The sequence below is a fragment of the Schistocerca serialis genome, chromosome 1 (assembly GCF_023864345.2).
Source record: "Schistocerca serialis cubense isolate TAMUIC-IGC-003099 chromosome 1, iqSchSeri2.2, whole genome shotgun sequence".
In the NCBI taxonomy this organism is placed as follows: domain Eukaryota; kingdom Metazoa; phylum Arthropoda; class Insecta; order Orthoptera; family Acrididae; genus Schistocerca; species Schistocerca serialis.
This window is the reverse complement of record NC_064638.1, coordinates 639,213,673-639,790,388: the sequence shown is the minus strand read 5'-3', so window position 1 is coordinate 639,790,388 and position 576,716 is coordinate 639,213,673. Positions and strand designations below refer to the sequence as shown.

At 40.1% G+C, this 576,716-nt stretch overlaps 3 protein-coding genes, 1 long non-coding RNA gene and 1 other non-coding gene across 6 annotated transcripts; 2 read left to right on the top strand and 3 right to left on the bottom strand.

Moving 5' to 3' along the window:
- The first annotated feature begins 7,751 nt into the window (after positions 1 to 7,751).
- LOC126478751 (zinc metalloproteinase nas-14) lies at positions 7,752 to 100,654 on the top strand. Its single transcript, XM_050103726.1, has 6 exons — positions 7,752 to 7,885; positions 9,839 to 9,966; positions 54,060 to 54,236; positions 70,219 to 70,521; positions 80,236 to 80,369; positions 100,519 to 100,654. Exons 1-6 carry the CDS (start codon positions 7,869 to 7,871, stop codon positions 100,636 to 100,638), a joined length of 879 nt encoding a protein of 292 aa, XP_049959683.1. The 5' UTR covers positions 7,752 to 7,868; the 3' UTR covers positions 100,639 to 100,654.
- Positions 100,655 to 131,271: 30,617 nt separating this feature from the next.
- On the bottom strand, positions 131,272 to 341,120 carry LOC126478698 (serine/threonine-protein kinase fused). Of its 2 annotated transcripts, none has more exons than XM_050103723.1 (12): positions 340,754 to 341,120; positions 340,526 to 340,639; positions 301,675 to 301,820; positions 239,171 to 239,350; positions 214,123 to 214,267; positions 208,484 to 208,580; positions 205,713 to 205,812; positions 188,249 to 188,492; positions 181,600 to 181,725; positions 165,953 to 166,187; positions 165,006 to 165,181; positions 131,272 to 131,464 (listed from the first exon to the last, which is right to left on the bottom strand). In XM_050103723.1, exons 1-12 carry the CDS (start codon positions 340,862 to 340,864, stop codon positions 131,411 to 131,413), a joined length of 1,728 nt encoding a protein of 575 aa, XP_049959680.1. In that variant the 5' UTR covers positions 340,865 to 341,120; the 3' UTR covers positions 131,272 to 131,410. The 2 variants fall into 2 exon arrangements, with proteins under 2 accessions (XP_049959680.1, XP_049959679.1); XM_050103722.1 differs by having other exon boundaries at positions 187,823 to 188,492; positions 340,754 to 341,119.
- Positions 341,121 to 341,183: 63 nt separating this feature from the next.
- Positions 341,184 to 554,693, top strand: LOC126478724 (multiple inositol polyphosphate phosphatase 1). Its single transcript, XM_050103725.1, is given in 11 exon segments — positions 341,184 to 341,433; positions 403,555 to 403,740; positions 404,006 to 404,140; positions 404,249 to 404,436; positions 445,274 to 445,399; positions 445,481 to 445,631; positions 521,419 to 521,467; positions 521,469 to 521,517; positions 522,997 to 523,106; positions 536,555 to 536,764; positions 554,349 to 554,693. Coding segments are annotated over 10 exon segments (1,353 nt in total). The 5' UTR covers positions 341,184 to 341,433; positions 403,555 to 403,562; the 3' UTR covers positions 554,506 to 554,693.
- On the bottom strand, positions 472,966 to 473,039 carry Trnan-guu (transfer RNA asparagine (anticodon GUU)). The gene has a single exon. It is a non-coding gene; the product is annotated as a tRNA-Asn (tRNA).
- LOC126478740 (uncharacterized) lies at positions 477,861 to 479,365 on the bottom strand. Its single transcript, XR_007587444.1, has 2 exons — positions 478,866 to 479,365; positions 477,861 to 477,987 (listed from the first exon to the last, which is right to left on the bottom strand). It is a non-coding gene; the product is annotated as an uncharacterized LOC126478740 (long non-coding RNA).
- Positions 554,694 to 576,716: the final 22,023 nt, after the last annotated feature.

The following is a 576,716-nucleotide window of genomic DNA, read 5'->3' as shown; positions in this document are numbered from 1 at the left end:
CACACAAATTACAATCTTTGGAATATTAACTGCTCTGACGAGCCACCATGTTTAATCCAGTCTGCCTTTGTACTTCATGCAGCGTTCATGTGTATCAGTCTTTATGGTAAAATATGTGTGTATATGGAAAACTTGGGAACTGTTTATTACGTATATTATGATCCGTATCCAGGATCCGATAAATTGTTGGCTTTATCCATACAGCTTTGTTGTCTGACAGACAGTCAATGTTACACATCATAGTTCTAGTTTGAGGTCACTTTTATGCAGGGTGGTCAGAAACAATCTGAAAAGCTTGTAAGGGTGTTGCAGGGGACATTGTGCTAGAAAATAACTGTTAAGAAAAAAGTTTGATACACTGTACCATTTCAGGGCTATCAGGTCATTATGTGTAAAAATTCAAGCAACCAGCAAGGGAAAGTGTCATCAAACTTGTTCTTCATTGGTTTTCTCAAACCAAACAAACACAGCTTTTGCTCCCCTAGCTTAAATTTTTCACTTTCTAAAAAGGTATAGTTTAATTGATAACAAGCATTTGAACAAATGGTAGCTCACAGATAACAGATGTCTGACATTACTGCATTTTAGTGCATGCAAGTGCTTGAAGTTGCATACATAATGACCTGATTAGGTAACTTTGATGCTAAATAACTCAGAAATTGTGCAACATATCAATTTTTTTCACAATTATTTCTCAGCACAAATTCCCGTGCAACACCATTACAAGCTTTTTGGCTTGTTTCTGACCACCCTTATACACTTGTAATAAAATAACCAAGATGCCTTGTACAGTTGTAACTGATGCAGAAGAGATTATGAGATTTTAACATATTAAGCAAATTAACATTGCTGGATGTTTTATTTCTTGTATCAGACTTTAAAATTAATGTTTTGTATTTAGCTTGAAAACTGGATTTTTTTTAAGCACTCTATAAATTGTTCAGCATCACTATCACAAGAACGGTATGTAGAATCAGTCCTGAGCTTTAGTGAGGTAGCATGGCAGCTACTTCAAATACACTTTCAACACTTGAATCTCTGACACCATGCACAATATAGTTTAAGCCAAGATCAGTACTGACATATATTGACAAACTCAGTGGTTGGGAAAGAAGTGAGACAGGGTTGTAGCCTATCCCCGATGTTAATCAATCAGTATATTGAGCAAGCAGTAAAAGAAAGAAAAGAAAAAATTGGAGTAGGAATTAAAATCCATGGAGAAGAAATAAAAACTTTGAGGTTTGGCGATGACATTGTACTTCTGTCAGAGACAGCAAAGGACCTGGAAGAGTAGTTAAACAGAATGGACAGTGTCTTGAAAGGAGAATATAAGATGAACATCAACAAAAGTAAAACAAGAATCATTTGATGCTGAGGGGATTAGATTAGGAAATGAGATGCTTAAGGTAGTAAATGAGTTTTGCTATTTGGAGAGCAAAATAACTGATGATGGTTGAAGTAGAGAGGATATAAAATGTAGACTGGTAATGGCAAGAAAAGCATTTCTGAAGAAGAGAAATTTGTTAACATCAAATATAGATAGTATCAGGAAGTCTTTTCTGAAAGTATCTATATGGAGTGTAACCATGTATGGAAGTGAAATATGGACGATAAATAGTTTAGACAAGAAGAGAATAGAAGCTTTTGAAATGTGGTGCTACAGAAGAATGCTGAAGATTAGATGGGTAGATCACATAATTAATGAACAGAATTGGTGAGAGGAGGAATTTGTGACACAACTTGACTAGAAGAAGGGATCAGTTGGTAGAGCATGCTCTGAGGCATCAAGGGACCTCCAATTTAGGACTGGAGAGTAGCATGGAGGGTAAAAGTCATAGAGGGAGACCAAGAGATGAATACACTAAGCAGATTCAGAAGGAGGTAGATTGCAGTAGTTACTTGGAGATGAAGAAGCTTGCACAGGATAGAGTAGCATGGAGAGCTGCATCAAACCAGTCTCTGGACTGAAGATCAAAACAACAACAACAATTTGTTCTTATGTAGCTAAATGTAAGTTAGTAAATTAACAAGCTAGCTAGAACTTTGAAAAGCGCTGCTGGTTACTCAGTTTGATTAATAAATCATTTTGCCTCTCACTGTTAGGTTAATATGTACTTGACATAATGTTAATTTTCCGAGAAATTGATGCATTTCACCAGGGGCAGCCAGGTGACAATAATCAAGAATTTTGTGTGTCCATCTAGCCAGGCAACAATGAAAAAAATGTATTCTTCTAGCATATCAATATACAATCTCTAAAAAAAATTAACTCAAAGATCTGGAATACTGATTGGACAAATTAAATTGTGATGTTTTGCTAGTAAATGAACACTGGTTAATTCATAGTGAACTTGAATTAAGTGCACCTTATCAATACCAATTAGTAACATGTTATTGTAGAACAAATCTTAAGCATGGTAGTGTTTAAGTCTTTATCAAAGAAACAAATAATTTAGAATATGAAGTGATAGATGAAAGTTTTCTATGAATAGAAGTAGTTTTTGAAGTCTCAGCTATAAGGATACCAAGTCAAGAAAAATAGCTATATCAGTGTACCACTCTCCCAGTAACAACACAGAATTATTCACAGAAAATTCTGAAAAATTGATAATAATGCTCTTTAAATATGAAAACTGCAGAGTTATGATATTTGGTGATATAGATATTAGGTATAAAACCAAACATGTTCAGCACCTATTAGATATATTCTTCTTCTTCTTTTCCTTCAGCGTTTGTCCCACGTGCCTGTGGGGTCCACTAAGTGGGTCTGTTGTCTCCATTTCACTCTATCACGGGCTGCATCTGGGTGGATGTTCATGCATTTAAGATCTTTTGTATCAGCCCAACATTGCTTAGGTCGTAGTGAGGGTCTACTGCCGACGACTTCAAGTGTGTAACCCACCTCGGCAATAGAGTCATCATCGGCCCGTACAACATGCCAAAACCATCGAAGATGACTCTCATGCATCTTGTCTTGGATCGGTGCAACACCAAATTATTTCCTAATGCTGTGAGTGAGGCCCGATGTCCACCTTAGCACCTTCGTTTCCATTACACTTAGGCAGTGTTCTGTATCAACTGTAGTTGGCCAGCACTGACAACCATACAAGGCGACTGGTCAGATGACAGTGTGATAGACTTTTTATTTTAAATTATCTTTCATCCTGCGGTCACAAGTGACTCCGGTTGTTGTTCGCCACTTCATCCAGGCTGCCTGAGTTCTGGTGTTGACTTCTTCGGTGAGTTGGCCGTCAATGGTGATCGTGGAACCAAGGTACTTAAACTAACTCACACATGTTAGATCTTCACTATTAATCGTGATGGTTCCTATTTCATGTCTCTCTGTTCTCATGTACTCGGTTTTCTTCAAACTTCTACAGGACAAACTTCTACAGGTCACAAGCATTGTGAAACCTAGTGCTAAGCTTAGCCAGGTTACAGAAAACCTAGGAGCCTTATGCAAAGCTTTTGATGGTGAGGACCATGTTCTTATCATAGGAGGAGTGGAGGAGTGGGAAACAGCCTGGCTAGCAATTCAGACTATAGTATTAGTTGTGGCCTGGATGTATTAGGAGCAGCAACAGCTCACACTCGTGTGGGGTTTGTGGATGTTTTGCAGCACCATGACCAGCCCTGGGTTAATACGGCTGTCAACCATGTTAACAGAGAGCCGGGTGTGTGTGTGTGTGTGTGGGGAGGGGGGGGGGGGGGAGGAGGGGGGGGGGTTACTGTTGGCAGAAACTAAATCTCATATCTGTGCTGTGCCTGTTGATGTAATTGGGATGTCATGTTACACTAGTCATGGCTTGCACCTGAATAGGAGGGGGAAGGATAGATTAGTTGATCTTCTTCCAGAAAATGTAGGGGGGGGGGGGGGGCACATGCACACAAGACAAAATACCTGTGATTACTGGAGTCAGAGGGACATGTTATTTAGGTTAGACTCAGGTTACAAACAGACAGTATTGAAAGAGATTAAAACAGAACAGTGCCATAATATCTGTAGCAGTATCCAAAGAAATAAAATTCATGTGTTTCATCAGAACATTAGAGGATTGAAAAATAAGATATATGAGCTTCTTGTATGCCTAGAAAATGGGGTAAATACTGAAGGTATAGATGTTTTGTGTCTCTCTGAACACTATGTAACCACAGGGATGGAGAAGTTAAATTTAAGGGATTACAGATAAGCATCTTATTCATGTAGAGTCAACTTGGAAAAAGGAGGAATTGCTACTCATATAAAAACTGGACACAAAGTCAAAAATATTGAAACAAATAGTTTTTGTGCAGATCAGATCCTTGAAGCATGTGCTTGTGAGTTGCTACTGCAATATACTTCTATAGTAATTGTAACAATCTACGGATCCCCTCAAGGTAACTTTCAGCTATTCATGAAAAATCTAGAGGCGTTATTGAGCTAACTGTCAGACAAAAAAGAAACAGTTAGTGGTTTGTGGTGATTTTAGTGTAGATTTCTTAAAAGATACGGATAGGAAAAATGAGCTAGAAGCTTTGCTTGGTTGTTTCAATCTAGTATCTGTATTAAATTTTCCAACTCGTGTGCAGCAGGGTAGTAGGTCACTTATCGATAACATTTTCATAGACAGTGCTCAGGCAGAAACAATTAATGTGTACCCAGTTGTTAATGGGCTATCTGATCATGATGCACAGATAATGGAAATAAAAACATATATCACCTTACAGGCTTGAGGCAGGTTCATACAAGGCAGAGGGGCTTATTGATGTGAACAGAGTACAGAGTTTTAAGAGCAGCCTAGAAGAGGTAGAATGGGACGAAGTATACACAGAAAATGATACTCAGTTCAATAAATAAGTGTAAAGCAGCATGGAAAGTTATCGAAACAGAGATAAGCTCTGAAAATAAACACATCATTCCAATTCAACCAAACGCCTTAAATGCACACTTTAACACTTCTGGCTCAACTAAAAATCTCACTGAAGATGCAAATAAAGTTGCAGTTTTGCTTCTAGCTCTCTATAGTAAGCATCTTGACAAATTCTGCTGGACATGTATCCTACAGTCAGGTTAGCAAAGCAATTGCAAAACTTAGCAATTCAAAAGCTGAAGACTCCTAAGGACTTTCAAATTATCCAGTCAAAAATATAAAGAAAGAAGTTCTACTGCTATTACTAACCAAAATCATCAACCAAATGCTAAGTGAAGGAATCTTCCCAGATTGCCTAAAAATTACTATTATAATATCTGTCCATAAGAAAGGTGATAAAGCATCTCCTAATAACTATCATCCAATCTCACTCATGCCAATCATATCAAAAATTATAGAATATTGTATGCACAAATGGGTGAACCAGCACTTCAGGCAAAATAATCTGCTTAGCTTCTCACAATATGGTTTCAGACCTAATCTTTCCACTGTCAAAGCAGTTGAGACTATCACCAGAAAAATATATGTATCTCCTGAGACTAAGAAAACAACCTGTGCAACTCTTCTAGATTTGAGGAAAGTTTTTGACACTGTCTCCCATAGTATACTTATAAAAAACCTTCCGGGCTACAGAGTTGGAGAGCATGCTCTTCACCTTACTGCGTCATACGTAAACAACAAAAAGCAGATGGTAACTATAAACAGCCAAAGATCAGAGTCACTACCTGTTACAAAAGGTGTTCCACAGGGCCCAGTACTGGGTCCATTCCTGTTCTTTTTAAATATGTAAATGACTTACCCTCATTTTTGCCTTGTCAGGCATTACTGTACACAGATGATACAACTATAATGTCAGAAGTTGATGATGCTGAGGAGCTGCAACATAATATAAATGTGGCAATGAACCGATGCACTAATTGGTTCCAGGAAAATTATTTATAGATTAACAACAATAAAACTGAAGATATAGTTTTCAATTTAAGTGTCTCTAATGAACATAAAAAATAATCAAACTCTTAGGTTTTCACATAGATCACAATCTCAGCTGGGTGAGTAATACAGAAAAAAATGTGCTCAAAACTTTATCATCTGGTTTATCTGTTGTACAAACTAGGGAATAATGTAAGCAAAACCCTACTAGTACATGCATATTTTCATTTTTCCACTCACGCCTTACCTGTGGAACTCTTCTACAGGGTAATTAACCCAGCTCAAAAACTGTATTCAAGGGACAAAAAGACTATCAGATGTATAGTAGCACTGACTTCAAGAGAATCCTGTAAAAATCATTTCAAAGAGCTCAATATTTTGATAGTCCCAAGCCTCTATATGTACAGTTGCCTTCTTGCTGTTAAAGAGAATTTAAATAATTTTAACCTTAAGGTGTCTGTACATGATCACAACACAAGAACTGGACAATCAATAGGTCAGGTTAGGTTAGTGTTGTTTAGCGTCCCGTCGACAACAAGGTCATTAGAGACGGAGTGCTAGCTCGGGTTAGGGAAGGATGGGGAAGGAAATCGGCCGTGCCCTTTGAAAGGAACCATCCTGGCATTTGCCTGAAACGATTTAGGGAAATCACGGAAAACCTAAATCAGGATGGCTGGAGACGGGATTGAACCGTCGTCCTCCCGAATGCGAGTGCAGTGTGCTAACCACTGCGCCACCACGCTCGGTGGGACAATCAATATATATACCCCACAGTAGTGTGGCTAAGTTTCACAACAGCCACAAACATATAGGCCCAGATTTTTTAATAGATTCCTAAAAGCTGCCCATTATGTTCCCTATAATACATTTATGAATGTTGTAGCAGAGTGGTTTAAGAAGGAAGGATACTACTCCATAAAAGAGTGTGAGGAATCAGATGTATGTGACATAAAATTCTGATTACTGTGATAATTACTGGTTAAAAGTTTCTGACATATATAATTTTCACATTGTATGTAACAATGTGTCAGTGATGTAGATATCATGAAATTTTTATGCGCTTTATGTATCGTAGCATGATGTGTAAGTAACTACACCAATAACATGTTAAATTTTTGAAGGTGAATAAATTCAAATTCAAATTCAAATTGCCTACATCTGTAACAACATAGGCCTGCTTACAACACACTATTACTAGACATGTTGTTTTACAATGAAGATTACTATTTGTCATACAGCAAATAGGAATTTTTCAACCTTTGAATCTAGATGATCAGATAACTTACTGCAGGAGCGGCTAATTAGGTATGTTTTTAATTTTCTTTTTAATTTTTATGGACTCCCAATATCTTGGTTTATGTTAGATGGGAAGGAAGAAGGAGTAGTTACCTTATGTGTCATAGAAGACTACATGACAAAAAGCTTTCTAAGGATGTACTATTACCAATTATAGAACTATGGAATTAGGAGGTGGCATAGGTTGATCAAAAACATAGATTGTAAATGCGTCTCCTTTTCAGCAAAACCAACATTAACATTTGAAATTATTTTAAATATTAATGAAGAACTAAAGTTAATAAAAATACATATCAGAGAAGTTTCATTACATGCTGTGATAACGACAACAGATGAAAAAACACTATGGGAACTTCTTCACACAGCAGTTCAGTGAACATTACCAACTGAAACCATGACAAAATTGATAACCTCATTTGTAACACCAGTGTATCTGCTGCTACTTGTGCATTCCAGTGTGAACCCACTGATAACATTATCTTCACTTTCTCTCCCTGCAGAAAAGTCATATTTTTAGATAAATGCATCATGAACAAAGCACACAAAAATAAAGCATAAACATTATTTAGAATTCTACCAACAGGCAGGAGGCAAGAGATAAATGCATAATTTTACGGAATGGCAAAACTATAAATATCACGAGGCTTCTATTACCATAAGTCCCAGTAGACAAGAAGCATCTGATTGTTCACAACTTATATTTGATTCCTTGATTTTTTCGTTCTCAGTGACATGGATGAGATTTACAGGTATTTATTTGCAATCAGTAATGGCATTTCTAATAAAGCACTATTTCTATTCTGTCAGAGAATTTCTGAATACATAACAAAATTAATTGTAATAGGTACCTATTTTTAATTTGCCTACTATTTTGCTAATACTATGTATTATTATCTTTGACCTGTCCAATATCAACTGTACAATTTGTGCTGTATGATAAAACTGGACCAATAAAAAATCAAATCAGATCTTGTAGCAAAATTAACTTCCTGGTAAATAAACTAAAGTATTTGTATTAGGAATAAAAACGACATTCTACACTGCTGGGTGCCAAATAGTGGCATATCATCAAAAGATAATATGAAAGCATATTATTTCTGTCACATGTAATTTACAGAAAAAAACTGAATTTTGTGACACCAGGACAAAGTATACATAATGGCGTGGTTATGCTTTTGAAAGCTTACCTGTAAGCTACTTACATTCAAAACATTGTGGGTAGCTGTCAGTGCTAAATAGAGGGCCAGGTTTTGAGATGTTAATTCACACACATTTCATGTAGTAGCAATTCGTTCTATAAATTTTCTATATATTAGTACACACACATGTTCATGTAGTAGCAATTCCTTCTATAAATTTTCTATATATTAGTACTGAACATGGCATAACAAGTAATACTGCTCATTGTATAAAGGCTCCCATGTTTGTAGCATGTAGAAAGCAGTAATCCTGAGACCGTTATCACTGTGCTCTTGTAAATACCATACTAAATAAGTTGTGATAGGAACAATGATTACTTACTACAACTGGGTAAATGGCATCTTTATTCAGAGTAGTGACTTTCATACAAGTTGTATTATGTTTATTTAAAGCCATTCTAAACACTGACAGAGTAGAAAAACAATAACATTTTACAGTTAACAGTGCCAAAAATAATAATCATTGACAAATATTTCCATGTGTTAACTATTTCTCCATCTCTTCTACATCTCTGAATGTTCACCATTGTTTTTTTACTTTTATTTGTGAAGTCTAATGTATGGATGAAGATTTTTAATATTCTACATTGTCTACATTACTTGACACATTAGCTTTACAAACATCAGGCGTTTTTGATCAACACTCTGCAAACTATTGTGGCACATATGGCAGAGAATACTCCACACTCCTACCACAGTCTTAAGTCATATTTCTGTGCATAATATTTTGTACAATAATGTCTACATGGTCTCTGAGGATGTCTCAAGCAACAGGGGTGAAACATGCCTTATACTGAAACATGCCTTATACTGAAACCTAATTCCTGTAAAACCAATGTCACCAATAAATGCAGTAGAAGAGATTAGTTTCACAATATTGAACATGAAGAGGTGCTCATAGGTCTTAAGGTATGCAATTTAGAGCCAATGTTTACTAGGCTATTTTTCTCCTTGGTAAATGACGAATCTTGAAGTGTTGCTTTCGAGTTTTGAGAAACCCTGTATGTATATCACCACGAATATCTCACAAAGGGGAAGTATGAACGTTTCTGTCTTTCTTTTCAAACAGTGGAAAATCCGAAATTAAATAGTAATGTGAAAACTAGGGCAGATTTCTACTCGCAACATAGAAGATATGTTCAACATTAGATAGGAATATTAACAGCAGACTATTATTATTAAATGTAACTCTCTGCCATTCAGAACCTCAGGCCTGAAGATGACAGTGGCCATTTGTGTGAGTGAATGGGCTTGTGAGTGTCTACATCTGATGAAGGACTTAATCCAATAGCTTAGTATATCCCACAGTCTACTTTTAAATGTGCCTGTCTGCTGTTCAACAAGTCCTCTATGTGGCGAGTGTCACTCCGTCCTAATTCATACTGCTGTTGCTTCTTCCTGGATTTCTTAATCTTTCTTTTGATCAATATATCTAAATGATTTCAAGATAACTTGGCGCTGAAGATCTTCAAAAATGAATGAAAAACTTGTCTTGCTTTCCAGCAGGATGCCGTCAATAACAATCTTCTTACTAACAGTGGCAGTAACATCAGTGATAGCTAATAGAGTTAAACCACCAGAACCTGCTCATAAGGGACAATTCTCTGATGCAGATGAGATGAAGAAAATCGGTATGTTATAATGTTATAAAGAAACTTAAAACATTTTACTTTACGCAACTTTGACTGCAAAGGCAACTCAAGGAAGCTTATGATAATCAAATGACCACATGCTTTCATTACTTTCTGAGATATAGTTTTATGAACTGAAGAGTAGCTGAACTGAGGGAATGTGAGAAAATTTTAAAATCCTTCTGGGCTTCTATTCTTGAAACAGATTTTCATTGGTTGGGGTGTAAGTGTCCTTCTTAGTAATTTAATGGATCTGCTTTTTTTTGTTCTTATGCATTCTACCAAATTCAAGGGAAACTAATTGAATTTGGTAATATTATATGTCATCTTTGTAGGAAAGCAGTGCTGGTATGTGTGTATATGGAATAATGTACACTGGTACTGACTAGACAATTCCATACATTACTAACAGAGTAGACAGTACAACATCAAGAATGAAATTTTCACTCTATGGTGGAGGGTGCACTGATATGAAACTTCCTGGCAGATTAAAACTGTGTCCCGGACCGAGACTCGAAATCGGGACCTTTGCCTTTCGCGGGCAAATGCTCTACCAACTGAGCTACCCAAGCATGACTCACGCCCCGTCCTCACAGCTTTACTTCTGCCAGTACCTCGTCTCCTACCTTCCAAACTTTACAGAAGCTCTCCTGCGAACCTTGCAGAACTAGCACTCCTGAAAGAAAGGATATGGCGGAGACATGGCTTAGCCACAGCCTGGGGGATGTTTCTAGAATGAAATTTTCACTCTACAGTGGACGGTAGGAGACGAGGTACTGGCAGAAGTAAAGCTGTGAGGACGGGCGTGAGTCATGCTTGGGTAGCTCAGTTGGTAGAGCACTTGCCCGCGAAAGGCAAAGGTCCCGAGTTCGAGTCTTGGTCCGGCACACAGTTTTAATCTGCCAGGAAGTTTCAATACAACATCACACTCAAGTCAGACGTACATAACAAACTGAAACTGGTGTCAAAGACATTACTGTTGCCTGCTGCTCAGAGCAGTGACATCGACATTTACAGTGAGAGATAATAAATAGTCACTTTGTTGGCACTTCTTCATCTCTGCTAGAGCTGTTTCATATGTGGGCCTCATATGCATTACCATTTCATTTTACTTCTGTTTGATTATAGTTCACACTGTCATTGCTTTATTTTATGAGTTTATTATGCTTTGAGCATAGAAATTATGACTGATTTTTTCTTACAGATAGAGTTCCTGTTTTTACATTGTTTTTTTGTAGTGTAGCTACAGTTTATTCATAACAGCTAGTTGTCTGAACTAAATAAATCTGACACACACTATTTTGAACTTCATGAATGAGTGAGCTTTCTTTAAATTTATCCATAACCATCTTCATAGGATATAATAGATTTAAAGTGATGTGGGAATATTTTTGAGAATGAATTATCTTTCTTCTACACAATTCTGTTTTGTATACACCTTTCACATTATTACTATAAATTACCAGTACCAGTAAAGATTCTGCATGTGTCATTTCATATGATTTTATTATATTGCTTTATTGTTGAAGATGATTTATTATCATCACAGTTCATCAGTTGTAGTAACAGTGATTACCAAAGTACAAAGGTCAATCAAACAGATAGACACATGTGCATGGTCAATAAATTTGTTTATTTGTTATTTACTGTCCATATAACAATCAGTTTTTGGACATTGTCATAGATTTTAATTCACATATACAAAGGCTTAGTCAACTTAGTAAGTGCACCCATTGATACAAATAGAGAAGGTTAGAAATTATCATTTTGTTGTTGCAAAAACAAACCTACGCTGTATACACTGTTTTACAGAGACAATTTCAAAAATAAATCCGATGCTGTACACAATGTTTTACTACGGGAGATTACAGCTTGAAATCTTCTACTGAATAACAGCTTTTTTCTATTAATGAATGCTTAACTTTATTCTTTGAAGTGTTTAAATTAGCTCTCTTGAAGTCAGATGGAATTCTGTTACAAAAAATGGTTCCTATTGTTTGTATACTATGGTCTGTAGCCCTCTTTTACTTGCAGTTCTGTGAAAATTTTCCCATCCCCATGTACTGTACCTCCGTACATTACTGTTTGTTAATTATATTCTGGATGTTGTTTCACAGCCATTAACTTATTGCCTGCAGGATATACCTAGAGTAGATGGTTAGTATTTTATATTTTCTGAAGATTTCTCTACAAGTCTCCTGTTTACCTTGGCTACCACTCCTATTACCTTTTTTTGTAGTCTTAAGAACCAGTCTGTATAGACATTTGATGCCCCACCCTATACTTTGATACCATACTGAAGATCGGATGTATCACTCCGAAATATATCTGTCTCAAGCTATCATGGTCCAGGGAGGCTGAGATACTTTTCAGTAGATAGACATTTGCACTGATTTTCTTACAAATATGGTCTACATGTTCTTTCCATGACAGGTGTTTGTCAACAATTATGCCCAGAAATTCTTGTTTGTTTGTGTAGCTAACGGCCAATGGAGGTGTAGGTAGAGCCCAGTTTATATTCTGACCACAGCTAAGCATAAATTGCACTGTCACTATCTTCTCTTTATTTATGAGTAGCTTATTTGCAGTAAGCAGTGACAGAACACACACATAAAAGAAGGTTATAATAAACAATCTTTTGGAGCCAATGGCTCCTTCTACATGCAGAATGGTTAAAGGGGAAGGAAGAGGGGTGAAGGAAAACGACTGGAGAGATCTAGGAAAAGGGGTAAATTTCAGGAAAGTCACCCAGAACCATGGGTCAGGGGAGACTTACTGGACAGGATGAGAAGGAAAGACTGATTGTTGAGGACTGCCAATTTTTTATTCATCCAACTAAATTATTTTGTCAAAAATGGATTGTTCTCATTGTTTTATTTGCAGTAAGATAACTTCACAGAAAAGTATAATTGATTTCACAATTGTTTGTAGTAGTTTGCATGTCATGCCCCAGCTGACAAAAGACGTGTCACCAGCATAGCCTCCAACCTTGCTTTTTTGCAGTTTGATTAAATCATTTGCATACACAAGAAACAGAAAAGGCCCCAGTATACTTCCTTGGGGCACACTATATTGAAGTATCCTGTGGGTTAATTTGGTTTTTACTAACTGTTCATTGCTTTTATAAGTTAGCTTGACACATTGTTTCCTGTCTTTCAAATAGGAGATAAGTAGTTGCATCCCATATGCTTCTAATTTATGCAATAGAATTGTATGATTTACAGTATCAAAAGCTTTCCTCATATCCAGAAAGGCGTCTTATCTCATCTAGTTTCTTTAATATTTCATGTATAAAAATTGCTACTGCTGTTACAGTAGATCTTCCTTTTCTAAAAATGTGCATATTGTTAAATACATTATGTATTATGAAATATGCCTCAGACTGATTTAATATTACTTTCTCTAAAATTGACCAATCTCTGAAGTTAATCATATTGGCCTATAGTTTTTCATGTCTGTTTTTATTCCCTTCTTATATACCAATAGGATTTCAGTGGTCCTCAAAAGATCAGGGAAATCTCCATTGTAGAGGGAGATATTTATTAGATGTGTCAGAGGCTTCACTGATTCTCCTCTGCATTCCTCTAGCAGCATAGGTGAAATGTCATCCCAACCACGAGACATTTTAGTTTGAGGTTTTGAAATGATTGCAAGGAGATCCTTCTCAGTAATGCCATGGATGAAAAAAGATTGGCTGCTTTTTGTAACATTTAAATTGGGTGCCCAGTCTTGTGTTTCATTTGTGCCAACTGAGTTAAACTTCTGTATGAATTTCTTACACACTTCTTTTGTGTCATTTGTTTCATTGTCATTGTCTTTTAATGTTATGCTGATGTGTTTATGAGACTGCTTTTTCTCGCTTCTTTATACATTATTTTCTAGGCTCTTTTACTAACACAGGTTGAGTTGCTATGTGATGGGCATTTTTATGAGCTTTAAGGTTAGTCAAGAAATCTCTGTATTTTTTTCTGGGCAGTTTGCATTTTGTTAAATAATATTGTAATTTAGTATCTCTAAAGAGTATGTAACAGTCTTTCATGTTCTCTCTCACTTCAATGATTTCTGCAGGGAAATTCTCAGATTTGTGATTAATAGCTTTATTTACTTGTTTTACTAAAGGACATGTTTCATTTAAATTTTATTGAATAGTTAATAGAAATTTTCCTATTTATCATTTGCATTTGTTGCATTGTAAACTGGCTCACAGTTTTCATTGCTTAATGCCCTCGTAAGTGTATTATAATTAAATTTTCTTTTACACGTAAATGTACCACTTTTAGTTATACCTACATTTCCTACATCAATTTCCATAATAAGGGCTCTGTGATCAGATATGTTGTTTTCTAGAGGGGTTATGATTATGTTTTCCTTTGTTATATTTGTGAGTATGTGGTCAATGCATGGCTCTGTTTCTGCAGTAATTCTTGTAGGTTCTGTGTTTATATGCTAGTAGTTATAACACTGAAGTAAATTAACATAACAAAAATAATTATTGCTATTATTTAAAGAGTCTGTGTTGATGTCTCCAACAAACAGCACTTTTTTAAATGCTGATGTCTTCTCCAGCAGGTCCTCCAGATGAAAAATTCTTCACTATTATTTCAAGGTGATGTAGTAGAGCTGCTACAATCAGGCTTTTGTTCCGTAGTTTTAAATTTATTGCTACAACCTTAAGTACCATTTCTTCACTCAGATCATCAATCCCATGCCATCTTATTTCTGCTATAAATGCCTACACCTCGGCCTTTATGTGTTACTCTACAATACAAGTTTATGAGTTCATAATTTCTTAGCCTGTATCCATGTGCTTCCACTTCCTTGCAACCTAATTGACACACTATGAAGAAATGTGGTTTTCATTCATTAAGTATATGTCCAAGTGCTCTGTTGTATTCATTATATACTGAACATATTGGTATATAAGGGTTAAATTGCTATGCTTCACTCTAAAACAGAATCTCTATCACCTCTGTAATTGATAATTTTGTTTAAGTCCTTTTTCTCTGCTATAATTTTGCTTATTTTTTCACATAAAAGTTTCTTTCCTTTGAAATTTAGAAATAGTTACAATTTGGTATGTAGGTATTTGTCCATTTTGCTTACATCCACTATTCTACATTTTCCAAATGAAGCACACCTCCAAGGGTATCTGAATATAGGCCTGATTGAGATCTAAGATGGTGAAGACCTGCACTCCCTTATATCATTTGAAGCACAAAAGCAAATCCGGCAATGGCACTGACCTTATTATTTAATTAGTAGCAATCCACTATCAGGTAGTGCTTATCTCTAGGATTAGGAACTACGAACACTGAAGCAGCATAAGGAGATTTTGATAGTCAAATTGCTACTTGTTCAAACATCTTTTCTACCTATTTCCTTAATATTTTCATTGTAGGTGGTGACAATCTAAAGGGTGACTTTTTGAATGGCACCTACTCTCTGTGACCTTAATACCAATCTTCCAAGTAAAATCAGCAGTTTTGACAGCCAAAAACCCAATTACAATCGATCTTGATTTATTTGCTATTAAATATTGCTCCACATCTAATACCAGCTTTACCCAAGCACAGACCCCTTGGTGTTTGACAAATCATTTGTAATCGACAGATTGACTGAGTGATTCACTTGTTGAACAATATGCATTGTATGAGTTTCATTAAATGTTTGTACAATATTTCTCATTAAAATAAACATGCTCCTTATAGTATTTGTAGCTCCTATACTTAGTCCTACTTTTCTAACTCTATTGTAAATTGTTATATAGTACGGCATTCATGAACATTAAGTTACTATCAATAGTTATTTTAAGTATTCATTTACAGTATAGCAGCTATTATTTGGTAAATATTTTTTAGCCTTTTGCTAAAGATCTGGGGATCATTTACATTGTTTACTTCTTGTGGCAGCCCATTGTACATTTTCCTTCCATGGTATAATATACTATTTTCAGTTTTTGACTTGTGTCTTCTGTTTGCATGCAGTGTCTGGATTCAGTTCCATGGTCAAGTACTGTGAAGTTTGTGAAGTACAGATGAAGATTTTTTTCTTCTATGAATTATGCTGTGATAAACGTATTCAACATAACTATGGAACTGTCCCAATTTCTAACTTTTTGAATAATTCTTTACATTGTGCCCAATTACTACCATTCATTGCTATTTAGACAGCTCTTTTCTGTGTCTTGAAAATAGTCTGTATATTCCCAGAATTCATTCCCCAAAACATTATCCCATAACTGAAGATTGAATGCATTTATTAAAGTAGATTACTATGAGGCATGAAATATTGCATACTGCTTCAAGGATTCACAGGGCATAATATGGTGAAGATAGCCTCTTTTCCAAAATTCTCACATGTTCCCCCCATTGCAGTTGACTGTCTATAATCATCCACAAGAAATCAATATCAGTTACATAATCTAGTACATCGTTGTTTACATTCAATGTAGTATCATTGAGTTTTTTATATAGTCAGAAGATTACACAGTTTGTCTTTTTTCATATTTAAAGTTACTGTGATCTGTAATGACCAGTTCAGGTGCCTCTGAAAGTTTCATTGGATTTTTCTGTTAACTGTGTTGAGTTTTTCCTGTGATCACTATGGTGCTCTCAAGAGCAAATAGTATTTTTTCTCCATACCTGGTGACTCTATAGGGAATTATTTATATACCGGGTGTTCATTTTAACTGAAGACATTGAAATATCCCAAAAACTACACATTGGATCAAAACAAGTTATAATTCCAATTTGTTTGTCTTGAATGAGGGGGGGAGGGGGGAGGGGAATCCAGCAATATCTCACTTAACCCCTCCTTCCCCCAACCCAGCCCGACCTGTCCACGAGTGGTGTGGGACAACTTTGAAATCTTCAGTGGGAACCCCATTTTTTATTGCAGATTATGACTCTCCAGCAAAATATATACATATATTGTCAGAAGCATTTTCTTCAAGTCACAACAGATGGCACCATAATCAGAGGAATGGAAATGGGTATGCAATTGTGATTTATAACATTCTCAATGGCCCATGAATATCCAATGGCAAACAGTACCCCACCTCCATGCTGCAAGGGTAGGATAGGACAGTATTTCACAACTTCTAATTGGATTCATAACATTGTATTCCTAACATATAAAACAGGAAACTTTTTGCCTGCTTCAGTTACTGTATTCTTATATTTTCTCCTTTCATCAATTAAATTCAATATTTCTTCTGTTACCCAAGGATTTCTACCAGCCCTCGTCTTTTTATCTACTTGATCCTCTGCTGCCTTCACTACTTCATCTCTCAAAGCTACCCATTCTACTTCTACTGTATTTCTTTCCCCCATTCCTGTCAATTCTTCCCTTATACTCTCCGTGAAACTCTGTACAACCTCTGGTTTAGTCAGTTTATCTGGGGCCCATCTCCTTAAATTCCCACCTTTTTGCAGTTTCTTCAGTTTTAATCTACAGTTCATAACCAATAGATTGTGGTCAGAGTCCACATCTGCCCCTGTAAATGTCTTACAATTTAAAACCTGGTTCCTAAATCTCTGTCTTACCATTATATAATTTATCTGAACCCTGTCAGTATCCCCAGGCTTCTTCCATGTATGCAACCTTCTTTTATGATTCTTGAACCAAGTGTTAGCTGTGATTAAGTTGTGCTCTGTGCAAAATTCTACCAGGTGGCTTCCTCTTTCATTTCTTACCCCCAATCCATATTCACCTACTATGTTTCCTTCTCTCCCTTTTCCTACTACCGAATTCCAGTCACCCATGACTATTAAATTTTCGTCTCCCTTCACTATCTGAATAATTTCTTTTATTTTATCATACATTTCTTCAATTTCTTTGTCATCTGCAGAGCTTGTTGGCATATAAACTTGTACTACTGTAGTAGGCGTGGGCTTCGTGTCTATCTTGGCCACAATAATGCGTTCACTATGCTGTTTGTAGTCGCTTACCCGCACTGCGATTTTGTTATTCATTATTAAACTGACTCCGGCATTACCCCTATTTGATTTTGTATTTATAACCCTATAACCCTGTATTCGCTGACCAAAAATCTTGTTCCTCCTGCCAGCAAACTTCACTAATTCCTACTATATCTAACTTTAACCTATCCATTTCCCTTTTTAAATTTTCTAACCTACCTGCTCGATTAAGGGATCTGACATTCCACACTCTGACCTGTAGAATGCCAGATTTCTTTCTCCTGATAACGACGTCCTCCTGAGTAGTCCCTGCCTGGAGATTCGAATGGGGGACTATTTTACCTCCGGAATATTTTATCCAAGAGGATGCCATCATTATTTAACCATACAGTAAAGCTGCATGCCCTCGGGAAAAATTACAGCTGTAGTTTCCCCCTTGCTTTCAGCCGTTCGCAGTACCAGCACAGCACGGCTGTTTTGGTTAGTGTTACAAGGCCAGGTCAGTCAATCATCCAGACTGTTGCCCCTGCAACTACTGAAAAGGGTGCTGCCCCTCTTCAGGAACCACATGTTTGTCTGTCCTCTCAACAGATACCCCTCCGATGTGGTTGCACTTACGGTATGGCTATCTGTATCCCTGAGGCACGCAAGCCTCCCCACCAATGGCAAGGTCCATGGTTCATTATTATTATTATTATTACATTAAGCGAATAAAGTGTGAGGGGGGGGGGGGGGTTGGGGAAGGGGGGTGCGCATGTGGATGAGGAAGGGGGATTGAGAGAGAAAGAGAGGGGCAGCACATTTTAACAATGACAGATGTGTTGGTTTTGAACATGTGACCTTTTGTGACTACTAGGCTCATGACACACTCTACATTCACTAGTGAGCTAAAACATTGTGACTACCACACACCGTAAGACTGAATGCCACCTGGTAGAATAGTGTAATGTGTTGTGGTAAGGAAAGTCTGTAAGTGAAGTGGAAATGTATATGGAATCATTCTGGTGACAATCAAGGACACACATGGGAAACTTCAATGATATAAGCAACTTTGAGATATGACAGTATGTTGTGCCCTAGTACCTATGGATGAGCATCTTCAAAATGGTGAAGCTATTGCATGCTACTGTAATGAGCAAGTATGGAAAGTGGTTGGATAGTGGAACTACAACTACAAGTAGTCAACAAGGTGGTGGATGTCCTCATCTCATCACAGAATGAAGAGACTGGAGTTGTGTCCAATCTGTAAAGTAGTACAGGCAGCTATCAATGGCGGATTGAACTATAGACTGCAGTGCTGGTGTAGGTAAAACTGTTTCAGAGTACACCATTCAGCACACATTGTTGAACATGGAGCTTCTCCATAGATGCCTCCTATGTGTTCCTGTGTTGACACAACAATATCTTCAATTATAATTGCAGCTTGGGGTCATTGAGACTGGACCATGGATCAAAGGGGACATGTCACCTAAACACATTGTGTGTACTGTTGACAAAGGCCAATGACTGAAAGCTTTAATTGTGAGAATCTTTTTGTAGTGTCCACCTGCTTAGCTGGATGGTAACGTGCTGGCCTCCCATGCGACAGACGTGGGTTCGATTCCCGACCAGGTTGGAGATTTTCTCTGCTTGTGGACTGGGTGTTGTGTTGTCTTCATCATCATTTCATTTTCATCACTGATGTGCGAGTTGCCCAATGTGGTGTCAACTGCAATAAGCCTCACAATCAGTGGCCGAACTTGCCCGGTTGGGGCCTCCTGGCCAGCAGTGCCATGCAATCATTCCTTTTTTTTTGTTGTGCCCACCTGCAACTCAGCATCTCCAGTATATGTTGAGTAGCAACTTTCCTTCTCATAATACTGAAACATGTCATCTGTTGTTTCAAACATACTGGTGTGTGTAAAGACATAAAGCTTTTATTAGACTGATGCTTACAAACCATCAGGTAAACCAAGGTGTGTGTGTGTGTGTGTGTGTGTGTGTGTGTGTGTGTGTGTGTGAGAGAGAGAGAGAGAGAGAGAGAGAGAGGTGTGTCCAGACAGCAAAAGTGTTTCAGTAGCATGTAATAACAACACTGATGCTAACTTATTGAACTTAATATGGTGGCCACAATTTGTAATTCATTAGAGAGCAAAATGCTATAACATTATTTTTTTTTTTTTTTTTTACCGTGCCAGAAGGCTATGTACGAAAATATGAACAAAACTAGTAGCAACCTAACAAAATTTCTGACAACATATGATAGTTTAACTATGTAAATGTGTCTTTCATTACTTACTTATCCGATATTGTAATTTATTAGAACATTCCAGATGTGTGTAATTAGGAGCACTTTCTGGTGAGGCAGATGGCTCAGCTCCATCTGAAATGTTGTGTATGCTCAATAAACATGCATTCACTTTCAAGTGTTAGTTCTTGTTGACAACCCTCATCTGATAACTAGTATTCAGCTTAAGACCCTCTGTGACATAGTTTTATGGAGAGACCAGGTATCTCACACACTGAATCTCCATGGCTCCAACAAGGCTCCACAAAAATTGTCACCCTCAAGGGCAAGAACCTAAATACAGTTAGTACGTTCCCCCTATGGCCCATGTTGTAAGATACCAATGGATACATCGCATAACATACCTGAATATGATGGAAACTGAAAACATTTCATACCTAGTAAGGGATGTGGCAGAGGATGTCTATCAAGTGCTGCTTTTTAAGAATGTCAATGCAATTCAGGGCATCATCTAGTGGTGCAGCATATTGAGTCAGTGTATAAGAGTATGCTGAAAGATAATTGACAGACTCTTGGGAGTCATATTGATGGTAGTCATGGAAGACAATCACCACCTCACATTGCTAATATGGTAATATAAGAAAGGAGCTACAAGCCTTTGTGATGACTGCTACTGTAAGACCCAGATACCTGGAAACAATAGCAATGACTATTCAAACCAGGCAGGAGGAGATAACATTGTTAGTGCAATCATTGGCACGAATCTCTACAATGGAGACCAACACTAAGAAGTAGAGCTGTACACCCTGGACAAATTTTGCAACCATTTGACAACATCCAAGGTTCTTGACAACAAAGATACAACTGCCTGCCTTGCCAGTTTGATCACCATGTAGAAAAAGAAACATTTGCTAAATGGAGGACAATACATCAGCATATTTCCATTGTGAACTCCTTAGGTGCTCTGAAACAGTGGGCTGCTATTTTGCAATTAGGATATGCAATGTCTGCATGGTATACAATGTATGCTGTTGTGTACAGGCTATAATTGATTGCTGGCTGGCTGTATGTGAATAACAAGTTCAACTTCCACCTCCTTAAATTATTTATGAGTTAACATTTATGTTTTATGGAAGGTCCTGGGACATACTATCAAATATTATAATTTTCTATATAAATACTACCAGGAGCACTGTTTACATATCTCCAGCATGCCAGAGATGAACATGCAAAGTACGCTATACGTGGTGCTGTATTTTATGCTGTTACTGTTTTCAGTGAGCTTGGGTTGGTTGCCACCAACATGGGTTGAAATATGTCTAAATTATCAGTACATTATTTGTGATGATGATATTGCAGTATTAGAACTGTTTAGTAAATAATAAACATTTTGTCCTATGCTCACACTGCTACTGGCATTCTCTGGCACTGGCACTTGGAAGTTACTAGTGGGCTCTGGTATTAGTTCTCTTTTGACAGCTCACTGTATCTTGTCTACTGTACACTATAGTATCTGTATTATCATTTGGATTATTTGCTATGGTTGTTTCAAGCACACATACATATCTTATTCAGTCACTTATAAAGATGGTATGCAACCTTATTTGAATAGAATAGAATAGAATATTTTTATTAGCCTTTCAGTATTTTTCATACAGTTGGCTTCGTCAAAGTTTACAGAGGGTTTTAGTTTCAGTACGATATTCAAATAGTTACAGAAAGGGGAGAAAAGGAACTAAAGACCTTTTCTTCAGCATTATGTAAAACAATGTTTTATACGGTAATAAAATACACACATAAGAAAAGAATCACAGTAAATAACTAGCTTATATAATATCAAAACATTTTCTTCATAACTTAGGTAAAACATATATTTTGATGATTAGTTTCTAAGAATTCTTCAGTTGTATACAATTCATTGTTTTTTAACCAGGTTTGCAATGTATTCTTATATTTATTTAGTGGTACTGTACGAGCTGAGCATGGTAACTTATTGAAAAATTTTATGCTTAAGTACTAATAGTTATTATGGAATATAGCAAGTCTTGTGGAAGGCAAGTCCAGCAGGTGACTGTTTCTTGTACTGTGTGCATGCACATCACATCTCATGTTCTGGGATATATTAAACAGTTATATATGTACATGCTTGGCACTGTCATTATGCCAAGAGATTTAAAATAATTTCTGCAGGACTCTCTGGGTGCTAACCCTTCCATGCACCTGATTGCTTTCTTCTGCCATCTGAAAATACATTCAGCTCCTGGGGAGTTACCCCAAAGCAATATTCCATATTGCAGTTGGGAATGGCAAAAAGCATAGTATGAGTGGAGTAGCAATTGCTTGCTCACACTGTTTCTTAATTTATACAATAAGAAAAGTACTCATGCTAGTTTACAACATAGATAAGTGGTGTGTCCTTCCCATGAGAGCTTTTGGTCTATGATTAGTCCAAGTAATTGGCTCTGAGCACTATGCGACTTAACTTCTGAGGTCATCAGTCGCCTAGAACTTAGAACTAATTAAACCTAAGGACATCACACACATCCATGCCCGAGGCAGGATTCGAACCTGCGACCGTAGTGGTCACGCGGTTCCAGACTGAAGCGCCTTTAACCGCACGGCCACACCGGCCGGCAGTCCAAGTAATTCCACTGTTTTGTTTTCATTTTTACTTACTTTGAGATTAAATATTATTCTCCTGTTTTTGTTTGATTTATGCACAGCTGGTTAGCCTGACACCAGTAATTAGCCATTTGCATCATTTCTCTATTTTTGTCCAGTACACTCTGTAAGTTCTCTCCTGTACTTATTAATGTCATATCATCATCTTATAGTATGTTCTTATACGGTATGTAATTCGAGAAATCATTAACATAGACAATGAACAGAAAAGGTCCAAGAACAGAGCCGTAGGGTATTCCTCTTTCTATAGGGAGTATTTCTGACCTCTGCTTATTTGCATATACAAGTTGTAACCTATTGCTTAGATAAGATTTGAATAGGTGGAGTGTATCATCTTTAATGCCATAGTATTTTAACTTTTTGATAAGTATGTCATATGACACCGAGTCAAATGCTTTACTTAGGTCAATAAGTGTTCCAGACATTGATACCCTTTTTTCATACCCTTCATAAACATTGCTCACCAAAGCTTCTACTGCTTTTACAGTTGATAGGTGTGACCTGAAGCCAAGCTGTCGTTCATTTAAAATTTTGTTGGTTTCAAAATACCTGTATATCTGCTTATGCACACAATTTTCTACTAACTTGGATATTATTGGTACTATTGAAATGGGTCTGTAGTTATTTGGGAGGTTTCTTTCACCTTTTTTATACACAGGCAATGTAACTGTGAGCTTAAGACAGTCGGGGAATATTCCTTCATCAAGAACTCTGTTTGATAGTGAGAGAAGTGGTATTTCAATTTCTTTTGCTATACATTTAATGATGAGATTACTGAGTCCATAATAGTCTTCCGTTTTGGAATTACTTAATTTGTTTATTGACTTATGAATATCATTTAATGTGATTCAGGTCCAAGTGAACTTCTCACTTCTTGTCTGCTTTGCACAAGTGAGCAATGCTTCTGCATCAGAGGCAGAATTGATGGGCGGGGTGATGACGCTATTTACAAAATATTCATTGAGAATATTGCAGTCAATAGAGATACTCCTTTCTTTATTGGTATTATTAATTTCCCTTTTAATGACAGTCCAGGCAGCTTTACATTTTTTTTAGAATTTAAAATATATTCATCATTTGCACAGCATTAGCATTTTTTATTTCTAATCTGTAAAGGTTTCTCATTTTAGTGTAATTTTCCTTGTCCCTATCACTGTTATGAGATTTGTCTTTCATAAACATCAATAGTATTCTGAGTTTGTTAAGTTGTGGGGTGTACCACTTGTTAGTATTTTGTTGCTTATGAGTAATATTACTCTGGTACCTTTTGGTTACCAAGGGGCATGTCATTTCTACTATATGCTTGATCTCTGTCAGGAAAATGGAAAAACATTTATTAATCGTTTTCTTGTTATCCATTACATGAGTCCAATCCTTTTCTTTTCACTGGTTTATCGTTTTGTTTACATTGGATTCGCCTAGAATTCTATATGTCACTTCTCTCTCTGTAGAACTGAAGGCTGACTTTTCTATTTGAAGCCATAGCCCTGTGTGATCTGATATTCCTAATTCTATTACATCACATTGTATGCAGTCTCTTTGTACATTGCTAATTATGTTATCAAGGCATGCGTTCAGTTTAGTGGGTTTTTCATTGAGACAGTAATAGTTTAATGACTTCAGAGTGTTAATCATATGAATTACATTTTTCTCTTTGCCCTTATATCTATGTTAATATCACCTACAATTACAATTCTATGCTGTTTATATTTTGACAACAGCAATATTAAAGTATTAATTCTTTCTATAAATACTATCTCATCAGAGCCTGGGATTCGATAGATTGAGACAATTGCAGTTTTCTGTTTGTGCATTACCACACCAGCTACTTCTCTTGTAGCTTCAAGGCATATTCTACTAAGGTCTATAACTGAGTAATGCAATTCAAGGTTACTTTTGACATATACTGAGACCCCACCATGTGTAATACTTTTTCTGCAGTAGCTTGTAACTAACGAATATCCAAGAGGAACACTATCATGTTGTGACATGAATTATCGTCCCCATGCTGTCTGGTATTACTATTATTACAACTGCTGTAATTCTGTTCCCTACAATGATTTGAGAATGGAAGCAAAGTGAAAACTGTCACCATCAATAAATAAAGAAGACTTCCTAATGCAACTTATGATGGTACTCAAATCATTTCATCCATTAGGAACACTATTTGGTGAGGCAGGATGATCACCTTGCACTTTTGTGCGTGCTCTGCACCCGTACTTTCAGAATGAAGTGTTACTTCTTGTTGAAAACCCTGCTCTCATGATTCATACTTGATTCTGGATTCCATTTGACAGTATTATGAATTTGTAATTTATTGTGCAAGATGTGATGTAGACTCAATATCAAAATAATAATGTTAAATATCACAAACAATGGTCAGTCAATTTTGGATTGCAATTTGGCACTCAATTAAACCCAAAATTATATGCAATGTATTCACAGACCAACTGGAACATTATTTACGTACTTAGTGGGGCACCATATCTTTTCTGAAGAAGTCATGGAATATAATTAAACTGCTTCATATTAATAGATCGGAAAATGTCAGTACTGAATTATGAGATTAATGAATACATGAGGGTAAGTTAATTATTATCTGCTATTTAGTTATATTTCTGTTTATTTTGGTAGTACTGTTGTTTTACATTGACTACACATGCTTTGTTTATTTGTTGTTATGTCTTTGCAGTTTTCAAGCTGCCAGGTTAGTTTCATTATCACTACCGTGCTGTTAATCATAGCTGCTCCACTGTCTATTTGCACCAAAGAAGAGCAACATCCAGTGATCTGTTTTCTGTTGTTGGAAGGCATATCAGGGGCCAAAATTCATTGAAGACTTTTGCCACAACAGAGTGTCTACGAATGGATTGAAAAATTCCAAAATGGTCACACAAGTGTGACGTATGATGAAGTAGCCAGATGACCATTTACTGCCACAAATGAAGAGACCATTGAGCGTTCACGTGAAATGATTCTCTTAGACAGACAGTTAACTACTGATGAAGTGGCACATTGTCTGCAAATTAGTCATGGTTCTGCCTACAAAATCATTCACAACAGACTTGGGTTTCATAAAGTTTGTGCAAGATGGGTCCCAAAACAACTCGCACAGTTGCATAAACAAACATGCTTGGACATCTGCAAAAAACATTTGGATCACTATGGTAATGAAGGGGACAACTTCTTAGACAGGATCATTACTGGTGACGAAACATGGTCCATCATTATGAGCCAGAGAGTAAACGGCAGAGTATGGAATGGAAACATCCAAATTTGCCATGCAAGAAAAAGTTCAAGACCCAACCGTCCACAGGAAAACTGATGCTTACAGTGTTTCGGGACACACAAGGTCCAGTACTAGAACATTATGGTGAAAGGGGCACAACAATAAACAGTGTATGTTATGGTGAGATGCTTACTGCCAGGTTAAAGCCTGCAATTCGAAGCAAACACTGAGGATTGCTGTCAAAAGGTGTTGTGTTGTTGCACGATAATGCCCGTCTGCATACTGCTGCCCACACAGCTGAAATGCTCCAGAAACTCAAATTTGAAGTACTGGATCATCCTCCATATAGTCCCGATCTTGGCTCTTCTGACTATCACTTGTTTGGTCCACTCAAACAGGCATTAAGGGACTGTTGATTTGCCTCAGATGAAGCAGTGAAAGAAGCGGTGCATTCCTGGCTCGCAACTCAACTGAGAACCTTCTTTTATGAGGCCATCAGGAAGCTTGTACAACAATGGACCAAATGTGTTGAAACGCAAGGAGACTATGTTGAAAAATGATGTTCTTTTCTATTTGATTACAATAAAATTTTGTAACTGCTTTGCGGATAATAATTGACTTACCCTCATATAATGCAGCCAGTGCTTGGTCAGGACTGGCACAGTTGTACAATGTTCATGGAGACCCACCTATATCCAGATATAGGCTATTATTGTGATGGGATTGTTACTCCCAAAGGCATAAGCTACTGCCAGCACCCTAATGTCATTAATCCATACAGTGGATTCAGTCTGGGGTTGTTGCATCTCATTTTGTCCAAGAAGCAAGCACTATAAAATGCTCGATTATGTGGATATGTTTATGTGACTCCTGTTTACACTATACTGAGTGGTCAGAAACAGTCTGAAAAGCTTGCTTGTGCATTGAAAGTAGATTATGCTTCCTAAAACTGAACAAGAGAGTGACACATAAACTGGACTTGGTATGGTAGCAAGGATCAAACCCAAACCAAAGGCTGAGCAGTCTTGTGTGCTATCATCTAGAGTATGAGAACAACTGACACTAAATGTGTCTGGTGGGTTTCTTGAATTTATGTTCACAATGGCTTGACTGGCTAACTTGGCTTCAATATTAATTGAATTGGAAATGGCACAATTCTTAACAATTATTTCTCAGCACAGCCTACAATGCAACACCATTACAAGCTTTTCAGACTATTTCTGGCCACCCTCTACATTGCGCTACTGTTAATTGCATAGTTATTGTAGCAATTATTTGGCTGTTATTAACAGACATAATTGTAAGCTGTCACCTTTAAGAGATGTTTCTTTTATGAAATGATAGGTTGTCAGATTTTTTTCAATCATTGTCTGACTTTGACAAAGTAATACCTAAGGTGTTAGATGTAAGCATTTTTGTGAGAAAGAGGTGGACATAATAAGAATATACAGAATGCAAAAAGAAAAATATGATGAAGGCATAGTTAACATTGTTGGATTGTGGTTGACATGAATAATAGGCATGAAATACAGGGTGATTATAATTAATGTTAAATTTTCAAACCACTATAGAAATAACACCACTGGTTAGAATGATGTCAAATTGCAACAGAATATTATCAGAAAAGGAGCAAAATGTATAGCAGAAGAAAAATAATTAGTTACAAAATGTAGCAATAGATAGCGCTGTAAGCATCATAATTTAATGGTGGTCGACTACAAATGACAAATGAATCATACAACAATGTCTAAGGTGTGTGTTTGATGTTAAACAAATTGCACTACTCAATGTGCATGGGTGAACAGGTGTGATAATGTTAGTTATGTAAGCCCTTCCACCACGCAAGTTCATATCACATCAGATGGAAAAATCAGTTCGTAATTGTCCTGAGGCCAAAAACCACATGAAAAGCATCAGTCACATCGGGTTTTATTTGTCTCAGGGCCAAAAACTGCATAAAAAGCATGAATTAAAATCAAATTGTATTATTAATTTCCATGTGACTGGTGCAAAACATGTTCAATATACTGTCCACTGTTTCCTGTAACAAGTTGAAATTGAGAAACAGCATGTTCCACAAATGATCGAAGTGTTTCCAGGGTCACGTTCAGAATGTGATGCACAATGCATGCCTTCAATGCAGCTAAGTTTGCAATCGGAATACTGAACACAACATCTTTTAGATAGCTCCACTGCCAGAAGTCACACGGATTAAGATCAAGTGATCAGGATGGCCTAGCTGTAGGGAAATGGCGGCTGATAATTCTAGCATTTCCAAAATGGTGCTTCAGCAGCTGCTTAACTGGATTTGCAATGTGCAGAGGTGCGCCATCTTGCATGAAAATGATCCCATCCACACTGTCGGAAAGCTGAAATGAGGTTGTTGTGCAAAACACACTCATAGCACTTACTAGTGATGGTACAGATAACAGGACCTAAAGCACCTGTCTCTTCTAAAAAATATGGCCCTATGATAAATGATGCTGAAAACTCACACCACGCAGTGATCTTTTCATCATGAAGTGGTACTGGTTGATTTGTGTGTGGATTTTCCGTTGCCCGTATTCGACAATTCTGTGTATTGACATATCCTGTAGGTGGAAGTTCACAAAATCTTTCATGGCGAATCATTATCCACTTTCATGTGAGCAAAAAACTCTAAAGCAAAGGTCTCTCTTGCTGGCAGGTCAAAAGGAAGCAACTCGTGCTCATGGGTAATTTTGGACAAATAGCAAAGAATGGTTTTGTAGGATTTTACACACCGTGCTCATGAGTATGTCCAATGTTCAGGCAATTCTCCATGCACAACACGTTTGAACACCACCACTCAACTCCTCCTGCATTGCTGTGACCCTCCCTCCACCAGGTTGCACACCAAAAGAACTTATCTTTTCGAATTTCCACATCATTTTCTCCAGACCCACGGCAGCCATCAGACCAATGCCTTTTTTCAAACCCTTCAGTGTCTGGAACTTCTGCAGAGTGAAATAATCACAGCAATTATGTGTGCACAGTAATCATTCTTGTAATACAGCTTTACAAGCAGAGCGCAATCCTGCATACAGACAGTCATGTTGAACATCGCAGACATGAAAGGAGGAAAAGCCATGTACCTAGCATCTTTATACCAACTTCAGTGGGTCTTGTGCATGACAGGTGTTTTCATTTGCATATTCTGACACATACAGCGCCATCTACTGATCACTTTTCACACTATTTTTTTTCTTCTGCCATACATTTCCCCCTTCTCAGATAATATTCCACTGCAATTTGACATCATTCTGATGAGTGGTGTTATTTCTACAGTGTTTTGAAAGTTCAGCTTTAATAGTAATCACTCTGTACTTGTGGAGGAACCAAAATTACTTGGAGACCATTGGAAAGGAAAAGTTTGGACACACCAGGTGTAGAAGTATGAAGCTGGAATTTCTCTACAGATTGTGCTAGCCATCAGTGTAGGGCTCATGAGACCACATCTGCAGTGCCATTTGTTTCCTGTAATGGATCACAACGAATGTCAACACACAGTAAGCAAAGTTCCATACATCAGTATCTGTTTCAAACCAGTAAACATGTCGCATTTTGTGTCTACAAACTACGATTTGTGGACAGCATTGGTTTTCTGTTATCATTTGAAGAAAACTGCTGCAGAATCACATCGAATGCTTGTCAAAGCTTTAGGTGAACATGCTCTTGGGAAAACACAGTGTTTTGAGTGTTAAAAAAATTCAAAAGCGGTGACATTGATGTGAGAAACAATGAGCATGGGAAACCATTGAAAAAGTTCGAAGACAATGAATTGGAGGCCTTCTTGGATGAAGATGACACTCAAACTCAACAGCAACACAAGTAACAATTAAATGTTATGCAGAAAGCTGTTTCTCTTCAGTTGAAAGCTAGGGGTGAGGTGCAGAAAGTGGGAAAATGGGTTCTGCATGAACTGAATGAAAGACAGCAAGCAAATCAAAAGACCACTTGTGAAATGCTGCTTGCCAGATACAAAAGAAAGTCATTTCTCCATTGAATAGTGATAGGTAAGGAAAAATTGATATATTTTGAAAATCATAAGCCTCGTAAATCATGGGTGAATCCAAGCAAACCATCGACATCCACCGCAAGATCAAATCACTTTGGAAAGAAGACAATGCTCTGTTTTTGGTGGGATCAGAAGGATGTCATTTATTATGAGCTTACTAAAATCTGGTGAAATTGTTAATATTGATAGCTACCAACAGAAAATGATCAATTTAAATCAAGCATTACATAAAAAATGACTGGAATATGGAAAAAGGCAACACAGTGTCATATTGCTCCATGATAACACCTCATCACACACAGCAAAACGGGTTGCATTCATTTGGGAAATACTAGGGTACATGGCTTATTCTCCAGGCTTGGCTCTGTCCGATTATCATCTATTTGCATCCCTGGGACACGCTCTTGCTGAACAATGCTTCAATTTGTATGAAAATGAATGAAAATGACTCGTTGACCAGTTCACTTAAAAAAAGAATTGTTTGTTTGGTGTGGCATTCATAGCTTGCTAGAGAGGTGGAAGAAAAGAATAAATAGCAATGGAGATTATTTTGAATAAAATATTGTTTTCCAGTTTCAGATGACAGACTTGCTAATTATTGCAACCAAATTCCATTTTCAAACTTCTACACCTGGTAGAGAGGATCAGTTTGCAGCAAATAAATTAAACTTCTATGATCAATTTTAGCAACATGTTATAAAATAATGCACATTGTTGAAAGCATAAGTGACCTTGAGATAGTTGCGTGCAAGCAAAAAGAAAATATGAAATAATAGTCACAGATTACCAAAATGTAAATGTGGGCTGGATGAATGCAATCAAAGATGTTAACACTCTGGCTCAGAACGTATACAGATTATATGGAAATATGAAGCTAAGCTTGTACCACAAAAAGTAATCTCTAAAACTTCAGAGTTATTTTATTACATTAGATCAACAAGGAGAATAGAAAGGGAAGTTAGAAGGCAAAAGAATAAGATTTTTTTGAATGTACGAAATCAGTAAGACAGAAAGGAGTGCAGAGGACAACAGCAAGCATTTAAATAGTAAACAGATTAATATGAAGACATATAGAAAAGCAGAACTATTAACCTTAAATGTTGTAAAATATGGGGGATGGGTGGGAAAATGCGTGAAGAAGAAATTAAGGGAAAAGAGAAGAATATCATTGATATACATGAGCTCACACATAATAACAGGCAAGTGTACATTCCAATAAATGTGGTACCGGTAAGTGCAAAGAAGGCAGCAGGAGTGGCAAGGATAAGTTGAGTGTTTCTGAAAGTCAGGCAGTGGAGCAATGTGCCTTACCAAAAATTTCTACTTCTGTGCAAATAATGGTGTGCCCCAAGATTAATGAAAAAGTTGTGATAATACCTGTAAATAAGTGAGGATAGAATAAATCATAGACTCCTTAACTTTGTCTATGTCATAATTAAGCAAAAGTAGACATATAAGACAGTGTTTCCTGAAAATAGTGCAGTGATGTTGTATCCAGAATTAATTTAGAGTAGCTTTTACATGTGCATCATGGCTGGGTGGTTTCCAATGGGATATATAAGACGTGATTGACAAGAAAAAGTAACTTGACTCATATATTGTAATGTAAGTAGTGTAGATCTATGACACCTTAAGTGCAACAGACTAAGCTGCAGAGGCATTTGGGCACCTCTGCAGCCTCTGTAACCTCCCAGAAGTCCCAATGTTGCTGAGTTTTCACATGCATACAGTCCTGCTGGTTTACTCTTACTCAGCATAGAGTAACTGCTACAATATGCTACTCAGTCTTGACAGTACGTCTGAGCTCATTTGGGTTCAGGTTTGTCAGTGACTTTCCTATCAATTTCAGATAAGCACAGAGAATGGGTATGTTAGACATTGTGAGCTTGAACATTAGGAACAGAATGGAGTCCCAGAGAGAAACAGTAGAGAGGATAGGAAGGAAAGCCAGCATGCACTTGGTATGTTTGCCTAACATCTCATTTGAGATGTGGGAGATGCTCTTGTGTCAGCTATTGAATGGGCCTTGTGAAATTGGCTGCAGATCATAGTTCATTTGAGCACAAATGGTGCCTGCTGACATTTCTTCAATGTAAAAGATTTTAACCATTTCACACTCACATCTAGTCTGCGGGCTGGAGGTTATGTGGTTGGCTGGTACAGGAATATAAATTTTTATTTAAACTGATATGATGCAAGAATTATTTATAAGGAATTAAAGAAATCTTGAAGCACTGTTGACAATATAGTTTTATTATGTATAAAACATATAAGCTCACTTAAAATAAACATCCTGTGTTGTATACTTTGAAGCAATATTCAACACAAACTCCTACACTGCAATCTCTTCTGAATTTCCAGCAGTTTTGCTATGAGACACAGCTAGAAATTTATAGTGTATCTTCCTTTATTTTCTCAATGGCTTGATAAGTAATATATACACTGTGCGCTGAAATGTTAAGTAGCCTTCTAAATATTTTCATGTACCACTTAACATATTTTTTCTTTCCACAAAGACAGTTTGTGGTTCCCAATTTCTTCTGTCTTACCCACTCCTTGAAAAGGATATTAACAGTACATCAACACAAAAGTCACTACACATGGGTGATAGAGCAGCGTTGCCTACCATCTGCAGAGCAATAAAGATTTATTTTTCTTCTTTACAGTCAGCAGTATAATATATGTCATATAATGTCATTATTATTAAACAGGTATACCAGAATAGCTGCTTATAATAATTAGTCTTTATTAATGACAGACTCTTTTGGCATTTATCACCACTGTCAAGTACCTGCGAATACAAATTTGATGAGACCGTGTGTAAATGTTTTTACCCTATGATTTTACCCTATAACAAAAGATATTAACTACAAACAGTCAAAATAAATTAAAAAATTGATGACATACACAAAACTAAGCACAAAACTAGATCTGGTGCTATACTCTTTAAAACTGAGGGCCAACCTTTCTCTATTACGAAACTGCAGATTATACTGATGTATGTTAATGGTAATTAGTTAAAAGTGAAAAAACGAATTTAGGGAGGCGGATGGCAAAACAAGAGGGAAAGTAAAAATATCCCAGCTTGCTTCATCACATCACCTCCTCACTGGACTGACCAGATAGATAGTGAAAAAATTCAATGACTTCAAGTGGCTCCAGACATCGGGTTTAACAATCTACATACCAAAAAAATATTACATATGAAATCTTATCAAAGCTACTGTACATATCTTTTTAAAATTTCTACTTATATGAACTGGCCAAACGAAAATCCCAATACAACATATTTACATACAGTGTATTGTACAATGGTACAGATTATCCACAAGTTATACTTTTAATAAAACTTAGCCATCTTCATCATAAGTGACGTCCTTTTTGGGTAAACAAGGATCACATTCTAAGATATGTATCATTTTATACAAATCCTATCTTGCTTAAGAAAAATAAATCTTCATGGGTTGCAAAAAGTTAAATTACACTGCACATTGCAGTTCACTTTTTAGATGGAAAATTTCACTTGCTCAATGTTTAGTGCTTTCACACTTTTAATGAGCTTTTACACATTTTCTCATCAAGTTATTCATACGTTCAACAGGTCCAAGTGGCAGTTAGAAAGGAAATGCAATGCTGTCAGTTCCCTTGAAGGAGGTTCTCCTCCACCACAGTACATGAAAAAATTAGACAAAATGTCATACTTTAGTACACTCACCTTTACTTCTAAATATAAGGAAAACATGTTTTACACTAAGAATGATAGTCATTACTTCATAAATAGATACATTACACAGTTTTCATAATCTCACAATAATCAGCACTAAAATTGACTGTAGTATGAAAGGTGGTGACTAGAAAAAGTTTTAAAATCAAGTACACATTACACTACAAAACATTATTCTAAGTCATAACTGTCTGAAACTTGTTGAACTTGGAAAGATCTGGGTCTCTTTCCCATTTGCAAAACAGCAAAATTTCAAGATATTCAGTAGCATAGATTTACTTATCATTACTTTACCAAAAAAGTATAGAGACATCATCACATAACTTATTACTACTCAGATCAAAATTAAGGGGATGGAAGTTGTACCAAATCATTGCCCTGCTTCTCTACTCAACTCTGAGCACTACTCTCAATCTAAGAGAAAGTTAAATCCTCACAAAATCATAAAATGTTACCAAATAGTTGACCTGTCAGAATATTCAGATCAGTCTAGCACCACAGTTATCAGTTAATCAGCAAAATTACTTTGCTTCATTCCAGTATTACCACTTTAAGCTCATAATTCCTCAGAACACAAATAGAAGTTTTCAGATACCGGTAACCTATAGATCCAATGATGCAGCATTATATGACTTGTACCTCTCTACAATATTGCTCTTTCTGTTAGCTCTCATTCTCTGTTTCAGTTACATGAATTTCACAATATACACAGTGCCCAATGTTGCCTAGTCCAAAATTTAGATCCTCAATACACTTACTCCACATTTTTTTGTATACATTTATCTTTTGCATTAATCATGTCTGTCATCTCCATTATTTTACTTACATTTCTTACCTCGTTAGCTAGTGGAGTGCATTCTAAAAAAATATCCCTACTGCAGAGACAACGCAGAGCTGGACTGCAACCTTCCAACTTCTCATATACGAGTCAACTTACTTGGTGTATACAGCCGATCTTCTTCTCTAGATAGCCGGCTTCTGGACTCTCTATAAATTTCTTCCCGTAAGAATGATGCTAGTTACAGGAACCTTAAAGACTCTCTCACCACTTGTTAAATAATTTGGTACTCGAAGAATACTTTCCAGTGACTATTGGTATATTTGAGCTTCATAAGAACAAAATTCACACTTCACACATAAACATTTAACTTCTCGTAAGTAACTTATATCGTGTCACATTAGAAACAGATTTAAGTCCATTTAGAAAAGAGTTGGCTTAACAACCATGTCTCTACTACAAACATATCGTAAAATGTGTCTCGCCTCCAGCAAGTCCAAGATAAGAGATTTTTCGCAGTTCAGAGTCTCAAATGTTCATGTTATTTATAACAATGGTCACTGATACGATTAACACAGAATAACCTACAAGTTCCATAGTTCTTCCTTGCTCCTTCACTACAACTTCCATGGATCGACCGACAAGTACTTGCCAGTGCTTTTCGACCACCATGTCTACAGTGTTCTCACGACAAACTTCAACCTGCACACACAAACATGCAGTAGGTAGGATTCTATCATCCCACTCTCACATCTAAAATACTGTGTGTTCGATACGGTAGAAGGCCAAGTGGTTCTAGAATTTATGCCAAAATTCTTGAAACACTACATATCCCCCCCCCCCAAGATTGAACACATGATATTTTATACAAAATCATTATGTACATAATATCACACATGACAAGATTTTACATTTCATAACCATATAATTTTCTTCTACATTTTTATACACATTTTTTTTTAACTCCGATTCTTTGTACTCTCTTAAACAGGCTTTCTACTGTTTTCTTACTCTACTTTGTTTAGACACGAGCATTTGCTCATAATTTAGTAAGCTTGACTAGTATTTAGGAATTGTGAGACTTTTTCTGTATTTCCAATCATAAACTTCAGATGTTCATGATACTTGAGTATTCTATTTTCTGTTCTCATTGTTTGTACTAGTTTGTAGCTTGCAGTTTGGAGGAACTCTGGGAGAAATGAAAGTGTTCTTTTGACACTCATTTATTTATATGAAACATAATAATGCTAGTTTTGAATAGAATTCATACTTTCCAAAATTATTCCTATAAAATGCGTGACTTCTGTCATGATACTGTCCCTTTCCCCTAAGATCAGTACCTATACCTTGCGTGTGGGTTGACCTTATGAGAGCACTTCCTCTTTTCATTTTGGTAGGTACGCCCTTTATAGAATATGCCCAATTTTTAGGCCACGGGTCATCCTATCTCCATGTAGGTACGCCTGCCCTTTATACTTAGTAAATGCCAGGTATGCCCCCCATATCCTTTCTGAGTAGGTCTCACAGTTCATTACCCTAGTATACGTTTCTATGTATACAATAATTAAGTATTTTCTGGTAAAGCTACAAATTACTGTACACTTCACATTCACTTCTTAATATATCATTTAACCCTAGAGACCTACTGTACTTCTCAACTTCTATACCCTTAGTATATACTATGTTTACCTATAATTCAAGTCTCACTATCCTACTATTCATAAAAAACTAGGAAGAACCTCTGTGATAGAAGTAGGTGAATGTGGAAGGAGGGAAAAAATAGACAGGTCCTCAGATGAGAAGTAAGGAAGGAAATAAATAGAAATGCTTGCTCAGATTGAAGAAGAGAAAGAAGATAGCCCCAAAGACAGGAAACCCTTCCCAACCCCCTTCCACAGGATCCCTATCTTGCAGGTACTTGAGTGAGATGCTGGAGGAGGTTTGGTGTTAAGTCGTCTCCTACAGAACAGACATTCCCACCTTCACCCTTGAGGACCTTGAAGGAAATCTTAGCAACCCTATAGAAACAGCAAGTGATGAAGAATCAGGCACACTTGTTTGCGAGGGCTGTTTGAAAAGTGTGGTGTGTGTTTTATGTTATTCATGATTTATGTGTTCTCGTAAATCCTGCTGTTATCCACAATACCCACCCCTTTCAAAACTGATATAAACCCTCTTGCCTATATCACATCTCACAAAAGGTATAAAATATTCTATAAAAATATGAAAATTATACACTATAATATATTAGTTGTTCATCTAGTCACATAGTATTATATTTTCTATGAACATAATATTCTATTCAGTTCACTTTATTTAAATATCACGTTTTACCTGTGATTTTCTAGGATTGTTTTTTATTTGACTGTCATATTCAGTTTCCTAAGATTTAAGATTACAGGATAAGATTTTAAAGGAATTTGGCGCAGGAAAACTATTTTGGAAGAAACACCGAAAAGAACTCGGGATCCGACGGTCATCCTTTGCCCGTTAACTCAGAATGTTAACGTTCCTCGGGGATAGATGACTTCACCCAGATCCCATGGATCTGATACTAACTTCACTTGAGCAAGTGCAGACCAGTACTTCTTGTTAAATTTAGTTTTAAAGTCTCTCCAATGCAAAAATCACCACTTCACTAGGTAACACAACATGAGGTGAAGTTATTTGTTTTTCTACTTGTTCCTGGATAAGTCCGACTTCTCTCCAGAGTTCGTCTATGCTCTTTCTGGTACCAGTAAATTTGAAAGAAGCTATAAGCGATGCATTCCCAGATGTTATTCTCTCAGTGACTTTCCAATCTATAATTTCCTCTACCTGCCCTCCAGACTACTTACATTTATGAAATCAGAGCTTGCTATCTTCTCTTGGAACCTTCTTTCTACATTATCAACTCACGTACTTACACCTGTAATTTGCGACTAGATGACAGGCATTAATTCGCTATGCTTATCGATGCTCTCTTTTAAAATATTGAATCCCTGCTTTACTGCATCAAACTTAACATTACATACATTTTCAAATGATCCTAGCTTTTCATTGATTTCTGATTCTACAGTATTTTATTTTTCCTCAATATCAAATTACAACTTTTTTGCTAAATCTTGTAATTGATCATTCTGTTTCTGACTAAAGTCAGTGAACAGTTGATTTACATGAATATCCAATGAATTGGTTAATTATTTCTTTAAGTCTAATTTCAAATCCTCTACTTTACTATTTAAGGTGTCAAATTCAGTCTTCAGTATCCATGCACACCTTTGCAGAGAATACCAAATTCTTTGCTCTGTGAGTTCACTTTGGCATTTAACAAACCTAGATTTGTTGCTTGACTATTCAAGGTTTCACTCTGGTTATTTAGAACTTCACTCTGAGCATTTAAACCAGAATGTATCAAACCTATTTCTTTTCTTAGAGTTTCATTCTGAGCATTTGACTGCTGACTCTGGTCATCTAACTTAGCATTTAAAGTTTTGATTAGATTTACTAACTCAGACCAGTCTGGCCCTTCTTTACCAATTCTCATTGCCATGGCTGGTTCTGAATTTTCTCCAACTAACTGTGTATTTTCCATCAGCTTTAGCCCTTGTGAGCATCTAAAAATTAAATTTAAGTATAATAACTACACTAAAAATGTTCATCCAATGGTTTTCACCATGTTGTATTAAAACAATAAAGTTCTGTTTTATGCTCACCCAGCATAGAATCAGGGCTGTGTCAATGAGTGGATGTGTGATTAGCACTGGTGAACAGCAACTGATGCTGGTGGCGTCGGTTGTTGGTTTCTGCAGCTGTGTACCCATGATATGTGAGAACTGTATACTCCCCACAACAGATCATCTTAATCTTATTGTTCTAGGGATATCTCTTCTTAGTCTAATATGTCGAGATCTCCTCTCTGGTTTTTCTCATTGTGGCTGTTTCAGTTCTTCTCACTTATTTACACTTACAAATTTTCTCCATTGGATACTTAAGCAAAATCCAATTCCATGAAATGGTTCTTTTGTCTTGTTATACTCGGTTGCTATGGCAACAATTAATAGCTTTTCTCTTGTATTCATCTCAAATTTCCTTTTTTTCTTTGGTCCTTTCACACCGGTCACCACGTTCTAACATTTTATGATGTGTGTGGCAAAAAAAAATATTTTCTTATTTCCGTAATTTGATGATCACATATACAAAGTTTACTGTCAACATACTAATCAATTAACAATGTAGTTGACTCGAAACAATAAGTTTCCTTGTGTTCACTTAAATATATAACTTCCAGAGACCAGTTAAATAACATTTATGAGAGAGTTGGTTTAATAACCATTCCTCTTCTCACAAAATTGGAACCATGTGTCTTGCCTCCAGCAAGACCAAGATAAGAGTTTTTTCTGAATTCCGAATCTGAAATGTTCATGTTATTTATAACAATGGTCACTGATATGATTAACACAGAATAACCTAGAAGTTCCACAGGTCTTCCTTGCTCTCTCGCTATGACTTCCATGGATCAACCGACAAGTACTTGTCAGTGCCATTCGACCGCTGTGTTTACAGTCTTCTCATGACATACTTCAAACCTGCACACATAAACATGCGACACACAATAGGTAGGATTCTATCATCTCTCTCTCTCTCTCTCTCTCTCTCTCTCTCTCACACACATCTAAAATATTGTGTGTTCGAGACAGTAGAAGGCCGAGTGGTTCTAGAATTTACACCGAAATTCTTAAAACACTACAATGTACATACATTTTACACATTTGTGTTTAAATAACTTTAGACTAAAACTTGGCCACTTCCCATGCATTTTCTGTTGACTGTTGAGGAAGCATGTGCTGAACTGTCTCTTCTTCTCTACAGTCACACCAAATATAATTTGGACCAGTGTATCTTGCCAAGTTAACTTTTGATCTTCTAACTCCGGATCTCAGTCTATTCAGGGACTTCCAGGTCGCCCATTCCCCATCATGGCCTGGAGGTAAAGCTTCAACAACTCTTTTCCAATCAGGGGGAAGGTACATCGTAGCCTTCCATAGTCGTAACCTAGCTTTTTCAGCAGTGGTTCTAAGTTCCTTTGATGTCCTAAGGAAACTGTTCCTTGACTTCAGTCATTGCCTATGTGGTTCATGCCCATACAGAGGATGGGTAATTTCCTGTTCCACTGCCTTTCTTTCCTCGTTTGCAGCTATCTCTCTTCAAATAGGTGGTGGTGCTATTCCTGCAATGTGGGAAAGCCATTCGACTGGAGGGGATTTCAAGCAACCTGTTATAATTCTGCAGGTTTCATTGAGAGCTACATCCTCCTGTTTGGTATGAGTTAAATTATACCAAACAGGACAGGCATAGTCTGTCACGGAACACCATAGTTCCATTGCAGATGTTTGGATTGTTTCAAGCTGACTACCATGTGTACTAACACAACATAATATAAATAGATAACACGGAAGAAACATTTTCTAAAATATTCCTATACTAAAGTATCCTGCCTTACAAAATCACATAAAATTCAAAGACAGAATGTTTGTGATTCACTTATAAACTACAGATAGAATAGGAGAACAGTTTGACTGCCTCAGGAAACATGAAAAATGAGACAGACAGCTGGGGTAAGCATTATCACCACATAATGAATCCAACACAGAATGTTGAACCCCCTACTTCCTTGTAGGTCTTGCTTCTGGTTCAATGCAAATTATAGTAAGTTCCTCTTCTCCTTTTATGGGATAAACATTGCTACCCACACCATCATTCAACATCTCACTAGAATTATTCCGTGCCCATTCTGGCTATCCTCCACCCAACCATTCCTTGAATTTCTATTGTAATTAGTCCTGCTCATCCTATTTACCTGAAATTCTCTCCCTGATTGATTATTGTTATCAAAGTTTGTCCTATGATCTGCCACTGAAGACTTCACCCTCTTCATTTTATCAACATAATTCAAGAAATCACTAATATTACCCCTAGGGGCAGGTACAAGCAATTCTCTAACTTTCTGAGGCAATTTAGTTTCTAAACCTATAATTATTGATTCACTATGAAGCTCTTTGTCCAAATATTTGAGTTTGTTTATCCAAAGCTGACAGAAACCTTTCACAGTACCTTTCCTAGAGTCAAATCTCTCTCCTCCCCAAAATTCACTCAAAATTCTCTGCTGCTTCTCTTTGGACCACTAGGCATCTAAAAATGCTTTCTCAAAGCTTTGCCACGAAGTACAGCTATCAGCTACCTGAGCTGCCCATTTCAAAAAACCTCTCACACATGACATTTTCTCTTTGTCATTCCATGTTTCAAGGCAAATCATTAAATTCCTTAATGAAATCCAGTGGATGCAGTTTCCCATATGATTCAAAATTATTAAACTTCTTACAACTAATAAATTAAGGGCTGTTTGGAACACTACATACTGTATGCTTTAGATTTTGTACCTCTTCCATCTTTTTCTCTATTTCAGCCAATTTTGAATCTACATTTTTATTTTATTTTACCAGTTTTTCCTCTATCACTACTGCATGCATGGTTTCTACCTCAGTTTCAAAATCACTTTTAATTTGAACGATTTGGTTCTCAAGTTTAACCCTGTTTGGAGCACAAAATTTCCTGGCCGCTTTGACTTCATGTTTACACTGTTCTTCAGAAGCCTCTACTCTCCTACTATAGTCACCACAAAGCTTCTTTCTCTCTTCTTCACATTTACTACTAATTAATATTAATTTCTCATTATTATTATGTTCTACTTTCTTTATCATTTTGTCACAATCTTTAGCTATGCCTCAACATTGTTATTTAATTCTGAAAGATTAGAGCTGACTTCCTGAATCTCCTTTTTAATTTCTTTCTTCAGTTCAGCCTTTAAGCTAGCCATGTCAGTTCTAATGCTATCACTTTTCTTCTCCACCTTACTAAAGTCTTCTTTCATACTATTTTCCACCCTACTAATGTCTTCTTTCATACACATACCACTCAGACTATTCATTATTTGCCTTAACATCGCTTTCACTTTTTTGTCTGCCATTAACTTTTGCCCTTGCTGACTTCTGCTACTATATTCCTACTCCTTAACCTTAACGATCTCACCAACTTCAGTACTGTTTTCGTCCATTTCACTCACATTACCACATAATGTTGATGATGCTTTAATCATTTTATCTACAATTAGACTTTTGGCCCATCATTAAAAGTTACATTCATGTCTGATTTACAACCACCATCATCTACAGAACCAGTCTCCTGTTGTCCCTTGTCTCCCATCACAATGTCTTTTTTTATGGCCAATCATTATGTATCACTTAATATCAATCAGCTCCTGCTATGAAATTACCTTATTTTCATTCATTCATCTCCTGCTGCCCTGCTGCAGTTGTAATCTCAGTTTGTAGTCTGCACGTCTGCTGCAAGTTGTAATTCTCTCAGCTCTTGTTTATCCCGGTCAGCTGTCTCCACCTGCGCATGATTGGCTGCTCCTCTACTCAGTAGCTGCTTCCATAGAACCTATTCGCTGATCAGCTACTGTCATACTGTGGCCATGAAACCCAAGTGTTGATTGGCTGTTGCATCACTGTTCAAAGTTCATGAGTCCTAGTTTATTGTGCCCACATGCAATATTCCTCACCCACAAGGGCTCCATTTGTGATGTTCGCCTGCTTTATATCCTCGTTGATGGTCCTTGGTGTCGACGTTTGCTACACTGGCTGAAAATTAGGGGGTGGCGATTGGGGGTGGGGTGGGGTGGGGGTGGGGGGGGGGGTGGGGGGGGGTGGAAGTTTAAACACTGACTACTTTAAATGACAACAGGTGTACATTTGCATTTCACAGTTCCCTACTTTCGCTGTTCACAACACCCCAATAAGACACAGTTATATGGCCAGTGCACTATTGTTTAACTTTCGATAAGCCTCATTAATAGTTTGCAGGCAAACATCCACATACTGCTACAATAGTTTACTGTTGAACACCTACAAGCAGTAAAAACATAACCACACATTTTGCAGTCTTTCAAATAAATTGAACAGACACCGTCATTGCTTTAACACGTGGCCTATTGGTGTAACAATTATTTCACAGTTAAGTTGATGCATTGTTGTTGTTCTAACCAACACAGGTTTCTTGTCTGAAACTCGGCCATGGACTGCCTGTCTCAGAACCAAAAATCGGGCCCTTATATATCATCACACTAATAGGCACTGAAACTACACATTGTTTTAGGTTTAATTTACAGAAATTACAATTAAAACTTAGCTTATCAAATTAACTGAATACAATCAAAAAATTCCGTCTTTTTAACAGTTTCTTCTACTACAAGAGTTAGGGCGAATTATTTGTTTAAATCATGAAATTAAAAGATATAGTTATGCAAACAATACATTTGACAAACCTGGTAATTACTTTGGAATTAATTTAGGGCTGGGTTTGCCAACATGTTTTCGAATAAAGCCAAATAAATACTTAAAGAATGCCAGTGTTTCATCTTCCAAATGTTTATAATTAGTACAGAATTTATATTTGTTTGTAAGTCAACCACAGAATTTAAGTTACATAACAATTACTTCTAATTTTACCATATAACAAAAAATATTAACTATGAACAGTCAAAGTAAATTAGAAAATTGATGACATAGACAAAACTAAGAACAAAACTAGATCTGGTGCTATACTATTTAAAACTGAGGGCCAACCTTTCTCTTCTACGAAACTGCAGATTATATCCATGCACAGTATGTTAATGGTAATTAGTTAAAAGTGAAAAAATGAATTTAAAGAGGCAGATGGCAAAACAAGAGGGGAAGTAAAAATATCCCAGCTTGCTTCGTTACAAATTCAAGGAAACTTGGGCTCTAAAATGCATACCTTGATCTTCAATACTGTGAAACAAATCTCTTCTACTGCAAGCTCTTTGATTTCTATCTTTTGGGAAGTGTTGGACCAAACAAGAAAACATGTCCAGAAAACATGTGCTCTAAAACACATACCTTAAAAGTTATGAGCACTTGCTCATTAGAAGAGTTATGTTTCAAAGTAGCAGAGCTGAACAAGTGTTCATAGCTCTTAAGGTAAGCATTGTAGAGCACATGTTTACTGGACATTTTTCTGGTTTTGGTCCATACTACCACTTCCAAGCAAATGAAAAGCAAAGATATTGCAGTAGAAGAGATTTGTTTCACAGTACTGAAGATCAAGAATTGCTCATAGCTCTTAAGGTATGCATTTTACAGCCCACATTTACTTAACTTCTTTGTTTCGAATGATCATTCCTGTCATATCCCTGAATATTGACCATCACTTCTGAAACACCCTGTATATGGAAAAGTAAAATGAAATGTGTGCAAAAATCATATTAAACAAATCTGAAAACAAAACAAAGAAATAACTACAACCATAAAAAACATGTCACGCCACAGTCAGTGAACTACATTAATCTCTAGCTCAGTTTGTTACATTTCACATAGAACAAAAACAAACTAAACTCACAGTACTTTATGGTGCATTCATGAAGTGCAACAGTCTCAGTTTAATCTTTATGACAAACATTTGCCCCATCATAAAGTGTGCAATGCAGAATACCAGCGTCATGTCCAAAAGAACAGATACCATCTTCATATAGTTAAGGCTAACCGGCCATTGACTTTCTTCTTCTGTGCTGGATACACACGCATTGTCCGAACTCGTACGGGACTCGGTAAAATTGTCTGCCGCGAGTAATGAGTGTAATGCACAGGGGCACTACAAATGTAGTGTGTGGACATTAAGTTGGGAATGTGGGTCACACGGGGAGCATGCAAGGGATAAATCCCTGCAGTTGCACTATCCTCTGTGTCTTCGGTGGCTCAGACAGATAAGAGCGTCTGCCATGTAAGCAGGAAATCCCGGGTTCGAGTCCTGGTCAGGGCATACATTTTTAACTGTCCCCATTGATGTATATCAGTGCCTGTTGACAGCTTAGGGTCTTGATTTAATTATCATTTCATTCTTATCTAAAGATAACATTTAGGTTTTTAGTAACCATGGAAATAACGAAGGACTTCAGCGATAGAAGTTTGTGAATATATAAAGAGGGAAAAAATAGACAGGAACCTCAAATGAGAAGTAAGAAAGGAAAGAATAGATATGGATGCTAGGATCGAAGAAGAGAAAGAAGATAGCCCCAAAGACAGGAAACCCTTCCCTCCCCCCCCCCCCCCTTTCCCTTGGATCCCTACCCCTCAGGTACTTGTGTGAGATGCCAGAGGAGGTCTGGTGTTAAATCATCCCCTACAGAACGTACTTGTCCCACTTTCACCCTTTGATGTTCCCAAAGGAAATCCTAGCAACCCTATGGAAATGCAAATGATGAAAAATCAGGCACACTTGTTTGTGAGGGTTGTTTGAAAGGTGTGATGTGTGTTTTGTGTTAATCATGATTTAACTGTTCTTGTAAATCATGCTTTTAGCTACAATACCCACCCCTTTCAAAATTTATACAAACCCTCCTATCTACATCACATCTCATAAAAGGTATAAAATACTCTATACAAAATTAAAAATCTATACACTATGGTACAGTTGTTCAGCTAGTCACATCTTATTATATTTTCCACAAATATAATATTCTATTTAGTTTATTTCATCTAGATATCATTTTTTCTGTAATTCTCTTACGTTGTTCTCTATTTCATAGCCATATCCAGTTTTCTAAGCAATGAGATTACAAAATAGTTCTAGATTTTAAAGGAATTCAGTGCAAAAAAAACTATTTTGGAAGAAACACCAAAAACAACTTGGAATCCTACAGTCGTTACTCCGCCCCATTAACTCAGAATGTTAACGTCCCTGGGGGCTATACAATTTTACATCCTTTACATTGTACTCCCCGCACCCCCCTTTTTATTTATTTTTTGCTTATGTTAAATGCCAATCAAAATATTTCCTTATAGACAGCAAGTATTATTATAATATTTTGGTTCCCACGGATCTGATATTAACTTTTCTTGAGCACTGGCAAACCAGTACTTCTCTTTAAATTTCATTTGAAAGTCTTCCCAAGAGGAAAAATTTTCATTATTTACTGTTCCCATTCTGAGGCTTCCCCTGGAAGGTACCCCACAGCAAATTCAATCTCCATGGAATCTTCTCAATTTTTTGGCAAAGCTTGGTTAGATCTTTTTAAGAAATGGGTCGGATGTACATCTCCATCTGACTTAAATTTAGGGAGCTATCCATATAACCCTGAATTAGCTCCTGACTGAAAATCACTCACCGCTTCACTAGTGAACGCAACATTAGGTGAAGTTACCCTTTTTTCTACTTTGTCTTGGATAAGCTTAATTTCTCTCCACAGGTTGTCCATACCCTTCCTGGTTATCATTAAGTTCAGAAGAAGGAATAGTTGACACATTCCTGGATGTTATTCTCTCAGTAACCTATTGATCTATAATTTCTCCTAATTGTTCCTCCAAACTAATCACATTTATAATATCAGAGTTAGCTATTTTCTCTTTGAAATTCCTTTCTACATTATCTACCCGTATATTGACACCTGTAATTTGTGATTGAATGATTGGCACTATTTCATTATGCTTATCTACACTCTCTATCAAAGGATTCATTCCCTGTCATACATCATTATATTTAATATTGTACACATTTTCAAAAGATCTTAACTTTTCAGTAAGTTCTGATTCTACATTATTTCATTTTTTCTCAATGTCAAGTTCTAACATTTTCGATAAATCTTGAAAAGTATCATTCTGTTTCTGACTAAGGTTAGTAAACATACGATTTATATGAGTGGTCAAAGAATTTGCCATCTTGTTCTTTGAATCTACTTTTAAATTCTTTACTTTATTACTTATAGCATCGAACTCAGTCTTCAGAGCACCCATGCCTTCACATAGATTACTAAATTCTTTGCTTTGATAGTTGACTTTGGCATTTAACAAACCTAAATTTGTCGTTTGAATATTTAGAGTTTCACTCTGAGCATTTAATTGAGAATTTACTAAGTCTAGTTCTTTACTTAGAGTCGCACTCTGTGCATTTAAAGCTTCACTCTGGGTATTTAATTGAGAACCTAATGAGTTTAACTTAAGACTCTCAGCTTTGATTAAATTTATCATCTCTGCCCGGTCAGGCACTTCTTTGCCAATTTTCATGGCCATAGCGGGGTCTTGAGTTTCCCCAACCTGTTGTATATTTTCTATACTTTTATATGCCTTATCTCTTGTAAGCATTTAAAACTAACTTTAAATATGGTAATTACACAATAAACGTTCACTCAACGGTATCTTGTACCACTTCGTACTAAAGTAATCAACTTTCGTTTCACGAACACCCGACGTAGAATTTGCGTTGTGCAGGTGAGTGGAAGTGGAGAAACGTCAGCACCCATGAACAGCAACTGGTGTTGGCGGCATTGGGTGTATGTTGGTTTCTGCATCTGCGTCCCCATGACGAATGTGAGAGTTGTATATTCCCCGCACTGGATTTTCCTGGTTGAAGCGTTCTATGCGTACTTCTTCTTAGACAAATATATTGAAATCTTCTTTACTATTTTCATCATTGTGAATTTTTCATTTCTTCTCCATTTTTCCATTTAAATTTTGATTCATTGGATACCTGAACATATTCCAATTTATCAGAGTAATTTCCTTGTCGTTTTATGTTTGGTTGCTATTGCAAAATGTAACAGCTTCTTCTCTCATTTTTGACTTAAAATTGCTTTTTTGTTGGTCCTTTCACACTGGTCACCATGTTCTAATGTTCTGATGACTTAAAGTGTGAATGTGGATCTGGATTATATCAGCTTATTCCCCCAAACCCCCTTCCACTTCTTTACGAGGTGACTTACTTGGAATTTTCAGCCACTCTTCTTTACTGAATATCCAGCTGCTGGAAATCCTCTTCACTTCTTCTCCATCAAATAATACTATGTACAGGAATTTTTAGACTCTTTCTACTTATGAAATAAGTAGACATACAAACTTTACTTTTCGTCAACTAATTATGTATTTGACCTCCATACACAATAAAAATCTCACTTTCCACATGAATATGTAACTTCCTGCAAGTCTCTCGTACGGTCGGACATTAGAAACAAGTTGAGTTACAGTTAAAAGAAAGTTGGCTTGGATACCATGACCTTTCTTAACATGAATCATAAGACTGGTTTTGCCTCTAACAAGGTTGTGTCAAGAGTCCACAAGAGCACTTTTTCAATTATTCTTATTTTAATAACAATAGTCAATGATGTAAAATGCACAAAGCTGTATATAAACTCCATGGTTCTTCCTTACACACTCACTAAAACATTGGATTGCCTGATAGGTACTGGCCAGTGTCGTTCGACCGCCACTCTCCTTTCTTCCTGCGACTGATTTTAAACCTGCACACACAAATATGTGATGTGCAGTAGGTAGGATTCTCCTCTTGATTTTTTACTAATTTATTTTTCTCCCAGTAACTCCTCTTATTTTCACTCTAATTATTGGCATTTCCACAAAGTCTTTCCCATTCCTGATTTTATCCTCAAATTTCTCTGAAATCCCACAAATATGTCTTCTTGTATCTATTAAACATTCATGTTCCCACTGATCTATTCTGACTTTAATGTTAGGACAACCTAATTCTCCTTCATCTTCCCTCCATTCAGAAACTTCATATAACAAATCATTTTCATCATCTTTAAAATATCCTTCAACACCATCCCTTTCAGTTTTCATTAAATTATCAAGAGTGGCAGAATCTGCATTACTGGTATGAATTTTAGGCATTGCCTGAACACAAAACAAAACACTATTAGCTGTACATTCTTCACCCAGTTACATTTTCACTTTCTTCCACCTGCTTGGGTATAAGGCTCTACTAATCTTTGCTCATTGGTTCCAAAATAATTCTCTGTCATCATAATTTCCAAACTGATCCCATAAAAACATTATAAAAATCTCCCCTTCACCTTCAAAACTGACACATTTCAAAGGGCGCAACATGTCTCTATTTCTACGACAACATTCTTCAGTGACTATGCATTGAACAGCACGGCTTGCCATCAACCGATTTTCAGATACAACTTAAAATACTCTCTTTATTTTCATGGAATTCACTAATAAAAACATTATCATCACTTAGCTTCAATGTCATTTATTTCAATAAATTAATAAAAAAAGATGACGATGTTGCAAGAAAACCAATTGCCATGCAACCAGTTTCGACCAAGGAAATGGAAAAACGGGAAAACAATTTCAAAATTACACACAGTCACAGCACCAGCTCAAACAGGAACATCATGTCCAGAAGATGAGACAGTGCCAGAACCAGCCTCAGAAGAGATTGAAATTATTGTCAAGAAAACTGTACCTACTCATCATCCAAATGCTCACACACAGGGAAACTGATGAAAGGGGACAATTCTTTCCGAATTTGGCCCAATACAATGAATCCAGAACAAGCAGTCAACACTCAGGTGGACGTTCCATTACTTTATAGTCAAATTAGTTTTAAAGACCCTCTACCTAATAATATATGCAGTAGTAATTTCATTATGCACTTAAACATCAGAGGTCTGTCTGAAGGAATGATCAGGAAGCTTTATGATATAGAAATTTTGCTAGAAAGTGTGAAACAATCTGTGAAAGTAATATGCCTTAATGAACATTGGCTAAATCTGAAAATATCAGTCTCCTGAATAAACTTACAGGTTATAAACTGGCTACCAGGACCAATGGGTATGGAGGCTCTTGCATACTAGTTCATTCCACAGTAGACTATGATATCAGACAGAATTTTAGCCATCTGAATGAAGAAGGTACATTTGAAAGTTGTTGTATAGAACTTAAAGAGTATAACAAATTAATTATCAGCATATATCGCACCCCTCTGTACCATATAAGCTCTGTATTTTTAGATAAGTTTGATACATTGCTACATAAATTAAAAAGTGAGAAACTGTACAAGAAAGTGCTTATATGTGCTGACTTCAACATAGATGTAAGGACTGATGACAAATTTTCTTCACACTTAAAGAACCTGGTAGCCACAAATGGGCTAAATCTCAATTTTGATCAGTATACAAGAATTACAGCAACCTCCACAACATGTATTGACAATACTGTAAGTAGTTATAATTATTATGTAAAAGAAAAGTTTCTTCTAGATTTAGGAGTATCAGACCATAAAGTGCTATTTGTATCACTACCGAAGCAAAATTCAGTCTGCACAACAAAAAGGTGTAGGAATTTCAGTCAAGAAAATGTGGAAGTATTTTGCAAAAAACTAAGCCAAACCAAGTTGACAGTCAGCAAACACACTTCCACAAGTGACAATTACAATAACTTTTTAACTGAATTCTTGGGCATATTCAATGAATGCTTCCCTTTTGTAACAGTGAGGACCAGGTCCGAAAGAAGTAGATCCTGGGTAACAAAAGGAATTAGAGTGTCTAGTGCATCTAAGAGGAAACTGCATATGGAGGCAAAAGTAAATCGAAGCCCTCAATTTCTTAAGTATGTAAGCACATACAAAAAAACATTCGACAAAATAGTTAAACTAGCAAAATGTACTGTGAATAATAACTTCATTTCAAATGCAAAAAACAAATCAAAAGCTGCTTGGTCTGTTATAAGAAGCGAAGTTGGCAGTGAGGCAGAAAGAAAATGCCCTTCTAAAATAGTGATAAATGGTAGAGCTGTTACAGAACCCAGTGCCATTTGTGAATCATTCAATGACTTTTTCATTAACTGTAATGAATTTGGTGACTGTTCACCACCAAAAACAAAGCCCAATACGACAGACAGCAATTGCCCATGTTTTAAGTTTTCTCATGTTTCCATCTCAGATGTCATCAAAGTCATAATGTCCCTAAAAAATTCAAACTCGGTGGGGTGGGATGAGGTCCCCACTGAAATAATAAAAATAGTCCGTCACAGTATTGCTTATCCACTCTCTTTCATAATCAACCACTCTTTTGATGAGGGATGTTTCCCAGATTGATTAAAATATGCAGAAGTTTGGCCGATACATAAAAAAGGCAAACAAGATGAATTGGGCAACTATAGGCCAATCTCACTATTACCAATTTTCTCAAAAATATTTGAAAGAGCTGCATGTGATCAGATTGAAAATCACAATTCATCTAACAGCATTATCTTAGGCAATCAATATGGTTTCAGAAAAGGCTGCAGCACAATCCATGCAATAAATGAATTAGTCACAAAAGTCAGCAGATGTCTTGATGATAGAATGTGTGTGTCAGGCATCTTTTGTGACCTGTCCAAAGCCTTTGACACAGTAAATCATGACCTGCTTCTCCAAAAATTGGCACGCTATGGTTTTCAAGGCAAATCTCTTAGCTGGCAAGAAATTTCTCTCTGGCTGGAAACACACTCAATTAGGTGTTCCACAAGGTTCAATACTAGGGCCACTACTTTTACTGTATTATATTAATGATATGTCATGTCAGGTCCAGTCTGATACTATCCTCTATGCAGATGACTCAACAACTGTAGTCTGTTGTAAAAATGAGGTAGACCTAATTCGTAATATTGAACTAAATTGTTCATTTCACCACAAAACAATCTGCACAGTCTATAAGTGAAATAAGGTATATGGAAAAAAAATTAGAGACTGCAGAGAGTGTCAAATTCCTTGGCGTATTAGTCAATAAAAACCTGTTATGGAGTCACCATGTGGCCAACATACTGGGTCGACTGAATAGCCTTGTATATATTATGAATATCTTGTACAGTATTACTAATTTAGCTGCAAGAAAAACTGTATACAATGCATATTTTGTTTCAGTCATTAGGTATAGTATAATTTTCTGGGGGTCTGAAAAAACAAATTTACTTAGAACTTTTAGACTACGAAAAAGAATCATCTGAGCAATGGTGGGAGCAAAACCAAAGCAACATTGTAAACCTTTATTTGTAAAACTAGATCTAATGAGCATTCCAAGCATATACATCTACGAAACTCTCACTTTCACGAAAAGAAACCCACATCTTTTTGAGGGCAACTTCTTCTTGCATCAGTATTATACTAGATATAGAATGAGCTGTATGTTACCTACCCACCGTTTAAAATCATGTGAAAAAAAACCCATACTATATGGGCATGAAATTTGTAAAAAAAATATGGAAAGATATGCATGACCCAAATGTAAAAGGTACCAAAAGAGACCTGGAAAAATATCTGAAAGATAAATGTTACTACAGTGTAGAAGATTTCGTGAATGGCAACAATGCATTATAATTGTAATTAAAATACCTCTTTGAAGATGTTACACCATATATATTACTAGTTTATTGTCTATTTTTAGTATTATTATATGTAGTGTAAAACTGACAAGTCACCTATGTCACAATCTTTGATTGTATAAGGCATGTTATGTGATAATAAAAATTGAATTGAATTGAATAAATATTCTGTACTCACCCCCAGAATCCTGAACTCTTTTCTCCTCTAAAATGATATTTTTAACATTGTCACCTTCATGCAAGTCGCCTTCAACATCATTATTTTCACCTTGTGCTGCCCCCCCCCCCCCCTTGCATCATTACAACTTCTTGTGACACAGTACCAATATTAAACAAATCATTGTTATCCTCTTTTCCAAAAGATCCCCCATGCAGAACAACATATCTCACAAACTTAGTTGAAAGAAAAGGTATAAGTCATATAGAACCAGCAAATCTAACAAAAGAAAGCATACTCTCCTCGTAATTATTATGTACCTCACTTTCAGCACAGTTGTAAAAATTGCTTGTAGCCTCCACACCCAAATTGGATTTTCTACTTGTTTTTCAACACACTTATTTTGTAATGGATTACTGTTCCATATAGTATCCCAAAACTTTTTATCAAAACTCATGTGATTTATCTGATGCTCACTATGTTTGATCTGACTCTGTTTAACACAATTATTCTGCTTATTTGATTTAAAGTAAACATTAAAGGTCCTATTATAATTTGATCTGTTCACCCAAAAACTGTGGACTCTCACTGGGGTGATAGTGAGTTTTCCAGGTGGATTCCACTGTTATCCTGTTTTCAATCTGTTTGCATTTTGTGTCCCCCATTGCTTTTTCCATTTCTGTAATCATTATTTCTTTTCTAGCCACCATTCTCTCATTACCATTATATCCTCTTACCCTGTCATCCTGATTTTCATTCCACAAAGTTCCCATTATCCCTTCCTCCAAAATTCTCCCTGTTGCAGCCTGAATTACAACCCCCATTGTGATGATTCTCATCACCAGAGCTGTGTGAAAGATTTCTTTGCCTAACCCTATCTAATGTCTATGTACTTAAGAAACTGGTCCATGAATCAGATCCCACTGTATTTTTTCTGCAACCTTCTTTTAAATGCATGTGTTTGAGTCATTTCATCAAAGGGTTTCTCTAAGTGTACTAATTTCTTTAACTGGTTCCCAGAAAAATACTTCATTTGTCATTCATACCTCTGAAAATGGGTCCATTTAAGAATTCACTCTTGATTCTAACTTGTTCAGGCTCAGATTAAAACTTATTCAAAAAATTTTCTTAAAATCATTAAAGATTTCCCACAGTTCAAAAGGCTGACTAGCCCAAGACAGCACCTCTCCTTCAAGAAACTTCTCAAAAAATTCAATCTTTAAGTTATCTGGCATATCCAGTACAAAGAATGCTGCGAGAAATCAACAGGATGTAAATTATTACAAAGAAAGCACTTCACAGATACATTAGATGAAATAGTGCCACTATTCATAAATAGATCTTTTGTTACTAAATTTTCCTGAATTTCATTAACCTTTTTCTCTAATAAATTTACTTCATTTGTTACAGTGTCATGTACTTCATTTACTTTTGAATCTAACTAAATTATTTTTCCCACTGTTTTAGAACTGAAATTGTTAACCTTTTCCTCTACTGTTTGATGTGAACTTATTTTGACCAACTCATTTTCTAAAAAATTATATGTTAGTTCTTGGCTTCTTCTAATATGGAATTAACATTTTGCATACTTCCCACTAACTGATTTTTTAACTCTGAAATTTCTGTTTTCAGACAGTCATTGATGGCTGTTATTTCATTTTTCACATTTGTTTCTAAATATTCACTGTTGGATTTTGTAGCTGATTCTAAGTTGCTGATTTGAGAAGTTAGATTCCCTATTTGTCCTACTGCTGTTTGGCTGTATGTTAGCATACATATTAAATGTGCTTTCAGTCCTAAGCACTGTACTTCATTCATGACCCTGCTCTCAGATTTACTTGAGTCTGGTTACAACAAATTAGAAATTTTTGTTATAAACTATGTTCATAACAACACTGCACAAGTCCCTTTGAACTTCAGTAACACTTCTTTCAACAAGCATTCTTTCATGGTGAGACATAGTTTATGCTATCATTGTTCAAATCTGTAGATCTCATACCTTTGTCAACATTGTAGAGTGTCTCCCATTGCATGTAAGAGATAGTTTCAGAATGTATTTGCTGAAGCAAACTGAATAATGCTTTATTAATGTGATGAGACATTAACCATCAGCTCTCCTTTCCAGCAACAAAAGTTTCATCATGGTCACCAAATGATGAAGTAAATGTCTGGGAGATGAGTGGCCTATTTGAAGGTGACATAATGATGGCTGAAGACAATAACATAAAAAATATTATTCTGGATGAAGATAAATACTGGCCCGGTGGAGTTCTTCCATATTATATAGTTGAAGAAGACTTCTGTAAGCAAAAAAAAGTTTCCAACTCTTCTAAGCTATATAAGTAAATATGAAAGCTCTGATTTGGAATAAAATGGCTAACATTTTTCATAAGCTTTAAACCAGTATTACAATTACAGAACTGACTTTTCTAAGTTTGATAATGGTCTTTCTTCAGTGTATCTGTCTGCTGCACAATGCCTCCTCTATGTGATGAGTAACAATCTATCCTATTTTAAATTGTTACTGTACAATCCAAGATTTTCCATTGCTTGTTTTACAGGTTTATTAAATTTAGTGTTTCAATATCAAATTCTAAAACATGTAACGAAAATAATTTTCTGGGTGGAATGGAGTTACTATTCAGTAAGCCTTTGCTTGGAAAGGTCAATCTTTCTTCAAAATTTTAAGTTAAACTTCTCATTTGCTATGCTACCTAGATAATGAAATACTTTTACAATTGTTGTGCAGATAAGGAAAACAGTGAATACCACACGTAATCACTTCTGAAACTAGAATAATTTGTTTTGTGTATATAAAAAATGATTTCAATTTGATAATCTGAGAACAGAGTAAAGGTCATACAGTCAACCTGCACAGTCTACAGTGTCTACAGTCTATGGCTAGTGAGGGCAAGTATTCACTTATTGGAAGGCAGCACCTCTACTATTTCTCACATTCAAATTCCCATAGATCAGTGGTTGTCAAAGTTTTTGGTCAAGAACCAATACAGTTATTGTGTGGCAGCATCTTGGGCTACAATGTACATATGTCTTGTTATTAATCGATAACCTACATATATTAGTATGTTATAAGCCCCTGATACATTAGGTATAGTGAAGGCATGTTAAGTTGGCTGCCAGCCCCAAGTACTGATCATTAAAAGTTAACGCCATTCAGTGCACTTCATGTCAACTGTTCTGAGTTTCAGGTTGCTGGCACCCTCAGCAAAACCATAATTGTGACACCGCAACTGCCTGATGAAGTATTGTTGTGTTGTCTGTGTCAGCAGATGGTTAAATGATTAACTATTGACAGTTTTCCTCTACTCATCATGTTGTATTATAACAGCCTTAATTAATTTAATGTTCCTTGCCACAAATACATACTACATTTGAAGATAACCTTCTCTGTAGTGTGCATTAATGAATCCATGTTGCTCCCACGTCAAAATTTATGCCATAGCAAATGATCGGTTCACATCATTTATGCCTGTGAGACAGTGGCGGATACAGAAAAACCTCAAGGAGGGGGCGCTTAAGATATCTTGAGCTACCCTTACTTTTACTGTAATAAAAAATAAGCAAGTCACATGCAAAGTTTAAGAAAGTATCGAGATCACTAGAATGGCTGTGACTTTTCTCATAGATATGTGTTAGCTATCTATATTCCAGACAGAAACATATAAAATATGATGATATGGATGCATGTGCTACATAGGAAAGTAAAACTACTCGATAACTCAATTCAGTTGAGTCGACTAACGAAAGAAACAAATGAACAGGGGCTGACTTGTGTGGGTAGCGCAGGTGGCAATGCAGGTGGCCCCGCAAGGGGGGAGGGGGGGGGGGGGGTGCCCACCCACAATATGTATCTGCCACTGCTGTGAGATGGCAGAATAGGAAGACAAACAATAAAACATTCCCCCTTTCACACATCCTCTAACCCCACAGTGGCTGCACTACTTATTCCTACACTCCAGTGGTAAGTGGCCAACTTTACTTAGTTCATGGTCCAGTACACCAACATCAATTAAAATTAAGCAATTCTTAAAATATTACTATCTCTGTAAGTATTTTTATTTTTTACTGGGCAGTAAAACTACACCTTCAAGAAGGTCTTAACTATAGTTCACTGTTTCGGAGTTAGCTGTTAGCTGCTAGATGCATATTATTATAAAAACAGCTGAGAACCACAGGTCGCATGAATACTTGTTTTGGCCACATGACGATCACTGTCATAGATCATGCTGTCACATAACTCCACCTGAATCATCAAATAGGTTATTGATGTGGCTATGATTGTGAAATGTCAATAAAGTGAATAGAGAGGGAAATAGAGTCAGGATATACCTTGACTTAATATAGTAGTGGTCTACCATATGCTCGAAAATAAATCTATCAAGTACGAACATGTGCTTCAACTGCATCTACATTTTCAGAACACATTTAATTGTAGGACAACTGAGATTCTAAATGGGCCCAGAAGAAAAAGTCTGTGGCTTTTGGTTTGAAGGATTAAGTGGCTAGACATACACATCACACCCACCTACCAGGCTGCACAGCAGTTAAAAATGAGTACACCTTCCCACATTATGGAAGCGTAATGATTCGTTGATAACTCATGTTCATTCACAGGTTGAGAACACCTTCCCACACCATGGGAGCATAATTATCAGCTGATAACTAATGTTCATTCACAGGTTTATACATGTTTTCCAATGACTCTGAAAGCATAGGTTCCAAAAGAAAAACACAAAAACACAAACACAGCATCCAGAGATGGGCAATACTGGCTCTACAAATGCCAAGTAATTAACATTGATCAGTCATTTTCCTAAATAAAAGATCACGTATATGCACAAAGGTGTGTTTCATTGTAGTGATAGTTCCTCTTATTCGCCTTGATTTCCAGAGAAAGATATCTTTGTCTGCCCACGACACTCAACACAGAACATTTTGATGATTTTGTGTCAATAACAAGTTACGAGCCTGCATTTTGTGATTTCTATCATTATAACTTAATTCTTGTACAATGATTTTGTGAAAAGAGTGGAACATATATCCTGGAGTATTCAGTGTACCAATAAAATGCTCATTTTCTGTTATTGTAACATGTGGCACATTGATTATGTTAATGGATTAACTGTGTCACAGACAACATAACCTTTTTTTTTGTTGGGAGTGATAAAGCTCTGAGTTCAAGCACGAAGCAAAAATCTGATAAACTTGGACACAGCAACAACACATTCCTGTAGCTATCAAGAGTGTTCTCGGGTGCCACACCAGCTAAAGTGCAGCATTCTCTTTCACAGAAAATATAGATACATTGTAATCACTCGATAGTTCACAATTCCAGTCTGGATCAGGTTGTAGAATGCACCACAAGAATAATGATGATAGACCAGGAACAATCAGCTCACAAGTAATATATACAACAGCTTTCCCAAATGTAATTGAAGTCCAGCAAACAGCCAGGTCATGAAAGTACAGGGCAGGTGAGGTAAAGACTTTAGCACAGCTTGATGCAAAGTGTCTTGCACCCACCCAGCACCCAGAACTTGTCTTCAGCTTGACATCAGTGGCCAAACCCATTTGATGGCCTGCTGATGCTCTTTCCAGCCAACTGAAGAATCATTGATAGCAGACATTACAAGATACTGACTTCGCTATTGGGTGACAGCTTCCCCTTCACTCAGTGTGTAGGATCAAAAGTGTCCATTTTGGTATCATGATTATCATATCAGTAGGGGAATATGGAGGAGAGTAAGCCAAACTAAAGGTTAACTGTCTGTGTTGACGTCTGCCATGATCTCAGAGATGAGATGCTGGGAATGAAGGCTGCAGCAACTCAGCTTGAATCCCAGCAATTGTGTTGAACTCTTGTAGTCACAATGGGACATGATATTCATAATGTTGCCAGTGAGTGTAATTGGAAGCAACAGTACAGCAACTGGATGTGGCCCAGGTTACTATACTAGGCTGATGGCATCTTATGCAGCTCTGCGTCAGGCACGACTTGTAGTGGAAGTGGCATCCTCACTATCAGAGCCACTGCTCAAGGCAACACAGCATTATAGCTACCACATTACAGAGCATGACCGTTTGTGAGTAGGGGCAGCACAAGTGGCACCAATCCTTGGACTCCTATGTCTCATGGCCCTTGACATATTAGAGGTGGTCAATGAGTGGCTGCCCAGTGGATACCAAACAATTATTTTCTGGTTGGCTGGGTACATATGACCAGTCCATTTGTGATGGGTTGTTCTGCTGTTGTTAGTAGTGGTGTTACATAGTGCTGGTTACTGCAATGCTGATTCAGCAAACTGGACAGCCAACACCTGATGGCTACTGTGAAACAAGCATAATGTTGGTAGCAGCTAGAATGCTGGTGATGATGTCAGCTGTGTGGCATCTTCTGCAACAGGTACAGAACGTGTGCCATGTTTTTGTGCCACAACAGCATGGAATATACTGTAGAATTAATGCATCTTAATTGATGCTGTTTAAAATATTGGGTAGAGAATTATGTTCAGATATGGGATAGTACACAAGCAACAAAATTTACTCATTTTTGGTAACTGCCTTATCCAGCTGACGCTGCTATTGACATTGGGGAAGGGAAGGGGGGAGGAAATTAAAAAAAAAAAAACATTTGTTTAGTACTTCTACAATCTACTTTAACGAAAAGATTTTCTCAATTTGCAATGTTTACTTACAATGAATTGCGTTACTGCAATGAAGCTGACCAATCAGGTATTACACAGCATTCCTGTTATGTGGTGTTGGCTAGTTCATAGTAACATCACGCAGGAGTTAATAAGAGTGTAAACGTAGATGCACTGTGTGTGGTAGAAGAGGGGGTCGGGGCAAATTTGACAGGTCAGAAAATAAAAGATATGGAAAACTAATAGGCAGTAGAGAAAGGAATAATTATTGACATGAAATGTTGAGACTGTAAAAATGAATGTACATTAAAGCCAGGTGGGTGATAAGAAATGTAGTAAAACCACTTCCCAACTGCGGACTTCTGAGAAACTGGTGTGTGGAGGAAGAATCCAGAATTGCATATGTGGTGAAACAGGCTCTGTCACTATCATGTTACAGAGCACACTTTGTAATAGGATATGATGGGTTGCAAATATACAGCCCCTATCTACGCCCATTCATTCTAACTGATAGCTTGGTGGTAGTCATGCCAATGTAAAATGCCAAACAATATTTATGTGACAGCTGGTACATGACGTGTTGTTTCACAGGTGGATCTCCCTTGATAGTATGTATAAATTTTGCCAGTTACAGTGATGGTACTGGTGATGGTAGAAGGTTGCATAGGGCAAATCTTACAGAGGGGACAGTCACAGGGGTAGGAGCCAATGGGTATGGAAATGGTTGTAGTAGCAGCACAGGGTCTGACAAGAATATAGCTGAATCAGAAGGCCAATAAAAAGCTATTCTATATAAGGTGGGTAAAATGTCATAGCATGATTTTAGGAAGCCATAGCCTTGTCAAAATAGCTGCCTAATACATTCAAGAACAGGATAATACTGACAAGAGGTGTAGACCCAGGCTGGTTTAGTTTATTTTTTTATTTATTTTTTATTTTTTTGGGGGAAAAATCTGCAGTACCAGGATTGGATGTGATGGCCCAGGAAATCTGAACTACATAGTGGGGTAGTTACATCCAGCGAAGGCTGAGATGAGACTGATGGTGTATACCAGTAAAGAGTCCACATATGAACAAATACATTTGCCTTATATGCCAAGGGTGTATGGGAGGGAACATTTGACATGGAAAGCATGGCACCTGTTAACAAGTAAACACTATTGTTTGTTAGTAGCTTTTGTGTTAACAGGAGTATATAGATGATCCTCACTGAGGATGGGGTCAACATCAAGGAAAGTGGCACAGGATTCATAATGGGACAAATTACATTTAATTGGAAGAATGTATTTAGAGATTACAAGAATTTTAACAGGTCAGACTCACCATGAATCCATGTGGCAAAAGTGTCATCTATGTATCTAAACAAAACAAGGGGCTAAAGGCTTGTGGATCCCAGGAAAGTCCCCTCCAGGTGACCTATGAAGAGGCTGGCATAGGAAGGAGCCATCCTGGTTCCCATGGCTGTGCCCCTGATCTGTTTGTATGTCTGGCCTTCAAAGATAAAGTAGATGTTGGTAGGTATAAAGTTGATAAAAAAGAGCAGGAAAGATGACATAGGTCAGGAATCAGGGGGACACTTATTGAGGAAATGTTCAGTAGCAGATGAACCATGTACATAGTGATGTAGGTATACAGGAAGGTGTCATCAACAGTGACAAGCAAGGTGTGCAGTGGGAGTGGGATGGGCACAGACTTAAGTCAATCTATGAAATGGTTGGTGTCTTTAATATAGGAGGGATGTCTTTGTAATGTAGGTTGCAGGTGTTGCTCAAGTATGGCTGATATTCATTTGGTGGGTGCTTCAAAGCCAGCTGTTATGGGACAGCCAGGGTGGTTGGGTTTGTGGATCTCAGTTGCTGTCTTCAGAGCACCCACTGGATATATATCTGCCTTAGTTGATCAACACCTTCAACCTGTACTACAATTACTTCCTTTCTATATTAAAGATACCAGCCATTTTGTAGATTGTTTGAAATCTGTGTCTGTTCCACTCCCACCTTGTACTTTGCTTGTCACCATTGATGGTCTGTACCAACAGCCTCTATGTGCATGGTCTGTCTGCTGCTGAATATTTCCTCAACCAGCATCCACCTGATTCCAAACCTATGATGTCCATCCTGCTCACCTTAAGTAACTCCATTGTTACCAACAACAACTATACCTTTAAGGGCAGACATACAAAGAGGCCATAGGCACAGTCATGGGAACCAGGATGTTGACCTCACCTCATCCTCACCACGGGTCTGCTACACATGTTTGTTTACATGATACCTACTAACAAACAACAGTACTTACATTGTGCCATTTGCCATCCTTTCCATGTCAAACGTTCCCTTCCATACAGCCTTGGTATTCAAGCAAATGTATTTGTTCACATGTGGACTCCTTATATCAATATACCACCAGTCTCACATCAGCCTTCATTAGATGAATTACCCCACCAGCCTAGTTCAAAAGCAGATTTCCCATGCCACCCCATTCAGTTCTGATACTACTGATCCCTCCAAAAACAACTTAGGAGTACACCTCTTGTCACTCAGTATTATCCTGGTCTAGAATGTATTAACCAGCTACTTTGACATCGCTTTGGCTTCCTAAGATCGTGCCATTAAATGAGGTCTGTTCTGTCTGATATTTTGCCCACCACACCTAGAATAGCCCTTTGTCACCCTCCCAGTATCTGCAATATCCTTGTCAGACAATTGTGCACCCTTTTCCCCATCAAATGGCTTCTATCCCTGTGACTATCCCCACTGCGAGACTTGCACTACGCATCCTCCTACCACCAACTATACCATCACTGGAACTGGCAAAACAGTGCACCTAGGTGCCTGTTTCACCACACTTACCAACTGGATTCTTCCCTCACACACCAGTTTCTCAGAACTCTGAAGATGGGAAGTAGTGTTACTACACATCCTTGGTTCTTACCACCTGCCTGGTCTGAATTTGCATTAATTTTTATGGTCTCAGCATTTCTTCGCAGTAACTTCTACACTCCCTTTTAATATTCTATATCTTTTATTTTCTGACCGGTCTCTTTTTCCCTCCCCCTCCTCCCCCCACCCCCACCTTACCAAATACAATGCACTTAGCTTCCCATTCTTGTTAACTCATGCATGATATTTTGTCCATAATTGATCTTGCATACTACCCTATTTTCCACCTTTAAGCTCTCAGGTTTTCAAATCTCATTCAGTCAAGGCCCCAACAATCAGTCTTTCCTTCGCATCCCATCCAGAAAGTCTCTCCTTACATGAGGTTCTAGGTGGCTTTTCTGAACTCTCCATACTTCCTAAACCTCACCAGACTTTTTCCTTCATCCCTCTTCTTTCCCCTTCAATGATTCTACCAGAAAGCAGAGCCATGAGCTCTGAAAGGTTGCAAATTCCAGTACATTTACATGTGTATTCTCCTGTTGCTGCTCAGTGAGTAGATTTTTTTAAATTCATTACTTTCAATAATTTGTATTACATGTTTTTGGGTCAAAAAACTTTAGCCTTGTTTTATGAGCTATCCTGAAATATGATACAGTATGACATTATGAAAAGAAAGTAAGCCAAGCGTATCAACTTTTTTCTTTCTACATCAGTTATGTCTGTCAATATTTGCATTGCAAACAAAGATTTGCTGAGAAATCTCAGCATTTCTATTGTAAGATTCTCCCAAATGAATTTACAAATACATCAATCCAAAACTGTAACAGTTTCAATCCCTTCTATCTGCTTCTCTTCATATTAGAAACCTCTGTCAGCTTTCAAATTGTTTATAGTAAGTTTTTGCAACGTTTAGTGACAGTTAAGTGGCTTGAAACCTTTTATTAATGTCCATAAAAGTTTCATCAATTGCTATTTCTAAAACTGCATTTGATACGCTATTTATCAAAATATTTATATCATCTACAAACAAAACAATCTTATCATTCATTAATGCTACTGTTGAGAGGTCATTGGTACACTCAAGAAAAGGAATCTAAGATAGAACATCATGGCACATCAGACATAATTAATTCCAGTTCCGATGAAGATTCATAGCTTAGATCTCTTTCCTATTCACATCATTTATTTCCTGATGAGAATCATTTCACAAAATTTCCTGCAACTTTGTAATATTTTAATTTACTTATAAGGGTGTTGTGAATGACATAGTCAAATGCCTTTCTCAGATCACAGAAATAACTGGTAGCTCATAACTTATAGTAATTTCATGCACTCTCACTAAATATGTAAGTTGTTGTTGTGGTCTTCAGTTCTGAGACTGGTTTGATGCTACTCTATCCTGTGCAAGCTTCTTAATCTCCCAGTACCTACTGAAACCTACATCCTTCTGAATCTGCTTAGTGTATTCATCTCTTTGTCTCCCTCTACGATTTTTACCCTCCACGCTGCCCTCCAATACTAAATTGGTGATCCCTTGATGCCTTAGAACATGTCCTACCAACCAATCCCTTCTTCTGGTCAAGTTGTGCCACAAACTTCTCTTCTCCCCAATCCTATTCAATACCTCCTCATTAGTTATGTGATCTACCCATCTAATCTTCAGCATTCTTCTGTAGCACCACATTTCAAAAGCTTCTATTCTCTTCTTGTCCAAACTATTTATGTAAGTAGCCTTCTCAATATCAACACTCTTTAGAAAGCCCAAACTGTCCTTTCAACATTATATAATTTGTACCCAGATGATTAATGATATATATTAGTTTTTGTAAAACTCTTGGGAATGCTTGTAAAAGTGAAACTGACCAGAAGTTTGATGGTATTTCTCTTTCCCCTCTTGTATACAGTGACTTAGTGGCTACAAATACTGCCCCAATTCTAGGCCCACACCATTATCAATATAAGTAATGCAGATATTATCAGTGGCCTTAGGAAACAGCGGAAATTTGTAAAATTTAGCAAAGTCTCAGGGGCCAATGGAGTCCTTATCAGATTCTATGCAGAATTTGTGGCTGCTCTTTTAACCATAATATACCATAGCCCCCTTTAACAAGAAACTGTATCCAGTAGTAGGAAGAAAGAACAGGTTGCATCAATAAGGATAGCAGAAGTGGTCCACAAAATGTCTATCCAATATTGTTGACATTGAACTGCTGTAAAATCATAGAATATATTCTGAGATCAAATATAATGAGATATCTCTAACAGAATGATCTCATCCATATTAATCAGCATGGTTTCCAAAATATCAGTCATGTGAAACTGAATTTGCACTTTTCTCATGTGGCATTTGAAAGTTAGGAAATCAAACAGATGAAGTACCTCTCAACTTCTAAAAAGAATCTGGTTCAGAACTACACCAATATTTATTAATGAAAATACAATCATATGGAGTATGGTATAAAACAAAATTTGTGAAAGGACTGAGGATTTCTTGGCAGACAGGATGCAGCATGTTATCCTGGATGGACGATCATCAACAGTTGTAGAAGTAGCTTCAGGCATACTCAAGGGATGTTTGTTGGGATCCTTGCTGCTCACATTATTAGTTAATGACCTGGTAGATAATAATAGTAGTAATACCAGACTTTTGCAAATGATGCAGTTATCTACCACGAAGTACTGTCTGAGAAGACTTCAGAAATATTCAGTCAGATCTTGATAAGATTTCGAAGTGGTAAAAAGACAGGCAACTTGCACGTTCATACAAGTAAAATTGTGAACATTACAAAATGTAAAGAAATTAATATCCTATGACTACAGTATCAGTGAAAGACAATTGAAGAACTCAGTTGCAAACATTGGTGAGGGGCAGTTGATGAGAAACAGAGGTACTGTATGTAAAACAAATGTGGGAATGAGATGGGTTACTACCCTGAAATTGAACACTTCCACTTTATATTTCGATACAGATGTATATTTAAGTACAAGTACAGGTATATACAACAAGTCACATAAACAGGCTGAATCATAATAAACTTTTTGTAGCTGAGATTCACAGTCATAAAGAATTTTTTGAAGGACATCATCTTTCCACCAGTGACTGTTATAAGTTTTTATTACACTGTTGCAATTTTGGCATTAGGCCATTATCAAGTGATGTTATGGCTTTAAGTCATGTCAATGTAATGTAAGCTGACACATTTGTATGTCGTCGTCATTACTGTTAAATACACTCATGATGTTACACAGTGCAAGCACAGATATTCAAATATTGTAAAACAACATAATCTGTAAGTGTACATGTTTGTTAAACCACCACTAGTCACAAATTCATTAGACCACAGCTGTAGACTACTGTTTGCAGTAGTCTGCAGTCTATGTTTTACATCCTCTCTACTTCAGCCATCATCAGTTATTTTGCTCCCCAAATAGCACAATTCATCTATTACTTTTAGTGTTCCATTTTCTAATCTAATTCCTTCAGCACTGCCTGATTTAATTCGACTGCATTCCATTACCCTTGTTTTGCTCTTGTAGATGTTCATCTTATATATTCCTTTCAAGAGACTGTCCATTTCATTCAGCTGCTCTTCCAAGTTCTTTGACATCTCTGACAGAATTGCAATGTCATCAGCAAAGCTCAAAGTTTTTATTTTTTCTCCCTGAACCTTAATTCCTACTTCACATTTTTCTTTGCTTTCCTTTATTGCTTCTCAATGTACAGATTGAATATCAGGGATAGGCTATAATTGTGTCTCATTCCCTTCTCAACTGCTGCCTCCCTTTCATGCTCCTTGATTCTTACAACAGCTGTCTGGATTCTGTACAAGTTGTAAATAGCCTTTTGCTCCCTGTATTTTACCCCTGCTAACTTCACAATTTCAAAGAGAGTATTCCAGTCAACATTGTCAAAAGCTTTCTCTAAGTCTGCAAACGCTATAAACAAAGATTTGCCTTTCCTTAACACATGTTCTAAGATAAGTTGTATTGTCAGTATTGCCTCGTGTGTTTCTACATTTCTCCAGAATCCAAACTGTTCTTCCCCAAGGTCAGCTTCTACAAGTTTTTCTATTCCTCTGTAAAGAATTTGTGTTATTAAATTGACAGTTCAGTAATTTTCACACCTGTCAACAGCTGCTTTTTTGGGAGTTGGAATTCTTACATTCTTCTTGAAGTCTGAGGGTAGTTTGCCTCTCCCATATACCTTTTTACCTGTCTCATATAGCTTTGAAGTGGTTATACTTCATTATTTTAAAAATTGGTAATGCAGATCTTAGCTTTATAAACTGACAATTCAATTTGTATTTTTGAGAGGTTTCACAGCACTGTATCATTAACTGGCCCTGCAAGCAGTCAGTGGTAAGTCAATGGCAACTCATGTTAAGTGCGCTGAGTTTGCAAGAAGTACTCATTGACATACTTTTAAGAATAAAATTTTGGATAGAATGTATGGTTTTATAGAGATGATGATACCCTAGAAATATTTGAAAACAATCACTTGTCTGAATTGGAATCAGTGTATGTGAAACAACTTACTTATGAGATGTTATTGAAATGTTACTTTGAAGTTTCTTACAACAAGAAGTTCATACCTTATCACTATTACAGCCAAGATCTGTCCATCAAGTCATACAGATACCAGATACCAGATACCAATTTATGGAAACATGAAATCAAATGATCACATGTATGAAAAGCAGATGGCAGACTTTAGTTCATTGGTAGGATATTGGGAAAGTCCAATGAGTCTACGAACAGGTTGCATACGGAACATTGTGTGACCCAGGCTATAATACCGGTTAAGTGTGTGGGACCCATACCACATAGGACAAGCAGGTGATACTGAATGTATACAAAGTAAGGCAGTTTGCTGGACCCATAGGAGAATGTCATGGAAATATTAAAAATCCTGAGCAGGCAGATCCTTGTAGATACACACAACTGGCCCATGAAAGCCCACTTACAAATTTCCAAGAACTTATATGATATTATGAATCTATGAACACACTACTGTCCCCTACATATAATTCCAATATGAACTAAGAAAATGAGATTAGACTAGTTACAGCATGAAGAGGCATTTAAGCACCCACTCTTACCACATTCCATATGTGAATGGAATAAGAAATCCCGTTAGATGGTTCAAGGGGAAGAATTCTCTGACATGCACTTTACAGTGGTTTGTTGAGTATGGTGTAGATGTACATTTAGATGTATTTCAATCAATTGGGAAATGTTCCAATGACAAATGATAGGTTACACAAATAGTCTAAAATGTTATTCTGCAGTATACAGTGGAACCTTGCATAGCGAGCATAATTTGTTCCAGAATCTTACTTGTAACACGAGACACTCATTAAGTGAAACCATTTATCCCATATAAATTAATGAAAGATTTGATAATGCACCCCATGCAGGATAAGTACTAAAAGTTTTATGTTATACATTATTATGTACTTTATTATTCATGATACATAACTAATTCTTTTTTCCTAGGAAGCTATCTATCGTCATTTGTTTCTGCCGATGCTTCAACACTTGGCAAAAATGCAACACAGCATTATCGTGAAATAAATTTGCAGTGCGTGTAGCCACTGCTTTATTGGGATGATAATTTTCAGTGTACAATGCAACCATTCCCATGCTTTCAGCATTTCTCATATTGTGCCAGAAGAGTGCTGCTTTGCTGTCAATAGGATGTACCCTTTGCCATACACTTCACAATGGTTTGCAGAGTATACATGTAGATGCAGATGTAGAATGTCATAATGCATTCATAGCTCATGTTCTTTTCAACCTCAATTGCTCTGCTTGCTTTCTATGTCACTTCTCATTTCCTTCATTAATTTTTACTCCTTTTCCATTTTATTCAGCCTGAGGAGCTATTTATTGTATTTTATTGTTTTGGTCTTTTCTACCACTTCTTTTCCAAGCATTTCACAATTTCCAATCATCTGGGTATTCTTCTCCTTCCTACACTTCTCTCAATTCCTAACCGTCTTGCCTGCATTCTGAATTCTTCAGTTTCAGGGAGTACTTGATTAGTTATCATCTCAGTGCCAAAATCTTCATTCATTCATTCATTCATTATTGTCCATAAATTTCGTCAAGATGAATAACCTTCAGGTATGTGGAATGAGTCAAGGTAAATCTTAAAAAAAGGCAAGAAACTTAAAAAACATAATTTGTTAGCTGTATAAAACAATTCTGAGGCAGAAATGTTGGTCATTAGGACAGACCTACCTTCAGGAGGCCAAATATTAGTACTACTGATAGACACATATGAAATCATACACATTATCCTTGCTTTTGGTACCAATGCAGGTAGTTCGTCTTTAGAAACATATAAATGATAGGTTGGGGACGCCAATTTTGCCTCAAAATTGCTTTGATTTTCTTGAGTGAAATTTTCTTCTGATGATCCTATTAACAATAAATTATCACTGTGCTGCTTACTTGCAATACTATTTGTGTTTATGTCAATTAAAAGTCAACTAGTAAAAGTTTTGCTTTGTTAATCATATTAAATAGCTACTGTTTATCTCCTACTGGCACCTTAGTGTTTCCTTGATTAACTTACTGTTTTTCAAAGAAAGTGGTTGTCTACATCTGTAATAACAGAAGCTTCTTTATAATCTGCTACAACATGCCACACGGCTTTACAGCAATTTTCAATTCTTAATTCTAATTTTCAGTTCTCAATTCTGTATGAAACACATCAATTAAATTTTTATAGGCATCAACATAAAACAACATGTTTTGGAGAAATTGTTTATATTAAACCTAAATCAAGCAACTGAGAAGTTTGTTAGTGAGAGGGAGAGAGAGAGAGAGAGAGAGAGAGAGAGAGAGAGAGAGAGAGAGAGAGAGAGAGAGAGAGAGAGAGAATTTTGACACATAACACAGTAGCCACATATTGTTTGGTAGCAAATTAAAAAAAAAAGTTCTTGAAATACAGACACCCACATTATTAAGCAAAATAGATCAACTGAACAGATTTATGTCTTCTATGCACAGTATTACAACAACAAATTTGTACTAAAAGTATATGAAGCATGCACTTTCAATATTTTTTTCTGGATTGCAGTGCAATACAAGTTTTTCTAGTTATTATTTGTGGCATATTACTTTCATAAATCGGATTTAATTCATAGACAATAAGAAATATACTACACTAGGAGTATCTGTGAAAAAGCATCAGTTGAATTTTTAGGAATTAGTACACACATCAAAAAAAGTTTTGCATCACCCCGGTTCCCAGAACTCCTGAAGATAGACGTTGACTGTGGATATTGTATCACAGACACAGTCCCTTTGAATGTTCAGAGATGTCGCTAAACGTGCCCAAAGATGTAAACAACCATGCATGAGTAGCACCTATTAGAAGGAGGGGGTCCAACAGCCGATCAGTTCCAGGCATTTCACCAGGAAGGAGGTACACAGCTTGTGTTGTCTGCAGTTTAACAATGCCTAGACAGTCAATACCATGGTTCAATCATGTCTGCATTTTACTTTGTGCCAGGAAGGGCTCTCAACAAGGGAAGTGTCCAGCCATTTCGGAGTGAACCAAAGCGATGTTGTTCGGACATGGAGGAGATACAGAGAGACAGGACTGTCGATGACATGCCTCGCTCAGGCCGCCCAAGAGCTACTACTGTAGTGGATGACTGCTACCTACGGATTATGGCTCGGAGGAACACCACCAGTTGACTAATGCTTTTCATGGAGCCGTTGGACATCGTGTTGCGACTCAAACTGTGTGCAATAGGCTACCTGACGCGCAACTTCACTCCCATCATCCATGACGAGGTCCTTCTTTGCAATCATGACACCCTGCACCACAGTACAGATAGGCTCAACAACATGTCGAATGGACAGCTCAGGATTGGCATCATGTTCTCTTCACTGATGAGTGTCACATATGCTTCCAACCAGACAATCATCAAAGACGTGTTTGGAGGCAACCAAGTCAGGCTGAATGCCTTAGACATACTGTCCAACGAGTGCAGCAAGGTGGAGGTTCCCTGATATTTTGGGGTGACATTATGTGGGGTCGACGTACGCCTCTGGTGGTCATTGAAGGCACCGTAATGGCTGTATGATATGTGAATGCCTTCCTCCGACTGATAGTGCTACCGTATCGGCAGCATATTGGTGAGGCATTCGTCTTTATGGATGACAATTTGTGTCCCCCATCATGAAATGCACATCTTGTGAATGACTTCCTCCAGGATAACAACATCGCTCGACTAGAGTGGCCAGCATGTTCTCCAGACATGAACCCTATCGAACATGACTGGGATAGATTGAAAAGGGCTGTTTATGGACGACGTGACCCACCAACTGTTCTGATGGATCTATGCTGAATTGCTGTTGAGGAGTGGGAAAATCTGGACCAACAGTGCCTTGATGAACTTGTGCATAGTATGCCACAACGAATATAGGCATGCATCAACGCAAGAGGATGTGCTACTGGGTATTAGAGGACCAGTATGTACAGCAATCTGGACCACCATCTCTGAAGTTCTTGCTGTATGGTGGTACAACATGCAATGTGTGGTTTTCATGAGCAATAAAAAGGTTGGAAATGATGTTTATGTTGGATCTCTGTCCCAATTTTCTGTACTGGTTCTGGAACTCTCGGGACTGAGGTGATGCAAAACTTTTTTTTTATGTGTATGTTAAATTATTAAACAAATTATTAACTGAATGAAAACAGATAATTAACTTTTTGACTCAGCTGAAGAAGAAGTTGAAATCATTCACAAAGCCATCAAAGATTATAAGAAAAAGACCTGTGTATCAATTCGACCATACAGAAAGGGTGATGAAGACTTTGTCATGGTACAAGGGAACAACACAGGCTGCTGGTCATACGTGGGAAGAAAAAATGGTGGCCAGGTACTTAATCTACAGACTCCTGGATGTGTACATCATGGGATTGTTATTCATGAGTTTTTGCATGCTCTAGGATTCTACCACCAACAGAGTGCTCATAACCGTGATGATTATGTCAAGATACTTTGGGAAAATATCAAAGAAGGTGAGAAATTTTTTCATGGACATATATTTAAGGTATAACAAAGAAACTAATTCAAAATAAAATATAATGCTTCATTACATTATCTCACACATGAATTTTAAAAATCATGTGTATGAACTGCTTTAAACAGGTTTCCAGGTAAAACATTATATCGAAATTAAGATAATGAATTTGCTGCAGATATTTCAGTAAAATTATAAAACACAGGTCAAATTTCTGCTAACAAGACCATTGCTTAATGACAATAAGAACTGAAGGAGTAGTTGTAATCTCATGTTTCACAAAATTATCCTGCTGGACTGTACTCACTGCCACAGGAAGTGGGCCTGGGAGGACAGTGATGTATTTGGGAATTACTTCAAGTGACATACATCTCTCAAATTTAGTATTCTATTTTTCATAAGTGCTGAGTAGAGTAAAAGATCTTCGTAAGACCTTTTAAAGATCATTTTGCATGATATGAGTTCGTTTATCAGTTTCCTTCCAAAGCAGAACGGATCAGGATGTTGCCCGGATCAGGATGTTGCCCTCATCACCAGACACATGCTTTTCTTGTTCAAGCTATAGAATACAGTGATAGCACAATATGCCCACGGGGGAAAGAGCTACTGTTAAAACTAAGTTTGTACCACTGCTAAAAATCACAATCAGTATTTTTTATTGACCCATATCTCTCAATTCAAGAATAGCATAGTCAGATACTTTAAAGTAGTTGACCTATTACATTGCAAATATCAGAGATTGTACAGTGGGGGCAATGTCACAAACTTTTTCAAGCCAAGTGCAGGTCTTAGCCAGGTGGTAGAGGATATAGGTTCCTTGTGCAAGGGATTCACAAAGCAGGATCATGTGATGGTAGTGGGTGGAGTGGGAAACAGTATTGATAGGGATCAGGGCTACAACATTGAGTGTGACCTGGTGAAAATAGCCTCAGCAATGACCCACACCAATGTTGGGCTAGTGCCTGCTTTCGTGCGGCATGATCAGCCCCAGTTGAACCGCTCTGTCACAAGGGTAAATATGGAGTTCGATCAGTTGTGTAGGGCGGCCACTCTGTCAGACATTGGATTGGTTCCTGTCGAGGCTATTGATAGGGGAGATTTCACAAAATGGCCTACATCTCAATAGGAAAGGGAAGGGTAAACTGGCAGGGTTGTTAGTGAAATCCATAAGGGGGGACATTAGTACTCATGGATGTACCTCTTTTTTAGGCTAATATCAGTGTCCAATGAGAAGTTCAGGCAGGCAGGTGCTAAAGAGATCCAAAACTCACAAAAGTCTCACAACAGGAAAGTAAATAATAATGTTACCATATTTAACCAAAATATTGGTGGATTAAAGAAAAAAGTAGATTCTCAGAAAAGTAAAGTAAAAAATAATGTTACCATTTTTTACCAAAATATTCTGGGATTGAAGAATAAAGTAGATGAGCTCCTGGTTTGTTTAGATGACATTGAATCTAATAATGTAATAGATATACTATGCCTGTCTGAGTATCACATTGTGTCTGATATGGAAAAGGTAAATATCTGTGTTTATAAACTAGCTGCACATAATGAGTAGAGAGAATAAGGTGGGAGGAGGAGTTGCCACATATGTCAAAAGTTATCACTGTGTAGAAAGCTTAGATACAAAAAAGTTTTGTCTAGAGCAACATATAGAAGCATGTGCCTGTCAACTTAAACTGAAGGAGGGCTCTTTTATAATTGTAACAGTATATGGGTCCCAGTCAGGAAACTTTCATTTATTCCTGGAAAACTTGGATGCCTTGTTGTGCTATCTGTTAGATAGGGGAAAGCAAATTATTATTTGTGGGGACTTCATTGTTGATTCATTGAAAGACTGTAATAGGAAGAATGACCTGGAAGCCTTGCTCGGTTCTTTCAATTTGACATCTGTCATTAATTTTCCAACTAGGGTAGTAATGGACAGCAGCACATTGATAGATAACGTTTTTATAGACCGAGATAGGTTTAAAAACATAAATTCTTGTTCTGTTGAGAATGGGCTTTCTGATCATGATGTTCAGCTAGTTACAGTATATGACATAGCTCCATTCAGTAATTCAAAGCTACCCTCCAAAGTTGTGCATTCAATTAATGACTCAACAATTAGAAATTTCAGAGATAATCTTCAGCAGTTAGACTGGGATGAGGTGTACAAGGAAACCGATGCTAATTTAAAATATAACTTATTTCATGATACACTGGTAAGAGAATTTAAAAACTGTTTCCCCAAGAAAGTAGTTAGATCTAATTATAAGAAACTATGCAAAAAACCTTGGCTTACTAAAGGAATAAAAATATCTTGTAACCACAAAAGGGAACTGTATCTAACAACAAGAAAGAGTAATGACCCAGAAACAGCAAAATATTATAAAAACTACTGTGCTACATTAAGAAACGTTATTAAAAAGTCCAGAAGCATGTGCATCATGTCTGAGATTAATACCTCTGATAACAAAATCAAAACAATTTGGAATATTATTACAAGGGAGGCAGGACAACCAAGAGTACAGGATGACGGCATCACCATCAAAGCGAATGGAAACTCGATAAACAACAAGCCGGAAGTTGAAAACATTCTGAATAATCATTTTTTAAATGATGTAGAGAAAACAGGATCTAAATGTTCATTAGAAGAAGCAAGGCAGTTAATGGAAGAGGCCTTACCCACACCATTTGATACAATTGAAATTCCACCCACCTCTCCATCTGAAATGAGGATGTTAATAAAATCTCTCAAGAATAAAAGCTCACATGGGATTGATGGCATTTTCAGCAGGATAATAAAAGCTTGTTCCCAAGAAATAAGTGGGATTCTTAGCCACATATGTAACAGCTCTCTGAAGCAGGATATTTTCCCAGATAGACTGAAGTATGCCATTGTTATACCACTGCATAAAAAAGGGGATACATCTGATGTCAACAACTACCGCTCAATCTCTCTTCTGACTGCCTTATCCAAAATTCTTGAAAAAGTAATATATTGTAGAATAACTTCACACCTTTGTAAATTTAAGTTTTAATAAAATGTCAGTTTGGTTTCCAGAAGGGTTCTTCAACGGAAAATGCTATATATACTTTCACTAATGAAATATTAAATGCTCTGAGTAACTAGAAGTCACCTGTTGGGATTTTTTGTGATTTATCAAAGGCTTTTGATTGTGTAAATCATGGAATACTTCTAGATAAGCTCAAGTACTGTGGTATGAATGGGACAGTGCTAAGATGGTTTAAATCATACCTAACTGGAAGAGTGCAGAAAGTTGAAATAAACAGCTCACATAATATACGAAAAACTGGTGATTTCTCAAACTGGGGAACAATCAAGAATGAGGTGCCGCAAGGTTCGGTCTTGGGTCCTCTGCTGTTCTTAATATATATTAATGACTTGCCATTCTATATTCATGAAGATGCAAAGCTGGTACTTTTTGCCGATGATACAAGTATAGCTATCACACCCGACAGACGAGAATTAACTGATGAAATTGTAAACAATGTTTTTCAGAAAATCATTAAGTGGTTCTCTGCAAATGGGCTCTCATTAAACTTTGACAAAACACAGTATATACAGTTCCACACAGTAAATGGAATGACCCCATTAATAAATATAGACTTCGATCAGAAATCAGTAGCTAAGGTAGAATATTAAAAATTTCTAGGTGTATGCATTGATGAGGGGTTGAACTGGAAAAAACACACTGAGGATCTGCTGAAACGTTTGAGTTCAGCTACTTTGCTATTAGGGTCCTTGTAAATTTTGGCGATATACATCTGAGTAAATTAGCTTACCACGCCTATTTTCATTCTCTGCTTTCGTATGGCATCATATTCTGGGGTAACTCATCATTGAGTAAAAGAGTGTTCATTGCACAAAAGAGTGTAATCAGAATAATTGCTGGAGCTCATCCAAGATCACCCTGCAGACACTTATTTAAAGAGCTAGAAATCTTCACTGTAGCCTCACAATATATATATTCACTTATGAAATTTGTTATTAGCAATTCGAATGAATTCAAAAGTAATAGCAGTGTACATGGCTACAACACTAGGAGAATGGATGATCTTCACTACTCAAGGTTAAATCTAACTTTGGCTCAGAAGGGGGTAAATTATGCTGCCACAAAAGTCTTTGGTCACTTACCTAATAGCATCAAAAGTCTGACAGATAGCCATATAGCATTTAAAAGGAAATTAAAAGAATTTCTTAATGGCAACTCCTTCTACTCATTAGATGAATTTTTAGATATAGTAAGTGGGTAATTTACCAACCTCCACACACACACACACACACACACACACACACACACACACACACACACACACAAAATAAATAAATAAAAAAAATTAGTGTCTTGTAATAATTTGTCTAATGTAATATCTTGTATAGACACCTTTTATTAACGTGACACGCTCCACATCATTACGAAGTGTCGTATTCATGATCTATGGAACAAGTACTAATCTAATCTAATCTGTCTCTATGTATAATACTATCAGAATAATGGATACTCCAGAATGGAAATAATAAACCTACGAACAGAACTCACAGTATCTCGGTAACTGTACAAAATAATCTTTTATACGGAAACACCATAGAACAGAAACATTTCTGCCTTACAAGCTAATCACTTTCTTTCTTAAGCGCGCGCGCGCACACACACACACACACACACACACACACACACACACACACACACACACACACACACACACACACACACGAGAGAGAGAGAGAGAGAGAGAGAGAGAGAGAGAGCAAAACACATCCACCTAAGGTCACAGCGACACTGTTTGTGTATGATGTCTGTATGGTTGTTTCTGAGAATGTGTACATAAACTAGAAAAAGGAATTTCACTTCAAAAGCTAATAGCATCTTTGTGCTGTTACACATTTCTTTGTGTCCCACTTGGATCAGTGATAGGTGAGAGAGAGGTTTTACTCACTGTTGTTCAATTTATACTTGAAAAACACCATTAATCAGTTCCAAACCAATCAATAGTTCATACAGATATCAACCAAATTACAAATTTTTAAAGGCATTAAAGTGAAATGAATTTCTGACTTAAAATGTGAAACAGTGTGTAATAATACTATCCCCAGTAATGAAGCATTGTGAATCAATGAAATGAAATTAATTAACAATAAGTCTTATGAATATTTGGAATAAGTGACTTTATACAGTGAGAAAAATATGACATAATACAGAAGGAGAATTATCAGACTGAAAATTTATTTCTTTTAGGGAAATAAAACAAGAAGAGGAGACGGAATAAATGATGATATGTGAAGATGTCTGGCTTTACAGATCAGATTTGCAGTTTCAGATATTATTTCAGAATTTAAAGGGGGTCAATATTCTACCCAAATTTTACCTCACATTAATGCTACAATTTATTTGATAACAGTTGAATTTTTCAAATAATGACTTTTGACATAATCGTTTATTGTTCAATTTTTATCCATTACATACAATGGATGTAGGACAAGTCAAGGAATCATAATTTATGAATAAATGGTTCAAGTGTATTGCACAAGTCTCAAGTATTAGATAGTTATTTCTGAAAATAGTGCGTTGTAAGTCCACTTATATACAAGGGAACTTAAAAGAAATTTGAAACTATTTTCTAAAATAGAAGCAAAATAAAGTATTTCTGGCATTTTACATCAAAGTAGTTGAACTACACATGTGAAAATGCCAGTTTTGAAATAGAGTGAGTAAATAGCAACAATAAATAAAATTAGGTGTGGTGTCAATAATTAGCTGTAGATTTCTAATAAAGGTAAGCTCACAGACACTGACTTCAGTATATCTTCTCTAACTTTCATGAAAATGAAGTTTCTGTTTTAAAGTGTGAAGCACATGCCATAATATCTTATAACTTTGCATGAGGGTCACAGTCATATGAAGCTTTACCTTGGATAGTTGAAATTACAGTTTATTTGGAGATACTTCAAGTGCTTCATGTTTTCTGCATAACATGCTGTGAGGGTTTTTTATTTTGTTTATTTTTTTTATTGTATGAATGGAGAGAGAAATCCTAAAAAAAATTGCATGTCAACATGCTAAGTAAAAGAAAGCAAATACATAAAGAAAATGTCAGTAGTTGAATGCATCAGTCACAAATCAAGATAAAGAGAGGTAGCTTCAGAAGATAGGGACACATGGAAGATTATATAAACTGGGCTACAGGTAGGAAGAAAATTAATTAGTGCATTGGATTAGTGACAGTACCTAAAATGCAAAAGCAATGAAATAAAAGAAACTGCTCAGTAGAAATCAAAAAATGTCAAAGCTTAAAATGGAGACATGAAAAAGAATACATTTGCAGCAAAGGAATGAGTAAGTCAATGTGCAGATATGACAAACATTAAATCAAAAGTATTGGCTGAAATCTAATAATAATGTTGTGAAAAGAATAGACTGTCATTCACCATATAGTGGAGACACTGAGTAGGAGACAGGCCCAACAAAAACATTGATATGTATTTGAGATTTTGGCCAAAAGTCTTTCTTTTAAAGTAGAAAACATGTTTTCACTATTTTCACACAAGCACAGCTCACACGCACATGATCACCATCTCTAACCACTCAGGCTGGACTGCATACAGTAATGGCATATGATGGAAGAAACAGTTTTTGGGTGGTGGAGGTAAGAAGGAGGCTGGAGTGGGGAAGGGGAGAGATGGCAGGATAGGGGTGGGGAAAGAAGTAGTGGTGCCTGTGAGAACCTGTTGGGATGTGGTGGAGCAGGATAGGGCTGCTAGGTGTTGTTTGCCGGGAGGCTTGAATAGATGGGTGAAAGACAGGGGTGATCCATTATGGCCAGTTACTGCACCCTCACTGAGAGAATCTCTGTGCCCCACTGAGAGAATCTCTGCTCTAATGAACCAACACCTTCAGTCTTTTATGTGTAACCTGTTCTTCTATATGTAGAAGACACCAACTATTTCCTCCACTGACTCTCCACAGCTCCTGTTCCTTTACCACAGTGGCATATGCTCATCACAGCTGATACCACCTCCCTCTACATTAACATCACTAATGCCCTTGGTCTTGCTGTGCTATTGAACACTATCTTCCCCAATTCTCAACTGGCTCCAAACCTACAACCTCATTCCTCGTCACCATAACTAACTATATCCTCCCTCCCAATTACTTCTCCTTTGAAGGCATCAATTACAAATAAATTCATGATACAGCAATGGGCACCCACATACCACCATCCTATGCCACTCTATTCATGTGCCATCTAGAGGAATGCTTCCTAATGATCCAGAGTCCCAGACCATTCATCTGGATCAGATTCATTGATATGCACCTCCATAAGCTCAACACCTTCTCCTACATTTTCCTCACCTGGTCCTCCTCAACCTGAAAGCCACATCCTTGATGTTGAGACTGAGTCCTTCACAGTCTGAAATTACCCTCCCTACAGTGTAAGGAAACAGATATTCCACGCCTTGTCTCTCCAGTCAGCTACCACATCTCACATTCCCACCATCCAACCACAAAGGAGCACTCCCATCATGATCCAGTACCACCCAGGACTAGGGTAATGGAATCATATTCGTTGCCAGGGTTTTGACTACCTTTTGTTGTGCCCTGAAAAGAAGAATTCCTACCTACTATCCTTCCCACCCTCCCAACAGTAGTTTTCTGCCACTCATCAAACCTACACAATCCTTGTCCATCCCTACTCTACCATTGCTCCCAATCCCTTTCCTCATGGCTCACATCCCTGCAGAAGATATAAATTCAAGACCTGTCCCATACAACCTCCTACCACCACCTACTCCACTACAGTCATAGGCATCACCTATTGCATCAAATGCAAGGCTGCCTCTGAAAGCAGTCATCTTATTTACAAGCTAAGCTGCAATCACTGTGCTGCTTCCTACATGGGCATGCCAACCAGTAAGTTGTCTGTCCGCATGAATGGCCAAGAAACAGCTGGACTACTCAGTTGCTGACATGCTGCCCAACACAACATGTTTCAATTCAAATACTGCTTCACAGCTTGCATCATCTTTATCCTTCCTACCAGTACAAGGTTTTCTGAATTGTGCAGGTGTAAATACCCCATGCAATATATCCTATGTTCCCATAACCCCCTGGTCTCAGCATTCACTAGTCCTTACCCTATCACCCACCTATCTCCTACCCTGTTCCCACTCCAGCACTATACTGCGTTCTATTCCACCAACACACCCAATAGTCTTTTTCCCCCTCCTCTACTTCTTTCCTTTTCGACTCCCCTTCAACCCCCCCCCTCCACCCTCCTCAAACCTCTTGACTGCACCTGGCGGGCTTGCCCTATTCTCACCATGTCCCTCCATCCCCACCCAAGCAGCACTACATCTTCCACCACCCCTGCCCTGCTATCCATCCTTCTCCCTGACCCAGCCCCCTCCCATCCCCTACCACCCACAGATTGCTTCTCACAAGAGGTACAATAGCTGTATGCAACCAATCCTCAGCAACCAGGGACAGTGGTAATTTGGGAGTTGTCCCCTTGTGTGAATGTGTGTGTGTTTTCCACTTTAAAAGAAGGCCTTTTAGCCAAAAGCCCATGTGATTGCAGTACTTTTGTTGTGCCTGTCTGCAACGCATCACTTCCTCTATATGGTCAGTAGCAGTCTATCCTTTTCATAACATTGTCATTATTCCGTCCTCGATTTTCCATTGTTTAATCAATAATGTCAGAGATTAGTATCCATAAACATGAGACAGAAGACGGGTATCTAATTGCCAGGTAAATATTATATCATGACAGAATATGCTAAACTACACAAAACTATTCAGAAATGTTTTCATGAAGATGTAGAAGGTTCAATGAAAATGTAATATTAGAAACAACTGAATAAAGTGAGTATGAAGAAAATAAAACAGAAAAACTTATGTTAGGCAGACACCAAATTTCATCCATTCAGGTGGCAAAAAGCACAGTAATAAACAACAGAGATAATATTCAAATAGCTCAACAGATTAATCATAAATACAGACATTAATAATAAGGGCATTTACATTATGTAAGTAATAATGGATTAGATCCATAAAAGTATTCAGACTATGAAGAAAGGAAATATGCTTGATGAATACAGTGTTTTAATACAGAGGGTTCAGAGTAATATAATATACAAGACATTTTCAAAATTGTTAACAGTATGTCTGCAAGGACAGCATTATTTTAATTTCAATTTAATCAAGTACCATACATTGTCATGATGTCCATGATTCTTCACACCTCCCCCCCCCCCCCCCTCTCTCTTTTTCTCTTTCTCTTTCTCTCTATCCCTAATAGAAGAGAGGCATTGCGCTTTTTGGTTTAAGTACACACACACATGCCACAGAGAGGGGGGAGGGGGAGGGAGGCAGGGAGAGAGAGAGAGAGAGAGAGAGAGAGAGAGAGAGAGAGAGAGAGAGAGAGAGAGGAGTCCTGTCAGCACAGAACTTCCAGACTGAAAAGTCTCTGCATATATGTGTTACCATACCTGGGACATTGGTACATAACATAAGTAATCAGAAAATATTACTGTTATTAAACTAATACTTATTGTAATCAAAATATCAATAAGTATTTTTATTATTGCAGATATTTACACTACTGGGTAAGACTTTCAATGCATAAGTAAAAATGAAGTATTAATGTTAATTCCAGTATGCATTGCATATTATAATGTAAAATCTGCACTGGCTTATTTCAACAGGCAAAGAAGGCAACTTTCGGAAATATAATGAGACACTTGTAACAGATTATGGAATTGGTTATGACTATGGAAGCATAATGCACTACAGCAAAAAAGCATTTTCAAAAAATGGAGAACCTACAATAGTACCTTTAGTAAGTATACCAAATTAACATTCATATAATACTTTGCACATATTCATCATATTTAATTTAATTTAAATGTCACACACACTGGTATTTGAATAACTACAAAAGTGGAAACATTAATTTGCTAAAAATGTAGTCTGATTTAGTATAAAAGGAGACAAATCCTTCTGAAACATATTTCTAAGGTCATAAGTGACCCCTATTCCATATTATTTGTGATTGCATCTACATCTATACTACACAAACCATCTTAGGGTGTGTGGGAGAGAGTACCTTTGGTATTACTATCATTTCCCTCTTTTCCTGTTCCATTTGCAAATGCTGTGTGGCAAGAACAACATATGATAAACATCCATATCAGCTCTAATTTCACTAGTTTTTCTCACCACTTTTATTTTTTTAGACGTGCACTGTAAGACAAAAGAGAAAAAAGATGTACCGTGAAGAAATTATCCAAATGGGAAAGGAATGATAGATGTGATGTACAAATGATTACAATTTCAGAAAAAGTGGGTGATTTATTCAAGAGAAAGAGCTTCACAAATTGAGCACATCAATAACAAGTTGACCTACTTCTGGCCCCAATGCAAGCAGGTATTCAGCTTGACACTGATTGTTGGAGTTGTTGGATATCCTTGTGACAGATATGGTGCCAAATACTGTCCAATTGACTTGTTGGATTGTCAAAATCCCAAGCTGATTTGGGGATCCTGCCAATAACATTCGAAACATTCTCAACTATGAAGAGGTCTGGCTACTGTACTGGACAATCAGGGCTTGGTGAACTTGAAGATAAACAGCAGAAACACGTGCCATGTGTGGGCAGGCATTATCTTGCTGAAATGTAAGCCCAAGAAACAAAACAAGGCTTAGAATAATGTCAACTTAGCAATGCGCAGTAAAATGCCATGGATAACAACCAAAGGGGTCCTCCTATGAAATGAAATGACAGTCCAAACTATAACTCCTGGTTGTTAGTCTTATGGCAGGCAATAGTCAGATTGGTGTCCCACTGCTGTCTTGAGCATCTCCAGGCACACCTATTCTGGCCATTGAGGCTCAATTTGAATTTGGACTCATCACTGAAGACTGTTCTACTCCAGCAAATGAGATTCCAGGCCAAATACATGTCTGGAGATGCCCCAGCTAGTGGTGGGTTACCAACCTGACTGTCGCCCACCATATGACCCAGCAACCTGGAGTAATGGTTGAGGGTCCATTTCATTTCACAGAAGAGTCCCTTTGGTTGCCATCTGCAGCACCTTAACAGCACAATGATGTGCCAATGGGTGCCCTGTTTTGTTGCTGTAGATGACAAGCCATTCTGGGCTTACATTTCAGCAAGATGATGCCCACCTGCAAATGGCCAGAGTTTCAAGTGCTTGTCTTCATACTTGTCAAACCCTACTTGGGTCACCAAGGTCACCGGATCTCTCCCCAACTGAAACATTTGGAACATTATGGGCAGGGACTTCCAACCATCTTAGGATTCTGATGATGTAATGTGCCAATAGTACAAAATTATATATCTCTCAGGAGGACATTCAATAATTCTCTCAATCAATGCCACGCCAAATAATGGCTTGTATAAGGACCAGAGATGGACTAATAGATTATTTGACTTGCTCAGTTTGTGAAACTCTTTCTCTTGAATAAATTGCCCAATTGTTATTTGTCTGTACATGTACATCACATCTATCGATTTCCATCACATTTGGATAATACCTCCTTGGTATGTCCTTTCTTTATTTACTCAAATCAAACAATGGAGATTCCAGGTAGGTATGTCAACAACGTACGAGGAGACAGATTGCTACTTATCACAAAAAAGACCCATTCAGTTGCAGACAGGCATAATTAAAAGAGACTTCCATAAAGCTTTAGGCCAAGGTGTTCACCAGCAAAAGAGAAACACACACCATTCATACACACAAGCAAGCACACCTCATGCAGACTTGACTGCCAACTCCAGCATCTCAGGCCAGAATGCACTATCACATGGGATGCAAGCAGCAATCTGAAAGGTGTGGGGAAGGGAAAGGAACAGTAATGTATGGGCAGGGAGGGAGACGAATGCTGTCTGGTGGAATGAGCAGGGACTAGAATACCAACAAGCACATCATTAGGAGGTTGTGAGGCAGGTAGGTAGGAGTGGAAAAGGAGAGCAGTGGAGAAAGACTGTGGGTGCATTGACAGAGGGCTGCAAATAAACAGGGTGGGAGATGAGAATGAGGAAAGAGAGTGTGGGAACTGTCGGGTGGAGGGTGTAGGGACAGTATTTTACCATTGGTCAAGGCCAGGACAATTACAGATGCAGAGAATGCATTGTAAGGATAACTCCCATGTGTGCAGTTCAGAAAAGCAGGTGGTGGAGGGAAGGATCCAGATAACCCAGGTAGGGAAGCAGCCTTTGAAATCGAGTGTGTTATTATTCAGCTGCATGTTGTGCCACAGGGTGGTCTACTGTGCTCTTTGTCACAATTTGGCAGTGGCCGTTCATCCTGGCAGGCAGCTGGTTGGTAGTCATACCAATTTATAAATAGCTGTGCAATGATTGCAGCAGGGCTGGTAAATGACGTAGCTGGTTTCACAGGCAGCCTAGCCCCTGAGGGGGTGGGATAAACCTGTGGCAGGACTGGAATAAGAAGTGCTGCATAGGTGGCTTGGGCAGGTTTTCCACCTGGGTCTTCCAGAGGGATATGATCCTTGTGGCAAGGGGTTGGGCTTGGGAGTGGCATAGGGATGGACTAGGATGGGGGGGAAGTTGGGTGGGTGACAGAACACCACTTTAGGAGGGAAGTGTCTGAGTTAGGATGTTCCTCATTTCAGGGCATGATGATGGGTAATCAAAACCCTGTAGAAGGATGTGAATCAAATGTTCCATTTGTAATCTTACCCTCCCACACATCACTATTATAATTATCTGTCTTTGCACAAATTTTGAAATTTTTGGGAAGTGTAAGATATACAAATGAATAGCTTTTTACTTATCTTTATTATCTTATTGTTGTTGTTGATGGCTCAAAGTTTCGTCGTGTCTAGGAGTACATTCTTGCTGCTGAAAATTTTGATTTAATGTTGTGGGCTCTTGTTGCACTAAATAACAGATGAAGATTTACCTGTTGCAACAAATATCTTTTTATTTTATCCCATCCTTCCAAATCACACCAACTTTATAATTCCCACATTTTAAAAAAAAAAAAAAAAAAAAAAAAAAAAAAAAAAAAAAAAAAAAAAAAAACCAATAATTTCATTGTTGGTGACAAACTTAAAATGTCTACGTCTATCTGAGGCATGTCAACTACTACTTACATTCTGTGAAACTCACAATTTCCAAAGACTTTACAAAGCAAAAGATTTTACAAACTTTCTCATCAGGAGAAGAATCTTTACTAAATTATATCATTATTTCATAAATAAATCCAGAAACAAATTTAATAATTAGCATTAGATTGCACAATTAATAATATGAATTTTAAGTATGCCAGAAATTTTGTGATTTCAGTTATTCTTAAAAGAACAGTAATTTTCACTGTTAGTACATATGTATTGTAACACATTAATTTCTTTTTTGTACACTTAAGCCTGAAATATAATACATCAATACAAAATCATATGAATTCCTTTTGTGAAACAGCTGACATAATTTTAACCTATGCAACAATTGATAGTATACATGGCATCGGTTATTTCTATATAAAAGAAGGTAATGTTAGAGGATGATGATTCATTATACAGCCCAGGGTGGTACAGGGTGATGAAGCAGACACTCCTTTGTGGCTGGTTCTTGGCAGTGGTGGGAGTATTGGGGGTGTGAGGAGAAATGGCACAAGAGATCTGTTTGCTGACTAGGTCTGGGAGATAGTGCCTGTCTGTGAAGGCCTTGATGAGACCCTCAGCATACTGAGCAAGGCAATTCTTGTAACTGCAGATACATCATGTATGGGCGGCTATGCTGTATGTGAGGGATTTTTTGATGAAAAAAGGATGACAGCTGTTGAAATGCAGAAAAGGGATGACAGCTGTTGAAATGCAGGTGCTCTTAGTGATTGTTGGGTTTAATGTGGACAGAGGTGTGGGTAGAGTCATCAGAGAGAAGGAGTCAACGTCTAGGAAGTTGGCACACTGGGTTGAGGAGGACTACGTGAAGCAGATGGCAGAGCAAGTGTTGAGGTTGTGAAGAAATAAAGGTAGATTGTCTTGGTCCCAAGTGCAGATCATGAAGATATCATCTGTGAACCTGAATCAGACTAGAGTTTTGGCATTTTAGGAGGCTCGAAGGTCTTCTCTTCATGACCCATAAACAGACTGGCATAGGAGCGTGCCATGTGAGTACCCATGGCTGTCCTGTGGATTTGTTTGTATACCTTCCCTTCAGAGGAAAAGTATTTGTGAATTAGGATAAAGTTAGTAAGGTGTATTAGGAACAGGTAGTGGGTTTGGAATCTGAAGGACATCAGGAAAGATGGTGTTCAACAACAGTAAGACCATGGGCATGAGGGATGTTGGTGTATAGGGAAGTGGAGTCAACAGTGTCGAATAGGGATTCAGGAGATAAAGGGGAGGGGATGGTGAAGAGTTGGTGTAGGAAGTGGTTGGTGTTTTTGATGTGGGAGGCTAGATTACGGGCCGTTGATTGGAGGTGTTGGTCAATGATGGCTGAAATTCTTTCAGTCGGGGCACAGTAACCAGCCACAATGGAGCATCCAAGACTGTTGGGTTTGTGGATTTTGGGGAGTGTGTAGGTGGGTGTGTGGGGTGTCATAGGGATGAGGGAAGAAATGGATTTAGGGGAGAGGTTCTGGGAAGAGCCTATGGCTTTAAGCAGGGATTGGATGTTGTGTTGAACTTCTGGGATGGGATCACTCTGACAGAGTTTATAGCTAGAGGAGTCAGACAATTGGTGGAGGCCTTCTGCCAGGTAGTCACTGCGATTCATAATAACAGTGGTGGAACCTTTGTTTGCAGGTAGGGATGATTAGGTCGGGATTTGTTTTGAGGCTGTGTAGAGCTCTTCTTTCTTCTACTGAAAGGTTGGTATTCTGTGGAAGGGACCTGGAGTAGGATGGTGAGGCTAAGGTGAAGTTAAGGAATTTGTGGAAGGTGACCAGTGGGTGGTTAGGTGGGAGGGAGGGAGGATCATGATTGAATGGTGGTATGAACTGGAAGAGATGGTTCAATGTTTGAATTAGGGTGGTTTTTCGTTGGAGGGATTGACAGCAAAGAAGTGCTTACATTGTAGGGATCAGAAGGGGAATAGGTCTTTCACAAGTCCAGCATGATTAAATTTGGGCATAAGGGTAAAGGTGGAGCCTTTGGATAGACTGAAACTTTACAGGAATGTTCTGGCTCTGGATTTGGTGGACAGTTGGTTGGGAGTTTAGAAGCATGTGGCAAGTTGGAAAGGTCAACTAGGCAGGGTTTAGCTACTACGAGAGGTCGACGAGGAGGAACACTGTGGGTGCAATAGGAGATAGTGGTGCCCTGAGGCGGCAGAAGGATGTCAGCAGGTTGGATAACTTATGGAGGTAGTGTCTGAAATGCCCCTCCAGTTGCTGGAGAGCAAGGGATTAGATTTCAGTGAGGTGCATTTGGAGTGGGGATTGCACAGTAGTAGTATTTTGCAGAGAAAGCAGAGAATATTCTGGGATGCCTCAGCCATGGAGATGTGTTTTTTTCAGTACCTGGTTCGTGAGGGTCAGGGATTGGCAGAATCTGAAAAGGTGTAGGTCATTGTGAAAGGAGAGTAGGGATCCAGAGGAAGGAATCTATAGCACTCCATGGTTTAGGCATCATTTGAAAAACAGGGTGTGGGACTAGGTTTTAGCCAGGGAAAGAGATACTTTTCTGAATTGATGCAGAAAGGTGGAGCAGGGGTTCATTGTGGCAGGATGGTGAACAGAATCAGGAATCATGCAAAAATGTGCAAAATAGATGTTGATGGTTGGGAGAGGAGCTGGATAAGGAAAAAAATCACATAAAAATGCATAAAATATCCATAGAGATACACAGAAACATGTACAGATACGCAAAAGTATGCACAGATATGTAAAAATATGCACAAATATGTAAACATAAGCAAACCCGAAACTGTGTACAAATTTGCACAAATATGTTAAAAAAATAGAAGAAAAGGTACAATGAGGTATAGGTGTGTGTGTGTGTGTGTGTGTGTGTGTGTGTGTGTGTGTGTGTGTGTGTGTGTGTGTGTGTGTGTGTGTACATGTGTTTTGCAATAAGCAAAGAGAGAGGGTGGGGCGATTGCTTCGGTCCAGGAGGGAAAGTTCATGTGGCATGCACAGGTGTGGAAAATAAAATGATAAAACACACCAGGATGAGGAAGGAGGTGGGATCAATAGGAATAAATATAATTATAACTATTGGAGGAAAGAATCTGGAGGGTCAGATGCTGCATCTACAATCTGCACAGTCATGAAGTCTGTGTTGTGTGTGGACAATCGTTGATACAATGTGACTTGGAAGTAGATGCGGTTTGGTAGGCAGTGAATAAACACAGGAAAGTAGAGAAAGAACAGACACTGAGAAGAGTAATGCTCCACCAGACAGCATTCATCTTTCTCCCCATCCTTACATTAGTATCCCTCTCCAGATTGCTGCTTGCATCCCACGTGATAGTTCTGGCTCAAGATGCTGGAGTAGGTGGTCATGTGACATGAGTTGTGCTTGATTGTATGTATGAATGGTGTGTGTTTCTCTTTTGCTGATGAAGGCTGTGGCCGAAAGCTTTATGTAAGTATTTTAATTGTGCCTGTCTGCAACTGAATGTATGTGTTTTCATTTATTTATTTTTGTCTTAGAGGAAGCACTATGTTTCCTGACTCTGCTTTCAGTATATACTCTCACAATTTCAATAGTATACTGCCGTGGAAATTCCTGAATGGAATAATATGCAAAATAAAGGAGAGGCAACGACTCACCTATAGCTGACTGATGTGTGGGACATAGAAACTTGCATTAGAAAACTATTTATACTAGCTTTTGAGTTCTTTCTTTTTCTCTAGTAGAAGTATATACATTCACATACACAACCACACAGACACCCAAACATACACACCCATGGCTACAGCAAGACTGATGTTGATTATCGCTTGTGTCTGTGTCACGGGAGGGCATAAAATTGTAACTGGATCCTTCTATCAACCACTAGACTCACCTCTTGGTGTAACTGAAAACCTTAGAGAGAACCTCAGTTCCATAGTGCATAAGTTCCCCAGTCATACGGTAATCATCGGTCAATACTTTGGAACTCAGAGGTATTGCCCCAGTTTAATTCTTGTACCACTAAAAAGACAAGTGAAGCAGATATTAGTGTCACTGGCATTGAGAATCAGGGGAAATCATTGAAATTGAAAAAAAAAATCTCCAGGGTCCAGAGAAACTGCTGTCAGATTCCACACTGAATTTGTGGCTGAGTTTGCTTCTCTTTTAAATATCATGTATTGTAGATTCCTCAAGCAAAAAACAGCAGCCAGTAGTTGGAAGAAAGCACAGGTCACACCTGTGTGCAAAAAGGATTGCACAAGTGATCCACAAACCTACCATGCAATATCCTAGACCTCAGTATATTGTAGAATCTTAGAACCTATTCTGAGCTCAAACATTATACGATATCTTGAACAGAATGACCTCCTCCATTCCAACCAGCATGGATTCTGAAAATGTAGATCATGTGGAACAGAAGCTCACATTTTTCTCACATGACATACTGAAAGCTTTTGATCAAGACAGTGAGGCACATGCAGTTCTTGTCAATTTCTGAAAAGCATTTGAATCAATACTATATCTGCATTTAGTAGCAGAAGTACAATTGTATGGAGAATCAAGCTATATTTCTGACTGGATTGAGGATTTTCTGGTAGGGAGTACATAGCAAGTTATCTCAGATGGGGAAACATCAACAGCGTAGAAGTAGCTCCACCTGTTCCCCAGTGAAGTGTGTTGGAATCCTAGCTGTTCATGCTTTGTGTTAATGACCTTGTGGGCAATTTTAATAATAGACTCAGATATTTGCATAAATGATGGAGTTTATATAATGAAAGAAGCTGCATAAATATTCAGCCAGATCCTGATAACATTTCAAAGTGGTGCAGACAATGACAACTTGCTTTAAATGTTCAGAAATGTAAAACTGTGCACTTCACAAACTGAAAAAAATTTGGTATCTTATGACTGTGTTATCAGTCCGTCCAGTTAGAATCAGCCAACTCATACAAATACCTGAGTGTAGCAACATGTAAGTGTATGAAATGAGATGATTGCACAGACATGCAACTTTACCTAATGGATATTTTGCTGAGTAATATTTACTCTAAGCAACATTCCATACAAACAATCCAACTGTAACTTTACCTTATGTGATCACACATTAGGTAACTGGACTGTGCACTGCTCTGTTTAAAGTGAATCACTCAATAATGTCATAAGGCCAAGCTGCAAATGTCTGCTTTTATGCCCAGCAGCTAACTCATTACAAATAATAATGTGTAGCTGTGATCGTGCAGTCAAACAGTCTGTGCATTGGCTAGAATTGTGAATTAACAAAACAAATAGAAATACTAACTAAAAGACAAATCAAGAATTAATAAAAAAAGGGTTCTATTCTAACATCAATAACTGATGTAGATGACATCAAGTCAAGGAACATGGCATAAACCTGGGTACCTTTGTCTCTGGCACTCTGGATATCATGGACAAACATTGAAATTCAAGTTGGTTTCTGTAGATGAGATTCTTTCTCCAGAGATGACACAATGCATAAGTCTAGAACATGTTCCACAATTCTACAAAACAAATGTGGTTAAAATGTTATAAAAAATGTAACAGTCAATCTTTGGAAACAAAGGCCACACTGTTCAAAGAGAATATGATAACTTCTTGTAATTTATGTTATTTTTCATAGAGCCACTTTTTCTGACACAGTTTTTATGACACAATTATTGTCCACAGTAGCCTCTTAAGGTACTACTAAGGAAAAATAAAATGCTTAAGTTAAGGTCTTAAAACAATTAAAAATTTTTTCAACGGGTCTACTTGGGAGTTAACTAAATTACTATTAAAATACATGTAGATCATACCTATGGTCAGCATTTGGGCAACACACTGTCATGTGCTGTCAAACTAAATGCAATATTGAAATATTGCGAATTATATAGATAAAACCAAGCATATTTCCCATTTCGTACTTTTTATGCTATATGCTTGTGTCCTCTATAACACAATATTTACTTGTACAATCCATAAAATATGACAAAATTATGATCATATTTCAGTCAGTTATTCATAAACTACAAAAAAATATGAAAATGAGAGTACAGGTACTTAAATCAGTAAAACCACATTTAAAACAGAGTTAAGGTCTTTACAATAACAGAAAAAAGAAGGTTTACTTATGGTGCATATTTCTGATGGCTGTTGGTGCTGAACTTTGGACTGCTTGATGTTTATGTCACTGCCCACAAGCTTAGAAGAGGTGACACGTAATGGATGAAAAGGGAAGCACCTCTTTCTTTGAGAACTCTTGGATGTCGTAAGGGTATGTGAAGCAGGTTGTTAAATCTCACAAGACACTATCCAGGAAATTCTGCCAAGTTTGGGCAGCATTCCTAAGGCCAAATGTCGTAAACATGCTCTCAAAGATTCCACAAGGGTTGGTAATTGTTGTTTTTTCTACCCTCAGGTGACATGGGGATCTGCATGTATGTCTTTGCGCAGTCAGTTTTGTTAATATAGTCACACCTGTCTGGCACTGTCCTTGAGTTTAGCACCTGGTAACCTCACATGGGTGCCATGAATTGTCCTTTTTAGGCACCAAATGCAAGATGGAAGACCATGGGCTGCTCAATGGTCGGACGACACCTTATCACAACATTACCTCGAACTCTGCCTTTTCTTTCGCAAGCCTCTCGAGTACAACGTTGACATGGGGAGCATGAGATGGGAGGACCAGGGGAGGTAACAATATGGTGGAGCGTCGAGTGCTTGATGTCCTGCAGCGCCCCAGTTGGGCAAGTTAGCTTCGGAAAGTTGTTCAGAACATATGTGAGTGGTCTGGGGCATGCCACAGATTTAATGATGTGGAAGGTGGCCTGCTGTTGCTGCCCTCCTATCTTCAGACTTGTCGTAGAGTCAATCAACTGGGCATTTGTAATATACACCAGCAACTTGTAGTGTTCAAGGAAATCTGCACCCAGGATCAGCTCATTTACATTGGCCAAGGTCAACCTACACATGAATGTGTGGCGCAGTGCAACATCCACAGTCCAATGTTGGGTGCCATACATTTTTATGGCAGAATCATTTGTCACCATGAGACAGTTTTTCAGCCTTCCTGCAATCTCTTAGCATGGATCCACAAAAAGCTGATAAATCAGACCCAGTGTCTACAAGGTACCTCATGTCCCCACCCCATTCAGCCACAGATTCTTTGTATAGTACTGAAGTTGGATGCATCTAGGTCTGATAGCAGCTGGTGTTCAGGTGGGAGCAAGGGGCATAGCACTTGGCCATGTCATTTCTGAAGCGGGCATGATACCAGCAGATGCCACTTGGAGCCTGCTCTGTCATCAGTGGGGTACTGTGAGAGCAGCAGCTGCCGCTGCTGGTGCTTTGCTAGTAGTGTAAGCTGTGCCACCTGTCGCTTTGCCTGCTGCCACTGCGATGCCTGCAGCTCTCTTGCTGTGAGGGTGCAAACCTGTCAATCTGTGTACTGTGCACTGCCACCTGTGTGGCCAAATTCTGCATAAGGTGCTGCAGATCAGTGTCCATTGCTAGGGCTGTGGGAGGCATGTGTTGCGACAGAGCAAAGGTGTTTGGTGGGGGTAAGGGTTTGTTAACAGCTGCAGATGCCGTGCTTGTAGTCATTGCCATCATATCGTGCACCCTGCCCACCATGTCCCCTCAGGTGTCCAGCTGCATGTCAGTCTGCACAACTGTGACTGCTTGCACCTGAGTGGGGAGACTGTATGCTCAGATAGCACACAATGGCAAATCCAGAACCATATCTGACTCTGTGAGGCTCCACAGGTGAGGCTAGATCCGCAAAGGCCTCCAGTCACCACATTCTTCTTGGTGTGGTAGTTGCTGTACTTGCTGCTCCCTGGATGCAGAAATCCACTGTATCATTCCTTAAGCCACTTGTAGGAGGAATACATCATTGGGGTGCTTCCTATGCCCCATACTTGAGATGTGTAATTCTGGTCCAGATGGCTCAGGATGTGTTCAAATTTTGTGAGAGTGCATGTCATATTATTATTCAGGAAAACTGCCTCCACTTGGCTGAGCCGCATGAATGGGTTGGGGGGCTGAAAGGAGAGTAGTCTGACCACCACACATCTGGGCAGGTTGCTGCTCCAGCGGCAGTGGAGGATGGCAGTGTGACACTGTTTTGGGAGCATGAATTTTCATGGGCTGGCCCTGGGTGGGCGGAGTCTGTGTGCATGGGCCATGCCTCCTGCACCTTGCTTTCCAGAAAACAATTACATGCCAACTGCTTCTCTAGTTGCCTTTGGAGATAATCCATAGTTACCACTGTCTTATTGCACTAAGTTCTCATGCAAAAGAGGACGCACAAAAAGTACGAAGACACACACACAAGAAAAATACATACAAAAGGAATAAATGTGCAAGGCCCAAATGTTGCCTGTGTGAGGCTACTGAGCACAGAAACATTCAAAAGTTAGTCCAGTTGTGATTCACGGTCACTAACACTGATCAAGTCCATCATCATGAGTCTTTTTCTACCATTGATCATGTCGAGGTCACCAGTGAAGCATGCAATGAGTGGTTCTTGCTGCTTTAAAAACTGTCATACTGTGAGCTGGCTTACTGCACATGAAGTCCAAGCTGTAGACACAGGTGACAGTAATTAATGCAGCAACTTATTTGTTTAACAGCAATGTATACACACTGAAGAACTCATAATATTCACACTCAAAATGACTGTGAGGGTGATCGAATTACTGCAGTGGACAGCTTGACCATTGATCCTAGAGGGTGCACACTCCTCAGTGATTGAGCATGCAGTGCAGTCTTGTGGCCGCAGAAGTACAATGGACATGTGACTGGCCAGGCATGCAAATTTTCTCTTGTCTTGCGGATACTGTTTAATTCGTAAGCATGAGAAATGTAGTGAACAAATGGGAACTGCCCTGTTTGTGGACGCGATGGTGGGGAATGTGCATTGAGTTTGACCCATGTGGACCGTGGCTCATTACATTGAAGAATGATGTAGACATCTGTGGAGTATCAGCTACTAGCTGGCACTGCTCTCTCTCCGAGGCATGTGCCCATGGGCACCACACCATTGTCAAGCTTTGGCCTAATGGTTCTTCTACATGGAGGCACACAGAGGCAAATGTCGGCCTGTTGGCTGTGCCGTCTACAATTGCTATGTTGCAGTCGTGGCTGTGGTAACAGCTGCCACAACATCTAGCTGCCAGAGGTACAGTGCCACCGGCCACTGGAAATTTGTGCTATAAGGATTGTTCCTCTCTTTCTTTTATAGTTAAGTCTTTACTGTATTTTAGATATGGTTTTCCTGATTTAATGACCTGTATTCTGTTTTTATATTTTAGAATAAGTGACTGAAACATGATTGTAATATTTGTTGTATTTTATGTTTTCTACAAGTAAATATTGTCTTACAGAGGACACATGCATGTAGCACTAAGAGTAGAAAAAGAGAAGTCCCCTTGGTTTTATTTATATAGTTCTCTATATTTTGACATTACATTTAGTTTGTCATCACATGACCATGTGTTCACCAAATGCTGCCCGCAGGTATGATCAATATTTATTTTAACGGTACTTCAATTATCTCTCAAGTAGTCCTGGTGAAAATATTTTTAATTGTTTTAAGATCTTAATGTAAGCATTTTATTTTTCCTATTGTAGCACCTAAAGATGGTCACTGTAGGCTGAAAACATTTATAATTTTTTCATAAAAAGTACTGTGTTAAAAATAAACATATCTTTATAAGAGTCTTGATAGGGATGGGGAGTATGATGTACGTGGTGACCTGGTAAAGATAGCTACTCAAACTGGTGGCACTAATATGCACTTCATGCAACTGTTTCAGTACCATGATCAACCTCAGCCTAATGCTGCTGTTAGGTATGTTAACGTGGGGCTGGAGAAGGCACTGGTGGTGGAAGGCATGGCTCACATTGCAGTGGTGCCAGTTGAGTCTATCAATAGATGGGGTTTCATTAAGCATGGCCTGCACCGTAGTATGGGAAGGGGAGGCTGGAAAAGCTTAGGTGACAGTGTAGTGGGATCATCATGGAAAAATTCCTTGGTGTTAGAGCTGCACCTTTTTTAAATTGAAGTCAGCTGATAGGAACCCCTGCTTAAAGGAAGTCCCTCTAACAAAGGAATCACATTCAAAGGTGGTCAGGTTTCCAAGTAGTGAAGAAATTAGCATATTTCATCAGAAAATAAGAGGTATTAGAGATAAAGTTAGTGAACTGCTTGCAGATGCTGACTCTGACATTATTGGTGTATCAGAGCACCACTTAAATAATTTGACAATTCAGAAGCTTCCTTTACCAGGATATTGATTAGCTGGCTTCCTTTCAAGGAGTTCTTTGGGGAGTGGCCACATACCTAAACAACAGTATCCCATTTGACTATGTAGATGTATCACACAACTGCACTGAACAGGTATTTGAACGTTGAGCAGGGGCAGTTGAAATTAGGGAAGCTGAACTTCTATTTGTTGTTGTTTATAAGTCCCCTAACTCTGACTTCAGAGCATTTCTGCTCAAGCTGGTTCACTTTCTAGGAAGTACCATAAATTATTTATGTGTGGTGACGTCAATATTAATTTTGTGTGTGATTGTGCAAGAAAGAGGATGTTGGAAGATCTCCTAAATTCATATGATCTGATGCAGACTGTGTTTCTTCCAACAAGGGTGCAGGAGAACAGTAGCATAGTCATAGACAATATTTTTATTCATTCTTCATTACTAGATGGGCATCCTGTTAGTAAAAGGTTGAATGGCCTTTCAGACCATGAGGCACAAATTTTAACACTAAAAGGTTTTTGTACTCAAACAAATGTTTATATAATCACAAACTATGTAGAAAAGCTAATAAAATGGCAATAGAGAGTTTTTGTAAACCTCATTAAGGAACAAGAATGACAGGATGTTTATAGTGCTGATAACATAGATGACAAATGTAATGCTTTCCATAACACATTTCTCATGCTCTTTGAAAGTTGCTTTCCATTACATTGTTCTAAACAGGGTACTAGTAGTAAAAAGCAGTCTGGGTGGCTGACTAGGATATCATGTAGAAGAAAGTGGGAATTATATCAAAATGTTAGAAGTAGCCATAATCGAGCTCCAGTAGCCCATTATAAACAGCATTGTAAGGTGCTTTAAAATGTTATTAGGAAGGAAAAGAGTATGTGGTATACAAACAGAATAGCTAGTTGACAGGATAAAAATAAATCATATGCACAGTCATGAAAAAGTAAGGTTGATGATATAAAGTCAGTGCATAGTAAAAATATTTCTGTTACTGATAAGTCAGATGCATGTTCAGTATTTAATAATCACCTTCTGGGCATTGCTGGTGAATTACATAAAAACTTACTTCCTACAGGGAACTGTATAACTTTATTGGAAAATACCTTTTCAAGATTGATGTCTGAAATACTCCTTTGTGATACTGTAAAGGGGGAGATTGAGTCAATAATTAAATCACTGAAGACTACGGACTCTCATGGATATGATGGAGTGCCTAGTAGAATGTTAAAGTACTGTGCTGGACATGTTAGCCCTGTTTTACCCATATTTGAAATTTTTTCCTTCAAGAATGATCAGTTTCCTGAATGATTAAAGTAATCAGTAGTAAAGCCACTTTATAAAAGGGAGAAAGGGATAATCTAGCCAATTTTAGACCTATTTTTATGCCATTGCCATTTGCTAAAGTTATGAAAAGGCTTTGTATGTTCGGACAATTGATCATTTTATTTCACATAATTTGCTATTAAATGTACAGTTCGGTAGTAGAAGTGGTTTAACAACTGATAATGCTATATTCTCTTTTCTCTGTGAGGTACTGGATGGATTAAACGAAAGGTTTCAAACACTAGGTGTCTTTTTTTATTTAACTAAGGTGTTTCATTGTGTTGATCACAAAATATTGCTCCAGAAGTTGGACCATTATTGAATATGGGGAGTAGCTCACAACTGGTACACCTCTTACTTTAACAATAGGCAGCAAAAGGTCATTATGCACAGTGCTGAGAATGACTATGATGTGGGGTCTGAGTGGCGCGCAGTCAAATGGAGAGTGCCTCAGGGATCAGTGCTGGGGCCACTCCTGTTCCTTATTTATATACATTATATGCCCTCTAGTATTACAAGTGATTATAAAATATTTCTGTATGTTGATGGCACTAGCTTGGTAGAAGGATGTTGTGTGCAGCATTGGCACTGTTTCAAATAGTGCAGTTCATGACATAAGTTCATGGCTTGTAGAAAATAAACTAACATCAAATCACAGTAAGACTCCATTTTTACAGTTTCTGACACACAATTCAACAAAATCTGACGTTTTAATTTTACAGAATGGGAATATTATTAGTGGAACTGAACAGTTCACATTTCTAGGCGTTCAAATAGATAGTAAACAGCTGTGGAAAGCTCATGTTCAGGATCCTGTTCAGACTTAATGCTGCCATTTTTACTATTCAAACAGTATCTGAAGTAAGTGGTATTTCAACACGAAAAGTAGACTACTTTGCTTGTTTTCATTCACTTATGATGTATGGTATTATATTTTGGGGTAACTCTTCCCAGTCTCAAAGGATAATTTTGGCTCAGGAATTGGCAGTTAGGGCAATAAGTGATGAAAGTTCGTGAACCTCTTGTTGACCCCTGTTCATTAGTCTGGGTATTCTGACATTAGCCTCTCAATATATGTATTCTTTACTGTCATTTATTGTTAACAATATCAGTTTGTTCCCAAGAATTAACAGCTTTCACTCAGTTAATACTAGACAGAAATCCAATCTGCAATTGGTTTACACTTACTTGACGCTTGTGCAGAAAGATGTGTGGTATGCCGCTGCATCCATTTCCAAAAAGTTACCACAAGAATTCCAAAATCTTAGCACTAATCTATGTGCTTTCAAATCAAAACTGAAGAGTTTCCTCATGGGCCACTCCCTCTATTCGGTAGAGGAGTTCCTTGAAATATTAAGCTGATTCCTGTGTCATATTGTTGATTGCTTTTATTTAAACTTATAGCTTGTCTTTTTTTTTGTTCATAAACATTTTGTTTTATCTGTTATTACTTTTACATTGTAATTTTATATACTGACATGTTCTGTGACATTAGTAAGTTATACATATAAACAGCTTACCAGAAAGCTCTCTGCTGGCACATTAACACAGTTATTTACTTAATTCAGGTATGGAGTGTACATTTTGCTAGCTAGATAGTGATTGTGTACAAGATATTCAACTTAATGACTGCTGAACACAAACTGCTAATTATATGACATTTATGAAATTAGTGATAGCCTCCATCTGACTTATAACGTAATGTTTACATTTTGGCAGCTAAACAACCCTGTCTAGTTTGTTAACGTATTTTAAAAACTGATATTTTGTATCTTCTGGATCACATAGTAGTTTTGATGGTAATCTGTCAGGCAATCTTCTTTCTAAGCGTCAACTTTGGTAAGTTCAAGAGAGAGCTTATTCAAGTGTATTAAAAATTTTAACCGATGTTTACAAAATTCCTTTGTACTCCCAGCCCTTATCTTTGGCTTGGTCTATTTGGAAACTCATTGTTTATTCTGGCTTGTTCTGACTCAGACCAAAATTTACTTAGAAAGCTTCATCAAATTCAAAAAAATTCATCACTTAACTTGAATTCTGATTTATCCAAGACAACACTTCCTCTTAAAGAATCTTCTTCATGAGATTTGAAGACAGTGTCATGTTTGCTACAAAGTTGTCTTTGTAAAGCATAGAGGTTTCAAGTAATCAAATAACACCACTGTTAGTTAATAAGTTTCTTGCTACTATACATTCATGAATTTGTACTAAATTCTTTTCTACATTAGCTAATTCACCTTCTAATACTGAAATAATATTTTTGCAAGTAAACATCACTAGTCACATTATTTTAATCATCATTAAATTTTGAGTCCAAATGGATTTTCTCTCTGTATCATTAGTAAATGTGCACATTTTGATATGCACAGCTACTTTCACATTACACAATTCTACCTCACCTTATCATGTTCATATCTGATCATATTTCGAAGTTCACCAAAGTTCTTCTCATTCTTATTTGTTTCCTTCACAAACTCATCTTATAAACTAGCTGTTTTGCTCTCAGTTACACACATTCTGGAACCCATGTCCTTTAGGTCAGTCTCAACATAAGCCTTACGTACCTGTAACTGTTTACTGAATGAACAAGAACCAAGTGCTTGGATAAAAAAGACAGAAAGACAGGGATGTAGTGATTCACCTCCTACTGTTCTATCTATACATCAAAGAAGCGGTGACGGAAATGAAAAAAAAGTTGAAGAGTGGGATTGAAGTCCAGGGTGAAAGGATATCAATGATAAGATTTGCTGATGACATTGCTATCCTCAGTCAAAATGAAGAAGAATTACAGAGTCTTGTTGAGTGGAATGAACAGTCTAATGACTACAGAATATGGATTGAGAGCTAATTGAAGAAAGACAAAAGTAATAAGAACTAGCAGAAATGAGAACAGCGGGAAATTTAACGTCAAAATAGGGGATCACAAAGCAGGTGAAGTTACAGAATTCTGCTACCTAGGCAGCAAAATAACTCAAGATGGATGGATTAAGGATGACATAAAAAGCAGAGTAGCACCATCAAAAAGGGTATTCCTGGCCAAGAAAAGGATACTAGTATCAAATATAGGCCTTAATTTCAGGAAGAAATTTCTTAAAATGTATGTGTGAAGCACAGCATTGTACGGTACTGTAACATGAACTATGGGAAATTCATAACGGAAGAGAATTGAAACATTTTAGATGTAGTGTTACAGGATAATGTTGGAAATTAGGTGGACTGTCAAAGTAATAAATGAGGAGAATCTCTTTAGAATCAGTGACAAAAGGAAAGGAATATTTGGAAAACACTGACAAGAAGAAAGGATGGGATTATAGGTCATCTGCAAAGACATTAGGTATAGCTTCCATGGTACTAGAAGGAGCTGTAGAGGATAAAAACTGTACAGGAAGAGACAGATTGGAATACATCCACCAAATAATTAAGGATATAGGTTGCAGTTGCTACTCTGAGATGAAATGGCTGGCACAGGAGAGAAATTCATGGTGAGCTGCATTAAACCAATCAGAAGACTGATATCTCAAAAAAAGAGCTGTTTACTATTAATCTGCAGACTGAATTTGAGCTTTGATAGTATATAATTGTTTTTTGCTCTGATGCTCTGTAACTGTTCACTGTTTTCTGCTCTGAAATTTTACAACTGTTCACCTTTCTTTTCCTACATTAACCACAGTTTGGTCCACCTCCGTTGATCCCCCTACTGCCTCATTATCCATGTGTTTTACTTCTCATCTGTGATTGTCATTTAAGAACCCTTTTTAACAGTTTTTATCAAGAAAAACAAAGTCAAAACAAACAAGTTCTTTTTTTGTATACTTATCTTTCTTCTTTCCGTTCCACCCCCCCCCCCCCCCCCTTTTATTTACATTTACATTTTATTTAGGTTTTTAGACATATCTTCAAAATTTACTCCACATAACTTCCTTCTCAAATAAGCAGTGATATTAAAATATTGCATATCAAACACGCAACATGTTTGTAATGAACTCACACAATTCCAATGTTCATTTTACTTACCTCAATCACTGAAGTGTACTTCTAGTACTATAAACACAATACTAATTTGTTAATTTATAAATTCAATTATGAAGGAAGATTTGTATTATTAAATGTGTTTACTTAGCTGTTCATGCAATCTGGAGTCAATTAATGGCATCATCTCCCAACAGGGTGAGTCTGTTGCACATTTGATTGAAGCACAATATCTCCTGTTTCGTGTTTTTTATTTATTTTTATTTTTCCTGAAAAACATTTCATACAAAATGCACTTGAATTTTCATGTCACAGAGTGCAGTCTTTTACAAAGTTTATTTTTACAAAGGTTCATATGAAACAACTGCAGTTCTGAATGTGTCACATGGCCTAATCTTTGAAATGACTACTGATCATACAGTTTTCATGTATATGTAATTTTGCTAACCATGCCAGAAACTTCTAGAAGCCCGGAACTTTTAATTACAGTAATTTTCAATTAAGATCTTAGTTACAAACACGTATTGCATCTTTGGAATCAATAATTTTAATATTTCAGAATTTTTTTTATTAATTAATTAATTACAAAATTATTGATTAATTACAAAACTGAGATCAAATTTCTGGATAGCATAGATTTGTTAACATTATAACTTTTCAATAATTTTGCTTAATCATATACCACTTATCTATGCTTTGAGTAACAAATCTCAAAAAAATTTTTGGACCTTCATATATCTGCTGGCTGATTATTATGTATTTAATAGACTGTATGAAAGAAAACCCAGCTGTTAACTGAATTAACATCTCCTACTTTTGTTTTGAATTATTTTTCTTATTTCAAAATAAATGAGAAACCTTTTCTGGGAAATACTTTAGTTGTGCAAAACAATATTCCCAAAAGAAATGCTTCTACACAGTCTCAATCACCTAAGCTACTTGTTCAGTGCTCAAAATTTAACTGTTCAATATATTCACACTACTAATTAAAAAATGGTGAAACTAATCTCTAAATTTGTGATAAGCAGGCCTACTCCTGATCCAGTGATATCTCTACAAACATTTGAACCACAATCATTTGTTAGAGCTGCTCTTGTACAACTGAAGCTAAAGACTGTTGTCATATTTCCTGTACAAAAAACATGAGACAAAAATGACTAGCAAATTTAACTACTGCTTTACATAAGTAAATATTATTACCACTTATAAAATATTATATTAAAATTTATATGATCATTTTTCACATACTATGTACTGTATTTATTTTCATTTAACTGAAAATATGTAAAGCTCTTTTACTTGTTAACAGGAGGAAGACGCTGTAATTGGTCAACGGGATGGACTCAGTGAAAAGGATATTAAAAAGATTAAAAAGACATACAAATGCAATGAAAAAGATTCTCTCTTCAGCATTTTTTCATTTGAATAGATCTAATAGCTATGAATAAAATTCTGTCATTTAAAAGAAGTTGTATTCATTTGAGAACACACTAAAATATTTGATGAATCTAAAGTGACAATTGAAAATTTGTGCCAGACAGACTCAAATGAAGATTTTCTGTATCTTATGAGCAATGACCTAAACAATTAGGCTATATGAGTATATCTCCACATCCAAGTAAAACTTTCATTGTCACTGTCAGAGATAAGCAGGAAATCAAATTTCAAATCCCGATCCAGACCAAATTTTCACTTGTCATTATAGGATGCTACACATAAAAATTGACTGAAAGAGGAACAAATGAATCCATTATTGAACAACTCAGTATCTCCAGATGCCTTTCTTCTTGAGTCACCAAAAAATTTCTCCAGTTCTTTGCCATATTGTAAGAAGAGATGGAGAAAATCTAGAGAAAATAATCTTGCAACGAAAGGTCGAGGGCACAAGACCAAGAGGAACAGCAATGAGCAGATGGATAGATCAGATCGAGAAGATCACCAGTCTACCTCTTCAGCAAGCACTAAGAGAAGCAGGCAACCATCCAGGATGGAAATGCTTGGTTCATGGGGTCACAATGCTTATCAATGAGCACAACTTATGATGATGATGAATGTTGTTCATATCTAAATGATTTCCACTGATATCATTTCATGTCACTGGATATGTATTTATTTTCTGAGTTCACCCCCACCATTGCATATTTATTTATTTTCTGTATTCATCTCCATCAATCCAGCCATTTCACAAAAATAGTTTAGCATGACAAAATGGCAGCATAGGTTTTTATGCGCCTGTGGGGGCCAGCATATTTATGATTGCCTGCACCTTCTCCAGGAGTGACACAGATCTGCTCTGGGTGATCAAATGCCTAAGAAACGAAATTATAGTTACCCTGAATATGCATTTCAAAGGGTTAGTAATGATACTCGCTTCTCTCCTATGCTGATATATGATCATCAGGTGGTGGTGGTGGTGGTGGTGGTGGAGTCCAGGTGATGTCAAATCACCAGGATGCCATTGAAGTATGCAAACCAGGTATGGGCTGCATTCTGAGGACTGAATATCATAAATGTACTCCCAAAGAGCCCAAAGGGCTTGATCATGGCAATTTTGTGAATGTGCTTAGGTGCCACAGGAATCTGCTTCAACACCTTCATGCAGTCAATTTTGCTGTATGCAACTGATCACATCAAGGCATGGGAAAAATCCTGGAGGAGTGCTGCCTACGGTGAGCATCATTTGATCATGGTTTTAAGGGAGATGACCAACATCTGACCATGATTTTGAGGGAGATTTAGTTGCAATAAATTTCAACTGCACAACTACACCACATTTTCTTGGAATGGGTGACAATGAAGATGAAAGAATAATTTTCTCTATTACATCATATGGTATCATATTTTTGGTTAATTCCACAAACCGAGATAAAGTTTTTGTAATACAAAAGAGCGTAACAAAACATTTGCAGTGTAAATTCAAGAACAGCAGGCTTATTGTTTCATGAAGTTTTGACATCTTCATTTTCACTGTGATAGCACATGATGAAAATTGATTCACTTTAGAAGCAAACAAAGACACATGTGAATGATGAATGGTGCAGTAGGTACTATTACAGAAGGAGGACTACATAAATCACAACATTTTGTGTTGACTATCTTCTGCTTTCAATTGCTGTCAACATGAACAGCTCTTTTGAAGCACTGTGAAATTTTGTTGTGTTATGTGAGTTATAACTAATGTAATGAGTGTGTTTAAACTAGAATGTATCTATAATCTGCTTCACTGAGTTCTTGTTATATTCATGTCTTATTTAAGGAAGGAAACAAGATTAGAGTTTAACATCTCATTGACAGTATGATCATTTAAGATGGGTGTCTTATTTATAGCATAGCTGCTGATCAGTGTGAGGTGAGTGGATCTGTGGATTGGCAGTAATGACTGAGAAAAAAGTAAACATTATTCCCATTCTCACAACTCCTGTACACGGGTAGCTATGCTATTCTTTCATTGCTCCTCGCATTTCCTTGACTCAAATTGTCTTCTTTCCATAGAAGCTTGAACAGTAAACAGGGTATGTCAACAATAGTAGTACTGATTATTACACAAAACTTTCCTAGATCTGTCTGTCAGAATTTGATCTTTGCAGGATCAATACACAGACAGAAAAAAATCACAACAATAAAAAATAATTAATGAAGAGTAGTGCAATTGATTACATTTGTCTAGGCAACATAACTAAGTGAGTAATATTGCAATATCACAGGTCAATGTAAGCACAAGGTAAGCCATTGCAAATGTGAAATGCTGGTTCATTAATAACTGGTGTAACCTCAAGAATGTTGAATGCAAACATGCATGCCTTGTGTTGTATAGGTGCCAGATGTCAGTTTGTGGGATGGAGTTCCATGCCTGTTGTACTTGGTCGGTTAATACAGGGACGGTTAATGCTGGTTGCCGATGATGCTGATGTTGCCATCCAATGATGTCACATATGTGCTTGATTGGAGATAGATCTGTTGATCGAGCAGATCAAGGAAACATGTCGACACACTGTACACCATGTCGGGTTACAACAGCAGTATGTGAGCTTGTGTTATCCTTTTGGAAAACACCCCCTGGAATGCTGGTCCTGAATGGCACCACAACGGGTCGTTTCACCAGACCGATGTACAGTTTTGCAGTCAGGTTACATGGGATAATGATGAGAGTAATCCTGCAGTCATACGAAATTTCACACCAGACCATAACTCCAGCTGTAGGTCCAGTATGCTTAGCACGCAAATGGGTTGATTGTAGGCCCTCAACTGGACTCCTCCTTACCAACACACAGCCATCATGGGCACTGAGACAGAATGAGCTCTCATAAGAAAACACAACAAATCTCCACCCTGCCCTCCAGTAAGCTCTTGCTTGACACTATGGAAGTTGCAAATGGTGGTGGTTTGGGGTCGGTGGAATGAACGCTACAGGGTGTCTGACTCAGAGCTGTTCTGAAGTATTCGATTTGCAGCAGTATGTTAAATCAAACATCTTTTGAACTGTCTAATTTCCCAACTGTTATTTTATTTAGCTATCAGTTTTGGCTATTTACTATGCCATCTTCAGGCCCCTGTGTACAGACAACAATGGTGACAGTATGAAATAGATAACAAAAAGGAGGTGGTGCAAGTCTTATTGACAGTGGTAGTATTTAATAACATAACAATACCAAACCGTACAGGAAGTTACATTAAAGTTACAGATAAATTAAGGAATAACTTAAACTAGGGAGCAATGTACATACATCATATAATCGTAAAAAAGAACCTACTAAATTGAGGTCAATATTGCATGTTATGCATAGATAATCAGAAGAGTCTCTCCTTCTCTTCTCGTGTCGTGAGTCTTCCCTGAGCCGCGGTTCCGAGTAACGTTCCCGAAATCTTCCGCTTTTCCTAGACCTCACCAATCCTTTTTTCTCACCTGTTTTCCTTCCCCTTCTGCCTGAAGAAGGAGCCACTGGCTATGAAAGTTTGCCTAATTACAACTTCTTTTATGTGTGTCGTCTGCCGCCACTTGGTGAGTAGATTTTTTAGCTATCCAATTAAATTATTCTGTCAAATATTGATTGTTTTCATTGTTAACAAATAAACAGATATCTATGATTTTTTCAATGAAGGAAAGCAAGGAAAATCATCTAGAGGAAATCTAACTTTGATAAACTGGAATACTATCTGGAGGAATTTGCACACCAATGTTCTATCATCCAGTGTTAAAGCCATGGGGGACATTACCCCCAGCAAGAAAACAGTAACCAACAAAAAAAATTATACAACATTCGACATAATTTCCGCATGACATACATGGCCTCATTGATACATTAACTCACATGTTCAGCTGTGGAACCAAATCTGAGATCTGGTCTTATATCCAAAGAAAACTTGCAATCATAGATCACACAACCCAAAATTTCATTGACATAATGTAAATGATAAGGGTACAAAAGCTGTGATACTTACAATCCAAAAACAATTTGGATGATAGGAGACATGTCTACTTAGATAATTCAGAACCGATTTACATCTGCTCTGCATACATAACCAGCAAGTTACCATATGGTGTGTAGCAAAGGTACCTTCCACTTGCAAATAGAGAGAAAAATGACTGTCCATATGTCTCTTACAAGCCATAATTTCTCTTATCTTGGTCATCTTTATGCAAAATGTGCATTGACAGTAGTAGAATCGTTCCACAGACAACTTCAAATGCCAGTTCTCTACATTTTCTCAATAGTGTTTTGTAAAAGAACAGTGTCTTTGCTCCAGCGATTCCCATTTGAATTCATGAAGCATCTCCATAATACCTGTGTGTTGATTGATCCTTCTGGTGAATATATGGTAGCTTGCCTATGAAATGTTGTGATGTCTTCCTTTAGTCCAAGCATTACTCGAGAATGGATCACTCTAGTGTTCCAAATGGAGCCAACTTTACATACGAACCACACTTTCCAAAAATTTTCCCAAGAAGCAGAAGCCAACCGTACACTTTCTTTATTATTATTATTATTATTAGTATTAGTAGTAGTTTATTCATCCGGCAACAATGTATTACCATCCTTAAGTGTATAACGTTCCCTGGCAAACTCACGCTAATTAATGCACAAGAGTTTATTTGTACCATATACGCCGCTCTGAGCAAGTTGTATATACCGTAATTATTGAACAAAAAATATTATTCTATTTTGTGTAAAAGACATTTGTTATTATCGTAATATTTTTGTAGTAATATTCTCTCTGTATTTAGGATAGTAATTTTTCTATATTTATTATGTGATTGTGAAATGTATCAGTATCTGCGATAACAGTGAGCCAAAAGAGAATAATATTGTCAAATTACAAAGAAATGTTAATAGTCAGCAGTAGTATAAAAGAACCATGTACAGCGTATTCTTTGGTCTTCTCTGTGTAAAGCTGAATGCGAGAGGAAGCTGTGTTGAAGCGATTTATGAATGCATAGACTTCTTTTGTCTCTGTCTTGGTTTAGCCGCCATTAGAGCAGAAGTTACAAATTAATGTGAGTTGAATTATTGTTTGATCTAAATATATCAGAATTTATCAAAAGTGTGTATTATTAATGTAAATTAGCTTGCCCATGTCATCTATAAAATTTCTTTAAAGAATTTTCAGCATTTTTAGCGGTGTTGCTGGGCTGTGCCGCGACCGATCGATTTGCAGCGGCGGCACATTTAAAAAATTGTTCCGCTAAAGGAAAATCAACCAAACCCGTAAATCGGGAACAGATAGATAAAAATTAACAGTGAACTAAGAAATTGTTCTTCTTTTACAGTGATCCTGATTTTAAACTAATTATACGTTTGTGCATTCGTAGGCGGATAGTTAATGTTAGTTAACATTGAAATTTAACAATTTTGGTTCTTTCAAATAACTTAAATGTATAGCGAAGTAGGTTTGATCAGTGATAATTAAATGTCGGCTTGGCAATAATTAACCATTTTCTGCTAATAGAGATAATCTTGTGTTCCATAGTTAATGCCGGGATAGAATTCAGTAAATATTTAACAAAAAATCCACTGCATTTAGAAAATGTGTGCCTCTCAACTGAATATTCTTAATGTACGTAATTCTTTTGAAAGTGAATTTTTTATTACCACACGTAAATAAGAGAGAGGTTCTACAACAAAGTTCGTACTTACAGAAGAAAGTTAAAGAAAGGCAAATTAAGTAACTAAAAGCAATAACAATTAATAATTATTCTTTAACGAAAATAAAAGCAATTTCGTTAAAAGTGCTTGTTCCATTTTGTATCACTTTCCAGTGTTGTACATAGATATTTAACCGATGTACTGTCTCAAGCAGAACACTGCTAAAGCTGATTTTGAAAATTAGGGATTGTTTTTCGTACTTATATGCAATAACTTACATTTTTCTACAGTTAAAGCAAGCTGCCATTCATCAAACAAACTAGAGAATTCATGTAAGTCATCTTGTATCCTCCTACAGTCTCTCAACAATGACACCCCATGCACCACACCATCATCAGCAAACAGCCACAAGTTGCTACTTTTAACAACCTCCTTTGTTAAGCACATTGGATGACTGTTAATTGTAATCTTTGTTCATGGAGTTAAAGTATTGTTGGCCGGGTGTAGTGACAGTTTTAAAGAAAAAATACTCGTCTTGTTTCATGAGGATCTCCTTAAATCCGTTGCTTGAATTTCTCGTCTGGAAGCCAGGTTCTCTTGTAGGTCCAGAAGCTCTGTTGATGTGTTTGTAGAATAACATAGACAACAAAACTGATTCTTGCGTAATTTTCGTATTTAATAGTCCTAGATGCCTTGCTGCCATAAACTTATAATGTTCACTCAGTGAAATACATTCCATTTATATGCAACTCCGGAAAACTTTACATTTCTCCTTCCTTCCTTCCTGCCACACATACAACATGCAAGCAAAATCACACCCAGTTAACACTGTTCCAATGTACATCAGTAAAGACATATTCTTACTAAGATCAAAACATAGAACTTAGAACATTAAATCAAAAATAATTTACAAAAAATGAAATTCATTCACCCGCACAATAGAACAAATTATGATAACATATATTCACATAAAAAATATATCTTTTTGTGGTACAGTAATTTTATGAAATTTCTTTTTTAATCACAGGGGTTAATTGTGTTAGCTCAACATACACTATGTATAGTTGAAGTTTAAAAAATTTCAAATAAGATTGAAAAAAGGGTAAGGTCGTAAATTTGAGAATATACATGGCCCAGATGGCTTATTGCACGTTACATACTCACCCTGTCCGCCACATCAATTATGTATATAGAGAACAAGAGCAGTCCTATGACACTTGACTGGGGCACTTGTGATGGTTCCCTTGTCCCTGATGAACACCTGCTGATGAAGGCACTCACATATTTGGGAGTTTCTTCTGTATGCTTGTTCCTCTGTTAATCCTCTGAGCTCACAGCCTACTTTCTGATATGGAAACCAACTGTGTGTTCATTGTGGTCCTATCAGTAGCAATCTGTAGTGACTGTTCAAGCACATGATCTACAATATTTATGGCACAATTAAATCTAATGGTCAACAGAGTACTGCTGCCTTTTGGCCAAAATAATTAAGAATTAAGCATTGATTTGGCTTAGCATATTAGCTAGTGAAATTTTTAGAATTAAACATATGTTTTCACACATAAATCAGAATTGCTAACAAACAAAATGAGGTATAATACCATGAAGGATAATGAGATAGCCTAATGCACTGATCTAAATTAAGCTTGTAAATTTACTTGCAAGCAAAGAATCAAAGATAGACACGTATGAAAAGGTGACTATACATTATTAATGGACTTTCAGCAGATGCTTAACTGAATAAGTCTATAGAGCACAGCAAAGTGAGCAGAGCATAAAACAAAAAGTTCCGAACACTAACAAATCTGAGTTCTTAGCACACCGAACACAATTTCAACTCTTTCCATTGTCCTCAAAGTTAAATTAAAAAATGTTAAAGATCAGATTAACTCCAACAATGATATTAGTGCTGTTGCTCAATATGTATTTTAATGTCACAGTATGGTCAACTCTAACAATGTCCCAGTATGGTCAACTCTAACTGCATAAAATGCATACCACCACTATCTCATATAGTTTATCACTTGTGGTTCACTGAGCACCCAGTCTTCCTGACAAAAGCCTACACTCTTCCAATGATGAAAGGACCATCTTCACTTCACAAACAACTGTAACAAAAATCTATGAGGTTCCTCTGCTTGCCTATTCCATATCGCATAACTAAATGTATGCCTTATTGCATAACTAGATGTATATGCTTTATCCTTTTAATTTATTGCTTAACTTTTGTTCAGAAAGGAAATCACAGAAGCCAGTCAAAAACATGTCTGTATTCTAACTGCAGTTGTGGCAATACATGACTCAAGGTATATTTTGTAAATCTTATCTACATAACAAATCACATTTACATAAATTATTGTATCATAGTTTAAACAGAAATGTTAACATGCTGAAGCTAAATAACATTGTTCATGTGCAGAATTCTCCATTTTATTGTAGCTTAATTAAAATTACAAATAATTTCTTTTAGGGTTTACTTTCATGGATATTACACAACAAGCTCGCTCATCATGAACTGAGGTCAGAGCCAATTCATTGGTGTGTCTTACATATTAATATAATAAACAAACATTTAAACAAGATGTTGTATAAATATGATAATAATTCTGTTGTGTTCTAGGACTTCCACTGATCCCAGAAACATGTATGCAGAATTGGCTCTTTTAGTAAATATAGAGTACTTTTAATGTAGCACACTCAGTTGCCAGGCCACCTTGGGGTTCACCTCCTTTGTCGCCAGGCACATTAGACCTGGCTTTTCCCCAGTGCCATACTCTGTTTGCAAACAAGCCAGTCCTCAGCCATTTCACTCAAGCTGCATCTCTGTCAATCATTTACATTTCAGCTAGCCCAGCCGTACACAACAACAAACCAGCTTTCCATCACTCACCACCATACAGCACCCAACAGATAGGCCAAACTACTCATTTCATCACATACTTCTTCTGTGTCAATTTTGCCTGTTACAGTTTCACAAAAAAGCACCAAGAGCACACTCCACTGTTAAAATTACAAATGATTATACTTATTAATTTGCCCAAAAAGGTGTGCACTAGTTGTATGAGGCATACGATTCACCAGAGTCCATCAGCACACTGGCAGTCATGTGCACCAATCGCCAGCCAAGCCATCTATCAAAACAAAGAAATTACTACAAAATTTTGCCTATAAACTTGCAGATCTATGACTCCCAGTGATTATGGTGTCCAAACATTACCTGGAACATCCTGTGTCGACTGTGATTATCTCACATGATGGTTATGGCATGCTGTAGGTGAAAACGACAACCATCTATAGAGCTACGAAGAGACATGGCCATAGAGACATTTACAAAATCATGTTGTAGACACAAGAAACAGCTGTGTCCAGTGTATAGAAACTGAACAAGATTGTGTGTCTTAGTCTGGATACTGTACTTATACATTTGTACATTATGCATATTTCTTTGTATGACTGTTCCATAATTTCAAAGGTGTTTTCAGGAATATATGTGAATAATATTTTTCAATACATCCCTACAAACATGATTCACTTTTTGTTGGCAAAATGAATAACCAAGAAATGGCAGGTTTTTCCTATAAATTATTTCAGTTGTTTTCTATTTGTTGGCACTTTGCAGTCTGCAATAGCCTTGAATTTCTCTTTACGCGGTAAAATACCCTCAGGAGTCAGCTGATGACCTCAAAATAATAACGCTGAACAAATTCACATTTACTCAATTTAACCCTTGAGTGGATGCGCCATTTTTCATAACATGAGTGGACGTGCGGCACACTTTGTACACATGAATAGAATAGCTTTCCTTATGTTACCGAGGTAAGTCATGTATGATCAAATTCACAGTTTAATCTTACTTTATTTAAACAAGAAGAAAATAAACATACATAATATGAGCTAAAATACTGTTTTATTAAACAATAATGAAATAAATGTTCACTATTACACTCTGTTGCCAAGGACAGGTGTTAAAGAGACAGTAACAACCCACTTGAAGCATTAAGCAGTGCAGTTGCATCAGATCCCAGTCAGCTGCTTATTTGATCACTAATCATCTCATAGACAACTGCCTCAATGTGGGATTATGTTGCTAGTTTGTAATGGGAGTCATTTTTTTGAATGGATCGTAAATTTTTCTCGCCTTAGCTCACTTTGTATTTTATATTACTGCTGCTCACTTGGACATATGACAACACCATTTATCGCTGTGTTACCTGAAGCAATAATGAAGGAATAGGTATGGGTTTGCAGTTGTGAAACAACAATGAAACCATGCAAAATCATTTTATTTTTGGTTGGCGTACTTCATACATAGGCGCGCCCGATTGAGGGTTGAGTGACATTTCCCCTTTATATACAGCCTTGAATACATCCTCCAGCAACTGATTGGGCTCTTTCCAAGTGCTAATAGTGATCAAAATGTCATCTATGTACACTGTCAACCTCCTCATAGTTCCATTACCAAGTACATGACTTAAGACTCACAAAAAATGCTTCAGATATTGATAACACAAATGACACAACTTTAAATGTGTAAGTCCTCCCTTCAATTATGAAAGCCATGTACTTTCTGCTCTCCTCAGCCAACTGCACCTGCCAAAACCTTGGATACAATGTTAAAATTACAAAAGTTCTGCAACAGCTTAATCATATTCTCTCGGTGATCATTTTCTTAAACTGTTATTGTATTTAGCTTTCTTGCACCCAATAGTATTCTTACAGAACCATCTCTCTTTTTCACCACTGCTACTGGAATGCAATACTCACTTCTCCCCACCTCTGCTATTCCGCAATTCCACATCAACTGTATTCAGGCCCTCACTGTTTCCCTATCAGCTATTGCATATGGTAAGATCGAACTCTTATGACTACCCTCAAAACATAATTAAAGTCCATAACTTCTACTGGTCTGTCAGAGAATACATGCTTGTATTTACATGACAAACCTTTTAGCTGCATCCTCTGTTCCTCATTTAAACAACCCATTCCATTGACTCTATCACAAATTTGTTGTCCAGTTCTCATTTCATTGCTAATCTCATCTATCCTTTGCAAATGAGTCATTGTCTCTTCCCCTTTCAACTCTCCTTTAACTTTTATCTTCTTCCTGTTTCCCTCCAGGATAAAATTCTACCATTCTGTTCGCTACAAAAATTCTGCAATCACATTTGTACAAGTAATAAATGTCCAAAAATGTACTCATGGCAAAACCCTGTATCACAAAGCAACTTAAACTAAAATAATAATCAAAAGCCTTAATTCCAATGATACTTCTTTCCTAATGGGCTTACTACACATCCCAGTTGCCATCTTAATTTTAACCCCTGTGATTGGTAGCCCTCCAACTCATAAACATCTGATTTATTGCCAGAAAGATTCATAAATTGCAGACAAACTTGAGCCATAATCTAATAATGCCACACTTGTAATTCCAATGACATTGATAACAGCTATTGGCTGCACATCATCACAACTTAAGCTCTGTTCAATTCTGATTCCTCTAATAAATCACCCTGTATTTCTTTTCTACTATCTTCCAGCATAATACATATATTTTTAAGCTTCTCTCCAAAATCTACACCAGTATCCCCTTCAAACAGATACTAAATAGCATTTATAACATTCTCTTTTCTAGTTAACTCCTCGTTTTGTAACCAACTACAAATGGCATTATTCAGACCTGCATGCTCACCATTTCATGAAATGTATATTTCAATTTTATCCCCAGGACAACTTTTTATACCAACGTTCTCTACACCATAGAACATTTCCATAATTTCCATATTCACATTTAATGCATTACAGCTACAACATTCATCATAACCTGAAGTCACAGACACATCAATATTATCAATAATTGACACACCAGCATATGCCACATTACTACAGACGTCACTCACATAACTCTCTACATCACATTGAACAAGTCTCTCCTCACTTTCTACAAAATTGTCCACACTATTTGCTAGTACCATTACCTCTCACCTTCTACCTTATCTCATCCACTGCTACAGTCAACCCTGCCCCTTGGTTCCATTTCCACTTCTGTTTCTACCCTTAATGAAACTATAACATATGTTTCTGATATTCAACAAACTTTGCTGCACACAATCCAATATTACCCTCATCATCATTTGCCTCTGACGTCTCTTCCCTGTTAACCATTTTGTCAATGTTAAAATCATACTGCTCATAGTTAATGTTAATTTTATTCCACTTTCTCCTGTTATTTCCATTCCTGTAATTGTTGAATCCTCACCAAAAGGTTTCATTATCTATGAAAGTATCCATATGATTATTTCCAATTTCCCTACTTTTCTCACTATTTTTATTCTTCATCCTAGCATCTCCTTATCTGGCCCTGTTCAGCCAAACCTAAGTGAGGCATCAAACAGTTTTTTCTGCCTATTCTGTCCATATGCGTGTGTCACTTCTATTCTGACACCCTGCCTATCACGCCTTCTCTGATCAAAATTGTTTCTTTTTCCCCCAAATTTATGTTGCCTCCTTGTAGCCTGCTTCTCCAAACTCTATCCTGATTACTCGGAGCACTTCTCTCCTCTCTCCACCCGTTGTTATTGCCATATTCCGCATAATTATTACTGTTTACCCTTTCCTGATGCCTTCCACACTCCCTCTGTTCCATATACTCAGGTCTACAACACAACGGCTAATACATGTGTTCTGTAAAATTTAACAATTCCTCCACAGAATGTGTTGCACAATGAATCAAATCCAATTGCAAATGCTCTGCTAACCTCCTCTTTAGTATTGAAATTTCTATAAACACAGCTAATGATCTATCAAGGTGATTCAATTTATTTAATTCTCTAACACAAAACTCTCTCATGCTTTGGTTTCCACACTTTTAACTAGGTCCATTCAAAAAATCATTTTGCAATCTTAGTTGTTTTGTCTAACCTAAGTATTTACTCAAGCACAAAGTTCAAGAGGTTTTAAAATCTTAAAATTTGTCATCTTTTTGGTTTGCCCATGTTCGAGTTCCCCAGCCAGCTGTCTCTTAACAAATTTTATTTTAACCACATCTGCCAGAAAGTTACCATTGCTTGCAGCCAAAAATTCAACTGCATAATCATTATTTTCCCCACTAAACAGTTTTGACTGATATCCATATCCCATTTTCATTCACTGATGCCACACTGTTATTTCCCTCAGTACATTCATTTCCCCTTCTAGTTCCCTTTTATAATTGCTGATACCCTTCTAATAATCAGAAATGCCTACTTTGATTGATTTGATTTCTGCCTCTGCATGTCTTTCTGGTGCTGTGAATTTTAATTCTTGTTCCCGAATTTTCAAAACAAGATTATTTTGCACAGCTTCCATTTTCTCTTATAATGTCTTTTCTGACTTCTTTAACACTTTTAACAAAATTTTCAAGCTTATTTTCTACTTTTGAAAATTCATTTTCCAGCTGATCAATCTTATTACACATAGAAGACCTACTGATTTTATTCTCCAGCTCCTCACCATTCTTGCCAGTTTCAGATTTTATCTCTTCAAATTCATCACTGAAACAGATTTTATTTCCCCAATAAATTTCTAGCTTAATGTCTTTAAGAATGAATTGAGTTCACTTCCTGGAACCAATCCTACTTCTTTGTTTTGTATGCTAGAATTGCTTACATGACTTACACCATCAGACCCACACTCACTCACAGATTTCTCAATTTCATTGGCCATTTTAATGACCTCCTTTGTTATGCACAATTGGAAGACTGTCAATTATAATAACTGTTCATGGAGTAATTAAATATTGTTGGCTGGGTCTAGTGGTAGTTTTAATGAAAATATACTCATCTTGTTTTTTTAAGGATCTCCTTCAATCCATTGCTTGAAATTCTTCTGTCTGGAAGCCAGGTTCTCTTGTGGGTCCGTAAACCTCACAGGTTGACATGTTTACTGAATAATATAGATGACAAAACTGATCCATACGTAACTTTAATTTTTTATAGTCCTAGATGCCTTGTTGCCATCAATTTACAATGTTCACTCAGTGAAATACATTCCCTTTGTACGCAACTCCAGAAAACTTTGTATTTCTCCTTCCTTACTTCCTGCCAGACAACATAAAACCCACTGGTGCCCTGTTAACTTTGTTCCAAAGTACTTCAGTAACAATGTAGCCATACAAAGATTGAAACACAGAACATTAAATCGAAAGTAACTTACAGAACATGAAATTTACTCAACATCGCAATAGAACAATTATGATATCATACATTCACATAAATAAAAATGTATCTTTCTGTAGAACAGTAATTTTATGAAATTTGTTTTTTTAATCACAGTGGTTAATTTTGTAAGCACATCATATACTATTTTACAGTTGGAGTTTAAAACATTTCAGATAAGATTGAAAAAAGGTTAAGATCATAAATTTGAGAATATACATGGTCCAGATGGCTTATTGCGTGTTACAACCCCCCTTGCCACAATAGTTCTTTCTCTTAAATCACAAAAATAAAATTATCAGCCGGCCGCGGTGGCCGTGCGGTTCTAGGCGCTGCAGTCCGGAACCGCGGGACTGCTACAGTTGCAGGTTCGAATCCTGGCTCGGGCATGGATGTGTGTGATGTCCTTAGGTTAGTTAGGTTTAAGTAGTTCTAAGTTCTAGGGGACTGATGACCTAAGATGTTAAGTCCCATAGTGCTCAGAGCCATTTGAACCAAAATTAAATTCTGTAAAAGTGGGCAACTTTGTGACTGATGTATTACTTTGTAACAACAGCACTCTCCAGCTCTTAAATATTAAATACTGTAGTTTGGGTCAGCATTCAATATATAGCTCTCCTGCAATGTGTTCTTGCACAGTCCAGCCTTTCATAATGGAGGCTGCAAGAATGTGCATTACACAAGCAAGTCATGATTCAATTTTGTTGGTAAGTAGAAAAACATGATTGTAGCTTTATTGAAACTTTCTACTACTGCCTATCACTTTGAAGAGTGGACTAACTACTGCAAAATGATTATACGTATATATAAAGTTATACATGAAGATCATTCTGCATAAGAGTTGAATTTTACAAAGCTTTCTCTAGCCTTTGGAATGCAAAAAAGATATTTTCAAATAACATAGAGGTAACTTTGTGACAGCACACACATGTGCAGAAAAAAAGTGTAACAACTGAATTTGTAGAAAACAAGTCTCATTAATGAAATTAGAGATTTGAAAATGGTTTAGTAAAAAAGGCAAAGTTTTATTTCACATTTATCATGACTGTTTTTTCTCATGCCACTGAACTTGTGAGTAAGTGCCTCCACAGTTTGAACTACTTCTCTTGCTTAGAGGATACTGAGTTACCCATTGTGAGGTCCCCCCCCATATGGTTCCACTTAATATTTCTATAAATAAGTGCGTCAAGATTTTGCTTAGTTACATTATTTAATGCCATTCACTTTCTTTCATTCTTATTTTGTTTCAGTGAGAAAAAGCTACAATTATTTGGATTTCAAGAAAAGTAGAAAAATAAACCTCACAAAATAGGCAAACATTGTAACAAATGTTTTTCCATACATGGGTAAAACAAAACTCACAAAACTAGGCAGATCTGTTACAAAGTTACAATTGTGTGCCAGAGGAATTTAACTCTACTTTCCCTGTCTTACACTTCATGTTACAATGTTGTACTCCGCTTGGAGTTAACCCTGTGACAATTAATATTCCATATTTTGAATAACTCTCGGCACATAAAAATTTTATTTCTATCAAAATAGAAGGATAAAGGCTACAAATTTCCATTTATGTAAAAATTAAATGTCACAGTACATATTTGTATAAGGTTATAGTGCTAAAAGTGTCACAAAGTTGCCCACTTTTATGGGATAGTTAACTGATCATAATTCTAATAAGACATCAAAAAATTTAATTTCAGTGAGTCGCTTATAAAAAAGGGGGGAGCACCTCCAACAGGGTAAAGAGACTTTGTTGTGCAATTCAATCCCCAGCCCAACAAAGAAGCTTACATTAAGAAATATGTATGTTAACTCCGTGTCTGGCTTTTATTCAAAAGCATTAATAGTTCCCACATATCAGGTTTTTCTTCTCGAGTTTTGTTAACCTACATTTTGAATTGAAGTGAGGCATTTATTACAGTTTTCCCTTTTCATTATTGGAAAAAAGACTATTTATGAGAAAGTTTAGATCTACCGTCCTGCAAAGGGCACAATTAAGTATGTAATATTTCAGTTCAATCTGTTAAAAAGAAAAAGTAGGCACCCAAAAATTATGAAGTTCCTTTCACAAGAAATTAATTAATGGTGAACAAACTATCGTAGATACTTTTTTGGGACTGAACTGAGAAATTCAGTTAGAAACTTTTAGCACAACACTGTGTGCACATGCACACACACATGCACACGCACACGCACAGGCATACGCACACATTCACAAAAAGAATAACTAAAATGCATTTTATTAATCTGGTAAGAGGATAACATAAACACAAATAAAGTTTTTAATTTCAAGGCAAGTTCGACGGTTTACCAAAGTAAGAAATATGAAATATGCTGAATTTTTTATGTGAAAACTCTTAAAGATTTGTAAATAAAACGAAGTTTATTAACAAAAAAATGGCTCTGAGCACTATGGGACTTAACTTCTGAGGTCATCAGTCCCCTAGAACTTAGAACTACTTAAACCTAACTAACCTACGGACAGCACACACATCCATGTCCGAGGCCGGATTCGAACCTGCGACCGTAGCGGTCACGCGGTTCCAGACTGTAGCGCCTAGAACTGCTCGGCCACTCCGGCCGGTGTTTATTAACATTCCACACCTTTATTCTTCACGTCAATATGTTTATTTCTCAACATAGTTACCTTGGTGATGAATGCATTTCTCCCAATGAGAGAGCAGTCTGTTTGATACCAACAGCGTTGAATGTTTGAGGAGGAGGAGAAAGAGGAGGAGGTGACTAGTGTTTAACATCCTGTTGACAACAAGGTGAACAGAGAACAAGCTCGGATTATGGAAAGATGGAGAAAGAAAGCGGCTGTATCCTTTCAACGGAACCATCTCAGCATTTGCCTTAACCTATTTAGAGAAATCATGGAAATGCTACATAAGGATGGCAGATGCAGATTGAATTGTCATCCTCCCAAATGCGAATCCAGTGCGGTAACCACTGTGTCATTTAACTGTGTTGATGGAGCCAGTATCCCACCTCTGCTTGCATCACTTCACCACTATCAAAGTGAAGTCCTCGAAGGTGTTCTTTAAGTTTTGTAAACAGATGAAAATTGGATGGGGCAATTCAAGACTGTATGGAAGATGTTCCCATGCTCATGCATGGTATGGCATTGTCATGCTGAAGCAAAGGGTGCTTTACGTTTGGTGTTTGGATGAACTCTTCTAATTTGAATCTGTTTCTCACACACTGACATAGTTAAGTTACACACTGCCATGTTACATGCTACAATTCAGAGCAATTATGGTTTTTCTTACTGCACATGTGCCAACCTGGTGACAGAGGTCGGCTGGGAATATATCATGAACCAACAACTCAACAACTACGAGGAGGATAAGGTTTCAGTTGTGCCACTCTATTTCAATACACACTGCAGCAGGATGATCACTATGGAAGTGGTCAGAAATGGGAGTGTAAAACAAAGAGTAGTTACTATGCTAAGATCAATAACAGTGAGTAAATATACTCAGGCCACATTTTGCAATGAATACAAAAATTATTTTATTTATTTTTTTCCATGGTAACACATACTTCGCGGATGGGACCTATAGGTATTATATTACAACAGAATTTGAGTTGTTTCATATTTGCCTTCATAATTGTCTGTTATGTATCCAGAAGTGCTTATTAATTGTAACATATAATGCAACTTTTGAAATTTACAGTATAGCAATGTGACAAAGATTTACAAGGTGACCCATCTTTAGCTCTGTGAATGTAATACAGTGCTATCTGGTGTCGAAATTGTTTTTAAATGGGACATAGTTTGCCCAGTCCTCTGAGTTTATACAAGATACCTTGTATCAATATATACAGCTGGGTTAAAAAAAAAAACACCCTTTTAGAGGTTTACAATTCTCTCAAGATTTATTGTTGCAACAGTGCACATGTATCACATGAAATGATTACATTTATAGATCAATATCAGAAGCAGTTCTGAATTACCAGGTATCGACCCATGCTGAAACACCCATATTAACATGTGGTGTAGCCTCCACAAGCGGCAATAAAGGTGCTGCATCTGGCATCCAGTCCATTTGATTGCACAGATGGTGTATACTGTCATGGGATACGTTATTCCATGCCTGCTCAAATGGTTCACATAGTTTTGTCAAATGGTTCACATAGTTTTGTCAGAACGGTTGGCCAACAAGTAGCATAAGTCACTTCTCATACCATCATATCTCACATGTCCTCAACTGGAGACAAGTCCGGACATTGTGGACAGGGAAGTTGCTGCACGTCTTGCAGAGCATTTTCAGTTTCATGAGGAGTGTGTGGGCAAGCATTATCTTGTCAGAACAACTGATCACCTTCCTACAGCAAGAATGGCAAAAGAATGGGTCTAATGACTGAACACCATGGTATGCCATTTCATCCTCCAACTGATATTCTGATGGCATTATCTTGTCAGAACAACTGATCACCTTCCTACTGCAAGAACAGCAAAAGAATGGGTCTAACAACTGAACACCATGGCATGCCATTTCATCCTTTGAGTGACAGATATTCTGATGGCATCACTCGAATCATGCATGTCGATGCTGTGACTCGAGTGGAAGATAGGCAGAGGCGTGCATGCCCATGGTCCCACTGCTAATAACCAGTCCGCAACAGTTTATGTTGACACATCTGCACTCACAAGTCCTCTTATCTGTGCTGTGGTAGATGTATGATCCACCACAGCTCCTCTTACAATAGAATGATCCCAGTGGGTGTCTGTCTATGGGTATGAGAATGTTCACATTACCACTGATACTTGCACGGCAGTTCTCCAAAAGGACCATCCTGCCTCTCAGAAGGCCATGATTTGACCCCTTTCAAACTTGATCAACTGGCTGTAGGAAGCACGATTGCATCTCGATGCCATGGCCGCCTGCTCATTTCACATGCTTCCACCACACTGAGCCTTCTGGCTATGAGCATTTCCTATTGAAGGGTAGAAACAGATGGCACTCGGGTAGCTATGCCACTATTCTATCTGTTAGTGGATAGTGTTGATTCAATATCAGTACATCTACTATCTGCTAGGTGGGATACAAAGTTATTGGATCAAAACCAACGTCATATTTCCAACGGTACTAATTTTTTTCGCAGAATTGTACTTCATGGTATGTCAGAACTTGTAACTGCTTAGGTTATCTTACATCACACACTTTACTACTGTTTATACTGTCTTGTGAAGGTGTTTATATAATAGGAGCTTCAATTAATTCTCACTGTTGATGAAGAGAGGGCAGTAGTTGTACTAGCGCAGTACAGCAAACTGTGACATGAGACCTATTTAACTATAGAAACATTAGGTTTTCAGATCTGTGTGTACCTTTCGAATGGACCGAAAGGAGTATACTTATTTAGTGCCTTGAACATGTCAGGTTTGGGTCCCCAAAACAGCATTTGTGGGAGGTGTCACACTTCTGCTTTCATCTCAAGAAAACTGATACGGAAAGTCATCATTTGCTAGTGGAAGTGTATGGAAAACATGCTCTGCTGGAAACAGTGTGTACAGATTGGTTTCAACAACCGAAGGACAATAATTCTGACTCGAGTGACAAAATACATCCTGCATGAAACTTGCCACATCCCCCAAAACTCCCTATTAACAAAACACTACACCCACAGCCAAAACAGTCATGGAAAATGTTGTTAACCTTTCGCCACAATTCTCAGGCCCACAGAAGTTTCAGTTCTGTCCAAAGGCATCATCTCCTGCACTACTCCCAAATTTAACAATATCTGACCCGTCAAAGACCTACACTCCTTCTCACAATCCCTGCAATGGAAACACTTCTTTGCCAACAGTCCCTTCAGCCAGAGCCAACATCTACCATCCCACATCATAGATACCAGCTACTTCCTTCATTCACTGTCCACCCAACATCCCCACCCCTTTGCCCTACTGGTTCTCCGCTCATCACGTGTGTGTGAAGGCTTTGGCTGAAATCCCAGTGTGTATTAGTCTCCTTGTTGAGTCTGTCTGGAACTCACTGTGTCATCTACATGGTGAGCAGCAGTCTATCTGTTTCATAATTGTTGATATTCCAATCTGGATCTCCCATTGTTTGATTTTGTCTAACAGCTTTTCTTCTATAAAACAACCCTGAGATGCTTTCCTTTGTTACTATTCTGTAAAGCATTACTCTACCATTGTCTGTCCATTCTCTTCTTTCATGTGTTTTTTCATCTCCTTCCAAACTGCACCTGCTCTGACATCTGAGCCACACTTCATCAATGGTCTGAACCACACACAACAAATGGTTGTGATGACCATGTGGATTGCTGGTGCAGTTTCCCATGTCCCAAATTGTTATCACTGATTATTATAATTATTCCTATTCACCCCATTTCCTCCTTCATCCTTGTGTATTTTCGTGCATCATCTTCCACATCTACCTGTGCCGTATGAACTTGAGAGCCTCAACCTATCCAATCCCCTCTCTCTCCCCTTATCCCAACACACACATATTCTCAAACCACATCCATTCCATCCTTTCTTTCCCACATTTTTGTATGTTTTTACATATTTTGTCGCGAGTATTTTATGTGTTTTCGTTTTTGTAATGTATTTTCATTTATATGTGCTTATTTTTGCATATATCTGCATGTTTTCTTTTATCAAAACATCACCAGAAACACATAACACCTTTGTATGCTCATTTCCTACACCATTTCCTGTTTCCTCAACCCACCCCCGCCATATGGATCGCTTCTCCATTTCTCTACACCAGCTCAGAAAAGAATCTCTTTCCTTGGCAAAACCCAGTTCCACATTCTTTTCCTTAAACCACAGAATCATCACAAACAACCTTACCAAAAAAGTCTTTTTCTGGTTCCCATCCTTCCTTCCACAATGATCTTCAACTTTTCAGATTATGTCAGTCTCTGTCCCTTACAAACCTCGTACTACAAAAACACATCTCCATAGCACAGGCATTCCAGAACCACCTCTACTCCCTCCGCAAGATACTGCTATTGTGTAATCCGTCCTACATACATCTCATCCGTGAAATTGAATCCCTTGCTGTCCAGCTCCTGGAAGAGCATTCCAGACACCACCTTCATGAGTTATCCAACCTACTGACACCCTACTGCCATCCTGGGGCACCACTATCTAATCACTACCCGGCTCACAGTGATCCTCCTCCTTAACCCCTCATAATGCCCAGACTCTGCCTACCCGACCTACTCAACTTGCCACATCCCCAAAAACTCCCTACCAAGACTCCACTAAATCAGAGCTGCAACAATCACAGAAGTTTCAGTATCATTCAAAGGCCTCACCTTAAGCCCTGCACCTAAATTTAACCAGGTTGGACTTGTCAAAGATGTACTCTCCTTCTCACAATCCCTGCAATGGAAACATTTTTTTGCTATCCAGTCCCTCTAGCCAGAGCCAACCTAATCCCAACACTGAACCTTGTCTCTGCCAGTTCTGCCACCATGCAACAATGATCCTTCTCACCTCCCACCTAAAAACCCCTGGTCACCTTCCAGGAATTCCTGACCTCCAATCTGACCTCAACATTCTTTCCTGAGTCCCTTCCTATGGTCACCAACCTTTCAGCAGAGAAAAGCACAGCCACACAAAGCCTCAAAACAGATCCTCACCTAACCATCCAACCAGCAGACATAGGTTCCGCCACTGTCATTATGAATTGCACTGACCACCTGGCACAATGCCTCTGCCAATTGTCTGACTCCTTCACCTATAAATTCTGACAGTGATCCCATCCCACAGGTCCAACATAACCTCCAATCCCTGCTTAAAGCCTTAGGCCCTTCCCACAACATCTCCCCTGAATCCATTTACCACCTCATACCTATGACACCCTACACAAGCCTTCTACATAAACTCAATAATTATGGACATCCCATTGTAGCTGGTAATTGTGCCTCTACTGAAAGAATTTTGGCCCTCACTGATGAATATCTCCAATCAATTGCCCAGAATCTAGTCTCCCACATCAAAAATACCTACTTCTCCTTTGAAAGGATGACACACAAACCAATGTGCAGCACAGCCATGGGAACCCACAGGGCACCCTCCTTACCAACCTGTTTATCGGCTACCTAGTGGAAACATTCCCAGCCCCCCAAAACTCCAAACCCCTGGACCTGAATTTTGACAGTTACCATGCTTTCATATCAAAACATCCCCACCATACAGCTGGCCACCTCGAGACACATATCTGCGGTGACAAGAACACCCTTGCCCAGTATACTGAAGGTCTCACAAAGTTCTTCACAGACAGGCACTAACCTCCAGACCTAGTCTGCAAACAGGTTTCTTGTGGCTTATCCCCAACCACTCTCAGTCTCCCATCTCCCCCAGCAACCAGCGACAAAGGAGAACCTCCTTCATCACTTAGTACCACCCTGGTCTGGAACAACCGAACCACACCCTTTCACAAGGCTTTGATTATATATCATCATGCACTGGAATGAGAGACATCCTACCCAAGATCATTCCCGCCCCTAATAAAGTGGTGTTGCATCACCCACCCTACGTCCATAGCACCCTAGTCCATACCTATGCCACTCCCAATCCCAGCCCTTTGCCACAGAGATCACATCCCTGTGGAAAACCCAAGTGCAAGACCTGTTCAATTCACCGACACAGCACTTCCTATTCCATTTCTGTCATAGGATTATCCTATGCCTTCAGAGGCCAGGGCACACATGAAAGCAGCCACGGGTATACCAGATCTGCTGCAAGGATGACTGTCCGCTGCCAAACTGTGACCAAAAGCAAAGCGGGCCACACTGTGGTGCTACATGCAGCTGAAGATAACATGCTCAGTTTCAATGGTTACTTCACACCCTGGGCCATCTGGATTCACCCCTCTACCACTAACTGTTCTGAACTGTGCAGATAGGAGTTATCTTTACAACACATTCTCTGCTCCTGAAATTATCCTGGCCTCAATGTATGATAGCCTATTACCTTCACATCCCCCGCCCCCCCCCCCCCCCCACACACACACACACAACAGTTTCCACCCCCTCTGTCCCATCTCCTCACCCTCATTGCATATCTGTCTGCATATCTGTCTCTGCTGACACACTCTTCAATGTTTTATCCACTCTGCTCCTCTGCTTTTGCACTTCCTGTTTTTGATCCCCCTCCCCCCTCCTCCAAAATTGTCTTCCCCACAACCTCCCAACACTGCATCTGGCACACTTGTCCTGCCACCTTTTAATTTCGGCATGCTCTGCCAGGCAGCACTCTTCTCTTCCCCCACCCATATCTTGCTATCCTTCTCACTCCCCTGCTCCATTTGAGATTGCAGCTATAGCCTTGAACAAAAGTAGCAATCTGGCCAGAGCGTCTGATGATAGCGGTCATATGTGCATGAGGTGTGCCTGCTTGTGTGAAGGTATAACAGTGTGTGTGTGTGAGTGTGTGTGTGTGTGTGTGTGTGTGTGTGTGTGTGTGTGTGTGTGTGTGTGTGCGCGCGCGCACGCGTGCTCTTTGGCCAAAAGCTCAGTTCCTAACAGTCTTTTCATTGTCCCTAAAGACAAAGGCCCACAGTATGATCAGAGACATGACACAGTCACTCTGCTTCATGACAATGCCAAACCAAATGTTGCAAACTGAGTGAAGGAAACCTTAAAGAGACTTCAACAGGATGACTTAGCCCACCTGCCATATTCAACAGACATTTCCCCTTCTGATTATCATTTGTTTCAGTCCATTCTGAACAACACTTGACACTTTTTAATGATCTTGAAAACTAGTTCAAAGTGCAGTTCACCTCAAAAGAAATTGAATTTTTAATTGTGGAATCAATTTGTTCCCCAAGAAGTGGGAGAAGGTCAAAGCTGCCAAAGGAGAGTACTTTCAGTAAATTGTCTTGTACTATTCCATTACAATAAACATGTGTTTTCTGTCCAACAAACAATGAGAATTAACTCAAGTATCCAATACACAACTGTTTCTCTGACATTTATTGTTATATTTATATAAGGCAAGAGGCCAAAGTCCATTAAGAAATTGATAGAATAACTGGGGTCCAGAAAAATGCATTGCTTTCTACATAAGAGAATTCTCTCACTTCATCCGTTACTGTGTCATTCCAACTGTGATGTTGCTTAACATAAAATCAGGAAGAGCAATATTTAAATTCCAAGTTCCATAATTATTTGTTCTTGTATGAAAGGTACATCACTGAATTTCTTGAGTATGGAATTGTTACATCTACCATTACATACATACTCCACAAACCACTGTATGGTGCATACTGGAGGGTAGCTTGTACCACTAGTAGTCATTTTCTGTTCTATTCCACTCGTGAGAGAAAAACTAATGTCTGTATGTCTAAGTATGAGTCTTAATCTCCTTAATCTTTATCTTTGTGATCCTTATACAAAATGTATGTTGGTGGCAGTAGACTTGGCTCTGAGCACCATGGGACTTAACATCTGAGGTCATCAGTCCCCTACAACTTAGAACTACTTAAACCTAAGGACATCACACACATCCATGCTCGAGGCAGGATTCGAACCTGCAGCCGTAACAGTTGCGCAATTCCAGCCTGAAGTGCCTAGAACCACTCGACCACATCGGCCGGTGGCAGTAGACTTGTTCTGCAGTCAAATTCAAATGACAGTTCCACATTTTCTCAATTGTGTTTTCACAAAAGTCATCTTCTCTCCAGATATTCCCATTTGAGTAATGAAGTATTTACGTAATACTTATGTGCTGATCTTGCCTACCGGTAACAAATCTAGCAGCCCCTTTCTGAATTTCTTTAACACCTACTTTTAATCCAATCCCACACACTCAAGCAGTACTTAAGAATGGGTCACACTAGTGTTTTAAATGCAGTCAACTTCACAGCTGAACCACACTTTCCTAAAATTATCCCAATAAACTGAAGTTGACCATTTACCTTCCCTATTACCATCCAACCGTGCTTGTTCCATTTCATATCACTTTACAATGTTAATTCACATGACTGTGTCAAGAAGTACACTACTAATGCTATATTCAAACATTAGGGGATTGTTTTTCCCACTCATCTGCATTAACTTAACATTTTTCTACATTTCAGGCAAGCTGCCATTCATCCCACCAAGTAGAAAATTTTTAAGTCACCATGTATCCTCCTACAGCCTTTCAGTGACAACATCTTCCTCTACACCACAGCATCATCAGAGAACAGCCACATATTTTGCTCACACTGTCCGCCAGATCATTTATGTATATAAAGAATAGGATTGGTCTTATCACACTTCCCCAGAGCACTCCTGAAGATATTCTTGTCTCTGAATGAACACTCACCATTGAGGACAAAAAAATTGGTTTTATTACTTACGAAATCTTCGAGCTACTCATATGCTTTGGAAGTTAATCCATGTGATCATATTTTTGTTAACAGCCTGCTGTGGAGAACCTTGTCAAACGATTTCCAGAAATCTAGGAATATGGACCATGCCTGTTACCCTTGAGGGGTAACATACATCTATCTATAAAGTGATATGTTACTCCTTCTGTCTCTGTAATCAACTAAGGATAGTCATGGCCTTGCATAAGCTTGACATTTTAGTAAGTAGGTTTTGTTTTTGCACAACATACATACCTACATAGCTTCTTTTCTGTGTTTACTTCGTAGATTCTTACTTAAATTGCATGTGAGTTTCGTATAGGAGGTGTAATTTCGAGTTTTAGTTACTGTAATCGTAAATTCAGGCAGATTGTAGCGCAGTCGTTAGGAATTTGTACAGGTCAGTTCATACATTCTGTGCGTGTTTCCCTTGCATTATCTAGGCACGGACTCGTGTTTCAGTAACTGCTGTTCAACATCGATTAGAATGGACAGGGACTGTGATTGCTGTGTTTGGATGAGGGCTGAGTTGGCATCCCTTCGCTCACAGCTGCAGGCGGTGCTGACTTCGGTCGTGCAGCTTGAGGCTGTTGCCAATGGGCACCACTGTGGGGAGCCGGACTTGGGTATCACGGGGATGTCAACCTCGTCCCATCTGTCCCCAGATCGGTCTACCACTGTGGTTGCCCCAGTTGCTGCCTGCAGTGGGGCTGAGCCCTCGCCTGTGGTTGATTGGGAGTTCGTTCCAAGGCATGGCAGGCAGCAAAAGACGTCCCCGGAGGCTGATCAGAAAGCCTCCCCGGTGCGTCTGACAAACAGGTTTCAGGTACTGTCTCTGGCTGAGCCAGATGCAGCTGCCTGCCCTGTTTCACCTCAGAGGATGGTTCTCAGCCTTCAAGGTCCGGGCAATCGCAGAGGGTGGGCTTATTGGTAGTTGGGAGCTCCAATGTTAGGCGTGTAATGGGGTCCCTTAGGGATATGGAGGCTAAGGAGGGGAAGAAATCCAGTGTGCACTCTGTGAGCATTCCGGGTGCAGTCATTCCTGATGTGGAAAGGGTTCTTCCGGATGCCATGAGGAGCACAGAGTGCAGCCAGCTGCAGGTGGTGGCACATGTCAGCACTAATGACGTATGTCACTTTGGATCTGAGGAAATTCTCTCTGGATTCCAGCGGCTATCTGATTTGGTGAAGGCTGCTGGTCTTGCTTACGAGATGAAGGCAGAGCTCACCATCTGCAGCATTGTTGACAGAACAGACTGCGGACCTTTGGTGCAGAGCCGGGTGGAGGGTCTGAATCAGAGGCTCAGACGGTTTTGCGACCGTGTTGGCTGCAGATTCCTTGACTTGCGCCATAGGGTGGTGGGGTTTCAGGTTCCGCTGAATAGGTCAGGAGTTCACTACACTCAGATGGCGGCTACACGGGTAGCAGAGGCTGTGTGGCGTGGACTGGGCGGTTTTTTAGGTTAGAAGACCTTAGGAAAGTACGGGGTGCGCTGCAATCTCAAAGGGTGCATGGCGAATACAGGACGTGCTTGGTTCAAGGAACAGTCGGAATTGTAGTCGTAAATTGTTGTAGTTGTGCTGGGAAAGTCCCTGAGCTTCAAGTGCTAATAGAAAGCACAGAAGCTGATATCGTTATAGGTACAGAAAGCTGGTTAAAGCCTGAAATAAGTTCTGCAGAAATTTTTACGAAGTCTCGGACGGTGTTCAGGAAAGATAGATTAGGCAGAATTGGTGGTGGAGTGCTTGTGTCTGTCAGTAGTGGTTTATCTTATAGTGAAGTCGAAGTAGATACTCCGTGCGAATTGGTATGGGTGGAGGTTATACTTAACAGCCGAACTAAGTTAATAATTGGCTCCTTCTACCGACCCCCAGACTCCAATGATATAGTTGCTGAACAGTTCAGAGAAAATTTGAGTCTCGTAACAAATAAATACCCCACTCATACGGTTATAGTTGGTGGGGACTTCAACCTTTCCTCGATATGTTGGCAAAAATACTTGTTCAAAACTGGTGGTAGGCAGAAAACATCTTCCGAGATTGTCCTAAATGCTTCCTCCGAAAATTATTTCGAGCAGTTAGTCCATGAACGCACGTGAATTGTAAATGGTTGTGAAAACACACTTGACCTCTTAGCCACAAACAATCCAGAGCTAATAGAGAACATCATGACTGATATAGGGATTAGTGATCACAAGGTCGTTGTAGCTAGGCTCAATACAGTTTCTGCCAAATTCACCAGAAACAAATGCAAAATAATTTTATTTAAAAAAGTGGATAAAGTGTCACTAGAAGCCTTCCTAAGAGACAATCTCCATTCCTTCCGAACTGACTATGCAAATGTAGACGAGATGTGGCTCAAATTCAAAGATATAGTAGCAACAGCAATTGAGAGATTCATAACTCATAAATTGGTAAGAGATGGAACTGATCCCCCATGGTACACAAAACAGGTCTGAACGCTGTTGCAGAGGAAACGGAAAAAGCATGCGAAGTTCAGAAGAACGCGAAATCCCGAAGATTGGCTAAAATTTACAGACGCGCGAAATTTGGCACGGACTTCAATGCGAGATGCCTTTAATATGTTCCACAATGAAACATTGTCTCGAAATTTGGTAGAAAATCCGAAGAAATTCTGGTCGTGTGTAAAGTACACAAGCGGCAAGAGGCAGTCAATACCTTCACTGTGCAGTACCGAAGGTACTGTTACTGACGACTGTGCTGCTAAAGTGGAGTTATTGAACACAGTTTTCCAAAATCCCTTCACCAGGGAAGACGAATGGAATATTCCAGAATTTGAAACACGAACAGCTGCTAGCATGAGTTTCTTAGAAGTAGATACCTTAGAGGTTGCGAAGCAAGTCAAATCGCTTGATATAGGCAAGTATTCAGGTCCAGATTGTATACCGATTAGGTTCCTTTCAGATTACGCTGATACAATAGCTCCCTACTAAGCAATCATATAAAACCACTCGCTCACCAATAGATCTGTACCTACAGATTGGAAAATTGCGCAGGTCGCACCAGTGTTTAAGAAGGGTAGTAGGAGTAATCCATCGAACTACAGACCTATATCATTGACGTCGGTTTGCAGTAGGGTTTTGGAGCATATACTGTATTCAAACATTATGAATCACCTCGAAGGGAACAATCTAATGATACGTAATCTGCATGGTTTCGGAAAACATTGTTCTTGTGCAACGCAGCTAGCTCTTTATTCGCACGAAGTAATGGCTGCTATCGACAGGGGATCTCAAGTTGATTCTATATTTCTACATTTCCGGAAAGCTTTTGACACTGTTCCTCACAAGCGACTTCTAATCAAGCTGCGGGCCTATGGGGTATCGTCTCAGTTGTGCGACTGGATTCGTGATTTCCTGTCAGGAAGGTCGCAGTTCGTAGTAATAGACAGCAAATTATCGAGTAAAACTGAAATGATATCAGGTGTTCCCCAGGGAAGTGTCCTGGGACCTCTGCTGTTCCTGATCTATATAAATGACTTGGGTGACAATCTGAGCAGTTCTCTTAGGTTGTTTGCAGATGATGCTGTAATTTACCGTCTAGTAAGGTCATCCGAAGATCAGTATCAGTTGCAAAGCGATTTAGAAAAGATTGCTGTATGGTGTGGCAGGTGGCAGTTGACGCTAAATAACGAAAAGTGTGAGGTGATCCACATGAGTTCCAAAAGAAATCCGTTGGAATTCGATTACTCGATAAATAGTACAATTCTTAAGGCTGTCAATTCAACTAAGTACCTGGGTGTTAAAATTATGAACAACTTCAGTTGGAAAGACCACATAGATAATATTGTGGGGAAGGTGAGCCAAAGGTTACGTTTCATTGGCAGGACACTTAGAAGATGCAACAAGTCCACTAAAGAGAGAGCTTACACTACACTGGTTCGTCCTCTGTTAGAATATTGCTGTGCGGTGTGGGATCCTTACCAGGTGGGATTGACGGAGGACATCGAAAGGGTGCAAAAAAGGGCAGCTCGTTTTGTATTATCACGTAATAGGGGACAGAGTGTGGCAGATATTATACGCGAGTTGGGATGGAAGTCATTAAGGCAAAGATGTTCTTCGTCGCGGCGAGATCTATTTATGAAATTTCAGTCACCAACTTTCTCTTCCGAATGCGAAAATATTTTGTTGAGCCCAACCTACATAGGTAGGAATGATCATCAAAATAAAATAAGAGAAATCAGAGCTCGAACAGAAAGGTTTAGGTGTTTGTTTTTCCCGCACACTGTTAGGGAGTGGAATGGTAGAGAGATAGTATGACTGTGGTTCGAAGAATCCTCTGCCAAGCACTTAAATGTGAATTGCAGAGTAATCATGCAGATGTGATTGTATGGGAAATTTTCTGTTTCTTTTGAACGTGTCATAATGGCATTTAGTAAGCAAGTGTTTGTTTTTGGACTGCATATTGTTTGGGAAATTTTCTGTTTCTTTTGGTCATGTCATGAGAGCAAAAGTCAATGCAGCATATCCGCAAGGGAAGGGTGATGGGCTCCTGGATTCCTGTGCATGGAGATGCCTTCGGGCTGTGGCAGTTATTCCATGAAAACGTCACCCCACCTCATAGATTCACTGCAGGCAGAAGCAGTACAGTGCACTAATGACAAAGGGTAATACGTATCGTGAACTATGTTAAAGTTGTATGCTGTAGTAAAATCATGGAATGTACCTGTATATTATGGAGGTGAAATACATGCAAGATAAAGAATCAGCAAATGAATTTATTTAGTAGTAACTAGTGTTTGAGATTCGAGCTGGTACGGACTTGGCATCATTGAGAAAGGAGTCTGCTGTCTCAGGATAGAGCAACACAGTCAAGTCAAACAGTTAACACAGATAAATAAAGGCATTCACAAAAAACTTTCACGTAGTTCACCTCACACGATGCCTGAACAATGATAGGTGCATTATGTTCCATCCTACAACCATATCATGTGAAAAAAGGGCAAACTGAGTTTCAAATGAGCAATGCTTTCTAAATATGTACTGACTTGTCGACAGTAGCTCTTCTGTCTCTAGGAAAATTTAAAAATACTTAGGCTGTAGAAGTGGCTCAATAATGGGAACTCAACAGACAGTTATAAAGAAATTAACCATTTCAGTATTCCATTTATTTACAATTAAGACATAATTTAATGCTCTCTTAATGATGTCATCTCTTTTTTATATTCAAGTCATTTCTTTGAAATGACCACAGTTGTTTGAAAGGAAAAAATGAAAGATTAGGTTTGTACAGGCCATTAATGATGAGGTCATCAGAATCAGGGCACAAATTCAGATTACGATAATACAGGGAAGGAAATTGGCTGTGTCTGTTTCAAAGGATCCCTCATGGCATTTAAGTAATTTAGAGAAACAACAGAAAACCACAATCCAGACAGTCAGTTGAGGATTTGAAGTGCCATCATCTTGAATTGACATCCAGGGTGTTAATAGCTACATCACCTCACTCAGTTTATTTTCAAAGGACAGTGCAATATAGGTACCCTTAATGTAATCATTAGAGTAGATAGCTGATTTAACAGGACTAGATTACAGGCAGGTAAAAAAGTACTCTCATATACCATCTCAGGAAGTGCAGAATGACAGCTTCTGTAGTTCATGTGTAGTAGCTTTTGCAGCCTGGAACAAAGATTGTGACAAAGTGAAATGCATTAGACGTTATTACAAATATTACAAGACAGATTTAATTGCAAAACTAACTAGAGTTAAATGATTTACACATAATCAATACACTGCATTACACTGACTGTATTCCAAGGATCCCATAAAAAGAGAGATCTGGAGAATTTTCTGATCAGGGCAACAACTGAGAGCCCTCTGTATTGATGAAGGTCAGGACAGCGTGGGCAACATGCCATCCTGTGGTATTTAGTTGAAAGATACCATCGTGGCGACCTCAAGGGTAGGGCACAACCACTCACCTTAATATGTCAGAAACAGAACATCTCTATCTTGTCAAACACTGACGTGCTGAGAGATGTGGCTTTAGTATGTAATACCTACCGCCCAAATTACTGATTATGTGAATGAGAGATGATTGTTTTATATACAAAGTGAAACACTACACAATCGTGCCATGTGCCGGGCCTGTTATGATGATGACAAATTCAATATGGCATTTTGTGACAATACAACATTTGTTGAAAGCCATGTTGTAACTTAATGGCCAGCAGTGTACAAAATATAAATGACAAAATATTGCCAACTAGTATTTTGTGCAACTTGTCAAATGCATTAGATAGTATAGCTCATGAGATATGGCAGGCAATTGGGTTTCATTTACATAACTATTAAGAATCTGACGCTTCACATCACTGAACTGTGCACGTTCAGGATAGAGAATAATCACTACAGATGTACCACAAGATCTATATTTTGCCAGCTCTTGTTCTGGTTATATATAAATCATATGATGGAACCAAGATAAATACGGGGTGAGATTGGTCCATTTTCATGGATTTATTTGTCTTTTAATTCTGTATAGGTTAGTTAAATTTAAATAAAAAGTAACATCCAGTACTATGTTTTCAAAGAATGTAGATATGACCATTACTATTATAAGCAAAATATGTTTCATAATTTTTTATATATACAGCCTGAAATTTGTGGAACAATTTAGCTTGAACTTAGCATGATTTTGATCCATAACGTGAATACTGTATTTATAGGTGACGGTCCTGCTGTGGAATAATGTTATAAAAGACCCAGGTGTAGTTGGATGTAAATTAGATTACACTATATTAGTTACATGTCACGCAGAGAGAGGGCTTAGGGTTGTGAAAAGAAGTCAAAGCCATACATTTAAGTACAATGAAACAGAATGACTTAACATTATGGTATTACAGTGCTAATACTGATGCAAAATAATATTAAACATTACTTTTAAGAGTTTCTATTAAAATCCTCTTCTTCAAGATGGAAGGAGTTCTCTACCTCTTCCATACCTCATTGTTCCTTTTCACCCATGTCTATGTATGTTTTCAACATATTTGTGGATACTTTTACATGGTTTCACGTGTTTTTACAAATTTTTGTGCGTATTTTTATGCATCTGTGCATGTTTCAACAAGTGTTTGGGTTACCAATTTTTTACGCATCTTTATGCCTCTTTTCGCTTATCCAGCTATTCTCACAACCATCAACACCTATTTCGCCCACTTCTGCATCATTCCAGCTTTATTTACACCATTCCTGCCACAATGGATCCTTGCTCCATCTTTCTGTACCAGTCCAGAAAAGTATCTCTTTCCCCAGCTAAAACACGGTCCCACATCCTGTGGTTCAAATGCTGCCTCAACCATGGAATCCTTCCAAACCACCTAACTGTAAAGATTCATTTCTCTGAATCCCATCCATACTTTCACAATGATCTGCAGTTTTTTCAGATTTCACCAGTCCCTGGCCCTCACAAAACTGGTACCACAAAAACACATCTCCATCGCACAGGCATCCCAGAACCACCTTTGCTCCCTCAGCAAGATACTACTACTCTGCAATCCCTACTCCATACATCACATCTCTGAAACTGAATCTCTTGCTTTCCAGCACCTGGAGGAGCATTCCAGACATCACCTCCACAAGTTATCCAACCTGCTAACACCCTACTGCCACCTTGGGCACCACTATCCCACCCCTACTTTATCCACAATGCTCCTCCTTGTCCACTCCTCACAGCAGCTAAACCCTGCCTAGCTGACCTATTCAGCTTGCCACATCCCCCAAAACTCCCTACCAACTCTCCACTAAATTGAGAGCCAAAACATTCCTGTAACACTGTTGTTAACCTTTACACCAAAACCCTCAGCTCGACAGAAGTTTCAGTCCTATCCAAAGGCCTCAGCTTTAGCCCTACACCAAAATTTAACCACAGTGGACTTGCCAAAGACCTACTCTCCTTCTCCCAATCCCTTCAATGGAAGCCCTTCTTTGCCCCACAAATCCCTCCTACCAAAACCACCCTAATTCCAACATTGAACCCTTCCTCTTCCAGTTCATACCATCATCCAACCATGATCCTCATCCCCTGCCACTTAACCACCCGTTGGTCACCTCCCAGGAAGTCCTTACCTCCAACATAGCTTCAGCACCCTTTCCTAAGTCCCTTCCTCAGAACAACATCTTTTCAGTAGAAGAAAGAACAGTCATACACAACCTCAAAACAAACCCTGACCTAATCATCCAACCTGCAGACAAAGGTTCCACTACTGTTGTTATGAAGCACAGTGACTACCTGGCAGAAGGCCTCTGCCAATTATCTGATTCCTCCACCTATAAACTCTGCTGGAGTGATCCCATCCCATAAGTCCGACACAAACTCCAGTCCCTGTTAGAGCCAAAGGCGCTTCCAGAACATCTCTCCTGAATCAATTTCCCTCCTCACCCCTATGATACCTTCTAAATGCTACCAAAAATCCATAAATCTAACAATCCTGGATGCCCATTGTACCTGGTTATTGTGCTCCCACTGAAAGAATTTCAGCATTTCAGCCCTCATTGACCAACAACTCCAACCAATTGCCCCTGATCTAGCCTCCCATGTCAAAGGCACCAACCAATTCCTATGCCAACACTCCAACACCCCAACCCTTTACCGACTGGATCCCTACTCATCATGGTTATCGCCACCTCCCTGTACATCAACATCCCTCATGCCCAGGGTCTTACCGGTATTGAACACTACCTTTCTCAATGTTCTTCAGACTCCAAACCCAATACTTCGTTTCTCATACACCTTACTAACTTTATCCTAACCCACAAAATCATCTCATTTGAAGGGAAGGTATATAAACTAATATGCAGCACACCCTTGCTCACGCATGTGGCACCCTTCTATGCCAACCTTTTTATGGGCCACCTAGAGGAAACCTTCCTAGCCCTCCCTATAATCCCAAAACACCAAATCCCTAGTCTGTTTCAGGTTCATTAACGATATCTTCATAATCTGGGCTCAGGAACCAGATCAACACCTTCTCTTCCCTCTGTTTCATATGGTCCTGCTCAACCCAGAATGCCACCTTCCCAGATGCTGACCTCCTCGCCTGTGATGGCTCCAACACCACCTCTGCCCACATTAAGCCCATCAACCATCGACAGTACCTGCATTTTGACAGTTATCATCTCTTTCACATCAATAAATCCCTTCCATACAGCTTGGATACCCAGGGATGGTGTATCTGCAGTAACAAAAACCCCCTTGCTCAGTATGCTGAGGGTCTCACCAAGGCCTTAGCAGGCAGGCACTATCCCTTAGACCTAGTCCACAAACAGATCTCCCGTGTCACTTCCCCTCACAACCTCAATCCTCCCACCATCCCCAATTTAGCTTCCGCAAGGGAAGAAATACCACCACTGCTGTTCTTTCAATTGTGAATGAAGTAATAACAGCCTTCGAGAATAAAAATAAAGCCTCACTTCTTTTATGTGATTTAAGTAAGGCATTTGACTGCATTTCTCATGATATCTTACTTGCTAATCTCAAATTCTATGGTGTACAAGACTCTGCTTTGGCAGTAATTGAATCATACTTAAACAATAGGAAGCAGTTTGCCTTTGTCAGAAACCAAGGCTCACAATTGCTAGAAGTTAAGACAGGAGTACCACAAGGTTCTGTCCTTGGGCCCTTCTTTTTTATAATTGCAGTCAATGATTTACCCCATTGTATCCCAAATACTGTTATTTGTTATGCTGATGACACAACTTTGCTTGCTCAGCATGAGAACATATCAGTTCTGCAAGATATAATGCAAGATGGCCTGGAAGCAGCACTAAATTGGTTCTCATCAAATACATTGCTTTGCAATCCTGATAAAAACCAACAGATTATACTAGGATTGTCAAAAGAAGTAGAGGTGAAAGCAGTTAAAATTCTAGAAATTCATGTAGACTCTAAGTTAACGTGGGAGACATACATCAACCATACCTGCACAAAATTGTCTCGAGTTACGAATTTAATGTGGAAGCTGAGAAGCCTGGTGACAAAAGAATATTTAAGGGTTATTTATTTTGGACTCTTTCAGTCACATATAGAGTATGGACTGCTGATATGGGGACACTCTCTTCACATCACTGAAGTTCTAAAAATTCAGAAGAAAGTGATACGGGCAATGAGCAATTCTGGTAGATCAGAGCACTGATGGCCACTGTTCATTCAGCTGAAAATATTAACAGTTATTAATCTTTGTATATACGCCTCAGCATTGTAGGCAAAAAAACAATGTAGCAGATTTTCAAACGAGGGAAAACATACACCACCATAATACCAGAGGCAAAACAAAATTAGACATACCTACGCACAGGCTGATAAGAACAGGAAATTCCCATCTAATCAATAGTCTAAAAATATTTAATAAATTTTCTTCTCAGTCGGCTCACATAAGTAGCTTCAGGAGCAGGCTACTTAACTGGTTACTAATCAGTCCTTTTTACAATATAACAGAATTTATGAATATAAAATCAATTGATATTAATTTTTAAGGATTTCATTATGTGATGTCGCTGAATGTATTTATCTTATTTATGGTGTATGTTATCATTTATGGGCATTATTTGCAATGCTCATTTAGCTTTAAGGTACTATTCAAGGAAAATGTTATATGATATCCATGTAAATTGCCTGTTCCACCTCAGGTGGTCAATGGTGAATAAAGAATCTGAATCTGAAGAACCAGCCACAAAGGGGTGTCCCTCTATCACCCAGTACCATCCAGGACTGGAACAACTGAACTGCATGCTTTGCCTGGGTTTTGATTACCCACCATCACACACGAAAAGAAGTGATATCCTACCTGACATACTTCCTACCCCTCCTAAAGTGGTGTTCTGTCGCCCACCCAACCTCCACAATAATCTAGTCCATACCCATGCCACTCCTAATCCCAACCCCTTGCCACTAGAATCACATCTCTGTCGAAGACCCAGGTGCAAAATCTGCCCAATCCACCCACCAAACACTTCCCATTCCAGTCCTGTCACAGGTTTATCCCACCCCATCAAGGGCTGGGCCACCCATGAAAGCAGCTACATTATTTACCAGCTCTGTTGCAATCACAGTAAAGCTTTTTTATATTGGTATGACTATCAACCACTTGTCCACCAGTCCACCAGTATGAGTGGCCACCACCAAACTGTGGCTGAGAGCAAAGTAGACCACCCTGTGGTACAAAATGCAGCTGAACATAACACACTTGGTTTCAATGGCTGCTTCACTGCCTAAGCAATGTTGATCCTTCCCTCCACCACCGGATTTTCTGAATTGTGCAGATGGGAGTTATCATTACAACACATTCTCCGCTCCTGTAATTATCCCAGCCTCAAACTATGGTAACATACACATCCTCAACACAACAGTTTCCACCCTCTCTGTCCTATCATCTCCTCCCCATTCTCATCTTCCACCCCTCTGCCATTGCATCTGCCACCTTTCCCCTCTCCTCTCCTTTTTTACTCCTTTTTTCTCCACCTCCCTGCCCAACAACCTCCTGATGCTGCGTCTGTAGGCAGTCTAGTCCCTGCACACTCCACTAGACAGCATTCGTCTCTTTCCCCACCCATACACTACCATGCCTTCCCCTTCCTCGCTCCCTCCAGATTGCTGCTTGCATCCCACATTATAGTTGCATTCAAGCCTGAAATGCTGAAATTGGCGACCGTGTGTATGTGAAGTGTGCTGGCTTGTATGTGTGAAAGGTGTGGGTCTCTCTTTTGCTGATGAATGCTGTGGCTTTATGTAAGGGTGTTTTAATGGAGCCTGACTGCAGCTTGATGTGTCATCTTTACGGTAAGTAGGAATCCGTCTTTTCTTAACTTGTTGATATTCCTATATTGAGTTTACATTGATTACACAAAGAATGTGCTCGTATGTGCACTATGAGTACCTGTGGAAAAAACTAGCATCTTTGACCAATGACGGCAACGGCCTTGCCGCAGTGGATACACCGGTTCCCATGAGATCACCGAAGTTAAGCGCTGTTGGGTGTGGCCGGCACTTGGATGGGTGACCATCCAGCCGTCATGCACTGTTGCCATTTTTCGGGGTGCACTCAGCCTCGTGATGCCAATTGAGGAGCTACTCGACCGAATAGTAGCGGCTCCGGTCAAAGAAAACCATCATTACGACTGGGAGAGTGGTGTGCTGACCACACACCCCTCCTATCAGCATCCTCAACTGAGGATGACACTGCGGTCGGATGATCCTGATGGGCCACTTGTGGCCTGAGGACGGAGTGCTTTGACCAATGATAATTTATGGGGCTATAGTATGGTAGAATACAATAGAAAAGAAGACGGCTACTATGGAGCCCGAAAAGGTGCACAGATTGGCCTGGCTAGCCATAAGAGGCAAAATTAATGGCACACACATTGCTTGGATGAAGATCATGCTGGACATTCCATCATTACTTCTTTGGCTTACAATGGAGGAACCAGCATAGAAATAAAGGTTGAAAACTGGAAAAAACTGGAAATCTGTAGGATATTAAGAATACCACACAAACATAATGAATGTGGTAAATATAGGAATGGTTGGGGAAATGGTGGCTGACTACACGACAACGTACAGCAGCTTCAATAAATCTTTCTGTGCACAATAGGAAGTAGAGAGCAGTGGAAGAAAGAACCGCACTATCATTCAGATGACATAGTCTGGTTTACTGACGGGTTGAAAAGATGATGGAGATGGGGCAGGGGTATACAGGTACAGCCTAGACTAGGGAGTGCAATTTCTCTAGGGAAGTTAGCTAAGATATTCCAGGTAGCGATATTTGCTATCAGAGTATACACGGAGGAGAATTTAAGTCATACTGTCTGCAAGTATTCAGATAGCCAAGTAACTCTGAAATCTCTATCAGCTCCTGAAATGAGATCAAAGATTGTTCCAGAATACCATGAAACTCTTGTGAAGCTTTGGAAAAATAACAGGATAAACCTGCTTTGCACCCTTAATCATTCAAGTATTAATAGTAACAAACAAGCTGAAAGGCTAGCCACGGCATAGGCAATAACCATTTGTTGGAATGGAACTTATCGTATCACTAACAAAAAGGATAAATGTGTCAGGGGGCGAAAAACAAAACTATGACAAGTTAATGATGACAAAACCATGTTTTAAGAGAAGTTCTGCAATCCTAGACTTGAACAAGAGGCATATTAACGTCATGGCAGGTCTGATGACTGGTCATGCGAACTTCAGGAAACACCTGCACACAATGAGTCTGTAGAAAGAAGCTCCCAAGTGCTGACTATGTGATATGGGGGATGAAATCACACCGCATTTAAGCTTCCAATGGGAAGCAGTGTAGGTCAAAAGACACAAAACATCTGGGTCAGTAATTTCTAAATAAACTGTGGCCAACAGTGAACTAGCAAAGAGACTCTTTAAGGATACTAACTGGCATTTGGCCTACTTGAATGACTGGAATAGATATACACAATCAAATTAGGTTTGGTGCAGGCAACAGGGGGCTGAAACCACTGTTATTTATTTCTACATGTTTAAATAAAAGAATCATGCTCTTTGAACCATCACAGCACAATTCTGTCTTTGTAAGACGGGCTATTATTCTGCTGGAATACACCATCACTGTCTGAGATACTAAGCATGAAGGGATGCAGGTTGTCTTCAATTATGTTGACATAGTTCACAGCTGTCATGGTGTCTTGACTACTATTACAGTCCCATGGAAACTCAATGAATGTCACCTACAGCACACTATTGTCTTGACTAGCCTGCATGCCGGCTGGTGTGGCCGTGCGGTTCTAGGCGCTTCAGTCTGGAACCGCGTGACTGCTACGGTCGCAGGTTCGAATCCTGCCTCGGGCATGGATGTGTGTGGTGTCCTTAGGTTAGTTAGGTTTAATTAGTTCTAAGTTCTAGGTGACTGATGACCTCAGAAGTTAAGTCGCATAGTGCTCAGAGCCATTTGAACCATTTGAACTAGCCTGCATCTGTGGGGTGCTGCACATTTCAAGCAATCATTCACTCGGATGGCAGCATATCCAGACATAACCGTCAACCTGCTGTAATGAAGAACATGATTCACCTGACTAGGCTACACTCTTATACTGATTTATGGCCCACTCTCAATGGCGCTGAGCCCAAAGCAACCACAACTATGTTATTCGGTTAACATGGCAACAAACAGGGGTTATCTGCTGGGGAGCCCCAAGTTCGAGACCGTGTGCTGAAAGGTGTGCTCTAAAATAGTTGTATCTGTTCCAGCATTGTATTCTGTCATCAGATCTGCCACAGATTACCACCTATCCCACTTTACAGCGCAGATAAGCCTCTGACCACTATGTCCTCTAATGGGGTAGGGATGTCCCTTACCTTGTTGCCTACTCGTAGTGCCACCATTCTTCAACCACTTTCCACAGATGTTCACAACAGTACATGAACAACTGACCAGCTTCACTGTTTATGAGATGCCCTACTGCCAAGTACCGGGTGTGATGAAATAGGCTGTGTACTGGATTCTACAATACTGTTTTGCATGCTCAAATGCCAGCAAATAAAATCGGCAGATGAAAAAATCCATATCAGATTTCTAGCCGTGATATTTATGTTCATGGAATTTTATAATGTTCTCCTTATATTCTTGCATTGTGACAAAAGTAAGAAAGGTTTCTGAGATTTAGTAATTGAAATCATGATTGCGAGCACCTAAACTTCTAAAGAAAATATATTGAGGAGAGTTCGGTTTGGCTAATACCTGATCTACTCTGACAATGACCACATTGTGAGTAAAAAACCAAAACAGTCAACCAAAGTTCTAAGGAATGTGAATCCATATCTAATTTGATGAAATACTTAGCTTCAGAATTTATATCTCAATGAAAGCTTACAGGATAGTGTAAAAAACATGAATCTAAAAATTATGTCAAAATTGTTGACCTGGAATAAAATTCAAGTCTTAATTATGTAAACTGCATCTCAAATCCAATTTTAGGACCATGCCTGATCCACACAAATATTGGTACTAAAGTGCGCGTCATTTATGTTGGCGGCCGAGTTTAGGTTCGTTCTGCGCATCTAACGTCACAAAACACAGTCAGCCAATGAACAGAGAACGACGTTGCCAGATCTCGACTGCAGTGCATAGCATGGACGAGTGTCTTCAGTTTTAGAAACGTTCAGTCATAAATAAAGTAATAGAACAAAAGCAATGTCTTGATAGCAGACTTTCTTTTATAGAAAGTTTGGAAAAAGCGTTCTTTATACCAATTGCTTCATATTCTATTAATTAATTAAACCAAACAAGCAATAAGACTCCTAATTCAGGTGATAGCAAGGAAAGGTGTTTGCATCAATCTCACGAACCGCTTTTTCGCACTAAAGAAGAGCGGTAATTGTTTATTTCCTATTGTATTTCGACGAAGTGCGAGTAATTCATAGTCATACCGAAAGTGTTTGTCAGTATTTTGTGTGACATGTTAGAGTCCTCACTGCATTCTTTTGGCAGATGATCTGCGTTAGCGTAATGGTTAAGGTGTTGGGCTTCTACGCGAAAGGTTATGAGTTCAAACCTCGTGCGGTGCTTACTATTTTAATTATTTAAAAACAATATCGAAGTGCCTTACTTCATGAATTATATTCATTTGAATGCAATTTTTTGAACTTTCTAGTGCTTTCTCTCTTCATTAACCCTTTTGCTGCTGCAGACACGTGCTCCCCGCATTCCGCGCTGTGCGCGATTTTGTCATCACTGCACTGCTCGCCTGTGCAGACACATGGTGTTCCCACTGCTTTGACACACTTATCATTCGATTTCACAAAAACTATTTGGCCCAAAAATTTGATTTTTACACGTCTTCTTGACTGATACCTGACCCCATAAATGACTTAATTTTGTTTCGATGTTCAACGCAGTTATTATGCAGCATTAAATGTAGTAAACCATTGCACGAAATTTTGAAGAGTTTGCAGAGGTAGAAGTCCATAGCGTATACTTTCCGTATGGTCGATTTTAGATGCCACAATCTTGAGAATGAAATGTGGACAAGATACCTAAATTTCATATAAAATTTACTGTATAACAATATATCATTTAATTTAAGTACCACATAGGTGTCGTATGTAATATTGAGAAATATTCTGTCTTTCGCAACTGTAATAAAAGTTTTATTTACACCAGATGCGTTTGGCTTTATTTTAAAGCACTTCAACCAATGAAAGGTATGGCACATACACATTGCCAAGTCACCTTTCGTAGTTTTGTGCTGCGGTAACACAATATTCAATGTTTGTGTTGGCTGATCAGTGTGTTAGCAAATAAATGATGTTTGTGTGTGCCACATACAAAAATTATATTTGACATAGCTGAGAGCACTTCACTGATAGACGGTATATTCAAGTCCTAATGTTTTTGTAAGTCCACAGTTTTGTTTAATGTATTTTGTCTACTTCCTTTTGATTAATTGAAGTGCTTTAAAATAAAGCCAAACGTGCTCAGTGTAAATAAAACTTTTGTTACAGTCGCGAAAGACGGAATATTTCTCAATATTACATACAACACCTATGTGGTACTTAAATGAGATATTGTTATACAGTAAATTTTATATGAAATTTAGGTATCTTGTCCACATTTCATTCTCAAGATTGTGGCAACTAAAATCAACCATATGGGAATATACGCTATGGACTTCTACCTCTGCAAACTCTTCAAAATTTCGTGCAATGGTTTACTACATTTAATGCTGCATAATAACTGCGTTGAACATTGGAACAAAATTAAGTCATTTATGGGGCGAAGGTATCAGTCAAGAAGACATGTAAAAAATCTAATTTTTGGGCCAAATAGTTTTTCTGGAATCGAATGATAAGTGTGTCAAAGCAGTGGGAACACCATGTGTCTGCACAGGCGAGCAGTGCAGTGACAAAATCGCGCACAGCGCGGAATGCAGGGAGCACGTCTTTGTAACAGCAAGGGTTAATGCGGCCGTGGTGGCTTTACTTCATGAACTGCGCACTCCCCCCCTAAACGTAAGCTTGCGGACTAGCTATACTATGGCGCTGCTTCTATTGAAGCGTGCGTCGTGTGCAACTGGCAACGCAGCAGTCTCCCGCGTCTGGGCGGGCATGCGCGAGCCGCCAAGATAAAAGAATTGAACTATAGTCATGTTTGGAATTTTGTAACATTAGAACAATATTTAAAACTCAAATCAAAGTCATATTCAGAAAAAAAGACAACATTAAATCATAATATTTTCTTTAAAGGCATCAACAACAACTACCATGATCAAATCACTTGGGCTATTGGAAATAGAAATGCTAAACTTTATTTATATAGGATAGGATCATGAAACAGAAGAGAGGTATTAGGTTGAAGTTGCCAATATCTGTTTGATATATGAATAATCATGAGTGTCCTTCATAAATAAGTCTATACATAAAAATTGTGTTGTCTTTGGAATGGTGAAAGTTTGGCATAGAAAAATTAAGTTGGGAGTTTTTTGGCAGGTGTGTTATATGAAAGATATATACGTAATTTTGATGTATGTTAAAATATTACTCATTGTTAATGCCCATGTTTACACTTTAACGTGTATGGTACAGGGCTATTACAAATGATCGAAGCGATTTCATAAATTCACTGTAGCTCCATTCATTGACATATGGTCACGACACACTACAGATACGTAGAAAAACTCATAAAGTTTTGTTCGGCTGAAGCCGCACTTCAGGTTTCTGCCGCCAGAGCGCTCGAGAGCGCAGTGAGACAAAATGGTGACAGGAGCCGAGAAAGCGTATGTCGTGCTTGAAATGCACTCACATCAGTCAGTCATAACAGTGGAATGACACTTCAGGACGAAGTTCAACAAAGATCCACAAACTGCTAACTCCAGTCAGTGATGGTATGCGCAGTTTAAAGTTTCTGGATGCCTCTGTAAGGGGAAATCAACGGGTCGGCCTGCAGTGAGCGAAGAAACGGTTGAACGCGTGCGGGCAAGTTTCACGCATAGCCCGTGGAAGTCGACGAATAAAGCAAGCAGGGAGCTAATCGTACCACAGCCGAAGGTTTGGAAAATCTTACGGAAAAGGCTGAAGCAGAAGCATTACCGTTTACAATTGCTACAAGCCCTGACACCCGATGACAAAGTCAAATGCTTTGAATTTTCGGCGCGGTTGCAACAGCTCATGGAAGAGGATGCGTTCAGTGCGAAACTTGTTTTCAGTGATGAAGCAACATTTTTTCTTAATGGTGAAGTGAACAGACACACTGTGTGAATCTGGGCGGTAGAGAATCCTCACGCATTCGTGCAGCAAATTCGCAATTCACCAAAAGTTAACGTGTTTTGTGGAATCTCACGGTTTAAAGTTTACGGCCCCTTTTTCTTCTGCGAAAAAAACGTTACAGGACACGTGTATCTGGACATGCTGGAAAATTGGCTCATGCCACAACTGGAGACCGACAGCACCGACTTCATCTTTCAACAGGATGGTGCTCCACCGCATTTCCATCATGATGTTCGGCATTTCTTAAACAGGAGATTGGAAAACCGATGGATCGGTCGTGGTGGAGATCATGATCAGCAATTCATGTCATGGCCTCCATGCTCTCCCGACTTAACCCCATGCGATTTCTTTCTGTGGGGTTATGTGAAAGATTCAGTGTTTAAACCTCTTCTACCAAGAAATGTACCAGAACTGCGAGCTCGCATCAACGATGCTTTCGAACTCATTGATGGGGACATGCTGCGCCGAGTGTGGGAGGAACTTGATTATCGGCTTGATGTCTGCCGAATCACTAAAGGGGCACATATCGAACATTTGTGAATGCCTAAAAAAACTTTTTGAGTTTTTGTATGTGTGCATTGTGAAAATATCTCAAATAATAAAGTTATTGTAGAGCTGTGAAATTGCTTCAATCATTTGTAATAACCCTGTACATACGTGGGGCCAGAGCCAATAGTAAACCACGAAGATTACTAAAACTTAGGGTCTTTCTTTAACTTGCTTTGATTAATTTCACAAAATCCATTATGTAAATTTTCTGCAGAGCTGATATTTCCAACCTGGAGGTACTACATATGCGTTTTCAGCTTATAAGAGATCATGAAGAACAAAGCTTAGTATGTTGTGCCCCTTAGTTTTCTCATGCATAAAGAAACCTATAGTGCTGAACTCACATCAGATGTGATGGGACAAGCAAATTCTACTGAGATTTCGAGAAGAGGTCACATAGGTCATAACAATTTGTCACTTGTTAGAGCTGCTTCTCTCAGCAGATTTCTCCGTTTGTGGTTCATGCCCTCACTGGAATGATTCCTCATGTGTCTCTGCTCTGCTTGTATACACGGTGTATATGACCCGGGACAACCGGGAGATCCGAGAAAAACCTGGGAATTTTTTCATCTGGGAGAAAACCGGGAAAAACCCAGGAATTGTTTAGAGTTCCAGGAAAGTTTCATTGGTTTGGTTTTCAGTTAAATTTTTGTGATTTTTGACTGGTAAGAACCAATACTCTAACTAAGGATATTACTGTATCCCGCTACCGCAGAATAATACTGCAGCAACAAAACATGAACGAGAGAAAAAAAAAACGAAAATAAAACTTTAGTTGCAAAGGAAATGCTCCTTATACAACAACAAAACACAGTGCTCATACAAGTGTCTGCCAACAGCACAGTGTTGTCAAAGGCTTAGGAAGACTATGCAATGCTTCATAACAACAAATTGCCTCCGATGGACATGATGTGACAACAATTAGACTCGTTTGAGCAGTTGCGGGCGGGCTCTTGCGCATGCTCAGTTTAGTCGCATATGGGTAGTACCTTCTCCCCCTTCTGGTTACCGAAGTGTGGCTGGGCGCCACTACCTAATATCGCCCCGGTACGGGAATATAGTAAATCTGGGGCTGATGCACAGAGCAGTCAGAATTGTGGTGGGGAGGGGGGTCGTCTCCACGTGACCCATCTTTCGTTCAGTGATTTTGTTGTTTTGTCTTCGTTTATTGCTCTCACGTTAAATGATGATGAAACGGATTTTTGTCGCCAGGAGCTATCAAGTGAATTAAAATACGTTCGCTTAGTAACATCATCATCATCATCATCATCTTGGACAGTTTCCAGCCACTGGCTGGGTCTGTCGGGAACACAAGCCTCTCCATCGTGTTCTGTCTTTCCACCATTCCCCCTCTTCCACCTTCGTCCAGTTCTCTCCTCTTCTCGTCACACATTCCTTCACTCCCTTCACCCATATATCTCTTGGTCTTCCCCTGGGCCTCTTCCCCTCCAGTTGCAGATCAAACATCCTCTTTGGAATTCTTCCCTCATCCATTCTCTTCATGTGTCCATACCACTGCAGTCTTGATTTTTCTATCCTGTCCTGTATTGGTTTCTCCTTTAGTCTTTCCCTCACATACACATTTCGCAACCTGTCTCGTCTTGTTACACTCAACCTGCTCCTCTGGACCTTCATTTCACTAGCTTGTATTCTACTTTTGTCGCTTTTGTGCATTACCCATGTCTCACTTCCGTATGCCAATATGGGGACAAAGTAGGTTCGGTATATAATTCCCTTGGATTTCTGTGGCACCTCCTTGCTCCAAATAAGCCCCCTAATGCATTTGAAGAACTGCCCTGCTTTTCTGCACCTTTCATTTATTTCCATTGCGTTTCCCCCCTTACTTTCAATCATGCTTCCCAGGTACTTGAAGTTCTCTACCACTTGTAGTTTTTCCCCTCCACAAGTTATATCCACATTTGGCCTATTCTTCTTCCTTGTTGTGACAATTATTTCACTTTTCTTTGCAGAGAAATGCATTCCATATTGTGCTGCCGTTGCCTCCCATACATCTAACTGCTCTTGCACCTCCTTCTCGCAATTTCTCCATAACATCAGGTCATCGGCAAAAAGCACTGCTTTCATTTTATGATCTCCAATTGCATCTGATACTTGCTGTAGGATTTCATCCATAACAATAATAAACAATAAAGGCGAAAGTGCATTTCCCTGTCGCAGCCCATTTTCCAGCTTGAACCATGCAGTACGTTCCCTCCCCACTTTCACACAACTCTCACTTCCCTCATACATTTTTCTGACTTTTTGTGTTATCTCTTCATCTATGCCTTTTGCGTTCAGCGCATCCCAGAGCTTGTCCCTATAGATACTGTCATACGCCTTCTCAATATCTAAAAAGGCCATGATTAAGTCCTTCCCGTACTCATAGTGCCTTTCCTGCAGTTGCCTTACCGCAAATATGAGGTCCGTTGTTGATCTTCCCGGTCTGAAACCATACTGCTCCTCTTGCAGTCTACTTTCAATACTGCTTCTTATTCTCTTCTCCAGGATCTTTTCATAGATTTTTCCACAGTGGCATAGCAGGGTGATTCCTCTGTAGTTCTCACATCTCCTTTTATCCCCTTTCTTGAAGATCGGGACTATAATTCCTTTCTTCCAATCCTCAGGAATTCTGTTCTCCTTCCACACCACCCTCAGCACTCTGTATAGCCACTGGGTTCCTACTTCTCCTGCTGCTCGTATCATATCCACTGTTACTTCGTCCCAACCTGGTGCCTTGCCCCCTTTCATCCTCTTTATGGCTTCTTCCACTTCATTGCAAGTTAGATCATCAATTTCCCCACTATTATAATCGTCTGCTGCCTTAGGCTCTCCATCGCTGTTAGTTACCCGCTTGACGGCATTCAACAGATCTTCAAAGTACTCCTTCCAAATCTTTTTGAGCTCATGCATTTCCTCCACAACTCTTCCATTATTATCCATGATCCTCAGGCACTCGCTTCTGTCGTTCCTCTTATTTCTTATCATGGTGTAAAGTACTTTTTTGTTCCCTTCACTGTCCTCTTCTAACATTCTTGTCCATTTTTCCATCCACTTCTTCTTCTCTGCCCCTACTATGGTCTGTGCCGCTTTCTTGCTTTCCTTATATTTTACCCTAGCTTCCTCTGTTCGGGTCTGGAACCATTCTCTGAAGGCTTTGTTCTTTCGAAGTACTGCTTTGGCAGCTTCCTTTGGCAGCTTCTTCCTGATCAGTGTCTGGTACTGGGTCCTCCGTTCATCCTCTTTCAGCATCCATGTCTTCAACCTTTTCTCCTGTATGTCTGTTGCCCTCCTATCTTTTTTCTCTCTCAGGGTGGCTACCAACAGACGATGGTCACTGTCTAAGGCCTCAGATGGAATGACCTTAACATCTGTGAGGCTGCTCATCATCTGCCTATCCACTAGTACATAGTCTACTACTGAAGTTTGGGACCAGTCTCCACTGTACCAAGTTATTTTGTGGCTACTTCTCTTCTTGTACCAGGAATTTGCGATCGCCAGCCCATTCCTCTTGCAGAATTCCAGCAACAATTTTCCTTCTCTATTTCGGTTCCTCCAGCCCTCTGGTCTCATTATCTCCTCGAATCCTTTCCTGTCTGTGCCAACATGTGCATTGAGGTCCTCTATTATAATCTGATTACCTCCATTTAGCTGCTTTTGCATGTCATCTTCAAATTCCTCCTTCTCCTTTTTTGTACACCCCACCTGTGGGGCACATGCTTGGATGATTTCAATGCTTTTTCCTTTCACTCGTACTCTGGCTTTTATCATTCGATCATTGATACCTTCCACCTCCTCCTGCAGACCCTCTCTGACCACTATTGCCACTCCATTTCTTCCCCTCTCATTCCCTATCCAGTACAGTTTACATCCTTTACTTAGTGGTTTTTCACCAACTCCTCTCCACCTAGTCTCAGCAAGTCCCAAGATGTCCAATTTCCTCCTTTCCATCATTTCTACAATTTCTTCTAACTTCCCAGTTAGAGTCCTTACGTTTAAGGTGCCCAGTCGTAAACCATCTCGTAATCCTTTTCCATTGCTTGGTCGGTTTCCTTTAAATCCATTCCATGATCCGAGGCATGTTCCCTTTTTGAAAGCAGTTGATTTATCCACTGCTAGCTTGCTAGGCCTATCGCAGCTTCACCAGAGCCCCGTTAGCCGTCACGTTTCAGGGTTCCCATAGGGCCTTCCCAGCTACCGTAGTGGTCCTGGGGCACACGAAGTCCCCGCTGTACATCGCCCCTATAGGCAGTCCCCTACTTTGTGCCGTTGCCCATCTCCCATGATTTGGACGAGGGGTTGGACTTATGGGAGACGTTCGCTTAGTAACGGAAGGCAAAAATATATTATTACTTTCATATTTTATTTCCACTTTTCTGACAGTCAAGCATTAATTGCCTTGCAGAATAATGAAGTTATTTTTGTCGGTTTGCTAAAGAGATTTGACTTTTATCTTTTCTGCTGAGGCAGTCAATTTATTTGAAACTAATAGTTTAATTTCACACTCTTGGTTGGTTTCAACTGTTCACTGCATTTCAAGTGCATGTGTGGCACTATACCATAGTAAAGAACCAAACATGAGATAATACAGCACTGGAACTCCAAGAAAATATACATCCGAATATGGACATACGAATGTGCACTTTAAGCCGAATTATTCATTTTAGTGTGGTTCACGAAATTCCGATGCTCTTGAAGTATCCTCCGATGTCTTGTTTCTTTTATGATATAATATAAGATCTTTTAATGTTTTACACGTACAAACATATGGGCTTCCTGTGTCATCGTAGCTGCGCAAGCGCGGTAACGCCTGTGCTCTCTTGCAACTGCTGAAACGAACCAATAAGTAACAGGTTGTGGGAAAATATTGAGGATGGTGGTTTGAAAAGCTTTACATTCAAAGTAAATTTCCTTTTGCGCAAGATGAACTGTGTGCGACAATGTACAATGACTTTCTTAAATCACAAAGCGTTTGACTCTCATTTAAAAATCAACTCTTTGAGGACAACCATTTAGAAGAATTTCGAGCCCAGATCAGACATTTATGTCGTTATTAAGAATTTTATTGGCACATTTGTGTGATGTATCTTAATTTACACCATGCACTTTTCTTATTTGCGTGTTCGCGCTACTTAAGAGTGGTCTTGCTATTGACTGACTACATCACGTGTCCTATGCTGTCATCAGCGGGCGAGATCAAGTGACATAAGCTATGACTGGCTTACAACAGCGCATCGCAATCTCGATTTCAATGCTTTGGAAAGTGACATGCGGTGTTTGGTGGAATTCAAATTTATTCCTTTGTAATACGAAAATAATACTCCTTCCCAGGAGTTTTGTTTTCTGAAGTGCCTGGAAATTCTACACCGGTATATAAAACCATAAACATTCAAAGCATTGATGAGTTTTACAGTGCTGATGAAGAGTGTACTGTCACTTAACATGGAAAAAGTGTCTTTTCACCCGGGAGAACGTGTAATTTTTACCGGGAAATCCGGGATTTTTTTTTCTTTGTCCACGTATACACCCTGGTATATTTTTGTTACTGCATCAGTTGCTGGTATTTCACCATGTGGCATTCAGTCTCATGTCAGGCAATGGTTATAATGTTTCGATTCATCTGTGTTTAAATGCAACTGTGCAGAGCTAACCTAATTTAACCTGAGAATATCTCGCTTTCTATATATAGCACTATCTTACATTTGCTGTGGTCCACTGTGATTTCGTCAGAATGCTGGAAAAAATTTTGGCACTATGGCTGCCCACAGGGTGTAAACGTGGACGAGGAAAAAAAATTCCCGGATTTTTACCAGATTTCCCGGTTAAAAATACACTTTCTCCCGGATGAAAATACACTTTTTCCGTGGTAAGTAACAATATACTTTTAAAACATATCAATCCTTTAAATGGTTGTGGTTTTATACACCAGCGTAGAATTTCCAGGCACTTTAGAAAACGAAACTCAGAGGAAAAAACTCATTTTGGAAAGATGTCTGATGTGCAGCAACATGTACACTGTATATTTTCGTATTGCACAAAAGTATAAATTCGAATTCCACCAAACACCGCATGTTAGTTTCCAAAGGATTGAAATCGAGACTGCGATGCGCTTCTGTAAGCCAGTCGTAGCTCATGTCAAGAGATCTTGCCAGCCAATGACAGAGGATATTCAGAGCATACGATACGTTATGTAGTCAGCCAATAGCAACTCACTGTTAAGTAGCACAAACATACAAATAGGAAAAGGTAATGTTTTAAATTAATATACATAGTGTTGCTACAAGAAGAGAAAAGCTTACACGTATAATATTGGTCTCTAAGATTAATAAGCTGCAAGAGAAGCTAAGCTATCACTCATAATGTTGATCTTTTTTGCGCGTGTTACACTTTAAGATACATCACACAAATGAGCCAGTAAAATTTTTAACAATGACATAAATGTCTGATCTTCTGGGCTCGAAAATATTCTAAACGGTCGTCCTCAAAGATTTGATTTTTGAACGAGAGTCAAACACTCTGCAATTTAAGAAATTCATTGGACATTCGCGCACAGAGATCATCTTGCATAAAAGGAAATTTTCTTTGAACGTAACACTTTTCAAACAATCATTCAGAATATTTTCCCGCAACCTGTTAGAAATAATTCATTTCAGCAGTTTCCAGAGAGCGCCAGATAACATGCGACACCGCGGTTGCGCAGCTACGATGAGGCAGGAAGCCCGTACATTCTTATGTGCAAAACATTAAAAGAAGACATTAGAGGATACTCCAGGACCATGGGAATTTTGTAAGCCATACTAAAATGCATAATTCGGCTTAAAGTGCACATTCGTATGTCCAGATTCAGATGCACATTTTTTGGAGTACCAGTACTGTATTATTTCATGTTTGGTTCCTTACTGTGGCATAATGCCATAGGTGCTAGAAGATGAAAACGTGAACTTTAAATGCAGCGAACAGTTCAAACTAGCCAATAGTGTGTAATTAAACATGTTATAACCTTTAATCACCAATAACTGCGTGGATATTCAAACACACTCACTTAGAAACAATAGCTCGTTACATGATAACAACTCAGTATCTCTTATTCGACTGCCATGCCGTGACATGCGGCCGGCACCGTTCGTAGCTAGGTGGCGCTCCTGCGCTCAGCCGAGTTGCGGAGCGCCTCTATCGCCATTTGCGCATACTGTCTTGGCGGCACTGTTAAATGTCGTGGCACAAAACCACACACTCACTTCCTTGGAGACATGGACAGTACGGAGACTTCCATGGCCTCTTGTGAGGCCCCGAGAAGATCCTACGGAGAGACACGAGAGTATGGTTGAAAATGTCCAGGACGGAAGCTCGTGCGTGGAACGTGCCTCCTGGACGAGATGATGGGTGAAAACTCCGGAGAAGCATCCATAGGTGTCGTGGACCTGGGGGTGTGCTCCAGCGAGATGGGTCCCGGAAAAGGCGGCATCGCGACTGGGGCCGGTTCCGGCGTACTCGGAAGCAGTAGCGACGTCGGCTGCATCAACACGTATGGTAGATCGGCAGCAGCGACAGGACTGGCTTCTCGGGCTGGTGGAGGCGAAGGAACGGGCGGTGGCACCGGCGTGGCCACCACTCGTGGGCACATCTGGTCGTAATGGCGAACAACCATGCCGTCGTCCGTACGTATTTCACAAAGCCGGCGGCCGCGAAGAGCCTTGACCACCCCTGGAATCCATTTAGGGCGAGATCCATACCCTCGTGCCCACAAGTCGGCGCCCACCGAGTATTTTCCCGCACTAGGGGACGCGGCACAAGGCCTGACAGGGTGAAGCAGGTGCAGTAGAGTGCGCGGTTGGCAGCCATGCAAGAGTTCAGCAGGCCTGCGATCAGCCAGAGGCGTGAAGCGATAAGAACTCAGAAATTGCAGCAGAGCCTCATCTGTGGAAAAATCACTAAGGAAGTTTTTCATCTGGCTTTTGAAAGTGCGGACAAGGCGCTCGACCTCCTCATTCGACTGCGGATGGAAGGGCGGTGCTGTAACATGATGAATCCCTTGTCCAGTACAAAAATTACGGAAGGCCTGCGAAGAGAACTGAGGGCCATTGTCCGTGACGATCATAGATGGAAGACCTTCTAGCGCAAAGATTTTGGACAAAGCCAGCGTCGTCGCTGCAGTGGTGGGCGACGGACATCGAACAACAAACGGAAACTTCGAGAAGGTGTCAATCAACAGTAGCCAATAAGTACCGAGGAAGGGGCCGACAAAGTCAGCGTGCACCCGTTCCCTTGGCTGCACCGGATCAGGCCACGGAGAGGGCATTGTAGGAGGTGCAGCCAGTTGTTGAGCACACTGACCACTCGCAGCAACCATGTGGGCGATGTCCGAATCAATACCGGGCCAATAAACGTGCGTGCGGGCCAGGGACTTAGTCCAAGAAATACCCCAATGGCCTTCATGCAACAGTTTGAGAACATCTTTGCAAAGAGAGGCTGGCACCACGACCCGTGGAGATGCGCCATCCATGGCCAGAAGAACAACACCATCACGAACAGACAGACGAAGGCATGGTAGTTGCGAAGGGGATCTGATGCCCTGCCCTTGGTCCTGTCCGGCCAACCCCGTTGAACAAAACCGATCACCTGACGCAGGACCAGGTCCCGCGCAGTAGCCGACGCAACCTGCGAACCTGTAAGTGGAAAACCCTCGACCGCACGACGTTCTTCCTCATCAATGTGGAAACAGAGTAGTTCATCACGATCAAAAACCGGGTCGGGGCCCATCTGCAATCGCGACAATGCGTCAGCGTTGGCGTGCTGGGCCGTGGGGCGATAGTGAATCTCATAGTGAAAACGAGACAAGGCCCAACGTTGCAGGCGGTGAGCTGCCTTATCCGGAAGCGACGCCGATGGGCTGAACGGAGAGACCAGCGGCTTGTGGTCGGTGATGAGGTGATACTTAGAACCATACAAAAAAACGCTGAACTTTCTTAGAGCATAAATGATAGCGAGCGCCTCCTTTTCGATTTGAGAGTAATGGCGTTGCGCATCGTTGAGGGTCTTGGAAGAATAGGCGATGGGTCGTTCCGACCCAGCCTCACACCGATGGGCGAGAACAGCCCCTAGGCCATACTGTGACACGTCAGTCGCCAGAACCAAGTGCTGACCCGGACGGAATGTGGCAAGACAAGGCACCGACTGCAAATGAGCCTTCAGGCGGACAAAAGCCTGCTCACACTCGTCGGACCAACAGAAAGGGGCGTTTTTGCATAACAGCTGATGCAGAGGATGAGCTACCGCTGCCGCGGATGGAATGATTTTGTGACAATAAGCAATCTTGCCTAGAAACGCCTGAAGTTCTTTGACCGTAGACGGCCGGGGTAGAGCGTTAATGGCCGCAATGTGCTGACGTAGAGGACGTATACCCTCACGGGACAATTGGAAACCAAGATACACAATGGAGGGTTGGAAGAACTGTGATTTGTCCAGATTGCACCTCAACCCAGCCGAGTGCAAAACCCGAAACAGTGGACGCAAATTGCGAAGGTGCTCCTCAGTGGAGGCCCCCGTGACAACAATGTCATCCAGATAGTTTATGCAGCCGGGAATGGAAGCCGTGAGCTGTTCCAAAAACTGCTGAAAAATGGCCGGCGCGCTAGTGACGCCAAATGGTAACTGCTGGTACTGATACAACCCACAAGGAGTGTTGATGACGAGAAATTCCTTGGAAGAAGCATCCAATGGCAACTGATGGTATGCCTCCAATAAGTCAAGTTTGGAAAAGAACTGGCCCCCAACGAGCTTGGTAAATAACTCCACAGGATGGGGAAGAGGATAAGTGTCAATGAGGCTCTGAGCGTTGACAGTGGCTTTAAAATCACCACACAATCGCAGACTCCCGTTTGGTTTAGAAACCACCACGATTGGCGATGCCCATTTGCTGGAGGTAACAGGAAGGAGAATCCCTGAAGCTGTTAACCTGTCTATCTCAGCCTTGACAGGTGCACGCAACGCCACCAGAATAGGGTGTGCCCGGAAAAACTTTGGGCGAGCTGTAGGTGTAAGAGTAATGTGGGCTTCAAAATCCTTGACACGACCCAGATCAGCAGAGAAAACAGATGAAAATTCACAACACAATCCATCCAGCTGTTGATACGGAATATCCTCAGATATGAGGTGCACATCATCATCAATGGAGTACCCGAACAACTGGAAAGCATCATAACCGAACAGGTTTTCAGTGCCCGCATGATCCACCACATAAAACGTGAGGGGCCTAACAACAGACTTGTAGACAATGGAAGCATCAAACTGGCCAATGATAGGAATTTTCTGTTTATTATAAGTTCTCAGATTTCGCGTAACTGGAGGCAAGGGAGGGGAGCCCAACTCCAAATACGTGCGAGAATTAATGAGAGTTACTGCAGAACCAGTGTCCACTTGCATGCGAATGTCTTTATCCAGAACACGAACAGTAACAAACAACTTGCTTGTTTGAGAAAGCACACAGTTAACATCCATGTCCGATGCCTCATCCTCGTCGACAGGAACTTTAGGGGACTGACACACAGAAGCAATGTGGCCTTTTTTCCTACATGAATTACACGTGGTCCAACATTTTGGACACGCGGCCCTGTCAAGCTGTACGAAACAACGTGACAAGAAGGAAGTGCGGAACGAACCTGCTTCTGTGGTTGCTGTTTTCGCTGCGAGTGTTGCGGCCCAATGCGACATTATTTACGCGAGTGAACCACCGCCACATCTTCGTTCTCCTGTAAAACACGCAAATTGTCCGTGTCGAAAGTTGACTGTACAGCGCCTACATCACACCACACGTCTATTTGCGCGCCAGCAGCGTGAGACACTTCAAAGGATTGAGTGATGCTTAGAACTTCCGACAATGACGGGTTTGGCAGTTGCAGGGCACGTTGCCGAACTTCTTTATCAGGAGCAAGCCGTAGAATAGCATCCCTAACCATTGAATCAGCATACGACTCATGATAAGTGTCCGTGACAAACTGACATTTCCTACTCAGACCGTTTAGTTCCGCCGCCCAAGCCCGGTAAGATTGATGGGGCTGTTTACGACACTGATAGAACGCCACGCGGGCGGCAACGATGTGGGTGTTTTTTCGGTAATAGTTAGACAATAAGTCACATATTTCTTGGAAGGACAGAGAGGCAGGTTCCCGCAGAGGGGCTAACTGAGATAGCAGCTGATAGATCCGTGGGGAAATCCAAGATAGAAATAACGACTTACACATAGGAGCGTCGACAACGCCGAAAGCCAAGAAGTGTTGCCGCAAACACTTCTCATAATCCTCCCGATCTTCAGCGGCCTCGTTGTAAGGAGGGAATGGAGGCAGAGAAGAGGAAGACAGATGATGAGTAAGCGACGTCGACAACGCCTGAATAGCAGCCGTCAGCTGTGTTTGTTGTTCAATGAGCGCTTGCATAAGCTGTTCCATGTCTGCCCCGTCACGAACACACAAATCCACAACGCAGTGAAAATATCCGACATCGTCGCCAAAAAGTGTTATAACCTTTAATCACCAATAATTGCGTGGATATTCAAACACGCTCACTTAGAAACAATAGCTTGTTACATGATAGCAAATCAGTATCTCTTATTCGACTGCCGTGCCATGACATGCGGCCAGCGCCGTTCGTAGCTAGGTGGCACTCCCGCGCTCAGCCGAGTTGCGGAGCGCCTCTATCGCCATTTGCGCGTACTGTTGTAGCGGCACTGTTAAATGTCGTGGCACTGTCACAACAAAACAATTCGTTTCAAATAAATTGACTGCCCCAGCAGAAATGATTAATAAAAGTCAAATTTCTTTAACAAACCGACAACAATAACTTCATTGTTCTGCAAGGCGATTAACACTTGACTGTCAGAAAGGTGGCAACAAAATAAAATCTGAAATTAATAACATGTTTCAGCCTTCCGTAATTATGTGAATGTATTTTAATTCACTTGATAGCTCCCGGCCACAGAAATCCGTTTTGTTTACATTTAACCTGAGAGCAATAAACGAAGAGAAAACAGCAATATCACTTAACGTAAACATGGGTCACGTGGAGACTACCACCTTCCCACTACAACTCAGACCAGTGTTGTCGTTATAACGACAATGTCGCTAGAACTAGAGGATTTTATGAATTTTTAGCGGGCAAAATTGTGGCTTTTGCGGAAAAAAGTTTTAGCGACTTTTTAGGCAGTCAAGACTAAGTTACCTTTTAAATCTTTTGCATATGAGTCAGTCTTAAAACTCAGTCACTTTTGGCTATGGACCACCACTACATCCTCAGTGTTGTGCTAATTTTCTCTTCCTAATAAATGTCAACATTCCTTTACTTCCCTAATTCCCCTTGTGGGGAGGGAAAAAAAAGATTACTCTATGGAGAAAAACTCAATGCATCCATAAAATACTTTTACACCACCAGTATCTGCTACAGATTTTAATTAAATCTTCATTTATACTCGCATAATGTAGTCAATTGCGATTCAAAACGCTTCCTTGCTATCATGAACTTTCTTACGACCTGCTAATTTTAACAATTTTCTTCGAGACTTATAGATGGCTATCTTAATTATGTACAAAAAGATCCATATTTTTCCTTAATCTAGTACAAAAATGCACAGCTGTGTTTACTTTTCTTTTTTAATGAAACTGAAGTATGAAACCAAATACTAGTATATTAATAGGAACAGATTAGAAAAGCTTATTTGTATCCGAGAAATGGTCAGGCATTTACACAGTAGTAACATCATGAAAAGATGATAAAGAAATTTTTACCAGTCTTGTTAAGTGTCAAAGTTCTGATGCCAAATGAGTGAATAGAAAATGTAAATATTTTCTTGCAAGCCTAAAAGTATGAGTACGTTAAAATGGGCATTTTTTTAAAATTCCTATAATAATTATTCACATTCCTCACAGCATTCTTTGGAAATTGAAAAAAGTGATAGTTTTGAAAGCTGCTGCAATTTATAGTGCCATAATAAGTCCAAAATACGACCACATTTTTATTTTGAATGTGCTTTTGCACTTTATTTACAAAATGCACAATTGTTTCGCAGCGTTTATACAGAACCGCCGCTTGGCGGCACTGCAGTAGCAAACTTGCAGAAAAACTGTAGGAGCTCCATGACTCAACAATGAGTGAGAACAAGAATACTGTACTGGAACTGGACTGTTTGGAATGTCATATTCATTTTAGTTGTATCGATCATGGAATAGCAGTTGGCAGAAATAATTGTCATTCTAAGAGTCCGATAATTTCCATTATTCTTAATAATAAGAGACTGTAAAAGAAAAAACAATCAAAGCAGACACTCAGGTGTAAAAAGTCTCCGAAGAAAAGTTTCAATATATAAGATAGATTCTTTTACACTGCTTTGCAAAAACCATCTTTAGAGACATAATGTATTACAAGATTATATTTCCTCAATTTCACAAAGGTTAAGCTGTTCTGAGAACTTAGCTCAACTTTTACCAACCCCTCTGAGGCCAAATATAACTATAATTACATCCCCATAAATAAATAGCAAACTCCTTTCCTATATATTTATTTTAGTTTATTTCATTTTGTCTTTCCTTTTCCAATACAACTGTATCAAGGATTTTGCTACAAATGCATAATATACTACTTCAGCTACTATTATTATTATTATTATTATTATTATTATTATTATTAATATTACCTGACCTGCATTTCTGGGTGACTTTCCCGAAATCTACCCCTTTCCCTAGACCTCTCCAGTCGTTTTCCTTCACCCTTCTTCCTTCCCCTTCAACTCTTCTACCTGAACAAGGAGCCACTGGCTCCGAAAGCTTGCCAATTACAACCATCTTTTATGTGCGCTTTCTGCCGCTACTTGGTGAGACAATTTTTCATCTATCCAAAAAGAATGGAAAATCCAGGATGGAGTGTAAGAAGATTATGAAAAGGGTAGTTGCTACTCACCCAATAGTGGAGATACTGAGTTGCAGATAGGCACAATAAAAAGGCTGTCAGAAAATGAGTTTTTAGCCAACAAGATCTTCGTTGGAAATAGACAAAACACAAAACACACACACACACACACACACACACACACACACACACACACACTCTCTCTCACTCAAACACAACTCAACACACATGATCACAGTCTCTGGCTTGAGGTCTCAGCAGATAGGTGTGTGTGTGTGTATATGTGTGTGTGTGTGTGTGTGTGTGTGTGTGTGTGTGTGTGTGTTTTGTCTATTTCCAACAGAATCCTTACTGGCTGAAAGCTTACTTTCTGACAGTCTTTTTGTTGTGCCTATCGGCAATTCAGCATCTCCGCTACATGGTGAGTAGCAACTTGGCCTTGCCCAGACCACTATGCTGGATTGTACATTAGGTGACAAAAAGGATACAGTGGTACTGCTTGATGAAGAGGGAAAGAAGTTTCAATTATATGTTGATTTATTGAAATATTATCAAGATCTTACACCTAGTAAGACAATCTGTGCCAGGCAAGGACAGAACAATTGTTTCCATGCCTGTGTTTTTGTGAAACCAAGGCCTGTGGACTTCGATTTCACTGAAAATGTTTCTAAAAGTGGAATGGGAGTAAAATACATGCATGTGAATACCATTCTGCCTCAAATGAGTTTACGTTCAAAAGCTGAGCAGCTCATGAAGCTCATACCTATTGTTACCAACAAACAGTGTAACACAAGATAGTGAAATCATCACAATGCACAGGACTATATGCCTCTACTAGATGAGATTCCCGCATTGCTAGAATATTTATTTATAGTTGTGTCCGAGACTGTGTGAGGCGAGATCAGTAAATCTATATCTCAGCCATGTAAATACAATGGTAGGTTGTATTTGTAAAGATTAGATTGTGACACTTAATTCTGTCACTGAAGCAAACATCCAAAAATACTTCTGAAGTAAAAGAACTTTCCTAGGAAAGAAGCCAAATAAAAATAAAACCTATCAATAGGAGCAAAGCAATACCATTAAGTTTTTAATAGACAAAACTGAATCAGTAAATTTGAATAGATAAGATTACAGCACCTAATTCTGTCACTGGCATAAACTTCTAAAAGTAAATCTGCCACTGAGTAAAAAAAAAAAAAAAAAAAAAAAACTAACAGTTCCATCTATCCATTCTTTGGTGCACTATGGAACAAACAATGCCATCTATTGGCTCTTTGGAGTCCTGTGGTGCGAAACATCCGAACTATAAGCTGTGAAGAAGATTTTAGGTAAAACTCTAAATTATGACTTTTTTCCGTTTTCCGATTTTGATGAAATGAAGCTTACACATTTGCCCAAGCTGTGTTCAAGTTGTATGTGAAAACTCCATGAAAATTCGTCTAATAGTTTTGAAGATTTATTTGTTCGAACAGACAGACAGACAGAGACAATGGTTTTACAGTTTTAGTATTAGTACAGACAAGCTGTTAGTCACTGCTACACTTGCATATAACATCAGCTGCCCTCATGTGTCTGCCTGCTTGGTCAAGCATAACATGTGATGTGCAACCTCCCCCCCCCCCCCCCCCTCTCCCTCCCCTCCAAAGCACAATTCATCACCATGAGCAGTATGTCTGCCGAGCAGCGCATACTGAAGGGTACAGGTAGGAGCACGCATCGATGCATCGTGCTGCTGAAGTAGTTATATGTTACATGATGTTACAGCATGCAACAAACACCCACCAAGGTAGCCGAGACCACTAGTGCGCTGCTTCCTGGGTTCAGGTAGGCGCGCTGGCCACAGATCAAATCCGCCCGGTGGATTAAAGACGAGGGCCAGTATGCCAGCCAGCCTGCATGTGTTTTTAGGCGGTTTTCCACATCCCGCTAGGTGACTACCGGGCTAATCCCCACATTCTGCCTCAATTACACAACTCAAAGATATTTGTACATGTTCACACTATTTCATGGCTTACACTAGATGCAGTTAGCTGGGGTACACTACTTACATCCCAGGGGGTTCGGGGAGGCAGTAGGAAGAGCATCTGGCCATCCTCTGCATCTAACACTGCCAAAACCGTAATAACAAGGCCGACCCCGCGTTGGTGCGGGACAAGGCCCAAAGAAAGAAAGAAACAGCATGCAACAAACTGTCTGGAAGTATGGATTAAATACACTGAAGACTGACTGAGAATTATTTTCATTACTTTGAATCATATTGCATAGGAAATATCAAGCAATAAAAATATTTTGACAAATATGATAAAGATCAAAAGTTGGAGAGGAAACAGCTTTTTCGAAGAGTAAATATTTTTCCCTAATTCACATAATATTCTTCAAATCAATAAGTATCTTGTACTACAAACTTTCTACAGCAGCCAATGTTCTTTGTCAGGGTTCAAGCTATCTTCATACTAAATATCACTAAAATTGGTTTGGCGGGTTAGTTGTGAAAAAGTAACACACAGTGATACTGTTGCATTTGTAATACTAGTATGGATAAAACTTTCAATTAGAACATAGTTTTTCTGAGATCTGACTGTTTAAACAAAAGCTATACAGTGCCCCAAGCTATGGTCAAATTACCTGTAAAACTCCATGAAGTTTGTTTAGTAGTTTTGGAAATAAGCATGTTTAAACAGAGCAACAAACAATAGGACGGCTTTAGATGAAACTCTGAACAACAATACCTTTTTTCGAAGAGGCAATTTTGATGAAATAAACCCTATATGGTTCCCCAAGCTATACTAATGTTACCAGCAAAAACCCTAAGAAAATTTGTTTTGTGTTCCCCAAGCTATGCTCAAGCTACAAAAACCCCATGAAAATTTGTCTAGTAATTTTGGAGAAGTGTGTTCAAACAGACAGACATGAAAATTTTACAGATTTATTATTAGTATTGATTGCTTACGTCAAATCTATTGCAGAACTTATATTTGCATTTTATAACATTCATTGAGACCAAAAATCTTCTCTGTAGGAATAAGCATTGATGCCTGAAACAATAATCTTGTGAAACTTAGCTGACTCTGCCCATCCTCAAGGTAGAAGGTAGCACTGGTTGACACTATGTTACTTGACTCATGGAAAAAGTGTGATACAGTTCCTCACTGTCACCTAAAATACCATGGGTATGTAATATTAGACCAGCATTGAGTTGAATTGAAAAAGTTCCTAGCAAATAGAACATAGAATATACTTTTCTACGGCAAGAAAACTTCAGGTGGAAAAGTAGCTTCAGAAGTATCTCAAGGGAGTGTTACTGGGAAAAGATATAAATGATGCTTTGACTAATGTCAGAAGCACCATAAAAATATTCATGGATGATGTTGTCTTTAGAAAAGTCTCAAAGCTGGAAAATAGTAGTAAAATATTGGATGACTAGTAGAGATTTTGCACTTGGTGCAAGGATTGGTAGTTGGCCCTCAGTGTACACACAAGTAATGTATTACACATAAATAGATGGAAACACGCATTATTGTTGATTACGAGGATGTTGAGCAATCACTGGAAACAGTCACATTCATTAAATATCTGGGAGGATGCATCAGGAGTAATTTAAAGTGGACCTAATTCTAAGTCCGCTTCAAGGTCACACGCCTTACACACCAGCATAAGGCAAATTCACACAGCTATATATATATATATATATATATATATATATATATATATATATATATATATATATATATATGTGTGTGTGTGTGTGTGTGTGTGTGTGTGTGTGTGTGTGTGTGCGTGTGTGTGTGTGTGTGTGTCTGCTTGTGTCTGTATATGTGTGGATGGATATGTGTGTGTGTGTGCACGAGTGTATACCCGTCCTTTTTTCCCCCTAAGGTAAGTCTTTCCGCTCCCGGGATTGGAATGACTCCTTACCCTCTCCCTTAAAACCCACATCCTTTCGCCTTTCCCTCTCCTTCCTTCTTTCCTGATGAGGCAACAGTTTGTTGCGAAAGCTTGAATTTTGTGTGTATGTTTGTGTTTGTTTGTGTGTCTGTCGACCTGCCAGCACTTTCATTTGGTACAAAAAACTAATAATGAAAAAAAGTTGCATGGCCCGGGATTCGATCCGGCGACCTTCGGATTACGAACCCGAGCGCTTACCGATGCACCACGATGCTGTAGAAAATTATTAATCGTAGAGAGTATTTCACCGCAACGATTTCTTTTAACTGTCGATTTTCTCAACAACAGCTGAGAAGTGCATCTTGGTGCTTTGCCACGTTACGCCTCTGGCCATGAGCTTTTATTATTCGCAGTATGAATCGAATCTGAATTTCACAATTGGCGGCCTCCCCTTGTGAGAAGGAAATTCCGAGTGTGTACCTCTCACACAGAGCTTTGTACTGAAATGTGAACCATGGGAAATTTAAAAAACAACAATATGGAAACATTTGAAATAGGGTGTTATAAGAGGAAAATAGTAAGACGACAGGAAAATTATTAAATAAAGAGGTAACAAAAAAACACACGAGGAAAGAAGTTTAAGGAAAAAGCTTAACAGAAGAATTGATAAGTTATTGGTACATTTTCTACAGTACGCAGAAACAGTTAATTTGTGACTGAAAAGGGTAACAGAAGGGAAAAACTAGAGAGGCAGAAAAACCTGCTGTAAGGGCTGCTGGGTGTAGTAGTAATGTAAAAATGAAAAAATCAGCACAAGAAGAGATTCAGAACAGCAGCAAAATAATTAATAGACTGATAATTTCTTTTTAAAAGTGCAAAGTATAAGTTCTATATGGTAGGGGAAAGTCCTTCATGATCTGGATCCGGGTCCAGCACTCCAAGACACTCTTCTGCAGATCCTCAATGTCCTCTCTTCCATCCACTTCATCTCACCCTCCTCAGTGCTGCGAGCTGTATGTTGACCTCCACCTTTCTAACTGCTCCATCCAAACCTCTGCCCAAATCCAGCCTACTAATGGTCATGGCATCTGCATTCTGAATGCTGCCATCCCTTCCACACCAAAAATTCATACCCCCTGATGGCAAATGTGCACTTACAAACAATTCCTTGTCCAGTATTTTGAAGACCTACACATAGCACAGACAGGTACTACATCCCCTCCTCTCCCCCGAAACCTAGTCTGCAAACAGATTTCCTGGCCTGTATTTGCACATGCCGCTAATCCTATGAAAATCCCCAGGAACATGCTGTAAAAAAGGATAAGCATCATCATCCAGTATCATATCGCACTGGAGCAACTGGATCATATATTTTGCTAAGGCTTTTACTACTCACCAATTATGGAAATGAGAAACATCCTCTCCACAATCCTTCCCACCCCTCTCAAAGTGCTGTTCCACTGTCCACCCAAACTACACTATATTCTAGTGCACTTTATGCCAGCTCACTTCCATCCCCTTGCCGCATGGACCATACTCCTGTGGAAGATGGTGCAAAGTCTGTCTGATGCACCACTCAGCATTTATACTCCAGTCCTGCCACAGGCTTATCACATCCTATCAGTGGCAGAGCCATTTGTGAAAGCAGTCATGTCATATACCACCTCTGCTACAAATTCTGCACATTTTATGTCAGGATGACCAACAACCAGCCGTCCACCCAGTTTTATGGCCAGTACCATGCCATGGCCAAGATCAGAGTTGAACATCCACTGGCAGAACTTGCCGCTGAGCACATCATGCTAGATTTCGACAGCTGTTTCACACCCCATGCCAACTGGATCCTCCTCGTGAAAACCAGGTTTTCTGAATTAAGCAGATGCAAAATATTCCTCAATCCTATAATCAATCATCTTAGCTTCAATCCCTGATGCCCTATTCCGCACCCACATCAGCCCCACTCCATGATTCTAATTTTCTTGATCCTGTCCCAACGTCGTCTGTTCCACAGTCCCCCTCATCCTCCATTTCATTTCTTCCTCCAAATCCACTCTCTCATGTCATTGTGCATTGCACACGTCCCCTCTTGGCTGTAGAAAGAATGAGATCACTGGTGCTGAATTCCCATTGCCTTCTCCTGCCCAAAGAATGAATGGGCTCACTGATGCTACATTCTATCCCGTTCATCTGTCAACTAACTCTCCCATCCATCAGCCACCATTTCTCAAGCCTTCCTTCTATTCCTCACTCCCCCCCCCCCCCCCCCCCCCAATTCCACTTGCCTAGCACATCTGACACAACTCCTCCCCCCTAAAGTTGCAGTACCGGCAAGATGTAGTCAGTCATGACAATGTAGCTGTAAGGTGTGAGTGCGTGCATGTATGTGTGTGTGTTTACGTACACTCTGGCTCTGAAGAGTGAACTATCCAAAGCCAGCATAATTCTCTGAACCATTTATGTGTCTATTGGAGTCTTAACTATTTGGTGCTTTGTTATCTTTACTTTTTAAATTATACAGAACATAAGTTCTGCATTTTACACAGTCAATTTGAATGACAAACAACTGATGATATTTTCACTTAAAGTTAGACATTTGAAACTAACCTGGCTGACAGTTTCATCAGCATCAGAAACCAGTTGTTCCAAAGCACAACGAAGACCTTGATTCCACTGACACTGTAATGTGTTAGGGTCATGATTGCCAAGAAGTTGTATCAAGAGGCAAGAGTGACAGCGAATGGTCGGACTGTTGTGTGTTAGCAGGCTTGAGAGGTTGACACCTGTAAATAAATGAGAATGAAAAATTAAGGTGGAATTGAAATTCTAATTTTTTTTACAATAATTTATTTTATTTGCTCCTTATAGTATGAAACTGTTGTCAATCAATGAATAGATCACTTTCGTGCAAAACTGAGAACTAAACTTGCCCTGTCCAAGATTTTTCCTGTCCATTTCTGTGAAAGCACTCAAAAACTGCTGACAACAGTGATGTTCACCCTGACATATGAAACAGGGTGAAATATGAACTTCTAAGCTGTTTTCAAGCATTTCAGTTTGGATTTGTTTTGAATGAAATGTGTCAATTATGCATATACCAGGGTCAATGTTTCATTTTCTGTGATACTGTGCAAAAAATTAATATTTTTGTAGTGCTTTTACACTATTACCCAACCAAATCATAAAAACTACAAATCAATTCATATTAAACAACAGCTATATTGAAATAAACAATAGATGGCCTATGGAGATGTTCTACAAATCTGGACAGTAGAGAAAATAGATTGATGGCTTATAATCTGGGCAGATGCAATAAATCTACAGAGCAATATGAAGTATGTGTGATCTTAAGCTTTCCCAGCAAATCAACTGTTTGTATTGCTTTCAGTTGACAGTTGACTACAATCATTTACTTAATACTGTTATGTACCATGACTGCACCAGGCCAGGAACCCAACAGCAATACCAATAATATGAATAATGTTAACAATTAATATCTAACAAAATCCTCAACATTTATGTCCATTCCATAATGGATTTGTTTGCATACTTACCATGTAGTACATCAGCAACAACAGCAGGTGCATGTAGGGGAAGTTGTGCAAGAAGTCGAACAAGTATAGCAATGAGGTCTGCAACAAGTCGTACCTTTCGGCGACTTAGTTGCAGTAGATGCTGTAGCAATGGTACTGCACCCAATAAGGCAATCGCATCACACAGCTGTGATTCCAACTCAGTTTTGCCTGCATATGCCAAGCGACAAAGCAGCGTCATGACAACTTCCAAGGCCTGTCGAATATATGTTTAACTTATTAAACTATTATTTGTCACGAAGGATCTGACAAAAGTAGCTACATGAGGTGTACCCAAAAGTTCCCAGGATACACCAATAAATAAGATTACACTTTACCTAGATATTTTTTACTACTGTCATCTTCAAACTAGTCCCCTGGGAGTGTATGCAATGTTCCCGGCAGTTTTTACTGAAATCTCATGCGTTTTTCATCAGCATTTTTCATGAGCCTATTCAGTACCACTTGCGATTCTATTTGAATTTCCTCAACTGTGTGGAAGCTTCAGCTTTTTAACTGGAATTTAATTCTAGCAAATAAGAAAAGAGTCACTTGGTGTCAGGTTGGGTGAATATCATGGACGTGGAACAACTGTCATTTTGTTTTCCATTAGAAACTCATGAGTGATGAATACAATGTGTGACCTTGCACTGTCATGATGGAGGAACCAATCACCTGTGTGCCACTTTCATTGGACATCATCCTCTACACACCCTGTAATACAGCCCCATGACATTGCATATGTCCTGGATGGTCTGACTACCATCTTCCACCACTGTATTCTGAACAACAGACACATTTACAGGAGTAATGCCGGTCGACAGCTGCTCTGAATGTGGATCATTGTCAAACAATGTTCTGCCAGTTTGGAAACATGTAAAAACAGTTGTAAGTTTGACTGTGGCCTAAGGTGTCTTCCCCACATGCTTGCTTGAAAACATCATGTGGTTTTTCCAAGTCTGAAACAGAAGTTTATGCACAAACGTTGTACTCAGACACATGTCATCGTTAATTTCGCAAGACATGCGACACATAAAAATGGTAAAATGTGCGTAAAAACTAAATGTGACTACCTAGCACAAAGTTGCTTGACCCATTAACTCTCAAAGAATGTATGAGGTACCTCCTGGCAGCTTTTCACCGTACTAGCTGTACTTCAGCAGCTACACATACATTCTGGGAACTTTCGGGTAGCATCTCTTAGTATTTAATGAACCTAGCAGTATAGTATTAAAACAAGTTGAATGGTTAACAGAAGGTATTTATCAGCAGTTACCGTTCCTCATACAAATACAACCAGTGATAGGCTAGGTGATTGGATGGCCAAGTGAAGAGTAGTATCTATTTTGCTAATAAGGCTTGAACATGACAGACAAATATTATAGACTGTTGTTCGATACCAACAAAAGAATTGTGGAGGAAGATAGGAAGTCAGCCGCATGCCACTTTTCATTTTTCTTCTTAATTTTCAAATGCATACAATAACTTATTTCTAGCAATGCTGGTAGCGGTCCTTCACATTAATATATCAACTGTTTTCCCATAATGGTCATTTAACATGTTCATAAAACTACAAAAATGGGGGGTGGGGATAGAGAGAAAGAAAACAGGAGGGAAGTAAAACATCTAGCTGTACATGTTCCATCTAGTCACAGATGTTACCAATATCACAGATGCATCAGTGAATATTAGTTTTGTGGAAACATGCATGAAGTTCAAACACAGCTTAATTCATAAATAAATACATACTAAGTAAGGTAAAAAAGAAGTTGAAAAAGTTTTACCTTAGTTTAATGGCAGCATTCTAAAGTGGATAAAAAGGACTTTCTCTCAAAGAACCAACACAGATTCAGGAAAATATAATGATGAGAAAAGCTTACTGGGCAAAGTATTACTCACTTCTTTAAAAGGATTCACAGATCACTTTGAAGCACTGTAGAAGATTAGAACGAGTTCTAGTCAGTCATGTGACACTCCAACACTATTAAAATTCAGGGTAGTGAAATGATATGTGTGTGTGTGTGTGTGTTGTGTGTGTGTGTGTGTGTGTGTGTGTGTGTGTGTGTGTGTGTATGTGTGTGTGCGCCCGTGTATGTGGGTGCACGCGCCAGTTGGTTATATGGACTCAGCCCAGTAAAATAGGTTGACATGCAGACATGTCAAAATGCCAGAAAGGAGTTATCATGTTTGGGCATTCCCATGACAGAGGATAGAGTAGCATGGAGAGCTGCATCAAACCAGTCTCAGTACTGAAGACCACAACAACAACAATGACCACATTGTAAATGGAGTTGCCTGGTTTGTTGGTGTATTAACACAGACTGTTCAACATGTCTACCTGCAAAAGTGTACTACATTAGACTCTCGCTAATCTGGCCCTCAGTAGTCCGGCCTCTCAGTAATCCGGCTCACATCCAAAAACACGTGCGCAATGAATTATCATGCACAACAATGCTTAGTTAAACAATGATTTATATACTGTATTTGAAATCGTAGCCTTCTTTCCAGTTGAGAATATTGTCTTCTAAAAGGAAATGTGTTATGCTAGACCTCAAGGAGAAACTCAAAATTTTAGATAAGTTAAATCGAGATCCTCTGCAGAAAGCCATTGCTGCTGAGTTCAATGATGGATGAGAAACTATTTATGACATCAAAAAGAAAGATGATGTTATTCGATAGTCATCATCAGTTATCTGCTATATTAGCAGGTCCTTTGCCTCTCCATTTTCTGCGATCCATTGCTTCCTTCTTAAGGCTGCTGTATGTTGTACCGTCCATCATGTCATCCAGTATCTGGAATCTCTTCCTTCCTCGCTTCCTTTTCCCTTCTACATAACCTTCTAAAACTGTTTTTATCAGTCCGTCATTCTTTCTTAATATATGCCCAATCCAATTTCTTTTTCTTCTCTTTATTACATCTAGTAACTGCCTTTTCTCTCCCACTCTTCTCAGTACCTCTTCATTTTTTACTTTGTCCATCCAACTTATTCCTTCCATCTTCCGCCATGTCCAGATCTCAAAAGTCTCCAGCCTTTCTCTGTCTTTTTTCCTCATAGTCCATGTTTCAGCGCCATATAGAAGAACACTCCATACGAGACATTTTATGAGTCTCTTTCTGAGTTCTCTGTCCATACCGCTGCAGAAGATTCTCCTTTTCTTATAAAACGCCTCTTTTGCCATTGCTATCCTTGTTTTAATTTCTGTGGTGCACTTCCAGTCGGTGTCTATCCTGCTTCCAAGATACTTAAAATTTTGCACCTGTTCTAGTGTTTCTCCATTCAGCACAATTTTTATTTCCTTATTTCCTCCTATTGCCAATACTTTTGTTTTATTTGTGTTAATTTTCATTCCATATTTTTTTCCGTTAGTTGCAATGGTGTCCACCAAATCCTGTAATTCTTTTTCCCATGTGGCTAGAAGGACCATGTCATCAGCAAATCTCAAGCACCCTACTCTTCTTCCTCCAATTTCTACTCCTTTGTCATCTAATGAGCATTGGTCAATCATATTTTCCAAGTACAGGTTGAAAAGAGTAGGTGATAAACAGCATCCTTGTCTTACTCCTTTCCCTAGTCTGATCCAGTTTGTACTTTCTCCTCTCACTTTAACTGAAACTTTTTGATTAAGGTACAATGAGTTTATAAGTCTTCTGGTTTTCCAGTCCACTCTCTTTTCCCTCATAATAGTCGCCAGCTTGTCCCAAACCACATTGTCAAATGCCTTTTCTAAATCGATGAAGCACATATATAGGTCTCTTCCTTTTTCAATAAACCTTTCTCCCAAGATTCGTAGGAGCCCTATTGCATCTCTGGTGCCCATATTCCGTCTAAAGCCAAACTGCTCCTCGCCGAGATTCTCCTCTATTACTTTTCCAAGTCTTTTATTAATTATTCTTAACATCACTTTGGCTGCATGTGAAATGAGGCTGATTGTCCTGTGCTCGCTGCATTTCTTGGTTCCTTGTTTTTTCGGCAATGGAATCATTACTGTTGTCAAAAAGTCCTCAGGCCATTCACCACTGTCATATATTTTATTACATAACCTCAATATTTCTCTTATTCCATTGTGGTTCAAGCATTTTAGTATTTCTCCCGGTATTGTATCTGTACCTACTGCTTTGCCATTTTTCATTGCAGCAATGGCAGACTTTACTTCTTCCATTATGATGGTCGGTCCTTTCTCTTCATCACTTACACTGTTGTGTGATTCAAGTTCCAGAGTTTCTGGTTTGCTATTTGTGTCATATAGCTCTTTTATATATTCTTCCCATCTCTGGAGGACATCGTCACGATCTTTATACACTACCTCTTCGTCTTTACTCAAAATTTCCATAGTAGCACTTCCTGCTCTGTTTTGTTCCCATGTCATAGTCTTTACTCTATTGTATAGTAAGTCGTATCTTCCTTTCCTGTCCAGTTCTTCAATTTCATCACATTCCTCTTTTAGCCATTTTTTCCTAGCCTGCTCTGTTTCTCTTCGCAGTTCGTTATTTAACCTTCGGTATATCTTTCTTGCATCTTCAGTGTTCTTGTTTTTCAATTTTCTTCTCTCCTCCATCTTGGAAATCATTTCTTGTGTGACCCATGGTTTTTTTGACTTTTTCCCTTTTACATATCCGATATTTTGCTGTCCTGCTTTAATGATTCCTTCTTTCAGCATATTCCAGTACTCGTTGGCATTATCAGGTGCTTCTTTGTCTCGTAATGTGTTTAGAAAGTCCCGAGACAGCATTTCTGTAATTTGTTCTTTGTTGGACCTTATCTTCTCTAGATCCCATTTCTTCACCATTGTCGCCTTTTTCAGTTTTTTCATTCTTATTTCTATTTCTGCCATAAGTAAGTTGTGGTCACTATTAATATCTGCACCTGGTAATGTGTGCACCTTCTTGATTCCATTCCTGTATCTTTCTTCTACCAGTATAAAATCGATTTGGTTTCTATATTTATCCCCTGGTGATTTCCAAGTGTAGAGCCTCCTCTTATGGTTCTTGAACCATGTGTTTGCCACTATCAGCTGCCTTTCCCTGCAGAAGTCAATTAACCATTCACCTCTGTCATTTCTCTTTCCAAGACCATGACTGCCTACTATGTTTCCCTCTTTACCTTCTCCAACAATGGCGTTCCAGTCTCCCATTACTATTTTGCAGCATTTTTTATTTTCGTCCATTATTCTCTCTATTACATTGTACGTTTCCTCTACAATTTGGTCATCATGTTCTGAAGTTGGCATATACAGCTGGACAATCAGTAAATCTTTTTGTGCTCCTTTCAGCCTTACACCAATAACCTGGTCATTTGCATAGTCTACATATTCCACACATTTAGCCAATTCCTTTGTCATAATCATTCCTACTCCATTAATTCCTTTTACTTCTCCTCCTGAGTAGTAGAATACATATTCATCTGACTGCAACTCTCCATGTCCATTCCATCTTACTTCAGCAACTCCTACGAGGTCCATATGATTCTTTTCCATCTCTCTTTTAAGGTTTTCTAGTTTTCCTGCTTGTAGCAGAGTTCTGACATTCCAGGTACCAATTCTCGTTTTGATTTTTTGCCTCCTTTCAAGTTGTCCCCCCCGGAGATCCGAATGGGGGACTATTTTACCTCCGGACACTGATTTAACATGAGAGGAAGCCATTTTTTGTGCATAAAATGGAGACTGCATTATGCAGGGAAGATAATCTGCGATGGTATTCCATTGCCTTCCACAGTTCTGGAGGCCGCCCCTAACATGGGATACAGACGCCTTTTGCAGCCGCCCGCTCCGGGTCAGACGCTGCATGAGAAGTATAGGTTGGAAAATGAAAGACCCCTAGCCCTCGAAACCTAATAGCATCAGGGTCGGAAAAGAACAAGAGCTAGCCGAGGGTGGCCAGATAGGAAAGATAAGAGTGAGGAGCCTGGCATAAGTAAGTGGAAGCAATGCCAGGACTCAGCTCGGGGCCCCGTGGTCGCCAGCCACGTATCACTAGGTGTGACTCCCTGAGGTGTATTCGATAGTACTGAACTTTACTATGTCGTTGTATGAGCCATCTATAAACAGATATGTCCAGTTCTTGATTCTCACTATGTCACATAACCTTCGGTTCTCCCAACTCACTATTCGATAGTACTGAACCCAAATGGATAGTGAGTTGGGAGAACCGAAGGTTATGTGACATAGTGAGAATCAAGAACTGGACATATCTGTTTATAGATGGCTCATACAACGACATAGTAAAGGAATTCCAGTTAGTGGCCTGATTATAAAGTAAAAAGCACCTGCATTTAACAAACAACTCGTTGGTAGAAACTTTTTTGCAGTGAGCAAAGGTTGGCTACCAAACTGGAAAAAACGACATAGCATTCGGAGGCAGACAGTCACCGGGAAAAGCTGCTCAGCTAACGATAAGGATGCTGATGAGTTTGTAAGCAAGAAACAGAAGATAATAGAGGAAGAAGATTTAACTGCTAATGCCTCTTATAATGCTGATGAAACAAGACTCTTCCTTCAAAAACATTAGCTGCCAAGAACGAGAAGGAAGCTCGTGGTTACAAGCAACAGAAACCGTGCATAACATTAATGGCGTGTTGTAATGCAAAATGGGAGTCATAAACTACCGCTTTTGATGATTGGAAAATCCCAATATCCATGTTGTTTTCAACAAACTGACATAAATACTCTACCAGTGCAATATTGCGCTCAGAAGAAAGTGTGGATGGGCAGACAAATATTCTCTTGGTGGTTCCATGAAACATTTGTACCTGCTGTGAGAAAACAGCTAAAGAAGAAAAATCTTCCACTGAAAGCTATCCTTATAACTGACAATGCTCCCAATCATCCTTAGATATTTCTCTAAAGTCCGATGGTATACAAGCACTCTTTCTCCGAACCAATGTGACAGCCCTAATTCAGCCCATGGACCAGGGAATTATTCAATCAATTAAACATCATTATTGACATTCACTTCTCACCTCCTTGCTTAACAAAAGTGAAAACAACTCTTTCGTGACTATGCTGAAGGCATGGAAAGCAATTAACATATGTGATGATGTTTTCCAAGAAGCCGAAGCATTAAAATGGAGAGCGTTACCATAATGAAGAGCTGGAGAAAATTGTGGCCATACATTGATGCCGAGTTGGATTCAGTAGTGAGTGACAGCAATGAGCCAGTCAATTTGGAATTATCAATTACTTTGTACACTGACATGTTCCATAACCTTCCAGGAGTAGAAGAAATTGATGATGAAGGTGTTACTGAGTGGCTGAATGAGGAAAACTGAGATACAGACCAAAATTTAACAGATGAAGAAATAATCAAAAGTGTGCAAGAAAATAATGATGAAAGTGATGAAAAAGAGGGCACAGGAGGAGAGAGTATGAAGATTTCTCACACTGCTGGTGTTGAAGTCGCCGAGGTCTTCCTGGAGTACATTATGCAACAACCAGATACATGCAGTATCGATGTAATGCTTGTAAAGCAGTTGCGCGGTAAAGAATGCCACCATCGCATATCATCATTGCAACAGTTAAAAATTAGGGACATATTTCAGAGTGAGTGATACAACTGTGTAATTGTGTACAGTGTTAACTCAAGAACTATTTTTCCTTTGAAAATTAATGTATTCTTGGATTTAATAAAGTATATCTTCTATGTTTTAAAATTGTATCTTTCAGTTTAATAAAGTACAGTGCACTATATCCCCTATATTTTCAAAATAAATAAAAAACAAAATAAATGAATAACATAAATTTCAGACACTCAATAATCCAGCACTTCCGCTAATCCGGCACCCATATGTGCCAGGAATGGCCAGATGTTGTTCTGCTCTGGCTGAAGATTTGTGTGTGTGGTGTGTTAATTTTTCTACTGTTTGCATGTTTTTTGATTTAACTTGTCTACAATATGGGTAGTATAACCATTTTCTACTGCTATTTGTTTTATTGTGTTTAGTTCTTGTGTGTAGTTCTGTTTGTTCATGGGTGTTCTGTTTAATCTGTGGAGCATGAATCTGAAATTTGCATGCTTATGTGTCAACGGTTGGTTCGATAGGTTGTGAATGGTGGTGCTTGTGGTTGCCGGTTTCCTGAATATTGTGAAGGTGTGTGCGTTGTTTGTTTTTTGTATTGTGAGATCTAGAAAGTGTATTGTGTTGTTAGTTTCTGTTTCTAATGTGAAGTTAATTTTTGGGTGTAAGTGGTTTATTTCATTGTGTAGCTGTTCTATGCGTGTATGTGGTTCATCAATCAGGCATATTATGTCATCAACATAATGGTACCAGTATATAACTTTGTAGTTCTTTTATTTTATTATGTGTCTGAAGATCATGTTCTCCAGGTTGTTCATGAATATGTTAGCTAGGAGGCCACTGATTGATGATTCCATTGGCAGTCCTTCGTCTTGAGAATAAAATTCTTTGTTGAATACAAAATAATTTTGTGATGCTATGGTCTTGAGTACGGTTGTTATTTCATTGATGTGTGTGTATGGTATGTTTCCTTGTTGTTTTAATCTTTGTGTGATGATGTTGATTGTTTCATTTATTGGAATGCAAGTGTACATGGATGTGACATCGAATGACATGAGGGTTGCTGTGTCTGGTATGTGTATGTTCTTGATTCTGTCTATTAACTCCTTTGAGTTTTCCAGATTCCTGTTGTTATGAAACGTGTACAGTTTTTTCAGTAGTGTGTGTGTTTGTTGGGCTAGGTGTTAGGATGGAGCATTTTGGAAGTTAATGACGGGTCTTAATGGGATATTATCCTTATGAACCTTTGGTAAGGCATTTAGGGTGGATGCTTTTGGATTTTTCTGTGTCATCCTCTTTACCTGGCCTTTTGAGAATGTATTATTGATGTTTTTCAGTGTCTGCTGAATGTTTTTCTGGTATCTTGCTGTTGGGTCACTGATCAGTTTTGTGATGTTGTTGTCTTTGAGAAAATCTAGTGTTTTCTCTATGTATTCCTTTTCATCCATAATTACAGTAACATTCCCTTTGTCTGCTCTTGTTACTATGGCATTGTTTTAATTTTTGTTTAAGTTTGCTGGCTGTGATTTTCTCTGGTGTTTTATGATTAGAAATAATTGTGGATTTGTGTGTTCTGATTATCTGTGTTATTTCTGCAGCTACTAATTCTCTTGTCAAGTTCGCATTAAAATTTGGTGTGCTCAGTCTTTCTTGTTCCTGTATAATGTGCTCTGATTCCGTTATGAGGTTTTCTATTGTTTTGTGTGATATGTTTGTGCTAATGCTGTGTTTTGGCCCTTTTTGTAATACGCTCTTTTCTTGATTGGTAAGATTTATGTCAGTTAGGTTAACGATTCTCTCATGGAACTGATATTGTTGGTTGAGATTGTTTTTAGTGGGTGTGTTTGTGCTGTTGATTATTCTGTTGAGTTTTCTGTTTTGTTTCTCTCAGTTTTCCTGCATTACTTTCTGAATATATGTCTTTTCTCTCTCTGATATTTCCTCAAAGTGAGCTGGTATTGTAAATTTGTTGGCCAAATCTAAATGTGTTTGGTAAAGTTCACTGTTGAGTGACTGCTTTTTTAGCATATAATTTCCTAATTTCTTGCTTTAGCCACAAAATCTCCACTTTCTTTGGTGCAGATGACATGCTTCACAATTATGTTAGTCCATATTATATCAAACACTCTGTGAATCTCACAGTGGGCATTAGTCCTAATGTTTCAGCACATCAGTGTGTGTGGGGGGGGAGGGGGGGGAGGAGAGAGAGAGAGAGAGAGAGAGAGAGAGAGAGAGAGAGAGAGAGAGAGAGAGGGAGGGAAGGAGGGAGGGAGGGAGGGAGGGAGGGAGGGAGGGAGGGGGAGGGGGAGGGAGAGGGAGGGGGGGGGGGGAGAGAGAGAGAGAGAGAGAGAGAGAGAGAGAGAGAAGGGGGGGAAGGGGGGGTGAAGTTAATGATGTCACTTGATCTGTTGTAAGGAGCATACATGCCTTTCCTCAGAGAAGCAATTTCTGCTCCATCCACATAAAATACTTATACGTAAAAAAGCACTATACACTCCATCCACTGTTGGTTAAATGTCTCATTAGGTAGTTGGCGCTTTCAATGTCTCTCACCAATTTAAAGGAGCAAAATTATTTCACTCTCCACAGTGCCTGCTTGGAAAATTAATATGAATAATTTAAGAAAATTAATTAGAAGTTTGATTTAAAATGGCATGCTGCTGCTGGATTGTTTCACTAAAAGGTTTAGAAGGATTTGGAGCAAGTATATATATTTGTCACTAATCTGTAGATTTCTGGTGAGTTACGATTAAGACAAAAAAACAGGGGTGGGGGGTGAGGAAACAAAAAAAGAAAAAAGAAAGTGTAACATCTCATTTGATACAATATTGGAGCACCTATTCTGATGGTGATGCATTGTGGTGACCACAGCCATTACGAAACACATCACTTGAATTCACAATTGTGAATAATGACTACCATCAGCTGTTAAATGAATTGATGACAATGTAAATTTGTATCGGACCACAACTTGAACCCAGATTTCCCACTTATCTCAAGCGGTCGCTTTACCATTTAGCTATCTGTGCACGACTCAAGGCCAGACCCAAACTTCCTTATGTCATCAACCATACGTCTACGATCTGTACTCATACATCTATTATGTGTATTCCCGTACACATCAGACGTTGTGCTTCAAAGTCGTATGCCCAGTATCAGCAGATAAATACGACATTGCAGTGCCCGTGTTATTCTGATGATGATGAACTGTGGTGACCACAGCCATTATGAAACACATCAGATGAATTTGCAATTGCGAATAATGACTACCATCAGCTGTAGAAAGGAATGACAACAATGAAAATTTGTGCCGTACTGGGACTTGAACCCAGATTTCCCACTTATGGTGTGTAGTCATCTTACCATTTGGCTATCCGTGCATGACTCATGGCCAAACCCAAACTTCCATATGTCGTCAACCATGTGTCTATAACACATACTCGTACATCCATTATGTATAGTCTCATACAGATCGGATGTTGTGCTTGAAAGTCGCATCTGCCAATGCAACTTTCAAGCACGTCTGATCGCAGATGTATGGTTGACAACATATGGAAGTTTGGGTTTGGCCAAGAGTTGTGCATGGTTAGCCAAATGATAAGCTGACCACTCACAATAAGCAGGGAATCCAGGTTCTGGCACAAATTTTCGCTGTTGTCATTCCATTCTACAGCTGATGTGGACATTATTTGCAAATGCGAATTTATCTGATGTAATTTGATATTCCCCCAACTACTATGCCATAGATGTTTTTCCAGCAGAAAAAAGTGTTACTTACCAGAAACAATTCACAATGCTTGAAAATGATATATTCATATGCATATGCAACTTAAACATCTAAATAAATTTCATTTTGTTATTTTTCCCTAAGTGACACACTGTTATTATATACACTCCTGGAAATTGAAATAAGAACACCGTGAATTCATTGTCCCAGGAAGGGGAAACTTTATTGACACATTCCTGGGGTCAGATACATCACATGATCACACTGACAGAACCACAGGCACATAGACACAGGCAACAGAGCATGCACAATGTCGGCACTAGTACAGTGTATATCCACCTTTCGCAGCAATGCAGGCTGCTATTCTCCCATGGAGATGATCGTAGAGATGCTGGATGTAGTCCTGTGGAACGGCTTGCCATGCCATTTCCACCTGGCGCCTCAGTTGGACCAGCATTCGTGCTGGACGTGCAGACCGCGTGAGACGACGCTTCATCCAGTCCCAAACATGCTCAATGGGGGACAGATCCGGAGATCTTGCTGGCCAGGGTAGTTGACTTACACCTTCTAGAGCACGTTGGGTGGCACGGGATACATGCGGACGTGCATTGTCCTGTTGGAACAGCAAGTTCCCTTGCCGGTCTAGGAATGGTAGAACGATGGGTTCGATGACGGTTTGGATGTACCGTGCACTATTCAGTGTCCCCTCGACGATCACCAGTGGTGTACGGCCAGTGTAGGAGATCGCTCCCCACACCATGATGCCGGGTGTTGGCCCTGTGTGCCTCGGTCGTATGCAGTCCTGATTGTGGCGCTCACCTGCACGGCGCCAAACACGCATACGACCATCATTGGCACCAAGGCAGAAGCGACTCTCATCGCTGAAGACGACACGTCTCCATTCGTCCCTCCATTCACGCCTGTCGCGACACCACTGGAGGCGGGCTGCACGATGTTGGGGCGTGAGCGGAAGACGGCCTAACGGTGTGCGGGACCGTAGCCCAGCTTCATGGAGACGGTTGCGAATGGTCCTCGCCGATACCCCAGGAGCAACAGTGTCCCTAATTTGCTGGGAAGTGGCGGTGCGGTCCCCTACGGCACTGCGTAGGATCCTACGGTCTTGGCGTGCATCCGTGCGTCGCTGCGGTCCGGTCCCAGGTCGACGGGCACGTGCACCTTCCGCCGACCACTGGCGACAACATCGATGTACTGTGGAGACCTCACGCCCCACGTGTTGAGCAATACGGCGGTACGTCCACCCGGCCTCCCGCATGCCCACTATATGCCCTCGCTCAAAGTCCGTCAACTGCACATACGGTTCACGTCCACGCTGTCGCGGCATGCTACCAGTGTTAAAGACTGCGATGGAGCTCCGTATGCCACGGCAAACTGGCTGACACTGACGGCGGCGGTGCACAAATGCTGCGCAGCTAGCGCCATTCGACGGCCAACACCGCGGTTCCTGGTGTGTCCGCTGTGCTGTGCGTGTGATCATTGCTTGTACAGCCCTTTCGCAGTGTCCGGAGCAAGTATGGTGGGTCTGACACACCGGTGTCAATGTGTTCTTTTTTCCATTTCCAGGAGTGTACATTCAGTGTGTTCTGTGTCAATTCTTTGTTTAAGAAAATTAATATGGTGCATTCTATTAAGTGACACTCTACATGGTATTGTCTGACAGAGTAATTAAACAAAATAAACAGGTGTAAACACTGTATAAAATGTACTCATTTTATGTAGTAAGTGAAAGGTAGAATTACACTAAGTCCACTGTGCTTGAAGTTTCAAACAAGAATATTGATAAGAAAATAAGAATACTAGCAGTTCATGTTTTCTGAAAACATAGCTGTTATCTTTGCTGACACTCCAATATAGCATTTGTCTGAAAGTGATAAGAAGTCCAAGATATAGCAATGTAGAAAACTTCTTAGATGAGAAAGTAATATGAAAATATCTTCAATTTTAAAACAATGGAAAATCTGGAAAGGAATAACAGAATAATGATCTGAATTAGAACAGAAATTTATCACACAGAGGAGGTGCTGAGTGGCAAACATACACATTCAAAACTAGAAAGGCTTTTGTACAAAGTCCTCCATCTCTCTCTCTCTCTCTCTCTCTCTCTCTCTCTCTCTCTCTCACACACACACACACACACACACACACACACACACACACAAACTTAATGACATTTATGTCAAAAGATAATTTATCAAGTATGCCACAGTTGCGTTTAATATACCAATGAAAATAATCAATTACTGACAATATAATGTATACAGACAGATAATAAATCTACTCACCAAGCAGTGGCAGAAGAACACACATGAAAAGGTTTAACTTTTGGAAGCTTTTGGAGCCAGTGGCGCTTTCTTCTGGCAGAAGAATTGAAGGGGAAGGAAGAGGAGTGAAGAAAAAGGGGAGATGAGATAGAAAGACGGATTGTTGGGGACTGCAACAGATGAGATTTGAAAAGCTGAGAGCTTGAAGTTCGAAGACAAGGTTATATGCACGACAGAGATTACTACTAAAACATTGTGCATGGGTTAATAAGAGTGGAAAGCTAGTTCATTGTACGTAACAGAGATGGGAGGGGGACAGTGAAAAATAGACACGTCAGAAAATGAAAATCTAGAAAACTAAAATGGAGTGAAGAAAAGAGTAGTTACTGTGAAAAAATGCTGAGACGGAAGAAATTAAAGTAAATTGAGGCCAGGTGGGTGGCAAGAACCAAGTACATGTTGTAGTGCAAGTTCCTACCTGCAGAGTTCTGCGAAACTGGTGTCTGGGGGAGGAATCCACATGGCGCATGTGGTGAAAAATGCACCGAGATCATGACTGTCATGTTGCAGAGCATGCTCTGGAAAAGGATATTGCGTGTTGCCAGTATACACCCTCTGCCTATTTCCATTCACCCTGACTGATAACTGGGTGGTAGCCATGCCGATGTAAAAGGCCGGACAGTGCTTACATAACAACTGGTATATGATGTGGCATTTCACAGATGGCACTCCCTTTCTGCCAGTTAAAGGGCTGGAATGGGTGGTGGTAGGAGGGTGCATAGGGCAAGTCTTGCAGTGGGGACGGTCGCAGGGGTAGGAGCCATAGGGTAGGGAGATGGGTGCAGAAGGAGTATACTGTCTGACACGGATATTGTGGGAGGGTGATGAAAAGCTATTCTAGGTGCAGTAGGCAAAATCTCAGACAGAATGGACCAAATTTTAGGGCATGCTTTTAGGAAGTCATGGCCCTTTTTTTTTTTTTTTTTTTTTTTTTTTTTTTTTTTTTTTTTTTTTTTTTTTTGAGGAATCAGCAGATGGCACTGGAAATATGTTTTTGAACTGTTGGGGTAATTACATCCAGTGAAGGCTGAGGTGAGAATGGTACTGTTACAAAGAGTCTGCATCCAAACAAATACCTTTGTCTCGAATGCCATGGCAGTATGGAAGGGAACGTTTGACATGGATTCCAGCCTTTAACGGGCAAAACATATACTATCAAAGGGAGAGCCGCCTGTGAAACGACACTTCATGCACCAGTTGTTATGTAAGCACTGTTTCGCTTTTTACGTCGGCATGACTACCACCCAGTTATCTGTCGGGATGAATGGGAATAGGGGGCGAGGGTGTATTGGGCAACACACAATATCCTGCTGCAGAGCATGCTCAACAACATTACAGTCACAACTCGTTGTGTGTTTCAACACATGTGCCACCTGGATTCTTCTCCATAACACCAGTTTCTCTGAACTCTGCAGCTGGGAACTAGAACAAAAACATGTCCTTCGTTCTCGTCACCCAACTGCCCATATTTGCTTTGATTACTTTTGTTTCTGCATTTCCTCATAGTAACTACTCTTTTCTTCACTCCATTTTAGTTTTCTACACATTTCATTTTCTGACTGTCTATTTTTCACCATGCCCCCTCCCACCTCTGTTACATACAGTGCACTTAGCTTTTCACTCTTATTAACTCATGCACTATGTTTTAGTAGAAATTGCTATCATGCATATTACCCTGCCTTCCACCTTTAAGTTCACAGGGTGACTTTTCTGGACTGTACCCCTTTTTCTAAACCTCTCCAGGCCTTTATCTTCACCCCTCTTCTGCCAGAAAAAGGAGCCATTGGCTCCTGCCACTGCTTGGTGAGTAGATTTTTTATCTATCCATCTATGTTATATTGTTAACAGATGCTGTTTAAATAATTTGAACTAATAAATAAAGCACTGTTGACTGAAACCAGCTTCAACCATTTAATAAGACCTCAAGTGACGACTGCAGCTTTCAAGAGAGTAGCGGTTTGCTGTTTTTTTATAATTTTGAAACTTCACAGCTCATGGATTAAATTCAACACAAATCCATTACACACTTATTTATAGAGACAATGTTCTTACCTGAAGTTCATCAGCACTTAGTTCCAGAATCTCATCTGCGCAGTCAACAGTTTCAGAACGCCGGTGTCTTGCTAAGAGTACTGAAGCAAGCACAAAATTAGGTATGACACGAACATCTGCATAAATCTGGGGGGGGAAAAAAACCTCAAAATAATTTATGGTATGTAGTCACTTAGCTACAGGCATATGCATATTAATGACTTGTGTAAAAGCATTCTCATTTTATCATTGTTAGAAATTTGCTGTAGCAATGTAGAAATAAGAATTACACTCGTAATATATCAGTCATAACCAAAGCAGTGAGTTCTATATGTTAATAAAATGCAGCATTAAAGCAAAGTGGGATACATAACATGACAGTACCAACTACAAAGGCCCACTTCATCATTACTACTCTGCAACAGATGGAAGCGATGAAACACAGGTTAACAGTATCCAGTAATTACAAATGAGATGTTCATAGGAGAGAACACTCAGTAGAACATTGTGTCGCAAAGTTTGCAAATTTCGAGATGGCAGAGTTAAAGGTGCAATGTGTCTGCATTACATTTTGCCTGAAACTCAAGAAAACTTTTACAGACACACACCAAAAGGTGCAGGGACCCTACGGTGATGAGGGCTTAAGCCATACTTGGTGTTACGAATGGTCAAGGATGACCATTCAGGATGTTCTGTGAGGTATACTTACAAGGCTTATGTCACAAACGTCTATGAAACTGTATGTGACAATCGAAGACTGGATGTCCAAGAATGTAACATTTCATCTGGATCATGTCATGAAATCCCGACACGGCATCTTGGTATGTATTGTGTTGCCGCCAAGTTTGTCCCATGGCTCATGAGCCAAGTCCAGAAAGACATTTGCCTCACAATCCGTGAAGAGCTTTCCTATTGCACAAATGAGAACGAGATGTTCCTTAAGAGAATCATGACTGCTGAAAATGGGTGGGTCTACGGTTATGATGTTGAGACCAAGATTTGATCTTCACAATGGGTCAGGAAAGGTTCTCCAAGACCAAAAAATGCTCATCAGGTCAGGTCAAATGTCAATGCCATGCTGTTAGTTTTTTTTTTTTTTTACTTTGAAGGATTAGTTCATTATAAATTTGTGCCACAGAGACAAACTGTTAATCAATGGTACTATTGGGACATGCTGCAATATCTGTGAGAAAATGTGAGAAGGAAATAGCCTGAAATGTGGTGACACAATTCAAGGCTCGTGCCTCACAATAATGCACCCACACATTCATCGTTGTTGGTGCATGACTATTGCACAAAATACAAAATAATTGTGCTACCTCATCTTCTGTACTCTCCTGACCTGGCCCCTGTAGACTTTCTTCTGTTTCCAAAGTTGAAAATCCCATTCAAAAGGATGATATTTGCAATGAAAGGTGAGATAAAAGAAAATCTGCAAATGGCTCTTCATGCTATCCAGCAAGATGCATACCAAGACTGCTCCTAGAAGTGGAAATGGCATTGGGAGCGGTGTATCAATTGTAGAGGAGAGTATTTCAAAGGAGACCGGACACAATAAGTAAATGGCAAGCATAAAAAAGAATTTGTGGAAAAGTTTCCGAATTTTTTGAACAGACCTCATATATTGATGTTTGTGAAATGGTCTGATATTTTCGACCTGTGCAAAGGCACTGTTTTATGCACTTGACGATTGCCTAAGTGACAAAAGTGCAAGTGTGTATTGAAAAAGAAAAAAATCAGTCCCTGGCAGAAAAATGACTCCCTTCATGAATAAAATTCGAGATACTAGTATGTATCCTTTAAAATTACACCAAGATATTATTGTTTCTCAAGGCGTAAGGAGGAAGATCCAAAGAATAAACAATTGTTAGAGAATGATACAAAGAGTACATTTTGTTAAATATGTTATGTACTATGTTTGTTGGTGCTTCTATGAAGTGGGCTTATCAGGATTACATGACACACATAAAAGATTAATCAAGAGTCTTCAAATGTTGTAAAATCTGTTACAAAAAAAGTAAGTGTTAAAGCTGGAGAACGACAATTTAAGTAATAGAACTTGTTGCTAATTGCACAAACCTACTAAGCTGCCATAGCAGGAGAAGAGATAATAATCCTACATAGTGCATCCCAGGCAGCAGATAGGGTGGTAGTGGGGGGGGGTGTCCAATCAAGCTTATTGGCGGAGTGGGGTGGAATAAGATAGCTCTTGTGGACCAAACACACCCTCTGCGGCTAACAACTGTGGCTGTAAATTGGAGCTTGCTCCACCTAAGATTAATTAGCTTTGAAAGACAAATGTGGAAAGGCCTCTTAGGGGGGGTGAATCATTCCTGCCCAAAAGGGTAGGTAAAGGCTACAATGGATTCAGGGGGTAGCCAATTAGAAGAAAGCAATGAAGTGGAGCATTTGCTATCACCCAAATGCATACTGATACACAAAAAGAAGATTCAACATAAGCATATACATTACATAACAATGTAAGACATAAAATTGCTACTTAAGACCAGAAAACTCAAGAATTTCAAAGACGAATTAAATTTTAAAGCAAATTAACAGCAGGGCTCCAAGAAATGAGAAAAACGATAGAGGATCCATTTGAATCACAAGGCTACAGAATTTATAATGGGAAACCAGGACAGAGCATAACGAAGAAATGTCCCCAGTTTGGAACACAAGTTATAGTGAACATCAGAATAATAGAGCCAATAACTGATTTTCAAGCAGTATCACCAAGAACTGAAACTCTGACTTTTAAAACAATGGACAAAACCTACGCAATTATAAATGCTCATGTCACCACAAATGGGGGGCAAAAAAATTTCTAACAAAAACGAAGGAAGAGGTAGACAAATTTTTGAATCTTCTCAAATGAACTGTGAACGGAACAAATAAAAGGAATGTACAAATCTTACAGGGAGACTTCAATACCCAGCAGGGAAAAGAAAGGAGATATAAAGATATAATCAGAAAATGGAGTCCGCATAACTCTACAAATAAGAACTCTGCAGAGAATGCCACCTTATCTAAATCAACATACGCCAAGAAGAAGCCAAATTAATTAAAACACAGAAACACCCTGACTGGAGGAAGGGGGAGTGGCAGCTAGACCATGTATGTATAGACAAAAATTTTCATAAGGAAATATAAAATGTTAAAGTATTGAGAGGGATAAACACAGGCTCAGATTACTACTTAGTTAAAATTAAAATCAAATTCACTTCATTAAAGAAAAAGAATGAAAAAATTAATACAACAAGGAGGAGGTATGACCCACGTCAGCTAATTAAAAAATGACACAGACCCACAAATAACGCAAACCCTTAAAGTAAGAAATGATCTAGAAGAACTGGTACTAAGTCTCAAGAAACAAGCAAAGAATCTAGCTCCCTTGAACCCATGAAGAAAACATGCATGGTGGACTTCAGAATGTGACAAATTTCATGAAGAAAAACACCAAGCATGGTTAAAGTTTGAAACAAACAAAAGAAAAGCCATCAACCTCAAAATGGAAGGAAAAACTGTCCGACATCAATACCTCTCCTCAGTGCAGCACTATGTGAAGAATGGGCTGCAACTCCCCAAGAAACCTTCCAGCACCTGATTGAATATATGCCTGCAAGATGGAAGCTGTCATTAAGGCTAAGGGTGGGCCAACACCAAATTGATTTCCGGCTTTACCGATGGAGGGCACCGTGAACTTGCCAGGTGTCTGGATACTTTTCATCGCATAGTGTACATCACAATTTTTTGAGTGAGCTTTGTTGTTGGGAGCCTGTGATACTCCCATAAAATTTCAATCTTCGTTCCCTTATGTCTGTTGCATGATTCAATAGTTTCTAGTAAGTCTGCATCCATCTTCTTTTAGGGCCAAGTACCTCCCTTAGAGTTTTGTGTTTTTCTTTTAGGATATCTTCAATGTCACCTTTTCCATTTGTGTAAGTATTTCACTAGCGAACAAGACTTCAGTCTTGATAACTGTGTAACAGCGACTGTTTTTTGTGTGTATGGACATACATTTTTGTTTAAGATATTACCGTAAGCTCTCCTAAGTTTTTGCTTCCAAATTATTAGTGCTATTTTCTTCCCCCTGTCTAGGTTCAACAATACTGTAAACGCATGAAGTATAGAACTCTCTCAATTCGTCTGTATTTTGTAACTAGCTTTTGATTGGAAGCTTTGAGCATATGTAGATTGTTTTTCTGGAAGATTCTCTGGGGGGCAACTCCTTCAGTGCGTCCTTGGGAGTGTCTATATGTTTATTCGCTGCTGTCTCATCATCTGCTTGTATTTACAGATCATCTGCAAAAGCTAGGCAATAGATCTGGTTTTCATTTTTAGGACTTCCAAGTCATGTGGGTTTCCAATAGTGTTGGTTTTTAAGTTATTTTTCCCACTCTCAGAGTAGATCAAAATCAGATGAAAGAGGATGGAACAGATCGTCACCCTGCTGAACACAAATTTTGATCAGAACTGGTTCTGACACATCACCCATGAACTTTATATGTTGATGGTTGTATTGGTGAGTGTTAGATGAGATTTGTAGTTTTTGAGGTAAGTCCTTGTTCTTCGAGGATAACAAAAAGGGAGTGGGAGTGGCAATCCACAAAATCATACCCCTTCTTCAAGTTCACAAAGGACTGTTTCGTATTTTAATAATGTTTTTAAATTGAATATTTGCTCCATAGAATTTTGACCACTGTGGAGCCAGCTTGATATCCACCAATTTTGTGATCAAGTTGCTCCTGAACTCTTTGGAGGAGGCTTGATGACAAAATTTTGTATGTACCTTGCAAGAGGTAGATTTCTTGATAGTTATTTAAATCAGTTTTGTCACTTTTTTGTGTAGTGGCTGAATTAGGGTACATTTCAAATCTCCTGGAAGTTTTTTTGTCTGCCAAATCTCTGTTATGATTTATGAGAGTTCTCTGAGAAATTTGGTCCAAGATTTTTCAGAAGTTTTGCAGGGATACCATTTTATCTAACAACTTTGCTATTTTTGAGTCTGAGGGTTTCTTCTTGTGAAGGGCGAAGCGTGGGTATAAGTCGCAAGTTGCTTAGGGAATCCTGAGGGGGGTTCGGGGCAATTGAAGAACTCCCAAAAATATAGTGCCATTTCCAGAGTTTTCCTGATAGGTCAAAGTGAGTCTTCCATCTGATTTTCTGAAACATAAATTTTGAGGGATATACCCTTGAATTATTCCTGCCAAAGTCCTACAAAAATCTCATGTGTTTTATTTGTGAAAGTTTTCACTGACTGAGTCTAGTTGTTCCTTCATGTACTTCCTCTTTGTTTGTCAAAAGATTTTCATCACTTGTTTCCTGCTTTCATTATTATGTTGTTAATTTTCTGTTGTTATCTTACTGTTATGTGTAAGGATATGATTGATAAACATGAGCCCAAAGTGAAACATCAACATCATCATGAAATAGCACAGGAGACAATGCGCAGTTTGAAAAACAATACATGGTCCAAAGTCAATATAAGAAATGTTTATTTGTAGAAGAATCAGTCAAATTCTTTTCCACATTGTAGATATTTGGTCCCAGAGAGTATATCAGTGAGAGGAGGCACAAATGCTGTAACTCTCTCCCTAATACCCAGTGAATTTTGGAATGCGCATAGGTCCATGAAAGGTAGGCCTACTCATCTAAACCACAGCACTAAGATATAGCCTGTATCAAGATAAACACAGAGGCTAAACTTACAATGAAAATTTAAGATGGAAACAATACACAAAAATGAAGACTTACTAACAATCACCTGCAGACGAATAGTGGGTGGCACATAGGAACACAGAAATATGAGACAATCACAAAGGTTTTCTAGCATTTGCTTTTCTTCTGCCTTCTACACTGCTTCTGAACCTACCATCTTACAAAAATAAACAACAAAATACGTATTATCCTGAATGCAAGAAAACTTGCGAGTGATTATTAAAGTAGACAGGTTAAAGTGGAGGAAGCAAACAAGTGTAACAGCCGGAAGAAGTAATGACATATACAGTAAGGAGGCAGGAGGTAAATTTTGTGAGGCAGCATTGTTTTTTTTTTTTTTTTTTTAAAAAAAACCAGCGGCAGCAATTGCAAAATGAGGATTAATCAAAAGCCTCTGAAAGCTACTGCAGTTAATTGCTCTATAAATGCACCAATGTGGCATCTACCATTCACCTGCAGGTGTCTCCCTGATTTCAAGTTTTATTTAAAGGTGAAACTGAAACATTAATACAATAAGAGTACACACCTGTTCTAGCGTATCTATTTCATCATCACCTATCTCATCCAGGGAAAATGGAAGACTCAAGAGACATGCTACATATTCCACAACACGGCAGCTTGCTAGAGGATTCCGCAGTGGTGCCATAACCATACCAAGAAAGCTTTCAAGTAAGAGTGACTCCAGATCACCATCCATGACTTCTTCCATGCTGTGCTGCAAGAAAACTAGCCATTCCTCATTCTCTATAGGGACACGTTCCTCATGGAGAGTAAAAACTGATGTTGTTCTGCTTTTGTCAGGAACCGAGCTGCTCTCTCTTTTTCCGTTACCTGTGTATATGGCTTTGAAATCAGAATTTGCTTCAAAACATTCATTAGCCTCTTTACAGTCCAAAACATTGTGGAAAGGAGTCTCCTTTGTTGTTTTATCTTCAACTTGAGTGATACTCACTTTCCCTAACCAGTTAGTAAGAGTGGCACACATCTGTTCTTCAATGCAAGCAGCACCATATAACATGGGAACACCTGGGTCACTCAGATTTCTGACGTGACTAGGTCCATGTTTATTATTTGCAGCTATGTAGCTACGATTACACAGTTTTGTATTTTTCACTCCACCAACTTCTGCCAGCAGAGATGTAGTAGTCATCTGGCAATCATCTTCTCCTGCTTTCTGCAGCATCCTTGACATTAACCTTGATGAGAGAGAGAAAAAAAGGAAATCATGTGAAATTGTATTTTCTTATCTTTAAGAGCTCTATACAACACAAAAGGGTTATTTATTTATTTTAATTTTTTTAATTTTTAGACAATGATCTTAGTCCATTAAGAACATTCATATTTCACTAATTTCTTTTAGTCACGTTTTCTTAAATTAAAAATTTATCAGCAACTTTGTACCACTTCTGCTACTGCCTTTCATGACCATTCACATATAACATTGTCAAGTGAATTCTACCTTCATTACTGCACTTAAATTGTATCTTCTCTCCATCTTTTATAATTAAATAAAAAATAATTTCTGACTCCTATTTTACTTAATAAATTTTTAGTTTTTGTGAACATGATGAACAAGTGTTGAAGGCATTAATAATATCTTATCATAATCTCATAATAAACAAAATATAAAACAAAACACACACATGTCAGTTTCATGTCACTTAGATTTTCATATTACAATACTCTATGAATTAAAATGCTAAGTACCTTAAAAATGAACATGTTCCTTTACAGGAAGAAAGAAAATTGAACTATTAAAATGATAAGCGAAGAAGAATTCAATGCAAGACTTCATTAGTGAGGCACTGAAAATTACAGGTATATGTTAATAAAGGAATGATATCAATATAATAGAAGGAAACATTCCACGTGGGAAAAATTATATATAAAAACAAAGATGAGGTGACTTACCGAATGAAAGCGCTGTCAGGTCGATAGACACACAAACAAACACAAACATACACACAAAATTCAAGCTTTTGCAACAAACTGTTGCCTCATCAGGAAAGAGGGAAGGAGAGGGGAAGATGAAAGGAAGTGGGTTTTAAGGGAGAGGGTAAGGAGTCATTCCAATCCCGGGAGCGGAAAGACTTACCTTAGGGGGAAAAAAGGACAGGTATACACTCGCACACACGCACATATCCATCCACACATACGGACACAAGCAGACATATTTATGAGTATACGGAATATGTTGCCAGATATGTAAGTGGCTCAAAGACTTCTTAAGTAATAGAACATATTAAGTTGTCCTTGAAAGTGAGGGTTCATCTGAGACAAGTGTTTCATCAGGAGGGCCTCGGGGAAGTGTGATAGGACCACTATTATTCTCTATGCGCATAAATGATCAGATGGACAGGGTGAGCAGAAATCTGTGGCTATTTGCTGATGACACTGAGGTGTGAAGGAGGGTGTTGTTGTCAAGTGTAGAAGTATACAACATGATTTAGATAAAATTTCTAGTTGATGTGAGGAATGGCAGCTAGCTCTAAATGTAGAAAAATGTCAGTTAATGCAGACGAAAATGGAAAACAAAATGGTCAATTCCACAATGTTGAAAAACAGAATTAGTAGTATACTGCTTAACAGTCATGTCAATTAAATATCTAGACATAATGTAACAAAGTGATATGAAATGGAATAAGCATGTAAGGATTGTAGTGGGGAAAGCAAATGGTTCACCTCATTTTATTGGGAGAAGTTTGAGAAAGTAGCTCATTTGTATAGGAGACTGTGCGCAGAACACAAATGTGATCCATTCTCGAGTATTGCTTGAGTTTTGGGGTATCCCACCAGGTAGATTAATGGAAGACATCCAAGCAATTTAGTGGCATGCTGCTAGATTTGTTACTGGTAGATTCAATCAACACCCAAGTATTAAGGAGACGCTTTGTGAACTCAAACAGGAATCTCTGAAGGGAAGGTGAAGTTCTTTTTAAGAAACACTGCTAACAAAATTCGGAGAACCAGTGTTTGAAGCTGACTGCAAAATGATTCTACTGCCATCAACATACATTTCATGCAAGGACCTTGAAGATACGAAAAATTAGGACTTGTATGAAGGCATACAGAGAGCCATTTTTCATTCACTCTATAGGTGAGAGGGACAGGAAAGGAAATAAGGAGTAGGGGTACAAGGTACCTTCACCACACACCACATGGTGGCTTGCGGGGTATGTATGTACATGTGAACATATTAATGCCTGATGGTTCGCAATTATTTTAGAGTTCTTTACTTCATAAGTAAGTAAAAAAAATGAACATATCTTGCCTGACTTTAATTCAGAATGTGTAATCTGTAAAGACCGACAAGTTGATTATTTGATTTGCACAGTGCAGTAAAAACTTACTTTTAAATTTTAGTAGGAGTAAGTATAATGTGTCATTCATTTTATGAATATTTACGAAGCACGCCACAGGGGGAGAGAAATGAGTGCACTCAGCCTTGATTTCATAACCTGATGACCAATGAATAACTAGGCTTGTTACAGCACATAAAACACTAATGTTCATTAAGGAAAGGTTTTGAGTAGAGAAGCAGTTCCAGCGATGAAAATAACAATGTTGTCTGCCACGAACATACTTATGTGCAGTTACCATTAAGTATCTAAATTGAAGACAGACTTTCTTAACACACATTCTGAAGCCACAACAATGACCAGAGAGTCTACGAGCTCCAAAAATACCATGCAATGATTCAGGGACTGGTTGCGAAGATTCCACACAAACCTTGCTAAGAGAGTGTACATCAGACAATGCATCAACAACTTCAGAACAACCTCTGTATGTAGGCCCTATGTATCTATTATGGAGCTACGATAATTAAAGAAATATGCAAAGGCAATACACTTTTTAAGATAGGCTTCATGTACAATTGGTATTAAAGCTATCTTGCTACATTTTATGAAGAAGGAGCTAAGAAACTGAAAGTTAAATACAAAATATCAAATGCTGACTCCTAGCATTAAGGCAATCTTGCTTTGCTACTAAAACTTCATCATTGTCTCATTTTGGACTTTTCTCTTCTTACAGACATCCCAAAATGTTACTAACTTCACACGCACACACACACACACACACACACACACACACACACACACACACACACCATTTTACAGTAAACTTCAGTTATCAGCGAGCAAGTGAATAATAGCATGAATCAAGGCATGCCATATTGGTTTCCTGCACAGTCCCTGAATTGAAATAAATAGAACACAGCTGCTAATCAGCTATTCTTCTTGCTGCTTGTTTTGTAGTACTGTGAGCAAAATTAGAAATCATTGTGCTATTGCTGAATGTAAAAACACTTTGTATAAAACTGAGGATGATGTTTATCATCAATTTCAAAAAGATAAGAGAACTAGAGTGCAAATGTATGTCACTCCGTAAGAGAACTGATCCTGTTAATGTGAATAATGGAAGGATTTGTTGACATCATTTCCTTCCAGAATGTTATGAATGGGACTTAAAAAATGAGGTTCTGGGGTTTCCTTTGAAAAGATAATTAAAGGATGACTTTATTCCATTACAAAACATCCCAAATTGGCATGGGGGTGCATCCGAGGTTGTCACAAGCACCAGCAAGGGCAACATACATATAAATACTAGACAGTTATCATCTTTAGAAACACATTTCTATGTATTATCAGCCTGGTATTATTCAGGGATTATTATTACTTTTTTTTTACAGCATTTACAAACGTTTTATTTCTACAACTGCAGGAACAAGTGCCGTTCGAAAATAGATTTTCTTTTATTAATAAGTAACAGTGGAATGTCAGGTCTTAAATGGCTACACAGGATAATTGAAATGGCCTGGGAGTTGGGACAGGTTCCATCAGACTGGACAAAAGCAGTAATCACACCCATCTTTAAACATGGAAATAGAAAAGATTGTAACAACTACAGAGGTATCAGCGTTGTGGGTAAAATCTTCTCAGGTATCGTTGAAAGGAAAGGGCGAGTATTAGTTGAGGACCAATTGGATGAAAATCAGTGTGGGTTTAGGCCTCTTAGAGGTTGTCAGGACCAGATCTTTAGCTTACGGCAAATAATGGAGAAGTGTTATGAGTGGAACAGGGAATTGTATCTATGCTTTATAGATCTAGAAAAGGCATATGACCGGGTTCCTAGGAGGAAGTTATTGTCTGTTCTACAAGATTATGGAATAGGAGGCAAACTTTTGCAAGCAATTAAAGGTCTTTACATGGATAGTCAGGCAGCAGTCAGAGTTGACGGTAAATTGAGTTCATGGTTCAGAGTAGTTTCAGGGGTAAGACAAGGCTGCAACCTGTCTCCACTGTTGTTCATCTTATTTATGGATCATATGTTGAAAACAATAGACTGGCTGGGTGAGATTAAGATATGTGAACACAAAATAAGCAGTCTTGCATATGCGGATGACTTAGTTGTGATGGCAGATTCGATTGAAAGTTTGCAAAGTAATATTTCAGAGCTAGATCAGAAATGTAAGGACTATGGTATGAAGATTAGCATCTCCAAAACGAAAGTAATGTCAGTGGGAAAGAAATATAAACGGATTGAGTGCCAAATAGGAGGAACAAAGTTAGAACAGGTGGACGGTTTCAAGTACTTAGGATGCATATTCTCACAGGATGGCAACGTAGTGAAAGAACTGGAAGCGAGGTGTAGCAAAGCTAATGCAGTGAGCGCTCAGCTACGATCTACTCTCTTCTGCAAGAAGGAAGTCAGTACCGAGACTAAGTTATCTGTGCACCGTTCAATCTTTCGACCAACTTTGTTGTATGGGAGCGAAAGCTGGGTGGATTCAGGTTACCTTATCAATAAGGTTGAGGTTACGGATATGAAAGTAGCTAGGATGATTGCAGGTACTAGTAGATGGGAACAATGGCAGGAGGGTGTCCACAATGAGGAAATCAAAGAGAAACTGGGAATGAACTCTACAGATGTAGCAGTCAGGGCGAACAGGCTTAGATGGTGGGGTCATGTTACACGCATGGGAGAAGCAAGGTTACCCAAGAGACTCATGGATTCAGCAGTAGAGGGTAGGAGGAGTCGGTGCAGACCGAGGAGAAGGTACCTGGATTCGGTTAAGAATGATTTTGAAGTAACAGGTTTAACATCAGAAGAGGCACCAATGTTAGCACTGAATAGGGGATCATGGAGGAACTGTATAAGGGGGGCTATGCTCCAGACTGAACGCTGAAAGGCATAATCAGTCTTAAATGATGATGATGATGATGATGATGAATAAGTAAGATATCGCCAGTGTCGAAAGAGAAGAGTTCCACTGGGACTTAAAAAATGAGATTCTGGGTTCAAAATGGTTCAAATGGCTCTGAGTACAATGGGACTTAACTTCTAAGGTCATCAGTCTCCTAGAACTTAGAACTACTTAAACCTAACTAACCTAAGGACATCACACACATCCATGCCCGAGGCAGGATTCGAACCTGCGACCGTAGCGGTCACGCGGTTCCAGACTGTAGCGCCTTTAACCACTTGGCCACACCGGCCGGCGAGATTCTGGGGTTTCCTTTGAAAAGATAATTAAAGGATGACATTATTCCATTACAAAAAATCCCAAATTGGCATGGGGGTGCATCCGAGGTTGTCACAAGCACCAGAAAGGGCAACGTACATACAAATACTAGACAATCATCATCTTTAGAAACACATTTCTATGTATTATCAGCCTGGCATTATTATTGTTTTTTTTTTTACAGCATTTACAAACGTTTTATTTCTACAACTGCAGGAACTAGTGCCATTCGAAAATAGATTTTCTTTTATTAATAAGTAACATGAGTAAGATATCACCAGTGTCGAAAGAGAAGAGTTCCACTAGACAGACTTTAGAACGTTTATCTCCAAAGAAAATTAAGTTAGATAAAATTAAATTATCCATCAATCGACCAGTACAGAGATATTTCTTGGCCTAATTGTTACTGCTAAACAGAAAATAGACATACAATGTAGGCTTTCACGGCCAATGTTGTCTTCAGTTGAAACTTTCGGGCTGAGACGCTGTGGTCGATGTATAACATTTCCACCTAACGTTTAGTCTCCATCTGAGGGCGACATCTACTGAGGTCATCCGGCTAATGCCACTGAGGCTCCAGGTACTCTCGCATTTTATAGAGCGCATAGAAGGTACCACCATTCGTCACATGATGCCGATGATATGCCTATCAATGGAAGATGTCATCATTCTCGATTAAGAGTAATGGATTGTAATTCTGCTGGCGCAACGTCGACATCCATATTTTGTCTAACTTTAAAACTTCCTCTTTTCTATTAAAATTGTTATGGTGTTTGTCAATCTCTATTGCTTCTCTATGCATGGGCGCATGATATTGGGATGTTCGTGCCAGAACGCTTGTCTCATTAAATTTAATTTCGTGGTTACCATCGCGAAAAACGTGCTCAGCTATGGCTGATTTATCGATGTGTCCTAAGCAACAGTTTCTTTTATGTTTGGCTAAGCAGGTGTTTACACTTCTTTTCGTTGTTCCAATACATACTTGCCCACAGCTGCATGGAATTTTGTATCCCCCAGGTGTTGCTAGGGGGTGTCGGGCATCTTTTTCAGTTCTTAAATATTCCTTAATCTTCTTGGTGGGTCTGAAGATTGTATAGATCCCATACTTGGCCAGAACTTTCCCAATACGGTCTGTGACTTTAGTAATGAACGGTATGATGTAGCTCTGGACTTCTGACTTCTTTTCTTCTTTGATGGAGGGCTCGATCAATTTCCTTGCTGGTATATCCATTTTTCGTGAAGGCTGACCGTACGTGATTTAGTTCATCTTGTAAGTAAGCCGGCTCGCAGATTTTGTTGGCTCTGTCCACCAAGGTTTTCATAACACCTCTTTTTTGCCTAGGATGATGGTTGGATTCCTTGTGGAGGTATCGATCGTGTGAGTGTTCTCTCTATATACCGCGTGGCCCAGCGTCCCATCCACCTGTTTAATTACTGACATATCCAGGAAATTGAGTTGACCGTTGCTCTCTTTCTCCATCATAAACTGTATCTTCGGGTTAATATTTTTCAGATGCACCAAGAAGACATCCAACTCTTCTTCACCATGAGTCCACACTACAAATGTGTCATCAACACAGCGGTACCATTTAGCTGGCTTTTTACTGGCAGTCTGCAGCACTCACTGTTCAAAGATCTCCATAAATAAATTGGCAACAGCTGGGCTGAGAGGGCTTCCCATCGCTACCACATTGATGTGTTTGTAAAACTCGTTGTTATACTGGAAATAAGTTGTCTTCCAGCAGTGTTTAAATAAAGCCACTACGTCAGTCATAAAAATATCTGCTATATATGAAATAGCTTCATTTATAAGCTATGTATTCCGGAGGTAAAATAGTCCCCCATTCGTACCTCCGGGCAGGAACTACTCAAGAGGACATCGTTATCAGGAGAAAGAAAATTGGCGTTCTACGGATCGGAGTGTGGAATGTCAGATCCCTTAATTGGGCAGGTAGGTTAGAAAATTTAAAAACGGAAATGGATAGGTTAAAGTTAGATATAGTGGGAATTAGTGAAGTTCGGTGGCAGGAGGAACAAGACTTTTGGTTAGGCGAATACAGGGTTATAAATACAAAGTCAAATAGGGGTAATGCAGGAGTAGGTTTAATAATGAATAAAAAAATAGGAATGTGGGTAAGCTACTACAAACAGCATAGTGAACACATTATTGTCGCCAAGATAGACACAAAGCCCACGCCTATTACAGTAGTACAAGTTTATATGCCAACTAGCTCTGCAGATGATGAAGAAATTGAAGAAATGTATGATGAAATAAAAGAAATTATTCAGATAGTGAAGGGAGACGAAAATTTATTAGTCATGGATGACTGGAATTCGATAGTAGGAAAAGGGAGACAAGGAAACGTAGTAGGTGAATATGGATTGGGGCTAAGAAATGAAAGAGGAAGCCGCCTGGTAGAATTTTGTACAGAGCACAACTTAATCATAGCTAACACTTGGTTCAAGAATCATAAAAGAAGATTATATACATGGAAGAAGCCTGGAGATACTGACAGATTTCAGATAGATTATATAATGATAAGACAGAGATTTAGGAACCAGGTTTTAAATTGTAAGACATTTTCAGGGGCAGATGTGGACTCTGACCACAATCTATTGGTTATGAAATGTAGATTAAAACTGAAGAAACTGCAAAAAAGGTGGGAATTTAAGGAGATGGGACCTGGCTAAACTGACTAAACCAGAGGTTGTACAGAGTTTCAGGGAGAGCGTAAGGGAACAAATGGAAGGAATGGGGGAAAGAAATACAGTAGAAGAAGAATGGGTAGCTTTGAGGGATGAATTAGTGAAGACAGCAGAGGATCAAGTAGGTGAAAACATGAGGGCTAGTAGAAATCCTCGGGTAACAGAAGAAATATTGAATTTAATTGATGAAAGGAGAAAATATAAAAATGCAGTAAATGAAGCAGGCAAAAAGGAATACCAACGTCTCCAAAATGAGATCGACAGGAAGGGCAAAATGGCTAAGCAGGCATGGCTAGAGGATAAATGTAAGGATGTAGAGGCTTATCTCACTAGGGGTAAGATAGATACTGCCTACAGGAAAATTAAAGAGACCTTTGGAGAAAGGAGAACCACTTGTATGAATATCAAGAGCTTAGATGGAAACCCATTTTAAGCAAAGAAGGGAGAGCAGAAAGATGGAAGGAGTATATAGAGGGTCTATACAAGGGCGATGTACTTGAGGACAATATTATGGAAATGGAAAAGGAAGTAGATGAAATGGGAGATATGATACTGCGGGAAGAGTTTGACAGAGCACTGAAAGACCTGAGTCGAAACAAGGCCCCAGGAGTAGACAACATTCCATTAGAACTACTGATGGCCTTGGGAGAGCCAGTCCTGACAAAACTCTACAATCTGGTGAGCAAGATGTATGAGACAGGTGAAATTCCCTCAAACTTCAAGAAGAATATAATAATACCAATCCCAAAGAAAGCAGGTTTTGACAGATGTGAAAATTACTGAACTATCAGTTTAATAAGTCTCGGCTGCAAAATACTAACGCAAATCCTTTACAGACGAATGGAAAAACTAGTAGAAGCCGACCGTGGGGAAGATCAGTTTGGATTACGTAGAAATATTGGAACACGTGAGACAATACTGACCCTACAATTTATCTTAGAAGCTAGATTAAGGGAAGGCAAACCTACGTTTCTAGCATTTGTAGACTTAGAGAAAGCTTTTGACAATGTTGACTGGAATACTCTCTTTCTAATTCTGAAGGTGGCAGGGGTAAAATATAGGGAGCGAAAGGCTATTTACAATTTGTATAGAAACCAAATGGCGGTTATAAGAGTTGAGGGGCCTGAAAGGGAAGCAGTGGTTGGGAAGGGAGTGAGACAGGGTTGTAGCCTCTCCCCGATGTTATTCAATCTGTATATTGAGCAAGCAGTGAAGCAAACAAAAGAAAAATTCAGAGTAGGTATTAAAATTCATGGAGAAGAAATAAAAACTTTGAGGTTTGCCGATGACATTGTAATTCTGTCAGAGACAGCAAAGGACTTGGAAGAGCTGCTGAACAGAATGGATAGTGTCTTGAAAGGAGGATATAAGATGAACATCAACAAAAGCAAAACGAGGATAATGGAATGTAGTCAAATTAAGTCGGGTGATGCTGAGGGTATTAGATTAGGAAATGAGACACTTAAAGTAGTAAACGAATTTTTCTATTTGGGGAGCAAAATAACTGATGATGGTCGAAGTAGAGAGGATATAAAATGTAGACTGGCAATGGGAAGGAAAGCGTTTTTGAAGAAGAGAAATTTGTTAACATCGAGTATAGATTTAAGTGTCAAGAAGTCGTTTCTGAAAGTATTTGTATGGAGTGTAGCCATGTATGGAAGTGAAACATGGATGATAAATAGTTTAGACAAGAAGAGAATAGAAGCTTTCGAAATGAGGTGCTACAGAAGAATGCTGAAGATTAGATGGGTAGATCACATAACTAATGAGGAGGTATTGAATAGAATTGGAGAGAAGAGAAGTTTGTGGCACAACTTGACTAGAAGAAGGGATCGGTTGGTAGGACATGTCCTGAGGCATCAAGGGATCACCAATTTAGTATTGGAGGGCAGCGTGGAGGGTAAAAATCGTAGAGGGAGACCAAGAGATGAATACACTAAGCAGATTCAGAAGGATGTAGGTTGCAGTAGGTACTGGGAGATGAAGAAGCTTGCACAGGATAGAGTAGCATGGAGAGCTGCATCAAACCAGTCTCAGGACTGAAGACCACAACGACAACCACCAACAACAACAACATAGGCACCATGGTAAACAATGACACTACATCAAAGATCACAAGAATGTCACTGGGGCTGACGTTAATCTCCCTCAGTTTTTCAATACAATTCACAAAGTTTTTAATGTAACTGTCCGTTCTGCCAATGTATGGTTGCAGCAAGCAGGCAGGACATCTGGCCACCTCTTGTGTTGGAGATCCTATGGCACTCACAATCGGTCTCAAAGGGAGCTGTGGTTTATGTATCTTAGGGAGTCCATAAAGTCTGGAAGGATAAGCTTCCATGTTGCAGAGTTGTTTTTTATCATCTGAAGAAAGAGAAGATTGTTTTACCATTTGATTAGTATTTCTCAAAATTTTGGCTGTAGGATCCTTCTGAAGCTTTTTATACTTATTGGTATCCAAAAGGTCACTAATCTTCTTGTGACAATCTTAGGTGTTCAGCAAAACTGTAGCATTTCCTTTATCAGCTGCAACTCAGTGCCCCCCTTTCTGCTTGAGACAAATTGCTGGTAGGTGGTTTCGCTTGGCGTAACATTTTGGTTGTTTCAGTCCTGATTTCATCTGCGGAATGCCATGATAACAAACGGATTCCCGCCTCCATGTTCGCTATGATGACCTCTGTAGGAACCTTTAGTGGTGTGACTGCAAAGTTGCCTCCTTTCAATACAACTGAGTGTTCCTCTTTTCTTAATTCTGTCCCAGCCATGTTAATCACAGTTCGAGAGCTGCCAACAATTTGTCTCAAGTGGAAAGGAGGGCACAGAGAGAGAGCAATGCGGATAAGAGCATTATTGTACTTGTAGCTGATAAAGGAAATGCTATGGTTTTGCTGAACACCGAAGATTATAACAGGAAGATTAGTGACCTTTTGGATCCCAACAAGTATAAAAAGCTTCAGAAGAATCCTACAGCCAAAATTTTGGGGAATACCAATCCAATGGTAAAACAATCTTCTCTTTCTTTGGATGATAAAAAACAACCCTGCAACATGGAAGCTTGCCCTCCCAGACTTTATGGACTCCCAAAGGTACATAAACCACAGGTCCCATTTAGACCGATCGTGAGTGCCATGGGATCTCCAACACACGAGGTGGCCAGATCTCTCGCCTGCTTGCTGCAACTATACAATGGCAGAACGGACAGTTACATGAAAAACTCGGCACATTTTATTGAAAAACTGAGGGAGATTAACGTCAGCACAAGTGATATTCTTGTGAGCTTCAATGTAGTGTAATTGTTTACCATGGTGCCTGTAAACGAAGCTATTTCATATATAGCAGATATTTTTATGACTGACCTAGTTGCTTTATTTAAGCACTGCCTGACAACAACTTATTTCCAGTACAACAACGAGTTTTACGAACAGATCGACGGTGTGGTGATGGGAAGCCCTCTCAGCCTAGCTGTTGCCAATTTATTTATGGAGATCTTCAAACAGCGAGCACTGCAGACTGCCAGTAAAAAGCCAGCTAAATGGTACCACTATGTTGATGCCCATTTGTAGTGTGGACTCATGGTGAAGAAGAGTTGGGTGTCTTATTGGTGCATCTGAAAATTATTAACCCGAAGATACAGTTTATGATGGAGAAAGAGAGCAACGGTCAACTCATTTTCCTGGATGTGTCAGTAATTAAATGGATGGATGGGACACTGAGCCACGCGGTATATAGAGAGAACACTCATACAGATCGATACCTCCACAAGGAATCTAACCATCATCCGAGGCAAAAAAGAGGTGTCATGAAAACCTTGGTGGACAGAGCCAACAAAATCTGCAAGCCAGCTTACTTACAAGATGAACTAAATCACTTATGGTCAGCCTTCACGAAAAATCGATATACCAGCAAGGAACTTGATCGAGCCCTCCATCAAAGAAGAAAAGAAGCCAGAAGTCCAGAGCAACAACGGTCACCTACTGGAAAAGTTTTCCAACCATTCATTAATAAAGTCATGGACTGTGTTGGGAAAGTTCTGACCAAGTATGGGATCAAAAAAATCTACAGACCCACCAAGAAGATTAAGGAATATTTGAGAACTGCAAAAGACGCCCAACACCCCCTAGCAACACCTGGCGTGTAAAAAATCCCATGCAATTGTGGGCAAGTATGTATTGGAACAAGGAAAAGAAGTGTAAACACCCGCTTAGCCGAACATAAAAGAAACTGTCGCTTAGGACACATCGTTAAACATTCTGTAGCTGAGCATGTTTTTCGCGATGGGAACCACGAAATTAAATTTAATGAGACAGGCGTTCTGGCACGAACATCCCAATATCAATAGATAGGCATATCATCGGCATCATGTGACGAATGGTGGTACCTTCTATGCGCTCTATAAAATGCGAGAGTACCTGGAGCCTCAGTGGCAGTAGCCGGATGACCTCAGAAGATGTCGCCCTCAGATGGAGACTAAACGTTAGGTAGAAATTTTATACATCGACCACAGCGTCTCAGCCCGGAAGTTTCAACTGAAGAGAAAATAGACAGATTAAAAATCTGAAATATAACTGCTGAGAAGAGGAAACTATGCTTTGTAAAAAATACGTAACAAGGTCCTGCAAGCCAAGTATTTGAAGTATGTTGTGGAAGTAAGTAGATGTGCTTCTTCTACATCTACATGACTACTCTACATTTCGCAATAAGCTAGTTGGCAGAGAGTTCATCGAACTACCTTCAAGCTATTTCTCTACCATTCCATTCTCAAAAAGCGCATGGGAAAAATGAACACTTAAATCTTTCAATGTGAGCTCTGTTCCCTCTTATTTTATTATGATGACCATTTCTTCCTAAGTCAGGGGGTGCCAACAAAATATTTGTATTCAGAGGACAAAGTTGCTGTTTGAAATTTCACGAGAAGATCCTGCGGTAACAAAAAATGCCAATGTTTACATTATTGACATCACAATTTGTGTTTCATACCCATGACACTTTCTCCTCTATTTCATGATAATACAAAATAAGCTGCCTTTCTCTGAATTTTTTCGACAGCCTCCACTGATCTCATCTATGCAGTTCCCACATTGCACAGTAGTACTCCATAAGTGGACACAAGTGTAGTGTAAGCAGTCTCTTTAGTAGATTTTTGGGTAAGTGTCCTGCTAATAAATTGCTGTTTTTGGTTTGCTTTCCCCACAACATTACCTATGTGATCGTTCCAGTTTAAGTTATTCGTAACTGCAATATATAAGTATTTAGTTGAATTTACAGTGTTTAGATTTGTGTAACTGAAATTTAGAGGATGCCTTTTAGTCCACATGTGGTTGACTTCACACTTTTCATTATTTAGAGCCAAGTGATAGTTTTCTTCTGTAATAAAGCAACAAATTAGACAGTGTTTCACATCAGGCTAGATTTGACTTACATTGGCAGTTCCTTGGGTTCAGTCCCAGAGAAACTTCTACCACGTTCAGACTGCATCACCAGTAATGACTGGATCTCCGTTATCTAGAGAGGTGGGCTCACTTCTTCAACTGACTGGTTCAATAAAATAAACGAGTCTGAAATGACATTTTGCAGTTTTCGTGGGCGACTGTTGCTAAGTGTGACACAGTGATGCAAAAGATAATTTCTACAATAATGTGAAAGTTTCCTGAAATGTATCACAAGTGGTTTGTCTCAACATAAGTCCAAGAACCTTCATTATAATAAGGCATCTGAGCACACAAACTAAAACAAGAAACATAAAAAAAAATTTGCATCGTGATCTACCTGAGGTACAGTGAGTATTTATGAACACAGTAAGTTCATCTTCTTCTTACTATTAAAGTCTTTAAAGGTAGTTGTTTTTATAATGCAGAAGTGTTTATTCTAAGTTTAGGTCTAAGCAATGCATCAGCACTAACAACACACAATTCTGAGGCTTGTGTTACAACTCTCGTGGAGCTTCTTGGAACAGAATTCCTGGTGGCATCATACGCTTAAGCCAATAGCAGTGCGACCCCAGAAGGTCCAACCCAATTGTTTCTAAATCAATGGGTGAGTGGTTTGTAAGCATAGTTACATCTAGTTTTCTATTATGCCACACATGTATGTTGTCATGGTTTCAGTTCCTAATTACATATAATTTTACAGATAATATGCTGTGAAATGCTTCATCTAATGAAGAATGAATATTGTAGATAATGTTGTTCCACAAAGTATCTAAAAAATGTTAGCAGCTGAGATAATACAAATTATTTCCATTGACAATGCACATGTAGGATGATTACTGGGAATCTGCAACACGACGAAAACAGTTCATGCAAACATTTGAATGTAATAGGTGTATTGTCATCCATTTTGGGTTGATTTTTACAGTTAGAGTTTCCTGAGGTTGTGAATATTTATTTCAGTTATATAATAATTGAAGATGAAGTTCTGGCTGATTGTGTACTGAACTGCTGGGAAGCGGTTACAGAGGAACAAGCAGAAGATTCAGAATTTGGAGGAGTCTTTGATGTAATTACTATTTCTAGTTTCAAACACTACTACAGTAACTGAGTAATGCAGTGTCAAATGGACCAGTGAGGAAAGCATCTAGTACACATGCAGCAGGTAAGAACAGTATTTGCCTGTGGTTGAGGAAACATTTCATGAAAGCCTTGAAACTGGTTTTGATAATGAAATGGTTGTAAATGTAGATTTATACGCATGATGTAAAGTTGGGTGTGAACTCCAGCCCTTCAATGTCTCCCTCCTGAGGGCATATGTTTACTAACTATTGTGCACATTTTGTGCTGCAACTTCATTGGTATGATTATTTATCACCCCATAAAATACAGGGTGATTCAAAAAGAATACCACAACTTTAAAAATGTGTATTTAATGAAAGAAACATAATATAACCTTCTGTTATACATCATTACAAAGAGTATTTAAAAAGGTTTTTTTCACTCAAAAACAAGTTCAGAGATGTTCAATATGGCCCCCTCCAGACACACGAGCAATATCAACCCGATACTCCAACTCGTTCCACACTCTCTGTAGGATATCGGGCGTAACAGTTTGGATAGCTGCTGTTATTTCTCGTTTCAAATAATCAATGGTGGCTGGGAGAGGTGGCCGAAACACCATATCCTTAACATACCCCCATAAGAAAAAATCGCAGGGGGTAAGGTCAGGGCTTCTTGGAGGCCAGTGATGAAGTGCTCTGTCACGGGCTGCCTGGCGGCCGATCCATCGCCTCGGGTAGTTGACGTTCAGGTTTCATAAGTAACTTTTTTCGTAGGACTCTCCATACAGTTGATTGTGGAATTTGCAGCTCTCTGCTAGCTCTGCGAGTCGATTTTCCTGGGCTGCGAACAAATGCTTGCTGGATGCGTGCTACATTTTCATCACTCGTTCTCGGCCGTCCAGAACTTTTCCCTTTGCACAAACACCCATTCTCTGTAAACTGTTTATACCAACGTTTAATACACCACCTATCAGGAGGTTTAACACCATACTTCGTTCGAAATGCACGCTGAACAACTGCCGTCGATTCACTTCTGCCGTACTCAATAACACAAAAAGCTTTCTGTTGAGCGGTCGCCATCTTAGCATCAACTGACGCTGACGCCTAGTCAACAACGCCTCAAGCGAACAAATGTACAACTAAATGAAACTTTATAGCTCCCTTAATTCGCCGACAGATAGTGCTTAGCTCTGCCTTTTGTCATTGCAGAGTTTTAAATTCCTAAAGTTGTGGTATTCTTTTTGAATCACCCTGTATGATGGACTTGGAAATGCACAATAAATTAAGCAGTATTATTGATTACCATTCCCAAAGAGTACATACTGTCATGAATTTCATTTTTATGCTGGATAAAATGTTTTGTTACTTAAGGGGTTAATATCTATTGCCATCACTAACTTTGTTATGTACTTATTGGTCACAGATCAAACAATATATTGGAAATGAGTAATGGCTAGTATATCATCTAGGATTTATGAACACTATCACTGGAGGTTCTCTCATGAGGTGTGTCGGAACAACACCACTGTGGGAACAGAGGTGATGAGCCGTGACTTACCCCGTCAGAGGAGATGTTCCAACAGCACAACATGAAATGAATGGATCAATAAGAATGAATTCAGTGAAGGTGTGGTGACATGAAATGATATCAGTGACACTGAACATAAAATAAAGAAAAGGCAGCCACCCACCTACAGTAGACTGATGTGTGGAGTGCAGAGCAACATAGCAGTAAACAGCGTTCACACTGTTTTTTGAATGCTTACTCTTTTTCTGTTACAAGTACATACATTCATACACATAGCCACACAGACACCCAAACACATGTCTGTGTAGTTGAGTATGTGAATGTGTGTACTTTTTCTAGGGAAAGAGCAAGAGTGTGAAAGCTAGAGGGAGTGCTGTTTGTTGTTGTGTGTCTCAGTGCTCCACCGTAAGTATGCTAATATGGGAGTGGTTCTCTTTGCTTTATATTGCATATTGATTCTTCCAGGAATATCCATTATTGTTAACAGTGGGGCTGTTTAGATGTATTGAACCTGCAGTGTAATGAATGTGTTATGATTGATGAAAATCTATGTCAGATAGAGACTTCAATCCGGACTTCCTGCATTTCACGAGCTGTCACCTTCTGTATTAGGTTATCTGAGCACACCTCCAAGTTTGAATTAAACTTTCATTGTCACTGATGTTTCACTTATACATGGGTGTGTGCTCAACTAGGCTAATAATCGAGCAAACTGCTTGTGAAACGCCGGAATGTGGGGTCAGGTCCCAGTCTGGCAAAAAATTTCAGTTTTCACAACATACTCATACTGCAAGTTCAGCATATTCTGAATGGTTTGTACTGATATCATTTCATAACACATCTCTACTAATTTCACTCTCATCAATCCATTTAATTAATTTGAATGCATTTAAAAATTTATTTTTAAGTTTGATTATAAAAGGTGGATATCATTAAAATAAACTAAAATTACAAAGAGCAACACAGCTCTAATCTTAATTATTAACGATGTTTTTAAGAAAGGTTGCTGACGGGCAATCCGTTGTAATCACTTATGTCACTTGTACTAATTTTTCCATCATGATGACAAGTACTCACATATTTCTTTGACAATTATAAAAACTACAAGACACTACAAAAATTATGATAGTCTAATAAAATGACACATAGCTTTTGCATATGATACTAACTCTGAATGACCAGTCCCACGAGTTGCAAGGTCCATTCTTTGTATTTCTTTAGCAGCTTCTTGTGATTCTGTCAGAGGATCTGTGAGTGGAGCAGTCATATCTAAAACAGGTGACCAAATATATATTATCACAAACATTCAATAGAAACACTAAACAACTGATGCACGACAATATTCATTCTTATCACAAAGAACATGATTTGTCACAATAGCAATCAAGATCAGCAGAACCGGAATGTTTAGTCACGTTTTTAAAAATTGTAGCCTGCTATCTGGGAAGTTCATAACAAAAACTACTTAAAGATTAAACTAAGATAACTTCTAATTACCAAGCAGTAGCAAATATAAATATCAATTCCTGACAGAGTATAGAAATTGTGCCAAACTGGTATATCTAATTTTACGTAATCTAATAGTTATTGTTACTTTTTAATCAAACTCTTCATGTATTTAGTTTCCATGTACATAAACCAAAATATGATATTATAATTTTAAATTAGTACTCTCATGAAGAGAACCATATTAGTAACCAAAGTTGAGACTTCTAGCAATTATTTAGTGACCTCTTTCATCATCCAATACATGATGTCATGTCAAGGAAACAAATGGCTGATATGGGAAAGTTAGCACCTTGGAGCCATTTTTTGAAGGTCCTAGATGAAGGGATATAACAGAAGAGAACCATTCTGCATAGTTTCTGTACCACCAACACCCCCAGCCCCCACTGCTAGCACACTTTAACACAGTATCAAATAATCTGAAATACAAAACAGAAAAGAATGTAAATGCAGAAAAGGTCAAGTGGGGCTATATAACCTGAACAACAGAGGACAGGATGAAGTGGAGGACCAGCGAAAGGAGTTACCTGTGTCATGCCTCCACTACTCGTACACCCTTACAGAAGAAGTGGGCACAGCAAACAGCTGGTGTCTGTTGCAGCTACAAACATCACTAATAAAGGGGTTCCAATAATAGCTTAATGGCCAAGTGGTTAAGATCAGGGGCCCTGAATTGCATGTGTATATGGGTGTATTCCAGCCAAAGGCTGCATTTCCTATGTTTTCTGGTGAAATTAACTAAATCTGCATGACAGCAACTAAATAAGAGGAATTCTCTACTTTATAATCAGGGTGGTGTGAGCTCTCATTTCAGCAACCTTTATACCACTAGACTGTTGGAACCATACATAAAGGACTAAAGGACATAGTACTTAGGTTCAGGGAAAATCTGTTCAATTATATCAAACAGATGAATTTTCACACACTACCTGAACTTTTAAAACATTTATCTCCTCTTTGAGCTCTCTCTTCTAGATAGTTTTAAGTATTAGGAGACACAGATACAGCTACAATCTTCTGCCATTGCCTAACGAAACCAGAAGTGTAAGTCAAGTGCAGCGTCAATATGCAGTACAATTAATACTGTATTTCTTACAGATCTGGACTGATACAGTACCAATTTCATAGGTACCCAAGGCCACCAGAGGTTAGTAAGTGCAGGTGTACACCGCAACAGGTACATGGATATTGCTCTAAGGTGTCTGTAATGTACACTCCTTAACTATTTTGACATAGGTATCACACTAATACCTCTGCAAATTGCACGAAAATGAGATGTAGGCAGTTAAGAAAATTAAGAGCTCTACTGCAGAAAATATAAAACTGGGGCTTCTGTGTTGAAGAAAAATACAGCTATGTGAGTGAAGTAGGTTTTATGAAAATATGAATATGACATTATTACTGGTGGTTTATGATAATGTCACAGAATGCCAATCGATATTAGTTTCTTAAGCAACATTGCACATGCAGATTAATATTTCAATCTTCATTCTAGTAATAACCGCCCCTCACACACACACACACACACACACACACACACACACACACACACGTACGTACATGACCACAGTCTGTGGCAGCTGAAGCCACATGCAGCCACTGAGTGTGGCTTCAGCTGCCACAGACTGTGGTCATGTGCGTGTGTGAGTTGCACTTTGTGTGTGTGTGTGTGTGTGTGTGTGTGTGTGTGTGTGTGTGAAATGAACTTTAAGTGTGGTATACTTTAAATCAATCATCAGAACAGTGTGAAATGAACTTTAAGTGTGGTATACTTTAAATTAATCATCAGAACAAAATCCTACATTACAATTTCTTCCCTTGAATTTCCAGCAGTTCTGTTACAGGACATATCCTGAAATCTATAAGTGCACCTTCCTTTGTCCTTCAATGGCTTGATAAAGGATAAATGTATTGTTCACTGAGTATTTAGTGGGCTTCCGAGTGCGCCACTTCACACAATTTTTCTTTGCATGAGAACAGTTTGTAGTCTTGATTTCTTATGGTTTACTAATTTCCCAACAAAGATCTCAGCATCGGCACAGATATACCTATAATCAACTGATAACACAGTGTTGCCTATCACCAACAGTTGACAGAAGAATACTGTTGTATCTGCAGCACTGCAACTGGTGATTATGTTATCAGGTTACCACTGCTGGGTGAACACTTGAAGGCTAACACTTACTTAATCAAATTTCCTTCAACCTTCCCCCACCCCCTTCTTCTGTTTCTCTCTCTCCTCATAACCAAAAAACACAATGGATCACACAAAAACTAACAAAGAACTGAGAAAATGAACTGAGAGTATGAAGGTCAAAACATACAGCTGCTGTAAACCATAATAAAGTATTTCTTCCTTTGCTCCACACAAAAGTGGGAATTAAAGTGCCTCAAGACCACCATTATGTGACATTGAGAATAATGTAAAATTTACCTTCTTTATTTTTTATATGAACACCATCTTTGACAAATGGATGATACAGCAACTGCGGCCATGTTAGTCTCTTGTTTGGATCTTTTTCTAATAGTCCCTAAGGAAAAAAAAAAAGAAAAAACAACATTATAACTTAATAATTACCAAAACTATTTATAAAATTCATGCCAAGAGTCATATTTAATTAATGAGGCAGTGCAAACGTATTTTGTGGCATTTTAGATTTTTAATAGCCAGGAATGTTACTAACAAAAAACCTGTCACATAGCAACCACCTTGCCAAGACAACTATATGGACACTGTTACTCCGCAATGCAAAGCATGTGTTTTATGTTAAGCAGATAGACTGTGGAGAATTTTGGGTGAAAGTGAATTAAAACAATAAATTACTTATATTGTATTTCACTACAGAAGATTTTTCATTTCAGCTTCATACATAATTAATAGACAATTACACAACACTATATTTACTGAGTACTATGACAAGATGTGTAGACGTCAGAGTTTCAATGGTTTTCCCCCCATTTACTCACTGTACAGTGTCATATTGTATGTAGATGAATATATGCCCAACCACAGTCTTTAAATACAGGCAAATATATCCATTAATTTGCAAAATACACATGTACACATGGTATTGGATGTAAAAACCATACTTATGTATATAAAATATTAGTTTTCAACCTGCCATGTGATGAATATCATTTTAGAGATATTGCTGACCTGCTACAGATTTATTTTCATGGGGGGACATAAAGAATTTGGTGTATGAAATAACAATAGTAGCTCCAGAAGAGCTGGTTGCTCATTTGGCTGAAACTGCAATCATTATCCATGAAACAGGTTGTTGAGAGGGAACAACAGCCAATGATTAACTGAAAGAGGGAAAAGGAAGACAATAGAAGATAATAGGGTACCACTGAGAAATGAAACAGGGTAGGCAGCAGAGGATCACATATATAAAAAGACAAGGAGTATTAGAAATCCATGGATAATACACAAGCTATTGAATTTAATTGACAAAAGGAGAAAATGCAAAAATGTGCCAAATCAAGCAGTCAAAAGAAAATACAGACATCTAAAAACTGAGATTGATAGAAAGTGTACAATGGCAAAGCAGTAACAGTTAGAAGACAAACACAACATTGTGGAATCATGTATAAAGATACCTTTTGAGAAAAGAGAAGCAGCTGTATGAATATCAAGAACTCAGGTGGCAAACCAGTACCAACCAAGGAAGAGAACAGTGGTTGGTGGAAGGACAACATAATGGGTCTAAGGGAAACAAACTGATGAACATTGTTATAGAACGAGAAAAGAAACTAGGTGAAGATAAATTGGAAGATACAATACTGCAAGCATATTTTGACAGACCACTGAAAGAAAGAAATGGAGAAGGTCACAGGAGTAGATGACAATCCCTCATAATTATTAAGATCCATGGTTCAGCCAGTCATAACAAAATTATTCTATCTGATGTACAATAAATATATATGAGAAAACTGCAATACTCTTAGGCATCAGGACTAATGCAATAGTACCAGTTCCAAAGAAGGCAGTCCATGGTTGCAAAATATTGATATCAATTATTTGCAGAGAAATGGAATTGCAAAATGTTGATATCAATTATTTACAGAAGAATGGAAAAACTGGTGGAACGCTATCTCTGTGAAGGTCAGTTTGAGATCCAGAGAAATGTAGGCTGTAAGGTAACATTGACCCAGCAACTTCTCGCAAAAGGCAAGCTGAGGAAAGGCACACCTATGTTTATAGCATTTATATATTTAGTGAAAGGTTTTAATAGCACCAAATGGGCTAAAGTCTTTGAAATTTTGAAGGTGGCGAGGATAAAATACAGGGAGTGAAAGTTTTTTTTATAATTTGTATGAAAACCAGACTGCAGTTATAACAGTCAAAGGACATGAAAGAGAAGCCATAGTTGAGTGGGGAGTGAGACAGAATTGTGGTCTCTCCCTGATTTTATTCCATCTTTACATTGAATGAGCTGTGAAGGAAACCAATGAGAAATTTGGAAAGGGAGCTGGTGTTCAAGAAGTGGAAATAAAAACTTTTATGTTCGCTAATGACATTGTAATTCTGTTAAGACATGGCAAAGGACTTGGAAGAGCAGCTGAATGGAATGGATAGTATCTTGAAAAAAGGATGTAATATGAACATCAACAGAAGTATAACAAGGCTGTACTTGAATTAAATAAGTGTGCTGAGGGAATTAAATTAGAAGATGAGACACTAAAAATAAATACCAGTTGGATTTTGCTACTTGGGCAGTAAAATGAGTGATGAAGATAAAAAATACAGAGTGGCAATTACAAGAAAAGTATGTCTCAAAAACAGGAATTTGTTAACATTAAATATCAATATAATTTTTAGGAAGTATTTTCTACAGATATTAGTCTGGAGTTGTCTAGAATTGAAATGTGGGCAATACGTAGTTCAGAAAAGAAAATAACAAAAACTTACGCAATGTGATGCCATCAAAGAATGTTGGATATTATATGGGTAGATCAAATAACAAAATTGTTGTTGATTTTTATTAATAATGTACCTTTATTAATAAAGTACCTTTCTACTACTATCACTTAAATTTTTCAGTTCTGTTTAATGAAAAATTTAAAACATTAATGGAATCTGGTAGACAAGTTCATTAAAAACCATAATTTTTTTCCACATCTTAAAATACAATGTACAGACCTTGATTACAATATTTTCAAAAGGTGGGTTTAAAGTATGGTATTGCTAGGGTTAACAGAGCTCTGGAAGACTTATGATCAAAGGAGGAAGGCATAAATAACATGCCCTTCGTTTTTCTAAAATCATTAAGGCATGTGAGAAACAAACGATTATTCAAGTTGGTTTTTAGAATCTACGAGTCTTGAAATGTACCATCAGACTGTCCATGAAGACGAATGCCTTGCCAATATGCTGCTGATATGGTTGCACTATTGGTCGGAGGATGGCATTCGCGTATCGTATGGTCGTTATGGCGCCTTCCATGACCACCAGCGGTGTACATTGGCCCCACATAATGCCACCCCAAATCAGCAGGGAACCTCCACCTTGCTGCATTCACTGGACAGTGTGTCTTAGGCATTCACAGCCTGACCGGGTTGCCTCCAAACACTCATCAGTGAAGAGAACGTGATGCCAATCCTCAGCGATCCATTCTGCATGTAGCTGGGTCCATCTGTATGGCGCTGCATGGTGTCGTGGTTGCAGAGATGGACCTTGCCATGGACGTTGGGAGTGAAGTTGTGCATCAAGCAGCCTATTGCACACAGTTTGAGTCATAACATGACATCCTGTGGCTGCACAAAAAACATTATTCAACATGGTGGTGTTGCTGTCAGGGTTCCTCTGAGCAATAATCCGTAGGTAGCAATCATCCACTCCCGTAGTAGCCCTTGGGCGGCGTGAGCGAGGCATGTCATTGACAGTTCCTGCCTCTGTCTCCTCCATGTCCGAACAACATTGCTTTGGGTCACTTCGAGACGCCTGGACACTTCGCTTGTTGAGAGCACCTCCTGGCACAAAGTAATGATGTGGACACAATCGAACTGCGGTACTGACCACCTAGGCATGGTTGAACTACACACAACACGATCTGTGTACCTCCTTCCTGGTGGAATGACTGGAACTGATCGGCTGTCTGACCCCCTCCATCTAATAGGTGCTGCTCGTGCATGGTTGTTTACATCTTTGGGCAGGTTTAGTGACATCTCTGAACAGTCAAATGGACTGTTTCTGTGATTCAATATCCGCAATCAATGCCTATCTTCAGGAGTTCTGGGAACCAGGGTGATGCAAAACTTTTTTTTATGTGTTTAGGTCTACTAGTATCTACTGCAGGACGATGCTGAAAATCAGATGGATGGATAAGACAAGGCATGAGAATGCTCTCTGCACAATCAGCAAGAAGAGAAACCTGTGGAAAACACTGAGAAGAAGGAGTTACAAGAGGATGATGGGACATGGGTTTAGACATCAGGGAATGATTTTCATGTCACTGGAGGGAGCTGTAAAGGGTAAAAACTGTAGGGGAAGACAGAGACTGGAATACATCCAGCAAATAACTGAGGATGTATGTTGCAAGTGCTACTCTGATATGAAGAGGTTGGCACCAGAAATTTGTGTCTGGCTACATCAAGCCAATCAGCAGACTAATGACACCTCCCACAAAAAGATAACATAACACAGAAGAGGAAACCATGGAATCCAGATGGCACAGTTGAACAATGCACGTTATTGTTATTGGTGCATCATATGGGCCACAGCTGCTGTGACCTGGTCAGAGTACAGGATGTAGTGGAGAATAGGCACTGTCTAGTTGTAGTAACTTATGTGCAATATTCATTGTTCTGTTGGAACTCTATTGAAGGACCTCATACTAAATAGGCTTTCTATAAGGACACTTGTTTGGATAGTATTAGCACTGTTAACATGTTAATATCATAATGTGATGCCATTTACATTCTCTTCTGGCATCACTACAACAAGTGTTGTATACATCTATGCAATCACTGTAGTGCATCTAGTAAACTACGGATATAAGTACTGGTCATTGTACAGCCATTTGAGAGTGTCAAATAAACATCTGCAGACCTGAACATGTATTGAGCCACATTCAAATGAGACATTTCACAGACAATTATTTGTTATTCTGTCTATGTGATGACGCCATTGCAGCATCAGGCATGTGTAGTATTCTGCCCAAAGTAATATGTGCATCTATACTAAAAGATCTTAGGAGCGGGCATTCACCACCCCCACCCGAATCCACTATTCTCTACTGCTCTACAACACTTTATGTACAAGCAAATGTTGCCTTCAGCCATTTATGCATTTACAATCTGTTTCCCAACACACGTTTCCTTCTCATTTCATCCAGTAAGTCTCCCCTGACATGTAGTTCTGGATGATTTTCCCAAACTCTCTCCACTTCCTGAACCTGGTCAGCCCTTTTTCTTCATTCGTCTTCCTTCCTCTTCAACCTTTCTGCCAGAAGATGGAGCCACTGGCTCAAAAAGCTTGAAATTTTCCGTAACCTTTATGTGTGTGTGTTCTCTTTCCACTGCTTGGCAAGAAGATCTTCTCGTCTATAAAGTTGCATTATATTTTCAAGGCTCCCTTCATAGTGTTATAATTTTCATAAACTTCAGCAATAATTAGATGTAACATGTAATGTGAAATTACAGGACAAAAATGTATTTCAGCAGAAGGGAAAAATAGGCAAGTAAGAACAGTTCTTAAAATAGAATTTTTAGGAATTGCTTCCATTTTGCAGACTTTCATTGTAGGCTCTCTCTGAACAATGTTGAAATTTTTTCATGGTACCTATTAATAAAGAACCCATTTCAGTCATCCTCAATTAATGACTGAGATTTACACTTTCAACCTTCAGATGTCGAATTTTAGAATTAAAACCTTGAATATAAAAGAAACAGTTAAATAATATTAACAATTTGATTCCATCATTCATAATTTAGTTATGACTGTGGTAAATGTATTTGAAGTTGTGTATGAACTTCGTAACTGACATTTAGAAATACTGTTGTGTATTTCCAGTTTTCTGTAACAATATAAAAACCACAAATGAGATAATCTACATATATTTCAAATACCTGCAGGAAACTTTGACACTCAGGAGTCACAAAGCCTGGCCAACACACAGCTTCATATCGAATAAGACGAATCAAGTGTAATATGGATGTTGTACAAAAGGGTGGGGCACCAGCGACCAGCTCGTACACAATGCATCCCAATGACCTTGAAAAAATAAAAAATAAAAACAATGGAAAAATCAAGCATTTTTTCAGAGTACTGAGATGTATATCCATCAGTCACAATACAAAAATTATTATATTTTATTGAAGTAAAGCACCCAACACAATTTACAATATGCCCTTGATTAAAAGTTTCCAAAGCCTGAAGTGTGTGTAGAACACTGACGAAAAAGTGGGTGAAATTTTGTGTTTTATGTTGGTTAAATGTGTATATAGAAATAATAAGCTGAGATTTATTTAAATATCTGCTTACTCCTGAATTAGATAAGATTAGATTAATACTAGTTCCATGGATCATGAATACGATATTTCGTAATGATGTGGAATAAGTCAAATTTTCCAATAAATGACATAATTAAGTTAATTTAACAACATAATTAAGTTAATATAACAACTTTTTTAATTTTTGTTTTTTATTTATTTTTTTATAATATTTTTTTGTTTTTTTTTCTTTTTTTCTTAATTTATATCTAAAAATTCCTCTATTGAGTAGAAGGAGTTGTCATCCAGAAATTCTTTTAATTTCTTCTTAAATACTTGTTGGTTATCTGTCAGACTTTTGATACTATTTGGTAAGTGACCAAAGATTTTAGTGGCAGTATAATTCACCCCTTTCTGTGCCAAAGTTAGATTTAATCTCGAATAGTGAAGATCATCCTTTCTCCTAGTATTGTAGTTATGCACACTGCTATTACTTTTGAATTGGGTTTGGTTGTCAATAACAAATTTCATAAGAGAGTATATATACTGAGAAGCTACTGTGAATATCCCTAGATTCTTAAATAAATGTCTGCAGGATGATCTTGGGTGAACTCCAGCTATTATTCTGATTACACGTTTTTGTGCAATAAATACTTTATTCCTCAGTGATGAATTACCCCAAAATATGATGCCATATGCAAGCAATGAGTGAAAATAGTCGTAGTAAGCTAATTTACTACGATGTTTATCACCAAAATTTGCAGTGACCCTTATTGCATAAGTAGCTGAACTCAAACGTTTCAGCAGATCATCAATGTGTTTCTTCCAATTTAATCTCTCATCAATGGACACACCTAAAATTTTTGAATATTCTACCTTAGCTATATGCTTCTGATTAAGGTCTATATTTATTAATGGTGTCATAGCCTCGTGATGACTGAGTGTTGTGTGATGTCCTTAGGTTAGTTAGTTAGGTTTAAGTAGTTCTAAGTTCTAGGGGACTGCTGACCATTGATGCTAAGTCCCATAGTGCTCAGAACCATTTGAACCAATGGTGTCATACCATTTACTGTACGGATCTGTATGTACTGTGTCTTATCAAAATTCAGTGAGAGTCCGTTTACAAGGAACCACTTAGTAATTTTCTGAAAGACATTATTGACAATTTTATCAGTTAATTCTTGTTTGTCAGGTGTGATTACTATACTTGTATCATCAGCAAAGAGAACTAACTTTGCCTCTTCATGAATATAGAATGGCAAGTCATTAATATATATTAAGAACAACAAAGGACCCAAGACTGACCCTTGTGGAACCCCATTCTTGATAGTTCCCCAGTTTGAGGAATGTGCTGATCTTTGCATATTATGAGAACTGCTTATTTCAACTTTCTGCACTCTTCCAGTTAGGTACGAATTAAACCATTTGTGCACTGTCCCACTCATGCCACAATACTTGAGCTTGTCTAGCAGAATTTCATGATTTACACAATCAAAAGCCTTTGAGAGATCACAAAAAATCCCAATGGGTGGTGTTCGGTTATTCAGATCATTCAAAATTTCATTGGTGAAAGCATATATGGCATTTTCTGTTGAAAAACCTTTCTGGAAACCAAACTGACATTTTGTTAGTACTTCATTTTTACAGATACGTGAAGCTACTCTTGAATACATTACTTTCTCAAAAATTTTGGATAAAGCTGTTAGAAGGGAGATTGGACGGTAATTGTTGACATCAGATCTATCCCCTTTTTTATGCAAAGGTATAATAATAGCATATTTCAGTCTATCAGGGAAAATGCCCTGTTCCAGAGAGCTATTACACAGGTGGCTGAGAATCTTACTTATCTGTTGAGAACAAGCTTTTAGTATTTTGCTGGAAATGCCATCAATTCCATGTGAGTTTTTGCTTTTAAGCAAGTTTATTGTTTTCCTAATTTCAGAGGGAGAAGTGGGTGAGATTTCAATTGTATCAAATTGCATAGGTATGGCTTCTTCCATTAACTGCCTAGCACCTTCTAATGAACACCTGGACCCTACTATATTCACAATATTTAGAAAATGATTATTAAAAATATTTTCAACTTCTGACTTTTTGTTCGTAAAGTTTTGATTCAATTTGATGGTAATACTGTCTTCCTATGCTCTTGGTTGACCTGTTTCTCTTTTAATATTCCAAATTGTTTTAATTTTATTATCAGAGTTGCTGATTTCAGACATGATACACATACTTCTGGATTTTTTAATAACTTTTCTTAATATAGCACAGTAGTTTTTATAATGTTTGATAGTTTCTGGGTCACTACTCTTTCTTGCTGTCAGATACATTTCCCTTTTCCAGTTACAAGATATTTTTATGCCCTTAGTAAGCCATGGTTTGTTACATGGTTTCTTACGAGTATATTTAACTATTTTCTTGGGGAAGCAGTTTTCAAATGCATTTACAAAAGTGTCACAAAATAAATTATATTTTAAATTGGTATCAGGTTCACGGTACACCTCATCCCAGTCTAACTGCTGTAGGCTTTCCCTGAAATTTGCAATTGTTAAATCGTTGACTGAATGTACTACTTTGGAGGATTGTTTAGTACTGCTGAATGGAGCTATGTCATATATTATAACTAGCTGTGCACCATGATCAGAAAGACCATTGTCAACAGGCTGAGCATTTATCTGGTTAAACTTACCTTGGTCTATAAAGAAGTTATCTATCAGTGAGCTGCTATCCTTTACCACCCGAGTAGGAAAATCAATAACGGGTGTCAAATTGAAAGAACCGAGTAATAGTTCAAGGTCATTTTTCCTATTACCCTCTTTCAGAGAATCTACATTGAAATCCCCACAAATAATAATTTGCTTCCCCCTGTCTGACAGATAGCACAACAAGGAGTCCAAATTTTTCAGAAATAGATGAAAATTTTCCGATGGGGACCTATATACAGTTACAATTATAAATGTGCCTTTATTTAATTTAAGCTCACAGGCACATGCTTCTATATGTTTCTCTACACAAAACTTTTTTGTTTCTATACTTTTTGCACAATGATAACTTTTGACATATATGGCAACTCCTCCTTTCTGCATATTTTCTCTAATTACATGTGCAGAGAGCTTATATCCACTTACATTTACCTTATCCATATCAGTAACAATGTGATGCTCAGACAGGCATAGTATATCTATTTCATCCTCAGCCTCTAAATCTTCTAAACAAACCAGAAGCTCATCTATTTTATTCTTTAAACTCCCAATATTTTGATGAAGTATACTTACATTATTTTTAATTACACTTTTATGAGAACCTTTCCTTATTCTAACATTTGCAGTACTCTCCTGAGTTTCTCATTGTGCTTAGGCCTAGTTCCTATACCAGTGGTCACATGGTGTTCAGAGAGGGAGATTATGTCAACTGGGTTGGGTGACTTTAATTCATCAATGCAATTACCTAGGACTGAGATACAACTTGGTGGAGATAAAATTTCTGGTGATTGGTGAAAATTTATAATTGACAACTGTGATTGGTGATCCAATGTGCTAGAATTGTGCTGTTTAATTTCTTTCCTAAACTGAAGATTTGTTTCAATCCTGACCTCTCGTAGAACTTGACATCTTTCTGTCTTACCTATTCTAAAAAAGGTGCTTCTCCAACACCTGTAACCACCGGTATTTTACCATTCATGGCAGTGCCTCCCCCCCTTAAATTTCCTGCTATTACCCCAGCCAGTTTATCCTTCCCTTTCCTGTTGAGATGTAGGCTGTGCCTGGTATAGTCCCACCTACTGAGCGAATCCACAGGAACCACATCAATACGAGGCCCCGCACCCGACCCAAGCAGCCGTTCCAACTCCAAATTAACTCTCCCAACAGAAGAGTTCAAATGAGGCCGGTCATGGCGTCTCAGGACAGATACAAATTCAACATTGGTGTGTCTCGATGCCGACGCAATCTTTACCAGGTCACACTTTATACTGTACCCAGGATCTCTGTCAATACTGTTCCCTGGCCCTCCCACAATAACCACGGTGTCTTCCCTGGTAAATCCTTTACAGAGTGAACCTAAATCCTCTGTCACCTGATCCAGACTAGCACTTGGTTTGAAAAAATTTGTGACCTGGTATTCTGGTCCTAATTCCTCATGCAGAAGTTGGCCTACACCTCTGGCATGAGAACTGCCTAACAACAAAACTTTCTTCCTTTTCGATGACTTTCCTACATTATTTTTCAATTTCCTATTGAAAGTTTGTTGTGTCCTGTCTACACCTACCTCTGCTTGAGGCTCATCAGTTTCTAACTGAAGCAACAGGTCAAACTTATTTTTGACATTCACCACAAAATTGTCAGACTTAGTTCTAGGCCTGTTCCTTCTGTTACCTGTTGCCACTTCCCACCTCTCTTTGCCCTTCTCCGTCCTTAACCTGTCCAGATCTTCCCTAGCCTGATCTAGCTCAGCCTGAAGGGCAGCAATTTTCCCCTCCTGTTCCACTATCTTCCTATCTCTGCTGCAAATCCTACATAACCACTGATGAGCCTGATCCACTTTCCCGACACCCACGCCACTGCAGTCCCCCCAATGAAAAAAAACTACTGCATCCATCACACCAAACTCCGGAACTGACAATTCTACGGCAAGTCAGGCACTTCTCACTCATGTTTTGAAACATCAAAATTGAGTTGAAACTGCCTAAAATGTAATGACAAATGAGCAATATAACCATGTTACACGCGTGATACACCAGCTGGTGTACACAGCCAGTGTATAATAACAAATGTGTAAATTTTCACAACCAGACAGAATGACCAGTATGAGTCCAAACTTCGATGACACACTGAACAGTGTACAAGCAATAAGTAACTAAGATTGTTCAAGGATTACTCACACATGGACACAGCAGGATCACCTCTCATGTGTCTAGGGATGTCAGTGTTAAGCAACGCTTAGTCAGGTGCTAGTATACCTTGTTGACAAGTGGCATAACAGAATATGATCTCCTATCATGTCATTTCAGCTCAGAAAAGGCATGCTGTTGCTATAGCTGTTGTATGGGTGGACCAGTGGCCAGAAGTGAATTTACTGACCAATAGCATAGAGTGACAGTCATACTGTCTGCATGAGAATAGCAGAGAGTACAGGTACAGTCATCACAGTATTGAGTTACCATTGGAGCACTTACACAGGTCTAAACTTCACTGCATACGTGTCATATGCTTCATGTTAGACTGGTAGCATGCATATCAGTGGCTTCCATTATCCAGGAACAACAAATACTTCAGTCTATAGTGGGCATATTAACACCATCATTGGCATACAGTGTGGTAAAATGTAGAATGTTTGGACATGACCCATTTCAAGATGTCCTACAATTACTGCCAACTTCAAAGATGCTACCATAGTGATTATAGTCTGAAAGCATCCATTGTTCATTGGTACAGCAGGCTAATCCCATGTCTGATTTTCTGGGGTGTCACTGGGTACAACATGTGATCTGAAATATTATGATTTATGTCAGTTTGAAAAATACATGCCACTTTTGGAAAGCCTTGGATCCTGAAGTACTGCTCCTCACCCAGCCAACTTCATACACTATGGTTCAACAGGATAATGCCTAATCACATGTTGTTAAGAGTATGCAATAATTCTTTGGGTAATGTCAGTTACCACTGCTTCCCTCCTATCTTGACACCCCTGGACCATGCAGGGATGTGGTGTGTCAGCAATCTGTCCATCACACTCTTCTAGTAACAATAGTTAGTGTTTTGTAGATTTGAAAACAAAATGTGTTGAGGGTGATCCACCATGAACATATCCAAGCTCTTTATTATTCCACGCCACAATACAATACTATGTACCAGAAGGTTATAAACATGGAAACAGTTTTTGCAGATCTCAGTACCGTAATGGTGGTACTGTTATCTATTTTTCAAATGAAATAGAGTGTAGAGCACTAGATCTTAGTTGGGCATGTGTAGAGAAACACTTTGAAATTACCGGGATCATATGTGACATAATGAAACTTATCATAGTATCTATCTACCATACCCCTGATTCAGATGATAAAACTTTTTTAGATAATTTAGACAGTGTACTCTGCTACATAATGAAATGGAAACAGTATGTAACTGTAATTGGGGGAGACTTTAATTCAAGCTTTGATGTAACATGTAACAAACCCAATGTAAATAAGTTACTGAATATGCTAAGGCAGCACAACTTCCGTCATGTAAATTCAGAACCAACAAGACTACAAGCGTGCTTGGATAATGCTTTTGTCAACTGTGCTCGTGATATGTACTCCACCAAGGTAAAGGAATTTGTTTTCTCAGACCACACCATGTTAGCAGTAGAGTTAAGACATTTTGTAAAAGGGGATGAGAGCAAGGCTGCACAAAAGTTAATCTAATACCTTAATATTAACAAAACACAATCTCATAAAACTAACACACCAGCTGAGCATAACAAACTGGGACAAATTATTTCAAAACTGTGATTCCAGTGCCCAAACAGTTTATGAAACATTCCACAATTAATTAACAGGTACTTTAAAAGCCCATCTCGTTCAAAAGAAATATCATAAAACAAGAAAGGACAAATTTTGGTACACCAAAGAACTGGAGAATCTAAAAATAAGCTACTACTGTTGAAGAGCCTTGCCAAAGTAAAAAATTCTAATGAAATTAAGGATCTCGAAAAAATCACTAAGAAACTGTATAAGAAAGAGTTACAATTGGCGAAACAAAGATACAACACAAATCTCATAAAAAATAGTAAAAACCAATGCAAAACAGCCTGGTCAGTAATTAATACTGTTAAAAGTGAAGTCAGAAACTTTGACAAGACAGTCCCAATACCAGCAGATACATTCAATGAATATTTTGTAAGCTGTGCTGTTGACATCAAAAAGTTGATCAGTAAACCCAATGTAACACGTATAGATTATCTTAAGAGAGCAAACCTAAATAATAATAGGGCCAGGTCATCATTGAAACACTTTAAAGAGGTATGCCAGCATGAAGTTCTTAAAATAGTCAAAGAAATGAAAAATTCATACAGTACAGATATTTTTAATAAGTCAAACAATCTATTGAAAGAAATCATACATTACATTGCAGCACCATTAACATATTCTATAAACCTGTGTCTCATAGAAGGGTTTTTTCCTGATCCTCTCAAACTATCCAAGGTAACTCCAGTCTTTAAGAAGGGTGTCAAACCAGATCCTGCAAACTACAGACCAATCTCACTAATTCCAGTACTACGAAAACTCTTTGAAGGCATAATATATCAGCAGATGTATGAGTACCTAGAACTAAATGGTATGTTAAGTGCATCACAGTTTGGTTACAGAAAAGGAAGGTCAGCTATACATGCCATTGAGCTCTTGGTCAGAGACATTCTAGCAACATTTGAGGACCATGCGCACACACAGGTAACCTTATGTGATCTGAGAAAAGCTTTTGACTGTGTTGACCACTCACTTTTGCTCTCTAAACTTGAGTACTATGGAATATGTGATAAAAGTTTAAAACTCATCAAATCATACCTCAATAAAAGGAAACAGGTGGCGAGTTCAGGAAGTCATTTGTCAAACATACTCGAGGTTCAACACGGAGTGCCACAGGGATCTAAATTGGGACCACTTCTTTTCCTTGTACACATAAATGACTTACCAGGAAATATAGATGTAAAGACATATATGTACTCAGATTATACAAATTTTCTATCTGTAAACCATGTACTTGATAACCTTGTAAGTGATATGAAATTGGCAAAAGAAAATGCAACATCATGGTTTAATGCCAATGGTCTGCTATTAAATGAGGAAAAGACCCAGAATATGTGATTCAGTCTATCAAGGACTACAAAAATAGAAAAACAAAAGGCAAAGTTTTTAGATATCATACTTGACAACAGTCTAACATGGAACTCTCATGTTAATCACATAGTGGTTAGGTTGTCAAGAGTTATATATTTGTTGAAGAGACTGATTTGTTGCGTGACATTTGATTACGTAAGGACAGCGTACTTTGCCTTTTTTCAATCTGTTTTAAGGTATGGGTTAATACTCTGGGGAAACAGCAGAAAAATACATGAAATTATGGTGATCCAGAAGTAAGCAATCAGAGTAATGGCTAAGGTAGATAATAGAACACATTGTAAACCATTGTTCATTAAATACAGAATTTTAACAGTTATTGATTTATATATTCTTGACAGTGTTAACTACATACTTGCTGAACTACCTAATTTAAGTGTAACAAATCAAAGGCATGATTACTATACAAGAACCTGTACTTCTCTGCTGTTGCTACAAAATAGATTAGCTAAAGCTAACAATAGTCATAAGTATATGGCAATTAAAATATATAACAAATTGTCTAAAAATGCATCAATCAAGCCTGACAAATTATTTACAGAAAATGTTCATAACTTCTTGTTAACTAATCCATTCTATTCATCAGAAGAATTTTTAGAAATGCCCAATATAAACTTAAATATGTAAAAATTTATTTTGTAAAATTAATAGGTTAAGTGAACTGATGAAGTCTATTGCACGTAATAATGCTGAATGACCAATAAAGAATCTGAATCTGTTTAAAGACTGCAATTACAGCAAGCTGGGTCTTCACTTTGTACTCAACTCTAAGTCACAGGTTGTTAATAGTTTGTTCTCCCAATCATTATTAGTCATAACATTTTTGGTATTCACTAACATTAGCGTACTTTAGAAAACAATTTCCATGAATATTTTGTGGAAAGTAATTTATCATATTTGCACTGTAGTCTTCTCGTGCACTCTGTACCACATTTATCTGATTATTAACTAATGTTTCTCACAGTTAAGTTACTAAAAAGTTGTCAGTGAATTCTAGCAATATAATAATTAGTTTCTTCAGTATGATCACCGTCATTATTTACAACCTACCTGTATATAACGTGAGTTAACACCATTTTTATTTTACACATTGATTAAAACAAAATCAAACATTGGGAACTTCAGGTTGAGATATAAAAACGTAGGAAAGTGTATATTGCTACTCACCCTAAACAAGAAGCACTAAGTTGCAGACAGGCAAAATTAAAAGACACTTACACATAAGCATTTGGCCACAATATTTGATAGAAAAAGAAAGAGAAACACACGTCATTCATTCATACAAGTAAGCACGCCTTATGCACACATGGCCACAAATTCTGGCAGCTCAGAACAGAATGCATCTGTCACATGGAATGGAAGCAGCAATCTGGAGAGGTGAGGAAAGGGAAGATTATGGGGTATCAGTGATGGGTAGGGGGGGAGAGAGGAGCGCTGTCTGGTGGAGTGTTCAGAGTGCAGCAATGGGGAGGGTGGGAGGCAGAGAGGCGGAGAAAATAGAGCAAGAAAGGAGAGGAGAGTGTGTGTTGGCAGATGGTGGCAACAAAGAGGGTGGGTGATGAGAATGGGGAAGACATGATACTGCAGGGGTGGTGGAAACTGCTGGGTGGAGGGTGTGGGGACAGTATGTTACTGTCGGTTGAGGTGATGATAATTATGAGAGCAGAGAATGTGTTGTAAGGATTACTCCCATCAGTTCAGAGAAGCTGGTGGTGGAGGGGAGGATCCAGATGGCTCAGGAAGAGAAGCAGCCATTTAAATCAAGTATGTTATGTTCAGCGTTTTGTGCCACAAGGTGGTCCACTTTGCTCTTGGCCACAGTTTGGTGGTAGCCATTCATACTGGTGGAAAGCTGGTTGGTCGTCATACCAATACAAAAAACTGTGCAATGATTGCACCAGAGGTGCTGTGTGACATGGCTGCTTTCAAAGATGGTCTGTCTCTGATGGGGTAAGATAAGCCTGTGACAGGACTGGAATAGGAAGTTGCTGTGTGGATGGACTGGGCAGGTCTTGCACCTGGGTCTTCCACAGGGATATGATCCTTGTGGCAAGGGGCTGCAATTGGGAGTGGCATAGGAATAGACTACGATATTTTGAAGGTTATGTGGGTTGCAGAATGCCACTTTAGGAGAGGTAGGAAGGATCTCGGGTGGGATGTCCTTCATTTCAGGGACTGATGATACGACAAAGCCCTGGTGAAGAATGTGGTTCAGTTATTGCAGTACAGGTTGGTATTGTGTGACCCTGGGAAAGGATGTGGTCCAGTTGTTCCAGTCCAGGTTGGTAGGGTTCACTCATTTGTAGCTGGTCCTTGGGGTGGTGGGAGGAGTGCAGATGTGGGAAATGGCACAGACATCTGTTTGTGGACTAGGTCTGGGAACAATGCCTGCCCCAAAAGGCCTCGATGAGACACTCAGCATACTGGGCAATGGAGTTTTTGTCATTGCAGATAAGCCATCCCCTAGTGGCCACGTTTTATGGGAGGGATTTTTTGGTGTGAAAGGGATGGCAGTTGTCGAAATGCAGGCACTATTGGTGGTTGGTGGGTTTTAATGCAGAAGAGGTGCAGATGGAGCCATGAGAGAGAAGGAGGTCAATATCTAGGAAGGTGGTATGCTGGGTTGAGAAGGACTATGTGAAGTGGATGGGAGGGAAGGTGCTGAGATTGTGAAGGGATGAAAATATGGTGTCTTGGCCCTGAGTCCAGATCATGAAGATATCATCAATAAACCTGAACCAGACTAGGGGTTTGGCACTTTGGGAGCCTAGGAAGGTCTCTAGATGGCTCATAAATGACCGGCATAAGAGGGTGTCCATGGCTGTACCGCAGATTCATTTTTATACCTTCCCTTCAAAGGAGACGTATTTATGAGTTAGGATATAGTTAGTAAGATGTATGAGGAATGAGGTAGTGGGTCTGGGGTCTGAAGAAAGTCGGGGAAAGTAGTGTTCAACAGCAGTAAAACCGAGGGCATGAGGGATGTTGGTGTGCAGGGAGGTGGTATCAACAGTGACGAGTAGGGATCCAGGAGACAAAGGGGCCGGGATGGTAGACAGTTGATGAAGGAAGTGATTGGTATCTTTAATGTGGGAGGCTGGATTATGGGCAATTGGTTGGAGGTGATGTTCAATGAGGGATGAACTTCTTTCAGTGGGTGCACAATAACCAGCCACAATGAGGCATCCAGGATTGTTGGCTTTGTGGAGCTTGTAGAAGTTGGGTGAGTAGAGTGTCATACTGGTGAGGGCAAAAAATGGATTCAGTAGACAGGTACTGGGAAGGGCCTAAGGCTTTAAGCAGGGATTGCAGGTTGTGGTGGACTTCTGGCATGGGATCACTCTTGTATAGATTATAGGTGGAGGAAATCACATAACTGGCATAGACATTGTGTCAGGTAGTCACTGCAATTCTTAATTACAGTGGTGGAACCTTTCTATGCAGGTAGGATGGTTAGGTCAGGATTTATTTTGAGGTTGTGTATGGCTATTCTTTCTTCTGCTGAAAGGTTGATGTTCTGAAGAAGGGACGCAGGGAAGGATGATGAGGTGAAATACGAGGTAAGGAATTCCCAGAAGGTGACCAGAGTGAGGTTAGGTGGAAGTGGGAGGATCACAACTGGATAGTGGTATGAACAAGGAGAGATAGAGAATGTTGAAATTTGGTTGGAGGGATTGGTGGCAAAGAAGTGTTTTCATTGCAGGGATAGGGAGAAGGAGGGCAGGTATTTGACAAGCCCAGCATGGTTAAATTTGGGTGTACTAGAATAGCATCACTGTTGTTAAATTTAAATCCATGGCTTGAGGAAAATAGAATGATTTGCTGCTTTTAATCAGCTTGGTCAACGCTATTCCAGCAAGGATAAGCATGTGTGACAGGACTGGAGGAGGAAGTGCTGGGTGGGTCGATAGGACAGGTCTTTCACTCGAGCCTTCCACAGCGTTACGATTGCTGTGGCAAGGGGTTGGGAGTGAGAGTGGCATGGAAATGGACTAGGTTGTTTTGGAGATCGAGTTGGTGACAGAACACCACTTAAGCAGGGGATGGGGGGGTGAGGGGGGATCTTAAGTAGGATGTCCCTCATTTCACGGAATGATGATAGATAATCAGTTCTCTGGTACAGGTTATTGTTCAGTTGTTCCAGTCTAGGGTGATTCTGGAAGATGAGGGGGGTGCTCTTTTGTGGATGATTCTTGGGGGTGGTGGGTGGATTAGGGAAGTGTGAAGATATGGCACAGGAAATATGTTTGTGGTCTAGGTCTCGCATGTAGGACCTGTCTGTGAAAGCCTTCTTGAGATGTTTAGCATGCTAGGCAAGAGAGTTCTTGTCACTGTAGATATGCTGTCCACAGATGGCCAGGCCAGGCCGTATGGGAGGGGCTGCTTGGTGCGGAGGGAATGACAGCTACCAAAATTCATGTACTATTGGTGGTTAGTGGGTTTAATATGAACAGAGCTGTGGATGGAGCTATCAGTCAGGTGTAGTTGAATGGCCAGGAAGGTGGCACATTGAGTTCAGGAGGACCAGGTAGAGTGGATGGAAGAGAAGGTGTTGAGGTTGTGAAGGAATGAGGACATGGTGTCTTGGCCCAAAGTACAGATCATGATGATATCAACGATGAACCTGAACCTGAACCTGAACCAGACAAGGGGTTTGGGGTTTTGGGAGACTAAGGAGGTTTCTTCTAGATGACTGGGGCCTAAAATAAATACAGACCTAAGTGCATGGCTGTGTGACGTCAGCAATGTAGTGTTTGTAAATACTTATCAAAGCCTACAGACATATGTATGTCTGCGCCAAAGCCCTTTGATCAAATCTTTGATAGTGTAGTAGGGACATTCTTAGTAAAAATTTTTGATAAAGGTTGGAGTGATGCCATTGGTTACATGTCACTTCACTTGCTTTATTGCATATAAGCTATAATATGCCAAAGTATATTTGGTGTGTGGCTACCACCACAGTGATTGTTGGAAAGTATGAAAATATGAAATTCTTCAAACAACAGAGCACGCTGACTATGAAAACTGTAATAAGCAGTTGCACTCTACAAATAAATAGCTGCAACAATCAGCTGCATTTAAATTTTCTGTACTGTGGATGACGTTAAGCTTACATATAAAAAGAAAGGCTGTGGAACGGATGGATGTGTGGGTCAAGTGTGTCCATAGTACACATAAGTGCACTAAATGTGTTTATAAGTACTCCAAATACCCTAACATAACCTTCATAAATGCCTCATTGGGTGATTTATATATTAGTTCACGTTTCTGGAATAACAAGTAAAACGGTACACTGTGGGATTTGAGTAATGTAGTGAAAGCTGGAATAACTTTCGACTGTTGCTAAAAATCTTAAATTAGCCGTGAGACCATCTTTAGTGGAAATAGCACTCATGATTTAAAGAATGTAACACTGCACCAGTTGCGTATTTTTTCATGATATGCACAATGCTTTGTGAGAATTTATCATCATGATCAAGTACAAATGTTTACATAGGTATGTTTTGGAAACTTGCCCATAAGAAATCCGTCTGATTGCAGTTGACTATAATAACATAACTGCAGGGTGAGAGAGGCAGGACAACACACATTCAAACACCACATAAAATACTTAAGTGAATATTTCTTTTTGATAATGAGAATAAATTCTCAAAAAGCATAATGTTAAACATAAAAAAATATGTGACTAGTGCAGTGTTTTATTATTTAAATCGTGAATGAGAATGACATAGTTGCAGTCTTTCCAAAAACATCGATTATGATGAATGAAATTAAGAAACGGCGTTTCTTAAGTGAGTATTGTGTATGCAAATATGAGGGACTATGTTCATGAGAGAAAATTGAAACGTTTGTTCTTTATGTTCTCATGCTGTAGCTCACAAAGCCAATTCTGGTAAACGTTTCGAGCTTCTCCATTTGCTATTCGTGGTTTCACCCACAATTGTTTCCATTCCTCTCTTTTCCAGCAATATGCTCACCACCACCATAAGCTGTTGTTAACTGTTTGGTATCTGTTTCCAAACAGCTATGAGGAAAAATCTTATGATCATGTAATAGCTCCAGTGAAATAGTTTGGTCAAAGAAGTTTCACGAAATCTTTGACAGAGCATGTGTTTGTGTTGGCTGGCTGTTAACATTACGTTGCTGACCTCACACAGATATGTGCTTAGGCCTGTATTTATTGTAGACCACATGAATGACTCATAAAAAGGTTGGCACAGGAGCATGCCATATGTGAAGCCACGGCTGTGCTGTGGATTTGTTTATAATCCTTCCCCCCAAAGGATGTGGTGGTGTGTGTGTCAGGATATAGTTGGCAAATCCAGGATGGAATGTAACAATATTATGGAGAGGAAAGTTGCTACTCACCATATAGCAGAGATGCTGAGTCGCAGATAGGTACAATGAATAGACTGTCACAATATATGCTTTCACACACACACATACACACACACACACACACACACACACACACACACACACACACACACACACACACACACACATGCAAATGCAACTCACACACACCTGACTGCAGCCTCTGGCAGCTGAAGCATCATACTGATATAGTTGGTAAGCTGTGTAAGGAATGTGGTAGCATATTTCGAGTCTGAGGACATTGAGAGAGGTAGTATTTGAGAGTGAAGATGATGATGTTTGGTTTGGGGATGCTCAACAGTGTGGTCATCTGTGCCTGTACAAAGTCCCAATTCTCACACAGTCCAATTTTTACACAGTCCAAATTAGCCACGGTCATGAATGATGATGACAACACAAACACCCAGTCCCCAGGCAGAGAAAAATCCCCAACCTGGCCGGGGTATCTGATAGTGGCAAGGTGATGAGCATGAGAGATGTTGGTGTATAGGGAGGTGGCATCAACAGTGATGAGTACAGATCCAGGAGGTAAAGAGGTGGGGGTGATACAGAGTCAGTGGAGGATGTAAGAAGCTAGGTTTCGGGCAATTGGTCAGAGGTGTTGGTCAACAAAGATACCAATCATTTCATTACTGACTCTCAATCATCCCATCTCCTTGATTCCTACTCGTCACTGCTGATGTCACCGTAATACACACCACACACCAACAAGCCCATCTTACCGCTGCTGAACACTACTTCTCTCAACATTCTTCAGACTTCACACCCATTACCTCATTCTTCATACACCTTACCAACTACAACCTGACACACAACTACTTCTCCTTAGAGGGGAAGGTATACAACAACTCAAAACACAATTATGGGCACCCGCAGGGCACCTTCCAGTGCCAACCTTGTATGGACCACCCAGAGGAAACCTTCCTAACCTTTCAAAACCCCAAACCCACTGTCTGCTTGAGATTCATTAATGGTATCTGCATGATTTGGACTCAGAGCCAAGTTGGCCTATGCTCTTTCCTTCACAACCTCAACACCTTCTCTTCCATCCACTCTACCTGGTCCTCCTCAATTCAATGTGCCACCTTCCTGGTCATTCAACTCCACCTAACTGATAGCTCCATCCACAGCTCTGTTCATATTAAACCTGCTAACCACCAACAGTATATGAATTTTGGCAGCTGTCATCCTGCCCATACCAAGAAATACCCCCATATAGCGTGGCCACCCACGGACAGCGTATCTGTTGTGACAATAGTGACAAGAACTCACTTGCTCAATATGCTGAAGGACTCACAAGGGCCTTCACAGGCAGGCAATACTCTCCAAACATAGTCTGCAAACGAATATACCCTGCCATATCTTCACATAAGCCTAATCATCCCATGACACCAAAGAATCAGCCACAATGGCATACCTCCCTTGGCACCCAACACCATCCTGGACTGGGACATCTAGATACATCCTTTGCTAAGGCTTTGATTATTATATCATGATACCATGAAATGAGATACATCCCCCCTTCTAAAGTGGTGTTGTCACCTACCCAACCTATGCAACATCCTAGTCTTCTACCATACCATTCTCACTTCCAACCTCTTCCCACAGTGATCCTATCCCTGTGGAAGACACAGGTGCACAAGCTGCCCAATCCACTCACCCAGCACTTCCTTTCCAATCCTCTTGGAGGCTTATTTTAACCCATTAGAGGCAGGGCCATTTCATGCACCAACTCTGCTGCAACTGATGCACATGGTGTTTTTTTTTTCTTTTTCTTTTTTTTTGGGAGGGGGGGGGGGGGGGGGGGTTTATGACAAACAACCAGCTGTCCATCAGAATCAGTGGCCACCACCAAACTGTGGCCAAGAACAAAGTTGACCCCTGGTGGCACAACATGCTCAATTTCAGCGAGTGCTTCACAATCTGGACCCTCTGGATCCTTCCCTCCACCATCAGGTTTTTTGAACTCTACAAATGGGAGTTATCGTTGCACCACATCCTTTGCTCCTATACCCCTTCTGGCCTCAATCTCCATTGTGACACTGTCCCCACACCCTCAACATAAAAGTTTCACCTTTTTCTGTCCGATCACTCCCTCCCAATTTGCATCTCCATTTCACCTTCATTGTGCACCGCTGCCAACTGGATCCAACAACCATGCATCACGTGCTTAGCCTGTGCACCTGCCAGCTCTCCCTCTCACATTTCTAGCCAGCAAACTAGCTGTCTACCTCTGAGCCTCTAGCTACCCAGCCCCAACACCTCTTTCTGTCTCCTGCCTCTCTCTGGCTCTACCCAGCTCACCCCATCCCACTGCAACCAAATCTACCTGCCAAGCTGCAATCCTTGCACTGTGCATTCAGTTGGCAGTGTGTGTGTGTGTGTGTGTGTGTGTGTGTGTGTGTGTGTGTGTGTGTGGGCGCGCGCGCGCTCCAGCCCGAGAAAAGATTCATTCCAACTAGCAAGTTTCCTTTCTTTTTTGTGAGAGCCTGCTGACAACTCAACACTTCTGCTTTTCAGTGAAAGGTCATCTCGACTTCTAAAATATAGGAATACATAACACATACTCATGAGAATAAATATTAATTTTCCTTCTACAGAGCTTAAGTAAAGAGATTCTCAAAGGAGTCGAATCTTCATGAGTTGTCACTGGTGGTTGAATGGTTATGGATGAGAATGGGCACCAATACTGTTGACTTGTAGAGTCCACATCACATTGTATCAACTGCTACTAGAGTAAAAGGAGGAACTACTTGCTACTGGGTAGGTGTGTCTAATTCAATGGTTCATTTCAGCTGTGGATCCATTGGGAACTAAAATTTGGACATAATATTTTAGCTGCCAACCACGGGTCCACAGCAAAAATAAACTTTTTGGAATGGAAATAATCTGCCACACTGGCTGTCATCACTTGGATTACAATAGCACTTTATTTTGTATTTTTCACTACTGCACAGTTTAGACTGTGCAGCCATTATCAAGTATACAGCATAATCTGTCTAACAGACATATTAGGGTGACAGCCATAAATTACATGGGGCATACATTGACAACATGCATCTGGATGGCCAGACTTTAAGATAAATACCATGAACTACTGATTATAAATGATAGGTTAAAACTATATGCTGGAACAAGATTCAAACCAGGATCCTTACCAGTTTAGCCATCTCAGCACTACTGGCTTTAGAGTAATTTAGTATGATTAGTTCTTTGAAGTTATATATAGGGTTTTCTGAATGTAAGTCTTACAGAAAATAAATTGAGAGGCAGCTGACATATTTGGTAAACCAAAACGCATTCTATTCTAAGTTAATTTTACACATTTGCTTCTTATGTCTGGAACTGGAGGAGGGAGGTATTTCTGCAATTACAGCTGACTTGCTTATTTTAATTCTTGTAGGGATTACATGGTTAAGTCAGTCAGAAAAACAGGCTTGATACATTAATCATTAACTAATGTCAGAAGTAGCTAAGAAGGAGAGGGGGAGCTTCTGAATGGTGAAGGGATTTTAGTACTCAGCTAGTAACAAAACTGTACACACCTAAAGAATACTTCTGATTAATGCAAAGGTTTTTTGCTGTCTTTTAAGGGTTGTGTAACCAATGTCTGGCAGTAGTGTATACTGCATACGACCTTAAAAAAATGTGACTTGTCAGATGATGGCTTCGGTGCTTCCTAAGTCAAAGACTCTGAAGTGACTTCCACTGCAACCTCCCACTCAATGTGAAGGATTGGTTGGTTGGTGGGTTTAAAAGAGGGGGAAGTGGGACCAAACTACCAAGTCATCGGTCCCTTGTTCCTAATAAAACAAAGCCACAAGTGTCAGAATAAAATAGACGAGACATATAACACAAAACAGAAAGAAAGGAAAGACCACAAGAATGAAGGAAAGGCAACAAACACTAAAAGGAGTAAAAGAGGACAAGATAACAACAGAGAGATGCAAGAAATAGTTAGAAGAGAGTAAAACAAGGAAGCAGATTACAGTGGCTGGCTGACCATGAATATAAAAAGGAAAATCCAGCCACCCTGTGGAGGACACAGAAAACCTTCACCCTAAAAGCACTAGGGTGGAGGACACAGAGGCACAAAGGACAGGTGCTAAAACTCAGATCGAATGATAAAACCCACCCTCATGGATGAAATATAAAACCAGATCAGCCGATGAGGCGTCGTCAAGTAAAATCAATGATAACGAGTCCGGCAACTGAAGATGAAGTCACAGGGCAGCCAAAGAAGGACATAGCAAAAGAATATGGGCCACTGTCAACCGGGCGCCGCACCAACACTGAGGTGAGTCTTCATGGTGCAGGAGGTAGCCATGGGTTGCCCATGCATGGCCAATGCGGAGCCTGCAGAGAACCACGGAGTCCCTGCGAGACGCCCTCATCGAGGACTTCCACACATTCATGGTCCCCTTATGGCTCGCAGTTTGTTGTGCATACTGAGATTTTGCCATTTTGTCTCCCAAAGCTGAAAAACCTTGCGGCATAATAATGAATGCAGGTCAGTTGCGGGGATGCTCATCTCCAGAAATGGTTTCCTTGTAGTCTGTTTGGCCAGCCTGTCAGCAAGTTCATTTCCTTGGATTCTGACGTGAACACCACTGAATGACTGGACTGTTCCAGGGCATAGTTGGACTCCTGGATGGACACTACCAAAGGATGATGAGATTAGCACTGGTCAATAGTTTTCAGGCGGCTCACAAAGTCAGTACATAGAAGAAAAGACTCCCCAGGGCATGAACGGAGATACTGAAGTGCACGAGAAATGGCCACCAGCTCTGCAGTGAATACACTGCAGCCATTGGGTAAGGAATGCTGTTCAATATGGTCGCCGTGAACGTAGGCAAAGCCAACGCGACCATCAGCCATCGAGCCGTCAGTGTAAACCACTTCATAGCCCCGGGACATGTCAAGAATCGAGAGGAAGTGACAGCAGAGAGCCACAGGGTTAATGGAGTCCTTAGGGCCACGTAAAAAGTCCAGACGAAGCTGCGGCCGAGGCGTACACCATGGAGGCATACATGAACGGACCGCAAGTAGAGGTGGTAAATGAAAGGACTCCAGTTTGGAGAGAAGGGACCGCATGCAAACCGTAATCGTTGGTTCTGACCTGGAGGGCCACCGATGCAGGAGATGGACTGCTGCGGGCGGGAAAAGGAGACGGTAATTCGGATGTTCAGGGGAACTACAAATGTGTGCTGCGTAACTGGCGAGCAGTTGGGCACGTCTTATCTGCAATGGAGGGATGCCAGCCTCCAACAGTATGCTGGTCACTGGACTCGTCCTAAAAGCTCCTGTTGCTAGTTGAACCCTGCAGTGGTGCAAAATGTCAAGTAAATGCAATGTTGAAGGTGCTGCTGAACCATAAACCACACTCCCATAGTCAATTCAGTATTGGTGAAGGGCTCTGTAGCACCGCAGCAGCGTAGAGCAATCTGCACCCCAATTGGTGTTGCTCAGGCAACAATTCTGCTTAAGCTGACAAGGATGAGGGACCCAAGTCAATCGAGAGTCAAAATCCAGTCCTAGGAATCGATATGTCTCCACTACAGGGAGCGGATCATCACTAAGGTAAAGTGCTGGTTCCAGATGAACGGTACGATGCCGACAGAAGTGCATGACACATGACTTTGCGGCTGAAAACTGGAAGCTGTGGGCTAGAGCCCATGACTGCGCCTTGTGGATGGTTCCCTGTGGGCACCGCTCAGCAACACCAGTACTGGAGCAGCAGTACAAAATGCAGAAGTCGTCTGCATACAGAGAAGGTGAGACGGAGGGCCCGACAGCTGCTGCTAGACCATTAATGGCCACTAAAAATAGAGAGACACTAAATACAGAGCCCTGCGGGTCTCCATTCTCCTGGATATGGATGGAACTATGGGAGGTACCAACTTGGACATGGAAGAATGGAGCAACAGAAAGTTTTGGATAAAAATCGGGAGCGGGCCCCAGAGACCCCATCCATACATTGTGGCAAGGATATGATGTCACCAAGTCATGTCGTATGCTTTACGTAAGTAAAAAAAGACTGCAACCAGGTGTTGCCATCTGGAAAACGCTGTTCGGATGCCACACTCGATGAACACAAGATTATCAGTTGTAGAGCAACTCTGTCGGAAGACGCCCTGACATGGAGCCAGCAAGCCACGTGACTCCAGGACCCAACCCAATTGCCGACCTACCATACATTCCAGCAGCTTACAAAGATCGTTGGCAAGGCTGATGGGCCGATAGCTTTCCACATAAAGCGGGTTTTTACCGGGTTTGAGCACTGGAATGATGGTGCTCTCCCACCATTGCGACAGAAAGATGACATCGCACCAGATCCAGTTGAGGATGATGAGATGTCACTTGTAGTAAGATGAGAGATGTTTAATCATCTGGCTGTGGATCTGATCAGGCCCAGGAGCTGTGTCGGCACAATGTGCAAGGGCACTGAGGAGCTCCAACTCTGTAAATGGGACGTTTTAGGATTCACTGGGGCATGTCGTGAACGAGAGGACGTTCCCTTCCAGCCGCCGTTCGAGTGTGCAAAAGGCTGCGGGGTAGTTCTCCAATGCAGAGGCTCGAACAAAGTGCTCGGCAATTGTGTTTGCGTCGGTAGATAACATGCCATTTATGGTAACACTGGGGACACCTGTCGGGGCCTGGTATCCGAAAACGCTTTTTATCTTTACCCAGACTTGGGAAGGTGACATATGACACCCAATGGTCGAGACGTATCTCTCCCAACACTCCTGCTTCTGTCGTTTGATAAGTTGGTGAACGCGGGCACGGAGCTGTTTAAAGGCTAAGAGGTTCTCCAGGGAAGGGTGCCAGTTTGTCGCTGTAGAGCTCGCCAACGCTCCTTAATTGCTTCAGCGACTTCCAGCGACTACCAAGGGACTGCCTTACACCTCGGGGAACCTGAAGAGCGAGGGATAGCGTTTTCTGCCAGAGAAACAATTGTTGTAGTCACCTGCTCAACCATCACATCGATGTTACCTTGTGGGGGAGATTCAACAGTGACAGCAGAGGTGAAAGTTTCCCAGTCCGCCTTGTTTAAAGCCCATCTGGGCAGGCATCTGTGGGCCTGATGCTGGGGCAGTGACAGGATGATGGGGAAGTGGTCACTACCACACAGATCATCATGTGCTCTCCAGTGGATAGATGGGAGAAGTCCTGGACTGTAAATTGATAAATCAATGGCCAAGTAACTACCATGAGCCGCAGTGAAATGTGTAGTGGCCTCAGTGTTTAAAGAGACAGAGGTAGAACTGAGACAGCAAAGTTTCGAGATCTCTGCCTTGGCCAGTAAGCATGGTGCCACCCCACAAGGGGTTATGGGCATTAAAATCTCCCAAATTTAGGAAAGGTTTAGGGAGTTGATCAATCAGTGCAGCTAATACAGTCAGTGGTACTGTACCATCTGGAGGAAGATAGACATTGCAGACAGTTACTTTCTGTGCCATCCTTATTCTGACATCCACAGCTTCAAGAGGGGTTTGAAGGGGCACAGGTTCACTACAGACTGAGTTTAGGACATAAACGCAAACTCTACCTGACACTCGATTATAGTCGCTATGGTTCCTGTAATATCCCTTATAGCTGCGGAGGTCAGGAGTCTGCATTTCCGGGAACCAGGTTCCCTGAAGGGCAATGCACATAGCAGGTGTAAAGCTTAACAGCTGCTGTAGCTCAGCCAGGCAGTGGAAAAAACTGCTGCAATTCCACTGGAGGATGACACCATTAGACTGGGAAGGCATGGAACATTCAATGAGGCAGTTTACGCCTCAGGGTCACCTACTGCCACTGACTTATTGCCTCATCAGTCTATATCCATTGTGTCTGAGGGTCTGGGGAGATCTAGGTACACAGCAGACACCAAAATCTTCACCCCATCCTCAGACACAGAGTTTGTAGGTAGCGGTTTTGTGGGTGCCACCACAATTTCCTTTGTCTTAAAGGTTTTCTTTTTGGAGTTCTCTCACTGCTCCTTGGGCTGGGAGGACTTCACTGGCTCAGTCTCGGGGACGGAGGATGAGCATGAAGCCCTCCGACCAGCTGCTTTTGGGCTCTTCAGCCACTGGCAGGCGTCATCTTTCCCACTAGCTGAAATCTGGGAAAGGAGTGACCCAAGGGACCTCTTCCTAGTGAGAGAAGCCGAAGAAGACTTACGCTTCTATGGCTTAGAAGTGGGGACGGACGTCCCTGATGGTTGGGGGGGGGGGGGGGGGGGGAGGAGGAGGGTGTGTTGCTCCCAAAGTAGGTGGTGCAGGAGCAACAGGGAGGGAAATGCCCCCCACTATCAAGGGCACAGGTGTAGTCTTCTGACTCTGAGAGGTGACTTGGGTTGGGGAGCTGATGGTGCCAGAACTGTTGCAGAGGCAGCGTAAGACAATGTCATACGCACAGGATGCAGGCGTTCAAATTTTCTCTTAGCTTCAGTGTAGGTCAGTCGGTCTAGGGTCTTGTACTCTATGATTTTCCTTTCTTTCTGGAGGATCCCGCAGTCTGATGAGCAAGGCGAATGGTGCTCTCTGCAGTTGACAGAGATGGGAGGCGGGGAACATGGAATATTGGGATGTGATCGGCGTCCACAGTCTTGACATGTGATGCTGGAAGTACAGTGGGGAGACATATTGCTGAATGTCCAGTACTTAAAGCACCGCATGGGGGGAGGGATATAGGGCTTTACATCACAGTGGTAGACCATCACCTTGAGCTTCTCAGGCATTGTATCATCCTCAAAGGCCAAGGTGAAGGCACCGGTGGCAACCTGATTATCCCTCAGACCCCAGTAAACGAAATATACACCTCATCACTCTAAATTGGCGTGTAGCTCATTGTCAGTCCGCAAAAGAAAGTCTCTGTGAAATATGATACCCTGGACCATATTTAAGCTCTTATGGGGCATGATGGTTACGGAAACATCCTCCAGCTTGTTACAAGTGAGTAACTCCCATGACTGGGCAGAGGATGCTGTTTTGATCATGACTGACCCAGACCTCATTTCGGACAAGCCTACGACCTCACAAAACTTGTCCTCTAAATGCTCAACAAAAAACTGAGGCTTCATCATCATCATCATGAAAGATTCCCCATCAGCTCTCGAACATAAGAGGTACTGGGGTGAATAAGATCTGCTGCCACACTTAGCTTGATGTTCCTACCATGGTGTGGCCAGGGAGGGGAACGATTTGGGGTCATATTTCTGTGCACTGAATTGAGTTCATGAATGCTTAGAGACCGCTGGTGTTTCACCACCAGCAAGAGATGATAGACTACGCATCATCGCGTGTCATCCGCCCTGATGCCATCCACTCCTCCCCACGGGCGCCACCCAGCCGCGGCAGAGGCCACCTGACAGGATGGCCATTGCAGGGAGTCCCGATGCCCCAGGGGGATGGGAATCTACCCCTTGGCATACGTAGGGAGTTAATGGTGCAGGTATCAGCAGAGCGATCCCTGTGTGGTCAGGGGGCTACAACTAACAGGGTACATGGGGGCCCCAATACAACGGACTGGCTACCGTGCTGGATATCAGGTGCTAAGAAGTCCATGGTCATCACCAACGCAGAAAGCAACACTGCATAGTGCATGGTGGAAAACGCACCCCAAGAGTTGGTGAATGGGCGGGACTGCAATGTGACGACGAGGAAGCGGGCTACAGATCTCAATGCATGATGGATGCACCGTGTAAGGCGCCCTTCCCCAATTGACTCGCTCTTCAGGAAAATTTTGAAGAACAGAGATCAAACCCTACAGGGGACCATCACATAAAGGCTGAAACATGTGAAACTCCTTTTAGTCACCTCTTACGACAGGCAGGAATACCTTGGGCTTATTCTAACCACCAGATCCACAGGGGGATGACAGATTTTGCTCTCCCACAGGACTTTACCTTTCTTTCCTATTACTAAAAAGTAACATACAATTTTCCCTCTCTCTTTTCCTCGGTTTCTCTAAGTGAAGCTTGAGAATTTCTATTTGTATGTACAGCTGACAAATTTCCAGAGAGCAATCTGCATTTTCCTGAATATCTGAAAAATGGGAATTTGAGAGTATTTAATATAATTTCTTTACTATCACAGAATTTCCACATACTTTTTGAAATATGTGTATACCAGCCGAGTTTTCATTGCTTAACAAAAGTTTAACATATATTCTGTGCACAATTGCAACACACAAGAAAAGAGAGAAAATAACTAATAGACTATAAAACAACAGTTCAGAATCTTTATTTTGAATGAACAGTAACATTGAAATGCATTAGACATTTTCTGAAAATATAATGTTAAATCAATTGGTACAATTTATTACATTTCAGGATAAGTCTTATAGAGGACCAACATGAGAGTGCTTATTACAATTTAAAGAACTTTTTCATGAGGAAAAAATTATAAACAACTTTCCATTGACTACAAGATATTTAAAATATAAGCTTACCAAAGATCAGCATTATGGTCATATGGACTTTCCTCAATGAGTTCTGGTGCCATGTAAAGGGGCGTTCCTTTAATGGAGGTAAGCACATGTGTTCCGGCACTCATACTTCTTGCAAATCCGAAGTCACACAATTTTGCGGTACCATTCCCTTCAATCAGGATGTTTTGTGGCTTCAGATCCCTTAAACATCAAAACATTCTACATCTATACATGCTATCTTCCATGCAAAGTGTGGACATTAATTAAATAGCTGGCAGGAATCTGAGTACAAGATGTGATATTAATCCACACAGTTTTACTCCATGTTAAAGTTTAAAAAAATCTTGTCACTAAATTACTACAATCCCAAAATATAAAAGCCCAAACCACAATTTGAAGAAAGGGGAGTGGCACAATACAAAACCAAATGGAAGTGTTTGTTGATGACTGGATAATCAGTATGTCATATGTCCTACCATATTCCAATTTAATTTCAGAATTTTCAAGAATTTAAAATAAGTGGGAGCTAATATTTGGCCCAATAACAATACTTTTGATGAATTATATTTTTTGGCTGTTTGACATTCAATTATACTTCTTTATGTACAGTTTTTACAGTTGCTACTACTGTAAACTGAAAAGCAGTATGCTTACACATACAATTTTCTTTTCTATTTATATGTAGCCAGAAGATACAGACTAAGATACCTTATCAAAGAAGTCCTCTGAATGAAGACAATGGAACGCTTAAGGGAAAGTGGTGGTGTTGCATACAGTGGATAAGCTGAGTAAGGAAGAGGGAAAGGAAAGGGAGGGGTGAAAGGAAAGGGAGAGGCTAAGAGAAAATGAGTGAAGAACAATAAATAAAAGAGAAATGAATATGGCTCTGCTGCAACCAGAGGTAGTGTTATGAGGCACAATGAGAAAACAGCAGAGGATGATTCATAGGCTCTAACATTTATGAGTCAGAACTGAAGTGAGAGGGAGAGAGTAAAGTAATGATAAATAAGAAGGTAACAGATTTAGAGGAGGCAAGGTGACAACAAAGACAGAGATCGGGGAAGTGCAGAAAGTACTAAGTTTGAGGAAATAGTGATTGTGGGACAGAATAATAGTTTGAACAGGCAGTTGCCATCTATGCAATTCAAAGAAGGTAATATTAGGATAAAGGTTACAGATGATACTAATAAAGCAGCCATTGATGTTGAACTTGTCTTCAGTGCTTTGCTTTGTTTCTGCATGGTAATACAATTCCGTGGTCACAATTTGGCAGCAGTCATTCATCCAGATGAACAACTGGTTGGTTATCATTCTCAAAGGAAGATCACACAGAAGCTGGAAAGGACTGGTATATGATGTGTTGCTTTTACTTGGATGATTCTGCCTCTGGCAAGTTAAATTATGCCATTATGTGATAGATGGGGGCATGGGATTAATCGTACAACAACATCTGCCACATGTATGTAACTCATGCTACATGGTGTTGGAAATGGGAGCTACTTCAATGTGAACTGAGATATTTTGTTCGTTAGGTGCCTGTGTGTTCCTTTGCTCTGGAGTTTGAAAGCTGAGTGACTACATTCCAATCCTTATTCATGCCCATCTCTATCGCCCCAAGCCACTATAAGGTGAGTAGTCATCTTTATTCATTCCACTGTTTGCATCACACCCTGCATTTTCCAGTACCATAGTGTGTACTGCCTTTAACAATGCAACTAGGCTTTTGGCTGACTGCTGCATTGATTACATTCAAACTGTTTATTGAAGATGCAAATAAATTTATTTGGCCTTCGAACTGTAATTCTAGCGATTTGCAACATGTGGAAGCATCTGGAGGAAATGTTTTCTTCCACTTGAGGTATTTCACTGCTGTATCTGCTTGTGGTCGAGTGATAAACCCTATGCAATGTAGAAACAAAGTTGAGCATTTGACACTAATATTTCCTTAATTTTTTGAAACCATATTTTTCTGTATGTGACAGGTACCTGTCTGACAGAGGGAAAATGACTGTTTCTTTCTGTAAAGCAATATACAAATTATAATTTCATATTTTATCATGTATGTAATGATATCGGTGTTGGTGTGTAAATTCTCAGTTGAGCTGCTGCTGCTGTTCTTTGGTTGCCATGAGTATCATGTGGATATATAACACTGAACAAATCTTTGTTTATGCAGCAAAAAAGTTATCTAAAAATGATGAATTCAAGCATGTAGCTTGCGATGTTATACCACATTATTGAGGACAACTTATGAAGTCATTTGATGTGTTCTCAAGTTTAAAACAAGACAGAGAAGAGGAAAATTGTCTCAATTGACACATGTGGACAAGAATAATTATTGTGACTGAAGAAGAAAAACAATCCAAAAAAGTAACTGGTGAGGAGAATTGGGCAATTACAGTTACCTACATCTAACTCTGAAGTCTACCATGAAGTGCACAGTAGAGGGTATATCCCATTGTACCAGTTGTTAGAGTTTCTTCCAACGCCATACACATATGGTGCACTGGGAGAATGATTGTTTGAATGCATCTGTGTGTGCTGTAATTATTATAATCTTCTTCTCATGATCCCTATGTGAGCAATATTTAGGAGGTTGTAGTACATTCCTAGAGACATCATTTAAAGCTTGAAACTTTGTTAATAGACTTTCTTGAGATAGTTTACATCTTCCTTCTAGAGTCCGTTCAGTTTCTTCAGCATCTCTGAGACACTTTCCCATAGATCAACCAAACCTGTGACTATTCGTGTTGTCCTTCTCTGTATACGTTCTATATCCCGTGCTAGCTCTATCTGGTGCAGATCTCCCATACTTGAGCAATATTCTATAATGCATCGCATGAGTGATTTGTAAGGGATCTACTTTGTAGACTGACTGTATTTTCCCAGTATTTTGTTAATAAACTGAAGCATACCATCTGCTTTACCCACATCTGAGCTATGTGATCATTATATTCTATATCCTTACAAAGTGGTACACGCAGTTAGTTGTAAGAGCTGACCTATTCCAACAGTGACTCATTGATATTATAGTCATACAATACTATGGTTTTTTGTATTTTGAAGTGCACAATTTTATATTTCTGAACATTTGCTAATCTTTGGACCACTTTGAAATTTTAGCAAGATCTGACTGAATATGTCCGACAGTACTGTATTATAGATATCTTGCATCATCTGCAAAAAGTCTGAGGTTACCACTAATGTTGTCTGCAAGGGTCCTAACACACTTCTCTGACGCACACCTGAAATTACTTCTATGTCTGACAATGACTCTCCATCCACGATAACATTCTGCATTCTCCATACCAACTGAGCCAGGTGGTGCAGTGCTTAGCATACTGGACTCACATTCGGGAGGACAACAGTTCAAACCTGTGGCAGGCCATCCTGATTTGGTTTTCCATAATTTCCCTAAATTGCTTCAGGCAAATGCCAGGATGGTTCCTTTCAAAGAACACAGCCGACTTCCTCCTCCGTCCTTCCCTTATCTGATGAGACCAATGACCTCGCTGTTTGATCACCTCCCCCGAATCAGCCAACCAACCAACCATCTCACTACCAAAAAGTCCTCAATCCCTTCACAAATGTCACATGATACCCCACATGATTGTACTTTTGACAATAAGTGTAGGTGTGATACTGACTGAAATGTTTTTTGGAGATTAAGAAAGACTGCACATACCTGTCTCCCTTGACTCAAAGCTTTCTGTATGCTGTGTGAGAAAAGTGGGAGTTGGGTTTCACTTTTTTTTGGAATCCATGCTCTTTGGCGGTGAGATCGTTTTGTTCAAGAAAGCTGATTATGTCAGAGCTCAGAATATGTTCTAAGATTCTACAACAAATTGATGTCAAGGATATCGGACTGTAGTTTTGTTGATAATTTCTACTACCCTTCTCGTGGATGGGTGAGACCTGTGCTTTCTTTCAACTATTGGTACCGTTTTTTGTTCATGGAATTTACAATACTTTATAATTACACAAGAGGCTAACTCAGCCACAAGCTCATTTTATTTTGGAATGGGACACAGTTTATGATGTGTAAGTCGTATTTTCACCACATCAACAGTAAATGTTGAAAAATTAGCTATTTGGACAAAAGTGAATTCGAAGGCAAAGAAAAATCTCATTTCCTTACTACATAAAAAAACACCCTTACTTCGAGTTGCCAAATGTGAAACTGCTAAAGGTGTGTGGGAAAGGTTGCACCAGATTTATGATAGTTAATCTGTAGAAAATATTAACTTGTTGTGACATAAGTTTCCTAATACTGAATGGGAATAGGTCATTTTTCAAAATTTGATGAAGTTCAAAAAAAGCTGTCTCTGCTAAATAAACCAATAGATGAAATTGATTTGTGTGCATGTTTACTTCAGTCATTGTCAAAAGAATTTGATCACATTTGTGTAACTTGGTATGATATACTAACAAAGAGAGAAAACATGGTACAACTTACAGGAAAAATGTCTGAATTACACTACTGGCCATTAAAATTGCTACACCACGAAAATTACATGCTACAGACGTGAAATTTAACCAACAGGAAGAAATGCTGTGATATGCAAATGATTAGCTTTTCAGAGCATTCACACAAGGTTGGTGCTGGTGACGAAATCTACAACGTGCTGAAATGAGGAAAGTTTCCAACCGATTTCTCATACACAAACAGCAGCTGACCGGCGTTGCCTGGTGAAACGTTGTTGTGATGCCTCGTGCAAGGAGAAGAAATGCGTACCATCACATTTCCGACTTTGATAAAGGTCGGATTGTAGCCTATCGCGATTGCGGTTTATAGTATCGTGACATTGCTGCTTGCGTTGGTCGAGATCCAATGAGTCTTAGCAGAACATGGAATCAGTGAGTTCAGGAGGGTAATACGGAACGCCATGCTGGATCCCAATGGCCTCGTATCACTAGCAGTCGAGATGACAGGCATCTTATCCGCATGGGTGAAACAGATTGTGCAGCCACGTCTCGATCCCTGAGTCAACAGATGGGGATGTTTGCAAGACAACAACCATCTGCACAAACTGTTCAACGACATTTGCAGCAGCATGGACTATCAGCATGGAGACCATGGCTGTGGTTACCCTTGACGCTGCATCACAGACAGGAGCACCTGCGATGGTGTACTCAACGACGAACCTGGGTGCCCGAATGGCAAAACGTCATTCTTTCAGATGAATCCAGGTTCTGTTTACAGCATCACGATGGTCGCATCTGTGTTTGGTGACATCGTGGTGAACAGACATTGGAAGCGTGTATTCGTCATCGCCATACTGGCTATCACCCGGCGTGATGGCATAGGGTGCCATTGGTTACACGTCTCGGTCACCTCTTGTTCGCATTGAATAGTGGACGTTACATTTCAGATGTGTTACGGCCCTTGGTTCTACCCTTCATTCGATCCCTGCTAAACCCTACATTTCAGCAGGATAATGCATAAAAGCATGTTGCAGGTCCTGTACGGGCCTTTCTGGATATAGAAAATGTTCAACTGCTGCCCTGACCAGCACATTCTCCAGATCTCTCACCAATTGAAAACGTCTGGTCAATGGTGGCCGAGCAACTAGCTCGTCGCAGTACTGCAGTCACTACTCTTGATGAACTGTGGTATCGTGTTGAAGTTGCATGGGCAGCTGTACCTGTACACACCATCCAAGCTCTGTTTGACTCAATGCCCAGGTGTATCAAGGCCGTTATTACAGCCAGAGGTGGTTGTTCTGGGTACTGATTTTCTCAGGATCTATGCACCCAAATTGTGGTGAAAATGTGATCACATGTCAGTTCTAGTATAATATATTTGTCCAATGAATACCCATCTATCATCTGCATTTCTTCTTGGTGTAGCAATTTTAATGGCCAGCAGTGAATGAGTTGCAAAAAAAGGAAGAGATGAAACAAATGTAGTAACTTCAGTGTTTCCACAATCCAAGAGAAGGACATCAATATGACAGAAATAAAATGGTTCTTATGCAAAAAGGCGAAATTCATTCAAACATGATGTAAAGAAGTACTTATCTTGTGGTAAAAGTGGACCTATTTCGAAAGACTGCAAAGCAAATTGTGCATGCTTGAAATGGAAAGGTAAAGGTCATCTACCTAGGAACTGTCCTAGCTGTGGTAAGTCTGCAATATAATGTAATGCAATGCAATACAACACAATCATTCTGATTCTGCAACGTTACAGGCTGTGGAAAAGTCATCAGTAGCAATTCCAGGAAAAACTTGGTTTGAGAAATCTGAATTATCTGAAAATGTAACTATAGCAGTAGGTGATGAGTGGTACATTGACAGTGTTGCAATACATCACATAACAAATTGTTGAGATTGATATGTTTCATACAATCCTCTTGATACGCCAAAGAAAATGGACAGCACTCAGAATAATGAGCAGATCAAAGCATTTGGAAGTAACCATACTGATGTTGAAAGTTTTGATCGTAAAACAGTGAACCAGGCATATTTTGAAGATGTGTAGTACTGTCCAGATGATGCTTGTAATTTATTGTTGGGTAGGCTTAAGATAAATGTATTGATCAAAGTATCAAAAATGGCAGTAAAATGAAGTAACACACGAAATGCTGTTGCTTTATCTGAAAGCAAGAATGAACTTCATTCTTTAGCAATGAAAGTGATTCAGCACCAACAAATTTTTTGTTGTAAAGGAAGCTACTGATACTCTTCATAGGTGATGTTAGCAGCCGATATTAAGTAGCAGGGTTGGGGTTGGGGTTGTTAGGGGGAAGAGACCAAACAGCGAGGTCATCGGTCTGATCAGATTAGGGAAGGATGTCGGCCGTGCCCTTTCAAAGGAACCATCCCGGCATTTGCCTAGAGCGATTTAGGGAAATCATGGAAAACCTAAATCAGGATGGCCAGATGCGGGATTGAACCGTCATCCTCCCGAATGCAAGTCCAGTGTGCTAACCACTGCGCCACTGAAGATTGTATGCTAAGTAAACACCATCGGCTAGTTTTAGGTAACCAAGCTGATAAATAATCTGGTCCAGGATGATGTCTGTGGTCCAATGAAAGAAAAGGATTTCACTGGCTATCAATATTTTCTTTTTTTAAGGGTGACTTTATGGTTTCGGAGTGACATATTTTTTATGGGAAAAAGATGGGGTTGTACAGAATTTGCCAATTTCCATTAAGATGGTGAAAAAACAAACTCAACTGAATATTAAGGAATTGTGCACTGATGTGGAAAGGAGTTTGATAACTGTGACGTAAAGAGAGCTGAGTCAATTGGGTTGAAACATTCTGTGACTGTGCCATACACACCACAGCAAAATGGAGTTGCTAAATGTGAGAACAGGATTATCTATGAGATGGTGTGTCCATGGCTTCAGTCAGCAAGGCATATTCCGAAAGCATTGTGGAGTGAAACTGTACTTGCTGCAACTCACACTCTTGACTGATCTGGATGGAAATAGTTTGACGCTAAATCTTTGGAAGATTATATAGTTGACTATGATGACTATAACTAATGTATAAACTTTACAGTTGAGTTATTATCAGCTCAGATGCAAAATTAAAGGATGAAACATTATGACCACCATTGATGAATGTTATTAACAAGTTTGCTGAAGTCTCAACTGTGGATGATTTTAAAAATAAAACACCATATAAAGTGAATGATCGGAAACCTTCAAAGAAAATCATGATCATGTGGATGTGACTGAAGAGGCAAATGGTGTTTCTTTAAATGAAGCTAAAAATAGTGATGGACAATGAGCATTGAGGAGCAGGGAAATGACTAAAAAGTCAATAAGTTACCATGATGAACCTGAGCAAATGAAGGTGATGATGCTGAGGGAAGTTCCAAAAGACTATGATGAAGCACTGAAGTCTTCAGATGCAGAAAATTGGAAAGGTGGAATGGATGAAAAAACCCACTCATATAAAAATTTTGTACCTGGAAATTAGTTGATTTACAAGTCGGAAGAAAAGCTATAGGTAACTGCTAGTTGTTTGCAACAAAATTGAATAATAACAATGATGTTGTCCACTACAAGGCAAGATTTGTTGCAAAGGGGTTTAGTCAGAAGCCAGAAGTTGATTTTTCTGAAACATTACACCCTGTTGTTAGATTTGAAACAATCAAAGCCATTTTCTGTGCAGCTGTTCAATGAACTTGGAAGATTAAAAAATTTACTGTCAAAATAACATTCCTGAATGGTTCAGGTCATGTGTGCAGACTGCTTTGAAGCTTGTATGGATTGAAGCAAGTAGCAAAATGTTGGTATGTATGCTTGAATGAGTACTTCAGAAATTAAGCACTTAAGAAATTAAATCTATCAGAGAGCAAAACTGATTTACATATGCACTTTGAAGGGAATCTAATCCTTTTATTTCATACGGATGATGCACTGATGATGGGATCCGATGAAATGGTTAATAGTTAGACAGTAAAATTACAAGAAGAGCTTGATATTGTGGTTAGCAAAGTGAATTGCTATTCAGCCTCAAAATCCAAAGATTTGAAAATTGTTTACAGATTAATCAGACTGCATATGCAAAAAAAGTGTTGGCAAGGTTTGGTATGACAGAGCAGATCTAGTACCACTATGTGTTGAACCAGGATGGGTAGCTAGTGATTCACCACCAGCTAATGACACTGACACAAGATATTATAGGTAGTCTCATGTATTTAACATTGAGAACACATCCAGATCTAACACATGCTGTCAATGAGAGCATAAGATTTACCTAGTAAAGCCCACCTTAAACTGGTTAAATGAATTCTTCACTATCTACAAGATACAACTGACAATGAAATACAGTTTAGAAAATTAATGACTTCTGTTATATAACCTAATAGTGACACAAATCATGCAAGAGAAAAATTGATAGAAGTTCAAGTGGTGTTTTAATGAGGTATTGTGGTGGACCAGTAATCCAGAAAAGTAAAGTTCAAAATGTGTTGCACAGTCATCATTGGAAGCCATATTTGTTGCTATAAGTGAGCCAAGTAAATCACTAATGTGGCTGGATCATTTATTGAAGGAAGCTAAAATTATTGAAGAAAGTTCACTTGCTACATTAAATGCTGATAAAGTACTATGCTGATAACCAAAGTACTATTAAATATGTAGAAGGTACAGGATTCTATGAGCACTCTAAAAATATTGAAACTTGTTTTCAGTAAGTACGGCAGTTAGTCAATGAGAAGAGGATCAATGTAGGACATGTTTCAGCAAAAGAGCGAGAAACAGAAATTTCAAACACGCGGTTAGTTTTTTTCAAGTGTGATTGCGAGTAGTTGTTATACTTACGTTTGCAGTGCTTGTTTATGTGCGTTTTGTTGTGTTTATTGAAGATGATGAAACATAAAGGCATTTTCAAGAAACGACAATTTAGAGGAAGCAAGTTTAGAAAGCTTTCTGTACAAGAGGTTATGTCACCAGGCAACAATGTTTGTGATTGTAATTCTTCAACAAGTGCATCATCAAAGAAGCTCTCACCATTTCAAGAGAGTTGCATCGAATTTACTGTAAGTGACAAGGGGTGCAGTAACATTATTATAAATTTGAGAATATTATCAGATGTAATTTCTAAATTTGTACAATGTAGACAGTGTAGTGAGTCACAGAGTGCGAAAATTTGTGAGAGTGCCAGTGGGAGAAAAGGCCTAGCAATTGCTTTGGATTTAATTTGCACTAAATGCTCAGCTGTGATTTCATTTATGAGTTTTTCAAAACCAGATGCAAGTGGCCCTTATGAAATCCATACTAGATTAGTTTACACCTTACGATCCATTGGCAAGGGCATGGCTGCACGGAGAACTTTTTGTTCAGTGATGAACTTACATCAACCACTGAATAAATTTGGAAAACTGACTGCAATATTAGAGAAAGCTGTATGTGACGTCAGTGAGGAAAGCATGAAACTGGCTGCTAGGGAAGCAGTGGAAGAAAATGATGGATGTTCAGATATTGCAGTTGCACTTGATGAAAGTTGGCAGAAAAGAGGAAGTACTTCTCTGAATGGAGTAGTGACTGCCACGAGTGTAGACACTGGTAAAGTGTTAGATGTGGAGATGATGTCTAAACATTGCACATGTTGTAAAGTCAATGAACATAAAGAACACAACTGTGTGGCTAATTTTAGAGGAACAAGTGGTGGTGTGGAAGTTTATGGAGTACAACAAATATTTCATTGCTCTGTAGAAACAAGAGGTGTACGGTACACCAAATATTTGGGCGATGGTGACAGTAAGGCATACAACAATGTAGTGAACTCTAAGCAATATGGAGATGCCATTATTAGCAAAATAGAATGTGTAGGCCATGTTCAAAAACGTTTGGGAACAAGGCTGAGAAAACTAACTGTTGATATGAGAGGAAAAAAATTAGAAGATGGAAAATTGTTGACAAGACAGGGTCGGTTAACTAAAACTGAAATAGAAAACGCGCAGGTATGCTATGGGCAGGCAATTAGGAGAAATAAAGAAAATCTGGAGGTAATGAAGAGAGATGTTTGGGCCATATTTTTCCATAAGTCGTCTACTGATGATAAGCCATGTCATGGATTGTGTCCACCAGGAGAAAATTCGTAGTGCAAATACAATAGGGCTCAGGAAAATGGAGAATCTTATTCTCACCAGCATTCTCTTCCTGCTGCTGTTATTACAGCAATTAAACCAATTTTCAGAGACTTGGCTCATCCTGAACTTCTAAGGAAATGTCTGCATGGGCAGACACAGAACGCAAATGAATGTTTCAACAGCATAATTTGGAACCGCCTTCCTAAAACTGTATTTGTAGGCATGCATACAGTGAAACTAGGAGTTCACGATGCTGTTATTACATTCAATTGCGGTAATATTGGAAAGTGTTGGGTACTGAAAAGGCTGGGAATTAATCCTGGTGAAAATATGATCACTGGGCTGCAACATTGTGATAAAATAAGGATAGCCGATGCAGAGAGGTCTGCATCTAATATGGCCAAGAAAGCAAGACAAACATCCAGGAAGGTGAAAAAGAAGCTGGAAGACCTGCTAGAAGCCAAAGAAGGGCCATCATATGCAGCAGGACAGTTTTAATTAACTGTAAGTAACAAATTTCAAAAGTTTTTTCTATAAAATCAATTTCCCACAAACTAAAATTTTCAGTACATATGCCCCATTATATCAGAAACTATCATGGATAAATGAATGTAATTTTCAGAGACTCTGTATAACATAAAAAGCCACCTCTGGTACTACATTCATTACTATTCCCCCATTAGAAAGTTCACAAAAAAATATTTTCTGCAGAAAAAACTTAATATTTTTTTGTTAATAAATTTAAAAAAGTATTTCTTAAAAACTATAAAATGGATAAAGTAGATTTTAGTAAAGCTGACTCTATTAGCATCATGTAACATACAGTAAAAATATTAAGGTCCTGCATCAAATAGTTTTTTTCAGAAATGGGTCAAATACTTGCCTAAATTAACATGGGTTAGATAGGCAGGGTTGGTCCCCTTAAGTGAGTGGACACATTAACCTCTTCGGCTATCTGAACACACTTTCCATCTGGCCCAAATACTCAACACATCTCGCAGTATCTCCCACCATCCACTATCCTCGGTGCTTGCAGCTTCATCTGACTCTTCTTCTTCTCCATTTCACATTTCAGATGAGACCCAGCAAACATGCCAAGTGCACACTTGCCTGCTATTTCTCTGAGTGTCAATTACCTGTCTAATCTTGTAACTACCAATGATCAACATATGCACCCTCAAAGCTTCTCAGAACCTGTCAAGAAGACTGGCCACTGGCTCAAGAGGCAAAGCATTTCATGCTGACTCAGCTGTTTTACAACAGTGGAAAACACCTCAATTCTGTTGCTACAGTGTAAGTGTGGCTAATCCCACATGCCTTCCACTCACAGAACAGAGATGTGTGATCCTACCAGTGTCCATCACATATAAAAAAAAAGGACAAACTAGTCACATATTGCACAATAGAAGGCACAAAAACATTTGTGTTTATAAACGATTCCAGCAGCACCAAAGGACCTATTATTTTCATTATAGGTGTCCCAACATTGCTGCAGCTTAGGTCACCTGACTGAAACCTGTCAACTGTGACTTACAACTGTTTCCAGATGGTAGCCAATTCTATTGCAAATTCACACAGGCACAGTTACTATGTGTCTCCAGCTATGCAAAACTTGTAGTGTAACATATCATTTTGGTGAAGTGATGTACTGTGCATTGTCTACCGAACTGACAAATGATCATCACTGTGAAAGTATTTATTTTTATTGGTTGGTTAATCTATAATAGTTTACTGTTTGGAAGTTTATGATTGTTTGTGCATGTACATCAGTATGGATGGATGCAGTGTGTCTGCAAAGTGGGATGATGATAGCAGCTTTACTGCACCTCACGGTACTTGCTGGTTTGGCTGTTTATTCCATGTTGCAGTATCCTGGCTTGGAGATGCGTGGCATGCCATGGAAGTGTGTATACAGTGACAAGGGGAGTGATGTATGGAAGGAAAAAAAGATTATTGTCTGTCAGAACAGGTTAAGAGAACTCGCATTAATGGCCCACAGAATGCATGTAATATTACAGTGTATGTATGAATATGAATCTTTATGAAAAATCATTATAATCGTATTTCTGAAGAAATGTTTTCTCTCAGTTGGTAGAAAGTTGAAAATGTGAGAAAAGTTTACTGCTGCCAGCACAGAAGTTGCAACAGAAAAACAAGTCCACATTAAAGAAGAATTACACAGTTTGTCTGAACATTTAACAAGAAGCAGCAGATCAAAAATAAAAATCATGGCAATTATAAAATAAAAATCATGGCAATCATAATCTAAACATACTATCTCACAGAACGGAAAACACTTCATTATGCCACCCCAAGTGCACGAACTGGAATACTTTTGTGCTGGAAAATCAAGTAAATTCAAATAAAAATAATAGTAATCAAGAAGAAATAAACAATTTTGAAGGAACATTTCGTCAGAGAGTATCACTGTTGTCCTTAGCAACGGAATCAACAGCCATGATAAGGGCTATGTACAAACCATCACCAATACTGCAGTGGAAGAAATTTAAGAACTGGCTGGTTGATGAGTTATTATTAAACCCATCAGCAATGCTTACATCAGAGAAGAGTTTAATAAATCCACAAGCCAGAAAACCATGGACTACAACTTCTAAGAATGACAATTGTTTCATTAATCCATAATGACACCCCAGCAGCTGATAGTAATCATGTATGCTATGCATCAACCTACAGCAATGCCGCTCACCCAGCACAGTGATCCAGCTTCCTGTTGGCATCATGATTGAGCAAGATACACAAGCATTGTTTGGTGAGTTGTGATAAATACAACCTGATTTCTTTTTGTTATGGTGATGGTATAATACGTAAACAGTTACAGGACATTGGCGTGTGAAATATTGTTTACTGGAAATAATGCTGTCAATGCAGCAATTCTTCATAAGAGGAGATTAGTATAAAACCTAGTCTTATTGTTGCTTTATGCTGGTAGTGATGACAGACATGGAGAAGCACTTGCAAGATTTGTTTTTAAATGTTTGAGGGAATAATTAAGGGCAGATTTAAAAGTAGATTTTAAGTTTCCAGGTGATGAACTGAATACTAAACTTGATGCTAGAATTGAAACTCAAGGTGTTAAGTATGAAAAAGTTTTGGCACAGACTAAAGACCAAATAATCACTGAACGACAGACTAGAAATCACTAGTGCACCTTTAAGAGATAAAGTACATGAACAGCGTCAAAGACTTGAAGAACATGTTACACAGTCACACAAAGACAAAAATAAAGATTAATCAAAAAATACCTGAGTTACATACTAGAACCTCTGCTTCCACAGAGGAGTTACACTCTTATGTAATTAAACAATGTGACTTAGTGAGAAATAAAGTCAATGAACAGTTTACACATGTAACTAAGGATTTAACTGTACAGGAATTTGCTGAGGTACATAGACAAATCTCAGAGATGAAAGTAAGTTTAAATGTTTTGGAATAGACTAAAGATTTTGAAGTAGTTGCCATCTCAGGCACTACTCTTCCAACTTTAGAAGATCATGTTAGTTATTTAACTGAACAGAAAGTCCTGGAGAAGATTGAATCATCTACCAGTACACCCTATTCCTCAGGTAACACAAATTGAACAGAGCCTGAGTTCAGAATGCAGTGGGATGAACTGGTGAAAAGAAAAGTTAATAGAAAGAGGTTTACTGTTAATTGAGAGTTTCCTGTACAATTGTTAGAAGAGTTACATCTAGAAAGTGGGATGAATTTATCCAAATAATTTCTAGAATTCAGACCACAGGGATATGTCCATCCTACGCATTTCTTAAGGCTATTTTGTAAATCTTTGCTTAAAAGTTGGGATGACTCCAAGAGAATTGATTCTGGCCTAAGTTATTTGGAAGGGGGTGCTGCTGAGTGGCTGAGTGGGTAGCTGCTGAGTGGCTGAGTGGGTAACTGCTCATTCTGAAGAATTCTCTTCTCGGAATGATTTTCAGGAAGAGTTTAACAAGGGAGTACTGGTTGTCCAGAACTCAAGAAAAGTTAACATTTGAGTCACTTGACTCAATTTATTATAGTAATAGTTGGGGTAGTTATAAGAAACATATTGTTTGGCACCTAACAAGATCAAACTATTTGGAAAAACAACTACCAATTACCATTAAAACGTGAGCCTTTTATCAAACATTGTTAGAGGTATCACATTTAAACAAAGATTATCTATTAGGCTCAGACTTTTTAGCAGATAAGAAAATATTATTGGATTTCAGCCAGAAAAGAGCTGTAGGGAAAACAAGTAATGAAGAAGCTAGCTTTTGAAAATAATTCAACAGAATTTAAGGAAGATACATCTTTGGAGGAACATAGTCATTTCGTGGCATCTATTGATATTATTGTACTAGATTAATATAACTGACTGATTGATTGATTGATAAGCATTATGGGACCAAACGGTGAGGTCATCAGTCCCACAATTCCAAAGTTACTCGCCAAAGAGAGATGGTCTGCTAAAAGTGGATGGATCTTGTCAGAGGAGTCAAACTATAAAACGAGGAAGTTACAACACACATAGTAGAAGGCATAAAAGGGTAAACCAAATTTACAAACTGGAAAAGACAGAGGGATAAAAGAGTGGTCTTTCCATGGGGAATGAGATGGGATTTCACACTGAGAAAACATGAAGAGAGGCCTCAACCACAACCACCCCGTCCCTGCTCCAGGAATGAAGCAAAACCTTACATTTAAAAATAAAAACCACTTTCATGGAGGAAACTGAAGTCCAGTTCAGCCATCTGTGAATCATCTGCTAATATTGAAAGCAAGGAAGCTGGAAGACTACACTTAATACGAAGGACCAAAAGAAGGGGACATTACACCAATATATGGGATACCATCAGTCTGGATCCACAACCGCACTGTGGAGGTGGTTCATTACACAAAAGGAAACAATGGGTCAGCCTGGTATGACCAATGCTTAGACAGCAGAAGGCAGTGGACTCCTTCTGAGAGGAGTGCAAGGAAGAGTGCCAAACTGCAGTAGTTTCCTTGATTGTGATGAGTTTATTATTGAGAGCAGTAGTGCACCAGACGACATTCCACTTTTAAGCAAAGAGAGGTTTGATGTAGATCCACATATCTGCAGCTGGAATCATGAAAGGGAATAGTGGGTTAAGTGTCTGCCTCTCTAACCAAATGGTCAGCAAGTTCATTCCCTGGGATGCCCACATGACTTGGGACCCACAGAAAGACAACTGAGCATGTGGAATGGCCAAGGGCAGAAAGAAGTCATGTATAGCAGAGACCAGAGGGTGATGAGAGTAGCATTGGTCAATAGTCTGCAGGATGCTCATTGAGTTGGTACATACTAAAACACTGTGGGTGGAGGCCTGAGAAACAAAATGGAGATGGCTAGCAGCTCTGCTGTGAACACACTACATCTTCCTGGCAATAAATGGTATTCTAAGACCATAAGAGATGTGAAAACATATTGTGCCTTATCTATTGTCTAACAACCATCAGTGTAGAAAATGGTAGTACCCTGTATCTCTGCATGGATGGTATGTACAAAACTCTGGAAGACCAAAAGAGCAACAGAGATCTTTGGACTGTGGAATAGGTTGATCCTAATCCATGGTCTAGGCGCCATCCGAGGTGGGGTGCAGGAGGAAATATACGGGGTGCATTTCTGTGAGTGGAGATGAAGCTCCTGAGAGGGGGAAGTGAGATGCAGTCCAACTGGCAATGCCCCCCCATGGGCAGTTAGCAGGACAGAGGCAACCCTCGTTTGCAAAGAGGACAGGCTACACAGAATGTTCAGGGAACCAATGAATGGCAACTGCGTAATAATCTAGGAGTTGGCTCCATTGTATTTGTGGAGGGGGAATCCCCGCTCCTGTGAAGAGACTGTCAACAAGACTAGTGGGAAGGCACCAATAGCCAGGATGCACTTCACAATGGTGAAAAGAGTCAAGTATTTTCAGAGTGAAAAGAGTCACTGAGCTATAAACATGCCTACCAAGATCTAGTCTGGACAAGACCACAGCACGGTACAGATGGAGGAGAGGGAAACAATCAGTACCCCAAGAAATATGGGTCAGGAGGCGGAGAGCATTAAGCTTCTGCATGCATGCAGTCTTCAGGTGGAGAACATGAGGCAGACAAGTGAGCTTATTATCAAAAATAATGCCCAAGAAACGGGACTGTGCTACAACATCTAGGCGCTGGTCACCTACATAAAGTTCTGTATAGGGGCATACTGTGGGTCAATGACAAAAATGCATAACAGGCGCTTTGAGGAAGCCATGGGATATGGTCCATAAAGAGGCATGTTGGATGGTGCCTAGCAGCGGGCACTTAGCGGATGCTAACGCGTGGGTGCTGCACCAGATGCAAAAATCATCAACATACAAAGCCAGGGTAACCACAACCCAACAGAGGTTACAAGTCCATTGATGGCTATGAGGAAGAATGTGACACTTAATACAGAAACCTGTGGGGTACTGTTCTCCTGAATACAAGGAGTGCTGAGTGAAGAGACACCTTGAACTCTGAAGAGGCAGTGGAATAAAAGCTCTCCAATAAAAACTGGAAGGGGGCCGCGAAACCTCTAATCTTGGAGGGTAACTAAAATGTGATGTTGCCAAGCCTTGTCGTATGCATTATGCAGATCAAAGACAACTGCAACAAGATGCCAGCAGCTAGCAAAAGCCTGTCGGATTGCTGTTCCCAATCTGAACAAATGGTAAGTTGGAGATCATCCTTCCCAGAAGCCACACAGATACAGGGACAAAAGGCCCCGAGATTCGAGTACCCAATATAATCGGAAGCTAACCATCCTCTCAAGCAGTTTACAAAGTATGTTCATCAGGCTAATTGGGCGGTAGCTGTCAAGAGACGTTGGCTGTCTCGCCATTGTGAGGAGATGGCACCCGTGAGTCAAATACAGTTGAAGACCCTGAGATGTTGCCTCTGGCTAACGTCCAAATCTTGGATCATCTGGTTGTGGATGGAATCCAGGCCTGGGGCCGTGTCATGTGAACAAGTAAGGACCTGCAAGAATTCCCACTCAGTAAAGGGTTCACTACAAGGTTCATTTTGGTGGGGGTTGAAACAGAGTGGGGTCTGTTAAACTCAGCATTTTTGGCAGAGAAAGGTAAGAAGGGGATGCCGATTTTATTGCAAAGTGTGTTGCAAGTTTTGCAAGGACCAATGGATCAGTGCACAGAACCCCTTGGAGAATAAGACCCTGGACATAGACTGTTGCTGGCGGCCCAGAAGGCTACAAAGCTTGAACCAAACCTGTGATGAAGAGGCATATGTTCGCCAGCAGGAAACATAGTACTCCTGCTTAGTAAGATAGCAAGTCTTAGCATGGAGATGCTTAAAGGTGAGAAGAATGGTGTCTGAAGGGTGCTATTTAAATCACTGTCATCCACTGGCAGTCCTGGATAGCAACTGCTATGTCCTTGGTCCACCACAGTACTGGTCGACAACGATGGGGATCTATGGATAGAGGAATAGCAGTACCAGTGGCATGAAGAAGAGTGGTAGAGATATCTTGCATGACTGCATCAATACTATCTGAGAGAGAGGTGTCAAAGCGGACAGCAAATGTATATAAAGGCCACCTCACTCTGTGGAATGACCCACGTGGGGGCCTATCGGCATGGTGCAGCAGGGAAATGAGAGAATCACTGGAAAGTGGTCACTGTCACAAAGATCATCATGGGGTGACCATTGTAGGTACGCAATGAGAGTAGGTGAGGAGATTGTGAGATCAATAGCAGGAAAGGTGTCACGAACAGCACTGAAGTGGGTAGAGGAGCCATCATTGAGGAGACACAAATCAAAGTCTGTAATAATTTGGTCAATTAGAAGATCTCTAACCATCAAAGTGGCACTCCCCCGCAGGGGGTGACGTGCATGGACATCCCTGAGTAGGAGGTACGGTGGCGGGAGTTGCTGTATTAAGGCAGGCAGGGCAACATAAGGAAGTGGCCTATCAGGAGGGAGGTAGACATTGAAAATGGTGATTGCTGGGGTTGTTCGCCCTCTTACCACTATTGCTTCCAGGTTGGTGTAAAGAGGGATCCAGTCACAAATGACATCGGTGCGAATGAAAGTGCAGACCCCTCCAGACACTATTCAGGGGCCAGCATGCTTCTGAAAGGACGCTCAATAACCACAAAAAGTTGTAGAGTAGTCATCATGTAAGTGCGTTTTCTGAAGAGCATGACAGAATAAGAGGAAATAAGTTGCTGAATTTCTAATAGGTGATGGTAATATCCATTGCAATTCCACTGGATTATCATGTGGCTAGAGTCCAGGACATATAGAAGCCGAGGGGAGGTCACATCACCGCATCAGTGACGGTCACCAACGAAGATGGGGTGACATCCATAAAAACTGGGTCCAATTTGGGATGAGGAGGAGGAGGGGTGAAGCCCCACAGGAAGCCTCAGCCTTTGCCTTGTGCTGTTTCTTCTTCTCCCTTGGAGGGTGGGAGGAGGTGTTATCAATAAGGGAATACATGGCAGCAATGTTGGGATCGGACAGAGAGAGAGAGAGAGAGAGAGAGAGAGAGAGAGAGAGAGAGAGAGAGAGAGAGAGAGACAGAGAGACAGAGAGAGGCTTTGGGGCCCTTGGAGCATGGGTCCTCATCTGACTCGAGGTAGCAAGCTTCCTATTCTGAGAATGCTGGGGAGGGGTGTTCCGAGAGGGAGCCCCATCCCTAGCACAAGCCAGAGAAGAGGATGAATTCCCTGGTGGAGGGAAGCGATAGGAGTCACCAAGGTTGAGGATAGGGAAGGGGGAAAAATGGGGGTAAGCCGAAACAAAGGCAGGAGTATAGCTGGACCAACATAAAGAAGAACACCAAGAGAGGGAAAGGAAGGGGCAAATGGAAAGGAATAAAAACAGTGAAAGAGAAGGAAGGGGAAGGTAACGCTGCCTGGAAAAGAAGAAAGGCTGCAATAGCTCAAGGACTTGTGCAAACTACACATGTACCCACAAGAGAGCTATGTACTGTCAGAAGAACAGAAATCTCAACTGGAAAGTATTTTGTTAGAACCTAAAGAGATGTTCTTGGATAAACTGAGAATAATTAAGGAATACAGCTGTAAGTTTAAAGTAAAAGCTGACAAGTCATTATTTTACAAGCTACATCCAGTAATGATGAATCTTATGACTGCAGCGAGAGACAGGAAACAAAAGATGATTGACACTGACATTTCTGAATGTGGTCTTAGTGTATACAATAATCCATTGCTGATAGTCAAGAAACCTGCTGGACATGTTCATTTAGGCTTAGATGTATGAACACTCAATAAACAAATAGAGATGGAATGAGATAGATTTGTGAGTGCAGAAGAGTTGTTACCCAAATTTGAAGCAGCAAAATTCTTAAGTTCAATGGATTTAATCGGAATATACTGGCAGGTCCCATTGCATGAAGGCCCAAGACCATATGCAGCCTTCTTATTTGGAGAAAAAACTTATCAATTTAAAGCATTGAAAATTACAGTGGCAATATTGATTTGTGCTTTAGGTATATCATTATGAAGAGAATTAGTACAAGAATTAATCAAGTATGTAGATGATTAACTAATAGTTTATAAACTTGGGAAGACCATTGCAACTTGTTAGTATGTACTTTGACTCAATGAGAAGAAAAGGAGAAAACAATAAAACTTTCTAAATCACATTTTGAGGGACAAGAGTTGAAATACTATAGTCAGAAAAATGGGAATACAATCTGCTCTAGAATGAATATAAAAATGGACGTATGTATGAATGTTCCACATATCTTCCTAAACCGCTGCATCACTTTCAACCAAACTTCGTAACATATCACTAACTGTTTGCAAAGAATTGCTGTGGGAGTAAAAACCACCAATGTAGCAAGCAGGTGGGGGTGGAGGTGAAAATAATGTGTAGCACATGATGCAATAGCATTGAGACTTTATTCATCCACTATTTGGAAAAGAGAGTACTTAGTGACTTGCTCCAAGTTTTACACATACACTGACGGAAAATATCAAAAATAGTTAATTGAGGGTAATGAAATTTTGGGAATACATTTGTCTAGGTAACATATTCAAGTATTAACATTTGCAAGATCACAGTTTAATATGAAGGCAAGAAAAGCTATTGTAAATGTGAAATGTTTGTACATTAGTAACCAGTGTAACTGGAAGAACATTGAATACAAGCAAGCAAATGTGCGTTTATTGTGTTGAACTGGCAACGGATGTCAGTTTGAGGGATGGCGTACCATGCCTGCTGCACCTGGTCAGTCAATACAGGGGCAGTTAATGCTGTTTGTGGATGACACTTAAGTTGTCTTGCAATGGTGTCCCATAAGAGCTCAACTGGAGATGGAGCTGGTGATCGAGCAGGCAAAGGTAAAATGTCGAAACTCTGTACAGCATGTTGGGTTACAACAGTGCTATGTGGGTGTGCGGTGGAAAACACTCCCTGGAACGTTGCTCATGAATGGCAGCACAAAAGGTCGAATCATCAGACTGACATACAAATTTGCAGTCAGGGTGCATGGGATAACCAAGAGAATGCTCCTGCTGTCACAAAGTTGCACCCCAGACTAGAACTCCAGGTGTAGGTCCAGTGTATCTTGCATGCAGACATGTTGGTTGCAGGCCGTCAACTGGCCTCCTCCTAACCATCACAATGCCACCACTGGCACAGAGACAGAACCCATCAGAAAACATTACATACCTCCAACCCGCTCTCCAATGAGGTCTCACTTGACAGCACTGAAGTCACAAATGAAAGTGGTTTGAGGTCAGTGGGAAATACGCTACAGGGCATCTGGCTCAGAGATGTTCTTGCAGTAAATGATTTGTAACAGTTCATTGTGTCACTGTGGTGGCAAGTGTTGCTCAAATAGCTGCAGCAGATGCAGTATGATGTGCCAGAGCCATATGCCAAAAATTATGGTCTTCCTTCTTGGCAGTACCATGTGGCCATCTGCAGTCTGGTCTTCTTGCGATCGTGCATTCTCATGACCACCAATGCCAACTACCACGTAAGTGGCTACATTGCTGTCAAGTCTTTCTGCAATAACCCAGAAGGAAGTTTCAACTTCTCATAGCCCTATCATGTGATCTCATTCAAACTCAGTGAGATGCTGATAATGGTGTCTTTGCCACCTTAAAGGCATTCTTGACTAACATCGACACACTAAGTTTAATCTCAAAGGTAACTAACACTAACGAGCATTACAGCATGTATTTAAAGGAAATCTGATTTGCACCCTCATAGCGATACTACTAGTGCCACTCTCATGCGACTGATGCGAGATTTGAATAGACATCACCTTTCAGATGTAGAAACATGCCAACTAACTTTTGTTTATGTCAAACAACTTCTTCTTTGTGTAGTGATTTTTTTCCATCAGTGTAATTTTGAACTTTTATGAAACCTTTTCCTCACTGACAATCCCCACACGATGATGAAAAGAAAACAGTTTATTGCTTACCATATTTTCACTGTTCATGCAGTAAAACTGCTGCTTCAGGCATGACATTTTAATTTAGTATTTCTTTACTACTAACTGCATCTGTGACACATTTTGCAGGTATTATTCACATATACCACTGCATGTACCTGCAAATTTGTATCACATGTAGTTCAAGAGATACAACATTATAAACATTAAGATGTATGTAAAACAACTGTATCATTCATGATGTTTAAAATTATTCCTTTTTGCTATTAACACCATTTGCAACATGTTTTACAGACGGTATCCATGTGGCTGCTGAATGTACCTACAATATGAAGTCATTATATGATACATAGTTTGGAGGTACACTGCCAAAAAGCATTAAGCTGCATGAAACTGTAGGGAAAAATTCAAAGTTACAGATGAAATACATATATGTTTGAAATATATTAAAGATATGTGAAATATATGTGCCATGTGTATGTTGGCAAAGCCATGGGTAGAAAGCTCCTCCTAAACATCTCGATTGATTTCAACCAAACTTGATACATATATTATCTACCATATGGAAAGAATTACTGTGGGGATAAGAAACAGCAACCTATAGCATCCCCAGTGAGGTAATAAGAAAACACTTAAAAACAGTATTTATAAAGAAGAGACATTTAAAAATTGAATAATATATTTTTATCATGTAGCCGTAAAATAATAATTTCTCTGTGTAGGTTTCGAGTGCGAAGAAATATAACTAAATGATCTAAAGAGATGGCAAGATACGCTCTTTTGTTAATTTTTTAGTCGTCTTCACTTCTTCTCTTGTCTCGGTTGTGTATAGACGGACATCTTGCGAGTGCTGGCAAATGTAAGCATATTTGTATGAGTTAAGCAGCTAATATATTGATTTAATATTATTGTGCACTTTTAATTTGTAAGAGGTGATCCCGATTTCATGTCCGGCTTCCTTGAATTAACCTGCGTTCAAGTAATTTACAGTTCAACAATCGCAGTGGCTGATGCAGCCAACGACGCCATTACGTGGCGATATTAACTTACGAAAAATTAGCGGAAGTGAAAAACTCGCCCGCTATTAACATAATATTAATTTTTCCCGACGTTGCAGAAAATGCGTAGCTTTAAGATTCTTATTTTCAGTACCATAGTCGAGAGCCAGAGCCAGGACTCCGACTACAATACAATGGTTAACAGAGGTAAGAAAAAATACTCTCGCGCGTGTATGGGCCGCAATTGTAATTAATAACTAAAGATCTTTTGCTTTAAATTGAACTGACTAGCTGAGGAAATTAATATGAAAAGTTTATTCCAAAGTTCAACTTGTATGCTCATGTTTTAAGATTCAGCGAGTCTAACATTCATTAACGTAACAAATAATTTAAGATTAATATTGTTAAAAAGGAGAACTTCACAAAAGCATTTAACCGTAAATCAAAATTGAATGAAATATCATTTTTATTAAGGCCCACCAAGTAAGCCGGCAACAATAAAAATAATAATAATAATAATAATAATAATAATAACAATATATTAAATTACGACGGCCGATGGATGCGAGAAACCTCATATTGGGATAGGGTTGACAACCTCGAAAGAGAAGTGGAAAGGAGGAGGGGGAGGAGAGGGACATACAGAGAGGGAAAAGAAGGAGACGGACATAGAGGGGGAGGGGGAAATGGACAAAAAGGGAAGAGGAGGAGCTACACAGACGGTAAGAGGAGAAGATGGACAGAGTGATGGGTGAGGAAGTGAGGGACACAGAGATGGGGAAGGAACTGATGGAGGGGAGGAAGGGAGGAGGAGGGAGAGGAAGAAATAGAAGGGGGAGGTGATGAACTTAAAGGGGAGAGGAGATGAACAGAGGGGGAAGGAGAAGATGGACAGACAGATGAGGAGCAGATGGACAGAGAGGGGGTGGAGGTGGGGGGAAAAGGATATGTACAGAGACATGGCTAAGGAAGAGATGGAGTAATAGAAGACTGACGTAGAATCTGGCTACTAGCCTGGTCAAATACCACCATGGAACACATATGCACCTGGTGGGTTGCCATACCATTGGACGTCCTCTGCTGAAGCAGAATACACATGGTAATCCAGACTCTGGTTGTACACACTGCATTATGTACACACCAGACGACAACAGCAACATGTTCTGCAGTGTACACAGTAGAGGACAACAGTAACATAAACATCCTTCTGTGTAACTGCCTGACTCCAGCAGGCTTCATGTTAGGTACCAGAATTGCCTACCAGCAGTGTGCATGCCAAATCATAGAGCTGAAAACTTGGGATGCCATGTGACACACATTCACGTCTCACACGAAGCTTATGGAAATCCTTCTACCATATCAGTTAAGAAACAGCATAACCTCTATCACATCACTCATTCTAATCTCAACAATGGATGCTACTTGCTCATCCATCAGTAGCAATCTTCAGCAAAAGTATTCTGCACTATCCTGATCTCTGGCCAGATGTTGACCCAGCACAGTCAAGGACATCAACCAACAACGAATCTACCTGCATCCAAATGAGCCACACACCCACCGGGACACTGGCTGGATCACCATCTAGGACATTATCTACTCATATACTCTACAAACCAACATTAAGTCCATGGCAGACAGTATGTCTCACTGTACCAGTTACTAGGGTTTCTTCCTGTTACATTTACATATGGTGTGCGGAAAGAATGACTGTTTGAATGCCTGTATGAGTGCTGTAATTATTCTAATCTAAACCCTCATGATTCCTATGTTAGCAATACGTAGGGATTAGAGTATATTCCTATTTAAAGCTCATTTTGAGAATCTTTGTTAACAGATTTTCTCAGGATAGTTTAAGTCTATCTTCAACAGGATGTATACGTGGAAAACGAAAAACAATTCCCAGATTTCATGGTTAAAAATAGACTTTTCCGAGTCTTTGTGACTTTGATTTGATTCTGAAGATGAAGGAACCACTTTGTGGGATTTGCTTCAGAACTGTTCCAGATATTCGACAGGCAGTAGACCGCTCCATTTGCACCATCAATAGAACAGGCTCTGCTAATGGTAAACTACACCTTCCACATCTCTGACAACAGGTTCTACACAACGCTGGTGACTACGTTGAAGGACAGTAACAGGTGCAAACATGTAACTCTTTTGTATCAGTTGTGAATAAATAGTTGCCACTATTAAAATACCAACCCTTGTATACATAGCATAGCTACAAACATGAGCCAAAAAATTTTTAAATAATTACACAAATGTCTGGTCTTCTGGGCACGAAGTTCTTTTAAGTGGCTGGTCCTCGAAGTGTACAGTTTTAAATTAGAGTCAAACGTTCTGTAATTTAAGAAACTGCTCGCACATTCACACACGTAACGTAATTCACCTTCCCTAAACGGAAATTTATTTGAAAGTAATGCTTTTCAAGCTACCATTCTGAATATTTTGCAGCGACCTATTAAAAATAGGTTCATTTTAGCAGTTGCCAGAGAGCGCCAGAAAACACGCGTTACTGCGCATGCACAGCTACCATAATGCAGGAAGCCTGTATGTTTGTACGAGTATAGCATTAAGAGAACTTACATTATGTCATAAAAGAAACAGGACATCAGAGGATACTCCAAGAGCATTGGAATTTCGTAAACTACACTAAAATACATAATTCGGCTTAAAATGCAGATTCGCATGTCCACATTCATAGAGTTTAGTTTTAAAAAGTTAGCATGTACCTACAATTTCCTACTACTATCCCAAATTTTAATTTCTGGCTCACTTTCTCATATAATAATTATAAAAACTATTAATTTTTGTTATAAAATTTATGTAAAATTAAGGAAAAATAAAAAAGGTAAACAGTGGTAAAGAATTACAGTAAATTCGTGTAATTACAGTAATTCACATTTACCTGAAATTTTAATACAAAATATGTAAAAGTTAAGGGGGAAATGAGAGTTCATTTTCTAAGGTTCCCTTCTCCAGAAAAAGAGTCAAATTTGAAGAAAAAAGGTAAATGGAGGTAAATAGAGCAGCAAAATAAAATTATTCACATTTACCTAATTTTTTTCCTTTAATAATATTTCAGAAAAGTGCAAAATAACCCCCACATTGCCCACCACACAACTACTGTTTGTTTCGGATGCCTCTGACCCTTTGTACAGGGCAATACATGGAGACTTAACTTCTGAATTTTTAGAAGTGCTCCATTTATTCGGGCTGCTATTAACCCTATGTCAGTTGCAACCTTTTCATAACTTCGTTCAGTTGCAATGTGCCAAAAAAGCACAAATTTCAAATTGCTGTAATTCCCATCTTGTTTTGGATTAGGTGAATACCCCTTTGTATTAACCTTCTTTAGGATATAGATTAAGAGATTAAAAAAAGAACCGAAGGAATGAAGATTTTTATTGCCCAAAACATACGATTTTGAAAACAACCATTTTTAGCCCTCCACTGCACTTGAGTCAAAATTTTGATTGAATGGTGACATAGACATTAAAAGAATACACACAAAACCACATAGGCACTTCCATCTGTTCCTAGTGAGCTCAGTCCTCCTCAGATTTGCTGGATTTAGGCTCCTCAGAAAAAGTTGGAAGAATGGCAACTTTGCACTCATCGCAGACGTTGTTTGTGTGTTTATTGCATATCAGTTTGGCGCAACATAGATACCTAGACATGGTAAGCCTTCTCAAACCAGTTTCAGTCGTGCAAGGCACACACCTACGCTTCTTGAAGGTTGGTTTGTCTTTGTGGTCATCATTATCAAAATTAATTTTGGGGTTGAATTTCCTCAGGTGGATTTGGAGACTGGAGGGGATTCCATGCCTCTTCTGGCTCCTCTCTGCATCTGTGGGAGAGTAAGGTCGTGGGCCAACTTTTTGAGAAACACCCTCCTGCGCAATGGTTCAAGATCATTGCCAAGATAGATGAGGAGAGAGTTGATCCCAGCCAAATTCATCATCGAATAAAAGATTACCATTGGCCAACGCTTGATTTTCTACATACGTCATAAGTTGAACACATCTGGTCTGCAGTATCCACTCCACCCTTTGTGGAGTTGTAAAATGTTATGATCTCTGGCTTCTTGACCTGTCCATATGAAGGATCAATAGCATCATCGTTATGAAGGGAAGAAACGAGGAGAACATTTTCTTTCTCTCTTGGAATGTACGAGACCAGAGTTTTCCCATCGTTGAACTCGAACATACTGTCATACTGTTTCCTTCCTTTCACATTCACAAAGGCTGGAGGCAACTCTCTCTTGTTTTTCCATATTGTTCCAACATAGGTGAGCTTCTGGCTTTTGAGCTCATCAACAAGCCTTGTTTGTTGCTCACCCTGAAAGGACCTTCAGTCTGCGTACCAGTGTACTCTTCCAAGTTGTATGTGTAGGTCATCTTCGCATCCATGAGGGCGAAAAGTTTGATCCCATACTTGTTAGGTTTCGAAGGAATGTACTGAAACCTGGGAGCATTTCGTTGATGGTGATGTTCTCTCCAACAGAATAGTTCTTTTGACAATTCTCGACAAATACTTGCAAGATTTTACAACTAGGACAGAGCCTTTCAATCTTTTCCCTTTGCTCTCGAGAATTGCGATCATCAAACCGAAGGCATCTGATCAAGGTTTTAAAGAGTCTTAGGCTCATAACCAGGCCAAATTTTTCAACTCCATCATTTTCATGACCCCAAAGCTCTTCTAAACTTTGACGACTGGCCTTATAGGCTCCTGCAAGGTACAGTAAACAAATAAACGCCCGAACTTCAGTTGTATCTGTTGACGTAATGTCTCTCACTCGAGCAAAATTCCGCTTGATGCTTTCGATATACTGATTAGTGTATTTCACCATCATTTCAAGCATGGCATCAGTGAAAAAGTGATTCCAACACTCAGCTGGAGTTTTTGCCAGTCTAGCTGCTCCTACGACTCCTGGAAGGTGAGTGATAATATTTTCTGGTCCTCTGCACCTTTCCCTATTCAGTGGCTTCTTGGTCCATTTGGTCTTCTTATCCTTCCCTAATAGTGCCTCCTCTTCTTCAGTATCACAAGCCTCTTCATTGTCACAATTGTCAGTAAACTCTTGCTCAGAAGCCATATCATCTTTTCTTTCTTCAACCCCATCTTCTGATGCAATGTCGCTTTCTTCACCTAAATCTTCTGTTAGCATTGGATCTTCATCATTATCAGCTGTCAAAAGTCTTATTACCTCCTCGACGTCTTTCTCGTTACTCATATCGAATGTTCTCTTCGCCATATTGTCCAAATATCTGGGACAGAGGACAAACAAAATAAATTAGTTTCGCCATAACGAGTTCATTCACAACGTGCAAATTTCGCACACCTCATGGAACACCATTGTTATTTAGAAATACAAAAAAATAACCCTATAAACTCATGAAATATAATGAATAAAGATGAATGCAAGAAAAAAAATTCAAAATACGAACCTCAGAAAGTGTGACGTCTTCAGTTGCAAAGTGCTTTTTTGGCCACTTTCTATGGCTCCGGCTCCCGTGACGATGTAGCAACAACAATGATGGGAGATCGGTAAGACCTTCCAGAGCCAGGAGGGTACTGGGAAGAGGACGCCACTGTTCGCCTTTAAGCAGGAGAGCCAACCAAAAAACTGTAGCTGTGCTTTTTTTGCACAGGTGCGACTGATGGAGGGTTAAGTACATAAGCGAGTGTGATGGTTGTTTTAGCCAAACAGAAGCCCCAACCTCATATTAAGCTTTTTCAGTACTATTTTCGAGATGCAAATTTTCTTATTGTACCATGTTTGGTTCTTTATTATGGTATAACGCCTTATGTGCCATAAAGATGAAAACATGAAGCTGAAAATCAGCAAATAGTTGAAACTAGCCAATACTGTGGAATGACACATTCCATTTCAGATAAATTGACTGACTCTGCGGAAAAGATTAATAGAAGCCAAATTTCTTTAGCAAACTGACAAAAATAACTTCACTGTTCTGCAAGGTGATTTTGCTTGACTGCCAGAAATGTGGAAATAAAATAAAATCAGGAAGCTGCATATAACAACATATTTTAGCCTTCCATAATTATGTCAATGTATTTTAATTCACTTGATAGCTCCCGGCCACAGAATGCCGTTTTATTTTTGTTTGACTTGAAAGTTCTAAACAAAGATGAAACAGCAAAATCATGAAACGTAAACATGGGTCACATGGAGAGGGTTGGGTGCATAAGAAATTTTTTTCCGGGTGGCATCTGCAGTTTGTTGCTACTGCTGACACAGCAAACAGCCCCACTTCAAGTAGCCATAAGCGGAAGGTACTGCTCATACGCGACTCAACTGAGCATGCGCATGAGTCTGGTGGCAACAGCTCAAACAAACCTAATATAAACAGTTGTGACGTCAAGCTCATTGGAAGCAGTTTGCTTTTATGAAGTATTGCAGTGTGTTCATCCAAAGGCCTTTGACATATTCTGCTGCTTGCAGAAGCTTGTGTATGTTCTGTGTTTTATTGTTGTAAGTGGCACATTTAATTTGCAACTTCCTTTTTGGTTTTTCCTCTCATTTATGTTTTACTGCTGCAGTATTATTCTGTAATAACGGGATACAGTAAAATTCTTTATTAGAGTATCAGTTCTTACTGGTCAAAATTACAAAAATTTAAGTGAAAACTAAAACAATGAAAAATTCCCTGTTTTTTCCTGGTTTTCTCCCAGATGAAAAAATTCCCGGGTTTTTCCAGGAATTAATGGTTGTCCTGGGGCATATATACCCTGTTCAACAGTCTTCCAGTTCAGTTACTTCAATATCTTTGTGACACTCTCTCATGGATTAAACAAACTTGTGAGCATGTGTGGTGCCTTTCTCATCATACGTTCAATATCACCTGTCTGTCCTATATGGTGTGGTTTCCACACAGTTGAGTGATATTCTAGAACTGGTTGCACGAGTGATTTTTAAGCAATCTCCTTTGTAGATTGATTGCATTTCCCCAGTATTCAACCAATTAACCAAAATTTACCACCTGTTTTACACATGATTGAGTCTACATGATCATTCCATTTCATATCCCTACAGAGTGTTACACCCAGGTATCTGTATGAGTTGGCCAATTCCAACAGTTACTTATTGACACTATAGTCATAGCATACTACTTTTTTTGTGAAGTGCACAATTTTACATTTCTGAATATTTAGAACAAGTTGCCAATATCTGCACCACATTGAAATCTTATCATAATCTGACTGAATATTCATGCAGTTTCTTTCAGATAGTACTTCATTACAGATACCTGCTTCATCTGCAAAACACCTGGTTTTACTATTAATATTGTCTGCAAGGTCATAAATATCAAACGTGAACAACAAGGGTTCCAACACACTTCTGTGGGGCACATCCAAAGCTACTTCTACATTTGATGATGACTTTCCATGCAAGATAACATTCTGTGTCCTCCCTACCAAAAAGTCCCCAATCCAGTCACAAATTCCACTTGATACCCTATACTAAAAGGTATCAGATAGATTATATAATGGCAAGACAGAGATTTAGGAACCAGGTTTTAAATTGTAGGACATTTCCAGGGGCAGATGTGGACTCTGACCACAATCTATTGGTTATGAACTGAAGAAATTGCAAAAAGGTGGGAATTTAAGGATGTGGGACCTGGATAAACTGACTAAACCTGAGGTTGTACAGAGTTTCAGGGACAGCATAAGGGAACAATTGACAGGAATGGGGGAAAGAACTTCAGTAGAAGAAGAGTGGGTAGCTCTGGGAGGGATGAAGTAGTGAAGGCAGCAGAGGATCAAGTAGGTAAAAAGACGAGGGATAGTAGAAATCCTTGGGTAACACAAGAAATGAATTTAATTGATGAAAGGAGAAAATATAAAAATGCAGTAAATGAAGCAGGCAAAAAGGAATACAAACGTCTCAAAAATGAGATCGACAGGAAGTGCAAAATGGCTAAGCTGGCATGGCTAGAGGACAAATGTAAGGATGTAGAGGCTTATCTCACTAGGGGTAAGATAGATACTGCCTACAGGAAAATTAAAGAGACCTTTGGAGAAAAGAGAGCCACTTGTATGAATATCAAGAGCTCACATAGAAACCCAGTTCTAAGCAAAGAGGGGAAAGCAGAAAGGTGGAAGGAGTATATAGAGGGTCTATACAAAGGCGATGTACTTGAGGACAATATTATGGAAATGGAAGAGGATGTAGATGAAGATGAAATGGGAGATACGATACTGCTTGAAGAGTTTGATAGAGCACTGAAAGACCTGAGTCGAAACAAGGCCCCGGGAGTAGACAACATTCCATTAGAACTACTGATGGCCTTGGGAGAGCCAGTCCTGACAAAACTCTACCATCTGGTGAGCAAGATGTACGAGACAGGAGAAATACCCTCAGACTTCAAGAAGAATATAATAATTCCAATCCCAAAGAAAGCAGGTGTTGACAGATGTGAAAATTACCGAACTATCAGTTTAATAAGTCACAGCTGCAAAACACTAACGCGAATTCTTTACAGACGAATAGAAAAACTGGTAGAAGCCAACCTCGGGGAAGATCAGTTTGGATTCCGTAGAAATGTTGGAACACATGAGGCAATACTGACCTTATGACTTATCTTAGAAGAAAGATTAAGGAAAGGCAAACCTACGTTTCTAACATTTGTAGACTTAGAGAAAGCTTTTGACAATGTTGACTGGAATACTCTCTTTCAAATTCTAAAGGTGGCAGTGGTAAAATACAGAGAGCGAAAGGCTATTTATAATTTGTACAGAAACCAGATGGCAGTTATAAGAGTCGAGGGGCATGAAAGGGAAGCAGTGGTTGGGAAGGGAGTGAGACAGGGTTGTAGCCTCTCCCCGATGTTATTCAATCTGTATATTGAGCAAGCAGTAAAGGAAACAAAAGAAAAATTCGGAGTAGGTATTAAAATCCAGGGAGAAGAAATAAAAACTTTGAGGTTCGCCGATGACATTGTAATTCTGTCAGAGACAGCAAAGGACTTGGAAGAGCAGTTGAACGGAATGGACAGTGTCTTGAAAGGAGGGTATGAGATGAACATCAACAAAAGCAAAACGAGGATAATGGAATGTAGTTGAATTAAGTCGGGTGATGCTTAGGGAATTAGATTAAGAAATGAGACACTTAAAGCAGTAAAGGAGTTTTGCTATTTGGGGAGCAAAATAACTGATGATGGTCGAAGTAGAGAGGATATAAAATGTAGACAGGCAATGGCAAGGAAAGCGTTTCTGAAGAAGAGAAAGTTGTCAACATCGACTATAGATTTAAATGTCAGGAAGTCGTTCCTGAAAGTATTGTATGGAGTGTAGCCATGTATGGAAGTGAAACATGGACAATAAATAGTTTGGACAAGAAGAGAATAGAAGCTTTCGAAATGTGGTGCTACAGCAGAATGTTGAAGATTAGGTGGGTAGATCACGTAACTAATGAGGAGGTATTGAATAGGATTGGGGAGAAGAGAAGTTTGTGGCACAACTTGACTAGAAGAAGGGATCGGTTGGTAGGACATGTCCTGAGGCATCAAGGGATCACAAATTTAGCATTGGAGGGCAGCGTGGAAGGTAAAAATCGTAGAGGGAGACCAAGAGATGAATACACTAAGCAGATTCAGAAGGATGTAGGTTGCAGTAGGTACTGGGAGATGAAGGAGCTTGCACAGGATAGATTAGCATGGAGAGCTGCATCAAACTAGTCTCAGGACTGAAGACCACAACAACAACAACCCTATATGATTGTACTTTTGACAAGAAGTGTAGGTGTGGTATCGAGTCAAATGGTTTCCAGAAATCAAGAAATACTGCATCTACCTGGCTGCCTTGATCCAAAACTTTCAGTATGTCATGTGAGAAAAGTGTGAGTTGGGTTTCACATGACCAGTGTTTCCTAAATCCATGCTGGTTTGCATTGAGGAAGTCATTCTGTTCAAGATACCTCATTATGTTTGAGCTCAGAATATGTTATAAGATTCTACAACAAATCAATGTCAAAGATACTTGATGTTTAGTTACAAGAGGGGCCAAATCAGCCACAAACTGAGTATAGAATCTGACAGGGCATCAGCTCTGGAGATCTGTCCAGTTTAATGTTTTCAACTGTTTCTCAACATCACTGACACTAATACTTATTTCATTCATCTTTCAGTGGTACAAGGATTCAACTAGGGCAATTCACCTGTGTTTTCTTTTGTAAAGGAACATTTTAAAACAGAGTTAAGCATTTTAGCTTTTGCTTTGCTACCCTGAATTTCAGTTCTTATCTCGTTCGCTAGGGATTGGAAACTAACTTAGGTACCTCTAACAGCCTTTACATACCAGAATTTCTTTGTGTTCTGTGAAAGATCACTTGACAATATTCTGCTATGGTAGTATTGAATGCATCATGCATTACTCTCTTGACAGCCAAATGCATCTGATTCAGCATCTCTCTATCTACAAACCGAAGCGTACAACACACTGGGAAAAGCTTAACTTCTCCTCGGGCAATGTGTTGAACATTGTAGTCTGAATACTTCATAGACTAAATATTTCTAATCAATAAAAGCTAGAAAGTCCTCATGTACTATGTGTACAACTGATATGTTGATGAAAATATTTTTAGACCAAGAGTCTTTAAAACCAAGAAAGATTATTACTTTATTTTATTTCAAAGTCTACACCGTAATACCATCTGCTAACCTGTCCATGTCCAAACCATCCTATTGTAAGTTCAGGATGATATGTTCAAGGCTTTTATTCATCTTCACCTCCCTGTCAAAGTCTTATTTCTGAAACTTTTCAGTGTGCCACACTGAAGGGGATGCAAGCTGTCTACTGCTTCATGCACAAGTATTTCAGTGTCTGTTATCTTGAATGTTTTGTTCCCCCACCCCACACAGCTTGTAACCTGCGTGCAAATTAATTCTATTGGATTATACTGACAGTGATATGTAGGTAATTGCAAAACTGTGTGACCGCATGCATATGCAAGAAATTCGAATTTGTACATTCTCTTGCTTGACTTTTATAAATTAATGAACTGCAGGAGTTCAGTGTGGCTTATATTGTCCGGAATATTTTTATTTCTCAGCCAGAGTACAATAACTCTTTCCTGGTGCTCATACCTGGTCTTTTCTCTGTGACAGCTGAATGATAATTAGCATGATAATTACAATGACTGATCTTGATGCAAGGTATGGCAAGAATTGTTCAGTGAACCACTCATTGAAAGTGACAGCATTCATTTCTGAATGGTAGTCACTACTGTTTTTCTTACACCTAAATACAAGTTTACCCTTGGGAACCCAATCAGAAGAGCCAGCATGCAGAATAAGTATCCATGAACCTTTCCCTATAGGAACTATAAAACTGCCGGCACCATCAATAATTTTCCAGCAGGTATTTATGGAACGATTCTGATTCACCTATGTTTCAGCATGATAATATGCTGCAGAACTACCTCCTGCTCTTGTATTGTGCATCTTTATAAGGGACGTGGTTCGTACTGCTTATGTGTCACTTCTTTCAATTAAAAACTTTCTTCGTAACATTTTTCAAACCAGATGTCTTTTAAAATTCTTCGCACTGACGAAGCAAACCAGATGTCTTTTAAAATTCTTTGCACTGATGAAGCACACCTTTGAAGCCAATTTGCAAAGGCATAATTGTAACAAGTTTTTGTGACGTCAAGTAATCACTTCTTATACACATTTTAAACATAGAGTGCTTTAAAATATCATTGCCAAAACCATTTATTTGTGTTCAGGTGTCTTGTGATTTTGAAGCTTTCCAGGTGAAACAAAAACAAATTTTCCTGAGGTTTCTACAGCTATGACACTTGTGTTTACAATTTTTTGTACAGTTCTCTTGCTGACATGTGCTTCTGCAGTTCGTTCTTGAGTCTTAAATCTAAAAAATAGAAGTCTTGCTTTCAGAGTCACATTTGAATTTTATGTGGGACATAAACCTCCATGTCTGCTTGTGAAACATCTATATGATTACTCTGCAGTTCACAATTAAGTGCCTGGCAGAGGGTTCATTTCTACCGTTCCACTCTCGAATGGCGCTTGGGAAACACAGACAACTTTAATCTTTCTGTGCAAGATCTTGACTCTTATAACTGCCATAACAGTTTAACCTATCATGTTCGATTAATATTTATCATTTTATAAAACTAGTTTTAATGTATATTATATCTATAATATATCAAAATTCCAGCTTTTTTTAGCCATTTGCAGTTGAATATATGCACATTTTTAAAAATTAACGTTCAAATCTTAACATAAGACATGTAAATCATTTGCCATTTGCTGATATTGACATCATGCAGCCCATGCTCACCCCCTTTCACTTTATTTAATCCATGGCTGCTCAGCCATCAGCAGCAGTTTCACGACTGGAGTCAGCACAGCTGTTCCAAGTGTCATTATCGTCAGCCAGATGGATAATGCTCCTCTTTGCTCCAAAGGCCTCTTTAATTTTCCTGTAGGTGGTATCTGTCTTTCCCCTAGTGATATATGCTTCTAAATTCTTACATCTGTCCTCTAGCCATTCATGTTTACATACATTCTTTTCAATGTTTTCTGACTTACCTATGTAAATCAGCACTTTTAATTTTTGTCTTTGCATAACCAGAAGATGACCTACTCATAGAAGTCAAAATCAGTCATATTTTTAATAAATGACTGTGTGATTGAGACTGCTTTTTATAAATTTTACTTGACCGACAGATCACTGTTTCCCAATAATGCTATCTCAAATTATGAAGGCCATTTTGGTTGATGCTGCAAGGCCAGATCAGTCATCATCCAGACAGTTGCCCCTGCAACTACTGAAGAGTCTGCTCCCCCTCTTCAAGAAATACACATTTGGCTAGCCTCACAGCAGATACCTCTCCATTGTGCTTGCATCTATGGTATGACTATTTATTTATTTATTTATTCTTCTTAATTACAGCCTGTTGTCTAAAAAGCTAAAACAGGTCATACAATTCACATTTCCTTGGATATTTATAAGTTATGTATTAATTATTTATTTCTAATACTTAATATTTTTTAAGAAAAAGAGAGATTAAAAAGAAAAAAAAGCTACAACTGCTTCTACTACCACAAATCTACATTGAACTGTTAACCAATTACCCAGCTACTAACCTGTTTTCTTCATTTATTTTGGTGCATTTAACTTGTTTATGGTTGTTTCCACCATTGGATCCACTCCCTCATGGTAACCCAGTCAACAGCCATAGTCAGCTGGATTCCTTGGGCATTGGGAAGCACATCAGCAGCATTCTCACTGTAGCGAGTAATTCCACCATCACTGTTACTTCTTAAAGTCCACACTTCCACAATCACTTACACCAACACAATACAAATTCTTGGGACAGTATTTCACTTGTTGGTCACCACCTCAGTCATCTTTTTTCCATCTGGAGAATATGTTGCCTAGCATGGATGGAATAATGATGACTTACAGTTGAACCTCTTGTGAATTCTTCCTTGGCCTTCCTGGATACTTCAGCTGGAATATTTTCCAAGATTCGCCAGGTCTACTCACTCCTTAGTGCTGCTTTGGGATCCAACATCCATAAAATCTGACATCATTATCCGCTGCATCTTCATAGAGCAAGCAGTACCACAATGTGTGTTCTGGTGTGCCCACACTGCCACAGGTGCAGCTACCATTCATCTATCTTCTGATTTGGTATAGATATGTGGCATAAGGGAATGGCCAGTCAGGTAATGTATCAATCCACTTGATGGCTTAAGAAATCTCATTTTTAATCTCTCCCTGATGTTAGGAATAAATTTGTACTTTCTCCTGCCAGTACCTGAAATGTCCCATATATTTTGTCAGAGTTGTAATATGCAATCTTTAAAAGGCTCCCGTTTTCCTAAGTTTCCAAGTCCACTGGGCATATTCCTAGAATTACCAACAAAGCATCATGTGGGGTAGCACTGTAGGCCCCCATTAATCTTAGTAGCACACCTCATTGCACTTTTCTCACTAATGAGGCTGGCTTCACTAGCTGACGTCTAAGAGCCCAGACACTCGCGCAATATCCTACAACTGATGAAAATACAAATTGGTCGTATACTCTAATTGTCTTCAAGGGAAGCCAAAATTGCCTATTTGCAATGGTTATAATTTTATGCATTATGTTGGTACCCTTCCTGCCTGCTTCCTCTACAAGATCTGCAAAGTTATTATGTTCGTTGAGAAATACCCCTAGATATCTCGTTACTGCGTATCTTCTAGTTGTTATATCATTTAATTTTATTTTAGGATTTTTTATTAGGTTCCCTTTCTGCAGGAGGTACGTTGTTTTGTGAGGAGTTAGTGACAATTTAACACTTAGACACCAGCCCTCAAATTTGTGGAGGGCTACATTAAATTTGTCTTCTATAATTCTTCTGCAGTCAGCCCTTACAACGAACAGCACATCATCTGCAAATGCCACCAGACCGCTTATGTTACTGCTGTCATATAATTTCGGTAGTATGGACTCCAGTGGTACAACCCAAAACTCTGGACCACACACTGATCCCTGTGGACAGCATTTTGTTATTGTCTTCATTATTTTCTTTCCTGGGCATGTTAAAGAAGCATGTTGCCCGTGGCAATAATCTCTCAGGCAATTATACAGCACTTCTGGACATCCAAACCCCTCAGGCAACCAAACAAAGAAGGCCACCACAAGTTATCAAAATGTGCAAGTAGTAGTAATCATCATTCCTAGAGCGTATATAAAATGATTATCTGTCGTTAGTGAAATCGCCTTGTTAATTGTGTCTTCAGTTGACTAGCCTCTTCTAAACCTGTACTGCTGAGGGCTCATACCTCGTAGCAGTCTGTGATCTTGTAATCTTTTGCATAATAGTTTTTCAAATATCTTGCCGAGAATGTTCAAAAGACAAACTGGTCTGTAGGATTAGGGTATCATTGAATCTTTATCTTGTCCTTTACTAATTATTACCTCTTCAGTGTTCTTCCATGGTGCATGGACCCTTCCTTGCAAGACACACTCATAGTACAAAATGCACAAGTAACTATCTAATTGGTCACATAAGACTTGTATTACTTTGGCAGGGATCCCATCCGGTCCTGGAGATTTTTTTCTTTTTAGTCTTAAAATTATATGCCTAATTTCTTCTTGATCAAAAGGGTACACAAGTTTATTGTTCCTATATTCTTCCCACAACATGTCCCGTAACGTTCACTGATCATCTGTCTCACCTTCTGCTCCATCATCAGGAAGTAGTGTATTCATTAGCAGGGCAGCTGACTGTTTCCACCTTTCTATTACTGTCCCATCATTCCTTCTGAGAGTGGAGAAGACTGTTGGTAATTGTATTTTCTTGTAGATTATTTTATACGGTTTACCCCAGGGATCAGTTCTAAGTTAGCCTCCACAACTGATACAACTATTTGTATCACAGAGGCATGCAAGCCACCCCTCCAACAGCCAGGTTCATGGTTCATAGATAAGTACTGTCAAAAATATACAAGGTGTCTATAAAAGAATGTTCCAGGTTCAGTGGTATATTATAACAGTTTAATTTAGACTAATTACAACAAATCACACATCAAATTGAAGGTAAACTAACCTACTTTATCTTACAATTGTTCAATACGTACACCTTTAAATTACGACATTATCCAACCTGCAATCCAATTGTCTCAACTCTTTAGTGAAAAATGGAAGCAGTAGCCTCTTCAATTTTGTCTCAACCCTGGCAAATCCTTAGGCAGTAGTGGACTGCAGACATGATGTTTTATAAAGCCCCAAAGGAAAAAGAAAATCACATGACTTGACATCAGATGAACACGGAGGCCTACAGAAAAGAGCACTGTCATACTGACCATCTTGTCCAATCCACTGGTCAGGGTCTTCAGCGTTCAACCCTAAATCAATGCTAAAGGAAAGAAATTGCATAGCATGATGTCAGGTGAATGTGCAGGCCAGTGGAAAAGAGCGCTGTCGTATTGGCCATTACCCATCAGTCATGGACTTCAAAGTTCAACCCCAAAGGAAGTAATTGCAGGGCATAAGGTCAGGTGAATGTGGGGCCAGTGGAAAAAGAGTGCTGTCATATTGACCGTTGAGACCAGCCCAACAATCATGGATTTCAATGTTCAACTACTCTCGTAGAAAGACATGCCAATGGGTGGGGATCCATCTTGTTGTCAAGTAAAGTTTTCACATTCCCCTTCTAAATTGGGGAAGAGGAATTCTTGAAACATATCCAGATAAGCCATACCTTCAGCAGAAAAAATGAGGTCTGTTAACTTGACATAGGGACACAGCACAGAAATTCTTTGATACTGTAAAAGACTGCGAGGATGTTCTGACATGCTGATACAAACATTATGCTTATTCACCTTCCCACTTAGATGAAAAATTGCCTTATCACGTATCACAGAACACCACACGAATGAGAGAATCATCTTCCCACTGCAATGCTTCACTTGCAACATTATAATGTACAGCATAGTCATCTGGCTTTACAGCATGTACCAACCAATAAATACACAATGTGTAAAAAATTTCTTAAAATTTCACACACTGTCGTCTTTGGCAACTGAAGTTCAAGACTTACTTTCTGAACAGATTTCTTAGGATCACAAAGAAAAGATGTTCTGACACAGTTAGCAGCCTCTTCAGACATTTTTGGTTGCCCCATGCTATTCCCCTTACACACACATTTGACTGTTCTGAACTGACTATACCATTGGCAGATGTTATTGCTGCATGGAGGATCACAATTTAACTTTAACTGAAATGGACACTGAACTGAAATTAGAGATACATGCTTAACGAACAACAGAGCACAAAACACTTTACGCTCAGAGGTCACCACTTTGGTATTTGGCACTGCAAGTGGGAAAACAACAAAACAGTACTTGTGTACATGCTTATCTAAAACTGTTTGAGTTACTCTTTACTTGTGATGTTCAAAGAACACTCTACAATGCTTACAGTTGTTACTATTAAAATTTGCAGCAGGGACATTCTTTTATGGATACCCTTAATACATTATCTGAGGACTTTGAGCTTCTTCAACATAGGCCAGCAATTCTAGGAGCTTCTATATTCACATCTGCACACATATGTTTTCTTGCAAAGTTACTGCAGTCACCAACCTATCCTGAAGACATGCATCAGCCCTCAGTATGATCCTTCAAATGCAAATAAAATAACAAATCCACACAATATTTGTGCTCTCCTCTAACTTGTTTTATGGTTTTCATTTTAGAATATCATTCACCTGCATGAATATGTACTGACATACATCACTCCCCAGGAGTGGTATATAATATTATATAACCCCCTACTTAGATAAATGATCCTAAGGTAAATATAATTATTTTTCTTAATTCATAAATCACATATCTACAATTTTGGAATCCTTTTATATTAGCAATAAATTCTTTTAATACACCACTCTAATTAGTTAAAGTTAATAAACACTGTCTTGTAAGTACATTAATGTGCTTTTCATTTTACACCTCTGGTTGTTTCATCATGATTATCAACACAACAGTAATCATTGCTCAGTAGTAACTGAAGGAATGTGACTTTACATTTGTGCATAATGTTTTCTTAATATGATAAATATTCAAACCTCAGTGTCCACTACAGTATATTTGTTTCACTGTGTATGTACTTTTCACTTGAAACTGTTTATCATTAATTTATTTGACTCTTAATGGCATCATGGCAAAACTGTAATAATTTCCTCTCAAGGCATAACTTTCAAAACAGTAGTTTTCATGAGGAAACAATAAATTCTAGCTGCCTTATTCTTCCATGACAGTTTTACAGTTTTGTTTAACAACACTGCAGGTAGAACTAAATTCTGAGTACTTGCAAATCGTACACTTCTCTACACGCAGTGGCGGATACAGAAAAACCTCAAGGAGGGGGCACTAAAGATATCTTGAGCTACCTTTAGTTTTACCGTAATAAAAAATAATCATCTCGCATCAAAGTTTAAGAAAGTTTTATTTAAACTGATTATACACATATACAAGACAATGCCATCTTATGACATAAAAAGTTACAATTGTGATTCTCTTCCTTAAATGATGAATTCTATGCACCTATTTTTCCTGGAAAATTGATTAATTACATCGTCAATAGGACAATCAATGTCAGGTTGAGTGTCCAACAGAGCTAAGACATTAAGTCAATCCCTATGTGCCAGACAGAAACATATAAAATACAATGACGTGGACGCACGTGCCCTAGATAGGAAAGTACAGCTACTCACAATTGAGTCAGCCGACTGGCTAGGGCAGTGTGGGTGTGGCGGGGGGAGGGAGGGGAGGCCTATGTGTCCATCACTGTCTACACGTGGTATACTGTTAATCCTTTATTAAACATCCATTATTTCAACACACAAACTCAGGCGCTCTTGACATCCTTAATCAAAATGGTTCAAATGGCTCTGAGCACTATGGGACTTAACATCTGAGGTCATCAGTCCCCTAGAACTTAGAACTAATTAAACCTAACTAACCTAAGGACATCACACACATCCATGCCCGAGGCAGGATTCGAACCTGCGACCGTAGCGGTCACGCGGTTCCAAACCATCCTTAATCATTTTCTATTTAATTATATTTCTTATGCTTTAAAACTCAGGCAAGGTTCCTTCTGTACAACATTGGCATAAATCCCTGATGTAACAATAATTAATTCTTACATTAGACATCTCTTTCCTCAGACATATTATATAATATATTTTCTTTAACACAGGCATAGATCCTCCTTCCTTGGTACAACTACTATGTCACATGTATTAGGGCACAACATCCTATTTAAAGTTCATATCTCCTCCTGCTATTTTTTTTTCTATTTTTAACATTGGTATCTTTTTACTCTTAGTAATTGCCTGGTTTTACCTCATCTCCATCTACCAAGTATCCATCTAATGCATACCAGCCAGCAATCAGTTTGTAACTAATTTACATGATATTATTTTAGTTAGCACTGCATGCCATTAAGTTACTTGTTGAAGAATTATATTAGTCTGCCATACTGTTATTTTTGCATGCATGAAGGCAAATAAATTTTGTTAATTTTAATACTGATGTCAGCACGTCAAAAATTATGATTTCAGTTCAGTAACTTTCCCAGTGTTTCCCTCATCAATATGAGCTGACAACGTAAATATATGATGAGACTTACCAAACAAAAGCGCTGTCTATCGACCTGCTAGCGCTTTTGTTTGGTAAGTCTCATCATATTTGTTTTTAGATATATTTTTCCCACGTGGAATGTTTTCCTCTAAAATATATATATATATATATATATATAAATTAATCAATTTTCCAGGAAAAATAGGTGCATAGAATTCATCATTTAAGGAAGAGAATCATAATTGTAACTTTTTATGTCATAATATGGCATTGTCTTGTATATGTGTATAATCAGTTTAAATAAAACTTTCTTAAACATTCAACGTGGGAAAAATATATGTAAAGACAAAGATGATGTGACTTACCAAATGAAAGTACTGGCAGGTCGATAGACACACAAACATACACACAAAATTCTAGCTTTCGCAATCAATGGTTGCTTCGTCAGGAAAGAGGGAAGGCGAGGGAAAGACGAAAGGATGTGGGTTTTAAGGGAGAGGGTACGGAGTCATTCCAATCCCGGGAGCGGAGAGACTTACCTTAGGTGGAAAAAAGGACGGGTATACACTCGCGCACACACACACATATCCATCCGCACATACACAGACACAAGCAGACATTTGTAAAGGCAAAGAGTTTGGGCAGAGATGTCAATCGAGGCAGAAGTAAAGAGGCAAAGATGTTGTTGAAAGACAGGTGAGGTATGAGCGGCGGCAACCTGAAATTAGCGGAGGTTGAGGCGTGGCGGATAACGAGAAGAGAGGATATACTGAAGGGCAAGTTCCCATCTCCGGAGTTCTGACAGGTTGGTGTTAGTGGGAAGTATCCAGATAACCCAGACGGTGTAACACTGTGCCAAGATATGCTGGCCGTGCACCAAGGCACGTTTAGCCACAAGGTGATCCTCATTACCAACAAACACTGTCGGCCTGTGTCCATTCATGCGAATGGACAGTTTGTTGCTGGTCATTCCCACATAGAAAGCTTCACAGTGTAGGCAGGTCAGTTGGTAAATCACGTGGGTGCTTTCACACGTGGCTCTGCCTTTGATTGTGTACACCTTCCGGTTACAGGACTGGAGTAGGTGGTGGTGGGAGGGTGCATGGGACAGGTTTTACACCGGGGGCGGTTACAAGGGTAGGAGCCAGAGGGTAGGGAAGGTGGTTTGGGGATTTCATAGGGATGAACTAAGAGGTTACGAAGGTTAGGTGGACGGCGGAAAGACACTCTTGGTGGAGTGAGGAGGATTTCATGAAGGATGGATCTCATTTCAGTGCAGGATTTGAGGAAGTCGTATCCCTGCTGGAGAGCCACATTCAGAGTCTGATCCAGTCCTGGAAAGTATCCTGTCACAAGTGGGGCACTTTTGTGGTCCCTCTGTGGGAGGTTCTGGGTTTGAGGGGATGATGAAGTGGCTCTGGTTATTAGCTTCTGTACCAGGTCGGGAGGGTAGTTGTGGGATGCGAAAGCTGTTTTCAGGTTGTTAGTGTAATGGTTCAGGGATTCCGGACTGGAGCAGATTCGTTTGCCACGAAGACCTAGGCTGTAGGGAAGGGACCGTTTGATGTGGAATGGGTGGCAGCTGTCATAATGGAGGTACTGTTGCTTGTTGGTGGGTTTGATGTGGACGGACGTGTGAAGCTGGCCATTGGACAGATGGAGGTCAACGTCAAGGAAAGTGGCACGGGATTTGGAGTAGGACCAGGTGAATCTGATGGAACCAAAGGAGTTGAGGTTGGAGAGGAAATTCTGGAGTTCTTCTTCACTGTGAGTCAAGATCATGAAGATGTCATCAATAAATCTGTACCAAACTTTGGGTTGGCAGGCCTGGGTAACCAAGAAGGCTTCCTCTAAGCGACCCATGAATAGGTTGGCGTATGAGGGGGCCATCCTGGTACCTATGGCTGTTCCCTTTAATTGTTGGTATGTGTGGCCTTCAAAAGTGAAGAAGTTGTGGGTCAGGATGAAGGTAATGAGGAAAGAGGTTTTAGGTAGGGTGGCAGGTGATCGGCATGAAAGGAAGTGCTCCATCGCAGCGAGGCCCTGGATGTGCGGAATATTTGTGTATAAAGAAGTGGCATCAATGGTTACAAGTATGGTTTCCGAGGGTAACAGACTGGGTAAGGATTCCAGGTGTTCAAGAAAGTGGTTGGTGTCTTTGATGAAGGATGGGAGACTGCATGTAATGGGTTGAAGGTGTTGATCTACGTAGGCAGAAATACGTTCTGTGGGGGCTTGGTAACCAGCTACAATGGGACGGCCCGGATGATTGGGTTTGTGAATTGTAGGAAGAAGGTAGGAGGTAGGGGTGCAGGGTGTCGGGGGGTCAGGAGGTTGATGGAGTCAGGTGAAAGGTTTTGTAGGGGGCCTAAGGTTCTGAGGATTCCTTGAAGCTCCGCCCCAGGAATGGGATTACCTTGGCAAACTTTGTATGTGGTGTTGTCTGAAAGCTGACACAGTCCCTCAGCCACATACTCCCGACGATCAAGTACCACTGTCGTGGAACCCTTGTCCGCCGGAAGAATGACGATGGAATGGTCAGCCTTCAGATCACGGGTAGCTTGGGCTTCAGCAGTGGTGATGTTGGGAGTAGGATTAAGGTTTTTTCAGAAGGATTGAAAGGCAAGGCTGGAAGTCAGAAATTCCTGGAAGGTTTGGAGAGGGTGATTTTGAGGAAGAGGAGGTGGGACCCGCTGTGACGGAGGACAGAACTGTTCCAGGCAGGGTTCAATTTGGATAGTGTCTTGGGGAGTTGGATCATTAAGAGTAGGATTAGGATCATTTTTCTTCGTGGCAAAGTGATATTTCCAGCAGAGAGTACGAGTGTAGGACAGTAAATCTTTGACGAGGGCTGTTTGGTTGAATCTGGGAGTGGGGATGAAGGCGAGGCCTTTGGATAGGACAGAGGTTTCAGATTGGGAGAGAGGTTTGGAGGAAAGGTGAACTACTGAATTAGGGTGTTGTGGTTCCAGATTGTGTTGATTGGAATTCTGAGGTTTTGGAGGGAGTGGAGCTGGAAGTGGGAGATTGAGTAGATGGGAGAGACTGGGTCTGTGTGCAACGAGAGGAGGTTGAGGTTTGCTGGAGAGGTTGTGAAGGGTGAGTCCTATCCAAGGGTGAGTCCTATCCAAGGGTGAGTCCTATCCTGTCCTATCCAAACGCCTCACCTTCATCCCCACTCCCAGATTCAACCAAACAGCCCTCGTCAAAGATTTACTGTCCTACAGTCGTACTCTCTGCTGGAAATATCACTTAGCCACAAAGAAAAATGATCCTAATCCTACTCCGAATAATCCAACACCCCAAGACACTATCCAAATTGAACCCTGCCTGGAACAGTTCCGTTCTCCGTCACAGCGGGACCCACCTCCATTTCCTCAAAATTACCCTCTCCAAACCTTTCAGGAATTTCTGACTTCCAGCCTTGCCTTTCAATCCTTCTGAAAAAACCTTAATCCTACTCCCAACATCACCACAGCTGAAGCCCAAGCTATCCGTGATCTGAAGGCTGACCGTTCCATCGTCATTCCTCCAGCGGACAAGGGTTCCACGACCGTGGTACTTGATCGTCCAGAGTATGTGGCTGAGGGACTGTGTCAGCTTTCAGACATCATCACATACAAAGTTTGCCAAGGTAATACCATTCCTGATGTCCAGGCGGAGCTTCAAGGAATCCTCAGAACCTTAGGCCCCCTATAAAACCTTTCACCTGACTCCATCAACCTCCTGACCGCACCGACACCCTGCACCCCTACCTTCTACCTTCTTCCTACAATTCACAAACCCAATCATCCCGGCCGTCCCATTGTAGCTGGTTACCAAGCCCCCACAGAACGTATTTCTGCCTACGTAGATCAACACCTTCAACCCATTACATGCAGTCTCCCATCCTTCATCAAAGACACCAACCACTTTCTTGAACACCTGGAATCCTTACCCAGTCTGTTACCCCCGGAAACCATCCTTGTAACCATTGATGCCACTTCTTTATACACAAATATTCCGCACATCCAGGGCCTCGCTGCGATGGAGCACTTCCTTTCACGCCGATCACCTGCCACCCTACCTAAAACCTCTTTCCTCATTACCTTCGTCCTGACCCACAACTTCTTCACTTTTGAAGGCCACACATACCAACAATTAAAGGGAACAGCCATGGGTACCAGGATGGCCCCTCGTACGCCAACCTATTCATGGGTCGCTTAGAGGAAGCCTTCTTGGTTACCCAGGCCTGCCAACCCAAAGTTTGGTACAGATTTATTGATGACATCTTCATGATCTTGACTCACAGTGAAGAAGAACTCCAGAATTTCCTCTCCAACCTCAACTCCTTTGGTTCCATCAGATTCACCTGGTCCTACTCCAAATCCCGTGCCACTTTCCTTGACGTTGACCTCCATCTGTCCAATGGCCAGCTTCACACGTCCGTCCACATCAAACCCACCAACAAGCAACAGTACCTCCATTATGACAGCTGCCACCCATTCCACATCAAACGGTCCCTTCCCTACAGCCTAGGTCTTCGTGGCAAACGAATCTGCTCCAGTCCGGAATCCCTGAACCATTACACTAACAACCTGAAAACAGCTTTCGCATCCCACAACTACCCTCCCGACCTGGTACAGAAGCTAATAACCAGAGCCACTTCCTCATCCCCTCAAACCCAGAACCTCCCACAGAGGAACCACAAAAGTGCCCCACTTGTGACAGGATACTTTCCAGGACTGGATCAGACTCTGAATGTGGCTCTCCAGCAGGGATACGACTTCCTCAAATCCTGCACTGAAATGAGATCCATCCTTCATGAAATCCTCCTCACTCCACCAAGAGTGTCTTTCCGCCGTCCACCTAACCTTCGTAACCTCTTAGTTCATCCCTATGAAATCCCCAAACCACCTTCCCTACCCTCTGGCTCCTACCCTTGTAACCGCCCCCGGTGTAAAACCTGTCCCATGCACCCTCCCACCACCACCTACTCCAGTCCTGTAACCGGAAGGTGTACACGATCAAAGGCAGAGCCACGTGTGAAAGCACCCACGTGATTTACCAACTAACCTGCCTACACTGTGAAGCTTTCTATGTGGGAATGACCAGCAACAAACTGTCCACTCGCATGAATGGACACAGGCAGACAGTGTTTGTTGGTAATGAGGACCACTCTGTGGCTAAACATGCCTTGGTGCACAGCCAGCACATCTTGGCACAGTGTTACACCGTCCGGGTTATCTGGATACTTCCCACTAACACCAACCCGTCAGAACTCCAGAGGTGGGAACTTGCCCTTCTGCATATCCTCTCTTCTCGTTATCCGCCAGGCCTCAACCTCTGCTAATATCAGGTTGCCGCCGCTCATACCTCACCTGTCTTTCAACAACATCTTTGCCTCTTTACTTCTGCCTCGATTGACATCTCTGCCCAAACTCTTTTCCTTTACAAATGTCTGCTTGTGTCTGTGTATGTGCGGATGGACATGTGTGTGTGTGTGTGTGTGTGTGTGCGCGAGTGTATACCCGTCCTTTTTTCCACCTAAGGTAAGTCTTTCCGCTCCCGGGATTGGAATGGCTCCTTACCCTCTCCCTTAAAACCCACATCCTTTCGTCTTTCCCTCTCCTTCCCTCTTTCCTGACGAAGCAACCGTTGGTTGCGAAAGCTAGAATTTTGTGTGTATGTTTGTGTTTGTTTGTGTGTCTATCGACCTGCCAGCACTTTTGTTTGGTAAGTCTCATCATCTTTGTTTTTTATATATATGCGTGTTCACCCAATCCTCTACATCATTTCAAAAGAATTAAATTTATAGGGCGTTTATGACATTCACTTGTCTTGAGGCCTTTCCTAGTGAATACATCGTGGTTTATTATGTATGAAAATAGAAATGAAAGTTTGTGTTTTGAGTGACTCTTTTCTAATCCATGAAATCCTGTGAGACAAAATCATCTCTGCTGCATTTTACTTTTAAGGAAAGGAACTATACCCCAGTGATGAAAGTAAGATGTTTGAATTACTGAGTCAGGTGGTAGCAGCAGAAATGCTTATAAAAGAAACAGTTTCTAAAATTTCACTGCAGCTTTTGGAATTAGTTTTAAATTGTCCACAAAAATCATGCATAGATAATTTCACCTGTAGTTGTGTGCTAAATTTTTCTCCAAAACAGATTGTTCACAGATGACACCCGCTGAAAAAGGTGTATCAACAGATGACTCAATGTTTTGCTGAATCTTTTGTTCCATTAAATCACTAACATGTTCCTCCAATGTTATAAAACTGGAGCCTAAGATTGCAGGTCAATTCTAGTGTCTGATTCCACCAGTCATTTTAGACCAATGAAGTAATGTGTGGGTGTGTGTGTTTTTTTTTTTTTTTTTTTTTTTGTGCCGCAGACTGTAGTTGTGAACGTTAAATGTTTTCTCTGGAGTTCTTTGTTGGCATGTATATTAAAAATCAGACGTATATTGTTTTGTTTTTGTTTTGTAATTTGTTTTCAGTATCTTTTGTTGATGAAAGTATTTGTGATTCACAACATTCTCATTTCTTACACAACTGCTTTTCATTACAGATGAGTTATTTGTGTTTACAGTGAAAATGTTCCTTGAAAGAATGACTGTCAGTAAATCTACTGTAAGATTTTTACAGCCATTGGAAGTTATTGCAGAATTTTGCAAGTACAGTGTTTGTGGTAATTATATGGTGTTGACAAGAACTTCCAATGAATTCATGTGGAGGTGCAGGAAAAATAATATATGGCGGTCTATATCCAGAAGGACCTAGCTTGAAAAATGATCGAGGCTGAATTTAGAGGTAATAGTCATGTTAGCTTACTATTTTTACTATAAATATTCTTCTCAATGAGTCATGTACGAAACAGGGGTTGTGTGTGGCACTGTAGTTGACCGGTTTTCTTCTGTAGAGAAGTCTGTGGGGAATTTATAAAGTACAGGAGATTACAGTGGAAAGGGGGGGGGGGGGGGGGCGCCATGGGTTACAGTTGTAGATGAGTCACAATATTGGAAAGAGAAAGTATGAAAGGGGGCATGAAGCTGTTGGGCTTTGGGTTTTTGGAGTAGTAATAGCTGAAGGGGATAGTGCTGATGTTGCATTTAGGGTCATTCTAAATCATATGAAAGAAGTGGTAACATCTTTAATTCAAGAATATGTGGAAGAAGGTTCAATAGCAATGTCAGATGAGTTTGCTTCCTGCAAGGGGTCAGGTGACAGGGTTTGTCATTTGGTTGTAAATCACAGTACTGAGTTTAAAGGATGTTTACAAATATTATTGAGGGGATTTTGGGGGCTGTATAATCTATTGTCAGGCAGGGAAAGAGAAGGATTTAAGTGTCGCAAGGCCATTTGGATGGATTTTGTTGGAGGAAGAGTATTCCTCAAGGTTACTGTATATTTCTAGCATTTATGAAAATAGTCATCAATATCTACAAACCTCATTTTGTTAATTAGGTGTGGATGGGTTTCATATTTTTTTCTGTTGGTATTTTTTTTTTTATTGGCTATGTGTTTGGTACCTTTTTGGTTTGTCTGGGGGACGTTTTCCTGTTGTTTTAATATTTTTTGGGCACAATAACGGGGCAAGGGGTTGGTTGTTGTGTCTTGTGCCTTGGGTTTATGTGATTGACTTAATAATATATTTGTCTTTTTTATTTTAAAAGTCTGAATCTGGGAAGAATTGATTTGGGTGATGCCTCTTTTGTACCTGTCAGTTAGTGTTTATTATTAACTTTTTGATTAGTTGATCTAGTTTTTGCATATTTTGTTATAGTTTGAGCTCCTAATATTAATATTTCTTGTTATGTCATCATTTTGTTGTTCTTATCAGCCTCAATCTTTCACTCCTTTGGAAGTTCATAAGTTTCTTTGTACGTAGCCAATTTAATGTTTTCCATTTCGATATTTTTGCTATACTTCTGTCAATTTTACTTTCATTCTTGAGGTAGAAATTCTATTGTTTGTCATTTTCGAGTTATTTTGCTGGTGTGAGTTATGTGTAGTATAGTTATCAGTTCCAAGGTTCTCTTGTTCTTGCATTTCATTTTTTGAGTGTGCAGCAATGTTTTTAAAGATTTTAGTTTTCTTTATTACTTTGGACAATAATGTTCTTTCAAAAGGATCAGTAAATTTCTCCTATACAGGAGAATTCTTTTGTCGATTCCAAGGTATGCAAGTCCTGCATTTTTACAATGTGTGTTCCCAGTGGTTTCTTTCAGTATTTCCATTGCTTCTTTCCTATCTGTACTCTGTGACAAACAAACCTATTATTTACTGCAGTAGCACAGGAAGTAACAGCAAAATAGAAATCCTACAACATAATACTGCACATAATTACTGCAAAGACATTGAAAAATAATGATTTGTGGAATCATTAACTACAATTGATCTATATTAATACATTATTTACAATGGAAAGCATGGAATTAACAACTAGAATATAGGTATACAGCTCAATTGTAGTTCCCAATCCAAACAGTCCATGGTTCATTAACCACATCGTTTTTCCATATATAGGTCAGTTCTAATTAACAATTCCCATCATTTTGTGGATGAATAGTTGGAATTGGTAACAAGAACTGACCTCCTACATAGGCCAATTCTAGTAATTGATTCCAACCACTGACCACCCACATAGGTCAGTTCTAGTTACCGATTAGACAGTTCATGAATTAGATCATATTTTCACGACGTGTGTTAAATATAATTCCATTTCTGCACTCATTATTGCTCTCTGAACTTTTACGAAAAAGTTAGTAATAATGGGATCAGTGACTAGAACTGACCACCTATGTAGGTCAATTCTAGTTACCGATTCCAACTATTTGATGGACTGTTTACTGGATTGGTTTTTTTCAGCAGGTGCATCAAATGTAATAATATTATTCCCTTGTAATTGCTCTCTGAACTACTGTGAAACAGCTACAAACACTGGAATTGGTAACTAAAACTGATCCCCTATACACGTCAATTCTAGTCTCCGATTATGGCTATTCGATGGTTCACTAATTAGATCACTTTTCCAGGACTTGTGTTAAATATAATACCATTTCTGCACTCATAACTGCTCTCTGAACTTCTGTGAAAAATTTAGAAATACTGAAATCGGTAACTAGAATTGACCTCATATACAGGTCAGTTCCAGTTATCAGTAACAATATTTGCTGTGTTTTATGAATTTTACTTACTTGTGTACTGGCTTTTTTAAATTTATTTATTTTAGGTTGTTGGTTTCTCCATATTTCATGTTAGTAATTCGTATTTGATATCATTTACTTTATTATTCTGTTGTAATTTAGTTTCTCTCTGTGCAAAACCCCAATTTTCCTGTGCTTATTCTATTTTAATGAATAATTAATATTAATATTAATGGAATTTATAATACTACGATTTCAACATGCGCTACACTGTGATGCAGTTTAATGGTTTTCTGCACCCCTGTACTTGCATAAATTGTGATAATAAATCTAATCAGACGTAATTTTTCCCATTGCTCTTATTTATTTTCATTATTTTCAACACGTTTAAATGTAATTCATGCATAAATAATAATCAATTTAAATGTGAGTGTAATTTAATCACACACTACATTCGTTTGTTTATGAGTGTGATCCGTTCCCTTTCATAGATTGTTTCTATGCAGCATTTTTGCCTTCGGTATGACATCATTGATCAAAGCCAATGAATGGAATCAGACACTAGAATTTATCCAAGACTGACCATTTACCTTGTTCCTCACTAAATCTAACTGTTCAGTTACACCAAAATGTAATTCTCTTTAAAATTTAATATTGTTGATTCCAATTCTAGTAAATTTCTATCTGTCTCTATATTTTCCGGATGTCATTTAGTAATGTGTTCATCTTACATACTGGAAGGTCTATCTTAGCATTAATCGTATCTACAAATAAATAATTTGACATTTTGTTCATTTGTCCTACCACAGTGTATGTTTCAGCAATAATATCCTCAAATTTAACAGTTCAAATATTTAAATTAATGTTAGTTTGGTATACTGACTGTTCCACCTGCACTTTTAAACTGACATTTAATTATCCCCTTTTCGCATCAAGGTTAGTATTTAACTGGTTTATCTCAAAAATAGTGTTTAATACTTCTTTCATTTATTTAGGTACTACGGGAATACAACCAAAATAATATTAATAACAGCAATAATAACAATACTTGAACAATGCTTCCCCAATTCACAACACTTACTAACAATTTCTGTACCACTGCAACTTGATGTCATGAAGTTGTAGAACAACTGCCACTTGTACTGATAGATGCTGCAGAGTTGTCACTGTGTGTAAAAGCTACTGTCTGCCAGTCTTCCAATTCTCTGTCTTAATCTTCTTTGTTGAACAAAATGCCATCAACTTTAACTGTATTTCAACATTTTATATTTCCTCTTAACATCTGATTTTTTGTGAGTGTATTGATACGTGCATTCTTCTTGTCCATTATCTATTTATCTTGTTGCCAAGGGCAGCATCATATCAAAATAATTTATTGTTCTCAAATAATTCTATTTAATAATCATTCTAACTACTGTTTGAGTTTCCTCCAGCAATAATGGCATTTGTGTCCTGCACTAGGGAGCCAAAAATGTGTTTGTTTTTGTTGGATCTCATTCAATTAATGAAGATTTCATAGTGTTTCTTAATTACCTTTTAGTCACTTGACCATGGCCTAGTATGCAGCTATGATGGACTTCATCTCCTTCTAGTGTAATTATCACCGTAAAGCAACTGTAATACTGCCACTCTGACTTCTCTTGAATAATGTACCAACGGTTTCTGTACATATAATCCGTACTGTCCATCAATACACACAACAAAAAGTTGACGATACCAAACTTACAAAAATTCTGTCAAATCGTAATGTCCAACAAGGAACTTCTTCATAGAAGACGATCCAAATATCAAAACATGTTGCATTTTTCTGAATAAATATTAAAGCTATTGCCAAAAATATATATATTCTCTTAGGACCTTGACATTCTCCAATGTAGACCAATGATGCTACAAGCTTTTATTTTCACAGCCATGCAGGTACTCCCTCTTGCAAAGTTCTGTAATCATCATTCCACTTTAAAGACATATATCGTCCCTTGGATTGGTTCTCCTTGTGCAAATAAAGTAACAAATCTGCAAAATATTTGTGCTCTGCTCTATTATAACTTGTTTTATGATTTTCATTCACGAGTATCATTCATTGATAGAATACACAGGGATATACATCACTCCTCTGGAGTGGTATGTAATTCCACACTAGCAAATTTATGCACAGAAAAAGTCTTCAGGTGCTCAACCATAGAAATAGCAATGCATAATACACAATTGTTAATGTGTGCTGATCACCCTGCAGTATGGTAGTCCAATATACCTTCTAAGAAAATTAAATAGTATGACAAGTAAGGGGAACAGCTGGAAGCATAAACAAAAATGTATTGTGTGTTCTCATTTTAATATTAATTAACTAGCAGGATTCAAAGTGAAAGATGAACTTCATTTTCTACTGATTTAATACAATTTACATAATACAACCAATGCCTCCCCCCCATGAACCATGGACCTTGCCGTTGGTGGGGAGGCTTGCGTGCCTCAGCGATACAGATGGCCGTACCGTAGGTGCAACCACAACGGAGGGGTATCTGTTGAGAGGCCAGACAAACATGTGGTTCCTGAAGAGGGGCAGCAGCCTTTTCAGTAGTTGCAGGGGCAACAGTCTGGATGATTGACTGATCTGGCCTTGTAACATTAACCAAAACGGCCTTGCTGTGCTGGTACTGCGAACGGCTGAAAGCAAGGGGAAACTACAGCCGTAATTTCTCCCGAGGACATGCAGCTTTACTGTATGATTAAATGATGATGGCGTCCTCTTGGGTAAAATATTCCGGAGGTAAAATAGTCCCCCATTCGGATCTCCGGGCGGGGACTACTCAAGAGGACGTCGTTATCAGGAGAAAGAAAACTGGCATTCTACGGATCGGAGCGTGGAATGTCAGATCCCTTAATCGGGCAGGTAGGTTAGAAAATTTAAAAAGGGAAATGGATAGGTTAAAGTTAGATATAGTGGGAATTAGTGAAGTTCGGTGGCAGGAGGAACAAGACTTCTGGTCAGGTGATTACAGGGTTATAAATACAAAATCAAATAGGGGTAATGCAGGAGTAGGTTTAATAATGAATAAAAAAATAGGAGTGCGGGTTAGCTACTACAAACAGCATAGTGAACGAATTATTGTGGCCAAGATAGACACAAAGCCCATGCCTACTACAGTAGTACAAGTTTATATGCCAACTAGCTCTGCAGATGATGAAGAAATTGATGACATGTATGACGAGATAAAAGAAATTATTCAGGTAGTGAAGGGAGATGAAAATTTAATATTCATGGGTGACTGGAATTCGTCAGTAGGAAAAGGGAGAGAAGGAAACATAGTAGGTGAATATGGATTGGGGGGAAGAAATGAAAGAGGAAGCAGCCTTGTAGAATTTTGCACAGAGCATAACTTAATCATAGCTAACACTTGGTTCAAGAATCATGAAAGAAGGTTATATACCTGGAAGAATCCTGGAGATACTAAAAGGTATCAGATAGATTACATAATGGTAAGACTGAGATTTAGGAACCAGGTTTTAAATTGTAAGACATTTCCAGGGGCAGATGTGGATTCTGACCACAATCTATTGGTTATGAGCTGTAGATTGAAACTGAAGAAACTGCAGAAAGGCGGGAATTTAAGGAGATGGGACCTGGATAAACTGAAAGAACCAGAGGTTGTACAGAGTTTCAGGGAGAGCATAAGGGAACAATTGACAGGAATGGGGGAAAGAAATACAGTAGAAGAAGAATGGATACATCTACATCTACATTGATACTCCGCAAGCCACCCAACGGTGTGTGGCGGAGGGCACTTAACGTGCCACTGTCATTACCTCCCTTTCCTGTTCCAGTCGCGTATGGTTCGCGGGAAGAACGACTGTCTGAAAGCCTCCGTGCGCGCTCTAATCTCTCTAATTTTACATTCGTGATCTCCTCGGGAGGTATAAGTAGGGGGAAGCAATATATTCGATACCTCATCCAGAAACGCACCCTCTCGAAACCTGGCGAGCAAGCTACACCGCGATGCAGAGCGCCTCTCTTGCAGAGTCTGCCACTTGAGTTTATTAAACATCTCCGTAACGCTATCACGGTTATCAAATAACCTGGTGACAAAACGCGCCGCTCTTCTTTGGATCTTCTCTATCTCCTCTTTTGAGGGATGAAGTAGTGAAGGCAGCAGAGGATCAAGTAGGTAAAAAGACGAGGGCTAATAGAAATCCTTGGGTAACAGAAGAAATATTGAATTTAATTGATGAAAGGAAAAAATATAAACATGCAGTAAATGAAGCAGGCAAAAAGGAACACAAACGTCTCAAAAATGAGATCGACAGGAAGTGCAAAATGGCTAAGCAGGGATGGCTAGAGGACAAATGTAAGGATGTAGAGGCTAAGATAGATACTGCCTACAGGAGAATTAAAGAGACCTTTGGAGAGAAGAGAACCACTTGTATGAATATCAAGAGCTCAGATGGCAACCCAGTTCTAAGCAAAGAAGGGAAGGCAGAAAGGTGGAAGGAGTATATAGAGGGTTTATACAAGGGCGATGTACTTGAGGACAATATTATGGAAATGGAAGAGGATGTAGAAGAAGATGAAATGGGAGATAAGATACTGCGTGAAGAGTTTGACAGAGCACTGAAAGACCTGAGTCGGAACAAGGCCCCGGGAGTAGACAACATTCCATTAGAACTACTGATGGCCTTGGGAGAGCCAGTCATGACAAAACTCTACCATCTGGTGAGCAAGATGTATGAGACAGGCGAAATACCCACAGACTTCAAGAAGAATGTAATAATTCCAATCCCAAAGAAAGCAGGTGTTGACAGATGTGAAAATTACCGAACTATCAGTTTAATAAGTCACAGCTGCAAAATACTAACACGAATTCTTTACAGACGAATGGAAAAACTGGTAGAAGCGGACCTCGGGGAAGATCAGTTTGGATTCCGTAGAAATGTTGGAACACGTGAGGCAATACTAACCTTACGACTTATCTTATAAGAAAGATTAAGAAAAGGCAACCTACGTTTCTAGCATTTGTAGACTTAGAGAAAGCTTTTGACAACGTTAACTGGAATACTCTCTTTCAAATTCTGAAGGTGGCAGGGGTAAAATACAGGGAGCGAAAGGCTATTTACAATTTGTACAGAAACCAGATGGCAGTTATAAGAGTCGAGGGGCATGAAAGGGAAGCAGTGGTTGGGAAAGGAGTGAGACAGGGTTGTAGCCTCTCCCCGATGTTATTCAATCTGTATATTGAGCAAGCAGTAAAGGAAACAAAAGAAAAATTCGGAGTAGGTATTAAAATTCATGGAGAAGAAGTAAAAACTTTGAGGTTCGCCGATGACATTGTAATTCTGTCAGAGACAGCAAAGGACTTGGAAGAGCAGTTGAACGGAATGGAAAGTGTCTTGAAAGGAGGATATAAGATGAACATCAACAAAAGCAAAACGAGGATAATGGAATGTAGTCAAATTAAATCGGGTGATGCTGAGGGGATTAGATTAGGAAATGAGACACTTAAAGTAGTAAAGGAGTTTTGCTATTTAGGGAGTAAAATAACTGATGATGGTCGAAGTAGAGAGGATATAAAATGTAGACTGGCAATGGCAAGGAAATTGTTTCTGAAGAAGAGAAATTTGTTAACATCGAGTATAGATTTAAGTGTCAGGAAGTCGTTTCTGAAAGTATTTGTATGGAGTGTAGCCATGTATGGAAGTGAAACATGGGCGATAACCAGTTTGGACAAGAAGAGAATAGAAGCTTTCGAAATGTGGTGCTACAGAAGAATGCTGAAGATAAGGTGGGTAGATCACGTAACTAATCAGGAGGTATTGAATAGGATTGGAGAGAAGAGAAGTTTGTGGCACAACTTGACTAGAAGAAGGGATCGGTTGGTAGGACATGTTCTGAGGCATCAAGGGATCACAAATTTAGCATTGGAGGGCAGCGTGGAGGGTAAAAATCGTAGAGGGAGACCAAGAGATGAATACACTAAGCAGATTCAGAAGGATGTAGGTTGCAGTAGGTACTGGGAGATGAAGAAGCTTGCACAGGATAGCGTAGCATGGAGAGCCGCATCTAACCAGTCTCAGGACTGAAGACCACAACAACAACAACAACCAATGCCTAGACAAAGTGCTCACAGCACATGCTCTGCCATGGCTGATTTCACCAACTGCCCCAAACTGCAATGCCACTTATGTTCAGTAAGCCTGTTATTTATCAACTGCCCAGTCATTCCTACACAGACTTTTCCACATGCACATGATATATGATATACTCCTGACATTGCATTGTTTGAAACTGACCACATAGTAAAATTTGCTGGTACAGAATTTCTTGCTGTAGAGATGAGCTATCACACCTGCTTGTTGAGAGAACCTACAGAAATACACAAATACAACAACAGCTTCAAAAAGAAACAAGAAAGCCTTAAGGTGGATGCCTATGCGGCAGCGAATGCCCATTGTAGGTAGCAAGGGGAGAAGTGCACCAGTAATGACCACAGAAAAGCCCTTGGACAGAGGTGCCTCAGATACATATAATCTGTGGCAACAAGCTCAACTCCAGTCCACTAACAGTAACGGAAGGTGAAGCTTTGACAATACCAGCCACTCGTTGGCAAAACATCAGAAAAATCATCAAACAAATGTTGGCCACAGAACTCGAGACAGAAGCCAACAGGTAATTTGTCAACAAGGCCAACTAAGGCCTTAACAATGTTGTGGTTATGTAGGGTTACAATAAACAGTGCTAATGCTCTAGATTACATTAAAACAAATGTACAGGAAGACTGCTACACAGTAACAGAAGAGTAAAACCATGTTTGATCACAAAGAACAAATAATTTTCAGAAAACAAAACCTAAAGCCAAGGAAAAATGCTTTTTAAGTTACAACAACAGTATAATAATAAATATGCTAAACTATAACCAAGTTAATGAAAGTTTGATAGTAATCACCACTGGGAATGGCAGAGTAAACAACTTTGGATTGGTGAATATATTAATGGGCATTGACAATTAAAAATAAATGAATCAGATATGAGATAAAACAAAACAAATGGTGTACAGAAGCGATCATAGCATCTGTTCAAATGCTTCAAGTTAAGCACAGTCAATAAACATACAAAAAAATTGGTTAAGTTTCAAATGAAATGGTGAATACAGTACACTCTAGAGATTGTAATAAAATTTGCAAACAAACTGACTGTTGAAAAGGCCACTGCCAAATCAGAAAACAATGTTACAGATCATACATCTAGAAATATGACAGGTAAAGCATTAAAAACACTCAAAGGAAATAATGTGGTTTACTTCTGTACAAAATAAATTGATACTTGTTAGCAAATGCATTTAATGGCTATTTCATAAATACCTAGGTATTAAAATTATGAACAACTTAAACTGGACGGAACACATAGAAAATGTTGTGGGGAAGGCTAACCAAAGACTGTGTTTTATTTGCAGGACACTTAGAAAATGTAACAGACCTACTAAGGAGACTGCCTACACTAAGGTTGTCCATCCTCTTTTAGAATACTGCTGCAAGGTGTGGTATCCTTACCAGATAGGACTGACGGAGTACATCGAAAAAAGTTCAAAGAAAGACAGCACATTTTGTACTATCGAGAAATATGGGAGAGAGTGTCACAGAAATGATACACAATTTGGACTGGACATCATTAAAAGAAAGGCGTTTTTTCGTTGTGACGAAATATCCTCATGAAATTCCAATCACCAACTTCCTCCTCCGAATGCGAAAATATTTTGTTGACACCGAACTACTTAGGGAGGAACAATCACCCGACTAAAATAAAGGAAATCAGAGTTCATATGGAGAGATATAGGTGTTCATTCTTTCCGCACGCTATACAAGATTGGAATAATAGAGAATTGTGAAGGTGGTTCGATGAACCCTCTGCCAGGCACTTAAATGTGATTTGCAGAGTATCCATGCAGATGTAGACGTAGAATGTTTCTAAAAATCTCAGCTCTCACAACAAATCCCATACATGGTTTAACAGATGAGATGCCTTCTAAATAATTCCATTCCTCTTTTACCAAGTAATGAGGAAGCAGCAACATGTATGTATTTCTATCATCTGCCTATAATGATAAACTACTGGCCAACATTACTAATAAAACCATGATAAAAGAACTGTTTTTAAGGAGGTGGAAAATGCCAAAATGCTGATCTCATGAAACCGGAAAACTACAGACCAGTGGCTATTTTACCAGGTGACTATTTTACCAGAGGCTTTGAACACGTACTGTACAAAATATTAATGCAGTTTGTAAAGCTCACAAAATACTTTCCAAATTTCAACATTAATTTCAAAATAAATGAATAAATTCATCATCTCAGCAGCACATCAACTTGCTGACTATGTACTATGAGGGTAATCCCAAAAGTAAGGTCTCCTATTTTTTTATAAGTACAGAACTCTGTGTAGCAGTTGGTCACACTGTTATGAAGAGTGCTTCACGCCGTGTGTGTAAACATGCACACGCCGCACTGAGGCGCTCAATCTTGGCTTGAGAGCCATTGAGAATGGAGCTCCTGTTGAATGTCACTGCTAAGTGTGAATTGCATGCAGTTACTAGGTTTTTGAATGCAAAGGGCACTGCACCGATTGAAATCCATTGCCAACTGACAGAAGTGTATGGTGAGTCATGCATGGATCTCAAAAATGTTCGTAAGTGGTGTAGAGAGTTTGCAGCTGGTAGGACTGAAATTCACGACAAACAAAGAAGCTGGAGGCCATCAATTTCTGAGGAGACAATGTCAAAGGTTGAGCAAAGCATGCACGAAAATCGGCGGATCACCCTGGATGATCTCTGCACATTGGTTCCTGAGGTTTCCCGAAGCACCACTCACAGAATTTTAACGGAAACATTGAACTATCGGAAGGTGTGCGCAAGATGGGTGCCACGCATGCTGACTGAGGACCACATGCGGCAACGAGTTGATGCTTCCCGTGCATTTCTTCACTGCCTTGCAGCCGAACAGGATAACTTTCTGGACTCATTTGTCACGGGTGACAAAACATTTGGCCGGAAAGCGATTCAGCTCCAACAACGAGGTGAAAGAAGAGGTTCATAACTTTCTGAACAGCACGGCGGCAAGCTGGTATGACATGGGCATACAAAAACTGCCACAGCGCCTACAAAAATGCATAAACAGAAATGGTGATTATGTCAAAAAATAGCTAAATGTTCAAGCTGTAAACTGATGTAAACCATTGTAGAAATAAACAGGTCTATGTACTAATAAAAAAATAGGAGACCTTACTTTCGGGATTACCCTCGTAAAAGCACTAAACAAGGAATATCGAAAGTTAGGATAGTCTTTCACCTATCAAAGGCAACTGCAGGTAATGGACAGTTGGAGTCAGGTACCTCGTGAATGGCCATTACTCATAGCAGCACATAAAGCTGCAATCTTCAATGGATCAAATTACACAGAAACTAGACAGGAGCAGACTGGGGCCGTACAGTGCAGCCCAATGAGTTCTGATTTTGTTCAAATGTGTGTGAAATCTTACGGGACTTAACTGCTAAGGTCAGCAGTCCCTAAGCTTACACACTACTTAACCTAAATTATCCTAAGGACAAATACACACACTCATGCTTGAGGGAGGACTAGAAACTCCACCGGGACCAACTGCACAGTCCATGACTGCAGAGCCTTAGACTGCTCAGCTAATCCCGTGCGGCTTCTGATTTTGTCTCTTCATGAATGTTGCAGGACATCAAGTGCATGGACAGCCAAATGAGGTGTTAAACCTACAATGTGAGAAATGTGTAATTCAAACTTGACATGTTTCTGTGGTATTTTGGATGTATTTTTCATACCAAAACTTGGGGCACTCATTCAGTTTACCATGAACACGAGACAGGATATTTATTTCAATATTTCTGGTCACCAGTTTTTGCCCTTTCTTCTACATCTATATGATGTGTACGCTGTGTGCACTCCCATTCGTGTTCATCATCATCATCATCATCATCATCATCATCACCATCATCTGTTCATCAATCCAGAAATGAATACATGCAAAATTGATGAACACTCGAGTGTCCCAATGCACCTTGATTGGCCCACTAACTTAGCCAACCTTAATCCTACAACGAAAGTCTGGGACTATTTGGAACAATGATTGAAATGTAACAATCAACATCCCCTCGGTTTTGTTTCGATATAGGATCTAATCATCAACAAGTGTCCTTACTAGATACAGCATTCCTGAAGAAATCTGCACTCTTTTCTGCACCAAATTGTTGTTTGTTTTAAAATAAATAGCCATTATTTGTAAAAGAAAAAAAAAGTATATGCCGAAGTACCACCCTTTTATACCATGTTTACACGATACTACTGCCATCTGTATATGGGATAATCACTATGTTGTGACTTTTTCACCTCAGTCTATATGGCAAGTGTAGAATTGGAAATTTAAGAAAAATGTAGATAGTTGCATTCTGAAACACCTTTGAACATTTGTAAAGGCTTTAAAATGGTCTACTGAAAAATCAAGAAGTTGTATATCCCTTTTTACTATAAATACAGCGGTATGTTTGACTTGAATCATTATATCCAGTGAGTGTCAGATCTCATTACAGAGTTAGAATGATCAGCAATTGTGAAGAGCAATATTTTCCACCTGTAAAGCAATCAACTGATGAACTTGCAAAAGTATTGTACCATAGAGAATCACATGACCTGAATAACCCACTGTGCATTATAAAACATGAGAAAACCAAGGGTAGTCAGGATCTCATCTGCTTGGCACTGGTGATCTCTGCAGCTTTTTCTGCATCAACATATGTGTTTGGAAAGCCACTATTCAGTACATATGACATAGTACTTTATACCAGTATCACCAACTGTCTGTGCTATTCCATTTGCAAATGAGATGAAGAAAAAGTGTGTGTGTGTGTGTGTGTGTGTGTGTGTGTGTGTGTGTGTGTGTGTGTGTGTGTGCGCGCGCGCGCGCGCGTGCGCATGCTTGTGTGTGTTTTACAATAAATAACCATTATTTGCAAAAGAAAAAAAAGCATATTGCAGATGTGATGTGTTTATTATTTTACAGTGATTTATTTATATATTTTGATTAGTTGTAGAGTACCATAAATTGTATAATCGCCTTGTCCAATGGTGCATCATGTATTGATTGTAATACATGTAATGGTTGGTAAATAAATTAAAAAAAAAAAAAAAGGTTTCCGTCACTAATTATTTCATTCTGCAGACAAAACAACAGAGTTATATCTTGTGTAAAAAGATTATCAATAAACATTAAATGAAATTAATGTTACCTGTGTAGCACCCTATGAGAATGAAGATAGTAAAGGGCTGAGACTAAATCACAGGCAATATTTCTTGCTCGATCCTCAGGCAAGTATCCTTCTTTACTCAGGATTTCAGATAACTCCTTGTCCGCATATTCTGTTACTACAACAATCTGGAGCATAATGGTATTGTAAATTAGATAGTATCTCAAACTATCATCAACAAGGAACATGTAATGTCTTTCAAAATTCACTTTAAATACATCTAGTATGTGTAGAGGACACTAGGTAATTTGCATAGCAGCCAACTTATTTCAGGAATAGAAAATGAGAACAAGTTGTAACAGAGATGTTAAGTCACTGACTCTGATTTGAAGTTAACTCTTACAGAGCTGAATTTTTTCTGGAGGAAAGAAAATATTTCTTTACGTAGTGTTACTCTTATGTGAGTTTTCAAACTGATTTTAGATGCACGATTTATAGAAAAATACGTACCCATTTTCAAACCATACTTTGTATACTTGGCATCATTTTATAGACTAAAATAACTAATTACGAAATATTATCTATTCCAATAAATAGTAAAATGAACACTGAATAACTACCCTGCAAAATAACAATAATAACATTTAATTATACAGTGGAGCATAGTAAAACAAGCACATCTGTGTATTCTGGTGGCCGTGAGTTGCTGCACACTGCTAGGTTGACTTGCTAATATTTTCACAGTGATGTACAATAGCTGGCAGTACTTATACATGGTGAAAAGGTAAACATTCACAAATGTGTACCTCAGGTTTACATTGGGAAAAGATACTTCTGTTGCAGCTAAGACACTGCAAAAGTTAATGTACACAATTGTAGCCAGAAGGTCTGAAAAGGTTAAGTGATTTAAGGGACCAGTCTAAAGATCATCCATTAAATTTTCAGTAAACTATAAACTTACTAATAGACAGGGCACTTGGCTAGGACTTATCTTCAGAAGGTGAAATTCCAATAATGTCACTAGATTCATATAAAAATACAAAAAAGTATGCTATCTTGCAGGGAGAAAAAGGCGTAGGTTGAGGATGGTTAGAAAGAAGAGGTAGCTCAATCAGATTCCAGAAAGAGAATTGTGTAGATAACTAGATGCACTGACATTTGGTCTGAAGATGATATGTAACTAAAACTGGTCACCAAGTATAAATACAAAGTGACTTGGACTGTTTCAAGATCAGTCTTTGGCAGACAGTCAGTGTAGCTTTCTAAATAATAGGTCTAAAATAATTAACAAAAAGTTGATCACAAATTTAAGTTCTATTTTTTTAAATTAAGTAACAATTACAGAATGTGGATGCACATTTGAATCTGATGTAGTTCATGTATAAAATTTAGTTTCTTTGGTTTAATTTAAATATATAATCAATTTGTCAGTGCTGCATAGCATACATAAAAACTTCAGTATGACCATATTATACAGTATAAATACAATAACATATTTTTTTTATTTCTTAATGTCCACCTAGACTATTATAATGACATTTGTACGGAAAAACAACAGAAGTTAAAGTGTCATCATCTTATCCATCTCCATCTCCCCCGCCACCTGAATTATTTCTCCAATACAACATAGATGTCACAGACTGATGGCATCAAAGATGCCAATGGCAGACATGAAATGACCATTTTCATATGGACTGATTTCAGCAGGGATTTGAGATTGTTGATTCACATGAATTTCATTCTTGTAGATACCACTTTTAAGCTGACAACATCTGTTTGTATCTAATCACCAGCCTTATGAACATTGCTACTACCATATCAGGTAAGAAAAATGAGCTTTGCTGAGTATCATGACTGGTACAAACCTGGGCCTTAAACTAAACCCAATGGAGCCAGCTAATACTCAAAATACACTGAAAGCTGATCAGTGAACATGTTCATGAAACAGTTTCTATAATACTCCTTGACTGCATGCAACATTTCTACTACAGAAAGCGAAAGACCTCAGCATAATCATGAGTATATGGAGTTGGAAGTACAAACTATAAGAAACGTGTAGGAAATATTGGTCTTACATAAATGCAGATAAAAAAAAAATCTTATGCATGTAACCAGGTCTTACAAAACTTTACTACTGTGTTGTAGCTCAACATGACTCTAATTATGAAAACTCTGCGTGAATCAAGCAACTCACAAATGCATTATAAGGGGTGTGCGTGCATGTGTGTGTGTGTATGTGTGTGTGTGTGTGTGTGTGTATAGCACAGGGCTGTTTGATCACGTCAGTCTTCCTTATGTTCAGATAACAAACATGGTTGTGACTGGATTTGAAGTGTGATTTTTGCACACAATTGTCTTCATGGGTTTTTCATTCACCCTGCAGCTCTCTTCAGTTATCAAATTCTTATCATCATTCCATAACTGCAATCAAAATCATGCTGCATTCAAGAGGACATAACAACTTAAAGCATTTATTATTAGCATAGTTTCCCTCTCAGCACACTCCACTTGTCTGTCTTCTCTCCAACAGGTAACAAGTATTTCTGTCTCAACATCTTTCCTAGTTTCCACACCCATAACTATTTTAGTCCTCCCCTCCCCCTTCTCATCTGCTGACCCTATTATTCCTCGCTCTTTCCTGGAAAAGTCAACTTCTCCAGACTTTATTCCTTCTTACTGCTGACATGCATTTCTGTTAGCATATTATTATGCACATTCCATTCTTTCATCATTCCTGGTACTGATACTCGATATGTTTTATTATTCTCCAGTGCATGATGTAATTTTAGTAAGTACTAAAGATTTTGTGCCTGTATTACTTTAGCAATTTCACCATTATTTAAGCTTCTGTTTCTCACTTTCGTTGATATGGCTTTTATAATGAATGTGTCTTTCTGTTCAGAAAGTTTTACTTCTGATGAAGGTATATTTTTATGTACCGAAACCTTGGTCAAGAATTTTAATAAAAAAAAAAAAAAAAAAAAAAAAAATTCTATCCTGCAACTGTTTTTGGCTGTCATCCTTTATTGTGAAGAATTTTAACAGTTGCTGCTGCAGCCATGTTTAAAATCTTGAAATATGTCAGGATATAAACAGGCTTGTTACTAGATAAAAAAAAAGATACACATGAATTTCCGTGCATTTGTAAAAGAGATTAAGAGTTTACACCATATAAATAAGATTACATACATACCTATTCAAAGTGTTATTGGAGGGAGTTAAGAAAATATATACCATTTTGCATACATATGCTGGCCACCACAATTTCTTTACTTTTGTTATATGGAGTTTGTAGAAGAATCTCTTATTTGTGAGTTTACACTGTTTTACTTGTGTCTAAGAACTCCTTTACATGGTAGCAACAGGCTGAGAGCAGATGACATCTCTGGTTTTGTTTGAAACTGGGGAGTTTCTTATTGCAGTAATGTGTGCACACTTGAAAACCACATGCGTCAGCAGTGTGTTGTCATCCTCGAGAGCGCAACGCGAAAGAGCAATACTGCTTGCTGCGCTATGCTCACTCTCAGTTATCATGTTATTACTGCTTGGATACATTTGCCTTATCTTATTGTGTTCAGTATATGTTAAGGTACTTCACGTACATGCCATAGTCTAATGAAGTTGTGCTAATTCTTGGTTGTGTTGGTGTCCAAGTTACAACACAAGTGATGGAGAGTGTGGGATTGCTCTCCACGCAGTTTTCATTCTCTGGTTGGTCCTTCGTTGCATCTGTGATGTCTGACAGTACTGCTGCTGAGTTTTCATGCTGGCTAGTTGATCAGCAAGGGTTTCTTACCGTGGCATTGCAGCATATTGGTCAACGGCATGAGGCATTCGCCACAGTGCAACACAATACAACTCAGGTATTGCAAATGTTTGCCTCTGTTTTGGGCAGTTCGGGTCCATCTCTGACTATGTCACCTGCTGCGTCACCTCTTGTTTTGCCTGTGGCTATTCAGGTCTCTTATCCCCTGCTGTTACTGGCTTACAATGAGTCTGTCAAAGAACGGGAAGCCTAGAAAAAATGGTTGCAGCATGCCCCTTTATGCTGTGCTTTCTTTTTGTCTTGGTTATTGCCTCACAGGTATGAACTCCTTTGCCAATTGTCCGCCCTGTATGATAAATCTTCACTCGCTTTTCATAACAAGTTCGACCTTCTGTCTGAATACTACTGTAAACGGACTCGTGAGTTGAGTTCTATCGGTGTTGCAAAAAATAACTATATGATTTGGGCAGCTGAGCTTCATGGTTTAAGCCGTCGTCGTCACTTTGTCACTGATGTACACAATTTTTTTATTATTCTCGTGTCAGAAACATACAGGTACATATACATACATTTTACACATTCATGATTAAATTACTTTTGACCAAAACTTGGCCACTTCCAGTGCATTTTCTGTTGCTTGTTGAAGGTCATCTTCTGTACAGGAGAATGGACACAATCGACACTGAAACATGTGCCGGACTGTCTGTTCTTCTCCACAGTCACACTGAATATCATTTGGATCAGTGTATCCCCATGTTTCCAGGTTAACTTTTGATCTTCCAACTCCAGATCTCAGTCTATTCAGGGACTTCCTTTCCCTGTCATGGCCTGGAGGTAAAGCTTCAACAACTCTTTTCCAACCAGGGGAAAGGTAGGTCATAGCCCTCCATAGTTGTAACCTAGCTTTTTCAGCAGTGGTTCTAAGTTCCTTTGATGTCTCAATAAACTCTTCCTTGACTTCAGTCATGCCCATACAGAGGATGAGTAATTTCCTGTTCCACTGCCTTTCTTTCCTTGTTCGCAGCTACCTCTCTTCGGACAGGTGGTGGTGCTACTTCTGTGAGGTGGTAAAGCCATTCGAATGGAATGGGTTTGAAGCAACCTGTTATAATTCTGCAGGTTTCATTGAGAGCTACATACACCTGTTCGGCATGAGTTGAATTATATCAAACAGGACAGGCATACTCTGCCACAGAATAGCATAGTACCATTGCAGATGTTCGGATTGTTTCAGGTTGACTACCCCACTGTGATCCGGCCATTTTCTGCAGGATATTGTTACTGGTGGAGACTTTCGACTTGCATTTCATGCAGTGCTTTTTGAAAGTGAGAGACCTATCAAGTGTCACTCCTGAGTATTTTGGAGTCTCTTAGTGTTCTAGTTCAACCCCCAACCATAGTATTTGCAACTTGTGAGTGGCTTCCTTGTTTCTCAAATGTAAAGCACATACTTTGGTCTTTGAATGGTTTGGTTCAAGCTGGTTTGTGTTGTAGTATCTGGATACATCTTCAAGGGCACTTGTGTGGTTGTCCTCCAGTGATTCAAAATCTGTCCTCTTGGTGGCTAGAGTGAGATCGTCAGCATATAAGAAGCTCCTGGTCTTTGGGCCTATAGGTTGGTTGTTCATGTATATATTAAGCATGATGAAATGGTTCTTGATGCAATCATTTGGTTTTGGTTGGCCCCTGATTTTGAGGTTCATGAATGGGCACTGCAAAGAGAAAATTGCTCCCTCTCCAACATTCTGACTATTGCCCAATTGTCTGAGGTTTTGAGGGCTGCGGATACTCAAATTGAATCACGGTGTGAGGTTGCAGAAGTTCAAATCACTTCCCCCTGCCGTTTATCAGAAGGTTCACAGGGGGATGATATGGTGGCAGCAGTCTGTGCACAAGCAAAACACCATGGTAGCTGGGCCAACAAACTGTGGCAGCAACAGTTTATTGCAGACACTGACATGGATGTGAATTGTGTATTGGCAATCTCTGTTGCAACCAATACACTTCTTATTGATGTCAAGGTTTATCAGAAGGTTTTGCACATGCAAATCAACACTGGTGCTGCCATGTTATTACTCGACTTGCAAATGTACATGGACTTGGGTTCTCCGTCTTTAGAGCCAGTGTCATGTACATTAGTCACACACAATAAACAAAGCATTCCGATATTAGGCAGTATTTCGGCTCAGTCCATATAAATCTGTGATACATCTGCTCACTTTTCTGGTGGTGAACAATGCATGGACCAAAAATTTGTTTGATTTGGATGTCTTTAACCTTTTTGGGTTTACTATTTCTGGTAAAGTTAAACTTGTCTCTGATCAAGCGCCTTGTACACACCATGCCATGTTCTTAATTTTCTACCTGTTTTCTGTGGGCTGGAAGAGGGCCTATAATTTCGAAGCAAACATCACCATGAAACCTTTGGCCAGATCCCATTTCTTTTGGGCTCGCCCAGTGCCAATGGCACTCTGTGACCAAGTCAAGGAGGAGCTCAACCGCCTCATGGCCTTCAGGGTTATCCAACCAATTGCATCCAGCAAATGGGCTACCCCCTTACTCATTGTCAAGAAGGCGTTGGGACAGTTATGCCTTTCGGGTGATTTCAAAGCTTCTGTTAATGCTCAGTCTATGATTAACATGCATCCCATGCCACGCCCCAACAAACTTATTGTTTATCTTGGGTTTGAGGTTTCTAGAGCTGGTAAATGTTGACCATCAGGGTCAACATTTAGTGTCAGCAACAGACGCATCCCAGCATGGGCTGGAGGTGGTGTTAGCTAATAAATATTCTGATGGCTCCAAGTGGCCTATTGCATACACATCAAAGAAGCTTAATTCAGCTCAGATTAGATATTCACAAACAGAGAAAGACGGATCACAAGCCACAAGTTTTGCTGTTTAACCACTCAATGTCAGTGCCAGGCAAAGCAGCGCACATATTCAATGTTGGACGCCATTTCTCTCTTGGTACAAGAACAGGATTCACTTCTGCCCCACAGTTAAACATTCAAATGCTGACATGTCAGCTATCCATTCACAGATCCTGCAATTGCTGCATGCTGCTCACTGTGGGTATCATGCACCAAGGTATTAGCTGACTGTCATTCTTTTTGGCCTGGTTTAAATGGCAACATCACTCGTTTGGTTACATTATGTTTTAAACAGGCAGCGCAGCAAGCTGCCCAGTCAGCAATGTATCTGTGGTCACAAACTTCGCAGGCCTGGGACCATCTCAACATTGATTTCACCAGCCCTTTCATTAATACATAACGGCTAATAATAACTGAAGCATTCTCTCGGTTCCCATATGTTGTTCACTGGCCATCAACTTTGGCCTATGCCACTGTGGCAGCCCATCAAAATTTTTTTCCATCAAAGGACTTCCAGCAACACTGGTCTTTGATAAAAGCCCTCAGTTTGTGTCACAGGAGTTTGCCTCCTTATGCAATGCCTGCGGGATTCACCACATTTTAGCACTGCCCTTCCAACTGCAGTCCAATGGTGAGGCCAACAGGTTAGTTACAACATTCAAAAAGCAAATGAAAAAGAATTGATTTGGTCCAATCTGACATTGTCTTGGATCAATTTATGTTTTCCTATTAGTTCATGCCATTTTGCAACAACAGCCCTGCCGGACTCCTCCACAGGTGTCAACCCTACACATTCTGGCATCTCCTGCAGCCTGGTCAGAGACACCAATCTATGCAGCCATGGTCCCATTTCTGGCCTGAAGTGTCTGTCTGGGCATGCGGGTTTTGCATCGCCCAAAATGGATTCCCACCATCATTTCCCAACACCGTGGACACCGTCTCTGCAATGTTCATACAGAAGAGGGCCTCTGTGAACGTCATTGTGACCAGTTGCGCCTGTGCATGAATGACCAGACAACCCCAACCAGGACATCATGTTGCTACGCCAGTTCACCTGATGTGGCAAGATCCCTGCCACGACATATGAGGGGTCCTCCGTCACTGGTGGATGAACCTGGTGTAGCTTCTCCAAACTGCTACCAGTACCGATGCAGCTGCGGTCCACACCGGAGCCATCTCCACTGCTTTAGCTGCCAACTGCGGGGTCACCACAACCATCAAGGTTCTGGACCTGATGTGGGCATGGAGCTCACGCTGATGTCACCCATCCTACCAAATGGGTTGACAGGAGAAGGCAGACTGTGACGCTGCCCACACCCCAAGTACTTCAAACCATGCTCTCCAGTATCAGCACTTAATCTCAGTCAGAGCTTCACAGAGGAACATGCCATGGACATCATGTATATCCGAGCTGTTTCTCAAGGGTAGAGGAATGAAATAATGCATGCACAAGTTACTTAAAAGCCACTTGCATCAGCAGTGTGTTGTCATCTGCAAGAGAGCATTGCAAAAGAGAAATACTGTGAACTTCTGATAGAGCCCGCCACTGGCAAGTGCCTAATTAATCCCTACCACACTGTACTCATGCTCAGTTATTATGTTATCACTGCTTGAATACCTTTGCCTTATCTTATTGTGCTCAGTATATGATATGGTACATTCCACAGTCTATATTAACATTCTTGGTTGTGTTGTGTATCTAAGTTACAACAGTTATAAAATATACATATATATTAACAATGTTGCACAACCCATTAACTCCCATATTGTAAGCTATGCAGATGACATGTCAATCTTATTCTATGGGAGCGAATCTAAAGAGCTAGAATCTCTTGCTACTAGTGGTGTAACAGACGTAACAAAATACTTCAATGATCAGGGACTCAAGGTGAATGTCACCACATCTCAACTACTGACATTTAAAACAGGCAGTTCTCATCACAACAATATGAATAGTGTGTGTAATATCTCTGCAACAGAAAATGGTAACTGTAAATTCCTGGGTGTATATGTTGATGAAAATTTGCGGTAGACATACTACATTAATTTCGTATGCGGAAAAGTCAGTAGTGCCATGTATCTCCTCAGCCAGCTCGCAAAGATAGTTCCTAGCCAAGCACTGAAATTAGAATATTATGGAAACCTTTACTCCTTTCTCAATTACGGAACTGAACTATGGGGCTGTGCAGCTGATGTACATTTAAAAAGAAAACTACTACTACTACAGAAAAGAGCAATAAGACTTATACATGGGATGGGACATGGAGATTCATGTCGTGAAGTGTTTGTGCAGCACAAATATCTGACAATATATTCTCTGTACATTTTCAAAATAGTTGTATTTTTTATAAGTCAACCAATAGAAGCTATCAAGGGCAGTGATGTAAACGATCACAACACTAGAAGAAAGTGTAACTATTTCTGTAACAGAACAACGTTAAAAATGACTGATAGAAGTCCATATATCAGTGGTTTGATTTCGTATAACAAGCTACCAAACTCTCTAAGAACGTACACGGGAAGCATTTTTAAAACAAAATTAAAATATTTTCTAATAGAAAAATGTTTATATTCTTTCAATGAATTTTAAGATATTGATTGTAACATGAGGCATTAGCATATCAGTTGTAATGTGATAAATGTAAAAAATAGACATAAGAAGCAACAGCTACAGAATATAGTGTATTTTATAAGTATAAATATAACCATAGTATTAAGTCTGACGTTTGCAAAAGCCATTATTACAATGGCTCCATGCACAGAAAACGTAAATAAAAAATAAATAAATAAACATATGGTTAGTTTAGGTTCCTTGTCACTGAAGTCAGTCTGTGTACATGTGGTAGTCTTTACATCTTGTGCTGAAATTATGTATATTTTTGTTCATCAGAGTCATGTAGTTTATTTTTAGAAACGTAATAGCTTCATATATGTGCAGAGCAGGCACTGTCAATATTTGCAATTCTTTGAATTTATTTCTGCAGTGCTGCCTTGTTGACAGGTTTCCAATGCACCTAAGACTTTCTTTTGCAGTTTAAGTAATCTGCCTACGTGTATATTAACGGCGCTGCCCCACACAGGTATACAATAGGAAATGTGCAGATAAATTGGATGCTAATAAACTTTCAGTAAAGTGTCTTGATCAAAAGTTTGTGAGATTTTTCTCAGGAGAAATATATCTGTGTTCATTTCCGAGCATACTATTTTACTCATGTGTGTCTCCCTTGTCGTGAAACTGCCCACAATCAATGCCAGAAACTTGCTGCAATTTACTTCTGAAATACCTGAGTCCTGAAGCTTGATATCAAGACCATCTGCTTTGGCTGCCTATTTACTTGTATTCTCATGAAAGTTGTTTTACTTCCTTTAATAAAAAGGTTGCATCCACAAAAAAACTTGTATGCCCTATCTCAACACATTCCTCATTTCAAAGTCCTTTGCAGATTTCCTGGTGACTAGTAGAGCTGTGTCATCAGCATACATGAAAAATATTTCATTTACAGCTTCTGACATATCATTTACATGTAGAATAAGTAGTAATGGTCCTAATACCAAGCCTTGTGGTACATCAAGTTTTACCTTTTTGATAGTAAAAAAAAAAAAGGTTTACTCTTTTGCACTTTTTATTTACAAAGTCTTGTCTATTTTCAATAAATGTCTTGATAATATTGTTTGCTCTGCCTCTTATGCCATACTGGTTTAATTTTCTAACAGGACTCTGTGACACATGCAACTGAAAGACCTTGATAGGTTCAGGAACAGATTACAAACTTGTCCCACCCCCCTCCCTCCTCCAACGCCCTGACTGCTCATGCTGTGACGTCAGCACCTGCTGCCTTTGTAGATCGACTTCTTCTGAAACAATGATGTGCCCTATTTATTATCTCCTGTTTCTCTATGAAATCTGGTATACTAGCCTTTGTGGCTATTTCTACCATTTTAGACAGTACACATGTGACAGTAACAGTTCTGTAGTTACCAAGATACCCTTTGTCTCCCCATTTATACGCAGGGATTACTTTTCTTTTCTTTATACAAATTGGAAATAATATTTACTGCTGTATTTGATTTATAAGGAGTGAGGGAGGTTTTGTTAGGAATGTAGAAATATGCTTAATTAGTTTACCTACCATCCAATCCCTCTGAATTTTTGTTTTTTAATGATTTAATGGTAAGTCGTCTGATTCACCTGTAGGTGATAGGAATGTATAATGTTAGCTTTTTAGAGCTTTTCTGTGTTATTTACTTCTTGGATGTTTTGGTTTTTAAACAATACAGCCACTATATCTACAGGATGTCCAAAAATTCTTTCCCTGATTACATAAATTGATAACTCAAAGCTAGACGTAAGATACAAATATGAAACTTGTGTTGAATTGTTTACAACTATCAAAGTTTTTTTTCTGTTTTAGGTTCGCAGTACGTAAGTAGTGGATGAGGTGCAGTGCCCAAGAAGCCATGTTAACCAATCAGGAGAAGGCACAGTGTGTCCTTTGGTACCATGAGACACGATCACCAACCACAGTGCAGCCACACTTCCAGACAACATTTGGAAGGAATCCACCTGATGTCAAGAGCATTAAAGCCTGGTATGAGAGGTTCAAGAACACAGGATCGGTTGCTGACCTTCCGAGGTCTGGTCGACCAAGAATCTCAGCAGACAGGGTGGAAGCTGTAAGGCAGTCTTTTCTGTGAAGTCCAAAGAAATCAGTGCACAGGGCCTCACATGAATTACAGATGCCAAAAGCTCTCTCCATGACATTTTACACAAACGTTTATTGTTTCGTGTGTACAAAGTGCAAATCGTTCAGGCCTTGTCGCCCAATGACAGTACACGTCGATATGACTTTGCGGTCAAAATAATATCACGTATTGAGGATGATGATGGTTATCTCAGACAAATTGCCTTTTCCGACGAAGCGACCTTTTTGTCAGTGGAGTAGTGATTTGCCATAATGTGTGCATTTGGGATTCACAACCCCCTGGCGAGGTCATAGAGTGCACCAGAGGCAGTGCAAAGGTGAATGTTTGGTGCGCGCTATTCCACGATTGAATTATCGGGCTATTCTTCTTCGCTGAGAATACCATCACATCTATAGTGTATCTGGACATGTTTTAACTGTATGCTGTTCCTCAGCTGCTTCAGTGTCATCCCGATGTCTTGTTTCAGCAAGACGGTGCACTGCCTCATTGGGGTTTGGACGTCCGTGCCTATCTCGATATAAGCTTTCCTGGGCGATGGAATGGCCGTGATGGGCCAACGATTTGGACTCCACGCTCTCCTGACATAACCCCATTAGACTTCTTTTTATGGGGTTATGTCAAGGATGAGGTCTACCGAACACATGTACCAGATCTTGAAACCCTGCGGCAACGGATAACCACGGTTGTTGAATCGATCCCTCCAGTGATGTTGGCTAATGTGTGTACGGAAATTGAATATCACCTAGATGTGCTACGAGCTACCAAGGGTACTCATGTGGACGTTTATTGGTGTGTGAAAAAAACTTTGATAGTTTGTAAACAATTAGACACCAGTTTCATATTTGTATCTTACTTCTAGCCTGAGTTATCAATTTATGTAATCAGGGAAAGGCTATTCGGACACCCTGTGTATAAATACTGACTGAAAATTTCACAAACCTCATACAAATCATTTCTGTTCCTTCCTTTTGTAAGTGTGGTGTCGACATGAGCTGATATGTTTGCCTCTTTTCTGATTGTGTTTACGCATGCCCACAAAGTTTTGGAAGCATTTGAGGAAGTAACAGTTTTATGTCTATAATATCTGGCTTTTGCCTCCTGTATCAAGCTGTTGTAGGCATTCATCATGTCTTTATAGATCTTATCATTTGCTAAATATTTATCCTCCTTATATACTTCACATATTTCTTTCAATTCTTCCTTACTCTGAATAATTGCTTCTGTGATACAGTGTGTACTGAGTGGGTTTTTTTTGTACTTTCCTGGATACTTTTGGACAGCTAATATTTATATAATTATTCACAGTTCTGCAGAAAATTTCCCATCTCTCTTTCACAAGTTTTTCACCATAAATCCCCTCCCAGTTTTCTGTTTTCAGTAAAACTTCCAAGACACTTAGGTTTCCTAGTTCAGCCTCCCTTAGTTCTATCACTGTATTTTCATTGCTCATGACATCATGCACTTCAATTGACTGGCCATAATGGTTAGCAATTTTCAGGTCTTCAAAAAATGGTTCAAATGGCTCCGAGCACTATGGGACTTAACTTCTGAGGTCATCAGTCCCCTAGAACTTAGAACTACTTAAACCTAACTAACCTAAGGACATCACACACATCCATGCCTGAGACAGGATTCGAACCTGCGACCGTAGCGGTCGCGCGGTTCCAGGCTGCAGTGCCTAAAACCGCTCGGCCACTCTGGCCGGCTAATTTTCAGGTCTGTTAGTGATTACATGATCTGTGATAATGTCTACTGTATCTGTAAATCTTGTTGGATTTCTTATGTGTGCCTGCAGGACAAATTAACTTAAGATCTCAAGGAAGCTTCTCACACAAACATTTTATCTCATTGTATTAATGTTGAAGTCATCTACTATTATTAAAAAAGTGAATTCTCTGTTAAGTCTACATAATAATACCTCAAATTACAAGAGGAAATTATCCACACGTGAGCTTGTTGAGCACTATATACCCAGCAAAAGACACAGTTTTCCTAGTGATTGTATCTGAATTGCCACTGCTTCAATTATAGTCATGAATGATGACCGTTGACTTCAGGCTTGTGCTGCACCACCTACGTTACGCATTCTCTGACAGCCAATAGTTTCTGAGAGCTGTAGCTAATGCAAGAATTATATGTGATCACAGCAGGTTATTTACTGAATTTCTGTCCCATTTGTTGCGAGATGTCATCATTGATGGTGGTGGTAAGTGACAAATTCTGCATAAGGAAGCAAGAGACATAATTTGTTGGATACATGCTTGCTTCAGGCATTAAGTACGCATATGTGTTTACCACAACCGTCACTTGGAATCTGCAACAATGCAATCCCCATCTGTGAAATTCCCTGATATTTCCCTGATTTCCAGTCAAGTTTTAGCATTTTTCCCTTACAAATTTTGATATCTCAAGGTTAAGTTCAGATGTAAGTTGACAATCTGTCTTTGCAGCTAAGGTATAAGAAACAATAGTGCAAACGAGGGGGGAAAAAACTTGCAAGCACATGGCGTTTCCTGATGTGAGCAAAAGTCTTAAGTACTAACATGAACATCTTTTTTAATGAACTGTTTTTAGATGGAGAAAGCTAACCAAATGGTATATGTGTTTCCTTAAGACCACTGATGCTATTATATTATTAAAAAAAAAAAAAAAAAAAAAAAAAAAAAAAAAAAAAAAAAAAAAAAGACACCACATTTAGTGACAAAAATACGCATTTCCATTGAGTCACTAAATAGTTTAAAATACCTTCACTGATTTCAGAAATAACCTCAGAAAAAAGTACCATAGGCCTCTTGAAAGATGTGTATAAGGCAGGGAAGAATTGTGTAAATGAAAACTGTATGTGATCACAAAAAAAATTTTTGGTTCTACTATCTTCATTATTGTCAGTTATTACCCACTATGATACATCTATTATTTAACAGATATTGTGTGATTTATTTTTGGAGAAATATATGAGTATATAGCGCACAAACCGCCAGCAAGTGACAGAGTTTTCTTCTTCTTATCGTCCATACTTCCTAATATATAAACTACTTTTGAAGTGCCAAAATGTTCTAGAACAAATGAAATTTCTATGAAATGCTGCACTGTACAATGTACTTGCTGTGAGACAGTCGCAATTCCTGAAATCCATGGCCCATGGCCTCTGGCCTCCTGAAGACCACCGCAGTCCTGGGGCCTTGGATAGACCACGAAAATCTGCCACGTTATGCCACACACAAACAGACCCGGCCTGTGGGCAGATTGGTGAGACTAGATCTGATGGGCAGAGCTTGTGGGAAACAGTGGACTTCAGATTGGCACGCCTGATCCATTACAGATACCACATGAATGGCCTGCACTTTTTGCCCATCATGGAAGTCCATTCATGTGACCAGCTATTTACACATCACAGACAGCATGTTGATGTAATGAGTCTGCAGTGGTCAAGCCTTGCAACAGATAACATGCGCCAAATACTCTGAGAATCAGTACTAATGAGGATAGGTAACAACTCACATTAAAGATGATTGCTGATCTGCAGACTGGCACGTAGAAAAGACAATCACACTGTCACAACTAAATTTTCAGCCACAGCCTTTTGTCAGAAAACGAGAGCACACACACATTCCCAAAATCACTTAGATCCAACTCATGCACACATAACCACTGTCTCCAGCTGCTGCATCAACAATATCTGAGAATCAGATCCAAGCAAATTACTCCTCACATCTCCCTGCCTCTCGTCGGCAGCTGCTGGCGTAGCGACAAGAAGTGGTGACAGCACTGACTGCAATCTGAGGGGAGTGGTAGGAAGGAGACAAGCAGTAAGAATGAAGGTAGAAACATTTCATCTACTGAGACAAAAACAAGATTTTTCCATTGATACTTTTTTTTCAAATTTCCCTGATACTTTCGAGATTCCCTGATTTCCAGAACTTGTAGCAACCCTGATTTGCTGTTGCGAATATGGACAGCCATCAGCTGTATAACAGAATGACAACAATGAAAATTTGTGCCAGAATGGGACTCGAACCCAGATTTCCCAATTATCACAAGCAGTAGCCCTACTATTAGGCTATCTGAGAACGCTTCATGGCCAGACCCAAACAAACGCACAGTTGGCGACATAAGGAAGTTTGGGTTTGTCTGTGAAGTGTGTTCAGATAGCGTAATGGTAAAGCAACAGCTCTTGATCAGTGGGAAATCCAGGTTTAGTCCCAGTCCAGCACAATTTTCATTGCCATCATTCCATTATACAGCTGATGATTGTTCATATTTGCAACTGCAAATACATTGCACGTATCACATGAAAATGTGGCAAGTCTTTCATAACAACTCAACAATGCAGCACTGACCCAAACAATGGTGTGTTCCTTCAATGCCAGATATCCAAATAGTCACTGGAGCATTATTTATATGCAACATTTGAGCCTCCAAACAGAGGTTCAAGCTGGTGACCATTACCAATGGCCGCTGTCATGTCTGACAGCTCCAGATCCACTAATCATTTATAATCATCAACATCAACCCATCACTTGTAGACTGTGATCCTGAATTTGGGGCCTTGTGCCACCTAACCTCTACACTGCTCACAGCAATGGGCCAGGCCTGTCAGGCCCAGCTGCCACAGTGCTACTGATCATGGGAAGGGGCCTTGTGATGGCGTAGGAGGCCTGCTGAAACTACCAAACACAATCTTTTCAGACCGCATACAGCTGCGATTCAGAATGCTGAGGTTTTTACAAGAGTCATGAAATCTTACACATCCATAGCCCTCATTCTTTTGTCCAAAGAGGAAATCAAAGAATTCCAAGAGCAGAAAAAAGAAGAGTGGTCCAAACAAACTACTCCTGTGAAAGGAATTCAGAAGACACATTTTTGGACTGAAAGTGATGGGCAAACTCACATTGCATGCAATTTAAAGGGCAAGAAAGAAGAAATTTTGTTTGTTCAGCCAACACCTCAGAAACAGCAGGATAATATTCAGATTCACAACCGGAGAGGGGGGATGTTTGTGAAGTGTGAGTATGACTGTGACTGGTGGATTGCAAAGATTATAGATACCAGCTATGAGTTAAACAAAATTGTAGTGAACTTCATGCTACCACATCGACCAGCTGCTGGAGATAGGTTTCGAGTTGAAGGACAGCAACAATGCCATCAGTGCTCACTTCCTGTTCAAAAGGTTTTCAAGACTGTAAGTGCTCCAATTCCCATTGGTTCAACAGGAAGGCATCACTCTATATCAAAGGAAGATTCTGAAGCAGTTGAACAAATTTTTAGTTCATTGACTGGCTAAATTCAGTACAAAACAGAGTGCACAGAAGCGGAATAAATTCAAACCTTTGTCTTTAGACCTTTCACATACATTTTGGAACCATTTAAAATGCTTGAAAAATGAGTCTCATCTTTCAAAGCCAAAATTATGTTAAATAAAGCTAGGTTTTGATTTTTATGAGCCTGTTACATATAATGTGGTAATGTAACAGGTATTATATCTGAGAAAAGCTTCAATTGTTTATAAAACCTGTTCAACCTGAAAGTGGAAGCTCTCCTTTTCAGAGATTGTAGAACTATATGGAGCTAATCAACAGAAAAAAAAATTATGGATTAGCATTTTTGGAATAAAAATCCATAAATTATAAAAAAGTACAGAATGCTATAGTAAAAAAAATTTTGACAGATAAGTCCAAATGGAGGATTTCTTTATAATCATAAAGGAAATATCTATCAAATAAAAAAAAAACAACAAAACATCAAGATCTGTTTAAATTTTTTTCCAAAATTCGCATCTTCAAAATAGTATGCGCGGTGTCATCTTTGGAGGGCTGTATCGCGGAGTAGAAATTTTTTTGGAGAAAACAAAGAAATAAGTGTTCCTTAGTTAGTCCTTAATTTTAACATAAGCTAAATTCAATAACATCTGAGCCTATTAATGTAATATTTTTTCCTAGCCTGATTGAATTGATATGAACTATGCCAGCAATGAAAGAAGTATTGTTGTGCAGTGTACAGCAAATAACAAGTAAAATGAAAATACAAAACCCAGGTAGAAAATGGAACACATCATTCACAAAAAGATATCCAGTTCTAAATGAGAAAATCACACACAATTTGAATACTTCCCTTGAAAGTGTCACTGAGCAACAAACTCATGACCGGTCTGCAGAAAAAGAACAGCATAAAAAAAGTGGATACAGTGCAGCAAATGATACAAGTATAGTTTTAAATTATGATGAAAGTACCTTTTTTTACGCTAAAGAGGGAAAAGTGATTCCATGTAAGGAAATAAAGTTGTATATAATGTCGAGAACAATGAAAAAGAAAATCTAACTGTACTTGTAACAGCATAAGCTGCTGATAAGCTTGCTCTTAGAACACAGGTGATTGTATGATCTGAAAATGGGTGGACATGTGGTTCCATACTCTATGGCCACACTGAAAATGTAGAACAACAAATCCTATGGCCTTTAATATTTTTCACTGATGGTCATGATCTCACATGACGTTCGGAGAGTGGTACAGTACTTATCGCACTGTTACTTAACTATTTTCATACCATAATTTACCATTTGTTGATTTATAATCCTTTAAATCCATATTCACCTAAATGACAATTACAGGTACATAAAACAATTTTTTTAAAGCAATAATTTTAGAGTAAAAGTTATTCAGGGTATTCGTAAAACTTCAAAGCAGTGCTAGATTATAAAACATTATATTTTTAAGCAATGAGTTGACAACCTCATAGAAAATACATAAATTTCCTCACTATACTGCCGAAGACTGTTGCATCTAATTTATTTCAGTCTGTCAAGAAATTCCCTGTGATAGTGATGTATTGCATATGTGACTGAATAGATAGAGTATATGAGACAACAGGAATTTAGTAATTTTACTTGCGGTCTCATCCACTGCAAGTAATTTTTTGCTTCTGAGAGAGACAATTAAATTCTTAATGTTTTTGACACAGCATGGAGTAATAGTGGTTTAGCTGAACATACATGGCACTACTTCTTGTTTGCATTCTATTGCTCCATTCCTTTAACTGTCTTCTGGGCTACTTCCGGAAACTAGTGATATATACATTGGCTACCCAACTGATACCACTTATTATTACACTCTTCAATAACTTAATCCTTTTTTTAAAATAATTTTTCTTGAGACAGCATTTTTGCAATATGAAATCAATCCTACACCTCTGCTTGTATTAAAGACTGCATGCAGCTTCCTTTTCTTTCCACATATATTGACTCCTTTTGTAATCCAGGGACTTTTTGATATCTTCATTTCCTTGGGAAAACAATTGTCAAATGTAGATAGAAATCCATCTAAAATGAATTAAACTCACAACTGATACCTATCACATTACAGCCACCACTCTAATCAGGTTGCCATAAATTTTTGTTGGATCTTTCTGTTCATTAACCAATTTGTTCCCCATTTTCACTTTATAGTTTACCAAATTCAAAAATGTGTAGCATGAATCATTTGTGATGTGAACTCAGGAGTGCCTTGCAGAAACCTGTTCAAGGAACTGGAAATACTAAATATTCTAATAAACACTTTTTAAATGTTTTTGAGAATACAGATCCCATATGTTCATCAGAAAAGGCAAAGCTATGTATGTGAGAGGCAACATCCTGAAATTTGATAAAATTTAAATTCTGCACACCTCTCCTTCTGAAATTAAGAAAATAATAAACTCACTCAAAAGCAAAAGCTCACATACGATTGATGGTGTTTCTAACAGAGTACGAAAAGTTTGTTCCCAACAGATAAGTAAGGTTCTCAGCCACATATGTAATAGCTCGGTGAAACAGGACATTTCTCACGATAAAGTGAAATAAGCTTTTGCTAAATGGAGGACAGGTCTGATGCCGAACACTACTGTCCATTCTCACTTCTGACAGTTTTATCCAAAATTCTTGAAAAATTAATGCATTCAAGACTAACTTAAAATATTTGTAAAAATAAAGTACTAACAAAATGTCAATTTTGTTTTCAGAAAAGATTTTCATCAAAAAATGCTGTATATTGTTTCACTGATCAAATATTAAATGCTCTGAACAACTGAACATCACCTATTGGGATTTTTTGTGATCTCTTAAAGGCTTTTGAACATGTAAATCATGGAATTCTTTTAGATAAGCTTACATAGTATGGTATGATAGCAACAGTGCACAAATGGTTCAATCCATATTCAACTATAAGAGTGCAGAAGATGTAATGTGGAAAAATCAGCAGATTTTGCAAACTGTGGAAGTATCAAGTATGGTGTCCCACACAGTTCTGTCTTGTGTTCCTTATAGTTCTTAATATATTTTTATGACTTGCCACTCTGTATTCACAAAGATGCAAAGCTAGTTCTTTTTGCTGATGATACAAGTATAATAGCAACACCCAAGAGACAAGAACTAGCTGACAAACTTGTGAGCACTGTCTTTCAAAATTTTAAGTTGCTCTCTGAAAGTGAAATCTCGTTAAATTCTAATTAAACATAGTATATACCGTTCTGCACAGTAAATGGCATAAAATCAATTATAATGTAGAGTTTAAACAGAAGTCCGTAACTAAGACAGAATATTCCAAACTTTTGAGTGTGTGCATTTATGAGGGATTTAATTGGAAGAAACACATTGATGACCTCTGTGCTTGATTTGTGATGGTACGCACCGGCATGTCATTCCAGTACCGCTGATGAAAACCATCAGAACCACAGATTTTGTGATGTGGTATGATAGGAATTTCTGCTGGTGTTCAAGCAATGTAAAACAAGAGCTGTATTCACACTTTCAATATGCATATAAAAGCATTAAAACAACACTTTAAGAAGTATAAACTTAAAATACATCCCCTGGAAGGCCACAGTACCGGAACTTCTTTTTTTACAAATCAAGCACTGAATGATCTAATGAAACATCTGAGTTGAGCTACTCATGCTATTAGGATTATTGCAAATTTTGATGATAAACATATGAATAAATTAGCTTACTATGCTTATTTTCATACAGTACTTTCATATGACATCATATTTTGGGGTACCGCAATTCATCATTAAGGAAAAAAATATTAACTGCACAAAAGCACATTAATAGCTGGAGCCCACCCAAGATCACCTTGCAGACATAGATTTAAGGAACTAGGGATTTTCACTGTAGCTTCAAAATACATATACAGGTATTCACTGATGAAATTTGTCGTTAATAATCCACCACAATTCGAAAGCAACAGCAATGCGCATAGCTACAAAATTAAGAAAATGGCTCACTTTTTACCATTCTGAATTAAATCTAACTTTGGAATTGAAAAACCTGAATTATGTTTCATAAAAATCTTTGGTCACTTAGCAAATAGCAAAAAAGTCTGACAGATAGCCACCAGCATTTAAAAACAAATTAAAAGATTTCTGAATGACAACTGCTCCTATTCAATAGATGAATTTTTAGGCATAAATTGTTACACAATTATTAAAAAAAGTTGAATTATGACACGTAAAGAAACTTTTGTTAAACTGACTCGTTCCACATCGTTACCAAGTGGAGTATTGATGATCTATGGCACAAGGCAGGTCAAATAAGGCAGAAGGGATAGATAACATTCCATCAGAATTTCTAAAATCATTGGGGAAAGTGGCAACAAAATGACTATTCATGTTGGTGTGTAGAATATATGAATCTGGCGATATACCATCTGACTTTCGGAAAAGCATCATCCACACAATTCCGAAGACGGCAAGAGCTGACAAGTGCGAGAATTATCGCACAATCAGCTTAACAGCTCATGCATCGAAGCTGCTTACAAGAATAATATACAGAAGAATGAAAAAGAAAATTGAGAATGCGCTAGGTGGCGATCAGTTTGGCTTTAGGAAAAGTAAAGGGACGAGAGAGGCAATTCTGACGTTACGGCTAATAATGGAAGCAAGGCTAAAGAAAAATCAAGACACTTTCATAGGATTTGTCGACCTGGAAAAAAGTGTTCGACGATATAAAATGGTGCAAGCTGTTCGAGATTCTGAAAAAACTAGGGGTAAGCTACAGGGAGAGACGGGTCATATACAATATGTACAACAACCAAGAGGGAATATTAAGAGTGGACGATCAAGAACGAAGTGCTCGTATTAAGAAGGGTGTAAGACAAGGCTGTAGCCTTTCGCCCCTACTCTTCAATCTGTACATCGAAGAAGCAATGATGGAAATAAAAGAAAGGTTCAGGAGTGGAATTAAAATACAAGGTGAAAGGATATCAATGATACGATTCGCTGATGACATCGCTATCCTGAGTGAAAGTGAAGAAGAGTTAAATGATCTGCTGAACGGAATGAACAGTCTAATGAGTACACAGTATGGCTTGAGAGTAAATCGGAGAAAGACGAAGGTAATGAGAAGTAGTAGAAATGAGAACAGCGAGAAACTTAACATCAGGATTGATGGTCACGAAGTCAATGAAGTTAAGGAATTCTGCTACCTAGGCAGTAAAATAACCAATGACGGACGGAGCAAGGAGGACATCAAAAGCAGACTCGCTATGGCAAAAAAGGCATTTCTGGCCAAGAGAAGTCTACTAATATCAAATAGTGGCCTTAATTTGAGGAAGAAATTTCTGATGATGTATGTCTGGAGTACAGCATTGTATGGTAGTGAAACATGGCCTGTGGGAAAACCGGAACAGAAGAGAATCGAAGCATTTGAGATGTGGTGCTATAGACGAATGTTGAAAATTAGGTGGACTGATAAGGTAAGGAATGAGGAGGTTCTACGCAGAATCGGAGAGGAAAGAAATATGTGGAAAACACTGATAAGGAGAAGGGACAGGATGATAGGACATCTGCTAAGACATGAGGGAATGACTTCCATAGTACTAGAGGGAGCTGTAGAGGGCAAAAACTGTAGAGGAAGACAGAGATTGGAATACGTCAAGCAAATAATTGAGGACGTAGGTTGCAAGTGCTACTCTCAGATGAAGAGGTTAGCACAGGAAAGGAATTTGTGGCGGGCCGCATCAAACCAGTCAGTAGACTGATGGGGAAAAAAAAAAATGGCACAAGTATTACTCTAATATAACTACTGCTCCCAACATATTTATCCATAATGAAACTATTAATAAATAACTCATTTCTTTTTCAGATGAATTACTCAGTTCATGGATCAACACTAAAAACAAGAATAATCTCCAAAAAAAGATTTAAAGTCACTTTCTCTGGTCCATAAAGCTGTGAATTCTTCAGGAACACACATTCTAAGTAAATTGCTAACAGCCATAAAAAGTTTAACTAATAATAAACTTTAGTTTAAGAGTAGCCAAAAGACTATCTTGGTGGCCAGTTCCTCCTACTTCAGTGACAAATTTGTCAGTAGAACTGACCGATGCGTAACCTACATATTATTAGCAATTTAAGATAATATGAATATCACATAAAACATGACTTCTGTTCACTTTTATTACAGTAATATGGTCAATTAAATAAGTAAAAGCTGTGTTTACTTGATAAAACTTTTTATTCATTGGATGAATGTTTCAATAAAGATGTAAAAACATTTTACGCACGTGTATATTTTTACCTTTCATTTTCCGTGTATTGAACATGTGCTAATTCTTACATGATTTCTTTTTTTAACTTAGGTTGTGTTTTGTTTTAGTTTTTTATTTCTCCTGAAATGGTTTTGTACATTAACTGTAATATGTTCTATGTGGTCCACATTTATATAGTCTTTTATTTGTTCCACATTTTACTGTCTCACAAGTGCTGGAAGCTGATTTTTCTCTCCAATGATGCATAGCTACAATTTATTCACATGAATAGGGCGTTTCAGTATGGATCTGTGGATCAATCAATTAGTTCAATTAGTTATGAACTGTAGATTAAAACTGAAGAAACTGCAAAAAGGTGGGAATTTAAGGAGATGGGACCTGGATAAACTGAAAGAACCAGAGGTTGTACAGAGTTTTAGGGATAGCATTAGGGAACGATTGACAAGAATGGGGAAAAGAAATACAGTAGAAGAAGAATGGATAGCTTTAAGAGATGAAATAGTGAAGGCAACAGAGGATCAAGTAGGTAAAGAGGCAAGGGCTAGTAGAAATCCTAAGGTAACAGAAGGTATATTGAATGTGATTGGTGAAAGGAGAAAATATAAAAATGCAGTAAACAAAGCAAGCAAAAAGAAATATAAACGACTTAAAAATGAGATCGACAGGAAGTGCAAAATGGCTAAGCAGGGATGACTAGAGGACAAATGTCAGGATATAGAGGCATATATCACTAGGGTTAAGATAGATACAGCCTACAGGAAAATTAAAGAGACCTTCGAAGAAAAGAGAACCACTTGTATGAATATCAAGAGTTCAGGTGGAAAACCAGCTATAAGCAAAGAAGGAAAAGCAGAAAGGTGGAAGGAGTATGTAGAGGGTCTATACAAGGGCGATGTAATTGAGGACAATATTACGGAAATGGAAGTGGACGTAGATGAAGATGAAATGGGAGACATGATACTGCGTGAAGAGTTTGACAGAGCACTGAATCACCTACGTTGAAACAAGGTCCTGGGAGTAGACAACATTCCATTAGAACTACTGATAGCCTTGGGAGAGCCAGCCCAGACAAAACTCTACCATCTGGTAAGCAAGATGTATGAGACAGGTGAAATACCCTCAGACTTCAAGAAGAATATAATAATTCCAATCCCAAAGAAAGGGTGTTGACAGATGTGAAAATTACCGAACTATCAGTTTGATAAGTCACAGCTGCAAAATACTAACGCGAATTCTTTACAGAAGAATGGAAAAACTGGTAGAAGCCAACCTCGGAGAGGATCAGTTTGGGTTCCGCAGAAATGTTGAAACACGTGAGGCAATACTGACCATACGACTTATCTTAGAAAATAGATTAAGGAAAGGCAAACCTACGTTTCTAGCATTTGTAGACTCAGAGAAAGCTTTTGACAATGTTGACTGGAATACTCTTTTTGAAATTCTGAAGGCAGCAGGTTTCAAATACAGGGAGCGAAAGGCTATTTACAATTTGTACAGGAACCAGAAGGCAGTTATGAGTCAAGGGACATGAAAGGGAATCAGTTGTTGGGAAGCGAGCGAGACAGGGTTGTAGCTGATCCCCGATGTTATTCAATCTGTATATTGAGCAAGCAGTGAAGTAAACAAAAGAAAAATTCAGAGTAGGTATCAAAATTCATAGAGAAGAAATAAAAACTTTGAGGTTTGCCGATGACATTGTAATTCTGTCAGTGACAGCAAAGGACTTGGAAAAGCAGTTGAACGGAATGGATAGTGTCTTGAAAGGAGGATATAAGATGAACATCAACAAAAGCAAAATGAGGATAATGGAATGTAGTCGAATTAAATCTGGTGATGCTGAGGGAATTAGATTAGGAAATGAGACGCTTAAAGTAGTAAATGAGTTTTGCTATTTGGGGAGCAAAATAACTCACGATTGTCAAAATAGAGAGGAATAAAATGTAGACCGGCAATGGCAAGGAAAGCATTTCTGAAGAAGAGAAATTTGTTAACATCGAGTATAGATTTAAATGTCAGGAAGTCGTTTCTGAAAGTATTTGTATGGAGTGTAGCCATGTATGGAAGTGAAACATGGACGAAAAATAGTTTAGACAAGAAGAGAATAGAAGCTTTTGAAATGTTGTGCTACAGAAGAATGCTGAAGATTAGATGGGAAGATCACATAACTAATGAGGAGGTAGTGAATTGGGGAGAAGAGAAATTTGTGGCACAACTTGGCTAGAAGAAGGGATCAGTTGGTAGGACATGTTCTGAGGCATCAAGGGACCACCAACTTAGTATTGGAGGGCAGCGTGGAGGGTAAAGATTGTATAGGAAGACCAAGAGATGAATACACTATGCAGATTCAGAAGGACGTAGGTTGCAGTAGGTACTGGGAGATGAAGAAGCTTGCACAGGATAGAGTAGCATGGAGAGCTGCATCAAACCAGTCTCTGGACTGAAGGCCACAAAAGCAGCAACTGTGGAGGATACATTGAGGTGACAAAAGTCATTGGATAACTAGTAATTTATCATGTCGGACTTCCTCCTGCCTGCCATAACTCATCATGGCGTGGACTCAACAAGTCGTTGGAAGTCCCTTGCAGAAATATTGAACCATGGTGCCTCTGTAGCCATCCATAAATGCAAAGGTGTTGCTGGTGCAGGATTCTGTGCACGAACTGACCTCTTAATTGTGTCTCATAAATGTTTGTGGGATATATGTCGGATGATCTGGGTGGTGAAACTGGATCATCCAGAATGTTCTTCAAACCAACTGTGAACAGCTGTGGCCTTGTGTCATGATGCATTGTCATCCATAAAAATTCCATCATTGTTTGGACACAAGAATGACTGGAAATGGACTCCAAGTAGCCAAACATAACCATTCCCAGTCAATGGTTGGTTGGGTTAAAGATTAAAGGGACCAAACTACAAAGGTCATCGGTCCCTTGTTTCATAAAAACACAGAGCACAGGGAAACTATCCACCAGTCAAGCGAAGCACTAAAAGAAAAATTCCGGGGGAAGAAAAGCCCCATGGTCCATTGTAAGACAACACGGAAAACAGAGCACAGCAACAAAAACAACATAGAGAACAAAGGCAGAAGGAATTAAAGCTGCACAGCAGAGGACTGTGGCTGGGTGATCACGAAAATAATAGGATGAGCCAGCCACTCTGCAACACGTTAAAACCTCCAGCCTAAAAGTTTAGGGTGGAGTCGAATTACAACACAAAACTAATTAAAAGAGACAGCTCAAAAGAGGGTGATGTTACAAAAGTTAAATGGACCTATAAAAGCCACTTGCGCGAATAAAACTTAAAACCCGATCTGCCATAGAGACATTGTCACCTAAAAGAGATGATAAAGCACCCTGGAGATTAAAAGTTCGCCTGAGGGCGGTTAAAAGAGGACAGTCCAACAATATATGGGCCACCGTCATATTCGCACCACAGCGACAATGAGGGGGGTCCTCTCGACGCAGCAGATGACCATGCGTCAGCCAAGAGTGGCCAATGCGGAGCCTACACAGAACAACAGAATCCCTGCGAGAGGCCTGCATGGAGGAACCCCACACAGTCGTTGTCTCCTTTACCTGCCGCAGCTTGTTGGGTGCAGACAGAGTGCGCCATTCGTCTCCCCACAACCCAAAGACCTGACGGTGCAAAACGGTTCTGAGATCAGTTTCCGGGAGGCCAATCTCCAACGGCAGTTTGCGGGTAGCCTCTTTGGCTAACTTGTCGGCGAGTTCGTTTCTCGCGATCCCAACGTGTCCCGGGGTCCATATGAACACCACCGAACGACCACGCTGTTCAAGAGCGTGGATGGACCCCTGGATGGCACCAACAATGGGATGGCGTGGGTAGCACTGGTCAAGAGCCTGTAGACTACTGAGCGAGTCACTGCAAATGACGAAGGACTTTCCAGTGCTGGTACGAATATGCTCAAGGGCACGAAAAATGGCTGTCAGTTCTGCGGTGTAAACACTGCAGCCTTCCGGCAAGGAGCGCTGGTCGACATAGTCCGCATGAGCATAAGCGTACCCCACACGGCCATCAACCATCGAGCCATCGGTATAGATAACCTCCGAGGCATGGTATGCGCCTAGGAGAGCAAGGAATTGGCGGCGCAAGACTGCAGGAGGAACTGAATCGTTCGGCCATCGGGAAAGTTCCAGCCGAAGCTGCGGCCGACGAATACACCAAGGTGGTGTATGTGGGCGGACCTGGAAAGCAGATGGAAGAGGCAAACACTTGAGTTCATTAAGGAGCGACCAAACACGGATCCCAATTGTATGGCCTGACCGTGGCCGCTGGTGTGGGATATGGACTGCCGCATTTTCGAAAAGGAGACAATAGTTAGGGTGACGGGGCGAACAACGGACGTGGGCAGCATAGTTGGCTAACAGTTGTTGACGCCGAATACGAAGTGGAGGAACCCCAGCCTCAGCAAGGAGGCTATGAACAGGACTGGTGCGGAATGCTCCTGTCGCCTGTCGAACCCCACAGTGGTGAACGGGATCCAGCAGTTGCAACGCTGAGGGTGATGCTGAGCCATACGCCACACTCCCATAATCCAGTCGGGACAGCACAAGGGCATTGTAGAGCTGCAGCAGCGTGTGACGATCTGCACCCCAAGTTGTGTTGCTTAGGCAGCGGAGGGCATTCAGATGCTGCCAGCACTGACGCTTGAGCTGACGAATATGTGGAAGCCAAGTAAGCCGGGCATCGAACAGCAATCCCAGAAAACGCTAAGAGTCAACAACCCTGAGCATGGCATCCTGAAGATAGAGCTCAGGGTGGGGATGGACAGTATGACGCCGACAAAAGTGCATAACACAGGTCTTCGCAGGAGAAAATTGAAACCCATGGGCTAGGGCCCACGCCTGCGCCTTGCGTATGGCTCCCTGCAACCTACGTTCTGCAACACTAATGGTGGAGGAGCTGAAAAAGATGCAGAAATCGTCAGCATATAACATGGGTGAGACAGACGACCTGACTGCTGCTGCAAGGCCATTAATGGCCACAAGGAAAAGGGGCACGCTGAATACAGAGCCCTGTGGAACGCCGTTCTCCTGGATATGAAGTGAACTATGGGATGTGCCAATTAAAATGCGGAATGTCCGAATAGATAAAAAATTCTGAATAAAAATGGGGAGAGAGCCCCGGAGACCCCACCCGTGCAACGTGGCGAGAATATGGTGCCGCCACGTCGTGTCATATGCTCTGGAGAGATCGAAAAAGACGGAGACGAGGTGTTGGCGCCTGGAAAAAGCAGTACGGATTGCAGACTCAAGAAAGACCAAAGTATCGGCAGTGGAACGGCCCTGACGGAAGCCGCTCTGGCACGGAGCCAGAAGACCCCGAGACTCGAGCAGCCAACACAGCCGTCGACTCACCATGCGTTCCAAGAGCTTACACAGAGTATTTGTCAAGCTGATGGGCCGATAGCTATCCACATTAAGTGGGTCCTTACCAGGCTTCAGCACCGGAATGATGGTACTCTCCCGCCACTGCGACGGAAAGACACCATCGCCCCATATGCGGTTGAAGATGACAAGAACACACCGCTGACAGTCCGGGGAAAGGTGTTTGAGCATCTGATTGTGGATGCCATCTGGCCCAGAGGCTGTATCGGGGCACTGTGCCAGGGCGCTCTGCAGTTCCCACAAACTTTAAACACGTTTTGGTAGTTGGAGCTAGATTCATGGAACATTCTATTTTGGAAATCATTATGGAATTCAGTATTCCAAGACCCACAGTGTCAAGAGATTGCCAAAAATACCAAATTTCAGGCATTACCTCTCCCGACAGACAACACAGTGTCTGACAGTCTTTACTTACCCCCAAGAGCAGCAGTGTTTGATAGAGTTATCAGTGCTAACAGACAAGCAACATGCTTGAAATAACTGCAGAAATCATTGTGGGGCATGTAACAAATGTATCTGTGAGGACAGACCTTTGAAATTTGACATTAATGTGCTAAGGCAACAGAGGACCTATGTGAGTGCCCTTAACAACACATCTCCAACTGCAGTGCCTGTCCTGTCTTGGTTGGACCGTAGACAACTGGAAAACGGCGGCCTGGTCATATGAGTCCCTATTTCATTTAGTAAGAGCTGATGGTAGGGATTGAATGTGGCACTGACATCACAAAGTGTTGGACCCAAATTGTCAACAAGAGATTGTGCAAGCTAGTGGTGGATCTGTGTTTACATGGAATGGACTGGGTCCTCTGGTCCAATTGAATTGAACATTGACTGGGAATTCCCCCTGCGGGTTCGGGGGTAAGAATAGGCCCACGGTATTCCTGCCTGTCGTAAGAGGCGACTAAAAGGAGTCTCAAACGTTTTGGCCTTAATGTGATGGTCCCCATTAGGGTTTGACCTGCATTTTTCCAAATTCCACAGAAGTACGAGCCTTTTGGGGAAGGACACCTTACGTGGTGCACCATCAGTCCTCTGTGCCCTAAGACCTTGGCACTCTTGATCGTCTTGGCGTTGTACCTGCACCCTCCATCCCTCATTTTGGGCATACACACCTGATGTATTGTGTATGTACCGCCCTTAGTGCCTCACCATCAGCACCCAAGATCACTATGGACTACCCATGGCACCCGAAATCCAGCACGGTAGCCAGCCCGTTGTGGTGGGGTCGTCATGTACCCTCTAGGTTGTAGCCCCCTGACAACACAGGGATCGTACTGCCGATGCCTGAGCTGACACCTCCCCACGTAAGCCAAGGAGTAGATGCTCGTCTCTCTGGGGCATCGGGACTCCCGGCAACGGCCATCCTGCCAGGTGGCCTTTGCTGTGGCTGGGTGGCACCCGTGGGGAGAGCCCCTGGTCGGAGTGGGTGGCATCGGGGCGGATGCCCCGCTATGAAGCGGGTGAAATCTCAATCTGGTGGTCGCCCGACCGCCAATGTCTCTAAGCGTGGTAAGGTGGAATTTAACGCTGCGACATATAACCCGAAGTCGTTCCCTTCCCTAGCCACACCATGGGAGGAACGTAGGGCTGCAGACAGACAGGAGCCGTATTCGCCATGATACCTTGTATGCAGCAGAACTGATGGGGATTCGTTTTTGGGGACTAAGCCTCTTTTCTTCGTGCACAATCTCGAAGATATGTTTGGGGAAGTGGCGTCTCTTTCCAAACTGAGGTGCGGCGCCATTTTGATACAAGCAGCTTCATCTGCGCAGTCCCAGGCATTACTCGCCTGTGAGAAGCTCGGTGACATCCCCGTTACTGTCACTCCCCATAAGTCCTTAAATTTGGTCCAGGGGATTATTTTTCATAAAGATCTTCTGCTACAGTCTGATGACGAGCTACGTGAGAACCTGGCACGACGAGGTGTACAGTTTGTCCGTCGTGTCTTTAGGGGGCCGAAGGGTAATAGGGTCGCTACCGGTGCTTTCATCCTGGCCTTTGAGGGCGACTGCTTGCCTGAGAAAGTCAAGGTCATGATATACCGGTGCGATGTCAAGCCCTATGTCCCGCCCCCTATGCGATGCTTCCAGTGCTGGAAATTCGGACACATGTCCTCCAGGTGCACTTCCAGCCCCATGTGTCGTGATTGTGGACGACCTCCGCATCCTAATGCTCCATGTGCTCTGCCTCCCACCTGCGTTAACTGTGGGGAGCCTCATTCTCCCTGCTCACCAGACTGTGCAGTCCATCAACGAGAGCGGAAGATACAAGAAATTAAGACCTTGGACCATGTAAGTTACCAAGAGGCAAAGAAGAAATTAGAACGACTCAACCCCACACCTATGTTGAGGAGTTATGCTACCGTCACACTGCCGCCACCAGCTCCTGCACAGACTCCCTTCTCTGTTGGCCCACAGAGAAATCAAGTAACGTCTGCCCCACCGCTGGGACAGGCCGCTCTCTCTTCCACTGCTCCCAAAACACCGAGTTGGGGAGCAGTGCGCCCCAAGCAACCGGGGACGTTAGTCCCCACCTCTCAGCCGGAGCGGCGACAGCCCTCTCCGGCTCCTCAGCCGGGGAAGCGACAGCTCCCTCCGGCTGCTCAGCCGGAGACGCAACAGCCTCCTCTGGCCTCACTTGTTCGGAAGGGATCCCTTGGGGGCGTCCCTTCCAAGGACTTCCCCAGTGTCTCACAAGACACTAGCCAGTGGCTGAAGAAGCCACCAGCTGCTGGTCGAAGGACTTCACGCTCTTCCTCTGTTCCTGACAATGCGTCAGGAAAGCCCCCCCAGCATGCCAACCCTCCTCCCGAAGACAAGAGAGAGAAGAGGAAACTCTCCAAGAAGGATAAGGACCCAGTGGTTCCCGCACCAACGCTCCCTGTCAGTTCAGCCTCTGAGGACGAGGTCGAGCTCTTTGCGTCCCCTGATGACCTGGATCTCGCCGTCTCCTCAGAAACGATGGCCGTAGTGACGTCCGTCGCTCAGTCGGTGGCAGCATGTGACCCTGCAAAGTAATTTGCCTTTTCAGTGCCTGAATGCCCCTACAGGACACGCTTTGTACGATCCTCCAGTGGAATTGTGGCGGTTATTTTAGCCATCTCCCTGAGCTACGACAGCTTCTAAGCCTGACACCTGCGTTCTGCATTGCCCTCCAGGAAACCTGGTTCCCGGCAATGCGGACCCCTGTCCTTCGTGGATACAGGGGTTATTACTGCAACCGTAGCACTTACCATTGTGTGTCAGGTGGAGCCTGCGTGTATGTCCTTACCTCTGTATATAGTGCTCCTGTACCCCTTCAAACATCATTGGAAGCTGTGGCTGTACGTGTAAGGACTACCCAGGACATAACCATCTGCAGTGTCTATCTCCCTCCAGGTGGTACAGTCTCCCTGACCGACTTGGCTGCACTTGTCGCCTAACTCCCCACGCCTTTTCTTCTCCTGGGGGATTTTAACGCCCACAATCCCCTGTGGGGTGGAACGAAGGTTACTACTGGCCGAGGCAGAGAGGTCGAGAATCTCATCTCCCAACTCGACATCTGCCTCTTAAACACTGGCGCCGCCACACATTTCAGTGTGGCGCATGGCACGTTCTCGGCCATAGATCTGTCATTGTGCAGCCCAGGGCTTGTACCATCTGTCCACTGGAGAGTCCATGCCGACTTGTGTGGTAGTGACCATTTTCCCATCTTCCTTTCACTACCCCAGCGTCGCTCCCATGAACGCTTGCCTAGATGGGCATTTAGCAAGGCAAACTGGGAAACTTTCTCCTCTGCTGCAACTGTTGACTCTCTCCCCCACGATACCATCGATGTGGCGGTTGAGACACTGACTGCAGCGATTGCTTCCGCTGTGGAACGTACCATTCCTCGTTCATTAGGGTGCCCCCGGCGAAAGTCAGTGCCTTGGTGGTCTCCAGAGGTCGCTGAAGCCATTAAAGAACGTCGGCGGGCTCTTCAGCGACATAAGCGGCACCTGTCTTTGGAGAACCTCATTTTTTTTCAAACGTCTCCGTGCTCAGGCACGGCGGCTCATCAAAAGGCGGAAACAGGAGTGCTGGGAGAGGTACGTTTCCACCATTGGTTCCTGTACTTCACCCTCCCAGGTGTGGATGAAGATTCGGCGCATCTTTGGATTGGAGCACTCTATAGGTGTCGCAGGGCTTACCATCAACGGGGCGGTATCCACCGATGCCGATGCAATCGCCGAGCATTTCGCTCAGCACTATGTTCGGGCCTCTGCGTCGGGGAATTACCCGCCTGCGTTTCGCGCGCTCAAACGCCGGGAGGAAGGCAAACGGCTTTCCTTTGCTTCTCGCCACCCTGAGGCGTTCACCATCGTTGCATGTGGTCACAATGTTGGTTGATTTCACTGATGTTTTTCATGGGCTTTTGAATGTATACTGTGATTACAGTGGCGCTGCATGTTTTCACGATATACCATAGCTGCCATACTTGTGAAATGCCTGATATGAATCCCACAAACTTATATGGGACATAATCGAAAGATCAGTTTGTGCACAAAATCCTGCACTAGCAACACTTTTCCAATGACTTGTCAAGCTCTGTTTCAAAACATTCCTGTTTAGTGCATATGTAAGTAAAAGAAATAACTTCTTGCCACGAAAATATGTGATATGTGCTTGTTGAACTATTTTTTCTCATAATAATATGAGTGTTGTAGAAGGATGAGTGTCATTCTACATAAAGAGGACCATCTCCAAATCCAATGAAATTTGGTGTGAAGGTTCTATATGGTCTTTGATAGTCGGCTAATTCCGCATGAAATGAGCCACGTGGTCATTGTTTGAAAATCAGTACTGTAAAGATTTAGGCATGGTAATAGGCTAAAAAAATATCAAATTTAATGATTTGAAACTAATTTTTATTATATTTAGTTATGAATCGTCATCCCAAAGATTGTAGTTGACTATACTCCATTAACACCAAAAAAATTCATTATATTTGCTGAACTGATGTGCTGTCTGTGAAACAGAAGATGCAACAATAAGCACGTTATTGTTTAACAATAGGTGTCCTTTATATCCTGAACTGAATATTTTTTTCTGGTAAGCTTTCTTTTGCATTTTTTTCTCTTTCTGAAAGTGACAGGGATTACTGCCACACCCATGACAAAAAAGCAGATAAAGTTTGCTTCTTGTTTGAACAAATACACTACTGGCCATTAAAATTGCTACACTAAGAAGAAATGCAGATGATAAATGGGTATTCCTTGGACAAATATATTATACTAGAACTGACATGTGATTACATTTTCACGCAACTTGGGTGCATAGATCCTGAGAAATCAGTACCCACAACAACCACCTCTGGCCGTAATAACGGCCTTGATATGCCTGGGCATTGAGTCAAACAGAGCTTGGATGGCGTGTACAGGTACAGCTGCCCATGCAGCTTCAACATGATACCACAGTTCATTAAGAGTAGTGACTGGTGTATTGTGACGAGCCAGTTGCTAGGCCACCATTGACCAGACGTTTTCAATTGGTGAGAGATCTGGAGAATGTGCTGGCCAGGGCAGCAGTCGAACATTTTCTGTATCCAGAAAGGCCTGTACAGGACCTGCAAAATGCTTTCGTGCATTATCCTGCTGAAATGTACAGTTTCACAGGGATCGAGTGAAGGGTACAGCCACGGGTCGTAACACATCTGATATGTAACATCCACTGTTCAAAGTGCCGCCAATGCGAACAAGAGGTGACCGAGACGTGTAACCAATGGCACCCTGTATCATCATGTCAGGTGATATGCCAGTATGGCAATGACGAATACACGCTTCCAATGTTGCAGTCACCACGATGACGCCAAACACGGATGCAATCATCATTTTGCTGTAAACAGAACCTGGATTCATCCGAAAAAATGACGTTTTGCCATTTGTGCACCCAGGTTTATCGTTGAGTACACCATCACAGGTGCTCCTGTCTGTGATGCAGCGTCAAGGGTAACCACAGCCATGGTCTCTGAGTTGATAGTCCATGCCGCTGCAAACGTCATCGAAATTTTTGTGCAGATGGTTGTTGTCATGCAAACGTCCCCAGCTGTTGACTCAGGGATCAAGACGTGGCTGCACGATCCATTACAGCCATGCAGATAAGATGCCTGTCATCTCGACTGCTAGTGATACGAGGCCATTCGGATCCAGCAGAGCTTTCCGTATTACCCTCCTGAGCCCACTGATTACATATACTGCTAAGACTCATTGGATCTCGACCAACGCGAGCAGCAATGTCGCGATACGATAAACCGCAATAGCGATAGGCTACAATCTGACCTTTATCAAAGTCAGAAACATGATGGTACGCATTTCTCCTCCTTACACGAGGCATCACAACAATGTTTCACCAGGAAAAGATGGTCAACTGCTATTTGTGTATGAGAAATTGGTTGGAAACTTTTCTCATGTCAGCACATTGTAGGTGTCGCCACTGGCACCAACCTTGTGTGAATGCTCTGAAAAGCTAATCATTTGCGTATCACAGCATCTTCTTCCTATTGGTTAAATTTCGTGTCTGTAGCACGTCATCTTTGTGGTGTAGCAATTTTAATGGCCAGTAGTATACTTCAAAATTTTTAATATTCTAGGAAAGTGAGGTTAAGTAAATATATTAACTTCTAAACCTATTAAGTTTTGGAAATAACTGTATTTTATCCAGGAATGTCGTCACAGGTGAGACAATATACACACATTTTTAAAGATAATAAATACCAGTATATAAAATTTAAAATAAGCTGTTTCTGTTCACGTGAAATTTTATACTGGTGAGATTTCAAATAAATACAGTTCTACTGACATTAAAAATAAATGTAAATAATGTATCTTGCATTCACAGATAATGACTTCTTCAACAGAAAGAATGAGAAAGCTGCAGGATAAAATGAAGGAAGATCCACTGAAACATGAAGAACACTTAAAAAAAAAAATGGAGAGAGAAAGAGACAAAATGCGAAGACTGAAGAAAAGAAAGCAACTGCTGATGAACCAACACAGTCTACTAAAAAAGAGAGAGAATGATAAAACTAGACAAGGGTGTGTAGAGAAAGGAAACATAAAAATATGGCAGAAACAAACCATACCAGTGAATTAGGATCTTACAAATGTTCCCAGACATTAGGCAAAGCTGTACATAAGGCAAAAAAATCACTTCCAAACAGTCCAAGGAAACGGCCTACTGTTTTCAGGAAACTAGTTATGGAACTGGATCTTGCTGACATTAAAAGAAATGTTAAGATATCCCCAAAAGGTTCAAGAAGTTTGCCAACTGAAACAAGAAATAAAGCAGTTGAGTATTTTCGTCAAGATGATGTTAGCAGAGCTACTCCTAGTATTCAGGATTTAAAATCTGTTGAAGACCACTGAAGTGGAAAACAAGCACATGTTCAGAAACGGTATATGAATATGACTGTTGGTGAGACCTATGAGGAATTTAAGAATTCAAACCCTGATACTCCATTAGGAATGTCAACATTTTATGAACTAACGCCAAGTCATGTACTACCAGTTTCAGAAACACCTCAGAATGTGTGTGTGTGTGTGTGTGTGTGTGTGTGTGTGTGTGTGTGTGTGTGTGTGCAAATACCATGCAAATTTTAAATTTCTAACTGAAAGCATTTCACATGTGGTTCCAGATTTTCCTATTTCTACTAAAGAGCTGCTTCAGAAAGTTACTTGTGGTATAGAAAATGAGGACTGTATGACACAAAAATGCAGAAAATGCAAACATGTGGTTGACTGATGAAAATCAAGATAAAATTCTGTCCTGGAAGCAGTGGAAGGACTATGATGGAGTGCCAAAGCTGGTGGAAAATACATCAACACTGAAATCAGCCACTAAAGAGTTAGAGGACCAGATGTCAACATTTGAAAGGCATTTCCGGATACGAGAAAAACAAGCCAAATATTCTGAATCTCGTCAGAAAGAGCTTACAAAGAAAGATGTTGCCATGCAAGTTGACTTTGCCGAGAACTTTTCTTCAATGTCACAAGATAAAATTCAGGCTGCACATTCGAGCGACAAACAAGTAACATTATTTATGTGCTGTGTATGGGATAGTCTAAAGACTGTTTCTTCTTATGCAATTGCAAGTGATTATCTTTCACATGACAGATTTGCAGTTTGGTGCTTTCTTGAAAAAATTATATCACATCTAAAACGGCAGAACTGAAATTTACAAAAAGTTCATATGCTTTCGGACAACTGCACTGCACAGTTTAAAAATAAATTTACATGTCATACCTCTGCTGCACCAAATCCTGTTTGGGAGTTGAAATTGAGTGGAACATCCTTGCCACTTCACACGGCAAATGGGGCTGTTGATGGGATAGGGGGAACAGTGAACAGAACTGTTTGGAGAAGAATCAGAAGTCGGACAGTGGAGGTGAATAATGCAAAGGAATTTTCATATTATGCGAGTGGTAAATTGAATGAAGTTCATGTTCTCTTTATTTCAAGCAGTGATGTAGACAAGACAAAGGAATGGCAGACAGGGCTTTGGGAAGATGTCATCCCTATTCCTAACGTCCATTCTAACCATTATTTTAGAAACTATGACAGTTGCCTTATTTTAGCTGCGGAAACATCTGGCAGTGAAATGACAAGATATGAAATCTTTCGCAAGATCCCTAAATCCAAGAAACAGTTGAAATTTTCTGATGTTTATTCAGATTCCAAAGAATCTAAGTTCAAGATAACCAACATCAGAAAATGAAGTACAGGCAACCATAAACCCAACTAAGGAAGTTAAAGCTGGAACCTTTTTGATCATCAAGCTGCAGAGTGAGAGGGGAAATGGACAGAATTTTGTTCCTGTTTGCCAATTAGTATGTGTGGCCAATGAAATCAAGGTTATGTTTTTAAAACTATGTGAGAAAGAAAACAAACTGTTTTGTGCTAATGAAAATGACATTTCAATTATTTCTTTACAAAAGAATGTTGTTATGATTTTGAATCCTCCTGCGATTCAAATGAAAGGAAATCGAGTTTTTAATTACTTTCGTGAAACTATTTAAGTATGTATTTCTGTATTTCTTTAGTTAGCTAGTTGAGTATTCGTTCCTTTATTTATTTGAACATGACAATGCTTCATTCTCCATATTGTGTATTATGCTGAGCTAAGAGAGTGTTTCAGTTCAAGAAGAGCTGTCTGTTAGTCTCTAATACAGAAATGCATTTTTTATTAATTTAACACAAACACCACTTTCATTAAGCAACGTGATTTTTTTGTACTGCAAAAAAATGTAATGAATCCATTATCACCCTTTAATTCTCTGAAATATTGAGAGAAATTTGTACATGTCACACCTGTGATATAATTATGTCACACCTGTGACAACCGAAATTATGTTATTACTTTGAAAATAATGTAAGTTTCTTTCTGACATTTCATGGCTATTGCAGTAACTTTTCAGTATTATACAGTTATTAATTTGTTTACATATACTCATTCAATTCACAGATTTTTCCCTGTAACGTTCAATGTGCCACACTGTACTTCTGAATTTTGTCACGCCCGTGACATATGCTTTTTGGTTACTAATATAGGTTTCGATCAGTTACAAAAATTATATTCAGACTTAGTAATATAATCAATTTCCTCATAAATGATATATATTGAAAGAGGAATCTTTAATATGGGACATTTTAAAATTATTGTACAGTTCATTTATAGAGTTCAAGTGTCACACCTGTGACTATGGAATCAGTCAGTCATATACAAAATTTCAGTCTAGAATCTTCAGCCTGACTGCATCCTGTTCCAGTCCCTCCACCATGGAAAATTTCCTGGCAGTAGTGGTAATCGAACCAGTGTCCTCTGCATATTGTCTAGACATGTGTTTATGGACAAGCTGATTTAAAAAGCTCTTTAATATTATCAGACATTCATCCAGACATTACTTTTTTGTGTAACATCCAAAGAGATTGACACTCAGCAAGGCTGTTATAAATAGTGAAAAAAAATTAATTTTGTAAGCTTAATAATATCTTACTTGTGCCATATTACATATGTTTTCCATCACACCCTGGATTAAATGCATCAGTAGTGTAGTTTGCACCGTTTACCTAACATTTGAAGTCACTTTACTGGCCATAGAACACTTACTGCCCTGTCTTTACATACTCAAAATACGGTACTTATGCACACCAGTTACTTAGGACAATAAACATAGAACAAGGACACAAAAGTTCTTAACGTTTTTTGTACTGTTGGTGACACTCGAGAAAGTGAAGTAAATGATACTCTGCTGTTAGTTTGACTGGGAACAGACTTGGGGGGGGGGGGATGGAGCAGCTCTGTTTTTTGTAAGAAACGCAGAACTATATTAAATAGTTTACATTTATATAGTTAAACTCTCAAATTTTATAAACAATGTAGCTACAGATTCATATCTTCACTGACCAGTGGCATGCCCAAAGGCTATTAAAAATGCTGACCACCACCTTCACATCTTTGATGATTTCTACACACAAATATATTTATAATTTTATTAGGTAACGCCCGAAGCAAACTTCTTCAGAGAACTATATTACAGCAGTAGGGCATTTGCAGTTGAAAGACTCTTAAACTTATATATTCTGTTGCAACGTAACATTTTATTTTACCTCGTCTTCGGTTTCAAACGAATCCAGCATCCGAATTATATTCGGATGGTTAAGATGCCGCTGAATCTCACATTCTTGCCTCAGACTTCTTAATTCCTTTTCTGGTCTACCCCGCTATTGCAAAACAGTAAAAATACAGCTGCTTTATAAATGGAAAAGAAAGGTGACTTGGTAGTATGTCATATTCATGTTTAGACGTGTCTGATAATTTCGATCGTAAGTTTATACCTTTCTTATGACTTTCAACGCCACTACTTCATTTTTATTTCTAATTTTTGCTTTAAAAACTCTTCCAAATGATCCTTCACCTATCAATCCCAACACTTCATAACCATCCATTTTCTGTCTACAACTTGAACGAGCTGTGCGTCTTTCATTTACTTTTGCAGCACGTTTCAGTTAATATCTCAGTATTTTTAAATACATTTCTAGTAGGAAACTATGGTGTCTTCATAAATTTTAATCACAAAGCCTATTTACTACGTCTACTTCCATTATCCATATAGGCATATAATATGTGTTAAGCAAATGGATGTTCGTTAAATATCCCGCGCCTAAAGGAAATGTTTCTATTGAGACATTCGCAGTTGATAAAAGAAATTTAGGTTCTGTGGTATTGCCTACCCTGAAAAATAACACACTGCGGCATTTTCGATTTCAAACAATTCAGGGTGTGGAAGACGTTTTTGTTGTTTTCCGAATAATATGGTGGATAGCAAATTATTGGAATGATGAAAATTAGTCTGTTGTGAAACTATAATTCATTTATGTTTATTATCAGATAACAGTTATGTGATAAAGCACAATGATCCTGTTCATACACCGATGTGTAGAGGAATTGGCGAATTATATGCAAGACTAATTGACACATACTGCTTTATCTTCAACCTCCGAGGTCTTACCGAAAGGTAAATTACGTATAGTACTTGGTCTATTGCGTTTTGATATCGGCAAAGTAGTTTTAAGTTACAGTGGCCAGGTAGCCAACATGTAATTTCTTTCAGGAATTAGTATATTGGCGACGATAGTTAAAGAATAGAGCAATGGCATATACCTACATATACCATACAAAATCGCAGTTAGGACTACTTTGTACACTGTCAAAGTAAAGTTTAATGCATTTATCTCTCCAAAAAGCAGTATCTTCCACGGATTTCACAACTTTTATTTATTCATCCGTGGATCATTTTTGACAACACTATGATACACGTCACGAAAAGTAGAAACGCGTAGAAAGTTATAGTTGTGTAAGGGCCTATATGTCACAAGGATGTAGAACTGAAGCCACTTCAAAGAAACCATGCTGGCGTTTGCCCCGGCGGTTGGGGAAAGCCACGGACAACGTAATCAGGATGTTTTGACAGGGATGTAAAACATACTCATGGAAATCACATTTCACTGGCAGTGAAAGTTATGTGACACTATAGTACGTCATTAATAAAATATCTTGATTTACAGTAGTTCACATTTTCCTGATGAGAATCTTGTATATGCGATTTTCCCAAGTCACATAACTGCCCATTACAAGAGCAAGGAATTAATAACTATTTGCCTTTGTAGGGCTGAGTTTCAAACTAAGTTTAAAGCTATCTGTATGGACTATTCTGCTGACATTTACCTGATAATATGCTGTTTTGTTTCCATTTTTAAACATAGTATTGCTGTGGAAATATTTGCTTTTTCAATATTCAGATGGAATTGTCTTTGAAGTTGTCTTGAAGGACTGTGTGTGAAGTGTTACCAGCATAAATAATGACTTTTTATCTCCTTCAACTACATCTAGGTCTAAGTATAAACTTCTGCTGCTGTTGTCACTGTGTAAAATTCTTAAAGGTTTTTGACCACATTGTCTATATGTAAAATTCCCAGATGTTTCGCTGTCAGCGGAACATCATGAGGAAGACCATTTGCAGCAGTGGCTGAAGTGTCGGTGTTTTGTGTATTGACAATGCGATTGAATACCTTGAAAAATTTTTGTAGCTGACATTCAGGTCATTTATGTAAAGAATGAAAAGTAGTGGTCAAAGTGCTGAACCCTGAGGTACTCTGCACTTAATACTAGAGTGGGTATTGACACAGTAGTACGCATTTTATATTTTATCTCAAAACACTTTTCTCTCTGTTTCACAAAACGTTTTATAAGGTTGGCCGACTTTCCTGGCACTCAAAATGGTGAAATTTCTGCACTGTTGTGACATACACAGTCAAAAGTTTTAGACAGATCAAGAAACAACCCACAAACTTACTTCCTTTTTCACCTAACAGCTGTGAACTAAACAGTAGAAAATAAGCAGTAGCTGCCTTACTTGGCCGGTGTTTCCTAAAACCATGCTGTACCTAGCTTAGACTGTTGTGTCAGTCTATGAACTTAACTAGCCTGTATTTTATTACTTTTTTTCAGTATATTTGACAAGGCGTAAGTATGCATATGGGTCTGTAACGTAATGGGTTCATCCTAGAAGATTCTGATTTCACGCTTTTCTGCAGTTGAATTCTTAATGACAAATTGCCCCAAAATATGATGCCATATGAAGCCAGTGAATGAAAATAGGCATAGTAGGCTAATTTACTTACATGTTTATCACCAAAGTTTGCAATAACCATAATAGCGTAAGCAGCTGAATCTAACCAGATCATCGGTGTGTTTCTTCCAATTCAATTTCTCATCAATGTGCACACCCAGAAATTTGGAATATTCTCCCTTAGCAACGGACTTCTTTTCATAGTCTATATTTATCAATGGTGTTACGCCATTTACTTTACAGAATTGTATAAACTGCATTTTCTCAAAATTTAGTGGGAGTCCATTTGCAGGGACCCACTGAATAATTTTCTGAAAGACATTGTTTACAATTTCCTCAGCTGATTCATGTTTGTTGGGTGTGATTACCTAGACTTGTATATTCAACAAAAAGCACTAGCTTTGCAGCTTCGTGAATATAGAGTGGCAGGTCATTAATATATATTAAGAACAATAAGGGACACAAGACGTTTGGGAAAATCACATGTACAAGATTTTACCAAAAACAAGTTTCTCATCAGGAAAATGACAACTACTGTAAATGATGATATTTTATTAATGATGTTCTATAGTGTCACATAACCATGCTTAGCTTACTGTACTCTGGTTTGGGATTGTACTGTAAATGTGCACTGGACTATACAGACGTTGTTAAAAAATTCAAGTGAAAATCATCTGATGTATCACCAAAATATCTTCTAGAAATTCTTGGACAGACAAAGTTACAGATCCCCTGAGGGACATCATTCTTGATACTTCCCGAGTTAGAGGACTCTACTGATTTTTGCAGACTACCTGTATTGTTAATCCTTCTGCATTCTTCCAGTTAAATATGAATTAAACCATTTGTGCCCTGTCCCACTCATACCACAATACTTAAGCTTATCTTGAAGAATTTCATGATTCACATAATCAAAAGCCTTCGAGAGATCACAAAATTTCCCAACTGGCGATGTTCAGTTATTAAATGCATTTGATATTTGACCAGTGAAAGCAAATATAGCATTTTCTGTTGAAAAGCAAACGCTCGGTAGTTCGGCCTCTCAGTAATCTGGCACACATCCAGCTTCAAGTCGTCCAACCTGAAATGATGCCTTCAGTAATGAAATCTCATCTGCAACAACGTTGTTAGTTAATTATAATGTTCAGCATTCCTGTATACTTTGAAATTGTGGCTTTCCTTACGCATCATTATCATGGCTTCTAAAGGTAAACACGTTATGCTCGATCTCAAGCAGAAACTTAAAATTAGGCATATACTGAATTGAAGTTCGTTGCAGAAAACCATTGTTGCTGGCAACAGTGTTGGACGAGCAACTACTTATGACCACACTTCAGCAGAAAAGAGGTAATCATAAGCTCACAGGAAAGTCATGATGAAACTGATGAAGAAGAGGACACAGGAGGAGAGAACTGCTGGTGCTGAAGCTGGAGACGTCTTCCTGGAGTACATTATGCAACAGTCAGAAACATGGCAGGACCTATGAAATGTCTGTAAAGCCATTGTGTGATAAAGCATACTACCATTGCGTATCATCATGGTGACAACTAAAACTTTGGGACATGTTTCATAGTGAATGACGTATAATACTAGTATGCCTGTGAACACTCAAGGAGTAAGTTTTGTGTAAAAATGAATGTATCTTTTGATTTGATACAATACAATCCCTATGTGTTTATATTAAATTTTAGACACTCTCAACAGTCTGGCATTTCCGATGATCTGACACCCATATGTGCGAGGAATGGCCAGTTTAGCAAGAGTTTATTGTACTTGATTTTTACAAATATGTGATGCTACTGTTGAATATATTACTTTTTCAAGAATTTTGGACAAAGCTGTCAGAAGTGAGATTGGGCAGTAGTTGTTAGCATCAGACCTATCTCCTTTTTTTATGCAATGGTTTAACAATAGCATATTTCAGTCTATCTGGAAAAAAAACCCATTTCAGTGAGCTGCTACATATGTGGCTGAGAATCCTACTTATTTGTTGGGAACAAGCTTTTAGTACTCTGTTGGAAATACCATCAATTCCATGTGAGCTTTTACTTTTGAGTGAATCTATTTTTTTCCTAATTTCGGTAGGAGAGAAGGGTTGAATTTCAATTTTATCAAATTGCATAGGTATTGCCTCTTCCATATTCTGCCTCGCATTTTCTAATGAGTAGCTGCAACCTATTTCCTCTGCAAATGATTATAAAAATTTTTTTCTGCTTCTGACTTCTTGTTAACAAATGTTTCAAGGAGTTTGATAGAAATACAGTCTTTCTGTGCTCTCTGTTGCCCTGTTTCATTTTAACATTATTCCAAAATGTTTTAATTTTATTATCAGATGTGCTAGTCTCAGACATAATGCACATACTTCTAAACTTTTTAATAACTTTTCTTAATACAGTGCAGTAGTTTTTATGTTTCACTGTTTCGGGATCATTACTCCTCATAGCTATAAGATACATTTTCCTTTTCCGTTTACAGGATATTTTTATCCCTTTAGTAAGTCATGGAGTTTACATGGTTTCTTACAATTACATTTCACTATTTTTTTAGAGAAACTGTTTTCAAATATACCCACAAAGGTATCATGAAATGTTGTTGTTGTTGTTGTTGTTGTTGTTGTTGTTGTCTTCAGTCCTGAGACTGGTTTGATGCAGCTCTCCATGCTACTCTATCCTGTGCAAGCTTCATCATCTCCCAGTACTTACTGCAACCTACATCCTTATGAATCTGCTTAGTGTAATCATCTCTTGGTCTCCCTCTACGATTTTTACCCTCCGCGCTGCCCTCCAATGCTAAATTTGTGATCCCTTGATGCCTCAGAACATGTCCTATCAACCGGTCCCTTCTTCTTGTCAAGTTGTGCCACAAACTTCTCTTCTCCCCAATCCTATTCAATACCTCCTCATTAGTTACGTGATCTACCCATCTAATCTCCAGCATTCTTCTGTAGCACCACATTTTGAAAGCTTCTATTTTCTTCTTGTCCAAACTATTTATCATCCATGTTTCACTTCCATACATGGCTACACTCCATACAAATACTTTCAGAAACGACTTCCTGACATTTAAATCTATACTCGATGTTAACCAATTTCTCTTCTTCAGAAACTCTTTCCTTCCCATTGCCAGTCTACATTTTATATCCTTTCTACTTCGACCATCATCAGTTATTATGCTCGCCAAATAGCAAAACTCTTTTACTACTTTAAGTGTCTCATTTCCTAATCTAATTCCCTCAGCATCACCCGACTTAATTAGACTACATTCCATTAGCCTCGTTTTGCTTTTGTTGATGTTCATCTTATATCCTCCTTTCAAGACACTTTCCATTCCGTTCAACTGATCTTCCAAGTTCTTTGCTGTCTCTGACAGAATTACAATGACATCGGCGAACCTCAATGTTTTTATTTCTTCTCCATGGACTTTAATACCTACTCCGAATTTTTCTTTTGTTTCCTTTACTGCTTGCTCAATATACAGATTGAATAACATCGGGGACAGGCTACAACCCTGTCTCACTCCTTTCCCAACCACTGCTTCCCGTTCATGCCCCTCGACTCTTATAACTGCCATCTGGTTTCTGTAAAAATTGTAAATAGCCTTTCGCTCCCTGTATTTTACCCCTGCCACCTGAAGAATTTGAAAGAGTATTCCAGTCAACATTGTCAAAAGCTTTCTCTAAGTCTACAAATGCTAGAAACGTAGGTTTCCCTTTCCTTAAACTATTTTCTAAGATAAGTCGTATGGTTAGTATTGCCTCACGTGTTCCAACATTTCTGCGGAATCCAAACTGATCCTCACCGAGGTCGGCTTCTACCAATTTTTTCATTCGTCTGTAAAGAATTCGCATTAGTATTTTGCAGCTGTGACTTATTAAACTGATAGTTCGGTAATTTTCACATCTGTCAACACCTGCTTTCTTTGGGATTGGAATTATTATATTCTTCTTGAAGTCTGAGGGTATTTCACCTGTCTCATATATCTTGCTCACCAGATGGTAGAGTTTTGTCATGACTGGCTCTCCCAAGGCCGTCAGTAGTTCCAATGGAATGTTATCTACTCCCAGGGCCTTGTTTCAACGTAGGTCATTCAGTGCTCTGTCAGACACTTCGCGCAGTATCATGTCTCCCATTTCATCTTCATCTACGTCCACTTCCATTTCCGTAATATTGTCCTCAATTACATCGCCCTTGTATAAACCCTCTACATACTCCTTCCACCTTTCTGCTTTTCCTTCTTTGCTTATAGCTGGTTTTTCACCTGAACTCTTGATATTCATACAAGTGGTTCTCTTTTCTTCAAAGGTCTCTTTAATTTTCCTGTAGGCAGTATCTATCTTACCCCTAGTGAGATAAGCCTCTACATCCTTACATTTGTCCTCTAGCCATCCCTGCTTAGCCATTTTGCACTTCCTGTCGATCTCATTTTTAAGTCGTTTGTATTCCTTTTTGCCTGCTTCATTTACTGCATTTTTATATTTTCTCCTTTCATCAATTAAATTCAATATTTCTTCTGTTACCCAAGGATTTCTACTAGCCCTCGTCTTTTTACCTACTTGATCCTCTGCTGCCTTCACTACTTCATCCCTCCCAGAGCTACCCACTCTTCTTCTACTGTATTTCTTTCCCCCATTCCTGTCAATTGTTCCCTTATGCTCTTCCTGAAACTCTGTACAACCTCTGGTTCTTTCAGTTTATCCAGGTCCCATCTCCTTAATTTCCTACCTTTTTGCAGTTTCTTCAGTTTTAATCTACAGTTCATAACCAATAGATTGTGGTCAGAGTCCACATCTGCCCCTGGAAATGTCTTACAATTTAAAACCTGGTTCCTAGATCTCTGTCTTATCATTATATAATCTATCTGATACCTTCTAGTATCTCCAGGATTCTTCCATGTATACAACCTTCTTTTATGATTCTTGAACCAAGTATTAGCTATGATTAAGTTATGCTCTGTGCAAAATTCTACCAGACGGCTTCCTCTTTCATTTCTCTCCCCCAATCCATATTCACCCACTATGTTTCCTTCTCTCCCTTTTCCTACTCTCGAATTCCAGTCACTCATGACTATTAAACTTTCGTCTCCCTTCACTACCTAAATAATTTCTTTTATCTCATCATACATTCATCAATTTCTTCAGCATCTGCAGAGCTAGTTGGCATATAAACTTGTACTACTGTAGCAGGCATGGGCTTCGTGTCTATCTTGGCCACAATAATGCGTTTACTATGCTGTTGGTGGTAGCTTACCCACACTCCTATTTTTTTATTCATTATTAAAGCTACTCCTGCATTACCCATATTTGATTTTGTATTTATAACTCTGTATTCACCTGACCAAAAGTCTTGTTCCTCCTGCCACCGAACTTCACTAATTCCCACTATATCTAACTTTAACCTATCCATTTCCCTTTTTAAATTTTCTAACCTACCTGCCCGATTATGGGATCTGACATTCCATGCTCTGATCCGTAGAACGCCAGTTTTCTTTATCCTGATAACGATGTCCTCCTGAGTAGTCCCCGCCCGGAGATCCGAATGGGGGACTATTTTACCTCTGGAATATTTCACTCAAGAGGACGCCATCATCATTTAACCATCCAGTAAAGCTTCATGCCTTTGGGGAAAGTTACGGCTTTAGTTTCCCCTTGCTTTCAGTCGTTCGCAGTACCAGCACAGCAAGGCCGTTTTGGTTAGTTTTGCAAGGCCAGATCAGTCAATCATCCAGACTGTTTCCCCTGCAACTACTGAAAAGGCTGCTGCCCCTCTTCAGGAACCACACATTTGTCTGGCCTCTCAACAGATACCCCTCCGTTGTGGTTGCACCTACGGTACGGCCATCTGTATCGCTGAGGCACGCAAGCCTCCCCATCATCGGCAAGGTCCATGGTTCATGGGGGCAGGATCATGAAATACATTAAATTTTAAATTAGCATTAGAGTCCCAGTACACCTCATCCCAGTTTAACTGTTGCAAGCTTTCCCCACAATTTTCAGTTGCTAAATCGTTTATTGAATGCACTATTTTGGAGGGCTATTTTGCATTACTGTATGGAGCAATGCCATCTACTGCAATTGCTGTGCATCATAATCAGACAGGCTACTCTTAACAGCAAAGTTTTTAGTTGATTAAATTTATCTTTGTCTATAAAAACTTAATAACTTTGCTTAATACAGTGCTACTTTCCTGTACCACCCGAGTAGGAAAATCAATAACTGAAATCAAATTGAAGTAACCTAGTAATATTTCAAGGTCAAGCTTTCTGTAGATTCTTTCAGAAATTTTACACTGAAATCCACACAAACAATAATTTGCTTCCCTCTGTCTGACAGACAGCACAACAAAGAATCCAGGTTCTGCAAAAATAATCGAAAATTTTCCTATGGGGGGACCTGTGCATGGCTATAATTATAAAAGTGCCATTACTTGGTTTAAGCTCACACACACATTCTTCTATATGTTGCTCTACACAAAAAAATTTTTTGTTTCCAAATTTTTCACACTGTGACAGATTTTAATATGTATGGCAACTCGTCCTCTCTCCATAGTGCCTCTACTTATATGTGCTGAAAGCTTATATCCACCTACATTTACCATTTCCATATCTCTGACAATATGATGTTCAAACAGGTGTAGTTCATCTATTCCACTCTCAGTTTCTAAATCTTCTAAACAAACAAGAAGCTCATCTACTTTGTTTTTTAATCCCTTGATATTCTGATGCAATTATTAACATTATTTTTCACTGTGCTTTTATGAGATTCTTGTGACATCCTAACATTATTTTTCACTGTACTGTTATGAGAATCTTGTCATATTTTTACATCTCTAGTACCTACCTGTCTGAGCTTCTCATTAAGCTTAATTTCAATCAATGTTGGATGATTCGACACTGATCTTAGCCTGAAAAAGTAGTACTACGAGTTTCAGTGCCCTCCCCCCTAAAGATTTTACTATCATCTCAGCCAGTTTACCCTTCCCTTTCCTATTGAGCTGCAGGCCATGTCTTGTGAAGTCCCACCTACCAATACCATCAGCAGCAGGAACCAAACCTGTGCCTGACAAAATAACCACCTGAAGCAGCTGATCTAGCTCCATATTGACCCTCCTGACAGAGTTGTTCAATTGGGGCCAGTCATACCACATGAAAGCAGGAACCAAGCCAACATTTGTATGGTTAGTTGAAGATGTTATTTTTACCAGGTCACACTCAATATTGTAGCTCTGATCCCTATCAGTACTGTTTCCCACTCCATCCACTACCACAACAGAAATGTGCTTCGTAAAACTCTTGCACAATGATCCTACATCCTCTATAACTTGACTAAGACATGCACTGGACTTGAAAATACTTGTGACCTGATACCTGTCACCTGCTTTTCCCTGCAAGATCTGGCCCACACCTCTTCCATGGCTACTACCTAATAACAGAACTTTCCTCCTACTTTCTATTGTTTTTGAAACAGTTGGTTTCCAAGTAAATGTCTGTTGAGTACTGACTACACTTACACCTTCTTGAGGCTCTTCCTCAGTTGACTGAGGTAGCAAGGCAAATCCGTTTTTTGTGCCAACGATGAAACTGTTGGATGTTGTTATCTTTCTGTGGCCCCTGTTCCTTGCTACCATTTCCCACCTGTCTTCACCCTTCTCTCCCCTTAACCTCATCAGTTCCTCCCTAGCATTATCCAGCTCAGCCTTAAGTGCTCCAATATTCCTTTTCTGTTCCACTATTTTTCCATCCCTTGAACATGCTCTGCAATACCATGGAAGAGATCCATTTACTTCCCTGATTCCCATGCCACTACATTCACCCCAATGTAACCATCTTTCACAAGAGCTGCTCAGAACCCCAGACTAACTTTCCTACAGCAGCACAAACACATCTTTCTCATGGTTGTTTACAATATCTTTACAAAATTTATCTAGGCAGTAACAGTAATATTCTGTTAACTATGGATCACAAGAGTCGCTAAAGTTATGTGTAACACTAATATACGTATGTGTACTATTAATATAGTAATGTAATGCACTTAAACTAACATCAAAAGTCAAAACTTGTACACCCAAAAAATTAAGTGTAAGATCATGTATGTGTAATATGTGCTTTGTGTGTTTTGAAAGGAAATAAAAGATATAACTTAAAACCTTTAATTCCCCGAGTAGATACGGCACTACTAAATATATGTGTGATGAAAACAAGCTAAATTCTTCAGTTAATGCGTAAAGAAATGTCTTAAATTTGTATGTATGCGGAAACCAGCCCTTAGCGTTCACCCCCCCCCCCCCCCCCCCGAGAAATAGATAATATGAAATAGACTCTAATTAACTTCCTTATGGTGTAATATTAACTTAATTGACAGTTATTATAGAATTAATTACTTATCTGCACGAGCTCGGTATTCGTAGCCACAAGCTGCACATTTTAGCAGTTCCCCAATTAGGTGCAGCAATATTGTGTAAGCATTCTCTGTGACGTATGATGTTATGGTTGATGTTTAATTGGTACTGTAAATCTTTTTAAAGAGTGTGTTTTGTTCATTGATTTATCGAAATTAGGTGATTCATGTCCATTAAATTCATGCGCAAATTAACCTATCTGTTGTTTATGACATTTGAAGTGTAGAGGTATAAACCCGGAATTTGGTTGCAATAATTACACGTCTGTTGTTTGAAATTATTAAGCGGTATTTTATTCGAAATAATCTCCATCACTATTTATACATTTCTCCAGCAGGCTGTGAATACCAAGGGGGGGGGGGGATAAAATTAAAAAAAAATCTTCTTTTGAAGCGAACGAGTCAGCGAGCGATTTTCCTACATTTTCACATGAATTGAAGCGTTGTTCAGCAATAGTGTACCAGTGATGCAAATAGACGATAATCAGAAGGATCCAAGTCTGGAGGCTGAGCCGCATGCCCTAGTATTTCCCAACTGAACGCTTATATTGTTTCCCTGATCCCTTCTGCTGTGTGTGATTGTTGCCTTTTTCCATATTCTGGTCATTTTTCACACAATGCTCGATTTCAATCGATCGTTTGCTGTTGGTAGCGATCATTGTTGACGTTTTCACCAGGTTTTAGCAGCTCATAATCGATTAGGAAATGAGACGCTTAAAGTAGTAAATGAGTTTTGCTATTTGGGGAGCAAAATAATTCATGATGGTCGAAGTAGAGAGGATATAAAATGAAGACTGGCAATGACAAGGAAAACGTTTCTGAAGAAGAGAAAGTTGTTAACATCGAGTATAGATTTAAATGTCAGGAAGTCGTTTCTGAAAGTATTTGTATGGAGTGTAGCCATGTATGGAAGTGAAATGTGGATGAAAAATAGTTTAGACAAGAAGAGAATAGAAGCTTTCGAAATGTCGTGCTACAGAAGAATGCTGGAGATGGGTAGATCACATAACTAATGAGGAGGTATTGAATAGAATTGGGGAGAAGAGAAATTTGTGGCACAACTTGACCAGAAGAAGGTATCGCTTGATAGGACATGTTCTGAGGCATCAAGGGATCACCAATTTAGTATTGGAGGGCAGCTTGGAGGGTAAAAATTGTAGAGGGAGACCATGAGATGAATACACTAAACAGATTCAGAAGGATGTAGGTTGCAGCAGGTACTGGGAGATGAAGAAGCTTGCACAAGATAGAGTAGCACGGAGAGCTGCATCAAACCAGTCTTTGGACTGAAGACAACAACAATAATAGATGACACCCTTTGATCCCACCAAACACAGAGCATTGTCTTCTTCCCAAAGCTATTTGGCCTTGCAGTAAATGTCAGTGGTCTGCCTGGATTCACCCATGATTTACGATGATTATGATTCTCAAAATATATCCATTTTTCATCACCTGTCACTATTCGGTGTAGAAACAACTTTCTTTTGTATCTGACGAGCAGCATTTTACAAGTAGTCTTTCGAATTGCTTGCTGTCTTTCATTCAGTTCATGTGGAAACAATTTTCCCACTTTTTGCACCTTTCGCATAGCTTTTAACCAAAGATAAATGGCTTCCTGCTTCACATTCAATTGTTCCACGAGTTCGTTTTGAATTTGAGTATCGTCTTTATCCAATAATTCCTGCAGTTTGTTGTCTTTGAACTACTTCAGTGGTTTCTCGTATCAAAATCACCACTTTTGAAATTTTGAATCACTCAAAACACTGTGTTTTTCCAAGAGTATGTTCACCAAAAGCTTTGACAAGCAGTCGATGCGATTCTGCAGCAGTTTTCTTCAAATGATAACAGAAAATCAATGCTGTCTGCAAATTGTAGTTCACATGCACAAAACTCGACATGTTTATGGGTTTGAAACAGATGCCAATGTGTGGAACTTAGTTTACTGGGTGTTGACATTCATAGTCAGCCGTTACAGGAAGCAGATGGCACTGCCAATGCAGTCTCACGGACCCTACACTTACAGCTTTCACTATCTATAAGGAAATTCCGATTTTATACTTCTACACCTGTTAGGTCTACACTGTTCCAGCATGTCTCAGTGTATCTTTACCAGCAGCTTGAGGTAATCCTTTGATTTGGTGTCTTAACATTAAAATGAGTATTCTTACCTTTATGTAATTGTGCTGTCCTACTCTTACAACTAACATTCAGTTTCTCCAGTTTCAGTTCATGTAACCTGTCACTCAACACATACAGGATTAGGAAATCCACACTAATCAACAATCGGATTCCCAGTGTATTCCTCACTTCCTTCCTACAGATTTTTTTTTGTAATAACCTACATTTGTAGATATTGTCTGTATTGTATTGACCTCTATTTTCTTCAGCCGTGGGGTCATTTACTGTCGAAGTCTTTGATGCAGATTTCCCGCTACTTCCCAAGGTCTCTAATTTCTGGGAAGAAACTTCTTTATTTCCTTCTTGGTCCTATTGCATGGGCCCTGGTCATAGCTAAATCACCAATCTCAAACTCTGGAACCTTAGCTTCCCTGTTATGTACAGTCTTAGACATAAAAACTGACCGCCGGCCAGCCGCTACAGAGACTAAGTCCGAGTCGTTCACTTAAGGTTACCAATAAAACCAACCGCCTCTGACAACACTAAGTCCGGCAGTCTGCACAATCTGGCAACTCTGTAAGAGTAGGAAGTGTTGGCATCGCCTGCTCTGCCTATGAGAGGACATGTGACCGCTCCTTCAGCAAGGTCCGAGCAGGCACACGGGGGAGGGGTTTATTAGTTATTGGGAGCTCCAACGTTAGGCGGGTGATGGAGCCCCTTAGGGAAATAGCGGAAAGGTCGGGGAAGAAGGCCAGTGTTCACTCTGTCTCCTTGCTGGGGGGTCTCATCCGAGATGTGGAGGAGGCCCTGCCGGCGGCGATAGAGAGCACTGTGTGCACCCGACTGCAAATTGTTGCTCATCTCGGCACCAATGACTCCTGCCGTTTGGGTTCAGAGGTCATCCTCAGTTGGTACAGGCGGTTGGCGGAGTTGGTGAAGGTGGAAAACCTTGCTGGCGGGGTGGAATCAGAGCTAACTATTTGTAGTATCGTTCCCAGAACCGATCGCGGTCCTCTGGTTTGGAGCCAAGTGGAAGGCTTAAACCAGAGGCTCAGACGATTCTGCGGAGATCTGGGGTGCAAATTTCTCGACCTCTGCTATCGGGGAGGAGAAATGTAGGGTCCCCCTGAATAGGTCTGGCGTGCACTACACGCCGGAAGCGGCTACAAGGGTAGCGGAGTACGTGTGGAGTGCACATGGGGGTTTTTTAGGTTAGAGAATTCCCTCCCTAGGCCTGTCAAGACGCCTCCTGAGACGCAGCAAGGTAGGAGTAGGCAAAATCCAACAGGGAATAACAATATTAATGTGCTAATAGTAAACTGCAGGGACGTCTATAGAAAAAGGTCCCAGAACTGCTCTCATTAATAAACGGTCACAACGCCCGTATAGTACTAGGGACAGAAAGTTGGCTGAAACCAGACGTAAACAGTAATGAAATCCTAAACTCAGATTGGAATGTATACTGCAGAGACAGGCTGGACAGTGAAGGGGGAGGCGTGTTTATAGCGATAAGAAGTGCAATAGTATCGAAGGAAATTGACGGAGATCTGAAATGTGAAATAATTTGGGTGAAGGTCACTGTTAAAGCAGGCTCAGACATGGTCATTGGATGTCTCTATAGGCCTCCTGACTCAGCAGCTGTTGTGGCTGAGCACCTGAAGGATAATTTGGAAAATATTTCGAGTAGATTTCCCCACCATGTTACAGTTATGGGTGGAGATTTTAATTTGCCAGATATAGACTGGGAGACTTAAACGTTCATAACGGGTGGCAGGGACAAAGAATCCAGTGAAATTTTTTTAAGTGCTTTATCTGAAAACTACCTTGAGCAGTTAAACAGAGAACCAACTCGTGGCGATAACATATTAGACCTTCTGGTGACAAACAGACCCGAACTATTTGAAACAGTTAACGCAGAACAGGGAATCAGCGATCATAAAGTGGTTACTGCATCGATGATTTCAGCCGTAAATAGAAATATTAAAAAAGGTAGGAAGATTTTTCTGTTTAGCAAAAGTGACAAAAAGCAGATTTCAGAGTACCTGATGGCTCAAGTTTTGTCTCAAGTACAGATAGTGTTGAGGATCAGTGGACAAAGTTCAAAACCATCGTACAATGTGTGTTAGATGAGTAAAGTTCTATGTACTGACTTGACAGAAAATCCTAAGAAATTTTGGTCTTATGTCAAAGCGGTAGGTGGATCAAAACAAAATGTCCAGACACTCTGTGGCCAAAATGGTACTGAAACAGAGGATGACAGACTAAAGGCCGAAATACTAATTGTCTTCTTCCAAAGCTGTTTCACATAGGAAGACTACACTGTAGTTCCTTCTCTAGATTGTCGCACAGATGACAAAATGGTAGATATCGAAATAGACGACAGAGGGATAGAGAACCAATTAAAATCACTCAAAAGAGGAAAGGCCGCTGGACCTGATGGGATACCAGTTCGATTTTACACAGAGTACGCGAAGGAACTAGGTCTGTAGAAGAGCGTAGCGTTCCAAATGATTGGAAAAGGGCTCAGGTCATTCCCGTTTTCAAGAAGGGACGTCGAACAGATGTGCAGAACTATAGACCTATATCTCTATTGTCGATCAGTTGTAGAATTTTGGAAGACGTATTATGTTCAAGTATAATGACTTTTCTGGCGACTAGAAATCTACTCTGTAGGAATCAGCATGGGTTTCGTAAAAGACGGTCGTGTGAAACCTAGCTCGCGCTATTCGTCCACGAGATTCAGAGGGCCATAGACACTGGATCACAGGTAGATGCCGTGTTTCTTGACTTCTGCAAGGCGTTCGATACAGTTCCCCACAATCGTTTAATGAACAAAGTACGAGCATATGGACTATCAGACCAATTGTGTGATTGGATTGAAGAGTTCCTAGATAACAGAACGAAGCATGTCATTCTCAATGGAGAGAAGTGTTCCGAAGTAAGAGTGATTTCAGGTGTGCCGCAGGGGAGTGTCGTAGGACCGTTGCTATTCACAATATACATAAATGACATTGTGGATGACATCGGAAGTTCACTGAGGGTTTTTGCAGATGATGCTGTGGTGTATCGAGAGGTTGTAACAATGGAAAATTGTACTGAAATGCAGGATGATCTGCAGGGAATGGCAATTGAATCTCAATGTAGACAAGTGTAATGTGCTGCGAATACATAGAAAGATAGATCTCTTATTTAGCTACAAAATAGCAGGTCAGCAACTGGAAGCAGTTAATTCCATCAATTATCTGGGAGTACGCATTAAGAGTGATTTAAAATGGAATGATCATATAAAGTTTATCGTCGGTAAAGCAGATGCCACACTGAGATTCATTGGAAGAATCCTAAGGAAATGTAATCCGAAAACAAAGGAAGTAGGTTACAGTACGCTCGTTCGCCCACTGCTTGAATTGATAGAAGAGATAGAGAAGATCCAACGGAGAGCAGCACGCTTCATTACAGGATCATTTTGTAATCGCGAAAGCGTTACGGAGATGATAGATAAACTCCAGAGGAAGACTCTGCAGGAGAGACGCTCAGTAGCTAGGTACGGGCTTTTGTAAAAGTTTCGAGAACATACCTTCACCGAAGAGTCAAGCAGTATATTGCTCCCTCCTACGTATATCTCGCGAAGAGACCATGAGGATAAAATCAGAGAGATTAGAGCCCACACAGATGCATACCGACAATCCTTCTTTTTACGAACAATACGAGACTGGAATAGAAGGGAGGACCGATAGAGGTACTCAAGGTAACCCCCCCCCCTCCCCCGCCACACACCGTCAGGTGGCTTGCGGAGTATGGATGTAGATGTACTTGGGTTGTATGAGCCCGTGGTCTGTTGGTAATCATCATGCATTCTAAACTTGTAGTCGCATGTTCGCATCCAACCGTTTTTTTTTAAAGCACATTTCGATGCTCATCTAAAGTTACGAGTCTGTTTGAACATGAAAGATAATTTGCTTCTCATTCTACGCACCAGTAATAACAAATAATTCCAGAAACAACTCCGCATGACAGCTCCTGGCTGCGTCGCGATCAGAACAGCTTACGCTCCAGCGTTTGCTCGCGCTTGAAGCGTTTACCGGCCACTGGTTAGATGCCACCCACTGCTTGAAATCGGGCACCGACCATTTGAATGCAGCGCAACGCTGTCAGTGTATGTATTTTTTAATTTGAAATTCTAGTCATCTTCTTGCAGTTAAGCATTGGATTTTGCATACCTGAAAATCATGAACTAGGGGTTAAGCGTTTTACAATTGAGTCGCAAGTGGAAAAAGGTGTAACAATTTCAACGCAGTATTTACTTTTGTATAACAGAGGGGTTAACGCAGAGGTGGTAGCTTGAAAGATTTGAAATGTGTGTGGAGCGAGTGCTTTTGGCAAAAATACGCCAGAAAAAAATATTCTTGTTTCAACAAAGATTGTTCTGGCATGAATGATTTTCCACATTAAGGAATCTCGACTACTGATATAAGTGATGGATTACCATTTAACCATCATGCGACATTTGCATTCAACAGGCAAGGTTCTGAAGTCTGGTGTAGAAGTACTGCATGCTCTAATTCAAAACAACAATAATCAATGGAGTGACTATTATTGCAGTTTGCTTGAACGTCATCGGGTCACTCATTGAGCATTCCTATGAAATATTGTTACTGGTGACGAGTTGTGATGCCTTTATCGTTAACTTCGTAAGAAGAAATGAAAGGCTGAGCCCCACCAAAAAACATAAGCTTGAGAAAACCCACCAAAAAATGTAAGCTCGAGAAACGAGCAGTGTGAACATAATATTTGCAATCTGATAGCACCAAAAGTGTGTTTTACACTACAAATACTTCCCCAATGGTCTGTCCATCACAGGTGAAGTTTGTTGCCAACAATTGAGACACCTTTCGCTTACAGTTTAAGAAAATCAACTGACAAAACTACATGATCGTATACTCGTAAAATTTTACGTTTGCCATTTTTCATCGATCAACCGTAGAATTTATAAATTAATTTAGCGTTATCAGATTGTTTTAGATATCGTGAAAGAATATACTGTTGCTGATTAATTTCTCTTTGATGATTACTGTTGTGTTCAATAACCTAATAGAAAAAGCAATTAAAATATTCGCTGTATTAATAGAAATTAAATTCAACTTACTACAGAAACATCACGACGGCAGTCTATCTTAATAAAGCATTAAGTGTCTGTAAGCTGATTGTGCATATTTTAACACGAATTAGTAGTATATTACCGACTTTTGACTTTGAAAAGGTCTGTATTTACTTCATGTCCTGTGTCAAATTCAAGTATTATGAAAATGTGGCAGTCCATAGATAAAATTATGTATTCATAAAAACAAATAATGTGTCGGCAGGAAACAGAAGTGGCATGATGAATTCTGCAGTACCATGAGGTTTTTCACTCTGACACTAGAGGGTACTGAAAGTAGCAAGACGAATTTTGCTTCGAGCGATGTCTTACGATTCTCTTATTGAGTTACTGTCTGGCTGCTTGTAGCTCTGCTACAAAAGAATTAAAAAACTGGCTTTCAGTGAGTCTCGAAAGATGATCGAAAGAAGCTTGCACCTGGTAGACAAGCATGTTACCTCTCTCTCTCTCTCTCTCTCTCTCTCTCTCTCTCTCTCTCTCTCTCTCTCTCTCTCTCTTTGTTTGGTATAGTTCGTTGCGTTTGGTCTGGGTGGATGTCACAAGACATCCAGACATTCGTTCAAGTTGATCGTTCATTCCTTGACTCAGTTTTTTTTTTATTACTCGGAGCTGTGTTTGTTTCATACTTATTGACCCAGCAGTTGCTTTGACAAATAATTCTACTTGTACACCCATACTCCGCAAGCCACCTGACGGTGTGTGGCGGAGGGTACTTTCAGTACCTCTATCGGTTCTCCCTTCTATTCCAGTCTCGGATTGTTCGTGGAAAGAAAGATTGTCAGTATGCCTCTGTGTGGGCTCTAATCTCTCTGATTTTATCCTCATGGTCTCTTCGTGAGAAATACGTAAGGAGCAATATACTGCTTGACTCCTCGGTGAAGGTATGTTCTTGAAACTTCAACAAAAGCTCGTACTGAGCTTCTCTCCTGCAGAGTTTTCCACTGGAGTTTATCTCTTATCTTTCTAACGCTTTCGCGATTGCTAAATGATTCTGTAATGAAGTGCGCAGCTCTCCGTTGGATCTTCTCTACCTCTTCTATCAACCCTATCTGGTACGGATCCCACACTGGTGAGCAGTGTTCAAGCAGTGGGCGAACAAGTGTACTGTAACCTACTTCCCTTGTTTTCGGATTGCATTTCTTTAGAATTCTTCCAATGAATCTCAGTCTGGCGTCTGCTTTACCGACGATCAACTTTATATGATCATTCCATTTTAAATCACTCCTAATGCGCTCCCAGATAGTTTATGGAATTAACTGCTTCCAGTTGCTGACCTGCTATATTGTAGCTAAATGATAAACGATCTTTCTTTCTATGTATTCACAGCACATTACACTTGTCTACATTGAGATTCAATTGCTATTCCCTGCACCATGCGTCAATTCGTTGCAGATCTTCTCCATTTCAGTGCAATTTTCCATTGTTACAACCTCTCGATATACTACAGCATCATCCGCAAAAAGCCTCAGTGACCTTCCGATATTATCCACAAGGTCATTTATGTATATTGTGAATAGCAAAGGTCCTACGACACTCCTCTGCGGCACACCTGAAATCACTCTTACTTCAGAAGACTTCTCTCCATTGAGAATGACATGCTTTGTTCTGTTATCTAGGAACTCTTCAATCCAATCACACAATTGGTCTGATAGTCCATATGCTCGTACTTTGTTCATTAAACGGGTGTGGGGAACTGTATCAAACGCCTTGCGGAAGTCAAGAAACATGGCATCTACCTGGGAACTCATGCCTATGGCCCTCTGAGTTTCGTGGACGAATAGCGCGAGCTGGGTTTCACATGATCATCTTTTTCGAAACCCTTGCTGATTCCTACAGAGTAGATTTCTGGTCTCCAGAAAAGTCATTATACTCGAACATAATATGTGTTCCAAAATTGTACAAGTGATCGACGTTAGAGATATAGGTCTATAGTTCTGCATGTCTGTTGAACGTCCCTTCTTGAAAACGGGGATGACCTGTGCCCTTTTCCAATCATTTGGAACGCTATGCTCTTCTACAGACCTACGGTACACCGCTGTGTAAAATCGAACTGGTTTCCCATCAGGTCCAGCGGCCTTTCCTCTTTTGAGTGATTTTAATTGTTTCTCTATCCCTCTGTCATCTATTTCAATATCTACCATTTTGTCATCTGTGTGACATTAGAGAAGGAACTACAGTGCAGTCTTCCTCTGTGAAGCAGCTTTGGAGAAAGACATTTAGTATTTCGGCCTTTAGTCTGTCATCCTCTGTTTCAGTACCATTTTGGTCACAGAGTGTCTGGACATTTTGTTTTGGTCCACATACTGCTTTGACATAAGACCAAAATTTCTTAGGATTTTCTTCCAAGTCAGTACATAGAACTTTACTTTCGAATTCATTGAATGCCTCTCGCATAGCCCTCCTCACACTACATTTCGCTACACGTAATTTTTGTTTGTCTGCAAGGCTTTGGATGTGTTTATGTTTGCTGTGAAGTTCCCTTTGATTCCGTAGCAGTTTTCTAACACTGTTGTTGTACCACGATGGCTCCTTTCCATCTCTTACGATCTTGTTTGCCACATACTTATCTAATGCATATTGTACCATGGTGTTGAACTTTGTTAACTGATCCTCAACAGTACCTCTTCTTGAGACAACACTTTTGTGTTGAGCCGTCAAGTACTCTGAAATCTGCTTTTTGTCACTTTTGCTAAACAGAAAAATCTTCTTACCTTTTTTTAATATTTCTATTTACGGCTGAAATCATCGATGCAGTAACCGCTGTATGATCGCTGATTCCCTGTTCTGCATTAACTGTTTCAAATAGTTGGGGTCTGTTTGTCACCAGAAGGTCTAATATGTTATCGCCACGAGTCGGTTCTCTATTTAACTGCTCGAGGTAGTTTTCAGATAATGCACTTAAAAAAAATTCACTGGATTCTTTGTCCCTGCCACCCATTATAAACGTTTGAGTCTCCCAGTCTATATCCAGCAAATTAAAATCTCCATCCAGAACTATAACATAGTCGGGAAATCTACAACATAAGAGATGAGATTAGTTTTATTTCTCATGTGGAACGACTTTCGAGGACTCAAGAGCATTAACTGATATCCTTACATCACATCTCAAGACAAAATCACTCACATTATTCAGTTGAAATAACACGATAATACCAAGTGAATTTAGCACGATCGTTCTGTGCCGTCGAGGAAGTAACTCGTTGGTCACAGAGTTGCCAAATATATTCTGCATTGTTGCAAAGTTTCAGCTATACTGCCAGGATGTGTTCTGTGAGTGACTTCCGAAGTGACTATAGCTTCATCTCAGAATTGTGGGTGGCAAGGGCCGGAATATCCTCTTTATGTTTCAATGAGTCTTTTTCGCATTTCTGTAACTAGGTTCAGGGGCTATAGAGTAATTACTTGTAAATACATCGATGCACTGAGGGCAAACGGAAAGTCATAAATTAATAAATGTGACAATTGTTTGTGTTTTACTGTCTTAATCGGACCGAAACTTTGAAAGTGTATTCACCAGACGCGACTCACAATTTTGGAGCTTCTCCAGTGGTTGAGCTGGCAACGTATCTTTGCTATACAATATTGTTATTGAGATCCCAGTCATTGGCACACCCGCCAGAAGACAGGTGTTACCTGGCTTCTTGTTGTCAGCTTTTCTGACGGTTATTCTGCCGTTGCATGAAATGTTAAGACTTACGGTGAATTCGAGTATTCCATATGGCGAAAATCAGATGTTTCTATACTCCTAGCTCTAAGATTAAAAAAACAGTTACAATAAGCGACATGAAAAAACAGTTACAGTAAGCAACATGAAAGCGCGCTTGTGAACCAACAATTAATAATGCAGTCATAATTACTGGAATCTGACAAACTCCATGTTATCTGATAATTGTGAAAAACTACTTTTTTCATCTGCACAGCACTGCGATATGAACTCAAGGGTTTCGTAGGATTCTTATACTTAATTTATCTGTGATCGGTTTCAGTGACAATAGAGGAGGAGCAAAACCATTTGACTTGAAACATGCTTTCCCAGCGGGATTTGAAACTTTGGCTACAGTTGCAGTAGCACATCCAGTGAGGCAACAAGAATGTGAGCTTTCACTCATTGCGGTAGTATAGGCTAGGGCAGAAAGAAGCAAGTTTCCAACAAAGTAAACGATGAGAGACATTGTTGCTCTCATGTATTAAACAGGAATTGTTCAGAAAATTTCAACTATACGTAGTGAAATGAGTTGATTAACGCAGCTCCAGAACGTCAGGTTAATGCAGCTCCAGTGCGTCACTATCACTGAGTTGCCAAACATTTTCCGAATAGCACTTACACGAATCGTAATAGACAGACTTGTTAATCAATTAAATATCAAAGTATGTCCACGCTGTCACAGGGCGTTAAAATACAATTATGGCGGTGGATGAAAATTTGTGCCTGGCCAGGTTCTAACCCGGATTCGTGGTGTCTTTTCTTTCAGACATGTCCGAAAGAACAGACACCGCACATATCTGCATATTCAGAGTGTTTCAGGAGGTATAGTAGATAGTTTAGCAGGTGGAAGTATAGAAGAATTGCATAAAATAATTGCATATATGTTTGCCCGCTTTTTATTGAGTACGGAGGTACAACTGTTAGTACGTAACCCTAACAAACTCAAAGCAAAGGCAAATGAGGACGTTCAAAGTTGATTTTCAAAAATTCCCTGACCAACTTCAATGCACTTTTGACTTTTCTTGATAACAACACGTGTAGCTCTTCTGATGTCATCTTTGCGTTCTTTTATGAGGGCTGCACTATTCATGATCCGAATGATCAAATCAGCTCTTGAGTTTACTTTTTCTTTGTAGACTTTGCCCTTCAACCATCCTCGCAGGCAAACATCAAAACAGATGAGGTCCGCCGACCTTGGAGGCCAAGGAAAGTGCTCGTATCTATTGATCCATTTTCCGAGAAAAGTTAGGTGTGGATGACGTGTCACCTGATGACTAGAATGTGCAGGAGCGCAGTCATGCTGGAGAAGCGTTTGTGGCCTATCCCAATGAGGTTATTTAGCAGTACTAAAGATCTTTGAGATACGGTATCAATATGCGATGTGAAGTTCCACCTCTCGTTGATGACTACACCTACATATTGGGCCTCACAGTGCCGATGAGCTGGTGAGCCATTGATTCTCACTGTGGGATTTCTGACAAGTTGGCCTTTAAGTAAGAGTTATGTTGATTTACTAGGCGCGGTAGCCATTTTAGTCTTGTGGCACCATGTTGTCAGTATAGTTATGGCCTCTCTATTTTGCGCTCTAGGTCCCCGCGGCTGCGGCCGCCGACCAGCAGGAGGAGGTCGTCTGCGTATGCTATGACCTCTAGCGCATCATCACTACTCTTCAGATCTTCCAGTAGCGGCTCCATGTTGATGACCAAAAGAGAGATCCTAGGACAGAGCCCTGCGGACATCCTTTGGTTACTGTCTTACTGACTTTGCCACTAGGGGCCAATAGCCAGACCTCCGTATCTGCACAATAGCTCCTAAGACAGCCATATAGGAGCCCTGGACAGTTCTTCTCCCGCAAGCAGGAGCAGAGTGAGGGCCACCACAGGTTGTCGAAGGTGTCACTGGTATCCACCATGATGCTGATGACATACTTGAGCGGGGCTGAGTTGGAGACCTTGGCGGCCAGGGCAATTGCGTCAGACGCAGACCGCCCCGACCGAAATCACGCCCGACTAAAAGTGATACCTCCTAATGCGAGCCTCCATGCCTTACAGTGCGTCGGTGACGGACAGGGCCACACCGAACACACACCGTCAAGCGACCGACCCCATGCCAGACAATATTTACTATTCCTCCTGATACATCCTGTATAATTATTCAGGTCTCGAAGGACCATCGAAAGCTAGACGCACATCATCGTCCGAACCCTCGTGGGAATTCAGTGTGGCTGCGAGCAAGTGGAATAATTGACGGGGGGGATTACCGTGTATGTCAGGGCTGGCCAAACGCTCCACAGTGTACAGACGTGTGGAAGTGCCCCACATGTGCGACAGCGACATCTGTTATTAGACGTGCTTCCTAAATGAACGGCGGCGGCTCCACTTCCCTGTTTGTGTGTTACAAGCAAGAGCGCAACATACCCTGTCTCGTTTACCCCTGGTGACCATAACCTTAACAGAGAAGTACTGAGAAATGACAGGTACTGTGAAAAAGCAAAGGACGAGAGATCTATGTTCTCAGTCGTTTAAAAACGACTGGGAACTGCAATCCTTTTTGTAGCCGTTGGCGATAACTCAGTGTTTGCTGTGCCGCCAAATAATAGGTGGCCAGCGTAAGTTTTCAATTGAAAGATGCTACAATACATATCACAAAGACGAGTGTAGTGTACTCAACAGTGAAGAACGGCAAGCAAAATTAAATGTCCTTAAGAAAATGGATGAGACGCATCAACTCGATTTTACTGTACGTCAAAGTAACTGATACTTTTTGAACTCTTAGTTTCTTGTGTTACATTTATGTCTATTTTACTGTTTGCTGTACAATGTACTGTTTTCAATTTTCCAGAATGACAACCACACTAAATCTTCACTGCAAGCAAGTTTTAAAATTGCATTAAGAATTGCACAATCTGGGAAACCCTTTTCTGAAGGGGAGTTTGTGAAAGGGTGTCTCATTGATGCTGCAGAACTTGTGTGTCCCACGAGTGTTAGCCGTATGTGGTATGCAGCAAAGCGCTCCATCAAAAATTTTCATCTGCTGTCGTTGCTGTATTTCAACGCCCTGTGACAGTGTGGATGTCTGTCCTTCAATATTTAAGATGAAATTGTTTTTTGAGGTAATACAAGTGATTTGCAAACATTTGTCTTCCCATCAATTTAATTGGACTTCAACGGCATCCATTCCGTAGTCATTGTTTTGTGATTGTGCTAACCCATGTCATATACATGCGAATCAGACTGTAGCGCATATTTAGTCAAATAACGAATGGTCAGTATACAAGTACTTATGAACAGTAGAAGCAGGATTGCAGCGAGCTGATCACTTAACCAAGAGTACCTGTGTAGTGAGTCATTTCAGCTGCATAGCTGACGGTAATATTTGTCAAGCAATTCACTGCAGAATTAATGTAATACCCCTCACGATGATCTCTGTAGTAATACTGTATCATTAGCAGCTCGCGAATGGAGTACTATGTTCATTAAATCAGATTACTCAAGCTGGTGCCATATAAAGAGAAGCAACTATGCCACCACCCTATCTTTACTTACGTAGGTAGTCAGTGCGAGATTTTGTGCACCACCATTAATGTTACTGTAAGCAGTTTGTCAACATAACAGCACACATCCACTGACAGCCTCTACCATTATCATCACACAGTTGTTACTCGCAGTAATTACAAGTTGCTGATGGTTGTCAAGAATAGCAGAAAGCGCCTCATGAAACTTAAATTCCATTTGCATTACGACTAGGACAGAGAGAATTCTAAATAACAGTAAGAGATTACCCAGTGAAGGGAAGAATCCACGAATTGTCTAGAGTTCTTGCAGTTTCATATTAACGTAGTTCCCGAAGGCTTCATGCTAACAGGTTCTTTTGACTATCGGAATACTCATATGGGAATTATCAAAGTGTAATAATTGCTAGAACACTCAACTTCCTTAGTAACACCTCATTTTGGATTGAACGTGACTCAGAAAGTGATAGTAATTTGACGTTTCCATCCGTCTCCTGACGACTTACTGAATGAAGTTTGAAGTGTTGCCTGCAACATGAATTCTGTAAAGTGTTGTGGCAGCTGGCAGTCATTGTTGTATACAGACATGTGCAAATATCTTCACTGCTCTAGGGGAACTCATCTTTGTTGCATTTTTTCCATACCGTAATTAGCACAATAACATAAGGCTCATTCTGCTGAAGAACTTAATGCCTTAAATAAGAATCTGCAAGCTGTAGTAATGCATGAAAGGAAACAGACTGTAGGACAAAAGAATGGAGAGCTCCCTGCTTTTTGCGTTTCCAATAGGGCCTGCGGTAAGAATTTGTCATAGTATGCTCCAGAACCCTAGACAGTTTATTTTTTTTCCCTTAATACTAAATACTAAAACAAAAGCTATATGAGAAGAGGAAGTGACTTAATATGAGAAGAGGAAATGACTTACATGCTTCTCAGAAACTTTAGTTTTTTGTGTTTATTTTCTCACTTCATACTAAAACAATGGCGTTGATATGAGAGGAGAAAATGAAATATACACTTCCGAGACATAATATTTCCTTGTGTGCTACTACTGCATGCATGAAAGCTCTGCAGTTAATTTTTGTGTGTTGGATAAATTTTGATATCACCTCACACTGCTTTGTGAGAAGGTTCCTGTTTTCTTGGGATTCAAATAGAGAGGACATTTCATCACTAGTTAATATTCTGATGACTAATGACATGATACCTGTTCCAATTGCTCCATGGCACTTGTGAGTAGAGTCTCACATTGGTTACTATAAGAAAATGCAGGCACTGACGTTCACTCACTGCAGTCAGAGCCAAGGTGATTTCTTTCTGTTCATGGCGAAGCGTCTACTGCAGTGTCCATACTCAGCCAACATAAACAAATCATGGCGGCATTGGACACTGCTAATTGCTGCACTTGTCACGAGCCACGACAACAAGAGCGCACTGTCTCTGCTATTGATATTAGGGAGTTGGGAGTTCATACATCTTACTTACAGGGTTATTACAAATGATCGAAGCGATTTCACACCTCTACAATAACTTTATTATTTGAGATATTTTCGCAATGCTTTGCACACACATACAAAAACTCAAAAAGTTTTTTTAGGCATTCACAAATGTTCGATATGTGCTCCTTTAGTGATTCGGCAGACATCAAGCCGATAATCAAGTTCCTCCCACACTTGGCGCAGCATGTCCCCATCAATGAGTTCGAAAGCATCGTTGATGTGAGCTCGCAGTTCTGGCACGTTTCTTGGTAGAGGAGGTTTAAACACGGAATCTTTCACATAACCCCACAGAAAGAAATCGCATGGGGTTAAGTCGGGAGAGCGTGGAGGCCATGACATGAATTGCTGATCATGATCTCCACCACGACCTATCCATCGGTTTTCCAATCTCCTGTTTAGGAAATGCCGAACATCATGATGGAAGTGCAGTGGAGCACCATCCTGTTGAAAGATGAAGTCGGTGCTGTCGGTCTCCAGTTGTGGCATGAGCCAATTTTCCAGCATGTCCAGATACACGTGTCCTGTAACGTTTTTTTTCGCAGAAGAAAAAGGGGCCGTAAACTTTAAACCGTGAGATTGGACAAAACACGTTAACTTTTGGTGAATTGCGAATTTGCTGCACGAATGCGTGAGGATTCTCTACCGCCCAGATTCGCACAGTGTGTCTGTTCACTTCACCATTAAGAAAAAATGTTGCTTCAATACTGAAAACAAGTTTCGCACTGAACGCATCCTCTTCCATGAGCTGTTGCAACCGCGCCGAAAATTCAAAGCGTTTGACTTTGTCATCGGGTGTCAGGGCTTGTAGCAATTGTAAACGATAAGGCTTCTGCTTTAGCCTTTTCCATAAGATTTTCCAAACCGTCGGCTGTGGTACGTTTAGCTCGCTGCTTGCTTTATTCGTCGACTTCCGCGGGCTACGCGTGAAACTTGCCCGCACGCGTTCAACCGTTTCTTCGATCACTGCAGGCCGACCTGTTGATTTCCCCTTACAGAGGCATCCAGAAGCTTTAAACTGCGCATACCATCGCCGAATGGAGTTAGCAGTTGGTGGATCTTTGTTGAACTTCGTCATGAAGTGTCGTTGCACTGTTATGACTGACTGATGTGAGTGCATTTCAAGCACGACATACGCTTTCTCGGCTCCTGTCGCCATTTTGTCTCACTGCGCTCTCGAGCGCTCTGGCGGCAGAAACCTGAAGTGCGGCTTCAGCCGAACAAAACTTTATGAGTTTTTCTACGTATCTGTAGTGTGTCGTGACCATATGTCAATGAATGGAGTTACAGTGAATTTATGAAATCACTTCAATAATTTGTAATAGCCCTGTACTTAACGTAATATGCAGGACATGGGTTGGGTAGAAATTCAGTTTGTAACTTTCCATCGCATTAAAATACTTTACACTTATATTTGATGCAATATTTATTGTTGCTTGTCTCTCTAATGTTAATTATATTGATTCAGAGTGTGCACGAACACACACACACACACACACACACACACACACACACACACACACACACACACAGAGACAGAGAGAGAGAGAGAGAGAGAGAGAGAGAGAGTCATTGATTTCTAGTGAGAGTGATGACTGCTGTCTGTTGAACAACACATGCACCGATTAATTCCTCAGTTGGCGTCAAGTGGATGACATTTTTCAGTTACCTTGCATTGCAAGAATTGTGAGGAGGAGACTGAAAGTAAATTGACTTAATATGCTTGAGAGCAGCGACAAAGCAAAGCCTGACTAATTATCAGATAACTGTCCACATGGGTTTTGTTGGACGAGTATAATTTTAGTTACCAATCCATCCGACATCATTTCGTAAGATTTATTGAAGGCGTCAGGACATTGATTCCTCTGTGGTCCTTGGTAGTGTAGCGTGATGGTTTTTTTGCCACCATACGTTTTCCATATTCGTTCAAAGGTCACTTGCATTTGTAGGTCACATGGCAATGACCTCGTTACCTCTGCCCAGATATTCTCTATCGGTTTGAGGTCTGGTGATGGTGGAACGAACGGCAACAGTGTTATCCTCTCTTGGCCGTGAAACCAATCTTGCACCACTTTGCTCTGAAGGGTGTGGCTGTGGTGCTGTAAATAAATCATTATCTCGTTACTCCATATATCTATATTTAAATAATGTATTCATAATAGGGACACTGTATTACTATTTTCCATAGTGTTTAAGAATTCATGCCCTTCGTAGATAAGTGATCTAGATTCAACAGTCCGATTAGGAATGTGGTTTAACCGAGTCTGTAATATGATGAGAGTCGTAGTCGGAAATCCACATTAAGACTGACTGGCTGAATCCGATTAGAATGATCTGGTATTGGACTGAAGTTACAGAAATCGGATAATTTGAATTGTATTGCAACAATTCTGCGCACATAAATTCCTTTGATGGCATAACAAGTAGCAACTGTCAAAGAAAAAGTGAGGAATATCTCTACTAGCAACAGTGTAACATAATTATAACCTATATTTGTGTGATGCATATTTAATGGAACAATAAATATGTATTTCAGTGGTGGGAAGATACACCACATCGGAATTGCTGATGAAATAATAATAATCCGATTTGAGGTTGTTAGATGCTCCATCGGGCACCTCCTCAGGTGGCGGATAGGAGAAGCCTCCCAGATACGGGTAGTACCGAGGAAATCAAATACTAACACAATCCTCAATGGCTATTCAACCTTTTGAACCCAAAATCAAGGCACATCTGACTGAAAATCACCGGTACTCTGGTCACCATCTGTTAGCTCAATGAGCTCGGCTGAAAATATTTGGTCCCAAGGGCTTCAACAACCTCTGGTCCTATCCTGTCCGGGTATCATCTAGGCCAAACCAGTGAAACCCAAGAAACATGAACTGTGCAAGTAAATTCAACTTTACCACCCGTCAAGAAACATGACTCAGTGATAATGAAACCTTGCATTACGGAAGCTATTGCATCTTCAAGAGCAAAACTTAACAAAAGGTAGCAAAAGGCACACCAATCTTCGGCATGAAATTTCTCATACACAGATCCATCATAACCCCTGTCAAAGAAATCACACCCATCAACAATCGACTTACAACTATGCGCATTCAGAGTCCCAACAAAAAATATACACTCATCAGTGCACATGCCCCCACCAACATCGAAAATAAGAAAAACCCCGAAAATGTCAAAAATTGTGTAACACCCTCGAAAAAACCGTGAGCAAAATACACCAAAATGATGTGAAAATCCTAATGAGAGACTTCCAACACTCAATTTGGGACAGAAAAAACCTATATAAAAAATATTGGTAACAATTCAGCACACCAAAACACTAACACCAACAACTCATGTCTGATTGACATTTACCAACAATTCAACCCCAAAATGATGTCTACCCACTTCAGGGGAAAAAAAGCTCCAAGGTAACATGCTTGTCTACCAGGTGCAAGCTACTTTCGTTCGCCTTTCGAAACTCACTGAAAGCCAGTTCTTTAATACTTTTGTAGCAGAGCTACAAGCAGGCAGACAGAAATTCAATAAGGGAATCGTAAGACAATGCTCGAGCAAAATTCGTCTTGCTACTTACAGTACCCTATAGTGTCAGAGCGAAAACCTAAAGGTAGTACAAAATTCATAATGCCTCTTTTGTGTCCTGCCGACACATTTTGTTGTTGTTGTGAATACATAAATTTACCTATGAACTGCCACATTTTCATCATACTTGAATATGATACAGGACATGAAGTAAATACAGACCTTTTCAAAGTCAAAAGTAGGTAATAAACTACTAATTTGTGTTAAAATATACACATTCGGCTTACAGACACTTAACGCTTTATTAAGATAGACTGCCATCGTGATGTTTCTGTAGTAAGCTGAATTTAATTTCTATTAGTACAGTGAATATTTTAATTGGGTTTTCTATTAGGTTATTGAACACACCAGTAATCATCAAAGAGAAATTAATCAGCAACAGTATATTTGTTCACGATATCTAAAACAATCTGACAACGCTAAATTAGTTTACAAATTCTACACCTGTAGAAACATACTGGTTCTAACGATGTCATTAAACCAGTGTAGTTTGAAGAGCATTTTTGTCTAGAAATGAACTGCCTTAACGGTTGATCGATGAAGAATTTGAAAGGTAAAATTTTACGAGTATATGATCAGATTGACAAGTGGCTGGGAGATGAGGTTCAAATGGCTCTGAGCACTGTGGGACTTAACTTCATCAGTCCCCTAGAACTTAGAACTACTGAAACCTAACTAACCTAAGGACATCACACACATCCATGCTCAAGGCAGGATTCAAACCTGCGACCGTAGCAGTTGCGCGGCTCGGGACTGAAGCGCCTAGAACTGCTCGGCCACCTGCGGCCGGCTCTGGGAGATGACTTCCCTATCAATACAAGTGCCTGAGAGATGACTTCCCTATCAATCTCCTGGATAGGTTTGTTTCTCAAATCAACAGGGTGCGTTATCATGCAGTAGCACATGTGATGTAGTTTTGTCAGTTGATTTTCTTACACTGTAAGCGAAAGGTGTCACAATTGTTGGCAACAAACTCCAGCTGTGATGGACATACCCTTGGGGAAGTATTCGTAGTGTAAAACACACTTTTTGGCACTTTCTGATTGAAAATATTATGTTCACACTATTCTTTTCTAGAGCTTACATTTTTTGGTGGTGCTCAGCCTTTCATTTCTTCTTAGGAAGTTAACGATAAAGGCATCACAACTCATCACCAGTAACAGTATTTCATAGGAATGCTCAATGAGCGAACTGATGATGTTCAAGCAAACTGCAATAATAGTCACTCCATTGATTGATGTTGTTTTGAATTAGAGCATGCAGTACTTCTACACCAGACTTCTGTACCTTGCCTGTTGAATGCAAATGTCGCATGATGGTTAAATGGTAATCCATCACTTATATCAGTAGTCGAGATTCCTTAATGTGGAAAATCATTCATGCCAGAACAATCTTTGTTGAAACAAGAATATTTTTTTCTGGCTTATTTTTTCCAAAAGCACGCACTCCACACACAGTTCAAATCTTTCAAGCTACCAGCTCTACGTTCACCCCTCTGTTATACAAAAGTAAATACTGCGTTGAAATTGTTACACCTTTTTCCACTTGTGACTCAATTGTAAAACGCATAACCCCTAGTTCATGATTTTCAGATATGCAAAATCCAATGCTTAGCTGCAAGAAGATAACTAGAATTTCCAATTAGAAAATGACAGTTGATACATACACTGACAACGTTGCGCTGCATTCACCTTGTCGGTTCCCGAATTCAGGCGGTGGGTGGCGTCTAACCGGTGGCCGGTAGCCGCTTCAGCGTGAGGAAACGCTGGAGCATAAGCTGTTCTGATCATGACGCAGCCACGAGCTGTCCTGTGGAGTTGTTTCTGGAAGTATTTATTATTACTGGTGGGTAGAATGTGAAGCGAATTATCTTTCATGTTCAATCAGACTCCTAACTTTTTGGACGAGGGCCGAAATATGCTAAAAATAAAAAGGTTGGATGCAAACACACAACTAAAAGTTTAGAATGCAGGACGATTACCATTAGACCAAGGGCTCATACAAGCCAAGTACATCTAGGAAGTAAACAACACTTCCTCCTGACACTTCCGCATCTTACAATGTTGCCAGATTGTGCAGATGGCCAGACTTAGCATTGTCAGAGGTGGTCGGTTTTATTGGCCACCTTTGGTGAACGTTCGGACTTAGTCTCCGTGGCGGCCAGCCGGCGGTCAGCTTTTACATCTAAGACTGTACCTTTAATGAGATACATTGAGCGTGCTGTGTTTTAATGCTCTTTTGATGGTATCGCATTTAGTTAGCACCTCTTATTCACACTGGGGAAACCAGTTTTTTTTTTTTTTTTTAAATAGCAGCTCACCAGTTATTTTACAGCCCAAAATTTCTATTGGCACTACACTAATACTCGCATTATGTAATTCATTATAGTTTTAAACTCTCTTAGATACTGGGATCAGCTGTTATGTTTGTTTGCACAGCAGGCCCTACATAACCTGCTGCCTCATTCATCACTCTGTCAAAGATATTTCCTTTTGGGTGGTATAGAGAGATCCTTATGTGGGCTATCCATGATGTTTGATATCAATCTAATAAATTTAATAATATGTAATAATTTGTAATTAATTAGCTTTAATAATTATTTAATAATAAGAAATGTGATAAATGTTCAATGTGACCACTGTTGGGTGCACAGCAAACAGAGTGGTTGGTAGAGGCAGGACGTAAACAGCTTCCATCACATAACCCCATAAGAAATAGTCATAGGGTGTGAGATCAGGAGATCTCAGTGGCCAGAAGTGCAGAGCCAGGTCCTCAAAGATCGTGCAATCAGTCCACTGCTGAGGAAGGGAGTCATTCAAAAAGCCTTGTACATCACGATGCCAATGGGGTGGAGCTCGATCCTGTTGGAAAGTGAAGTCCTGAAAATCTTCTATAACTTGAGGAAACAGCCATTGTTTCAACATGTCCAGGTACATGATTCCCGTTACAGTTCTTTCCGCAAAGAAAAATGGTCCATAAACCTTTCTACGGGATACGACGCAGAACGTGTTGATCTTCGGTGAGTCTCTTTCATGTTGCAATGGTGAATGTGGATTATCCAAACCCTATATGCAGACATTGTGTCTGTTGACTTTTACACTAAGATGGAACATCGCTAAGAATTACGTGCTGTATAAATGCGTCATCCTCCATCTTTGCTAGCTCATAACCCAAAATACAAGAAGCTTCTCTTTGCCCTTGGGGGTTGAGAGCTTGCACAAGTTTAATCGGTAGGGCTTGTACAGCAAATGCCATCTCAGAACTTCCAACTTTCCATACAGTTGATTGAGGCATTCCAAGTTCTCAACTGGCTCTAATGGTAGGCTTACTGGGATTTCTTGAATCCATCAGACGTCATCCTCTGAAACACACAGTTGGCCTGTGCGTTTCCTTTGCCCACATTCCCAGTCTGTTTAAATTGCTTAAACCAATGGCTAAAGCTATTGGGAGTTGGTGGTTATACACCAAATTTGGTACAAAATGCCCACTGCACTACAATTTGCAACTCACTTTTCGCAAACTCAAGAATTAAGACAATGTTGTGCTCCACAGTCTCCATCTCACTCAACTGATAGTGAAACTGAATGAAGGTCCTGTTGTCGCACGAACTCTACTGGCTGCTTCTGAAACCATCACCACCCACCCGCCGATGACTGCCAAAAGCTTTGAAACTTCCTCTTTTCATTGGTATAAAGCTTGCTCATTTTGAATTTGTTCTTGGATACATATGAATATTTGGAAATGGGTCCATCATTTAGAATAACCCTGTATGTTGCTATAGAAGAATGATGATTAGGTGGGTGGCTGGAATAACAAATAAGGAAGTATTGAGTTGAATTGGGGAAAAAATAAATTTGTGGGAAAACTTGAGTCAGAGAAGGGATTTGTTTGATAGGACACAACCAGAGCCATTAAGGAATTGTCAGTTTTGAAGTGAAAGGCAATGTAAGGGGTAACAATTGTAGAGGGAGACCAAAGCTTGATGCATTAACAAGATTCAAATTCATGCAGGTTGTGGTAATTAAGCTTAGCTGAAGAGGCTTACACAGGGTAGACTAGCGTGGAGAGCTGCATCAAACAAGTGTTTGGACTGAAGATCTCTATAACAACAACAACAACAAAATTTCCCACAAATTGTTATAACCAGATATTTTTACAGGTTGACTGATTCCAGTTTAGACTTACTGATACGAGGGTCGTCCACAAAGTAAGTTCCGTTTCTATTTCTACCCATGGCAGCGCAATGATCGCAGTTCTGAGCATGTGTGGCAGTTACTCTGACTCAAGAAGAAGACATGTACGCCATTTTCAGATCGCTGCTGCCAACGTGTGCTTCTTTATAATGTCAGCCGTAATTGAAAATGCTGCTGTGTGAAATCAGGTCTGTGATTTGTTTTCTAAATGCAAAGAAAGTTAAACCAAAGGAAATTCATCGACAAATCTGCAAGGTTTACGGACGAAATGCTATGAGTGATTCAATGGTTAGAAGATGGGCCAGACTGTTCAGTGAAGGACGTGATCAAGTGCATGATGAAGAACGAAGTGGACGCCTGTCTGTGGTTAGTGATGAACTGGTTCACACAATTGAAGATAAGATTAAGCACAATCATTAAGTTGACACTTAGTGACCTTGCTATGGAAGTTCTGCAAACAACACAATCACTAATTTATGAAATTGTTACTGAAAAACTGAAATTTTGAAAACTTTGCTCACATTTGGTACCCAAAATTCTTACTGAACAACACAAAAAACAATGGATGGGCATTGCACTTCAGTTTCTGACACGCTACAATGAAGAAGGCGATGGCTTTCTTTCTCAGGTAGTCATGGGGGATGAAACTTGGGTATCATACGACACCCCTGAACAAAATGGCAATCGATGGAATGGAGGCACACTTCATCCCCAACAAAGGTTAAGCCTAAGCAAATCTTGAAACCTCAAAAAGTCACATCCACCTTTTTTTGGGACAGAAAAGGCGTTTTGCTGATTGATTTCGTACCACGGGGCCAAACAATTGCACGTGGTTACTGTGAGACCATTAAGAAATTGCACCGCACAATACAGAACAAGTGCCGAGGATTACTGTCAAAAGGTGTTGTCTTTTTTCCACGATAATGCCTGACCTCACACGGGGAATGTGACCAAACAACTCTTATGGGAATTTCACTGGGACACATTTGATCATCCTCCGTACAGTCTGGACCTCGCTCCTAGTGACTTTCATCTCTTATTACACCTAAAATCTGTCCTAGGTTGTCAACACTTCAACGATGATGACGAGCTGAAAAAACATGTTACCACATGGTTGAGTACACAGGCGGCAACCTTCTATGAAGAAGGCCACGCTATGACAAGTGCCTACAAAATTTTGGAAACTGTGTAGAAAAGTAGTTTAACAGTTGTAGATTTTTGTACAGTAAATATTTTTTATGTATCTGTATATGTTTGTTTTATATAACCAAATGGAACTTACTTTGTGGACATACGGTATACATGATACTTTTCTGTGTTTTGTGAAGTGCACAGTTTTGCATTTCTCTACATTTAAGACAAATGCTAAAGTTTTCACTACTTTGAAGCTTTATTAAGATGTGAATGAATATATGTGCAAATTTTTTCGTACAGTACATTGTAGATACCTGCATCAAAAAGTCAGGTTGCTACTAATATTGGCTAAGAGATCATTAATGCACAACATGGACAGCAAGAGTCCCAACATATATCCATGGGGCACACATGAAGTTACTTCTACTTCTGTCAGTGACTCTTGTGTCATCCCTACCAAGAAATCATGAATCCATTCACAAATTTTATTCGATACAGCCATCCAGTTGTGCTTTATTTAACAAGCATTGATGTGGTACAGAGTTAGATCATCAACAAAATGGGACAGTAGTTTCATATATCACTTGTACTACCCTGTGGTACTGTGGTATATGAATGTGAGCTGTACTTTGTTCCAACCATTGTGCAGAGTTTTCTGTTTGGGAATCCATTGTATATTATGGTTGAAATGAGAGGTAGCTCATTAGCAAACGGTCAGAGATTCCATTGGGCCCCAGAGCATTGCTTAATTTTAACAGTTTCAGCTATTTTTTGAGTACTCTGACACTAATATCTTTATCATTCATCTTCGTAGTGGCATGAGAATTAAACTGGGGCAGTACTCTTGTGTTTTTCCTTGTAAAGTAACATTTGAAAACAGAGTTAAGCATTTCTTCTTTTGCTTTGCTATCTGTCCTATGCTGAGGAATAAGAGACAGTTGTGCCCTCTATGGCGTTCTATAGAAATCTGTAGGCTGTGATTCTCTCTGCAGAATATCAACTGAGAAGATTTTGAGCAACTTAAATCTTAAAATATGATTACACCACACCAAATTCAGCTATGCAGGTAAGTTGCAGCATTGGTGTACTGCACTCACACAGACATTACTGATTGTTTCGTTTATGGTGTTATTTGGTGCTTGCATCATGGTGGCAGAGCATTTATGCACTTTGTGTATTATTGTATAGTACAAAAGGGATTGCTCATATACTAGACCACAGCTCCACATATTAGCGAAAAGTAGACATTCCAAAGGAGGTGCAAACAATGAATATTGGACAACAATATTAGTAACAGTGACCACTTGTTAAGAGGGTGACTAGTACAGACAAAACCTGATTGCAGAAAAGGTGCACCCCATGATACACACAGCCATTATAATTCTCTTGAACTGCAATACAAGTGAACAGCTCTGTTCTCAAACATTATATTTGTTGTGAGCCACGTAAATACATTCAATGTTTGTACACCAGCAGAGGAAACTGATCACTGTCATGATCACCTGTGAGAAATCATAGAAGAGCTGAACACAATCAGTGATTTAATACAGAATTTGCTTGATGATACTGTATATGAGTCCAACACAGAAGCCTGCAAGTACAATAACAAAACAGCAAACACATTATTCAAAAGACTAAAGGGCTTTCACAAGGAGCATATTCAGGGCTTAAAGCTATAGCTGACACGCATTTGCCAACCTCAGTGGTTCATCAACATGCCAACGTAGACATTACATTGCTTATCATCAAATTGTGTTCTTTCCTAGGTGATATAGAAGCCTGGCATGACTCTTAACACTTTCCAGAGATGAAAATTGCATGCAAATCTAGACGAGGAACCCAAGGATATAGTTAACAGGATTGCTGTTACAACTGACACATTTGGGCATTTGAAGCAAATTTTGAAATCAAATTATGAGGATGGAAATATGCTTAGCCAAAGCCACCTTAACATCTGAGAAAACCTCAGTGCTTCTACTTCAAGCAGTTTCGTGGCTCTCAGCGCCACCTTCATTGAATGCCATAAACCTATCCAGGCACTATCAAGCACTAGGAGATGATGAGGATACATATAGGAAAGTACTTGCCCCCAAACTGCTGTGCACATTCCCAGAAGAAATCTGCAGACACTGGCATCTTGGTGCACAAAGGCAAAAGATCAAAGGGAATCTTACACAACAATGGAGTTTCTGAATGAAGAGGTTGATGGTGCTACCACCACTTGCAAGATGTGTAGGTACCATTACAGAAGAGAATTATGTACCCACAGTATCTTTCATTTGAAGTTAAACGAAAGGTGACAAGAAGAAGAAACAAAAAAAATTCGGAGCCCCTTTTGCGAGTACTGCGGAGAAAGGGGCCATAGGAGCCAATATTGCTGAAAGGTTGCAAGTTTACAGGCTAGAATAGATATTCTGAAGAAAATTAACAATTAACTGCTGTATTTTATGCCATAGATGTGGCCACAACAAAAATCAGCACTTTAAATAGGGAAAATCAACCTGTGCAAAATGTAAGGATGAGCACAACATTTTCATCTGTAATAGACAATTCATGACAGTGAACAAGAGTGAAATGACGACTTCCAAGTTCACATAGTTGCTGACTAGTCATGTGATTATCAGAGGTCCAACTGTTTGGAGTAAACTGTCATGTGCCATACTAGACACAGGGAGTCATCCACTTGATAACTCAGTGTCACTTAACAACTGAGTCAACCTACATTTCATCCCTCTCAAGAAAAAAGGTTCATTTTGGTATGATAGGATACTTCACCAGTGTACACATGTCAGTTACAGCTTTCAAAAACAGCGATAAATTCCCACATCAACTGACAGTACCACAAGGTGTTGGAGATATGGCCTTGAGGGATGGTACATAGGTGGCAGATCCAATAGGAGACACTGAATGTCTCCCCAAATACCACTGGTTCTTCTTCCCACAGTCTTTGGATACATTTTTAATGTAATCCAAATTGGTAGTGCTGTTAATCAGGCAATCGTCAAGTTCATTCATGGTAGCTTTAATAATATGTCTGATGAGTGCAGTGAGTCAGTGTCCTGCTTTTGGGACTTTGAGACAATATTGGCATTACAGAGCATCAAGAGCGAGAGTTGACACCCATGCATAAACCTGTCTCACATGAGTTCCAAGAGTCATACTGATTGGAGAATGTCCGCTAAGTTATATGCATATCTCAGAAGTAGTATATACCAAACTATTGCTGAAACACACCTCTGCCCCTTATAAAAAAAGTTGAAAGGAATGAAGAGTGCTGTCAGTTCTTCCTTTTGTTTATTATGAAAACATGTCAGACTACATTAAGAGGGATGATGTAGAAGTTGCATCTGAGGACTGTATGTTTGGAAACACATTTTACCTGTCACACCACATAATGGAGAAACACAGCAGTGAAAGCATCATACGAGGTGTGGCTAGAAAAAAACCGGACTAGTACTGGTGAAACAATAAAACGAATTCAATAAGGCTGGAAGTCGCGTGGCCTGTCACGTGACTCTCGCTCCGCCTACTGCTTGAGTTTCATCTGCCTCCTGCACTCAGTCTGCCCGTGGCGTCTGTTTTAAGTAGTTGACGTTTTGTCTGTGCGTCGGAAAATGTTGAGTGTACAGAAAGAACAGCGTATTAACATCAAATTTTGTTTCAGACTAGGAAAATCTGCAAGTGAAATGTTTGTAATGTTACAACAAGTGTACGGTGATGATTCTTTATCGCGAACACAAGTGTTTGAGTGGTTTAAACGATTTAAAGGTGGCTGCGAAGACACCAGTGATGACACTCGCACTGGCAGACCATTGTCAGCAAAAACTGATGCAAACATTGAAAAAATCGGTAAACTAGTTCGACAAGATCGCCGTTTAACAATCAGAGCAGTGTCTGAGTTAACAGGAGTTGACAAGGAAAGTGTTAGGCAGATTCTTCATGAAAGTTTCAACATGAACAAAGTGTGTTCAAAAATGGTTCCAAAGTGTCTCACAATTGAACAGAAGGAACGCCGAAGAATGATTTGTTCTGACATCCTGGAAAACATTGAAAGTGATCCCACCTTCTTACAAAATGTTATTACTTGCGATGAATCGTGGTTTTTTACTTACGATCCCGAAACTAAACGCCAACCGATGTATTGGAAAACTCCTGGTTCTCCACGACAAAAAAAAGCACGAATGTCAAAATCGAAATTCAAGGCAATGATGATTTTTTTTTTTTTTTTTTTTTTTTTTTTTTTTTTTTTTTTTTTTTTTTTTTGACATCAAAGGGATTGTGCACATTGATTGGGTACCAGAGGGACAAACAGTGAATCAGCATTACTACATTAGCGTCCTGGCTACCCTACGTGAGCGAGTACGGAGAAAACGGAACGATTTGTGGAGAAAAAAGTAATGGATCCTTCACCAAGACAATGCCCCAGCTCACAGTGCGTTGTCAGTGAAGACGTTTTTGGCAAAACACAACATTCCCATCTTAGATCATCCACCCTACTCACCTGATTTGGCCCCCTGTGACTTTTTTCTTTTCCCTAAAGTCAAGTCAGCTTTGAAAGGAACTAGATTTGAGATTGTTGAAGCAGTAAAAGAAAAAGCGACGGAAGTAATGTATGGACTTACCGAAAATGATCTGCAGCGTTGCTATGAACAGTGGAAAATTCGTATGGAGCGGTGTAGAGACCGAGGAGGAGAGTACATTGAAGGAGATAACATGAAATTGTAAATAATTGTAAATAAATGTTTTTTCCAGCATCAGTCCGGTTTTTTTCTAGCCGCACCTCGTATACAACATTGTGTCATCACATTAACTGGACTCTCCATTTTTGAATGGTGGTGTTGAGACAAGACCAATTTTACTTCCAGGCATCCTCACCACCTTGTTACAGTTCTTTTGACTTCCAATGGGATTAATGTATGATATGGAATAAGCCTTCTTACAGTTGACCTTGACCAAAGAGGACGGAGATCTTGCTAGGTTCTTGCAGTATTGTGCTGAACAAACTGAGAATGGTGCCTGCACCACTAAGATTGTGTGATAATGTATTGCTTAAAATATTTTCCATTTGTACTTGCTCTAATCCCCTTCCTTCTTTCAGCAGCTACAAGGAAGCTAGAAGCAGAAAGTAATGATAAATATGCCCAAGTGTCAGTACTTGTAGACAATTCTACACTGATGGACAATTTTGTAGCTTGTGCGAGAGATGGTGATGAGGCTGCAATGACCTGACCACAATGTTCCTGCAAATAAGCCTTCAACTTTCGAAATGGGTGATTCATTCCAGAGACATGAAGGCCATATGACAAGCCAAAGGCCTTAGAAGCAACTCTTTACCTTGAGTTTTGAGAATTAACTTGAGTAATGGAGATGACTCTATATCCACTGACTACCAGAACATAGCTGGAGATTTGACTGGCACACTGGCAACCACCAGAAACATTCTTTGTGCAGTAGCTCAGTTTTACATACTCTTAGTCTGTTCACATACATTGTGATTGTTGCTAAACTAAACCTTCAAGACACTTGGCTTAGGGTTCTTGCTTGGGAGGAAGTTTTATTCACAGATCTTGCATGTAGTTGGCACTCTTGGATTTAAAAACTTCATTATCTCTCATTGTGCACTCTGACATGGATAGATATGATGCCTGTGATGCTGTTTTGTTTGTTCTGGCAACCGGTGAAGTTGGTTACGTAGGACATATCATTTGTAGGTAGAACAAGCTAGCACCAATCAATAAGGTAAACGTATCTAGATTGGAACTGCTTGTTGCATTTCTCACCTCACAGCTGCTTTGTTACTTTTGCCAGGAAACAGATTTTGATGATGCTAACAGAGCTACCTTGTAGAAGGATTCGGCAGTCCTATTACAGTCAGTACAAAATGATCTAGACAAATAGAAGACGTTCATTTGTGATCGGGTGACAGAAATACTGACTTACACTACACCCAGTCAATGAAGGCACTGTCCTATAAGTTAGAATCCCCCAAATCACCTCTCATGGGGACCGGTAGCAGAGATACTAATAACACTTCTCATATGTTGGTGTGGCCCACCATGGCTTTCAGAAGACAAACAGCCATAGTCACTGGACGTTCCAGCTACACCTAAATCAATCCAGAAGCCAAAACCCAAACAAATGACATTCTGAGCATTACCACTGAACTCTTATTGACCATCAATAAATGTTCATACTGGCAAATACTGGATACAGCTGCCCTTGTATTTTGACTTACTGATATCATGAAGAACAAGATTAGAAGTACCAGAAGTTTGAGTGCTCTCGGATTACAAAAGGTCCATTCATATTGGATCAGACAAGTTCAAGAGGAACAATTCACTGCTGAACTCTGTGGATTTTTTAAGGAGGAACAGTCACCCAAAGCATCAAATATTGTTCAATAAACCCTTTCCTGTCTGATTGTGTGACTTAGCGTGGTGGTAGCCTGCAGTGTATTGCATTATCCAATTCAGAGATGCAGTCAGTTAACATAGAAGGACGTCGTCATGTCAAGGAGCTTCTGATCAAATATCAAAGACTGAGTCACCTTAGTGTAAGCACTGTCCTAAAACTGCGTGAAGAGTTTTGGATTTTGCATGGATTGCATGTGTTAAGAGTTCTTCACTCAAGATAATAAATAGCCATCAATAAGAATAAATAGAAGTGCCAGTACCACTGGACAAAGTTTGACCCACAAGACCATTCTCTGTGACAGGCATTGATTTTGCTTGACCATTATATGTTAAAATTGGTCATGAAACGGGGAAGTCCTACACGGTCCTATTTGCCTATTTGCGCGAGTCACAATTCATATTGAACTTGCTACTGATACGTGCATCAATAGATTTCTGATAGCCATGCATGTGCAGGGTGGAATCACATGGAAATACATACCACCACAGTGGCTTGGTTGAGACACTGGTGGGAACATATGATAGGCTTTGCCAAAGGTTGCTAGAGGAAGTTACTTGATTGCTCTCAGGTGGATGAAGAGAGCCTAAACACAATTGTGATAGGAATAGAAACTGCAATAAACACAAGATCCATCACTCAAGAAGAGAGCGATATAGCATTGACACCAGCCACATTCCTAAATAGTGGCAAATTGCTAAATAGTCGATATGGGCCAGAACCAGCAATTGGGAAATATCTTGTCAGAGACGAAAGATCAACAAGGACATTTGGTGTAGATGGAAAAATGAAAACCTCCTATTGCTAAAAAGAAGAAAACTAAAATTGGAGAAATTGTTCTACTTCAGGGAATCAAACCATAACATTTGTTTAAGAGAATAGTGATGAAGGAGGTACAGCATGACAGAGACGACAAAATCAGATCCATTATTATTCGACAGCTGGATAGGATGAAGATCTATCTACTGGTCCCACTGATCCACTCAGTTAAGATCTGGATGGAGAGGATGTTGAGAAATGAGAGATTGTTACACCATTTGTAAGCATCTCATAAATAACTTTATACTGAGGTGCCATCTACAGCATGTGTGTGTGATATGACTATAACTGTAATGGATGCTGTGAATAAAGCTGTGTGGGTGCTGATGCTACTGTGTTGAATTTCTTTAAACAGTTGTAAGTAGTTACATTTTGACCAAAATGCCACTGATAGCCTTTGCATATACCCAGAACTACTTTGAATTTTGTGGGAGATCTTTTGATATGATTCAGCAACAGCAATTGTTGAAGGCTTTATGCATCGCCCTCTTGACCTCCAAATGTGTTTTGTTTAGCATCTCTCAATCTATATGCCTATGGTTTGTTTTGCATGTATTATGCAGTAGTCTCTATTTCTTAGAAGTTTCTTTACAGTGACTGTATGCCACAGAGGGTCCCTACTTCCCTCATTAACTATTCTAGTAGGTAGGTGGGTGTAAGGTGTACAGTATAGGTGAGATATTCTAGACCACCTCAAGAAGAGTGTAATAATCATAATCCAAGTACCAAACAATGCAGATGCTGACAAGTGAGGGTATTTAAAAATAGATTAAAGAAAGAGAAAACTGACATTTATAGCATTTGTAGGTTTAGAAATGACTTTCAAAATACTGACTGAAATACATTCTTTCAAATTATGGAATTACAATGGATAAATACTAGGCGAGAAAGGTTGCCTACGATCTATGTAGAAACAAAACTGCAATTCTAAGCATCAGGTGTGAATAAGAGGCAGTTACTGAGAAGGGAGTGTGAGATTGTTGTCCTGTTGTTCCCCCCTCTCCCCCCCCCCCCCCCCCTTATGTTACAATATGGTCAGAAGCAGAATCAATGCAGTAGAAAATGCCTGCATGCCAGAGAGCAAAATTTGATCACTTGCACAAAAAAGGCAAGACAAGCTGCAGGGAGCTGTACAGTAATTAATCTCACTGACAAACATCTGGACAGGTATACAGTTAAGATCCTTGTTAGTGAGCTAAATTTTGCACCCACTCCAAAAATGCTACCAATATCAAATTACATCAGCATGTTGTAGCTTTGTTCCCACTAGAATCAGCAGAAGAGATTTGCTATGAAACCTGTAGAGCACAATAATTGTATGTTAAGTTCTAAAACCTCAAACAACGATGAGTAGCACTGAGAAATCTGCAGAAGGACAAGAAAAATGTAACTCTGTCAGTTTACAAGGGCAACATTGTGGCCCTAATGTAGCTTGCAGACTACAATAAAAAGATTTTTGATATTTTGAGTGAGGTTACCTACAGACATCATATGGATGATATCAAGATGACTCCGCTAAATGACTCAGGCTTGCTACATAACATTATTAAATAACATAGAACAAGAGCAGCTGTACAGCTATGACTGAATGGCCTTCCTAAGGCATACAAGGAAGATATTCCCCTAAAACCCATAGTAATACTGGCAGACCTTTATTCCAGTTAGGAAAATACCTGAAACATGTTCTTATTGAATATGATGGGAAGTCTGAAAGCCACATTCACAACTCTGCTCACTTTGGACACCACATCAGGCAACTGTGACTCCAGCATACAGATATGATGGTCAGTTTCAATGTAGTCTCCCTCTTTGTAAGAATCCCTCTTACTGAATTCTTAGTGCTAATTGTGGAAAAATTCAATGACTGTTTCACTAGACATTTTACACACTTCCGACGTCAACTTACTTCATTTCAATGAAAAATATTATGAACAAACTGATGGCATGTCATGGTGGAGCTATACAAGGAACACTGGAGCAAAGCCATTAGAATCTGCCAAGTTCAAACCAATGTATTTCTGCCGATAAACAGATGACGTGCTTGTTGTATGATTAAATGGAGCAAAAAATCTTGAAGAGTTCCTTGAACATTTAAACTTTTTGTATCTTAATATAAAATTATTGGTGGAACTTGAGAAACAGGACAATGTACCTCTTCTAGACATGTTAGTTAAGAGAAAACCAGATGGATACCTGGGTCCATTGTTAAAGTATATAGGAATCACATGCATGGTGACCTCTTATTTCCTCACCATGTGTCTTTTATATATTTCTTCGACATTTCAGTCTTCCCTTCTTTGCTCAGTAGTCACGCCATCTGAGTTTGGTCAGTGACGTGAAGAACCTAATAGATAGTAAAATCAACTTCAAACACAAACTTAAGTCATATGTGGCACAACTGTGAAATATGGAATTATCTTGATAGCACAGTTATTTATTAAGCAATGCACATTCAAAATTTCATCAGACAGAAGCTGTGGGATAACATGTACAATAGGAATTAAGTGTAACAAATATGTACGTACTAACATAAGTATGCATATTATTATCCATATAGGGAATTTTCAATGAATATCACATTTACATTTAAATCGAAATTAAGTAAAAGGCTCACAAAAGTGAGCACATATACTGAATGACATACAGGTCTCATATAAGCATATTTGACAGTCCCATTGTCTTTTCGAAGAGAATATCTGCCAAACTAACTGTAGCGGTTAAGCTATCCAGAAAATAAATGAAGGCATTGGCTATTGTAACGAAATCAAAGAGTGTAAAAAGAAACCACACATAGTGATGAACTACATGTCAGAACATTGTGATCAACTGAGCAAAGATACATTTATGCTACTTATATAGAGAAGCAGCTCATAGTGACATTAGATAAAATTTACATAATATGAAATGTGCGTCACAAGGTAACAATGTGAACAATGATACATGTTAAGTCAAAAATCGAAACAGAAGACATATTTGCAACCATTAATGGTGTAGCACAATGTAAACATAAAACCGACATAGATCACAAAATAAAATAAAATGTGAGTTGAGAAAGGGAGTTTCCAACCATAACAAGCTAAAATGTTAGATAAATAAAGAATCTACTCACCAGACATCAGTTTCTCACAGCTCCAGTTGGAACTAGCTCTACAACATCTTGGTTCTCACCACCCACCTGGTCTTAATTTACGTTAGTTCCATCTGTCTCAGCATTTATTCACTGTAACTACTCCTTTCTTCACTCCATGCTAGTTTTCTAAATCTTTCATTTTCTGACTTCTCTATTTTGTGCCGTTCCCCCTCCCACCTCTGTTACATAAAATGCACTTAGCTTTTCACTCTTATTAACTTGTGCACAATGTTTCAGAATTAATCTTTGTTTTGCATATTACCCTGTCTTCCACCTTTATAAACTCAGGTTTTCAAATCTTGTTCAGTGCAGTCCCCAACAATCAGTCTTTCCTTCTTATCCCGTCCGGTAAGTCTCCCCTTACCCGGAGTTCTGGGTGACTTTTCTGAACTGTACCCCTCTCCCTAAAACTCCCCAGTCCTTTTCCTTCACCCCTCTTCCTTCCCCTTCAACTCATCTGCCAGAAGGAGGAGCCACTGTCTCCAAAAGCTTGTAGACGTCAAATCCTTTTGTGTGTTTGTTTCCATGCTGCTGCTTGGTGAGTAGATTTTTTAATCTATCCATTTACATTATATTATCAGTAATTGATAATTTTCATTATTATAAAATGTTAAGTGAGTATGAACAAATTTAGTCAAGTCACAGTATTCAAACATATAATAAATAACCTACAGCAGAAACATTTAGGTATGACTTAGTGAGTGGCAACAGCTTGAAATAAAATAGAAGCTAGTGTTATAATTGAAAGAATTAACAAAAATTAAGAGCATAATGCTATAAAATTTAATCGTAATAACAGTCTAGCTGTTAAAAGTTTGTAATCATCATCAACTAAAGTGTTATTTGAGTATGACTAATTGTAGTCATATTACAATAATCGAACATATAATAGCTGACATAGAGTGGCTTCAACTATGACTAAAACAGAAGTTAATATTACAATTGTCCACAGCTCGTGGTCTCGCGTTCTCGCTTGCCAAACACGGGGTCCTGTGTTCGATTCCCGGCGGGGTCAGGTATTTTCACCTGCCTCGACATGACTGGGTATTGTATCGTCATCGTCATCATCATCATCATCATCATCATCCATACCCATTATGGATGGAGGACGGCAATGGCAAACCATCTCCATTAGGACCTTGCCTAATATGGCAGTGCGGGTCTCCCATATCGTTCCCCTATGCTCTGTCAATCTGTCAAGAAGCAGGGACGTCATTACCAATATTACAATTAATGTTCTTTGTAGTGGGTAACAGTATAGCAAGGCAACAAATCCATACATATCGTGGTTGAGCATGCAGAGTTAAGATTATTATTTGCCAAAAACTGATGCCTTAGCATACTTAATGCTGAAGTATTGGTCGCAATATTTCATAAGTAATGAATTCCATTTGTAAACCCTGTTAAATGTAATGTAATATGAATGTATACAGGGTGGTCCATTGATAGTGACTGAGCCAAATATCTCACGAAATAAGCATCAAACGAAAAAACTACAAAGAACAAAACTTGTCTAGCTTGAAGGGGGAAACCAGATGGCGCTATGGTTGGCCTGCTAGATGGCGCTGCCATAGGTCAAACGGATATATTCTTGTAGTATGTAAAGAAATATGAATGTTTTAGTTGGACCTCTATTTTCGCTTTGTGATAGATGGCGCTGTAATAGTCACAAACATATGAGTACGTGGTGTCACATAACATTCTGCCAGTGCCGACGGTATTTGCTTAGTGATACATTACCCGTGTTAAAATGGACCATTTATCAATTGCAGAAAAGGTCGATATCGTGTTGATGTATGGCTATTGTGATTAAAATGCCCAACGGACATGTGTTATGTATACTGCTTCGTATCCTGGACAACATCATGTAAATGTCTGGACCGCTCACTGGATAGTTATGATATTTAAGGAAACAGGAAGTGTTCAGCCACATGTGGAATGTCAACCACGATCTGCAACAAATGATGATGCCCAAGTAGGTGTTTTAGTTGCTGTCGCGGCTAATCCACACATCAGTAGCAGACAAATTGCGCGAGAATCGGGAATCTCAAAAATGTCGGTGTTGAGAATGCTACACCAACATCGATTGCACTCATACCATATTTCTGTGCACCAGGAATTGCCTGGCGATGACTTTGAACATCGTGTACAATTCTGCCACTGGGCACAAGAGAAATTGCGGGACGATGACAGATTTTGTGCACACGTTCTATTTAGCGACGAAGCGTCATTCACCAACAGCGGTAACATAAACTGGCATAATATGCAGTATTGGGCAACGGAAAATCTACGATGGCTGCGACAAGTGGAACATCAGCGACCTTGGCGGGTTAATGTATGATGCGGCATTATGGGCGGAAGGAGAATTGCCCCCATTTTATCGATGGCAATCTATACGGTGCAATGTATACTGATTTCCTACGTAGTGTTCTACCGATGTTACTAAAAGATGTTTGACTGCATGACAGAATGGCGATGTACTTCCAACATGATGGATGTCTGGCACATAGCTCGCGTGCGGTTGAAGCGGTATTGAATAGCATATTTCATGACAGGTGGATTGGTCGTCAAAGCACCTTACCATGGCCTGCATGTTCACCGGATCTGACGTCCCCGGATTTCTTTCTGTGGAAAAAGTTGAAGGATATTTGCCATCATGATCCACTGACAATGCCTGACAACAAGCGTCAGTGCATTGTCAATGCACGTGCGAACATTACGGAAGGCGAACTACTCACTATTGAGAGGAATGTCATTACACGTATTGCCAAATGCATTGAGGTTTATGGACCTCATTTTGAGCATTTATTGCATTAATGCGGTTTTACAGGTAACCACGCTGTAACAGCATGTTTTCTCAGAAATGATAAGTTCACAAAGGTACATGTATCACATTGGAACAACCGAAATAAACTGTTCAACGTAACTACGTTCTGTATTTTAATTTAAAAAACCTACCTTTTACCAACTGTTCGTCTAAAATTGTGAGCCATATGTTTGTGACTATTACAGCGCCATATATAACAAAGCGAAAAAAGTGGTCCAACTAAAACATACATATTTCTTTACGTACTACACGAATATGTAATAAAAAATGTGGGTTCATATTTTAAAAAACGCAGTTGATGTCCGTTTGACCTATGGCAGTGCCATCTAGCGGGCCAACCACAGTGCCATCTGGTTTCCCCCTTCAATCTAGACAAGTTTCATTCTTTGTAGTTTTTTTGTTTGACGCTTATTCCGTGAGATATTTGGCCTGGTCACGATCAATGGACCACCCTGTATAGCCGTATGGAAATGCAGAATTATACATAACAAAAATAACCTCTTGGAATTGGTAGTGAACCCCAGACATTCATAAGGTTAACCGCAATGTAATGAACATATAATGTAACTGCATTCAAGATGAAAAGTTAAATTTATTGTTCCCACAAAGTAAAACTAATGGAATGGGAGCATACACACGTGGTGATAAAATTGTAAAATGAAAGTACTGATGTGATACACAGTATCTGTAATTAATGGAGCTAAACAGCGAATTATACCCATTTTTTTGGGATGTTGCTATCTCACCAAGCTTCCTCTATCAATTAACTCCATTTTGAGTTGGAGCCACTGTTGGCTGCAGTCACTCTAATGTACTTGCCTCACTGTGCAGTTCCATTAATTACAAATGCTGCATATTCCATTAATACTCTTTGCATTTCACTATCATGAGTACTTCGTACTACTCATTTGACTTACTTTACAATTTTATCACAACAAGCATAAGCTGACATTCCTTGGGTTTCACTTTGTGAGCACAATAAATCTGATTTCTCATCATGAATGTAGTTACATTATATGTACATTACATTGCGGTTAAACTTATGAATGTCTGGCATTCACTACCAACTCCAAAAGGTTATTTTTCGTATGTACAAGTCTGCATTTCCATACTGCTATATGCATTCACATTTCATTACATTACATATAACAACATGTACGAACAGAAACCTTTATTCCCGAAATAGTATGACCACTATTTCGGCATTATGCATGCCAAGACATGATCCTAACTCTGTATCCACCATCCTGCATGCATGGATGTGTGTTGTCCTCGTGCATCTACTTCAAAGGCAAGTTGTTGCCAGTCACCTAGGCTTAGCTAAGTGGTTCTATTGCACGTCAGCTATCATATGTCTGATTATTGTAATATGACTACAGTTTGTCACACTCAAGTAATATTCTAGATTGTGATGATTGTAAACTTACAACAGCTAGACTGTTATTACAATTGAGTGTTATATAATTACACATTTTAAAAGTTCTTTTAATTGTAATACTAGCTTCTATTTTATAAGTTGTTCACAGGCATAAAGGTATTTATTATATATTTTTCTATTGCAATATGACTACATTTGGTCCTATTAATGTAATGTTTTAGCTTGTGGTGGTTAGAAATGCATTCTTTCACAACTTATATTTTATTTTGTTTTGCGATCTATATTGGTTTTGTGTTTACATTGTACCTCACCAGTTAATTGGCGCCACGATGTTAACTTACAAGCCACATTCCATGCTATGTAAATTTTTTCTAGTGTCAGGAAGAGCTTCTTCTCTATATAAGTACCATAAATGTATCATTGTCAAGCTGTCTACAATGTTCTGACATGTAAATCATCAATATGTGTGGTTTCTGTGTAAAATTCAAACAATGGAAAATCCAGGACGGAATGTACCAATACCAGAAAAGGAAAGTTGCTACTCACCAAATAGCGGATTGCTGAGTCGCAGTAGGCACACTACAAATAGATTCACACAATTACAGCTTTCGACCATTAAGACCTTTGTCAGCTGTAGACACACACACAGACACACACACACGCACACGCGCGCACGCTAACGCAACTTGCGCACACATCTGCAGTCTCAGAGAACTGAAACCACACTGCTAGCAGCAGCGCCAGTGCATGATGGATGATGGGCGTGGTGACTGGGTGGGGGTAAGGAGGAGGCTGGGGTGGGGGGGGGGGGGATAGTATGGTGGGAGCGGAGGACAGTGAAGTGTTGCAGTTTAGACGTAGGGCAGGAGAGAAGGTGTGGAGGGGGGAGGGGATAAGTAGCGGAAAGGAGAGAAATTAAAAGACTGAGTGTGGCAGTGAAATGACGGCTGTGTAGTGCTGGAATGGGATCAGGGAGGGCGCTGGATGGGTGAGGACAGTGACTAACAAAGGTTGAGGCCAGGAGGGTTACGGAATGTAGGATGTATTGCAGCTAAAGTTCCCACCTGCGCAATTCAGAAAAGCTGGTGTTGATGGGAAGGATCCATTTGGCATAGGCTGTGAAGCACCATCCTATGCTAACCTGTTCATAGGCCATCTAGAGGAATCCTTTCTAAAAACCCAGAATCCTAAACCCCTCACTTGGTTCAGATTCACTGATGACACCTTTGCTATTTGGATTGAAGGTGGACGCCTTATTGACATTCCTCCAGAACCTCAACAACTTCTCCCCCATTTGCTTCACCTGGTCCTACCCAGTCCAACAAGCACCTTCCCACATGCTGACTCCCACCTCAGAGATGGCTACATCAGTACCTCCGTCCATATCAAACCTACTAACCACTAGCAATACCTCCACCTCTACAGCTGCCACCCATTCCATACCAAGGAGTCACTTCCGTACAGCCTAGCCACCCATGGTCGTCACATCTGCAGTGACAAGCAGTCCCTCTCAAAATATACTGGGGGTCTCACTGAAGCCTTCACTGACTGTAATTATCCTCTCATCCTTGTACAAAAACAAATCTCCTGTGCCTTATCTTTCCAGTTTCCCACCCCCTCCCAAAGTCCCACAGTCTGGCCACAGAGGAGCATTCCCCTCATAACTCAGTACCATCTGGGACTGGAGCAACTAAATTACATTCTCCGCCAGGGTTTCGATTACCTCTCGCCGTGCCCTGAAATGAGAAGTGTCCTTCCCACTATCCTTCCACCTCTCCTACCACGGTATTCCACCGTCCACCAAAACTATATACTTGCCCATCCTTCCATAACCCTTGCTCCCAGTCCTGTACCTCATGGCTCACCCCTGTAATAGACCTAGATGCAAGACCTGTCCCATACGTCCTCCTACCATCACCTACTCCAGTCTGGTCACTACATCACCTATCCCATCAAAGGCAGGGCTACCTGTGAAACCTCCCCCTGCGGGTTCAGGGGTCAGAATAGGCCCGCTGTATTCCTGCCTGTTGTAAGAGGCCACTAAAAGGAGTCTCAACTGTTTCGGCCTTTAATATGTTGGTCCCCTAAGCGGTTTGACGTTAGTGCGTACCATTTGGGGAAGGACGCATTACGTGGTGCATCTTACATCCATCTTGCCCTAAGATCTGGCACACCCAGTATTGTCATGGAGTTGGATGTACATCGAGCTTCCGGCCACGTCCGCTGGACTGTGTTCCGGATAGCATACATTCCCTCCATTGTGCACTTCCATCTTTGCCCTCATGATGTACATGGATATTTCGACACCCGACATCCAGCACAGTAGCCAGTCCGTTGTGGTGAGGTCATCATGTACCCTCTTGGTGGTAGCCCCCTGACTACATAGGGATCGCACTGCTCATGCCTGAGCTGCTACCTCCCCATGTATGCCGACGCGTAGATGCCTATCCCTCTGGGGCATCGGGACTCCCGGCAAAGACCATCCTGCCAGGTGGTCTTTGCTGTGGCTGGGTGGCGCCCATGGGGAGAGCCCCTGGTCGGAGTGGGTGGCATCAGGGCGGATGACTTGCAATGAAGTGTGGTACATCATCTCTCGCTGGTGGGCTTCCCCCAGCAGTCTCTAAGCGATCGAGGTCTAACCTCAAAGGCAAGCAATTCAATCCAAGATCATTTCTCTCCCTGGCCACTCCATGGGAGGAACGCATGGCTAAAGGCAGCAGTGGAGATTATTCACCCCGGTACCTTGTCTGTTCGCGGGTCAATGGTGAATCTTTTACGCAAACCAAGCCTCAGTTTTTTGTAGAGCATTTAGAGGACAAGTTCGGGGAGGTGGAGGGCTTGTCCAAAATGCGCTCTGGGTCGGTTCTCATCAAAACAGCATCCTCTGCCCAGTCACGGAGGTTGCTCACTTGTGACAAGTTGGGGGATGTTTCCTTCACCATCACTCCCCATGAAAGTTTAAACATGGTCCAGGGTATTATATTCCACAGGGATCTTCTACTGCAGTCCGACGATGAACTACACGCCAGTCTAGAACGACGGGGTGTTCACTTCGTCCGGTGCGTCCATCGGGGTCCGAGGGATAATCAGGTAGCCGCCGGTGCCTTCATCTTGGCCTTCGAAGGTGATGTTTTACCCAAAAAGGTCAAGGTGATGGTTTACCGCTGTGATGTGAAGCCATATATCCCTCCTCCGATGCAGTGTTTTAAATGCTGGAAGTTTGGGCACATGTCATCCCACTGTACTTCTGGCATGACATGTCGAGATTGTGGACGTCCTTTGCATCCCGATACTCCATGTGCTCCGCCTCCCATCTGTGTTAACTGTGGAGAACACCATTCCCCCTGCTCGCCGGACTGTAGGATCTTCCAGAAAGAACGGAAGATAATGGAATATAAAACCCTGGACCGCCTGACCTACTCTGAGGCTAGGCGGAAATATGAGAGGCTCCATCCTGTGCCAATGACGTCAACGTACGCCGCTGCTGCAACGACGGTTCTTCCATCTCCTGTGTCGTGCCGTACGGTTGGTTCTCTGATTGGTCAGCATCCAACAGCCCCCTTGATTGTGGGGGGCACTTCACACCCTGTTGCTCCCACTCCATCTTCTTCAGGAGCAACACCCTCCCAACTGTTGGGGACATCAGCTCCCCCTTCCCAGCCGGAGAAGCGTAAGACTTCTTCGGCTACTCTCGCCAGGAAGGGATCCCTTGGGGACCTCCCTTCGCAAGTTTCAACCAGTGGCAAAGCGGACGCCCGTAAGTGGTTGAAACAACCACCAGTCCCTGGCCGTAGGGCCTCACGGTCGTCGTTTGTCCCTGAGTCTGACCCAGTGAAGCCCATGAAGCCTGAACCACCAAAGGCACAGCGGGACAAGCAGAACAAGAAGAAAGTCCCCAAGACCAACGATATTGCGGCGGGACCCGTCCCACCGCTTCATACAAGCTCTGCCTCTGAGGACGAGGTGGAGATTCTGGCGTCCGCTGAGGACCTCGATCTCGCCGGTCCCTCAGACACAATGGATAGCATTTGCACGGGTGCTCCATCGGAGGCAGCAGGTGACCCAGTGGCGTAATCTGCCTTCGCAGTCCTGTCACGCCTTTCACCGACATGGAAAATACCATCCTCCAGTGGAACTGTAGCGATTTCTTCCACCATCTAGCTGAGCTCCGCCAACTTATCAGCCTTCACCCTTTCTTCTGCATTGCTCTGCAGGAAACTTGGTTCCCAGCAATGCGCACCCCCGCCCTCCGTGGCTATCGGGGTTATTATAAGAACCGAGCAGCTTATGAAAGGGTGTCTGGTGGCGTCTGCATCTATGTCCTTAACTCTCTTCACAGCGAGTCAGTCCCTCTACAAACAGCTTTAGAGGCTGTCGCTGTTAGGGTGTGGACGCCGCAGGCTATTACCGTCTGTAGTCTTTACCTTCCACCGGATGGTGATGTCATGCTGCATGTCCTGGCTGCACTGATAGCCCAATTGCCGCCACCTTTCTTGTTACTGGGCGACTTCAACGCCCATAACCCTCTGTGGGGTGGGTCAGTGGCAACAGGTCGAGGTGCCACCATTGAGCATTTATTGGCACAGCTCGATCTTTCGCTTCTAAATGATGGTTCCTTCACACACTTCAGCGTGGCGCTTGGCACGTACTCTGCCATCGACCTTTCGATCTGTAGCCCTCGCCTCTTACCGTCTGTCCAATGGAGTGTGCATGACGACTTGTGTGGCAGTGACCACTTTCCGATCCTTCTGTCACTGCCACCATGTCACTCTTCTGGGCGCCCCAGCAGATGGGCTATGAATAAGGCTGACTGGGACTTGTTTTCCTCCACTGCCACTATTGAGCCTCTCTCTAGTGATGACATTGATGCGGTGGTTCAATCGGTCACTACCGGCATCGTTACTGCCGCCGAATCTGCCAATTCTCATTCTTCTGGGTCCCCTCGGCGGAGGGCTGTGCCTTGGTGGTCGCCTGAGATTGCTGAAGCGATTAAAGATCGCTGGCGGGCGCTCCAGCGTCACAAGCGACATCCCTCCATAGACCACCTTATCGCCTTCAAACGGCTGCGTGCATGGGCCCGCCTCCTTATCCGCCAAGGCAAGGAGGAGTGCTGGGAGCGGTATCTGTCCACCATTGGCATCCATGTCACTCCATCGCAGGTCTGGGCCAAGATTCGACGCATCTACGGCTATCGGACCCCTGTCAGCATCCCTGCACTCTCACTGAATGGAGCAGTTTGTACTGACTCCGACGTCATTGCAAACCGCTTACCAGAGCATTTTGCTATGAGTTCCACTTCTGCGAATTACCCCCAGGCCTTCCGCTCCATTAAAGAGCAGATGGAACGTTGGAGCCTTTCTTTTCGCACCCACACTTCTGAATCCTACAATGCTCCATTCAGTGAGTGGGAATTTCACAGTGCCCTTGCCGCTTGCCCTGATACCGCTCCCGGGCTAGATCGCATCCACTGTCAGATGCTGAAACACCTTTCAGTGGACTGCAAGCGACGCCTCCTCGACCTTTACAACCGTCTCTGGGTCGAGGGTGAGTTTCCGTCGCAATGGCGGGAAAGCATTGTCATCCCCGTTTTGAAACCGGGCAAGAGCCCTTTGGAGTTGGACAGCTACCGCCCCATTAGCCTCACCAATGTTCTTTGCAAGCTTCTCGAACGGATGGTGAGCTGGCGCTTGAATTGGGTACTGGAGTCTCGGGGCCTTCTGGCTCTGTCTCAGGGTGGGTTCCATAAAGGCCGCTCTGCCGCCGACAATCTGATGAGCCTGGAGTCGGCCACCCGTACTGCCTTTGCCCGCCGTCAGCACCTGGTCGCTGTCTTTTTCGACATGCGGAAGGCGTACGATACGACATGGCGTCAACACATCCTCTCTACGCTTCATGGATGGGGTATTCGGAGTCCACTGCTGATCTTTATCAGAAAATTTCTGTCGTATCGTACCTTCCGCGTGCAAGTTGCGGCCTCTCATAGTTCCTCCTGAGTCCAGGAGAACGGGATACCACAGGGATCAGTCCTCAGTGTCTGCCTGTTTTTAATCGCAATAAACGGGCTCGCTGAGGTGGTGGGACATTCAGTCTCCGCTTCCCTGTATGCTGACGACTTCTGCGTTTACTACAGCTCTAGTGGCATTGCAGCTGTAGAACGTCAGCTACAGGGCGCTATCCGCAAGGCGCAGTCTTGGGCTGTAGCGCATGGTTTTCAGTTTTCGGCTGCCAAGACCCGCGTTATGCATTTCTGCCGGTGCGAACAGTCCATCCTGAGCCCCGGCTTTATCTCGACGCCGAATGCCTTGCTGTGGTGGAGACCCACAGGTTTTTGGGTGTAGGTTTAGATGCCCGGTTGACTTGACTGCCTCATATTCGGCAGCTTAAACAGGCGTGTTGGCGGCATCTAAATGCTCTCCGATGCTTGAGCCACACCAGCTGGGGCGCCGACCAATCTACCTTGTTACGGCTGTACCAGGCGTTAATCCAGTCCCGTCTGGATTATGGGAGCCTGGCTTATGGCTCCGCTTCCCCATCTGAGTTGCGGGTACTGGACCCAATACTACACAGCGGGATACGACTTGCCACTGGTGCTTTCCGCACCAGCCCTGTGGACAGCGTGGACTAGTGGACTAGTGGAGGCAGGTGTCCCTCCCCTGCGGTTATGGCGCCAACGTTTGCTGGCCGCTTATGCTGCCCATGTTTTTAGCTTGCCCGGGCATCCAAACTATCGTCTCCTGTTCCCGCAATCGGTCGTCCACCTGCCAGAACGTCGGCCCCGGTCTGGTTGTACGATCGCGGTCCGCGTCAAAGAGCTTCTCTCTGGGCTTAGGGTTTTCACTATTCCACCTCCTTTCCGGGCCACTTTGTGTACACACCCATGGTGTGTTCCTCGCCCTTGCCTTCGGCTTGACTTGGCACAGGGCCCGAAGGACTCAGTCCCTCCAGAGGGCTTCCGCCGCCGCTTTTATTCCATCCTGGCCACGTATCAGGGCTCTGGCATTGTTTACACTGACGGTTCGATGGTTGCTGGTCATGTCGGGTATGCGCTAACTCTAGGGGACCATTCCGAACAATGTTCCTTGCCGGATGGCTGCAGCGTTTCCACTGCTGAGCTGGTTGCCATCTTTCGTGCCCTAGAGTATATCCGCTCCTGCTCAGGTGAGTCCTTCGTTATCTGTAGCGATTCCCTGAGCGGTTTACGAGCTCTCGACCAGTGTTTCCCTCGTTCTCGTCTGGTGATAGCTATCCATGAGTCCCTGCATACTCTTGCCCGTTGCGGCCGCTCTGTGGTCTTTGTGTGGACCCCCGGTCACGTCGGTATCCCGGGCAATGAACGTGTTGACCGCCTGGCCAAACAGGCCACCAGTGAACCCACTCTAGACATTGGCCTTCCAGAGACTGATTTGAGGGCGGTCTTACGCCACAAAGTTATCTCGCTCTGGGACGCTGAATGGCGCGGTCTGACCATCCGTAACAAACTCCATGACGTCAAGGAGACGACGACTGTGTGGCACTCCTCCTTGGGAGTCTCTCGCAAGGAGTCTGTCGTCCTCTGCCGACTGCGTATTGGGCACATGCGGATGACCCACGGCCACGTATTGCGCCGTGAGGACCCCCCCTCTCTGTCGCTGCGGCTCGGCATTGACAGTGGTCCACATTTTGTTGGACTGTCCACTTTTATCTGTGCTCAGGCAGACGTTTGCGCTGCCTGACGCGCTCTCTGCACTTTTACTAGATGACTCTGCCATGGTGGACTTAGTTTTGCGTTTTATTCGGGCAGGGGTTTTTTATCATTTAATATGAGTGTTTATGTTTTATTTTATTGTCTTGTGTTGATTCTGGCCTTTGGCCTACGGTTTTAAACTCAGTTTTTAATGTGTTTTCGGTGGTTGGCTTTTCCTTTTTTTGTTCCTATGGTCGGCCAACCACTGTCTCACTCTGTGTGATTTTATTTCGTTTTGTCTGGTCCTTGTCTACGTTTCTTTTGTTCTGTGTTGTCTGTCTCCTATTCTGTTGAACGTTTTTTATTCTCTGTGGGTGTTTTTAGTATTTGGAAAAAGGGACCGATGACCATCGCAGTCTGGTCCCTTTAATCCCACAAACCAACCAACCAACCAACCTGTGAAACCAGTCATGTGACTTACATGCTAAGCTGCAACCACTGTGCTGCATTCTATGTAGGCATGACAACCAACATGCTGTCTGTCCGCATGAATGGCCACTGACAAACTGTGGCCAAAAAACAAGTGGACCACCCTGTTGCTGAACATGGTGCCAAACATGATATCCCTCATCTCAATGACTGCTTCACAGCCTGTGCCATATGGATCCTTCCCACCAACACCAGCTTTTCTGAATTGCGCAGGTGGGAACTTTCCCTGCAATACATCCTACGTTCCCGTAACCCTCCTGACCTCAACCTTTGTTAGTCACTGTCCTCACCCATCCAGCCCCCTCCATGATCCCATTACAGCACTGCACAGCCGTCATTTCACTGCCACACCAAGTCTTTTAATTTCTTTTTATTTCTCTCCTTTCCACTACTTATCCCCCCTCCCTCCGCACTTTCTCTCCCGCCCTCCGTCTAAACTGCAACACTTCACTGTTCTCCACTCCCACCATACTATCCCTCCCCCTCCCCGCCCCAGCCTCCTCCTTACCCCCACCCAGTCGCCACTCCCATCATGCACTGGTGCCGCTGCTCGCATTGTTTTCTGCTTGCAAAGGCCTTAATGGCCGAAAACTATAATTTTGGAATCTTTTTGTTGTGCCTATTGCGACTCAGCATCTCCGCTATTCTGTGTAAAATTATTCTCTTATTTCATTTGTATGGTCAATTCTAGCACCATCTACCAGCATTCATTCATTTCTTGGATAGTTTAGTCACCACAGTCAGTTTGACATTGGTTCTCTTCGAATAGAAAACAGCACTGTCAAATATGCCTATATGAGATGAAATCTGTATTATATTCAGTCTATGTGCTCACTTTTGTGAGCCTTTTACTAAATTCTGATTTAAATGTAAATATGATATTAATTGAAAATTCTGTATATGGATCATTAATATGCGTACTTACATTAATCTGTATATATTTGTCAGCATTAATTCCTTTGTGCACTTTATACCGCAGCTTCTGTCTGATGACAAAATTTTGAAACAGACAACCTTTAATAAAGAGTTACACAGTCAAGATATTTCCATATTTCAAGTTGTGCCAAATCTGAATGGTTATTTGCCTCTACCATGGATGTATTTCTCCATCAAATAATGGTAATTAAATCATATCTGATTTGATTTACAACTCCTGCCACTACATAGAATATGATCTACACGCCTAATGGGACTACTTTAAAGAGAGAGAGAGAGAGAGAGAGAGAGAGAGAGATTCCATATCAGGTGGTCCATTTACAGAGATTTTCCCCATTTTACTATCCAGAACTTTTGTACAGATGTGCTAAATGAACAGCCAACAAATTTTAGTGCTTCATTAGTAGGAGCCTCTCAAGTGGAGAAGGACAAAATATTGTTTTGATATTTCAAAAATTGCATTGTGACATTCTGTAAGTTTTATTTCATTTGATTCACTATTTCTGCTCCAAGTGGTACTTGGAGACTTCTATGAATTTTGCTATGTAACATTTCTCCCAAGTTTAAGTAGCCCAATGTCTTCACATAGTTGAGTTAGGTGCCTCTCCTTTTGTGACCTTGTTTTGTATTTTGTTTACAAAACCTACTAGTTTCATTAATTTTGGTTTCATAGTTTTTGTAATAGATTGAGACGAAGTTAACCAAAACAAAATTTTCTGCATAAATAAGGGAATTTTGAACCCTCGTATATCATAGGGACACTTGATCCATACTTGCATTAACTATCATTTGGACAAGCATTGTTTATGTACAAAATATTAAATCTTGATGTTATTTAAATTTACCCAGCACAGTTCCCCATGCAAATTAATATTCTGTAGCAACATATTATAAGATCACTCAGTTTGTGGGAAAGTAGTAATAAATACATGCACAAATTCAGTATGTCTTGAATGAAAACTGAAACTTGTTGTTCTATGATTTTTCAATTTTTTAAGTCTGTATTAAACATGGAAAAGGCTAACAAATATCAGCAAAATTAATCAAATTTATATTTGGATGTGAATTTTCACCCTTATGCTTTGCAAAACTGATGGATTCAGCAAGTGAAAAAGATTTTCCAATGCATACTTTTGATAATTTGGATGCACCAAGTCACCATTTACTTCCCTTTAATTCTAGACAAAGCCTGCAGCGGGTTGGAGACACTCGTAAAGAAAAAGATCTGTTGTTGAGTCGTTCCAGCCAAAAGTTCCCTTGCAAGGTAATGTGAGGATGGACATTGTTGTGCAGCAAGCCCACTCCTTTTTTCAGCATTTGAAATGCTCCTTTGAGTTTTTCTAGGGTTTCACAGTATTGTTGTGGGTCGATGGTTTCCCTCTGAGGAAGAAAATGATGCATTCTTGGTCTCAAAACACTGAGGCTATGATTTTTTTGTCTGAAATCGCGGTTTCGAAATTTTTGGCAGAGGAGGAGATGATGTGACACTGTTGTGATGACTGTCTTTTTGTCTCAGGCATGTAGTGAGCCCCCTCATTTCATCTCCAGTCACAATAGAGCTCACAAAATCCTTACCTTCTCACCTGATTTTTCTTGTGCTGCTCTATCAACCGTTTTGGGACCCAGCTTGCGCACAGTTTCTGGTATTTAGTTATTTCTTTGAGTGTCTCTTATAAGAGAGTTCCGTAGAGTTGTGGAAACATTGCAGAAGTTTCATCCACTGTCAAATGGAGGTCTCTGTGCATTAGTTCCTCGATTTTTTTTTTTTCACCATCTCATCGGTCAAAATAGAATCTCTTCCCCTCCTCTGTGTGTCATGGACATTTATTCTGCCTGTACTAAACTCCTTACTCCACTTAAACATGCTCACTCTGTTCATAACACCTTTGCCATAAACTTTTTTGAGTCACGAAAAAATTTCGGTAGTTGTTATTCCTTCACAGGTAGGATTTCTTACTGACAACGTTTTTCATGCAACTGGACAATAATATGTGGGTTTATGTATTACTGTGTTTCTATGTTGCTTGCTCTGGTCAGAGGATACCTGTCTGCCACTCAATGTTGCCACGCCTCGAAAAACAGAAAACCACAGCCCTTTATGGTTACAGTGCACTTGCTTCCTGAACATGCTTCGTATAACATGTGTTCATTATAAAGCCATTTGCTGACAGAATTTGAATCTCTGAAAAGACCATACTGTAACCCATTCTCAGGGAAGAGCATCACTATCAGAAAAAAGGGGAATGGGTTCATGAAATTCTTTTAAATTAGCTAAAAAGTCAGCAAGCATGGGTAATTTGAACAAAAATTATGTTTAAACTGTCAGACTGAATTCTGCAATGAATTGGTTTCTGTTACAGTATCATCCGATAATGATTAGATGAAAACATGTAAAAGGATTAAAAACAGTTTGAATTCTCATGAAGCTTTCCTCCAGCAGAATTTTGTATCTCTGTGTGGGCAACTACATAGCTAAAAAGTTGAAGATGTGCTAATGAGACAGAGACTTTCTGATGAAGTACTTGACTTTTTTTGAGACTGGCAAGTTCTGCAGGTTGCACCCTGGAATAAAGGATTAGGCTTAGATCAGAATTTGTGTTATAAAAGTTCAAAAATTAATCTGATTGTAATTAATCAAATTGAAAGAAGTGATACTTGCTTATCGTCAAAACCAGCATGACCAAGAAATTGATTTTTCTAAATTCTACGAACTCAGCTCAAGATAGTGCTTCCTTGTTGGTTTTTCAGGTATCCACCAGAGTGTTTGCACAATTGATACAAAATGTAAGATTGGTGATTCCTGATAGTATCTTTGATAAGGACTATGAATTTTGGGTGAATTTGACAGAATGCAGAACTAGCAACTCTTTTGCAATTCAGGGGTTTAAAAATCATTTACTGTTGCAATAAATTTTCTATGTTCACCTTCACTCTCATCTATCTCAAATATTATTGACATGAAAGTAAAAAAAAACCAATAGGATTTATTAACAAGATAGTAAACAAGGAAATCACAAGAATAGAGCTTCCTAACCCAATTGCATGAAGGCATCAAACAACTTAAACTTATTATTTTTCCCACCACAGAATTTATGATGACTTTAAGTGCCACTTGAAGAAAACCTTAGTGAATAAAATGACATAAAACATATGGCATGTGCACAACACAAACTGTTCAGCTTACGTGCCTATTTTTGCTGCTCTAACATGATTATTCACTGAATTACAGTATTTCAAATATTAGCAACATTTTACCATTGTTTTCTTTAGCAGTTATTGCTGACAAGGTAATGAAATTTGTGGGCTAGAAATTAGTCTATCTTCCCATGATCAATTAACAAACCTGTACACAAAATTGGAACAAACTCTGATGTGGTGAAATGTGAATCCCATAACCGCTTGACAATAAATCACCCAATTGAAAACCTGCTGACTCAATCTGTATAACAATAAGAGGATGCAATTGCAGTACATAGAACAAGCAAAGAATTAACTAACATCCCGTTATGTGATTCAGTATTTACAGCAGAAACTAATTCTTTTCTAATTCACTTTCAGGCAGCAAGATGACTCACACTTACCTTGGAAAATACATTTGCTTTATGTTTATATACTCTGCGTTGGCCAGTAACCCAGGCAGTGGTTGTCATAGTATTAAAGAACATGTGATAGCTGAACATTTGGCAACAAAGACACCTTACCGGTTTGTGATGAACTCAAACGATAAGCCCATAAACATACCAGGTAAATACTGTCACAGGCATTTAAGTTGCTCTCAAACACTCAGTGCTTCATACACAAGAAAAAAAATTGTGGAAAAGGTTGATTATATCGTTTGTGTATACAATATTTTACACAAATTTTTTTTAATAAAGTGAAAGTCTGGAAGAAGTATATTACTTGGTATGATTTAGTTTATGCCAATATTCGTTTGTTCATTCAATTCAACTTTGAAAATTTGATACAATGCAGCAGTTGTTATTTATATTATCCCAGCTTTTCATTACAGGGTGTGAGCCACAACGTATTTGGTTATTAATACGTCATGGAACACGTTATCCTGGTCGCCAAATGATATTCAAAATGACTACACAGTTGTCAGAATTAAGAGATATCATTGTCATTGGCTATAGGGGAAAAAAAGGTATATTCATTATGCATCATATTTTATTCTCTGGTTCTCCTCTGCGAGAGTAATAAGTAATTATTTCCTTTGCTTGCTGATATATTGTTACATGTGTCATTTTATTAGAATATGGACCAGACCATATTTGTGCAAAGGATATTGGAAGACTGAAAGCATGGAATCTTAATGTACAAGAATCACAAGAAAAACATTTGGCCCATGAAGGAGAAGATGAAATGATAGAATTAGCAGAAAGATTCCAGAACCGATTTCCTAAACTATTTCCTGGACATTTTGACAACAACACCTATAAGGTAAGTTTACCGAATAAATGTTGTGCATACACATATGAATTGTTTCTTCGTGCAAGCTGTAGGAGTGGTTCTTCAGCTATTACTTAACCTTTTTATAAATATTGTTATAACCCTGTACGTAATACTTGAATATGGGCCATGCCACCAGAGGCCACCTGCAGTAGACCACAACTTGTGCACACAGCACAGCATCTAGCACACCGTCTACCATAGCTCTCCTCTTGATAAGCACAGTGCAGCCAGCATTCGCTCTCATATTGTGTTCATATTAGTTATCTGCAACTGCTTGTATCAGTATCTGCATTGTTTCTATGTTTGTCTCTATGTTCTCAGCTGTTTGATTGTATGTGGAAGAAGAATAAACTTTGGTTCATGGTGGCCATTCTGTTGTGTGTGTCTTACTGTGTACTACAACTGGTGACAAGTGGTGTGTTCACTTCTGCATGCCTAATCTATTTGCTTGCTCCTTCAGTTCTACTGACCACAGAAGCATTGCTCTAATCTCTCCTCGATCAGCATCAAGCTCTTATGGTTGCTGTTGTGAACTTGTCAGCCATCTGTTTATCAAATTGCAGATGAACGAAGTGCTCATACTACGAGTGCACACAGGTGCAGTCATGACTTCATTGAACTCACAGACTTTTGCGGATTTTGGATCTCCAGCTTTGTCTCTGGTTACTCGATGTGTGCTGAGTTAGTACAAGCAGCATATTCCAATTTTGGGGCAATTTATGGTTCACACTGTGTATAAATATGTGGTTAGTTCCTGACTTTTTTGATAGTGGATGATACTGGCACTGCAAATTTTGTTCGGTCTTGATGCCTTCAATGTCAAAATTTTCTTTTGCTCATGTTGTTGTCACAATGTTTAGAGCCTGTACCTTTCACTTGATTGTCTCTTGAGACTCAAAATAAGAATAAAAAAATGTTAGGGCGGTTCATAGATTCTGTATGCAAATAATGTTGCCCAGCAACAAGTTTAGAATTCAGTATCAAACACAATAGAGTAATTAAATAGACATAGTAAATGGCGGACTGGTGAAAAATCTACTAGCTGTATCTAATCAGATCTAAAGTCTCGGGTGTCTGGAATATAAGGAGGAATTTAAATTTTGCACCATTTTCTCATATGGCAGTTGGCAGCCATGGTTTTTTCACATTTGTTACCTGTGATCCCTTCCATTAGTAGCCTGATAGCTTTTGTGTGGTGAGCGTTGTTGTTGTTGGGTGCTTATTTTCATCGTGGAGAAGATGAGAACTGAGCAACTTATCCAAGTGATAAAAAGTTATTACAAAAACAGTGAAAGTCCCATGGCAACCATCAGTGAATTGCACGTGATACTCGGACATAATGCTTGTCCAATAAAATCATCAGTTTGATAGTTCATCCAGAAGTTCAAGACCCCTGAGTTCTGTTTCAAATATTAAGAAAACAGGACAACCACATTCTGTTCAAACATAAGAAAACATTGCTACCATGCAATGTGACCGTAAGCCCCAAAAAATTGGCTTGCCGACAAGCTCAACAATTAAATTTATCACTAAGTTCATTGCGTGAAATCTGAAAAAGCATGTGAACAAGATTCAACTTGCACAAGAGTTGAACCCTGCAGACCATGGAAAGAGACATCCATTTGCTCAGTGGGTCTTGGATTGAAAAGTGAAGAACGAGAACTTCACAAAAAGAATAATTTTCACAGAAGTAGTGCACTTTCATTTCAGTGGATACGCCAATAAGCAGAACTGCAGAATTTGAGGTAAAAAAAATTCGCAAGTGACTGTGGAAGATGAGATGCATCCACAACATATGACTGTGTGATGTGGGTTCTGGGCAGGAGCAGCAATCAGCCCATACTTTTTTGAAAATGGTGAGGGAGCTCCTGTCACTATGAACAGCAACCATTATGGAAATATGCTTTCTGATTGGTTTTTGCCTCTTATTGATGAAAATGATGATTTTTTTGTTTCAACAAGATGGTGTGGCATGTCACATGTCCTGTGAAACAATTGCTCTGCTGCATGAAACGTTTCCTCAAAAAATTATCTCTTTGCATGGTAACCAGGAATGGCCTGCCAGATCATGCGATCTTACGGCTTGTGACTTCTTTTTTGTGGGGATTTGTGAAATCAAAAGTGCATGTGGACAGACCACAAACAGTACACCAATTGAAGGATGAAATTAAAATTAATGGCATCCAACCAGATGTTTGTGAATATGTCATCGTTAACTTCAATGAACGTTTAGTTGTCGCTGTGCAGTGTTGGGTCATCATATGGAGGATGTAATTTTTCGAATATAAATGGGAGAAGTTACTTAATGTGTTCGAAAAAAAATTACATTTTAATAAATTTTGTATTTTCTACAGTACTTTAATACTCGTCCCTACTTCCTGGACAATCTCTAGTTCGAGCCCTGATACAGTGGTTGGAAACTCATTATAAATTTTAAATAAATCTGATAACACTGCAAAATTACTTAGAATGCATGAATTAACTGTGCAAATATGTTCTGTATTCAGATCAACGCTATATGCAATAAAATAAAGTCAGTCCAGCACCCAATGACATTATCCTAAGTTTCAACGGCTGTAAAATGTTCAGAGACAATCTCAGCTGTTTACTCCAATTCTTAACCACCCCTACAGATGTAAATCCCTAGATCAGTGAACCACTGACGAAATTGTTGTAAGTGTTGATTGCCGTCTCGAAAAACTACTAAGTCCACGAAATAAGACATCTAAATCACTGCCCAAAGTACCACAGATCCTGCCTAATTAAATAAAAATCCAGAATGCAGTAAAATTAAAGCATTGCTTTGAACCATCACTCAAATTATTACCACCACAATTAGGGCCTATTGTATGAACATCACTGACTGGAGGTCAATTCTGATGTTAGTTCAGAAATTGAACTCTGTCATATAACACTAAACGTGGATCCACCAAAGAAAGTTCAGTGTTGATTTAAGTTCGAAATGTGTGTGGTAACACCACTGAAATCAGCTAGTGACATGATTTTCACACTTATCTCCAGACATTAATCATACATCATGGATACACAGTGTGTGTAATCAAAGGTGTCATGTTATAAAGATGGAGGAAAGTAAACAGCAAAAGAAGAAATCTTAAAGCTATACCACGTATAAAAAAGATTTGTGGTTGAATATTATATTGGACCAATATAAATACACAGTAGAATGCAAAAGAAGCTGATAAAGTTGCTATGGCCAACAAGAAAGAGGTTTAACTGTTTTTATGCAGATACATTGTTAGTAAATTCTACACTCATTCCATTGTGACTCCTGTTGCTTCATTTCTTGTCAGTACTGGAATTTCTTCTTAGACAGATTTTCGTATCGAATTTACAAGGTGTACAACTTTGCTTCCGCCGTTTGCCGATAGGTGGCGACAACGGTAAGTAGCAGTCGAAAGAAATAGATCACAGACATCAGGCAGTTAGCTTGAACCTTAGGCAACATAACCTCATTCAAACATTAGTCAGTTGTGTCTGGGCCATAAAGTTGTTCTTGATTGAAAATGTCAGTTTACAAGCCTAACTCTCGTCATTTGTGCGAGGTGTCACTGTTTTGTTTCAGTGTGAAGAAAACAGTGGCTGAGTCTCATAGAATGCTCTCAACTATGTATGGTAAGGACGCTATTAGTGAAAGAATGTGGTGTGAGTGGTTTCAATGCATCAAGAACAGTGGTTTTAACATCATAGATGGTTCAAATGGCTCTGAGCACTATGGGACTTAACTTCTAAGGTCATCAGTCCCCTAGAACTTAGAACTACTTAAACCTAACTAACCTAAGGACATCACACACATCCATGCCCGAGGCAGGATTCGACCCTGCGACCGTAGCGGTCGCGCGGCTCCAGACTGTAGTGCCTAGAACCGCTCGGCCACCCTGGCTGGCTTAACATCATAGACTGGCCAGTCATAGACTGGCATAGTACTGGAGGAGAGAATGTTTTCGAAGATGCAGAATTGGAGACACTGCTGAGTGAAGACTCACGTCAGACTCGAGAAGAATTGGCAGGATTAGTGGGAGTGATCCAGCAAGCCATTTCAAAACATCTCAAGGCTATGGGCATAATTCAGAAACAAGGAACTTGGGTCCCTTGTGAGCTGAAACCAAGAGACGTTGAACGGCATTTGTGTGTTTGTGAACAGTTGCTTAAATGGCAAAAACGGAAGGGATTTCTGCATCGCATTGTGTCCGGGGACGAAAAATGGGTTGATTATGATAACCCTAAATGCAAAAATCATGGGGATATCCCAACCATGCTTCCATGTCGATGGCCAAACCGAATATTCACAGCTCCAAGATCATGCTATGTATTTGGTGAGCCCAGCTCAGCGTCGTGTACTATGAAGTGTTAAAACCAAGTGAAACATTCACAGGTGCTCATTATCGAATGCAATTAATGTGTTTGAGCAGAGCATTAAAAGACAAATGGCCGCAATACAGTGAGAGGCACAATAAAGTGATTTTGCAGCACGACAAAACTCGATCCCAAGTTGCAAAAAAGGTCAAAACGTACTTGGAAACGTTAAAATGGGAAGTCCTACCCCACCCGCCGTATTCTCCAGATATTGCTCCCTCTGACTATGACCTCTTTAGATCAGTGGCGAATGGCCTGGCTGACCAACACTTCTGATCTCATGAAGAAGTCACAAATTGGATCGATTCATGGATCACTTCAAAAGATAAACAATTTTTTTGATGCAGGATTTGTACACTGCCTGAAAGATGGGAGAAAGTAGTGGCCAGCGATGGAAAATACTTTGAATGATACATGTGTAACCAATTTGTTTCATTAAAGCTTCAAATGTTGGGGAAAAATCTGCGGAAGCGAAGTTGTACACCTTGTTTATGTCGTGCTTTGTAAATACTTTAATAGACTCTAATTAAGCTTAGTGCCAGAGGCTGCTCGTATGTTTAATTAAAACAGCTCTGCATTTTCGTAACCATGATGTTTCATGGGGATATGGGTACAGTCAAATGCACCTAAATCATCAGGTAAATGCGCTACCAATGATTTAAAGGAAGGTGAGGACAATTTTACTGCAAGTTCGAGATGGTTGGATAGCTGGAAGAAATGATATGGCATAAGGCAGAATGAATTTGCAGTGAAAAACTTTCAGCAGATTCTCAGAGACTGTTACACAATTTTGTGAGAAATTAAGAAAAATGATACGTGAAGAAAATCGTATTCCTCATCAACTGTGACAAAATAGGGCTAAATTATAAAATGCTTCCATCTAAAACTCTAGCCTCAAAAGAAGAAAAGGCTGCCTCAGGCTACAAAAACATAAAAAGAGGTTAACAGTTCTTGCTAAATTGAATGCAAGTGGAGACCATACACTGAAACTGCTGGTAATAGGGAAGCTTTAAAAATATCACTGCTCTTGCTCTGCCTGTTACATATGTCCGCCAAAAATCTGCTTGGATGGACAAAAATATTTTCGAGAAGTGGTTTTTCAGGGATATTGTTCCGGAGACCAAAAGAAACATAAAGAAAAAGTGCTTGCCTTCCAAAGTAGTCTCAATGCTTGACAATGCTGGATCACATCCTGATGAGGAAGAATTACAATGTGACAGTATTCATGCACTGTTGTTACCTCCTAATGTGCGGAGTGTAATACACCTATGAACCAAGGCGTTGTACAATGCTTGTAAGAAAGGTATCATCGTCTGCTTCAGGCGCTTTTACAAACGACAGACGTGAAAGAACCATCAAAGAATTTTGGAATAAAAAATCTCAATTGCAGAATTAATTAATGTCAATGACTCGTTTTTCACTTTTGGGGCATTATCAGATTGTCTACAAAAAGAACAAACCAAACAATTAAATACACTCCTGGAAATTGAAATAAGAACACCGTGAATTCATTGTCCCAGGAAGGGGAAACTTTATTGACACATTCCTGGGGTCAGATACATCACATGATCACACTGACAGAACCACAGGCACACAGACACAGGCAACAGAGTATGCACAATGTCGGCACTAGTACAGTGTATATCCACCTTTCGCAGCAATGCAGGCTGCTATTCTCCCATGGAGACGATCGTAGAGATGCTGGATGTAGTCCTGTGGAACGGCTTGCCATGCCATTTCCACCTGGCGCCTCAGTTGGACCAGTGTTCGTGCTGGACGTGCAGACCGCGTGAGACGACGCTTCATCCAGTCCCAAACATGCTCAATGGGGGACAGATCCGGAGATCTTGGTGGCCAGGGTAGTTGACTTACACCTTCTAGAGCACGTTGGGTGGCACGGGATACATGCGGACGTGCATTGTCCTGTTGGAACAGCAAGTTCCCTTGCCGGTCTAGGAATGGTAGAACGATGGGTTCGATGACGGTTTGGATGTACCGTGTACTATTCAGTGTCCCCTCGACGATCACCAGTGGTGTACGGCCAGTGTAGGAGATCGCTCCCCACACCATGATGCCGGGTGTTGGGGCCCTGTGTGCCTCGGTCGTATGCAGTCCTGATTGTGGCGCTCACCTGCACGGCGCCAAACACGCATACGACCATCATTGGCACCAAGGCAGAAGCGACTCTCATCGCTGAAGACGACACGTCTCCATTCGTCCCTCCATTCACGCCTGTCGCGACACCACTGGAGGTGGGCTGCACGATGTTGGGGCGTGAGCGGAAGACGGCCTAACGGTGTGCGGGACCGTAGCCCAGCTTCATGGAGACGGTTGCGAATGGTCCTCGCCGATACCCCAGGAGCAACAGTGTCCCTAATTTGCTGGGAAGTGGCGGTGCGGTCCCCTACGGCACTGCGTAGGATCCTACGGTCTTGGCGTGCATCCGTGCGTTGCTGCGGTCCAGTCCCAGGTCGACGGGCACGTGCACCTTCCGCCGACCACTGGCGACAACATTGATGTACTGTGGAGACCTCACGCCCCACGTGTTGAGCAATTCGGCGGTACGTCCACCCGGCCTCCCGCATGCCCACTATACACCCTCGCTCAAAGTCCGTCAACTGCACATACGGTTCACGTCCACGCTGTCGCGGCATGCTACCAGTGTTAAAGACTGCGATGGAGCTCTGTATGCCACGGCAAACTGGCTGACACTGACGGCGGCGGTGCACAAATGCTGCGCAGCTAGCGCCATTCGACGCCCAACACCGCGGTTCCTGGTGTGTCCGCTGTGCCGTGCGTGTGATCATTACTTGTACAGCCCTCTCGCAGTGTCCGGAGCAAGTATGGTGGGTCTGACACACCGGTGTCAATGTGTTCTTTTTTCCATTTCCAGGAGTGTACAAATGGAGGAAAAGTGCACGGTCCATATCTTGCACGAGTATGTAGACAACGTGAACTAAAAGTGATAAAAGCTTACGTAAAAGTATTTGGACAAGTGACTCATCAGTCATAAAGCCACATAAATGTAAAATAGCAAAAGTAGCTGGATACGTGACCCACCAGTCATAAAACCACATGTTATGTAAAATAGACACCAAGGCAACCAGATACATAATCCATTTGTCATGAAACATCTAAATCATGCAGTGGACCTAGTGAAAGTAGAAAAACAGTCAGAATAACACCAAGAAAGTAGAAATATGTGTTGAAAAAATTTTCCACGGTTATTGTATGTCACCTTGAGCACACCATCCAGCTAAGCCATGGCAGTATAAGATTGGGTTACACTTACAAAACTGCAGTACAAGCCACATATGGCACTATCTGTGTTGGTGCGCACAAAAATGTTATTATGGCAAATGGAGATATAGGTGCCGCGTGTAGTGGGGCAAGAAGTACCCAGTCGGTGCGTGTGATCTCTTTAAGGCATGTTTTCGAACAACAAAAGCGCATAAAACTAGTAAGTAAAATGCATATAAGGAAACCAATACAAACACATAAAACTCTAAAATAAAATAAAAATATAACTGTTCCCATATAAAGTGTAGGTAAAATGATGACTTGAAAAACATGTCATTAAAACTCCGTCACAGAGAGTAAAATAAAAATTTTTAGAGTACATTCATAACATAAGCATTCTGAATCGATAAAACTTCAAGATATCAGGATCCAGGGCACTCTGAAGCATCGCAAACAAGAGACAAAAATATTCTTAGTCATTAAAATAAAGAAACGGAGCTATAAAAAGTAAAGAGCCAAAGCCATCTAGAACGAAGCCATTAAAAATCCCCTCTTAAAATATGGCTCCCCTAACTTTATATGCAATAAACCAACAGATTGAGAGTGATGCTATTGACACAAAATGAACATTGCAGCAACATTCAGAACACTGGTAACATTGTACCATAATATATTTGATTATTGCTAATCAGTTGATGATTCAGCAACCTGTCCTTTTCAGTAGCAAGATGTTTAATAATTTCCAGCTCCTCTTGTAGATTCAACTTCTCCCCCTTCTGAGCAAGGTGTAGTATACTCAGGTTTTCTAGTGTGGGGGACTGGTGCCCACTGGACTTAAGAGATCCCAGCAAATGCGGAATTTTGTTTAATATGACCTTTCTTAATTAACAAGTGCTCCCTGAATCTCGTTTTGAACCTTCTATTGAAATTTATTACCAGTAGTGTAAACAAGACACAAATCCTGTTTTTTAAAAAGTTTAGCTAAATCATAAGAGAGCTTCCCCAAGAACGGGATCTTCACAAATTTAGCCGGCCGAAGTGGCCGTGCGGTTCTAGGCGCTGCAGTCTGGAACCGCGGGACCGCTACGGTCGCAGGTTCGAATCCTGCCTCGGGCATGGGTGTGTGTGATGTCCTTAGGTTATTTAGGTTTAACTAGTTCTAAGTTCTAGGGGACTAATGACCTCAGAAGTTGAGTCCCATAGTGCTCAGAGCCATTTGAACCATTTTTCTTCACAAATTTGGAGCTCGAAAACTGAGACGGGAAGACCTTTGTGCTCTGCTACTGGTATTTTCTCTTTATACAGCGTATCAAAATTTGCAGGACTGTGCGCGTTATTTACAGTGATGTATTTCAAATTTGCCAACTCTCCTTCTGTTGACAATTGCTTGAGTGATATCTCGGTAATGCAGTGCACCATAGATTTGAAAAACTTAATTTGTATAGATGAGGGTGATAAAAGGAAGTGTGGATTATAGAATCACTAATTATCGGTTTTCAGTAGATGTCAAACTGAATAGTTCCCCCAACAAGCTGAAGGTGCAAGTGCAAGTAGTTAAGCATCCCGTTATGGTCCATCACTTTGTGAGTGAACATAATCTTGTTGTGTGAGGCCTTGAATACATAAGCTAGAAACGTAATATTAGAAATGGGGACATTGAAGACAATAACAATGTCTTCTACATACCGATGATAAAATAGTACCTGCTAAGAAAGATCAGTATTCTGTCTAAAATATTTAGATTTCAGATGATTAACAAAAATATCTGTGAGAGACTGTGCTAAACAATTGCCCATAACTAGGCCATCAGTCTGTTTCTAATACCAACTATTAAAAGTGAAATAATTGTAGGACGTAAGCATCCTAAGTAACATCGTTGACTCTTCTATTTTGTCCGAGCTACCCTCTCAAGGAAGTTTATTGTATTCGAACTGAGAATATGTTCAAGGAGTCTACAGCAAACTGATGTTAAAGTTATTGGTCTGAAATTCAGCAGGTCTGTTCTTTTACCCTTTTTATATGCAGGAGTCACCAGTGTGTGTGTGTGTGTGTGTGTGTGTGTGTGTGTGTGTGTGTGTGTGTGTGTCCCTTCCACTAGGCAAGAGATGCGCAATAAATGGAAGCTAAATAAGGGGACAATGCTATAGATACTCTTTATAAAACTGAATTGAGATTTCATCAGGACCTGGAAACTTATTTGCTTCGAATGCTTTCAATTGTTTATCTATACTATGGCTGCTTATTACTATGTCATCTGGAACAACAGTATGATTGTACGATTCTCATGCACGAACAATTTCTTAAGTACAAAATTTAAAACTTCAGCTTTACTTTTGCTGTCTGCTACTGCCACACCAAGCTGGTCAACGAGTGACTGGATAGAGGTTTTAGACCCACTGAGCAATTTTACATAGGATCAGAATTTTCTTGAGTTGTCGGTGAGGTCTATTGCAAGTATAACAGTGGTAGTTGTCGTAAGCTTAACGGATTGACCTTTTTACAGATGCATGGATCTCCACTAACTTTTGCCTGTTGTCATTTGTGCATTCTCTTTTGAATCCACAGTATAGAAACCTTTGTTTCCTCAGCATTTTTTGAATTTCATTGTTAAATCACTGTAGGTCTTATCCTTCTTTAGTCAGCTCTGCCCATATTTCTACAGACTATGATTTACAATCCATTCAGACTTTGTCCATGATTCCTCTGCTCCATCGTACTGGAACTCAGTGATGTCAGTTCATTGTTTTAAGTGGGATGTTAACAACTGTCCATCTGCTCTTTCTAGCAGAAATACTCTCCTATACTTTATAGGGCGAGAAAAGAGCTCTGACAGTTGGTGCACGTGCTTTGCGCATCCGCAACGGCTTTTGTTTATGTTACCGTGGCAATGTCCCAGTGCTGCCATAATGCTGGACAATTGCTGCTTTCAGTCAGATGCGCCACGTGCTACATCCAGGTTTGTATGTATACGTGTGCATTCTGCTACTTCTGTGAGTTTCTTGCCATATGTATAAGTGGAAAAATGTGTGTAAGTGGAAAATGGCTGCCTGTAGTACAGAGAAGAGGGCTTTTGGGAAAGGAGCTACACTGAAACGCAAATTTATATATAGATTGCATGTTTACTTTGAAAGGGAAAGGGACAATTATGGTTCTTTCATACCAGTGAGTAAAATGATTGACAGAGTGGCAGAAGCATTGAACATCTCTACAGCGACAGTGAAGAGAGTCACAAATGATAAAGAGGCTCCCGATTTAGCTGGGAGCCATGTCATTGTTATGCCTGGAAAGTCAAGGAAGAGGTCATGTTGTGTGACTGAAACAGACAACTTCAACAAAAGTGCTATCAGGCAACACCTATATGCGTACTACAGCAGAATGGAGTATCTGACACTTAAAAAGTTGATGGCATCACTGTCGAACCGTGGTTTGTTCACAGGCAGAACAAGAAGTCTTTCCATTATTTTGAAAAAACAAATTGTCTTCCGTTTAAGTTCTCAGGATGAAAGGTATTAATGGAACGCGGAGACGTTGTAGCATGGAGATGTTGGTCCCTGCTCGAGTTGCTTGGAGCAGATCCGGAAAATGTAATATGGATTGACAAAATATGGGTTAACGTGCATCATGAACATTCTATTGCACTGACAGTGAGACGTGTCACGGAACTATGGGTGTGCCAACTGGTAAGGGAGGGGAATTATAGTTCATGCTGGCTCTATGAACAGTTTTGTGCCCAGTGCTATGATGATGTTTCAGTAAAAAAAAAATAAAAAAATAAAAATAAAAACTATCTACCATGAGGAGATGAATGTAGACACATTCAAATACTGGTTTGTTACTCGTTCACTACCAAACACCAGTTCTGGTAGTGTTTTTGTAATGGACAATACACTGTACCTTTCTGTACAATTAAATAAGGCACCAACGGCTGCTGCAAGGAGAGATGAAATAGTCAGCTGGTTGAAATATAATAAAATAGGCTTCAAACAGAATATGTGGATCAGTGAAATGATAAAAGCCACAGAAGACGAATCATGTGATTGATACGTTAGAAGATAACCAAGACCACAAAGTTATATGTCTTTCACCATACCAGTGCCATTACGACATAATTGAACTCATCTGGGCTCAAATAAAAGCAGATGTTGCAGAGCAAAACAAAACCTTTATGTTACGAGACACAGAGAGGCTGATAAATGAGGCTGTCATATGAATAACGCCTGAAAATTGGAAGAATGTCATGCACCACATGTGGGAAGAGATTACACAGTCAAACATAGAAGAAGGTGTAAGAGAGATGATGAGGACAGCAGCAGCAAAGATACTGAAGACTATGTGGTCATGGCAAGAGATGACCAATCAGATGACGATGATCTTGGGGTTTCCATTCTCCCACAAAAAAATAGGGGTAACATCCTTATTCGATATTTTACAAATAACATTTGTGAAATTTGCTTTACCTTGTTAATGTTGAAAATCTGATTGTGTGTAATTTTTATTTTGGCTGGAACCATAGTCATGGTACTTTTTTTAATGATGTTACTCTGCCGTTTGATGGTAATAATTTTTATTTTATTGTTATACGATCCAAAGTTCAGCCATAGACCATTTTCAAGTACAATAACTTATTTATATGTTAAAATATATCAGACTGGTGTGAAATACAGCGACTCTGAATCATATAACAATAAAATAAAAATTGTTGCAGTCAAATAGCTGCAACATCATTAAAGAAAATATTAGTGTGTTGTTTGTGTAAGGTGACAAACACTGGTAGCGTATGTGAAATAATATTCCATCAAGGAACACGTTGGTCAGCAGAATGCTGCTGCTACAGGAATGCTGCAATGAATGACACAGCATTGTTAGGTTCTGAAGGAGCCGAGTGTTGGCACATGCCAAAGGGTGGGATGGGAAGGTCTGTCACCCATATCAGATACTGGCAACTGCGCTGCCAGCTGTCAGAGCTCTTTTCTCAACATATGGAGTATAGGCTTTTTCACTGATTTGTTAACTTTTTCACTGATTTATTAACTTTAGTAAGCAAAGTTGCTATGATAATGTCAGGGTCACTAATCATTGTGTCTATACTGAGGCCATCAGTTAGGTCAGGCCTCTTTGTTGCTACAAGACCTAAAATATTTCCATTGCATGTGTGCTGCTGAAGACAGTTTTTGAGGAGAAATGCATTCAAAAGAACTTCACAGCGATGTTTATCTGTACCCTCTGTAATGAATTCATATATTGTCCCCTGCCCACTCCTCTAATATAGAGTGCCTAGGAAGCTGTTTTCTCAGATCGCTAGACAAAATTCAAGCAAATTGTGTTAATGGAATTTATTACAGTAAGTTAAATTGACAATACTTTACTTTGCGTATTCACAAAGGAGTGTTGCAAGCAAATGGCAACTGCAAATAATCAGTATCCTTTGGTAAATACAATTTCATTGAAAGCAAAGCAATAAAGTTCATAAATCACTGCTGGGAACGGCTCGTCTTCCACTCCCTGTGGCTAGGCGGCACGCACTTATATTCTCTTCATGTAGAGGCCCCTCCTGTCTTGGTGTCATCCTAGAGAGGGGTTCGTAGTGTATTATTGGCTGACGTCATCTCACAGCCCTCACTGCTCTTCTGTTCTAGATTGTCGTGCCAGTGCTTGTCATTACACTGGAACACCATAAATGTTCCCATATATACTCGGTAAATTAAAGTCACCTCTAACTAATATTGCGTCATCTGGGTATTTCCACGTTGCTGACAGTAGACTTTTTATTAGAGACTCTACTCTCATCACAATGGAACCAGGTGGCTGGTAGAAAACATCCACCAATTAACTTGCTTTCACGTAGACCTGTTGTAAGTGACCAAATAACTTTACTGTCACACTCAAATTCAACCTCAGTAGAGACAATATTTTTTGTCAACTGCAATGAATACATCCCCTCTTATGTTGTCTAATCTGTCTTCTTGCTATGCATTCCATGAATTGTTAAATGTCTTGGAGGTTTCTACTTTGGATTTCATCCATCTCTCAGTTGTGAGAATAGTTTGAGTGCGAGAAGTTTCTGGAGGGCGGTAAATTCAGAAATATTTTTGTAGTTTTCTGATAATATATTGACAGTCACAATGTCTTTATTCTCAGAGTGCTGTCTGATTTTGCAACCTATGAGTCACCTGGTGAGTGTTCATCAGAAAACCTCAACCTACTGCATAGCCTGAAAATCCCCTATGTGCTCTCCGTAAGTACTCTGCTACCCGAGTAGCTGCGTTCTTTGTGTGGTGCACTGCTGACTTATCAAGAGGGTTCCTACAATTCCTTGGCCAATAACTGCTAACTGCTGAATGGTATTTTTGTCCAAGTGAAATCTCATTAAACTCGAAAAATGGGTTCATCCTTTGTCATCATCAGCAGACACATCGGAATACTCGGACATTTGTAAAGTAAACAGAAGGTAATAATATAATTCAGTTACATTAGCAAACAGAATGCTGCCCACCTAAATGGTTTAGAATGCTCGGAAAAATGAATGTACAGTACATAGTGTTGTTATAATTTTCTTTATAATCAGTGTAAGAAAGATGGTAGTATCAGTTGGGGAAAGAGATTCCACAAACTGACCTAAGTTTGAACTTGTTATCCTCTGCACCTGGCGCCACAGTGTTACCTCTCAGCTACTGAGACATTATAACATGTATCCCCTGAAACACCTTACTTGCATATGTTTCACACTTTTTCCCACCATCATTGTCTACACTTTGTTTCTATCCCACTGACACCTTCTCCTCTCCCTTCCACCATCACTGTTTCCCTGCTTTGCACTTTCAGCACAGAAAAACACAAATTTCCTTGCATGCCAAAATTCTTGCTGAGGAAGGCAGAATGAGGGTTCAGCCAGCTGGTTCCCCACCTTTCAGTCAAAGCCTTTTAACAAGGAACATAATTTTTCCCTGTTACAGCAGGGTGTGCTGCTTATGTAAAACAAATTCTGTAACTCAGTGAAGTTTTTACAGTTTATATACTTCAACAAATTCACATACTTTGACACATATCAACAACAAATAATGTGCGCATAATAAGGTTAACACAAAATAGCCTCTAATCCAATGCAAGTTCACATTACACTAGTTTACACAAAAATGCACAACATTTTTAGGCTACATCTACCGTATACCAAACAATGCAGGGTTTGATTAGCAAGTAAAAGAATTTCATAGGATAAAATTATTTTTCGTGAGATGCTGATGCCACCAGATAACTAATAACTTACAAAATATAGATAGAAAATAATTGCAGAAAATTTATTATATTCTAGATGTGTTAAACTGACACTGAAATTATAAAATCTGAAATATGGAAATTGGAGTGATTGAGAGTATCTTGTTGGCTATCAACAAAAGTAACCAAACAAGTGCCAAATTAATGTTCCATGAAGTGAAAAACACTCATTTAATTTTGATGATGACATCTGTAGAAGTTTATTTTCTTAAAACGTGGCTGGCAATATTAAAGTTGTACAAAATGTATTTTGAAAGCCACATTTTTAGGATTGGTTGGCTCATGCATAACACGGGATCAGGAATCGACTGGATGAATGTGGGAAATCCCTCTAAACCAACCACTGATTGGCTGGAAGAACCTACTGTTAACAGCATAGGACTGAATCAAAGCAGTCCTCGTGTTTCTGCGTTCAAGCCAACTGGACTGTAAAATTCTTAACTCTGTGACTGCATTTGGCGCATTTAAGATGGTACCAGTCCCTGGAGAGTACATTTAGAAATCTGCAATAATCTCTTATTGAAGGAAATAGTGCGCATATAGTATTAGGAACGGAAAGTTGGTTAAAACCGGAAGTGAACAGTAACGAAATCCTAGACACAGAATGGAATATATACCGCAAGGATAGGATAAACGCCAATGGTGGAGGAGTATTTATAGCAGTAAAGAATTCAATAATATCCAGTGAAGTTATTAGCGAATGCGAATGTGAAATAATCTGGGTTAAGTTAAGTATCAAAGGTGGGTCAGATATGATAGTCGGATGCTTCTATAGACCACCTGCATCAGCAACCGTAGTAGTTGAGCGCCTCAGAGAGAACCTGCAGAACGTCGTGAAGAAGTTTCGTGATCATACTATTGTAATAGGGGGAGACTTCAATCTACCAGGTATAGAATGGGATAGTCACACAATCAGAACTGGAGCCAGGGACAGAGACTCTTGTGACATTATCCTGACTGCCTTGTCCGAGAATTACTTCGAGCAGATAGTTAGAGAACCAACTCGTGAAGCTAACGTTTTAGACCTCATAGCAACAAATAGACCGGAACTTTTCGACTCCGTGAATGTAGAAGAGGGTATCAGTGATCATAAGTCAGTGGTTGCATCAATGACTACAAGTGTAATAAGAAATGCCAAGAAAGGAAGGAAAATATATTTGCTTAACAAGAGTGATAGGGCACAAATCGCAGAATATCTGAGTGACCACCATCAAACGTTCATTTCTGAGGAAGAGGATGTGGAACAAAAATGGAAAAAATTCAGAAACATCGTCCAGTACGCCTTAGATAAGTTCGCACCGACTAAGGTCCAAAGCGAGGGGAAAGATCCACCGTGGTATAACAATCATGTACGAAAGGTACTACGGAAACAAAGAAAGCTTCATCATAGGTTTAAGAGTAGTCGAATCATAGCTGATAAGGAAAAGCTGAACGAAGCGAAAAAGAGCGTAAAGAGAGCAATGAGAGAAGCATTCAACGAATTCGAACATAAAACATTGGCAAACAATCTAAACAAGAACCCTAAAAAGTTTTGGTCATATGTAAAATTGGTAAGCGGATCTAAATCCCCTATTCAGTCACTCGTTGACCACGATGGCACCGAAACAGAGGACGACCGAAGAAAGGCAGAAATACTGAATTCAGTGTTCCGAAACTGTTTCACTGCGGAAAATCGTAACACGGTCCCTGACTTCAGCCGTCGCACGGACGCCAAAATGGAAAATATTGAAATAAACGATATCGGAATTGAAAAACAACTGCTATCACTTAGTAGCGGAAAAGCATCCGGACCAGACGAGATACCCTTAAGATTCTACAGTGATTATGCTAAAGAACTTGCCCCCTTTCTATCAGCAATTTATCGTAGATCGCTGGAAGAACGTAAAGTACCTAGCGACTGGAAGAAAGCGCAGGTCGTTCCCATTTTCAAGAAGGGTCATAAATCAGATGCGAATAATTATAGGCCTATTTCGCTTACGTCAATCTGTTGTAGAATAATGGAACATGTCTTGTGTTCTCGTATTATGACGTTCTTAGATAATACAAATCTCCTTCATCATAACCAACATGGATTCCGCAAACAGAGATCATGTGAAACTCAGCTCGCCCTATTTGCCCAAGAAATTCACAGTGCCGTAGACACTGGCGAGCAGATTGATGCCGTATTCCTGGACTTCAGGAAGGCATTTGATACGGTTCCGCACTTACGTTTAGTGAAAAAAATACGAGCTTACGGAATATCGGACCAGGTTTGTGATTGGATTCAGGATTTCCTAGAAGAAAGAACACAACATGTCATTCTTAACGGTTCAAAATCTGCAGATGTAGAGGTAATTTCGGGAGTACCGCAGGGAAGCGTGATAGGACCTTTATTGTTTACAATATACATAAATGACGTAGTTGACAACATCGGTAGCTCCGTGAGGCTATTTGCAGATGACACGGTTGTCTACAAGAAAGTAGCAACATCAGAAGACTCGTACGTACTCCAGAGGATTAATGCATGGTGCGACAGCTGGCAGCTTTCCCTAAATGTAGATAAATGTAATATAATGCGCATACATAGGGGCAGAAATCCATTCCAGTACGATTATGCCATAGGTGGTAAATCATTGGAAGCGGTAACGACCGTAAAATACTTAGGAGTTACTATCCGGAGCGATCTGAAGTGGAATGATCACATAAAACAAATAGTGGGAAAAGCAGGCGCCAGGTTGAGATTCATAGGAAGAATTCTAAGAAAATGTGACTCATCGACGAAAGAAGTAGCTTACAAAACGCTTGTTCGTCCGATTCTTGAGTATTGCTCATCAGTATGGGACCCTTAGCAGGTTGGATTAATAGAAGAGATAGACATGATCCAGCGAAAAGCAGCGCGATTCGTCATGGGGACAGCGCGAGAGCGTTACGGAGATGCTGAACAAGCTCCAGTGGCGGACACTTCAAGAAAGGCATTACGCAATACGGAGAGGTTTATTATCGAAATTACGAGAGAGCACATTCCGGGAAGAGATGGGCAACATATTACTACCGCCCACATATATCTCGCGTAATGATCACAACGAAAAGATCTGAGAAATTAGAGCAAATACGGAGACTTACAAGCAGTTGTTCTTCCCGCGCACAATTCGTGAATGGAACAGGGAAGGGGGGATCAGATAGTGGTACAATAAGTACCCTCCGCCACACACCGTAAGGTGGCTCGCGGAGTATAGATGTAGATGTAGAATTTCCTTTGAATGACAAGGCAACAAAAAAATCAAAGCAATAATACACTGATTACTAGATTCTCAGTATCTCCTGTTGGGCTAAGCAGTGTTGAACCTGTGACTCAATACAGTTGCTGAAAATCATTGCTAGAAATGAGTGAGAATTTCATAATGCCAAAATGTGTGTACCCAGATTCGCAGAGGAGGCAGGTGTCCCCTCTTATGGACAACTTGCTCGTGTTGAATACACCTATTGCAGTTTCCATTTCCTGAAATTTTTTGACCAAAAATTCCTCATGGTCTTTAAATTTTGCCATCAGTATTTCTTGACTAGCTTCTGTGTATGTATTGATTTCTGAAATGGCTTTCACTCCCTCTGACAATCACTTATGCTACGTACTTACAGTTCCGCATTTTATTGACTGTGTAGTGCATAGTACCACTATTAGTATTGTGACAGGCATAAGTTTAGCTTTCCTCACAATTGAATTGCATAAGGGTACATTGTGCATTTATGAGTTGACACGATTCCTCATAAGAAGTGACGTATTTTGATTTCACTCTGTACTCTTTAGTTTAAACTCTTAAATTTTGTTCATGTTTGGTATTTATCAGGCATAGTTATATATATATAATAACAGGGTGTATATGACCCGGGACAACTGGGAGATCCGGGAAAACCACGGGAATTGTTTCATCCGGGAGAAAACCGGGAAAAACCCGGGAATTTTTTAGAATTCTGGGAATTTTTAATTGTTTTTGTTTTCAGTTAAATTTTTGTAATTTTGACTGGTAAGAGCCGAGACTCTAACAAAGGATCTTACTGTATCCTGCTACCGCAGAATTATACTGCAGCAATAAAACGTGAACGAGAGAAAGAACGGAAATATAACTTAAATTGCAAAGGAAATTGCCATATACAGCAACAAAACACAGTGCTCATACTAGCATCTGCCAGGAGCAAAATGTGTCAAAGGCTTTAGGAAGACTACGCAATGCTTCATAACAACCAATTGCCTCTGATGAGCATGACGTAACAAATTGCCTCCAATGACCGTGATGTCACAACTGTTTTCATTAGATTCGTTGTAGCAGTTACAAGTGGGATCATCCGCATGAACAGTTGAGTAATACCTTCTCCTGCTTCTGGCTACGGAAATGTGGCTGTTTGGCTTTTTAAGCAGTCGCAGCAAGCAGCTAGATGCTGCCGGGAAACATTTTACTGGAGCACCCAAGCTGCCAGATTCTTTCATGCGCAGCAAACCCAGATCTAGGGAAGAGGTGGGGGGAGGACAAATTCATATTGTTGAGGGAAAAATCCTTGTTTCACAAAGCGACTAGCATCCAGGGCATGTTGTTATCGATTATTCTTATGACTTTGAAATGCATCCCTGTCAGTTTTTGAACACATTCTAAGTTGATTTCTGAATGAATCATAAGTTGATTTGTAAATGTGTGCATAGTGCACATGATGTCTCTGTCAGGGGAATCCTCGTCACATGTAGAAATAAACTTTCATACACACAAAAGGGGCTATACGAGCTGAGCAGAGTAAGGCCAAATGGATGAATGCCAACCACTGTCTGATTGTGTGGTTGATTGGGTTTGTGAATGGTGAGCGTTGTTATAATTACTAGCGAAATCCATAGATTCAGACTACAGGAGTGGAAGTAAACAAATAACAGATAAGAAAGATTATGTATTATCTCCTCAGTGTATCCAAGAAAATGAAATTTCGACAGAAGATTTTTGGCCAGATTGCTATACTAGTAAGGGCCAGTTGTACAGTCCCCGGCTAGCAGCCGCTTTAAGTTCTGTTCTGGAGGAAGTGCCGAAAAGACATTGTAAGAACATGTAACAATGCCTAACAAGAGAATAATTGCGGGATAACTAAACTGGTGATTCTGGCAGAGGTGTGAAGTTAACCTGCGAATAAGCTTTGACATTGTCAGGAATAGTTACAGAATTAGTGATAACTAAACTGTTTGTGAGAACGAGGTAGGAGAAGAAACAGGGAATCGTACAAATTATCGAACAATATGGTGATTCCAAGTTTCGATCTCGTGCTTGAGAAAATGGAGTGTGTGAATGAAGTGTGAAACTGTTTCCTAACGTAAAACTTTTTGCTTGTAGTAGGCCTAATAGGCATTTGATATTGGTACTTTGTGAATTATATTATGTCATTACAAAAAAGACCGTTTGTGCCAAAACAGTCTCGTTTATTTGGTGTGTGTTAGAATTGTGCAGTATTAGAAAGGTCTGTTTTGTTTTATCTAGCAGACAGTGACAAAATAGACGTAATCAGATTGGGAAACCGCACCAGTCTTGGGTCCTATTGTGCGCAAATTATTCTCGGGACTGAGACCTGGCTGAACCCTGAGATAGGAAGTTCTGAAATATTTAGTGAGTGTTGGAATGTGTCTCGAAAAGACAGATTAGACACCGTAGGAGGTGGTGTCTTCATTGCACTTGACAAAAATATTGTGTCTGCTGAGGTCGAAGTAGAATGTGATTGTGAAGTTATCTGGACACGTTTGATAGGGCTAGGAGAAATAAAATGGTTCAAATGGCTCTGAGCACTATGGGACTTAACATCTCAAGTCATCAGTCAGGAGAAATAAAGTTAATTGTTGGGTGTTATTACCGGCCACCAGGTTCCACCATGACAGTTCTAGAATCATTCAAAGGGAGTCTACACACTGTATCGCAGAAGTACCTGGATCCTGCTATATTAGTTGGAGGCGACTTCAACCTACCTAGTATAGACTGGGATGTCTATGGATTCATTACAGGTGGTACAGACAAGCCGTCGTGTGAATTACTTTTGAACACATTATCCGAAAACTGTCTTGAGCAGCTAAATTGACAGCCAACGCATAATGGAAATATTTTAAATCTGGTAGTCATGAACAGACCAGGCCTCATCGATGGTGTCAGTGTTGAGACAGGGATTAGTGATCATGATGTTGTCATTACGACTATTGTTACGAAAGTTAAAAAGTCGGTCAAGAAGGCTAGGAGAGTATTCTTACTAGAAAGAGCAGATAAGCAGTTGTTAGCATCCCACTTAGTAAATGAATCGACTTCATTTACTTCCGGTACGATGGGCATGGAAGAATTATGGGCAAATTTTAAACACATTGTAAATCACACATTGGATAAGTATGTGCCGAAAAAGTGGGTTACGGACGGAAAAGACCCACCGTGGTTTAACAGTGCAATTCGGAGAATGCTCAGGAAGCAAAGGCAGTTGCACTTGGGGTACAAGAAAGATCTGGAGAATGAGGACAGGCAAAAGTTAGTAGACATTCGTGCTGCTGTAAAAAGAGCGATGCATGAAGCATTCAACCACTACCACTGTCATACCTTAGCAAAAGATCTTGCTGAAAACCCAAGGAAATTCTGGTCTTACGTAAAATTGGTAAGCGGGTCGAAGGCTTCCATCCAGTCACTCACTGTTGAGTCTGGCCTGGCAACGGAAGACAGCAAAACGAAAGCTGAAATTTTAAATTTAGCATTTGAGAAATCTTTCATGCTGGGGGATCATACAAACATCGGTTTGTTGCAGGATTCTCGAACATATTCTCAGTTCAAATATAATGAATTTCCTTGAGTCTCGTACAGATTCCCGTATGGAGGACATAGTGATAGACATCCCTGGGGTTGTGAAGCAGCTGAATGGGTCGAAAATAAATAAATCGCCAGGTCCTGATGGGATTCCAATTCGGTTTTACAGAGAGTACTCTACTGCATTGGCTCCTTACTTAGCTTGCATTTATCGCGAATCTCTTGCCCAATGTAAAGTCCCGAGCGACTGGAAAAAAGCGCAGGTGATGCCTGTATATAAGAAGGGTAGAAGAATGGATCCTCAAAATTACAGACCAATATCCTTAACATCAGTTTGTTGCAGGATTCTCGAACATATTCTCAGTTCAAATATAATGAATTTCCTTGAGACAGAGGAGTTGCTGTACATGCATCAGCACGGCTTTAGAAATCGCTCCTGTGAAATGCAACTCACCCTTTTTTCACGTGATATCTTGTGAACCATGGATGAAGGGTATCAGACGGATGCCATATTCCTTGACTTCCGGAAAGCGTTTGACTTGGTGCCCCACTGCAGACTCCTAACTAAGGTACGAGCATATGGGATTGGTTCCCAAGTATGTGAGTGGCTCAAAGACTTCTTAAGTAATAGAACCCAGTACGTTGTCCTCGATGGTGAGTGTTCATCGGAGGTGAGGGTATCATCTGGAGTGCCCCAGGGAAGTGTGGTAGTTCCACTGTTGTTTTCTATCTACATAAATGATCTTTTGGAAAGGGTGGATAGCAATGTGCAGCTGTTTGCTGATGATGCAATGGCGTACGGGAAGGTGTCGTCGTTGAGTGACTGTAAGAGGATACTAGATGACTTGGACAGGATTTGTGATTGGTGTAAAGAATGGCAGCTTACCCTAAATATAGATAAATGTAATGAATAGAAATAGGAATGAATAAGAAAAAGAATCCTGTACTGTTTGGATACTCCATTAGTAGTGAAGCGCTTGACACAGTCACGTCGATTAAATATTTGAGCGTAACATTGCAGAGCGATATGAAGTGGGACAAGCATGTAATGGCAGTTGTGGGGAAGGCGGATAGTCATCTTCGGTTCATTGGTAGAATTTTGGGAAAATGTGGTTTGTCTGTAACGGAGACTGCTTATAAAACACTAATACGACCTATTCTTGAGTACTGCTCGAGCGTTTGGGATCCCTATCAGGTCGGATTGAGGGAGAACCTAGAAGCAATTCAGAGGCGGGCTGCTAGATTTGTTACTGGTAGGTTTGATTATCATGCGAGTGTTACGGAAATGCTTCAGGAACTCGGGTGGGAGTCTCTAGAGGAAAGGAGGCGTTCTTTTCGTGAATCGCTACTGAGGAAATTTAGAGAACTAGCATTTGAGGCTGACTGCAGTACAATTTTACTGCCGCCAACTTACATTTCGTGGAAAGACCACAAAGATAAGATAAGAGAGATTAGGGCTCGTACAGAGGCGTATAGGCAGTCATTTTTCCCTCGTTCTGTTTGGGAGTGGAACAGGGAGAGAAGATGCAAGTTGTGGTATGAGGTACCCTCCGCCATGCACCGTATGGTGGATTGCAGAGTATATATGTAGATGTAGATGTAGAGGTAATATATTCTTTCACAGAAAGGAGAGCACGCCATGTAAAGGAGTAGCAAGAATAGAGAGAAAAAAATTCTAGGAGCTAAGCATTGAAGAAATGTGTACTGTCTTGCTTGTCTCATGCCTTTACTGGGTTTATGTATCCTATATTTAATTTTATGTCACACAAAGCAGCAAGTTGTTAGCTGATACAGAATAAAGAGTGAAAATTTTCTGAAGAGTTCTTTTTTTTTTTTTTTTTTTTTTTTTTAAAAGGGGGGGGGGGGGGGGACAGGGTATCAAACCGACTGAATGTAAGCAGGAGCGGCACCATAGGACATTTTAATTTCCATTGTCCTGAATATGATTTGATGACATCCATTACAAAACATACACTTTTCAGTTCCACAGAGCGAAGTACAGTGATGTGCGATAGGAGAATGCTGTGTGAAGAGGTATGGCACTGCACTTTGACACACTTACAACGAAATAACATGCCTTACATTTCCTCAAACACATATGTTTTATGCATCAGACTCTTCAGAAAGATGTGCACTACAAAAATGAACGCATTTTTGAAAACTCGATTTTTTTAAAATTTTTGATGTCCTGTCTCAAATGCTCGAGGGAGTGGTGGGGTATTCCCCCGGTTCGGAAATATCGTAGATCGGGGGCTGATGTGCAGAGCAGTCTGAGTTACAGTGGGGAAGTAAGTAGTTGCCACGTGATCCGTGTTTACATTTAGTGATGTTGCTGTTTCCTTTTCGTTTACTGCTCTCACGTCAAATGAAAACAAAACATATTTCTGTGGCCTGGAACTATCAAGTGAATTAAAATACATTCACATAATTATAGAAGGCTAAAATGTGTTATTAGTTGCAGATTTTATTTTACTTCCACCTTTAGTTGCAGATTTTATTTTACTTCCACCTTTCTGACAGTTAGGCATTAATTGCCTTGCAGAACAATGAAGTTATTTGTCAGTTTGCTAAAGAAATTTTCTTTTATTAATCTTTTCCACTGAGGCAGACAATATTTTTGAAACAAAGTGTTTAATTCCATCACTGTTCGCTGCATTTCAAGTGCACATTTTCAACTTGTAGCACGTATGGCATTATGCCATAACTAGCAGGTATGGCATTATGCCATAATAAAGAACCAAACATGAGATAACACAGTACTGCTACTCCAAGAAAATTTACATGCTGAAAACCACATTGAAAAGCTTAATATCAGGTTGTGGCCTACTTCACTGGGAGTCTGGACATACGAATGTGCACTTTAAGTGTGCACATTTTAGTATGGGTCACGAAATTCCGATGTTCTTGGGTTATCCTCTGATGTCTTGTTTCTTTTATGGCATAACATAAGATCTTTTAATGTTTTACACATATGAACATACAGACTCCCTACAACATCGTAGCTGCGCAAGTGCGGTGGCGCCTGTCATCTGGTGCTCTCTGGCAACTGCAGAAACAAACCTATTTCTAACAGGTCGTGGGAAAATATTCTGAATGGTGGTTTGAAAAGCGTTACCATCAAAGAAAATTTTCTTTTACTCAAGTTGAACTGTGTGTGAGAATGTATGATGAATTTCTTAAATCACAGATCGTTTGACTCTTATTTAAAAATCAACTCTTCGATGACGAGCCATTTAGATGAATTTCGAGACCAGAAGATCAGACATTTATGTCATTATTAAAAATTTTACTGGCACATTTGTGTGATATATCTTAAATTGCAATATGTGCATAAAAGATCAACATTATATGTGGAAGCTTAGCTTCTCTTGCAACGTATTAATCTTATAGACCAATATTATATGTGAAAGGTTTGCATTTCGTGCAGCAACACTATGTATGTTAATTTAAACCATTAACTTTTTCTGTTTGTGTGTTCGCACTACTTAACAGTGATGTTGCTATTGGCTGACTACAACATGTGTCCTAAGCTCTGAATATCCTTTGTCATCGGCTGGCGAGATCACGTGACATGAGCTATGACTGATTGACAAAAGCGCATCGCAAACTATATTTCAATGCTTCGGAAAGTAACATGCGGTGTTTGGTGGAATTCGAATTTATACTTTCATAATACGAAAATATGAAGCGTACATGTTGCTGCATATCAACGATCTTCCCAAAACGTGTTTTTTTTTCCCCTGTGTTTAGTTTTCTAAAGTGCCGGGAAATTCCACGCCAGTGTATAAAACCATAATCATTCAAAGGACTGATAAGTTATACAGTTCCGAGAGAAAATATGCTGTCAGTTAACAGGGAAAGAGAATGTTTTCACCCAAGAGGAAGTGTATTCTTAATCAGGAAATCCGGGAATTTTTTTTTCCTTGTCCACATATACACCCTGAATAACTGTCTAGTGTATATTTTCAGTGTCTTTAGTATGGCTAGAAACTGTGATTTCTGTCTTCAAACGTGATCTCAGTTGGTGACCTTTTGCTTACAGCTCCAGGTGGTTCTGGCTTCAGTCACACAATTTGAGGCTGTTGCCAATGAGCATCACCATGGAGTCTGGACATGGGGACCCAAGGGATGTCTATCACATCACGTGTCCCATGATCAGTCTGCTACTGTAGCCGACTGGGTACTGCAAACATTGAAGTTGACCCCTCACCAGTGGTTGAGTGAGAGGTTGCTTCAAGGTGTGGCAGGCAGCGAAAGACTTTCTGGGGGGAGCCGATCGAAGGTTTTCCCCAGTTCATTTGACAAACAGGTTTCAACTGCTGTCTGTGTCTGAGACAGATGGAGGTGCTTGCTCTACTTCAGGTTTATGGTTGTTAGGGGCTCCAATGTTAGGCGCGTAATGGGGCTGTGGCTGCCAAAGAGGGGAACGAGTCCATTGTACACTCCAAGTGTGCATATTGGGAGGTGTCATTCCAGATGTGGAATGGGTGCTTCCAGATGCCAAGAAAAGCATAGGGTTCAGCCAGCTGCAGGTGGTGGCTCATGTCAGTACTACCAATGTGTGTTGCTTTCAATAGGAAGAGTATCTCTCTGGTTTTGGGTGACTATCTGAAGTGCAAAAGACTGCCAGTCTAACGTTTTTGACGGTGATTTAAAGTGAGAAGTAGACGTACAAACTTCCCACTTTTATACGAAATGACTTACTTGAGATTCGAAGCTGATTTTCTTTGCTGGCTAGCTGGCTGCTGGAAAACTCTCTTGACTTTGTCTCCGTAGAATGATGCTAGGTACGGGAATATTTAAACTTCTCTCTCTACTTATGAAATAAGTAGGTGTGCAAACTTTACTTTTTGTTAACCAATGGTATATTTGAACTCAATACAGAATAAAATTCTTACTTCTCACACACATATATGGCTTCCAGTAAGTCACTCGCTCCATCCAACGCCAGAAACAAATTTAATTACAATTATAAAAGAGTTGGCTTAATAACCATGACTCTACTTCACATGAATCATAGAAAAGGTCTTGACTCTATCTCTGCCGGATTAAGAGTTTTCAAGATTACTTTTTCAATTGTTCTTCTTTCACATAACAATAGTCAATTATACAATAGGAACAGAGCTGCATGAAAACTCCATGGTTCTTCCTCTAAAACATTTAAGGGTTGCCCGACAAGTACTTGTCGGTGCCATTTGACCACCGCGTCTACTTTCTTCCCACGACTGATTTTAAACCTACACACACAAACATGTAGGTAGGATTTTACTATCCCACTCTCATATCTAGAATACCGTTGTTCGAGATGGTAGAAGGCTGAGTGGTTCTATAATTTACACAGAAATTCTCGAATCACTACATATCCCCCCCCCAGATCGAACATGCGATATTTTATTCATAATCATTATGCAACTAATATCACACATAATAACATTTTATATTTCAACAGTATACATTTCTTTTCTATCAATAACCACTTTCTGTTTCACTATTCATTCTTATTTTACTTTGACATTAAGATATGAGCATTTACTCGTGGTTTTAGTCAGCTTTTCTAATATTGAGGAATTGTGAGGACTTTTCTCTTTTCTTTATTTTGTTTTTCAATCGAAAACTTCAGGTGTTTTGACACATGAGTAATCTATTTTCTATTCTTATTTTTTAGTACTGTCCTAGTATGTACTATTTTCATTAGTTGTAGCTTGGAGGAACTCTGGGCAAAATAAAAGTGTTTTTTTGACACTCATCTACAAAACATAATAATGCTAGTCATTCATAGAATTTATACTTTCCAGAATAATTCCTATAAAATTTGTGACTTTTGTCACGATACTGTCCCCCTCTCCTATGATCGGCACCTATTCCTTGCTTGTGGGTTGACCTTGTGAGAGCACTTCCTCTTTCCATTCTGGTAGGTACACCCCTTATAAAACATCCCTATTTTTTAGGCCACAGGTCGTCCTATCTCCACGTAGGTACACCTGCCCTTTATACTCAGTGAAAGCTGGGTACGCCCCCCTTATCCCTTCCAAGTAGGCCTTATGGTTCATTACCCTAGTATACATTTCTATGTATAACATAATTAAGTATTTTCTGGTAAGGATATAAATTTATCTTAAGCTTCACATTCATTCTTTAATACATCATTTACTCCCCAGAGTCCTCCTCTGCTTATCAACTTCTATACTTTCAATAGATACTATGTCAACATATACTATTCATGTCCCACTATCCTTCAGTTCATTAGAGTATTTATTATACTGACATTTCTTATTGATCATCATGATTAACGTTCTCTCCTGCTTTCGTTTTCTCTCTTTTCACATGCCTCTTTCTTAGTTGATATGTATATTCGATGTAGAACCATCATAGCTTCCTATATATGTGGGCATATTTCTAGATGTACCCTCATTTTCCCCTATGACACTCGGCGGTTCTCACGTCGTTTTGGCTTCCTAGTCTGTAATTGTATGTTTGTGTCTAAATGTATACTTATGTATATGTGGATGTGTGTTCATAGCGAAACCACGGAAATAAGGACTTCAGTGATAGAAGTTTATGAATATGGAAAGAGGTAAAAAATAGACAGGTCCTCAAATGAGAAGTAAGAAAGGAAAAAATAGATGTGTATACTAGGATCGAAGAAGAGAAAGAAGATAGCCCCAAAGACAGAAAACCCTTCCCACCCCCTTTCCCCAGGATCCCTACCTCTCAGGTACTTGAGTGAGACGTTGGAGGTGGTTTGGTGTTAAATCGCCTCCTACAGAACGTTCTTGTCCCACATTCATCGTCAAGGTCCCCAAAGGAAATCCTAGCAACCCTAAGGAAAGGGCAAGTGGTGAAGAATCAGAAACACCTCTTTGTGAGGGTTGTTTGAAAGGTGTGCTGTGTGTTTTATGTTAGACATGATTTACCTGTTCATGTAAATCATGCTCTTATCTACAATACCCACCCCTTTCAAAATTTTATACAAACCCTCCCATCTATATCACATCTCATAAAAGGTATAAAATACTTTATACAAAATAGAAAATCTATACACTACAGCATAACAATTGTTTGGCTAGTCACATCTTAGTATATTTTCCATAAATATAATAATCTATTCAGTTTATTTTGTCTAGATATCACTTCTTTTCGGTGATTTTCTTAAATTGTTCTCTATTTTATAGTCATATTCAGTTTTCTAAGCAATAGGACTAGTTCTTGATTTTAAAGGATAGCTGACAGAATAGTTTAAGATTTCAAAGGAATTCGGTGTAGGAAGACTATTTTGGAAGAAACACCGAAAACAACTTGGGATTCGGCAGTCGCCAGTCCACTCATTAACTCAGAATGTTAACGTCCCTGGGGGACAGATGACTCTGACTGGGTCCCATGGATCTGATATTAACTTTTCTTGGGCACTGGCAGACCAGCATTTCTCTTTAAATTTCTCTTGAAAGTCCTCCCAAGAGGAAAAATTCTAATTATTTACTGTTCCCCATTCTGAGGCTTCCCCTAGAAGGTACTCCACTGCAAATTCAATTTTCTTAGAATCTTTCCAATTTTTTGGTAATGCTTGGTGAAACATTTTTAAGAACTGGGTCTCTGGATTAAATTTAGGGAATTGTCTAGATCACAGCTTCACTAGTTAACACCACATTAGGTGATGTTACCCCTTTTTTCTACTTTATCCTGGATAAGCTTGAATTCTCTCCACAAGTTGTCTATACCTTTCCTGGTATCACTAGTTCAGAAGACAGAACAGGTGATACGTTTCCGGAGGTTATTATCTCGGTAACCTTTCAATCTATAATTTCTTCAAATTGGTCCTCCAAACTACTTACATTTATGATATCAGAGTTCATTATTTTCACTTTGAAATTTCTTTCTTCATTATCTACCCGTGTACTGACACCTCTAATTTGTGATTGAATAATCGGTATTAATTCATTATTCTTATCTACACTCTCTTTCAAAATATTCAATCCCTGCTTTACAGCATTAAACTTAACATTGCACACATTTTCAAAAGATCCTAACTTTTCATTAATTTTGGATTCCACATTATTGCATCTGACCTCACTGTTAAATTCTAACCTTTTTGATAAATCTTGGAAATTGTTGTTCTGTTTCTGATTGAGGTCAGTAAACATTTGATTAACATTAATGGTCAAGAATTAGTCAATTCATTCTTTAAATCAATTTTTAAATTCTTTACTCTACTATTTAAGGCATCAAACTCAATCTTAAGAGCACCCATGCCTTCGCATAGATTACTAATTTCTTTGCTTTGCGAGTCGACTTTGGCATTTAGCAAATCTAGATTTGTCGCTTGATTATTCAGAGTTTCACTCTTGGCATTTAGAGTTTCCCTCTGAGCATTCAAAACTTCACTCTGGGTTTAAATCTAATGAAGTTAACTTAAGACTCTGAGCATTTAAAGCTTCACTCTGGGTATTTGAGAATTTATCAAACTTAGAGACGCACTCTGAGCTTTGATTAAATTTACCAACTCAGCCCAGTCACGCGTTTCTTTGCTAACTCTCATAGCCATAGCTGTTTCTTGAGTGTCCTCAATCCTCAATTTGTTGTATATGCTTTAGCCCTAGTAAGCATTTAAAACTAACTTTAAATACTATAATTACACAATAAAAGTTCACTCAACAGTATGTACAACTTCGCACTAAAGTAATGAAGTTTTGTTTCACGCTCACCTGGCGTAGAAGTCTCATTGCGTAGGTGAGCGGCTGTAGAGGCAGGTCAGCACCAGTGAAGCTGATGCCGGCGGCGTTGGATGTAGGTTGGTTTCCACATCTGCATCCCCACGAGGTGTGTGAGAGCTGTATACTTCCCGCACTAGATCTTCTTGGTTGAAGTGTTCTACGCGTATTTCTTCTTAGACAAATGCGTCAAAATCTTCTTTCCTGTTTTATAGCTCTGAATTTTCCATGTGTTCACCATTTTTCATTTAAATTTTACTTCATTGGATACTTGAAAATATTCCAATGTTCCAGAGTAAGTCCCTTTTTGTGGTATGTTTTGTTGCTAGGGCAACACGCAACAACTTCTTCTCTAGTTTTTGACTTAAAATTCCTGTTTTCTCGTGTCCTTTCACGCAGGTCGCCATATTCTAACATTTTTGACGGCGATTTAAAGCAAGAAGTCAATGTACAAACTTCCCACTTCTTTTATACGAAGTGACTTACGTGAGATTCACTGCCAATCTTCTTTGCTGGCTAGCTGGCTGCTGGGAAACACTCTTGACTTTGTCTCTGTAGAATGATGCTAGGTATGGGAATATTTAAGCTTCCTTCTCTACTTGTGAAATAAGTAGATACACGGACTTTACTTTTTGTTAACCAACGGTATATTTGAACACCTTACAGAATAAAATTCTTACTTTTCACATACATGTATGACTTCCACTAAGTTGCTCACACTGTCCAACATCAGAAACAAATTTAATTACATTTATAAAAGAGTTGGTTTAATAACCATGACTTTTCACATTAATCAGAAAAAAGGTCTTGCCTTTACCAAGGCCGGATTAAGCGTTTTCAAGATTACTTTTCCAACTGTTCTTCTTTCACATAACAATAGTCAGTGACACAATAGGCACAGAGCTGCACGAAAACTCCATGGTTCTTCTTCTGAAACATCTATGGATTGCCTGACAAGTACTTGTCGGTGCTGTTCGTCCGTCGTGCCTACTTTCTTCTCGCGACTAATTTTAAACCTACACGCACAAACGTGATGCGCAGTAGGTAGGATTTTACCATCCGACACTTGTATCTAGAATATTGTGTGTTTGAGACAGTAGACGGCTGAGTGGTTCTAGAATTTACACAGAAATTCTCGTATCAGCACCAGTCTTGCTTTGCAAGATGATGGCAGAGCTCACCACTTGTAGCGTCGTCAAAAGGACCGACTTCAGACCTTTGCTACAGAGCCAACTGGAGGGTTTGAATAAGAGTTTCATACAGTTCTGCAACCATGTAGGCTGCAGATTCCTTGACTTGCTCTGTAGGATGGTGGGTTTTTATGTTCCGCTTAATAGTTCAGTGGACAACCACTAACAGGAAGTGGCTACAAAGGTAACGGGCCCTATGTGGAGGGCACTGGCCAGCTTTTGAGGTTAGAGGGCCTTTTAGAAACTACCGAAACTAACCGTGTTCGCCTCCGAAAGGAGAGATTAAATACTGTTGGTGGCAGAGTGTTTATTCCCATCAGAAGCAGTTTACTGTGCAGTGAAATTGAAGTAGATATTTGCTGTGAATTAATATGGCCAGAGGTTATACTTGACATCAGGAATAAATTAGAGTCTCATTTCAAACAGGTATCTCACTTAAACAATTATAGTTAGAGGCAACTTCAATCTATCCTCAGTATTTTGGTAAAATATATATGTTTAAAGTTGGTGGTAGGCATAAAATGTAATCTGAAATGATATTGAATGCTTTTTTAAAAAATTAAATGGAATAATTAGTTCACGGGACCACTTGAAATGCAAATGGTTGCAAGAACATACTTGACCTCTAAGCAGCAAATAATCATGAGCAAATAGTTAGCATCATGATGGATACAGGGATTAGTGACCATGAGGTGGTTGTAGCAAGACTCAATATCGTAGCATCAAAATCCACCAAAAATAAATGCAAAATATATATGTAAAAATTCACTTGATGCTTTCCTAAGAGACAGTCTCTACTCCTTCCAATCTGATTATGAAAGAATAGATTGGCAAAGTTTTACATAAGCTTGAAATTTAATGCTAACTTCAGTGCAAGATGCTTTTAATAGTTTCCACAATGAAACTCTGTCTTGAAATAGGCCAGAAAATACAGAGAGATTCTGGTTGTATGTGATGTAAATATTCTAGAATTTGAATCAAGGGCAACTGCCAACATAAGAAACTCAGTGTAGCAAAGCAGCTTAAATCATTTACTAAAGGCAAGACCTCTGTACCATATTGTTTACCGGTATGGTTCCTTTCAGAATATGCTGATACATTAGCTCCATACTTACCAATCATGTATGGCTGTCCACGTTTTGAAAGATCCATACCTAAGGATTGAAAGTTGCACAGATCACCAGTACCCATGAAAGGAAATAGGAGTAAACTGCTGAATTACACACCCATATCACTAATGGCAATTGGCAGTAGGCTTTGGAATGTACACTGTGTTCGAACATTATGAATTATGTGAAAGTGAACAAAAGACTGCGATTTATTGGCAGAACTGTTAGAAAATGCAACAGAGTATCATCTCATCTGTGGGACAGGATTTGTGGTTTTCTGTGAGAAAGGTCACAGTTTGTAGTAATTGACAGAATGTTATTGAGTGAAACAGAAGTAATATCTGGTGTTTTCCAAGGAAGTGATACGGATCCTCTGCTGTTCCTGATCTGTATGTAAACAATTCAGGAGACAGTCTGAGCAGGCCTTCTAGATTGTTTGCTGATGATACTGTCATTTATGTTCCTGTAAAGCCACCCGATGGTCAAAACCAGTTGGAAAATGATTTGGACAAGCTATCTGTATGGTGTGAAAAGTGACAATTTGACACTCAATAATGTAAAGCTAGGGGTTGTCCACACCAGTACTAAAAGGACTCCACTGGATTTTGCTTGCATGATAAATCACACAAATCAAAAGACTATGAATTCAACTAAATAATTCGGGATTACAGTTACAAATAACTTAACATGGAATGATCACATAGATAATGTTGTGGGGAAGGTGAACAAAAGACCGTGATTTATTGGCAGAACAGTTAGGAAATGCAACTGGCTGACTGAAATGACTGCATACATTACACTTGTCCGTCCTCTTCTAGAGTATTGCTGTGCGGTGTGGGATCTGCATCAGATAGAATTGGCAGAGGACATCTAAAAAGTTCATTTTGCATTATTGTGAATTAGGGGAGAGAGTGCCATGGATATGATAAGAAAATTGGAGTGTCAGTCTTTAAAACAAAGGCATTTTGCATTGCAGCTTGCTCTTCTCATGAAATTTCAATCACCAACTTTCTCCTCCGAATGCAAACATATTTTGTTGCCGCCCATCTACATAGAGAGAAATGATCATCAAATAAAGTAAGAGAAATCAGTGTTACACGGGAAAGTTTAAGTGTTTTGTTTTTCCCATGCATTGTTTGAGAGTGGAATGGTGGAGAAACACCTTGAAGGTGGTTCGACAAACCCTCTGCTGGGCACTTAATTGTGAATTAACAGTTTTTTGTGTGATATGTTCATGCTTAACTATTTGTATTGATAATTTTTTTGTTACGTGAGAATAGTAACCATATACAGAATCAGATTATTTAACTTTTCTATTATCTTATTAGCATTATGGGAAATGGGAATATGGATAACTGTATACGCAACAAACAGTTCCCATAAATGTCTATAGATGCATATATTTCAGCACAAAGAAAGGTATGTGTGTACACTGTACAAGGTACAATGGCTGACTGGAACATTAACATGGTGCCTCATCAGAGCAGTTAGCGTTCAAAGATCATGCTTTATGTGGTCTGTGTGACCTATCGACGCCAGAGCATGCTCAGCCAAATCCATATTTGTAAAGTCTTATTGAATTTAACAATAAATAATTGAGTTCACTATTTATTGTTGTAAAGCAAGGAAATAAATTATTTTTTCCTGAAATTAAAATTAGTGTAGCAGTATTTCAGAAATGTCAGCCGTAGCATACCATGCTCACTTGCAACAATGTCTTTAATAGGACAGCTATCATTATTAGCTGAAATGCCTTTCCTAAATCTGCCTAATGCCAGAAAGCTATATATATATTCACTAATGCCACTAAATCTGTGACCAACTTGATGCTTCTTTTATTACTGACTAGAATTCGCTCGTGTCTTCCTAGTTGGCCATTGCTTCTTCCCTTCATTATTGACTCTGGCTTTTCTTAATTTTCTCCGTCAGTGTATTTTTCCATAAAATAAAAATTTTTCCATGAAATAAAAATTTTTCCAGAAAATAATTGTGCTTCTGCTGACATACATTCTTGGTCAAAAAATATATTTAAAACTAAAAAATAGTCTGTTCACTGGCAAAGGTACAGTAAGTTGTGCTCTTGTTCAGTGGTTGCCACTTTAATTGTGTTTTCTTCTTTGTAATTTATTTTCTACTTTTGCTCATAATAACAAAAAGATAGATACTGTCTACAGGAAAATTAAAGAGACCTTTGGAGAAAAGAGAACCACTTGTATAAATATCAAGAGCTCAGATGGAAACCCAGTTCTAAGCAAAGAAGAGAAAGCAGAAAGGTGGAAGGAGTATATGTTGTTGTTGTTGTGGTCTTCAGTCCTGAGACTGGTTTGATGCAGCTCTCCATGCTACTCTATCCTGTGCAAGCTTTTTCATCTCCCAGTACCTACTGCAACCTACATCCTTCTGAATCTGCTTAGTGTATTCATCTCGTGGTCTCCCTCTACGATTTTTTCCCTCCACGCTGCCCTCCAATACTAAATTGGTGATCCCTTGATGCCTCAGAACATGCCCTACCAACCGATCCCTTCTTCTGGTCAAGTTGTGCCACAAACTTCTCTTCTCCCCAATCCTATTCAATACTTCCTCATTAGTTACATGATCTACCCATCTAATCTTCAGCATTCTTCTGTAGCACCACATTTCGAAAGCTTCTATTCTCTTCTTGTCTAAACTATTTATCGTCCATGTTTCACTTCCATACATGGCTACACTCCATACGAATACTTTCAGAAATGACTTCCTGACACTTAAATCAATACTGGATGTTAACAAATTTCTCTTCTTCAGAAACGCTTTCCTTGCCATTGCCAGTCTACATTTTATATCCTCTCTACTTCGACCATGATCAGTTATTTTGCTCCCCAAATAGCAAAACTCCTTTACTACTTTAAGTGCCTCATTTCCTAATCTAATTCCCTCAGCATCACCCGACTTAATTAGACTACATTCCATTATCCTTGTTTTGCTTTTGTTGATGTTCATCTTATATCCTCCTTTCAAGACACTGTCCATTCCATTCAACTGCTCTTCCAAGTCCTTTGCTGTCTCTGACAGAATTACAATGTCATCGGCGAACCTCAAAGTTTTTATTTCTTCTCCATGAATTTTAATACCTACTCCGAATTTTTCTTTTGTTTCCTTTACTGCTTGCTCAATATACAGATTGAACAACATCGGGGAGAGGCTACAACCCTGTCTTACTCCCTTCCCAACCACTGCTTCCCTTTCATGTCCCTCGACTCTTATAACTGCCATCTGGTTTCTGTACAAATTGTAAATAGCCTTTCGCTCCCTGTATTTTGCCCCTGCCACCTTTAGAATTTGAAAGAGAGTATTCCAGTCAACATTGTCAAAAGCTTTCTCTAAGTCTACAAATGCTAGAAACGTAGGTTTGCCTTTCCTTAATCTTTCTTCTAAGATAAGTCGTAAGGTCAGTATTGCCTCACGTGTTCCAGTGTTTCTACGGAATCCAAACTGATCTTCCCCGAGGTTGGCTTCTACTAGTTTTTCCATTCGTCTGTAAAGAATTCGTGTTAGTATTTTGCAGCTGTGACTTATTAAGCTGATAGTTCGGTAATTTTCACATCTGTCAACACCTGCTTTCTTTGGGATTGGAATTATTATATTCTTCTTGAAGTCTGAGGGTATTTCGCCTGTTTCATACATCTTGCTCACCAGATGGTAGAGTTTTGTCAGGACTGGCTCTCCCACGGCCGTCAGTAGTTCCAATGGAATATTGTCTACTCCGGGGGCCTTGTTTCGACTCAGGTCTTTCAGTGCTCTGTCAAACTCTTCACGCAGTATCGTATCTCCCACTTCATCTTCATCTACATCCTCTTCCATTTCCATAATATTGCCCTCAAGTACATCGCCCTTGTATAGACCCTCTATATACTCCTTCCACCTTTCTGCTTTCCCTTCTTTGCTTAGCACTGGGTTTCGATCTGAGCTCTTGATATTCATACAAGTCGTTCTCTTATCTCCAAAGGTCTCTTTAATTTTCCTGTAGGCGGTATCTATCTTACCCCTAGTGAGATAGGCCTCTACATCCTTACATTTGTCCTCTAGCCATCCCTGCTTAGCCATTTTGCACTTCCTGTCGATCTCATTTTTGAGACGTTTGTATTCCTTTTTGCCTGTTTCACTTACTGCATTTTTATATTTTCTCCTTTCATCAATTAAATTCAATATTTCTTCTGTTACCCAAGGATTTCTACTAGCCCTCGTCTTTTTACCTACTTGATCCTCTGCTGCCTTCACTACTTCATCCCTCAAAGCTACCCATTCTTCTTCTACTGTATTTATTTCCCCCATTCCTGTCAATTGCTCCCTTATGCTCTCCCTGAATCTCTGTACAACCTCTGGTTCTTTTAGTTTATCCAGGTCCCATCTCCTTAAATTCCCACCTTTTTGCAGTTTCTTCAGTTTTAATCTACAGGTCATAACCAATAGATTGTGGTCAGAGTCCACATCTGCCCCTGGAAATGTCTTACAATTTAAAACCTGGTTCCTAAATCTCTGTCTTACCATTATATGATCTATCTGATACCTTTTAGTATCTCCAGGGTTCTTCCATGTATACAACCTTCTTTCATGATTCTTAAACCAAGTGTTAGTTATGATTATATTGTGCTCTGTGCAAAATTCTACCAGGCGGCTTCCTCTTTCATTTCTGTCCCCCAATCCATATTCACCTACTATGTTTCCTTCTCTCCCTTTTCCTACACTCGAATTCCAGTCACCCATGATTATTAAATTTTCGTCTCCCTTCACAATCTGAATAATTTCTTTTATTTCATCATACATTTCTTCAATTTCTTCGTCATCTGCAGAGCTAGTTGGCATATAAACTTGTACTACTGTAGTAGGTGTGGGTTTCGTATCTATCTTGGCCACAATAATGCGTTCACTATGCTGTTTGTAGTAGCTTACCCGCATTCCTATTTTCCTATTCATTATTAAACCTACTCCTGCATTCCCCCTATTTGATTTTGTGTTTATAACCCTGTAGTCACCTGACCAGAAGTCTTGTTCCTCCTGCCACCGAACTTCACTAATTCCCACTATATCTAACTTCAACCTATCCATTTCCCTTTCTAAATTTTCTAACCTACCTGCCCGATTAAGGGATCTGACATTCCACGCTCCGATCCGTAGAACACCAGTTTTCTTTCTCCTGATAACGACATCCTCTTGAGTAGTCCCCGCCCGGAGATCCGAATGGGGGACTATTTTACCTCCGGAATATTTTACCCAAGAGGACGCCATCATCAGGTAATCATACAGTAAATCTGCATGCCCTCGGGAAAAATTACGGCTGTAGTTTCCCCTTGCTTTCAGCCGTTCGCAGTACCAGCACAGCAAGGCCGTTTTGGTTATTGTTACAAGGCCAGATCAGTCAATCATCCAGACTGTTGCCCTTGCAACTACTGAAAAGGCTGCTGCCCCTCTTCAGGAACCACACGTTTGTCTGGCCTCTCAACAGATACCCCTCCGTTGTGGTTGCACCTACGGTACGGCTATCTGTATCGCTGAGGCACGCAAGCCTCCCCACCAACGGCAAGGTCCATGGTTCATGGGGGGTATATAGAGGGTCTATATAAGGACGATGTACTTGAGGACAATATTATGGAAATGGAAGAGGATGTAGATGAAGATGAAATGGGAGATATGATACTGCATGAAGAGTTTGACAGAGCACTGAAAGACCTGAGTCAAAACAAGGTCCCGGGAGTAGACAACATTCCATTAGAACTACTGACGGCCAGTCCTGACAAAACTCTACCATCTGGCGAGCAAGATGTATGAGACAGGCGAAATACCCTCTGACTTCAAGAAGAATATAATAATTCCAATCCCAAAGAAAGCAGGTGTTGACAGATGTGAAAATTACTGAACTGTCAGTTTAATAAGTCACGGCTGCAAAATACTAACGCAAATTCTTTACAGACGAATGGAAAAACTAGTAGAAGCCGACCTTGGGGAAGATCAGTTTGGATTCCGTAGAAATATTGGAACACGTGTGGCAATAATGACCCTACGGCTTATCTTAGAAGCTAGATTAAGGAAAGGCAAACCTACGTTTCTAGCATTTGTAGACTTAGAGAAAGCTTTTGACAATGTTGACTGGAATACTCTCTTTCTAATTCTGAAGGTGGCAGGGGTAAAATATAGGGAGCGAAAGGCTATTTACAATTTGTATAGAAACCAAATGGCAGTTATAAGAGTTGAGGGGCATGAAAGGGAAGCAGTGGTTGGGAAGGGAGTGAGACAGGGTTGTAGCGTCTCCCCGATGTTATTCAATCTGTATATTGAGCAAGCAGTGAAGGAAACAAAAGAAAAATTCAGAGTAGGTATTAAAATTCATGGAGAAGAAATAAAAACTTTGAGGTTTGCCGATGACATTGTAATTCTGTCAGAGAGCAGTTGAACGGAATGGATAGTGTCTTGAAAGGAGGATCTAAGATGAACATCAACAAAAGCAAAACAAGGATAATGGAATGTAGTCGAATTAAGTCGGGTGATGCTGAGGGTATTAGATTAGGAAATGAGACACTTAAAGTAGTAAACGAATTTTTCTATTTGGGGAGCAAAATAACTGATGATGGTCGACGTAGAAAGGATATAAAATGTAGACTGGCAATGGGAAGGAAAGCGTTTCTGAAGAAGAGAAATTTGTTAACATCGAGTATAGATTTAAGTGTCAAGAAGTCGTTTCTGAAAGTATTTTTATGGAGTGTAGCCATGTATGGAAGTGAAACATGGACGATAAATAGTTTAGACAAGAAGAGAATAGAAGCTTTCGAAATGTGGTACTACGGAAGAATGCTGAAGATTAGATGGGTAGATCACATAACTAATGAGGAGGTGTTGAATAGGATTGGGGAGAAGAGAAATTTGTGGCACAACTTGACTAGAAGAAGGGATCGGTTGGTAGGACATGTTCTGAGGCATCAAGGGATCACCAATTTAGTATTGGAGGGCAGCGTGGAGGGTAAAAATCGTAGAGGGAGACCAAGAGATGAATACACCAAGCGGATTCAGAAGGATATAGGTCGCAGTAGGTACTGGGAGATGAAGAAGCTTGCGCAGGATAGAGTAGCATGGAGAGCTGCATCAAACCAGTCTCAGGACTGAAGACCACAACAACAACAAAAATGTTTCTTTCTTCTTGTAATATAATGCAGTCCTGCCCCCCAGGAAGCTGTCATACTAAACCCACATTGCTGCATTAGTAATTTGGAGCTAGTTAAATTGGAGTGGGAGTATTACGTTTTACCTTGAAGCAAATGGCATACTAAGTCACACTAGTGCCAATACAGGGCTGGAGATGACTGGAAACATGTTGTCTGGTTGGACAAGTCTCGTTTCAAATTGTATAGAGTGGATGGATGTGTACGGGTACAGAGACAACCTCATGAATCCATGTCAGCAGGGACTGTTTAAGCTGGTGAAGGCTCTGTAATGGCATGGGGTGTGTGTAGTTGGAGTGATATAGGACCCCTTATATGTCTAGATACAACTCTAACAGGTGGGGCTATGTAAGCATCCTGTCTGATCACCTGCATCCATTCATATCCATTGTACATTCCGACGGACTCGGGTAATTCCAGCAGGACATGAACATTATTGAGCATATCTGGGATGCCTTGCAACATGCTGTTCAGAAGAGATTTCCATCCACTCTTACTCTTTTGGATTTATGGACAGCCCTGGATGATTCATGGTGTCAGTACCCTTCAGCACTACTTCAGACATTAGTCAAGTCCATGCTATGTCATGTTGCAGCACTTCTGCATGCTCGCAGTGCCCCTACATGTTATTAGGCAGGTGTACCAGTTTCTTTGGCTCTTTAGTGTAATTGTGACACTGCTAACAATAGCATTGGACATGTTGGCAGTATGGACACTAAATCAATAAAGTTTGCTTCTCTCCTCTCTTTCGCATTTTGTCGTTATCTTTTGATGACAACTGAAACTGAGGTAGTAGAGATACAAATGTTCAAGCAAGCTTTTGGTGAATAACAAAATACGCCAAGACAAAAAATATTGGTGTTACTGCAAATTACGAAACTAAATAAATCAATTTACAGTCCAGCAAATAAAAGTGTTCCCATTTGCATGTCTTCCTCATGGTTTATAGTGTTTCTCTTTTTGTTCCAGTTTCAATATACGGCAACTCAGCGAACTGGTGAAAGTGCTCGATATTTTACTATAGGGCTGTTTGGACGGAGTGGCAGTCTGCACGTGTGGTTTCCAGAGCCACTTGCTAAAGATCCAGTGCTGAGGGTACAGCCACAAATCTTTTCATCAAACAAAAATAGCAAGACAATATTTCTATAGTTAAAAGTATTATATTTTTTGTTATAGTTTTACAAATTGTGTGATCGTTGGCGTACACAAGTTGATAAGAATCCAGCTACAGTTCTACAGAAAAGGAAATTTGAAAGAGGTCCTGAAATGCTTGCTGCATTGAAGAGGATAACCACACGTTTAGGCCTCAATGGGACAATAGGTGTTGGTAAGTAATGTGTAATTTCTTTCATTAGAGTCCCCCACCTTGACCAAGCGCCCTCTTCCTCTGCCCTCGGCAACCAAGAATTGGGGCGGTAACAATATTTTTCTGTCAGCTAATGTAGTACATTTTAGTGTTAAATATCAATCTGTCTCTGCTCCAACAAGAGAAAAAAATACTATTTCAAATCAAAGGGATTTCCAAAGCAGTAGTAGAATTTTGAGGAAAACAATAAAGTGAAGAGAAGCAGAGTATGTGTTGAAACCAACCCTTCCCCACTTTGTCCTGCTACAGAAAAACAGAATGGGGTACCTTTTGGAGCAGGGGTAGCTAGGACACAAGGGTCCTGGAGTAAAGGTACTAGGCCTTTAAAACAAATGACAGCTCTGCCAGAACATATTAAAGACAGCTGTAAGATTAGTAATAACAGAGAATATTTCAGCTATGTGGCTTTATCCATTCGCACATCAATCAATAGCTCATATCCAAAACTTCATTTGCTAAAATAATTCATTGGCATATGTTGGCCCCAAACATTAAATTTGAAAAATATCAGAAATAACAACCACTGGGTTACCACTACAGCCCCACAACAGACAGTTTAACGGACTTTTTACTCAGTACAATTAACCCAGGTGTACAATGCCTGTTAATTTTGGTAACAATGTTTTACATTTGCTCACGAGGACACAACTCAGGAGCATACCCCAAGAGTGCCACATTTCTAGCCAAACCTGCACAAGATTCCGCACAACCTGAGTCTTTCAGTGCACAACAGTGCGAATTTTATGAAAAATAGCTGATAAATTCTCCAGGAATGATACTAACCGATAATGTTACTATTAATCTAGGTATAGTAGTTCACACTCTGCACACCCAAACTTTCAGGTCACAGGCCTAAATGGCTTGCTTCATCCTCGCGAAACAGCACTGTGCTGAGCCCCACTGCTTTCAGTGTTGGTTCACTGACACCCTCCATGAGTCCACAACACTTTTCCACTGTGGCATGTCACGAGTTGTGTACTGACTTGTCTGCTGTTCCCTGTGCTTTATCCTTCTCCTATTGCAAGTCACTCTCCTCCTCAAAACCCTGTCCTTGTGACCTCGCATGCCCTTTAGTTACACATCCAATGCTGCAATTATTGCTGATGCGAATTAATAGCCAAAGAACTCAGTGACACACGTCACACATAGCAGGTCAGTATCCAGTAATTGATTCTGTTGCACAAGTACTTTGAACAATTTCTTCAGTTGCTTATGTAATACAGTGACCAAAATGTAGAGTGTTGATTATTTGCTGTAAACTGGTTGGCAGAATGGAAAACAAAGGAGAGCTGGGCCAAAGGGTTTCTAGTCTCTTCAATTCCCACATTCTGTTCTGCGTTTAAACATAACTTTCTGGTTGTTCCAGGCAAATATACCTCAGATGCTAGTAGAATCTGGTATTGGTGGTGTAGTTGTGGGAGCTTTGCAATGTTTTTGTGAGATAATGTAACATAGTTTGCTGCTGACTACAGATGATTGCCATTAACAGTTGAAGTGACTACAGTTCATTATGACTTCTGTGTGCAGCTATGATTGTGGGGATTTTTTTTTTCACTCTGTATTTAGTACACTTCATATTATTAAGAATGCTGTTTGTTTCATGCTGGTACTGGCAGGACTCGGGCCTAAGTGCTATTCTCTCAAGGTTCTATGATACCTGTAGCTTTCTATTCACAGAATCATCCACCATGTTGCATTGGTGAATCATGAAATACAATAATTTTAGTGCACTATGTAAGAGCTGCTCTCAAGAATCGCTACCTCCTCTCAGAATATCACAGCAAATCTTACCAATAGCTTGCATATCCTTAATAAGTTCTGAAGTGAAAGAGTCTCACAAAATATTGGCATAATCAATGCTATCACATATTAAGATTTTTTCGGCACATAGAAAGTCTTTGCTTTCCTCTGCTGCTGTTGTGGAAATTAAAAGTTGTAATTCATAGTGTGGTTTATTGTTGGCTTCTGATGAATGAAATACTTGATTGATGTAAACCCATCTGTGATAATCCAGGAAGGTAACAGAATGTGTATTTGCCTACAGTGTTGAAATTTTAAGCTAGTAATGTGTCATGGTTATTTGGTATCATATAATTACATAATAGCTGTTAAAGGTTTGAGAATTTGCATAAAATTTGAGATCTCACTGAGTGGAAAACATTGATTTACTTCAACATAACTTTCGTAATCTCAACTGGGAGACATCCGTTGGTGTACAAGATCATCAGCCCAAATTCATTGAAATAAAAATCAAGTGTTCTTTGTTAAGTAAGACAGTTGATGGTGATGACCTCACTTATTGCTGTTGAAACCAAAAACCAGTTGCAAAAACACAGTGTTTAAAATATGAGTTGCGAATAATAGACCAAGATGATGATAATGTTATTACACCATTGATAAAAATTAAGGTTAAATACTCTCAAAATAAATACAAGTAAATTTGCACACAAAGCACTAGAGTGGAAGTTCAGCATTTTGCTCACTAACTCTCGCTCGAGCGCATCACACTCAGGCATGGCGGCGTAAATGAGTATGCTTGGAGCAGGCAAATGAGATACTGTGGGGAGCTCACACAGTCTTGCAAGTTCACTGCTCTGTGTGTCTCTAGGCTGGTGTTGCTTCTGACATACTCCGCCCAGATGATTCATTCACATCAAGTTAGTTATGCAGTAGACATGTATTGCTGCAGGATAATGTCTAATAATGACTTAATTATGATGCATAAGAGAAAATAGCTTGTTTTAAACAATAAGAAAATTTGGAAATAGTTTAAAGTTTCATAGGAAAACTAAGTAAGTATAAACTTTTGTAATCGTGGTCAATATCAGGATGAAAAATCATGTTGCTGTTTATTATAACACCACCTGCTTTATTGATTCAGAGTTACCTATATTGAAATTTTGCTGTCTAAGAAATCAGATATCTAACAGGAACAAAATTGCTTCCTTATACTTCTCTGTTAGTGTTGTAATTAAAATGAATTGTCAAGTCTGCTTCGTCTGTCTGATATAAAGTTTCCTGCAGACTGAAATATCTTTTGCTGGCCACATTTGATGCTGGAACACAAAACATTCTTCTTGCTAAATTAGAGACCTTGGGAAATTGCCTGGCCTAGTGTATGGGGACTAGACTATCAACAGGCACAGCGTTGGGAGGCTGTGAGGCTGGGAAGTGGATGTGTGTGCGTGTGTGTGTGTGTGGGGGGAGGGGGGGGGGGGGCAGGGGATGAGGAGCGAAAAAGGAAAGGAGCAGAGAAGGGGAAAGACAGGTGGGTACATTAGCAGAGGGCGGCACAAGAGGGTGGGAGACGTGAATAGGGAGGAGGTGATAGGACAGAGGGGTTGGCAACTGTTTGGTGGAGAATGTGTGGACGGTAGGTTACTGTAGGTAGAGGCTGGGATAATTTCATTAGTGGAAAATGTGTTGCAAGGATAACTCCCATCTGTGCAGTTCAGAGAAGCTTGTGGTGTAGGCGAGGATCCAGATTGCTCATGTAGTGAAGCAGCCATTGAAATGAAGTGTGTTATGTTCAGCTGCATGTTGTGCCCCAGGGTGGGGTACTTTTGCAGTTTGGCGATGGCCAATCATCCTAGATCATCCTGGTGGACATTTTGTTGGTAGTCATACCATTATAGAAAGCTGTGCAATGATTGCAGCAGAACTGGCATGTGACATGGCTGTTTTCACAGGTGGCCTGGCCTCTGATGGGGTAGGACAAGCCTGTGACAGGACTGGGGTAGGAGGTACAGGGTGGATGGATTGGGCAGGTCTTGCACCTTGGTCTGCTGCAGGAGTCATGAACCAGGATGTAGTGTAGGTGGGTGGGCAACAGAACACTACTTTAGGAGAGGTGGAAGGTTCTTGGTTAGTATGTCCCTCCGTCCATGGCACAATAATCAGTAATCAAAGCCCTGACGAAGGATGTGGTTCAGTTGTTCCAATCCAGGTTGGTATTTGGGGATGAAGGGGACTCTTCTTTATAGCTGATTCTTTTACACCGTCTATCCAACAGTTTCCATCCCCTCTGTCCTATCATCTCCTCCCTATTCTCATCTTCCATCCTCTTTGCATGCCTTCTTCTGCCAATGCACCTGCCCGTCTCTCCTTCTCCCCTGCCCTCTCCATTTTCATTCCCCCCACACCCCTCCCCACCATGCTGTCGCTCAGTGTCCCAACACTCAGCCTCGTCTTGTGACACTACACCTGTTGACAGTCTACTCCTTACAGGCTCTGACAGACAGTGATCTCCTCTCACCCTGCCAGTATTATGCTATACCTTCCCCTTCCCTACCCCCTCCAGATTGCTGCTTCAGTTATACGTAACAGTTGCATTCTGGTCTGAGCTGCAGGAGATAGTGGTCATGTATGCCTGAGGTGTACTTTCCTTTGTGAATGAATGTGTGTGCACACTTCCTTTTCTGATGAAGGCTTTGGCTGAAAGCTAATATGTAAGTGTCTTTTCATTTATGTACAACTGAATGTGTCATCTTTACAGTGAGCAGTGATTTATCTTACATTGTTGGTATTCCAACTTCGAGTTTCCATTGTTTAAACGGAATTTTGGGATACTTCTTGCCTTGAAGCACTTCCGTTACAACTTTAAATGGCTCTAAAAATGCCACAAGTTCTTTTGCAGTATTGTTATCATTACCAGTAAGATTTTCATAGACTCCCTTCTGCCCAAGTATTTCCGCAATTTTATCGTACTGTCTAACTACACACTGTAACAGTCGAAATAAGCTCTTCCATCCAGCCAGTGTCTCTTGCTTCAAGCTTTTTCTATATTGAACTCGTGTCACTGTTTATTCTTATTGGACATTAATAAAAATTTCAGAATAAAAGCAGTTTTGGTTCCGAAGTTATTCAACATCAGTGATGCTTTTCACCCTTTTGGCGCATCATCAGATTGTCTATAAAAACAAGAAACCCATCAGTTAGAAACAAATAGAGGAAGGGGCATAATCTTATCTTGTGTGACTAAATGTATAAAATGAACTAAAAGCAACATAAACGTACCTAAAAGTAGCTGGATATGTACCCCATCCACCATAAAGCTATATAAAATGAAAAATGGATGCAACAGTAACTGGATATGTTATCCATCCAACATAAAAACATATGAAATGCAAAGTGGACTTAGTTAAAAGAAAAGAAAAAACCACCAATGTACCATCAGGAAGGTGGCAGAAAAATTTCAATGACTTATCACATGTTACCTTCAGCACACCAGCTGACTCCACAATAGCAGTTCAAAATGGGGCCATGCTTACAAAATAAAAACAGTATGAACCACACTCAACAGTGTCCATTTGGTGCATGCACAAATATTACTGTGACAGATCAGCATGTGAACATCGCAGTGTAGCCAGAGGTGCGCAGGTGGTATGCATGACCAAGTAAAGCATATTTATAAAATATAAAAATTTCCACAAATAAATTGCAGTGCATATATGCAAACAGTAGATTATCTAATACACTTCAAAATAAAATTTTTATAGTGGTGATCATCATTCGCTGGTTTGAAAAATACACACACACACACACACACACACACACACACACACACACACACACACACACACACACACACAGACATGATCACAGTCTCCAAGTGCTGAGGCCAGACCAGACTGAGAGCAGCCATGGATGATTGGAGAGGCAACTGGGTGGTGTGGGTAAGGAGGAGGCTGGGGTGGGGAAGGGAGGAATAGTGGCGTAGGGATGGGGGACGATAAAATGCCGCTTGTGGGTGCATACAGGAACGAGGTGGAGAGAGAGTATGGCAGCAAGATGGAGTTGGGAGGTTAGATAGAGGGCATAGGAAGGGATAAGTAAAAAGACTGTGGTGTGTTAGTGAAATAACAGGCTGTGTAGTGCTGGGATGGGAGCTGGGAAAGGGGCTACATGGGTAAGGCCAAAAACTGACAAATGTTGAGGCCAGGAGGGTTACGGGAATTTAGGATATATTGCAGGGAGAGTTCCTACGTGCGCAATTCAGAAAAAGCTAGTGTTGGGGGGAGGATCTAGATGGCACAGCTGTGAAGTGGTCATTGAAATTAAGAATGTTGTGTTGGACGGCATTCTCAGCAACTAAGTGGTCCAGCTGTTTCTTGACCACAGTTTGTCGGTCGCCATTAATGCCACAGTTTGTCAGTCACCATTAATGTGGACAGATAGCTTGTTGTTTGTCATGTCCACATAGAACACAGGGGAGTGATTGCAGCTTAGCTTGTAGATCACATACTGGTTTCATCGGTAGCGCTGCTTTTGATGGGTGATGGGATAAGTGATGCTTGTGACTGGACTGGAGTAGGTGGCGGTGGATAGTGGGTAGAACATTCCATATTTCAGGGCATGACAACAGGTAGTTGAAACCGTGGTGGGGAATGTGATTCACTTGCTCCAGCCCTGGGTGATACTGAGTCATGAGAGGAATGTTCATCTGTAGCTGGACAGTGAGACTGTGGGAGGTGGTAGGCGACTGGGGAGATATGACACAGGATACTTGTTTTTGTACAAGGGTGGAAGGGTAATTATTGTCTGTGAAGGTCTCAGTGAGACTCTTGGTATATTTTGAGAGGGACCACTTGCCATTACATATGTGCTGGCCTTAGGTGGCTAGACTGTGTGGAAGGGACTTCTCGTTATGAAGTGAGTGGCAGCTGTCGAAGTGGGGTATTGCTGGTGTGCAGTAGGTTTGATATGGATGGAGGTACTGAAGTAGACACCTTTGAGGTCGATGTCGACATCGAGGAAGATGGCTTCTTGGGTTGAGTAGGACTAGGTGAAGCATATGGGGGAAAAGGTGTGGGGGAATCTGGATAGGGTGTCCTCACCTTTGATCCATATCATGAGGATATCATCAGTAAATCAGAACTGGGCGAGCGGTATGGGATTCTGGGTGTTTAGGAAGGGTTCCTCAAGAATAGGTAGGCATAGGGTAGTACTGTTTGGATGCCCCTATCCATAGTCTGGATTTGTTTATAGGTGGTACCTTCAAAGGAGAAGTAACTGTGGGTGAGGATATAGTTAGTTGTGGCAACTAGGAAGGAGGTTGTAGATTTTGAATGAGTCGGGTGTTGGGAAAGGTATTATTCAATAATGGTGAGGCCATGGGCATTATGGATGTTGGTGTAAAAGGAGGTGACATCAATAGTAACGAGCACGGCACCATGTAAAGGAGCAGGAACAGAAGAGAGTCAGTGGAGGAAGTTATTGGTATCTTTTACATTGGAGAGTAGGTCGTGGGTAATAGGCCGAAGGTGTTCTCTCAGTGGGGACATGGTAACTGGTCACAATGGGGCATCCTGGGTGGTTGGGTTTATGGAATTTAGGAAGCATGTAGAAAGTACGAGTGTGGGGAGTGGTAGGGGTGAGGAGCGAGATGGACTCTGGGGAGAGATTCTCGATGGGCCTAAGGATTTGAGGAGAGACCGGAGATTCTACTAGGTTTCTGGAATGGGGTCACTGTGGCAGGATTTGTAGTTAGATGAATCTGACAGCTGGCAGAGTCCTTCTGCCAAGTCATCCTTGTCATTTCAAAACAGCAGTGGTGGAGCCTTTGTCAGAAGGTAGGATTATGAAGTTGGGCTTAGTTTTTATGTGGTGGATTGCAGTTCTTTCTGTGGATGTAGGGTTAGTTTGCATGTTGAGGGATTTGGGGAATAATGGCGAGGCAAGGTTTGAGGTTAAGAAATTCTGGGAAGTTAAAAGGGAGTGATTTTGGGGCAGTGGGGTGGATCACATTTGGGTGGTGGAGTGAACTGAGTTAGGCAGGGTTCATTATTGGTCTTTGGTGTAGTCTGATTCATGGGGTTGGTGGTGAGAAAGTATTTCCACAGTAGTGAGTGGGAGAAGGAAAGAAGGTCCTTACTAAGCCATGCATGATTGAATTTGGGAGTGGGGTAGAAGGTGTGGACTGACTTCTGCAGGGCTAAGGCTTTTGAAGGACTGGTTCATGAACTGTTTTGGGTCTGTTTAGGTTATGGATTCTGTACTTTGGTGGGAGGGAGTTTTTGATGGTGGTGGAAATGTAGTAGGTCTGCAAGGCAGGGTTTGCCAGCTATGAGGGGATGTGGAGGACGTTTGGAGGTTGTTGTAGAGGTGTTGGATAAAGGTAGTCCAAGGCTGGTGTACGAAATGAACAGTGTGGAGAGTTTTTTGAGGTGACATTATTCATGTTGCTCTAATTTCTGGAGGGCAAGACTGTGTGTGTGATACGGGATCCAGCAATTTGGGATTGCATGGCAGGAGAATTTTACACAGGACTGTATCAGTGAGGGTTAAGTATTGGTGGAATCTGAACAGAGGGACGTCATTATGGAAGGAGGGGTGAGAGCCAGAGTTGGTTTGATGTTAATCTATTTGCGGGAGGGGGATTCTATGAGCCAAGCAACAATGCAGGAACAGTAAGTAGGACTGGGTTCTGGCTACGGGTAAGCGAACTTTTCTGTATTGACGCAGGAAAAACCATGAAAAGGATGAAACAGATTAAGTATGGGGAAATGATGAAATCTGAGGGAGTAGACCAACAGTAGAAGGCGAAAACTGAATGAAATAGGTGTGAAAACACAATGAGATCAAAGAAAAAATAAATAAAAAGATTGCAATGTGGATTGAAAGTCTGTGGGTGAATAAGTGTGAAGAATGGGGATGGCATGTGTGACTAGATTAGGTGTAGTTGTAAGTGTGAACTGTAATAGAGGAGAAGGAGAGGGATGCAGTGAGAGGTTGGTAGGATGAGATACAAGTTCATGTAGCACATGGAGGTACAGGAAATAACACACAAAAATACACGAGAGTGACGTATGAAGAGAGATCAATTCAAAGGTGTAGGATTAATTATATTGGCGAGAGTAATGTGGGACATGAGATGCTGTACATGCAGCTGAGGCGATCGATACAGGTGGCACATAAGTAGAGTGTGCAGCACAGTTTGTAAGGCCATAGTGAAACACAGGAAAGTAGAGAAAGGACGGACATTGAGTAATAATGCGTTAGAAAATAGTAACAATGGAAAACAGCACTGGGTTACTGGATGGAAGAAAAGCCGTAAGGCAAAATCAGCCAATGGAAAATCCAGGTTGAAAAATGACAATATTATGAGAAGGATAGTTGCTACTCACCATATATGCAGACATGCTGAATCACAGATTGTTGTTGTTGTGGTCTTCAGTCTTGAGACTGGTTTGATGCAGCTCTCCATGTTAATCTATCTTGTGCAAGCTCCTTCATCTCCCAGTACCTACTGCAACCTACATCCTTCTGAATCTGCTTAGTGTATTCATCTCTTGGTCTCCCTCTGCGATTTTTACCCTCCACGCTGCTCTCCAATGCTAAATTAGTGATCCCTGGATGCCTCAGGACATGTCCTACCAACTGATCCCTTTTTCTAGTCAAGTTGTGCCACAAACTTCTCTTCTCCCCAACCCTATTCAATACCTCCTCATTAGTTATGTGATCTACCCACAGATAGGCACAACAAAAAGGCTGCCAGGAAGTAGCTTTCAGCCAACAAGGCCTTCATCTGAAATGCACAATGTACACAAACACACACTCACACAAATGCAACTCTCACACACAGGGCCACAGTCTCCGGCTGCTGAGGCCAGACTGCGAGTAGCAGCACATGATGGGAGAAGCAACTGGGTAGTGGGGGCAAGTAGGAGGATGGGGTGGGGAGGTGGAGGGGATAGCAGTGTAGGAGTGGGGCACAGTAAAGTGCTGCTTGTGGGAGCATACAGGGATGAGGTGGAGAGGGGGTATGGCAGCTAGGTGCAGTCGGGAGAGTAGACAGAGGGCAGAGGGTAGCGGAAAAGGAGAGAAGTAAAAAGACTGTTGGTATTTTGATGGAATAGAGGGCTGTGTAGTGCTTGACTGGGAACAGGGAAGGGGAGTAATGGCGCCCTGCTTGTCATTATTGGTGCCACCTCCCTTCACGTTAACATCCCTAATGCCCGCTATTGAACACTACATTCTCAATGCCCAGTGGGTTTCCAAAACTAGAACCTCTTTCCTAGTCTTCATGACTTCTGCTTTGAAGGTGTTACCTACAAACAAATCCAGGATACGGATATGGGCACCCACATGTACCATCCTATGCCAAACTATTCATGGACTGTCGAGAGGAATCCTTCCTTAAACCCCTCACCCAGTTCAGATTCACTGATGACATCTACGTGATCTGGATTGAAGCTTAGGACACCCTATCCAGATTCCTCAAGAACCTCAACACCTTCTCCCCCATACACTTCACCCGGTCCTACTCAACCAAACAAGCCACCTTCCATGATGTTGACCTCCACCTCAAAGATGGCTACATCAGTACCTGTGTCCATATCAAACCTATACACTTCTACAGGTGCCACCCATTCCATACCAAGAAGTCCCTTCCATACACCCTAGCCACCAGTGGCCATCACATCTATAGTGACCAGCTGTCCCTCTCGAAATATACCAAAAACAAGTATCCCATCCCCTATCTCTCCAGAGACCCACCACCTCCTGAAGTCCCACTGTCCAATCACAGAGCAACATTCCTCAGTACCACCCAGGACTGGAGCAATTGAATCACGTCCTCCGCCAGGGTTTCGACTGCCTCTCTTCGTGTTGTGTAAATGTGGAATGTGATACCTATCATCCTTCCCATCCTTCCCACAGTGGTATTCTGCCCTCTGGAATGTGCTATTGCATCCAATAATAAGACAGGAAGCAGCAGGGCCAAACATACATACACAGCTTGTATTAAACAATGTTTATTAGCTTGCACAATTTAAATACAATAAAACAGATAAATTTCACAGCCTCACAAGAGTGCAATAAAATTTTTTTTCTGAAATCTGTATAACAAATGCACAAAACGTTAAGAAAATTTCTGCTGGTGTAAATAATTAATACAATCAAAACTTGCCAAACTCTAAACCTGCAAGACTATCTTGTTCAGTGACTTATCTGCTGCAATATAAATTCATACCAAGGTATAACATTAAGGCATAATATGAGGCACACAAATAACAATCAGGCAACTTCTAAAACTTCAGTGCTGGGCAATGAAGACATTGGGCACAAGAACTTCTGACCAAGGAATAATCCAGTTGATGCTAGTAGTTTTATGAGACCGTGCCGTCTTTCGTTAAGGTACAAATTTTATTACTTAATGACCAAGATTACAACAATTTTAGATATACCATCACTCAATAATAAGGAGCTCAGTGTGTTTCCTTACATATAGCTGCAGGTCCTTCCTCAAATGGTAGGGCCCAGGCAAACGATTAATGCCAGGCGGCGCTCTGGCAAGCTCTTCTTCTCAAAATGTGCTGCGTGGCGAGAAAGCCAAACACTATGCCTTGTACTGGAACCCAAAACATTTCCGCCATCTTCGGACACAGCCCTCCAGTAATACCACATGCAGTGAGCATGCGCTGAAGTAAGGGCCAACCTCCAACAATGCTGTAACTGCAACCGACATGCTACACAGTGATGTCTGCTGCCATGACGCTGCGGACTTAAATAGCTGAACCTGCGATGAACAACTGAATCGCGGCCGATCAAACCGAAATTGATGGCAAAGATGACACTACAAGAAAGGGGTAAAGGCGCCATCCGCGCGACGTATCAACCTCCCCCACTAGCCCGAGCAGTCAACCACTCTCAGCCGGGCTCACGTTGCCCGGCTCTGCATTTAATGTGAAATACCTTCCAGATGACATTTTCCTAACCTCAAGCTTAACTGGACTAATTATTCTGATAATCCTGCATGGACCTCTATACGATGGTCTCATTTTCCCATTAACATCCTGCCCGGTTCTAGCAGCTAGATTCCTGATAAAAATGAGATCATCAATCTTACCCTTAAAGGGGTGAGGTCCTTGATTATATCTAACAGCCAGGTGATGGTGAGCCAAATTAATATTTCACTTGGCCTGCTCTCCCAATTTTCTCTTAGGGTGACCAGAGTAATGGTTTCAGGCAAAAGGTCACTAATTCGCAAGAGATTAGATAGTGGAGAATTGAGAGTGCAGGCAAACACGAGTGACACCGGTGTTGGCCTGGTATCTTCATGGCATGCTGAATTAAAAGCCTGGTTAAGCCATGGTAAAGCAGCGTCCCAGCGAGTTGGAGTCTTGGCATGGGAAATACTAAGAGCAGCCATAAGGTTCCTGTTAACCCATTCTGCAAAAGATGGGTTGGGCTAATATGCTGTGGTGGTGATGTGTTTAATCCCATGGTTAAAGCAAAACTTCTTCAAGAGCTTAGAACCATAAGCAGGGGCATTATTATATCACAAGAGATTTTGGAGGACCGAACCATGGGAAGAATTTAGACAATTGGTTTATTGTGATCTGGGCCGTAACACCGCGAGTAGGGAGCAACCACATGAAGTGCGAAAATGCGTCCATAACTACTAACACTTAATGGTTACCTCTCCTTGTATGAGGCAGAGGACCTATATGATCCTGAAAGGCCTATCTAGTGGATAGTGTTCCCTCTGAGACTGCATAAGTTCTTTAGGGGCACCCAAATCAGGCTTGGTGCGTTTGCAGTGATCGCACATCGCCACAAATCAACGAGTATTGCGATACATATGTGGACACACTAATCCTTCATGGACCTGATTCAGAGTTTTATAAAGGCCGAGATGGCTGCCGACAGCAGGATCATGAAAATAATACAGCACCATAGGTACCAAATCACCGGGTAGACAGATCCTCAACTCATGGCCGGCTCCCACTTGTTTACATAAACACCCTTACTCAGGCAGTACTCTGCACTCTGCTCTCCTGCCTGGAGGCACTGGCAAATGGGTACCCATATGGGATCTTCCCCCTGCTTAGTCTTCAGATCGCAAAAGAGCCTGGGTGTCTCCCTATTAGAATGTTATTCGCACCCAGAAGCAGCTGAGAATTCTCCCCGCCTTCCCCCGACTCTTCTGTGAACTTCGGGCTAAGAGCATCAGCGATGACATTCTCAGACCCCCGTACATGTTTAACATTAAAGTGGAAGGCTAATATCCGGACCGCCCAATGGGCTATTCGATCGGTCTTGCAAGGCCTGGCTAACACCCAACTCAGGGCTTGATTGTTTGTCTCAAGAAGGAACTCTTGGTTTCCCAAATAAAAATTAAACTTCTCAAGAGCGAACAACACCGCCAAAGCCTCTCATTCATAGATGGAATAATTAGCTTCAACTGAAGTAAGCCGACGAAAGGCACAATCTACAGAACGCCTTCGGCCTTGTTGTTCTTGAAGAAGAACGATGGCAATTCTGGAATGAGAGACATCAGTCCGCACAATGTAAGCCTCATTAAAGTTAGGTACCTCTAGAACTGGAGGATTCGCAGTAGTGGTTTTAATTGCTTCAGAGGCATGTTACTGCTCTTTCCCCCAAGCAAATGGTGATGCTCCTTACATAGATCATTAAGTGGCGCAGCCAGTTGCACAAAATTAGCAGTGGAAAGAAATTGGCTAGGCTATGCTAATAAACCTAGTGATGCCACTCTTATCTTTGGGGGGGGGGGGGGGGGGGACATTGCTTGAGAGTACTATCTTGATCAATTCTAACACTGTCGGCAGAGACCAGATGTCCCAAAAATGAAATACGAGGCCGACACAGGTTAATCTTATTCAGTTTGACCGTAAGCCCAGCCCTTCACAGTCTAGATAAAACCTGATCACGATGGCCAGAGAAAGATTTTCTAAAAATAACCAAATCATCCTGATAATTATAAACACAGTTATACTTTAAATCTCCCAGAACATTATCCAACAGATGGGAAAGAACAGCTGCGCCAGTGGCAAGGCCAAAAGGAAGTTGATTGAATTCAGATAAGTTCCAATCGGTACAGAGCGCCGTAGCCGCCTTAAAGTCCTAAGCCAGCAGTATTTGATAGCATGCCTGATTTCTGAAAACCAAGTGATACAATTGTGAATGTTGGGCAAGGGAACTGATTCCAGGACAATTTTCTTATTCAGGGTCCAATAATCAACAGCAGCTCTCAAATCGCCATGCTACCCTTTAGGCACAAGGAAGACCAGCGAAGGGGAGGTAGAATAATGCATAACACCGTCCTCCAACGTACATTCAATTTTAGCATGCAGGATTTTCATCTTGGGAGGTGACAGTCTGTAGGGTGCCTGGTGCACAGGAAAGACAGTCTGTAGGGTGCCTGGTGCACAGGACTTCTATCCAGAATATGGATATCATACTGGCTGAGGGTCGTGACACCCAGCCTGTCCAACAACGTCACAATAACAATTCAACAATTCCCTAATAAACTTATGCTGCAGATCATCTAAGTGACTAAGATCGATGTTACCATCACAGCTGTGCACAGGGTGCACCCCACTGCCCTTACAACATACACAGAATCCAAAACAATCACCAGGCAATAACTGGAAGTGGAAGGTACCGCCAACATAATCAAGTACTAACCCGGTACAATGCATAAAATCACAGCCCAGAATGACTGGTACACTCAAGTGTTTAGCCATAATAAATTCCATGGGCCATGAAAAGCCCTGCACCGCTAAACTGCCGCACACCTTGCCTAACAAAGGCAGCTCTTGGCCATCTGCAAGTCTACTCTTTGTGCGACCTGCCTCTGAATCAAAAATCAACACAAATGTGGATGCTTCAGGTACCAGTCCTGATCAATGAGAGAAACCAAACTGCCCGAATCGAGGAGGACACATATGGATTCGTTGCCAACATGTGTTCAAATGTAAGGGAAGGAGTGGGTGGTCAATGAGCCAATAGCCTTACAATTAGCTGGCCAATTCCTACGATGAGCCAACCCCCTCTTCTTTAAATGTCAACTATTAAGACGGTAACTTGTTGCTTTGAACACTGGCTTACAAAATGATTGTCAGCGCCACAGCGTGTTTGCTTCTGTTTAATCACGGACTCACCAACACTGTCCTGACCATCCCAATGCGCTGCTTGTCAGCAAATGCAAGAGCTTCTGTTGTATCTACAAGTTCTTGCAGCTGATGAAGGCGTATTCGTAAGGGTAAAATAAGAAAGGTCCTGGGGCCACATCCCCTCAATAAGGTGGTCAGTGCTCTGTGCTTCCGAGATGCACATGTCAACGCATCGACAGTGATGTGTACTCTGTCAAAATATTGTCCCAAGGTTTTCTGCTGCACCTGCACTTTCCAATAACATTCGTGCTTTAAATGAACGCACATATGTGCTGACAGGTTTTGCTTTAACACATGTTGTGAAGCTGCCCTAATGACCCACATTCCTGCAAGACTTCTGCCCAAAGTATACTCAACCCACCTTCAGTTCAAGGTAAAGTAAGGCTAGCAAAACAGGGTGAGGAACCTGTAAGGCATTCGCATGAACCTGAAAGTGTACAAGCAACCATGATACCTGCTGAATTTGAGTCACAGAATCCAAGGACAGTTCCTTAATATCCTTAATAAGCAACAATATCAATTAGGCAAATGAGCAAACTGATCAGCTTAACTATCTGGTGCTGACTGTTCAGTCAATATAGGTTGTATATCAGCCTCCGGTTCAGACCAAAAACCTTCCCCCTTTAAATTAATAGCCAGCAAGTGAACCTGCAGTGAGCACATTTTATCGCATAATTCCTGATGAAAATAGGTATCCAACTGCACAGGATTAATGATTGCTATATCAGACAAATAGTTGCTGTAATGCACCAAATGTACCTGAACTCGATAGACCTGACGCTGGGTAGGTTGGGACGATTCTAAAAATTCTACAATTTGTGTTAGTTCCTGAACTGCTGCTGAGAATTGGGAAAGGCACTCACCAAGAGCAGCAAAAAGTTATGGAGGGAAGGTAATTGATATTTGTTTTGCGGCACGGAGATGGGTGGCAAGATCAGGCACTCCTCCTTCGGTAGATAATCCTTTGATTTAGAGTTCATATATCAGATGTTCCTTGCATACATGAGCAATGCCCTGAATAGCACGTGCATTAACCATGGCTGTGGTAACTGCAAAATACAACAGAATTAGTGTAAATGAAGATATACAAGGCTACAATCGACAGCACATGAATGTTAACAGCAGAAGCGATTTGAACGTGGTATTGCATCCAGTAATATGACAGGAAGCAGCAGGGCCAAACATACACTGTTTATTAGCTTAGCAGCGGGGCCAAACATACACTGTTTATTAGCTTGCACAATTTCAATACAATAAAACAGATAAATTTCACAGTCTCGCAGGAGTGCAATAAAATTTTTTTCTGAAATCTGTATAACAAATATACAAAATGTTAAGAAAATTTCTGTTGGTGTAAATACTTAATACAATCAGAACTTGCCAAACTCTAAACCCTCAAGACTATCTTGTTCAATTACTTCTCATCTGCAATATAAATTCATAGCAAGGTATAACATTAAGGCATAATTAAGGCACACAAATAACAATCAGGCAACTTCTGAAACTTCAACAATCAGCAATGAAGACATCGGGCACACAAACTTCTGACTAAGGAATAATCCAGTTGATGTCAGTACAGGTAGGCACTATTTATAAAATTAAACATCACAATCAGCATACTAGGTGCAAATATGATACAAGTGGCTGATAAGGCAATACAGAAGTAATATGGTGGAGCTTCCAGCAACCTGATCAGGAAATAATTACAGAGTGACCCACTTTTACAAGTTTAAATTCATATTTCAAGCGAAAGGTGCATCTGCCAAGGCAGCGGAGGAACGAGCTACAAAGCTTAACAACCTGACACAGCTAGGAACAAAGAGAACAGCAATACTCTACTTAAAGACGAGATCGAGACACAAGGCCAGGAACCTGGAGCCCTATCTAACGAAACACAGTTCCACTTGCAACAGCCAAGTTGAAGCCCCAATGCCATGCCCCACAGTACCAGACGAAATACACTGCGCTTCGCACAACTGAAACATAAATCAACTACAACAGCACACTTGCAAATGCACATTCTCATTACATAGAAGAATGAAACATGACATCAGAGCAGGAAGGCTCGCCCTATAAATTTTTTTGTTTTTGAAACTGAACATTTCAGAATTCATTTAAATATATATTTAAACTGGCAAGAGCCCACAGAACTACACTTTCATAGAATCTGCTGTAGTTTTACGAGACATCATCTTTCGTGAAGGTAAAAATTTTGCACTTAGTGACCAAGATTATAACAATTTTAGATATATCATCACTCAATAATAAGGAGCTCACCGGGTTTCCATACATATAGCGGTAGGTCTTTCCTCAAGTGGTAGGAAACTAAGATGGAAAGCCCAAGCCCCACTATCTTGGCACGTGTCACATAACTTTGACATCAGACTAGTCACTGAAGACAACATTGGTTAACCATTAACAAATATATAAATATATATACACACACACACACACACACACACACACAATTGCGCCTGTTTAAATCAAACACATGCCATATGCCCAGGTGAATGGTTAATGCCAGGCAACACTCTGGCAAGTCCTTTTCAATATGCGCTGCGTGGCAAGAAAAATCAAACACCATGCCTCGTGCAGGAACCCAAAACCTTTCCGCAGTCTCCGGCCATGGCACTCCAGTAATACCACACGCAATGAGCATGCGCACCAAGTAAGGGCCAACCTCCCAACTATGCTGTAACTGCAACCGACAGACCACACAGTGACCTCTGCTGCCATGATGCTGCAGACTTACATAGCCGAACCTGCAGTGAACAGCTGATTCACGGCCGGCCAAACCGAAATTGATGGCAAAGATGACACTACAAGAAACGGTTACTGGCGGCAGCTGGACGAGGTATCTCCACCCACCGATCCTAAACCCGTGCCTCATGGCTTGTATCCCTGCAATAGAACTAGATGTAAGACCTGCCCAGACATCCTCCCGCCACCACATACCTCCAGTCACGAGCATAATGTATCCCACCAAAGACAGGGCTACATGTGAAACAAGTCCTACGATCTACAAGCTGAGCTGCAATCACTGAGCTGGTTGCTATGTGGGCATAATACCAAAAAGCAAACTGTCCGCATAAATGGCCATGTGTTGCAAGTAGTATACAAGCAGATGGCCAAGATGGCCATGGCTTTGCAGAGAGAGGAGGGATGAGATGGAAGGGGGGGGGGGGGTCAGAGTGGGTGGACAGAGGGAGGCAAGGAAGAGATCAACAGACAGGGGGGATGGATAGAGAGAGGGAGAGGAGGAGATGGGCAGAGAGATGGTGGAGGAGCAGATGGACAGAGAGGAGGAGGCTGAAGAAGATGAAGTAATAGAAGATAATTATTATCTGGGTAACACCAGATTTGTTAGCTAGTATATTATAGAAATATATGTGTGTATCTGTGTGGTATGTATGCAGGTTTGTTCCATATCGTTCCCTAAAACATTGGATCACTTTCAACCCAAACATAATGCAGATTAATTACATGTGGGCATAAGAGACATTAACCACCCATTGGGGTGATGGTGAAAATGGTGTGACACTGGTGATGGTCACAGAGGAGAGCTGAAGAGATGGTCGGGGGGGGGGGGGGGGGGAGGGGGGGGGGGAGAAGGAGGTGGACAGGGGGTGAATGAATAGAGAGAGGTAGGATGAGGACAAGGGTAGGAAGTGGAAGAGGGGAAGCTGGTTAGAGGGGGAGGACAAGATGTACAGTGAGAGGAGGGAGAAAGAAATAGAATAATAGAAGATTGGAACAAATAAATGCCCAGGCAATGCTGGGTTTCCCAGCTAGTATGTTAGAAACAGAGATGTGTGTTTGCACCTATATATGCATGTATGTATTGGGGGGGGGGGGGGGAGAATTGACAAGAAGTGTTTTACAACAAAATGTGTATTTAGCAGAACATTTTCAAAACTTGAACACCTTCAAAATAATGGCAGTCAGACACAATGCACTTGCCCCAACGTTTTTTCCTATGGTGGAAACAGTTTTTAAACTCATCTGAAGTTACGCCGTTTAGTGCCTCCAGCAATTTTTTCCACTTCTTCTACATGTTGAGTAGTGTGAGTGAGAAATAGTAGGTGGTTGGTGAGATCACTCATGGAAAAATTCCTGTAATAGGTGGTGTTAGAGCTGCACCTTTTTTGGATTGAAGTCAGCTGATAGGTATACCTGCTTAAAGGAAGTCCCTCTAACTAAGGGCTCACCTTCAGAGGATGTAATGTTTCCAAGTAGAGAAGGAATTAGCATATTTCATCAAAATATAAGAGGTATTAGTAATAAAGTTAGTGAACTGCTTATAGATGTTGACTCTCAAATTATTGGTATATCAGAGCACCACTTAAATAATTTGACAGTTCAGAGGCTTCCTTTACCAGGATACAGATTAGCTGGCTCATTTTCCAGAGGTTCTTTGTGGGGTGGGGGAGTGGCTATGTATGTAAAAAACAGTATTCCATTTGAGTCCATAGACGTATCAATGCACTGCACTTATTTGAATGTTGTGCAGGGGCAGCTGAATTTAGTGAAACTAAACTTCTAATTGTTGTTGTCTATATGTCCCCTAACTCTGACTTCAGAGTGTTTCTGCTCAAGCTAGAGAGTGTTCTTGATTCACTTTGTAGGAAGTACCAGAAATTAGTTATAAGTGGTGACTTCAGTATAAATTTTGTAAATGATGGTTCAAAAAGAAGGATGTTGGTAGATCTTATAAATTCATAGTAGCACAGCCATAGACAATATTTTTATGTATTCTTCATTACTAGATGGGTATTCTGTTAGTAAAAGGGTGACTGACCTTTCAGACCAAGATGCACAAATTTTAACACTAAAAGGCTTTAGTGCTCATTTAATTACAAACTATGTAGGAAAGGTAAGCCAACAGCAATAGAGAGTTTTGTAAACCTTGTCGAGGAACAAGAGTAGCAGTATGTTTATAGTGCCGATAACATAGGTGATAAATATAATGCTTTCCTTAACACATTTCTCATGCTCTTTGAGAGTTACTTTCCATTAGAACTTTCTAAATGGGGTACTAGCAGTAATATGTAGCCCGGATGGCTGACTAGTGGGATAAGGATATCATGTAGAACAAAGCAGGAATTATATCAAAATGTTAGAATGAGTCACAATCAAGCTACAGTAGCCCATTACAAACAGTATTGTAAGATGCTTAAAAATGTTATTAGGAAGGCAAAGAGTATGTGGCTATGCAAATAGAATAGCTAATTCACAGGATAAAATTATAACAATATGGTCAGTTGTGAAGGAAGTGTCTGGTCAGCAGCACAAGGTCGACGATATAAAGCCAGTTTGCATTGAAAATATTTCTGTTACTGATAAATCAAATATATATACAGTATTTAACCATTATTTTCTGAGCATTGCTGGTGAATTGAATAAAAATTTAGTTTCTACAGGGAATCATATAACTTTCTTGGCAAATGCCTTTCCGAGATTGATGTCTGAAATACTCCCCTGTGATACAGACAAGAGGGAGATTGAGTCAGCAATTAAATCACTGAAGACTAAGGACTCTCATGGATATGATGGAGTGCCTGTCAGATTATTAAAGTACTGTACTGCACATGGTAGGTCTGTATTTAACCATATTTGTAATTTTTCCTTTAGAAATGGTCAGTTTCCTGAACGATTAAAGTACTCAGTAGTAAAGCCACTTTATAAAAAGGGAGAAAGGGATCATTTAAATAATTTTGACCTATTTCTATGCCATCAGTATTTGCTAAAGTTATTGGAAAGGCTGTGTATGTAAGGATAATTGATCATTGTATATCACACAATTTGCTATCAAATGTACAGTTCGGCTTTAGAAGTCGTTTAACAGGTGAAAGTGCTATATTCTCTTTTCTCTGTGAGGCTGGATGGGTTAAACAAAAGGTATTGAGCACTATGCATATTTTTTTTATTTAACTAAGGCGTTTGATTGTGTTTATCACAAAATATTGCTCCAGAAGTTGGACCATTAAGGAATACGCGAAGGAGCTCACAAGTGGTTCACCTCATACTTTAGCAACAGACAGCAAACGGTCATTATTCACAATGTTGAGAATGGCTGTGATGTGGGGTCTGACTGGGGTACGGTCAAGTGGGAGGTGCCCCAAGGATCAGTGATGGGGCCACTCCTGTTCCTTAATGATATAAATGATATGCTCAATAGTATTACGGGTAACTCTAAAATATTTCTGTTTGCTGATGACGCTAGCTTGGTAGTAAAGGATGCTGTGTGCAATATTGGCTCTGTTTCAAATAGTGCAGTTCTCGACCTAAGTTAATAGCATGTAGAAAATAAACTAACATTAAATCACAGTAAGACCCGGTTTTTACAGTTGCTAACACTCTATGTCGGGTGATACTGAGGGAATTAGATTAGGAAATGAGACACTTAAAGTAGTAAAGGAGTTTTGCTATTTGGGGAGCAAAATAACTGATGATGGTCGAAGTAGAGAGGATATAAAATGTAGACTGGCAATGGCAGAGAAAGCTTTTCTGAAGAAGAGAAATTTGTTAACATCAAGTATTGATTTAAGTGTCAGGAAGTCGTTTCTGAAAGTATTTGTATGGAGTGTAGCCATCTATGGAAGTGAAACGTGGACGATAAATAGTTTAGATAAGAAGAGAATAGAAGCTTTCGAAATGTGGTGCTACAGAAGAATGCTCATGATTAGATGGGTAGATCACACAACTAATGAGGAGGTATTGAATAGAATTGGGGAGAAGAGGAGCTTGTGGCACAACTTGACTAGAAGAAGGGATCGGTTGGTAGGACATGTTCTGAGACATCGAGGGATCACCGATTTAGTATTGGAGGGCCACGTGGAGGGTAAAAATTGTAGAGGGAGACCAAGAGATGAATACACTAAGCAGATTCAGAAGGATGTAGGCTGCAGTAGGTACTGGGAGAGGAAGAAGCTTGCACAGGATAGAGTAGCACAGAGAGCTGCATCAAACCAGTCTCAGGACTGAAGACCACAACAACACCACTCTATTGAACAAAGCCTGACGCTTTAATTTAACAGAATGGGCATATGATTAGTGAAACTGAACAGTTCAAATTTCTAGGTGTTCAGATAGATAGTAAGCTGTCGTGGAAAGCTCACATTCAGGATCTTGTTCAAAGACTTAATGCTGCCATTTTTACTATTCGAACGGTATCTGAAGTGAGTGGTCGTTGGATACGAAAATTAGTCTACTTTGCTTATTTTCATTCACTTATGTCGTATGGTATTATATTTTGGCGTAACTGTTCCTATTCTAAAAGGATATTTTTGGCTTAGAAATGGGCAGTTCGGGCAATAAGTGGTGTTAGTTTATGAACCTCTTGGGGACACCTTTTCACGAGTCTGGGTATTTTGACATTGGCCTCTCAATGTACAGGGTGTTACAAAAAGGTATGGCCAAACTTTCAGGAAATATTCCTCACACACAAAGAAAGAAAATATGTTATGTGGACATGTGTCCGGAAACGCTTACTTTCCATGTTAGAGCTCATTTTATTACTTCTCTTCAAATCACATTAATCATGGAATGGAAACACACAGCAACAGAAAGTAACATCGTGACTTCAAACACTTTGTTACAGGAAATGTTCAAAATGTCCTCCGTTAGCGAGGATACATGCATCCACCCACCATCGCATGGAATCCCTGATGCGCTGATGCATCCCTGGAGAATGGCATATTGTATCACAGCCATCCACAATACGAGCACGAAGAGTCTCTACATTTGGTACCAGGGTTGCGTAGACAAGAGCTTTCAAATTCCCCCATAAATGAAAGTCAAGAGGGTTGAGGTCAGAAGAGCGTGGAGGCCATGGAATTGGTCCGCCTCTACCAATCCATCGGTCACCAAATCTGTTGTTGAGAAGCGTACGAACACTTCGACTGAAATGTGCAGGAGCTCCATCGTGCATGAACCACATGTTGTGTCGTACTTGTAAAGGCACATGTTCTAGCAGCACAGGTAGAGTATCCTGTATGAAATCATGATAACGTGCTCCATTGAGCGTAGGTGGAAGAACATGGGTCCCAATCAAGACATCACCAACAATGCCTGCCCAAACGTTCACAGGAAACCTGTGTTGATGATGTGATTGCACAATTGCGTGCGGATTCTCGTCACCCCACACATGTTGATTGTGAAAATTGATTGTGGAATGAAGCCTCATCCGTAAAGAGAACATCTGCACTGAAATGAGGATTGACACATTGTTGGATGAACCATTCTCAGAAGTGTACCGGTGGAGGCCAATCAGCTGCTGATAGTGCCTGCACACGCTGTACATGGTACGGAAACAACTGGTTCTCCCATAGCACTCTCCATACAGTGACGTGGTCAACTTTACCTTGTACAGCAGCAACTTCTCTGACGCTGACATTAGGGTTATCGTCAACTGCACGAAGAATTGCCTCGTCCATTGCAGGTGTCCTCGTCGTTCTAGGTCTTCCCCAGTCGCGAGTCATAGGTTGGAATGTTCCGTGCTCCCTAAGATGCCGATCAATTGCTTCGAACATCTTCCTGTCGGGACACCTTCGTTCTGGAAATCTGTCTCTAAACAAAAATACCGCGCCACATCTATTGCCCCGTGCTAATCCATACATAAAATGGGCATCTGCCAACTCCGCATTTGTAAACATTGCACTGACTGCAAAACCACGTTCATGATGAACACTAACCTGTTGATGGTACGTACTGATGTGATTGATGCTAGTTCTGTAGAGCAATGAGTCGCATGTCAACACAAGCACCGAAGTCAACATTACCTTCCTTCAATTGGGCCAACTCGCGGTGAATGGAGGAAGTACAGTACATACTGACGAAACTAAAATGAGCTCTAACATGGAAATTAAGCGCTTCCGGACACATCTCCACATAAAATCTTTTCTTTATTTGTGTGTGAGGAATGTTTCCTGAAAGTTTGGCTGTACATTTTTGTAACACCCTATATATATTCCTTACTGTCATTTCTTGTTAACAATATTAGCTTATTCCCAAGAGTAAGCAGCTTTCACTCAGTTAATACTCGGCAGAAATCAAACCTGCGTTTGGATCGGACTTCCTTATGTCTTGTACAGAAAGGTATGGAGTATACTACTGCATCCAATATCAGTAAGCTACCACTCGAATTCAAAAATCTTAGCAGTAATCCACGCGCTTTCAAATCAAAACTGAAGAGTTTCTTCATGGGGTCCCTCCTGTTTTGTCGAGGATTTCCTTGAAAAATTAAGCTGATACTTGTTGATTGTGTTTACTTGAACTTATGGACAGACTTTTTTCCAGTTCATAAACATTTATTTTTATCTGTTAATACTTTTATGTTATAATTTCATGTACTGACACGTTCCTTGACCTTGAAGATTTGCTCCTCAGTTTGGTCATAAGGAACTTGACGTGTAAATAAATAAAATGAATAACGTGGGTCTACAGTTATTATGTTGAGATCAATGTTTAGTCTTCACAGTGGGTAGGGAAAGGTTGATCCAAGACCCAAAAGAAGCTCGTCAGGTCAGGTCAAATGTCAAAGGCATGCTGATAGTTTTCTTTGACTTCGAATCATTAGTTAATCATGAATTCGTGCCACTGGGACAAACTGTTAATCGATGATACTATTGGGACACGTTGCAACGCCTGCGAGAAAATGCGAGAAGGAAACGGCCTGAAACGTGGCGAGACATTTCATGGCACGTGCATCACTCACACATTCATCCTTGTTGGGCAATGACTGTTGCACAACAAATGAAATCACTGTGCTACCACATCCTCGAGACGTGGCCCCTGGAACTTTTTTAATTTCAACGTTGAAAACCTCGTTGAAAGGACGAAGATTTGCAACGATAAACGAGATAAAAGAAAATTTGCAGATGGCACTTTGCGTGATCCAGTAAGAGATGTACCAAGACTGCTTCCGGAAATGGAAACGGCGTTGGGAGCAGTGTACCAATTGTGGAGGAGAGTATCTCGGAGACCATGCACCATAAGTTAAAGGTAAACGTAGAAAAGAAAAATTTAATGGACAGAGCTCTGGAATTTTTTGAACAGACCTCACATGTCGCTTACTTTCTGGAAGAATCGCTGTTGGGATAAGAACCACCTATCTATCAAAATGGGGATGGTGGCGATAAAAAAGTAGTATAGTCCACGATGTGCAAATACCCGGACTTTATTTATTCATCCAGTATTTGAGAATGAGAGACTTCGTGACTTGCAGCAGACCTTACACATAATTTCAAACCTTTATGAGATTTTTTCTCTCTGACGACCCCCACAGAATGATGAAAGGGGAAAAAAAATTCGCGTAATACAGTTTCCCTATTCATGCAGTAAAGCTCCCACATCAGGCATGACGTTTTAATTTATTAGTTATTAAATAGTAACAGTATTCATGGCACATTTTACAGACAATATTCACAACCTTCACTGAATGCACGTGCAAAATTGTATCATTGTACGACTCAAAATTCAGTAGATATGACGTTATAAACACTGAGATGCATGAAACACTGCCGGATCATGCGAGGCATTAAATTTATTACTTCTTTGATACTAACTCTATTTGCAACACATTTCGCAGACAGTGTCCACATATGTCGCTGAATGTATCTACAAAATTGTCATTGCACGACACATAGTTCAAGAAACACGACATCATAAACATAGAGCTGCATGAAAACGAAACCGAAGGGCGAAATTCGCCGGACTCAGAAGTGAAATATGTGTACAGATATGTAAGAAATATATTTGTGATGCGCATATATGGACAAGCTGCAGGTACAAAACTCATTCTAAGACCCAAGATTGTTTTCTGCCAATCTTGGTACTCACATTACTTATTACCTGGAAAGAAAATCTGTCCAGGCAATGACCAGCAGCCTTCTATAGTGGTGGGGGTGATAATGCAGAAAGAGAAGAGGGGGAAGGAGGACATGGACTCAGATATGAGGGAGGATGTGATGGGCTGAGCGAGGAGGAGGGTGGGTGGATACAGAAAGGAGAGGAGATGAAAAGAGAAAGGGGGAGATGTACAGGGGAAGAAAGAGGAGGAGATGGACAAAGAGATGGGGAGAAGGAAATAGATACAGAAGAGGCAAGAGGAGATTAAAAGAGAGGGTGGGGGGGGGGGGGGGGGGGACTTTGAGATGGACACAGAGGTGTGGGAGGAGGATGATTCAAAGGCGGCAGGAAGAGTTGGACTAAGAGGGGGAGGAGGAGATGGGCAGTGAAAGGGGAAGGAGGAGTAGAAAGATAGGGGTGAAGGCAGTGGGCTGAGAGAAGGAGATGCACAAAAAGGGGGCGGAAGAGATGGACAGAGAGAGGGGAAAGAGCAGATGGACTATTTGAACTGGAAGAAATACGTATTTGGGCAGTGCCGGGTATTCAGATAGTTGTTATAAAGACAGTTGCAAGCATAATTAAATCTTTATTGGTACTGCAGGCGTCTCGTTTGGAATTAGTGGAATAATCCGAAGCTGAATATCATTAACTTACATTAACTTTTATTAGAACTTCTATCCATCAAATCAACATGTAAGCAGCGAAAATGTTGGAGAACAGTGAGCTAAAGTACCAGTACCGTGTAAGGCTTACTACGTACATCCTGAAAGTATGCAGCCAGATTTGCCTTTTATTCAGTTCATGTGATGGTTTGGTGACATTACATTAGATCTGCAGGTTTCAGTTGGTCTGCTAAGACTTTTCCTCCTGGGAGAACATGACAAGTACGGTAGGCTTTTATATGCTGTTGCATTATTTGGTATGAGATTGGTTTGCTTACAATCGTCCACTCTATTTTCCACAATTTCGTTAATATCAGGGTATGTTAGCTCATTCAGCTAGAGTAGGACTGACCTGCATCTCTTGAAACAACTTATTCTGTTGTGCCCATCCTCAGATAAAGTGAATGGTGACGAAAATTTAGGTTAAGTTCCCTATCCAGCTTTTTAACTAGTTTGCGTATGGTTTCTGCCATATCAAACCAGAGTCGTTACCAATGTTCGAAAGTATTACATTTTTATATTATTCTTTGTCTAGTTGCATCAGCTGTCAGTTCGATTGCGCTCATGTCATACGAATTGTTGAATAAAAGTAGGCCTAAAGTTCTGCAACAGCCCGTATAGTTGAAGTTACGCTGTTGGGTTAACTGGGTAGCTGCACCCTTGGAATAATATGCCATTTGAATTTAGTAACTAGTAGTTACAGATAAAGTGTGAAATGTAGCCATTTATTAACACACGCGTATATTTTCGCAAACCTTCATTTGTACTGCAGTTCCGAAAAATGTAAATATTCGAATTTGGTCAAAAGAATTTAAGAGGCCAGATGTAAGGACTGGGTATTTCTTAAAATTTAGATATAAAAATCTTCGCCCCCGGGTGGGCTCGAACCACCAACCTTTCGGTTAACAGCCGAACGCGCTAGCCCATTGCGCCACGGAGGCGTATAACTCGTAACAGAATCTATTGTCACTATGGGTATAACGGAATGATGCTTCGATTGTATTTATATGTATTGGGTTTGTAAGTCAGTGCCAGAAAAGGTCCGTATTCTACTGTAGCATGATGAACCTCTCAAGTCTGACTCTAAAGATTTCCTCGTGTTGTTAGGATCCCCGCGTACTCGGCGTTCTCACTGCAATTCAGAATAGTGATGGGGAGCTCGTGAATGAGTCGTTCAAATGAACGCTTCACTCCAGTGAAGTGTGAACTAACCACTCAATTTCGATGAACTGGTACTTCAAACTCTTCAGAGATAGCATACTCCACACTTTTTCCTAGTTCACTCACTCTCTTCCCCTCTCCCGCTACATCAGCGCTACTTCACTCATCCTCTCTTCTCTTCAGTCCTTCCCACAGAACACCAATATAGTAGAAGTGCAAAGACCACGTTATTATACGGAAACACAGAACGACACCAGCGCTACTTGTGGCTTGGCTGTGAACTTCAATACGAAAAAATATGGCGCGAAAATCTTTTATGTTTATTTCTAAATACGCGAATTAGATGACAATATTTTTCATTTAATCTTTGAATGTGGGCCGCATAATGCAGTAATAAAGGTTTTTGAGATCTTGCAAAGTAATACATAAAAGAAATCTCAATCAAAAACACACATTAACTACTCGTAGCTGCAGTTTACATTGTGAAAATTTTCTTAAATTACGTCACCTTTTGACTGTGAAATTTTTTTGTAAAACTCAATATTGCGATTTTGGCCGTGTGGTCGTTATCATCTGGAAATAAACGAGCTTTAGCACATATCAGACTAAAAAATCATCTGACATTGCATGCATATATAAATGATTTTTACGGTTCCACATATCCTAAAGCACATTACGTCCACTCGCATGATCGAAAGTGGAATAGTAGGTTACACAAATAAATAACTACACAGCTGATGGATAACCAAGAGGTCATTTACAAAAAAATCTGTGCTACAAACCAAGGATGTACTGTAAAGTCTACAAAATCCGATTTATTATTTTTTCTGTTGATTGTTATTTATGGATATTCAGTAATCTGAAATCGAACTTCTGCACAGTTCAAATAAATTTATGAAACACATCAACTGAAAAACAAATTGGGAGCAGAGCAGGTAGACACTCCATGAATGTAGCCAAAATGTTTTTGCCAATGAGACATACAAAGAAAATGAACTGCAACACACAATTTTTTTTTTCTTTTTTCCCCAACTTGGCTGTTATTTCGGCAACACCCATCATGTTTAAATAATGAAAGAAGACACTGGTACAACATTTATTTTTAACATTTTTATTTATTTACTTCCTCTTTGAAAACACTGTTTGATACACTACTGAAAATTAACACAAATTCCCCTTGACAGCACTTTATTCATTATACTTTTAGAATCCAATCATCACATCTAGAAAGTGTTAAGTTATGTGCCTGCTGAATTACCAGATTTTGTCATAAGTCAAAGGCATGATTTTGATACAAGAACATTTGTATATGTATAGGGAGCTTACTCTCATTGTACACATAATAAACCAAATACAAAGTCTTTTAACATGATTTGAACTTCTTTTTAAGTTGTTGCATACACAATTTCCTCTTGTTTGTAAATTTCTTTTCTTTCACATACTTGTATATTATAAATGGAATACTTGTCTTCAGAAGTCTCTCTTCAATGTCATGTTTATTACAAATTGTTGTATGAGACAGCACAAATGTTTTTTTTTAAAATTATCATGTAGTTTTGTTGTCATGGAGTGCCCTTAGGAAAATCATGACTCTTTCACTTGCATATTTCAAATGAGAATGCTCCTCGCTATTCTCTGTAAATGAGGTAAACAAATGATTTTCAGTCACAACAGAGGAGTAGAGACGGGTATTACATGTTTCACAATCATCTGGTACATCTATGGCTTTTAGTACATAGCCTGCTACATAGGCTAAGGATTGTTGATCTTCTACAGACTCGATGATACCATCTGAGTAAGAATAAATATGCTCAGGTGTATCAGTGTCCTTCATCTCACATTCACTTAAATGTTCACTCCTACCACTAGCTGCCAAAAAGAGACACAAACTGCTCAAGGGAGTGTAATCATCATTTTCACAGTTACACTCAAGGCTTTGAAAGGCAAAGTCATATGATTGACAACACAAGTCTTCAGAGCTTGTACAAACTGAAAACAAGTTGGGTTTGTATTAGCAATACCATGTTGTCTTATACAACAAAAGAAATTTTCTAGAGCATCTTTATTGAACGCCTTTAAATTTAAGTACTTAAAGCCAACCACTTTCAAGGTCTTCCACAAGAAAATAATAGACTGTAATGTAATCTGCCAACCTTTTATGAAGCTAAACATATTAGTCTTGTTTCTTCCCGTTTTTAAATCTATTATTTGCCAGCTGCCTATTTCCCTCAATATGCTATACCACATTTCTAAATGTGGCGGATTTTCTGATAAAGCACATCTAAATTGTTTTCCATCCCTGGGATATTGCTCATTACTGTTGAGTGAATCAAAGAGATTATCTACCTTGTCCACAAACTCAGCTGTGTGTATAGCTTCAGATGGTAATGTGTGAGTAGAAACATATGTTTGAATTGCAGCTGCAACAGTATGGCTCATTTGTGCAGCAGCAACTTTTACCTTCATTTTGACTTGGGAATCAGAAAAGTTAAAGTGTTGTGCTTTTAATTTGGGCAGAGTTTTGAACCGTTTTTTTTTTTTTTTTTTTTTTTTTTTTTTATCCAAAAAGAACACTGTACTGATGTACTCAAACTTTGCTGCTTTGTGAGGTTCAAATTGAATTTTATTATCTATCAAAGCATTTCTAGTGTTTTTGAGCAGATGTGGTACATCATAAATGGTAACAATTGGTTGATTATTGACGACAAAATGAAATATACTGGGCTTCAACAAATTTGCTTCACACAGTTGCTTAAGGGCCTTTTGGTTTGTTGCATTCTGGCCACATACAGTACAAACCACTTAGAACCCAATATTCTGTAGTTCACTTATGATGTGAACAATTAGTGATTTCAAATGGGTGTAGTGGAAAGTGGTTGCAGTAAAGTAATATGCTAGAACTTGTTTCCAAGTTCTGTGAATGCCTTTCAGCATAAAAACCAATGCTTGACTAGCAGGTACAGGTGAACGTCCTAAATGACCCAAGTCCTGATACCCATAGATTAGCTGTTTGTGTGCATCATAGTACATACCATCATCCAGAGACATTTCATCAAAAAGTAGAGCACAATACTTACTTCCCTTGCTAAGTCCTGTATCAAATGGTATGTGGGAAAGCACTCACTTGAGCAGCCTGACAGATGGAAGGGAGAAGTATGTGGTCAAATATCTGTACAACCGGGGACTACGCTTACAAATAGATAAAGCAAATGCCTTATCTTGTATAGACCACCGTACTGCTGTGGGCTGCATATTGGCATTTCTTAACTGACTATTAATAAAAGTTTTAGTCCCATCATTCAACTCTTCTTCAATTAACTGAAATTTCCTGTTATCATACAACTTTTTTAGAATTTTCAATTTATTCCTCTCATTCTGTAGCTGTTTTTTCAATTTACACACTCTGGAATCTGTAATTCTATGGAATTTATACATTTTGTGTTTTCTTGGGGTTAAATCACGTTTAGAAACGCCAGATCCCATTACATCTGCACTACTTTCAACATCATAAACAGGTGAGGATAAAAAGCTGTACTCGCCATCATCTGTGCTCTGTAAAGGGGGACTGCTTCGTTGTATTACTGTAGATTTTGCATTGTGACCTGTCTCATGCACACTTATATTTGCACCCGATGTGGTGAAATCACCACCACCACCACCACCACCACCACCACCACCACCATCAGTGTAACACAGATGGGTGGGGGGAGGATGATACAACACCAATTCCATGTGCATTGGTATAACACCAGGATTTAGCCTGTGTCTAGTAAAGTTCACAAAATCTGCTTCATAAAAATGATCCTCACACACATAATAATAACTACAGTTGACACCTTCATCTATATTACGGATCAATTTCCACTTCTTTAAAGGGGTCAACAGAAACATCCGATCTCACGCGTCGGCTTTGACCCGTGACGTAAGGGTGTTGTGGTGTGTGACATCATTACGGCGCGGAGTTTGGTTTGTGAGTGTGGCGTGTTTGTAGATGTTGCCTCGTTGACGTTACCTTAGTAGGAGTTTTAGGGCCTGTAATATATAGTTTACCTTTTTACTGTACTTTTTGTTTTAACGTCGTCTATGAGGCTTTTATCAGTTTACCATTAGATTGTTCAATCTTTATGGTCTATATGTTTTGTCGCTACTCGTTATGTCTAATGAATCAATATTGTTTTTTTTCTTTTTTTTTATTTGTTTCTTTTTTTATCTTTTGATTGACCTACACATTGATCTGTAGCGTAGCCCTGAATACGAGGTTAGGTTTGGAGTTTTTTTTTTGGCGGGAGGGGGGGGGTGTCAGGGGGGGGCGCAGCCCCCCCCCCCCCCCCCCGCCTGGCCTTGAGTACCACTTGTTTATTATTATCTTTGTTTGCTATCAATGTTAGCAGATTGTTCTTGTGAAACCTTTGTGTGTGTTGTTTTTCTATGTGTTTTCGTCTTTGTGATATGTATGCAACGTTTCTGTATCCGCCATATTGGAATTGTCGTTTCCGCTATATTTGTGACGTCATGGGTCAAAGCCGACGGGTTAGATCGGACGCTTCCGTATTTCCCTTTAAAGTCTCACTTTTTGATGCAGCTGGAAATTTATAGAAATGTTTATTCTTGTGCTTGGAATTTATTTTTACATAATAACTACTCCTGCATCCAGGAAACTTGCATGAGTATTTCAATTTCAATCTCAAACTGGATTCTTCTCTTCCTGTATGATCCATCCTCATGTGTCTGAAATGTTATTCAAACCAAAAATTAGGAACGAGAAAAAAGATCAGGTATGGTTTACATTGATTAATGTTAAAGAAAACTCAATGTGAAATTAATTTCACTATCAAAAATCATATTAGCTTATGTCTAAATGCAGCTATCCTGTACTGAAGTATTGACAACTGCTATCATGGCTTGTAATCTGATGTGTTATTGCTACAAAATAGTGAAAAAACTAAACAAATTCTCATTTCTACTACGGATATGCACATCACTCTATATTTAATTGCGTGAGCGTAGTTACACTATATTCTATATTAAACACTACTTCGTTAAACAGTATATTTCAGCATCTAGGTACCATGGTAGATACCAAATTCAACTGTACATTATCAGTAACAGTTACAGCTGTAAATCTTTATTACATTGTGTTGAGCATTAAAGTGCGAGAAGATTTCTACTGCATTGGATATTGCCACAATAATACGTGTAAATGTTCAACTGCTTGAAGGACCTGCTTTGTGTGACTTCGAAACAAATGTCCTATTATGTGAGAACACAACCTTTGTCGATACAACAGCAACAAACACTTTTTACCTGGATAGAGTGTTACGCACTGTACAGAATATTTACTGTCGAAAACGGGAACTAGAACACACTCAAGGCATTACGAATCAATTGTAACACATCCAATATTTGGTATGTAGTAAACGGCACAATAAATGATACTGATTATGTCACTAAGAGTACTTCGTGGCAAAAAGGAAGATGAATCAAAGCCAGAATTATATTCCATTACAGGATTCGGAAAGTTGAATACAAACTATGTCAAAAGCTGCTAGCATGGGATTCTGTATGAAATACAAGGAAATATTAACTGAAATAAGAAATATACTTACCCTTTAAGTAAACTGAGCAACGGAAATTGTACTTCTTTGCAGGAACAAATATACAAGAGTCCACAGAACGTAATGTGATGATACAACCTCGTGTTTTATATGAAAAGTAAAAAAGGAAATACTGAATCATCACACCATCAAATATTACGAATGCATCCAAAAATTAAGCAGAATAATAGCAACATACTTACACTGCAATTTAAACGAAAAATCACAATCACGTTGCTACGATACCAAAATAATTATGGAAGACTACGTCATCCAATAGGAACACGAGACTATAAATTGCTAAACTTGCAGCGCTCCAAGTGGCCTGGGACCAAACCAACGTCGTGTTACCGGAAATCCCTATATGAGTTTCACCCCCCTGGTCCTCCCTCAACTGCCTGTCGACGAATCGCGCGGTGTTTGTGAGGAAAGATACGTTTACGAGGTGTTCTGGCGGTGAGGGGCGAGGGGAAGGCAGCGTCAGCTGCTTCCTGCAGTGCTGGCATCATTACCCGTGACCATTTGTGCAGTTATACTTCGCGTCTACGAGTAGCCTACCGTTGGCAGCGCTTGCAGACACATGAATATTAAAGATCCAAACGAAGAGGCTGGCTGTGTGAGCACGAGCAGCCAACGTGAAAATAATAGGTTTGTTAATAACACTGAAAGAGGAATTTTTACTTGAAATCGTACCAATGACTACAGATGACAGTTTATGTTTTGAATGTGGAGGGTTATTATTCTCAACAACAATAAAATCTACAGGAAAACTTCTGAATAATTATTTAACGTAGGTGTATAGACTTTGTGACAGTGGTAAACATACTCATTCTATTTTGCATTAAATTTCAAAAGGAACATAAAATTGGACTGCATTTCGTTGGTAGCCCTAGTTTTCAGTCCATGAATACAACAAATAATGTTTCACTTGGCAGATAAAGGCTTTTTTGGGCGCTTCATGAAAAAATGTCGAGCAAGATTAAATGTATCACCTTCTTTATATTTGACAGGCTTCTCTGTTTATCTTTCCTTTGTCCCCTTCGACCATGCTCTATTTAAGTTAACTCAGACGCTATAAGAGCGTAAAACGTTGCGTGCACGTTACTGCATAACTCGGCCATCTGTTGGTAAAATTATGAAGTATTACGAAGCTTTATTGTACGAGCGAGCGTAGCTGCGGCTGAGCTGCGAACTGGGCAGGTTCGCCAGGCTTCCATACTTCATGAATGAACTACTTCATTTGAACGCTTCACGGCAAAGAGTGAAACAAATGAAGTAGTTCACGGGAATGAACGAGTTCGACCCATCTCTAATTCAGAAGGGAAAGGGTCGAAATTGACGTGAAAGTTGTTATGATTGTTTACAACAAACGAAAAGCAAGAAGAAGACAATGGATTCATCCTGTACTTCTGGAGTGGCTGTCAAAGGAATTATTTCAGTGATCTTAGTAAAATCATTTGGATATCGTTTTTGACTATGGTGTAGAAGAATCACTGACCAGTGATTTGATTGCCTACTGGAAAAAGAAAGAGACGCTCAGATATGGAGCAGACACTCGCATATGTGTCCATACAACTCCATAACGAGACAGTCACGAAAGCAGTGTAGCAACAAGAGTAGCGCAGGTGATTCCAGAAGGACTGTACAAACAGAAGATGTAGAATTGTATAGCTGACTCTGACAGATGGCTGAAATCCGGGCAGAGGTTACAGGCATAGGGTCACCAGAACAGTCGAATCAAGGCTGCTACCACAAGCTTGGTTGGGGTCTCGAGTTTCCATAAGTCGTTTACGCCATACCATAGACAAAAGAGACTTCCATGGTGTACAGCTACACTGAACAGGGACACTTGAGTGGTCTTCTGTGACGTTCAACGATGACACTCACTTCTGTTTGGGCCTTCGGGTAAATTGTGTGTAGGGAATCCAAATTATTGCCGATCGGCTGACCTCTGGTCTACTTATGTCAGATGTAGTACATATTAAAAAAAAGTCACATGGATGATATTCTAGGGTGTCATCAAACCGAGCAAAAGTTTTTAGCATGCAAAAGCATGTAGGGCCTAATAAGACTCATTTGTGGTGTAAACTGAAGAAGTTCATGTATAAACCTAACGAAATATCTTGCGTGTAATATATCTCTGTTTCCAACCCACAGTTCGATACATAGTGTCAGTACAAGGAATAAGAACAATCTACACTTATCTTGGTCCAGAAAGATGTCCAATATTCAGTAACACACATTTTCAATAAATTGCCACTAAACATAAAAATATTGGTTTCAGATACAGCATAGTTTAAACAGAGTGTTAAAGACGTTTTGATAGACAACTCCTTCTACTGTACAGTAGAATATCTTAACACGGACTGTTAGCCCAGTTTAAGTAAAAATATCTGTTGGATTTCAGTTTTGACAGCACTTGGTCACAACAGTCAAGATTAGGTATTTTGTGTATGATAATTTTATTAAAAGTACATTCCTTCATTCTGACAGTATTAATTTTGTAAATATTAGCAGGTTCAGTTTACTGTAATGTATTCAGATTTCGTGACAATGTCCGGACGATTGATCAGGGTAGTGAGTCCTATATTCAGATGTTTTATGTTTCTTATGTTATACTTTCTAACGTGTTACACACCCATGAGAATCATCTTGTTTTTTGGGCCAATGGAACTAAAACTGAATCTAATGTAATCTACAGCTCACAGCTCTTGTGGATGGCAGTGACGGAAAGCAAACATTCACGTTTAGGAGGGGGAGGTGTTTTATTCATTCCGCACAAAATTTAAAATTGAATGTTAATTGCATAGGTCTTTATGCAGTTTTTAGGAACAACAGTTTATGATAATGAAGGATTTTACCAAAAAAATAGGAAATATATCCTACAACTAATAAGTTCTCCCCAAACCAAGAGTAATTTTTGAGGAGAAAGGGCTCCAGTTCTTATTATTTTAATTGACTTATACTACACATTTCTGACTGCAAAGGACTAAACAGATAGATTGGTCTGAATGCCAAGTTTACTGTCAGTAGCATTTTGAGCCGTGCGTGGCTCGTGTTTGTGCCATCTCTTATTTAATGTCCTATTTTTGCCATACTGCCTCCTTGTTATATGTTAGTTTCAGTTACTTGTGTCACTGAGTTGCTACCTTGCCTGCCCATGAGCGGCAGCAGCAGCACTTATTGATATAAGCCCTGCCGTATTATCTTTGTGGCACTGCTATTACATGCTGGTTATCGTGTGTCATGAAGTCTGTTGGAACGCGCCAGTAGTGGAGTTCGGACCTGGCAGTGTTTGAGTTAGGATGTGGCACAAGTTCAGTCAGGACGCAGCAGGAGTGAGGTCCGGCAGCCATGATTCACCCGATGGTTGCTGACACATATCACTTGAGTGCGGATGACCTTGGTTGGTCGTCCATCGGTTGTCTTGGCAGACAACGTGTATTTTGGCCGGTATCCTTTATGGGTTGGCTGTGTGTGCCAACTCGTTATTTGTCCTTGTTGTTGGACTACCACTGCCGTTAGCATTGTCTATTTCTTCATGCAAGTGTTTGTGAAAATGTGTGTAGTTTGTGTGATTTCGACTGACAAGATATTTCAAATGCTGTCGGCATACTGGTGTGCGACCAATCAGTCGGTTGGCGTGGAGCAGTGAGGAACTCCCGGTGGGGCGTAGTTTGGTCGGGCCTGGTGGTGGTCTCTACACAGTGTCGGAGTGTGTGGCACTGTTCCCATTTCTACGAGGTCCATGGCTCACCAACCCTGGACACGAAAGATGAGTTTTGATTTAACCTACCAGCAATTCAAGACAGTTCACATTGTGTCATCTGGAGTTTGTTGTCGGCTGTTGGGATGTTCCTGCGAGCAAGAACGTGGTTTTCAAGTTGGAAAATTCTAGCCGCTCTCCAGTGGAGTTTCACTGTATTTGGTTATTTGAATTGAAGTGCACCAGCAGAATCTTCTGCCTTGTGGCCATTAACATTCTGGTTACCTGCCCTAGCCGTTGGCGTAAATTTCAGGCAGTGTAGTTTCCTCATCATGTTGTTGTCCAGCACGGTGTGTAGTTTGACAGCTCCATGTATGATTGGTTGTGGGTACCAATATCTTCTACGTTGTTCCGTTGAACTCCCTGTTGTGCCCTGGTTGAGTGAAGTGGAAGTTATCTTGTCGGTGGGTCCGTTGACTGTCAGTCAGATGGGTTGTCGTCGAATCATGAATGGTTGGCCTGACTGCTTGTCTCATCTAAGCAAGCATTAGTGTTTGAATTACAGGCCGACCCTCGAACATCTGAGCGCCCTTGGGTGTACTGCTTTTTTTTTTTTTTTTTTTTTAATTTAATTTGTTCTTGTTGTTTGCACTTGCCTAGTTTAAAGTACTGTTTCATGTAAGCCCTTTGGCATTTTAAAAATTTTAATGTTGTTGAATTTTTTTAAAGTCTTGGGCCTTTGTTTACTTCCACCTAACTAAAGAACTGTTTTAAGATATGGCTTGGCTGTTAAATTTATGATTATGCTTGAGTTTTAAGTTATTGGCCGTTAGCCATTTTTAAATTAAAGTGGCTTTCAGCCAGTAATTAAGTCCCAAGATTAAGGATTTTTTTAAAATCTTTTTTAAATGTTGTAATGTTTGATCAAATAACAAAGCTGTATGTCAGAGTGTAACCGACAGGCCTTATTTTGGCCCCTTTCCACAATTTGTCCATCTGACTTGTCCTGCGGGATTAGCAGGGCGTATCACATTTGTATTTCTTTATTCATCCTGTAAATTGTGGTTTAGTACATAGTTTGTACAAATAATATAGGATAAGCCACGTTTGATATAGTACTTACAAGTTTATACATACTGTGATTCAGAAAACAGTATTTGACACATGTTGAAAATTGGTAACATATTTATAAAAACAATAAGATGATTGGAAGAGTAGTATGGTTAAGAATATGTGATCAATTACACTATATTTTCTTGATGCTCCAAAAAATCAGAAACAGAATAGAAGCAGTGGTCAAGCAAGTACTCTTTTTGTTTCACTTTGAATATGGGTAAATTTTGTATTTGTTTCACTAGAAAGAATGGCATGTGATTATACACTATGTGATAAAAAGTATCTGTACACCTGGCTGAAAAGTGCGTACAAGTTGGTGATGCCCTCCATCGTTAATGCTGGAATTCAATATGGTGTTGGCCCACACTTAGCCTTGGTGACAGCTTCCACTCTCACAGGCATTCGTTCATGGGGAATCGGAGCCCATTCTTCAAGGAGTGCTGCACTGAGGAGATGTATCGATGTCGGTCGACGAGGCTGACACGAAGTCAGTGGTTCAAAACATCCCAAAGGTGTTCTATAGGATTCAGGTCATAACTCTGTGCAGGTCAGTCCATTACAATGATATTATTGTCATGTAACGACACTGCCGCAGGCTGTGTATTATGAACAGATGCTCGATCATGTTGAAAGATGCAGTCACCATCCTCGAATTGCTCTCCAACAGTGGGAAGCAAAAAAGTGCTTAAAACGTCAATGTAGGCCTGTGCTGTGATAGTGCCATGCAAAACAACTAAGGGTGCAAGCCTACTCTGTGAAAAGCACGACCACACCATAACATCACCGCCTCCGCATTTTACTGTTGGCACTACACACGCTGGCAGGTGACGTTCACCGGGCATTCTCCATACCTGCACCCTGCCGTCAGATAGCCATGCTGTGTACCATGATTCGTCACTCCACACAACATTTTTCCACTGTTAAATTGTCCAATGTTTACTCTCCTTACACCAAGCGAGGCGTCATTCATCATTTACCGGCGTGATGTGTGGCTTGTGAGCAGCCGCTTGACCATGGAATCCAAGTTTTCTCACCTCCCGCTAAACTGCCATAGTACTTGCAGTGGATCCCGATGCGGTTTGGAATTCCTGTGTGATGGTATGGATAGATGTCTGCCTATTACACATCACGACCCTCTTCAACTGTCGACGGTCTCTGTTAGTCAACAGACAAGGTTGGCCTGTACGCTTTTGTGCTGTACATGTCACTTCATTTTTCCTCTTCACTATCACGTCAGTAACAGTGGACCTAGGAATCTTTAGGAATGTGAGAATATCGCATACAGACGTATGACACAAGTGACACTCAATCACGTTTGAAGTCCGTGAGTTCCGCGGAGTGTCCCATTCTGCTCTCTCCTGATGTCTAATGACTATTTAGGTCACTGATGTGGAGTACCTGGCAGTAGGTGGCAGCAAGTGCACCTAACATGAAAGACATATGTTTTTGGGGGTGTTCAGATACTTTTGATCACATAGTGTACAACATAACGCCTGTTTGATACATTCCTCCTCTACGAATTGGTGTACTTAATGAATTGACAAGCAGGTAATGCTTCTGGCTAGTATCATGAGAGTAGAAATGACAATTATGCTTGAAGATAGTTACTTCTTTTAATATGCTTACTTTTGTGAAGCTTTGAACCTTGTAGATACATATACAGAGACTTTTAAATATTGGTCTATAGGAGTCTCAATATTTAGGATGTGTTACTATTCTAACAATCATTTTTGTAGCCTAAATGTTTTTCTACTAAGTGTGGAGTTCCCCCAAAAGATTATTCTATGGATCAGTAGGGAATGGATAATGCCATGGTACATTGTGCCCACTGATGCATGGTTTGTACATTGTCGGATGATTCTTACAGTATATATATGTGTATTTAACTTTTTATTTACATTATTCAAGTGTTTCTCCCATTTCAGGTTGTTCCAGATATGTATACATAAAAATTTTCTCATGTTCACAGATGAGAGAGGTTTTTTTGTGTTAAAATTTGGTGTTGGTGGGTGGAATTCCTGTGAAGTGTGGAAATCAACTGACACAATTTTCAGAATTTATTATTAGCTTATTTATTTTGATCCATTGTGTTAAATCTTGTCTTACATCTGCAGGCGTGGCTTTTTTTTAGGCTATCTTCATCACACTACTTTTAGGATATTTGTGTCATCTGCTAAAAGTACAGTTGCCCCTTATTAAAGGTCTGCACATATGAAAATGTTTTCTCTGTGGTGTTGATATTCTCTAACAGCTCTTCATTATTATAAAAAATTGTTCATCACATTATGGTTAGCTATATATGCATAGAGGATACTGTAGTTTGATTTGGCAGTTCTACTATTGATATTTCTATGTGTCTTTCTCGGAATAAGCTGACAGATTTGGTTGTATTATTGAATTGTATATTTTATATGTCATATATGCGGCTACCACTTTCTACAAAATGTGTCTGCTAGTTTGAACTGAGGTAAGTGTGTCAGTTCTAACATACCTCTATCCACCAGAACTCTGTAATACATAAAACAGAAATATCACTCAAACCATTTAACAAGATTTATGTTTCATTCAGCTCGTTGGAAAGAAAATGAACATTTTGGTGGAGCAATTTAAAGTTTGAACAAGGAATTTTATTACTTGAATACTTACCCATTTTCTGATCTAGCATTGCTAGTGGTAAAAAAATCTTCCTTGTTTTGAGAGGTGGATGATGTCTTGCTGCTAGCGGGTTCCCGGGAATCAGGGTCCTGCCTTTCTTGTGCTGTGGTGCTTCTAATTATAATCCACGTGCTGAGAAGCTTGTGTTTCATTTTCAGCACTTGTATCTTACTGGCTTTCAAACTATATTTGTTTTGTTGAAACACTGATGTCTCTAGGCAGACTTGTTGGTTCAAAGACAAATACACATGTTTTGTAAAACTGCTAATTTTAATTAATGAGGCGGGCCTGTTGTATACTTGCCCGTTCCCCTGCCTCTTCAAGTGAAAACTATAACGTGTGAATTTATCACGTGACAGTCTTGCCATTTCAAAGTTTATGGATATTCTGCTTTTGTTGCACAGTTTTGAACAGTTCACTGTTTGCAATAAATTATGACCAACCATGCTGATTTTCTTGTTTATGTATCCTTTGTCAAATCTTCTGGGAATTGGTTGCAAGATAACATTTGTTTTGTTACTGATTTGGAGAACACATGGTACAACATTATTAATGTTTTCAAGAATATCATTGTATGAGTCCTCAGTATCACTTGACCCAGCAATTAATATAACAGTATCACTCTGAGCGAAGACATCAGCTAATTTATCAGTTCGGCTAAAAACTTCATGGAGAGGAGCATTTGACTTAATAAAACTTTCAATGTCGTATTTTAATTTGACTTTTTTCCCCAGAGTGTTTCTACAGTACCTATCTTGACTTTCACTCACTATTAAAACTTTCAGCTTCCGTACTGTCTTCCTAGACTCATAATTTTGTTTCATATGTGTATGCACTTTATCTTCTGGAACACTACTGGTGTCATTAATTACAATTTTGTTTTAGCTGGTTGGCATGGTAACTCTCTTTAGTTACACTTACATGTTGCAATGCCTTTTTGCTAGCTAGCATCAGAACTATTCTTTTATCTGGAAATGCATTTACTTGCTCTGATGCATTTTTTCTGCATGGTTTTAGTACTGGGTACACATTAAAACATGAATTTGCTCTCTTTTGCTATTTTAAATTATCTGTGTTCGACACTTTGCACAAATGCCATGGACATTGGTTTCCTTCAGTAACCAGAATTTTATTTTTAAGTAGTAGAACTTTATGCAGTTCTCTTGCAACGTTCATATCCAACTACAACATTTTACAAGTAGCTTTGTATTTTTCTGTAACATTCCTTTCAGTGGACTGAATCTGCAAACAACACAAATACTGTTGCATTTATTAATGCATTACACTGGAATGGAGAATGAGAAACAACTGACAGGCTTTGTGATGTAAGCTAGTTAGCTTGATGAGTCTATTACTAGATCAAGATCTATACTATATCAGAGTTTACATAGTTTTTGTTTGTGTGTGGAATATTTTGTACACACACATGCCTGTAAGACATGTAATGTGACGATACCGACACTGTATAAACACAGACATTATAACTGTTAATGATGTATCCATGTCTTGATGGGCTGAAATGAAGGTAAAATATTTTTATCTCCCTGTGCTAGAATCACAAAATTTGCAAACTTAAGTGTTGTGCACTCCGTGACTTACAGAAGTTTCGGTCTGTGTAGAGTTGTGCTCGCATACCCAAAGCTGCTACAGTGATTCATAGCTAAAGATGTTTCGTATGAAGAAATTACCATTAAAATGCCAACTGTGTTGGTAGAATTCAGGATTACTGATTATTAACTCTTAGCTTCCCAGGTCTTTCTTGTCACACACTGTCACAGATGCAGCATGACAGACCACTATATTCAAATAGCAATAACAATTGCGCTCAGCAATTTCAGTGAAACAGTTCAGTTTTTTATGTAAAAGGTTAGATTAATACCATGCAAAAATGTGTTCAAATAAATTATAAAGTTTAATTTCCAAAAAAATTATTTAAATGGGAAACTGCACCATATGGAAATAATATTACATGATGATATTAATGTGTTTGAAACTCAAATAGCCAGCACTTTATATTGTACGGAGTATTTCAAAAAGGACTTAACAACTTTAAAAATTCATACAAATTTATTAAGAGAAGATATACTCCTGGATTTAGTGTTATTTTGTAGGAAAACACATCAAGTTTTTTTTCAAAAAAACCCTTAAGCTAAAGATGTCGTATGTGGCTTGCGTAGGTTATCCCGCACACATTGCATCAGAAATGAATTTCTTCCCAAACTTGCTGTAGCATTGCAGGTATAACTTGCTCAGTGGTGGCATAAATTCTTGCTGTAAGTTCAGGTAGAGAAGCCGGCACAGGAGGTACAAACACAATACCCTTCATGAATCCCCATTAAGAAAAAGTCGAGTGGTTTCAGGTCTGGGGAACATGGTGCCATGCAGTTGGTGCATCGCGGCCAATCCATTGACCTGGAAAGTGGTCACTGAGAAAATTTTGGATGTCAGCTAGGTAGTGGGGTGGTGCATCATCTTGGATGAAGGAAACATTTCGTTCTTGGTCATTCTCATTGATCTGTAGTGTGAAAAATTGTTGTAACATATCCAGGTACACTACCCCATTGATGGTTGTCTCACGGGAAAAAAAGGGGCCAAACACTTTGTTCTTGCTTGATGCGCAAAAAAGTTCTGTTTAGGACAGTCACAAACATATTGCAGTGTTTGATGTGGATTTTTACCACCCCAAATCCTACAATTATGTAAAATTGACTCATCAGAAAAGGTGATTTTGTCCAAGAAATGTTCATCCTCATTTAATTGATTTAACATATCTGCAGAGAAGTTCTTGCAAGAAGTTCTTGCAAGTAATTTTATCAATGTCTTTTATTGCTTGTATGACCATCAATCTGTATGTTTTCAAATGCAAACGAGTTCTCAACACATGCCAACTTTGATTCTTCAAACCAAAACACACAGCTAGCATGCTCAGGTCCAGTGAATTCAGCCTATTGTTTATTATTCATGTAATAATAAAAACATTAATTCCCAGAGGTTTTCTGTACCCACTGGAAATTTTTGTAGAATGTTCAGATATATTGGCATTTTTGCAATAATTGCAAATACAAGGCGTTTTCCTCTTCTTTTTTGAGTAATGAATGGAGCATGTTTTGTGTTTTTCCAATCATTCTGTGACAACTTCTGCTCCTGGTTCAGCTACACTCAAAATAAGATGCATGGATGCATGAAGTTCACAGGGTGTGTGATTGTTGTTGACTCACTTTATATCTGTAGTGTCACCAACGAGTTCACAAGCTTCTTCAAAAATTAAAGCAGTTCACATGAGTATTATCTTTGTAGGAATTGTGAAGGATCAACATATTCACTTCGCTCATGTCCAGCAAGCTGAAAAATAATATCATTGATTAATGGAAAATCTCATATAAGATGTGAAACAAATACTAACAAAGAGATAGAGGGGCTGGCCAGTACTTACCTCAGCTCAGTACAGCCGATAGATACACACAAAACAGAACTGAAAATTTACATTCCTAGCTTTCGGAACTTTGTTCCTTCATCAGGGAGGAGAGAGGGGAAAAAAGGGAAGAAGGGAAAGTGGATTCAGTTACTCACAACCCAGGTTATGAAGCAACAGGGAAAGGTAAACAGGGAGGGTAGCAAGGATGGAGGCATGGTTGTCAGAGGGAAGCCAAAGATATTCTACTGTAAGTACTGTGCCAGCTTCAAACCAAAGAGGATGCATACAGAAGTAAAGAGGTATATAGTATAAAGATAAACACAACTGTGTAGGATAAAAAGATGCGTGAATGGCTAAAGAGGAAAGGGAAAGAGGAGAAGACTGAAGAGTGAATGGGAGTGAGGTTGTTTAACGTAGGTTCAGTCCAGGGGGATGGCGGGATGAAAGGATGTGTTGGAGTGCAAGTTCCCATCTCCGCAGTTCAGAGGGACTGGTGTTGGGTGGGAGAAGCCAAATGGCACATACGGTGTAGCAGTTTCCTAGGTCCCTAGAGTTATGCTGGAGGGCATGCTCCGCTACTGGGTATTGGGCATCTCCTAGGCGGACAGTTCGTCTGTGTCCGTTCATGCGCTCAGCCAGTTTGGTTGTTGTCATGCCGATGTAAAAGGCTGTGCAGTGCAGGCATGTCAGTTGATAAATGACATGTGTAGTTTCACACGTAGCCCTGCCTTGAATTGTGTATGTTTTACCAGTAGCGGGGCTGGAGTAGGTGGTTGTGGGGGGATGCATGGGGCAGGTTTTGCAGCGGGGTCGGTTACAGGGGTAGGAACCGCTGGGTAGAGAAGGTAGTCTGGGAATATTGTAGGGTTTAACAAGGATGTTACGGAGGTTAGGGGGGCGACGAAAGGCAACTCTGGGTGGTGTGGAGAGAATTTTGTCAAGGGATGATCTCATTTCAGGGGTTGACTTGAGAAAGTCATATCCCTGGCGGAGTAATTTGTTGATGTTTTCGAGGCCAGGATAATATTGGGTGACAAGAGGGATGCTTCTGTGTGGTCTGGGGGTAGGAACATTGTTATTGGACGGGGAGGAATGTATTGCTCGGGAAATCTGTTTGTGGACAAGGTCTGCAGGATAGTTGCGGGAGAGGAAAGCACTGGTCAGGTTATTGGTGTAGTTGTTGAGGGATTCGTCACTGGAGCAGATACGTTTGCCACGAATACCTAGGCTGTAGGGAAGGGAGCGTTTGATGTGGAAAGGATGGCAGCTATCAAAGTGAAGGTACTGTTGTTTGTTTGTGGGTTTGATATGGACAGAGGTGTGGATGTGAGCTTCAACAAGATGAAGGTCAACATCCAGGAAGGTGGCTTGGGTTTTGGAGAAGGACCAGGTGAAATTCAGATTCGAAAAGGAGTTGAGATTATGGAGGAAATTAAGGAGTGTTTCTTCACCATGAGTCCAGACCACAAAGATGTCATCTATAAACCTATACCAGGCCAGGGGAAGCAGCTGTTGGGTCTTCAGGAAAGCCTCCTCCATGCGGCCCATGAAGAGGTTGGCATAGGAGGGAGCCATCCTGGTTCCCATGGCCGTTCCCCTGATTTGTTTGTAGGTCTGGCCTTCAAAAGTGAAGTAATTATGGGTGAGGATGAAGTTGGTAAGTGTGATAAGGAACGAGGTTTTTGGAAGATCTTCGGGTGGGCGTTGGGAGAGGTAGTGCTCAAGGGCAGAGAGACCATGGGTATGTGGGATGTTTGTGTAAAGGGATGTAGCATCTATGGTGACAAGAAAGGTTTCAGGCGGGAGAGGAGTGGGAATGGATTTGAGGCGTTCTAGGAAGTGGTTTGTGTCTTTGATGTAGGATGGGAGTCTGCGGGTGATAGGTTGTAGGTGCTGGTCTACCAGAGCTGAGATACGTTCAGTTGGGGATTTGAAGCCTGCTACAATGGGACGGCCAGGATGGTTCTCTTTGTGGATTTTGGGTAATAGGTAGAAGGTAGGGGTACGTGGCTCAGGTGGAGTGAGTAAGTCTATGGAAGCCGTTGTGAGGCCTTGTGAGGGACCTTGGATTTTTAGGATTTTTTGCAGCTCAGTCTGGATGGAGGGAATGGGATCCTGGGTAACAGCTTTGTAGGTTGAGGTGTCAGAGAGTTGACGCAGTCCTTCTGCCACATACTCCACACGGTCAAGTACGACAGTTGTGGAGCCTTTATCGGCCGGGAGGATGACAATAGAGCGGTCTATTTTCAGCTCCTTAATGGCACGGGATTCAGCTGGGGTGATGTTGGGGGTTGTCGGGATGTTCTTCAAGAAGGACTGGGAGGCAACACTGGATGTGACGAATTCCTGAAATGTCTGCAAGGGATGGTTTTGGGGGAGGGGAGGAGGATCCCTTTGAGAAGGCAGTCGGAACTGTTCTAGACAGGGTTCAACACTGGGTCTAGTGCTTTCCTCTCCCGCAACTATCCTGCAGACCTTGTCCACAAACAGATTTCCCGAGCAATACATTCCTCCCCGTCCAACAACAATGTTCCTACCCCCAGACCACACAGAAGCATCCCTCTTGTCACCCAATATTATCCTGGCCTCGAAAACATCAACAAATTACTCCGCCAGGGATATGACTTTCTCAAGTCAACCCCTGAAATGAGATCATCCCTTGACAAAATTCTCCCCACACCACCCAGAGTTGCCTTTCGTCGCCCCCCTAACCTCCGTAACATCCTTGTTAAACCCTACAATATTCCCAGACTACCTTCTCTACCCAGCGGTTCCTACCCCTGTAACCGACCCCACTGCAAAACCTGCCCCATGCATCCCCCCCACAACCACCTACTCCAGCCCCGATACTGGTAAAACATACACAATTCAAGGCAGGGCTACGTGTGAAACTACACATGCCATTTATCAACTGACATGCTTGCACTGCACAGCCTTTTACATCGGCATGACAACAACCAAACTGGCTGAGCGCATGAACGGACACAGACGAACTGTCCGCCTAGGAGATGCCCAATACCCAGTAGCGGAGCATGCCCTCCAGCATAACTCTAGGGACCTAGGAACCTGCTACACCGTATGTGCCATTTGGCTTCTCCCACCCAACACCAGTCCCTCTGAACTGCGGAGATGGGAACTTGCACTCCAACACATCCTTTCATCCCGCCATCCCCCTGGACTGAACCTACGTTAAACAACCTCACTCCCATTCACTCTTCAGTCTTCTCCTCTTTCCCTTTCCTCTTTAGCCATTCACGCATCTTTTTATCCTACATAGTTGTGTTTATCTTTATACTATATACCTCTTTACTTCTGTATGCATCCTCTTTGGTTTGAAGCTGGCACAGTACTTACAGTAGAATATCTTTGGCTTCCCTCTGACAACCATGCCTCCATCCTTGCTACCCTCCCTGTTTACCTTTCCCTGTTGCTTCATAACCTGGGTTGTGAGTAACTGAATCCACTTTCCCTTCTTCCCTTTTTTCCCCTCTCTCCTCCCTGATGAAGGAACAAAGTTCCGAAAGCTAGGAATGTAAATTTTCAGTTCTGTTTTGTGTGTATCTATCGGCTGTACTGAGCTGAGGTAAGTACTGGCCAGCCCCTCTATCTCTTTGTTAGTAAATAATATCATTGGGCATCATTGTAAGAGGCTTGACAACCAGTGATATTTGTTTCGACCAAGTATATTTCTAGGAGAACCTTTCACTTAAGATTCAATCTCTACTCGTCTGTCTTCACCACTTTTATCTTTTGTTTCAGTCAAGGAATTCACAGGTGCAAAACAAATTATTCTTCACTTTTTCACTGTTTCTAATCTGAATTACATTCACTTTCAATTTTATTGTCACTATCTAATCCCGCAACACTTCCTAAACTGTCCGCAAACCATTTTGAAAAGTATTCTCAAAGTTAGTGTCTATAACATCAACAGTAGATGAAGAGCTGGCTACTGAATCTGTGAGACATAAAGCCCCAGGTATGGTCTCAGAGAGCACTAACATGAGACAAGCGGTAATAGTATTGCTCCACACCACATTTAAGAGGCTACTGACAAGGAGAGCCACGGCTGCTTCAGGAAAGAACAAATAGACAACACTGTAGTCTTTTACCCTGCCCCTACGTGTTGGCAACAGAGTAACAATAGACCGCACCTGGGACTCTTAAGGGTTAAGACTACTTCAGTACTATACAACATTATGAGTTCAGAATAAAATCTGCCTGCAGTGCCTGATTGTCATTAGTGGTTTTGCTGTTAAATAATAAGCAAATGATAATTGTCACTGACAATGACAGTGACTTTAAAAAGTAAAGCAAATTTTAAAAGCACAGTTTACTTTAGTGAGAACCATAACAAAGTAGGTGAAAGTGTGTTTCGTTGGTACACTTTGTAAACTTATAAGTCTCAGAAATGAGATACTGTATTACTTTGCACATCCATTAAGTGGGGTATTCTGTACCACAGAGTTGAAAGAAACATAACTTCATCAGTTTCAATTTTGATGAAATTTTGTATAAACTCCACACACAAGGAGCCTAATATTTTAAATATGTGGGTAGAAGAACGTTGTGACAACATCATTCTTTCCATAATTTTCCTAGGATAGCAAGGTCTGAGACATTAAAGATTAAATGTCAGGGAGGATAATATTGAAATGTAATCTGTAGTAAGGATATGCAGGTTTAATAGAAAACTGTATTCTGTACTTTCTCTCCTAAAGAAAAGAAAAAAGTTATGGCCATTTGTAAGTATTGCAAATTTTCACAAAAATATGATTATTGCTCCTGTATCTTTGACAACTTGGCATTGTAAATTTTTATTCCTGTCACATGTTGAAACACACGGAGTGCAACTATATTTTGCAAGTTTTCAAAAGAGTGCTGTCTTAACATAAACAAATGCTCAATAACCAAAACATACGAATTGTACAGTACACAGGAGACTGCTATGAGACATCAGTAATGTAAGCTTTCACTGTCTACCACCAGAAAGTTCTATGAGCAACAGACATGAGGCCAGCTGAGCACACCTGATCGGTATTAAGATTTGCTGACCATAGACACAAGTCCTTAGGTTAACATTATTTTTCTATCGCCCTTGTGTCAACTCCATCATGCAATGCGTTGGATAGATAGGTATCCAGTAGAACAGTCCATAATGGGAAGAAACCCCCATGATATACAGTCATTGTAAAGAAACTTTTAAAGAAACAGAGATTACTGCATGTTGTTGTTGTTGTGGTCTTCAGTCCTGAGACTGGTTTGATGCAGCTCTCCATGCTACTCTATCCTGTGCAAGCTTCTTCATCTCCCAGTACCTACTGCAACCTACATCCTTTTGAATCTGCTTAGTGTATTCATCTCTTGGTCTTCCTCTATGATTTTTACCCTCCACGCTGCCCTCCAATACTAAATTGGTGATCCCTTGATGCCTCAGAACATGTCCTACCAACTGATCCCTTCTTCTAGTCAAGTTGTGCCACAAACTTCTCTTCTGCGCAATCCTATTCAATACCTCCTCATTAGTTATGTGATCTACCCATCTAATCTTCAGCATTCTTCTGTAGCACCACATTTCGAAAGCTTCTATTCTCTTCTTGTCCAAACTATTTATTGTCCATGTTTCACTTCCATACATGGCTACACTCCATACAAATACTTTCAGAAATGACTTCCTGACAGTTAAATCTATATTCGATGTTAACAAATTTCTCTTCTTCAGAAACGCTTTCCTTGCCATTGCCAGTCTACATTTTATATCCTCTCTACTTCGACCATCATCAGTTATTTTGCTCCCCAAATAGCAAAACTCCTTTACTACTTTGAGTGTCTCATTTCCTAATCTAATTCCCTCAGCATCACCCGACTTAATTCGACTACATTCCATTATCCTCATTTTGCTTCTGTTGATGTTCATCTTATATCCTCCTTTCAAGACATTATCCATTCCGTTCAACTGCTCTTCCGAGTCCTCTGCTGTCTCTGACAGAATTACAATGTCATCGGCAAACCTCAAAGTTTTTATTACGTCTCCATGGATTTTAATACGTACTCCGAATTTTTCTTTTGTTTCCTTCACTGCTTGCTCAATATAAAGATTGAATAAGATCGGGGATAGGCTACAACTCTGTCTCACTCCCTTCCCAACCACTGCTTCCCTTTCATGTCCCTCGACTCTTATAACTGCCATCTGGTTTCTGTACAAATTGCAAATAGCCTTTCGCTCCCTGTATTTTACCCCTGCCACCTTCAGAATTTGAAAGAGAGTATTCCAGTCAACATTGTCAAAAGCTTTCTCTAAGTCTACAAATGCTAGAAACATAGATTTGTCTTTCCTTAATCTAGCTTCTAAGATAAGTCGCAGGGTCAGTATTGCCTCATGTGCTCCAATATTTTTACTGAATCCAAACTGATCTTCCCCGAGGTTGGCTTCTACTAGTTTTTCCATTCGTCTGTAAAGAATTCACGTTAGTATTTTGCAGCTGTGGCTTATTAAACCCGATTGTTTGGTAATTTTCACATCTGTCAACACCTGCTTTCTTTGGGATTGGAATTATTATATTCTTCTTGAAGTCTGAGGGTATTTCGCCGGTCTCATACATCTTGCTCACCAGATGGTAGAGTTTTGTCAGGACTGGCTCGCCTAAGGCCGTCAGTAGTTCTAATGGAATATTGTCTACTCCCGGGTCTTTGTTTCGACTCAGATCTTTCAGTGCTCTGTCAGACTCTTCACTCAGTATCATATCTCCCATTTCATCTTCATTTACATCCTCTTCCATTTCCATAATATTGTCCTCAAGTACATCGCCCTTGTATAGACCCTCTATATACTCCTTCCACCTTTCTGCTTTCCCTTCTTTGCTTAGAACTGGGTTTCCATCTGAGCTCTTGATATTCATACAAGTGGTTCTCTTTTCTCCAAAGGTCTCTTTAATTTTCCTGTAGGCAGTATCTATCTTACCCCTAGTGAGATAAGCCTCTACATCCTTACATTTGTCCTCTTAGCCATTTTGCACTTCCTGTCAATCTCATTTTTGAGACGTTTGTATTCCTTTTTGCCTTCTTCATTTACTGCAGTTTTATATTTTCTCCTTTCATCAATTAAATTCAATATTTCCTCTGTTACCCAAGGAGTTCTACTACCCCTTGTCTTTTTACCTACTTGATCCTCTGCTGCCTTCACTACTTCATCCCTCAAAGCTATCCATTCTTCTTCTACTGTATTTCTTTCCCCCATTCATGTCAGTTGTTTCTTTATGCTCTCCCTGAAACTCTGTATAACCTCTGGTTTAGTCAGTTTATCCAGGTCCCATCTCCTTAAATTCCCACCTTTTTGCAGTTTCTTCAGTTTTAATCTACAGTTCATAACCAATAGATTGTGGTCAGAGTCCACATCTGCCCCTGGAAATGTCTTACAATTTAAAACCTGGTTCCTAAATATGTCTTACCATTAAATAATCTATCTGAAACCTGTCAGTATCTCCAGGCTTCTTCCATGTGTACAGCCTTCTTTTATGATTCTTGAACCAAGTGTTAGCTATGATTAAGTTGTGCTCTGTGCAAAATTCTACCAGGGGGCTTCCTCTTTCATTTCTTAGCCCCAATCCATATTCACTTACTGCATTTCCTTCTCTCCCTTTTCCTACTACTGAATTCCAGTCACCCATCACTATTAAATTTTCGTGTCCCTTCACTATCTGAATAATTTCTTTGATTCCATCATACATTTCTTCAATTTCTTCGTCATCTGCAGAGCTAGTTGGCATATAAACTTGTACCACTGTAGTAGGTGTGGGGTTCGTCTCTATCTTGGCCACAATAATGTGTTCACTATGCTGTTTGTAGTAGCTTACCCGCACTCCTATTTTCCTATTCATTATTAAAGCTACTCCTGCATTACCCCTATTTGATTTTGTATTTATGATCCTGTATTCGCCTGACCAAAAGTCTTGTTCCTCCTGCCACCGAACTTCACTAATTCCCACTATATCTAACTTTAACCTATCCATTTCCCTTTTTAAATTTTCTAACCTACCTGCCCGATTAAGGGATCTGACATTCCATGCTCTGATCCGTAGAACGCCAGTATTCTTTCTCCTGATAACGATGTCCTCTTGAGTAGTCCCCGCCCGGAGATCCGATTGGGGGACTATTTTACCTCCGGAATATTTTACCCAAGAGGACGCCATCATCATTTAACCATACATTACTGCATAATAGGTGTATAAGAAAGTGTAGGGCTTTAGATAGAGAAATACTGAAATGCATTTGGTTGTCAAGAGAGCAATGTGTGATGCCTTCACTGACTACCATGGGAGAATGTTGTCAAATGATCTTTCGCAGAACCCAAAGAAATTCTGGTCACATGTAAAGGCTGCTAGTGGCACCAAAGTTAATGTCAAGTCTCTAGCAAATGAGACAGGATCTGATTCATTGGTTGGTTGATTTGGGAGAGGGGACCAAACAGCTATGTCATTGGTCCCATCGTATTAGGAAAGGATGGGGATGGAAATTGGACATTCCGTGTAAATGACACCAACTTGGCACTAGCCTGAAGTGATTTAGGGTACTCGCGGAAAACCTAAATCAGGTTGACTGGACGCAGGTTTGAACTGTGTTGTACTCGCTTGGTACAGGGACTGAAATTGAGGGTAGCAAAACAAAAGCTGAAATCCAGAGTTCGAGTCTCGGTCAGGCACACAGTTTTAATCTGCCAGGAAGTTTCAAAAGCTGAAATGCTTAACTCCATTTTCAAATGTTCCTTTACAGAGGAAAACCCAGGAGAATTGCTCCAATTTAATCCTCGTACCACTAAAAAGATGAATGAAATAAGTGTTAGTGTCAGTGATGTTGAGAAGCAGTTGAAATCGTTAAAACTGAACAGAGCTCAAGGGCCTGATTGAATCCCTGTCAGATTCTCTACTCAATTTGTGGCTGAGTTAGCCTCTCTTCTAACTATAATCTATGATAGACTCCTTGAGCAAAAAAACCTTTCCCAGTTCTGAGAAAAAAGTGCAGGTCACACCCGTCTACAAGAAGGGCAGTAGAAGTGATTCACAAAACTATTGTCCAGTACTCTTGACATTGATTTGTTGTAGAATCTTAGAATATATTCAGAGCTGAAACATAATGAGGTATCTTGAACAGAATGACCTCCTCAATGCCAACTATCATGGATTCTGAAAATGTCAGTCATGTGAAACCCAACTTGCACTTTTCTCACGTGACATACTGAAAGGTTTTGATCAAGGCAATCAAGTCGATGCAGTATTTCTTGGTTTTGAAAAAGCTTTTGACTCAATACCACGTCTTCACTTATCATTAAGAGTGCAATCATATTGTGTGTCAAGCAAAATTTGTGACTGGACTGAGGACTTTTTGGTAGGGAGGACACAGCATGTTATCTTGGAAGGAGAATCATTTTCAGATGTAGAAGTAACTTCTGGTGGGCTCCAGGGAAGTGTGTTGGGACCCTTGCTGTTCACGTTGTATATTAATGATCTTGTAGGCAATACAATAGTAACACCAGGCTTTTTGCAGATGATGCAATTGTCTATAATGAGGTACTGTGTGAAAGATGCAATGAGATACTGTCTGAAAGAAGCTACATAAATATTCAGTCAGATCTGATAAGATTTCAACATGGCGCAAAGATTGGTAACTTGCTCTCAGTGCACAGAAATGTAAAATTGTGTACTTCGTGAAATAAAAAAAATGTATTGTCCTATGATTATAATATCAGTGAGTCACTGCTGGAATCAGCCAACTCATATAAATACCTGAGTGTAGCACTTTGTAGGGATATGAAATGGATGGTTATGGAGGGTCAGTCGTGGGTAGAGCAGGTGGTAGACTTCGGTTTATTGGTAGAATAATGGGGAAATGCTGTCAGTCTACAAAGGAGATTGCTTACAAATCACTTGTGCGACCCATCCTAGAATATTGCTCAATTGTGTGGGACCCATACCAAATAGGACTAACAGTGCATATTGAACAAAGGGCAGCACTAATGGTCACATTTTGTTTAATCCATGGGAGACTGAATGAACTAAACCGGCAGACTCTTGAACACAAGATTTAAGCTATACCAAGAAAGTCTATTAACAAAGTTTCAAGAACTGTCTTTAAATGATGATTCTAGGAATATACTATAGTCCCCTACATATTGTTCACATAGGGATTGTGAGGGTAGTGTTAGAATAATTACTGCTTGCACAGAGGCATTCAAATAATCATTCTTTCCATGCTCCATACATGAGTGGAACAGGAAGAAAACCTGATAGCTGGTACAATGGGACACACCCTCTGCCATACACCTCTTGGTTGTTTGCAGAGTATAGGTGTAGATGTAGATGTAGATGTCTGTAGACGACCTGGCGAAAGAATGCAGGAAAGAGTGAATCAGAGATTCATATTTCTTCAACTACTTGAAACCATTGAGTAGCGAATTATTGGACATAACTAGAGGACTGGTTTGGTTAATGTTGAAGTGAGGTTGATTTCTTGCCATATGTGGCAAAATGGTAAACCCTGTTGTCATTCCGATACCAGGATACCAAATGGCATATTCCATCAGAATGACAAAAGACCCTTTTCTGCATATGTCATGGTTGTACCATAGTGAAGCTTTGTATCAACATTTGCTTTCAATATTGGAGTTTGTTGCATTTCACCGTAATAAGAGATTTAGTTAAAAGACGCTGTGTGCGTACTCTTCTAGTCTTGCAATCACAAGGTCGCCGTTTCTTGGAAGAGGCTTAAACCTCATCACATGAAAGTGCAAGTGTTCATTATAAGATTTGCTACAAAAATGCGAAATTCTTACATATTTAAATATAAAGTATATTGCTTTCTAGTTGATGTTTCACATTTTGTGTACAAGATTTTGTTATAAACACTCGGAGTTTCATCTGATTAGTAATTAAAAGTAAAATTATATTATTTTTATTATAAAGCATGATTTAATATTTCACAATTACTATTTTAATTGGATGATAATTCTAGAATTAAAAGTTAAAATAAGACATTTGCATCTACTATGATTCGAATCAGGCAGTTCATTATCACAGAGTTACAATGATACATCACAGCCATCCTAATATGCACACAGATTCAGACAGCTTTTAACAGGATAATATTAAGTTGTCTCTTCCTCTATGAATAGATGATGAATGCAGCTAGCCGCTAACTTTGTGTAATGTCTTGTCTGTATAGACGTGTATCTGTTGTCTTTAAGACCCTTTCACCTTCACACATAAATCTATACAGTAATGTAAGGGCCTCCCGTGTCTTGGCTGATCCGTGATACGACAGGCGAAAAGTTATACTAATGGAGGATTATTAATATTATCTCTATTTTCATTCGCTCTCTCTCTTTCTCTCCTTTATCTATGTACAGTTTTTAATATAATATTTCATTACGTGAAATCAGCCAAATAGGATCTTTGGTGGAGTCCTTCGTCTTGGTAATCAGCGGCTGGCTTGCTGTAAGAGATCTTTACATTTATTATTACTGTTAAACACTGTATTCAGTCGGGAGAATCAATCGTGTGGACAATTTGTTCCTTTTACGAAAGATTGCGAATTCCAGATGTGTATGAAGCCTTTTTGGACGATTTAACACAGACTCAGTGATTGCAGGCTCTCTTCGACACAGCTGAAACTTCCCCACTAATTATAGGACCAACGTGATCATCAAATGGTTCAGAAAAACCCATTCGTTCATTCACTCCGGAACAAAAAGTCACAAACCTTATTTATGAAGGAAATTGTGTATTAAATCCATCTCCATTACATGTCCAGATCTCCGGTGATTCCACGTCTTAATTATTTTCCGTTTACACTCTCTTTCTATTCAAACAAACCGCTAGTGGCACACAAGTTAATTCGCTTGATTTAGCGAGAAGAAATACGTCAATCCCTCAATCCCTACTCCAGAAGCTGTCCTAGTTACCACTCTAACAACCATGGAGAATGCATATATGCATTCTGTTATTTCAAAGAATAAACGCGCTAGAAAATACTTTGGCGTCGTCTAGCTGTCGCCGCATATGTTATGAGAAAATCAGATCAGATACTTTTCCAAAGTGAATGAATGTGGATGGTTTGATTGACCATGATTAATTGGTGCGTGGTAGAGGGTATTTTCTGTGGGGACGTTACAATGCCCCTCGCAGCGAGCGAAGTTTGTGAGCCTAATTTTGATTTAACGAACACACTTCGCGAGCTATCTATTAGTGTGGGTAACCCGGAAGTGATGAATGTCAGTCCTCCGACTGAAAAAGATTAATTATGTTTAAGACAGACGAAGAAAATAAACATTGGAAACAGAAGAAATGAAGAGACAGGTACCGCGGCTGTATTGCTTTTACGTGCATCAAGGTGTTATGTTTGCTGTGCACAACCAAGGAAGATGATCTTTCATGAGACTGTTACCAGGGTCTACCCATTCGGGAACTTTCTTAAGCAGGGAAACCTTGGAAAACCTCTTAAGCCTAGACTCCCAGCCTATGGTACATAGAAGATAGGAAAGCCTACAGAAGAGAAAAAATAATTTTGAAATTGATCTCTAAAGGAAAGATAGGGATCGATTTATATAACGATTTGGAGAAGAGTGATTTGTGGCTCTAGCAAAAAAAATTTACAATAAATAACTCGAGTTTCTTTTTTTTTTTACAATCTTGTTTCCAGGACAATATCTTGCAATGCTGAAACTCCCCCGGATCTTGCATGTCCCCGACGTCCACATTTGTAGTCGGTCTTCTACGCAGCCCACAATGGGAAGAGTAGATGGAACAGGGATACCAGATTTCACATGCAACAATCATTCCAAAAGAATTAGCAATGACCGAAAGGGAGACTCTTCCTGTAAAAGAACTGGTTAGGTTCCACCGTCCAAGATTCTCCTTTTTGAAAACAAAATCCCTATGGCTTCCTGCATCCTTTTTCTTACGATGTATTGCAAGGAATTTAGACATTGACTTAAAGTTTCCATTTATCCATTGACTAATGCTGTTGCCGAAAACATCATAATAATTACGTTTTCATACGTTAATAATAATTCATTGAGCTGGTTCTTCTGATCTTCGATAATGCAGTCGGATTCATTTAACTTTTCAAACACTAATTGACCGAAATCTTCTTTGACTTGGAACTCATTAATTACGTGCTCTTTCGAATTTTGGGCCGTCCTGATTACTTGCACACTGATCCCACAATTATATTTTCTCGTAAGGCTTTTTTTTTTTTCAACAACTCCAACTCAATTTCTTGTTTATTAACATTCAACCAAATTTTTCCTGTTTTAAAATCTATTCTGCATCCGTATTGACGTAGGCTGTCGGCTCCGATAATGCAATCTACCACCAAATTTTTCACAACAAGGAATGTGCTTAATATTGCTACATTTCCGACTTCCACACCAAGTAGTGACTGCACCTTTACATTAGCCGATCGAGTCCCAACGGCGCCTATTATTCTGCAATTTTGAACTGGAAAAATTGGTACTTGTCTTATATTTCTGATCCTGTTGAATAGTGCCTCCGAAATAACATTTGCGGTTGCAGCTGTGTCTAAAACCACCACTATAGGTACGGTCCCCATAATGACTTGCACTTCGGCTACTGCCACCTGTTCCTTATCCTCATCTTGTGGTTCTAAGTCCTCGGTCAGTTCATCTGCCAGTAATCGTCCATCATTATACGTTAACATGGGTACACATATCCTGTTGCCCCTCGACCAATTGTTGACCGCTCCTCCGGGGCACGAGTGGGTCCTTACAAGTTTGTTGGATTTTGATTTGTCTGCTGGTTGACATCATCCGTCACTTCGGTAATTACCGGTTGATTCGTAGATGTCCGTTCCCACTGATGTTGGCTATTTGAATTCATTCCTCCCGGTTGATTCCACTTCCTATTATCGTTATTATTCCAGGCTTGGGGTCTGAAATTTCTTTCGTTCCCCCACACGGGATTGTATCTTTTCCCGTTCCTGTTGTTCCTTGAATAGCCCCTCGCAAGACCATTGCCGGGATTACTATTGAGATTTTGAGGGGTTTCTCCATTACTTAACGATCTCTGTTCATTCCTTCTAAGTGTCGATTGATTGCCATTGGCATAACAAATACTTCCACCTTGCCTACCATTTGGCGGAGGTTCTATCTCCCTATATTGGAATCTGTTATTACGGGCTTTCTGGTTGTTCTCTTCGATAATATCTATATGGTCTAACGTCGTGAGGAACGACTCCAAGTCTTTGTCGTTGCCATAAATCAATTGATTCTGGATGCTAGTTGGTAGTCTTGCCTTAAGTATGTTTATTATGTCTGGCAAAGGCATAGGTCTGTCCCAGTATCTCGTTTTATTTATATATTTTTTGAAATACTTTCTAAGGCTTCCTTTCGAAAAGGAAAAAGGCTCAGGGTAGAGCACCTCCTGCCTTAGGCGTTCCTGTACCCCTTCTGACCAGAACTTCGCTAAAAACGCCTTCTCAAAATCGTCATATGTCGAGCAAACAGAAGTCATGTCCGAGGCCCAGATTGCCCCCGAATCTTGTATATATCCTGTAACAAAACTGATCTTCTGCCACTCCGACCAATTTCTGGGTAACACGCCTCTGAAACTTCGAATAAAAACAATTGGATGGACCCCCCTTTTGTCAGGGTTAAAAATCTGGAATTGCCGATGCTTTATCATTTTTTCTTCGGCATGGCAAAGGGTTTCGTAATCTCCGTTAGATAAGAATTGACGTGAACAACCAGCTTGTGGCAATTTAATGTTTGAATTACTTACACAAGTCGGTATTGTGTGCGAATGGGCAGTAACTGGCTCTATAGTCGCTGCCAACTTATGCTGCTGCCCTGTATTCATTTGTTCTGAGCTTTGTTGTGAAGCGCGCATCGACTCTTCTATCGTTTGTTTCCAATGCTCCAAATCAGCACCTAACTGCTGTCGCACCTCCTCAAGTCCTTTCGCAAACAAATTCTCTTCCTGTTTGCCAGATAAACTCTGGAATGCTGCCTTAACATTTTGCTCAACGTTTTCACACATTAGCCTTTTGTTTTCTAATGTGATTTCGGATAATTTACCCGTTAATATGTTAATTTGGTGGTCTATAACGTCTTGACGCTCTGTCAGATGTTCGACGCTTTCCTTTAGGTTAGCCTGTGTACGTGCCAATTCAGGAAGTTGCGCAATTGCACATGACATGGCGTCTTGCTTTTGTATTAATTGCGGAACCATTTCCACTTGTTCCCGTACAGTATCTATCTTAATAGCCACATACTCCTTCATTTTGACATGTACGCGGTGAGTAGATTCCTCACATTGTACTTTCACCAATTCTATTTGTGCAGCTAATTTTCGTTCCGTCTCTTTGGCCTGATCTTTGAGTTCCTTGGTCTTCGCCTCTATCCGCTGCTCTAATTCGGAAAAACTGTCTTGTAACTGCTGCTTAATCTCAGTCTGGACTAATTTCATTTCTTCTTGAGTTTGAGTGACTGTCACTAATTGTGCTTTAATATTGGTTTTCAGATTTTCCTGCCCTTCAGTAACTGAGGCTAATTTCGTATTCAAATCATTTTGCCCTTCAGTAACTGAGGCCAATTTCACGTTAATGTCGGTTTTCAGATTTTCCTGCCCTTCAGTAACTGAGACTAATTTCGTATTCAAATCATTTTGCCCTTCAGTAACTGAGGCTAATTTCGCGTTAATATCGGTTTTCAAAGTATTCATGCTCTCGGTTATCATCTGCATCTGTCTCATGATAATTACCAATGGATCTAATCCCTGCTGTGTACTTGCTGTTACACCTCCAGCCGTGTCTACAGGGCGTTCCATTGCACTATCTGTAGCCATCAGTCCAACAACACTTCTTACTACGTCATTATTATCAGTGCTAACAGCTGAAGGCTGTTGCATGCTGCTTTGCTCTGCTTGACTCATCCTAAACATTGCCCTAGTTAAAACAATATAAATGTTCTACTGTCACTATATATAACTCCCTTCTACTGTCACTATTTGTAACTCCGTTCACACAAAAGTACTTCTGTGTCTACCTTCTTAATGTACATATACAGATAAATGCAACTGGGACAGGTCAATGAAAATACATCTAACATGAACAGAGTTAATCAATGTTCAAAAATCCAATAACACTAAACAAGAAAGCGTATACTTCAACTATACTAGCAAGCTATAATAATAAAAATATAGATCTGGCCTTTTCACTGCGCCCAGCGTCCTGTCTTTCGGATTTATTTGTAGATCCAATTATATCACCTGCGAGTCTTTCCTCTCTTTTCCAAGCGTCAGTTAGATTAGCTCGTCGTAGTTGACATGAAACAGAGAACAAAATTATTTTAACAACGTCCAAAAAGTGTCCTGTCACGGTCGCCATTTTAACAGGATGATATTAAGTTGTCTCTTCCTCTATGAATAGATGATGAATGCAGCTAGCTGCTAACTTTGTGTAATGTCTTGTCTGTATAGACCCTTTCACCTTCACACATAAATCTATACAGTAATGTAAGGGCCTCCCGTGTCTTGGCTGATCTGTGATACGACAGGCGAAAAGTTATACTAATGGAGGATTATTAATATTATCTCTATTTTCATTCGCTCTCTCTCTTTCTCTCCTTTATCTATGTACAGTTTTTAATATAATATTTCATTACGTGAAATCAGCCAAATAGGATCTTTGGTGGAGTCCTTCGTCTTGGTAATCAGCGGCTGGCTTGCTGTAAGAGATCTTTACATTTATTATTACTGTTAAACACTGTATTCAGTCAGGAGAATCAATCGTGTGGACAATTTGTTCCTTTTACGAAAGATTGTGAATTCCAGATGTGTACGAAGCCTTTTTGGACGATTTAACACAGACTCAGTGATTGCAGGCTCTCTTCGACACAGCTGAAACTTCCCCACTAATTATAGGACCAACGTGATCATCAAATGGTTCAGAAAAACCCATTCGTTCATTCACTCCGGAACAAAAAGTCACAAACCTTATTTATGAAGGAAATTGTGTATTAAATCCATCTCCATTACATGTCCAGATCTCCGGTGATTCCACGTCTTAATTATTTTCCGTTTACACTCTCTTTCTATTCAAACAAACCGCTAGTGGCACACAAGTTAATTCGCTCGATTTAGCGAGAAGAAATACGTCAATCCCTCAATCCCTACTCCAGAAGCTGTCCTAGTTACCACTCTAACAACCATGGAGAATGCATATATGCATTCTGTTATTTCAAAGAATAAACGCGCTAGAAAATACTTTGGCGTCGTCTAGCTGTCGCCGCATATGTTACGAGAAAATCAGATCAGATACTTTTCCAAAGTGAATGAATGTGGATGGTTTGATTGACCATGATTAATTGGTGCGTGGTAGAGGGTATTTTCTGTGGGGACGTTACAAGCTCAATAAAAATCTCAGATCTTCAAACTTCTGAACTTGATTTTTTCATTGTTTTTGATAAGTACATTCTACTGCTTTAGGATACTGCTATTCTGGCATTGACCTAGAAATTCTGTATTAAGGAAAAATGTAATGTCTATGGTGCTCAATCTGTGAACGGTCCTTCACACCATCTGCCTTTTACTCCTGGGAAAGATCCCTGGTACCACTTTGGTTGCAGGCTGAATAGTCCTGAGAGCATCCTGGAGGGACTGGAACAAGGAAATCTGCACCTACACGAGATTGCCCCAGCATCCTGAAGGACTCGAGTTCAATTTTCTACCTGATGGGTGACCCCAACCTCCAAATTCTGAAGTATGAACAAAATCAAAGAGTGCCAGTCTGTGAGGCCTCCTTATTAATAGTATACTTGTATATGTGAAGGAGGAGGAGGAGAAGAAGAAAGTTTCAACATCCTGTATTGGCTGACTTACCACGTGTTGATTTTATCCTAATTATGTGGCAGTAAATTCTACATTTTCAAACTAAATGTATGCTGATTTCTTCGGAAAGTGAAGGCATTTTTCATTTAAATATCAATAAAAATTATTATTGATTTGTTTATAGATTCTTAACAATTAATGAGCGACTATGAAGTACAGAATGACGTAGTACAAAAATCTAAACTAGCTGGCTCTCTGAGTTGGGCCTAGCACGCTACCACTGTGCCTCTCAGCTGTGTCACTACACATGAAAAGCTTGAGACTGTCTGCCTGGGATGCCACTGAAAACTTGGTGTTTACACATGCAACTGCGGTGTCACTATAGTATGCCACTAGCTGTGGCACCATATTAGTGTTGTGTGTGAATTGCATTGATGAAGATGTGTGGGAAAACAAAGCATCTCCATATGCGAGTGCAGGCTTTCTCGGCGAATTTCATATATGAAGTCTTCACGGGTTGTCAGCCGAGTAGCATCGTCGTCTCGTAGCAACATTTCGATGGAATGCGTCTCCATCATCTTCAGATGAAGTGTCGGGATATCGTCAGTCGCGGGCTTATATCTCTGCTGGACCACTCTCCGCTTCCCGCCCCGGCCAATCAAGCGCCTGCGGAATCGCCCGATGCGCCTGTACAGAACAGAAGCTTTCCCTTTCTGGATATCCTGATCACAAGAAACGTGGACGGCATGCTGGGACATGCGGTGTATAGAAAGAAAACACACACGGACCTCTATCTTAACGCCAATAGCTTCCACCACCCTGCACAACACAATGCTGTACTCAACACCTTAGTGCACAGGGCCAGATCCATCTGCGATAAGGAAAGTTTGCCAGGAGAATAGAAACATTAGGACACCTTCAAGAAAAATGGATACAGTGAGACAAACAAGGAGAGGTCTGAAGACCGACCACAAGAAGAGAGAAGAGAGACCGGATGAAGACGAAGCAATGGGCTGTGCGTTTTTGCCATACGCGGGTCCTCCGACATCCAAGATCGCGAGAATTCTCAAGAAACATAAAGTGAAGACCGTTTTCTGCGCAGCAGGAAAAATCAAAAACCTTCTCGGTTCAATCACGGATCCACTAGGTCTGACGGCACCAGGTGTGTACAAGATCGGATGCGAGTGTGGGATGCAGTATATAGGACAGACACAGTGTTGCATCTCACAGTGCCGCAGTGAACACATAGGCATGTACGCTTGGGTTAGACAAACAAATCTGCTGTGGCGGAACGTAGTATTGACAAGAAGCACACCTTCAGTTTCAAGGACACAAAGAAAATATGCAGTACAAACGGATTTTGGGACTCAGTAATCAAAGAGTCCGTAGAAATACGGTTACACAACAACCTAATCAACTGCGACAGTGGCTACCATCTCAGCACAGCCTGGGAGCCTGCAATCAGGAAAATCAGAGAAGAACGTTCTGTTCCACCAAGGGCCACGGACGGAGCAGACAGAGATGGACGCCAGGACTCGAACCCCTTGCACGCGTCCCCTCCACCACCGGCCAATACAGGCACATCGGGTGATTCCGCGGGCACGTGATTGGCCAGCTGTGGGGAGCGGAGAGCGGTCCAGCAGAGATATAAGCCTGCGACTGACGATATCCTGACACTTTGCCTGAAGATGATGGAGACGCATTCCATCGAAATGTTTCTACGAGATGACAATTCTACTCGGCTGACAACCCGTGAAGACTTCATATATAAAAAGCATCTCTATGTATGTGGCATTGAACAAGTCCATCTGCCTCCTTTTAGGGCCAGGAGCTCATTGCCGTCGACTTTGAATTCACAATGCCTATTACAAAGCTGTATTAGTACAACACTTTGTATTGCATTGATCGATTGTTCCATCAGCTCTTTGTAGAATATTTTGTACATTATGAATGCAAATACATGTGACACTGGTACAGTATTCTAAAATACATATTATTTATTTCACAAACCAGTTTTTGACTGTTATGCCATCATCAGCTTTTTTGTTTTTTTCCCAGTCAGTCTTCTGACTGGTTTCATTTGAGCCAATGCAAATTCCTCTCCTGTGCCAACCATTTCATCTCAGAGTAGCACTTATAATCCCTGTAGCGTCACTTATTTGCTGGATGTATTGCAATCTCTGTCTTCCTCTACAGTTTTTACCCTCTATATAGCTCCATCAGGTACCATGGAAGTTATTTCCTGGTGTCGTAACAGATGCCCTGTCATCCTGTCCCTTCTTCCTCTTGTCATTGTTTTCCATATATTTCTTTCCTTGGCAATACTGTGGAGATCCTCCTCATTTCTTATTTTATCGGTTCACCTAATCTGAACATTCTTCTGTAGCACCACATCTCAAATGCTTCGATTCTCTTCTACTCTGGTTTTCCCAGACTCTGTGTTTCACTGTGCTCAGAATGGACATCCTCAGAAATTTCTTCCTCAAATTATGATCTATGATTGATATTAATAGACTTTTCTTGACCAAGAGTGCCCTTTTCGCCAGTGCTAGTCTGCTTTTTGTGTCCTCTTTGCTCCATCCATTATGGGTTATTTTGTTGTTCCAATATGAGGTTTCCAGTATTCTCATTTCTGCTACTTCTCTTTACTTTCGTCTTTCTCCAATTTATTCTCTGCTCATGCTCTGTGCTCATCAGAATGTTAATCTATTCAACAGATCCTGCAATTCTTCTTCCCTTTAACCAAGAATAGCGGTGTCATCAGTGAGTCTTATTATTTATATCCATTCACCATGAATTTTAACCCCACTCATGAAAATTTCTTCTATTTCTCTCATTGCTTCTTCGATACCTAACTCAAAAATAGAGTTGAAAGACTACACCCCTGTCTTACACCCATTTGTTCTTAGTCTCCCACTCTTTTAATGTTTCCTGTTGGTTCTTGTAGATATTGCATATTACCCATCTTTCCCTATAGTTTTTTTTCCCAGAATTTCGAACATCTTGCACGATTTCACATTCTTGAAACGCTTTTTCCAGGTTGATGAATTCTATGAATGTGTCTCGATTTTCTTCCATCTTGCTTCCATTATCAACAGCAATATAAGAACTGCCTCTCGGTGACTTTACCTTTCCTAAAGCTGAACTCACGTCGTCTAACAGATCTTCAATTTTCGTTTCCATTCTTCTGTGTATTATTCTTGTCAGCAACTTGAGTGCAGTAGCAGTTAAACTGACTGTGTGATAATCCTTGCACTTGTCGGCTCTTGCAGTCTTCAGAATTGTGTGAATGATATTTTTTCAAAGTCTGATGGTATGTTGCCAGTATCTGATAGCAGCATTCGTGAACATGCAGTAGTGTGATGACTGTGTGTACAGATGGAGGGATTGCGTTTTCAGTACCTCTTTTAATACACCATTTCTCAACAGTAAAGGTAGGTCATACACAAATATGGTTTCATATCCTCATTTATTAAGATTTTTCTAAAACTTTTCCTTGGGCCCCTTACGAGTGGGATGGCCGTTATTATAGGATATTTTCCAGTTCAGTTTTTTCAGCATCTCCATGATGCTCTCGCATAGGCCAAACAAACCTGTGACCATTCATGCTTCCTTTATATTGTCGCAGAAGACGCTGGGTAGCACAGTCGCAATGGTATAGTGGTTATGATACTAGACTGTTGCATGGAGGGTTGTGAGTTCAAAACTCACCACAACTGTAAAATTTTAATTTCTATATTCAGTTTGAGTACATTCTAGAAGTATCCACAAATGTCAAGAATCACTGTACTGGAATGTTCTGTAACTGTATATATACCATATGTGTTCTGGCTCGAGGCAGTTCGCTCCACGCTCTTGTATGTGCAAGTGCTGAATAAACCTTCAGTATGTGCTTGAGCATTGTCCTGCAAAATGATGTTCAGGTCCTGCAGAAAGTGTCATCACTTCTGTCTCTGTGATGTTCATTTTTGGAACACAACCTACGACCAGCTTAGAGACAGAAGTGATGAGACTTTCTGCAGGACCTGACCATCATTTTGGAGGACAATGCTCAAGCACGTACAGTACAAGCTGTTACTGATTTGTTTGACTGATTGGTCTGCTAAGTGCTATACCACCTACTGCACTACCCTGACTTAAGCCCTCGTGACTTCAACTCGATTTCTAAACTGAAGGAAACACTTCACAGCATTCACTTCAGAACTGCTACAAATTCGTTGGGCAATAGACCGCACCGTTCGAACTGTCAATACAACTGGCACTGCTAAGAGTATCCTATAACTTCCATATTGCTGGCAGCGACTTATACACAATGGTGGTGACTACTTTGAAGGTCAGTAAAACTTTGAAAGACATATCTATTTTGTATGAGCTGTAAATATATAGTTGCCACTATTAAAGTTCCAACCCTCGTAAGTCTGACCGACAGCAATGAAAATCTCACAGTACTCTCAAGACTGTTAGTGTATATGTTCTGTAGCCCTGTCAGGGAGGGATCAGGAGTGGAGGACATTAGCTCTTTCCCACATCTGAACTGTCTTTTGAAGGAGATGGGAATGCCATCTCTTCCATGCACTTCTGGTAACCTAAGCAATGGCAATTGTATTTCCACTTTGTATGGAGTGACTTAAAGTTGGTGTGAAAAAGCAATGAACACTTGAATTTTAAACTGGGTGGCTTACCCATAAAAATTCTTAGGCACAAAACTATGCAACAACAGATAAAATTTAACATCGTATTGACTTATGTAAGAGCTGTTTTACTATATTGTTTATGCACAAATGTTGACAGTGATAGAGCAAATATACTGTATGTCCAAAAACTTCTGACTTCTTCCATTGTTTTGGTGAAGGTGCTCGTACCACCCTGGCAGTACAAAACTTGGCAGTGAGTTTTGTGAAGACGATGTACACTGAAAATTAATGGAGACTTTCCCTGGCTTATTTGACAAATTACAGTTGTGCAAGCTATCTTTAAGTAAGCAGTGCAGCCGAAGTCCAGTTTCCACTGTGTCAGAGTGCAGCAGGTTACTTACAAAGTCCAAGGAAAACACATCTGCAAACATAGTCCGTAGGAAAACCAAACCAATAGATTGACTGGCAAGCACTTCCACTGGATCAGCACTGTGATAGAATTATCAGCTGTCTCAGACTGGAACTGGGCTGGCTTATCTGCAGGGTTCTGGCAGGCTTGGCTCCATCAGAGGGCACTCTTGTTGGCAAGTACTATGTGGGCAGTGGCATCACAGCTGTAATACTGCAACAGCTATTTGGTCCAGAGTTACACTAGATGCAACCACTACACCCCCCCCCCCCCCCCCCAAACACCAAAAGTGAGTGCCAGGGGAGAAGAAGCAGGTGCTGCATCATCCAGGGGAGCTGACACTGTCAAGGGCAGCAGATCGATATCCATGGGCACTGTTGTGGAAAACTGAGGCAGGACAAGGCTGATGGAAAGTCTATGAGCCACCACAGGACCAGATGGTTCACTGGGGCCAGAGAAGCAGGTGTCTGCTGACCAGGATGATGGAGACAAAGTTGATTTTGATGGTGCTGCACATGGCCATGGGCAGAGGGCCTGGCATACATTGTCTCATTAATCCAGATTGAGTAGTGTCCAAACTCATGGACCCACATTGGGATGCCCAACAGAAAGGAGTGGTCTAGACAACATATACTGGTGGTGTGCAGTGAGGGCATCCATGAAGCTGCTTTGCTGAGGTGCAGCCATCAATCGGGGTGGCCCTGTAAGTTGCCAGAAAACTACAAAAGGCCTTAGGTATATTGCTAGATACAATTTCCTTTCAGAGCTGGATCTTGGAATGTGAGGAGAAAGCATTCCAAATGACTGTTGATGGCCAGGTGGAAGGGCATGATACAAAGTTGTTGACTCCTGTTATGGACACAAAACTGTTCAAAGTCATGGGAGGTAATGCCATCTTGTTACCTTAAAGCAGTTTGTGTGAGGTGCCTTCAAGGGCAAAGATTTTTACCAAGGTTCAATAGTAGGAGTAGAAGGGACCTGAGACATGCAAAACACGAAAGGGTAGTTAGAAAAGAATCAGTCGCAACCAACCACATTGAGTTCAAAAATGGTCCAGCAAATTCTAGGTGGATATGCTCTACTGCCCCACAGTGTCAGGGAAGAGACCGACCACTGGAGAAGTGCATGCAGCTTGATAGTCTGACAGGTGCAACATTGGTGGACAAGATCCACAATGCCAGAACAGGTATTTTTGCATTTGGGACATGTGCTAGAGGTCAGTGTGCAGAGTGCTAGAGGTAAGCGCTTGTGGTTGAAGAGAGGGCATAATTGGGACAAAGCAGTGGTTTTCATCTGAGACCCATAAACAGAACCCCTTGGTTTAAATGTGGTTGTTTGATCATGGCAAGTAAGGGCATGGATTGGGTCAGGGAGGGGTGTGTGTCTAATCCATTTGGTAAAAAGTGGGGAGCAGCATAACGCTGTCCCTTGCAGGTGGAGGGTGCAGAGTCACTTGATGTTAAGGGGAAAGCTGGAATCCAGATCTGAATCAAACTGGAAACAAACCAGTTTGCATTGGTCAAAAGTTGGGTCTGGTCACATAAGAAATTGGGACAGCCCACTCAAGTTAGCGTGTAATGTTGGTGCCTGATAGTAGATAGCGTAGTGAAAATTAGACAAGTACATTCTTGCTGCTGGAGGCAATGCAGTGGCTGATCCAGTCTGGCAAGCTATGCTTAGGGTCAAAGATGGTGATCAGCAGTCGATGAACCATGACAGTGTGAAGTTTCTGTCCATATAGGAATAATTTAAATTGCTGCATTGCATAGATGGTAGTGAAGGGCCTTCCATTTTGTTTTAGAATAGCATTACTTGGAGGCGAATAAACCCTTAGAAGTACTTATGAAAGACACCGCACCTGTACTGTGGGTGCATGCATCAGCCACTACTACCAGCAGCAGACCAGGGGTGTATGTTACCAAGCACATCTACATCTATACTTCACAAGCCACCCAATGGTGTGTGGCAGAGGGCTCTTTACGTGCCACTGTCATTACCTCCCTTTCCTGTTCCAATCGCGTATGGTTCGTGAGAAGAACGACTGACGAAAAGGCTCCGTGTGCACTCGAATCTCTCTAACAGTGTCCTCCTAAGGCAGTCTTACATGTTGACAGCAAGTTGACCGTTCAAAACATAAGCCTTGGTGTCACAGCTTGTGCAACGATTGAAAGAACTCAGCTACTTTTCCAATGAAGGGGTCATAATAGTTGATCTTGTCCAGTAACACTCATTTTTTTATATTCATGGAGTGTGTATTTTATCAATCACAGCAATGTAATCGCTAATTGGTTCCATTCCTTCTTTCAAGAGTTTAAACTATACACGTGTCGAAAAAATATTATCTGAAGTATATAGAACAAAAGTTTGGGGTTGTGATGGTGATACTCTGGAGTCATGCCTGTAACCTAGATATCATTGAGGTATTTAGCACAGTTTGGTACCTTGTAGTAAATGATTCATAAAATGCTGATGAGATTATGAAAGGTAACAGATTAAAAAGGTGGAGGTCTTATGGCACATTGAGCACTAGGTAAGCTTGTGATGATGTGTACAACAGAACTTGAAAATATGCCTCTGGGAAGTCAATTTTACTGAATAAAGTGTGTTAACCTAATTTTGCAATAAACTCACCCAGGGACAACAGGGCGCAAGTTTTCTTTTCACCATGTGCGTTTATCAACACTTTGAAGCCACCACAAAGTCTAAAAGTGCTGCTAGGCTTGCCTACATCTACATCTACGTCCATACTCCGCAAGCCACCTGACGGTGTGTGGCGGAGGGTACCTTCAGTACCTCTATCGGTTCTCCCTTCTATTCCAGTCTCGTATTGTTCGTGGAAAGAAGGACTGTCGGTATGCCTCTGTGTGGGCTCTAATCTCTCTGGTTTTATCCTCATGGTCTCTTCGCGAGATATACGTAGGAGGGAGCAATATACTGCTTGACTCTTCGGTGAAGAGCCTACGGCCTAATGTTACCAGGGATGTAATTCATTAACTATCAGGAATAGGTGTTAACATGCTGTAAGAGTGAGTATGCGCAGCTCTATTTTGTGGGTGTCCTTTTGAGGCAGGGGTACTGGGGAAGCTTTGAACATGAGTTTTGAAATCCTTCATCTGGTGGTAAGCGAGAAGATTCAAATGTATCTATCAGAGATAATTTTTACAGTGACAAGTCCTTCAGATTGCTTGGTGTGTACTATTTTGTGAACAATAAACCCAAAAACATGGAAAGAAGTCTATCTGAGAAACTTTGTCCACTTTGGGGCCAGCTACCAAATGGCTCTGAGCACTATGGGACTTAACATCTATGGTCATCAGTCTGCCAGCTACCACAAGCAAATTTAGTGGATGGGTGACTTAACTGTGAGTGACTAAAACAAACTGAAGGTTTTTCTAGTAAGAGCACATGATGGCATCCATAGGCAGTAAGGTTTATCTCGGCTTCCTGTAAGAGCAGTGATCTTGAACTTAAATAAGTAGGTTAGTTTAGCAGACAAGCTGATGTGAGCCTGCACTTTGTCCATGGTGAAGAAAGCAATGATTACAGCTGAGCAATGGCTCTACCACTGATGTGGCCTGTTGCTGCTGATGTGGAGAGTTTATTAAGCGATTGCACTTCTTCAATTTACAAGTTTGTAAGGAAAGAAATTTAATGAAACAATGACAATAAAACATAATTAAACTTACTTAACATAGAGTGTAGTTTTTGCTGTAATGGACTATGTAATTAATTGGGAAACAATGTGGCACTATAACTGAAAATAATTTAATAACTTATTGAAAATAGTGGTTATATTGAAGGAATATAACAATTTGTGTAAAATGCTGAAGTAATTTGTACTGTTACAAATTTTATTTTCAGGATACTGTTATGCTGTAAATTGTCTTTTGTGTTATTATACTTATTTATTTATTTTATTTATCGTATGGCATACATCACAATCCTTACACATTTTCTACATAGATTAATTAGCGAGTGACATCAAAACATTTAATATAATCAATTGCCTCCTCTGTTGCAGCAAGGAAATCGTTGAAGGTTCCCTTGTAGGCTCAAACTGGGCATTCTTCCACTATGTGTTGGACTGTTTATTTTTCAGTGCCGCAGTCACAATTTGGTGTTGGTATTGTTCCCCATTTGTAGAGGGCGTCAGCACATCTTCCATGGCCAGAACGTTTGCAGTTTAGAGTTACCCATACTTTGCGTGACTTGATGAAGCCAAGCAGTTTCTCAGCTGTAATGAAACTTTGGCATTTTGGTGGGCAGTGTTCTTGCCAGTGTTGTTTCCACAGACTGTCGAAATTGAAGTTGGAGTTAGTCATCTCTTTAGCGTAGAGTAATGCTGGTCTTCTCGATTTAAGTCTCCTGCTCTCCAAGTCAGCTATGTCGCTGTGTATGGGCAGCTGAGGGTTATTAGTTATCTCATTGAACTCAATGAGAATAGCATTTTTTCGCCTTTTCTGGGGGTGGTATGTGGCTCAGGGTTGGCAGCCATACAGTGGGCATAGATTTTATTGTGTCACTGATATTGCACATGGTGTCATTTAGTACCACATCAGTCCTGCTTGTATGCTGGCTGTTAATTCACACAGGAGCACAGTATTCTGCCACCGAGTAGACAAGCCCAACTGCTGATGTGCGGAGTATGCTTGCTGTGGAACCCCAAGTGGTGCCGCATAGTTTATAGATGATGATGTTTCTTGTCCTCATTTTATCTGTAGTGTTTGTCAGGTGGTCCTTGTAAGAGAGCGTCTTATCCAATGTGACTCCTAGGTATGTGGGGTAGTTGTTATGGCTAAGGCGTTCCACTTCAAAGATGACATTAAGCTGTCTTCTTGCTGAGTGGTTGCAAAGGTGGAAGCATGGTACATCAGTCTTAGTCAGATTCAGCTGCCATCTTCATTTGCAGAAATAGCCATTCAGAAGCTTCTAATCAGAGCACAAGGTGTCTTCAGTAGCCTCGAATGATTCGTGTTGCACAGCTATAGCCCAATCGTCTGCATAGCCAAACTTCCTAGATTAAGTGTTTGGGATGTCAGAAATATAAAGATTGAAGAACAGTGGAGCAAGAACTGAGCCTTGTGGTAGCCGATTGTAGAGAATTCTGGTAGAGCTCATTTGTTCTCCAGTAATCACTTGAAAAGCTCTCCCGGTACTAATGAGGTTCAATATATGAGGAATATGTTGATGACTAATCAGTTTACACTAACGAAATGCATATGTAAGCCTGACAAAAATAAGCAACAGAAATAATATACTTGGTGAATGGTTGTTGATGGGGTCATATGGGATTGCGCCCTAGCTGATTTTGAAATTAAAACCAATTACTCAGTTCTCTTGATGTCCATGCTCTCTCTCTCTCTCTCTCTCTCTCTCTCTCTCTCTCTCTCTCTCTCTCTCTCTCTCTCGCTAATATTTCAATTAGTATAGGGGTTAATACTGTCTTTGAGGTTGATTCCAAATTCTTTACAACTTTTAGTAACTTATTTCCTAACAAACTTTCACAGAATGTTTTTGTCCAAATCTGATTTTAAGTTACTAATTTCACTTATAAATTCCTTTTTAATCTCAATACCATTCATGCCCAATTTAAAATTAATCTCTCTACTGCCTTTTTTTCTTTTCTTTTCTTAAAGCCTACCATTGACAACTTCTTTAATGTTGTTTCATGAACTGCACTAAAAATGACTCAAGGTGCTTTAGTTTCATATATTTCTTGTATCCTCTGATTTTCTTCATACAATTCAGGTTTGATATTACCCTTTCCATTGCTTTGGAACAACTTTTGCACTCTTATTGCAGCACTAAGTAGGGGAAGTACTTGACGTTTCGTAAATTACCTAACTGCCATTCACTTCATAAAAACAAAAAAAATTGAATTTATCTCTGATTTAAAACCACTGTCTTTGCAGAGCTCACTCTTTAATAACACTTTTTTTTGACTAACTTCTGCTCCCTGTATGTCAATATGTATCACACTGTCTTTCACTCATTTTGAAAATCAAACAATGGAAAATCCATGATGGAATGTAACAATACGAGAGAAGAAAAGTTGCTTCTCACCATATAGCAGAGATGCTGAGCCGCGATAGGCACAATAAAAAGATTCATTCAATCATGGTTTTCGGCCATTAAGGCCTTTGTCAGCAGTAGACACACATACACACACACGCGCACACACATACTCACGCAAGCACAACTTGCACACACATCTGCAGTCTCAGAGAGCTGAAAGTGCACTGTGATCAGCAACACCAGTGCATGATGGGAGTCCCATCATAGTGCTTAGAGCCATTTGAACCTATCAGTTCATTGTTTGTCATTGAGTCAACCAATCAAGTGATCGTGCTCTTTGATATCAGACTGTAGTACAATTTTCCAGTGCTAGCTTTTGAACAAGTTCATTACTAATGCCTCTTTACCTTCCAATTTCAAATAACACTGATTGTGTGTTCACAGAGTTCACACATAATAAGGTCTATATACATATTTATTGATCAAAGTTCATAAGTTAATGACTGTATATGTGAGCATATTCTCAAAAACACGTTCACAAGGATGACACAACACTAGAAGGGATACTTGCATGTAGACTTACAATTATCCACATTCGAGATGTTAATGGAATGATTGCAATTCACGGAGTTTTATACATAAGTGCCGGTGCTAACAAAGATGTGTTACTTGGTCTATTCTAGCAGCAAACTATGCAGGTTGAAGATTCACGGTCATATTGCGTACTTAAAAACTAGTGTATGAATGTTTTGTGTATTCGGTGATTAGATTGTGCTTAACAAGGCTGCAAGGTAATATTTATTTATTTTTATTTATTAATTTAATTTAATTTTATTTTTTCTAAGGAAGGGGGATAAGAGTTTTATGTCCCATCGACAGTGAGGTCATTATAGACTAAAATGAACTGCTACTCATAAAGAAAGATTAATTAATTTGACCTTTGACTTTGACACAGATACTGCGTTTAAACTCTCTTTTAATTTTTTGTCTAGATGCATAGATTTAAAAATTTTTTACCTGCCTAATGTAAAAATCTGAAAAAATTTGACTATAGATAAAATATGTTTTCTTCGTGGCTACTGTAAGGAGAGAACGGGTTAGGTACAGGATGAGTTGGTGTTCGGAGGTTTCCATTTCTCCGGTTGTCAGAGAATGCAAGGCAAAGTTGGAGAAAACTGCTATGACTTGCAATGAAAACTCAGTCTCTCTTGGCAGCTAAAGTACTCACAATCGCTGTAAGCTTTTTTGGAAACATTTTCAGAATGAGAAGGTTGAACAACAGTGGCAGTATGACATCTTCTTACAAACTGGTCGCTTAGAGAACCTCTTTAACACACAAGCTGATCGCGAAATATCTCGCATCGTTCGGACCGTGATAGTAGCAGATTTGCCCAGTATTGTTAATTTGCGAAAAAATCGCTATGCACTGGATGTGGCACACACTATTCGTTTTATGAAGGTACATAGAATAACGGTTTGTAGATGATATTTACCTTCTTTTTCACGAATTAAATTTTTTATTCTTGATAACTGTGATTACAAATTCTATCACCACTACACTTTAAATTATGTCTGTATGCAAACTTATCTGTTATCGGACGGGGGGGGGGGGGGGGGGGGGGGAGGGGGGAAACTCTTCTATTCGAGGGATTAGTATTGAATCTTGTAGGGATTCCATCAGGTGCCAGAGCTGTGTTAGATTTTAATGACTTCAGCTGTTTCTCAGTGGCACTAGGACATATCTATTTCACATATCTTTTCAGTGGTGCAAGAATTAAATTGGGACATTACCCCTCAGTTTTCAGTTGTAAAATAATGTTTAAAAATGGAGTTACACATTTCTGCTTTTACTTTGCTCTCTCAGTTTAATTCCTGTATCGTCCCTGAATGTCTGGACACTGACTTTGGTGCCACTAACAACCTTTACATACGAACAGAATTTCTTCGGATTTTTTGAAAGATCTTTCAATGAAATTATGCTCCACAGACATTGAAGGCTTGACACATTGCCCTCTTGACAGCCAAACACGTTTCATTCAGCATCTCTCTATGTATGCATTGCTTCACACCTATTATGCAGTAAACTATGTTTTTTTTTTTTTTTTTACAGTGACTGTATACTACTGAACTGTTAAGGTAGGTACACATATATCCAGTGCATGGTCAACTATTTTTTAAATTGAGCCATAGTTCCTGTACATGAGCCTGCCATGAGTTAGAAGTTTCAAGTGTCTGATTGAGATACGACACTACTGCCACATTATTCAGTTTACTAAACATGCAAATCTCTCTACTTGTTTCAGTTTCCCTTTGTATTTTGGTAATCAGTGTTGCTATGACTACCTCGCAGTCACTGATACCAGTTTCATTCTAGACAGTCTCAAAGAGCTTAGGTGTATTTGTTACCATTAGATCCAATGTATTCTCATCATGAGGGGGATTCTGAACTCTGTGTTCTAGATAATTTTCAGAGAAGGCCCATTGTAATGCCTCAGGAAGTATTTGTTATTGTCACTAAGGTTTGTTTCATTTTAGAACATATGTGACATTATATGACCTTCCTTGTATTAACTGTGTAAAGGAGTTATTTATTTGCATTGGAAAGTTTATAGGTAACCATTTATCATCTTATTGAAGCACTGAGTGATAAGCTCATAAACATGACTGAATATGTCTGCCTACTGCTCAGCACCTCATTTATACAAGACTGCTTACTGTGACTCTTTTCATTGTTTGTCTAGCATGCAATTAATCCTCTGCTACCTTTTTTCTTTATTATAGCTGACGCAGAGGTGATGTACCTTACGTGCACCTTTGAAACTGCCTGGGAAGAGGGGTGTTTCTCCTTGGTGTTCTGTTTTCTCAGAAGAAGACCTTAAGGTATACCTGTGTAGTATATTTTAGTTACAATGAACATCAAGCTATGGTGAAATAGGTATCAAACAACAGGTGAATTAGAAGAAAATGTTATTTAGACAGTTGGTTAAACATTGTTGCATAAATGTAATAGATGATTTGATGCTGAATAATTCTAACTTCCTTCCCTACATATCTATATCATTTTTTTAATGATATGAATATAATAGAGGGAAACATTCCACTTGGGAAAAATATATCTAAAAACAAAGATGCTCTAACTTACCAAACGAAAGCATTGGTATGTTGATAGAGACAATAAACACACAAACACACACACAAATTTCAAGCTTTCGCAACCCAAGGTTGCTTCATCAGGAAAAAGGGAACGAGAGGGAAAGACGAAAGGATGTGGGTTTTAAGGGAGAGGGTAAGGAGTCATTCCAATCATGGGAGCGGAAAGACTTACACACACACACACACACACACACACACACACACACACACACACACACACACACACACACACACACACATATACAGACAAAGGCTGCCTCTGTACTTCCGCCTCGACTGACATCTCTGCCCAACCTCTTTGCATTTACATATGTCTGTGTGTGTGTGTGTGTGTGTGTGTGTGTGTGTGTGTGTGTGTGTGTGTGTGTTCCCTCTCCTTCCCTCTTTCCTGATGAAGCAACCTGGGGTTGCGAAAGCTTGAAATTTGTGTGTGTGTTTGTGTGTTTATTGTCTCTGTCAACATACCAATGCTTTCGTTTGGTAAGTTACAGCATCTTTGTTTTTACATATATCATCTTTTTACGTATATATTTAGAATTATTATTTGAGGAAAACTATTTTGTTAATTCATATACTATGAGAAATAAAGATCATTTTGTGCTCACTGCTCATCATTTAAACTTATGTGCTTAGATTCCCCAGTATATGGGAAAGAAAATTTAGAACAAACCAAGAGCCAAGAACATCCCATGTGTGAACCTAAATTAACTGTACTATCTCATTAACTGTAATTTTGAACCAGTGAAGTTGTAATACTCAGTTTTTGATATGTCTCCTGTACTCCGATCAGAAGATTAAAATCTGTATGTTATGAGACAAATAAATCATAATTCACAATAAAAGAACAGAAAAAATTGTGAAGAGTACTTGGTGCCTTTAACAGAGAATATTACCTGTACGTTCGGCAGCAGATAATAAAGTCATTTGTTAAGATGCAATATCATACATTTTCTGGAGGCACGAACAACAGCATTTCAATGTTATAAAGTGTTCATTTTATAACTTTCGTAGCTGTAATGACTAAATAAGTAATTGCTGCATATAGGTGATGCCACCAATATTTGAAATTGCATATAGCAATTATGAGTTTTATTTTTTGTTAACACCAGCTTCTGTCAGAATTTAAGTTGCATGTTGTAACAAGGAAAGACTAAATAAGTAATTGCTGCATATAGGTGAAAAATCATTCTCTTTTTCTAATTTCAGGTGTTTGAGTATTCTGAAGATCTGAAGTATTATTGGGTTGATGGATATGGCTATGAATTAACTTACAAACAGGCGTGTCCTGCCCTTAAAGATATGATGGAGCATTTGCAGTAAGTCTTATCTTTCTGTAACTTAGTGAGGTAATGTGTATTCTGAAAATAGAAGCAGAACAGCAATAAATAACAAGTTCAGAATTATGTGTTACTTATACATATTAGCAACAACTACATTCTGGAAAAAATTTAAAACAGAATTAACAAGTGACTTTGTAACTTGTGATAAATATGCATTGAGAATGAACTTAGGTACCTAAATGAGGGAAAACACACAATGCTCACATCCTGCTGTAACTGCCAGTGGTTTAGTGCACCACATTTACTTATGTTAGTAACTCTGTACATAATAGCACAGTCCTCATCTCTTTTGTGTAACAGTTTAATAGTTATTGAGAAAGTTATTTCCTCCTGTTCCTGTAAGACTGGCCAGTTCTGCAATACATTTGCTGCTACAGAGATGTTCTTTTAGATGCAAAAAGAATTTGTAGTCGCCTGTTGCCAAGTCAGTTGATTATAGTAAATGATTCAATTTGTAGGACTGTATCATTTTTGTGTTGTGATCTATGACCTTTAATAAAAGAAAAGAAAAAGTCAAAACTACATGCTTGTTGGTGGTCTGGTAGGATACTGTAGTACTGGCATTGAATTTCTTGTCTTTGCAGCTATCCCTAAATGTGACAACTAATCCACAGAAGTAAGATAATAAGCTAAACACAAAAAAATTAGATATGTTTGTGGCAGATGTCCAGGGAGGCAAATTATGATGGCTATGAATGTAGCACTTCAACACAAGGAAGTCATTAATAACTAATTTTGCTCTTCATTGCTCAGACATTTTGATGTAGTAACAGTAACTGCCATTATACGCAGACCAAGTTCTAGTTGGCTGTATAATTTTTGTGGCAGTTTCCGTAAATTTTTGATAAAGAGCTATTTGCACAAATGCTATATGCTAAAATCTAAAAGATGCTCTTGTTAGCCCAGTGGACGTATGGATGGATCAATCAATATGTCTGGCAAGGTTGCTAGGCATGGCATAAAAATATACATGCCCTGGTGCCAGGTCACATGACAATGTAACCACAACAGATTGAAGGCCGACCATGGACCAACATGTTTTCATGTGTTGCAACTACCTGATGTTTACAGCAAGCACTTCTGTGTACCTAATGACAATGACCCTATATTCCATGATTTCCTCCTGGACTGTGATTTGGACGTCATTCTTACTTGCCTAATGCTGTAGTATATTTATTCACTGTTCAACCAACAGCTGTGTCTTTAGTCAACAAACTGAAGGTATATCAGTGATGTGAGAATGTGGTTTATACTTGGATGTTTCCCAGTTGAACTTACAATGTTCTCCTGCATCAACATGTAAGTTTTTCAACTAACTTCCAGAATGCAGTATTGACCAAGAAGCATCCAACTCAAGAAGTTCTGTGATTTATTTGTAGTGTATTTGGTGCTGAAAAAGCAAACTTACAACAGCTTTGTAACTAAATTTCTTTCTAGCCATTTGCAGCTGGATTAAAGAAAGAGAAGGGGAAGAAACTTACAGTGGACACCTGTTCTCCAGCTAAATTTAACTGAGCACTAAATCAGCCATATTGAGTACATTAGAGCTACGAAAGTTATAAAATGAACACTTTATAACATTGAAATGCTGTTGTTCGTGCCTCCAGAAAATGTATGATATTGCATCTTAACAAATGACTTTATTATCTGCTTCCGAACATACAGGTAATATTCTCTGTTAAAGGCACCAAGTACTCTTCACAATCCGCCTCTGTAATTGAATGATCAGCATAGATGTCTACCATGCGGAGGACCCGGGTTCGATTCCCTGTAGTGCCAAGCATTTTTTCCTCGGTAGGAGGTCTGGTATGGGGTGCACTCAGCCTCACGATGCCAATTGAGAGTTACTTGACTGAGTAGTGGTGGCTCCATGGTCTGGAAAGTCTGCAAAATGGCTGGGAAAGCAGTGTGTTGACTAAATGCCCCTCAGTACTGTATCTGCAAGATGCTGCAAGACAAAGGATGACACAGCAGTTAGTAGACATCTCTGGGGCCTTCATGGCCTGATGAGAAGCTCTTTATTTTTCACAAGTGTTTGGGGGAATTACAGCAACAGGAAAGTGCCCACTTCTCCCCTTTTTTCCAAAAAGATGGAGTTATGGTACACTCCCCATCTGCAACACAGTTCACAACATCCTGCTATTAAGGTTGCCTACAAATTTAACATTTCCATTCACATTTCAAAAGTAAAACCATACTAGCATAACCAAACTAAAAGGAAAAATTTTTTGTGGGAAAAATCTTAGTCCTACTACAAATACATTTTAAAAATGTTTTAGATTAAGTTGACTTGTTCTGTGTGACAAGTACACACTCTGTAGATAATGTAATGAAACGTCACCAGATAAAAAATCAGTCAATCAATACTTTTGATTTTCAGTTGAAAAAAATTGACACCAGGAAAGGGCAAAATTTCACCAGACAGTACTCAACACCTCTGATATAAAAGGGAGAGGAGCTAGAAAGAATACAACTCGATAGTGAAACTGAATGTAATTCACCTCCAATTCTGACTCAGTTGAATAAAGTGACACTACTCAATGGAAAAGAAGAATTTAAGTAAATCAGTTTTTTTAATTTAAGTGAGATTGACTGGAAAATACCAAAGAGTTGGGACTGATGACCTCAGAAGTTAAGTACCATAGTGCTCAGAGCCATTTGAACCAAAGAGTTGCAGCAGAATTTCAATGACGCTAAAGTGTTTATGGGTCTGGAACTGACTTTAGAGCACCATCAGGTGTTATTGGACCCATAATGTAGACAGTACACCACACTCGTATACAAAGAGTGGTGCTATCAATATCATATACTTCCGTTTGGGCTGAAATTCTGATGTAAAGCAGTACATGGAGAGAATATTTTAGGTAATTTTTCAGACATTTGAAATCATAGGACCTTATTGGATCCTAAGAAAATCAGAAATCACCAGGAAACAAAATTCTTGGGAGGCAGTACATGGTTTACTGATACATAGTTGTAACAAGGAATTCGGGAGCTTTCATGGCTTGTACAGCTTCTGCTGCTGTTTCATAGATAATCAAATGCTAAACAGCAAAGCCTTGCACAACCTACTTAAGCAAAATACAGTAGTTTGAGGTAATGGATGGAAGATTGTGAGGAGGTATTTCAACAGATTAAAACAGCTTTAATCTGTATGCCAACCACCTCAGATCTTACCCTGTGATGGACCCAATTATGGCATGGGAGTATCAAATCAATAAAAAAGGTGATCATGATAACTTAAAGACGATAGCTTTCAGGGACAGAATTTTGACTAGCTATGTATGGAAGTATCCAGCAATAGAGAAGGAAACACTGGCAATACTGTTTGGATTCGCAGAGTTCTGCTGTTATCTAGCAGGCTGGAAATCCATAGTGATAGTTAACTGTTGAGCTTTGTCATTCCTATTAACAAGCAAACTACAAAAGGGTCGGTTACCAAAATGGACCTAAGTGCTGCGAGAATTCAGTTTTGGGTTGCAAAACAAACTAGGACAAAAGAATTTGGTACCCAATGCACTCTCACACTTACTGGTAACCTTGTAAAGATGAAAAACATGCCTGATGACACTGGAAGACATGATTCTCCTAATGAAATATTTAGTTCATTAAGGAACATCCCCAAAATACTGAAAGTCTTATGCCATGAGTGAATGCTGTCTAATGTCTATCATTGGTGAAAAGGAAGTACAGATGCACATGGGGTGAGGAAATCCAAATGTAATATCTATTACATGAAGGGGTATTTTACCAAAGAACGACAAACCACCACCTTATGTGTAACACGTGCTTTAGTAGTGTGTACTTTGGACCCAAGAAGTGCCTGAAAAAAATGAGATGGGTTGTTTATTTTTCAATATAGCCAAGAGAACACAACATTTGTTGTGTAAGTGCGAAATTTGTTAGAATACCAAGTCTACTATCATGTAACATAAAGATTTCATGCACCCTGTGTTACTGAAAGGGCTTAAAGAGACAGTAGTGATTGAGTCCCTAGGACGATTATTGTCAACCTTTTCTCAAAACATGTAAAATTGTACCCATGGAAAAAGGCCAGGAGCAGTAAGATAGCTGGAAATGAGATGAGAAGGTTTACTTCATAAATGTGTATATGCCGAAATAAGCAGTCATTGACAGTGGAAGCCGGTTTCCATGTAAGAAATGGGTTGAAACTTTGAGATGAGATGAGATGATGTGATGTGGAGCCAGTGTTTATTTCATGCTACGGACCTGCCGTGAACACTGCAGAGTGTGTTATGAAGCAAATGAATCATGTGTATTGAGTGTATAGCTGTAAAAAAATGGGAAATGAGGTCATTTAAAAAGCAAATTTGAGGATGTAATCAGTAATGTGCCACATGAGTCTACAGGGTACATATGCTAGAAATTCTATTTAACAAGCAGACTGATCAGAGTAATTCTAAGAAGTTTGCCTGATGATGAAGAGACATGGGAGGGGAATATCAGTAAGATGGAACAAATGCTAATGAAGAAAGCCAATGACTGGAAGGTTCAGTATGACAAGTTGGTGAATCCAGTAGTATATAGGATGAGAAATCCTTTCTGTTGAGGACACACATCCAATCCAAGAAGGCTAATCACAAAATCAAGAAATTTTTATAATGTTTACAAAGGCCCTAACAAGATTGCTGGAATTAGGCTTTTGTATACCATTGAACTGAAAACTGTATTATCTTACAAAATTAATAGAAGAGAAGATGTCAGAAATGTCCGTAAAAATTATATGATGGAAGGAGAGGCACAAGAAGATGACAGCTTGCTCATTGTACAGACTGAATAACATCAGGAATAGGCTACAACCCTGTGTCTGTAAGATATGTGATATCTACAATACCTAAAGCCTCTAAGAAAGGACAGGATCAGTCATTAAGCAGTGGACTGTGTTGGCTAGTGAGAAGACAGAGTGGCACCTGCAAAAGAAAAGAACTGTCAAACACTATGAACAGTGATTAATATAATGTCTCTATTGCCTGTGTCATCCTGTTGTATGTGAAGTGAAAGTAGCAAAATAGACTGTTGTTTTTGTGATCAGTGAAAGTTTCTCCTGGGTATTTGGCATTTTGACACTTGAGTAACAATGGAGATTTTAGAATGTTACAACACAGCATATATTTTATTTCTGTCATGGGTACTGACAATGAGATAATCTGTTGCTTACATGTGCACTGAGTAGCTGCAGTGACAGAAGAGTGGAGGCTACATTGCGATGAAGTTCCCCCTCTGTATTACAACTTTCGCTGCTACAGATAGCCATGATGGCGTAGCTGAGGCTACATTTTGACATGCCCACCCCTAATGGTAGAACACAGATATGATGCGCACAAGGGTTACACAGCCATGCTGTTTTCACTGTCAAGTCATTTTTCTGGTCAGCTAGGAGGTCAATGACATAACCTGCACAGTTGACTACCAAACAGTGCCAAATATCGCAGGGATTTCATGCTAACATTGATGCACAAAACATGCGTACTAGCCTAAGTGATATTGACCAGTAGTAAACATCAGGATCAACTGTTCCACCCGTCTGTCATTGTGTGTGTGTAGGTTGTTTGAAGTGTTGTTGGCATAGAAAAATACCAGTTATGTGTGTGTTAGCACAGTGTTTTCTTTCAGCATACTAATTACACCTATATTACTTTAACATAAAATTTTTATTGACTACAAACACTGTGAAACTTCCTGGCAGATTAAAACTGTGTGCCCGACCGAGACTCATTCTACAAACACTGTATTTTTCTGTTTGTCAATACCTATGGAAAAATAAATTTGCATTTATTTCTTGATGTCTCCCGACTTAGTAAATTTGAACCCTGGCTGATCATACTTTATATATTGTTGTGCCTTCCTATTTATTCTTAAGATATACAGGATGAGGCAGCTAAGACAGGCCACACCAAATATATCTAGAAAGAATAAATGTATTGAGGTGCCATTTTTGGTAAGTTGTAGCGGACATTATGGTGAGTTTCCTGACGTTCAAAATAATTTTTATTGTTTATAGTCACCAGATTACAAACTGTAATGGAACTATATACTTTTTTGTGGCATTTGAAGGAAACTTCTAAGAGAATTGCAACAACAAACATGTTTGGGTCTGGCAGTGCTGTAAACCACTGTCCTGCTATCAGGAGAAGAGGTTCCACAAATGCCTGCCCTATTGCGCCAGGTGTAAGGGAACTAATAATTCAGGTATGGCTCATGTGTTTAGTATCACGGCTGTCATATCAGGTGCTTAAAGTGTTGATATTCAGCATTGGTATATGATATAGTGTCTACATCTACATCTACATCCATACTCCACAAGCCACCTGACGGTTGTTGGTGGAGGGTACCTTGAGTACCTCTATCGGTTCTCCCTTCTGTTCCAGTCTTGTATTGTTCATGGAAAGAAGGATTGTCTGTATGCCTCTGTGGGGACTCTAATCTCTCTGATTTTATTCTCATGGTCTCTTCACGAGATATACATAGGAGGGAGCAATAGACTGCTTGACTCCTCTGTGAAGGTATGTTCTCAAAACTTCAACATAAGCCCATACCGAACTACTGAGTGTCTCTCCTGGAGAGTCTTCCACTGGAGTTTATCTATCATCTCTGTAACACTTTCGCGATTACTGAATGATCCTCTTCTATCAACCCTATCTGGTACAGATCCAACACTGGTGAGCAGTATTCAAGCAGTGGGCGAACAAGTGTACTGTAACCTACTTTCGGATTGCATTTCCTTAGGATTCTTCCAGTGAATCTCAGTCTGGCATCTGCTTTACCGACGATGAACTTTATATGATCATTCCATTTTAAATCACTCCTAATGCGTACTCCCAGATAGTTTATGGAATTAACTGCTTCCAGTTGCTGACCTGCTATATTGTAGCTAAATTATAAGGGATCTTTCTTTATGTATTTGCAGCACATTACACTTGTCTACATTGAGATTCGATTGCCGTTCTCCGTACCATGCATCAATTCGCTGCAGATCCTCCTGCATTTCAGTACAATTTTCCATTGTTACAACCTCTCGATATACCACAGCATCATCCGCAAAAAGCCTCAGTGAACTTCCAATGTTATCCACAAGGTCATTTATCATAATTTATATATTGTTGTGCCTTCCTATTTATTATTAAGATATACAGGATGAGGCAGCTATGACAGGCCACACCAAATATATCCAGAAAGAATAAAAGTGCTTCTGAAGAAACAGTACTGCATGTTGAATTTCATCTGGAATTAACAGCAGCACAGGTCAATGTTATAAAGCATTTCATGCCTAGGGAGTCATTGGAGTTTCCTAATAGACCTTTTGTTTCGAATTGTTTTTCACAAGTAAAAGTACACCAGCTTGGTTTGATAAGTCTGGTAAATTTGTATGAAAGAATGAAACACTTTTACTGCACCTTCACAGTTAGGAAGCTTGATTATTCCAAGGATCGTGTAAAGAATTTCAAAAATGTACAGATTGTAGTTCATTGTTGTCAGCTGTCTGAATTGGTCAATGTCTTGTCTGTGATTGAAAATGGAGAAAAATCAGTTTCATTGCATTGTTCAACATTTTGTTTGAAGGGTTGGACTCGCGCACAAATCAAAACAGAACTGGATCAAGTTTATAGGGACTCTGCACAATCATCGAAGGCCATTACTTTTGGGTTAATGAATTTAAATGTGATTGAGGCAGCATGAAAGATGAAGCACATTCTGGCAATCCACTTGAGGTCACCACAAAGGAAACCACTGACAAAATCCGTGGTTTGGTAATGTAAGATGACCAGTTAAAAAGACTGAGATTGCAGGCATCTCAACTGAGCGAGTGCATAAACCTGCATGGATAATTGCTCACTGTCAACCATAAGCACATCTGGCACAACATTTCAAGATAGTGTCTGGCGATGTTTAATCATAATCCACAAGACTTTTTGTGCATATTTGTGACTGTTAATGAAATCTGTATCTATCATTATGCACCAGAGTCAAAAAGGCAGCCAAATAAATGGACAAAGCTCTTTTAAAAGTGCGTCGAAGAAGGCAAAGACGATTTTGTCAGCTGGTAAGGAGATGGTTGCTATTTTTTGGGACTTCCAAGGAGTAATGCTCATAGATTACTTGAAAAAAAGGCAGAATCATAACTGGATCCTGTTATCCTTCATTGATGAATGACCTGAAACTTGTGTATCTGAAAAAAACCTAGGGTTGGCATGCAAGAAAGTGCTCTTTCACCAGTATAATGCACCATCCCCCACATCAGTGTGACAACAATGGTGAAAGTGCATGAACTGGTCTTTGAATTAGTTCCTCATCAGCCCTATTCACCAAACTTAGCTCCAGGTGACTTCTTACTGTACCCTATCTTGAAACTTTGGATTGCTGGAAATATTTTCATCAAGTGAAGAAGTGATATTTGCAGTACTTTGCAGAGTTTGACTGAAGCAATTTTTCCGATGGGATGAAAAAGCTGGAGATTGCTGGACCAAATATCCCTTAAAAGGGACTATGTCAAGAAGTAAGGTGAATTGTGTATGAAACAAATAATTTTTCATGGTTTTGTACCAGACTTATTAAACCATCCTCAAGAAAGTATTATGTCTGGTGAATGTGCAGGGCATTTTGTGTTTCCTGAATGATTGTTCCAAACCTTTCCATACGTTCTCTAAAGAGGGTCTGCCATTAAATATGCTGAATGGTTGGAACATTCGTCATTTTGCTGCCGTACTGGTTGCCTTATGGCTACTGGGGTGTCGTCCAATAACTGCAGCAGCAGCATATCTTAGGAACTCAAGATATTTGAGTGTATTAAGATTTACACCAATAAATGATGGGGGTCCTGGGAAATACACACCAAATATTAATAGACAAGAGTGGCTTTTTGTTTTGTATCTTCTTCATTGAGTTAGCATGGATTTTCATCTGACGATTAGTACATATCACAATGATTGACTTGCCCATGATTTGTAAATGATGCTTCTCCCTTGAACAAAATTTTCCATAGATGTGCTGCATCACTTAGCATTTTCGTAGATAACATTTGGAAAACTGTAACAAATTTTGGAAGTCCATTGCCATGAAGCTGTAGATGCAGTGAAATGTGAAGTGGACAAAATGTGATGGAAGTTAGCGTTCACAGAACACTTGTTTAGTTGATCCCTCTCATGCCTCCAAATACCTCTTGAGTGTCATTTGCATTGTATGTTACTGCTTCTAAAATGTTAGTTTCATTTCGTTCATCAGTTACTCTTCTTTCTCTTTAGCATATTTCATTCTCCATAGTTCCAGTTTCTGGAACTTTTTTTATAATGTTTTTGTAGAACTTTTGTTTCACAGTGTTTGCAAAGGCAGATTGTGAAAGCTTGACACTCTTCAGCATACAAACGCACTGCTGCTGGAAGAGTTTGGTGACATTCACCATAAATTATATTTACTTTTTTTACTGTCATATACATTGTGAATGTCTCAGTAGTTTTATAAGCAATTTATCTGATTGCTACAACAGCAGAACACAAATTTATGGGCTTCCACGTGTACAGGTAAACACAAAAACCATACCTGAGTTACAGGTTTGCTTACATTTGGTATAACAGAGCAGACATTTGTATAACCTAATGGTGGGACAGTGGTTTGCAGTAGTGTTATCTTGATAATATTTGATAAAGTGCCGTACATGTTATGTTGTTAAAGTTCTCTTAGAATTTTCTTTCAGATACCACAAAAAATAATATATAGTGAATAATGTCAGGAAATTCACTATATTGCCCACTATAACTTGACAAAAACTGCAGCTTTATACACTGGTCAAAACAATTAGGGGATCAGTTGAGGTATCTAGGTTCTGAAGTATTGTCATTGACAGAATGAATTAAAATGGTTTGACATGTTTCTGTCGGTTTTACGGAGTGGAGAAACAACATTACAGTCACCAAGATAGTGGTAATAATGGAAAGTTGCTGCAGAGGGGGTTGGTGTTGACTTGTGTTTACTCTACCACAAATTACACTAGCAGCTGGCTTAAGATTGTGTAGTGAGCAGGTCATGCAAAGCAGCAACGTGACTTAACCTGAAGCTATGCCATGGAGAGCCATAGGACGGTTGGAAGTGGAACAGACACGAGGGAGGTGGCTGCAGCTATTGGAGTGTCCCAAATAGTAATTTCCAGGGCCTGGATGCGATTTCAGACAACAGAAATCATTAAAAGAAAGCAAGTCCTAGGTCATCCACAGGTAACATTAGCAAGAGATGACCGGTATCTCCGGTTAACAGCTCATCGAGACAGGAGGCTGAATGCAACTCAGCTGCAACGCACCCTCCAGGCAGCAACAGGACACGCAATATCAACACAAACAGTCCAAAATCACCTTTGGAAATGTGGCCTCTATGCACGAGGACTATGGTGTGTGTCCCATTAAAACCATGACATCGTTTAGCCCACAAAAACTGGGTGGAGGAACATCAGGATTGGAGTCGTAACGAATGGCACTGGGTGCTGTTCACAGATGAGTTAAGATTTTGTTTTCAGTCAGTCAATCATCATTCCCTCAATGTGGATAGAACTTGGAACTCTGAACAATCCTGCTTATGTGCAGAAAACGTCACCATATCATTATGGTGGACGAATGGTGTAGGCAGGAGCCAGTATTGGCGGACATACGGATGTCTTTACCATTCAGAATGGCGCTTTGACTGCTCAGAGGTATAGAGACGAGATCCTTCGACCTTTTGTTGTGCCCTACGCTGGTGCCATAGGAGACAGATTCCTTTTGGTGGATGATAACACTCATCCCCACAGAGCTGCACTGGTGGACAGCATGCTTGAGCTGAGGGAATTGAATGAATGGAGTGGCCAGCTTGTTCACTGGACTTAAACCTGACGGAGCATGTCTGGGATGCACTTGGCAGACAAATTGCAGCCAAACCAGCACCTCCCTGAACAGTTGCAGAGCTGGATATTGCACTCATGGAAGAATGGCCAAATATCCCTCAAGAGCTGATTGATAACCTCATACAGTCCATGCCACGCAGGTGTGCAACTGTACTGGCCGTCCAAGGTGACCACACACCTTATTAGAGGGCAACGAGAATGACTGTTTCACTATTACGGCAGCCCCATGGTGCCTCGCTCTACGTAAACGCCGTGTAAACCTCAAGTAAAGAGTTGAGACAACAAAATATCGTACTGTATTACACACAAATTACAGTTGTAACCAATATCTAAATAAAATACATTACCATATGTCTATTGCTTATATCTCACCTTATCCCCGAATTGTTTTGAGCTGTGTACATTTATTCATTCTGGATATATTTGGGGTGGCCTGTCTTAGCAGCCTCATCCTGTATAGTTTTGCTTATGCACAATTAAATGTGGAATTAGACCCTAACATTTACCTTTTCTTTTGTAGAAGTACTGAGCTAGAAGAGGAAATGTTTCTTCTGCTTTGTTTTTCCTTTATCACATTTACATTATTTTAGCAATTTGAATTTGTTTTCATTTTGAGAAAAGAACACACTATTTTATTTCTAGTGTTCCATTTCTTTACTATGTTCAGGTGAACAGTTTGTAATTAATTACTTTTCAGTTAGATTAATATATTTGTTTACTTAATTTCTCCAAGTAGATGTTAACTTGATAATAATATGAAAATATGTTGAGTTGCATAACAACTAGTAATTTTTATACTTTGATGAAATGTGGAAATTATAGATAGCTAATCATCTTCCTGATCAAAGGCAAGAGAGAGGTTATGTGTGGTTTTTTTTATTTTTTATTATTATTTTTTTATTTTTTATTTATTTTTTCATTTACTCTGCACATCCTTTGCTACTAGGCCATTAGCACATACCGCAGTGGTCAAATCAGTTAGAAGGGAAGCTTTCCTCTAAAAACTGCTACAGCTTATAGTGTTTTCTGCTTGTGCACCTTACCGGATGTAGAATTCTGATGGCAGTGAAGTTTATTTGCACATTATCAGTTAGCAAGGGTTTTAGTCAAAGACTGAACTCAAATCTGCTGAACTGCTTTTCACTCCACTGTTTGATGAGGATAATCAGGAACACTAGGTACATTTCCAACACAATGGCATCCCACCACACTACCTTAACATCTTTCAATATTTCACCAAGGACTCATTTCCAGGTCAGTGGATAATTTGATCTGGGTGTATTGCATTGTATCAATAAAATATATCAATAAAGTATAGAATGATTCTTTTTACTTTTGGGAGATTGTTAAAGATAGAGTTTTCATGCTACATGAAGTTGTTACACTTACTGATTTCAGAGCAAATATACATCACTGACATTTGTCGCCTTGTGTTTACTATGCCTGTAACCCTTAGCTAAGTTATTTTATAATTGTAAACCACTGTATGTTTATTGTTTGTATTACTTATGGTATGTTAAGCATTAAACTCCATGTTCGAAGACCTTAATTTGATTCTCTGACTTAACATCTGCTTCAGTTTTCCACCCACCAGCACTCAGCAAGGCAGCACAGTGGTCAAGTGAAATAGTTTCCCCCCCTCCCCCCCCCCCCCCCCCCCCCCCCCCCCTCTTCAGTTCTTACCACATCCACCTTTCACTTCCTAGCTCAGAATCCTATCTCCACACTGAAGCTTAACCATGTGCAAAAGATGGTAAGCATTAGAACAGCATATAATTAACATAACCATGATATACTGTGAATAAACTGTAACCTGTTGGTATAGTAAAAGAACAAAGAAATTTTAAGTGTAAATTTAGCAAATTAAAGGAAAATCATAAACACCTTTCTTTTTCTCTCATTTTAACAAACTAAACAAACTGCTAACATATCTGCAATAGAGTACACAAAATAACTTCAAAAAGCTGTTTGTAAATATAGAGTACATTCAGGCTACTGATAAGATTTTATAAATAAAACACAGAATAGGTGTGTTGTAAATACATCACAATATTCAGGTGGCCAAGTGATGAATTACTGAACTGGGGGTTCATATAAATTTCCCTTTGTTTCATACCTCCATTTTGTGAAACTGTTGGGTTAAGTGATCCTTGATTTTCATATATATGATCACTTTTCAGACCTGTGATTTACCACAAATCTCTGTTTTTGCCAGTTGTTGTGTGTCATATTGTCAATTATAGATGGAATACTACAATTTTTTCCTGTCATTCTATAAGTAAACTGTTTATTAAAATATTAAAAATCTAACCAGGTATTCAAATTAATGTGCTTTAGTGTGTTGGAATATATTTTTGCTACTGTATTATAATCATGGAGCTGAATATATGACATTAGACAATTTATGGGATGTGTGATTCATCAGTGAATTTCAGTAATGAAATCTTTTTGGGATGACTCAAGATGATTTAATGAGCCTTCATCCATCTTCAAATTTTCATCTTCTTTAATTTCAAGTGCATCTCATTATTTGTTTCAGGCCTAGCTCTGATAATGAAAGTGGACAACACACAACTGTTGTTTATTTTTCACATTCTGGCACCATGCTGAAACTGCTGTGTCATCTAGGACTATATAAGGATTCTGGTGTTTTGCTCCATAGTAACTATGACTCAATGGCCAATCAGCGCAAGTGGCGTGTTGGAAAAATTGACAGCTTTGGTTCTAATTTGGCATTTGTTCTATTCCAGTGAGTATGAAAGTGATTTTAATTTGGATATTTCTTGTGGTTTTGGCATATTATCTGATTCAGATGTAGTGAAATAAAGTGTTTATTCATATAAAATGTTGTATAGTAATAAGAATTACAGGGTGTATACGACCCGGGACAACTGGGAGATCCGGGAAAAACCTGGGAATTTTTTCATCCAGGAGAAAACCGGGAAAAACCCGGGAATTTTTTAGAATTCATGGAATTTTTTGTTGTTTTAGTTTCAGTTAAATCTTTATAATTTCAACTGGTAAGAATCGATAATCTAACAAAGGATAATACTGCTACAATGAAACGTGAATGAGAAAAAATACGAAGATAAAACATAAATTGCAAAGGAAATGTGCCGTATACTGCAACAGAACACAGTGCTCACACACGTGTTTGTCAACAGCAAAATGTGTTGAAGGCTTTAGGAAGACTATGCAGTCCTTCATACCAACAAATTGCCTCCGATGAGCATGACATCACAATTGTTTATATTAGATTCATTTTAGCAGTTACGAGCGGGCCCATGCTCATGTGCAGTTGAGTGGCGTATGAGTTGTATCTTTTCCCCCTTCTGGCTACAGAAATGTGCCTGTTGGCTGTGTAAGTAGCCGCAGCAAGCAGCTAGATGCAACCGGGAAAAAATTTACTTGTGCACCCTAGTTGCCAGATTCACGCATGTGCAGCAGGCCCGGATCCATTGGTGGGGGGGGGGGGGGGGGGCAGCAAACCGAGGTGTCTGACACAGGCGACAATTGCGAGGGGGGGGGGGGGGGAATTCGTGGCTAGCATCCAGTGCACGTTGGTCTATCGATTATTCATATTATTTTGAAATGCATCCTTGTTGGTTTTTGAACACACTCTGTAAGTTGATTTCTGAATTAATCATAAGCTGATTTTTGAATGCGTGCATAGTGTACATGATGTCTATCAGGGGAATCCTATTCACATCTAGAACTAGACTTCCCTGCAGGCAAAAGGGACCGGGCCGTACAAGCTGAGCGGAGTAAAGCCGAACGAGTGAACACCAATCGCTGTCTGATTATGTTGTTGATTGGGTTTGTGAATGATCAGCATTGTTATAATTACTAGGGAAATCCACAGTCAGACTACCAGAGTGGTAATAAACGACCAACAGGAATAACAGGTGAGAAAGATTACGTATTAGCTTCTCGGTGTATCCAAGAAAATGAAATTTTGTCAAATCATTACACTAGTAAGGGCCAGTTGTATAGTCCCCATCTATCAGCCGCTTAAGTTCTGTTCTGGAAGTAGCGCGGAAAATGGTTTGTACGAACATAACAACGCCTAACCAGAGAATAATCAGGGATGAGTAAACCAGTGATTCTGGCGGCGTTAGTGAAGTTAACTGGCGAATAAGTTTTGACAAAGGCAGGAATAGTTCCAGAATTAGTCATGACAAGATTGTTTGTTAGAACGAAGAATGAGAAGAAACTGTGACATTACAGAAACTAGGGAAGAATATGCCGATTCCAAATATATATAAAAATCTCATACTACTACTTTTCGAACTCATGCTCGAGAAACTGGAGCATATGAATGAAATGTGAAACTATTTTCTAACATAAAGCTTTTTGCTTGTAGTAGGCCTAATAGGCATTTTATGTCGGTCTTTGTGAATTATATTCTGTCGTGTTGTAAAAATGAACATTTGTGCCAAAACAATCTCGTTTATTTGGTGTGTGTTACAATTTCTGCAGTGCTAGAAAGGCCTATTTTGATTTATCTAGCAGACAGTGACAAAATAGACATAATCAGATCAAGAAACCATACAAGTCTTGGGTACTATTATATTAACAGCTTATGCAGTATTAGACAACGATATTTCGATTTTCCATGCAGCAAACCGTTTGATGAACTTTGATGAGGTAACAGATTCTTTCGCAGAAAGGAAAGCATGCCATGTAAAGCTGTAGCAAGATTAGAGAGAATCCAGTGCTAGGAGCTAAGGATTGAAGAAATGTGTACTGTCTTGACTGTCTCTTGTCTTAATGGTTGAATGTGTCCTATATTTAATTCTGTGTCACCCAAAATAGAAAGTAATTAGCTAACAGGCAATAAAGAGTGCAAATTTGCTGAATAGTTCTTCTTCTCCTGGATTACAAAATGCGAGTTCTTTCTCTCTCTCTCTCTCTTTCTTAGGCACCACAGGACATTTTAATTTGCACTGTCCTGAATATAGTTTGATGGCATCCAGTACAAAATATACACGTTTCAAATCCACAGAGCGAAATACATGCTGTGTGAAGAGGGGTGGCACTGCACTCTGGCACACTTAAGACCAAATAACATGTCTTATATTTCCTCAAACATGTATGTTTTATGTATCAGGCTCTCCAGAAAGATGTGCGCTACAAAAGGAACATATTATTGAAAACACAATTTTTTAAAATTTTTGACATTTTATCTCAAACGCATGAGGTAGGGGGGAAAAGGGGGCGTCTTAGTATTGCCCCGGTTTGGAAATATCATAGATCCAGGGTTGATGCGCAGAGCAGTTATAGTGGGGAAGTGTGTAGTCTCCACGTGACCCGTGTTTACGTTTAGTGATTTTGCTGTTTCCTCTTCGTTTACTGCTCTCACTTCAAATGAAAACAAAACGGATTTCTGTGGCCGGGAACTAGCAAGTGAATTAAAATACATTCACATAATTACAGTAGGCTAATATATGTTGTTAGTGTCAGATTTTATTTTATTTCCACGTTTCTGACAGTCCTGCATTAATCGCCTTGTAGAACAATGAAGTTATTTTTGTCGGTTTGCTAAAGAAATTTGGTTTTTATTAACTTTTTACGCTGAGGCAGTTAATGTGTTTGAAATGAAGTTTTTACTTCGACACTATTGGCTAATTTCAACTGCTCGCTGCATTTCAAATGCACACTTTCCTCTTTTAGCATGTATGGCATTATGCCATAATAAAGAATCAAAAAATGAGTTAATACAGTACTGGTACTCCAAGAAAATTTCCATCCCGAAACCCAAACTGAAAAGCTTAATATCAGATCGAGGCCTACTTCAATGGGAATCTGGATATACGAATGTGCTCTTTAAGTATACACTTTAAATGTGTCGTTCTAGCGTGGTTCATGAAATTCCGATACTCTTGGATTATCCTCTGATGTGTTTTTTTTTTTATGACATAATGTAAGATCTTTTAATGTTTTACACGTACTAACATACAGGCTTCCTGCATCATAGCAGCTGCCAAAGCGTGGTGGCGCCTGTTATCTGGCGCTCTCTGACGACTACTGAAACGAACCTATTTCTAACAGGTCGCAGGAAAATACTGCGAATGGTGGTTTGAAAAGTGTTACTTTCAAAGTAAATTTCCTTTTACGCAGGCTGAACTACGTGTGAGAATGTACGATGAATTTCTTAAATGACAGAGCGTTTGATGACGAGCCATTTCGAACTCAGATCAGACATTCATGTCGTTATTATGAGCAAATTGATGCAGTGCTACGGGAAGCTCGCTCTCCTCTGCGGTAGCTAATTTATTTGTGTAAAACTTTGACGACAAGTCGCTGGACTTGGCTAAAACTTTTACTGGCACATCTGTCTGATATATGTTAAAGTGTAACACGCGCAATAAAGATCAACATTATATGTGAAAGTTTAGCTTCTCTTGCAGCTTATTAACCCTAGAGACCAATATTATATGTGAAAGCTTTGCTTTTCTTGTAGAAACACTATGTATATTAATTCAAAACATTAACTTTTCCTGTTTGTGTATACGCACTACTTAACAGTGATGTTGCTGTTAGCTGACTACATCATGTGTCCTGTGGTCTACATAACCGCTGTAATCGACTGGCGGGACCACATGACATAAGCTATGACTGGTTTACAAAAGCGCATCTCAATCTCGATTACAATCGTTCGGAAAGTAACATGCGGTGTTTGGTGGAATTCAAATTTATACTTTCGTAATACGAAAATTTGCAGCGTACATGTTGCTGCACATCAAAAATCTTTCCAAAAGGGGTTTTCTTCCCTGAGTTTCGTTTTCTAAAGTGCCGGGAAATTCTACGCCCGTGTATAAAAACATAACCATTCAAAGGATTGATAAGTTTTATAGTTCTGAGGGAAAATATACCGGTTGATCAAAAAGTCAGTATAAATTTGAAAACTTAATAAACCACGGAATAATGTAGATAGAGAGGTAAAAATTGACACACATGCTTGGAATGACATGGGGTTTTATTAAAACCACCCCATATTGCTAGATGTATGAAAGATCTCTTCCGCGCATCGTTTGGTGATGGTCGTGTGCTCAGCCGCCACTTTCGTCGTGCTTGGCCTCCCAGGTCTCCAGACCTCAGTCCGTGCGATTATTGGCTTTGGGGTTACCTGAAGTCGCAAGTGTATCGTGATCGATCGACATCTCTAGGATGCTGAAAGAGAACATCTGACGCCAATGCCTCACCATAACTTCAGACATGCTTTACAGTGCTGGTCACAACACTATTCCTCGCTACAGCTATTGTTGAGGAATGATGGTGGATGTATTGAGCATTTCCTGTAAAGAACATCATCTTTGCTTTGTCTTACTTTGTTATGCTAATTAATCACCCGGTACTGCCACTTAATAACACAGAAAAAGTGTGTTTTCATCCTGGAGAAAGTGTATTTTTAACCGCGAAATCCGGGAAAAATCCGGGAATCTTTTTTTCCTTGTCCACGTATACACCCTGAATTACGAAATTCACATATGTAACAATGAAAAGATCAATAACTGACAAAATTATTTAATTGGATAGAGAAAATCAAACTGCAACGACATGCCAGACTTCACCTCAGAAAGCTGTCCCATCTTCTCCAAAACTACCTGAACAGTGGTATTTCCCTTCCCATCCCTCTGCAACTCCCTCAACAGCTATACCATCAAACACCACTCCTACCCTATGAACCGAACTTGGCCAACCTCCTCAGCATCCCACAGCCTTCACCACTGCCTCCCAGACCAAGAATAAAACATAATCCCAAGAACCGGTCACAACAGTACAGTGCCCTTAACCTCTCATCAAAGCACTCTCCCCTCATGAATTATCTGTATTGTCTAAGGACCTCACTTTCAGCCCTGAACCTGCATTTGATCATGCTGTTTTGATGAAGGACCTACTTTCCTTCACACGTAATTGTTGTGACTCGCCGATCTTTCAAAGTGCCGCCGCGCAGTTACGCGCATCCTCTACATGCGGCGCTGTCTGCCAGCCATGCAGCAGCAGCACCACCTAAGCGGCCAGCCAGCTAGCAGCCGATAGACTTGGACTCCGTGCTGATTTGACTGTTACCGTGTACACACGTCATACTTTGTTTACTTGATCTGTGACTTACATGTATTGTGTCATCCTTGAAATATATTTGTTCAACTTGACATTATAACAATTGGCGATGAGGTAGTGAATTTTTATTTTTCATCGTTGGCCCACAGGTTTCTATGGCTACTTTAGAGCAACTATTGCAAGGTCTCATTGGACAGCAAACACTTCTCACATCTGGGATTTGTGATTTCGTTGCGGCATCCAATGTGGGGCGTCTCTCATCGTTGTCTCTACCTCCTTTTCCTCCTTACAATGAGATGGTGGAAGACTGGTATGATTACGAAAAACCTCTTCGACAGCACTTCTTGCCATTTCATGTCGAAGACGAACAAACATGTAAGTCTCTGTTCCTTTCATGGATTTCACATCAAATGTAACGGTTGTTGTTGCAATTGGCTCCTTTGAAAGATCCTGCGTCTTTGTCCTTTGCTGAAATGTGCTCACTTCTGTCCGTATATTTTCAAAAGCATATGCATGTGGCAGCCTCTCGTGTTGCCTTTTATTGTTGTCAAAAACAACCGAATCAATCCTATCATGCTTGGGCTGCTGAACTTCATGGCCTCATTCGAAAGTGTCAATTTGTTACTGATGTTCACAAAGAATCCTACGCCGATTCCATGGTATGGGATGCTGTTATCTGGTCGGCGCCCGACAAAGAAGTTAGGCAACATGCCCTCCAGTTGGCAAATCCGACTCTAGATGAAGTCCTATCCATCACTCAGTCTTTTGAAATTTCTCGTGCTTCTGGATCGCAAATAGAGGCATGGGGTGACGTCAGGGAAGTACAACCTCTGTGTGCTGTTGACGAAGCGTGCAGCGTGTCCCTGCCGGCCGACATGGCTGCAGTACGCTCCCAAGCGCAGCCTCGGCCTAACCGTAAACAAACCTCTAAGAAACTGCAGCAAAACCCACGGCAACTTCCTTCATGTCCGCGGTATTTTACGAAACATTCACGGGAGGATTGTCCCCAATGTTGGGCCATGTGTCACAAATGCAAAAAGAAGGGTCATGTGTCATCCGTTTGCAAATCCGACCGCATAGCTGATGTTCATGAATGTGATGATGATTTTACTTGTGTGTTGTCTGTCAATGGTACTTCTTCCCTTTCAGGGAAGTTATTCCTCACTGTCCAAATACTTGGTCGGGATGTTCGCATGCAGGTGGATACTGGTTCTGCTGCCACTATCATCAATTCTCAAACGTATCTTCAGTTGGGTTCTCCAATCCTATCACTTGTCACTAGGCGATTACGGACGTACAACAAACAGAAGATTTCTCTCTTGGGACAATTTGATGCTGAGGTATCTCACAAATCCGTCGCGCTGTTCCCATATTTGTAGTCGACCATAGTAATGTGGAGAATCTTTGGTTTCAATGCCTTTTGCGTTTTTGGGTTCTCCATAGATGACTCTGTCAATATCGTCTCTGATGCTATTCCTTATGCTCAATTGGATTCCTTGTTGATGACATTTCTGTCCCTTTTTTCTCCTGGGTTAGGCCATGCAAACGACTTTGAAGCTCATATTACGCTCAAACCCACTGCGCGGCCTAAGTTTTTTTGGGCTCGGCCCATTCCTGTGGCCCTTCGTGATCAGGTCAAACGGGAGCTGGATCATCTCACTGCTTCAGGGGTCTTGCTTCCTGTCACTTCCAGAGAGTGGTCCTCTCCTGTCGTTGTCGTTGCTAAGCCCAATGGTGGTATTCATCTCTGTGGCGATTTCAAATCCACCGTAAATTCTCAATGCCTCATTGACACTTACCCTATGCCACAACCTGAAGAATTGTTCACTAAACTTGATGGAGGCCAGCATTTTTCTAAACTTGACCCATCAGAAGCTTATCATCAACTTTCTCTTGACGCTGCTTCCCGCCAGTTCCTGGTCCTTAACACGCCTTTCGGCCTCTATCAATACCAACGATTGCCATTCGGGGTTGCCAGCACCCCTGCTCTCTTTCAGCGATTCTTGGAACAATTATTGCTCCCTGTCCCTGGGCGTATAAATTACATGGACAACATTGTTGTCACTGTCTCCACCGCTGACGAACATTTCAGAATCTCCTCACACTTTTTCATGTCTTACAGACTGCCAGTCTTAAGTGTGATCTTCAGAAATCGAAATTTTTTCAGGCATCTATCATGTACTTGGGGTTTCAACTCTCTCGGGATGTTATTCGTCCGCCTCAGCAAACTGTCGCTGCGATCGATGCCCTTCCTCGCCCTACATCTGTGAAGGAACTGCAGGCCTTCTTGGGGAAAATAGCATACTATCACAGGTTATTACCGTCTGCTGCTTCGGTGGCTCAGCCGTTACATCGCCTGTTGCATAAAAACGCGGCCCTTTCACAGGGCCGTCAGGGGGCTCATCATTCGTTTGCTGGGTACGGGCTTGGCAAACCTGGGGTCCTCGAGCTGTGGACTGGTGTGCGCCGCCAGTCTGCTGATACCGTAAGCTCTGGGCATGCTTCAGCGACCACCGTGTGGCGCAACGGTGGAATGTTGTGTGTCGTAGGGACCGGGGATCTTGGCTTGATTGCCTGGATCACAAGGATGGTACATACCTCTATAAAAAACCCTCCAATCTTAAGGTGTCCTGCACGCCAACAAGATGCATGGCTGTTGAGGTGGAACAGTTGCTAGCGGGCAACCTCTGGGGAACCTGCCACACCTCAGTTGTACAAGACTTATCCAGGCATGCGGGGCTCTGTCTGGATGGACATAAGTTTCCCTAGCTGCTCATGGGACGACCATGGATACCACGAATTCTTCCTCTTTTCCTCCTTCTAATTTTTTGCTGGCCATTGGGATGGGTGGACCGCTGGTAGGCACTACTGCCCAATCCAACAAGAGGGCTAGGTTAGCCAGTCCTCCTAATCAGGCGTCAGCAAACGTACAGCAGTTCAGAGTAACAGAGTACATACTGACAACCAGAATGTGTTTTTAATAATAAAAAGGAAAGAGGGTTCCTTTGAAAAGGTTTCGCCATTCTATATAAAAAGGGTCTAGAAGGAATAGCTGGAACTTTAAAATCAGTGAAGCGTTTACGGAATGGGACACTGCTTGTTGAAACATCAACTGCTCAGCAAGCAGTTAACCTTCAAACAGCTAAAAGCTTGGGGGAATACACAATCGATACAGAGCTTCACAGCACCCTGAACTCCAGTAAGGGTGTTGTTACCTGTAGGGACCTTGTTGACATTCCTGTAGAAGAATTAAAGAGTGAGTGGGCTCAGGAGGGAATTGTTGACGTTCAGAACATCATGAAAAGGGTGGATGGGAACCTGGTGAAATCTGATTCCTTCATTCTTACTATCAATACCCCCAAACTCCCAGAACACGTCAAGGCAGGATTTATTCAACTAAACGTCCAGTTGTATGTCCCAAACCCAATGCGCTGTTTTAAGTGCCAGTGTTTTGGGCATACAACTCTAGGGTGTAAAGGAGAAGCGATGTGTGGCAACTGCAGTAAGGCTGCCCATGACGGAATTGACTGTTCGTCGCCTGTCAGATGTATAAACTGTTCTGAAAGCCACCTTGTTTGGAGTAGGGACTGTAGAATCTTCCTAGAGGAATGTAAAATACAAGAAATAAAAACGACTAAGTGTATCCCCTACAGTGAAGCCAAAAAGATCTTTAAGGCCATGCAGCCACCCACATTCATTACGTCTTTTGCTTCCATTGTTCAGAAGCCACCTCCAAAAGTCGATGCATCTACACGGACGGAGGTTGTTAGTGTTGGCAAGAACACCTGCATGTGTCAGTGCACTTGCAAGGCAGCAAGTGTATCAGAGCCTGTAGCCCCTCCTCGAACAGCAGAGAAAGGTACAGTAGCTAACATTGAAGAGCCCAAGGCATCTCCGATTCCTGAGGCTGTTCCAAAGCCCAGCATGGTCATAAACACTCCTGCTCCAGTTCTAGCAAAGCCCCCTAAACAAAGGAAAGCACACGTCAAGCAGCACCAACAGATTAAATCGGCTGGTAAACCCTCGGATCATGTTAATGTGGTCCCACTAGACACTTCATCAGACTCTTCCCCAGAGCTGATGGAGTCTGAGAATATGGGGCAATCATCTCGCCCCAAGACTGAGCCTCCACCGGCTGCAGTCTCCCTACCTCGGCGGAAAGAGAGGCAGAAAATACAACCACCGTGATGGCTCCCATATTGCAATGGAACCTGCAAGGGTTCAGGACACATGTGGAGGAACTACGTCTATTGATTCAGGATAGACCTATGTGTGTATGTCTGCAAGAGACAAATTTCAGTGAAACATACACCCCTGAGCTACGTGGTTATGTCCTCCACAAAAAGGACGACCTGAGTGGACAGAGAACTTGAGGAGGACTAGGTATCTTTGTCAACACCGACTACCACTCCTTGCCTCTCTCCCTCACGACGAATTTACAGGCAGTTGCAATATTAGTACATGTGCGTCATATGCTAACAGTATGTTCGCTTTACCTGCCCCCACATGATGTGCTCGACGAAGAGGCTCTCAGTGATCTTATTACACAGCTCCCCCACCCCTTCATCCTCTGTGGTGATTTTAATGCACACAATATGCTTTGGGGCTCTGTGAATATTTACCCTAGGGGTAGAGCAATCGAGAGGCTTCTTCTGTCTTCCAGTGCCTATTTGCTAAATACAGGTCAAAGCATGCATTTTTGCTTTGCAACTGGGTCGTTCTCTGCCATTGGTCTATCGCTTTGCTCTCCAGCCATCGCCCACACTGCTGCATGGGAAGTGGTTGATGACTTATACGGCAGCGATCACTTTCCCATCTGGATTCACCTGCCACATGCAGTGGAACCGGAAAGGAAACCGCCTCGATGGGTGCTCGGTAGAACCAACTGGGCACTGTATAGTCAACTAGCCCAGTTTGAACATCGGGTCAGTGTCCATGAATGGGTGGATCATATTACTGAAGTGATCCACTGCGCCAGTGAAGCATCCATCCCACAGTCCACAGGACAACTGAAGCAGCAGCCTGTCCCTTCGTGGAGCGACGAATGCTGCTCTGCAATCAGGGCTAGGCGGGCAGCCCTGCATAGGTTCAAATGCCGGCCAACTGTAGAGAACCTTGCAGCCTTTCGGGTGGCAAGGGCAAAGTGTCGTCGGATTATACGAGAGAGCAAGAAGAGGTCGTGGCAGCAGTTCCTGAACACCATTAATCGTTCTACACGAAGTTCCATTGTATGGGAGACCATCAGGAGGATTTCTGGGAGAGGTGGGAGGTGCCATATGGCTGCTATAATGTGGAATGGTACTCTCCAAACGACCCCAAAAGATATTGCCCAGTCTATGGCGGCTCATTTTACAGCTATTACTGCAACCGCCAGTCAGAATCCAGCTTTCCAGCCCCACAGAGTGGCTGCTGAGAGGAGCAGTTTTGACTTCTGCTCACCCAATACAGAAGAGTACAACTGCCCATTTTCCATGTGGGAACTGGATTCTGCATTGTTTGGGGCTCGTGATACATCTCCTGGTCAGGATATAATCCACTATAGCATGCTGCGGCACCTCACAGAGAGAAATAAAGAAATCCTCCTCCGACTTTTTAATATTGTTTGGATGTCTGGTCACTTCCCCGACTCATGGCGTGAAGCAATTTTAATTCCTCTTTTAAAACCTGGGAAAGACCGCACATGCCGGGTAGTTACCGTAGTGTTGCCCTCACTAGCTGCTTGGGAAAGACCTTGGAGCGGATGGTCAACCGCCGCCTTGTCTGGATGTTAGAATCCAGACAACTCCTTAGTCGCTTTCAGTGTGGGTTCAGGAGGTATCGCTCCACCTTTGATAACCTGGCCCTCCTGGAGGCGGCTATACAGCAGGCTTTCCTGCGCCAGCATCACCTCTTGGGAATATTTTTTGACATTGAAAAGGCATACGACACTACTTGGAGGCATCTTATCATCAGGCAGCTCCACGAATGGGGTTTTCGTGGATGTCTTCCCAATTTTATTCAGTCCTTCCTGTCACCACGTTATTTTCGGTACCGAGTCGGAGACGTACTGTCTAGTCGCTTTGAACAAGAGAAAGGTGTCCCTCAAGGTAGTGTTTTAAATGTGACAGTCTTTGCTATTGCTATTAATAGTATTAAGTCTGTTGTGAAAAGTCCTGTACAGTGTTCCTTGTTTGTGGACGATTTCTCTGTATTTTGCTCTTCTTCAAGCCTTGCAACGACGACTCGTCAGTTGCAACTCACTCTGCGACGTTTGGATGAATGGGCACAGAAGAATGGCTTTAAGTTTTCAACTGATAAGTCCGCGTGTGTTCTTTTTAACTGCTCTCGTTCCATTTTTGACTTGCCTGAGTTGAGGATGAGGGACACGGTCCTGAATTTTAAAGACACGGTGAAGTTTCTGGGCCTCACTTTTGATGGCTGTCACACATTAAGGAACTGAAAAAACAGTCTCTTAAGGCGCTGTCTATTTTAAAATGTCTTAGTCACCACACATTGGGAGCAGACAGGACTTGTCTGCTCCGGTTTTACAGAGCCTTCGTGCGGTCCTGGCTTGATTATGGATGCACGGTGTATGGGTCTGCAAGACCCATTTATTTGAAGCTGTTGGATGTGGTGCACCATGAGGGGATTCGGTTGGCCACTGGGGCGTTCAGAACGAGCCCCATACTGAGCCTCTGTGCAGAGGCAGGTGAACCGCCACTTCACCTCCGGTGGCATCTACTAATGGTGCGCCAGGACTATCAAACATTATCCACACCATACACACCTGCATACCACACTGTTGCTCGGCCTCCACTGGAAAGGCTTTTTCGCAACCGGCAACGAGCAAGAAGGCCCTATGGGATTCGTGCAAAGGATTGCATTTTAGAAATGGGTGTGGTTGGTTTTAATGTTTCACGTCGAGGTTGGAGCAGATATCCACCTTGGTTCCTCCAGAGGCCCACACTGATTTTAGGTTTGGCAAATTTTAAGCCTGAACGTGTCATCAGGATTCGCCTTCCCCAGGAATATACTGTTTTTTCCACAGAACTTCATGCGATCCTGAAGGCATTGGAGCAGATACGGTGTGCTCAGGGCAAACACTTCCTAATTTGCTCTGACTCACTGAGCGCATTACTGTCACTGCAGAACCTGTACCCAGCGGAGAAGTTGGAACAGCTGATTTATGACCAACTGTACATCCTCCAACGACAGGGCAAACAAGTGTCCTTTTGCTGGGTGCCAGGGCATGTGGGCCTACGAGGAAATGAACAAGCTGATAGAGCTGCCAAGGATGCCTGCAGATTACCGGAGGTGACACAATGTTCTATTCCTTTGCAAGGTGTCGTTTCTGTGCTGCGGCGGAAGTATATGAAATTGTGGGAGGAGGAATGGTTGGCGGTGAGGGAAAATAAGCTGCGGTTGATGAAACCCACCATCCAGCCGTGGTGTTCCTCCTGCCGGTCACCTAGGCGTGACGAAGTGACCCTTACACGTCTTCGCATAGGGCACTGTCCTCTTACGCATAACTTCTTACTACGGTGAGAGGAACCCCCACTGTGTGATGCCTGTGGCGTGTGAATCACTGTACGCCACATTTTAGTTGAGTGTGATTTATATCGTTCTGTCAGGGCGGAAGTTAATATTAGTGGGGATCTGCCCTTGATTTTAGCCGATGACGAGGCGAGTGTCAAGAAAGTTTTAAGGTACTGTGATGTTTCTGGGCTTCAGCCTAAAATTTTAGGTTGGAATTTTTAGTGTGTTGCCGAGTGGCTGACCACTCCTTTTTATTCTTGTAATAGGCCAATTCCAAACATGTGCTATGTGTTTCATTTTAACCCCTTCCCCTACGTTCTCTTGCAGTTCTCCTCTTTATGTGCTGCTTTCCACTTTGCTACTGTTGACGTGCACACTGCCTATGTAGACTGTCACCTTTAATTTTAGTCCTATTTTTGCACTTGCTGCATTTTAGTGACACTCGTCCGTTGTTGTTTTCTGTTCGGGCGCTAAAGACTACACTCTTGAGCACCCATAACACCATATCCATCCATCCATCCATCCTTTCACTGGTCCGCGTCATGCGATGCGGCTTTCCAGAAATTGAAGACTATGCTGAAACAGGCCCCGTGCCTGGCTACTTATTGACCTGGCCAACATCTTGTTCTTGCCACGGAGGCCTCTCAATACAGGGTTGGTGCAGTCCTTGCGCACCGTTTTTCTTACGGTTCTGAACAACCTATTGCTTATGCCTCTAAAACGCTCACAGATGCCCAACGAAAGTATTCTCAAATTGTAAAAGAAGCTTTGGCCGTTATTTATGCTCTTCAAAAGTTTGTTGTTTTTCTCTATGGATCCAAATTTCATCTTGTTACGGACCACAAACCACTTGTTTCCTTGTTTCATCCATCAACGTCACTTCCCGACAAGGCTGCACACTGCCTCCAGCGTTGGGCTCTTTACTTGTCTCGTTTCAATTATGAGATTCATTTCCAGCTGACGGCTCAACATGCGAATGCTGATGCACTGTCTCGCCTTCCCATGGGTCCTGATTTGGCATTCGATAGGGACGAACTTTTGTGTTTCCACCTGCATGTTGCCGAGCTGCGGGTTGTGGACGGGTTCCCTATCACCGGGGACCGGCTGGCGGCTGCTACGGGTTCTGATCCTACCCTCTCCTGGGTTTTAAGCTGTATTCAGAAGGATTTACCAGATCATCCATCCGCTAAGACTTCTGATCTGTTGCGGAACTACTACACTTTGCGTTACCACCTCACAGCTAGGGATGGTGTTATCCTGCTTTCCACCGACAATGTTTCACCACGTGTTGTGGTACCTGCGTCTTTGCATGCTTCGGTCTTGCGCCTCCTTCACCATGGGCAATGGGGTGTCTCTCGCATAAAATCTCTGGCATGCCATCATGTGTACTGGCCTGGCATCGACTCTGAAATCGCACACATGGTCACTGCCTGCGGCCCTTGTGCGTCACAGGCCACTGCCCCGAAGTCATCTTTGTCACCATGGCCTCTGCCTGAGAAGCCCTGGGAGCGTATTCATGCTGACTTTGTAGGGCCTTTTTTAGGTACTTATTGGCTTCTCGTTATTGACAGCTACTCTAACTTTCCTTTCATTGACCGTTGCACATCGCCTACCGCTGCGGCAACCAACAATGCTCTAGCTCGCATTTTCTCTTTGGAAGGCCTTCCCTCCACTCTTGTTACTGATAATGGTCCACAATTTGCCTCTTCCGATTTTGCGGATTTTTGTGCCCGTCATGGACTCATGAATGTCACGGCCCCTCCGTTCCATCCACAGTCAAACGGTGAGGCTGAACGACCGGTCTGCACATTTAAGGCTCAGATGAGGAAACTCCTGACTTCTTCTGCTGCTGATGATGCACTTCTCCAAATTTCTGGCTTCTTACCGTTTCACTCCCATGGACGACCACAGCCTGGCTGAGCTCTTACATGGCCGACAGCCCCGCACGCTTCTTCATCTTCTGCGGCCTTCCACCTCATGGCCGCGGGTGCCTTTGCTTGGCTGATTCACCGCCAGGGACCTTGTATGGGTACGGGGATATGGCAGGTGGCCAAAATGGAGTCCTGGCCACATCTTATGACACCGTGGCTGACGCCTGTATGAAATCCGGACGGACACGGGTGTTGCAGTGCGTCATTTGGACCAGCTTCGGCCTCGTGTGCCGGCAACGCCTGTTCTGAATGCTGCTACACCACCTTCGGCTCCACCTGACGCTCGGGATACTGGAATCTCTCATTACTCACAACGCAGTCCTCTCACCATCATCTTGGTGCTCGCACAAGAACTGACGCCACCAGGAGACGTGCCCGTGCAGGAACCATATGACCATCATCTGTCGGAGCAACTCTACTTGCCTCCTTCTCCTATGGACGCCGACACATCACCCTTGTTGTTATAACAACCAGACCTGCCGCAACGGGCAGATTGGGGCACGGGGCCCCAGCAGATTCGACCCCCACGTCTCCTGTCATCTCGACCTGTTATCATCGGGGACACTTATGTCCGTACGGGAAGCCTCCTCCTCGAGACTTTACGGCCAGTTAAACACCACCTATGTACATTAGCAATCTACAGGCCACCTCCATCAAGGCCAGTGCAAAAAATTCAAAGGGGGGAAAAGTGTTGTGACTCACCGATCTTTTGTATAGTTGCTGGCTTCAAAGCACCCACCAGATGTATATCTGTCTTAGTTGATCAACACCTGCAACCCATAGTACAAAGACTGCCCTCATACATCAAAGATACCATTTCCTAGATCGTCTGAAATCCATGCCTGTCCCACTCCCACCACACACCTTGCTTGTCACCATTGATGCCACCTCCGTGTATATAAACATCCCCCCCATACATGTTCTGTCTGCCGCAGAACATTTCCTCAGTCAGTGCTCACCTGATTCGAAACCTATGACATCCTTCCTACTCAGCTTAATAAACTTTATACTTACCAATAACTACTTCACCTTTGAGCAGCAGATGTATAAACAGATCAGGGGTACTGCCATGGGAACCAGGATGGCTCTTTCCTATGCCAACCTTTTCATGGATCGCTTGGAGGCAGCTTTCCTCGGCTCCACAAGTCTTCAGCCCCTGGTTTGGTTTAGATACATTGATGACATCTTTACCATATGGACTCATGGTGAGGCTGACCTGCTGAAATCCCTGGAAACTCTGAATACCTTCTCCCAGTTAAATTTCATATGGTCCTATTCCGAATCCCATGCCACTTTCCTTGACGTTGATCTCGTCCTCAGCGAAGGCCAGCTACACATTTCCGTCCCTGTTAAACCAACCAACAAACTACAGTACTTACATTTTGACAGTTGCCATCCTTTCCATGTCAAACATTCCCTCCCATACAGCCTTGGTATCCGGGCCAAATGTATTTGTTTGCATGCAAATTCTTTACAGAAGTACACAACTATTCTCACCCCAGCCTTCACTGCACATATTTACCCCACCATCCCAGTTAAAAAGCATATTTCCCGAGCCATCACATCCAATCCTGGTTCTGCTGATCCCTCCACAAAACAGCTTTGGAGCACACCATTGGTGACTCAGTATTATCCTGGTCTGGAATGTGTTAATCGCCTACTTTGACAGGGTCATGACTTCCTAAAATCATGCCGTGAAATGAGATCCATTATGTCTGAAATTTTGCCCACCACACCTAGAATAGTTTTCTGTCGCCCTTCCAATCTCCGCAATAATCTTCACAGACCTTATGGTCCTTTTGCACTCCTCTCCCTAACCTATGGCTCCTACCTCTGTGACTGTCTCCGCTGCAAGACTTGTCCTACGCATCCTCCTACCACCACCTATACCAGCCCTATAACTGGTGAAACATATACTATCAAAGGGAAAGCCACCAGTGAAACGACACGTCATATACCAACTGTTATGTAAACACCGTTTGGCATTCCACATCGGCATGACTAACACCAAATTATCAATTAGGTTGAATGGGCATAGGCAGAGGGTGTATACTGGCAACTCGGAATATACCATTGAAGAGCTTGCTCTACAACATGACATTTGTGACCTCGATGTCTGTTTCAACGTATGCACCATCTGGATTCTTCCCCCAGACACCAATTTCCCTGAACTTCACAGATGGGAACTAACACTACAACATGTCCACCCACCTGGCCTTAATTTATGTTAATTTCTTCCTTCTCAGCATTTTTTCACTGTAGCTACCCTTTGCTTCACTCCGTTTTCTACATCTTTCACTGTCTTTCTTGTCTGTTTTTCACCACCTCCCTCCCACCTCTGTTATGTACAGTGCACTTACCTTTTCACTCTTATTAACTCATGCATGATGTTTTGGTAGTAATCTCTGTCTTGCATATTACCCTGTCGTACACATTTAAGCACTCAGGTTTTCAAATCTCGTTTGGTGCAGTCCCCAACAATGTCCTTCCTTCTCTTCCCATACAGTAAGTCTTCCCTGACGCGCAGTTCTGGGTGACTTTCCCAAAATCTACCTCTTTTTCTAGACCTCTCCAGTCCTTTTTCTTCACCCTTCTTCCTTCCCCTTCAATACTTCTGTCTGAAGAAGGAACCACTGGCTCTGAAAGGTTGCCAATTACTACAGTTTTTTGTGTGTTTGTTCTGCCCCTGCTGTATCCAGTTAAATGAAATATGCATGTAGATTTGGGAAGCTTTTGGTATACCCATATAAGCATGACATGTAACACAATGTAAGAATTATAATGATAATTTGTAGACACTGAATGTTTTGGCCTTCATGACAGGTGTGGGAATGAAGCCAAGTTGATGACACTGCACCAAGAGCGGCCAGTTGTTCTCCCAGGATGCCCACAAGATCTCCTGTGCCCTGTAGCACTGTTTAGACAACTTTATAGTGAGAGCCTTGAGAACTGCAACTTCCTGGAGATGTGTGCACTGTGATACAACCATTACCCATAAGTTCAACAATATATTTTTGTATATTTTTAGAATTGACTAAATGATTGTGACAGATTTATCTGTGTAAACCTTAAATATATTCAGATTGCTATTTTATAAATTCTGTATTTGAAACACACAAATTGGTATATTTTCTGTAAAGAGAAATAGATTTTCATGCATATTTTTCATTGTTATTTCTATTTCAGTAACCAATAAGAATGTGTGATGAAACTGTAAATCCATTTTCATTTTATTATTGTTTAGTACCACAATTAACAGAATTGAGTGGTTTCTAATGAGTAACACATAATGTCTGTGTCAGCACTGTCAGAATTATACAGTCAAATGCTACAAGAGTGCAACAATAGCAACAGCACAATTTTGGAGCTGTGTGTGTTTAAGTATATTGTTTTGTGAGAAAATGTATTTATGGCATTTACATTGTAGCATTATGGACTGCTATACACATCTGTCAGTTTATAAACTAGTGTCAATTTGGGATTGTGTTCAAAATTTTATTTGTTGTTCCAATATGTGTGTCCCATTGTTCAGGTATGCACGTCAGTCTGACACACTTACATATGCTCCACACATTGTACAAAAACACAAAATGTGGCACTCCCATTTCATAGCCCTTAGAAAATGGCAAGACAAATGTTAAATGATGGGAGCATCTTCTACCAGTTCAAATCCAGCCACCAACAATTACATAGTATGTATATAAAGTCTTAGACATAAAAACTGGCCGCCGGCCGACCACCACAGAGACTAAGTCTGAGTCGTTCACTTAAGGTGACCAATAAAACCAAACGTCCCTGACAATGCTAAGTCTGGCCCTCTACACAATCTGGCAACACTGTAAGATGTGGAAGTGTCAGAAGGAAATGTTGTATACTTTCGAGGTGTTGTCAGGCTGTATGAGCCCATGGTCTAGTGGTAATCATTGTGCATTCTAAACTTATATTCGCGTGTATGCGTCCAACCGTATCTTTTTCTTTTTAGCATATTTTGGCCCTCGTCTAAAGTTATGAGTCTGATTGAACATGGAAGATAATTCGCTTCACATTCTACCCACCAGTAATAACAAATACATCCGAAAACAATTCTGCAGGACAGCTTGTAGCGATTCCTCGTGCTGCAGGGGCTAGCTACTGGCCATTGGCTAGACGCCACCTGCCGCCTGAAATCGGGCGCCACCCAGGTGGATGCAGCGGGATGCTGTCAGTGTATGTATCAACTGTCATTTTCGAGTTTGAAGTACTAGTTATCATCTTGCAGTTAAGCATTGGATTTTTCATACTTGAAAATTGTGAACTATTGTTAACCTTTTTAAAATTGGGTCGCAAGTGGAAAAAGGTGTAACATCTACAACATAGTATGTACTTTTGGTATAGCACAGGGGTGAATGCAGAGGAGGCAGCTCTAAAGATTTGAATTGTTTGTGGAGCAAGTGCTTTTGGGAAAAATATGCCAGAAAAAGATATTCTTGTTTTAACACAGATTGTTCTGGCATGAATGATTTTCCACATTAAAGAAGTCTCAACTACTGATGTAAGTGATGTATTACCATTTAACCATCAAGCAACATTTGCATTCAACAGGCAAGATTCAGAAGTCGTGTCGGAGTACTTCTTGCTCTAATTCCAAACAATAAATATCAACAGAGTGACTTTTATTGCAATTTTGCTTGAACATCATCAGGTCACTCATTGAGCGTTCCTGTGCAATACTGTTACTGGTGATGAGTTATGATGCCTTTATCGTTAACTTCCTAAGAAGAAATGAAAACCTGAGGCCCACCAAAAGATGTAGCCTCCCTCAGATTCTTATTACACGTGACATGTGCTCTAGCTTCCCTCGTTAACTTCTTTGTAACAAGATGTAATAAATGCTCTTTACTCCAGCCCAAGAATTTGGTGCCTGGGGTCAAATTGTGAGAAAATATAAAAACATCTTCCCCCTGTGTCCCTGAAAATGGGATAACCATTCCTGCAGCAGTGCCATCTAGGACGGGTGGGTTGGGATGTGCCTGTTCCACCTCCACCACTCTGAGCTCATTTACCTCTATTTGTAATTCATCTACGCGATGCCTAAGTTGCTCAATAGCCTCAGCAGCTGAAAATTCCTTCGCAGTGACTACAACTTAATCAAAAGAAAAGTATACTCAAAGAATACAAAAATTATTCCGGCGAAAGACGGGTAAAGGGACAAACCAACATAAAATGAAATCGGCGCTCGCTCCCTCTGCTGCATCGCACACCGTAGCTGTAGGTGCTGCATGCTGCTGACACCTAACTCCATGTGGTCCATCCCGCACAATGCCTCAGCAGTCTTCCTGACACCATGTTAACAGGCATGAGGCTCCATCGCACATCCCCAGATACGAATGTGGGTTCTCTGCTGGGCGTGAGGAGGAGGGTGATGGGGGTGTGTCCACAGATGGAACCTGATGACGGAAGAACAACATTTATTGATCGACTGCAATACATTAGTTGTTGGCCCTCTGGGCAAGCTTTGCTTCCACTCGTAATATTCTTGGCAGCAACGAAGGTGGTTGGCGGGCGCCCACATGCGTGCCTGCAGTGAGCAACTGTACCTGTGCTGGCATAACAGAAATCCACTGCCTTTGCAGTGACGCTACGGTCTTGCTTGGTCATACTGTGGTAGCTAGAACCATGCGCCGAGGGCCTCTGTTGCTACAGCGGTTGGGTGGTGCGGTGGAGACGGCAGTGGGACAGGCCAGAATCCTGTCTCAGCGTCCATCTCCAGCAGCAGCTGTAGGTGTCGGCATGCCAGGTCCCGGCTCCAGCCCCAGCCAAGGTGTTAGTGGAGACAGCATCTGAAATGGGACTACTTTCCCATCCCTATCTGAAAGTCCTTCCTCATGTCAGCATTCTCTGAAGGGGTCATATGAGCTCGAATTTTTAATTTTCTGGACTTTGTATTGCTATGTCTATATCCAGTTCCATTAGCAAACTTTCCTTTAAAAAATTAGTGCAAGTAAGTTTGTTATATCAGATTAAATTTCACATTAATATGCTACCCGATTTGTACTAACAACTAAGGGGGAGTAAGCCGTTTGTTAATAATCCAACTTTGAAATTTCATGTTATAAACTGTGCAGTCATGTTGCACCACAAATTCTTGAGTTACTTCTCCCCTATTTCTGAAAAGCTATGATTGCTTAGAATGATAGCTCTACTTCATAGGAAACGAGAACAACGAGAACGATATCTTATTCCAAACAATTTGTTTATAATTAACTAAAACATAATTTAAATTGTTGTGCTGTAAAATTCATTGAAATTGTGTATGAAATTAAGTAAACTCTTCCAAATTGCATGTTGGAGCATGTAGGACAATGTGTGGGCCATTTTTTGGTGTAAGTAATGAAAATTATGTAATGACTTTTAATTGTTATTTTGTAAACATTACACTTAACAATGCTTCAATGGTTTAGTTTTATTTAAAAGGAAGTGGAACATGAACCACGCAGGAGGTAGTAAGAGTAAAGAAGACCCATGTAAATGAGATACAGTCTAAGGCAGTGACTCTGCATTATTACCTTTCAAAAGCTGTATGTGCGAGTTTCTTTCAGAGGCTGCCAGACAAGAAATGTATATATCATCCATGCACATCCAAATCGGTCACAACACAAGACAAGAAAAGTGATATCTCAGTGTTTTATTTAAAAATTAGTGCATCAGTAATGTCGAAAGCTGGGACTTTCTGAAGCAACAACCCACTGAGAATATCAAAGTTAACTATCTCATCATATGGAGCAGCTAATTTATTATGTGAACTTTCGTTAACTGTGATTGATATTTTCTAGTTTTCACTCATCTTCGTACTTGTGAATGGTGGAGGCCCAAACTATTTATGAGTGGAATTTTACATCCCAGGACGATGGCGACAGTATGTTTCCATAATGCAACCCAGGCGGTGACTTCCATGATGGGCGGCTCACTGCTGACGGCATCCAACGATAATGACGGTGATGAGTACAGCGGCGGCATCGCTCTGGCACCTCCTAGGTGACAACCTGTGTTATGACGTTGACTGCGACGACAGTGGTGACTCCGAGATGGTGGCGGTGCTGAGTGACATAGACTCTGCGTCACTCCAATGCCTCATGACTGGCGATGATGATGAGGTGGCGCCTGGTCCTTAAATACTGCTTTCTGCTGCTGATATCTCTGTTTCTCTTCCCCGGTAGGTCACTGGAATATTCTGACGTTTGCGTAGCTGACTGAATTATCGCCCTCAATGTTGACTCCCTGGTGTGCAGTGAGCTGCTTCTTGTCACGTCCTCCGCTGGTCATTGACATAGCATACTCCTTCATGTTGTTTAACTCAGTGCTCCGTTGATCCACTTGCATCACGGTACTGTACCAGTGATCTGCAGAAGAGAATGTAACACACACAAAAATTCTGGCTCCCAGTATTTCTTCACAGTTTAACTAGCATCATCACTGTAAAACTCCAACCTTTAACTAACTTATTCACTCTAATCATTTGACCCTAACTAAATTAATAGTGATGGGCAACAACCTTCGTTTGTTGCCGCAGGTCCTCAACCATTGTTAGTAAGCCACAGAAAACAGAAGATCTGTAACCGGGAAAATAATTCACAAGGGTCTTCCTTGCTATCACTTGAAGGAACCCACTGCAGCATGGCAAGACGTGTGTGGGCAAGGAATGAGCTGCGTGAACTACACAAACTGTTCAGCTCTCAATTCCAGCACTATGCATCTCAGAATGGGGCTACAGTGACTTCTTATCACGCCTCAGGACCGCATTTTGGTGGCCATCAAGACACACTTAAAGAGTGTCTTGGGACACCAAGTGTTGACGTTTGAAGAATTACACACACTTCTAATTCAAACTGAACTAAGTTTGAATTCGTGACCTGTTACGCAACTTCCTGACAACTCAGATGAATTCTTTTACCATACTCCAGGCCATTTTCTTATCGGTAAAGACACCAGTCCCAGAGCCAGGCTTGCTTTCAGAGCTATTTCAGGCTGTTGAGATGGAAGCTTATCCAGCAGTATAAGCAGCATGTGTGGGAACAGTGGTCATACGACTACCTGTCACAGTGGGGAACTTTGTGGTCATCAATGAAAGATGATCCACAGCCAGGTGTACACATTGGTTCTCCTGAAGGGAGACAATTTACCACCTCTCACGTGGTGGTCTGGGGTTATTGTTTGCAAACACCCTGGTCTTGATGGTTTGGCTCGAGTTGTTTCAGGCCGCACAGCAACAGGAACCTGTAAACGACTGCTGTCGAACCTCTGTGTTGTTCACCAGGAAATGTAAACTTTAGTGCTCATAACTGTTCATTTATTAACTGAACTTGTGTCTCTTTTTTCTAAAGTTGACATGATATCTTCAGCCATTTGTTTGTTTGACGCAGCTTGTGCTGTTTATAACAGTGTACTTTTATTGTCGACCGACTTTCCTTTGCAATGAGTGTATGCATTCATCTGGATTGTGGAAAGAGTGAGGCAGTGCAGAATTAACACACATTTTGCCACTGCCTACGATCATGTTACTGACTTTTGCAATTTCCAATCAGCAAAAATATTGGGCAACCACCATGAAGTGAGCTCAAATTTGAAGGAAAATTCTATGGTCAAATGTTGACAGTAGTACCACAACGCTAGAACTCATGTCACATTCAATGAGACATATTCAAAATTTATTAAAAGGATAAGAAGTGTTAGTTGACCACAGTATTGTTGCTTATGGGAGTGAGGGCGCTTTGATTGGCTATCATGAGCTTTTATCGTATTTTATGAGGACACGCTGAAGCAATCTCTTTCTTAGTAACCACTGTACTCATTTACCGTGTGTTTGCAGTGGTGGCCACAGGAAGCCAAGTACAATAATATCATGGTCGGGTAATAGTTACACATGGAAATACATGTAGACACTTTATATGTATACTTGTATTATCATCACAATTTCACCCACACCAACACAGACACAGCATGAAGAAGACTCAAAAAGAAGAAATCGAAATTTCTTAGCTCCTTGAAGAAAGGAGATTAAAGCTGTACTACTACAAGTTGGAAAAGTGTGGAGGAGTGCAAATGTACAAAGTGCTGCATTAAAATTTAGGATCCTTATTATTTAGAAAATGAGAGCGAGGAAAATACCTGCACAAGAAGAGATAGTGTAAAGCTGAGATGCATCGAAAGACCTGACTCGGGGAGCATTTGACGATGAACGGTCTGTGCCCATGGAGAGTGTCGTACATGGTTACTAGAATACATGTCTATGGGTGACAAGCTATGTGTGCAGTAGCAAGTTGCGACGCTGACTTGTCACCGTTTGGCTGCCCACCAATTCCATAACGTATTGTGTTGTCATTAGGTTATTAAGTGAATACAAAGTTGTTTATATGAATGTGAGTTCTTTTCGATGACTGATGATTAAGTGCAGTTATGCTGCAATTATCAGTATGTTGATGAGTGTTGAAAGCATGTTTTGAATTGTTTTCAGAGACAATAGTGATTTGCTGTGTGTGCATTAATACTAACCACTGTAGACAACGAAAAACGTTAGAATTAAGTTTAATTTTTTTTAATAAGAACAATGCAAAGAAAAAATGGTGAAATGTTTTTCAAACTGCCTGTTCGTTTTCAGTTTCCAATGCTTGTGTGTTCTCAATACATTTTGTTGATTAGGATTATGAAAAGTATATAAAATGTGAACTGTTGAATATTCATCTGAAAGACATGCTGAAGCTTGATGCTGTTCTGACTCCATATCGTCAATCCTCCAGAGTTGATTTAGGCCATAGTAATGAGCCTTTTAATGAGAGAAAAATTCAGATGCAGAAATGGAGTACTCACGAAGAAAGATAAGAGACTTCACAAATAAATATTTTACCAACTAACAGAAAAACAATTGGTAATGAAGACATTAACTGTGAAATAAAGAATATGGTAAAAGTGACAATGCACATTTCTACTAACCATAATGAATCACGGAAAAACGAAATAAAAGAATATATGCAGAAGAATACTGATTTACAGGATCGTATCTCTCTGTATAATTCTGCGTTACTTAAAATAAAACAGTTGCAAAAAGTTATTGAGGGCTCTATTTCTGACTGGTTATTAAAGGACAGGTTCCTGATTGGTCATCTGGAGATCTTTCAAGGGTTGCAATTTCAAATTGTATATCCCATAAATCATTATGTTTTTAAATAAAGATGAATTTATCTAAGTAAGAAATAAGATGATAATATGTTTTTCTATGTCCATCCTTGTGATTGATGGTCTGCAGGACTGCGGCCGTTCCCTTCATGTAACTAGTGAAATGGAACACCTGCACCCATTGTTTTGATGTTATTTTATAAAATTGCAACCACTTTCAGTGACTAAATATGCCTACTTCAGGCCTTAACTGACTCTGAGGGGCTCAAATCCAAACATACACATGATCCCACCAGTGACCAACATCTATGAACAGATTTCCGTAGAATACTGTAAAAACAATGTTGTGTCTGCAACTGTCATGTGATGGTGCAGGAAATATCCAGAGTGTTTAATATTTCCGGAGTGAGCCAGTGGCTGGCGCAAGGTGCTGCGCCATGCTTCAGCTTCTGCAGAACATGTATCAGATGCCCCTGTCTGGTCTGCCTTTATTAGAAGTGTCAAGTTTTTTTTTCTTTTAAAGAAGGAGTTCCTCCATACATCACAATTAGTGAGGAAACATGACAGATATGGTACCGATACATGCAGAGTTACTTAGTCCATCTACATTTAGTTAGTTCATCTATTTATACATCTGTAACAACAGGGAAGTAAAGAGCTACATTTTAATACCTTTTTATTATTATAGTGAAATTCAAATACCTTAGATACAATTACAGAGAAAAACTCAAAAAACTTTTCAAAATCAGGTTAGGTGACCAGGGAAAAGTCCTATCAGTCTGTGTCATAAGACAAAGAAGATCATTCTGAAAGGTCGTCATTGGCTCCAGTCGATGAATGATAGCCTCTGCCAACTACTGTATCATTAAGAAAAATGTAAAAAAGCTAGTGGGAAAATATTTAATTTTTGCAACTCAGAATGGACAAATTACCTTCTATGAAGGCACTACAACATTTTACCGAAGATGATGAGGCTAATTACTTCTTGATGTGTCTCATGTTTTGAATGATCTGTAGTGTATACTGGAATGTATTATGATGCATTCTGTAATGTGAATAACATTTTTCAGTCATGTTTTTACTTCTTCATGCAAAGAAAAAATATTCTTCTAAATGCTACGTATGAGGTAAGTTCATAAATTCCTGTTTCTCCTGCACTTAAAAACTTGAAGAGTCACTGAACTGTCAAAACAATACCAATAAAATAATGGTCATTGCCCTATACCAGGCCTGGCCAACATTCATGCTCCTGGAACGGACTCACATTCTGTGAATGCAGTAGAGTCTGCTGAGAGCTCCAGGTTCCCCCATCATTGCACTATTCCGCACATCTGTGAGTGAGACAGCTATATGCTGAAGACTGTGCATGCAGGAAACTTAGGAAGTCATTTTTCCAACACAGTGCGAATATTTTTAAGAGATGAATACAGCAGTATACTTTCATAGGCAGGAATTTATCATGTGTGTCATTTTCAACTTTTTACTTTTCTGCCAAAGCAATCATATATATTACTTGTTTAAATAAGTACATTAGATTGTGCTAATATGGTGAACCAAACTACAAAAAGCATTACACACAGGCATTTAACATTACGTTGTGATGTTTATACACTTTTCAATTTCAGAATATGTATAAAATATCTTGAACTATAATTTTTGTTACAAATACACGTAGTTACACAGATTAAAATCTGTTTAACTTTAATGGTGGCAGGAATTCAGCAATTTTATAAGAGAAGAAAAACATTCATAGACACAGTTGAACCAGGCATTGAAACAACTTTTGCAGCTTGTCTGTGCAGTCAAGGATATTGCTTATGGGGCAACATTTTATAAAAGTCTTGTAAATTCCTGGATTGGACAAACAGATCGTTGAGCTGGGTGCTCCACTGCAGTTCTGTCACATCAAGTTGGAAGTAGTGCGGTACATTAGCAGCGAAATCCGTCTTCAGTCACACATTGTCTTGAAATCTCTTTGAGAATTTATGATTAAATATCTAAGTTACTCAAACATATTCAGTCATGTCTGATCCACAAATGACTGCTTTGAGCTATAGGAAACATGAACTTGATGGTGAGTTTCCCACAGGATTAATTTTTGTTCGATTACAACAACCTTGTCTGCCATATGTGTTACCAACTGATTCTCGTCTTACATAAGGTACTTACCGAATTCAGATAATTTGACTTCACCAATAAAGGATTTTGTCACGATTACTTATCTTGAACTCAGTTTTATTCCCTAATGGCCACCTTCAGTACATCCATAATTTTCCGTCTTAAGTTAGAAAACAATTGCTTCACATCGTCTTTGTGGCTACAGTTGTAATGACGCTCCAGTAAATGTTTTTCCACCTCATAATAGTGCAGTGGCATATAAAGCCCCTTGCCTGTGTTTTAAAGGATGCGAAAAGTAAGGCAATTCCGGCTTAGCACTGAACGAGTGGCTTCTCCAGTTTTTCTCTCTTGGGCAAGTGCATAGACACCATGGTACTCCTAATACAAAATGTAAATCTAATTTAAGGCAAGTAGTGTCGCCGGTAAACTGCATGGCTTCTGTCAAGGGGACTGTCCTGCTCTAGCGTGTTCGGCTGCTGCCCTCACTGTCCTCTTCCTCATCATCCATCAGCCCCGCTCGCCGCCATGCTTGGAACATCAGGGGTACGGCCAGCATGCTCACGCCTGTTCTGCCAAATTTATTCAATATGGCGGATCCAAGATGGCGGCCATAGACATGGCAATGTCACATTGACATTATGGTGGTAAGTTCAAATTTTGGAGGGAAAATAGGTCAATTGGGCTACTTCCACTAACCTAACTCTATCACCCTCCCCCCTTACCTCTCCCCTACTCTCCTCCATCTAGAAATTGGCAGGGAAAGGACTCAGTCTGTTTTGGGCTGCTGGGTAGGATGGATATCTTTATTTTGTACCCATTGTTTATAGGTAGTAGCTCCATCCAGTGGGTTCACCATGAGGTCCAGTGTCGAACTGACTTAGTTCACACCACCACCACAAGAGGGCGCCATCGGCCCTGCCCCCTCCCCTCCTGTGACATAATCCAAGATGGTGGTCTGGAGAAAAAATAGTGGCAAAAGATTTCAGTCAGTGTCTAGCTGCTGGACTGGGAGGATGGACATAATTGTTTACTGTGTGTACTATGTGTTTAATGGATCAGATGTCTGTGCTGGAGCAGGAGGAGTTTATTAGCTTTAATCATGCAACTGAGGACTGTGTCGATAGCCACCTGCATTGTGATTGGAAAGCAGTGATATTTGATGAATGTATGGATAAGATGAATATGCTTCATTGAATAATGAAGATGCGTATGCTATAACTGTAGAATTCAATAAAAGTCCAGTCAGTCTTCCGAAGCACAAGAGGGAAGACATTCACTCCAGTGCACGCGCACTTCCTGTCGCAGAGGCTACATGCCAGGCCCATGGCACCACGAGTTAGCTGCAGGGGCAGCAGCGTACTTCCTGTCGGGTTGGAAATACCCACAGCCTTCCTCCTTCCCATCCCCGGTGCACAGATAGCCTTTGTCATTGAACATGAACTGCTTCGGGAGCAGGCGCGGCTCGTGGTTTCTATACTGGGGAAGGCTGCGGCATTTATCGATCGGAGCCAACATAGACCTCGGGTTACGCTACAGATTAGTCTGACATAAACAACTAAGAATTCAGGGGGAGGGGGGTGGGTAGATCACTCTCTACCTATAATTTTACGTACTGTATCTTCTATAATCAGGTATCAAATATCATTAGAAGCTAACTTCGAGTTAAAATCTTTGGTTAGTGTTTTAATACGTCGTCATTACATTTTCTGTCACTTTGCAGCAAATCATATGAAAAGACGCTTTTCGGAGAGATCTTTAATGCGACGAATGTTAACTTTGCGGCTGCTTAATAAGGCGTTTATTGTGGTTTACCTCCAAAGCTCGAAATTTACGAGTTCACATGATGATACTGTGATGTTTTGGTGACGTCACAGGTCTTGTGCTGTGATTGGGTGACATGAGCAATCCGTGCAACTGCCATATTAATTCACATGTTTGAGAAGCGAACAATTCGTATTTATTTTGTATTATGAAAATATGCATTTATGTGAAATAGCGCACTAAAGATCTCTCCAAAATACGTCATTTTTAGTACGGTTTGTTGTGCTAAAGTACACAAAATGTGACACTGTAGCGCAACACACTGTACCGGTGCCAGAAGTGATTCGTTTCGCTAAAGGTCATCACGTTTATGACTGGCTAAACATGACACTAAGTAGGACTTAATATAAAGAAATTACTTCTTATCAATTATGAATGCACTTTTGCTTACCTCAATTCATTTGTTTATAGACGAAGTGAGCTCGTCTCCCCTTCTGCGCAGCAAAATGTCTATGACCATTTCATTGAAATTTGGCCGATTCAGTAATTCTTTTTCTAGGGAACACATTGCAAGCGCACAAAGTCTGTCCTCATGCATAGTGTTGCGCATGAATGTTTTCACTCGCTTTAAGGTAGAGAAGCAGCATTCTACCTCTCCGGTCGTCATAGGCAAGGTTACTATTATTTGCAGTTTTACACTTTCAGGAAAAGCTTTAGCCAGATCGTTATCGTAAAGCAAGTTCAACAAGGTCAAAGCACCTGACGCCCTCATAAAATCTTTACGGCTGTACAACACGTTCAGCTCATGACGTAGATCTGAAGACTGTAAATTGAACAAATTAACAGCTATTTTAAGCTCTTTTCCCGGAAAAATTGTTTGATGTTTTGCAAACAACGATGGATCAAACAGCTGTGCAGTCGATAAGCGATCATTGAAACTGAATCGTTCTCTGATCTGAGTTGTGATGAGGTCGCAAACGTTTCGTGCACACACTATTCTGGATTCTGTGAAACGTCCCCGTTTTGCAGTTGGTTCTACCTGTTCCCAGTGATCGTCAGTTTCAAGTGAGGCCCTAATTTGCTGGACAGAATCTGCAAAGTGCGATACATATTCAACAGTTTCCACTGCATCAATATTCATCTGCTGCAGTTGGTTAAAGAGAATGTCACAATGAGGCATGACTGTATTAAAAAAAACTTAACCAGTAGAGGAAAGCCCGCATCTCGTGGTCGTGCGGTGGCGTTCTCGCTTCCCACGCCCGGGTTCCCGGGTTCGATTCCCGGCGGGGTCAGGGATTTTCTCTGCCTCGTGATGGCTGGGTGTTGTGTGCTGTCCGTAGGTTAATTAGGTTTAAGTAGTTCTAAGTTCTAGGGGACTGATGACCATAGATGTTAAGTCCCATAGTGCTCAGAGCCATTTTTTAGTAGAGGAAATCTTCGTCTTGTAGGGAACCCTTCAGTCCCGTGGCCTTGTTTATTGTCTTGTAATCACTGGCATCATCATCAATAATTCTTTCTAGGCACTCAACAATTTCCTTTTGGTATTTGTACACAGTGGTTACGCTCCGTGATTTAAAATTCCATCTGATGGACTGAGGACAGGTAGGAATACGCTTCTTCACTACGTCGTCAAGAATGGCTGTACGGCTAGAAGACCGGGAAAAAAGGTGGAAATTCCTTCCAAGTTGCTAAAGAAGATCCGCACTTGTTAACTAATGGGCGTAACAGTGAATAAAGTGAGCATTCCTGTACATTTCTCTAATTCTAGTTTGAACTCCACTTTTATGGCCACTCATAACAGGAGCACCGTCGTAACACTGAGTTATCAGTTTTTCAGGTGTTTCATGTACATTCATTTTCTCTAGCTCGCAGAGAACAGCTGCAGTTACATCGTCTGCACCGTGACTTTTTGGGCGTATAAAGGAAATAAATCATTTATTTGTTCCAGTAGCTCATATCGAATTATTGGGACCAATTGTGACAAATTTGCACAGTCAGTAGTTTAATCAACTTCTATTGCGAGAAAGTTTGCCTTTGACAGTTCATTTCTGATGAGATTGAGGCATACCTCATAAATTGATTCCAGGAGTTCATTTTGAATTGCCTTCGATAGGCGTAGTTTCATCAACTTCTATTGCGAGAAAGTTTGCCTTTGACAGTTCACTTCTGATGAGATTGAGGCATACCTCATAAATTGATTCCAGGAGTTCATTTTGAATTGTCCTCGATAGGCCTAAGAAAACAAGGTTTTCTGATTTCTCAATGTGCTGCTTCAAGACGCAGTCCAGTTCTGTCGTAAGACTGACTAATCCTCGAAAAATTCCTCGGTTTTTGGAATCTTCTGTTTCGTCGTGGCCCCTTAAGGCAAGCTCGAATTTGCCGCAAAATTTAATACAGTCATCAGTTTACCTAGCATATACCGATTTTTTGACACATTTTCATTATATATCTTTATATTACGGTGGTAAGCACTGTCTAATTGGCACATAATGTCTACTTTCCCTAGCATTGAAAACTCAATGAAACCATTTAAATGTTTTTCGTTGGAATTATGTTTTTTCACCTTTGCGTGAAAATTCTTTAAGTCAGTGATACCAGTTTCAGTGCAGGCACTATCAGTACTATTTGTAGGAAGACAGGTGAAACAGAAAAATGCATTTTTCACTTCACAACCACACAACCACTCAGCTGCATCATACATTGCTCTATTAAAATTGCGTTTATATCCTTGCCTAGATTTGCACTGTTTCTGTTCTTGATTGATCGTTAGATCGGGTCTGGGTGCACCAAGTTCTTTCACTTTCATCCTATGGCCGTGTTCCAAGTTTTTACCTATTAAATTGCACACTGAATTCATATTGCGCTGGTTTCACACTCGCGGTATGTCGCAGATATTGACAAGCAAGTAAAACTCACTAAAATCTTGCAAAATACACTCCGAAAAAGAAACTTGCTAATATCACACGGTATCAACAAAAGCAGTCAGCATCAGCAAGCAAGGAAAATAAAGTAACGGGACAAATTTCGCGCGCTTTGTCCTCTAATCACTTATGAAACTATCGCTAGATGGCAGTACTGTTATGTTACTGTAGTCCAGTGCACTCTGGCGAGGAATTTGCAAACTTATTCTAAATGTGGATAAAATAGCCAATGGCAGAAACAAAACAACTATGTAAAACATTATCAAAACAATAATACTAAATAATCCATTAAATTTCGGGCATGCAGCCGCGCAAATAAAATTTCTTCTACTGATAGCTTTACTCGGCTCTGTGAATGACGATTTACTGCTTCGTAAGGCGGGTGTGTACCAGATTCCTTGCGGAAATTGTGAGCAGTCATACATAGGTCAAACAACACGCACCGTTCATGAGAGGTGTGTGGAGCACCGAAGATACACACGCTTATTACAACCAGACAAGTCAGCTGTGGCCGAACATTGTATTGATACGGGTCATTCCATGAATTACAGTGATGTGAAGATTTTAACATCCGCCTCTTCTTTTTGGGAATCTGTATTCAAGGAAGCTATAGAAATTCGATTAGCCAACAATTTAATAAACAGAGATAATGGTTTTAATTTGGACAAAGCATGGAATCCGGCTCTTGGAGTAATTAAATTGCAGAGAAGTCGTCATCGTGTCACCGCCGCCGATCAAACATCGATAAGCACATCGAATGTCCGTACGCCTTCGCCACAGGCGGCGCAGCATCTGAGACCCGCATGCGCAGTACCGCCGCGGTGGAGCATATAAGGCCGCGCTTGGCACCTTGTCTTCTTTGAATCCATCCTCTCCACCGTATCCATCAGCACCTTGCTCAACACCACCTCCTCCCCGTTACCCAGTGTGGCTTCCGACCCTCCTTCTCTGCTGACGACCAACTCCTCAACCTTGTTCACCTTCGGTCCTTCCAGCTCAACTCCCGTCGCTCCGCCATTTTTGTTTCCCTTGACCTCCAAAATGCCTATGATCGTGTATGGCATCCCGGTCTCCTCTTTAAACTCCAAACCTACGCCCTGCCTATCAATTTTGTCCGTCTGGTCGCTTCCTTCCTCTCGCACCGTCCCTCCTATGTCACCCTCCACAACACCAACTCCCGTATCTTTTATCCCACGGCTGGCGTCCCCCAGGGTTCTGTCCTCTCCCCTCTCCTTTATCTCTTGTATACCGCTGATATGCCCAAGCCACCCCCACCAGTCCACCTTCTCCAATATGCTGATGACGCCGCCTTCCTGGCTCTCTATCCTACCCTTCAACGGTCTCAACATACCCTCCAAACCCACCTTAACCAGTTCACCACTTGGTGTAACCAGTGGTTCCTCCGTCTCAACCCCTCCAAAACCCAGGCAATCATCATAGGCCACACCACTCGCTCCTTTCGCCTCCATGATTTCTACCTCACCCTTTATGGTCGTCCTATCCAACTCACCCCCACCCTGAAATACCTTGGCCTCACCCTTGACCGACACCTCGCCTGGACCCCTCATCTCCTGACCATCCAGCAGAAAGCCCATTCCCGCCTCCGCCTGCTGAAACTCCTGTCTGGCCGGACATGGGGATTGCATCCTTCTACCATCCTCCACACCTACAAATCCCTCATCCGTTCTATCCTCTGTTATGCCAGCGTCGCCTGGATCTCCGCCCCCACCCACTTTTACAAGGCCCTCCAAATCCTTGAACGCCATTCGCTCCGCCTTGCCTTCCGTATCCGCCTTCCTTCCCCCACACGGCTCCTGTATGAACTGATCCCCTTCCCCCACCTCCTCCTGTTCCTCCAACATCTCCGCATCCTTTACATTGATCGCAGGCTTGATCCCCCCCACCCTCTGGTTTCCTCCTTCCTCTCCACCCCCCGCCCATTGCCGCGCCTCTATCGCTGTATCCCTCCCTCTCTCCACCTCCACACCCTCCATCTCCTTCATCAGGGCAATTTCCAACGCCTCCCTCTCCCGGATGACGAACTTCGCCGTGACATCTACCCTTCCTTCCAACTATAACCTGGCCTTGTTCCCCTCCCCCTCCCCAGGGCCCCCTTTTTCCTCTTTCCTCCTTCTCCCAGAGCGGATTTTCCTCCGTCCCCCCCTCCCCTGAGACTCTGCACCCCGTACTTGCCTCTCTCCTTCCCACATCTCTCCCTACCTGGCCCTCTTCCGCGCACCCCCCGCTCACCTCCCCCATCTCTTCCCCTCCCTCCCTTCTTCAGGTCTCCCTCATCTCCTAGCGCCTGGCAGATCCTCTGTATTGATCATCATCAGTGTGCCACATCAGTGTTGTGTTTAGTGCTGTTTCTCGTGTGCGTCAAGAGGTGTGATTTTAATTGTGTACTGCCTTGCTGTTCGCTGTCAGTGTTACGTTATGTGCTATGCCATCCGTCGCTACCTTTATGCTCCTGTCGTACTGTGCCTTGTGTTCTTTTAACCGTCGCAGTGTGTGGCTTTTTGTGTGTGCTACTTTTAAACAGTTTTTTATCTCCATTTTACAGTCACCCCGTTTTTTGTCTATTGCCTTCCATGATGTTCCCCCTTTTTTATATCTATGTTCACCTTATTCTCTCCTTTGCTGTTTTTAAATGTCTTCTATTGTTTTGTTCTATGTCTTTTGGCTGAAGAGCAGCGCCTATGCTGCTGCCAGCCCGCCCCGATGGGGAATTGAAATACAATAAAGAAAAAAAAAAACCTTGTCGTCAGTCTTGTGACTCGCTCTGGAGATGGCCGGACGATACGCGGCCGAAATATCAGTAGAAGAAATTTTATTTGCGATGCTGCATGCCCGAAATTTAATGGATTATTCATTACGCCGCGAGAAGTTGAAAATGCACAATAATACTAAACGTCTATTAATGACGCATCGAAGCGTAGTAGAGATGTGCAGAGACAGAGATTGGATAGCGAAGTTTCGGCCACTCTACATTCCTTTATTACATAGATAGTGGAACGTGAAGAGCGTGAGGTGGTTGGTATGACACCCTTAGGCTGCAAGCTCTGAGCCTTCGGGTCGCCCATAAAGAGCAGTACTATGTAGAAGCCACGCCCCCAAACCGCTACTACATGCAGCTTAAGGACGTTCCAAGGCGCAGCCTAGACACTACTAGACACTACTAACCATTCGGAAAACATCTACCTATACAAACAGTTCCAAAAACGTTGACCGTCATTATTTTGATCGGAATGGGAAATATGCGAAATTCGTCCTGATAATTTAAATTATGTAATACGTTCTTGCGGAATTTACTTTAAAATATATTTTGGGGCGGCTCCGCCTCAGCGCCTTTAATTACGAGCCGCGCCTGTTCGGGAGTTATTGCATATGGTGTTGCGGAGTATTGTCACATACATAACTTGAAGATGTCAGAGGAACTGAATGTACCACTGCACAAAGAGAGAGTTTTGTAGATGACACGAGAATATTTAGACAGTTATATGTTTTATTCCAAGGAATACCACCACCGCCACATTTGAACACGGGCTCTAAAAAGATCGTGGCACACTTGTGAAACCATCCTAGAGACACTTCGCGCGCTTTTGTGAGAAATACTCCTGTATTGAGCATGGGCTGCCTCAGGAGTGACTAAATCCAGCTCCATATGTTCCTAAATACACTTTCAAAAAGATCGCTGCACAGTAGTTTACTTCAATTTAGAGGTGTATACCGCCACACTTGAACACTGACTCTCAGAAAGGATCGCAGCACACTTGTGGAACCATCCTAGAGACACTACGCGCGCATTTGTGGGAAATACACCTGTCTTGAGCATGAGTTGTTTCAGGAGTTACTAAATTCGTCTGAATATGTCTCTAAATACACTTTCAAAAAGATCGTTGTATAGTAGTTTGCGCCTATTTTGTGATGTATACCGACACACTGGAACATGGACTCTCAAAAGGTTGCTGCACACTTGTGAAACCTCCATGGTCATGCGTAGCCAGCAACAATCTTGTTGGCCAGGTCTGTTCTGTAAGAAGATAAAACAGACTGGCTCGCAGGGAGAACTGTTGATTCCACTTATCTTATCTCTGATCTTATGTCAGTCGTCGAAAAGTAGGGATTCCCTTGCCAGTGTTGTTGGCAAAGGGGAAAAGGCGCACCTCTGCATCGAAAGACTGCAATTCGATTACCTGTCTGGCAGTTTTCGAAGGTATACTAAATCTTCCCCCCCCCCCCCCCTTTTTTCCCGCCTCTAATACTCTCGATAGACACAGGACATTAGATACTAAACTTCCTTTCTTCTTTCTGTTAAAACAGAGAAATTGAAGCCGAAACTCCATAGGGACGAGGAGGACACATAATTATTTACGACTTGTGGTAATACTGAGTCACAGAAATACAAAATTTAAAATTTCGAAACGGAACATTTTGGCCGTTAGTCAACTTAGCGGTAGAAACACGTATAATGGTGTTTCTATTTTTTGGCCTCCGCCGATTTTCATCTTCAAGTAGACAGAAATCGGGTAGAATGTTGCAAACTTTCCTAATCTTTAACGTAAAAGAAACATATGGAGCTTCTTTCTTAAGGAGATCCAAAATGAAAAAAAGGATATACAAAAACTTTCAATGAAATTAGTGTAGTCATTTTTTTGTATTATCGTATCCACATTTGTGACAAGTATAATGTGTAAACTATACAACACTGCACGAAGTCGGATGACACTGTTCGTAGAAATATGTAAAACAATAATTATCGCCACGTACAGCACGTGTAAGGAACATCCAATTTTTGCATGTTCAAGGCCTTCTTCAAAGTGTCTGTTGTAAAACTAACTGGCTTTACATTCATAAACGGTTCTCAGTCGTCACTCAGTTTTGGAACGTACCATACATAACGAAGTATAGCATTAAATATTGCTGCAAATAACTCAGAAAAAAAGTACTAGCAGTGGGATTGGATCCTCTGACCGCGTGCTTATGAAACTAAGTGATCACTTAAGTTTTTAAGATGTTGCGTTAACTACTTTTTTAATTTTTTGAAACTGGACCGGGATATTTTGTTTTTGTTAAAGTTCGGTGTAAAGGGAGATTAGAACCCGAGACCATTACAATATGAACGTGTAATTCTATTCTTTTTATTTTATACCGAGCTCGTAAGAAAGGAACAAACGCAAAGAAAAACCTCTAGAACTTGCCGCATGCGGCGTCGATACTCTACAAGCGCTGCAGCCTACCAGAATTTTGTTTTACTTATGATGGAGCACAGGTAGTGGCAGGCTGCAGGAGGTAAGGCAGGCAGGGGTCGAGTTCTGAAGCCTGGCCAAGATGTCTGGCTCCTCTCACCACCAGGGTGTACTATCATTAAGTTTTTTAATTTGAATTAAAAATCGTCAATACAAAAATTGTCATGTGAACTAAAAGGAGAAATCTTGCCCTCTGGGAACACTTTATCGAAGCAGGCGGCCTGTAAGAGGCAATCGACATTTCAGCAGTCATCACCAGCCTTCAACCGTCGGAGTGTCTGGGGCCGCTGCACATAGTCAGAGACTGTTTCTGTTACTGTATGGGGATTGTGAAAACATCACTTCTGCGATTCAACTTCTTCTCACATCCAGCACACCCCAGCTGGGAGATGGGTTGATGAAACCCGACCCCAAACAGTTTAACAAAAAGATTCCAGTATTGCGTTCTGTTTGTTAAGACCATGAACTCGTCCATCATGTATTGACACAAATCGAGGACTTCCTTTTCGTCGTCGCGGTACATGTAATACATCGCCATATCCCTTCACCCATTTGACCGCATTCATCCGGGTCATCGGGAAATAGACGGTATGGGGATGAAAGAGGTCCATGGGCACAATCGAAACAAAGGGGTGGCGTAGAAGGAGAGCCAATATTTGGAAGATCAGTTTCCAGCACCCGCGTTTGGGGACACAATTAAGTCTGTCTTCGTCTGTGTCTATCGTCGCACAACTTGACACATGGGGTCGTCGTTAGGTGAATGGCATGGAGCTTTTGTCGGGTCGGGAATTTCTCGTTAGTGACTATATACCACGTCCACCGCACAAGAGAGGACAGGAAGGGCGCGTGGATGGCTCTCCAAACCCGTATCCAGTCGACTGTGGGGTATTGTACAATGTCGTTAGCCAAATTCCAGTCTTGGAGGACACAATAGTAAATATCTGCTGTCGAATTCCGTGTCTCTGGTATAAATCCCAAAATATAGCAGTGTTCCACGAAAAACGTCCTAAATAAAATGTCCAGAAAATTACCTTCAGAGTGACAATACGATTGTCTTGGTGACAGCCAGAGTCGCTGCACTGAGCAAAATTACAGCGCTAGTGCTCTGTGCTTGACATGAGTGAGTCCAACACCTCCTTTCTGGAAGGCTAAAGTGAGAGTAACAAACGGATCTTAAAAACTGTACCAGCATTCACCACGTGTCCAAACACTGTCTGTATCCTGGAAGCCATCATGTCTTCATCGGTAACAGATGGGCGTAATGGTTAAGTCGAGAAGCCATGTACAATTTGACGCACCAAGCTCTTTGCATAAGGTCCAGCGATCTAAATCTGTGGAGGCGATCCTGTGCTTGGAACCGTTGTAAGACCTTACGATAGGTAAAGGCCGCCATACGTTGTTTGTGTTGATGGAACGATATTCCTAAACATCTGAGCATTGGGATCTCTGTCAGGGGTACATCCAGTTCCGCAGGCATGCCTCGTCCCACACCCATATAGTGTGATTTCCGTAAGTTAATCACACTCCCTGCCACCGCCCCAGACTGTAGGAGCGAGGGAAGTGCCGTGCGTGTTTCGTCACCAGTCCGTGCTAAGAACGAAACATCATTGGCATACGCGCCACATCGAAAGGTCACAGAGCGGATTTTAATATTTTCCAAGTGTCGCTGCAGTCCGTGAAGAGGTGGTTCTAGGGCAATGGCGAATAACATGGCAGAAACAGGACAGCCTTGTATGCCGGACCTGTTGACACGGACGGGGTTGGACCGATAGCCATTTACCATAACCCTTATGACTACCCCATGCATCAAATGAAGCGCAACAGACGTCGTTAGGCGCGGCATACCGACGTATTCTATAACTGCACACAGAAATCTATGATCGACGCGATCGAAAGCAGGGTCGAAATCCAGCGCAACAAGAGCGCCGTGCAGAGAGCATGTTTGCATTAGCGCCACTGCGTCTCTATAGGTGCTCAAAGTCGTAAACACATTAGCGTTGCCTCTGAGGCAAGTTTGATCAGCGTGAATGGCCGCCATTACCGTAGATTTTAGTCTCTCACGGAGTATGCTTGTCAACAGCTTGTAGTTCATGTTTAGCATTGTATGTGGGCGAAAATCAAGTGGGCGATGGCCTCCGCCAGGTTTGGGCACCGGAATCAAGAGGCCCTAAGTGAATTCAGATAGTACTTGAAAAGTGTGGTTCACGAGTTCTCTGTACATCCTGACCCACGTTGGGCCCATAAGATCAAAAAGCCTTTTTTGTAAAGCTTAAGAGGGAGTCCGTCAGGACCTGGCATCTTGTTGGGAGCACCGCGCAGTATAGCCTCTCGTAGTTCTTCCACAGTCATCTTCAACAAGAGCGTAGCATCATCATGTGGATTCCGAGAGATGGGGAGGTCGGATAAGACTGCCCTGACTCCAACATCCGTGTTGTAATCTCGGTCATATAGATGTATATGACTGTGTGAACGCTCGGTCGGTATCCATTTGTGTCTCGACCTCTATAATGAGCTGCCTCTTGCGGCGTCTCTATCTTGAATGGTATGTTGGAGGGAAGGTTGTCCATCAACGATATCATTAGTTGTTCTCTCCCGTAGCCGCACTCCCGCGATACGTAACAAGTGTGCTTTGACGTGGTGTTCTGCCGATTGTCGTTCCGGCGACGGCAGAGGCACAGCCAGCTCGCGTAGCGTATTTTAGTAGAAATCAGTGATCGCGGTCTACCAGAGCGCTCTGTCTCGTCCATAGCTGGCTAATATTCGGCACAAGGCGGGCTTCACACACTGTAATCACCACTGAAATGTGGACTCGTGGGCGGATTAACGCCGTTGGCATCTGCTACATGTGGAAGCAACGTCACGTCAGCAATTTCACTCATCAAGAAGGGCAATAATGAGGCACCACGGAGCCCTACTGTGTCAGATGCGTTGGCGTGGGAGCGTGAGAGTACACACATACGCGAGATGGTCCGTGAACTCTGTCGGCCACATCT

Coding starts and splice junctions, on each gene's coding strand:
- LOC126478751 (XM_050103726.1), top strand. Junction 9,967..54,059: donor AGATGAGATGAAGAAAATCG/GTATGTTATAAT, acceptor TCTCCTTTCCAG/CAACAAAAGTTTCATCATGG. Junction 54,237..70,218: donor TATAGTTGAAGAAGACTTCT/GTAAGCAAAAAA, acceptor TTTTTGACTCAG/CTGAAGAAGAAGTTGAAATC.
- LOC126478698 (XM_050103722.1), bottom strand. CDS start 340,864: ATGGATGGTTATGAAGTGTTGGGATTGATAGGTGAAGGATCATTTGGA. Junction 214,268..239,170: donor GACCATAATGCTGATCTTTG/GTAAGCTTATAT, acceptor TATTTTTTCAAG/GTCATTGGGATGCATTGTGT. Junction 165,182..165,952: donor TGTTGCTGATGTACTACATG/GTAAGTATGCAA, acceptor ATTTATTTACAG/GTGTCAACCTCTCAAGCCTG.